The 435,166-nt window shown below is 48.4% G+C and overlaps 3 protein-coding genes across 20 annotated transcripts in view; 2 read left to right on the top strand and 1 right to left on the bottom strand.

Annotated features, from left to right (window-relative positions):
- The window catches only part of atpsckmt (fATP synthase c subunit lysine N-methyltransferase), a 28,307-nt gene extending 16,349 nt beyond the window's left edge, over nt 1–11,958 (bottom strand). The window contains exon 1 of the mRNA XM_072508978.1: nt 11,651–11,958. Within this exon, the coding sequence (XP_072365079.1) occupies nt 11,651–11,896 (246 nt within the window). The 5' untranslated portion in view covers nt 11,897–11,958. The remainder of the gene's footprint in view (nt 1–11,650) is intronic.
- A 56,178-nt stretch (nt 11,959–68,136) lies between these two features.
- cct5 (chaperonin containing TCP1, subunit 5 (epsilon)) lies at nt 68,137–89,255 on the top strand. The gene is made up of 11 exons (XM_072508977.1): nt 68,137–68,314; nt 72,328–72,388; nt 73,129–73,293; nt 73,499–73,697; nt 77,011–77,203; nt 79,142–79,291; nt 79,380–79,499; nt 79,623–79,808; nt 83,649–83,786; nt 84,064–84,244; nt 88,992–89,255. Exons 1-11 carry the CDS (start codon nt 68,210–68,212, stop codon nt 89,117–89,119), a joined length of 1,626 nt encoding a protein of 541 aa, XP_072365078.1. The 5' UTR covers nt 68,137–68,209; the 3' UTR covers nt 89,120–89,255.
- Nucleotides 89,256–134,213: 44,958 nt separating this feature from the next.
- LOC140425085 (uncharacterized) lies at nt 134,214–377,443 on the top strand. Of its 18 annotated transcripts, XM_072508957.1 has the most exons (30): nt 134,214–134,344; nt 134,632–135,852; nt 136,949–137,017; nt 147,807–147,831; nt 156,190–156,294; nt 163,599–163,735; nt 165,726–165,848; nt 177,969–178,035; nt 179,761–179,832; nt 203,235–203,306; nt 207,339–207,410; nt 225,627–225,698; nt 228,285–228,356; nt 237,138–237,209; nt 249,415–249,459; nt 251,355–251,492; nt 270,279–270,371; nt 280,137–280,273; nt 290,214–290,321; nt 302,284–302,353; nt 303,381–303,527; nt 305,808–305,969; nt 308,891–308,977; nt 310,214–310,391; nt 340,067–340,124; nt 344,117–344,170; nt 356,854–356,961; nt 358,796–358,895; nt 375,229–375,465; nt 376,153–377,443. In XM_072508957.1, the coding sequence occupies exons 2-30, from the start codon at nt 134,647–134,649 to the stop codon at nt 376,218–376,220; spliced, it is 3,954 nt and encodes a 1,317-aa protein (XP_072365058.1). In that variant the 5' UTR covers nt 134,214–134,344; nt 134,632–134,646; the 3' UTR covers nt 376,221–377,443. The 18 variants fall into 18 exon arrangements, with proteins under 18 accessions (XP_072365058.1, XP_072365062.1, XP_072365061.1 ...); XM_072508961.1 differs by lacking the exon at nt 207,339–207,410; XM_072508960.1 differs by lacking the exon at nt 225,627–225,698.
- Nucleotides 377,444–435,166: the final 57,723 nt, after the last annotated feature.

Here is a 435,166-nt window from a genome sequence, read left to right as displayed (position 1 = left end):
CCCACTCTCTCCCATCCACCCCCACTCCCCCCCCATTCCCCCCCCACCCTCCCCATTCCCATTCCCCGCACCCACTCTCCCCATCCCCCCCACTCTCCCACCCACTCCCCATTCCCCCCCTACTCTCCCCATTCCCCCCCACTCTCCCCATTCCCCCCCACTCTCCCCCCCATCCCCCCCATTATCCCCCCCCACTCTCCCCCCCATCCCCCCCACTCTCCCCCCCCCACTCTCCCCTCCCCCCCACTCTCCCACCCCAACCATCCCCCCCACTCTCCACCCATCCCCCCCACTCTCCCACCCATCCCCCCCCACTCTCCCACCCCCCCACTCTCCCAACCATCCCCCCCTACTCTCCCACCCATCCCCCCTACTCTCCCACCCATCCCCCCACTCTCCCACCCACCCCCCCCACTCTCCCACCCATCCCCCCCCCACTCTCCCACCCACCCCCCCCACTCTCCCACCCATCCCCCCCCCACTCTCCCACCCACCACCCCACTCTCCCACCCACCCCCACTCTCCCACCCACCCCCCCACTCTCCCCCCCCTCTCCCCCCATCCCCCCACTCTCCCACCCATCCCCCCACTCTCCCACCCCCCCCACTCTCCCAACCATCCCCCCCTACTCTCCCACCCATCCCCCCCCTACTCTCCCACCCATCCCCCCACTCTCCCACCCACCCCCCACCACTCTCCCCCCATCCCTCTCACTCTCCCACCCATCCCCCCCACTCTCCCAACACACCCCCCCCACTCACCCCCCCATCCCCCCCACTCTCCCCCCATCCCCCCACTCTCCCACCCATCCCCCCCACTCTCCCACCCATCCCCCCCACTCTCCCACCCATCCCCCACACTCCCACCCATCCCCCCCACCCACCACCCCACTCTCCCACCATCCCCCCCCACCCACCCCCCCACTCCCCCACCCATCCCCCCACACCCCCACCATCCCTCCCCACTCTCCCACCCATCCCCCCCACTCTCCCACCCATCCCCCCCCACTCTCCCACCCATCCCCCCCACTCTCCCACCCATTCCCCCCCACTCTCCCACCCATTCCCCACCCCACTCTCCCACCCATTCCCCACCCCACTCTCCCACCCATCCCATTCTTTCGCCCCCTCCCCCACTCTCCCACCCATCCCATTCTTTCGCCCCCTCCCCACTCTCCCACCCATCCCATTCGTTCGCCCCCTCCCACTCTCCCACCCATCCCATTCTTTCCCCCCTCTCTCCCACCCATCCCATTCTCCCCCCCTCTCTCCCCCACCCCCTCTCTCTCCCACCCATCCCATTTTCCCCCCTCCCCCACCCCCCTCGCCCCCACCCATCCCATTCTTCCCCACCCCCTCTCCCCCACCCCCCCTCTCTCCCACCCCACCCCCCCTCCCCCTCCCCTTCCACCCCCCTCCCCTCTCTCCCACCCCCACCTCCCCTCTCTCCCACCCCCCCTCCCCTCTCTCCCACCCCCCCCCCCTCTCTCCCACCCCCTCCCCTCTCTCCCACCCCCCTCCCTCCCACCCCCCCCTCCCCTCTCTCCCACCCCCCCTCCCCACTCTCCCACCCACCCCTCCCCTCTCTCCCACCCACCCCTCCCCTCTCTCCCACCCACCCCTCCCCTCTCTCCCACCCACCCCTCCCCTCTCTCCCACCCATCCCCCCCACTCTCCCACCCATCCCCCCCACTCTCCCACCCATCCCATTCTTTTCCCCCCTCTGTCCCCCCACTCTCCCACCATCCCCTCCCACTCTCCCACCCATCCCATGCTTTCCCCCCACCCCCACTCTCCCACCCATCCCCCCACTCTCCCACCCATCCCCCCCACTCTCCCACCCATCCCCCCCACTCTCCCACCCATCCCCCCCACTCTCCCACCCATCCCCCCACTCTCCCACCCATCCCCCCCACCCATCCCCCCCCACTCTCCCACCCATCCCCCCCCCAACTCCCACCCATCCCCCCCCCACTCTCCCACCCCCCCTCTCTCCCACCCCCCCCACTCTCCCACCCATCCCCCCCCCACCCATACCCCCCCCCACTCTCCCACCCACCCCCCCCCACTCTCCCCCATCCCCCCCACTCTCCCACCCATCCCCCCCCACCTCCCCTACCATCCCCCCCCACCCCCCCCCCCACTCTCCCACCCATTCCCCATCCCACTCTCCCACCCATCCCATTCTTTCGCCCCCTCCCCACTCTCCCACCCATCCCATTCTTTCGCCCCCCTCCCCCACTCTCCCACCCATCCCATTCGTTCGCCCCCTCCCACTCTCCCACCCATCCCATTCTTTCCCCCCTCTCTCCCACCCATCCCATTCTCCCCCCCTCTCCCCCACCCCCTCTCTCTCCCACCCATCCCATTTCCCCCCCCTCCCCCACACCCCTCTCCCCCACCCATCCCACTTCTTCCCCACCCCTCTCCCCCACCCCCCTCTCCCACCCCACCCCCCTCCCCCTCCCTCCACCCCCCTCCCCTCTCTCCCACCCCCACCTCCCCTCTCTCCCAACCCCTCCCCACTCTCCCACACACCCCCCCCACTCACCCCCCATCCCCCCACTCTCCCCCCCTCTCCCCCATCCCCCCACTCTCCCACCCATCCCCCCACACTCTCCCACCCATCCCCCCCACTCTCCCACCCATCCCCCCACTCTCCCACCCATCCCCCCACTCTCCCACCCATCCCCCCCCACCCACCACCCCCACTCTCCCACCCATCCCCCCCCACCCACCCCCCACTCTCCCACCCATCCCTCCCCACTCTCCCCCCATCCCCCCCCCACTCTCCCACCCATCCCCCCCACTCTCCCACCCATCCCCCCCACTCTCCCACCCATTCCCCCCCACTCTCCCACCCATTCCCCACCCCACTCTCCCACCCATTCCCCACCCCACTCTCCCACCCATCCCATTCTTTCGCCCCCTCCCCACTCTCCCACCCATCCCATTCTTTCGCCCCCCTCCCCACTCTCCCACCCATCCCATTCGTTCGCCCCCTCCCACTCTCCCACCCATCCCATTCTTTCCCCCCTCTCTCCCACCCATCCCATTCTCCCCCCCTCTCTCCCCCACCCCCTCTCTCTCCCACCCATCCCATTTTCCCCCCTCCCCCACCCCCCCTCGCCCCCACCCATCCCATTCTTCCCCACCCCCTCTCCCCCACCCCCCCTCTCTCCCACCCCACCCCCCCTCCCCTCCCTTCCACCCCCCTCCCCTCTCTCCCACCCCCACCTCCCCTCTCTCCCACCCCCTCCCCTCTCTCCCACCCCCCCCTCCCTCTCTCCCACCCCCCCTCCCCTCTCTCCCACCCCCCCTCCCCTCTCTCCCACCCCCCCTCCCCACTCTCCCACCCCCCCTCCCCACTCTCCCACCCACCCCTCCCCTCTCTCCCACCCACCCCTCCCCTCTCTCCCACCCACCCCTCCCCTCTCTCCCACCCACCCCTCCCCTCTCCACCCACCCCCCCTCTCTCCACCCACCCCCCCTCTCTCCCACCCATCCCCCCCACTCTCCCACCCATCCCCCCCACTCTCCCACCCATCCCATTCTTTTCCCCCCTCTGTCCCCCCACTCTCCCACCCATCCCCTCCCACTCTCCCACCCATCCCATTCTTTCCCCCCACCCCCACTCTCCCACCCATCCCCCCACTCTCCCACCCATCCCCCCCACTCTCCCACCCATCCCCCCCCCCACTCTCCCACCCATCCCCCCCCACTCTCCCACCCATCCCCCCCACTCTCCCACCCATCCCCCCCACTCTCCCACCCATCCCCCCCCACTCTCCCACCCATCCCCCCCCCCACTCTCCCACCCATCCCCCCCCCACTCTCCCACCCCCCCACTCTCCCACCCCCCCCACTCTCCCACCCATCCCCCCCCACCCATACCCCCCCCCACTCTCCCACCCACCCCCCCCCCACTCCCCCATCCCCCCCACTCTCCCACCCATCCCCCCCACTCTCCCTACCATCCCCCCCCCACCCCCCCCCCCCACTCTCCCACCCATTCCCCATCCCACTCTCCCACCCATCCCATTCTTTCGCCCCCTCCCCACTCTCCCACCCATCCCATTCTTTCGCCCCCTCCCCACTCTCCCCACCCATCCCATTCGTTCGCCCCCTCCCACTCTCCCACCCATCCCATTCTTTCCCCCCTCTCTCCCACCCATCCCATTCTCCCCCCTCTCCCCCACCCCCTCTCTCTCCCACCCATCCCATTTCCCCCCCCTCCCCCACCCCCCTCTCCCCCACCCATCCCATTCTTCCCCACCCCCTCTCCCCCACCCCCCTCTCTCCCACCCCACCCCCCCTCCCCTCCCTTCCACCCCCCTCCCCTCTCTCCCCACCCCCACCTCCCCTCTCTCCCAACCCCTCCCCTCTCTACCACACCCCCCTCCCCTCTCTCCCACCCCCCCTCCCCTCTCTCCCACCCCCTCCCCTCCGACCCCCCTCCCCTCTCTCCCACCCCCCTCCCCTCTCTCCCACCCACCCCTCCCCTCTCTCCACCCATCCCCCCCACTCTCCCACCCATCCCCCCCACTCTCCCACCCATCCCATTCTTTCCCCCCTCTGTCCCCCCACTCTCCCACCCATCCCCTCCCACTCTCCCACCCATCCCATTCTTTCCCCCACCCCACTCTCCCACCCACCCACCCCCACTCTCCCACCCATCCCCCCACTCTCCCACCCATACCCCCCCACTCTCCCACACATCCCCCCACTCTCCCACCCATCCCCCCCACTCTCCCCACCCATCCCCCCCACTCTCCCACCCATACCCCCCCCCACCCATACCCCCCCCACTCTCCCACCCATCCCCCCCCACTCTCCCACCCATACCCCCCCACCCATACCCCCCACCCATACCCCCCCACCTCCCACCCATACCCCCCACTCTCCCCACCTACCCCCCCCACTCTCCACCTACCCCCCCCACTCTCCCCCCCATCCCCTCCCCACTCTCCCCCCCATCCCCCCCCACTCTCCCACCCCATCCCCCCCCCACTCTCCCACCCATCCCCCCCCCCCACTCTCCCACCCACCCCCCCCCACTCTCCCCACCCGTCCCCCATCCCATTCTTTCGCCCCCTCCCACTCTCCCACCCATCCCATTCTTTCACCCCCTCCCACTCTACCACCCATCCCATTCTTTCCCCCCCTCTCTTCCACCCATCCCATTCTCCCCCCTCTCTCTCCCACCCCCTCTCTCCCACCCATCCCATTCTTCCCCCCTCCTCCTCTCCCCCACGCCCCCTCTCTCCCACCCATCCCATTCTTCCCCACCCCCCCTTTCCCACCCACCCCCCCCTCCCTCCCTCCCACCCCCCCCTCTCTCCCACCCCCCCTCCCCTCCCTCCCACCCCCTCTCCCCCACCCCCCCTCCCACCGCCCCTCCCCTCTCTCCCACCCCCCCCTCCCCTCTCTCCCACCCCCCCCCCTCTCTCCCACCCCCCCTCCCCTCTCTCCCACCCCCCCCTCCCCTCCCTCCCTCCCACCCCCCCTCCCCTCCCTCCCACCCCCCTCCCTCCCCTCTCTCCCACCCCCCCCTCCCTACCCATCCCATTCTCCCAACCCTACCATCCCATTCTCTCCCCCCCTACCCATCCCATTCTCCCCCCATCCCATTCCCCCCCCTACCCACCCCATTCTCCCCCCCCACCCATCCTCCCCCCCACCCATCCTCCCCCCCTACCCATCCTCCCCCCCTGCCATCCTCCCCCCCTGCCCATCCCATTCTCCCCCCCACCCATCCCATTCTCCCCCCCTACCCACCTCCCCCCTACCCATCCATCTCCCCCCCCATCCATTCTCCCCCCCCTACCCATCCCATTCTCCCCCCCTACCCATCCCATTCTCCCCCCCCACCCATCCCATTCTCCCCCCCTACCCATCCCATTCTCCCCCCCTACCCATCCCATTCTCCCCCCCTACCCATCCCATTCTCCCCCCCTACCCATCCCCATTCTCCCCCCCCTACCCATCCTCCCCCCACCACCCATCCTCCCCCCTACCCATCCCATCTCCCCCCCTACCCATCGCATTCTCCCCCCCTACCCATCCATTCTCCCCCCCCTACCCATCCCATTCTCCCCCCCTACCCATCCCATTCTCTCCCCCCCTATCCCATTCTCCCCCCCTACCCATCCCATTCTCCCCCCCAACCCATCCCATTCTCCCCCCCCACCCATCCTCCCCCCTACCCATCCCATTCTCCCCCCCCACCCCATTCTCCCCCCCCCCACCCATCCCATCTCCCCCCCCCACCCATCCCTTTCTCCCCCCTACCCATCCCATTCTCCCCCCCTACCCATCCCATTCTCCCCCCTACCCATCCCATTCTCCCCCCCTACCCATCCCATTCTCCCCCCCCTACCCATCCCATTCTTCCCCCCTCCTCCTCTCCCCCACGCCCCCTCTCTCCCACCCATCCCATTCTTCCCCACCCCCCCTTTCCCACCCCACTCCCCTCCCCTCCCTCCCACCCCCCCCCTCTCTCCCACCCCCCCTCCCCTCCCTCCCACCCCCTCTCCCCCACCCCCCCCTCCCACCCCCCTCCCCTCTCTCCCACCCCCCTCCCCTCTCTCCCACCCCCCTCCCCTCTCCCACCCCCCCCCCTCCCCACCCCCTCCCCTCCCACCCCCCCCCCTCCCCCTCCCTCCCACCCCCCCTCCCCTCCCTCCCACCCCCCCTCCCCTCCCTCCCACCCCCTCCCACCCCTCTCCCCACCCCCCTCCCCTACCCATCCCATTCTCCCCACCTACCCATCCCATTCTCCCCCCCCCTACCCTACCCTACCCATCCCCCCCCCTACCCTACCCATCCCCCCCCACCCATCCCATTATCCCCCCCCCTACCCAACCCATTCTCCCCCCCTACCCATCCCATTCTCCCCCCCCGCCCATCCCATTCTCCCCACCCTACCCATCCATTCTCCCCCCCCACCCATCCCATCTCCCCCCCCACCCATCCATTCTCCCCCCCTACCCATCCCATTCTCCCCCCGCCCTACCCATCCCATTCTCCCCCCCACCCATCCCATCTCCCCCCCCCCTACCCATTCCATTCTCCCCCCTACCTATCCCATCTCCCCCCCACCCCATCCATTCTCCCCCCCCACCCATCCCATTCTCCCCCCCTACCCATCCCATTCTCCACCCCCACCCATCCCATTCTCCCCCCCCACCCATCCCATTCTCCCCCCCCACCCATCCCATCTCCCCCCCACCCATCCCATTCTCCCCCCCTACCCATCCATTCTCCCCCCCTACCCATCCCATTCTCCCCCCCCTACCCATCCCATTCTCCCCCCCTACCCATCCCATTCTCCCCCCCTACCCATCCCATTCTCCCCCTCACCCATCCCATTCTCCCCCCCCCCACCCATCCCATTCTCCCCCCCCTACCCATCCCATTCTCCCCCCCCACCCATCCCATTCTCCCCCCCTACCCATCCTCCCCCCCCTACCCATCCTCCCCCCCCCCACCCATCCTCCCCCCCCACCCATCCCATTCTCCCCCCCACCCATCCCATTCTCCCCCCTACCCTTCCCATTCTCCCCCCTACCCATCCCATTCTCCCCCCCACCCATCCCATTCTCCCCCCCCCTACCCATCCCATTCTCCCCCCCCACCCATCCCATTCTCCCAACCCTACCCATCCCTTCTCTCCCCCCCTACCCATCCCATCTCCCCCCATCCCATCCCCCCCCCTACCCACCCCATTCTCCCCCCCCACCCATCCTCCCCCCCTACCCATCCTCCCCCCCTGCCCATCCTCCCCCCTGCCCATCCCATTCTCCCCCCCCACCCATCCCATTCTCCCCCCCTACCCATCCCATTCTCTCCCCCCCTACCCATCCCATTCTACCCCCCCCACCCATTCTCCCCCCCTACCCATCCCATTCTCCCCCCCCCCACCCATCCCATTCTCCCCCCTACCCATCCATTCTCCCCCCCCACCCATCCCATTCTCCCCCCCACCCATCCCATTCTCCCCCCCTACCCATCCCATCTCCCCCCCTACCCATCCCATTCTCCCCCCCTACCCATCCTCCCTCCCACCCATCCTCCCCCCCACCCATCCTCCCCCCTACCCATCCCATTCTCCCCCCCTACCCATCGCATTCGCCCCCCCTACCCATCCCATTCTCCCCCCCTACCCATCCCATTCTCTCCCCCCCTATCCCATTCTCCCCCCCTACCCATCCCATTCTCCCCCCCTACCCATCCCATTCTCCCCCCCCACCCATCCTCCCCCCCTACCCATCCCATTCTCCCCCCCACCCCATTCTCCCCCCCCCACCCATCCCATTCTCCCCCCCACCCATCCCATTCTCCCCCCCTACCCATCCCATTCTCCCCCCCTTCCCATCCCATTCTCCCCCCCCTACCCATCCCATTCTCCCCCCCTACCCATCCTCCCCCCCTACCCATCGCATTCTCCCCCCCTACCCATCCCATTCTCCTCCCCCCCACCCAACCCATTCTCCCCCCCCTACCCATCCCATTCTCTCCCCCCCTATCCCATTCTCCCCCCTACCCATCCCATTCTCCCCCCTACCCATCCCATTCTCCCCCCCTACCCATCGCATCTCCCCCCCTACCCATCGCATTCTCCCCCCCCACCCATCCCATTCTCCCCCCCCACCCATCCCATTCTCCCCCCCCCACCCATCCCATTCTCCCCCCCCACCCATCCCATTCTCCCCCCCCACCCATCCCATTCTCCCCCCCCCCACCCATCCCATTCTCCCCCCCCACCCCATTCTCCCCCCCCCACCCATCCCATCTCCCCCCCCACCCATCCCATTCTCCCCCCCTACCCATCCCATTCTCCCCCCCCTACCCATCCCATTCTCCCCCCCTACCCATCCCATTCTCCCCCCCTACCCATCCCATTCTCCCCCCCTACCCATCCCATTCTCCCCCCCTACCCATCCCATTCTCCCCCCCCTACCCATCCTCCCCCCCCTACCCATCCTCCCCCCCTACCCATCGCATTCTCCCCCCCTACCCATCCCATTCTCCTCCCCCCCACCCATCCCATTCTCCCCCCCTACCCATCCCATTCTCTCCCCCCCTATCCCATTCTCCCCCCTACCCATCCCATTCTCCCCCCCTACCCATCCCATTCTCCCCCCCTACCCATCGCATTCTCCCCCCCTACCCATCGCATTCTCCCCCCTACCCATCGCATTCTCCCCCCCTACCCCATCGCATTCTCCCCCCCCACCCATCCCATTCTCCTCCCCCACCCATCCCATTCTCCCCCCCCCACCCACCCATTCTCCCCCCCCCCCACCCATCCTCCCCCCCCCACCCATCCTCCCCCCTACCCATCCCATTCTCCCCCCTACCCATCCCATTCTCCCCCCTACCCATCCCATCCTCCCCCCCTACCCATCCTCCCCCCCTACCCATCCCATTCTCCCCCCCCTACCCATCCCATCTCTCCCCCCCCACCCATCCCATTCTCCCCCCCCTAACCCATCCCATTCTCTCCCCCCCCTACCCATCCCATTCTCTCCCCCCCTACCCATCCCATCTCCCCCCCCACCCATCCCATTCTCCCCCCCCCACCCATCCTCCCCCCCCCCCCACCCATCCTCCCCCCTACCCATCCATTCTCCCCCCCCTACCCCATCCCATTCTCCCCCCCTACCCATCCCATTCTCCCCCCCTACCCACCCATCCCCCATCCTCCCCCCCTACCCATCCTCCCCCCTACCCATCCCATTCTCCCCCCCCCTACCCATCCCATTCTCCCCCCCCACCCATCCCATTCTCCCCCCCCCTACCCATCCCATTCTCTCCCCCCCTACCCATCCCATTCTCTCCCCCCCTACCCATCCCATTCTCCCCCCTACCCATCCCATTCTGCCCCCCCTACCCCATCCCATTCTCCCCCCCCACCCATTCTCCCCATACCCCTTCCCATTCTCCCCCCCCACCCATCCTATTCTCCCCCCCCACCCATCCCATTCTCCCCCACCCATCCCATTCTCCCCCCCTACCCATCCCATCTCCCCCCTACCCATCCCATTCTCCCCCCTACCCATCCCATTCTCCCCCCCTACCCATCCCATTCTCCCCCCCTACCATCCCATTCTCCCCCCTACCCATCCCATTCTCCCCCCTACCCATCCCATTCTCCCCCCCTACCCATCTCATTCTCCCCCCTACCCATCTCATTCTCCCCCCCCTACCCATCCCATTCTCCCCCCCTACCCTTCCTCCCCCCTACCCTTCCTCCCCCTTACCCATCCTCCCCATCCCATTCTCCCCACCCTACCCTTCCTCCCCCCCCTACCCTTCCTCCCCCCCCTACCCATCCCATTCTCCCCCCCTACCCATCCCATTCTCCCCCCCTACCCATCCCATTCTCCCCCCCTACCCATCCCATTCTCCCCCCCTACCCATCCCATTCTCCCCCCCTACCCATCTCATTCTCCCCCCTACCCATCTCATTCTCCCCCCCTACCCATCCCATTCTCCCCCCCTACTCTTCCTCCCCCCTACCCTTCCTCCCCCTTACCCATCCTCCCCATCCCATTCTCCCCACCCTACCCTTCCTCCCCCCCCTACCCATCCCATTCTCCCCCCCTACCCATCCCATTCTCCCCCCTACCCTTCCTATTCTCCCCCCCTACCCATCCCATTCTCCCCCCCTACCCATCCCATTCTCCCCCCTACCCTTCCTCCCCCCTACCCTCCTCCCCCCCCCTACCCTTCCTCCCCCCTACCCATCCTCCCCCCTACCCATCCTCCCCCCCTACCCATCCTCCCCCCCTACCCATCCCATTCTCCCCCCCTACCCATCCCATTCCCCCCCCCTACCCATCCCATTCTCCCCCCCCTACCCATCCCATTCTCCCCACCCTACCCATCCCATTCTCTCCCCCCCCCTACCCATCCCATTCTCCCACCCCCTACCCTTCCTCCCCCCACCCATCCTCCCCTTCCTCCCCCCCTACCCATCCTCCCCCCCCACACCCATCCCCCCACCCATCCTCCCCCTACCCATCCCATTCTCCCCCCCATCCCATACCACCTCCTCTCCAGCCTCCCCCCCCCCCTCCTCCTCCTCTCCAGCCTCCCCCCCCCTCCTCCTCCTCTCCAGCCTCCCCCCCCCTCCTCCTCCTCTCCAGCCTCCCCCCCCCCCTCCTCCTCTCCAGCCTCCCCCCCCCCCTCCTCCTCTCCAGCCTCCCCCCCCCCCTCCTCCTCCTCTCCAGCCTCCCCTCCCCCCCCCCCCTCCTCTCCAGCCCCCCCCCCCTCCTCTCCAGCCTCCCCCCCCCCCCCCCCCCCCTCTCCAGCCTCCCCCCCCCCCCCCCCCCTCTCCAGCCTCCCCTCCCTCTCTACTCTTTCTCACATTGATGTGGAGATGCGCACGGTGGGTGAGCACAGTAAGCAGTCTTACACCAGATTAAAGTCCAACAAGTTTGTTTGTAATCACTAGCTCTTGGAGCACAGCTCTTTTATCAGCTGTACTCCCATCTCCGGCCACCCTCCTCCCCTTTCCCACTCTCTTCACTTTCTGATGCATTCTCCCACTCTCTTTTCCCACTCTCTCTCACTTAAATTCACTTTCTCCCTCTCCTCATTTCCTGACCATTTTCTCTCTCTCTCTCTCAGTCTGGGTCACTCACGATCCTGCCGTCCCCGCTGCCGATATCCACCAGGGCTCCCCGGCGTCCTGCCAGCAGCTGCAGCACCGTCTCCACCTGGGCCGCGCTGGCCGGAACGAAGGGGAGACAAACCCGCCTCAGGGCCGGAGCCACAAATGGTGCCGCTGCCACGTACAGAGCGAGCCCGGCTCCGCCGGCAGCGCCCAGCAGGACCAGGCCCCAGCGCGGCCTGGAGCCTGGCCTGGTGCCGGGGCCCAGATCCGACATTGAGAGCGGCGGCCGGGCGGGACCATTGGACCGAGAAGGTGTCACCGAGAATTCGGTCCGGGCGGTCACAACCGGCGGTAACCATGGAAACTGCCGGGGAACCGCCACCTTCGCCAAGTCAAGGTGAATATAGACACTCCCAGAAGGGGAAACATCTCTCAGAGCCTACCCTGTCAAACCACCTGAGAATCCTAGAAGTCTCAATGAGGTCACTTTTCATTCTTATAATCTCCAATGAGTACAGGGCCAATCTACTCTATTTCTCATAAGAAAATCCATATCTAGGATCAACCTGGTACTGTCCCCAATGCCAGTATGTCTTTCCTTAGATAAGGAGACCAACTATTCACAGTATTCTCGGTGTGGTCTGACTCAGGGTTTTTCAAAGTGCGAGTCAGGACCCAAGGGTAGGCCGTTTGCAGGTGTCAGAAGGGTCCAAAGTTCAAGGTCGCAAAAAAATGTAAATGGCAAGGACCGGAATGTAAAGAGGGCAGACAAAGAACAGAGAATGTACTTTGAAGTTTCGGCAAGAAATTAGAGATTAGACTTCCAGTGGCGACCATGAGCTGAGCGGTCACACGAAAGTTGGCTCTTATCTAAGAACATTGCCTAAGGCCTTTTAACCTCCACAAAAAGGTGCCAAAAGAATTCATAATCCCCCACACCAACCCCCCATTGACCTACTGCATTAATGGTAAGCTAACGTGGTGTGGGTTCTGAACGTCATCCGGCGTGCATCCCAAAGGTCGTCCAGATGGCAAAAGTGGATCCCGGGAAATGAAATTTGAAAATCATTGGTCTAACTAGTGCATTGTATCGTTTTAGCAAAACTTCCCTATATTTATGCTCCATTCCCTTTGAAATAAAGGCAATCATTCCATTTGCCTTCCCAATTACCTTCTGAACTTGCATGCTAGCTTTTTGTGAATTATGCATGAAGACCCTCCAAATCCCTCTGTGCTGTAACCTTCTGTAGTCTTTCTCCACTTAAATAATATTCAGCTCCTTTATTCTTCCTACCAATGTGCGTAACTTCACATTTTCCTACATTGTATTCCATCTGCCAAGTTTTTGCCCACTCTATATCCCTCTGTAGACTCTTTGTTTCGTCCTCATCATCTTGCCTTTCCACCTATTTATGAGCTACCTGCAAACTTGGCAATAGTGGGCTGGATTCTTCTGCCCCGCCCACTGCAAGAAAGCCACGGGCGAGACACCAAAGAGGCAACATTCCAAGCCTCTTTGGAATGTTGTACGTTTCCATGACATCACCTCTTGTGTCCTCATTCCCCATGATAATTACTCCTGTCTCGATTTCTAAGGGTCCAACATTAACATCAATTACTCTCTTCCTTTTTATATACTTATAAAAGCTCTTACAATCTATTTTTATACTTCTGAATAGTTTACTCTCATGTTCTAGTTTTCCCTTTTCATCGGTTTTTGGGCTTTTTACTGATTTCTAAAATCCTCCCAATCCTTAGACTTGCTACTATGTTTTGCAACATTGTAAGCCTCTTCTTTTAATCTAACTTCCTGAGTGAGCCACAGATGGGTCTTTCTCGCTAAGCTTTTTCTTCAATGGAATGTATTTTTGTTGAACATTTTCATTTTTTTGATGTTTCCCACTTTTCATTTACCTCTGTACCTTTTAGTCTATTTACCCAATTAACCTGTGCCAGTTCTGCCCTCATATGCAATTGGCTTTATTTAAGCTGAAGATTTTTGTTTGTGATTGGAATTGGTGACTTTCAAACTTTTACTATGACATCATTGATTAACTCTGCTATACAATACAAGATCTGAGATAGCTTTATCCCTAGTCAATTCCACTACATAGATGCTTCATGCTTCTTTATATATATTCCCTGCAATGGCCTAATTCGCCGAAATATAGTTTTTGTTAAATTATCTGTTCCTTCCTGCCCCACTCTGCTTTTCTTTACCCATTCACTGTTGTTCCAATACCTCAATCTTTCTCTTTGGATTTCTAAGTCTCCCTTCACCCAAACACCACCTCCCAATTAGTTTCAAGCCCTTTCCACAGCCCTAGTTATATGATTGACCAGGACATTAGTTCAAGTGCAGAGCATCCCAACAGAATAACTCACTTTTCCCAGATTACTGATGCCGGTGCTCCATGAATCAAAATCCCCATTCTTCCCACATCACTCTTTGAGCCACACGTTTAATTCTCTGATTTGTCTCTAACCCTATGCCAATTGGTATGTGACTCAGATAACAATTCAGAGAGGGTTACCTTACCTTTGATATTCTGTGTTTCAATTTGGACCGTCGCTCCACAAATTCTCTCAGCAGAACATAATTCCTGGTTCTACGTATGCCATTTGTCTCCACTTGTCAGACAACTGTATCCTCCCCCTCCCACTCCAAGTTTCTCTCCTTAACCTTGGCACTGGGCAGGCGACACAACCTTCAGAGCTCCCTGTCACAGCTGCATGAACAGTATCGATCCCCCTGACTATACTGTCTTCTATCACTACCATGTTCGTCTCTGCTGCACCCACTCGAATGGCATCCTTCACCATGGTGCCATAGTCACTCCACTTCACTATCTTGCAAACCTTCTCCTCACCTACACAGGGAGCGAGCACCTCAGGCTGAGGCTCCTCTATTACTATATGCTGGGTCCTCCTACCTGCCTGGCCTGCAGTCGCACTCTCCTATCCCTGATCATTGATCAACTCTAAAAATTTTCCCTAGTCTTAAGTTTTCTAACCACCTCCTGGAATAAAGTGCCCAGGTAGCTCTTCCCCTCAATGCATTGCAGTGTCCACAGCTTGCCCTCCAGCTCAATGACTCTGAACCAAAACTCCCCAGGCTCTAGCCATAGTGCAGACACGTTTGCCCTGGGTCACACTGGTTTCCAGGAGCTTCCACATTCTGCAGTCACAACATATTACCTGCCCTGAAAACTTTATTATCTTTTAATGTATTTCTTAATTCATTTTCCCTTAATTAATTTATAATTAATAAACCCCACTACTCCCAATAGCCTTTACTATTGCTAATAAACCTTCATCCAACCACTGAAACCATACAATTTCTGATAAATAGTTCTGAAATATGAAGGAGCAAAATACTCACTATCCACTTATTTCCGTTTCCCTGTGATGCAACTCTTTGATTATTCTTCAAGCGTAGTTGGTCCACAGACTCACCGCTCTCTTCCACTTTTAATGAAGCCTCATCTGTCCCTCCATATTGCTTAATAAAGTCTCACTTCTCTCCCTGCACTGTTGAATGAAGGCTCACCTCTCTCTCCGCGCTGTTTAATCTGAGAAATTTCTTAGGAATTATTCAGTTTCTGAAAACACATATTGTAATTAAGAAGGAGGAGTTCACAAGGGGCCAACAGATGCGGGTTTTGATCTATATCACAGAAAGAGCACATGTTAATGAAAATGCTTTCATCGCAGAAGAGCAGCTGCCACAGAATTATACCATGAAAAGTTGGATAGATTGGACCTGTGTCCATTGGAGTTTAGAAAAATGGGGGGCAATCTTATTGAAACATAAAATATCCTGAAGAGACTTGATATGGTAGATGCTGAAAGGATGTTTCCCTTATTGGAGGGACTTGGAATAGGGGCATAGTCTAAAAATAAGGGGTCTCCATTTAACATGTCGATTCACTTGAGGAAGGAGCTGTGCTCCGAAAGCTAGTGATTTGAAACAAACCTGTTGGACTTTAACCTGGTGTTGTAAGACTTCTTACTGTGCTCACCCCAGTCCAATGCTGGCATCTCCACATCATCTGAAACAAGGACCACAGAAAAAATTTCAACCTGTTTAACTCAGCAACCTATGATGCATTCTATTTGTATTAGGTGGCTTATCCACTTTAAGTACCGCTTTTTTTTTATTTTAGAGTACCCAATTCTTTTTTTCTCATTAAGGGGCAATTTAGTGTGGCCAGTTCACCTACCCTGCACATTTCTTTGAGTTGTGGGGGTGAGACCTACGTAGAGACGGAGAGAATAGGCAAACTCCACATGGACAGTGACGCGGGACAGGGATCAAACCCGGGTCCTCGGTTCCGTGAGGCAGCAGTGCTAACCACAGTGCCACCGTGCTGCCCCACTGCTAGTTTTTCTGTTACTTCTTCTGTATCTATTTTTATTTCATCCAGCATCCTAACAACCTCCTCATTTACCATAGCTATCAAATTCTCCCCAGTTGCCTTGCAATATTTTCCCAAAATCCCAACCCTAGCTCCCAACTGCATCCCACCCCTGGTAACAATCTGAGATTTAGCCAGTCTGTTTGCAACCTTGGTGTCATATTTGATCCTGAGATGAGCTTCCAACCTCATATGCATGCCAACACTAAGACTACCTATATGTACCTCTGTAACATTGCCCAATTTAACTCCTGTCTGAGCTCATCTGCTGCTGAAACGTTCACTCATACTTTCTATGCCTCTAGACTCGATTATTCCAATACACTTGTTTTTCTTTATTTTTTTCAATGGGATGTGGGTGTCACTGGCCAGCATCTGTGCTCATCCCTAATTGCCCTTGAACTGAGTGGCTTGCTAAGACATGTCAGAGGGCAGTTAATCATAATGCTGTGGGTCTGGAATCGCATTTATGTGTGCAAAACCAGTTAAGGACTGCAGATTCCCTTCCCAAAAGGGCATTAGTGAACCAGATGGGTTTTTACAACAATCAATGTAGTTTATTAATTGAGTTTAAATTCCACCAGCTGCCGTGGTGAGATTCAAACCCATGTGCCGAGAGCATTAGCCTGCGCCTCTAGATTATTAGTCCAGTGACATTACTATGACACCATCATCTCCCCAAACACTTTTAGCTGGTTCCCACATTCTATCCTGCAGAAACCTGACGTCATCCAAAATTCTGTTCCAGTGTCTTAACTCATATCATATCCCATATCCCTACATTGGTTCCAAGTCAGGCAATATCTGGATTTTAAAATTCTGATCAATATTTTCAAATCCCTCCAATGCCTTGCCAATCCCTACCTCTGTAATCTCTACAACTCGCCATGATATCTGCACTTCTGTAATTCTTGCCTCTTATGCATCCACAATTTTCATTGCTGCAACATAAATCGTGCCTTTAGCTGCATTGGCGCAAAGCTCTGGAATAACTTTGGTCATTGGTCAGATTTTAGAGTTCATTATTAAAGATGAAATCATGGAGTACTTGGAAGTGCATGATAAAATAGGACTGAGACAGCACGGCTTCGTTAAGGGGAGGATGTCTGACAAATCTGTTAGAGTTCTTTGAGGAGGTAACAAGGAAGTTGGACAAAGGAGAACCAGTGGACATGATTTATTTATATTTCTAGAAAGCCTTTGACAAGGTGCCGCATAGGAGACTGTTAAATAAGTTAAGAGCCCATGGTGTTAAGGGTCAGATCCTGGCATGGATAGAGGATTGGCTGACTGACAGAAGGCAGGGAGTGGGGATAAAGGGGTCTTTTTCAGGATGGCAGCCATTGACCACTGGTGTGCCTCAGGGGTCGGTGTTGGGACCACAACTTTTCACAATATACATTAATGATCTGGAAGAAGGAAATGGAGGCACTGTTGCTAAGTTTGCAGATGATACAAAGATATGTAGAGGAACAGGTAGTGTTGAGGAAGCAGGGGAGCTGCAGAAGGACTTGGACAGGCTAGGAGAGTGGACAAAGAAGTGGCAGATGGGATACAATGTGGAAAAGTGTGAGGTTATGCACTCTGGAAGAAGAAATGGAGGCATAGACTATTTTCTAAATGGGGAAATGCTTAGGAAATTAGAAGCACAAATGGACTTGGGAGTCCTTGTTCAAGATTTTCTTAAGATTAATGTGCAGGTTCAGTTGGCAGTTAGGAAGGCAAATGAAATGTTAGCATTCATGTCGAGAGGGCTAGAATACAAGAGCAGGGATGTACTTTTGAGGCAGAATAAGGCTCTGGTCAGAACCCATTTGGAGTATTATGAGCAGTTTGGGGCCCCGTATCTAAGGAAGGATGTGTTGGCCTTGGAAAGGGTCCAGAGGAGGTTCAGAAGAATTATCCCTAGAATGAAGAGCTTGTCGTATGAGGAACGATTGAGGACACTGGGTCTGTCCTCGTTGGGAGTTTAGAAGGATGAGGGGAGTCTTATTGAAATTTACAGGATACTGAAAGGCCTGGATAGAGTGGACGTGGAGAGGATGTTTCCACTTGTAAGAAAAACTAGAACCAGAGGTCACAACCTCAGATCCTTTAAAACAGAAATGAGGAGGAATTTCTTCAGCCAGAGGGTGACGAATCTGTGGAACTCTGCCGCAGAAGGCTGTGGAGGCTAAATCACTGAGTGTCTTTAATACACAGATAGATAGGTTCTTGATTAATAAGGGATCAGGGGTTATGGGGAGAAGGTAGGAGAATGGGGATGAAAAAAATATCAGCCATGATTGAATGACGGAGCAGACACGATGGGCCGAGTGGCCGAATTCTGCTCCTATGTCTTATTGTCTTATTGTGAGTTTGCCACAGCGCTCAGCAATATGCTGCGCGGCCATTTAGTATGCGGTATTAAGTTTGCAAAAGAATCTTCGCGCTGAAATGAAGATTACCCTAGACAAGGCAATCTAAATAGCTCAGACAATCAAGTGCGCTGAGAGTGGTGTGTCAGAGCTTCAGAGCATGCAAGAGGGTGAAGTGAACCAATGTGGGGTGGTATGGCGACGAGGCACGCAGCCAGGCCGACAGGCACAAAGCAAGTTCAGTCACGATCCCAGGAACAGGATCATAATCTGTGAGCAGGGAAGAAAATGGGCCCTCAGCCCAGAAATCAACACGATTGTTACCGATAAGGGGGGAATCATCACCAAGAAGCGTGCTGCTGCAGAGAGTTTATTTGTTTTCGGTACAATAGGAAGGGCCATATCCAGACACGTTGCTGTATCAGGCAGAGCTCGCCAAATCAAAAGAAAACAAGTCATGACTCCAGTGAACAAAGTGGAGAGGAATTCAGATGAAGAACCTGAAACATACAGATTAAACATGGTGAAAGTGAGAAAAACAGCCCCAATTGAGATATTCCTTACAGTAAATGGAAGACCACGAAGAAGGCATCGGCCACAGTTGTGGGCAAAGAAATGTTAAAATATCTTCAAGACGTAGTTCAGTCTTTGAACCGAACTAGCACAATGTCCAAATTGGTGACATATGGAGGTTACCATTGATCAGAAACAGAACTGGACCAGCCATATTAAAACTGTGGCTATCAGAGCAGGCCAAAGGCCAGTAACTCACTTCCTGAACCCCCAAAGCCTGTATATCATCTACAAGGCACAAGTCAGGAGGATAATGGAATACTCTCCCCTTGCCGAGATGAGTGCAGCTCCAACAACACTTGAGAAGCTGAACACTATCCAGGACAAAGCAGCCCACTTGATTGCTCCCCCTTCCACAAACATTCAATCCCTCCACCACTGACAAACAATGGCAGCCATTTGCACCATCTATAGGATGCACTGCAGGAACTCGCAACCCACGTCCGCTACCATCTACAAGGACAAGAGCAGTAGATACCTAGGAACACCACCACCTGGAGGTTCTCCTCCAAGTCACTCATCACCCTGACTTGGAAATATATCATCATTCCTTCACTGTCGCTGGGAGAAAATCCTGGAACTCCCTCCCAAACAGCATTGTGGTTATTTCCAAGGGCTGGTGCAGCTCGATGGGCCGAATGGCCTCCATCTGCACTGTAAATTCTATGATTCTAAGAAGGAAGCTCACCAGCACCTTCTGAAGGACAACAAGGGATGGGCAATAAATGCTGGCTGTAGGATCTCAGGGCCGGAAATCTCTGACCCTGCGCCGAGTCGGAGAATCCCCGGGGGGAGGCGCGAATCCCGCCCCGACGCCGGCTGCCCTGTGCTCCGCCGCCGTTTTTCGGGCAGGGGCGGGATTCCCGCCACGCCGGTCGGGGGCCGTTGACAACTGGCTCCCCCCTGGCGATTCTCCAGGCCCCGATGGGCCGAGCTGCCATCCATTTTTGGTCAGTCCCGCCAGCGTGTGTTACTCAGGTCCCACACGGCGGGACCTGGCAGATGAGTATGCGGGGGCAGTCCTCGGGCGGGGGGGTGGGGGGGGGATCCGCCCCTGGGGGGGGGGGGGGGCCCATGGTGGCCTGGCCCGCGATCAGGGCCCACTGATCTGCGGGCGGGCTTGTTCCGTGGGGGGCCCTCTTTCCTCCGCGCCCGGCCCCTATAGGGCTCCTCCATATTGCCCGGGGGCCGGTGCGGAGAAGAGAACCACCGCGCATACACGAGATCACGACGAAGAATCCCGTCCCTTATCCGGACCAGTGTGAGGTAATGCACTTTGGAAGGTCCAATGAATGTAGGATTTACACAATAAATGGTAGAACTCTTGCGAGTACTGACAGGCAGAGAAATCTGGTCGTCCATGTCCACCGATCACTGAAAATGGCAACGCATGTGGTAAGGTGGTCAAGTAGGCAAACGGCCTTCTGGCCTTCATCGGTCGGGGCATTGAATATAAAAATTGGCAAGTCATGTTGCAGCTGTACAGGACTTTAGTTCGGCCTCATTTGGAATATTGTGTGCAATTCTGGTCACCACACTACCAGAAGGATGTGGATGCCTTGGAGAGGGTACAGAAGTGATTTACTAGGACGTTGCCTGGTACGGAGGGCATTAGCTATGAGGGGATGTTAGATAAACTCAGTCGGTTCTCACTGGAACGATGGAGGTTGAGAGGTGACCTGATAGAGGCCTACAAGATTATGAGTGGCATGGACCGAGTGGATAGTCAGATGCTCTTTCCTGGGGTAGGAGAGTCAAGTACATGGGGACATAGGTTTAAAGTGCGTAAGGAAAAGTTTAGAACAGATGTGCGAGGCAAGGTTTTTACACACAGGGTGGTAAATATATGGAACGTGCTGCCTGGGGAGGTGGTGGGAGCAGGTACGATAGCAGCATTTAAGGGGAATCTAGACAAATATCTGGGGCTGAATTCTCCGATAATGGGGCTAAGTGTTGACGTCGTCGTGAAGACCGTAGAGTTTTACGACGGCGACAACAGACCACCAGGTCCATCGATTCAACAGCCCACAAGCAGCCAGCACAAGCGACGCGGGAAGCAGCCGCCAATCGGCCACGACGCGTTAAAAGAGTTCTCCCCCAACACACTTCCGTCGCAGGGAAGATAGCCGCCCGCCATGCAATGCCGAGATTTCGGGAGCGAGAACTCAACACCCTCCTGGACACCGTGGAGCAGAGGAGGGGCATCTTGTACCCTGCACATGTCCACAGGACAGCAGGTGCCATCGTCCGGCATTCGTGGGTGGAGATGGGCGGGGCCGTCAGCGCCGTTGGGCCTGTTGTCAGGACAGGCGACCAGTGCCGCAAGAAGCGCACTGTGCCCCTGGCACCAACCCCTCTACCTCACACATGTGATCCCGGCCCACCCCCCTCCCAATTGGGATGATCCCACCCCCGCCCTGACCCTCATGGCTGCACCCACCCATGCCAGCTGTGCCCTGTGCACCAATGCCATCATAGACCCAGCCGCTGGGCCGCATGCGCCGGACCGTCTAATAATGTTGATGTTTGTGTGGCCACCCCCCAAGAGAAGTCCGCCCATAACCACAGGGAGTGGAAGAAAACCGGGGGGGGGGCACCTGAACTGCATCCCCTCACCGTGCCCAAGCAGAGGGTACTTGAACTCGCTGGCGGACCTGAAGTGCGGGAGGTTGCTGATGCCCAGATCGGAGGCGTGCCACCAAGTGAGACACGCCCCTGCCTAGCCATGCCCCCTCACAACACATTTGTGCCAATCCCCACCCCCCTCAACCCACCCCCTCAACCCATCCCCTCACCCCATCCCCCCTCACCCCATCCCCCCTCACCCCAACCCCCTCACCCCACCCCACTTCACCACAATCCCGCCCCCCTCACCACCCGTCTGTCGGTCTAACCATACATGCTGTCTTGTGTCTTACAGGACCAGCCGGCGATGTTTCGTGCTCAGCCGCCGTCCACCCCCGCCTCAGCCAGTGCCAGGGCTGGTGCCCCCCAGGGACGCAAGCACCGACGGGGAGGCCAGCCGTCACAACAGCCCTGCGCCTGACATGAGCCAGGACACATCCACACAGGGGACAGAAACAGAGGGAACGGACACACAGCAAACAACCACACAGGGGACGGACACACAGGGGACGGACACACAGGGAAAGGACACACAGGGGACGGACAGGCAGGGACCCAACGGACAGCACACAAGGACACAGGAGACGCAGGACTTCGGGTCCGAAGATGACATGTCGTTAGACTTTCCGTCATTGCTATCATCCACATCCTCCACCATCGCAGAGACTAGCACCCTGGTTGGGATCTTTAGTGAGGACACATACTGGTGCGCACCACACAGCCGCTCCGGTTCAGCAGGTGGAGGTAGGAGCAGCCGAGGGGCAGCAAGGCCCCAGTAATCAGCTGCCGCCCAGACGGGTCCCGTGTTCCTGGATTTTCCACTCCCACCCATAGATCTGATGCAGTCGGGGACTTCCGGTGACGGCGGGCGGGAAGCAGCCGCACATTGGAGGGCTCCCGTTCGGGAACAGCATTTTTGGGGTTTAACGCCCGGTCGCAGGGGCAACGGAGGCGGCAAAAGCAGGGAGAAGGCACAGTGAAGGGAAATGTTGAAAATAAGTTTAAAAACGGCCATGAAAAAAGCGGCTGAAAATCCGTCGGGGAGTGGGAAGGTCACCGCGGGGTCGTCAAGAAATGTGGAGGCTAGGGCAGCACGGTGGTACAGTGGGTTAGCCCTGCTGCCTCACGGCGCCAAGGTCCCAGATTCGATCCCGGCTCTGGGTCACTGTCCGTGTGGAGTTTGCACATTCTCCCCATGTTTGCGTGGGTTTCACCCCCACAACCCAAAGATGTGCAGGCTAGATGGATTGGCCATGCTAAATTGCCCCTTAATTGGAAAAATTGAATTGGGTACTCTAAATTTATTTTTAAAAAAAAGAAAAGTGGAGGCTGGGGCACCAGGGGAGGCCGCATTGCCCACGGCTGAAGAAATGACTAAGGTGATGGCCGTGGAACTCGAAAGGCAGTTCACAAAACACATGGAGGTGATGAGGAAGGAGTTGGGGGCGGTATTGAAGGTGCTGGTGGAGGAGGCGATTGCCCCGGTGAGGGCGGCGGTATTGAGCACAGTGGCGCAGGTGCGGGAGCAAGGTGAGGCGCTGAAGGAAGTGGAAGAGACATTATCGCAGCACAGTGATGGGGAAGAAGATGTGGAAGGTGATAGAGATCAACAAGGGTCTGCGAGCCAAAATGGACGACTTGGAAAACAGATCCAGACGACAGAATCTGAGGGTTGTGGATCTGCCCGAAGGAGTGGAAGGCCCGAGGCCGACTGAGTATTTTGCCATGATGTTGGCAAAGCTATTGGGAGGGGGGGATGATCCCTCCCGATATGAACTGGAGAGGGCTCATCGGTCGTGGAGGCCTGTACCAAAGGAGAGTGAGCCGCCAAGAGTAGTGACTCTGTGTTTTCGTAGGTACAGTGTGAAGGAGAAGGTCCTGTGCTGGGCAAAGCAGAAGCGGGTGGTGCAGTGGGCTGGAGCTGGTATACGCATATATCAGGACTTTACAGTGGAGCTGGCGAGGAGGCGGGCTGCCTTCGGCCGGGTGAAGAAGGCACTGTAAGGAGCAGTGCGGCATAGTGTACCCAGCTAAGTTGAGAGTGACCTACAAATCCAAGGGCTTTTATTTTGGGACGGCGGAAGCTGCGGAGGAGTTTGCGAAGGCAGAAGGACTGTGGCTGAATTGGGAAGTGGGCATGTACTGATGTAGCCTCATGTAACTGTATTTTTTCACTGCGTGCTTGTGTATGTGCTAAATGAGCCAACGTTGTATATATTTGGACAAGGGAAGAGATGGGACTTTCATTTGCAATGATGGTTCTTTGGGGCTTGGGTGTGTATGCAGGGTTTGTGTGCTAAAGGAGATTTCTTGGTTTTTCTGGGACCGGGCAAGGGGGAAAGGGACCCGGGCGGGGGCCTCCATGCTGGACGGTTTAAGCCGGCCAGTGAACGGGAGTGAGGTGGGGGGGAGGGGCTGCGGCCATCGGAGCCTGGCAGAACAGGTTCCGATGAATCTAGCCGGGGTGGAAAGTTGGCGGGAAGGAACAGAGGGTGGGGGAGGAGTTTTATAAGAGGAAGCGGAGGGGAGGAGTCGGGGCTTACAATTCATGGGTGTCATTTACGGTACTCTTTCGGGGATTGGATGGCATTGAATGTTAGGGGGAGGGGGGTGGACTCTATAGGTCAATGGTGACCACAGGCGATTCCTGATTCCTTTTTCTTGCTTTGTTTTTCCCACCATGGGAGGGTTTGTTTTATTTGATGTTTATACTGTCAGGTGGGCCGTTGTTTGGGGTGGTGGGAGGATGAGATCATTGTTGTTGATAAGGGGATTGACTTTGTATTTGTTACCGTTTACTGCTTGTTGGTGGGATGTAAACTCCGAAGAAAATGTGAAAATGGAGAATAAAAATATTTTACAAAAAAAAAGATCTGATGCAGTCAGCGACCCAGGGACCAGACAAGGGGATGACGGCCGGCTTGCAGCACCTGCAGATGCAGGTGGAGGAGTCCAACCTCGTGCAGGAGCAGGGAGTGGTGCTGGTCATGCTTGCCACCCAGGCCAAAACTGCACAGGTGGCTTCCGGGGTGGAGGCAATGGGGCGATGGTGTCAGACATGGGTCAAGTTATGACAGGTGTGGGGCTATCTGTGCAGGCGGGGGCCGTGGCCCAGGACAAGGCTGCCCACTCACAGACAGCCATGTGCAGATTGCGGCGGCACTCCTCACTGTTGTATTGTTATGTACTCTGGGATAACACAGGCTGCAACTGAATGCAGCTTTAACCAAAAGATCCTCCAGACCTTGAAGTTAGTTCAATCTGATTTATTGAACCAGTAGCACAGTTAGCACAGTTCCCTATGAGTTCGACTCTCTGCTAACCTAAGTGTGGTTACTCTGTCTGACTGAACCAGACTAGCTCTTAGCCACGTGCTGGAGGTGTGATAATGTAAATACACCCTGACTCGTTCTGTCGATGTTCATCAGTGGAAAGAGGCAGAGTGTGAGTGCCTCGTGCCTTTTATAGTGAGATACCACCCCTGACTGTCCTGCCTGCTCATTGGTCATGTCCTGTTCTCTGTGTTCATTAGCTGCCTGTCTGTGCCTGTCTGTATATTATTATCTGCATGTCTGCATATCTTGACATCTCCCTTTTTTTAATGTTTTGTTGGCACATGGGAACGTACTTACATGCGGTGGCATATATTAACATATTTACAAGCGGTGGCCTGTGTGAACGTGTTTACATGTGAAGACAGCTGTCTAATGTGAGAAAACAGAACATAGCAAACAAAACAAATGTTCATAAGTCCAGTCTCTGGGGCTTGCGTTTGATCCTTTTCGACTGCCGGAGAGGTGGTGGTGGGGACGACGGCGCCTTGACAGGCGGGATGGAAGCCTGACTGGTAGCCTTCTAGTTCGAGGTATTAGGAGGTGGCAAAACAACGGACGGAAACGGAGAAGAAAGCGGTTGCGGGCAGGCAACTTTGCGCAGTGCCCGTCTGTTTCATCGCACAACAGAACCATCAGTCATACGTTAAACATACGAGCGGGGCGCAGCCTGTCGAACGACAGCTGGAGCAGACCAGCCACCATCCGGTATCTTGATCCTGACAGTGTCTGCCGGGGATAACACGGGCAAATCAGTGGCATCATAGCCCTGTTTTTGCTGGTTTTGGAGCTGCTGCACCTTCTGCAGCACCGGAAGGTGATCCAGGTTGGGCAAGTGCATGGCTGGAAGTGTCGTCCGCAGGTCCCTGTTCATCAGGAGTTGAGCCGGTGACATGCCAGTGGTCAGTGGGGTCGCCCTGTACGCAAGCAGCGCAAGGTAGATGTCAGAAGCAGAATCCGTGGCCTTGCAGATGAGCTGTTTCACAATGTGCACCCCTTTTTCAACCTTCCCATTGGACTGCGGATAGTGTGGGCTGGAAGTGACATGTTTGAAATGGTATGACTTGGCAAACAGAGACCACTCGTGGCTGTTGAAGCACGGGCATTGTCACTCATGACATTGAGTGGGATACCATGTCTGGAGAACGTCTCCTTACAGGCCTTGATGACAATCCGAGATGTGAGGTCTGAGAGTTTCACGACTTCAGGGTAATTGGAGAAATAGTCAATAATCAACACGTAGTCACAACCATTCGCACGAAAGAGGTCAATGCCATACTTAGACCACGGGGAGTTCTCGATTTCATGCTGCTGGAGCGTCTCCTTGCTCTGCGCTGGCTGGAAGCGTTGACAGGTCGCACAGTTGAGGACCATGTCCGAGATGTCCTGGCTAATACCGGGCCAGTAGACAGCCTGCCTGGCTCTGCCTCTGCACTTCTCGACGCCCAGGTGTCCCTCATAGATTTGGCGGAGCACCAAGTTCTGGAGACTGAGTGGAATGACAATCCGGTCCAGCTTGAGGAGGATACCATCGATCACCGTCAGGTCGTCCTTTACATTGTAAAATTGAGGGCACTGCCCTTTCTGCCAGCCATTGGCGAGGTGGTGCATGACACGTTGCAAGAGGGGGTCTTTGGCTGTCTCCTCGCGGATACAAACCACCTTCTCATCAGATGCCGGGAGGGTGCTAGCACACAGCTGCAGCTATGATTCAATCTGATGGATGATTTCCAGCGGTTCACTAGGCAATGTGATGGAGCGGGACAATGCATCAGCGATGATGAGCTCCTTGCCAGGCGTGTACACTACGTCAAAGTCGTACCTTCTGAGTTTGAGGAGGATGCACTGCAACCGAGGCGTCATGTCGCTCAGGTCCTTGTGGATACTGTGGACCAGAGGCCTATGATCTGTCTCAACAGTGAATGTCGGCAGGCCGTAGACATAGTCGGGAAACTTGAGAATGCCAGTGAGAAGACCCAGGCATTCCTTCTCTATTTGCGCATACCTTGTTTTGGTGGGCGTCATGGCCCTCGATGCGTAGGCTACCAGTGCCCAGGATGAAGTGTCATCGCGTTGAAGCAGCACCGCACCGATGCCATCCTGGCTCGCATCTGTCGAGATCTTCGTCTCTCTGTCTGGGTCGAAAAATGCCAAGACGGGTGCAGTGGTGAGCTTGGCTTTCAGCTCCAACCACTCTGCCTGATGTGCTGCCTTCCACGCAAAGGCAGTGGACTTTTTCACAAGGTTTCGTAGGGCCGTAGTGTGTGAGGCCAGGTTTGGGATGAACATGCCCAGAAAATCGACCATGCCCAGGAAGCGCAACACCGCCTTCTTGTCTTCAGGGACCTTCATGGCTTCGATGGCCTTGGCCGTGTCTGTGTCCGGGTGCACGCCCTGCTGAGAGATCTGGTCACCTAGGAACTTGAGTGTCGACATGCCAAAGCAACATTTGGACCTGTTCAGCTTCGGGCCATTGGCATGGACACGGCGGACTACCTGCTGGAAACGGGAAATATGCTCTTCAGGGGTCGTGGACCATATGATGATGTCATCCACGTACACACGAACCCCTTCAATGCCCTCCATTATCTGCTCCATGATGCGATGGAAGATCTCCGATGACGAGACAATGCCAAATAGCATGCGATTATAGCAGTATCTGCCAAACGGTGTGTTGAAGGTGCAGAGTCTTCTGCTGCACTCATCCAGCTGGATTTGCCAAAATCCATGTGACGCATCTAACTTGGTGAAAAAACGTGCATGTGCCACCTCACTGGTGAGTTCCTCCCGCTTCGGGATGGGGTAGTGTTCACGCATTATATTCTTATTGCGGTCCTGGAGATCAATGAAGATGCGCAGGTCTCCCAAAGGCTTTCTAACACATACCATCGAGCTGATCCAGTCAGTCAGTTCAGTTACCTTGGAAATGACGCCCTGTTGCTGAAGATCCTTGAGCTGTGCCTTCAGGCGCTCCCTCAGCGGAGCCGGGACCTGGCGTGGTGCGTGGACCACTGGCTTGGCATCAGGTCGTAGCAGAATTTTGTATCGATATGGCAGCGTGCCCATCCCATCGAACACATCTGGATACTGAGCGAGGATGTCGTCAAGCCGGCCTGAAGATCCACATTGGAGGATGTCGTTGTGTAAACCCGCTGCACGAGGCTCAGCTGCTTGCAGGCATGTGCGCCAAGTAGGGATGCCCTGTCTGGCTTGACAATTTCAAAATGTAACCGTACAGGGGTGCTTCGGTTGGAGACGAGTAGATGGCAGGATCCCAGTGCCATGATAGCATTTCCGTTGTAGTCCAGGAGCCTGCAGGTTGCTGGAAGGACCTTGGGGGGCTTTTTGATGCGTTTGAAATCAGCCTGTGAGAGGAGGTTGGCAGAAGCACCTGTGTCCAGCTTAAACTGGATGGAGCAGTGGTTGACCTGCATCACCGCACGCCATTCGTCCGCAGAATCCACAGCGAGGATGGATTGAATTTGTGATGAGTTGGATGTGGCAAATTCACATTTGGTAATGATGCCCACACAGTAGGCGGAGTCCAGGCATTCTTCCTCTGGATCCGTTGTGCTGCCAGGATCAGAATCCTGTAATCGTTGTTGCACACTCTGAACGCACTGTCGTCGGAATTGGGAGCGCTGGCCCCTGTCTGGTGGTGCAGACCTGCACAAGGCTGCATAGTGTCCAGGCTTCCCGCAGTTTAAACATCGCCTGCCTCTTGCAGGGCAGTGTTTCTTTAAGTGGGTGTTGCTGCAGTTTGAGCACGTCATGACGTCGGCGTCCTGACGCTCCACGCGTCAGCTCACACGCGCAGTGCGGGTTACGGCCGCTTTGTTATCCCGTTCGCATTGCGCATGCGTAGGGCCCTGGGAAAAGCGTGCAAAATGGCCGCTTTCATCAATGCTGAGGCACTGCATCCGGGAGATGGCCTGCACACTCACTGCCTCATGAGGGGCAAGTTTCTCAATTTCAGCCGATTTGTACTGGGCATAGCGATTTTTGGAGTGCTCATGCACTGCATGTTTCAATCGCGACCGACAGGGTCATATGCTTGATTTTCAGTAGCTGCTTTCTCAGAGGATCAGAGTGAACTCCAAAAATGATTTGGTCTCTGATCATGGAGTCAGCAATATCACCAAAGTTGCAGGACAGCGCTAGCAGGCGGAGGTTTGTTAAGAAGGAGTTGAAAGATTCATCTTTACCTTGTCGACGCTGTTTGAATATGTAGCGCTCGAAGATTTCATTGGTGTCCACTTCACAGTGACTGTCAAACTTGTCCAGGATGGTCTGAAACTTTGTCTTGTCCTGGCCTTCGGTGAAGTGAAAAGAGTTGAAGAGTTTGATGGCTTGATCACCCGCTGTTGAGAGGAGAAGCGCAATCTTCCTTGCATCAGACGCACCCACGAGGTCTGAAGCTTCGATGTACAGCAGAAACTTTTGCTTGAATGTCTGCCAGTTGGCACTGAGATTGCCGGAGGTCCTGAGCTGGTGAGGAGCATGAATCTTCTCCATGGTGCCGGGATACATTCGCTGGTCGTCAACAGATTGAGGTAAACCACCTAGATTAAGCAGTCTCCTGGTAGCATGTCGTGTTATGTACTCTAGCATAACACAGGCTACAGGCTGTAATTGGATGCAGCTTTAACCAAAAGATACTCCAGACCTTGAAGTTAGTTCAATCTGATTTATTGAACCAGTAGCACAGTTAGCACAGTTCTCTATGAGTTCGACTCTCTGCTAACCTAAGTGTGGTTACTCTGTCTGACTGAACCAGACTAGCTCTTAGCCACGTGCTGGAGGTGTGATACTGTACATACACCCTGACTCACTCTGTAGATGTTCATCAGTGGAAAGAGGCGGAGTGTGAGTGCCTCGTGCCTTTTATAGTGAGATACCACCCGAGTGTCCTGCCTGCTCATTGGTCATGTCCTGTTCTCTGTGTTCATTAGCTGCCTTTCTGTTTATCATTATCTGCATGTCTGCATATCATGACAGGCTTTCTTGACTGTTGCATCAACATGAGTGGACCAGGGCAGATGTTGGTGATAGTGACCCCCAGGAACTTAAAGCTATCGACCCTCTACACTTCGGAGCCATTGATGCAGACGGGAGTTTGTGTCGTGCTGCGCTTCCTGAAGTCGATGATCAGTTCCTTGGTCTTTCTGACATTTAGAGAGAGGTTGTTTTCGGTACACCATGCAACCAAGTGATTTATCTCCCTCCTGTAGTCTGATTCGGCGTTGTTTGAGATATGGCCCACCACAGCCATTTCATCCGCAAACGTATAGATGAATTGGAGTTAAATCTTGCCACACAGTCATGTGTGTATAGGGAGTACAGTGGAGGACTGAGCACAGATCCTTGCACGGCCTGGGTGTTGAGGACTATTGTGGAGGAGGTGCTGTTGTCTATCCTGACAGACTGCGGTCTGTTGGTGAGGAAGTCGAGGATCCAGCTGCACAGGGAGGGGTCAAGTCCAAGATTGCAAAATTTGGTTAGTAGTCTTGTCAGGATAATGGTGTTGAAGGCGGAGCTGTAGTCGATGAACAGCAGTCTTATATAGGTGTCCTTGTTGTCGAGGTGTTCGAGTGTTGATTGTAGAGCCAGTGAGATAGCGTCTGCTGTGGACTGGTTGCGTTGATAGGCAAACTGCAGTGGATCGAGACCGTCTGGGAGGCTGGAATTGATCCATCTCATGACTAGCCGCTCAAAGCATTTCATGATAACAGACGTCAGGGCCACCGGGCGGTAGTCGCTGAGGCAGGCTACCTTGTTCTTCTTTGGTACTGGTATTATGGTATCTTCTTGAAGGAGGTGGGGACCTCAGAGCGGAGGAATGAGGTGTTGAAGATATCTGCGAATACTCTCGCCAGCTGGTCTGCGCAGGCTCTGAGTGCTCGCCCAGGGACTCTGTCAGGACCTGTCGCTTTCCGCGGATTCACTTTCAAGAAGGCAGCTCCTACCTCTGAGGCTGTAATAGTGGGTATGAGTGTGTCCAGGGCTGTTGGGGCGGGTGGCACTGATGCATTGGCTGACTGCTCAAAGCGGACATAGAACTTGTTCAGATCATCGGATAGGGATGCTCCAGCCCCAGATATTCCACCTGGCCTTCTCGGGTGGGGCGAGTTTATTGTTGCGATTATGTGTTAAGAGGCAATAGGTTTGTAAGGGGGCAACTGCACCCCACCCCCCCCCCCCCCCCCACCCCTGCCGCCTGTGGTGGTGTTTATTTTTTGGAGGAGGTGACCTTAGGCTTTGGATGGGTCTTTGTTTGGGTGGGGGAGGGGTAGGTCCACAGGGAGCCGTTTACACAGACAAAGGTGGAAAGGGTGGGGGAGGGGTAGACAGGAGGAGCCTTCGGACAGGAGCTGTTACGCTGGCAGGTAATGCTAGTGAACAGAAGTGAGGTGGGGGAGATGGCCGCAGGGGCTGGCCAAGGGTGGAGGAGGGGAGGGAGGATACAACGTGGCATTGTTGGAAGAGGGGCATGGAATGGATGGAGAAGGGGGCCATCTTGGACGGGCCCGGTTTAGGGTGAAATTAAAGGGGATAGAATCGGTAGGGGAGGATGGCGGACAGTAGAGGGGAACGGAGGTTCAGACCTCCAGTAAGGTTCGTAACATGGAATGTACAGAGGCTGAATGGGCCAGTGAAGAAGTATTGGGTCTTTGCGCTCTTGAGGAGCTTGAAGGCGGGGCTGGTCTTCCTGCAGGAAACACATCTCCAGGTGAAGGATCAGGTTAGGTTGAGAAAGGGATGAATGGGTCAGGCATTTCACTCGGGATTTGATTCAAAGTTGCGCGGGGGGGGGGAGAATTCTGTTGAATAAGAAGATGGGGCTTGTAAGTGCGGGATCCAGGGAGAGATTTGTGATAGTGAGCAGGGTGATGGAGGGGACGCCAGTGGTGCTAGTGAATGTACATGCACCAAAGTGGGACGATGTGGGGTTTGTGAGGAGGTTGCTGGGAGCGATTCCAGACCTGTACATGCAGCAGTTGATTATAGGGGGTGATTTTAATTGCATGCTAGAGCCGAGGGTGGACAGGTCGAGCCCCAAGTCAATAAGAAGTTTGAGGATGGCGAAGGAGCTGGGAGGCTTAATGGAAAGGCTAGATATGGTGGACCTGTGGAAGTTTAAGAAACCGTGGGAGAGGGACTATTCCTTCTTCTTGCACGATTACAAAGTATACTCCAGAATTGATTTTTTTTTTTGTGGTGAGCGCAGAGGTTTCAGTGGAGGTGTTGGGGACAGAGTACGCGGGAATTGTGATTTCTGATCACATACCACACAATAATGTCTCTTTCTTGGCTAGGAGACCTGCCTGTACTGTTGCCGGATCCAGTCAAAATTTTTTTAAATCCAGAACAAAGAAAAAGACATACAGAAAGAATTTGTGATGCCTTAGGTCTAAGGGAATATCTTTTATTGTTCTTCGAAGATCAGTCATTAACGAGTATGATTGTCCACCTAAGAAACCCTGTGTTACTGGTCAAGGGTTCTGTGGGTTCTTGCATGGCTGTTGAGCCCGATCCTGGAGCTGCATCTTCGACCAGATCGCTGGTACTCCTTTCTCAAATTCCTTTTCCAGGCCTCCCTTTGCCATCGGGTGTCCTTGAAGAATTGTGTCCCTTCAATCGGAGGTTCCTTCAAGTAGATCTCTTCTGAGCAAGGGTGTCCCAGGCTTTGACATCTATGTTGCATTTCTTGAGGTAAGCCATCAGGATGTCTTGGAAGCACTTCCTTTGTCCTCTTATTCGGAAGCCTTCCGAATGGTGGCGATGAAGATGGAGAAAAGGGTGACACACATCTGCTTGAATCCATTCTGTCAGTGAGGACTGTTGCCACCATCTTTTCATGGAGGAGTCGGAGGTGTTGATGAATTTCTCTGGACAGCCGGCCTTTGACAGGATCTTCCATAACACTTCCCGATTGACTGAGTCAAAAGCCTTGGTCAGAGCAATGAAGGCTATGTAGAGTCGCACCTGGCATTTCTCTTGAAGTTGCCGAGCAGTGAAAATCATGTTCGCTGTTCCACGATTTGATCAGAAGCCACACTGGCTTTCCAGAAGGATTTCTTCAGAGACTGGGAAAAGGTGGCCAGCAAGGGTGATGATCTTCCCGGTGATGAGAGTAGGAGGCACCTTGGTAGTTCCCACAGTCTGCTTTGACTACTTTCTTGAAGGTGGTGGTGATGACGGCATCCCTGAGGTTGGCAGGAATTTCTTCTCTGTCCCAGGTTTTCAGTAACAGCTAATGAGATGACGGGTGACCTCTTCTCCTCCACTGATCCTGTCCACTCCTGGGGCTTTTCCATTCATCGTGTGTTTTGCCGGCGTCGACTTCATCCGTGCTTGGTGGGAGTCCAAGATCATCTTTGATGAAGAGTTGGGGGACTTCCTCAAACACCATCTATGATTGTATCATGGTTTAGGAGTTCTTTGCTGTATTTGCTCCAAAGAAGGCCAATGTTTTCTCTGTCTCTCAAGAGGTTTCCGTCTTTACTCCGCACCGGTTTGAGGTCAAGAGTATTGGATTCCTGTATTGCCTTTGTGGCGCAGAAGGAGTCTCAGGTGTCTTGCTTGTCGGTGAGGAGTTGAGGCTTAGCTTTCACAGTTCACTATTGGTTCTTGATTTCCCTAGTTCTTCTTTGTACCTCTGCATTGGTTAATTGATGAACTCTCCTCTTTGTCTTGCTGGTTATGCTTTTTGCCAAGTGTGGAGAGCTTTCCTCTTCTTATCAATGAAGTCTTGGATGGTGTGGTTGTTCTTGTTGAACCAGTCTTGTAGCCGACGGTTTCTTCACAGCTTGGGATGATGCTTGTCTTCAGCTCTTTACAGTTTTCCTCTGCTCCGTTAGAATGGACACTTTGGAAATTTTTGAGAAGACGTTGTTGGAAGTTCACTAACATGCTTGGCTATTGAAGCCACTCAACGTTGATCTTTTTCTGAGCTGTTTCTTCATCTCCCATCTCCCGATGCTTCTGGTGGAATTTGATGGATCTTGAGGAGCAGATGAGTTTGTTGTCAGTCCAGCAGTCATCTACATATGTCATCGCTGTGATGATGAGGTCATCCTTTTGGTCTCGGATCGGACGATGACTGAGTCGATCATGTGCCAGTGCTTTGATCGTGAATGTCTCCAGGAGGTCTTGAACTTGTCTTTATTGGCGGAATAGTGTGTTAGTGATGACAAGATGGTGTTCCGCGCATTTGCTAAACAGGAGAAACCTGTTGGAGTTGCAATTCCCAACTCCTTCCTTTCCGATGGTTCCACTCCAGATTAGGGAGTCCTTTCCAACCCTGGCATTGAAGTCCCCAAGAAGCATGATCTTATCTTCCTTAGGACTGTTGGAGAGTATGGTGTCCAGGGTGGAGTAGAAACCTTCTTTTAACTCATCGCTGGCATCTAGGGTTGGACATAGGCACTCACAACCGTTGCCTGTTGGTTCTTGGGCAGCAGTGCTAACCACTGCACCACCGTGCCGCCTATCCTATAAGCAGTTATAATAATAATAACCTTTATTAGTGTCACAAGTAGGCTTACATTAACAATGCAATGAAGTTACTGTGAAAATCCCCGAGTCACCACACTACGGCGCCTGTTCAGGTACACTGAGGGAGAATTCGGAATGTTCAATTCACCTAACAGCACATCTTTCAGGACTTGTGGGAGGAAACCGGAGCATCCGCAGGAATCCCACGCAGACACGGGGAGAACATGCAGACTCTGCTATAGCAAAATAGACAATGTTTGAATCAGCCCTTTGGAATTTTGACTTCCAAGATGCTTTTACTAGATACATTACTTGTGATTTTCAAAATGAAGGAAATTTAAAAACATAAGCTAAACCAATCCATGACAATAGGAACACTTGATTGCTACTTTCCGTTTGAATCATAGCCTATGCCGTAACAATGTCTTAGAAGTTCCATGTGCCATGTATGCCCTCTTCTGTCCAAATGTTTTTATATACAGCTAACCATCACTTCACCAAAAATGAAACCTTGCATTTCGCTCTGCATTACCACCCGTTTTTGAGGGAGCAAGCAGAGGAAATGCAGTTTAAAGGCTATACTCCTTAAACACCACACCAAAAAATTGGCCTGCAATCTCCTTCCAAAAAGCCTCCTGTTAAGCTTTCCCACACATTTAAATGGGGGCAAGACTGACTCGCCGATTGTTGTGACAGACCCATGCCCCACACTGGGTGGGTTTACGGGTGAGCAAGAAGGGGGGGGCAGCGCCCGCAATGGAGATTGGATGTAGGACTGTCAGCGGATGAGGAAGAGAGCGGGCGAGTGAGGAGGCGATCCAGAATTATTTGGAGAGAAATGACAGAAGGAGGCCATTCGGCCCATCGAGTCCGCACCAGCTCTTGGAAAGAGCACCCTACCCAAGGTCAACACCTCCATCCTATCCCCATAACCCAGCAACCCCACCCAACACCAAGGGCAATTTTGGACACTAAGGGCAATTTATCATGGCCAATCCACCTAACCTGCACATCTTTGGACTGTGGGAGGAAACCGGAGCACCCGGAGGAAACCCACGCACACACGGGGAGGATGTGCAGACTCCTCACAGACAGTGGCCCAAGCCGGAATCGAACCTGGGACCCTGGAGCTGTGAAGCAATTGTGCTATCCACAATGCTACCGTGCTGCCCTTACTCAGTGTCAAATTGTTTGGCCTTACGGGCCCTTTGACTACGCCTAGGTGTTTCCCCAGACGGTACAGCAGAACTGGAGGTGGACTCCTGTGATTCCTGCCCTCTGACTCGGAATCCCTTTGGTGGCCGTTTCCTGGGGCGTCCTGGCCTAGATGGGCCAGGCTGCGGCCCGGGCGACTGGGATGGCGAGCTGCCAGCCTGTCCTGCCCGTTGCCCACCCGATGCACCTGGGATGGAAGGGGGGGAGCCCGAGGTGTTGAGGTGTTCCGGGACCTCCCCTACAGGGGGGCCCGTCACCTCCTCCTCCCTCGGGGTGCCCGATGGCCCCCGGGCCTCTACATGGGTGGGTGATGCGAACGGACTGGCCATTCGACGCCCCTCCGACACCTGGCGCTGCCAGTCCTGGAGGCCCGTGCTGATATCGACAAGGGTCTGCAGGTTTGCAGCCATGGAGCTCAGGGAGTTGCCCATCCCTGTCTGTGACTGTGCAACGCCGGCTAGCGCATGGGCAATGGCGACGATGCCCTCAGCGATGGCCTGCAGGGTTTGGGCCATTGCTTGCTGAAACTGGACCACGGCGTTGGGCGCCTCTGCCATCTGCCACTGGTGCTGGCTCATGGCCTCCTGTGAGAGGGCAGCCATGTCCTGGGCCACAGACGCCGCCTGCACGAAAAGCCCCGGGCCTCGCAAACCGCTCCCCATGTCTGACACCGTCGCACCCATTGCCTCCACCGCGGACGCCACCCGTGCGGTGTCGGCCTGGGTGACACGCATGACCGACACCACTCCCAGCTCCTGGATGCGGGTGGACTCCTCCACCTGCGACTGCAGCTGCCGTAAGCTGGCCGTCCCCCTCTTCGCTCGTCCCAGGTTCGGTGGTTGCATCGGACCTATGGGTGGATGTGGTAACTCCAGGAACCCGGGATCCATCTGGGCGGCAGATGTTCGCTTGCGCCGGGCTGCCCTCCGACCGCCCGGCCTCTCTTCTGCTCCTCCCCCCACCTGCTGTATCGGGACGGCTGTGTTGTGCGCACCAGTGAGTGTACCCGACGCCTCATCACTAAAGTGCCCAACCGAGGTGAGTGTCTCTGCGATGGCGGAGGGTGTTGGTGATAGCAGTGGCGTTGTGTCGTGCACATCGTCCGACTCTGAGTCCATGGTACTTTGAGGTGGCGGTTCGCCTCCACCCATCCACTCTGTGTCACTGTCCTGTATTTCAGTTTCCTGGGTAGGGGTGTCCTGGGTTGGGGTGGCCTGGGTAGGGGTGTCCTGGGTTGTGGTTTCGTGGCTCGGCTGCGACGGGGGCCTGTGGCTGCCCACCTCGTCGCTGGGTGGCACACGCCTGCGTCGCTGCACCCGCATGAGATGGGCGCGTCATCTCCCTGTTGCTCCAGGTCTCTCCGTCTCCCATGGTCTCCATGGGGTATCCTGCGGGCCAGAGGGTCCGGGTCTCTCCGTCTCCCGTGGTCTCCGAGGGGCATCCTGCGGGCATCGCGTGCCAGAGGGTCCGAGTCTCTCCGTCTCCCGTGGTCTCCGAGGGGCATCCTCCAGGCGGTCTGCATCTGCGGGGATGGGTGCCTCGACGTTTGCTCCTGCGATACACAATGAAGCATGCATGGTTAGACACGCAGGCGGTGATCAGGTGATATGGGGGAGGGGCGATATGGGGGAGGGGGGATATGGGGACAGGCTGTCGGTGGTTCACTTGCTGGTGGGCCCCCGACCTCTGCACGGCAACCTCCCGGTCCTCAGGTCCGCCAGCCAGTTCCACGGCCCTTTCCTCATGTTCGGTGAGTGGCCTCTCATCAGCTGGGCCTCCTCCAGTCCTCACATGCTCCCTATTGTTGTGTGCGCACTTCTCCTGTGGGGGGGGGGGGGGGGGGGCAGGGGTAAACGGCAACAGTGTTAGGTATATGAATGCACACCATCGGTTGAGCGTGTATTGCAGAGGTTAGGGTTAGGGCTGGATTCACTTGGGGGATATGGGGGAGGGGGGGATATGGGAGAGGGGGGATATGGAGAGGGGGGATATGGGGGAGGGGGGATATGGGGGAGGGGGATATGGGGAGGGGGATATGGGGGAGGGGGGATATGGGGGAGGGGGGATATGGGGGAGGGGATATGGGGGATGGGGATATGGGGGAGGGGGGATATGGGGGAGAGGAGATATGGGGGAGGGGGATATGGGGGATATGGATATCGGGCAGGGAGTGGGGGGGGGGGGGGCTCACCCTGGCTGCCCTGACGAGGTTGTTCACCTTCTTGTGGCACTGGGTGCCTGTCCGTGGTGTCAGAGCCACAGCGCTGACGGCCTCTGCCACCTCCCTCCACAGACGCTGGCTGTGGCGTGGGGTGACCCTGCGGCCATGTCCGGGATACAGGGCCTCCCTCTTCTGCTCCACTGCGTCCAGGAGCGCCTTGATGTCGCGGTACTGGAACCTCGGGGCTGTGCGGCGGGCGGCCATCCGGTCGGGTCTTCTGGTTGGGTGGGGGGAGCAACGCGTCTTTTGAGCCGTCACGCCGTGAACCACGTGAGCAAGCACGAATAGCGTCACGCCGCTGCTAGCCCATTTTGGGCCGGAGAATTAGCGATGTTTGGGGCAGCGCGATGCCGGACTGATTCGCGCCGTTTTTGGCACCGGTCGGCGGACATTGCGCCGTTTACGGAGAATCCCGCCCAAGGTACTCGGAAGCCCCGGAGGCAGGGTTGTTGAAGGAGGTCCGAACCTGCAGATGGAGTTTGTTTTGATAGGAAGGTGGGTGGGGCAATATATGAGTGTGGGGAGAAGGCCAGGAGGATGTTAGCACACAGCTCAGGAAAAGGGTGGCAGCCAGGGAGATAGGAGTGAAGGATAGAGGGGGCAACACGATCCTGTACTCAACGGGGGTGAATAGGGTGTTCAAGGAATTTTATAGTCGGTTGTATGAGTCGGAGACCCCAGTTGGGGTGGAGGGGATGAGACAGTTCTTGGAGGGTTGGAGTTTCCGAAGGTGGAGGAAGGATTGGTGGAGGGGCTGGGAACCCTGATCAAATTGTAGAAGTAGTAGAGGGATCGGAGGCTATGCAGTTGGGTAAGGCCCCGGGACCGGACGGCTACTCAGTGGAATTTTATAAGAGGTTTTCTGGGATGCTGGGTCCGCTGCTGGTAAAGGCATTTAATGAGACAAGGTGTTCTTCCCCCAACAATCGATCTGATTGATCCTGAAGCAGGAGAAGGACCCAGAACAATGCGGGTCATACAGACTAATCTCACTACAAAATGTTGACGCCAAATTGCTGGCCAGGATTTTTGCCTCGAGAATAGAGGATTGTGTACCGGGGGAGATGGGGGAGGACCAGATGGGATTTGTCAAAGGCAGGCAGTTAATGGCCAACGTTAGAATGCTCTTGAATGTAATCATGATGCCCTCCGAGGGGAGGGAGGCAGAGGTGGTGGTCATTATGGACGCAGAGAAGGTCTTTGACCGGGTGGAGTTGAATTATTTGTGGGAGGTCCTGGGGCGGTTTGGGTTTGGGCAGGGCTTTGATGACTGGGTCCGGTTGCTGTACCAGGTACCGGTGGCGAGTGTGAGGACGAACCAGGTGAGTTTGGACTACTTTAGACTGCATAGGGGACAAGACAGGGATTTCCCCTCTCCCCACTGCTGTTTGCCTTGGCTCTAGAGCCATTGGCGATGGCGCTGAGAGCGTCAAAGGACTGGAAGGGGCTAGTCCGGGGGAGGTGGGGGGGGGGGGGGGAGGGGGGGTGGAACACAGTGTTTCGATGTATGCGGGCGACCTACTCCTGTATATTTCTGACCCGCTACGGGGGATGACGGAGATTTTGCGGATCTTAGGGGAATTTGGCCAGTTCTCGGGGTACAAATTGAATATGGGAAAAAGCGAGGTTTTTGTGATCCAGGTGAGGGGGCAGGAGAGGAGACTGGGGGAGTTTCCATTTAAAGTGGTGGGAGGGAGTTTTCGCTACTCAGGTATTCAGTAGCCACAGGGCTGGGAGTAGTTGCATAAATTAAATCTGGCCCGGTTAGTCGAGCAAATGAAGGAGAATTTTCAGAGATGGGACATGCTCCTGTTGTCACTGGCGGGGAGGGTACAGACCGTAAAGATTTTCCTGAGATTTTTGTTTGCATAGAACATACAGCGCAGGAGGCCATTTGGCCCATCGAGTCTGCACCGACCCACTTAAGCCCTCACTTCCACCCTATTCCCTTAACCCAATAACCCCTCCTAACCTTTGTGGTCACTAAGGGCAATTTATCATGGCCAATCCACCTAACCTGCAGGTCTTTGGACTGTGGGAGGAAACCGGAACACCCGGAGGAAACCCACGCAGACACAGGGAGAATGTGCAGACTCCGCACAGACAGTGACCCAGCGGGGAATCGAACGTGGGACCGTGGAGCTGTGACTCCACAGTGCTATCCACTTGTGCTACCGTGTTGCCACCGGCAGGTTTGTGTTCCCTATTTTTATGCCAAAGGCCTTTTTAAGCGGGTTAATGCAGTGATCTCTGGGGTCAAGTGGGCGGGTAAAACCGCGCGAGTAAGGAAAGTGCTGCTGGAGCGGAGCCAAGTTGGGGGGGGGGGGGGGGGGTTGGCCCTACTGTTGCCAACTTTAATAATGAGGCTCTATTTATGATATGATGTTATGTCCCAACAGCGTCACCAGTGCTGTGGGTATTTCTATTTACCTAGATGAACCACAAGTCTTTCCCTTATATCGGTCAAATCACCACACAACCAGTTAGTCAGTTCAAAAGATGGTTTATTTACATACACCAGGATTACTTCGACATGCAAACACAATATCTACTACGAGTTAAACTACACCTATCAGCTACAATAACCTATACTTAACTTCAGGTGACCGGCACTATGCAGATGGATAAGGCCTTTATCTTGATCTCATGTGGCTGGTTCGAAGAAGTGGCTCTGTCTCTGCTGGGCTCATCCGTCAGGTAGTGATCGTTGGTCTTGAACTTGGCTGGCTGGTCGTTATGCTGCAGTTGGTGTGGGCACAGGCCGATCCCAAAAGAGGCAGAACACATGGCTGTGTCCCTTTTTATCCCTCTGGGATTTTGCGCTCTTTGGGACGGTCCTGAACTTTGGACCCAATAGTTCGACAGGGCTCTGATCACTGCCTTCGATTTCGGCCAGTAAAGGGGCGGGTGCCTTGGTGGCTGGGCGGGTCCTTCGCGGTAATTGACCTTGGCAGTTGGGTTCTCTGAGTAAGGGGAGTGGCGCCGAACAGTCTGTGGCTGTATCGATTTCTTGAGTGCAGTCCTATTGTTCTGGGGAAATGGGCCATTAGAATGCAAACAAACGGGGGTTTTGATCAGGTCTAGCTACCTGTGTTTCAAATACACAGAAGCTCTGTATCTGTCTGAGTCCTGGGTTGGCTATAATTCCCATGGTCCTTTGCAGGTGGCCATCTCAGGTGGCTACATCCCGCCCTCTTGATCATGAACACGAAGCGTGGTGGATCACACTATTGATCCCTATCCATTCTTGGTGTACCGGTCACCCTTGGTCATGGCAGGTTCTACTCTATCCTATCCTATGTTTTGGGGCATTTACCTAATATTTATTAACACATCATACATTAATTAATCTCTAATGGGTCACTATAAAACATTTCATGATAAAACATCGAATTTATCCGTACAGTTGATCACTAACTAACACTATCTAAGCTACTCTCATGCTGCTGGCGAATATCAAAAAGAACTTATGTACAGTACAAAATTTTAAAAACAGCAGCATTACATTTCTACTTAATTCTGGTAACGTTACAGAGGTACATGGTTTTAATTCTTAGCAGCAGTTAATACATTTGTTCAGTTTTGTTGAATTCCAAAGAAGGGGGTTCGGACTGTGTATATCGGGGAGCGGGAGGCTCTTGCTCGCCATTTACAGAGATGAAGTGTCTGAATGACACTGCAGATTATTGCAATTACCAGAAGGGTCTCTACTGTGTATGAAAGGGGGTACCATTTGGCAATGTTTTTGCACCAAATGGGGGTTTCAGTGTCTATCTCTATGTGTGGTGTAGTGTCCGGGCAAGGGGTGACCTGTTGTATGGCAGTGTTCGGGCCTGGTGTGGTGTACGTTACAGAAGTTTGTTGCATGCGCAGTTGCAGAAGTCCAGCGATGATCCAAACGCATGTCAGCAGTCCTTGCTTCATCCTGTCTCTTCTGTTTTCCATGTAATCCTGGGTGTACAAGCATAGTATCTGTTATTATCTTCGGTTAATATCTCATTTTATTTGTCTTTCTCTCCTTACTCCAATTATCCATTATGATCGTCACCATGTGTGACACCCTCATTTTTTTTTTAAATACCATTTTGAGAGACAAGAAATGCAAATCTTTTAAGTGCAGAGATTCTCGCAGCTTGTGGTCGATGCGGGGAGGGGGCAGACAATTTCTCCAACCAGTATTTTCTTTACTTGCAACCAGTGGTGGTTGAGGCTCATCTTAACCAGCCAAATATTAGTGCGGCCAGTTTTATAGAGTTTCTTCATCCCAGGGTTCAGATGTAGTTCGCTTGTAGCAGCATGTGTGGCAACCAATTGTGCGCTATGTGTAAATAGCAGGTGGAGAGTGACCAGAGGGTCGCGGAAGGTAAAGGAAAGAGGGGTGAGCATACAGAGCGTGGCAAGGGCATTCTTGAAACCACAATAAAAGAGAGCAGAGAAGGGGAAACTAAGTCCTGCCAAAGACAATGCAGAGCGCAAAGAACCATTCCAGAGTGTTTGAAGTGACGGGAACATGGGGTGCGTGTGGGCCGCTGAAGGACAAGAATGGGTGGAATCCCCAGGTAGGGCGGTGATCAGTGCCGTTGCTCCACTACCCGAGCTTAACTGACCGGATGCATTTGGGGTCTTCAGGTAGGGCGGGGATCAGTGCCGTTACTCCCTACTTGGGTGACCGAAACGAGCGGAAAGAATTTGTAGTCATGTGAGATCCAACAAGTGTGCCTTTAATGGCCATTGGTCAGGAAATGGCATCTGTGATTCTGTGAGAAGAGTAACTATGACTGAATCAAGAAATTGGGTGTCAGGCCAACATCAGTTAAAACCATGTATTGAGAAGAAAAGAAGAAGGAAAAAGGCGGGCAGGCTCCATCAGAAATTAGGACACCTTAATACTTAGGCAGGTCTCTTTCTCATCATCTGGATACCTCAAGGTTCTGTACCAAACCGTGTTGTAAAAGCATTACCAAAACGAGAGTCAGTATCTGAATCATCACCATCTCCCGGTCGCCAGACTCGTGTCTGCCGTTTCTGTGCCATGGCCGCGTGAGACATTGGATAATCTGAATCGTCATGTCTTACCAGTGTACAAGAATTGTCGCAGTGCCAAAGAGTGGCTTGTTTGTCGTGAGGCGTAGGGGCGATGGGAGTGGAGAACAAGTTACTGTCGCGGGCGGTGGCTGTGGCGGTAGCTGCAGCGGTGGCTGGGGACGGGCATATAGGGGGCCAAAGATATCTAAGTCATGGTTCTGGGGCTGGGGTGACTGGGGACAGAGAGATCGCACCAGTGGTCAGGGATAGTAATCAATTCGGGGAGGCTTTCGCTATCATCGGAGTCAAGTTCAAGGCGAAAGTCTTTACCTGTGGGTGGAGACAAGTTCAGGTCTGTGGGTGTGGACATGCTGGCATGGCTGGGGGCGGGTTGGCGTAGGGGTCGGACTAGGTTGTCGATGGGCAGGGCGGAATCGTCTCCTATTGCCAGAGAGATGTGGTGGGAGTGGCTGCATTGGGATCCGTAGACTTTGAGTTGGTTGATGTGGAACCAACCAGTTTTGCCATTGGGGTTCGTTATCTTGTACACGGAGGGGCTCACTTTGTCCAAAATGGAGTAGGGTCCTGCAAATTTGCGGGAGAGGAAAGAACTGGGGTTGTCGAAGGAAACCATTACTTGCTGACCGACTGTGTACTCTACGGGGTGGACAGTTTTGTCAAAGCAGGCTTTACTCTGCTTCCTTCTAGCGCCTAGTCGGACAGCTGCAGTGAGTTGTGCTGCTTTAATATTATCTGTAACCTGTTGGACTGCTTTTTCGTGGGTGAGGGCGGTTACTGTGGGGCTTGCCAAATCGAGACCTAATAAATATTCAATTCCCTTCATGGGCCGTCCGGTCATGAGTGTGGGGGGTGAAACCTGTGGAACTGGAAATAGTGTTCCGAATAAACATGAGAGCAAATGGGAGGATTGTGTCCCATGTGGTATTATTCCATTGCACCATCTTCCTAATGGTCGCTTTTGAAGTGTGATTCATTCTCTCAACAATGCCGCTGGATTATGGGTGATACGCTATGTGGAATTTTTGCCTGATCCCAAAAATTGTTAGAACATTTTGCATGACTCTGCCGGTGAAGTGGGAACCTTGGTCTGACTCAATGCTGCGGGGGAGACCCGAGCGTGTGAATATCTGTTGGGTCAAAATCTTAGCGCTGGCCTTTGCTGTGTTTGTTCGTGAGGGAAATGCTTCTACCCATTTAGTAAAGGTGTCGATTACAACCAGCACGTACTTGAAACTGTTTCTGCAAGGGGGGAGGGGGCCAATGAAGTCGAGTTGCAAGTTTGTCCAGAGGCCATTAACAGGTCGGGTGTGACGTAATTGTCCTTTCTTTGTGTACCGTTCGGGATTGTTTTGAGCACAGATAAGACAATTCTCTACATAATGTGTTACATCGGTTTTTAAATCGGGCCACCAACACAAACGTCTTAAATGGGCAATGGTATTGTCTATCGCCTGATGTCCGTGTCCGTCATGAAACTGGTAAATGAGCTGATTTCTGTCTTGGGTGAGGACCACATAAATTCCATTTTTTAAAACTATGCCGTCCTGTACCGTCAGTGAGTCCTTCCATTTATCATAGGGGGCTGGGAAGTTGCCGTCTAAAACCTGTTTGAGGGTGTCGTCTGCCTTTTGGGCCTGAGAGAGATCCTCAATATTTCCCTAGGAAACCTGGACTGAGTGTATCGGTTCGCTTGCTGGGGGCTGCCAAAGGTGACCATGGCGTGATCCTGCTTTGGCTAAGGCGTCTGCCTTTACATTACCGGGTGGGGAGGAACGATGATGGCTTCTCACTTTAATAATACCATATCTGCGGTCTGAGGCTGTCTTAAGAATGTGCTTCACCAACGGGGCAGAGGGTAGGGGTTTTCCATCGGCTGATACAAAACCTTGAGATTCCCACAGGGGCAGGAATTCTTTTAAACTATTGCACACATACAGGCTGTCGGAGTGTATGTCTGCGGAGGTTGGAAAAGAATCGGGGTGCTGAACTACATATGCTATGGCTGCGAGTTCTACTGCTTGTGAACCTAGGTGGCCGGGCAATTTTAAAGAGATCTCTTCCAGTGGGCGTCCCTGTGCGTCTTCTACATAAATTCCAAAACCATCTTTCCATTTTCGATGGTGGAGGAACCGTCTACATACATTTTTAAAGCATTGCCTGTGGTTTGGGAATTCTGTTCTTTACTGCCTGCTCTTGGGTGTAGTGACTTTGAGATAAAGGGTCCTGTGCGGTGTTGGGCTGCTATGATCTGGCACTCATGTGGGGTCCCTGCATATTGGAGATTATCGGCCAGAACTGTGTGGGTCTTGGTGCCTTTCACTGTAATGTCCCTGCCTTGTAACAGTAATGTCCAACGAGCTACTCTGATTTGGCTGACTGAACCGTCCTTTAATCTACCGTCGAGCAATAATTGCGTGGGGGTGTGCTTGATCAAGATCGTGACTGGGTTAAGGCCTGTGATATACGCAGAGTACTGTACTGCCCAAAAGACTGCAAGCAAGTGCCATTCGCAGGCTGAGAATCCTTGCTCTACAGGGTCTAATACTCTTGAGGCATAGGCTACGGGTCCTAAGTGATCATGTCGTTCTTGCAGGAGTACTGCTGATAGGGTTCGGTCGGTGGTTGCCACTTCGATAGCATAGGGCGAGTCTGGGTCTGGAATTGTAAAGCGGGGGCAATGCCTAGGGCACGTTTTAAATCTTCAATGGTGCCTGTGTGCTGCGGAAGCCATTCCCATGGGACGTTCTTTTTAAGGAGTTCTGAGAGTGGGGCTGCTTTAGTGGCAAAATCATCCATATGACTGCGGCAATATCCTACTAAACCTAGGAATGACCGGAATGCAATGATGTTGTGGGGCAGGGGCAATTTAACGATGGACTCAATTTGCTTCTGTTCAATTTCTCTCTTCCCGTGGGTGATGATAGTGCCTAAATAAATAACCTTTTCCTTTAAAATCTGGGCCTTTTTAATTGAGCTTGCATCCGATGGATTGCAAAAGGCCTAGTAATTCCGATAGGAGCTGTACATGCTCCTCTTTTGTGTCCGTTTGCAGGAGCAAATTGTCCACATATTGTATAAGGCATTCGGGTTGGGAAAATTTAGAAAGTCCGTTGGCCAATTGTCAGTTAAAAACGGAGGGGGAGTTATGGAATCCTTGCGGGAGGCATGTCCACGTTTACTGCTGCCCTTGAAATGTAAATGCAAACTTATACTGACAGGCCTTGTCTAGCGGGATGGACCAAATGCCATTGCTGATGTCCAGCACTGTGAAGTACTTTGCCTGTACTCCCTGCTTGAGCATGGTCTCAGGACTCGTGGCAACAGTGGGGGTTGCTAAAGGGGTTACCTGTTAAGTTCTCGGTAGTCAATCGTTAGTCGCCATGAACCATCGGGTTTTTTTACGGGCCAAATTGGGACATTATTTGTGGACACTGTAGCCATCTGGGATGGCCACTTCCAGAATACAAAATGGATGCCCGCAATGAATGAAGGGAACTATGGACAATGTTAAGAAAGCAAGCAGGCACAGAGCCTGTATGCATATTGTAGAAACAGCTCCCAGACGGGACTGAAACTGTCGGGCAATTAACATATTGATGGCCCAACTCCGGGAACAAAGGAAAGACACTCAAGCAACCGATCTAGCTCCAGAAATCGCGGCGCCAGTTCCCCAAACCGAAAGCGTAAACAAAGCAAGGCCAGCGGCCACATAGGACCCGCCCAGCCATCACGGCACCCTCCCCTTTATTGGTCAAGATCATTATGAATGATCGAGATACGGCCCAATTAATTGGGGCCAAGTTCAAAGCCCGCCCAAAAGCGCGCAAAGCCCCTTCGGGTATAAGAAGAAGGCCCCGAGAGAGAATCGCTCTCTTGGAATCGGCTCTCAAAGCGGAGAGACCCTTCCACCAGTTACACCAGAAGCAAGTAAGTCCAAGGTCAACGCTCGCTACCAGACGGACGACCTTAGCTGTTCTCTTGTACCACTTCGAACCCAGCAACCTCAGTTCTGAACAACGGCCATTGTTCCTCTGACTAAGTGGGCACCCGAAGCTAAGTATAGGCGTTAGCATTAGAGATAGTTTAGTTTGTAGTATTTTGTGCATGAGTAGATATTACTGTGTGTGCAAATAAATAGTATTGACTTTGAACTAACTAACTGGTGTATCGGCTCTTTGATCAGTATTCAGGTTTGAACCTTCTGGCGGTATCGAAAGATACCTGGCAACTCTAAAGCAAACATAATTAGGATTAAGGAAGGCGACCATATTGACCGCCATATTCATAACTAGAGAAACAGGCCGAATAATTCCTTGGTCTAATAAACTGTGAATAACTTTTGATATCTCACCCTCAGCCTGCTGTGGGAAACCGTGTTGCTTCTGTGGCTTTGGATCGGGTCCTGAAATTGTGACCGTATCTAGGATCTTCCCACAATCATGTTTGTGTTGTGCGAACAAAGCTTTGTGTTTTAGGAGGACCTCTCCAATCGTCTGGTCTGCACTAATTGTTTGCAGATTAAATCAATAGTCTCCTACTGAGCAAATCCTGCGTTCATAATCCCCTACTATGAGCGTAGTGGGGCCCTAGAGTGTTTTGGCCATTCTCCATACACATTTGTTTACTGGGTCAAACAAAAGATTATGGGAGCGCATAAAATCGATGCCTAGAATGTGCTCAGCTGTTTGGGGCATTTCAACTAAAACGACAGGGTGTCTGGCGCTAATGTTCCCTATCTGAATGGCTACGGGGGCTGTGATGTATCCTTGCTGTACATGTCCAGTAAATCCACTAAGGGTGATGGTGTTTGTGGTGGGCCATTTGTCACATTGAAACATGGTGGAGGAGTTTAAAGTGGTGCAGGACCCTCCTGTATCCCAAAGAAATTCGACTGGATGTCCCCGGACTGTGCCTGTGACTACTGGTCTGCCTGATTTGTCCCAGAGTGTGTCGCAGACCCAAGTTGGGGAGTCCGAACACCGTCAATCTGTGGAATTGACCGCTAAATCGTCTGAACGGGCGCTAACATTATGCATGGGCCTAACATTGTTCCTGGGTGGGGGTTCGGTTGTTGGTATTGTTGCTGGTTCGGGGGTTTTTGTCGGCATTCGCGGGCATAATATCCCAAGTGTCCACAATTGTAGCAACCTCGTGGTGCCTGTGCTCTGGGGTGCTGTCCCTCATGTATACCCTCGTTTATCCATGCTCGGTCCTGGCTAGTTCTAACTGGGTGCTCTGCGGTGGGCTGGAATGGACTAATTTTCGTGCAGGCTTCGCTTAATTGGGTTATGGATAGTGGGGTGGTGTAAACGATATCAGGCTCATCCTGATCCGATGACCTGCGCTGTGTGGTGACCGGATTCATGGGGGTCGAATTGTGAGTGGGGGTGGGTGGTGCCTGTGCAGTCGGTGGTGCGGATGCTTTCCTTTTTGGGGCGTGGGGGGACTCGATTTTGATTTCCCGTGTCCTCTACATATCTTTGGGCGTTTTCATTTAATTCCTGCCAATCGGGGGCATCTTCCTCATCTAAATCCTGGCCAAACGCATACCTAAAGCCATTCTGCACTGAGAGCAGTGACTGTAACTTCTCTATCTGTTGTCGGCATTTTGCGTAGTCTACTGTACTCTGTCTCTGTTCTTTCGTGGAGCTGTGGAGCGCTCGTAAAGCTGCTTTTAAATCCGCGCATTGACTCGTTAACTGTGCTACCTGCTGTTCTGTCTCTTCTCTTACCAGGACTGCGCGCTGTGCATCTTGGTAGGCTTTATCATACTGGGTCTGAAAGCTGCTAAGGTGAACTAAACAAGATTGGTGTGCACGTTTCACATCAGCCATCTCCTTATCTTTAGCTGCTAACTGTTCCGGAGTTGCTCGATTATCTTTTCGCTTTCACTACCGTTTCCCTCGTTCTTCTCTTCTTTCTCAACTAACTGCCTACGGAGCGTCTTCACGACCTCCTCTGTGCCTCACAACTGTGCCAAACAGGACACTATTGCCATCGGCTTTCGGACCTTTGCTCCATTTTTCTTATGGACCTCACTTAGGTTGTCCCACCAACTTTGTCCTATGCTTCCTGGACCTGACTCATCATTTGCACAAAAATTGGACCAAAGAGGCCATCCTTTCCCCTTTAACTACTTCCTCAACTCTTCCTCCCATATGGGGCATTGCTCTGCTCGGTTGGTCGCTGCGACCTCAGGTTCCTGTGGGTTCATTAAACGTTCCATCGCTTTAATGGCCATTGCTTCTAATATCTCTTTTGCTCCACCTCTAATATCTCTTGCTCTACTTTTAACTTCTCTTCCCCTACCTTTAATTTGGGACAGGGGAATAAGGCAGCGATTCGAACAGCGGGTATGGCCTAAGCAATTTTCCGGTTCACAATCTCTCAATAGTTTTACACAATTCTAATGAGTTTACCTTACTCTTCCTGTTTGGTACGCATGCAGGTTAGTACACACTTCCGAAATTTGATTATTTGGTCGATATGGGACTTGCACTTGTGGTTCTTTTTCTTTCTCGCAATTGGATTCAAAGTTTGTGGGTCTCTCATAGTGACAAAGTCACTTCTAATCGAGTCCCGTCAGAGTTGCCAATAATGTTGCCAACTTTAATAATGAGGCTCTATTTATGATATGATGTTATATCCCAACAGCGTCACCAATACTGTGGGTATTTCTATTTATCTCGGTGAACCACAAGTCTTTCCCTTATACCGGTCAAATCACCACACAACCAGTTATTCAGTTCAAAAGATGGCTTATTTACATACACCAGGATTACTTCGACATGCAAACACAATATCTACTACGAGTTAAACTACACCTATCAGCTACAATAACCTATACTTAACTTCAGGTGACCGGCACTGTGCAGATGGATAAGGCCTTTATCTTGATCTCATGTGGCTGGTTCGAAGAAGTGGCTCTGTCTCTGCTGGGCTCATCCGTCAGGTAGTGATCGTTGGTCTTGAACTTGGCTGGCTGGTCGTTATGCTGCAGTTGGTGTGGGCACAGGCCGATCCCAAAAGAGGCAGAGCACATGGCTGTGTCCTTTTTTATCCCTCTGGGATTTTGCGCTCTTTGGCGCGGTCCTTAACTTTGGACCCAATAGTTCGACAGGGCTCTGATCACTGCCTTCGATTCTGGCCAGTAAAGGGGCGGGTGTCTTGGTGGCTGGGAGGGTCCTTAGCAGTCATTGACCTTGGCAGTTGGGCTCTCTGAGTAAGGGGAGTGGTGCCGATCAGTCTGTGGCTGTATCGATTTCTTGAGTGCAGTCCTATTGTTCTGGGGAAATGGGCCATTAGAATGCAAACAAGTGGGGGTTTCGATCAGGTCTAGCTACCTGTGTTTCAAATACACAGAAGCTCTGTATCTGTCTGAGTCCTGGATTGGCCATAATTCCCATGGTCCTTTGCAGGTGGCCATCTCAGATGGCTACACTACCGAACTTCAGGAACTATTACCGGGTGGGAAATATTGCCATGATCAGGAAGTGGGTAGTGGGGGAGGGGGAGCTGTGGGAGTGGGTAGAGGCAGCATCATGTAGGGGCACAAGTTTAGACGCACAAGTAACGGCACCTCTACCATTCACGCTGGCCCGATGCTCTACAAGCCCCTAGTAGTGGCGGCTCTGAGAGTTTGGGGACAGTGGCGGAAGCATATGGGAGTGGAAGGAGCGTCGGTGTGGGCTCAGTGTGTGGTAATCACCGGTTTGACCCGGGTAGGCTGGATGGGGGGTTTCGGAGGTGGCAGAGAGCAGGGAGTGAGAGGCTGAGGGATCTGTTTATTGATGGGAGCTTCCCCTGTTTGGAGGATCTGGAGGAGGAGTTTGAACTGCCGGGAGGGAATGGGTTTCGCTATCTGCCGGTGAGGGACTTTGTGCGAAGGCAGGTTTTGACCTTTCCACTTCTACCGCCACAGGGGATACAGGACAAGGTAGTTTCTAGAAGGAGAGTGGGGGAGGGGAAGGTATCGGAAATCTATTAAGAACTTATGGAGTGGGAGGGAACCCAGATAGGGGAGTTAAAGCGTAAATGGGAGGATGAGTTGGGAAAGGAGTTAGAGGCGGGTCTGTGAGAGGATGCTCTGACTAGAGTCAACACAACCTCATCATGTGCCAGGCTCAGCCTGTTCAAGGTGATTCACCGGACACACATTTTTAAAAATATACATTTAGAGTACCCAATTCATTTTTTTCCAATTAAGGGACAATTTAGCATAGCTAATCCACCTACCCTGCACATCTTTTGGGTTGTGGGGATGAAACCCACGCAAACACGGGGAGAATGGGCAGCACAAGTGGCTAGCACTGTGGCTTCACAGCGCTAGGGTCCCAGGTTCAATTCCCTGTTGGGTCACTGTCTGTGCGGAGTCTGCACGTTCTCCCCCTGTCTGCGTGCATTTCCTCCGGGTGCTCCAGTTTCTTCCCACAGTCCAAAGACATGGAGGTTGGGTGGATTGGCCATGCTAAATTGCCCTTAGTGTCCAAAAAGGTTAGGAGGGGTTATTGGATTATGGGGATAGGGTGCAAGTGAGGGCTTAAGTGGGTTGGTGCAGACTCGATGGGCCGAATGGCCTCCTTCTGCACTCGGGGCTTTGGGTTAGCGACATGGCTGGGTTTCTCAGGCTTGAGAAAATCAAGTTCGCCCTAAGGGAATCAGTGTTAGGGTTCGTTCGGAGGTGGCAGCCGTTTATCGACTTCTTCGGGGAAATTAAACTGTTAGCAGATACAATAAGGGGGGGGTGTTAGGGAATAAGGAGGGTAGGGGGAGTTACTTTAGTTTAGTTTAGGCGGGTACAGCGAGAAGCAATGGAGGGGCTTGGGGAGTATGTGTATAGGCCAAGTTGGCGGGGTATGGTGGTTGGTTGGGGTGGGGTGGTGTTATGCACTGAATTATGTTGACATTTGTATTTGTATCTTTTGTTATTATAAAACCATAAATGCCTTAATAAGATGTTTGTTTAAAAAAAAGAAATGGATGTATTGAGCCAACTGGGTAAATAGGGCTTCCGTGACGGCACGCATGCACCTGTGCACCGAGGTCTGTGAGATTCTGGGCAGGTCCCCGTCGCATAAAGATTCAGGGCGACCGTCAGCTTGACGACCACCGGGAGCGGGTGTTCTCCCCCATAACTCCACGGTGCCAGGTGTGCTATGATCCAGCAGATATGTTGCACTGTTTCCCTGCTCAGCCAGAGTCTTCGACGGCATGCCCGGTCCAGCAGGTCCTCAAATGACAGCTACTGCCGGTACACATGAGGCCTCATGCAGCGCCTCCTTAACACCTCCCCCACCTCGGCCTGTTGGCCGGCTGACTCTCCACCCTGGGCGGCTGCCACCTGTTCCTCTGGGGCACACTCCGCTGCTGCACGCTCCGCTGCTTCAGCTTCCTCCTGCCCGAGCAGCGCAGCTTGAACAGTCGCACAGCATCCCCCAGGGCTGCAGCGATTAGCAGGAAGGGCACCATTGCTGGTTGAATATCCATTGTCTGCAGGGGTGAAAGGTTAACATGTTAGCATGGTGCGTACCCCCATGCCCAACCAGGTCCGCGTTGTGGTCCCGGTTGGCACTGTGGGCTCTGCCCCCACATGTCTCTTCCCCCCCCCATTAGTGTACCCCTCCAGTCCTGGAACACCCCCCCAATAGCCAGTGTCCAGCCCATGGTCTTGCATCTCCGTGTTCTACCTCCTCCCTCTCTCTCTCTCTCTCTCTCTCTCTCTCATCAGCCACGACAGTAATTTTACGATTTTTAAAAGCACAAGTAAACCCCACCGTCGGAACTCGATCCACCGGAGGAGAATCATGGAAGCCGCATAGAATATCGGGTCAGGCCCGTTAATGATATGCAAACGGTGTTTACTGTACGTGCGTTTCGGAACGCATTGACGCCGCTGTCGAGGTTGCGGAGAACTGCAATTTGGTGTCAAATCGCCGCCCGCCGCAATTTCCGTGTCGGAACCGATTCTCCGCTCAATCATGTTCCCCAATTCTGCCGTCAGCGAATGGAGAATCCCGCCCGTTATTTCCACTGGTCGGGGAATCTAGAACACGGGGGTACGGTCGCACGGCCTCACAATAAGGAGCCACTCATTTAGGACTAAGATGAGGAGAAATTACTTCATTCAAAGGGTTGTGAATATTTGGAATTCTCAGCCTCTGAGGATTGTGGATGCCCCATCATTAAATACATTTAATGCTTGGATAGACAGATTTTTGGTCTCTCAAGCAATTATTGGTCATGGGTAGTGAATGTTGAAGCCCAAGTGAGCATGATCGTACTGAATGGGTGGAACAGCATCAACAGGTCTACTCCTCCTCCTATTTCTGAGTACTCCCCTTTGAGCATTCTGATGGAACAGTTCCCTATGACACCTTAGTCTATTCCTTAATCACATCCAAAATCGCAGCCCCTTTCCATGGCACCTTTCTTCTCACCAACCAAGGCCCCAACATTCCTTCCAGGTAAAACAGCAATTTACTTGCACTTTCAAAACGGCAGAAGACGTCAGCCAAATTTTCGAAATGCTCCAGGTCGGATGAACCAGTGATTAGGATGTCGTCAAGGTACATCGCCACTCTCGGGAGCCCGCGCAGGATGTTTTCCATTACCCACTGGAAGATGCGCATGTGGAGGAAACCCCAAAAGGAAGCTGGGCATACACGTATAGACCTCTGTGTGTATTCTTTTATAAATGTTTTTTATTGGGTTTTTGAACAAAATATATTTACCGTTATGTACACAGAATAAGAAATATTTATATATATATATATATATATATATATATATAGAGAGAGAGAGAGAGAGAGAAGGGCACACACAAACATACCAAAAAAATAATAATGAAATAAAAAATAAAATAAAATAACTGGTGGGGTATTATGCACCAGCTCAACAGCTGCAACTCTGTATAATTGGCAATATTATTTATAACAGGCATCTGTTTGGGGGGGGGGGGGGGGGGGGAGAAACTGGGGAGGTAGATATACATTTGGGTGCCGGAGGAACAATTACAGAAGGCAATACGCGAATGGGACTGGTGCTGTCACTTCCTTCTCCCGGATGGATTTCGCTGCCATTATTGTCTCGCGTTCACCTCCGCTTCAGCCTCTTTCACCTGGATTTTCCTTGATCTCTGTTAGATGCCAAGTTTGTTATCGTTTCCCGTGCCCTCCTTCCGGCTATCATTCCCCTGCCTCCCCCCCCGCCTCTCTGGTTCTCCTCTATTGTTCCCTGTCTCTTCACTCTTCCCCCCTCCCCCCACTTCTGCCCCCTCCCCCCCTCCTGTGGTTCGCCTTTCTTTCCTCTTGGGTTTAGCTGTCCCGTACACCCCCTCTCCCGGTCTATCCCTCCCTCTCATGCCTTGGCTACTTTCCCTTGATTCTTGGCTACGTGGCTATTCTTCTGCTTGTTCGTTGGCCACAAACAGGTCCCGAAACAATTGGGTGAATGGCTACCACGTTCTGTAGAAGCCGTCGTCTGACCCTCGGATGGCGAATTTGATTTTCTCCATTTGGAGAGATTCTGAGAGGTCGGACAGCCAGTCTGCAGCTTTGGGTGGTGCTGCTGACCACCAGCCGAACAGGATTCTGCGGTGGGCGATCAGGGAGGCAAAGGCAAGGGCTTCTGCCCTCCTCCCCAGGAATAGATCTGGCTGGTCTGATACCACGAAGACCGCCACTTTCGGGCATGGCTCCACCCTCTACACCACTACTTTGGATATTGCCTTGAAGAAGGCTGTCCAGTACCCCACAAGTCTGGGGCAAGACCAGAACATGTGGACGTGGTTGGCTGGGCCTCCTTGGCACCGTTCACATCTGTCATCCACCTCCGGGAAGAACCTACTCATACGGGTTCTTGTTAAGTGAGCTCTATGTATCACTTTTAGTTGCGTCAGGCTGAGCCTTGCGCACGTGGAGGTGGAGTTGACCATATGCAGTGCTTCCCTCCAGAGTCCCCACCCTATTTCAATCCCCAGGTCTTACTCCCATTTCTTTCTTCTTGTGTCCAGTACGGTGTCGGCCCTTTCTACCAGTCGATCATACATGTCGCGACAGTTCCTTTTATTTAGGATGCTTCCGTCCAGTAACTCTTCCAGTAATGTCTGTCGTGGCGGTTGTGGGTACATCCTTGTCTCCTTTCGTAGGAAGTTTTTGAGTTGCAGGTACCTTAGCTGCAGCCAACGACGCCCACATATTCTGGTCTTGCCCCAGACTTGCGGGGTACTGGACAGCCTTCTTCGAGGCAATGTCCAAAGTGGTGGGAATGAGGGTGGAGCCATGCCCGAAAGTGGTGGTCTTCGGGGTATCAGACCAGCCAGATCTCTTCATGGGGAGGAGGGCAGAAGCCCTTGCCTTTGCCTCCCTGATCGCCCGCCGTAGAATCCTGTTCGGCTGGCGGTCAGCGGCACCACCCAAAGCTGCAGACTGGCTGTCTGACCTCTCAGAATCTCTCCAAATGGAAAAAATCAAATTCGCCATCCGAGGGTTTTTGAGTTGCAGGTACCTTAGCTCGTTCCCCCTGGCTAGCTGGAATTTCTCTGCCAGTTGCGATCCTGCCATCCGTGTATAGATCCCTGACTGTCAGTGTCCCTCCGTCCTGTCCCCGCTTTTTGAAGGTGGCGTCAGTCAGCGCTGGTGTGAACCTATGGCTGTTGCAGATGGGAGCTTTGTCCGACATTTTGGTCAGGCCAAATTGCTGCCGTAGTTGGTTCCAGGACTGGAGGGTTGCTATCATCACCGGGCTGCTGGAGTGTTTTTTGGGTGGGGATGGGAGTGCTGCCGTGGCGAGGGCCCGGAGAGAGGTCCCCATGCAGGAGGCCTCTTCCGCGCGCACCACTCGGCTTCTGGCTCCTTGATCCATCCCCTTATTCGCTCGGCCGTCGCCGCCCAGTGGTAGAATTGTAGGTTTGGGAGGGCTAGCCCACCCCTGGATTTTGTTTTTTGGAGGACCTTCTTTGGGGTCCGAGCATTCTTCCCCCCCCCCCCCCTACGAACACCATGATTAGTTTGTCTAGTGCTTTGAAAAAGGCCTTGAGGATGTAGATCAGGATGGATCTAAGTAGGAAGAGGTACCTGGGCAGTACGTTCATTTTGATTGTCTGGACTCTCAACACGAGGGAGAGTGGGAGTGTGTTCCAACTTTGCAGGTCCTTTTTTATTTCCTCCGTCAGACTGGTGAGGTTCCATTTGTGGATCCCTTTCCAGTCATGGGCTATTTGGATCCCCAGGTAGCGGAATTTGTGTTGGGCTTGTTTAAACGGCAGTCCCGTTAGTGCTGCCCCCCTTACTTGTGGGTGTACCGGGAAGATCTCGCTTTTGCTCATGTTGAGTTTGTAGCCCGAGAAGGCGCCAAACTCTTTCAGGAGCGCGATGATTCCGTCCATGCTGCTTTGTGGGTCCGAAATGTAGAGGAGCAGGTCATCTGCATAGAGTGAGACTCTGTGCTCTCTGCCTCCCCTTCGGATCCTCCTCCAGCCTTTTGCTGCTCTGAGCGCTATTGCGAATGGCTCGATCGCTAGAGCGAACAGCAGCGGGGACAGGGGCATCCTTGTCTGGTGCCCCTGTGCAGCTGGAAGTATCGGGAGTTGGTGTTGTTGTTCCGTATGCTCACCATGAGAGCGTTGTATAGGGGTTTTACCCAGAAGGTGAACCCTGTTCCAAGCCCGAACCGCTACCTCTCTGTGTATTGATGATAACAAACATCCTTGAGTTCAGGGCCAGAGGCAGCTCTAGGTATGCATGGTTCATATCCAATTTGGAAAACATGCGTCCACCGCTGATTTTGGCATATAAGTCCTCTATGTTCACTGTCCATGTGGAGTTTGCACATTCTCCCTGTGTTTGCGTGGTTTCACCCCACAACCCAAAGATGGGCAGGGGAGCTGGATTGGCCATGCTAAATTGCCCCTTAATTCGAAAAATGAATTGGGTACTCTAAATTTATTTTTAAAAAGAAAATAAGTCCTCTATGCGAGGGACAAGGTAGCGATCCAGGGGGGAGACGCCATTGACTGTCATTTAGTAATCTCCACAGAGGCGGACGGAGCCATCGGGTTTCAGCACCGGCATGATTGGTACCGCCCAGTCAGAGAACTGACTGGGGCGTGTTATTTTCAACCTGTCGGTCTAGCTCCACTTCGGAACATAACGCATATGGGACAGGCTGGGCATGGAAATATCTCACTGGGCATTTAGGTCAAAGCTGATGCGGGCCATCGCCCCTCTGATGGTGCCGAACCCCTCTTGGAACATGGTGGGAATCTGGCCAGGACCCCCTCATTCCCATGCGGGTGCATTCGGCAAACTCTTTTCCTGTCCAATCAAAGGCTGCCAGTCATGGCCTAGCAAACCTGGGCCACTGCCATTTACGACCACTATCGGTAGGTTCGCTGTCTGTTGACCGCACTCCACTGGTATCATAGAGGTACCCACTAATGCTAGTGGTTCACTAATGTAGGAAGCAAGGCAGGTGACCCGAAGGGCCAACGTCTGGAGGCCCGCAATGTCCAACAGCTGGCATGGATACTGCCTTGCCCCTGTTGAATTCCATTTGGAATTTGTGTCCATTCACTTGTAACAAAAGCCAGATGGGAGTGACCCGAGACAAAGACACACAATGCCAATAGGCTTCTTATTCATTGTCCACGTAGTGGGCCTCGTCTCTTGGCCGTTAAACGCGCCTGGTGGGTTAGCGGGGTGGCGGGCTCTCTCTAGGTCAACTCTCGGCGGTCGCCGGTCGGAAACAATACTCCCGGTTATGCAGCCGGGGGAGGGTGTACTGGAGCATTCCGGGCATCAGCGGCGGCGGCCTGAGTCCCTGTGGGGGCATCCCACTGTCGGGTCTGCGCTTCTGGGAGGTGTGCGGTTTGGCGACCGAAGCTCAGCACCTGCATTCCTTGGAGCTCCTAGACCCCTTTCTCCGCACTTTCACGGGAGATGGCTATGTCCACAGAACATTATAATGTCAGGTCAGTTACTGCCTGAAGTTTCCTTCGTGTGTCGGCATTGTGGATTCCACACACCAATCTGTCTCACAGTCATCCGTTAAGCGTGGCGCCAAATTCGCAGGTTTCTGCTAATTTTCGGATGCGAGCCAGGAAGTCGCTGGTCAATTCTGACTGAGTCTGAGCGGCCGTATGAGATCGGAACCTTCGGACAACTAATGGCAGTTGTGGGTCTAGATGTAACTTTACTAAGGCCACCAACGTGGCAAACAACCAGGTGTCCGGCACCTGTAGGTGAGTGTGGCTCTTGATGGGGCTATATGTGGGCACCCAGCAAGCCGTAAAAAACACCACCATCTGCCGCTCATTCCTGACGATCCCGTGTGTACGACAAAACTACTGCATTCTTTTGACATACTGTCCCCAGTCATTGACCCCTGACTGAAAAGGCTCGAGTTTACCAATGTGTGGCATGTAAGCAGATAGATGAGAGGCCTCTCTGGACCTAGACGAACTGGCTCCAGCTCTACTTTCTTCTCGTCGCCAGTGTAGAATCCGCTAAAGCAACACACATTGACCAGGCAGGTAGGAAACAAAGATAATATTTATTTGCAATATTCCACTCCCGAAGGGTCTCCCTCGCAGGACTGCTCCCAAGTCGGGTTTTTAATACTCGAGGTATGATTTCCCAGTTAAGGGGGAACCACGCCCCTCGTTACCAGGGGAGCTCATATTCAAAGGAGGTCACCTGGAATCTAATTGTCCTGATCTTTTGACCTCCTTGAGGGGTAGAAAAGTAGGGGAAACAAATCCAGAGTTACCTGGATGACATTCACAGTGCCAGGGTCCTGGGTTCGATTCCCGGCTTGGGTTACTGTCTGTGCGGAGTCTGCATGTTCTCCCCGTGTCCACGTGGGTTTTCTCCGGGTGCTCCGGTTTCCTCCCACAAGTCCCAAAAGACGTGCTTGTTAGGTGAATTGGACATTCTGAATTCTCTCTCTGTACCCAAATAGGTGCCGGAATGTGACGAATAGGGGATTTTCACAGTATATTCATTGCAGTGTTAACGTTAACCGACTTGTCATAATAATAAAGATTATTATTAAGAAATTAAGAAAAATTGTGCTTATGACAGACATTATGTGGATAATACAATGGAAAACCAGGATGAATGTAGGATGATAGAATCAGTGCAGGAGGAGGCCATTCAGCCTGTCAAGTCTGCACCAACCATCTGAAAGTACTCTCTACCTAGGCCACCTTATCCCCATAGCCCACCTAACCTGCGTATTCCTGGACACTAAGGGGCAATGTTATCATGGCCAATCCACCTAACCTGCACATCTTGCACAAGGAAACCGCAGCACCCAGAGGAAGCCCACCCAAGAGACGGGGAGAATGTGCAAACTCCACACAGATAGTGACCCAAGGTGGGTATTGAACCTGAGTCCCTGGCACTTGAGGCAGCAGTGCTAACCATTGTGCCACCATAGATAGATCATAGCGGAAATGTAGAAGCAGAGAAGAGAAGCAAAGAGAGTATAAAAAGAGACTGCAGCTAATATAAAAGGGACTCACAATGGTAAACGTGGTAGCAATGTGGTGAAAGGAGTAGCACCGATTAGAGACCAAAGAGACTCTCTTTTCTACTCCACTCCCTACTCCTCTCTTCATCTCCTACAAGTATCCAAACAAACGTTTCCAAAAATTTCCACCACCATTACTCCAAATTATTTCACAAACACTGTGTTCCAATCAAAGTGGCCGATTTTATTTTCAGTGCAGTTTCCATGCAGTTCAGTAAAAGGCAGCTAATTTTCACCCGAAGAGCAATCTTTATTCCGCCACGCTCAGCATCGCATTCAAACTGACCTATTAACCAATCTCTTACCGAATGGCCAATCCGAGCACTGAAAGGTTAACCAATCAGGGTAGTGAAGAGCCGTCACCTGCCAGACCAATTTAGACCTGCTCAGACGAGAAGGAACGTAACAGACATCTACAGACGCTGAAAGACACCCTCGTAAGAACGGAATATGGCGCTCAACTCATAGATCGACAGTTCCAATGCACCACAGCAAAAAACCGCACCGATCTCCTCAGAAGACAAACACGGGACACAACAGACAGATTACCCTTCATCGTCCAGTATTTCCCCGGAGCGGAGAAACTATGACATCTTCTTCGGAGCCTTCAACACGTCATCAATGAAGACGAACATCTTGCCAAGTCCATCCCCACACCCCCATTACTTGCCTTCAAACAAACGTGCAACCTCAACCAGACCATTGTTTGCAGCAAACTACCCAGCCTTCAGAACAGCAACCACAACACCACACATCCCTGCCATGGCAACCTCTGCAAGACGTGCCAGATCATCAACATGGATACCGCCATTACAGTGAGAACACGACCCACCAGGTACGCGGTACATACTCATGCAACTCGGCCAACGTTGTCCACCTCATACTCAGCAGGAAAGGATGTCCCGGAGCATGGTACATTGGCGAGACCATTCAGACGCTGCAACAACAGATGAACGCACATTGCGTGACAATCACCAGGAAGGAATGTTTCCTTCGAGTCGGGGAACACTTCAGCAGTCAAGGGCATTTAGCCTCCGATCTTCGGGTAAACGTTCTCCGAAGCGGCCTTCAGGATGCGCGCCAATGCAGAATCGGCGAGCAGAAACTGATAGCCAAGTTCCACACGCATGAGTTAAGCCCCAACCAGGACCTTGGATTCATTTTAAAAAAAATTTAAAGTACCCAATTAATTTCTTTTCCAATGAAGGTACAGTTTAGCGTGGCCAATCCACCTACCCTGCACATCTTTGGGTTGTGGGGGCGAAACCCACACAAACACGGGGAGAATGTGCAAACTCCCCACAGACAGCAACCCAGAGCCGGGATTGAACCTGGGACCTCAGTGCCTTTAAGCAACGCTAACCACTCGTCACCATGCTGCCCTGGGACCTTGGATTAATGTCTCACTACATTAACCCCCAACCATCTGGCCTGGGCTTGCAAAATCCTACCAACTGTCCTGGCTTGAGACAATTCACATCTTTTAACCTGCGATTATCCCTCACGCCAATCGCACCATCTGGACCTGTAAAGACTTAATTACCTGCAAAGACTCGCATTCAAAGTATCATCTTGCATCTTTGGCTTTGTCTATATATGTGTTTGTGTAACGTACGTCTTCACTCACCTGATGAAGGAGCGATGCTCCAAAAGCTAGTGATTCCAAATAAACCTGTTGGACTTTAATATGGTTTTGTAAGACTTCTTAATGTGCCCACCCAAGTCCATATCTTTTTATTAAAACAGTAAAATATATATACAAGTCGAAACGGTACAAACACTAATTTTGTGTTGGATAAACAGGGTACCCTCCCCTCAGTACCAACGTACGAGGAGGTGGGGGGTAGGATACTCTGATTGCTGAAACAGATCACAACACAGTTGTACAAAAACAACGGTACAAGCACTAAACCTTGCGCTGGAGAGACCAGATAGCCTCACCCCTCGCCTCTGTACCAACAGAAGGAAAAGGAGGGGGGGGGGGGGTGGTGGGGAGGAACAGAGTAGGGGTATTGACGGAGGGGGCCCAATTGGACACTGCTTGAACTATCTACAGAGGCAGAAGAACAAAAGAACCTTCAATTATGATGTGCCAGATTCCCGGAGTCCCCCAGTAGGGCTGAGGGGCGACACAGTATCAGGCACTAGTGAGCCCTGCACCCCACTGCAGAGAGCCTCAGGTGCACCCTCCTCTCTAGACACGGGGTGGCTCACAGCCTTCGGACAGTCGCCCTCCGGGCCCGAATCCTCCATCACACTGAGTGCAGCGGGCGACTAGAGCCCACCAACCAACCCAAGGCCTGCCTTGATCCCGCCACCGGGATCATCGACAGCGGGATCTCTTCAGGCTCCTCCCGGGGTCCCGGGCCAATGGGAGGCGGTGATGCAGATGCCTGCTCCGTCCCTGCCGCCTGGTCACTGGAAGGCCCCATAAATAACTCTGGAAACAGGTCCGGGGTGGTGACAGAGGTGCCCGAAGACAACGGTTGGGACAGAGGGTCTTCCAAACTATAACCTGCTAAGAACCTAAGAAGCAGGGGGTTATCGCTGACCCCCTCCCGAGAAATTGAACAAGTCCGGGGTGCTAAATTGTACTGGGTGGAACGGGCCCTCTAGGGTCCCATCCGACTCCGAAGCATCCTGCTCAGGGGACAGCGACAGCTGCTGGGATTTCCTCACTATCCCCCCACCTCTTTTCTTTCGGGGACTGGGCGTGACATCTATGGAAAAGAACCTGGAGTGACACTGTTTGCGGGGGAGAGGGTCACACTCCGGGAAGATCTCTATCTCTGGAGGCCCCTCCAGGCTGACTCTTTGTCCCTCAATGCTTCTCTCGAGAATTTGTGGCCGGGACAGAGCACCCTCTGGTTCAAGGTCACGCACCGGCATCGCCACATCATGGCCAATTTAGCAAAGAAAGCCTCGCAGCGCCGTCTCTCTCCGCCAGTAGGTGTGAGAGGCGACAAAACCCAGCAAACCGAGTCAATTGGACACACACAGACTATGATTTTACAAATGTCCTATTTTGGAACTAGTTTGTTTCAATTATTTTATTAGTTCGACCTCAGAAAGCACGTGGATGAAGGTAAAGCAGTGGATGTAGTGTACATGGATTTTAGTAAGGCATTTGGTAAGGTTCCCCATGGTAGGCTTATGCAGAAAGTAAGGAGGCATGGAATAGTGGGAAATTTGGCCAGTTGGATAACGAACTGGCTAACCAATAGAAGTCAGAGAGTGGTGGTGGATGGCAAATATTCAGCCTGGAGCCCAGTTACCAGTGGCGTACCGCAGGGATCAGTTCTGGGTCCTCTGCTGTTTGTGATTTTCATTAATGACTTGGATGAGGGAGTTGAAGGGTGGGTCAGTAAATTTGCAGACGATACGAAGATTGGTGGAGTTGTGGACAGTGAGGAGGGCTGTTGTCGGCTGCAAAGAGACAGAGATAGGATGCAGAACTGGACTGAGAAGTGGCAGATGGAGTTTAACCCTGAAAAGTGTGAGGTTGTCCATTTTGGAAGGACAAATATGAATGCAGAATACAGGTTTAACGGTAGGGTTCTTGGCAATGTGGACGAGCAGAGAGATCTTGGGGTCTATGTTCATAGATCTTTGAAAGTTGCCACTTAAGTGGATAGAGCTGTGAAGAAGGCCTATGGTGTGTTAGCGTTCATTAGCAGAGGGATTGAATTTAAGAGCCGTGAGGTGATGATGCAGCTGTACAAAACCTTGGTAAGGCCACATTTGGAGTACTGTGTGCAGTTCTGGTCGCCTCATTTTAGGAAGGATGTGGAAGCTTTGGAAAAGGTGCAAAGTAGATTTACCAGGATGTTGCCTGGAATGGAGAGTAGGTCTTACGAGGAAAGGTTGAGGGTGCTAGACCTTTTCTCATTAAAATGGAGAAGGATGAGGGGAGACTTGATAGAGTCAACCTGAAGTGTTGCGCAGGTCAAAGAGACACAGCCTGAGTGAGTGAGACACAGACAGAGTGAGAATTTGAAACTTGGTAATTTGGTGCAGTGAGGTAATTTGGTGCAGAGTGGGAGAAGGCGCTTTTTCCCTACTGTTTTGTTCTCTCTCTTTCTTCGGGCCTAATTTTGGGAGCCGTTCGGAGGAGGAGGAGCAGTCTCTGTGAGTATAAAAACCTAACGGTAACTTCCTGTTTTCCACTTTTTTTTTTCAAAAGTGACGTCAGAGGGAAGCTGTGATCTGTTTGGTTGATAGCAAATCTGCCCCAAATTTTAAAAAAACACAGCTAAACTCGTAAACTTAAATTAAACTAATTAATTAATTAGAGATGGCTGGTCAGGTGATGTGCTTGAGCTGCTTGATGTGGGAGCTGGCAGATCCCATTGCGAGCTGCAGCGACCACATCTGCAGCAAGTGTTGGCTGCTCGAAGAGCTCTGGCTCAGAGTTGATGAGCTGGAGTCTGAGCTTCAAACACTGAGGCACATCCGGGAGGGGGAGACTTACCTGGACACTGTGTTTCAGGAGGCAGTCACACCTGTCAGAGTAAGTAGTTTAAATCCTGCCAGTGGCCAGGGACAGCAGGGTGTGACTGCAAGTCAGGCAGCTAAAGGGAACCAGCAGTCAGGAACTCAGGAGCCTCAGCCCTTGACCCTGTCCAACAGGTATGAGGCACTTGCTCCCTGTGTGGATGGCGAAACGGTGCTAGCGTGCGGGACATCTCTGACCGGCTTGAAAGGATACTGGAGAGGGAGGGGGAGGATCCAGTTGTTGTGGTCCATGTCGGTACCAACAACATAGGCAAGTCTAGGAAAGAGGACCTGTTTAGAGATTATAAAGAGCTAGAATTCAAATTAAAAAACACGTCCTCAAGGGTCATAATCTCCGGATCACTGCCCGAGCCACATGCAAATTGGCATAGGGAGGCAAGAATAAGGGAAGTTAATATGTAGCTGAAAGAGTGGTGTGGGACACTGGCATCAGTTTTGGGACAGGGGGGACCTATACCGTTGGGATGGTCTCCACCTGAACCGAGCTGGGACCAGTGTTCTGGCGAAAAGAGTCAATAGGTTGGTCAATAGGACTTTAAACTAGAGATTGGGGGGGAAGGGAAAGTCAGGGAACCAAGAGGTGAAGTAATCAGTGGGAAGCGTAGCTGCTTCGGAATACAAAAAAGCACGAAAAGACAGAACTCAGGAGAGGTTACGATAGTCCCCATTTCACAAAATATGACACAGTGCATGGAAAGGCTCAGTAAACCAAGGTCCACCACACTAAGAAAACAAAAAGGGACGGTCAATAGAGAATTAAAGGTGCTATATTTAAATGCGCGCAGTGTACGGAACAAGGTAGATGAGCTTGTGGCCCAGATTGTGACTGGCAGGTATGATGTGGTAGGCATCACAGAGACGTGGTTGCAGGAGGTTCAGGACTGGCATTTAAACATCCAGGGATTCACAACCTATCAAAAAGACAGAGAGGTGGGCAGAGGGGGCGGGGTTGCCTTGTTAATTAGGAATGAAATTAAATCAATAGCACTAAAAGACATAGGGTCAGATGATGTGGAGTATGTGTGGGTAGAGTTGAGGAACCACAAAGGCAAAAAAACCATAATGGGAGTTATGTACAGGCCTCCTAACAGTGGTCAGGACCAGGGGCACAGAATGCACCACGAAATAGAAAATGCATGTCAGAAAAGCAAGGTCACAGTGATCATGGGGGACTTCAATAAGCAGGTGGACTGGGTAAATAATGCTGCCAGTGGACCCAAGGAAAGGGAATTCATTGAATGTTTACAGGAGGGCTTTTTGGAACAGCTTGTGATGGAGCCCACGAGGGAACAGGCCATTCTGGACTTAGTGTTATGTAATGAGCCAGACTTGATTAAAGATCTTAAAGTAAGGGAGCACTTAGGAGGCAGTGATCATAATATGGTAGAATTCAATCTCCGATTTGAAAGAAAGAAGATAGAATCAGATGTAAAGGTGTTACAGTTAAATAAAGGTAACTACAGGGGTATGAGGGAGGAACTGATGAAAATCGACTGGGAGCAGAGCCTAGTGGGAAAGACAGCAGAACAGCAATGGCAGGAGTTTCTGGGAGTAATTGAGGACACAGTACAGAGGTTCATCCCAAAGAAAAGAAAGGTTATCAGAGGGGGGATTAGGCAGCCATGGATAACAAAGGAAGTTAGGGAATGCATCAAAGCAAAAGAGAAAGCCTATAATGTAGCAAAGAGTAGTGGGAAGTCAGAAGATTGGGAAGGCTACAAAAACAAACAGAGGATAACAAAGAGAGAAATAAGGAAAGAGAGGATCAAATATGAAGGTAGGCCAGCCAGTAACATTAGGAATGATAGTAAAAGTTTCTTTAAATACATTAAAAATAAACGGGAGGCAAAAGTAGACATTGGGCCGCTCCAAAATGGCGCTGGTAATCTAGTGATGGGAGACAAGGAAATAGCTGAGGAACTAAATAAGTACTTTGCATCAGTCTTCACAGTAGAAGACATGAGTAATATCCCAACAATTCAGGAGAGTCAGGGGGCAGAGTTGAATATGGTAGCCATCACAAAGGAGAAAGTGCTAGAGAAACTAAGAGGTCTAAAAATTGATAAATCTCCGGGCCCAGATGGGCTACATCCTAGAGTTCTAAAGGAGATAGCTGAAGAAATAGTGGAGGCGTTAGTTATGATCTTTCAAAAGTCACTGGAGTCAGGGAAAGTCCCAGAGGATTGGAAAATCGCTGTTGTAACCCCCCTGTTCAAGAAGGGAACAAGAAAAAAGATGGAAAATTATAGGCCAATTAGCCTAACCTCAGTTGTTGGCAAGATTCTAGAATCCATTGTTAAGGATGAGATTTCTAAATTCTTGGAAGTGCAGGGTCGGATTAGGACAAGTCAGCATGGATTTAGTAAGGGGAGGTCGTGCCTGACAAACCTGTTAGAGTTCTTTGAAGAGATAACAAATAGGTTAGACCAAGGAGAGCCAATGGACGTTATCTATCTTGACTTCCAAAAGGCCTTTGATAAGGTGCCTCACAGGAGACTGCTGAGTAAAATAAGGGCCCATGATATTCGAGGCAAGGTACTAACATGGATTGACGATTGGCTGTCAGGCAGAAGGCAGAGAGTTGGGATAAAAGGTTCTTTTTCGGAATGGCAACCGGTGACGAGTGGTGTCCCTCAGGGTTCAGTGTTGGGGCCACAGCTGTTCTCTTTATATATTAACGATCTAGATGACGGGACTGGGGGCATTCTGGCTATGTTTGCCGATGATACAAAGATAGGTGGAGGGGCAGGTAGTATTGAGGAGGTGGGGTGGCTGCAGAAAGATTGAGACAGTTTAGGAGAGTGGTCCAAGAAATGGCTGATGAAATTCAACGTGGGCAAGTGCGAGGTCTTGCACTTTGGAAAAAAGAATAGAGGCATGGACTATTTTCTAAACGGTGACAAAATTCATAATGCTGAAGTGCAAAGGAACTTGGGAGTCCTAGTCCAGGATTCTCTAAAGGTAAACTTGCAGGTTGAGTCTGTAATTAAGAAAGCAAATGCAATGTTGTCACTTATCTCAAGAGGCTTGGAATATAAAAGCAGGGATGTACTTCTGAAGCTTTATAAAGCATTAGTTAGGCCCCATTTAGAATACTGTGAGCAATTTTGGGCCTCACATCTCAGGAAGGACATACTGGCACTGGAGCGGGTCCAGCGGAGATTCACACGGATGATCCCAGGAATGGTAGGCCTAACATACGATGAACGTTTGAGGATCCATCCTGGGATTATATTCATTGGAGTTTAGGAGGTTGAGGGGAGATCTAATAGAAACTTACAAGATAATGAATGGCTTAGATAGGGTGGACGTAGGGAAGTTGTTTCCATTAGCAGGGGAGACTAGGACCCGGGGGCACAGCCTTAGAATAAAAGGGAGTCACTTTAGAACAGAGATGAGGAGAAATTTCTCAGCCAGAGTGGTGGGTCTGTGGAATTCATTGCCACAGAGGGCGGTGGAGGCCGGGACGTTGAGTGTCTTTATGACAGAAGTTGATAAATTCTTGATTTCTCGAGGAATTAAGGGCTATGGAGAGAGAGCGGGTAAATGGAGTTGAATTCAGCCATGATCGAATGGTGGAGTGGACTTGATGGGCCGAATGGCCTTACTTCCGCTCCTATGTCTTATGGTATTAGGTATAGGTTTATAAGATGATCAGGGGAATACAGTAGAAGCCAGAGACGTTTTCCCCGGGTAGAACAAACCATTACAAGGGGACATAAATTTAAGGTGAATGGTGGAAGATATAGGGGGGGATGTCAGAAGTAGGTTCTTTACCCAGATAGTGTGGGCATGGCACTGCGTGTGGAAGTAGGTGAGTCGGAAACATTCGGGACCTTCAAGCGGCTATTGGATAGGTACATGGATTATGGTAGATTAATTTGTTCTTAATCTAGAACAAACGTTCGGCACAACATCTTGGGCTGAAGGGCCTGTTCTGTGCTGTATTTTCTATGTTCTAAGGGCATTTCCCTCAGATCAAACCATTATCCCCCCCCCCCCCCGTTATATTTCACTGAAATCATTGCTTTGATCCTCAACCATTAAATACAATGTTACGTTCTTATGTTTATTCGTGAAAAAGATTAACAAATGGCGGTTGAGGCTGGTTGCGTTTAACCGTGTGTCAGTGCACTCCCCCTCCCTGGTGAGTGGTGCGGTCTGATAGACGGTTCCAGAAGCCGGCGCTCGAGCCCCCCCCTCCTCCCCCGGGCGGTGACGGAGGAAGTTGGAACTCAGTCAGGTCCGGCCGCCAACATGTCTGCAATGGGGACCCTCGCTTTTGATGAGTATGGCCGACCCTTCATCATAATCAAGGACCAGGACACCAAGACTCGACTAACCGGGCTGGAGGCGCTGAAGGTAACGGGAAAGGAAAATGAAAAAGCGCCCAGGCCTGGCCTCCGTCACGCTGCTCGCACTCACTCACATGTGGTGTCGGCTGGCGCGGCCTAGAGAGCACCAGCGGCCTTTCCTTGTGTTTGACCCGAGGATCTCGGGTGCCCAGACCAGCTGCACCGTGATACTCGGCGTCGCCGATTTTCCCGATCTGAGTCCCGGAGTGAACTGGCTGATTTCGGGAGCCTCGATTTCAGCACAGTTTGTATTGAATGAGGGGATGTGCCGGTAACATGGCGGCTTCTTCCCAGTCTTTTCTGGTCGCTCGGCGTTGGGCTAATGTGAGTGCCGACACCCTGGGAGCAGCAGCACCCACCGGGTGGCCGCTTCATCCCCGCCAAGCTTTGGGGAAATGTTAGATCGCAGTCTCGTCCTGACCGATTTATCCAATTGGGGAAAAAATCCGCAGGAGGGTGAAGACTCGTCCATTCACAAGTCTTTGTTTCGAATTTCAACGAGTAATTCAGCAACTCAAAATCAGGAATGAAAAACGGGAATAAAGATAAACCCAGAAACTACAGGTCAGTCAGTTTAACTTTGATAGTGGGAAAACCAATGGAAACATTCATTCGGGACAGAATTAATAGTTATATGATCAGATTCGAGTTAATTAAGGACAGCATGGGTTTCTTAAGGGAAATCGCATTTGACTAACTTCCTGGAGTTTTTTAATCATAGAATTTACAGTGCAGAAGGAGGCCATTCAGCCCATCAGTTCTGCACCGGCCCTTGGAAAGAGCACCCTACCCAAGCCCACATCTCCACCCTCTCCCCATAACCCAGTAACCCCACCCAACACTAAGGGCAATTTTGGACACGGAGGGTAATTTAGCATGGCCAATCCACCAAACCTGCACATCTTTGGATTGTGGGAGGAAAGCAGAGCACCCAGAGGGAACCCACGCACACACGGGGAGAACGTGCAGACTCCGCATAGACAGTAACCCAAGCTGGGAATCGAATCTAGGAACCTGGAACTGTGAAGCAATTGTGCTAACCACTATGATATCATGCTGCCCTGCTGTTTTTGAAGAAGTAACAAAGGTTTGACGAGGACAATGCTTTCGATGGGTACAAATGGATCAAGAATCCAAACAAGGCGGTGAAAGGTTATTGTAGCTGGGCAGGAATGTCGAGTTGAGGTTAAACTTGTATGATCTTCGGGGCTAAGTGGCCTACTGCTCTTCGTTTGTATGCTTGTGAACAGTAATGGTCAATGGATGCGTTTTGGGCTGGAGGAAGGTTTGTAGTGGAGTTCCCCAGGCAAACGTGTTGGGCCCCTTGCTTTTCCTGATTATCTTTATGTTAATGATCTAGATCTTGGAGTGCAGGGCACAATTTCCAAGTTTGCAAATGATGCAAAACTTGGAAGCATTGTGAACTGAGGAGGGCAAACATTGGACAAAGACAAGTTGGTGAAATGGATTGACAGATGACATTCAATGCAGAGAAATATGAAATCATTTGTTTTGATAGGAAGAACAAGGAGAGGCAATAAGGGTGCACCTCTAAAGGGGATACAAGAGCAGAGGAACTTGAGTGTATATATGCATATATCATTGAAGTTTTGAGAGAGTTGTTAACAAAGCATACAGTTGCCTAACATTTATTAATAAATATTTTAAAATAAAACACTAGTTTAAGTTGGAGTATTGTGTCCAGTTCTGGCAGCTGCGCTTTTGAGGAGTATACAAAGGCATTGGAGAGGAAGTAGAGATTCACCAGAATAGACAAAGAACTTTGGTTATGAAAATAGATTGGAGAAATTAGGACTACTTCCTTGGAGAAAAAGTGAGGGGATTTGATAGAGGTATTCAAAATCATGAGGGTTGTGGACCGAGTGGATAGGGAGAAACTGTTTATGAAAGCATTGAGAGCGAGATGGCACAAATATAAAGATTGCAAAAAGAAGCAAAAAAGTGATGTGGAAAACCTTTTACATGCAACAAGTGGTGAAGGCCTGAGCTTGTGGTTGAGGCAGGTTCAGTCGAGTCATTCGAAAGGAATTAGATAGTTTTCCAAAAAGGAAGAATGCAGGTTTATGGGGGGAAAGGCAGGACAGTAACACTAAGTGAATTGTTAGTTTGGAGAGTCGGTACAAACACAAAGGGTCCTCTGCGCTCTAACATTTCTGATTCTGTGAATGTTCTTTAAAAATTGGGAATGTGGGGCTTATCTAGAGTTATATCTGTTGTAGTTTTTATCCTAATTCAAGCACATTCGATCATTAAACTCTATCTGAATAAAGATATGAATGAAAAATTTACTTGGTCTTGTTGAAAGAAACAAAAGCCTCCAAGAGGGAACTTTCATTGCAATGTAACTCCATTCACTGTGAGTAAATTATTCAATTTAACATTTGTTGAATTGCAAGACACATTACATTTGGCTCACCACTCAACTTAGATTTACCTCGATTTTCTTCATGTTTTCCGGAGAGGCTCCAAAAAGCTGGCACTACAAACTGACCTGGCTGTGGCTACGCTGGGCGACGTTTGTATTCTGCTGGCTTTGTACACACATGCCTTGCCCTTTTCAGCTTTTTGGACACTTTGAGGTCATGGTTCAGCTTGATTTGGTTTGTTAATTTTATTAATTGACCCAGCATGCTCATTGGAAGTGATAAAGTGGGAGATCTGAAATAACTACTTTAAAATATTTAGCTAGGTTCCTTACTCCTTGTTTCCACTGCTCCACTCTTCAATTTGCTGACTCTTCCTGGCAGCCACGGGAGTACTTTGTCCAATATAATTCTTATAAACCTAACTGTGTTCACAGACAGTTTAAACATGATTGACCCTGTTTTGTCCTTGCCAGATATTCTCTGTTCTCTTTCTACTTGGAAGTGCTGAGTAATAATTGCAAATGGAAACCTTGGCCATTGTTAGCCCCAGAGTACTGAGGGAAATTATACTAGTGGAGCTGGAATCAGTTAATTTAGCATCAAATTTGTAATCCTCACTAGTAGCACATACATACTATTCATAGAATCCCAGGCAGCACAGTGGCGCTGTGATTAGCACTGCTGCCTCACGGCGCCGAGGACCCGGGTTCGATCCCGGCTTGGGTCACTGTCCGTGTGGAGTTTGCACATTGTCTGCATTTCTCCCCCCCCCGCACACACCTGCAACCCAAAGATGTGCAGGGTAGGTGGATTGGCCAGGCTAAATTGCCCCTTAATTGGAATTTTCTTTTAAAAAATCATAGAATCCCTACAATACAGAAGGAGGCCATTCGGCACCGACCCCCTGAAAGAGCACCCTTTCCCTGTAACCCCACCTAACCGTTGGAAACTAAGGCAATTTAGCATGGCCAATTCACCTAACCTGCACATCTTTGGACTGTGGGAGGAAACTGAAGCACCCAAAGGAAACCTACGCAGACTCAGGAAGAATGTGCAAACTCCACACACTAACCCGAGGTCGGAATCAAACCCAGCGCTAACCACTGTGCCGTCCATAGATGTGCATTTGCATCAGAAAACCTCATTTTTGATTGTGGAGTGCCTAATGCTTAAAATATTTCTGAAGTGAAAGGAAGCTTGAGAAGTATAAATAGTTGGAGTATAAGTATTGATAGACCATGTAGACCAAATGATTGGTTTCTGTGCTGTAAATTCTGTGCAAGTCACTGGATGTAATTTTGATAATAGCACTATTCTGCATCGATATTGAGAAAGTTTGGGGACACATTTTGTAAAATTGATATCACAATTTAATGCAAGCTGCGTCTTGCATAGAAACGCTTGCTCTTAATGTTATAGTGCAGATTTTCCAGTTGACACCTTTAAAATAAGCAAATGCCGATTTTAAAATCTAGACAATCTATGACGTTGAATTAATGAATAATTAAATGTCAGTAAGTTTCCTTTTTAAATTCAAGGTGGCTTTGAGTTCTTTCAAAAAGAGTAGACTTTTGGCAGGTGTTTATAAGTCAATTTTTGAAATAGAATTCTAATAATTTTGCTTTCATCCCAGTCACACATAATGGCAGCAAAAGCAGTATCAAATACACTAAGGACATCCCTAGGACCAAAAGGTAAGCTTCCAAATAGTTTTCGGAAATTCTCCATTTGAAATGCTTGAGAGTCTGAGACAAATAAACTTCTGTTATATTCACACTATACACTTGTTTGCAACTTTGTATATAAGCAAGAATAAACTATTCAATTTCTTGAGCTTGCCGTGCCAAACAATTAGATTATATCTAACTCCATCCATGCTCCTTGGCTGCACATTTTTCCCCAAAATCCATTGATGCCAGATTTAAAATTATTAATTGAGCTACCATCTATTGTTGTGGAAGAGAATTCCACATTCTGCCACCCTTTGCTTGAAGAGGGGTTTCCTAACTTCACTCTTGAAAGTACTGACTGCAGGCTCAATTCATTTTAAATCTGAGATCGGTAGATTTTTTTTTTTACTATGTCAGTGTAAAACGATATGGCGCTCACACAGGTGGGTGAAGTTAAGATACAATCAGCGATGATCTGATTGAATGACGGGTGGAACATGCTCAAAGGGATGAATGGCTTGCTCCTGTGAACATTGTTTCTAATATTGCTCGTAATTGCTGTCAGTTAACTAAACCTAAATCAACCTCTAATTATTTTAGTAATGAGAATGCCAAGTGATCATATCTAAATAACATACTTTGTTATAATTTTCAGTTAATTTAAGAGATGCTGAGTCACAATCTGCACTAGCAATATAATCTAAATATGTTGTTGCATTAAAAGCTGGTGGCCGTAGATATATATTTTCATTCTTCTGTTTTAGGACTTGACAAAATGATGGTGGACAAGGATGGAGAAGTAACAATCACCAATGATGGCGCTACTATTCTGAGTATGATGGATGTGGAGCATCAAGTTGCCAAACTGATGGTGGAGCTTTCTAAGTCTCAGGATGATGAAATTGGTGATGGTACCACAGGTGTAGTTGGTAGGTTGGAGACTAATGTTATTAGTATGTTTAGGAGGTTTTGAGACTTGCAAAAAACGTTTCAGGTGAATTTAGTAGATTTCAAGCAGAAAGAAAATAGATCCTGGTTATTTGAAGAAATCTGTTTTCTCACATTTCAGTATTGCATCTTAACATATATAAACTGCAGTTTTAGACATTTAAATTACGTAAATCTATTTTTCAGTCCTTGCTGGTGCCCTCTTGGAACAGGCTGAACAATTACTGGACCGTGGTATTCACCCAATACGCATAGCCGATGGTTATGAACTGGCTGCTCGCAATGCTATTGAACAACTGGACAAGATCAGTGACAGTTTTCCTGTAGATCCAAACAACAAAGAACCCCTTATTCAAACAGCTATGACGACACTTGGCTCTAAAGTGTGAGTGTAAATTGCATGAACTGTACTTATTGCAGGTGTTGAGACAAGGTAAAACATTTTGTAGTTTTATCCGGACTTCCCAAATGAAACCTGTAATTGTGGCCATTTTAAAAAGGTGGCCAACCATCTTACCATCGAGACGGTTAAATTAGTACAGGAATATTGACGGGCAATGTTGGGATCACTTATTAGCCAATCCAAGACTACTTAGCCTGGAGCTGTGGTGGAGGCTCTTAATATATTTCCATCGCATGGCTGACCAGGAACCTCTTCCGCTCTTACCACCTACCAGTGTTGGAAGGATTTCTAAATTGAGACAGAACTTTTTTGGCCACATTATGAATGCACATTCCTTGGCCATCAGGTATTGGCAAGTCTAAGATTAAGCCTGTCTGTTAGCAACATTGTTGTCACATTTTACTCTTGAGATGATTTTGTGACTCATTTGTGCTATTTAAACCACCTGGGTTACACCTAACATTGCTTGACTTCACCCCACCTCAGCTCGTCTCCTGTTGAAACCCTCAATCGTGTCTTAATACCACTAGACTTCACTATTTGAGTGCATCTGGCTATCATAGTATCATAGAATTTACAGTGCAGAAGGAGGCCATTCGGCCCATCGAGTCTGCACCGGCTCTTGGAAAGAGCACCCTATCCAATGTCAACACCTCCACCCTATCCCCATAACCCAGTAACCCCACCCAATGGGGCTAGTCTCCCATATTGTACTTCCCCGTAAAGCTGAGACTGTTCAAAACTCTGCTGGCCATTACTTAACTTGCAACAATCCTGTTCTCCTCACCCCTGTGCTTGCTGAAATACATTGGCTCCCAGTCAAGCAATGTCTTCATACCAAAATCTTCAACTTTGTTTTGTTTTCAAATCCTAACGTAGCCTTATCCATCCGTATCTCTCTAATCTCCTCCAACCCCACAGCCCACAGATATCTGTGCTCCCCTAATTCTGGCCTCTTATGCATTCCAGCATTGGTGGTCATGCCTTCAGTTGGCAAGGCCCTACGCTCTGGAACACCCCATCTACACAAATCCCCTCTATACGTAACCTCCTTTATGGTACTTCTTAAAACCCACATCTTTGACCATGCCTTTGGTCATCTGTACTTTGCTTTATCATGCCCCTATGAAGCACCTACATTAAAGATGTTATAAAATATAATTGAGGGAAAGGAAAGAAGCGCATATTAAGTGCATGGTCAGCAGGGTAGAATATCAGATAGAAGTGGAAGTAGAAAGCCAAAGAGGAGCCATCAAATTAAACAAAATAGTAAAATATCCTCAGGCATTTAATAGAAAAAAAGAGGCAAATCAGGATGAAAATGGGGTCACTAAAGGCTGGTTAGGGCAAAATCATAGGCTGTGAAAGCAATATGAAATAATAGTTATTTTGTTTCAGTATTTATTGGAGAGATGGATCAGGTGGACATGAAATTGTAAAATGAAATTGAAATAATATGAACCGCATTAAAAGTACAAAGAGAAATATTCAATAATGAAACTCTGAGGATAAAACCCCATGGCCCAGTCTGGGTCAACCCCTGCGCCCCCTCCCCGGAAAAACATCCTACCACTTACCTTGTCAAAGATCTTTAAACCTGGCTGTCCCATTAAACTTGGCTGTTTAAAAAGGAGATGGGGTTTACTTCCCTTTGTTGCTAGGCCCCATGGATGTGTTACACTCCCAGATATCGCCTGACCTGAGTGAGGTTGGGCTAGATAAGATCATCTTGATTTTCAAGTAAGAACTTTCAAGCAGAGTTGCAATCTGACTCCGTTGCCACTCCATTAAAGGTTATGACAATAATGAATAAGGAACATCAAATTCAAAAAGGGAAAGTTTTGATTAACAAACGTCATTGAATTCTTTGAAGAGGTAACCGAGTAGGTAACTCTAATGTACTAGATTTCCAGAAAATCATTAAAAGAATATGGAGACACTGGAGATGGGGTTTTAAAAAAAGATTTAAGAGGATAATACCAGAACAGCAAGGTTATAGCCATCGGGAAAGAATAAACAGCTGAATCTGTTCTCTTGAAAAGAGAATGTTGAGGGGTGACCTATTAAGAGATCTTTAAAGTTATGATTTTTTGGCAGTGTTCACAGTTGTGGGGAAGAGCATAACTAGAGGGCATTAAGTCACTATCCGTGTGGAGTTTGCACAATCTCCCCATGTTTGCATGGGTTTCACCCCCACAACCCAAAAATGTGCAAGCTAGGTGGATTGGCCACGCTAAATTGCACCTTAATTGGAAAAAATGAATTGGGTACTCTTTATAAAAAATTTAAAAAATTAATTCAAAAATTTTTAAAACTAGAGGGTATTAATATATCAATAAATCAAATTATAAAAATTGAGCGAATCAGCGGAAAACACAGGAGGAGCAGTCCCCTGCAGAAATCTTCAAACTCACTGACAGCATTTTCCAACAATCACTCAGCAGGCCACATTGATGCAGGTTAGAGAAGCCTGGAATAGAGGGTTGAACATTGTTAGATGAAGAATAAACTTCAACATTGACTGGTTGAGCCAAATGGCCTGTTTCTGTGTTAATTATTTTGTATAATTTAACTCTGGGCTCCACCAAAAGGCTGCTTAATCGATCTGAGGATTTGACATGCCTTGTCCCATCGCACTGACGTGAACACTCGCGCTGAATCACTGAAATCAGCTATAAAGAATTACGATCAATCTTCTCCCTCTTGTCAACATAAAAATTCAAAATAAATGTCTGACATCAGACAATACACTCATTTACAGTGCATCAGCCATCCACGTATTTCAGACATTTCATTTTGAAATTTATTCAACCACAAAATATTCCATGCACATGGGGAGAAATCATGAGTTGGATTGTGAGATGATGGCAATTCTCGTCAAATTCTGAAGTCATAACCTGCCTTCCTGGTGGAAATTTGAGACTCTGGCATTGTCCACTGACCAGACGAGCTGTAATACTGCTCCTACAGTCGCAATCTAAATGGGACCACTGAATATTTAAAAATACACCTCCCTCCCAATTGTTACCTTTTCCTTTCATATAGTGGACGTAACTTGTAGGAGGCAGTACTAAGCTTTTCCTCCGGATCAAAAGACCTCATATACTGGCTGAGAAGACGTCATTGTAATGCTGCCTTCTACAAAATGTGCTAAATAAACACAACAGAACCACATCTATATTCAACGCGACAATTTGTGGTTTACTTGAAACTAGGTTTCCGAGCTGGATAGCTAAACGTAACCTATTGCAGTTGTTGTCGTATTTTGAAAAAATATTTATTTGTGTTTATACAGTATTAATCGTTGCCATAGACAAATGGCAGAAATAGCAGTAAATGCTGTTTTAGCTGTTGCTGATATGGAGCGCAAGGATGTCGATTTTGAGCTGATGAAGGTGGAGGGTAAAGTGGGTGGAAAATTAGAGGACACACAATTAATTAAAGGAGTCGTGGTGGACAAAGAATTCAGCCATCCACAGATGCCAAAGGTAGGATTTTTTTGCATTGTGAAATTCAATTCCAAATAGTATATGACTCACTTGTGTACAGAACTTGAAATTGGCTATTTAGATACCATTTCTGGAACTGTTTTTTCACTGATAGTTTGTATTTAGAAATGACAATTTGGTGGGCAGTTTACAATAAAAACTTGAAGTTAAAGAGATTTTTAACATAGCAAAGTCTTTTGAGACACTTTGAGTTGATTTATTTATTGTCACGTGTACGGAGACACAGTGAAAAGTATTGTTCTGCGTACAGTCCAGGCAGATCGTTCCATACATGAAAAAACATAGGACATACATAGATACAAAATGTAAATACATAGACACAGGCATCAGGTGAAACATAGAGTGTAGTAGTACTACTCAGTAGAAAAGGTGTGTGAAGAGATCAGTTCATCCCATAAGCGGGTCATTCAGGTGTCAGAACAGCGTGGAAGCAGCTGTTTTTGAACCTGTTATTGCATGCTCTCAGAATTCTGTTCCTCCCGCCCGATGGAAGAGGTTGGAAGAGAGAATAACCCAGGTGGGAGGGGGCTTTGATTATGCTGCCCGCTTTCCCAAGGCAGTGAGAGGTGTAAACGTGGTCAATGGATGGGAGGTGGTTTGTGTGGTGGACTGGGTTGTGTTCACGACGCTCTGTAGTTTCTTACGGTCTTGGGCCAAGCAATTGCCATACCAGGCTGTGCTGCAGCCAGTTGGGATGCTTTCTATAATCCATCTGTAAAAATTGATAAGAGTCATTGTGGACATGCTGAATTTCCGTAGTTTCCTGAGGAAGTATAGGCGCTTTTGTGCTTTCTTGGTCGTAGCGTCAACGTGGGTGGACCAGGACAGATTGTTGGTGATGTGCACACCGAGGAATTTGAAGCTGTCAACCATCTCCACTTTGGCACCATTAATGCTGCCAGGGGTGTGTACGACATTTGGCTTCCTGAGGTCAATGACCAGCTCCTTAGTTTAATTTAATAATCTTTATTGTCACAAGTAGGCTTACATTAACACAATTAAGTTACTGTGGAAAGCCCCTATTCACCACATTCCGGCGCGCCTGTTTGGGTACTCAGAGGGAGAATTCAATGTCCAATTCACCTAACAGCATGTCTTTTGGGACTTGTGGAAGAAAACCGGAGCACCCGGAGGAACCCCACGCAAACACAGGGAGAACGTGCAGACTCGGCACAGAGTGACCCAAGCCGGTAATCTAATTTGGGACCCTGGCTCTGTGAAGCAACAGTGCAACCCACTGTGCTACCATGCAGCCCTGCTGACATTGAGGGAGAGATTGTTGTCATTACGCCATGCCACTGGGTTCTCTTATCTCCCTCCTGTAGTCTGACTCATCGTTGTTCGAAATCTGACCCACTATGGTCGTGTCATCAGCAAGCTTGTAGATCGAGTTGCAGCCAAATTTTGCCACACAAGTCTAGTGTATATACGGAATACAGCAGTGGACATTATAAAACAAGTTTGTCTCTGAGTTACGTAGGACAATATGAGGGCAGATGCCAAAACCTTGGTGAAAGAGGAGAGGTAGGTTTTAATGAGGGGTTTCGGGAGGGAATTCCAGAACACAACAAATAGGAGCAGGAATAAACCAAATGGCCCATCAAGCCTGCTCCACTATTGAATATAATTATTGTTGATTTTGGACTTCATTTTCCCACCATTGATTCCCTGAGAAAGCAAAACTCTTTTTCCCTGCTTCAAATATACTCAGCAATAGGGCATCCACGACCAATTCCAAATCTGAGCCCCAAATGAATGAGCTGATGAAAGTGGAAGTGATTAAAATGTGTTTGAGTTGTAACATTGAAATAGTAACGAACATTAGTAATTATATTAAGCCTTATATGTAGCTACCAAAATCTAAACATCAGTAAGACTTCCAAAGGCATTGATTTTTAAATTGCTTTTGTGATCTAGGTGGTAAAAGATGCAAAACTTGCAATTTTGACGTGCCCATTTGAACCACCAAAGCCCAAAACCAAGCATAAGCTTGATGTGACCTCAGTGCAAGATTACAAAGCCTTGCAAAAATATGAAAAGGATAAATTTGAAGAGATGGTCAATCAGGTCAGTAACTGCATCCTTACTGATACTAGAATTTTAATGATCGACTTTAGGAATCAAGTCTTATTGTTGCATTTATTTTATTTTAAAGATAAAAGACACTGGTGCCAATTTGGCTATTTGTCAGTGGGGATTTGATGATGAGGCAAACCATTTGCTTCTCCAGAATAAGCTTCCAGCTATTCGCTGGGTTGGTGGACCTGAAATTGAGGTAAGTGTAGTTCCATCAGATTCTAGTGTATGAATCGTGTGGTTTTGTCAGGATATCAATGTTTTTTCAGGGTTTCAATGTTGACAGCACAGAGCGCTATTAATACTTTTATTTGTGATGCAGTTGATTGCTATTGCCACTGGAGGGCGGATTGTCCCTCGGTTTTCAGAACTTACATCCGAGAAGCTGGGCAATGCTGGTATTGTCAAGGAAATTTCTTTTGGAACTACCAAGGATAAGATGCTTGTGATTGAAGAGTGCCAGAATTCTAGGGCTGTGACCATTTTCATCAGAGGTGGAAACAAAATGGTATGTGTGGTATTTGTAAGCACTAAGTTTGAATTAAAATCCAAATTTCATCTGAAAGTTTATTTTGTTAGTTGTTGGTTGGTGTTTTCTTTTAGTGACTATGAGATATATTTCATTGATGTCAACTTTCCTCAGAATTCTGATAAGAACCAAGGTTTTGACTGACCTTGCCTGGCCAGCATTTATTGCCCATCCCTAATTGCCCTTGAACTGAGAGTCAACCACATTGCTGTGGGTCTGGAGTCACATGTCAGCCAGACCAGGTACGGGCAGCAGATTCCCTTCTCCTAAAGGACGTTAGTGAAACAGATGGGTGTTTTTCAACAGTAGTTTAATGCATCGTTAGTCTTTTAATTCCACATTTTTAATGAATTCAAATGTCACCATCTGTGGTGGTGGGATTCAAACCCAGAGCATTAACCTGGGTCTCTGAATTACTAGTCCAGTGACAATACCACTACGCCACCACCTCCCTGCACGGTAATGTGAATGATATTTGGCTCACTTATTAATGTCTCACCCTTTCGCTCCCTCAAATCGGGCTTTGAAAATACTTTCACGTAATCTGGACAGAATTTGCTAGATGTAGAGGTTGCTACTATGCTTCATACTCAGTCAAAACCATCTCTTCAATCCTGGTTCACATTGGAGGACAAACAAAATACCAGGCTGTTCTCTTTCCCATGATTCCACCAATCAATATGCCTTCACATCAAAGTAAGGTAAAGTCACCATTGTCCCAGATAACCATAGGCTGCTTTCACCTTTTGAGGGGAAGACCTGACTGGTGGTGGTTTAACCTGAGGATCACCACACCTTGGGCGAGGGGCCAGGCGTAAGGTTGAGAAGGTGGGACCTTCATGAATAACCTCATCCGGTACGGGAAATGAACCCGCATTGCTGGCCTTGTTCTGCATCACAAACCAGCCATCTAGCCCACTGAGCTAAACCGGCCCCCACCTTACCTCAAGGAATAATATGAAAAACTCCATTGATTTGCATACCTCCATGTGGTTATCTCAAGTCAATTGAGTTCAATCATTTAGTCAGGGTGAGCCTAGTACCTTTCTAATCATTTTAACAATTGCTTACTTGTCTATTTTTCCTTTTTTGAGCACAATCTAAATAAATTGTCTTGACCCTAATATTATTTAACAATATCAGTGACTTCTCGTGCTTGTTGGGTGAATTGGACATTCTGAATTGTCCGTCGGTGTACCCAAACAGGTGCCGGACTGTGGCGACTAGGGGCTTTTCACAGTAACTTCATTGCAGTCTTAATGTAAGCCTACTTGTGACAATAAAGATTATTATTTGGCAAAGGTTACTTCAAAACTGATTTTTTTTTAAATATAAATTTAGAGTACCCAATTATTTTTTTCCCCAATTAAGGGGCAGTAGCGTGGCCAATCCACCTAACCTGCATATCTTTGGGTTGTGGGGTGAAACCCACGCAGACATGGGGAGAATATGCAAACTCCACACGGACAGTGACCCTGAGCCGGGATTCAAACCCAGGTCCTCAGCGCCACAGGCCCAGTGCTATCCACTATGCCACATGCCGGCCTGAAAACTGATACTTTAATCATCATGTTCTTCCCTCCTTTTTTCTTTAAACTCCTACCTATCCTCTTTAGCAGCAGCACTTAACTCCAACCACCCTATCCCTTCTTGTCCTCAAATGAGTTGCTTCATACCCATCTTTCCCGAAACATCCTGTTCAAAGTGGTCCAACCTGGCTCTAGTTCTAATCAAAATCATGAGTGACCTATGACTGACCAAGGGAGGATAATATTCCACTTTGTGTTCCTTAACCTTGTTCCTTGACCTTATGGTGGCTTTCGGTTCAATTTGCAGTGTCATCCTCTGTCAATATTTCTCCTGTCATCCAGCTGTATGGTTATTTCCTAATTTTGGATCTGCAAGAGTATATCTCCAATAATGGTTTCTGTTTTCACCCCCTCCCACCATTCCCTCTGCATTCCATCAAGTACTTTATTTTCTTGACTCCCATCATGTCACATGCAGCCTGTCAGTGACATTACCCAAGGAGGTGGATTATGACCGCTCAATAAGATGAAGCCAGGTGTAAATTGTTAAGCAAATTTATTTCAAAAGTGAACAAAAGGAGCAGATTATAATCGGACTTCATTCAAGTCAGTAATTATAAAATAATTCTTGCTTAATAATTCAAAATAAACAACTTCATGCTTCCCCACAAGTGGAATATTTTGTCTGACTGAAACAAAATCAATGTCAACTGTCCTACATTCTTCTGAGGTTCACTTTTTATCTTCCAACATTCAAACTGAGGTCAGGGCCAAAGGCCAGGGTACTTCCAAAACAATGGGTGAGAGATTTTCATGGAGTTCCTGAGACCGCCAAACAAATTATTTGCATACTATGAGGGAATGTCTTTAAGATAGCTAGCATTTTAAGGACCTAATGCTCGAGATTTTTTAAATTTGGTACGTACATTCTACTGGTTTTAAGGCAAAATATAATATTTTCTTCTAGATCCTTTTCTGGTCAAAATTGTGAAATGCAACGAGCTGACTGAATAAATATATGTTCATTCTTGCATAATACCTTTGAGTTTCCTGGTAGCTTTAACAAGGTAAAAATTATTGGGCGCAATTCAGCTGCCTCGCTGCGCTCAACTTTGTGTCGGGGCAAGACCACAGAATCACATGAGAGGCCTCTCGCAAAATTCACAACACTAAACGTCTCATGAGATTCAACGGAATTGTGTGAGACATCACGATCTGGATCTCCCCCTCACTGGGCATGATCCAGATTACGGCTCATTTAAATATGCCTTTGAGGATGGTGCAGTGGTTAGCACTGCTGCCTCACTGCGCCGAGGACCCAGGTTAGATCCCGGCTCTGGGTCACTGTCCATGTGGAGTTTGCACATTCTCCCCGTGTCTGCGTGGGTCTCACCCCCACAACCCAAAGATGTGCAGGGTAGGTGGATTGGCCACTCTAAATTGCCCCTTAATTGGAAAAAATGAATTGGGTACTCAAAATGTATTTATTTTTTAAAATGCCTTCGTCGGATGCACCCGGTATTCAATGGTCGTGCCTGCAAGACTTCGCCAGGGTGCCGTTTAGTACTAGCCCACACAAACCTGAACCAGGTGTAATGGTACCTGGGGAGGGCGGGGGGGGGGGGTTCCCAGGTAATTGGAGACCCCTGGGTGGTTGCGGGCAGGGTGGCGCTACCAGGGATCAGGCCCAGGGGGGCCTTATAAGGTTGGGGGGGGGGGGGGAAACACATCCCAGGGCCTCGTCAAGTTTAAGAGGGGAGGGTGTTGAGCGAACCAGAAAAAATGGCGCCCCAATCTGCAAGAAGTCTTTCCTAAATTTAGAGTACCCAATTAATTTTTCCAAGTAAGGGGCAATTTAGCATGGCCAATTCACCTACCCTGCACATCTTTTGGGTTGTGGTGGCGAAACCCACACAAACACGGGTAGAGTGTGCAAGCTCCACACACACAGTGACCCAGAGCCAGGATTGAACCTGGGACCTCGGCGCCATGAGGCAGCAGCACTAACCACTGCACCACCGTGCTGCGCTACGAGAAGCCTTTCCTGCTTGCCAGTGCAGCCTCGGTGGAGAGAATCATCTGAGGCCAAAAGAAAGTGGCAAAGTGACGTTGAATAGCGAGCAATGCCGAGTAACATCTCGCTAAACGTGCCATTTTTAAATTCCAGTCACTGAATCGCGCCTATTGTCTTTTCAAAATAAATGAGGTTTTGCTGTTGATATTGTGCATAATGTGTGTGCATAACGTTTAATATTTGCATAGATTTATTAGTGATTACTTTTCATTCTAGATCATTGAAGAAGCAAAACGAGCTCTTCATGATGCATTGTGTGTAATTCGGAACCTTGTGAAAGATAATCGCATTGTCTATGGTGGTGGTGCTGCAGAAATTGCTTGTGCTTTAGCTGTCAATGAAGCAGCAGATAAGGTAAAATGAAAATTTAATAAAATTCTGATTTGTTTGTGTGATTGTATGTTTTTGGATCATATGTGTTTACACAAAAAAATATCCTAAATGGGAAGCAAGAGCATCCTAGACTTGGATGCCAAAAAACACACATTTCAGCATCTTGGTAACTAGGGAAAATGTGCCACCAACTATTGTGGGCAGTCGCTCTTTTTTTTGTGCTTTGTACTCTGCTGAATATTAATAATTAGTTTTTAAATGTCAGTACATATATTGCTCTATCTTTCTGTCTCTACAGTGTCCTACTTTAGAACAGTATGCTATGAGAGCTTTTGCTGATGCCCTGGAAGTCATTCCAATGTCACTGGCAGAAAACAGTGGTTATAACCCGATCCAGACAATGACAGAGGTTCGAGCTAGACAAGTGAAGGAGAACAATTTTGCGCTGGGTATAGATTGTTTACACAAAGAGACAAACGGTAGGGAGCCATTCCTTAACCCTTTTTTATATTGTACTGGCATATATCAATTCCATTACTCTCTTGCAATTTAGCTGCTGTTTATTAAGGTTGTTGTATTCACTGATAATATTTTGTTGCTATGCTGCATAATTTTTATCGCAGTAATAACTTGACTGTTTATGGTACTTTTTAACATAGGAAAATGTCCTTGTGCTGTTCACAGGAGTGTAATCAGTCCAAAATATAAAGAGATAGTTGAAGGGGTGAAGCAAGGACAGAGAGAGTTTTATGGGTCCTAAAATAGGAGAGAGAAAAGCAAATAGGATAAGAAGGGAGTTCAAGAGCTTTAGGGCTTATAAGGCTGAAGCATGTCATCATTGTCAGAACAAAGGACAAGGATTTACCAGGGGCCAGAATTGGAAGAATGCAGGATACTCTGTTGTAGGGCTGGAAAAGGTTATGGAGACGAGGAGGGATGCGGACCATATTTGGATTTGGATTTTTGTTTATTGTCACGTCTACCGAGTGAAAAGTATTTTTCTGCGAGCAGCTCATCAGATCATTAAGTACATGAAAATAAAAGGAAATAAAGGAAGATACATACTAGGGCAACACGAGGTACACAGCAACGACATAACACCAGCATCGGGTGAAGTATACAGGGGTGTAGTGTTAATGAGGTCAGTCCATAAGAGAGTCGTTTCGGAGTCTGGTAACAGCGGGGAAGAAGCTGTTTTTGAGTCTGTTTGTGCGTGTTCTCAGACTTTTGTGTATCCTGCCTGATAAGAAGTTGGAAGAGTGAGTAAGCCGGGTGGGAGGGGTCTTTGATTATGCTGCCCGCTTTCCCCAGGCAGTGGGAGGTGTAGATGGAGTCAATGGATGGAAGGCAGGTTTGTGAGATGGACTGGGGCGTGTTCACGACTCTGAAGTTTCTTGCGGTCTTGGGCCGAGCAGTTGCCATACCAGGCTGTGATGCAGCCAAATAGGATGCTTTCTATGGTGCAACTGTAAAAGTTGGTAAGAGTTAATGTGGACATGCTGAATTTCCTTTGTTTCCTGAGGAAGTATAAGCGTTGTTGTGCTTTCAGATTTGTGCACTAGGATGAGAATTTAAAGAAAAATACTAGTACACCTGGAGACTACCTAGTTCAGCAAGCATAAGGGTGACAGGTGAGCTAGACTTGCTGCAGGTTATGATATGGTTAGATGACTTTGTTTGTGATGGGTAGAAGATGAGAGGCTGGCCAGTAAGCCAACAGAGATTGGAAAGCATGATGTGAGTTTCAGCAGCAGATATGCTTAGGCAGGGCAGTGATGGAATTGGGTGGTCTTTGTGATGGAAAGGACATGAGATCAGAAATTCAGGCTCAGAATTGAATAGGACACCAGAGTTACGCACATCATGGTCCAACTTGAGGCAAATAGTCAGCAAAGAAATGGAAACCACGAGTTCAGTGGTCTCTCTTCCCAATGTTTAATTGAAAGAAATTGCAGCTAATCCAAAACTGAGTGTGGGATCAGCAGTCTGACAACATTAGCAGTGGAAAGATCAAGATAGTTGGTGGTAAGAGTGAGGTGTTGTCAGAATACATTTGGAACCCACAGTGGTGGTTGATATTCAGGGCAAGTAAATGACAAATAGGAGGGGTCCTAGAGAGATCCTTGGGGAATTCCGGAGGTAACCACCAAGAGGAACCATTGCAGACTAATGAGTGAAACCGGGTGATTGGTAGGGTGTACAACACAAAGATATTGGAGCATATGTGGCCAACTGCATCAGAGGCTGCAGCAAAGCCAAGGAGGATGAAGATGGAAAATACAATTGCAGAATATTAAATTTCTGTCTTAATTAGGACAATTTTGGTGCTCTGGCTAGGGCAGAAATCTAATTGGAGAGGTGCAAATACAGTACAAAGTAAAACGGGTTTGTTTCTAATCACTAGCTTTCGGAGCACTGCTCCTTCCTCCAAAACAAACCTGTTGAACTTTAATTTGGTGTTGTAAGACTTCTTACTGTGCACACCCCAGTCCAAAGCTGGCATCTCCACATCAGTACAAAGTAAGGCATAGCTTTGGAAAGTGATATGATCAAGGTATTGGGAGAGGAAAGGGAGGTTGGAGATGTTTGAAAGACAGATGGATCAAGCTTTTTGAGGATGCAGTTAATGGTAAATTTGCAAGGGATGTGGGCAGTAGCTTCTTGCTACGCTTGCCTTTTTATGGGGTATGTGGAACATTCCTTGTTCCAGGCCTACCCGGGTCCCCTCTCAACTCTTTTTTTACCGGTACATCGATGACTATTTTGGTGCCGCTTCATGCTCTTGTCCGGACCTGGAAAAATTCATCAACTTCACTTCCAGTTTCCACCCCTACATCACTTTCACCTGGTCCATCTCAGACACTTCCCTTCCTTGACCTTTCTGTCTCCACATTTCCGGCAATAGGCTATCTACTAATATCCATTACAAGCCCACTGACTTGCACAGCTATCTGGACTACAGCTCTTGCACATTACACCCTGTAAGGACTCTATCCCTTTCTCTCGGCTCCTTCGCCTCCGTCGCATTTGTTCCAATGATGCCACTTTCCAGCATAATTTTTCGCCAACTCCAGCGTGATCCCACCACCAAATACATCTTCCCTTCACTCGCTCTGTCAGCATTCCGCAGAGACTGTTCCCTCTGGGATAATTGAGTCCACTCCTCCACTATACCCTACCCATCACCCATGGCAATCGCAGAAGGTGTAACACCTGCCGCTTTACCTCTTCCATGCTTAACATCGAAGACCCAAAACACTCATTCCAGGTTAAGCAGCGTTTCACTTGCACCTCTTTCAATTTGGCCTATTGCATTCGCTGCTCCCAATGTGGCCTCCTCTATATCGGAGAGACCAAACGTAGACTGGGTGATCGCTTTGCTGAGCACCTTCGGTCTGTGCATTCAGGACCCTGACCTTCCTGTTGCTTGCCATTTTAACACAAGACCCTGCTCCATGCCCACATGTCTGTCCTTGGCCTGCTGCAGTGTTCCAGTGAAGCTCAGCGCAAACTGGAGAAACAGCATCTCATCTTCGGGTTAGGCACGCTACAGCCTTCGAGTCCTTCCACAATAACTGGATCCGTCTCCGGCTACCAGGGAGGCAAAGGCCAGGATGTCGGCCTCTTTCACTCCCTGAACTCCCGGGTCTTCTGACACCCCAAACATTGCTTCCTCTGGACTCAACACCACCCGTGTTCCTAACATCTTAGACATTGCCCTGGCAAACCCCTGCCAGAACCCCTCAAGCTTTGGGCATGCCCAAAACATATGGACATGGTTTGCTGGGCTCCCCGCACACCTTGTACATCAGTCTTCCACCCCGAAAAACTTGCTCATCCTCGCCGCCATCATGTGTGCCCGGTGAACCACTTTCTTTTTTTATAATTTAGAGTGCCCAATTCATTTTTTCCAATTAAGGGGCAATTTACCATGGCCAATCCACCTAGCCTGAACATCTTTTGGGTTGTGGGGGCAAAACCCACGCAAACACAGGGAGAATGTGCAAACTCCACACGGACAGTGACCCAGAGCCGGGATTGAACCGGGGACCTCGGCGCCGTGGGGCAACAGGGCTAACCCACTGCGCCACCGTGCTGCCCTCGGTGAACCACTTTAACCTCTATTAGACTGAGCCTGGCACATGATGAGGAGGAATTGACCCTACTTGGGGCTTCCGGCCATAGTCCCTGGTCTATCTCTCCTCCTAACTCCTCCCACTTGCCTTTAAACTCCTCCACCAGGGTTTCCTCTGCCTCCAACAGCTCCTGGTAGATATCCAACACCTTCCCCTCCCCCACCCAGGTACTGGACACCATCTTGTATGCCCCATGGTGGCAGCAGCGGGAAGGCCACCACCTGCTTCCTCAGGAAGATTCGCACTTGTAAATACCTAAAGCCGTTCCCTGGCGGCGATTTAAACTTGTCCTCCAGCACCGGCAGGCTGGGGAAGCTCTCATCTATAAACAGGTAACCCATCCTTCTATTACCCGCCCTCTGCCAGCTCTGGAACCCGCCGTCCATCCTAACCTGTGGTTGTTATATAACGGGGTCCAGATCGACGCTCCCTCCACCCTCTTGTGTCTCCTCCACTGCCCCCAGATCTTCAGTGTCGCCACCACCACCGGACTTGTGGAACAGTTTTAAAGTTTTAATAAAAGCTTTATGATTTTTCCACTAAAACTAACATTATCATTTATGGGGAAACTGTTTCTTTGATGTATAGTAGGCCCTCACTGTAAAGATTTTGGAACCCAGGAAAGTTTATCCTACTTCCTTGAGAAGGGATAACTGATTTAAGCTTTAAATAAAAAACAAGGTGTGGATTGATACTGGGAAGTTTTTCTTCAGACCAAACAATCAATGCATGAAATGGGTTCCCCAAGGGAATGGTGGAAACAATAACCGTATGTTAATTTTAAGAACCAATATGGATGTTGCAATGATCGATCAACCACAATGGGTCGAATCGCCACCTTTCTCTAACTATTTTGCAAAAAATCTTAGAAGTGACTTGGTAAAAGGCATTTTGAGCAGCCCCTTCTTTCCTCTTTAAATAAAAATCAAAATATACTTCTAACTTCTTTATTGTGTTGCTTTTTCTAGGGTAGTGTGTAGCAACTTAAATACAGTAAGCATGACTAGTTATACTGAATGTTCGTTTTTAATATTTCATTACAATGATGCTGGTTGACTCAGTCCATTAATTCCTTGATTCTTTCTTCTAGATATGAAAAAACAGCATGTCATAGAGACTCTAATTGGAAAGAAACAGCAGATTTCTTTGGCTACCCAAGTCGTAAAAATGATATTGAAAATTGATGATATTCGGTGCCCTGGAGAAATGCAGGAATAAATATGTTGGTACTGCACTGGCAGGAGAGTAGTGGGATATGCCATAATTAGCATTTTCTGTTCTGTTATTTATTTTTGCATAATTCCATAAGCTACATGTATTTGTTTAAAAGGACTGAATAAAAGCTTATACCATCTCCTAGCCAACTTTTCATTGAATGCACTTCATTCTTGAATACAGCAATAGTTCTTCATTCACCTGATCTAAGATAGTTGCAAATATTTTAGCAGCTCTCAAAATATGATTTCGAGTTGTGCCATTTTTTTTGGTACAGTTAATAGACTCTGGATCTCTTCACCGGCCCATCGAGGCCCCTCGTGATCCATGTTATGATCTAGCCCTCCTGTGGGGTCAACCATAATCGCCCTGTGGGCCTGGCCTTATTCGTCAGGGTCTTTGCTCACAGGCCATTCAAGATGGCCACCAACTACTTCCTCATTTTTGCAATCTCCACATGTCTGCTGCAACCAACTCTGTACACTGTCCCTACCTCCCTCTGTTATCACCCTGTTTCTCCTTCCTGGGAGGTGCGCCGTGGCCTCCTTCACTGTACGTCCGTACACCAGCCTGCTCACTAGTGTAGCGGCTCCCCTAACAGGCGGAGATCCCTGTTTAACCTTCCCCCCCCCCCTCCCCCAACATCCCTTTCACACCACACTTTAAAAAAAAATTTAGAGTACCCAATTAATTTTTTCGAATTAAGCGGCAATTGAGCGTGGCCAACCTACCTAACCTGCACATCTTTGGGTTGTGGAAGTGAAACCCACTCAGACATGGGGAGAATGTGCAGACCACACCGCACTTGGGTACAGCGTGGATTTGGCACCGTTGAATCGCGCTTGGCCAGGTCAGCACCAATGGCCTGGTACAGGCGAATTAATGTCCTTCCTTCTTGCACCCTCTCGTGCTCTTTGCTCCCCTCAGAATCCGCTCTTTGCCCTGGTACCTGTAGAACCTCATGATTATTGCACCATGTGCTGATGTCGAAGTGACCTGTGGGCGCAATCTGCCTCCGGTGGGCTTGGCGAAGCTGACCAGCTTCCCGTGCATTGCTGCTACATATTCTGTGGGGTTCCTCCCCTCCGTTCCCTCCAGCAGCCCCACGATTCTCCGGTTTTGCCAACGTGTTCTGTTCTCCTGGTCGTCAACTTTATCCTTCAACCCCTTCTGGGTCTTTACCAGGCTTGCTACCTCAGCCTCGTGTGCTGCGATCGAGCCCCCATGGTCCATGGCTGCTTATTCGAGGCCCTGTGTTGTCTTAACTGGGGCTTCTAGCCTCCACTCCGTATTGTCCATTGCCTCCCTCATTGAGCCATCATGGCTTCCACTGCTGCCTCCTCATCTCCCTATGTCTCTGGAGCTCCGAGATGATGATGCATGTCAATTTGTCCATCAGTCCCTGGGTCTGCGCTGGGTGCTCTGCGGTTTGACCCTCACTGCTCTTTGGAGCAGTGACAACTGTGGCAAAGTGGCCCTCTTAAAGTTTGCTTTCCGCAGTGCTAACTTCATCTGCTTTCTTTTATTTAACCTGGGACATCCTTTTGTGTCTTTCTTCCTTATCTGGGACTTTTTGAGACCTCTTCCTGGCCCCTTCCCTTGACTTTTTTTTGGATTAAAACTAGCTCATTGACTGATCACTGATCCTTGAATTGATTTGGTGACCTATCAAAACAGGCAGGGCTAAATGTAACAAGCATTGGAACATCCTGTATTTTAAATGTTACAATCTCCACACACTACAAGCTTTAATTGCACACAAAGCCACAATGAATGGTTTTTTAACTGCATTTAGCAAGTCCCAAGCTCCTCCTGACATTTAACAGGATTTCTTCCTGCTTGTGCAGAGTAAATCTTTCAATGTCTTTTTAAATAAAGTCCTCTTCATTGAATGGACTTCCAGTAACAAGGTATCGCCTGATGATTCCTTTGTTTTTAACTCTCCAGGGTTAGTTATTAACTTGGACCTGACTACAAATTAAATGACTCTGCTGCTGTAACTAGTTTGTAATGCCACATTAAAAACATGCCAAAATCCCTGAGGCTGTCAGCATTCTGGTGTAGTATCTCCCAGGAGTACGTTTTATAGGGCTGAGTAAAATGCATTTTGTTGCTATTGCCCTTCACAACGACCTATGTGTGAAGTTGAATTTTCCGTTTTCATAAACATGAAGACGGCACAAAGGAACAGGCTGAAGTCTGCACCTGATTTGTGCATTGCCCCCTGCTCCTGTGTACCTGATTGGAGTGAGATCATGAGGACCAAACAGGCTCCCTTTCGTATTAAAGGTAAGAGAATGTGGCGTGTGTTGCGAAGGTCAGTCAACTTGCGTCATGGAGATTGGCCGCCGTGGGTCCCAAAGGTCAGCAGGTTTAAAAACACTGCCTCAAACAGTAACCTCTAGTTCCTGCATCAACCCTGTATAGTCTTGTCAGAGTTCATAGGTTTCTATGAGATCCCCCTCATTCTTTTAATCTCCAGCAAATATAATCCTAACCGACACACTCTCTCCTATGTCAGCCCTACCATCCCAGGAATCAGTCTGGTAAACCTTTGCCGCATTCCCTCTATCACAAGAATATCCTTCCTCAGATAAGGAGACCAAAACTGCGCACAATATTCCGTGTGTGGTCTCACCAAGATCCCTATTGCAGCAAGACAGCCCTCCTGTACTCTAATCCTCTTGCAGTGAAGGCCAACATACCATTTACCTCCTTTACTGCCTACTGCCCCTGCATGCTTACTTTCAGCAACTAGTGTACAAGGCAACCCAGGTCTCAATCTATAGCCATTCAGATAATCTGTCTTCCTGTTTTAGCTACCAATGTGGATGACTTCACATTTAGCCACATTATACTGCATCTGCCATGCATTTGCCCACTCAATTTGTCCAAATTACACTGAAGCATTTCTGTATCCTCCTCACTGCTCATACTCCCACCTACCTTTGTGTCATCTGCAAATTTAGAAATATTACATTTAGTTTCTCTAAATCATTGATATACATTGTGAATAGCTGGGGTCCTAGCACCAAACCCTGAGGTACCCCACTAGTCACTGCCTGCTACTGGGAAAAGGTCCCAGTTGGGGCTCGGAACTATATAATTCCTCGTAAAAGTCCCTGAAGACCCCATTGATGCCAACCCCACTCCACACCACACTCCCTCCCCGGTCCTTAACTCCCCCGATCTCCCGAGCTGCATCCCGCTTCCAGAGCTGATGCACCAACATCCGGCTAGCCTTTTCCCCATACACATAAATTGCCCCCTGGGCCTTCCTCCACTGCACCTCCGCCTTCCTGGTGGTCACTTCCTCAACAATCATTTCTCGGGCACCTCTGCATACCTCCTGTCTACCCTCACCATCTCCACCACTAGCCTCTCCCTCCCTCTGCTCCCTCCTCCTTGTGGGCCCTAATGGAGATCAACTCTCCCTTAACCACCGCCTTCAGTGCCTCCCATACCATCCCCACTCGGACCTCCCCGTTATCGGCCTCCAGGTATCTCTCTTATGCTTCCTCGGACCCGTTCACTCACCTCCTCGTCCGCAAGCAGCCCCACCTCCAAACGCCACAACGGGCACTGGTCCCTCTCTCTTTCTCTCCCCCCCCCCCCCCCCCAAGCTCTAAGTCCACCCAATGCGGGGTGTGATCCGAAATTGCTATCGCCGAGTACTCCGTATCCTCTACTCTCGCTATCAGCGCCCTGCTCAAAATAAAAAAGTAAATCCGGGAGTAAGCCTTATGGACGTGTGAGAAGAATGAGAATTCCTTAGCCCCCCGGCCTTGCAAATCTCCAAGGGTCCACCCTTCCCATCTGGTCCATAAACCCCCTCAGCACCTTAGCCGCCGCCAGCTTCCTACCCATCCTAGACCTGGAGCGATCTAGTGCCAGATCCAACACCATGTTAAAGTCTCCCCCCATTATCAGGCCCCCCCCCTTCCATATCTGGGATCCGACCCAACATGCGCCGCATAAAACCTACATCGTCCCAGTTCGGGGCATACACATTGACCAGTACCACCCTCTCTCCCTGCAGTTTACCACTTACCATTATGTACCTACCGCCATTGTCTGCCACAATGCTCGACGCCTCGAACGACACCACCTTTCCCACCAAGATCGCCACCCCTCGATTTTTGGCATCCAGCCCCGAATGAAACACCTGACTTACGCACCCTTTCCTCAATCTTACCTGGTCTGCCACCTTCAGGGGTGTCTCCTGGAGCATGACTACATCCGCCTTCAGCCCCTTCAGGTGCACGAACACGCGGGCCCGCTTGACCGGCCCGTTCAGTCCCCTTGCATTCCAGGTTATCAGCCGGATCAGGGGACTACCCGCCCCCCTCCCCCGCCGACTAGCCATAACCCCTCCTCGGCCAGCCACGCGCCCGCACCTCACGCCCAGCCCGTTCCCCACGGTGGCAGACCCCCGTCTCGACCCCCCCCCCCACTCGCTCCAGCTCCCCCTTGACCACAGCAGCAGCAACTCGAATTCCGCCCCCCCCCCCCCCCCCCCCCCGGGCTAGGACCCCTCCTAGCTGCTTTACTCCCCCCATTGCACTTCGCAAGTCAGCTGACCCCAGCCACCCCGGCCTCTCCTTCGACTCCTCCCATTGTGTGACACACCCTCCTGTACCATTCCCCATCCACAAGCTCGCCACCTCCCCCTTCCATCCCAGGCGGGAAACAACCCTCGCTTCCCCGCCCCGGCCCCGACCCCTCCAGTCTTCAGCGTGGGAAAAAACCCGTCCTTACCACCTACCCGGCCCTGCCACCTCTGATGCAGCTCCTTTTACCGGCCCAGTCCCCTCACCCCCGACTCAGGCCTCCCCCTCCCCCGTGGGGCCCCATCACACCACCGGCCATCCACCCTTGTTCCATTTGCTTACCCCCCTCCAAGAGCCCCCCCGACCAACCCAACCAAAACGGTGCCCAACCCGCCCTAACCACCCTCGCCCAACCAGAAAGAAAAATAACAAGAGCAAAGGACCCCCCCCAAAAAGTAACATGTCAACCGCAATCCCCAAACGCCCATCCCGACCCTCAATCTGTGTCCAGCTTCTCGGCCTGAACAAAGGCCCACGCCTCCCCCGGAGACTCAAAATAATGGTCCCGGTTCTTGTAGGTGAGCCACAGTCACGCCGGCTGCAACATGCCAAACTTCCCCCCCCCCCCCTTCCTGTGCAGCACCGCCTTCGCTCGGTTGTACCCGGCCCTCCTCTTCGCCACCTCCACACTCCAGTCCTGGTATATTCAAACCTCCGCGTTCTCCCACTTGCTGCTCCTCTCCTTCTTGGCCCACCTGAGCACACACTCCCGATCAGCGAACCGATGAAACCGCACAAGCACCGCCTGCAGTGGCTCGTTAGCCTTGGGCCTCCTCGCCAGCACTCTATGGGCCCCTTCCAGCTCCAGGGGCCTCTGGAAGGACCCCGCTCCCATCAGCGAGTTCAACATGGTGACCACATAGGCCCCCACGCCGGCCCCTCCGGGAGGCCCAGAATCCGCAAGTTCTTCCGCCTCGACCGATTCTCCATCTCCTCGAACCGCTCCTGCCATTTCTTGTGGAGTGCCTCGTGCGCCTCCACTTTTACCGCCAGGCCTAGGATCTCGTCCTCATTGTCGGAGATGTTTTGTCGGGTCTCGCGGATTGCCAGCCCCTGGGCTGTCTGGGTCTCCAGCAACTTATCGATAGAAGCCTTCTTTGGCTCCAGCAGGTCCGCTTTAATCTCCCTAAAGCAGCGCTGGATAACCTCCTGTTGCTCCTGCGCCCACTGCATCCACGCTGCCTGGTCCCCACCTGCTGCCATTTTGTTCTTCTTCCCTCGCACCTTGTTCGGGTCCACCGCCACTTTTTTAGTCGTCCCACTCCTGGTAAAAGCCATATACTGTCGGGGATCTATTGTACTTTCCTTCCCACAGCGGGAAATGTTGAAAAAATGCCGTTGGGGGCCCTGAAAAGAGCCCAAAAGTCAGTTTTTTGCGGGAGCTGCCGAACGTGCAACTTAGCTCCGCATAGCCGCAACCGGAAGTCTGGATCCTGATACCTAAGTGTCACAAACAGACATTCAACAACAAGTAAGTTTCGAGATTGTCAATGAATGCAATCCAATGCACTGATTCACAACAAACTGGAGAATTTTTCATCACCTTTGAAGTTTAGAAGATCGACAAGGAGAAGAAAAAAACCCAATCGTCTGAATTTGTGAACTTTTTCAATCTAGTGATTACTAGACACTGTTTACACTGCGTTTCTTATGTAAATTTTCTTTTCAAATATTTCAAAGAAAATGTTAAAAAGGGGGATGTAGTGATATTCAGATATCAATATACATGATCAATGTATGTAAATATAGTACAGTCATTTCAACACTAGATGATGTGGTGATATATCAATTTTCTTTAACACTGTACAGAAAATATGTAACATGAAAAAAGGGGGGATGTGGTAATATACATCACTGTAAGTACGCAAAGGGTTAATGTACATACACTACACCTAGCTAGACACTAGAGGGAACACCAGAGACATGACACACAGGCAGTCAACCAATAGGTCAGTAAGATAGGACACAACCAATGGGCAGTCACGATACACACAGAGATGACACTACCACAGGAGGGCATTACACCAACCCATATAAAAGGACACATCACACATGCTCAGTCTCTTTCCAGTGGAGACACTCAGTGAGTACAGACACAGGGTTGATTGAAACACATCACTCCCACCACGTGGATTGCAGCAGACTGGTTCGTCAGTCTGAGTAGCTATAGAAGGATTAACAGTAGAGACGGATCCAAGTAGGAGAATTGTTAACAGTAATAAATGTGTTAAAGCTATCTCCAAGTCTGAACCTTCCTTTGTCAGAGTGCACATCAAGGAAGCAGCTTATGCTACGTCAAGAGCATAACAAAACAGATGAGTCACAGTCAGATACTATAAGAACAGATTTCCCGCCTTTTCTAAGTCAGATGGTCATGATGATGTGATTTAGAACAGTGAACAAGCAATCGCCAGAGTGAGAGAAGTTAGAACTAGTTTGTTATAATTGTGTATGGTTATATAGTTATCTGTATTGTACTTTAATTCTTTATTGTTAGTTTATATTGAGTAAAAGGACTCATTAAATAGTTTATATTTCAACAAAAAGACTGGTTGTTTTATCATCCTGGTGGATTCAAGAGTAATATATATATTTTAAATCAGTCATTATTAAAAAATATAACAGTAATTGCCAATTTGGAACTTCAGGAGGGATTCACATCCCTTGTTTACAGTGTTTAAAATTGTAATTCTGATCTGATGTTTCTGCTCAAGATGCATTTGTATTGTCAAACAGGTGTACACAGTGGTTCCAATTTCAGTTCCTGTTACAGAGCCCAGACTATTTTTAACATCTTCTTGGTTATATTTTTCCATCATAAAACAATCTGATCATTTGATCAGCTTTGACGAAGGGTCATCTGGACTCGATACTCGATCAATAACTCGAGAAACTAGATTGGAAACAATTGAAGGCTTTATTACACTACATATTTCCCTCAGCAGCGCAGGTACAGAAGGCAGCTGCTGGGGCGACACGGGCTTTTATACCCCGCCTTGCTGGGCGGAGCCAGCAGACAGGCTTAACCAATGAGAAAAGAGTACCTTCTACACCAATGGTCTTCCGGCATTAAAGAGTACCGTAATACCTCTAATACTGACTACCACATTCACCCCCTGTTAAAGTCCGGCGGGGGTGGTGGCTCCAGCGGGCGTGGTGGCCTCGCATTACAGAGTGGTAGAAGTTAAGGTTATGAAGGTACCTGGTATACCTCCGTACAGTGTTTCTCCTCGTTACATCGCAACTATTTACAAAATTTATTTACATTTCAGAATTAAGCAATTAGTCGATCGAGGGCCCTGGTCGTCCTCTGCGATCGTCGTAGCTTTGGTAGTGATGCAGGCGATGGCTCGGGCATCTGTGGCTCCGGGAGCGTGGCTTCGGCTTCTTCGGCAGCTGCTTCATCACCCCTCGACGGGACCGGTGGGAGGACTGATCCACCTGGGAAGGGAGCGGCTGTGGGGTGCGCCGGTGGGAGGGAGGGTGGGACTGGTGGTGGGGATGTGTGTGGGGATCCAGCGGGTACCAGGTCCCGTAGGGAGACCTTATCCTGTCGGCCGTCGGGGTACGCCACGTAGGCGTACTGGGGGTTAGCGTGGAGGCGATGGACCCTCTCGACCAATGGGTCCGATTTGTGCGCCCGCACGTGTTTGCGGAGCAGGATGGGTCCAGGAGCTGCCAGCCAGGTCGGGAGCGAGGTCCCAGAGGAGGACTTCCTAGAGAAGGCAAGGATACGTTCGTTAGGTGTTTGGTTGGTCGTGGTACACAGCAGTGACCGGATGGAGTGGAGGGCATCCGGGAGGACCTCCTGCCAGCGGGAGACTGGGAGATTCCTGGACCGGAGGGCCAGTAGGAAGGTCTTCCAGACCGTTCCGTTCTCCCTCTCTACCTGTCTGTTTCCCCAGGGGTTGTAACTGGTCGTCCTGCTCGAGGCAATGCCCTTGCTGAGCAGGAATTGACACAGTTCGTCGCTCATAAAGGAGGACCCCCTATCGCTGTGTATGTAGGCGGGGAAACTGAACAGCATAAAGATACTGTGGAGGGCTTTTATGACGGTGGCTGCGGTCATGCACGGTAGCACGGTAGCACAAGTGGATAGCACTGTGGCTTCACAGCACCAGGGTCCCAGGTTCGGTTCCCCGCTGGGTCACTATCAGTGCGGAGTCTGCACGTTCTCCCCGTGTCTGCGTGGGTTTCCTCCGGGTGCTCCGGTTTCCTCCCACAGTCCAAAGACGTGCAGGTTAGGTGGATTGGCCACGCCAAATTGCCCTTAGTGACCAAAAAGGTTAGGAGGGGTTATTGGGATATGGGGATAGGGTGGAAGTGAGGGCTTAAATGGGCCGGTGCAGACTCGATGGGCCAAATGGCCTCCTTCTGCACTGTATGTTCTATGTACTATGTCGGGGCAGGGGATGGCGAATGGGAACCGGGAGTACTCGTCAATCACGTTCAGGAAGTACGTGTTGCGGTCGGTGGAGGGGAGGGGGGCTTTGAAGTCCATACTGAGGCGTTCAAAGGGACTGGAAGCCTTTATCAGGTGCATTTTCTCTGGCCTGTAAAAGTGCGGCTTGCACTCCGCGCAGATTTGGCAGTTCCTGGTGGCTGTCCTGACCTCCTCGATGGAGTAGGGCAGGTTGCGGGTCTTGATGAAATGGAAGAATCGAGTGACCCCCGGGTGGCAGAGGTCCTCGTGGAGGGCTCGGAGGCGGTCCACTTGTGCGTTGGCACATGTGCCGCGGGATAGAGCATCCAGAGGCTCGTTTAGCTTCCCGCGACGATACAAGATCTCATTGTTGTAGGTGGAGACTTCGATCCTCCACCAAGATCTTGTCGTTTTTTATCTTGCCCCGCTGTGCATTATCGAACATGAAAGCAACCGACCGTTGGTCAGTGAGGAGAGTGAATGCCTCCAGTGCCGCACAACTTCTACTATGGCCTGGGCCTCCTTTTCAACTGAGGAATGGTGGATTTCTGACGCATGGAGGGTGCGTGAGAAGAAGGCCACGGGCCTGCCCGCTTGGTTGAGGGTGGCCGCCAGAGCTACGTCGAACGCGTCGCTCTCGACCTGGAAGGGGAGGGACTCGTCGATGGCGTGCATCGTGGCCTTTGCGATATCCGCTTTGATGTGGCTGAAGGCCTGGCGGGCCTCTGTCGACAGGGGGAAAACCGTGGATTGGATCAGCGGGCGGGCCTTGTCCGCGTAGTTGGGGACCCACTGGGCATAATAAGAAAAATACCCTCGGCAGCGTTTCAGGGCCTTGGAGCAGTGAGGGAGGGGGAACTCCATAAGGGGGCACATGCGTTCAGGGTCTGGGCCTATAACTCCATCATGCACTACGTAGCCGAGGATGGCTAGACGGTCGGTGCTGAACACGCATTTATCCTTGTTATATGTGAGATTAAGGATCTTTGCGGTATGGAGGAATTTTCGGAGGTTGGTGTCGTGGTCCTGCTGGTCGTGGCCGCAGATGGTGACATTATCAAGGTACGGGAATGTGGCCCGCAAACCGTACCGGTCAACCATTCGGTCCATCTCTCGTTGGAAGACCAAGACTCCATTCGTGACACCGGAGGGAACCCTTAGGAAGTAGTAGAGCTGCCCGTCTGCTTCAAAAGCAGTGTATTTGCGGTCGCTAGGGCGGATGGGGAGCTGGTGGTAGGCGGACTTTAGATCCACCGTGGAAAAGACCTTGTATTGCGCGATCCTGTTGACCAGGTCGGATATGCGGGGGAGAGAGTACGCGTCAAACTGCGTATATCTGTTGATGGTCTGGCTATAGTCTATGACCATCCTCTGTTTCTCCCCGGTCTTTACAACCACTACTTGAGCTCTCCAGGGGCTGTTGCTAGCCTCAATGACACCTTCCCTCAGTAATCGCTGGACCTCCGACCTAATAAAGTCGGTGGAGAGGAGGGGGCCTTTGAAGTCCATACTTGCAGTCCTGGGCACTGTACCGTCTGCTCCCGGTGGCGACGGGTTTGCAATCCAGGGTGAAGTTCGCAAACAGGGATGGCGGATCGACCTTGAGGGTCGCGAGGCCGCAGACAGTGAGGGGGGGTATAGGGCCGCCAAATTTGAAAGTTAGGCTTTGGAGGTTGCACTGAAAATCTAACCCTAGGAGTGTGGCAGCACAGAGGTGGGGAAGGACGTAGAGCCGGTAGTTTTTAAACTCCCTTCCCTGGACGTGAGATTCGCTACGCAAAACCCCTTGATTTCTACTGAATAAGAACCTGAGGCCAGGGAGATTTTTTGGTTAACGGGGTGAATGGGGAGAGAACAGCGCTTTACTGTGTCGGGGTGTATGAAGCTCTCCGTGCTCCCAGAGTCGATCAGACAGGATGTCTCATGCCCATTGATGAGCACCGTTGTCTTTGCAGTCGAGAGTGTTCGGGGCCGCGACTGGTCCAGGGTCACCAAGGCTAGTTGTGGCAGCAGTTGGATGTTTTCTTCGGGCGGTGTGTGGTCATCCGAATTGGGGTCCTGAGAGTCCAGCCAAGATGGCGGCCACTGGTCGCACATGGCTGGGGGTGTACAAGATGGCGGCACCCATCCATCGCACATGGTGTCCTAGAGACAAGATGGTGGCGCCCGGAGGCCACACGTGGCCCTGGAGGAGGAAGATGGTGGCGCCCGCTGGCCGCCCAGGCCCCATGGAGAGGGTTGTGGTGGCGGTCCGTATTCGCCTCCTGGGACCGCAGCGACCGCCCGGACCTGGCATACCGCCACGAAGTGGCCCTTTTTGCCGCATCCTTTGCAGAAGGATGAGTGGGCCAGACAGCGCTGTCGGGGGTGCTTGGCTTGCCCGCAAAAATAGCAGCGGGGCCCCCCGGGGTTGCCAGGCCATCTCACAGCACAGGCTTGTAGGGAGGAATGAGCGATGCATCGGGGTCGGCCGCGGGGGGGCGTTACACGCTGCCCAGGGGGCTGTCGCGCGGTCGGGGACGTAGGCGTGGGCGTTTTGGGAGGCCACATCCAGGGAGCTGGCAAGGGCCCGGGCCTTCTTGAGGCCTAGTGTCTCTTTCTCCAGCAATCGCTGGCGGATTTGGGAGGACAGCATACCTGCAACGAAAGCGTCCTGGATCAAAAGTTCTGTGTGGTCGCTCGCCGAAACCTGCGGGCAGCTGCAATTCCTTCCCAACGCCAGGAGCGCACGGTAGAATTCCTCCAGCGATTCCCCGGGGATTTGGCGCCTCGTCGCTAGTAGATGTCGAGCGTAGACCTGGTTTACAGGGCGAATATAATGTCCTTTCAGCAGATCCATTGCGGCCTCAAAGTCGTCCGCATCCTCGGTGATGGTGTAGATCTCTGGGCTCACCCTCGAGTGTAGGATTTGTAGTTTCTGGTCTTCCGTGGGTGTGTTTCGGCCGTCCCGAGATATCCGTTGAAGCACGCCAGCCAGTGCTTGAAGGTTGCCGCTGAGTTTGCCGCGTGGGGGCTGAGTTGCAGACACTCCGGGTTGATTTGGGGCTCCATTCTTTAAAATCTAGTGTAATAAATTGATGCTCGATCAATAACTCCAGAAGCGAGATTGGAGACAATTGAAGGCTTTATTACACTAGATGTTTCCCCCAGCAGCGCAGGTACAGAAGGCAGCTGCTGGGGCGACACGTGCTCTTATACCCTGCCTTGCTGGGCGGAGCCAGGCTTAACCAATGAGAACAGAGTACCTTCTACACCATTGGTCTTCCGGCATTACAGAATACCTTATTACCTCTAATACTGACTACCGCAGATACGTTAGCTCTTTTCTCTCCCTACAGATGCTGCCAGGTTCTCTTTGGTTTCAGATTCCAGCATCTGCAGTAATTTGCTTTTATTTTAATCTGATCATTTATGCTGGGACACACGTTGTTTCAGCTATTGATACTGGCAGTAGTGAATGCTATTCTAATGGTAACTATTAACCCTAATATTCTTTTCTAGGACACCATGATATGTCGAAGGAAATGTGGCATGTCAGCTATGACCCTCACCAACTTCTACAGATGCACCATAGAAAGCATTCTTCCTGGTTGTATCACAGCTTGGTATGGAGCCTGCTCTGCCCAAACAGCAGGAAACTACAAAAGGTCATGAATGTAGCCCAGTCCATCACGCAAACCAGCCTCCCATCCATTGACTCTATCTATAATTCCCACTGCCTCAGAAAGGCAGCCAGCATAATTAAAGACCCCACACACCCCGGACATTCTCTCTTCCACCTTCTTCCGTCAGGAAAAAGTTTGAGATCACGTACCAACCGACTCAAGAACAGTTTCTTCCCTACTGCCATCAGACTTTTGAATGGACTGATCTCGTATTAAGTTGATCCAGCAGAGGGCAGTAGAGCGGAGCTGCTGATTGGTTGTTGCGGGGGAAATTTGCATACGTGCATTGTGGTCACCGTAACTTGAAGGTGTACATGTGCAAGAGACCCTAGCTGTTCAAGTGAAGGCAAGCATCCAGCAAAGGGCAGTAGAGCGGAGCTGCTGATTGGCTGAAGCTTTTGGCTAAGATCAAGTGTAGTCTCATTTGATCGAGGGAAGCTGAGGATTTCGATGACGATCGTGGATTGGAGAACTCGGAGGGATTGAAGTCGCCAAAGAAGAAACGTTTGGAGCTTGGCTGCTATTGGTGGATCTACATGCTGGCCTAAACCTCGGGTTTAGGCCTAACGCCGATACAGTTTCACACCCAACGTACGAGCTATGGATGCAGCTGCATCCCGACCACCAGGCTGGGGCGTGCGAAACACTGTCCGAGTCACAGTGAAGAAAACGGATGGAGAGTCACCTTTGGACCGGAAACACTTCGTGAAGAAGGTGCTGCTCGAGTGCTGTGGGTTTAAAGCAACAGAGATCTTCTGCTTGCAAAACTTCCCCAAGAATGGTTTCTTTGATGTCACCTTCAAGAGCGTCGCAGCGTGCATCAAATTCTTGAACGTCTTCAAGGAAAAAGGTAACCAGAGTCCCTTGTCGATCCTGACTGCGGAACCTCTGTTTACGCTACCGGCACAGCGAAATCGGGTTGTTACACTGCACACGTACAACCCCCACGTCCCTGTATCTGATGTGCTCACGTTCCTCGCCAGGTACGCTGAGCTGAAAAGTGACAGCGTGCAAGTGAAAGACACCTTCGGCATCTGGACAAGTGAGCACCAGGTCAAGGTGACCCTAAGAACGGACAGCAACGGAGCCATCCTGCATCCCCCCTCCAATTTCGCTATTGGAGTAAATCGTGGCTACCTCTACTACGTGGGACAGCCACGTGTATGCCACACCTGTGGCAAAACGGGGCATGTTGCCGCAAACTGCAGTGTGACCTTCTGCAAGAACTGCAGGCAGGAGGGACACATGACTAAGGACTGCAAAGAAGACAAGTGCTGCAACCTGTGTGGGGAGGCCGGCCATCTTTACAGGGCCTGCCCGAAACGCGGGGCAACATACGCTGAAATCATCAGCAGCGGAGTTAAAAAGGCGACCAGAGAGGAGGTGCATACACCCTCCACCGAAAAAGACACCACGGCTCAGAATGAGGAAAAGCAACAAAAGGGCCCCCAACAAAAAGAGGAGGCCCCAGCACCTCCTGACAACCCAACCCCAGCCCCATCTGATGAGGAACACTCAATGGAAGAGGAAGAGGATGGGACAAAGAATAAAGAGCCCTGGGAAACAGTGAACAGGGACAAACGAAAGCGGAAACAAAAAAACAAACTGAAGAACCCCCCGAGGGGTAGTGGCAAAAAGCGACATCTCTCAGCCGGCGCACTTAGCGCCGACACCTCATCCGATGAGGGAAAACAGGACAAGAATCGGCCTCAAATAAAGAGGCAAAGCACCAACGTGGAACGGAAGGCACAGACCCCCCAGACCACCGACCGGGAAGGAAACAAGGTCACAGACCAACCCCCGCTAGCAACGAGCAGCAACAACCCAGGTGAAGACCGGCCTGCAACCCCAACACCTACTGACTGCCATGACGAACGCCAGGGCTACATCACCCCCCCAATGCATCTGCATCAAAATCACGGGGCCAGCACGGACCAGAACAGCTTTCTCAGCCCTGCAACTGTGCTAAAGTTTGCGAGCACCACCGGCATGCTGGGGAACATCGAACAGCTGGAACAGCCAACTGTATAGACTCTGGACTCTTGAGACTGGTAAATCGATGTTTTTTATAATGGGTTTAAAAATTGCATCCATAAATGTGCGAAGCATCAAAGATACTTCGCGGTGTGTAGCCACACTCAACTATTTGGCAAATGTAAAAGCTGACCTACTGTTCCTGCAGGAGTGCGGAATTCCGCACCTCAGCAACTACAGGCGCTGGTCGAGCTGGTGGTCCCACGGGCCATCCATCTGGTCAGGAGGAAACGACTGCCGCTCCTCCGGCCTGGGTATTCTGCTGCGGGGAGGCAACTTCACCATCTCCGACGTTAAGGAGGTGGTGGGCGGGCGCCTCCTCGTAGCAGACGTGAAATACAAAAACACCCCTCTCAGACTTATTAATGTGTACGCCCCGGCCGTAAAAAGTGAGCGGCTGGCAGTTCTTCAGCAACTCCCACTGCTGTTGGCCACCTCCAAGCCGGTCATCCTGGGTGGTGACTTCAACTGCATCATCGATGCGGCTGGACGATCCAGCAAAGCCGACAGCAAACTAGACGCTACGTCCAGACTCCTGATGGAAACGGTAAAAGACGCCAAGCTGCTCGACGTCTGCAGCAACCCTGCAGACGGCGCGCAGCGTAGATACACATGGTCACGGCCAGACGGGTCCGTCCGCTCCAGGATAGACTTCTTTTTTGTGTCCCGAGCTTTCACGGTCAGGTCCACCGACGTAACGCCGGTGTTCTTCTCTGACCACTGCCTCCTACTGGCCGACTGCCACCTGCAGGAAGACCAGGGGGTAGGCAGGGGGACGTGGAAGCTAAATGTAAAACTGCTGACCCCTGAGAACATCGAGGAACTCAGGAGGGATTACAAAGGTTGGAGAACCGTGAAACCCCTCTTTGAGGCCCCACATCTCTGGTGGGAAGCAATCAAGGGGAATATCAAGAGGTTTTTCATCCTCAAGGGCGTTCAAAAGGTGAGAGAGAGACGAGGGGTCATGTCCAGGCTCCAGAAAAGTATGCAAAATTTGCTCCAGCTGCAGTCGATGGGGGTGGATGTCAAGGAGGATCTCCAAGAGGTGAAGAGCCAGCAAGCCTCGCTCTACACCTCGGAGGCCTCCAAGGTTATCTTCCGTTCCAGAGTCCGCTCCGTGGAGCAGGACGAAAAGTGCTCACGCTTCTTCTTCCAAAAGGTGCACAGAGACACCTCTGTGATCAGCAGCCTGAAGGAAGAAGATGGCTCTGAAAAGTCATCGCAGTCTGACATCCTGAGGATCAGCCAATCCTTTTATGCCGGACTGTATGACCTGAAGCCAACAGATAGCACTGTTTCCCAGACTTTCCTGTCGACTATCACGGAGGTCATAGGCGACAGCGAGCTGGAAAACCTGGACAAACCACTAACTCTGGACGAGCTGACAAAGGCCGCCAAGTCCTTCGAGACGAGTAAAACTCCCGGAAGCGACGGCTTACCGGTTGAGTTGTATTCGGCTCTGTGGGACTGGATGGGCCCAGACCTGCTGGAAGTGTACGAGAGTATGCTTCTGGAAGGCAGCATGTCAGAGTCCATGAGGAAAGGCATCATCACCCTCATCTACAAACAGAAGGGGGAAAGGGAAGAAATTCGAAATTGGCGACCCATTTCACTGTTGAATGTGGACTACAAAATTCTAGCAAAGGTCATCGCCAATCGGGTCAGGTCTGCTCTGGAGTCGGTGATCCACCCTGACCAGACCTGTGCTGTACCCGGCAGGAAGATCTCTGATAGCCTCGCGCTACTCAGGGATACGATCGCCTACGTGCAGGACAGGGGGGTGGACACTTGCCTCATCAGCCTTGACCAGGAGAAGGCTTTTGACAGAATATCGCACACCTACATGATGGATGTGCTCTCCAAAATGGGGTTTGGGGAGGGAATTCGCAATTGGATCAAACTGCTCTACACAAACATCTATAGCGCAGTCTCAATCAATGGGTGGGAATCAGAAAAGTTCCAGATCAGATCTGGAGTCAGGCAGGGCTGCCCTCTCTCCTCTGCCCTTTTTGTGTGCTGCATAGAACCTTTTGCCGAGTCCATCAGGAGGGATCCGGGTATAAGAGGAGTGACGATCCCAGGCAGTGGAGGCATGCAAGTCAAGGCCTCCCTGTACATGGACGACGTTGCCGTCTTCTGCTCGGATCCTGCGTCTGTACGCAGGCTCTTAACCACCTGCGACCAGTTTGAACTGGCCTCTGGAGCCAAGGTAAACCGGGGCAAGAGCGAGGCCATGTTCTTTGGGAACTGGGCCGACCGGTCCTTTGTCCCCTTCACTGTCAGGTCAGATTACCTGAAGGTGCTGGGGATATGGTTCGGAGCTGCTGGGGCGTGCACCAAAAACTGGGAGGAGCGCATAGGAAAGGTAAGACAGAAACTGGGCTGGTGGGAGCAACGCTCCCTCTCCATTGCGGGCAAAACCCTGGTCATCAGGTGTGAGGTACTCTCGGTGCTACTGTACGTGGCGCAGGTCTGGCCCATAACCCGACCCTACGCCACAGCAGTCACCCGGGCCATCTTCAAATTTATCTGGCGATCCAAGATGGACCGTGTCCGAAGGGACACCATGTACAAACCTCTGGAGAAGGGAGGGCGGAACGTACCCAACGCCTCCCTCATCCTGTTGGCCACCTTTGTGTCCAGCTGCATCAAGCTGTGCGTGGACCCCCAGTATGCAAACACCAAGTGTCACTACATACTGAGGTTCTACCTGTCCCCGGTGTTGCGAAGGATGGGCCTGGCCTCATTGCCGCGGAACGCTCCAAGTAGTTGGACCGTACCGTACCACCTGTCCTTTGTGGAAATGTTTTTGAAAGAAAACACCTTTGACCACAAGGCAATGAAGCAGTGGTCAGCACGTAATGTCCTCGAGGCCCTCAGGGAAAAAGAGACCGTGGAGGACGTTGGATGGTTCCCTGAGCAGACTGCCAGAGTCATCTGGCAGAACGCCTCATCACCAGAACTTTCAAACAAGCACCAAGACCTAGCTTGGCTGGTGGTGAGAAGGGCCCTCCCTGTCAGATTCTTCATGCACACCCGAAGGCTCTGCACCAATGCACGCTGCCCTCGGAGTGGCTGTGGGGGAAATGAGACGGTCACACACCTCCTTGTGGAATGTGCCTTTGCAAAGAAGGTCTGGAGAGAGATGCAGTGGTATTTGTCAAGGTTTATCCCAAACAGATCTGTGACACAGGACTCTGTGCTCTACGGACTGTTTCCAGGGACACACACCGAGACAAATATCAACTGCTGCTGGAAGGTCATCAACTCGGTAAAAGACGCTCTTTGGTCTGCCCGAAACTTGCTGATCTTCCAGTGCAAAGAATTGTCCTCGACCGAGTGTTGCAGACTGGCACATTCCAAGGTCCAGGACTACGTGCTGAGGGACGCACTCAAGCTTGGGGCAGCTGCCGCCAAGGCGCAATGGGGAAAGACCACTGTGTAAAGTCTTTCCAGCAAATGTACACCGAGGGGCGGGTAACAGTGTAAAGCCCCTCGGTCGGGGCAACCAACACTACAATGTATAAAACAAACATGCCACTGTAAATATTTCAGAAGGAATGGTAATGTAAAGAGTGATATGTGTACGACAATATCAAAATTGAATGGAAGAAAGTCAAGGCAACATGTAACCCTGCCGGAAATGTACAGTCAAGACAATTTGAAATGTTTCTGTAATGCTCATGATAAATTTTTATGAATAAAGTATATTTTTTTGAATAAAAAAAAAAAAAAAGAAGCGGGAGACATTTGCATACGTGCATTGTGGTCACCGTAACTTGAAGGTGTACCTGTGCAAGAGACCCTAGCTGTTCAAGTGAAGGCAAGCATCCAGCAGAGGGCAGTAGGGCGGAGCTACTGATTGGCTGTTGTGGGGTACTATTGCATACGTGCATTGTGGTCACCGTAATTTGAAGGTGGACCTGTGCAAGAGACCCTAGCTGTACAAGTGAAGGCAAGCATCCAGCAGAGGGTAGTAGAGCAGAGCTGCTGATTGGCAGTTGTGGGGGAAATTTGCATACGTGCATTGTGGTCACTGTAACTTGAAGGTGGTTTGTGGAGGAGCTGTTGTCATGTGACACTTTTGCTGTTTTCGTGTGGGACGCAGTGGTTGCTGGCTAAATTTTTTATTTTTACCTGTATTTAAGTTGGGCAGTTTCTAAACCCTAGACACTACACTTGTACTGTCCCCCACCCTTCCACCTCCTTTAACCTAAGGAGTAGAGTGAATAGCAGGGAAGCTCTTTCTTTCTTTTTCTTTTTTTATCGAGAGGGGATGGCAGGGAAGGCAGTGCAATGTTCCTCTTGCAGAATGTTTGAGGTGAGGGACGCCGTCAGTGTCCCTGCTGATTTCATCTGTGGGAAGTGCACCCATCTCCAGCTCCTCAGAAACCGCGTTAGGGAACTGGAGCTGGATGGACTTCTGATCATTCGGGAGGCAGAGGTGGTTATAGATAGAAGCTTTGGGGATGTAGTTACTCCAAAGAATAAAGATAGATGGGTGACAGTGAGAGAGGCTGGGAGGAAGCAGACAGTACAGGGATCCCCTGTGGTCGTTCCCCTTAGTAACAAGTATACCGCTTTGGATACTGTTGGGGGGGATGACTTACCAGGGGTAAGCCATGGGGTACAGGTCTCTGGCACAGAGTCTGTCCCTGTTGCTCAGAAGGGAAGGGGGAGAGGAGTAGAGCATTAGTCATTGTAGACTCCATAGTTAGGGGATAGATAGGAGAATCTGTGGGAACGAGAGAGACTCGCGGTTGGTGTGTTGCCTCCCAGGTGCCAGGGTGAGTGATGTCTCGGATCGTGTTTTCGTGATCCTTAAGTGGGAGGGGGAACAGCCCCAAATCGTGGTCCACATAGGTACCAACGACATAGGTAGGAAAAGGGATAGGGATGTAAGGCAGGAATTCAGGGAGCTAGGGTGGAAACTTAGATCTAGGACAAACAGAGTTATTATCTTTGGGTTGTTACCCGTGCCACGTGCTAGCGAGACGAGGAGTAGGGAGAGAGAGGAGTTGAACACGTGGCTACAGGGATGGTGCAGGAGGGAGGGTTTGAGATTTCTGGATAATTGGGTCTCATTCTGGGGTTGGTGGGACAACTATAAACGGGATGGTCCACATCTGGACCAGGGGGATACCAATATCCTGGGGGGGAAATTTGCTAATGCTCTTCGCGAGGGTTTAAACTAGTTCAGCAGGGGATTGGGAACCTGAATTGTAGTTCCAGTATACAGGAGGTTGAGAGTGGTGAGGTCATGAGTAAGGTTTCAAAGTTGCAGGAGTGTAATGGCAGGCAGGAAGGTGGTTTAAAGTGTATCGTCTTCAATGCCAGAAGCATCCGGAATAAGGTGGGTGAACTTGCGGCATGGGTTGGTAACTGGGACTTCGATGTTGTGGCCATTTTGGAGACATGGATAGAGCAGGGACAGGAATGGTTGTTGCAGGTGCTGGGGTTTAGATATTTCAGTAAGCTCAGGGAACGTGGTAAAAGAGGGGGAGGGGTGGCATTGTTAGACAAGGACAATATTACGGTGGCAGAAAGGACGTTTGATGAGGACTCGTCTACTGAGGTAGTATGGGCTGAGGTTAGAAACAGGAAAGGAGAGGTCACCCTGTTGGGGGTTTTCTATAGGCCTCCGAAAAGTTCCAGAGATGTAGAGGAAAGGATTGCAAAGATGATTCTGGATAGGAGCGAAAGCAACAGGGTAGTTGTTATGGGGGACTTTAACTTTCCAAATGGTGACTGGAAACGCTATAGTTCGAGTACTTTAGATGGGTCAGTTTTTGTCCATTGTGTGCAGGAGGGTTTCCTGACACAGTATGTAGATAGGTCAACGAGAGGCGAGGCCATATTGGATTTGGTACTGGGTAATGAACCAGGACAGGTGTTAGATTTGGAGGTAGGTGAGCACTTTGGTGATAGTGACTACATTTCGATTACATTTACTTTAGTGATGGAAAGGGATAGGTATATACCGCAGGGCAAGAGTTATATCTGGGGGAAAGGCAATTATGATGCAATGAGGCAAGACTTAGGATGCATCGGATGGAGAGGAAAACTGCAGGGGATGGGCACGATGGAAATGTGGAGCTTATTCAAGGAACAGCTACTGCGTGTCCTTGATAAGTATGTACCTGTCAGGCAGGGAGGAAGTGGTTGAGCGAGGGAACCGTGGTTTACTAAAGCAGTCGAAACACTTGTCAAGAGGAAGAAGGAGGCTTATGTAAAGATGAGACAAGAAGGTTCAGTTAGGGCGCTCGAGAGTTACAAGTTAGCTAGGAAGGACTTAAAGAGAGAGCTAAGAAGAGCCAGGAGGGGACATGAGAAGTCTTTGGCAGGTAGGATCAAGGATAACCCTAAAGCTTTCTATAGATATGTCAGGAATAAAAGAATGAATAGGGTAAGAGTAGGGCCAGTCAAGGACAGTAGTAGGAAGTTGTGCGTGGAGTCTGAGGAGATAGGAGAGGTGCTAAATGAATATTTTTTTCAGTATTCACCCAGGAAAAAGACAATGTTGTCGAGGAGAATACAGAGATTCAGGATACTAGACTAGAAGGGCTTGAGGTTCATAAGGAGGAAGTGTTAGTAATTCTAGAAAGTGTGAAAATAGTAAGTCCCCTGGGCCGGATGGGATTTATCCTAGGATTCTCTGGGAAGCTAGGGAGGAGATTGCTGAGCCTTTGGCTTTGATCTTTAAGTCATCTTTGTCTACAGGAATAGTGCCAGTGGACTGGAGGATAGCAAATGTTGTCTCCTTGTTCAAGAAGGGGAGTAGAGACAACCCCGGTAACTATAGACCAGTGAGCCTTACTTCTGTTGTGGGCAAAGTCTTGGAAAGGTTTATAAGAGATAGGATGTATAATTATCTGGAAAGGAATAATTTGATTAGAGATAGTCAACACGGTTTTGTGAAGGGTAGGTCGTGCCTCACAAACCTTATTGAGTTCTTTGAGAAGGTGACCAAACAGGTGGACGAGGGTAAAGCAGTTGATGTGGTGTATATGGATTTCAGTAAAACGTTTGATAAGGTTCCCCACAGTAGGCTACTGCAGAAAATACGGAGGCATGGGATTCAAGGTGATTTAGCAGTTTGGATCAGAAATTAATTTGGCTAGCTGGAAGAAGACAAAGGGTGGTGGTTGATGGGAAATGTTCAGACTGGAGTCCAGTTACTAGTGGTGTACCACAAGGATCTGTTTTGGGGCCACTGCTGTTTGTCATTTTTATAAATGACCTGGAGGAGGGCGTAGAAGGATGGGTGAGTAAATTTGCAGATGACACTTAAGTCGGTGGAGTTGTGGACAGTGCGGAAGGATGTTACAAGTTACAGAGGGACATAGATAAGCTGCAGTGCTGGGCTGAGAGGTGGCAAATAGAGTTTAATGCAGAAAAGTGTGAGGTGACTCATTTTGGAAGGAATAACAGGAAGACAGAGTACTGGGCTAATGGTAAGATTCTTGGCAGTGTGGATGAGCAGAGAGATCTCGGTGTCCATGTACATAGATCCCTGAAAGTTGCCACCCAGGTTGAGAGGGTTGTTAAGAACGCGTACGGTGTGTTAGCTTTTATTGGTAGAGGGATTGAGTTTCGGAGCCATGAGGTCATGTTGCAGCTGTATAAAACTGTGGTGCGGCCGCATTTGGAGGACTGCGTGCAATTCTGGTCGCCGCATTATAGGAAGGATGTGGAAGCATTGGAAAGGGTGCAGAGGAGATTTACCAGAATGTTGCCTGATATGGAGGGACGATCTTATGAGGAAAGGCTGAGGGACTTGAGGCTGTTTTCATTAGAGAGAAGAAGGTTAAGAGGTGACTTACTTGAGGCATACAAGATGATCAGAGGATTGGATAGGGTGGACAGTGAGAGCCTTTTTCCTCGGATGGTGATGTCTAGCATGAGGGGACATACCTTTGAATTGAGGGGAGAAAGATATAGGACAGATGTCAGAGGTAAGCTCTTTACTCAGAGAGTAGTAAGGGCATGGAATGCCCTGCCTGCAACAGTAGTGGACTCGCCAACAGTAAGGGCATTTAAATGGTCATTGGATAGACATATGGACGATAAGGGAATAGTGTAGATGGGCTTTAGAGTGGTTTCACAGTTCGGCGCAACTTCGAGGGCCGAAGGGCCTGTATTGCGCTGTAATGTTCTATGTTCTTTTCTCTACACCTTGCTATAACTGTAACATTATATTCTGCAGTCTCGCCTTCCTTCCCTATGTACGGTATGCATTGTTTGTACAGCATGCAAGAAACAATACTTTTCACTGTATACTAATACACGTGACAATAATAAATCAATTCAAATCAGTCACTATGGTAATGAACTTTGCAATGTAGAACCAGGTATATTCCAGTTTAGATCTCTTGTCTGCATTGATTCCGATGATCTCAGGATGACTGAAAAACCTTGATTGGTTTCAATGTCCTGGGAAGTTGCAGGTGGAATCAGCAAGGGTGGCCGTTCCTGACCTCCTGTTTCTGGACAAATTACTATCCCTCATACTTTTTAGGTGCACATGCTGAAAAATTACCCCCTGGGCAAAATACTAAAGGATTGTTTGTACCCAGGGGATGATGATATGCCAACAGAAGAAAATGATCTTCGGAGAGCAAAAATTCCGTTTCAAAGTAACATACTGAGGAGAAAGGAAGGAAACCAATTCCATATACACATATTAATCTGTAAATTTTACATATACATTCCTATTGCTCCTTTTTGATTCTTTTGGTTTACATTTGGAGGGACACCACATACTCTGTGCTTGATTTCAGGAATTTTTTTGATTGATACAGAAACTTTACTGTTACTTTCTTCTTCAAACAGCCTGTTCAAATTCCACTCTCCCACTAGCCTGTCCTCAGGGGAGGCGGTGGCAAAGTGGTTTTGTCACTGGGCTAGTAATCCAGAGACCCAGGATAATGATCTGGGGACCCGGGTTCAAATCCCACCACGGAAGGTGATGGAATTTAAACACAATAAAATATCTGAAATTAAAAATCTGATGATGACCATGAAACCATTGTCGATTATTGTAGAAATTTATTAATGTCCTAAATCTGCCATCCTCACCCGGTCTGGCCTACATGTGACTCCAGAGCCACAGCAATGTGGTTGACTCTTAAATGCCCTTTGAAATGGGCAAGCCACTCAGTAACCGGACAGACCACCCAGCATTGAACCAGGCACTGGAAATGACAACAGCAAATCCAGCCCTGTCGACCCTGTAAGGTCCTTCTTACTAACATCTGAGGGTTTGTGCCAAAGTTGGGAGAGCTATCTCACAGACTAGTTAAGCCTGTCATAGTCATACTCACAGGATTCTACCTTAAGGACAATGTCCCAGACACTCCTATCACCATTCCAGCAGAAGTGGGAGTCCTCAACATCATCTCTGGATCCCATAAGGTCTCATGGCTTCAGGTTAAACATGGACTCAATGCTTACGGCCATGGAGCACAGTGGGTGGACCATCTCCGTCTGCGCATGTGACACATCACTCAGTGACTGTGTCACCTGCCTCTGGGACACAGCAGGCTGCCACAATTTTGGAGACTCTCCTAGTGCTATGCTAGAGGGCCCCTCCAGAGCGGTCCAGGTACCTGAACTGCATCTTCAAAATACTGATGCACCGCTTGATCATGCCCCTGGTAGCTGCATAGGCGTCGTTGTAGTGGGTCTCTGCATCAGTCTGTGGCCTCCGGATAGGCGGCATCAGCCACAACTGCACTGGATAGCCCCAGTCGATCAAAGCCAACCCCTCATCTGGGGGTGCACCTCGAAGGTGTCAGGAACCATCAAGTGTGCCAGGATGAAGGTGTCGTGCGCACTGCCTGGGTATCCATGCATGATGTGCAACTCATGGCCACACACCAGCTGCACGTTCATGGAGTGGAGCCCTTTCGATTTGTGTAGACCGGCCAGTCATGGGCCGGAACTCATAAGGGGACATACGTTCCATCGATCACTTTCTGTGCCTGTGGGCATCCTGGCGATGGCGGTGAACCCTGCTGCCGGGCATCCTGGTGGGCTTGGTCCATATTGAAGCTGATATATTGTGCCGACCAGGCATACAGGGCCTCCATGACGGCGTAAATGCACCTCTGTACCGAGGTCCCTGAGATTTCGGACAGTTCCCCACTTGGCACCTGGAAGGACCCCTTGTAAAAGTTCAGGGGGGACATCACCTTAATGGCCATCGGGAGCGGGTGTCCTCCCCATACCCCCAGGGTTCCAGGTGCGCCATGATCCGGCAAATATGTCGCAGTATCCCCCTGCTCAGCTAGAGTGTTCGACGGCATGCCGGGTCCAGCAGGTCCTTAAATGACAGACACTGCTGGTACACATGAGGCCTCATGCTGTGCCTCCTTCCCACCTCCTCCTCGGCCTTTTGGGCAGCTGGCTCTGCATTCTCACCGGCTGGTTCCTGTTCCTCTGGGGCAAGCTCAACTGCTACAGGGTCCTCCTCAAGAAGCTCTTGATTGTACAACCTCAGTGCATCCCATAGGGCTGTGGCAGTCAGATTGAAGGCCATCATTCCTGATTGGATTCCGATAGCTGCAGGTGGTGAAAGTCAGACATGTTAGCGTGGTGTGAACCCCGGTGCCCAACCAGGTCTACTAGACAACACGGTGGCCCCGGTCTGCACTGCAACCCCTGCCCCCCCATGATCCCCTCCCCCTCTCCTCCCCCATCCCTAAACCTATCCCCAGCCGCTCCCCCTGGCAGCCTGCCCTCCGCTCCCTGGCCCCATCGGTGCCTGGCATCGTGGGCGTCTCTCGCCATGGCGCACATCCCTGCTAACAGGGCTACCTTTGGCTGGCGCTACCCATGCCAGCAGTACGCTCTGCGGCCTCCGCCCAGAGCCCTCCTATAGGGGCTACTATGGCCGTTGCCCTTGGTGGGCCGTGTGATGCCCCATCAGCTGGTAGCGGCCTGTTCGGGGGGGGGGGGGGGGCAGCTGGTGGGGTAAGGTGGGCTGGTGGAGTCGAGGGTGGGGTCTGGGGTTCGGGGGGGGGGTGGGGTGGAGTGTGGGGTTGGTAAGGTGGAGGGTGGGGCTGTGGTGCAGGGTTGGTGGGTGGGGGGCACCCAAACGGCCGGTGTCACTCTGAACAATCACGGGCCATGGAGTGCAGACAGTGGGGTGCGCAGCTAGATGGCTGCCTTGTAGGCCGTGCCAATGGTGGTCCGTGCCTGGCCTGGATGCCCCAGTCCCATGTGGTGCCACCCCGACCCCACAGCCCATCCCCTGGTCACCCCTGTTGCTCCTGCTGCTTCCCCACGGCCTGGCAAACCGCTCTCCAGCCAGCCCTGCCAGCGGCAGGACCGGCAGCCCATGGTCATGCCCCTGTATGTCCTACCTCCTTTCTCTCCCTCATCAGCCATGGAGCCCGTTCCCAATTTTTAAAACCACAAGTGAAACCCACAGTCGGTAATTTCTCCCGACGGAGGCGGAGCATCGCGGAGGCCCCGGAGAGTACCCGGTCAGGTCCACTAAGATATGCCAACGGCATTTACTTTATGTGTGGAGAAGAACGCTGCTGTCAAGGCACCAGAGCATGGCATTCTGTCGGGTGCCTGGCACCAGCCACAATTTTGGGCATGTGACTGATTCTCTGCCCAATCATCTTTCCCGATTCCGGCGTCGGCCGACGGAGAAGCCCGCCCTCTATCTCAGGTCAAGATTCACTTCTAAATACAGTTCGAAGACTCGGGTATATTTGCTGTGAACCGATGTCTTGGATAAACCACTTGGAGAATGTGTGATCCTCCAGGAACCAGCTACAGATTCTTGCCTGTCTCAAACTACTGTTTAAGTAGCCAGCCTGACACTACTCCTGTCCACAGGCAAATCTTTAACTCACTATCTTGAAGACAGCTGCTTGTCTGGTCAGGCCCCAATCAAATCTTTAACTGAACTGTTTTTCCCAGAAGCTGCTGCTCTGTCCACAGAGAGATCTAAACTCAGTTTATTGAAATGAGCTGCGTCTCTGGTCACATCCCAATCTAAAAACAGAATTTTGGTGGACTTCCGTAGTGTGATATGAGGGGAAGATGCGCACAAGGTGTCTCGCATTGGAAAACTGACCTTCTTACCCTTTTTTCCTGGTGCCATGGGTCTTTAACTTCTCGGAAACTCCTGAAATTTGGTTATGTCGAGTTCTCTCATCTCGAAGATGCCCAAGGAAGGTAGAGCCAGAAAAGAATTGTCCAAAACCCGTCCACTGATTCTGAAGCCTCTCAAAGATCTACTTGTCGGTGGATCTTAAACGATCAATTGGGGCAGCACGGTGGTGCAGTGGTTAGCACTGCTGCCTCACGATGCAGAGAACCTGGGGTCGATCCCGGCTCTGGGTCACTGTCCGTGTGGAGTTTGCACATTCTCCCTGTGTTTGCGTGGGTTTCGTCCCCACAACCCAAAGATGTGCAGGGTAGGTGGATTGGCCACACTAAATTGCCCCTTAATTGGAAAAAATTAATTGGGTACTTTAAATTTTTTTTAAAACACGTATCAGTTGTTGAATCAGTACTCCTCCATGTTGAACACCATTTGGAGGAAACACTGAGGGTAGCAAGGGCACAGAATGTATTCTGGGTAGGGGGCTTCAATGTCCATCGCCAAGAGTGGCTTGGTAGCACCACTACTGATCGAGCTGGCCGAGTCCTAAAGGATATAACTGCTAGACTGGGTCTGGGACCTCATAGCCCAGTGTATCTCCCACACTCCCACTCTACCATTATCACCAAGCTAGGAGACCCACACTCCCTGGTTCAATGAAGAGTGAATGAGGGTATGTCAGCAGCAGCAACACACATACCAAAAAATGGTGTGTCAACCTGGTGAAGCTACTTGTGTGCCAAACAACATAAGCAGCAAGTGATCGACAGAGCTAAGCGATCCCACAACCAATGGATCAGATCTAAGCTCTGTTGTCCTGTCACATCCAATCATGAATGGTGGTGGACAATGAGACAACTCACTGGAAGAGGAGGCTCCACAAATATACCCATCCTCAATGGTGGAGGAGCCCAGCACATCAGTGCAAAAGACAAGGTTGAAGCACTCACAACAATCTTCAGCCAGAAGTGCTGAGTGGGTGATCCATCTCGGTCTCCTCCAGAGGTCCCAAGGATCACAGATGCTAAGCCTTCAACCAATTTGATTCACTCCATGTAATATCAAGAGGAGGCTGAAGGTACTGGATTCTGCAAAGGCTATGGGCCCTGACAATATTCTGGCAATAGTACTTGTGCTCCAGAACTTGCCACATCCCTGGCCAAGCTGTTCCAGTACAACTACAACAGTGGCATCTTTCTGGGATTGTGGAAAATTGCCCAGCTATGTCCTGAACATATAAAGAGGGACAAATCCAACCCGGCCCTATCATCCTACTCTCCATCATCAGCAAAGTGATGGAAGGGGTCATCAATAGCGCTATCAAGCAGCACTTACTCAGCAATAACTTGCTCACTGACGCTCAGTTTGGGTTCTGCCATGGTCACTTAGCTCTTGACCTTGATTCAAACATGGACTAAAGAATTGAACTCCAGAGGTGAGTGTTACTGCCCTTGACATCAAGGCAGCATTTGACTGAGTATGGTATCAAGTAGCCCTAGCAAGGCTGGAGTCAATGGGAATCATGGGGAAAACTCTCCACTGGTTGGAGTCATACCTGGCACAAAGGAAGTTGGTTGCGGTGTTGGAAGTCAGTAATCAGCGGCACAGTAGCATGGTGGTTAGCATTGTTGCTTCACTTCAATTCAAGGTGCTACATAGAGCACACATAACGGGAGCAAGATTGAGCAGGTTCTTTGGAGTGGAGGACAAATGTGGGAGGTGTGGCGGGAGCCCGGCAAACCACGCACATATGTTTTGGGCGTGCCCGGCACTGGAAGGGTATTGGAAGGGAGTGACGGGAGTGATTTCGCAGGTGGTGAAGGCCCGGGTCAAACCAGGCTGGGGGTTAGCTCTATTTGGAGTTGCGGAAGAGCCGGGAGTGCAGGAGGCGAAAGAGGCCGATGTCGTGGCCTTTGCGTCCCTCGTAGCCCGGCGCAGGATCCTACTCATGTGGAAGGAGGCGAAACCCCCCGGACTGGAGGCCTGGGTAAACGATATGGCGGGGTTTATTAAACTGGAGCAGATAAAGTTTGCCCTGAGAGGATCGGCTCAAGGGTTCACCAGGCGGTGGCAGCCATTTCTCGACTACCTAGGGGAACGTTAGAGGGAAGACAGATGACCAGCAGCAGCAACCCAGGGGGGAGGTGGGGGGGAGGGGGGGAGGAGGCTTAGTTGAGTATAGGTCAATAGAGTACGAGGTTTTGTTACTTGTATATTATTATTATTATTATTGTTAAAAAGTTAAAAAATTTCTGTTTTGTTATTGTTATCGTTTCGTTTGTTTTGTAAGCGGGAAAAATGTTGCTCAGGGAAAAGAAATTTCAATAAAATATATATTTTTTCAAAAAGCATTGTTGCTTCACAGCACCAGGATCCCAGGTTCAATTCCCAGCTTGGGTCACTGTCTGTGCAGAGTCTGCACGTTCTCCCAGAGTCTGCGCAGGTTTCCTCTGGGTGCTCGGTTTCCTCCCACAAGTCCCGAAAGACATGCTGTTAGGTGAATTAGATATTCTGAATTCTCCCTCAGTGTATCTTAACAGGCGCCGGAATGTGGCAACAAGGCCTTTTCACAGTAACTTCATTGCAGTGTTAATGTAAGCCTACTTGTGACAATAAAGATTATTATTATTAATCTCAGTGACAGAACATGACTGCAGATGTAGTGTCCCAGGCCCAACCACATTCAGCTGCTTTTCAATGACCTTCCTTCCAACATAAGATCAGAAACGAGGATGTTCGCTGATGATTGAACAATGTTCAGCATCATTCGCAACTCTTCAGATATTGAAGCAGTCCATTTACAAATGCAGCAAGACCTGGACAATATTCAAGCTTGGGCTGACAAATGCCAAGTTACACTTACGCCACACAAGTGACAGGCAATGACCATCTCCAATTACAGAGAAACAATGTTGTCGAGGAGAATACTGAGATTCAGGCTACTAGACTAGAAGGGCTTGAGGTTCATAAGGAGGAGGTGTTAGCAATTCTGGAAAGTGTGAAAATAGATAAGTCCCCTGGGCCGGATGGGATTTATCCTAGGATTCTCTGGGAAGCTCGGGAGCAGATTGCTGAGCCTTTGGCTTTGATCTTTAAGTCACCTTTGTCTACAGGAATAGTGCCAGAGGACTGGAGGATAGCAAATGTTGTCCTCTTGTTCAAGAAGGGGCGTAGAGACAACGCCGGTAACTATAGATCAGTGAGCCTTACTTCTGTTGTGGGCAAAGTCTTGGAAAGGTTCATAAGAGATAGGATGTATAATCATCTGGAAAGGAATAATTTGATTATAGATAGTCAACACGGTTTTGTGAAGGGTAGGTCGTGCCTCACAAACCTTATTGAGTTCTTTGAGAAGGTGACCAAACAGGTAGACGAGGGTAAAGCAGTTGATGTGGTGTATATGGATTTCAGTAAAGCGTTTGATAAGGTTCCCCACGGTAGGCTACTGCAGAAAATATGGAGGCATGGGATTCAGGGTGATTTAGTAGTTTGGATCAGAAATTGGCTAGCTGGAAGAAGACAAAGGGTGGTGGTTGATGGGAAATGTTCAGACTGGAGTCCAGTTACTAGTGGTGTGCCACAAGGATCTGTTTTGGGGCCACTGCTGTTTGTCATTTTTATAAATGACCTGGAGGAGGGCATAGAAGGATGGGTGAGTAAATTTGCAGATGACACTTAAGTCGGTGGAGTTGTGGACAGTGCGGAAGGATGTTACAAGTTACAGAGGGACACAGATAAGCTACAGCGCTGGGCTGAGATGTGGCAAATGGAGTTTAATGCAGAAAAGTGTGAGGTGACTCATTTTGGAAGGAATAACAGGAAGACAGAGTACTGGGCTAATGGTAAGATTCTTGGCAGTGTGGATGAGCAGAGAGATCTCGGTATCCATGTACATAGATCCCTGAAAGTTTCCACCCAGGTTCAGAGGGCTGTTAAGAAGGCATAGGGTGTGTTAGCTTTTATTAGTAGAGGGATTGAGTTTCGGAGCCATGAGGTCATGTTGCAGCTGTACAAAACTCTAGTGCGGCCGCATTTGGAATATTGCGTGCAATTCTGGTCGCTGCATTATAGGAAGGATGTGGAAGCATTGGAAAGAGTGCAGAGGAGATTTACCAGAATGTTGCCTGGTATGGAAGGAAGATCTTATGAGGAAAGGCTGAGGGACTTGAGGCTGTTTTCGTTAGAAAGAAGAAGGTTAAGAAGTGACTTACTTGAGGCATACAAGAAGATCAGAGGATTGGATAGGGTGGACAGTGAGAGCCTTTTTCCTCGGATGGTGATGTCTAGCACGAGGGGACATAGCTATAAATTGAGGGTGATAGATACTGGACAGATGTCAGAGGTAGGTTCTTTACTCAGAGAGTAGTAAGGGCGTGGAATACCTTGCCTGCAACAGTAGTGGACTCGCCATCACTAAGGGCATTCAAATGGTCATTGGATAGACATATGGACGATAAGGGAATAGTGTAGATGGGCTTTAGAGTGGTTTCACAGGTCGGCACAACATCGAGGGCCGAAGGACTTGTACTGCGCTGTAATGTTCTATGTTCTATGTTCAAACCATTATCCCTTGTCATTCAATGGCATTATCATCACTGAATCCCCCACTATCAACATCCTGTGGGCTACCATTGATCAGAAACTGAACTGGATTAGCCATATATATACTGTGGCTACAACAGCAGGTCAGAGGCTAGGATTCCTGCAGTGAGTAATTCACCTCCTGACTCCCCAAAGTCTGTACACCATCGACAGGGCACAAGTCAGGAGTGTAATGGAATACTCCCCACTTGCCTGAATGAGTATAGCTCAAACAACACTCAAGAAGCTCACATCCAGGACAAAGCTTGATTTAGGTTGGATTTATATTTATATTTATTATCACATGCACTGAGGTACTTTGAGGTACATTGAAAAGCATTGTTCTGTGTATAGTACAGTCAGATCATATCATACATGAAAATGTAGGACAGAAGATAGATATATAATGTAATTACTGTTACGACCTCCAAAGGGATAGAGCTGTATAACATCCACTTCCCCTCCGACACATCTGAGAATGAGCCACTCAGGTGACTAGGGGGGGCTGGGGGGGAAGAGCTTATTCCTAATTGGAGGAGCTCCCCACAGAATATAAACTTCAACCTGGAAGCAGTTTGGGAAAGGAGACCCTGTGGAGTGTGGAGAGTGGAGTGATTATTCTGACCAGTGTGAAATAAAGTGAGTTGTATCTGTCAGCCTGGCCTCTCGTGGACTCTTTACCTCCGTCCACAACAAATACACAGGTATTGGCTGAAGCATACAGAGTGTAGTGCTACACAGTAGAGAAGATGCTTGTAGAGGTCAGGTGAGTCCATAAGGAGGCCATTCAGGAGTCTGTTAGCAGCGGGGAAGAAGCTGTTTTTGAATCTGGCACCCCTTCCACAAACATTCACTCCCTCCACCACTGACGCACAGTAGCAGCAGTGGATATGATTTACAAGATGCACTGCAGGAACTCACCAAGCTTCCTTAGCACCAGCCAAACCCACGACCACACCAGCTAGAAGGACAAGAGCAGCAGATACATGGGAACCCCACCATCTAGAAGTCCTCCTCTAAGTCACTCACCATCCTGACTTGGAAATATTGAATTGGATTGGATTGGTTTATTATTACGTGCACTGAGATACAGTGAAAAGTATTGTTCTGCGTGCAGCTCAAACAGATCATTCTGTACATGAAAAGAAAATGCATAATAGGGACATAAAATACACAATGTAAATACATAGACACAGGCATCGGGTGAAGCATACAGGAGTGTAGTACTACTCAGTAGAGAGATCAGATCAGTTCATAAGTCCATCAGTCCATTTAAGAGGGCCGTTTAAGAGTCTGGTAACTGTAGGGAAGAAGATGTTTTCAAAATCCTGGAACCCCCGCCCTAACAGCACAGTGGGTGTACCTACACCACCTCAAGGGGCTGCAGTGATCCAAGAAGGCAGCACACCACCACCTCCTCAAGGGAAATTAGGGATGGGCAACAAATGCTGGCCTAGCCAGCAAGGCTCACATCCAGTAAATAAATAAAGAAAAAAAAACATTGCGTTTAAAAGCTTTTTTCAAATGGAAATATCGACAGACAACATGGCCCCTTCGGGTATTTAATCAACCCACGTCAGGTTCATATCTCTGAGCTAGCTATGAAGAGTCATTCAAAATGCAAAGACCCCTACAAGGGTACCCAGTGAATTCTAAACCACCCTTTGATTTCTGAGGCAACAGGAGACAGGAAGAGACTTCAAAGGACCTTGACGTAATTAATTTATTTGCCTAATGGTACGATGCTTCATCAGAATTAATATCGCTGCCATTTTGTTTTGATTGTGATAAAGGAATGTTGAAAGAAGCCATCTTGGGATACAGTGTACAGAAGACAAGACTATCTAAGATTCTTGCCAGAAGAGAAAAAACATCTTAATGTAATTCTTGTATCAGCAAAAAGAGACTTTGACCAAAGCAGGAAAGAGGTATTGGCACTGATGCACTATCAATTACTACAAGACGAGAGTAGAGAATAATCGAGGCTTTATTAAGCAGAGATATGTGGCCTCCTGCAGCTGCTACCAGAATGGGCCCAGCTCGGGTGTGCACACACATTTATACTCCACCTACTGGGGGGGAGCCAGCAGGCAGGGATTTACCCCCGTACCTGTAGTACAGCAGCCTTACCATATTACCTCTAGTAATCATCATTACAACTGATTATACAATCAGTGGTGACTACCACAGGCACCCCGTGTTAAAAAAAGGAGTCCAGCAGGGGTGGTGGAAAAATCTTAGTTTGGTTTGAAAAATTACAGTTTGGTTGGAAAATTTACAGTTTGGTTGAAGAATTAACAGGTTCAGCTGTTCGGGTGCCTTGATGCTCTGCTGTGAGTGCCTCGGTTCCGGTGGTGATGCGGGCGCCGACTTGGTCGCCTGTGACTCCGGGAGCGTGTTGTCCTCGCCTTCATCCCCGGGTGGAATCAGCGGGAGGACGGATTGTCCTGGGTCGGGGGCTGAGGTGAGGTGTGCTGGGGGGGATGAGTGGCGCCGGGGCAATTGGAGGGGGGGTGTCGGGTGGTGGGCCGTGGGTGGGGATCCAGTTGGTGCCAGGTCCCAGAGGGAGACTGTATCCTGGCACCCGTCGGGGTTGTAGCCACCTGAGTTGGCAACTTCCCAACTTAAAATGGAGAACAGCAAAGGCTGAAGGGAAATTCAGCCAACACAGGCAAAAACTAGCAGGTGCAAATTTACTGTGTATTAGACTCTGCAGAAACCCAGACAGCATCGATACAAGCAGCCATCTACATAGTAATGAGCGATCCCCGGGAACAATCAAAACATTTGAGGTAAACAAAGCCAAGCCAGACTCCTCAGCGCCAGCAGGAGCCAACACAAAAGAGGTTAACGGACACTTAAAGACTGCCCAACGATCAGGGAACAGCTCCAGTATTGGAGAAATCGAACCAAGCGATTGGAACAAAGTCCAATCACTTGAAACCAGGTACGGGGTCCGCCCCGAAAGGCGGGAGGCCCATGGGGACTATAGAGCAAAGCCCCCAAGTTTGAATCATCCTTCTTGACAGGTTCACTCAGCAACGCGAAGCAACCCTTGACAGTGACCTGTCCAGCGGCCTCCAAGAATGTAAGTTTCAAGTCAACGCTCGCTACGAGATAGGCGCTCCTAGCTACCAGCCCATACCAGCTTTGAATCCCGCAGACTCAGAACCCGAACAAAAGGCCATTTGTTCCCCTGACCTGGTGGGTCAGTCCGAAGCTAAGTATTGGCCTGTTAGTGATAGAAATAGCTTAGAATGTAGAGTTTATGCATGTGTAGCGATTTACTGTGTATAATAAATGTGTATTGATTCGAATCTTACTAATCGGTGTATTGGGTTATTGATCATTACTTGAACTTGAACCTCGTGGCGGTATCATAAAGATACCTGGTGACTCTAGAGCAAAGGTTATAAAACAGAGCCAATTGAACGAACCAAAAGTTAGCAACATATTACTGGCGACATCCTGACGGGACCCGATCTAGAAATGGCTTAACCACTCCGGGAGAACCCAAAAATTTGAATTAGAAATCCAATTGGGAACAGAAAAAGCACAAGCGCACCAGAACCCCGCAGGTGAACGAAGGCAGGAACAGCCCCCCACAAAAGCCACAGGTGTGACTGAGTTGAGCCTTTTTGGCATATCTGTCCGGATTATTCTGGGCACAGATAAGACAATTCTCGACGTAGTGATTTACATTGTCCTTTAAACTTGGCCACCAACAAAGCTGCTTGAGGTGGGCTGTAGTGGGATCGATTCCCTGATGCCCATGACTGTCATGGAACAAACAAATAAGCTGATTCCTGTCCTGTTCAGGAACCACATAAAGGCTGTCGTTTAACACCACACCGTCATGTGTAGTCAATGCATTTTTAAACCTCTCGTAGGGTGCTGGAAATTTTCCTTTCAAAATCTCCCTGAGATTGCTGTCCTGCTTCTGGGCCTCCACTAGATCCTCGATCCTAGTCTGTGAGACCTGAACTGCATTCACTGGTGCGCTTTCGGGGGGTGTCCAAAAATATCCGTGCCTGGAACCTGCTTTAGCCAGTGTGTCGGCTTTTACATTTCCAGGGGGGGTGGAACGATGGTGACTTCGAACTTTGACTATCTCAAAAGTCCTGTTCTGTGCTCTCTGTAAGATGTGACGGAGCAATGGGGCTGAGGGGAGGGTTTTCCGTCTGCGGAAACAAAACCTCTTGCTTTCCAGAGGGGTAGGAATTTTGTAAGGCTGTTGCAGACATAGAGGCTGTCCAAGTATAAGTCTGCTGGGCTGGGGAAAGAATCTGGGTGATCCACAATGTACGCCACGGCTGCTAGTTCTGCCGCCTGCGAGCCTAAGTGTCCTGGCAGTTTTATTGCTATTTCTTCTAGGGCGTGTCCCTGCGTGTCCTCTACATAAATACCACAACCTGTTATGCGCTTCCCATCCAATATTGTGGAAAATCCATCCACATATATCCTTCTGGGCTGGCTCAATGTGCTCTTCCTTGGTGTCTGTCTGCAGTAGTAGGTCGTCTACGTACTGGACCAGACATTCGGGGCAAGAGAATTTGGCTAAACCATTTGCCAGCTGTCGGTGGAAAATGGAGGGGGAGTTGTGGAAGCCTTGTGGCAGGCATGTCCACGTGTATTGCTGATTTTTAAAAGTGAAGGCAAATTTGTACTGGCACGCCTTTGCCAATGGAATGGACCAGAATCCATTACTGACATCCAAAACCGTAAAGAATCGGGAATTGAGTCCCTGCTTGAGCATGGTCTCGGGACTTGTGGCTACCGTGGGGGCTGCTGCGAGGGTGATTTTGTTGAGTTCCCGGTAATCGATGGTCAGTCGCCATGATCCATCGGGCTTTCTCATTGGCCAAATCGGGGCATTATTAGTGGAGGCTACTGATCTAAGTACGCCCTGCTCTAATAAGCTGTCGATTACTTTTAAGATTTCTCCCTCCGCCTCTTGGGGAAATCCGTATTGTTTTTGGGGTCTAGGGTCAGGTCCTGTGGTGCCAGTCGTCCGGCCACAGTCGTGCTTGTGGGTCGCGAATGCTGTCCTGTTCTTTTGTAAAACTGCCCTAAACTGCTTGTCCGTACTAAGCGTGGTCGGGTTGAACCAAAATTCGCCTACTGCGCTAATTTTGTTCGCGTATTCACCTATGTTGAGCGTTGCTGGGATCAAATGAAAGATTGTGGGAATTCATGAAGTTGATTCCCAGAATGTGTTCTGCTGTGTGGGGCAGGTCAACTAAAACCACATGGTGCTTGGTGGTGATGTTGCCGATTTGAATGGGTACAGGGGCTGTGATGTGTCCCTGCTGTGAGTGGCCTGTAAAGCCGCTGAGGGTGATGGTGGCTGTAGTGGGCCACGTGTCCTTTTGAAACATGGTGGAGGAATTGATCGTGGTGCGGGAACCTCCTGTGTCCCACAGAAACTCAATGGGCTGTCCCCGTATTTTTGCTGCAACTAGTGGTCGGCCGGACCTATCCCAAAGGGTGTCGCAGACCCAACTGGGGGAGCCCGAACACCGTCAGTCCGTTCTGTTCAGGTTCGTCTGATCTGAACGGGTGCTAATGCTTGGTCCTGTTCTTATTTAGAGTGCCTGTCTGCTGGGCTCTCTGTTGCTTTCTAGGGGCATTGCACTCTTTTGCAAAGTGTCCTAAATGGCCACAGTTGTAACACTCCTGTGGTTTCTGTGGGGGGCTGTTCTTACCTTCATTTACCCATGCGGGGTTCTGGTGTGCCTTAACTGCGTGTATGTCTGCTTCTGCCTGCTGTTCTTCGGGATTTTTATTCGTGGGTTTGCCTTGTACAGATTGCTCCCAGGCGCGGGACAATCTTTTTGCAACCCATTTCTCGTTATGGGCCTCCTCTGAGGGGTCATAATTCGCGCAAGCTTTTTGTCCTGTTTCTGTGGCATGGGAGATAAGGGTGCGGGTCCATTTGGCCATGTTGTCTGGGGACAAATGGGCGTGGTCTAAGTCTCTGAAAACTGCTGCAAAGTGGATCCAGAGGCATCCAGCAAACGCTGTGGGGTGCTCGGTTTTCTTTTGCCTGCATTTGTTGAGGCCATCTACGGGGTCACCCCAGTTATACCCGATCGCATCCAGGATCGCGGTTTGCATTTCTGCAAGGGTGCCTCCTTCTACATTCTGTGGGTCGGGAAGGGCTGCTACGACCGAAGGGTCTAGACTCAAAACTGTGAGCTTTATGTGCTCTCGCTCATCCAGCTGTACATGGTCGCCTGCTGCTTTACTCTGGCAAAGAAGTGGTGGGGGTCTGAGGTGGGGAAGAATGTTTTGATTTTATCGTATGGTGCGTTTTCACCGCTTGGATGTCTGCTTCTGCCTGCTGTTCCTCGGGTTTCCTAACTGCGGGTTTGTTTTGTACAGACTGCTCCCAGGCGCGGGACAATCTTTTTAAAACCCATTTCTCATTGTGGCCTTCCTCTGAGGGGTCATAATTTGTACAGGCTTTTTGTCCTGCGTCTGTGGCATGGGATATAAGGGTGCGGGTCCATTTGGCCATACCATCTTGGGACAAATGGCCACGTTCTAAATGACCAAAAACTGCTGTGAAATGAATCCACAGGCGTCCAGCAAGCGCTGTGGGGTGTTCTGTTTTTTTCTGCCTGCACATATTCAGGCCTTCTACGGGGTCACCTCTGTTGTAGCCGATCGCGTCTAGGATCGCTGTGTGCATCTCTGCAAGGGTGCCTCCTCCTACATTCTGTAAGAGCTGCTACGACCGAAGGGTCTAAACTCAAAACTGTGAGCTTCATGTGCTCACACTCGTCCAGGCCGTACATGGTCGCCTGCTGCTTTACTCTGGCAAAGAAGTGGTGGGGGTCTGAGGTGGGGAGGAACGGTGTGATTTTCTCGCACGCGTCCCGTAATTGGGTCACGGTTAAGGGGGTGGTATAAAGAAATTCTGTATCTCAGTCCGACGTGACTGTGTGGTGGGTGTACTGGATTCATGGGTGCCTGATCTATCTGTTCTGTGGGGGGTTGGGGCGCTTTTCTCTTCTGTGGCTTTTCTTGCGCACATGTTCCCTGAACATATCTATGCGCGGTCTCATTTAATTCTTCCCAATCCGGGCCGTCTTCTGTATCTAACTGTGATCCAAAGGTGCTCTGGAATCCATTCTGAACTGAAAGCAAAGACTGCAGTTCTGCAATCTGCTTCCGGCACTTTGCGTGATCTAGTGAGCTCTATCTGTGCTCTGTGGTGGTAGCATGGAGTGCTCGTAATGTTGCTTTCAGGTCGCTACACTGGTTTTGCAATGCCTCTACCTGTTTCTCTGTTTCCTCTCTTACCAGGACTGCACGTTGCGTGTCCTGATAGGCCTTTTCGTACTGTGCCTGGAAGCTGCTTAGGTGCGCCAGGCAAGACTGGCGTGCCCACTTGGCATCATCCACCTCTCCGTCCTTTGCTGCTAACTTCCTTCTTAATTCTAGGTTCTCTTTCTCTATCTCGCCCACATCGACCTTACTCATTTGATGTGTCTCCTCTATCTCTTTACGGAGTATCCGAACGACCTTCTCTGTGTCTCGCAATTGTGCCAAACAGGACACGATTGCCATCGGCTTGCGAGATTTCCCCAAGCTTTTCTTATGGATTTTGCTCAGGTTCTCCCACCAAGTATGTCCTATACACCCGGGACCTGTTTCCTCGTTGTCACAGAATTCGCTCCAAAGGGGCCATCCTTTCCCTTTGAGGTACTTTCTGATTTCCTCTTCCCAAACGAGACACTGTCCTACACTACTGCTGGTCGCTGCGACCACAAATTCTTTGGGGTTCATGAGGCATTGCATTGCCTGCATTGCCATCTTTCCTCTCTAAATACTTCTCTTAAAATTTGGAACAAAGTTTATTAAGGCGGTGCTGTAATTACGGGTACGGCTTTCGCTATTTTCCGGAATACAAACTCCCGACAGTTTTGTCGCAACAAAAATCTATCAGTTTACCTTATAGCCCTGTTAGTTACGCATGCATTAACACACTTCCGAATTATGAGGATTCATCAGAACTGCTTGAACACTTGTGGTTTTTCTGATCCCAATTGGATTTCTAATTCAAATTTTTGGGTTCGCCCGGAGTGGTTAAGCCACTTCTAGGTCGGGTCCCGTCAGGATGTCGCCAGTAATATGTTGCTAACTTTTGGTTGGCTCTTAAATCGTAATTTGCTCTGTTTGTTTAACCTTTGCTCTAGAGTCGCCAGGTATCTGTATGATACCGCCACGAGGTTCAAGTTCAAGTAATGATCAATAACTCAACACACCAATTAGTAAGATTCAAATCAAAGCACATTTATTATACACAGTAAATCGCTACTCATGCATAAACTCTACTTTCTAGGCTATTCCTATCACTAAAAGGCCAATACTTAGCTTCGGACTGGCCCACCAGGTCAGGGGAACAAATGGCCTTTCGTTCAGGTCCTGAGTCTGCGGGATTCAAAAGCTGGTATGGACTGGTAGCTAGGAGTGCCTATCTCGTAGCGAGCGTTGACTTGAGACTTACTTGGTTGGAGGCAGCTTAGACAGGTCACTGTCAAGGGTTGGTTCAAGTTGCCGAGTGACCCTGCCAAAGAAGAACGATTTTAACTTGGGGGCTTTACTTTATAGTCCCCAGGGACTTCCCGCCCTTTGGGGCGGACCCCGTACCTGGTTCCAAGTGATTGGACTGCGTTCCGATCACTTGGATTGATTGGAGTTGTTCCCTGGAGTTGTTCCCTGATCGTTGGGCGGCCCCTAAATGTCCGTTGGCCTTCCTTTGTCTTGGCTCCTGCTGGCGCCGAGGAGTCTGGCTTGGCTTTATTCACCTTAACTGTTGCCATTGTGCCCTGGAATCGCTCATTACTATGCAGATGGCTGCTGTATTACTATGCAGATGACTGCTGGTTTCCGTGCTGTCTGGTTGTTTTGCAGATTTCAATACACATGATTTCTGTATTTGCTAGTCTTTGCCTGTGTTGGCTGAATTTCCCTTCAGCCTTTGCGGTTCTCCATTTTAAGTTGGGAAGTGGCCAACTCAGGTGGCTACACTCCTTGGAAAATAGGCGACAGGTTTAGATAAAGGATCTGGATCGGCGGAGGCTGGGAGGGCCGAAGGGCCTGTTCCTGTGCTGTAATTTTCTTTGTTCTTGTTCTTTTGCTGACAATGTCAGCATCCACAGAGAAAATAAAGACTAGCTTTTGGGGCTCTGCAAAGCTCCATGTTGAACTGCAGCGCCCATAGAAGTACTGATGAAACTATTTTACACCGTTTATACAACAGCCAGACCTACGTTTATGATTTGGGTATATTTTCTTTCAACCGCAGTCAGCGCCCAGGAGGCAAAGGTGATCGGATGTTCACGGCCTGATGGGACAGGACTGCCCCAATCCCATATGGCGAAACATTGCACGTAATGTGCAATAGTTTTGAAGGGTCGAAATGTGTCAACACCCCTGTAGAGGACAATCGTCGTTTCACCTTCTTAAACAGTTCACCCTGGGCCTTGCTCCATTTTCATGGCTGGTGCTTCTTGAGGAGCAAGTGAATGGGGGGCCAGGACGATTGCCAGATTTGGAATAAATCGGATGTAGTAATTTGTTAGTCAGAGAAAAGAGTGAAGCTTGGTGGCATCTTGTGGGGCAGGGGCCATTTTGATGGCTCTCATTTTTCAGCGACCAGTTGCAGGCCTTCCCGGCCACCGGGTAGCCCAAATATACCACTACCTTCGCGTGAAACATGCACTTCACTGTGTACAGGAGGACTCCATCCTCCAAAAACACTGCCTCGAGGTTTTGCAAATGTTCTTGATCGGTGGTCCCTGTGATTAGCACGTCATCTAAGTAAACCACACTGTGTGGTGATCCGCGCAGGATGTTCTCCATGACGTGATGGAAGACTGCACTTGTCGAGGGTATTCTGAATGGGAGCCGGGTGTACTCATGGAGTCCCTTGTGTGTATTGATCGTGACATACTTCCATGAGGTTTTATCGAACTCCAGCAACAGATAAGCATTGCTCATGTTAATTTTGTAAATGTACAGCCACCGGCCAATGTTGCATACCGATCTTCGATATGCAGTAAAGGGAAACGGTCCAACCTCAAAGTCATGCTCACTCCCAATTTATAGTCTCTGCAGAGACATAATGTCTTATCCGGCTTCATTATGTTGACCACTGGTGCCACCCAGTCAGCGAAGCGCACAGGCCTAATGATGCCCAAGCTCTCCAAGCAACAATGTTCGGCCACGACTTTCCCCACTAAAACGACGGGAACCAGACGGGCACAGGAATATCAGGGATGGGCCTTCGGGCTACGGCCTCTTTAATGGTACCCAAGCCGGGCTGGAAAATCTTGGGAACTTTCTCAGTACCGCACACATACTGCCATATCCCACTTGGAGGATATGTTGCCAATCCAACTGTAGCTGGTATAGTCAGTCACGGCCCAACTGGCTAGGGCCGCTTCCTTGCACACCAATGGGAGAGGGTGAACCAATTGGCACCGACAAACTACCAGAGCAAAGGTGGTCCCCACAATATTCAGTTGTTCCCCTGTATAAGTGGCCAAATGAGCTGCCGTGTCAGCCAAAGTCAAAGTATGCACACCTCATTTTCTAAGATCAAAGGTGTTCTGAGCCACTATAGAAACCGCAGCTCCCTAACCACACCCACATGTTCTGGGCCTGTCCCAGTCTTATTGGGTTCTGGATGACCTTCTTCGAGACAATGTCCAGGGTTGGGGGTGGGGGGTGGGGGGGGGGGGGGGGGGTGGGGGGTGGGGGGGGGGGTGGGGGGGGGGGGGGTGGGGGGGTAGCCTTTGCCTCCCTAATCGCCCGCCGGAGATTCCTGCTCGGCTGGCAATCGGCAGCACCACCCAAAGTTGCAGACTGCCTATCTGACCTGTCGGAATTCCTCCAACTGGAGAAGATAACATTTGCCATCTGAGGATCGGAAGAGGGCTTCCACAAGACATTCACCACCTTGTTCCAAGACCTGTTTGTAGCCAGCAACCGAAGAACCAGGGCTAAGGGAGGGGAGAAAGACACAGACAAACCACGGAACATAAAGGAAAAGGAAAGGTTGGGGAAGGGAAGGTGGGGGAAGGGAAGGTGTGGGGAGGGGGTGGGGGCGAAAGCTCACAACAGAAAAAAGAGACTGCGAGGTACAAGGGTCAGAGCCGCAGGGGACAGGCACAAGGGCAAATGGAAAACCACAGTGAACAACAAAAATAAACAATAAAATAAAATAAACACGCCAGTTAATACACACTCGAGCTACCCTGGGGAGTACAACTGAGGCAGACCGGCCAAATGGAGACCACGGCCACAGGAGAGACAAGTACGTGTAAATATGTATAGTGATCTTTGTTTGCTTCTGTTTTCATCTTTGGTTGTTGGTTTTTGTCTTTTATAATTTTAATTTCTCCTTGGTTGTTCTTTTTACTTGGTATTCTGTGCAGTTTTTCAACCTGTAACTTGTAACAACCTGTAAGTGTAGGGGCTGTTTAGCACAGGGCTAAATCGCTGGCTTTGAAAGCAGACCAAGACAGGACAGCAGCATGGTTCAATTCCTGTACCAGCCTCCCTGAACAGGTGCCAGAATGTGGCGACTAGGGGCTTTTCACAGTAACTTCATTGAAGCCTACTTGTGACAAAAAGCAATTTTCATTTCATTTTTTCATTTCATTTAATTTCAACCTATGAACTGAAATGTGTAACATAAAAATGTGAAAACCAATAAAAACATTAAAAAAAAAGAAATGGCAGCTCCCATGTCCAACTCCATTTGGAGCATATGGCCATTCACCTGCCTCGGAATGCAAATAGGGGCCACAGGGGCAATACTATACAGTTCTGCAGCACCTCAGCCTCATCCTCAGCCTCTTCTTGGTTAACCAGATGCAAGGCCTGGCCCCCGGGGCTGACGTCTACCTCAACCGGGACACCTGCCCCTTCTGCAGCCTGCGAGCATGGCTAGACCGGCATCCACACATCGCACACGGGCTGGAATCACCTTCAGCTGAGTCCGGTGGTGTTGCATGTTTCGGCGGCCAGCTCTTCACCCAGGGGCCAGAGTGATCATGGCGTTCGGTCTGGGCCATGGGATACCATGTGAGGGGTGACACCCCAAAACATTCACCCCCACCCTTTGTATCTCTTGGACACTGTGTTCCGCATTTTCCCGGTACAAGGAGATCTGCAATGCCTGCTGAAAAGTCAGGGGGATTGTCTCAAAATGCTTTTCTGTGTTTCCATTTTATTTACACCGCAGACCAAACGATCGCAAGGCACATAATAATAATAATCTTTTATTGTCATAAGTATGAAGTTACTGTGAAAAGCCCCTAGTCGCCACATTCCGGCGCCTGTTTGGGTAAGCTGGTACAGGAAATGAACCCGCGGTGCTGGCCTTTTTCTGCATTACAAACCAGGTGTCTAGCCCACTGAGCTAAACCAGCCCTAACATTGGATAAAGCAGCTTCATATTCACATAATTCGGCTATCTTCCATAGCCATGATATGAACTTGGTGACAGACTCATCAGGGGACCTAACCACCCTATTAAGCCAATATATTTGAACGATTACTGATGAGGTTGGGTTAAAGTGTTGTGCCAGAAATGCAATGAGAATGTTGAACTATTGCCTATCTGGCGCTGCCGGGTATGTGAGACTCAGGATCACCACGAATGCACTCGTTCTCCATCATGTTGTTCGCCCAGAAGTAACGCATCCTTTCTGCGTACTGGTTTCAGTCAATACCAGCATCAAATGCATCTAACCACCCAGAGTATGGAGGGAGATGAGAGAGGAACTAAGCGAAACATGTGAATTCAGGGTTAAGGCAAGAAGAAACCTTAGAGAAGGTTTGGCCACTGGGCTAGGGGAAGGGAGGAAAATGTCAGAAATCAGTTTCAAACTTAGTGACCAAGAAATTCATGAACTCCTTGTAATTCTTGCTGGGAGCGAAGTGGAGAGGAATATAAGAAATCAGTGAGGAGTAAGGAAAGGACTCTAGGGATTACTTTTGCATTCCAGATGATCCTGGAACAGTCAACAGTTTTGCTAGATGAGAACAATATTGCTTTATGTGGTCCAGCCGGATCTTGGGTGAATAACTAAACCCACTGTCTGTTATACTCACTCAAGTCTTTGTCCATTAGACTTAAAGGACAAGTGGTGAGGACAATGGCTAAGAACAAAATCAGATGAGGGTAATTTTACCCAGCTGGATGACAAGAGGGCAGTGTGGTCAATTGTGTCTAAGGTTACAGACAGGCCAAAAAGGTGGAGGAACAGGTTACCAGAATCAGAATGTAATTTGTGAGTTTGATAAGGGCCGCTTGCTATTGTAGCAAGGGTTGGAAATCTTATTGGCGATCCATTACTAGACTGTGTACCCTCTGTATCTTTAGTGTGCAGTAGGAGCCCATATTTGGGGCTTCTTTCATGCACAAATAACTATGTTGGTGTTTTTGCTAAATTTCCAGCCCTTCGACTTTATGATCAGTGTTTTTAAGTGATGCTGGAGGGAGGAATTCTCACACTGAAACACTGCTTTCATTTCCAGTTAGACCGCAGGACCGAGACCACCTGTCAGCCAGAGCAGACCACCGCGCATGCGCGAGGAGAGAACTGCCATGCCCCAGCTCCCCCGGCGAGCGGTGAGGAAGTGACGTTTGTGCCGGAAGTAATAGTCGGGGTCGCCGACGGACGGTTTGCGGGGTTCGGCTTTGAGGTGTCACCTGGGTGATCGCGGGCTTTTCTTCCATTTCCCGGCAGGAGGGATTGTAATTGAAAGGTGTTTGGCATCAATGTTATCGGGCGACGGAGGGAAGGCTGGAGGGCAGCGCGGGTTGTGGTTGCGGCGCATTACGGCCTTGTGAGGGGCTGCACGGCTCCCGCTTTCACTCGTGAGGAGGAGCTTCCACCACAGGGAATGCTGTGCCGCTGACCAGGCCCCCCTCCCCCAAAAAACGAAACAGATCATCTGATATTTCCACCTTTGGGTGTTACGTGTGCTTGAGTGCGATTTAGCTGAGTTTTAAATGACTGAAATAAAACAAGTCTAATTTCAATTTGTTGTAGATTTCGCTTTGAAACATGAGTGAGACAGATGAAGTTGCCCAAGCTATCCAAGATGGAAATGATACGGCCATAAGTGATGCCGACCAAACGCCCATTATTGATTATGGAAAAGAAAATGCAAAGCAAAATTCAAGTGATGCAGCTAAGAGTGAGACAGGACAAATTCATACTATTGATGATATACATGATGAAGCAGAGAATGAGGTCGGACAAGTTGACGAACAGACTACCAGTGGTGAACAAGAAGGATTTCAGTGTGATGTCAGCCAAGATGATGAACAGACCACCAGTGGTGGACAAGAAGGATTTCAGTGTGATGTCGGCCACGTTGATGAACAGACCACCAGTGGTGAACAAGAAGGATTGCCGTGTGATGTCGTTCAAGATGATCAACAGACCACCAGTGGTGAACAAGAAGGATTTCAGTGTGATGTCTGCCAAGATGATGACCAGACCATCAGTGGTGAACAAGAAGAATCTGAAAGTGAGGTTGGCCAAGTTGACAATCAGACTACTAGTGCAGGACATGATGATGCTCTGAGTGAAGTAACCAATGTTGAAAATATGCCTATCAGTGATGAACAAGAAGCAGCTCAGGATGAGTCAGTCCAAAATCGAACTGGTAATGATGAAAAAGTTCAAGTTATGAGTGCCACAACCCAAGTGAACCCTCGGACCATTGGTGGTAGAGCAGTAGCAGCTAAGACAGCTGTGGGCAATGTCAAACCAAAGCTAACTGGTGGAAGAGCTAGTAAGCTTACTGGAAAAACAGGTGCTCTTACTGGAAAGAGACTGCCAACTTGTATTGGGAAACAGAAAAAGCTTGCCTCGAAGATTTCCAGAAAAATTGTTAAAGCCAGCAGTGACCTGTTGCAAGCCAAGAGTGCCTCAGGACAAACTATCACTAAAGGTGTACTTGCCAAGCTAAAATCCCAAGCAGAGTGTGTTGGAGAAGAAAAGGTAAATGTTGTGGCTGCAGATGAAGTTCAACCAGAATTGACTGGTGAGAACGAACCAATGAATGTTGACAATGATGCAAATGACGGCCAAGAAACTGAAAATGAGATGGCAGGTGTGCTCAATAAAGATGAAGTCCAAGCTGATACAGATCTAATATTGCCACCTGAGAGTGCAGAGTCGCCTGCCAGTGGAGGGTGGCCTGAAAGTGATGGATCTCTTGCTGGCAAAGAGGGCAAATCTGTGACTATGTTTTGGTGTGATGTAAGTATTTAAGCTTTTGCAGAGAGACTCGCTGACATTTTACTTCATATATTACTTACTTTTTTGGATCTACAAAATCTGAGCTACCACCATATTAGATGCAGATATTGTAGGGGTGGCGCAGTGGTTACCACTGCTGCCTACGACGCTGAAGACCCAAGTTCGATCCCGGCCCTGGGTCACTGTTTGTGTGGAGTTTGTACATTCTCCCTGTGTCTGCGTGGGTCTCACCCCCACAATCCAAAGATGCGGAGGTTAGGTAGATTGGCCATGCTAAATTCCCCCTTAATTGGAAAAAAATAATTGGGCTCTCTAAACTTATATTTAAAAATATCATTTTTAAACAAAAGATACAATTATTGCACATCTGTGTTATCTCTAGACATATTTATCAACTATAAGGCAGGCAATTGTTACATGAATTATTTCACTTTTCATAAAGAAGTTAATCTCAGATTTAGGTTATGTTATGACATGCTGTATAAAATTGCATTGTTTCCATACAGTAGCTAATGTTCAGATTAATTTAGTTGTGTAATGATATTGGCTTTACAGCAGGATTTTTAAAGTATTTTATTTCCAACTGCCTTGGTGGATATAGTGGATAAACAATTTTGGATAGAAACCAGTGAACAAAGGGTGGCACAGTGGTTAGCACAGCTGCCTTACGGCGCTGTGGATCCAGGTTTGTTCCCGGCCCCAGTTCACTGTCCATGTGGAGTTCGCACATTATCCCCATCCCCATGTTTGTGTGGGTCTCAGCTCCACAACCCAAAAGATGTGCAGGCGAGGTGGATTGGCCATGCTAAACCCTTAATTGGAAAAATAAATAATTGGGTACTCTAAATTTATTTTAAAAATAGGGAAAAAAAGCAATGAACATATCTTTTTTCGACTGAATATAATGAGGGTGGAATGTTTTGTTGGATATGGTTTGTTAATGAAGCTGGAAGTGTTTAGAACCTTTGGTATGCTCAATATTGCCCTTGTTCAAACTGCTGATTGCATAAACCAGACCTCTTGAGTTAGTACAAACAAAAATGGAGGACATTATAATTCATAGTTTGATATTTTTTAAAGTGTATTTTTATTCTAGGTTTGCAAGGTAGTTTGCACATCTGCTCTGAATCTCCAGATGCACTTCCTTGGCTTTAAACACAAAAAGGTAAGGACAGTTTCAATAACTTTATAATTAAACACTTCCCCTGTAAGAACATTTTGATAACTTTATTTCTGAATTTCAACAGTTAATATGCTATTATTAAATACATTAGTGTCTCAATAATGTTACATACTTTCAAATACAGTGGAGCCTCGATTATCCACATAGTAATTTTCTACTTTCTTCATTATTTGTAAGAACGTTCATGGCAGTTGATGTTGGGGAAAGTAGCCAAAGTCATTATGGTGGTGTTAGGGCTGCCAGTAAATCTTCTAAAATAGAATATCTCATAGGGGGTATGGATTATAACCATCTTACTTTGAAATTGGAAGGACGTAAATCCGTTGGTAACAAATATCCTATCCTAGGTTATTAAATTGCAATCTTTTGGACATTTTTTGAGAACCTTTATTCTAAAGGTACAGCACTGGAGTATTTTTAATTGTTTGAATAGAACAATGGGGTTAATTAGGGTTGCCAGTGTTTGGATGAATTGCCATTATTAAAAATGGGTGTCCTTGGGATTCTGATCTGGCAATTTCTGTTACACAGCAATAAATTTCCCTCTGATTCTAGGCATAATTGAGGTTTCATTGCACTTGGTGTACCATACACTTCTATAAATTAAATTTGAGTTTTGCTACAGTTCACATTGCTAATTTTAAGTGAATTGACTGAATTTTTTCTGAGCGTATTCCTCTAATTTGTTTTAATAGATTTGTGTAAACAGTTTAAGAATTATTAGGACCGTAGTAATTTTCTGAGACTAAGATGCTTAGTACTGTAAGTATAAAATAATGTGCTTTTAGAGAACTAGTCCAGGTTCGAAAGGAAGAGCTAGAATATACAACAGTACAGCACAGTACAGGCCTGTCGGCCCACAACGTTGTGCCGACCATTTATCCTATTCTAAGGTCAACCTAACCTACACCCTTTCAATTTACTGCTGTCCATGTGCCTGTCCAAGAGTCGCTTAAATGTCCCTAATGACTCATTCCACCACCTCTGCTGGCAATGCATTCCACGCACCCACCACTCTCTATGTAAAGAACCTACCTCTGACATCTCCCCTATACCTTCCTCCAATCACCTTAAAACTATGCCCCTCGTGACCGCCATTTCCGCCCTGGGGAAAAGTCTCTGGCTATCCACTCCATCCATGCCTCTCATCACCTTTGTACATCTCTTATCAAGTCACCTCTCTTCCTTCTTCGCTCCAGTGAGAAAAGCCCTAGGTCCCTCAATCTTTCTTCATAAGACATGCCCTCCATTCCAGGCAGAATCCTGGTAAATCCCCTCTGTACCCTCTCCAAAGCATCCACATCCTTCTTATAATGAGGCAACCAGAACTGGACACAATATTCCAAGTGTGGTCTAACTAGGGTTTTATACAGCTGCAGCAAAACCTCGGGGCTCTTAAACTCAATCCCCCTGTTAATAAAGGCCAACACACCATACGCCTTCTTTTAAAAAAAAAATGTTTATTCAAAGTTTTTCCAACAAAAATTTTCAACCAATTAAACCCCCCCCCCTCCCCGTAACAGAAAAGAAAAAGAGAAAAGACCAGAACAGAACATAAACATATCAATCAAACATAATACAGAACTTATACAATGGGTTTCTCCTGCACATATTAACACTCCCATATACTTTTTTTTTTTTTTACAAGTATCCCTAGGAAAACCCCCTCCCCCGCCCGCCCAAATTACCCCCCCCCCCCGACCGACCTCATTCTAACGCTCCGCGAGATAGTCTAGGAACGGTTGCCATCGCCTGAAGAACCCCTGCGCAGACCCTCTCAAGGCAAACTTTATCCACTCCAGCTTAATGAACCCTGCCATGTCATTTATCCAGGCTTCCACACTGGGGGGGCTTCACGTCCTTCCACATGAGCAAGATCCTCCGCCGGGCTACCAGGGACACCAAGGCCAGAATACCGGCCTATTTCGCCTCCTGCACTCACGGCTTGTCCGCCACCCCAAATAATGCCAGCCCCCAACTTTGCTTGACCTGGACTTTCACCACCTTGGGCATAGTCTTCGAAACCCCTCCAGAACCCATCCAGTGCCGGGCACGACCAGAACATGTGGGCGTGATTCGCCGGGCTTCCCGAGCACTTCCTGCATCTGTCCTCCATCCCAAAGAACCTACTCAGCCTCGCCCCTGTCATATGCGCTCTGTGAATAACCTTAAACTCTATCAGGCTGAGCCTGGCACATGAGGAAGAGGAATTAATCCTACTCTCGGCATCAGCCCACAGACCCTCTTCGATCTCCTCCCCCAACTCCTCCCACTCTGCCCTTCAGCTCCTCTACCGAAGCCTCCTCCTCTTCTTTCATCTGATATATCGCCGAAACCTTGCCTTCTCCGACCCATACACCCGAAATCACCCTTTCCTGAATCCCCTGTGCCGGGAGCAACGGGAATCCCCTCACCTGCCGCTTCACAACCGCCCTCACTTGCATATACCTGAACGCATTTCCCGGGGGTAACCCAAACTTCTCCTCCAGCGCCCCTAGGCTCGCAAACGCCCCGTCTATAAACAGGTCCTCCATCCTTCTGATCCCTACCCGAAGCCAGCTCCGAAACCCCCCGTCCATCCTTCCTGGGACGAACTGATGGTTCTCCCGGATCGGGGACCACACCGAGGCTCCCATCTCACCCCCATGTCGTCTCCACTTCCCCCAGATCTTTAGCGTTGCCGCCACCACCGGACTCGTGGTGCACCTTGTCGGCGAGAGCGGCAGCGATGCCGTCACCAGCGCCCTCAGGCTCGTCCCTTTGCAGGATGCCATCTCCAGTCTCTTCCATGCCGCCCCCTCTCCCTCTATTACCCACTTACGGAGCATTGCCACGTTGGCTGCCCAATAATAGCCACCCAGATTCTGCAACGCCAGCCCTCCCCTGTCCCTACTGTGTTCCAGAAACCCCCTCCTTACCCTCGGGGTCTTGTTTGCCCACACAAAACCCATGATGCTCCTACCTACCCGCTTAAAAAAGGCCTTGGTAATCATAATAGGAAGGCACTGGAACACAAAAAGAAACCTCTGGAGGACCATCATTTTAATCGACCGTACCCTGCCCGCGAGCGAGAGTGGCAACACATCCCATCTTTTAAAGTCCTCCTCCATCTGCTCCACCAGCCGCGTCAAATTAAGTTTGTGTAGGGCCCCCCAGCTCCTAGCTATCTGGATCCCCAAGTACCGAAAGCTCCTTTCCGCCGCCCTCAACGGTAGGTCGTCTATCCCTCTTCCCTGGTCCCCTGGATGCACCACAAAGAGCTCACTTTTCCCTACATTGAGCTTATAGCCCGAGAAGTCCCCAAACTCCCTTAGGATCCGCATGACCTCCACCATCCCCTCCACTGGATCTGCCACATACAGCAACAGGTCGTCCGCATACAGCGACACCCGATGCTCCTCTCCCCCTTGGACCGCCCTACTCCATTTCCTGGACTCCCTTAATGCCATGGCCATTGGCTCAATTGCTAATGCAAACAAAAGGGGGCACCCCTGCCTCGTCCCTTGATACAGCCGAAAATACTCCGACCTCCGCCGATTCGTAGCCACACTCGCCACCGGGGCTCTATATAGGAGCTTAACCCAACTGATAAACCCCTCCCCAAACCCAAACCTCCGCAACACTTCCCAGAGATACGCCCACTCCACCCGGTCAAAGGCCTTCTCCGCGTCCATAGCTGCCACTATCTCTGCCTCTCCCTCCACCGATGGCATCATAATAACGTTTAGGAGCCTCCACACATTGGTGTTTAGCTGCCTGCCCTTTACAAATCCCGTCTGGTCCTCATGAATCACCCCCGGGACACAGTCCTCAATTCTCGTAGCCAGCACTTTTGCCACTTAGCATCCACATTGAGGAGCGAGATCGGTCTATACGACCCACATTGCAGTGGGCCCTTGTCCCGCTTCAGGATCAGAGAGATCAGCGCCCCGGACATTGTCGGGGGCAGGGTCCCCCCCCTCCCTTGCCTCATTGAAAGTCCTCACTAGCAACGGGGCTAACCGGTCCGCATACATCCTGTAAAACTCAACCGGGAACCCATCTGGCCCTGGGGCCTTCCCCGCCTGCATGCTCCCCTGTCCTTTAACCAGCTCCTCCCTCAGTTGATCTAGAAATCGTTGCATCCCCTCTTCCCCCGCTGGGGGCTGAGATTTGTACAGCTCCTCATAAAAGTCCTTAAATGCCTCATTTACTTTCACCGCACTCCGCACCGTAGTTCCCCTGCTATCCTTGACTCCACCTATCTCCCTCGCTGCCATCCTCTTACGGAGTTGATGTGCCAGCATCCGGCTCACCTTCTCCCCATACTCGTATGTCGCCCCCTGTGCTTTCCTCCACTGTGCCTCTGCCTTCCCTGTGGTTAACAGGTCGAATTCCGTCTGAAGACTTCGCCGCTCCCTAAGTAGTCCCTCCTCGGGGGCCTCTGCATATCTCCTGTCTACCCTTAGGATCTCCCCCACTAACCTCTCCCTTTCCCTGCCCTCTCTCTTCTCCCTGTGAGCCCTGATGGAGATGAACTCTCCCCTGACCACCGCCTTCAGCGCCTCCCCTACTACCCCCACCTGCACCTCCCCGTTGTCGTTGGCCTCCAAATACCTTTCAATGCAGCTCCCGCACACCACTTCATCCGCCAGTAATCCCACATCCAGAAGCCACAGCGGGTGTTGGTCCCTCTCCTCTCCCAACTCCAGCTCCGCCCAGTGCAGGGCGTGGTCTGAGATGGCTATGGCCGAGTACTCCGTTCCCTCCACTTTCGGGATCAGCGCCCTACTCAAAACAAAAACATCTATCCGGGAGTAGGCTCTGTGTACGTGAGGAAAGAAAAGAGAATTCCCTGGCCAGGGGCCTAGCAAATCTCCACGGATCTACTCCCCCCCCCCCCCCATCTGGTCCATAAACCCCCTAAGCACCTTGGCTGCAGCCGGCCTCCTCCCCGTCCTAGATTTGGAGCGTTCTATTGCTGGGTCCAACGCCGTGTTGAAATACCCCCCCATTATCAAGCTTCCTGCCTCCAGATCCGGAATCCGCCCCTACTTGCGCTTCATAAATCTAGCATCATCCCAGTTCGGGGCGTATACGTTTACCAATACCACCCACGTCCCCTGCAACCTACCGCTCACCATCACGTATCGACCTCCATTGTCCACTACAATATTCTTGGCCTCAAACGACACCCGCTTCCCCACCAGTATTGCCACCCCTCTGTTCTTCGCATCCAGCCCCGAATGGAATACTTGTCCTACCCATCCCTTTCTTAACCTGACCTGGTCTGTCACCTTCAAATGTGTCTCCTGAAGCATGACCACGTCTGCCTACAGTCCCTTTAAGTGCGCGAACACTCGGGCCCTCTTAACTGGCCCATTCAGGCCCCTCACATTCCAAGTTATCAGCTGGATTGGGCCCCCCCCCCGGCCGCCTAACCATCTCCTTTTCTAGGCCAGTCCTGTGCCCGCGCCTCCCGCACTCTCCAGTCCCCCAGACGGGGGACCCCCGCCCCGACCACCTCTTCTGTTTCCAGTTCCCCATCGGCCAATGCAGCAGCAACCCTATTTACCCCCCTTCCCCCGCTAGATCCGTATCTAGTTCTTTTGCTCCCCCCATAACGCTGATCTCTCTGATCCGTAAGTCAGCTGACTCCTGCTGACCCCGGCCTCCCCCGCCGTCCCATTGCACCCCCCCCATGTGGGAATCCCCTCTTCCCCCTCCTCCCCAGCAATCAGTGTGCGCTCCTCCAACCCCCACTCCGTCCTTCCCTGGTGCGGGAAAAAGCCCGCGCCTTCCTGAACCGGCCCCGCCCCCTCTGGCGCCTCTCCTGTTGCAGCCTTATCCCAATTCCCCCATCCCCGGGCCTCCCCTCCCTCCAGCCCCGGCACCCACACTCTCTCACAGTCTCTCCATCAGATCTCTTCCCCCATCCCCATCCATCACCCAACCCGTGGAACATTCCTTACGCATAGTTAAAACCCTGTATACAGCCGACAGCACCCCCCAACCACAAACCTTCAGTTTGAGTCCAACTTTTCAGTTTGTATAAAGGTCCAAGCCTCCTCAGGCGTTTCAAAGTAGTGGTGTCGATCCTGAAACGTGACCCACAATCGTGCTGGCTGCGGCATTCCGAACCGAACCCCCTTCCGATGGAGCACCGCCTTGGCCCGATTAAAACCAGCTCTCTTCTTTGTCACCTCCGCTCTCCAGTCCTGATAGATTCGGATCTCCGTATTCTCCCACCTGCTGCTCTGCTCTTTCTTGGCCCATCTCAAGACACACTCTCTATCCACGAAACGGTGAAACCTCACAACTACCACCCTTGGCGGCTCGTTGGCCTTGGGTCTCCTCGCCAGGACCCGATGAGCCCCATCTAGCTCCAGGGGACTTGGAGAGGCCTCCGCACCCATCAGCGAGTTGAGCATCGTGCTCACATATGCCCCGGCATCGGCCCCCTCCACTCCCTTCAGGGAGACCCAGAATCCGAAGATTCTTCCTCCTCGACCTGTTCTCTAGGTCCTCGAATCTTTCCGCCCACCTCTTGTGCAGCGCCTCGTGTGCCTCCATTTTCACCGCCAGGCCCAAGGTCTCATCCTCGTTCTCTGAGTCTTTTTCCCGCACCTCCCGGATCGCCGCCCCTTGGGCCTTCTGGCTCTCCACTAACCCCTCGATCGCCGTCAGCATTGGCGCTAGCACTCTCAAAGCAGCGCCTGAGAAACTCCTGCTGCTCCTGCACCCATGCCGCTTGATCTCCGCCCACCACCATCTTGTTTTTTCTCCCTCGCACTTTTCGCTGCTCCAAAAAGGTTTTTTTGACCGCTCCACTCCTGGTCCACTCCATATACTATGGGGGGGGGGGACCTTCCTAACCCCTTCCCACACTGGACGTCGTCGAAACAATTGCCACAAAAGTCAGTTTTAGTGGGAGCCGCCGAATGTGCGGCTTAGCTCCGCATATCCACAACCGGAAGTCACCATACGCCTTCTTAACAACCCTATCAACCTGGGTGGCAACTTTGAGGGATCTATGTACGTGGACCCCAAGATGCCTCTGTTCCTCCACACTTCCAAGAATCCTGCCTTTAACCCTGTATCCAGCATTCCAATTTGATCTTCCAAAATGAATCACTTCACGTTTATCGAGGTTGAACTCCATCTGCTACTTCTCAGCCCATCTCTGCACCCTGTCAATGTCCTGTTGTAACCTGCAACAACCCTCAACACTATCTGCAACTCCACCACCCTTCGTGTCATCGGCAAACTTACTAACCCACCCTTCCACTTCCTCATCCAAGTCATTTATTTTTTTAAAAAAAATATTTTAATTCAAATTTTTACATATTTTCAACAAAACCCTTACAGAGAAAAGAAAAACAAAGAACACATAAATACACATCTTACCACACATCACGAATTCCCCCAATATACAAACCCCCCATTAAGCAATAATAAACATCCAAGTCATTTATAAAAACCACAAAGAGCAGAGGCCCCAGAACAGATCCCTGCAGGACACCACTGGTCATTGACCTCCAGGCGGAATACTTTCCATCCACTACCACTCGCTGTCGTCTTTCGGCCAGCCAATTCTGTACCCAGACAACCAAATTTCCCTGGATACCATGCCCCCTAACTTTCTGAATGAGCCGACCACGGGGAACTTTGTCAACTGTCTTACTGAAATCTGTATACACCACATCCACTGCCTGACCTTCATCAATGTGTCTCGTCACATCCTCAAAAAATTCAATGAGGCTTGTGAGGCATGACCTGCCCCTCACAAAGCCATGATGACTATCTTTAATCAAACTATGTTTTTCTAAATAATCATAAATCCTATCTCTCAGAATCCTTTCCAATATTTTGTTCACCACAGACGTAAGACTGATGGGTCTGTAATTCCCAGGGATTTCCCTATTCCCTTTCTTGAGGAGGGAAACAACATTCGCCTCCCTCCAATCATCCGGTACTACTCTAGTGGAGAGTGAGGACGCAAAGATCATCGCCAAGGGCGCAGCAATTTCCTCCCTTGCTTCCCGTAGTAACCTTGGGTATATCCCGTCAGGCCCAGGGGACTTATCTATCCTGATGCTTTTCAAAATTTCCAGCACATCCTGCTGCTTAATATCAACCTGTTTGAGTCTATTAACCTGGTTCACACTGTTTTCATGAGCAACAAGGTCCTTTCTCTAGTGAATACTGAAGGAAAATATTCATTTAGGGCCTCCCCTATGTCCTCAGACTCTAGGCACAAGTTCCCTCCACTATCCCTGATCGGCCCTACTCTCACTCTGATCATCCTCTTATTTCTCACAAGTGTAGAATGCCTTGGGGTTTTCCCTAATCCTTCCCGCCAGGGCTTTTTCATGCCCCCTTCTAGCTCTCCTAAGTCCATTTTTGAGTTCCTTCCTGGCTACCTTGTACCCTCTAGGGCCGTCCCAGATCTTTGCTTCCTCAACCTTACTTAAGCTTCCTTCTTCCTCTTGACTAGAAGCTCAACTTCTCTTGTTTTTTAAATAAATTTTGTGATGTATAACTGTTCGACTAAAATTAAGAACCGGAAGGAAATAAATCATTAACATTATTTCTAAGTAGCTGCCACTGCTTGATATCTCAAACATAGACTTGCATGTGATCTTAGTCTTTGAGACATGTTCAGTTGCTTGGAAACACAAGATCAACAAAAGAACTTGATTATTTGGGTAGTACTGGGCTTCGGTGTGTGTTCAGGTTGGGAACAGTTATTTTGAGAAGATAACATTGAACATTTGGAACTCTTGTCTCAATTTTGAGAATTTAGTCTGCCCATTTTATAGAATTGTTTGATAACATGCACCGCTATATAACGAGTTTACAGACTATACTGCACAACTTCTAGGCATGTGTATGTGCACTTAGAGTTTGTGTGCACTTTTTTTTAATGACTTTTATATTATAACAAAACAGAATCTTATATAGAATTTGTGAAACCTACATTCATCCCAAAATCAGATGATTCATTTATTATAATTTCAGATAATTTGTAGCTAAATTACTGTGGACCTAACATTTAGCCACAGTTTTGGCTGTTCCATTTTTAAATTGGTGGCACTTTAATTGCCATGGCTATCGGATTTCACAAAAGATGCAAAAATAACTTTTTGAATAGGGGTGTATTACTATAGGGACCATTATTTTTATTTCCCATTAATCATCTAAGGCATTCACTGAATGACTGTCACTCAGCACGGCATTAATTGTTTTTTTTTGCTGATTTGCACAAAGTGGTTATATTTCATTGAATGAGTACTTTCCATGATGAATTTCTTGGGAGCATGTTTCCAGACTAGAATCTAACCTTCAAATTTCGATGATTGTAGGTCATTTCTTTTGTTGGCAATAAATTACAGCTTTGTAATATGTTTGATGTAACTATCAAATATATTTTGATGCCTTTGATTGACCATGAAGAACGGCTGTTTCATCGACGTGCGTAATGGTGGGCATACCATCTATTTCATTTTGAATTGAGAGGTTTGAAGAAATTGCACCCAGATTTCCAAAATGCAACAGGGTCAACCACAATTAAACCCCATCCTGACAGATACTCGCACTCAGACTCGCATGCACACATTTTCCAGTCTTCATTGAATTTTCAGTGGAAGGACTAAGCGCCTTTGGAAAGTTTTTACCTGCATCCTTGATGTGCCTTTTAGTTGGTTGATCAAGGAGCAGTGATGAAAACATCTGTGATGGCCTTCACGGTACGCACACCACCTTTTCCAGCAGAGGAGCACAACAATACGGACGGTTAGGGAGGGAGAGAAGAAGCGAAACCATCTGACATCTTCCCTGAATAGAAGGCTGGATTTTCGTTGATGCACACCAACTACCAATCTCAGCAACCCTGATTTTCAATGGCCATATGAGGAGGTGACCTGGAAGGGTTGCTGAGTTACATTGCACACTTTGCTGAGCTCTGAAATTTTTGCATCCACAATCTCATTCCGAAGGCTGAATCAAATTATGAAGATAATTGTCAAAATACCAAATGTTGCATACCTTATTAGAGCAATAACTGAAACTTTCCTGAGGGAAATGTATTTGTTAGGGTTTATGAAGTAAATGGCATAAGGGAATCCGAAGAGTTCATAAGAAAGACGTTTATTCAGCGTAACAGCAGCATTTACTCCGGACCAGATTACACATCTCTGGGTCCTCACTCCTTTCTGTCAACTGCTATAACAGCTGACCTGATATACTAGTGCTGGTTAACCCACAAGCCAATCAGCACTAGGGAACAATCAACCCCAGCTGGATGAGTCCTATGCAGGGTTATAAGAGTGTATAATTAGGGCATTTATATGTAAATTTGTTTGTGTTACTACAGAAAAATATTATGGTTTTTAAAGGTTTAGACTGGTTTTACACCATGAATTTCATTACACTTTAAAACAAATTTTAACGTTCCCACTCCACTTTTATTCTAAAACAACTGCAAACATGGGCTTATTTATCTCAACAACTCTATTGTATTCGGTAGAGCTGTAAACCCTTCGGCAGAATCTCTATAATCCATCGGCGCTAGGTCAGTGGACGTGTGTTAGTGTTGATCCCTATTTGCATTTTTGCAGAACAGCCACAAGGGTTCTTTATTTTAAGCAAGCAAAACGGTGGCCTTCAGAGCAAAATATGCAAAAAGCGCATTTTAATGAAATGTTTCAGTTTTATGTCCCAACAGAAACAATCTGGCTAACTTTTTCTGTTCCTTTTCCTGGTTGATTCTCTCCAAACATCATTATGGCAGATTGAGGCAGCCTTAAAATCGAATGGTAAGTATTGCAGGATTCCTTTTGGAACTGTTCCCATCTCTACAGATGTTGCACATGTGAATTCTTCATGATGCTTTGCGGTTTAAGATCAATTGTTGGTATTTATTAAAACTAATGAACATCTATAGCTTTTGTTTTAATAGTTCTGAGAATATATTTTGTAACATGGTTGATAACAATGAAAGAAAAATACAGTAATTAGGATTCCTGATTTTGCTGCAGTTGGCTGAAAGCGCACCAAATTTAATTTCCAAAAAATTCTGGTCAGTTTGCTTAATTGGATTTCTATTCTGCACTCATTAGCCCATTGCCTCCAACAGTACAACACTTTTTCAGGAGTCATGATTTTGAGGTGGACTTCAGCTTTGTTGAGTAAAAGCAAGGTGCTGCTCATTGGAGATATCCTCTTATCCATCCTTTTAGTCAGAGAACATTGTGGAATATGGGTTTTGGCCCAGGAAAAACATATTGGTGTTAGACTTTGTGTTTCACATCTTCCCAATGGTTTTTTTCTTCTTTCATTCTCTCGTTTAGACTTCAACTACCACAAAAGAATAGTTAATAATAATAATAGTTGATGCCACCAGACTCTCTTGCCTCATTAATGTGTGAGCCAAGTCACTGATTAGTTGGCCGATTATCCCACAGTTGGAGAAGCATTACAACCAAGTCCAATCCTGTCCTTATGCAGTGTCCACACACTGGATGTTTAGCCCAGGTATATGTACTCATCTCGGAATTGGGAGTTCTGGCTGATTTCATGGTTTATTTTCTCTTCTTCAGGAGACTAATTGAAGAACTGTAATTGAAATTTAATTTAAATGAAATGAATACATTAAGCATAGACAAGGAATCAAATTTGTGAATCTCCTTGCAAAGCATTTCATTAAGACATAAGGAGACCGTACCATGGATATTTTTATTGTGCAGATGAAGAGCTTGTGGCTTGCTTGTCTGTTGAATTTTTTTTTTTTAATCGTGAACTAAAGTTGCCTAATTAAGGTTGTACAGATTGAAGGAAGATGTGTTTGTGAGGAATGGAGACTATTTTTAAATTTTTACAACAATAAATTCCATGGGTAAAATGTGATCACTTTAACATATCAGAACAAGAAATCTTCAAGATTTCTTCATTATTCAGATAGGGGCCAGTCAAGTATTTTAGGAAAGTGCCCATTAAAATGACTATTGATCTGCATTTGTGTTTTTAAAAAAGGTGCACATTTTTAAACATTTATACTGCAATTTTTTGAAAGTAAATTAAGAATTTTGCTGGCCTCAGAATATGATTTATTTTTAAAGGAACCATAAAAATAAATAAAGGATGTGTGTTAAAGAAATGGATATTTTCATGGTGGAGCTATTCAGATGACTAACATCCTTGGAGGTGGGAGATGGTGTGGTGGCGGCAGCGCGGTGGTAAACAGGGTCTCTTTTGGGTCATGGCTTCGGATGGCACATCTGACAACATTTCGCATTTAAGTTCTGAAACGAAACCCAGCTACCTCGTCTACTCTTGCACAATATTCAACCTGATGCACCAATGCTATTTGAGCAAATGCCAAAATATCAATCACTAATGTCTTGGAGTTGTTTGGAGTTGGGCTTTTATGGCCCAGTCCATCTCGACTTACGCACAATTGCCTTAGATAAAGAAACGACACTGGCATCCGAGCTGAAGAAATTGATCTTCTGTAAATGGAAAGCATAAAGGTTGCACTTTGGGGTTTGGCTTCATGTGGATGGAAGATGAACTTATTTGGGTTTCTTTGGTGTGCTGACAATCAAGAAGCCTAATATCAGTTCTTGTTTTCACTGAAGCTGAATTCCTATTGTTTGTACCTTTATGATGCATTATCCTGAGGCGTTTTGGATGCATTATCATGTTTGGGATAGCTTAGAACTATCTAAACTGTTACCATTGGTACTGCATCCACAGCATTCCCTTAAAAGACCAGAGCACAAGGGAGTAAATCGATATCGTATATTGAAAGATGATCACATCTTCTATTCAACTTTTGCAGCAAAACATTGTGCAAGCATGAAAAGCATCACCTGACTGCATCAGTACCCTTACTGAGCACAGTTTCCAATGCCTCAATTGATTTAATGAGGTATTGTGCCTGAAGAGGTAGGCACAAACCCATACAACGTATGGTGAATTGTGCTCGCTGTGTTGCTCAGGTGGAGTTCCTGACACTTGCTGTGCATCTCTCAAGGGCTCAAACTCTTGCTTGTCAATAGTTAATAACCACCCAATGAGGGAAGGGCCAGACAGACAAAAATATGATCTCTTTGAGGTTGAGGTGGTTAAGGATAACGTGCCTGGCAAAGGGTGATTGGAACCTAGTCAACCCTTTAAGGTAGACTAAGTATCTGATCCTTGAGCCAGGCAAGTCCACAGCACAATTGGTGATTTACCAGCTAGCCTGGATCGTTCGAAGATATTTGGAGGAGTAAACCTGGGACTCTGACTCTTCCCATTTGGATCTGGATAACCCTGCAAGTCAGTGCCCTAACGTGTGTGGAGCAATATCTGAAGAGGAAACCAGTGGAAAGCTTACCTGTGCTTTGTGGTGGTAAACCATGCAGTCTCATCACTTGCTTATCAGCAATACTGTATGTCGACTTCGGGAGGCCCTAAGCTTGGTTCTACCAGCCCCTGCCTAATACCTGCACCTCAAGTAGGTGGTGTATATCCATTTGGAGAGAGAAACTGAATTTCTACTCAGAATTTTGGAAGCATCTAGGCATGATGACCGATTTCTACACAATCCAATGCTTGGCTGAGCAAAAATGAAGTGAACAAATTAATTTGTGAACTAATTTGACGTGCGTCATAATATATCTAAACTTCATGTTGAATTACGTGTCATAAAGTACTACCTTCAGTGTTCTATTAATGTTTGTAATGATTTTCCTTTTACTCTTTCCTGGCAAAACCTATTACTGTGATTTGTGTGTTGGAGGCATGGATTGTGGAGCATCCTTTTCTCAAACTATGTTACTTATTTCAAAGTATTATAAATACTTAATTTTGGCTGGTCAAAAACCATTGCAATCTGGAAAGTGTCATTCTGAGAAATAACACGGGTTTACCTAGTTTTCCCACTGCTTTAAATTAAAATTGCTATTCATAAATGTTGCACAATCTAGTTTTATCTAGTTTTCCTGTTATCTGATGCACCGGTCTACAGTTCACATTTCCAGGGAAACACCTTTCTTCGTTGAAATAAAATGAGACCTATTGTCTGTGAGAGATCGAGGGTATATACGTTTTCAGAATTTTGCAATGATTTTCGTAGATTGAGCAGCACAGTGGGTAGCACTGCAGCCTACGGCGCTGAGCACCCGGGTTCGATCCCGGGTCACTGTCTGTGTGGAGTTTGCACATTTTTCCCGTGTCTGTGTGGGTTTCACCCCCATAACCCAAAGATGTGCAGGTTAAGTGGATTGGCCACACTAAATTGCCCCTTAATTGAAAAAAAATAATTGCGTACTCTAAATTTAAAAAAAAAAATGATTTTCGTAGATGTCAGCTTTAAATTGTGTTATAACATTTGAAATAGGCTGCATGGATAATGAAATGAAAATCGCTTATTGTCACAAGCAGGCTTCAAATGAAGTTACTGTGAAAAGCCCCTAGTCGCCACATTCCGGCGCCTGTTCGGGCCAGTATAATGGCCCTAGTGTAATTGCATGCATGGGATGTTAGGTCTTTAGAAAGATAGATTTGGTTACCACATCATTGAATATAAGAGTAGGGAGATTATGCTGGAGCTGTATAAAACACTAATTAGGCCCCAGCAGTATAAAACACTGATTAGGCCCCAGCAAGTGTGCAGTTCTGGCCCCCATACTATAGAAAGAAAGTGATTGCACTGGAGAGGGTGCAGAGGAGATTCACCGGGATGTTGCCTTGGCTGGATTATTTCAGTTATCAAGGGAGACTGGATAGGATGGATTGTTTTCCCGGGAGCAGAGGAGGCTGAGGGGAGGCTTGATTGAGGTGTATAAAATTATGAGGGACATAGATAGGGCAGACTGGAAGGTACTGTTCCCCTTAGTGGAGAGGTCAATAACCAGGGGGCATAGATTTATGATAATGGGCAGGAGGCATAGAGGGGATGTGAGGAAAAATGTTTCCACCCAGAATGTGGTTGGAATCTGGAACTCGCTGCCTGAAAGGGTGGTAGAGGCCGGTACGCTCACAAATTTTAAGAAGTATTTAGCTGAGCACTTGAAATGCCTTAGCATACAAGGCTAGGGGCCAAGTTATGGCAAATGGGATTAAAATAGTTAGGTGCTTGATGGTCGGCGTGCACATGATGCGCTGAAAGGTCTCTTTTTGTGCTGTAAAACTCACTTGCTGAATTGTAGCAGGGTTTTGGGTGAGTTGGTCACAATGCATTTATAGATGCCGAACAGAAAATTATCTGGGAAAACATTTTTGGAATTTACAGACCTTATTAAGGGTTTCGGTAATAGAGGGGCAGAGGCAGGGCCATGGCACAGATGTTGAAATAGGTTCTGTCTTGAGTGGAGAAGGTATAAGATTGGATTCTTGACTGGATTGTTTGCGATACTGATGTTGCAGCAGTTCGCATCAACCTGAGATGGTGGCCTGGGATGGGTTGTACTCTTGGTGAGAAATGTCTCAAGGTGCTTCAAAGGAACATTGTCAAAATTTGACACCAGGGCACAGGGATTCAATACAGGCAGCAGAAATTTGGAATAGCTCAAATTTTTGGCAGGTGAGAGGCTATCCAGGAAAACATTGGAAGACAACAGCACATTTGGAGAAGCATGCAGAGGTAGAGCTAGGTGTAATCTACGTTCATATGAATGCTGGCCCCATCTCTTTGGATGATGTTGCCGTTGGCACCTACACGAGAAGGAGAAACCGTTGGTAAATATGTCCTGTATGCAACTAAGTGCAGTGGAAACCAGTGTACCTCAGCCACACTGAGCTAGACAATGGAGGAAGGGTGTTATTACAAGTTGATGCTCAAAGACTACAGTGAGTTCAAGGGGCATAATGCCTGATGGACAAAATCGTAGGGAATGTTAGTTTTGACTCGGCTATTTTGGTGCTGCAGGAGGAACACACACCTGATTTGAAGAATTCAACAAGTATGCAAAGCATGGGCCCAGATCTGAGAGACAACAACGTATTTATGGATTTTGAAGGGGCAAAGGAGGTTAGCTCTAGTGTGTGGGTATGGAAGACAGTGGGTGGGATTGCCTGGAGGTGGGTCCTATTGGGGTGGAAGTCAGCTTCTCCATCCTGTGACACGGCTTGGTGGGGGGGGGGGGGCACTTGAATTTCTTTGACTCTTGGGAAGGTGAAGTCTCAGCTGAAGGAAGGGTTTCGCAATTCAAGGGTGGGTTCAAGTGAGTGGCGCGTGTGTTTTGTGAAAAAATAATTTTGGGGGGCATTCGTTTTGTGTAAATGAGGTTGAAGGAGCCAAAATTGGTGTCACATACAACTCTGAACTCCTGGTACTGGAACTTGATGCTTTCCAACCAACCTTGGTGATTGATGGCTAAATGAGTGGTATTTTCCTTGCAACCAAGGTGAAGATGATGGAGGCTATACCATATGGAATGATTCGGTTGGGTTATGATCATGGTTTTGGAGTGAAGGACATCCAAAGAAATAGTGAAAAAATAGTAAATCAGCAGCTGCATAGGTATCTAGAAGTGGAGTGTTTTAAGGCTAGCTGGTTGAGTTTGACAATGTAGTTTTGTTAAATTAAATCTATTTATTCTCCTCGCTTTCATCAATAAACAACCAAAGAAAAAACAAATACGATAACAATTCCCCACACACAAACCTCACCCCGCTCAATATACAGACCAAACCATCCTCCCGTACATTCCAGGTAAAAAACACAAATTAGCAATCAATCCCCCCCCCCCCCCCCCCCCGGCCACGGCTGCCAAGCCGTTTCACAGGATGGAGAAGCTGACCTCCACCCAAATAGGACCTGCCTCCAGGCAAACAGCGAGGCAAAGGCTAACATCTGCCCCTGCACCCGCCTGAGCCGGTCCGACCCACCGAAAAGGCTAGTAGGGGCCCTGGTTCCACGTTCGCGAGCACTATCCCCGAGATGACACTGAAAACCTCCCTCCAACAAACCCCTCACATTCCACGTAACTATCCTTCGGACAGGCCCACGATCCTCCGATTTTGCCGTCTACATCTGTTTCCAGGTTTTCCGATTTTGCCGTCTAGATCTGTTTCCAGGTCTTCCACTTTGCCGTCTAGATCTGTTTCCAGGTCTTCCACTTTGGCTCGCAGACCCTTGTTGCCTCCACCACCCTCTGCAGCTCCTCGCCCATCAAGGTGAGTTGATCACTATGTTGCGACAAGGCCCCTTCCACTCCCTTCTGTTTCTCACCCTGTGCCCGCACCTCGGCCGATGTTCTCGATACCGCCGCCTTCATCGGGGCAATCGCCTCCTCCACCAGCACCTTCAATGCTGCCATCATCTCCTTCCTCATCACGTCCATGTGTTTTGCAAACTGTTTTTCAAATTGCACAGCCATCACCTCGGCATCTTTTCTGACGTGAACATTGCGGCCCCACCCAGCGACCCAACCTCTGCCATCTTCCAGTTGCCGAGCCGATCCTTCCAATCAATGGCGAACCTTCACTTGCCCCCTTCTTCACGACAGCTTTGCTTTGGGTTTTGGACATCCTCCTTCCTTGTGTCTTCCTATACTTATTTAACCAATAATTGCCTCTGGAACCGGGTATTCAATTCTTTAAAAAAAATCGAGCCTCGAACAGGAGCCAGCCAATGTGCAACCTCCTCCTCACAATGTGGTTTTAAGTAACTTGGAGATGTTTTCTGTTTTGAGAGGAAGATAGCAGGAAGCAAAATGACTTGAATTTTCATTGTGCCTTTCACAACCTCTGGACATTCCAAAATGCTGTATAACTGATGATGTATTATAGTTCTTATTGAAATACAGGAAGACACATCTGCCAATTTACACACAGTCCCGCAAATAACTCAAGATCGGTGACACGATGATTTCTTTTAGTAGTGTTGATCGAAGTATGAATATTGACTATTGACACTTGGAGAATTATCCTACTTTTTTTTGAATAGTGCCATTAAACCCTTTTACATTCACCTGAGAAGCCAGGTGGGACCTTGGTGTAATGTATTAATTAAGAGATCATTCAGAGCACTCTTGGTGTTGCACTTGGGTGTCAGCCTGGATTATGCGCAAAAGTTGAGAGTGGGGCTTGCATTTGAAACCTGAGTCAAGCAAGTGTGTTGCCGCAGAAATAAGGCTGATGGGTAAATAGGAGTGTGATGAATTCGGAGTTGCGACAGTTTCTCAGTTCAGTGGTTGAGGCAGGAGAGCACAAAGGCTTCAAGGGGGTCATATTGAAGAAGATGAATGAGTGGAGCAGGTGAGGTTCTCTTGGCAGGGGGGAGGGGGAAGGGGTCAGTGGAGTTGTGTGGGGCAAGAAATGTACATTGTGGTTTGGTGATGAAAGCCATGCCCCTGCTATAATGGTTTAGGCAGAACAAATTGTATGTCTAGATGAGACTTCAAAAAGGAGCAAAGTGTCACCATAGTTAAGTTTCACTTAGAGCCAGAATGTCCAGTGAATGAATCTACCTGATTAATGGCCACTTAGACAAGGTATAGAGGCAACTTCCATCCACTGAAACGTGCCCAGTAAGGAGCTAATGCATTCAAATTTTGTTTTATCATGCCCCTGTGAAATGCCTTGAGACTTCATAGAATCACTATAGTGCAGAAGGAGGCCATTCAGCCCATTGAGTCTGCACTGACCCTCTGAAAGAGCACCCTACCAGGCCCACGCCCCCATCCTAGCCCTGTAACCCAGTATCCGCACCTAACCTTTTTAACACAAAGGAGCAATTTAGCATGCCCAATCCACCTAAGCTGCATATCTTTGGATTGTGAGAGGAAACTGGAGCACCCGGAGGAAACCTGCACAGACATGGAGAATGTATAAGCTCCACACAGACAGTGGAGATGAATTGTGCACAGATGAATTTGTTAGGATGCATTAAATATTTGACTTGTTAAATTGCTCTCCGATAATAATAATGGTGATTTATAGTTATTTTTCGGTATCATTTCGCAGTTGGGAGCATGATAATATGATAAATCAACATGGAACTTGGTTAAGCTGAAAATAATGCATTTTATGTCTTTAACAAGATCTGGAAATTGAATTCAAGAAATTCCAAAATACTGCATTTTTAAAATGTATGTTCTCACATGGTCAGTCATCCCTTCTGTGATATAAGAAAAATATACACAAATGTGCAGCAGAATTAATGTCCACATTTTGGATTCTAGTTGATACGGAGGATGAAGGTACTAAAGATGAATTTCCAGGCTCGACTGAGACGACAACGTTGGAAGATCAACTCCGTAAAATGAAGTTAAACAAGGCGGTGCTTGGTATGTCTTTCAATGCTCAGAAAATATATATTGACATTATGAGGTATAAGGTTGCTGTCTCTTGATGTTTCATATGAAAGTCAGATATGAAATATTGTGCATCTTTTTTCAATTTCAATAAAATGCTGATCCGCCTGTCTCGTCAATAAAACCTTACATTTTTTATAACATTTTAATCAGAACGGAAAGTTCTGTTGATGCTTTCTATTCCCCAGCTAGTTCCAGAATAGAGAATTGTGCAAAACTAAATCTAAAGCATTTGTTTGTCGTATGATAATGTTCATCACCAATAGGTGCCTTTTTGTTAGGGAGAGCAGTCCCCAGCCAACCTTGGAGTCACCAATTTATTAACAAAAAAACATATTGACCATCATTGGAAATATTTAAGGAAATGCCTGCTCTATGAATGGATCACTAAATAGGATTGAAAGAAATATTCTTAATTTATATTAATGGATCAATCAGGTCTTTATCGTGGATTCATTTAAACTAAAAGCTGAAGTACAGCCAGGCCTGTTTTCGGTTTCTTCACTCTTTCTTGATTGTGATGTCACCCTGGTGTCACTTGGTTTTTGATTGGCTGCTGGTGTGATTTTTGAATCTCTGCTGCCTCCCTGCTCCTTTATATCTGGCGTCGGATTCCCACTCCTTTATATCAGCTTCCAGTCACGGTGTACAATTTTGCAAAGTGAACAAGGATTTAATAGAGACCCTTGATGAGCTAAAATTTGTCAAGAGGAAGTGTTAAATAAGCCATCAGTGCTTAAAAATAGATAAGTAACCAGGACCAGATGAGATTCTCAGGAGTTCCTCAGGATAGTATCCAAAGCCCAACCATCTTCAGCTACTTCACCAATGACCTTCCTTCCATCATCAGGTCAGAAGTGGGGATGTTCAGTCATCAGCAAACAATGTTCAACACCATTTACGACGACTCAGATACTGAAGTGGACCATGTCCAAATGCAGCAAGGCCTGGACAATATAAAGGCCTGACTCGTGGCCAGTAACATTTGTGTCACCCAAATGTCAGGGGGGGATCTAATCATTGCCCATTGTTGTTCGTTTTTTAAATTCAATTTGGAGTACCCAATTCTTTTTTTTAACCAATTAAGGGGCAATTTAGCACGGCCAACCCACCTACCCTGTACATCTTTGAGCTGTGGAGTGAGACCCACGCAGACACGGGGAGAATGTGCAAACTCCACACGGACAGTGACCCAAGACCTGGATTGGACCCGGGCCCTCGGCACCTTGAGGCAACAGTGCTAACCACTGTGCCACTGTGCTGCCCCTCCCGTTGACATTCAGTGGCATTACCATCGCTGATTCCCCCACTATCAACATCCTGGGGGGGGTTACCATTGACATGAAATTTAACTGGAGTAGCCATATAAATACTGTGGCTACTCTGGGTCACTGTCCGTGTGGAGTTTGTACATTCTCCCCGTGTTTGCATGGGTTTCGCCCCCACAACCCAAAGATGTGCAGGTTAGGTGGATTGGCCATGCTAAATTGCCCCATAATTAGAAAAAATGAATTGGGTACTCTAAATTTAAAAAAAAAAAGGAATACTCTCCACTTGCCTAGGCGAGTTCAGCTCCAAGAGCACTTAAGGCGCTCAACATGATCCCGGGCAATGCAGCCTTCTTGATTGCTACCCCTTCCGCAAACATTCAAACCCTCCACCACTGACAAACATTGGTAGCGTGTGTACCATCTACAAGATGTACTGCAGGAACTCACCAAGGTTCCTTAGGCAGCACCTTCCAAACCTACAACCTCTACCATCTAGAAAGACAAGAGCAGCAGATACCTGGGAACACCATGGGATTCTATTTGTTGAGTCAGAGGAAATGGGTGAGGTACTAAATGAGTACTTTGCATCAGTGTTCACCAAAGAAAGGGACTTTGTGGAAGATGTTTCTTGGTAGGGTGTGTGGACAGTCTGGATCATGTTAACATCTAAAAGGAGGAGGTATTGGGTATTTTAAATGATATTAAGGTAGATAAGACTCCTGGGCCGGATGGGATTTACCCCAGAATACTGAGGAAAGCAAGGGAGGAAATTCCAGGGGCCTTGACTGACATCTTTGTATCCTCATTGGCTACAAGTGAGATCCCAGAGGACTGGAGAATAGCTAATGTGGTATCGCTGTTTAAGAAAGGTAGCAGGGATAATCCTGGAAACAATAAGCCAGTGAGCATCACATCTGTAGTAGGTAAATTATTGGAGAGAATTCTCAGGGACAGGATTGATACCCATTTGGAAACAAATGGACTCATTAGCGAGTAGACAGCATGGTTTTGTGAAGGGGAGGTTGAGCCTCACTAACTTGATTTAAGTTTTTTCAGGATGTGACAAAGATGATTGATGAGGGGAGGGCGGTGTTTGTTGTTTACTTGGACTTCAGTAAAGCGTTTGACAAGGTGCCTCATGGCAGGCTGGTACAATAGATGAAGTCACACGGGATAAGAGGCGAGGTGGTAAGATGGATACAGAACTGGCTCGGTCACAGAAGGCAAAGGGTAGAAGTAGAAGGGTGTTTTTCTGAATGGAAGGTTGTGACTAGTGATGTTCCACAGGGATCTGTGCTGGGGTCTCTGTTGTTTGTAGTATACATAAACGATTTGGAGGAAAATGTAGCTAGTCGGATTAGTAAGTTTGCGGATAACACCAAGGTTGATGGAGTAGTAGATAGTGTTGAGGATTGTCAGAGGATGCAGCAGGACATAGATAGGTTGGAGACTTGGGCAGAGAAATGGCAAATGGAGTTTAATCCGGACAAATGTGAGGTAATGCATTTTGGTAGGTCTAACATAGCGGGGAAATATACTGTAAATGGCAAAACTCTTAGGAATATAGGAAGTCAGAGAGATCTGGGCGTGCATGTCCACAGATCTTTGAAGGTGGCAACACAAGTGGACAAGGCAGTCACAAAAGCATGTGGAATGCTTGCCTTCAAGTATAAAAACTGGCACGCCATGCTACAGTTATATAGAACCTTGGTAAGGCCGCACTTGGAATATTACACAAACTCTGGTCGCCACGCTACCCGAAGGATGTGGAGACTTTGGAGAGGGTGAAGAGGAGGTTTACAAGGATGTTACCTGATCTGGAGGGTGTTAGCTGTGTGGAGAGGCTTAATAGACTCTGGGCTGTTTTCATTCGAAAGACGGAGGTTGAGGTGTGACCTGATGGAGGTCTACAAGATTCTGAGGGGCACGGATAGAGTGGATGGGCAGACACTCTGTCCCAGGGTGGAGGGGTCAGTCACCAGGCGGTCATAGGTTTAAGATCCGTGGGGCAATGTTTAGAGGAGATGTGCGAGGCAGGTTTTTTTATGCAGAGGGTGGTGAGTGCCTGGAACGCGTTGCCAGGGGAGGTTGTAGAAGCAGATACATTAACGGCGTTCAAAAGGCATCTTGACAAACACATGGATAGGGTGGGTATAGAGGGATATGGCACAAGGAATTGCTGAGGGTTTTGGCCAAGGTTGGTGTCATGATCGGTACAGGCTTTGGAGTGCCGGAGAGCCTGTTCCTGTGCTGTATTGTTCTTTGTCCTTTGTACCACCATGTGGAGGTTCCAAGCCGGTCACCATCCTTACTTGGAAATATATCACTATTCTTTCACTGTCGCTGGGTCAAAATCCTGGAACTCCCTCCCTAACAGCACTGTGGGTGTACATACACTGCAGTGGTTCAAGAAGGCAGCTCACCACTACCACCTCAAGAGCAACTAGGGATAGCGATAAATGCTGGTCTAGCCAGTGACGCCCACATCCTGTAAATTAATTTTTTAAAAAGGTGTATCCAAGAATATTGAGGGAAGTAAAGACCGAAATTATGGAGGCTGGAGGCACTGGCTATAAGTTTCCAGTCTTCCTTGGATACATGGGTAGTGCCAGAGCCATGGAGAACTCCAAATTTTCCACCCTTGTTCACAATATGATGTAAAAGATAAGCTTACAGGCCAGCCAATGTAACCTTGGTGGTGGGGAAGGGTTTAGAAGCAATAATTTGGGACAAGAAGTCACTGGACAAATACAACAAGCTAACATGGATTTTCTAAGACAGATCATGTTTATCTAACTTGCTTGAGTCTTTTTATGAAGTAACACAAAGATGATAAGGATAGGATTGTTAAGGTGTACATAGACTTACAAAAGGCATTTGGTAAGGCACCACATTACAGTCTTGTGAGCAAAATTGGAGCTTGTGAAATAAAGGGGCCAATACCAGCATGGATATGCAATTGAGATACGAAATACAAGAGGGCAGTCGTGAACAGGTGTTTATCAGAAGGAACATTTATGTATGGGGTTCCCTAGGGTCGGTGTTAGAACCCCTGTTTTTTTTTTCTCGTATAAATGACCTAGAGTTGGAAATCCAAGGCAAAATCTCAAACTTTGTAGATGGCGCAGAACTTCAAAATATTCTGAACTGTGAGGATAGTATTAAACTTCAGTCGGACATGACTGGTAGAATGGGCAAACAAATGGCAAAAGAAATTTAATCCAGAGAAATGTGAAATTATTCATTTTCCTATCAAGAATAAGAGGCAATATAAGATAAAGGGTACAGTTCTTAAGGGGATGCAAGAGAAGTGGATTGGGAGTATATTTGCATAAATTATTGAAGTGGGCAGGCTGGTTTGAAAGAATTGTGAATAAAGCGTGCAGCATAGCAGATTACTTTGTAAAATTAAAACGCACGGGATTGTGGGGGAGATGGATAGAAAGCTGGTTAGCAGACAGGAAACAAAGTTGAAATAAATGGGCTAGCAGACAGTGACTAGTGTGGTACTGCAGGGATCTGTGCTGGAACCCCAATCGTTCACATTATATATTAATGATTTGGATGAGGGAACTAAAATCTCCAAATTTGCAGATGATACAAAGTTGTGTGGGAGGGCGAGCTGTGAGGAGGATGCAGAGATGCCTCAGCGCGTTTTGGACAAGCTGAGTGAGTGGGCAAATGCTTGGTATAAAGTGGATAAATGTATGGTTGTCCACTTCGGTAGCAAAACTAATAAGGCAAATTATTATTTGATTGGGTGTAAATTGAGAGAGGTGGAAACTCAGCGAGACTATTGTGTCCATCGTGCAACAGTTGCTGAAAGTAAGTGCGCAGGTACAGTGGGCAGTAAAGAAGGAAAATGGTATGTTCATAGCGAGAGGATTTGAGTATAGGAAAAAGGATGTTTTACTGCAATTGTATAGGCCATTGGTGAGGTCACATCTAGAGTTTTGTGTTCAGTTTTGGTGTCCTTGTCTGAGGAAGAATGTTCTTGCTATGAAGGGAGTACAGCGAAGCTTTAGCAGGCTGATTCCTGGGATGATGGGACTGTCATATGAAGACAGACTAAGTCGGTTAGGATTATATTCATTGGAGTTTAGAAGAATGAGGGGATCTCACCGAAACTATTAAAATTCTACCAGGTTTAGACAGGGTAGATTCAGAAAGAATGTTCCTGATGGTGGGGAGTCCAGAACTAGGGGCCATAGTTTGAGGATAAGGGGTAATTTAGGACCGAGGTGAGGAGAAATTTCACCCAGAGAGTGGTGAATCTGTGGAATTCACTGCCACAGAAATTAGTTGAGGCCAAAACATTGTGTAATTTCAAGAAGAAATTCGATGTAGCTCTTGGGGGTCAAAGGATATGGGGGGGTAGGCGGGATCATGGTATTGAATTTGATGATCAGCTATGATCATAATGAATTGTGGAACAGGCTCGAAGGGCCAAATGGTCTACTCCTATTTTCTGTATATGTTTCTATGTATATTCCTGGGCTTTATAAATAGGAACATCGAGTACAAAGGCAAGGAAGTTATGATAAACCTGTACAAAAAGTGTTTTGGCTTCAACTGGAGCATTGTGTCCAATTATGGGCAACACACTTTGGGATACGTAGACATTAGAAAGAGTGAAGCAAAGATTCAAGAAAATGGTTCCAGGGTGAGGAATTTAAGTGATATATTAGAGAAGCTGGGCTGTTGTCTTTGGAGAAGAAACGCTTGGATAGAGGTATTCAAAATCACGAGGAATTTTGATCAAGTAAATGGGGATAAACTGTTCCCATTGGTGGAAGGGTCGAGAACTAGAAGAGAGTTTAAGCTGATGAGCGAAATAATCAATGATGACATGAGAAAATTTCTTCACACAGCGAGTAGTTAGAATGTGGAATTTACTGACAGGTTTGGTGGAGGGACATTCAGTTGAGGTTTCAAAAGAAATTTGGATAATTATCTGAAGAGAACATTTTCAGGGCTATGGGGAAAAGGAATGGGACTGGGTGAGTGGCCCTTACAGGGAGCAGACATTGACATGAAAGTCCAAATGCCCTCCTGTGTTGTAACTATTCTGCGACTCTAATTTGTATAAGTCTGATATGTTGGATGTAAAAAGAAAGCATTTTACCGTTTCTATCAGCCTTCCTCTATTAGTGATACCTGGTGGAGAAAGCGTGTAGCAGAAACTGTGGCTGGGGCGGCGGCACGGTGGCGCAGTGGTTAGCACTGCTGCCTCACAGCGCTGAGTACCAGGGTTCGATCCCGGCCCCGGATCACTGTCCATGTGGAGTTTGCACAGTCTCCCCGTGTCTGCATGGGGTTCGCCCCAACAACCCAAAGATGTGCAGGGTAGGTGGATTAGCCACACTAAATTGCCCCTTAATTGGGGGGAAAGAAAAGAATTAGGTACTCTACATTTAAAAAGAAAAGAAAATTCTGATACTGTGGCTTTATCAGTAGGTAAACAGGACAACAACAAATGCTGAAATTTTGAAACAAAACTTAAAAATACATAGGCTAGTCACACCTGTAAAGAGAAAAATAGGGTACGGTATGTTGTATATGTATCCTTCATCCGAACCCCCAGACTATTACTGGCAATGATTGGAAGACCACTAGTTCTCTCAAGTTTTTAATCTTCACACTTTCCATGAACGTAAAATGTAAGTATATTTACCATTTTAAAAAATATACTTACAATGGATGCCATGCAACTTGTTAGCAGCTAGATCTCCCAAGTTTTAAATGCTGCTCAAGATTATAATATGCAATTATTAGTATATAGATATTTTGTGCATTTTTATGGAATTCATTTATCCACATTTAGTTGGCTTGTTAACTTTTTATTTTAAAACAATGGACAAAATATTTTTCATACAGCAGCATTAAACATCCTATTACTAATATTCACAATATAATTTTAAGGCATCAATTTATTAGCCAAACTGCTCATTTTAAGGAAATAATCTCTTGGGCGAAATTTTCTGATACTTATTCTTAAATCTGTAGGTCTTAACTATGTGGTTGAATATCGTAATGACCAAAAGACAAATCCACAATTTGTCTGTAGGCTGTGCTTCTGGAAATCAGAACTCACCTGGTTTCTCCCCCACCTCCTTGGAGCTAAACACATGGCAAATTATCTGGTAAGTATATATTTAGTAATAATGACTTAATGGCATGTCCTTGGGACATAATGGCCTGCATGCTAAGATCTTAAATAAAGCAGCTACTTAAATACCAGACATCCACAATTCCCTAGATTCTGGAAGAGCCTCAGTGGATTGGAAAACAAGTATAATGTCCATGTCCAAGAAAGGAGACAGAAAGCAGGGAACTATCAGGCCCGTTGGTTTAACATCTGTCACTGGGAAAATACTGCAATCCATTATTAAAGAAGTAGCGCAGATTTAAAAAAATCAGAATACTATCAAGCAGAGTCAACATAGTGAGTTCTTTTAAGGATGTAGTAATTTGGGTGGATAAAGGGAGCCCAATAGATTTAGAGTATTTGGATTTCCGAAGGCAATCAACATAAACGGTTACTGCACCAGATAAGACCTCCTGGTGTTGGGGTGATATATTAGTATGGATAGAGGATTGGCTAATCAACAGAGAGTTGGATAAATGGGTTATTTTCAGGTTATTAACTAGTGGAGTGTCACATGGAATAGTGCTCGGGCAGTAACTATTTACAATCTACATCAATTACTTCAGTGAAGTACTTGAGTATGGTAGCCAGATTTGCATATGATGCAAAGATAAGTGTGAAGGTGAAGAAGACATCCAAGTCTGCATAGGGGCATGGATGGATTAAGCAAATGGAATTTATTAGATGAGAGGTGTCTATTTTATTGAAATATGTAAGATTCCGAGGGAACTTGATCGGGTAGATGCTGAGACAATTCTTCCCTCATGGAGTAATCTGGAACCAGAATAAGGAGTCTTTTTTAAGATGGAGATGAGGTAGGATTTATTCTCTGAAGATCATGTATCTTTTGTTTCAGTTCCAGAGAGACCGAGTCATTGAATGTATTCAAGGCTGAGATAGATTTTTGAATTGAATTGAGTTGAGGCCACATCGGATCAGCAATGATACTGAATAGGGGCAGCACGGTAGCCTTGTGGATAGCACAATTGCTTCACAGCTCCAGGGTCCCAGGTTCGATTCTGGCTTGGGTCACTGTCTGTGCGGAGTCTGCACATCCTCCCCGTGTGTGTGTGGGTTTCCTCCGGGTGCTCCGGTTTCCTCCCACAGTCCAAAGATGTGCGGGTTAGGTGGATTGGCCATGATAAATTGCCCTTAGTGTCCAAAATTACCCTTAGTGTTGGGTGGGGTTACTGGGTTATGGGGTTAGGGTGGCGGTGTTGACCTTGGGTAGGGTGCTCTTTCCAAGAGCCGGTGCAGACTCGATGGGCCGAATGGCCTCCTTCTGCACTGTAAATTCTATGAAATAGCAGAGTAGGCTTGAGGTGCCGTATGGGCTCCTCTTGCTTGTATTCATTTAAAAAAAAAAAAAATAGAGTACCCAACTTTTTTTTTCCCAATTAAGGGGCAATTTAGCTTGGGGGTGAAACCCATGCAGACATGGGGAGAATCTCTTGCTTCTATTTCTTATGCCCTTCTTGCCTTCCTATCTCTATAACCTACTCCAGCTGTATCTCTGCGTTGCTCCAATTCTCACCTTGTGCGTAATCCCAATTTTTCATAATTTCTCTGTGTCCATGCCTTCAGCTACAGGCACTAAGCTCTGGAATTCACTCCCTCAACCTCTCTTGTCTGTCTTCTTCCTCCTCCTGAGCCAACATTAAATCTACCTCTTTTTTTTTTGTCACTCATCCAAATATCACCATATGTGACCTGGTGTCAAATTTCATCTGACAATGCTACTTTGAAACACCTTGGGCTGTTTTACTAAGTTAACGGTACTATATAAATGCAAGTAGTTTTTGATGTACTTTGACCAATCAGTGGGTGTCCAAGCCTCAAGTGTGATGCTAGCAGTTAAGAAAAGTACAAAGTACTCAAATCCTTGAGCATGAAGCACTTTTCTCGACCAGTACTGTACCAAGTAAGTTATCAAAATTGATGTAAGTTGGAAGGATGATAATTAGTAATATAGTGTTTCTTTTCAGAAAAAACACCATCCATATATTCTTAAGTATGAGGGCGAAAAATTAAAACCCTCTGAATGGAAAGAATTTGTCTTCAGAAAAGCACTGGAAATTGAAAAAACAGATGGCAGAGGAAAGGTGAAGGTAAGTACAAATCTGGCTTGTCGGTTGTTTATTTACAAATTATCCAGTTAACTGCAAGAAGATGCAACAAGGAGCAATATTTATTTAAGACTGTTTTTCAAGGTACCCAAGTGACTCTTGGTTGCAGCTTGTCCGTTATTTCACTCTACTATCTGCCATGGTGATGACGTTGCAGTGGCAGTAATATGAATGCCTTTACACATGAATTAGGCCTGCTTTATTCTATCTTATTCATTTCATATCTTTGAGAGGAACTGCTCAATTGTGGGGTTAATGGTCAAGTTTCCATCAAGCTTCTCTATCCAATAAATACAGTGAACGCCAAACAGCTCTGCCAGTGCCATTCATATGTTGCTCAGAGTCATGTTTTCTGCAACACAGGAGGCCTTACAACTCATTGTGCTTGAACACTCAAAGAATAGTTTACTCTGATGTGCACTACATGTTTTATGACAAAAAGCAAAATACTGCAGATGTTGTAAATTTGGGGGAAAAGATGCTGCACATCCTCAGCAGGTCAGATATCATCTGTGGGAAGAGAGACAATTAACTTTGAGGTCGAAAACCGTTAATCAGTTTGGGAAAATTTAAGAAATATAATTGATTTCATACAAAGGTAGGGTGGAAAGAACAAAAGGAAGCTCTATAGGGAAGCTTTGTGATAGGATTGAAGGCATGAGTAATTAGCTGACAAAAAGGGATGATGGTGCAAATCAAAAGCGGCTGTTAATGCTACAAGTTAGACAAAGGAGAACCAGTGGACGTGATCTATTTGGATTTCCAGAAGGCCTTTGACACGGTGCCATACAAGAGGCTGTAAATTTGATAGACCATGATGTTAGGGGCAAGGTACTGGCATGGCTGACTGGCAGAAGGCAGAGAGTGGGGATAGAGGGGTCCTTTTCAGGATGGTAGCAGGTGACTTGTGTTCCGCAGGGATCAGTGGGACCACAGCTATTCATGATATACATTAATGATCTGGAAGAAGGGCGACTTCAGGGGGCGACCATGGAGCTAACGGTCGCACATTTAGCAGCTCCCGCTCTTAGTGGTCTTTTAACGGCTTTTAAGCTGGATTTCCGTGGGAATTTTTCAACATAAGTGGATAAAAGTGAGGGGGGAGGAGGACCCCTAGTTTATGGAGCTGCGCCCAAGAAACAAACGTAAAAGTAGAAATCAAAAGTTGGTTGGGAATGAAGCTCAGAGTTTGGTGTATGCAATGGCAGAGAAGCAAAGTTCGACCACGCCAGCTCAATGGACGATGGATCAGTGGGTTAAATACTTGGATGAAAGTTCACCCGGCATCGTAAGGAGTGTGCGGAGGACCTGACCCGGGCAGTGTTCACAATTAAGGAGATGGTCGACTGGGTGGAGGAGAAAGTGATGACTCTGGGACAGGCGATCCAAAGGTTGCAGGAGCTGGCGGCGGAACAAGAGGAGCAGTCCACTGCGATGTCAATGGAAATTAATATCCTACAGGATCGTCAGAAACGGTTGTTGGAGAAGGTGGAGGACCTGGAGAATCACTCTCGCAGGCAGAATATCCGGATCATCGGTTTGCCAGAGGGTGCGTATATGGAAAGATGCTGGAGAAGATGCTTGAGCGATGCGTTCGATAGGCTGTGAGAGGTGGACCGGGCTCACAGGGTGCTCATGCGTAAGCCCCAGGGCCGTGAGCCCCCGAGGGTGATGGTGGTGAGGCTGCACCGGTTCCTGGACAAGGAAAGCATTATCAGGTGGGCCAGGCAGACAAAACGGTTATTGTGGGAAGATTCTGAGATACGGGTGTATCAAGACTTGGGAAGCAGAACTCGCAAATAGGAGGGTGAGTTTTAATAAGGTGGCCTTGTATGCGAAGGGAATAAAATTTGGACTGCTCTACCCAGCCCGTCTTTGGCTGACCTACGAAAACCGGGAACTATATTTTGGCTCGCCGGAAGAGGTGGCGGTTTTCATGAAGGACAATAATCTGGTAGAGGCATAATGGCTTTAAAATCTAGATGGTAGTGGGCTGAGTTAAAGGTTTTGTGTTGTTTTAGATTTTAAAAATCTCAGCCGTTCACTGTAACTTAAGTTGCGGGGTTCGGGAAAAGAAGGATATCTCGGATTGGTTTGATTTTGATCCGCTGCTGTATATACCGAGGTACAGTAAAAGAGTTTTTAAGTTGTGATGTTCTAGGGGGGAAAGAAAAAAGAAAAGATGTTTTTTTTGGGGGGGGGGGGGGGGGGGTGGGGGGGGGGGAGAGACCCAGCAGGTGGTAGGATGCTAGGGAGCGGGAGCTGCTAGGCTAGCTGGGAGAGCTGGTTCACGGGAGCAAGGTGGGGGGAGAGCTGAAGAGAGACGGGAGGGGGCGGTGGGAGGAGACTGTTGATCATTAGGGGACGTTCAGGAGGTTGGAGATGGAGACCAGATGGCGGTGGCTGCCGATGGGCGGGTCAGGGGAGGTGCGGGACATGGGCTAAGAGCAGGCCGAGGAAAGGTCATGGCTGATCGACAGGGGAGGGGTACGTGGAATGTTCGTGGACTGAATGGGCCGGTCAAAAGGGCCTGCGTGTTCGCACACTTGAGACATTAAAAAGTGGACGTGGCCATGCTACAGGAGACGCACTTGAAGCTGGGAGAACAAGTTAGATTGAAGAAGGGATGGGTCGGGCTAGTATTCCATTTGGGACTGGACTTTAAATCAAGGGGGATGGCCATCCTGATTAACAAAGGGTGATATTTGAGGTAGGGAAGATAGAGGCAGACCCGGGAGGCTGATTTGTTATGGTTAGTGGGAAACTGGAGGGATTGACAGTGACGTTGGTAAATGTATATGCCCCAAACTGGGATGATGTTGTGTTTGTCAGGAAGGTACTGGGAAAGATCCTGGACCTTGACTCGCACCGGTTGGTTATGGGGGGGTGACTTCAACAAGGTCTTAGATCCGAGGATGGACCGGTCGAGTTCTAGGCCAGGGAAGGTATCAGCAATTGCGAAAGAACTGCGGAGGTTCATGGAGCGCATGGGAGGGGTTGATCCATGGAGATTCGAGAGGCCACGGAGCAAGGAGTATTCATTCTACTCCCATGTACACAAGGCATACTCCAGGATAGATTTCTTTGTACTGGATAAAACACTGTTAGCGGGGGTGGAGGATACTGAGTACTCTGCAATTGTGGTGTCAGATCACGCGTCACATTACATAAACCTGCGGGAAGCACATGAAAATCCCAGCGCCCGCAGTGGAGCTTAGATGCAGGGCTGTTAGCGGACGACGGGATCTGTGAGGGAGGCCAGTCGGGGGTATATAAACAACAACTACACGGGAGAGACCGCGGCTGGGGTGGTGTGGGAGGCATTGAAGGCGGTTATTAGATGGGAATGCAGTTAGATTCGGGGCCCATAGGGAGAAGACTGAACAGGTGGAGCTGAACAGGTTGGGAGGAGAAATCTTACAGGTGGACAGGAGATATGCGGAGTCTCCGAATGAGGAGCTCCTAAAGGAGTGTCAAACTCCAAATGGAATTTGGGCTCCTTTCCACAGGCAAGGCGGAGGGACAGCTGAGGAGGGTAAAAGGGGCAATATATGAATATGGGGAGAAGGCTAGCAGGAGGCGGCGAGGGAAATAGGGAAAATAAAGGATATGAGGGGGATAGTGATGGACCCGGGGAAGGTTGACGACGTGTTCCGTGAATTCTGTAGTCGATTATGAGAGTCGGAACCCCCGGTCGGGGAGGAGGGTATGAATCAATTCCTGGAGAGGCTAGAGTTCCCTAAGGCAGATGAGGAGCTGGTGGAAGCCCTGGAGGGCCCAATTGCGATTAGGGAGGTGATAAACGGATTGGGGGCGATGCAAGGCCCTGGGACCTGTGGATTCCCAATAGAATTTTATAAACCGTTTTCTGGGCTACTGGGGCTGCTTCTGGTCAAGGCTTTTAACGAGTCCAAGGAGCTGGGAGTGCTTCCCCCAATGCTATCACAGGCATCAATTTCTCTCATCCTGATGCGAGACAAGGACCCGGAGAGCTGTGGATCGTACAGGGCAATTTCCCTTTGAATGTGGATGCTAAATTGCTGGCAAAGATCTTGGCCTCCCGAATAGAGGATTATGTCCCGGAGGTAATCTGGGAGGATCAGACTGGATTTGTGAAGGACAGGCACCTGACATCCAATATTAGACTGCAATTTCTGACTCAAAGGTGAAGTTTGAGCTGAGGGGGATGAAGGAAGGGTTCTACAATTCATGGGGACTATTTATTATGCACTTCTGAGAATTGGTTGCCATCGAACATTAAGGGTTATTGTTCTTTTTTTAAATAAATCTGTACATCTTTGGGTTGTGGGGGTGAGAGCCACGCAGACACTGGGAGAATGTGTAAACTTCATTGCGGACATTGAACCGGGGCCGGGATCGAACCTGGGTCCTCGGCGCCGTGAGGCAGCTGTGCTAACTATTGCTCCACCATGCCACCCCGAGGTTATTATGCTTGAGTACACTGTTTACTGATTGATAATTTTATTTTTTGCGTGGAATGTACGGGTGATGTTTTGGCCTGCGTACTGTCATGTGAGAGTACCTTTAAGAAATGGGTGTTTATAGATGGGTGTGTATATAAATATCTGTAGTGAGAGTACCTTTAAGAAATCGGTGTTGACTACTACAGTGATGTCAGAGTGTGGGTGGAGCTGAGCTGTCTGTCCACTTTTTACTTTCGTTTTAGACTGTTTGCTGCAGGGTGTGTTTTAGTTTCGTTTTCAGAGCTGGATAGCTGCAGGCACAGCCAGAAGGTGTATGAATCTCTCTCTCTAATCTAAAGACTAAATCGATCCTCGTGATTTAAAACTATAGTGACTTTAACCTGATGTGCTTGTGGTTAAAGGTGTTTTAAGTCTTATGGATGTTAAAAGGAAAGCGAAAAGGATTACTTAGTGTGTATTCTTTGGGGGTTGTTTTTGAATTAATGGTTGCTAAGATGTTCACTGAATGTTTTAAGCAGGTTAACTTGAGTTCATAGAATAAACATTGTTTTGCTTTCAAAAATACTTTCCCATTTCTGCTGTACCACACCTGTGAAATGAAATGAAAATCGCTTATTGTCACAAGTAGGCTTCAATGAAGTTACTGTAAAAAGCCCCTAGTCGCCACATTCTGGCGCCTGTTCGGGGAGGCTGGTACGGGAATCAAACCGTGCTGCTGGCCTGCCTTGGTCTGCTTTAAAAGCCAGCGATTTAGCCGAGTGTGCTAAACCAGCCCCCCGTAGAGTGGGCCATGTGCTCCCCATACCACAATCAATTAAAAGTTGTGGGTCAGGTGAACTCCATGATACACTTTGGGGTTCTCCTAATTTACATAGATGATTTGGAGTTGGGGACCAAGGGCAATGTGTCCAAGTTTGCAGACGACGCTAAGATAAGTGGTAAAGCAAAAAGTGCAGAGGATACTGGAAGTCTGCAGAGGGATTTGGATAGGCTAAGTGAATGGGCTAGGGTCTGGCAGATGGAATACAATGTTGACAAATGTGAGGTTATCCATTTTGGCAGGAATAACAGCAAAAGGGATTATTATTTAAATGATAAAATATTAAAACATGCTGCTGTGCAGAGAGACCTGGATGTGCTAGTGCATGAGTCGCAAAAAGTTGGTTTACAGGCGCAACAGGTGATTAAGAAGGCGAATGGAATTTTGTCCTTCATTGCTAGAGGGATGGAGTTTAAGACTAGGGAGGTTATGCTGCAATTGTATAAAGTGTTAGTGAGGCCACACCTGGAATATTGTGTTCAGTTTTGGTCTCCTTACGTGAGAAAGGACGTACTGGCACTGAAGGGTGTGCACAGGAGATTCACTAGATTAATCCCAGAGCTGAAGGGGTTGGATTACGAGGAGAGGTTTGAGTAGACTGGGTCTGTACTCGTTGGAATTTAGAAGGATGAGAGGGGATATTTAAGAAACATATAAAATTATGAAGGGAATAGATAGGATAGATGCGGGCAGGTTGTTTCCACTGGCGGGTGAAAGCAGAACTAGGGGGCTTAGCCTCAAAATAAGGGGAAGTAGATTTAGGACTGAGTTTAGGAGGAACTTCTTCACCCAAAGGGTTGTGAATCTATGGAATTCCTTGCCCAGTGAAGCAGTAGAGGCTCCTTCATTAAATGTTTTTAAGATAAAGATAGATAGTTTTTTGAAGAATAAAGGGATTAAGGGTGATGGTGTTCGGGCCGGAAAGTGGAGCAGAGTCCACAAAAGATCAGCCATGATCTCATTGAATGGCGGAGCAGGCTCGAGGGGCCAGATGGCCTACCACTCCTCCTAGTTCTTATGTTCTTAAACCCTGGCTCATAACAATACTGAATGGGATACTGTTTGGGGGATTGGTACTGTATTTGTTTTCTTGTTTATTTGATGATAAATGTTAAAAATGAGGAGAATAAAAATATTTTAAAAAAGGAATTCATAGAATCCCTACAAGTGCAGAAGGAGGCCATTCGGCCCATCGAGTCTGCACTGATCCTCTGAAAGAGCTCCCTACCTGGGCCCAATCCCCAACCTATCCCTATAACCCCACCTAACCTTTAGACACGAAGGGGTGATTTAGCATGGTCAATCCAACTAAGCACCCGGAGGAAACCCATGCAGATGGGAAGAATCTGCAAACTCCACACAGTCACTCATGGCCGGAATCAAACCCAGGTCTCTGGTGCTGTGAGGCAGCAGTGCTAACCACTGTGCCACCGTGCCACTGGCTTGTCCAGTTCAGTATTTGGTCAATTGTAACCCCCAAGATGTTGATAAGGAGGTGGGGGGAAATTCAGTGATGGTAATACATTAAATTACAGGAAGATTGTTATATTCTCTTGTTGGAGATGTTCATTGCCTGGCACTTGTGCAGCGTGAATGGTACTTGCCACTTATCAGCCAAAGCCTGAATATTGTTCAGGGCTTGCTGCCATGGGCAGGGACTGTTTCAGTATCTGAGGAGTGGCAAATGGTGTTGAACATTGTGCAATCATTCATGAACATCCTGCTTCTGACTTTATGTTCGAGGGAAGGTCATTCATGAAACAGCTGAAGATCGTTGTGCCTAGGACACTAGCTTGAGCAACCTCTGCAGTGAGATCCTAGGACTGAGATGATTGACCTTGAAAAACTGCAATCATCTTCCTTTGTGTCTGGTATGATTCCAACTAATGGAGACTCTCCCACCAGATTCTCATTGACTTTCGTTGTGCTGGGGCTCCTTGATGCCACAAATTTCAAATGCTGCCTGTGGTGTCGAGGGATCTTTTGTCCATTTTTGGACCAAAGCTGTAATGAGGTCAACAGCTGAGTGACCTGGTGGAACTCAAACAGCATCAGTGAGCAGGTTATTGCTGAGTAAGTGTCACTTGCTATCACTGTCGATGACACTTTCTGTCACTTTGCTGAAACTGGGATTAGACTGGGGTGGTCATTGGCATGGTTGGATAAGTCTTTTGTTTTGTGGACCAGTCATACATAGGCAAATTTCCATATTGTTGGTTAAATGCCAGGGTTGTAGCTGCATTGGAACAGCTTTTCTAGGGCACGGCTAGTTCTTGAGTACAAATCTGCAGTACCGAAAGATTTGATCTGATTTGATTTATTATTGTCACATGTATTAGTAAACTGTGAAAAGTATTGTTTCTTGCATGCTATACAAACAATGCATACCGTACATAGGGAGCAAGGAGATCCTGCAGAATATAATGTTACAGTTATAGCAAGGTGTCGAGAAAAGATCAACTTAATACCAGGTAGGTCCATTCAAAAGTCTGATGGCAGTAGGGAAGACTATGTTCTTGAGTCGGTTGGTACGTGACCTCAAACTTTGATATCTTTTTCCTGATGGAAGAAGGTGGACGAGAGTATGTCTGGGGTGCGTGGGGTCCTTAATTATGCTGGCTGCCTTTCTGAGGCAGCGTGAATTATAGATAGAGTCAATGGATGGGAGGCTGGTTTGCGTGATGGACTGGGCTACATTCATGACCTTTTGTAGTTTCCTGCGGTCTTGGGCAGAGCAGGCTCCATACCAAGCTGTGATACAACCAGAAAGAATGCTTTCTATGGTGTATCTCTAGATGTTGGTGAGGGTCGTAGCTGACATGTCAAATTTCCTTAGTCTTCTGAGAAAGTAGAGTTGTTGGTGGGCTTTCTTAACTATAGTGTCGGCATGGGGGGGGACCAGGACAGGCTGTTGGTGATCTGGACACCGAGCAACTTGATGCTCTCGACCCTTTCTACTTCATTCCCATTGATGTAGACAGTGGCATGTTCTCCACGACGCTTCCTGAAGTCGATGACAATCTCCTTCGTTTTGTTGACATTGAGGGAGAGATTATTGTCATTGCACCAGTTCACCAGATTCTCCATCTCATTCCTGTACTCTGTCTCGTCATTGTTTGAAATCCGACCCACTACGGTGGTGTCTTCAGCAAATTTGAAAATCGAGTTTATGGGGAATTTGGCCACACAGTCATAGGTGTATGATGAGTATAGGAGGAGGCTGAGGACACAATCCTTGTGGGGCACCAGTGTTGAGGATGATCGTGGAGGAGGTGTTGTTGCCTATCTTTACTGATTGTGGCCTGTGGGTTAGAAAGTTCAGGATCCAGTCGCTGAGGGAGGGGCTGAGGGAGGGACCGAGGCCAAGGCCACGGAGTTTGGAGATGAGTTTCGTCAGAATGATGGTGTTGAAGGCTGAGCTGTAGTCGATAAATAGGAGTCTGACATAGGTGTCTTTGTTATCTAGGTGTTCCAGGGTAGAGTGCAGGTCCATGGTGATGGCGTCTGCTGTGGACCTGTTGCAGCGGTAGGCGAACTGTAGTGGATCAAGACAATCCGGGAAGCTGGAGTTGATTCGTGCCATGACTAATCTTTCGAAGCACTTCATGATGATGGATGTCAGAGCCACTGGACGATAGTCATTAAGGCACACTGCTTGACTTTTTTTGGTACAGGGATGATGGTCGACTTCTTGAAGCAGATAGGGACCTCAGATTGTTGTGAAGAGAGGTTGAAGATGTCTGCCCCCGCCAGCTGATCTGCGCAAGACCTGAGTGCTCGTCTGGGTACCCCATCCGGGCCAATGGCTTTCCGTGGGTTGACCTTCGTGAAGGCTGCTCTGTTGTCTGCAGTGGTGATCTCAGATACAAGTTCATCTGCGGCTTCTGGGGTGGAGGGCTCGCTCGCGCTGACCTCTTGCTCAAAGCGGGCATAGAATCCGTTGAGCTCATCAGGGAGGGGTGCATTGGAGCCGACGATTTTACCTGCCTTCATCTTGTAGCCCATTATGTCTTGCAGACCTTGCCATAGACGGCAGGGATCCGTGTGGCTAGCCTGGGACTCGAGCTTGGTCCGGTACTGTCTTTTGGCATCTTTGATGGATTTCTTTAGATCATATCTGGCTTTCTTGTAGACGTCAGGGTCGCCTGACTTGAACGCCTCAGACCTAGATTTCAGCAAGCAGTGGATATCTCTGTTCATCCAGTGTTTCCGGTTGGGAAACACGTGGTTTGCTTCTTTGGCACACAGTCTTCTGCACACTTACTAATGAAGTCAGTTACTGTAGTGGCGTACTCGTTCAGGCTGGTCGCAGAGTTTTTAAATACTGACCAGTCCACTGACTAAGCAGTCCCGTAGGAGATGATCCGATTCCTCAGACCAACAACGCACAACTTTCTTTGACAGAGTCTCCCGCTTCAGTTTTTGCTTATAAGCTGGGAGCAGGAGCACAGTCTTGTGGTCAGATTTGCCAAAGTGTGGGTGGGCGATAGAGCGGTAGGCATGTTTGATATTTGTGTAGCAGTGGTCCAGGATGTTTGGGCCTCTGGTGGAGCAGGTGACGTGTTGGTGGTAACTTGGTAGTACGCTCTTGAGCTTGGCCTGATTGAAGTCCCCAGCTACAATGAACAAGGCCTCGGAATGATTTGTTTCAAGGCTATTTGTGGTGGTGAATATTTCGTCCAGTGCGATTTTTCACGTTTGCATGGGTTGGGATGTAAACTGCCGTCAGGATAACGGAGCTGAACTCCCATGGAAGGTAGTAGGGGCGGCATTTTAGCACAAGGTATTCTAGGTCCGGGGAGCAGAAACTCGTCAGTGTTGCTACATCTAGGCATCAGGAGGTGTTGATTAAGAGGCAGACCCCACCTCCCCTTGCCTTGCCTGAGGCCGCCTTACGGTCCACTCGGTAGATTGAGAAGCCCTCTGGTTGTAGGGCACAGTCCGGTGAAGCAGGAGTGAGCCATGTCTCCGTGAAACAGAGCACATAGCAATCCCTTAGTTCTCTTTGAAAAGTGAGTCTGGCTTACAGTTCGTCTAGCTTGTTTTCTAGAGATTGGACATTAGCTTGGAGTGAGCTAGGCAGAATGGCTATGGGGCCACGTTGTTTCACTCTCGCCTGCGCGTTTTCCACGCTTCCTGGAGTGACTGCTTCTTTTTGAGCCTGGGAGACGGTGAGAGTATGCATGTTAAGGGAATAGTTGTGTCCAATGAGGTTATTCACTCTGGTTGGTGTGTGGATGGAGGATTTGTTGCCTTGCTTGTGGTTGCTGCCTCGGTAGGTGTGTCTGCGCGGTTGAGCGTTCCAGGTCACTGTCGGGCTGCGGTTTGTCTTCACAGGTCGGTGGATGTCCAGACCACGCCGGATCCGGCGTGGCTGGGGTGAAGGCCGGTAAGTGGATGGCGTCTCTGGGATCGCGGTTGAGGATGAGGCGATGGCCGGGTCCGTGTGTTGGGGACCGCAGGGTCCTTTTCAGATTGCGGTCTTCCTTCAGATGACGGAGGATCTCTAGATCTGCAAATAAATGTAAAAGAGCAATGTTAGTGATTGTTAGGCTGTGGGAGTTGATTTTTGGATTGTGGGGCGACTGTCGAGGGGGGGGGGGGGGGGGGCGAGTGGAGTGAGTGCTTGGGGCCTGCAGGGGGTTGCAGCTCTGTGGGACTGGGAGCTTGGGGGGGGGGGGGGGGGGGGGGCCGCAGCTGCTGCGATGCTGGCCTGGTCGTTGGGAGAGCAGCAGAGTCAAGGTCCCGTCTTCTGTGGTGTTTTCCAGGTCTCTGGGAGATTGTAGAGTGAAGGCCCTGGCTTCTAGGGCGTTTTCCTGGTCTCTGGCAGCCGCTGTAGGGGGATTCCCAGGCCTGGGACTGCAGCTGCTGGCACGTGGTCGACTGGTCCGGGTCGATTTCAGGTCGTCAGTTTCAGGTGTCTCCAAGGTCCTAAAGATCGCTAAATCTGTATAATAATTGAATTAGAACATTGTTAGAGAGTTTAAAAGAGTTAGAATGAGGTTTTAGAAGCACAGAACGATAGTAAAAGATAGAATTAGAGGGTATGCTGGGCACAGCTTGCAAGAAGTCACCTCTCTCCGGCGAAGATGTGCTGTTAGGTAATTTGGACATTCTGAATGCTCCCTCCGTGTACCCGAACAGGCGTTGGAATGTGGCAAATAGGGGTTTTTCACAGTAACTTCATTGCAGTGTTAGTGTAAGCTTACTTGTGACACTAATAAAGATTATTATTATGTTGTCAGAGCCATCACCTTTGTTTTTTTAATATCAATTTAGAATACCCAACTTTTTTTTTCCAATTAAGGGGCAATTTAGTGTGGCCAATCCACCTACCAGGTACATCTTTGGGTGTGGGGGTGAAACCCATGCATACACTGGGAGAATGTGCAAACTTCACACAGACAGTAATTCGGGGCCAGGATCGAACCAGACCCGGGGATCACAACAGGAAACCAAGATGGATCATCCACTCGGCATTTCTGGCTGAAAATCACTGCAAATGCTTAAGCCTTGTCTTTTGCACTGATGTCCCCATCATTTAGGTTGGGATATTTGTGGAACAACCTCCTCCAGTTATTTTAATTGTCCACCACCATTTATGGCTGGTTGTGGCAGGACTGCAGGGCTTTGATCTAATCCGGTGGTTGTGGAATTGCTTAGCTGTCTGGTGCATACTTCTTCAGCTGTTTAACATGCAAGGAGTCCTATACTGTAGCTTCACCAGGTTGACGTGGTAAAAACGTGAAACATTTTTCAAGACTTTTGCAATGGATTTGTCTATGGGAGGGAAAAATGTTTTCTGAATTAAGCTATTGATTATATCTTTAATTTCAGGTTGTCCTAGAGAAAGATGATACCAAGACGAAAGAAAAAACTGCTGTAAAAAGAGTTGCAGAGCATTGTAAGTTAATGGCACAGTTATTTTCTATTAAAAACCATCAAAATTGGGCATTGTAAACAATCTGGATTCAGTTTTTGTAATCCCTGCACAATAACGTCCATCCAACTGCCAAATAGTTGGTTGCTATGGGCGGAATTCAATAGAAACATTTCTAAATTCATTTGTGGCGGGTTTGTCCGGGAGCTTCCCGTTGGCTCTGCAGGTAGTTTCCCACCTCGATCAAATGACACTTAGTCACTTTTTTAGGCCCTGCTGAGTTTCTCACAGGGTTAGCCCACACGTAGGATTTTTTTTAAGCACTGGGGAGTTGAACTCCGAGATCGGGCCTCCATTTTTAATTGGTGCCCCGATCTCTAAGTGAGCTTATGGGTCCCACATACCATGGAAATTGTCACCCCCTACACACATGGGCGCTACCCTCCACTCCTCCAAAGAGGGCACCCCGCTATGGGGTCCGTGTGGGGGAGCCCCTCTTCAGGCCCCCACAAACCCAGTTACTGCACAACCCACCCCTTTCCAGGACTCCCACCTGTCACCACCACCACCCCCCAACCTCCCAGACTTACCTGGCTGGCACCCCCCCACCTACAATTCCCCCGTCACCCTCCTTTCATGTGCATGGCCCCCCCTAGGGCCCTGAGCCTTGGCAGTGCCACCCTGGTATCTGGGTGGTGCTTCCAGCATGGAATTGTCATTCTGCCACCTTGGCAATGCCAGGATGGCAGTGCCAAGGTGCCCATGTTCCTGGGGGGGGCATCCTGCATTGACCCTGACCACCCAGGCATCTCCAATGGCCCGGGAGACCCCCGGGTGGCGTCCAGCCTGGTCCACGTTCTTGTGGACCAGCACTAATTGGCGTCAGGCTGCAGCCTCCCTGGGGAGGCTGGTAGACCCTTGGTAGGGAGGCCTTAAGTAGGTTTAAAGCTACATTAGCGAGTGCCGTTTGGCCCCGCCCATTTTATGCAGAGTTCCGATTCCAACGCATCTCGTGACTTGGGTGTATCCCGCGGGGCGTGGAGGTTGCCGGGAAGCCCATTGGAGGCTTCACCCGGGAGTCATCAGCCGCCTTTTGCTCTCGCTCGAGTGCAACGCGGCCACTGGATCGCGCTCTATGTATCTTTTTCCCAAATGAAAATTTGGCCTGGCTTTTATTGTGATCTTTGAAGACTTGCTTTGATTTGCTGTAATCTATGTCCTATTCCTTATAATGTTTTTCAAATGTTAAACATTTTGTTTTCTATACACTGTTGACTTAAACACTGTAACCTCTCCAGTCTGGAATAATTAAGACCAAGTCATTTCTGAATTTTGTGATATGTAATGATGTTAGAATGCCTAACCATAAAGTGTGCGAGCTGGAAAACACCATAGAATAAATATTTTCTTGAAATGAAAATGAATGAAAATCGCTTATTGTCACAAGTAGGCTTCAATGAAGTTACTGTGAAAAGCCCCTAGTCGCCACATTCCGGCGCCTGTTCGGGGAGGCTGGAACGGGAATTGAACCGTGCTGCTGGCCTGCTTGGTCTGCTTTAAAAGCCAGCGATTTAGCCCAGTGTGCTAAACCAGCCCCTTACAGTAAGATACAGTAAGAAAAAATTATAAAGCCATAATAAAAATAGTATTCAAATACTATGTTCCTTTTAAAACAGTGGAGTGTCAGGTTTGGTTCTGTACTTCCCATATCAATCGATTTTCACTGATGTTTCTGGTTCCATGTTTCAGCTGCTGCAGAGCCAGAATGTAAAGTGCAGAAATCTGAAACTGCTCCAAGTACAGATATTGAACCAGTCACAGGTAAACATCTGTTCGATTTATTCATCATTCTTTTCTTCCTATCCATTGATGGGATCATCTTTTGAAACCCATTTGACTCTTATGTTGGAGGTTTATTCATTTGTACCACAAGAAAATGGCTATTGTATTTCAGAATATAGCTTGTTCCTCAGTGCAGGATGCTGAGGGGTTGTTTTTTCTTATGCGAGAGCCTTGGACCAGAGGGAATGATCTCAGAGTAAGGGGCTGCCCATTTTAAACAGATGAGGAGGAATTTTTCCATGGGAGTAGTGAATCTGTAGAATTCTTTAAAGTAGAGGTTGGGTCGTTAAGTATGCTTAATGTTGAGATAGACCGATTTTTAATCAGGTAAGGGATTTGAGGGTTATGGGGAGAAGGCGAGAAAGTGGAGTTGAGGGGAGGCAGTTGTGCAGTGCTATTGTTGCTGGATTAGTAATCCAGAGACCCAGCGTAATGCTCTGGGGACCCAAGTTAAAATCCCACCATTGCAGCTGGTGAAATTTGAATTTGATAAAAAACCGATCTTGGATTAAAAGTCTAATGCTGACCATGAAACCATTGTTGGATTGTCATAAAAACTGTCCTTTAGAGAAGGAAATCTATTATCCTTACCTGGTTTGGCCTACATGTGACTCCAAACACACAGCAATGTGGTTGACTCTTAAATGCCTTCAAGGTTGGGCAATAAATGCTGGCCCAGCCAGCGACGCCCACCCCAGGAACGAATATTTAAAAAATCAAATCAGTCATGATCTCATTGACTGACGGAGCAGACTCAATTGGCTAAATGGCCTATTCCTGCTCGTATGTCTTAAGGTCTTTGCCTGCGTGAAGTAAGGTGCTATATATGATTACTCTTGCATTTGCCTATCCTTTGCAGGCCATTACATATTTCCAACATTCTCATCCTGTTGAGAGACCTTGAACTTGCTGGTAGATTTGTTTTCCTCTGCCAATTTGGTGTGCAGATTATGATTTTCCAAATGTGCTGCTATTACTTCCTTAATAAATGATTCCAACATCTTTCCAATAATAGATGTTGGGCTAATCGCCTATAGTTACCTGCTATTTGCCTCCCTCCCTTATTGAATAGGGGTGTCACATTGGCAGTTTTGCAGTCCTCTGGTACTTTTCCAGAATCCAAGGAGTTTTGGAAAATTACAACCAATGTATCCACCATCTCTGTAGCTACTCCTTTTAGGAACCTAGGATACAAGCCATGAGGGCCAGGGGACTTAACTGCCTTTAGCCCCATTAGTTTGTCTAATGCCACTTCTCTAGTGATGGTATTTAATTGCTCTGCCATATTCTTTATTATTAATAGGATGTTCGAAGTATCTACCACCATGAAGCCTGATGTAAAATATCTGTTCAATTCCTTTGCCATGACCATGTCCCCAGATTCATTTTCTTTTAAAAAAAAAAAAAAAAAAAAAAAAATAATTTTTATTAAAGTTTTCACAAAATATCAACAACAAAATGTAAAAGGAACCCAATAGAATTAAATACAAAACAAAACAACCCAGTGCCCCCCTCTCCCCTGTACATTAAATAATATATTAACACCTGCCGAAACACATAGCAAACATAGCAACTACATACACCCCTCCGATCCCCCAGTGTAGACAAACAAAAATACAATAGAACCCGGGGTTGCTGCTGCTGCTGACCATTCTCTACCGTTCTGCCAGGAAGTCCAAGAACGGTTGCCACCGGCTGAAGAACCCTTGCACCGATCCCCTTAAGGCAAATTTCACCCTCTCCAATTTAATGAACCCTGCCATATCGTTGATCCAGGATTCCACGCTTGGGGGCCTCACATGCTTCCACTGAAGAAGAATCCCTCGCCGGGCTACCAGGGACGCAAAGGCCAGAATACCGGCCTCTTTCACCTCCTGCACTCCCGGGTCCTCTGCAACCCCAAATATTGCGAGCCCCCAGCCCGGTTTGACCCTGGATCCTACCACCCTCGACACCGTCGTCGCTACGCACTTCCAAAATTCCTCCAGCGCTGGGCATGCCCAGAACATATGGGTGTGGTTTGCTGGGCTCCCTGAGCACCTAACACACCTGTCCTCACCCCCAAAGAACCGGCTCATCCTTGTCCCGGTCATGTGTGCCCTGTGCAGCACCTTAAACTGTATGAGGCTGAGCCTCGCGCATGAAGAGGAAGAGTTCACTCTCCCTAGGGCATCTGCCCACGTCCTCTCCTTGATCTCCTCCCCCAACTCCTCCTCCCACTTACCTTTCAGCACCTCCACCGAGGCGGCCGCCGCCTCCTGCAACACCTGGTATGTTGCTGAGATCGTCCCCTCTCCAACCCACGCCCCCGAGAGCACCCTGTCCTGTACCATGCGTGGCGGCAGCAGCGGGAATTCCACCACTTGCCGCCTGGCAAACGCCCTTACCTGTAGATACCTAAAGGCGTTTCCCGGGGGAGCCCGTACTTCTCCAGCTCACCCAGGCTTGCAAACTTCCCATCCACAAACAGGTCCCCCAACCTTCTTATCCCTGCCCTGTACCACCCCGAAAACCCTCCATCTCTTCTCCCTGGGACAAATCGGTGGTTCCCCCGTATTGGGGTCCACACTGGAACAGGAACAAAAACCTTGGGAGCACCATCATCTAAAAAAAAAAAAAAAAAATATTTTATTGAAAATTTTTGGTCAACCAACACAGTACATTGTGCATCCTTTACACAATATTATAACAACACAAATAACAATGACCTATTTTATAAACAGAAAATGAATAAATAACAAAAATGAAAACTAACCCTAATTGGCAACTGCCTTATCACAAGTAACACTCTCCAAAAATATAATTTAACAGTCCAATATATAATTATCTGTAGCAACAACCTATACATATTATACAGTATATATTAACAACCCTGAGAGTCCTTCTGGTTCCCCCCCCCCCCCCCCCCGATCCTGGGCTGCTGCTGCTGCCTTCTTTTTCCATTCCATCTATCTTTCTGCGAGGTATTCGACGAACGGTTGCCACCGCCTGGTGAACCCTTGAGCCGACCCCCTTAGAACGAACTTAATCCGCTCTAACTTTATAAACCCTGCCATGTCATTTATCCAGGTCTCCACCCCCGGGGGCTTGGCTTCTTTCCACATTAGCAATATCCTGCGCCGGGCTACTAGGGACGCAAAGGCCAAAACATCGGCCTCTCTCGCCTCCTGCACTCCTGGCTCTTGTGCAACCCCAAATATAGCCAACCCCCAGCTTGGTTCGACCCGGACCCCCACTACTTTTGAAAGCACCTTTGTCACTCCCCTCCAAAACCCCTGTAGTGCCGGGCATGACCAAAACATATGGGTATGATTCGCTGGGCTTCTCGAGCACCTCGCACACCTATCCTCCACCCCAAAAAATTTACTGAGCCGTGCTCCAGTCATATGCGCCCTGTGTAATACCTTAAACTGAATCAGGCTTAGCCTGGCACACGAGGATGACGAGTTTACCCTGCTTAGGGCATCTGCCCATAGCCCCTCCTCGATCTCCCCCCCCAGCTCTTCTTCCCATTTCCCTTTTAGTTCATCTACCATAGTCTCCCCTTCGTCCCTCATTTCCCTATACATATATCTGACCCCTTACCATCCCCCACCCATGTCTTTGAGATCACTCTGTCCTGCACCTCTTGTGTCGGGAACTGCGGGAATTCCCTCACCTGTTGCCTCACAAAAGCCCTCAGTTGCATATACCTGAATGCATTCCCTTGGGGCAACCCATATTTCTCGGTCAGCGCTCCCAGACTCGCGAACTTCCCATCCACAAACAGATCTTTCAGTTGCGTTATTCCTGCTCTTTGCCACATTCCATATCCCCCATCCATTCCCCCCGGGGCAAACCTATGGTTGTTTCTTATCGGGGACCCCCCCAAGGCTCCAGTCTTTCCCCTATGCCGTCTCCACTGTCCCCAAATCTTCAGTGTAGCCGCCACCACCACCGGGCTTGTGGTGTAGTTCCTCGGTGAGAACGGCAATGGGGCTGTCACCATAGCCTGTAGGCTAGTCCCCCTACAGGACGCCCTCTCTAATCTCTTCCACGCCGCTCCCATCTCCTCTCCCATCCACTTACTCACCATTGAAATATTAGCGGCCCAATAATACTCACTTAGGCTCGGTAGTGCCAGCCCCCCCCCCTATCCCTGCTACGCTGTAAGAATCCCTTCCTCACTCTCGGGGTCTTCCCGGCCCACACACAACCCATGATGCTCTTTTCAATCCTTTTTAAAAAAGCCTTCGTGATCACCACCGGGAGGCACTGAAACACAAAGAGGAATCTCGGGAGGACCACCATCTTAACCGCCTGCACCCTCCCTGCCAGTGACAGGGATACCATATCCCATCTCTTGAAATCCTCCTCCATTTGTTCCACCAACCGCGTTAAATTTAACCTGTGCAATGTGCCCCAATTCTTGGCTATCTGGATCCCCAGGTAACGAAAGTCCCTTGTTACCTTCCTCAACGGTAGGTCCTCTATTTCTCTACTCTGCTCCCCTGGATGCACCACAAACAACTCACTTTTCCCCATGTTCAATTTATACCCTGAAAAATCCCCAAACTCCCCAAGTATCCGCATTATTTCTGGCATCCCCTCCGCCGGGCCTGCCACATATAGTAACAAATCATCCGCATACAAAGATACCCGGTGTTCTTCTCCTCCTCTAAGTACTCCCCTCCACTTCTTGGAACCCCTCAACGCTATCGCCAGGGGCTCAATCGCCAGTGCAAACAATAATGGGGACAGAGGGCATCCCTGCCTTGTCCCTCTATGGAGCCGAAAATATGCAGATCCCCGTCCATTCGTGACCACGCTCGCCATCGGGGCCCTATACAACAGCTGCACCCATCTAACATACCCCTCTCCAAAACCAAATCTCCTCAACACCTCCTACAAATAATCCCACTCCACTCTATCAAATGCTTTCTCGGCATCCATCGCCACTACTATCTCCGTTTCCCCCTCTGGTGGGGGCATCATCATTACCCCTAACAGCCTCCGTATATTCGTGTTCAGCTGTCTCCCCTTCACAAACCCAGTTTGGTCCTCGTGGACCACCCCCGGGACACATTCCTCTATTCTCATTGCCATTACCGTGGCCAGGATCTTGGCATCTACATTTAGGAGGGAAATAAGTCTATAGGACCCGCATTGTAGCGGGTCCTTTTCCTTCTTTAAGAGAAGCAATATCGTTGCTTCAGACATAGTCGGGGGCAGTTGTCCCCTTTCCTTTGCCTCATTAAAGGTCCTCGTCAATACCGGGGCGAGCAAGTCCACATATTTTCTATAGAATTCGACTGGGAATCCATCCGGTCCCGGGGCCTTTCCCGCCTGCATGCTCCTAATTCCTTTCACCACTTCTTCTACCTCGATCTGTGCTCCCAGTCCCACCCTTTCCTGCTCTTCCACCTTGGGAAATTCCAGCCGATCCAAAAAGCCCATCATTCCCTCCCTCCCATCCGGGGGTTGAGCTTCATATAATTTTAAAAAAAATGTCTTGAACACTCCATTCACTCTCTCCGCTCCCCGCTCCATCTCTCCTTCCTCATCCCTCACTCCCCCTATTTCCCTCGCTGCTCCCCTTTTCCTCAATTGGTGTGCCAGCAACCTGCTTGCCTTCTCCCCATATTCGTACTGTACACCCTGTGCCTTCCTCCATTGTGCCTCTGCAGTGCCCGTAGTCAGCAAGTCAAATTCTACATGTAGCCTTTGCCTTTCCCTGTACAGTCCCTCCTCCGGTGCTTCTGCATATTGTCTGTCCACCCTCAAAAGTTCTTGCAGCAACCGCTCCCGTTCCTTACTCTCCTGCTTCCCTTTATGTGCCCTTATTGATATCAGCTCCCCTCTAACCACCGCCTTCAGCGCCTCCCAGACCACTCCCACCTGGACCTCCCCATTATCGTTGAGTTCCAAGTACTTTTCAATGCACCCCCTCACCTTAGACACACCCCCTCATCTGCCATTAGTCCCATGTCCATTCTCCAGGGTGGGCGCCCTCCTGTTTCCTCCCCTATCTCCAAGTCTACCCAGTGTGGAGCGTGATCCGAAATGGCTATAGCCGTATATTCCGTTCCCCTCACCTTCGGGATCAACGCCCTTCCCAGCACAAAAAAGTCTATTCGCGAGTAGACTTTATGGACATAGGAGAAAAACGAGAACTCCTTACTCCTTGGTCTGCTAAATCTCCACGGGTCTACACCTCCCATCTGCTCCATAAAATCTTTAAGTACCTTGGCTGCTGCCGGCCTCCTTCCAGTCCTGGACTTCGACCTATCCAGCCCTGGTTCCAACACCGTATTAAAATCTCCCCCCATTATCAGCTTTCCCATCTCTAGGTCCGGAATGCGTCCAAGCATCCGCCTCGTAAAATTGGCATCATCCCAGTTCGGGGCATATACGTTTACCAAAACCACCGTCTCCCCCTGTAGTTTGCCACTCACCATCACGTATCTGCTCCCGTTATCCGCCACTCTAGTCTTTGCCTCGAACATTACCCGCTTCCCCACTAATATAGCCACCCCCCTGTTTTTCGCATCGAGCCCCGAATGGAGCACCTGCCCCACCCATCCTTTGCGTAGCCTAACCTGGTCTATCAGTTTCAGGTGCGTTTCCTGTAACATAACCACATCTGCCTTAAGTTTCTTAAGGTGTGCGAGTACCCGTGCCCTCTTTATCGGCCCGTTCAGCCCTCTCACGTTCCACATGATCAGCCGGGTTGGGGGGCTTCCTACCCCCCCCCCCGTCGATTAGCCATCCCCTTTTTCCAGCTCCTCACCCGGTTCCCACGCAGCTGTATCTCCCCCAGGCGGTGCCCCCCCGCCCACCCCCTCCCATACCAGCTCCCCCCTCTCCCCAGCAGCAGCAACCCAGTAATTCCCCCCTCCCCCCCCCCCCCCCCCGCTAGATCCCCCGCTAGCGTAATTACTCCCCCCATGTTGCTCCCAGAAGTCAGCAAACTCTGGCCGACCTGGGCTTCCCCCCGTGACCTCGGCTCGCACCGTGCGATGCCCCCGCCTTCCTGCTTCTCTATTCCCGCCATGATTATCATAGCGCGGGAACCAAGCCCGCGCTTCTCCCTTGGCCCCGCCCCCAATGGCCAACGCCCCATCTCCTCCACCTCCCCTCCTCCCCCTTCACCACCTGTGGAAGAGAGAAAAGTTACCACATCGCAGGATTAGTACATAAAACTCCTCTTTCCCCCCTTTTTAACCCCCGTCTTCGCCCCCCACATTCGCCCCACCACTTTGTTCAAACGTTCTTTTTAATAACCCGCTCATTCCAGTTTTTCTTCCACAATAAAAGTCCACGCTTCATCCGCCGTCTCAAAGTAGTGGTGCCTCCCTCGATATGTGACCCACAGTCTTGCCGGTTGCAGCATTCCAAATTTTATCTTCTTTTTATGAAGCACCGCCTTGGCCCGATTAAAGCTCGCCCTCCTTCTTGCCACCTCCGCACTCCAGTCTTGATAAATGCGGATCACCGCGTTCTCCCATTTACTGCTCCGAGTTTTCTTTGTCCATCTAAGGACCATTTCTCTATCCTTAAAACGGAGGAATCTCACCACTATGGCTCTGGGAATTTCTCCTGCTCTCGGTCCTCGCGCCATCACTCGGTATGCTCCCTCCACCTCCAACGGACCCGCCGGGGCCTCCGCTCCCATTAACGAGTGCAGCATCGTGCTCACATATGCCCCGACGTCCGCTCCCTCCGCACCTTCAGGAAGACCAAGAATCCTCAGGTTGTTCCTCCTTGCGTTGTTCTCCAGTGCCTCCAACCTTTCCACACATCGTTTCTGATGTGCCTCATGCATCTCCGTCTTCACCACCAGGCCCTGTATGTCGTCCTCATTCTCGGCTGCCTTTGCCTTCACGACCCGAAGCTCCCGCTCCTGGGTCTTTTGTTCCTCCTTTAGCCCTTCGATCTCCTGTAGTATCGGGGCCAACAGCTCTTTCTTCATTTCCTTTTTGAGCTCTTCCACACAGCATTTCAAGAACTCTTGTTGTTCAGGGCCCCATGTTAAACTGCCACCTTCCGACGCCATCTTGGTTTTGCTTGCCTTCCTTGCCGCTGTTCTAAAGGATCCACTGCAATCCGGCCACATTCTCCTCCTTTTTTCATCCGTATCCAGGGGGGATTCCCTTCTGGTTTACCGCAGTGTTTTTCGCTGTCAAAATTGCCGTTGGGGCTCCTATCAAGAGCCCAAAAGTCCGTTTCACCGGGAGCTGCCGAAACGTGCGACTCAGCTGGTCATCGCCGCACCCGGAAGTCTGGGAGCACCATCATCTTGACTGACTGCACCCTACCCGCCAGGGACAGCGCCAAAGCGTCCCACCTCTTGAACTCCTCCTCCATTTGCTCCACCAGCCTCGTGAAATTAAGTTTATGCAGGGCCCCCCAGCCCCTGGCCACCTGGACCCCCAAATACCTGAAGCTCCTCTCCGCCCTTTTTAGTCGGAGCTCGCCAATCCCCCTCTCCTGGTCCCCTGGATGAACCACAAACAACTCGCTCTTCCCCATGTTGAGCTTGTACCCTGAGAAATCCCCGAACTCCCTGTGGATCCTCATTACCGCTGGCATTTCCCCCACCGGGTCCGCCACATTATAGCAGCAAGTCGTCCGCATAAAGCAGCACCCTATGCTCCTCCCTCCCCGCACCAGCTCCCTCCAGTTTCTCGACTCCCTCAGTGCCGTAGCCAGGGGTTCAATCGCCAGCGCGAAGAGGAGGGGGGACAAGGGACCAGCCTCGTCCCTCGATGCAACCAAAAGTACTCCGACCTCCTCTTGTTTGTGGCCACACTCGCCATCGGGACCTCGTACAACAGCCTAACCCACCTGACAAACCCCTCCCCAAACCCGAACCTCTTCAGCACCTCCCACAAGTACCCCCACTCTACCCTGTCGAAGGCCTTCTCAGCGTCCATCTCTGCCACTATCTCCGCCTCCCCCTCCCTCACCGGCATCATAATAATGTTCAGGAGCCTCCACACATTCACGTTCAACTGCCTCCCCTTCACGAACCCCGTCTGGTCTTCGTGGATGACCTGCGGCACACAATCCTCAATTCTCGTGGCTAAGACCTTCGCCAGCACCTTGGCATCTACATTTAACAATGAAATCTGCCTGTAACACCCACACTGCAGGGGATCCTTGTCCCGCTTCAGGATCAAGGAGATCAGTGCCAGGACATCGTCGGGGGCAACTCGGTCCTAACCAGCAACGGGCCCAACAGGTCCACATATTTTTTGTAAAATTCACCGGGAAACCTTCTGGTCCCGGTGCCTTCACCGCCTGCATGCTCCCTATCCCTTTGGCCAGCTCCTCCAACCCAATCGGGTCCCCTAATCCCGCCACCAGTCCCTCCTCCACCTTCGGGAACTTCAGTTGGTCCAGAAAGCGGCCCATCCCTCCCTCCAGTGGGGGCTTGGACCGATGCAGTTCCTCATAAAAGTCCCTGAAGACCCCATTGATGCCAACCCCACTCCGCACCACACTCCCCAATCTCCCTAGCTGCGTCCCGCTTCCGAAGCTGATGCGCCAGCATCCGACTTGCCTTTTCCCCAAATTCCTAAATCGCCCCCTGGGCCTTCCTCCACTGCACCTCCGCCTTCCTGGTGGTCAACAGGTCGAATTTGGCCTGGAGGCGACGCCTCTCCCTCAACAGTCCCTCCTCCGGCACCTCCGCATACCTCCTGTCTGCCCTCACCATCTCCCCCACCAGCCGGATCAGGGGGCTACCCTCCCCCGCCGACTAGCATTAACCCCTCCTCGGCCAGCCACGCGCACATGCCCCACATGCCCCTCTCCCTCTGCTCTCTCCTCTCCTTGTGGGCCCTAATGGAGATCAGCTCTCCCCTAACCACCGCCTTCAGCACCTCCCAGACCATCCCCACTCGGACCTCCCCGTTATCGTTGGCCTCCAGGTATCTCTCTATACTTCTTCGGACTCGCTCGCTCACCACCTCGTCCGCCAACAGCCCCACGTCCAAGCGCCACAACGGGCGCTGATCCCTCTCCTCCCTCCAGCTCTAGGGCTACCCAATGCGGGGCGTGATCCGAAATGGCTATCGCCGAGTACTCGGTACCCTCTACTTTCGCAATCAGCGCCCTGCTCATAACAAAAAAGTCGATCTGGGAATAGGCCTTATGAACGTGCGAGAACAATGAAAATTCCCTAGCCCCCGGCCTTGCAAATCTCCAAAGGTCCACCCCTCCCATCTGATCCATAAACCCCCTCAGCACTTTAGCCGCCGCCGGCCTCCTACCCGTCCTAGACCTGGAGTGATCCAGTGCCGGATCCAACACTGTGTTAAAGTCCCCCCTCATTATCAGGCTCCCCACTTCCAAGTCCGGGATCCGACCCAACATGCACCGCATAAAGTTCTCATCGTCCCAGTTCGGGGCGTACACGTTGACCAGCACCACCCTTTCCCCTTGCAGCTTACCACTTACCATTACTTACCTGCCACCATTGTCTGTCACAATGCTCGACGCCTCGAACGACACCCTCTTTCCCACCAAGATCGCCACCCCCCGATTTTTGGCATCCAGCCCCGAATGAAACACCTGGCCTACTCACCCCTTCCTCAATCTTACCTGGTCTGCCACCTTCAGGTGTGTCTCCTGGAGCATGACCACATCCGCCTTCAGCCCCTTCAGGTGTGCGAACACCCAGGCCCGCTTAACCGGCCCGTTCAGCCCCCTTACGTTCCAGGTTATCAGCCGGATCAGGGGGCTACCCTCCCCCGCCGACTAGCATTAACCCCTCCTCAGCCAGCCACGCGCACATGCCCCACGCCCAGCCTGTTCCCCACGGCGGCAGACCCCTGTCCCAACACCCTCTACTCGCTCCAGCTCTCCCTTGACCATACCAGCAGCAACCCGGTCTCTCTCTCTCTCTCTCTCTCTTCCCCCCTCACAAGCTAGGGCCCCTCCTAGCTGCATTGCTCCCCCCATTGCACTCCCGCAAATCAGCTGACTCCTGCTGACCCCGGCTGCTCCCGCCTCTCCTTCGACTCCTCCCTTTGTGGGACTTCCCCATCCCCTCCATCACCCACCAGCAGGCTCTCCGCCTCCCCCTTCCATCCCAAGCGCGGGAAAAAACCCGCGCTTCCCCGCCCTGGCCCCGCCCCCTCCAGCCTTCAGCGTGGGAAAAAGCCCGTGCTTTCCACCTGCCCCACCCCACCTCTGTCGCAGTTCCTTTTACAGGCCCAGTCCCCTCACCCCCGACTCGGGCGTCCCCCTCCCCCGCGGGGCTCCATTCCCCTACCGGCCATCCACCCCCTACTCCGTTTACTTGCCCCCCTCCAAGAGCCCACCCGACAGACCCAACCAAAACAGTGCCCAACCCACCCTAACCACCCACACCGAACCAAAACTGAACAAGAACAAAGACCCCCCCCCATAAAATGTAACACAGCAACAGCAATCCCCGACCATCCCCAGGCCCAACCCCCCATCCTGACCCTCCGTTTGTGTCTAGCTTCTCGGCCTGAACAAATGCCCACGCCTCCGGGGACTCAAAATAATGTTGCTGGTCCTTGTAGGTGACCCACAGACGTGCCGGCTGCAGCATGCCAAACTTCACCCCCTTCCTGTGCAGCACCGCCTTCGCCCGGTTGTACCGGCCCTCTTCTTCGCCATCTCCGCGCTCCAGTCCTGATATACTCGAACCTCCACATTCTCCCACCTGCTGCTACTCTCTTTCTTGGCCCACCTGAGCACACACTCCCGATCAGCGAACCGATGAAACCGCACCAACACCGCCCGTGGTGGCTCATTAGCCTTGGGCCTCCTCTCCAGCACTCTATGGGCCCCTTCCAGCTCCAGGGGCCCCTGGAAGGACCCCGCTCCCATCAGTGAGTTTAACATGGTGACCACATAGGCCCCCACGTCCGACCCCTCCAGCCCCTCCGGGAGGCCCAGGATCCGCAGATTCTTCCGCCTCGACCGATTCTCCATCTTCTCGAACCGTTCCTGCCATTTCTTGTGGAGCGCCTCGTGCCCCTCCACCTTTACCGCTAGGCCCAAGATCTCATCCTCGTTATCTGCGATCTTTTGTCGGACCTCGCGGATCGGCATCCCCTGGGCCGTCTGGGTCTCCAGCAGCTTATCAATAGAAGCCTTCATCGGCTCCAGCAGGTCCGCTTTGAGCTCCCTGAAGCAGCGCTGGATAACCTCCTGCTGCTCCTGCGCCCACTGCATCCACGCTGCCTGGTCCCCGCCCACCACCATCTTGCTCTTCTTCCCTCGCACTTTCTTTGGCTTCACCACCACTTTTTTAGTCGCCCCGCTCCTGGTCCAAGCCATACACTGTCGGGGGAATGTTGCAGTCTTCTCCCCACACCAGGAAATGTCAAAAAAATGCCGTTGGGGGCCCTGAAAAGAGCCCAAAAGTCCATTTCAAGCGGGAGCTGCCGAACGTGCGACTTAGCTCTGCATAGCCGCAACCGGAAGTCCAGATTCATTTTCTAAGGGACCTGACTTCACTTTGTCCTAACTTCCTTTTATATGTTTAAAGAAGCTCTTATTGTCAGTTTTTATATTCTTCACTAGTTTGTCCTTGTAGTTTATTTTCTCTCTTTATTATCTTTTTTGTGGTCCTTTGCTGGATTCTGAATTTATCCCAGTCTTCGGAGCTATCACTGACATTTGCCTCCCTCGATGCTTTTTCTTTCAATTTAAATACTCTCCATAACCTCCTTGGTTAGGCAATGGTTGGTTATCCCTCTCTTGGAACCTTTCCTCCTTACTGGGATATGTTTTTGCTGAGAGTCATGAATTACCTCCTTAAATGTCTGCCAGTGCTTATTCATTGACTTGCTAATCTATCCACCCAGTCCACTTTAGCCAAAATTGTCCTCATTCATTGTGATCCCTTTATATAAGTTGAGCACAGTTGTTTCCGACCCAAGTTTCTCACTCTCAAACTGAATATGAAATTCTATCCTGTTTTGAACACTACTTCCGTGGGCATCTTTTACTCTGAGGTCATTTATTTATTTAATTTTTGTTTATAAATTTAGAGTACCCAATTATTTTTTTCCCAATTTTAGGAGCAATTTAGTGTGGCCAATCCACCTAACCTGCACATCTTTGGGTCGTGGGGGTGAAACCTACGCTGACAACGGCAGAATGTGCAAACTCCACACGGACACTGACCCAGGGCCGGGATTCGAACCTGGGTCCTCAGCGCCTCAGACCCAGTGTTAACCAGTGCGCCACATGCCGCCCTGAAGTCATTTATTAAACATGCCTCATTACCCATTACCAGATCCAAGATAGCCTGTTCCCTTGGTTGCCTCCATGACATATTGCTCTCTGGAACTATCCTAAATGCGGTCTGTGAATTTGTTGTTATAGCTACCCATACCAGCTTGATTAACTCAATCAAATTTAAGATTAAAGTCACCAATAATTCTACTCTACTCTTTTTACATGCTCCAATTTGTTGATTTCATGCAGTGTGGCTGCTATTTTGGGGTCTATACACTATCCCTACCAAAGTCATCTTTCCCTTGCTATTTTTCACCTCCACACAAATGACTCTCTATAATCTGAGTTTAGATCGTCTTTCACAATTGTTCTCATTTCAGTGCTAGCTCACCGCCTTTTCCTTCCTTCCTGTCTTTCAAAAAGGTGAAATATCCCTGAATATTAGGCCCCCAGCTTTGAACTCCTTGTAACCATGTCTCTGTAATAGCTATGGGGCTGGTTTAGCACAATGGGCTAAATAGCTGGCTTGTAATGCAGAACAAGGCAGCAGCGCGGGTTCAATTCCCGTACCGGCCACCCCTAACAGGCACCGGAATGTGGCAACTAGGAGCTTTTCACAGTAACTTCATTGAAGCCTACTTGTGACAATAAGCGATTATTATTATATCCATTTACCTCAATTTGCACTGTCAGTTCATCTACCTTATTCCGAATGTGTTGTGCATTAAGATACAAATACAAAGGCTTGCCTTTTTGCCATTTTTAATCATCCTAGCTTTTCTTTGTACCGTGGCCCTGTTTGCCCCTCACCCTTTATTATCCTGTCTACCATTTTTTCTATTTGCGATTCTTCTAGTACTCTCCATGTTTCACTTCTCTTTCACCCTGCTTCGATTCCCATCCCCTGACCATTCTAGTTTAAACTCTCCGCAGCCACACATTCGCCCGAGGACATCAGTCTTGGTCTTGCCCAACTGTAAGTGATCCAGGCTGTACTGGTCTCACCTCCCCCAGAACTGGTCCGAATGTCCCAGGAATTTGAAACCCTCCCCTTTGCATCATCTCTTTTCATCCAGTGTAGCCTGCTCGTTCTACTCTGACTGGCACTTGGCACTGGTAGTAATCCTGAGATCACTACTTTTGAGGTCCTACCTTTCAACTTACTTCCTAACTCCTTATATTATGCTTTTAGGTCCTCCTTTTTTTTTTTAAACCTATGTTTGAACTAATGTGTACCACAATCACTAGCTGTTCACCCTCCAGAATGTCTGTAACCATTCCGAGACATCATTGAGCACCAGGGTGGTCGCACACCATCTTGGAATCTTGCTTGTGGCCACAGAAACTCCTATCTATTCCCCTTACAATTGAATTCCCCTATAACTATTATGTTCCCTCAGATATTACTCCACCCCTGTGCCGCAGAGCCAACTGTGGTGCAACTAATTTGGCTATTGCTGCTTTCCCCTGAGAAGCCGTTCCCCTCAACAGTATCCAAAGCGGTATATCTGTTTTGCAGGGGAATGGCCGGAGGAGATTCCTGCACTGCCTGCCTAGTCATCTATCTGCCTGGTGGTCACCCATTCTTTTCCTGCCTGTGGAGTCTGAGGCTGTGTTGTGACCAACTCTCTATACGCGCTATTCACCCTGTGGATGCCCCACGGTGTCCCCAGCTGCCTATTCAGACCCGAAACCCAGGAGCTGTAGCAGGAGACATCTCCTGCAAGGGGCGGCATGGTGGCAGTGGTTAGCACTGCTGTCTTACAGTGCCAGGGACCCAGGTTGAATTCCGGCCTTCGGTGACTGTCTTGTGTGGAGTTTGCACATCCTCCCCATGAATGCGTGGATTTCCTCCGGCTTCCTCCGCAGTCCAAAGATGTGCAGATTGACGTTGCTGTGGAGACCTCAGGCGGCGGCCATGGTGTGAGTGGTCGCACACAGGACAGCTCCTGCTCGAAAGCCTAGGAAAGGGCTCATTTTACCCGATATTGAGCTGAACTTCAATGAAAAGAGGGAGTTGAAGGTCGGAGAGGTAGTTTCCCCCAGGAGTGGCATGCCCGCTGGTTATCAAATCCGGCAAAAGACGGTGCGAGGCCTGTGCAGGGAGAAACCCACCTGTAAATGGGAGGGGAACAAGGTCCGAATATATCAGGATATTGGAGCGGACTTTACAAAACGGCGGGCAGGGTTCAACAAGGCCAAGGTGGTGCTGTACCGGTGGTGGATCAGGTTTGGGGTGCTGACCCGGCAAAATTATGGGTGCCGTTTGAAGGCCGGGAGTACTACTTCGAGACCCCAGAAGTGGCCGAGGACTTCACTAAGCGGTATAAACTGGGGGAGAACTGAGTCGACAATCTTTGGGAACCTGGGTGCGGGCAGCACAGTTGTTAGCACAGTTGCTTCACAGCTCCAGGGTCCCAGGTTCGATTCCGGCTTGGGTCACTGCCTGTGCAGAGTCTGCATGTTCTCCCTGTGTCTGCGTGGGTTTCCTCCGGGTGCTCTGGTGTCCTCCCACAGTCTAAAGATGTGCAGGTTAGGTGGATTGGCCATACTAAATTTCTCTGTGTCCAAAATGGTTGGGTGGAGTTGCTGGATCACTGGGATAGGATGGATATGTGGGCTTGGGTAGGATGCTCTTTCCAAGGGCCGGTGCAGACCCGATGGGCTGAATGCCTTCTGCACTGTAAATTCCATGATTTTATGATGGTTGGGAACACGTTTGAAGTGGGGGTAGGGATTGGAAGAGTTTTGGAGGGGGTCCTTTTTTGGGTTTGCTGTTTACTATTGGGATTGTAAGGGATGGTAGGGGGGAAGAGTTTATGTGGGGATGGATGTTATCCCCCTCCTGTTTTATGGGGCTGTTTGTGTTTAGCATTTGTTTGTTTGCTTTTGGGGAGGTAGCCTGGAGTTCAGGAGGAGTCTTTGTTTGGGTGGGGGAGGGTAAGATCAGCTGGGAACGTTCTTCCTTGAGCTGAGGGGAGGGGGGGGGGGAGAGGAGGTATTTGGGAGTAGCCTTTGGGCAGGGGCTGCCACGCTAGCAAGTAATGCTGGTGAATGGAAGTGAGATGGGGGAGAAGGCCGAGAGGAGTTGGGAGGGGGGAGGGGGGTTGTTGCAACGTGGCAGGGGGTGAGTCATAACATGGTCAGGGGAGAGAAGGGGGCCATCTGATATGGGCTAGGTACAGGGTAGAATTAATTGAGTGGGCTGGAGCCAAGTGGGGAAGATGACGGATGGTAGACTGGATTGGAAGCGTAAGCTTCTCGTAAGGTTGGTTACGTGGAATGTTCGGGGAATTAATGGACCAGCTAAAAGATCGGGTTTTCACGCACTTCAAGAGCTTGAAATCGGGGATGGTCTTTCTGCAGGAGACAAACCTCTGCATGAAGGACCAGGTTAGGTTAAGGAAGGGGTGGTTTTCCACTCGGGGGTTTGATTCGAAATCGAGAGGAGTGGCAATTTTAATGAGTAAGAAGATGGGATTTGAGTGCGAAGGAAGTGAGGGATCTGGGTGGGAGATAGTGAGGCCACACCTAAGAGTATAGTGTTCAGTTTTGGTCTCCTTACTTGAGAAAGGACGTACTGGCACTGGAGGGTGTGCAGAGGAGATTCACTAGGTTAATCCCAGAGCTGAAGGGGTTGGATTACGAGGAGAGGTTGAGTAGACTGGGACTGTACTCGTTGGAATTTAGAAGGATGAGCGAGGATCTTATAGAAACATATAAAATTATGAAGGGAATAGATAGGATATATGCGGGCAGGTTGTTTCCACTGGCGGGTGAAAGCAGAACTAGGGGGCATAGCCTCAAAATAAGGGCAAGTAGATTTAGGACTGAGTTTAGGAGGAACTTCTTCACCCAAAGGGTTGTGAATCTATGGAATTCCTTGCCCAGTGAAGCAGTAGAGGCTCCTTCATTAAATGTTTTTAAGATAAAGATAGATAGTTTTTTGAAGAATAAAGGGATTAAGGGTTATGGTGTTCGGGCCGGAAAGTGGAGCTGAGTCCACAAACGATCAGCCATGATCTCATTGAATGGCGGAGCAGACTCGAGGGGCCAGATGGCCTACTCCTGCTCCTAGTTCTTATGTTTTTATGATTGTAAATAGGATATTGGAAGGGACGCCGGTGGTGTTGGTAAACGTGTATGCACCAAATTGGGACAATATGGGTTTTATGAGGGGGTTGCTGACAGTGATCCCGGATTTGGCCACGCACCAGTTGGTCATGGGAGGAGATTTTAATTGTGTCCTCGAGCTGAGGGTGGGTAGGTCAAACCCCAGGTCCGTGGGTAGGGTACGAATGGCAAGGGAGTTGGGTGGGTTTATGGAGAGGATGGGTATGGTGGATCCATGGGGCTTTCAGAGCCCAGGGGGAAGGCTTTTTTTCCCTTTTTTTCACATGTCTATGTGGTGTATTCAAGGATTGATTATTTTTTGGTGAGCCGGGAGATTTTGGTTGGGGTGGAGGGCGCAGAGTATGCGGGGATATTTATCTCGGACTATGTGCCCCACTGGCTGGAGATTCCGGTTAGACTGGGACGAGAGCAGAGGCCGGGGTGGAGGTTTGATTCAGGGTTGCTGGCAGATGGAGATTTTGTGATAAGGTGCGGGCGGCGATTAAGAAGTATGTGGAGTTGAATCAGAATGTGGAGGTGTCGATGGCCATTTTTGCGAAGCACAGAAGGCAGTGGTCCTGGGGGAAATTATTTTGTTTAAGGCTCTCGCGGATAGGGAAGGAATATGACCGCATAGTGCCCACCACAAAGGGACTGGTGAGGAGGAAAATGTTGCAGGGGCAATTTGACAGGCAGACAACAGGGAGGGCGGTAGGGCACGAGGATGCAATATGAATATGGGGAGAAGGCGAGCCGCCAGCTGGGTACCCGGCGGAATTTTATAAGGCGTTAGTGATGGACCTGGCCCCACATCTGTTGGGGGCTTTTAGTGAAGCGCCGGAGAAGGGGGAGCTGCCGGAGACAATGATGCAGGCAGTAATTCTGCTAATCCGGTAAAATGTGGGTCGTATAGGCCCATGTCACTGTTGAACACGGATGTGAAAGTATTGGCTGAGTTGTTGGCTGGGAGGATGGTGGTTGCAGAAGATCAAACAGGCTTTGTGAAGGGCAGGCAGCCCGTGAGTAATATGAGAAGGTTGTTGATGTAGTTATGAATCAGCCAGGAGCTCTGGTACCATGGACGCGGATAAGGCATTTGATCGGGTGGAGTGGCGGCACTTATTCGAGGTTCTGGGAAGGTTTGGGTTTATAAGACCATAAGACATCAATAGCCGAATTAGGCCACTCGGCCCATCGCGTCTGCTCCGCCATTCAATCATGGCTGATATTTTTCTCATCCCCATTCTCCTGCCTTCTCCCCATAACCCCATATCCCCTTATTAATCAAGAACCTATCTACCCCTGTCTTAAAGACACTCGGTGATTTGGCCTCCACAGCCTTCTGTGGCAAAGAGTTCCACAGATTTGCCACCCTCTGGCTGAAGAAATTCCTCCTTATCTCTTTTAAAGCATCGTCCCTTTAGTCTAAGATTGTGTCCTCTGGTTCTAGTTTTTCCTACAAGTGGAAACTTCTCTCCACGTCCACTCTATGCAGGCCTGCAGCGTCCTGTAAGTTTCAATAAGATCCCCTCTCATCCTTCTAAACTCCCAACGAGTACAGACCCAGAATCTGCAACCGTTCCTTATATATCAAGCTCTTCATTCCAGGGATCATTCTTGTGAGCCTCCGCTGGACTCTTTCCAAGGCTAGCACATCCATCCTTACGGGGCCCAAAACTGCTCACAGTACTCCAACGGCGTCTGACCAGGTTCAGTTGCTATATGTGGCACCAAGGGCGAGTGTGAGGACGAATAACGTGAGCTTGCGAAGCTAGGATTTACACGGGTACGAGACAGGGTGCCCGCTGTCGCCGTTGTTATTTACGCTGGCCATAGAGCTGTTGCCGATGGTTCTTCAGGGGTCGGCGGGATGACGGGGGATTATGAGGGGACAGAGGGAGCATTAGATGTTGCTCTATGCCAATGATCTATTGCTGTATGTTTCGTACCCGCCTGACAGTATGGGAAGGGTCATGGGCTTGTTGGGGAGACTTGGAGGGTTTTCGGGGTATAACTGAATGTAGGGAAATGCAAGGTTTCCCGGTGAAAGAGCTGAATGATTGGAAATTGGACAGTCTTATTTTGGACTTTGTATGGGTGTGCAAGGTGCCGAGGGATGGGAGGACCCTGTTACAGAGGAAGCGGGGTGTTGGCGTTGCCGAACCTGCTTCATTATTACTGGGCGACTAATATGGAAAAGGTGTGCGATGGTGGAAAGCAGATGGGAAAGACTGGGTTAGGGTGGAGGAGGAATCTTGTAGGGGATCTAGCTTAAGGGCCATGGTGACGGCAGTGTTGCCAATGGCAGCGAGTAGGTATTCGGGGAGCCCGGTGGTGCAATCCATGGTGAAGATTTGGAATCAGTTGAGGAGGCATTTTAGGGTGGAGGGGATGTCAGAGTTTGAGCCGGGGAGGATAGATAGTGTGTACAGGAGGTGGAGGGAAGTGGATTGGTCAAGGTGAGTGATCTGTATTTGGAGGAATGGTTCGCCAGTTTGGAGGAGCTAAGGGAGAGGGTAGAGCTGCCAAGGGGGAGTGAGTTCAGGTACTTGCAGGTTAGGGACTTTGCGTGAAGAGTCTGGAGGCAGTTCCCTAGGTTTCCGGGATATACCCTCCTGGACCGATTGCTGCTCCAGATATAGAGGGGGAGGGAAGAATTGGGGATATATACAAGTGGCTGGGGGAGTAGGGAGGTGAACGGGTGGTGAAGGTCAAGGAGAAACAGGATGGGGAGTTGGGAGGGGAGATCAATTGGGGACTATGGAATGAGGCACTGCGTAGGGTAAACGGGACCTCCTCTTGCGCAAGGATGAGCCTGATACAGTTTAAGGTGGTGCACAAGGTACATATGCATTCTCTGGCGAGAATGAGCAGGTTCTTCCAGGGGGTGGGAGATGAGTGTGAGAGGTGTGGGCGGGGGCCATCGAATCCCACGCACATGTTCTGGGGTTGTGAAAAATTGGAGAGATTCTGTGCAGGAGTGTCCTAGCCAGGATAGTGGGGGAGGAGATGGACCAGATCCCTTGGTGGCAACCCCGGCGATCATGGAGAAGATGAAGGTCGATGTCATGGTCATCACCTCTATGATTGCCCGGCGGCGAATTATACTGAAGTGGCGGTCGACATCGCCACCTGGGGTAGCAGCTTGGTTGGATGACCTGTACTACTTCCTGCGGTTGGAGAAGATAAAGTATGAGCTAAGGGGCTCAACACAGGTGTTTGAGAAAAGGTTGGGGATCTTCGTGACCGTGTTTGAGCAGTTGTTCATTGGGGGTCGGGAGGGGGAGGGGGGTTGAAAAAGGTGAAAAAAGTTACACAAACTGTATAGTTGATGGTTGGGCAGCATGTTTCCCGGGGTGTTTATTTGCTGTAACCTATTTTGATACATGTTTTTAATAAAATACATTTTTCAAAGATGTGCAGATTAGGTGGGTTGGCCATGCTAAAATTGCCCCTTAGTTTCCAGGGATGTGCAGGTTAAGTGGAGTTGCGGTGATAGGGTGGGTGTGTGGGCCGAGGTAGAGTGCTCTTTTAGAGGGTCGGTGCAGACTTGATGGGCCGAATGGCCTCTTGTGCACTGTAAGGACTCTTATGGTTCCATTCAATTCTGTGGTTCTGCACACATGCTGGCCTTGGGCACTGGAAATATTCCCAGCTTCCTGCCTGGAGCACAGGAAGTATACCATAGCTTGAAGCTCTTCTGCTTCACTTACCCCTTGCTGTCAGCACGATAAAAGCCTGTGATTCAAGATAGACGGTTAACGTTTTTTCTGGTGCTCCCGTAATATCTCATCTATAATATTAGTATTTACGGTTCCATATGGATGACTGTTATGTTTATGTTCTGATTACATTTTTGAACGATTTCCATGCCATTATCGACATTTTTAACATTTGTTTTCAGAATTTTATGCTGTTTCCTGAAAAGTTTCCTCTGTTGTGTAATTTGAATGGCATTAGTAGTTCATTCAAGTAGTCATTTTTTGTCAGTTTAGACAGTGAATGCTGGCATACTAATTAATTGTGGGTTTGGCAGAACCAAATCCCCAAGATATGCAGTCATTTTCTAGCAGGGTCACTGGTAGTTTGTATTTGTTAACTATAATAACTTTGTTAACTATAACTTCTTTCCTCCGTATGAGCCACATACCAGTTTTCATATCCTCTGCAAGCCCCTTAATCATGGCCATTACATTTAAGTCTAAATCATCACAATATACTGCAAACATCAAAGGACTGAACACCGCAGAAACATATGGGATAAACAACCTTCCAATCCCAAATCACAATCCGTTTACCATAACCTTTCACTTCCTGCCAATTAACCTATTTTCGATCCAAATTTCCCCTAGGATTCCCGAGCTTTTAATTTTCTGATGGTGTCATGTGGGACCTAAAGCTTTGCTAAAATCTACGTAGACCACATCAAATGCACCATGCTAGTCGATCCTCCTGTTCCCTCAATATTTTTAAAAAATAAAGTGTGTGTTTCTGCATTGACCACTTTTTCAGACAATGTGCTTCAGACCTCCCAACACTTTCCAGCTGGAAAAAAAATCTCTGCTCCTCTGATCTTTCTCCAGTAGATGTTTATCTGAAGCTAAACTTGGAGTAGAGCACCAGCAATGATGCTGTGCAATTTTAAGCTTGTTTTTGAAAAATCACCACTATTCTTAGAAGTCCCCCTATACCAAAAAGGGCCGACATTCTAAATGGTGATCAGGGATTCTCACTCCCCGACTCCGATGCAAGCTTCAGTGGGTGCTATTCAGGTCAAACTATATTCTCAAGTTATCCCCTGGTATAACCCATACTTTCACCGAAGATTTCATCTACTTGCCACTTAGTAGCATCGATCCTGGGTCCCGCATTGCTAAGTAAGTAAAGTAGACTTTGGAATAACCACTGTTTCAGGTTAAAACTTTTAAGTTATTTTATTATTATATATATTTTTAAAAAAAGATGCAATCACTGTCTTTACAGAAAAGTAAAAAGATGTTGCGTCTGGATCCTTCTGGTTGGTTGAAGGGACCTTCAGGCCCAACTTGACAATCAATCTTCTTTAAAGTCTGGTCTTCTTAAGATGTATCAGCTATTTTAGCTCAGCTGCTCTGCCCTGTCCATTTCCCATGGCCGAGCTGATTGTGATCTGAGTCTAGCTGCTTGTTCCTTCTCTGCTTCTCTCTCCCTCCCTCTGAGCTCTGGTCCCGGATCTGGATCTGAATCTGATAGTTCCTGCCCTGGTCTCGAGGTTTATATTTGCTTTCTAACAATTACGTTTTTTGATGTTATTGTAAAGTAACTCTTATTTTCTTTGATTGTAAAAAGTACCTTTTGATCTAAACCTTTTAATCCAACTAAGTATACATTTTGACATTACTTCATCTCATAGATCTGATTACATTGTTTCCTTTGTGGTGTTCAAAATGCTTTAGTTTCAATAGGTGTTACTTTTAATTCCTGTCATTTCTATAGTTTTATTTTCCAATTGTGTCCTCAGCTCAATTTTGACTTTGATTTTGGCTTTGATATTATGTTTCTCATAGACTAAGAGCCTTGAGTTTTCTTTAATTTACCTGGTATTAGCAAATTTTCACCCTTCGAATTATCACAAAATTCAACTGAACTCATCCATTCTTTTCCAGATCCTTACTAAGTTTAATTACTTTCAATGAAGGTGTGAGCCATTGTTTTTGGCTTCATTCAAAATCCTGTTTGTCTTGTTTGCTGAGCCTGCTTGACCAAGGATATCTGCATTTTACAATCCTGCTCTGGCAGCTGCTGTTAACCCTTTGTGGGATCTTTCCCTGCATCCTATCATGTTTCTCTCAGACCAGATATTGCCAGACTTCCATGTTTCAAATGACACATTTTTCCATATTATCAATTACAAGCTGCAGAAGATTGCACTGTTCATGGATATTTCAGACTAAGGATGAATAAATAGAACGGAAGTCCACTCTGAAAAATCCTATCCATTTTAAAACAGGGGAGTGTCAAGTTTGGTTCTGTACTCCCCTCACCAAATGATTTTCACCGATGTTTCTGGTTCTATTTTTCAGCTGCTGCAGAGCCAGAATGTGAAGTGGAGAAATCTGAAGCTGCTCCAAGTACCAATATTGAACCTGTCACAGGTAAACATTGTTAATTTATTCATAATTTTTCTTCCCATCCATTGACAGGGATCATGGTTTCAAACCCATTTGACTCTTATGTTGGCAGTTTATTAATTTGTGCCAAAAAAAATGGCTATTGTATTTCAGAATACAATTTGTTCCTCAGTGCAGGAGCCTTAGATTATTTTAATACAATAAATTTAGAGTACCCAATTCTTCTTTTTCCAATTAATGGGAAATTTAGCATGGCCTACTCACCTACCAGGCACATTTGTGGAGTGTGGCGGTGAGACCCACACAGGCACAGGGAGAATGTGGAAACTCCACACGGACAGCGACCCGGGGCGGGATCAAACTAAGGTCCTCGGTGTCATGAAGCAGAAATGCTAACCACCGTGCCGCCCGCAGGAGCCTTAGATGCTGAGAGGTTCGGGCAGCATGGTGACGCAGTGGTTAGCATTGCTGCTTCACGGCACCGTCCCAGGTTCGATCCCGGTTCTGGGTCACTGCTTGTGTGGAGTTTGCACATTCTGCCTGTGTTTGTATGGGTGTCGCCCCTGCAACCCAAAGATGTGCAGGGTATGGCCATGCTAAACTTGCTCCTTAATTGGAAACAATGAATTGGATACCCTAAATCCACTTGTAGGAAAAGCTAGAACCAGAGGACACAATCTCAGACCAAAGGGCGATCCTTTAAAACCGAGATGAGGAGAAATGTCTTCAGCCAGAGGGTGGCGAATCTGTGGAACTCTTTGCCGCAGAAAGCTGTGGAGGCCAAATCACTGAGTGTCTTTAAGACAGCGATAGATAGGTTCTTGATTAATAAGGGGATCAGGTTCTTGATTAATAAGGGGATCAGGGATTATCGGGAGAAGGCAGGAGAATGGGAATGAGAAATATATCAGCCATGATTGTATTGCAGATCAGACTCGATGGGCCAAGTGGCCTAATTCTGCTCCTATGTCTTATGGTCCACCGTAAAGACTGATACAAAATATCTATCTGTTTAATTCCTCTGCCATTTCCTTGTTCCCCATAACCATCTCCCGAGATTCATTTTCTCAGGGACCTATGTTCTCTTTGGCTTCTTTCTTCCTTTTTATATATTTAAAGAAGCTCTTGTTGTCAGTTTTCATATTCTGCGCTAGTTTGTCCTTGCAGTTTATTTTCTATATTTATTATCTTTTTAGCCCTTGCTGGATTCTGAATTTATCCCAGCCTTCAGAGCTATCACTGACTTTTGTCTCCTTAGATTCTTTAAATTTCAAGTTAATAATCTCCTTAAGTCCCTTCGTTAGCCATGGTTAGTTTATCCCTCTCTTAGAACCTTTCCTCCTTACTGGGATATGTTTTTGCTGAGAGTCATGAATTACCTCTTTCAATGTCTGCCTATGTTTGTTCACTGTCGTTTTTGCTAATTTATCCACCCAGTCCACTTTAGCTAACTCTGTCCTCATTCATTGTGATCCCTTTATATAAGTTGAGCACAGTTGTTTCCGACCCAAGTTTCTCACTCTCAAACCGAATATGAAATTCTATTATGTTTTGATCACCTCTTCCTTTGGGATCTTTTACTCTGAGGTTGTTTATTAAACCTGCCTCATTACCCATTACCAGATCCAGGATAGCCTGTCCCCTGGTTGCCTCCATGACATATTGCTCCAGGAAACTATCCCAAATGCAGTCTGGTGTTATAGCTACCCATACCAGCTTGATTAACCCAGTCAGCATGAAGATTAAAATCACCGATAATTATTGCTCTATTCTGTTTACATGCTCCAGTTATTTGTTAATTTATACTCTTTCCTACAGTGTGGTCTATACTCTATCCCTACCAGTGTCGTCTTTCCCTTGCTATTTTTCACCTCCACACAAATGAACTCTACATAACCTGATTCTAGATCGTCTCTCATAACTGTCTTTATTTTAGTACTACCCCACCACCTTTTCCTTCCCTCCTGTATTTCCCAAAGGTCAAATATCCCTGAATATTAGATCCCCAGGTTTGATCTCTTTGTTATTTTTTAATTTAAAGAGCACCCAATTATTTTGTTTCTAATTAAGGGTCAATTTAGTGTGGCCAATCCACCTAACCTGTACATCTTTGGCTTGTGGGGGTGAAACCCACGCAGGCAAGGGGATAATGTGCAAACTCCACACAGACAGTAACCCAGGGCCGGGATCGAACTGTGGGATTCTATGGTTCTTTTCTATTCTATGGTTCTGCACACTTGCTGACCGTGGGCACTGGAAATGTTCCCAGCTTCCCACAGGGTGCACGGGGCGCACACTATGGCTTGGAGCTCACCTGTCATGACTTACCCTTGAAACCGGCAGCAGTCACCATGATAAAAGTCTGTGATCAAGATAGACAGTTAATGTTTTTTCCGATGCTCTCGTAATATGTTATCTATAATACTGGTATTTATGATTCCAAATGGACCACTGGCTGTTATGTTTTATATTCCGAAAACATGTTTGAATGATTTCCATCGATCCCAGCCCCCGGTCACTGCCTGTGTGGAGTTTGCACATTCTCCCCGTGTCTGCGTGCGTCTCACCCCCACAAATCCAAAGATGTGCAGGGTAGGTGGAATGGACATGCTAAATTGTACTTAATTGGAAAATTAAAATTTGAATGTTTCCATGCCATTATCGACATTTTAAAATTTGTTTTCAGACTTTTATGCTGCCTCCTGAAAACTTTCCTCTGTTGTGGTGGAATTTGAATGGCAATAGTGGTTCATTCAAGTAGCCACTTTTTATGTCAGTTCAGACAGTGAATGCTGGCATGCTAATTAATTGTGGGTTTGGCAGAACTAAATTCACTAGATATGCAGTCATTTCAAAGTACCCAATTAACTATTTTTCCAATTAAGGGGCAGTTTAGAGTGGCCAATCCACCTAGCCTGCACATCTTTGGGTTGTGGGAGTGAAACCCATGCAAACACGGGGAGAATGTGCAAATTCAACATGGACAGTGACCCAGAGCCGGGATCGAACCTGGGACCTCAGCGCCGTGAGGCAGCAGTGCTAACCACTGCGCCACCGTGATGCCCGTAGTCATTTTCTAGCAGGGTCATGAGTAGTTTATCTTTGTTAACTATAAAAAATAAATTTGTCAACTACAACTTCCTCACTATCAACCCCACCTGAGTTTTCATATCCTTTGCAAGCCCCTTAATCATGGCCGTTACGTTTAAGTCTAAATCATCAAAATATACGACTAACAGCAAATGTTTGAACACCGTAGAAACATACAGGAAAACCAGCCTTCCAAACACTTTTTTTCATATATTTTTTTAAAATTTAGTGTACCCAATTCACTTTTTCCAATTAAGGTGCAATTTAGTGTGTCCAATCCACCTAGCCTGCACATCTTTGGGTTGTGGAGCGAAACCCACGCAAACACGGGGAGAATGTGCAAACTCCACATGGTCATTGACCCAGAGCCGGGATCGAACATGGGACTTTTGTGCCGTGAGACAGCAGCGCTAACCACTGCGCCACCGTGCTGCCCCGATCTTCCAATCACAATACGTTTACCATAACCTTTCACTTCCTGCCAATGTTTCAGTTTTCGATCCCCTAGGATCCCCGAGCTTTTAATTTTCTGATGGTGTGTCATGTGGGACCTTGTCAAAACCTTTGAAAAAAACTCTGTAGACTGTTTCAAAGGCACCATGCTAGTCGATCCTCTCGAATGTTTTTAAATACATGCGAGTGTTTCTGCATTGACCACTTTTTCAGACAGTGAGCTTCAGACTTCCCATCACTCCAGGTGGCAAAATTCTCGGTTCCTCACTAATCTTTCTTCAATAGATATTTTTCTGAAGCTAGGCTTGGAGTAGAGCACCTTTAATGATTGTGTGCAATTTGAAGCTGCAGACGTTTACGCTGTTCATGGATATTTCAGACTAAGGATGAAAAAGTGTAAGATAAGTCCACTCTGGAAAATCCGATCAATTTTAAAACAGTGGAGTGTCTAGTTTGGATCTGTACTCTGCTCACCAAATGATTTTCACCGATGTTTCTGGTTCTATTTTTCAGCTGCTGCAGAGCCAGAATGTGAAGTAGAGAAATCTGAAGCTGCTCCAAGTACCAATATTGAACCTGTCACAGGTAAACATGTTACATTTATTTGCCATTTTGTTCCTCCCACCCATTGATGGGGATCATGATTTCAAACCCATTTTATTTTTATTTTTTAAATATAGAGTACCCAATTATTTTTTTCCAATTAAGGGGCAATTTAGCGTGGTCAATTTATCTACTCTAAGGGCAGCACGGTGGCGCAATGGGTTAGCCCTGATGCCTCACGGCACCGAGGTACCAGGTTCGATTCCGGCTCTAGTTCACTGTCCGTGTGGAATTTGCACATTCTCCCCGTGTTTGCGTGGGTTTCGCCCCACACCCAAAGATGTGCAGGCTAGGTGGATTGGCCATGCTAAATTGCCCCTTACTCTGCACATCTTTGGGTTGTGGGGGCGAGACCCACGCAGACACGGGAGAATGTGCAAACTCCACACGGACAGTGACCCAGGGCTGGGATCGAAGCCGGGTCCTCGGCATTGTTAACCACTGCGCCGTCTTGATTTCAACCCCATTTGACTCTTATGTTGGAAGTTTATTCAATTGTGCCACAACAAAATGGCTATTGTATTTCAGAATACAGCTTGTTCCTCAGTGCCAGGAGCTTAGATGCTGAGTGGTTGTTGTTCCCCATTTTGAGTGAGTCTAGGACCAGAAGGAATAATCTCAGAGTAAGGGGCTGCTCATTTAAGACAGATGAGGAGGAATTTCTTCTGAGGGTAGTGAATCTGTAGAATTCTTTACCGCAGAGGGTCATAGAGGTTGGTTCTATGGTTCTTTTCTATTCTATGGTTCTGCACACTTGCTGACCGTGGGCGCTGGAAATGTTCCCAGCTTCCCGCGGGGCGCACAACATGGCTTGGAGCTCTCCTGTCATGGCTTACCCTTGAAACTGTCTGCTGTCACCATGATGTAAGTCTAATCAAGATAGTCAGTTAATGTTTTTTCCGATGGTCTCGGAATATGTTATCTATTTTTTTATTTTTTTTATTCTCCTCCATTTTCACATTTTCTCCCACATTTACATCCATCAACAATAAACAATAATCAGCAAGATATGTCAGTCCCCATAATAACAACAATGATCCCATCTACCCACCAACCCCCAAACCTCAACCCGCATGTTTACATAAACAAATGACAAAAATAAATCAGGGATTACCCGTAGTCACCCTTAATCTTACACAGCTCTCCCCCCCCCCCCCCCCCCCCCCCCCCCCCCCCCAAAGGTCTCCAGCTCCTCCTGTCCACTGCCTCTTGTAAAACTCCTCCCCCTACCCTCGGTTCCTTCCCCCCCCAACTTTCCACCCCGGCTAGACCACTTGGACCCTGTTCTGCCAGGCTCCGATGGCCGCAGCCCCCCCCCACCTCAGTCCCGTTCACTGGCCGGCACAAACCAGCCAGTGTGGAGGCCCCCGCCCGGGTCCCTTTCCTACTTGCCCGGCCCCAGGAAAGCCCAAAGATCCCCTTTTAGCACACAAACCCCGCATATCCACCTACACCCCAAAGAACTCTCATTTCGAGTGAAAGTCCCGTCCCTTCCCTTGTCCAAATATATACCACCTTGGCTCCTTTAATCTCTACACCCGCGCGCAGTGATACAAAAAAGAAGAAAATACAGTCATGAGGTTACATCGGCACATGGCCATTCCTCAATTTGTCAGTTCTGACACAGTCCTTCTGCTTTCGCAAACTCCTCCGCTGCTTCTGCCGTTCCAAAATAAAAGTCCCTGAGCTTGTAAGTCACCCTCAGCTTCGCTGGATATACAATGCTGCACCGCACCTTGCTAATGTACAGTGCCCTCTTCACCCGGTTGAAGGCAGCCCGCCTCCTTGCCAGCTCCACCGTAAAGTCCTGGTATACACGTATACCAGCTCCAGCCCACTGCACCATCCGCTTCTGCTTGGCCCAGCTCAGGACCTTCTCCTTCACCCTGTACCTACGGAAGCACAGAGTCACTGCCCTTGGCGGCTCACTCGCCTTTGGTACAGGCCTCCACGACCGATGAGCCCGATCCAGTTCATATCGGGAGGGGTCCTCCCCCTCCCCCAGTAGTTTTGCCAGCATCGCGGCAAAATACTCAGTCGGCTTCAGTCCTTCAACTGCTTCGGGCAGCCCCACAATCCTCAAGTTCTGTCGCCTGGATGTATTTTCCAGGTCTTCCATTTTTCCTCGCAGATCCTTGTTAGTATCCATCACCTTCCGCATCTCTTTCCCCATCGAGGCAAGTTGATCACCGTGCTGCAATAACGTCTCCTTCACTTCCTTCAGCGCCTCCCCTTGCTCTCGCACCTCCGCCACTGCGCTCGCTACCTCCGTCCTCACCGGGGAAACCGCCTCGTCCACCAGCACACTCAAGACCTCCCTCATCTCCTTCCTCACCGTCTCCATGCATTTCGCAATCTGCGCCAACTGCTTTTCAAATTCCGCAGCCATCACCTTGGTTATTTCTTCAGCCGTAAGCAGTGTGGCATTCCCTGGTGCTCCAGCCTCCATTTTTCCTGGTGACCCCGCGGTGACCTTTCCACTCCCCGACGGACCTCCAGCTGGTTTTTTATCGGCCGTTTTTTTGCTCACCCTCGACATTTTTCTTTGGGTTTTTTTTCCCTCCTGTGTCTTCTCAGTGCCTCCTCCGTGCCTTCTCCCTTCTTCTGCCGCCTCCGCGGACCCTGGGACCGGGCTTAAAGCCCTGAAATTGCCGTTCCCGAGCGGGGTCTCCATTGTGCGGCTGCCTCCCGCCCGCCGTCACCGGAAGCTCTAATATGTTATCTATAATAGTATTTATGGTTCCAAATGGACCACTGGCTGTTATGCTTTTAAAAATATATATTTTGTTGAAGTTTTTCAAACAAAAATTTTCCATTTTTACAACTTAATAATAAAATGTGCATTTTTAAAAATTATTTTAAATATTTTATTGAGAAATTTTTGGCCAACCATCACAGTACATTATGTATCCTTTACACAGTAATATAACAATATAAATAACAATGGCCAGTTTTATAAACAAGAAATAAATAATATATAAAACAAAAACAAAACTAAATGGGAACTGCCTTGTCCCAGATAAATATTCTCCGAAAATATGTTTTAACAGTCCAATATACAATTATCTATAACAACAACCTATACATATTATACTTATATATTAACATCCCTGAGAATCCCTCTGGTTCCCCCCCCCCCCCCCCCCCTGGGTTGCTGCTGCTGTCTTCTTCTTTTCCATTCCCTCTATCTTTCTGTGAGGTATTCGGCGAACGGTTGCCACCGCCTGGTGAACCCTTGAGCCAATCCCCTTAGGACGAACTTAATCCGTTCCAGCTTTATAAACCCTGCCATGTCATTTATCCAGGTCTCCACACCCGGGGGCTTGGCTTCCTTCCACATCAACAGTATCCTGCGCCGGGCTACTAGGGACGCAAAGGCCAAAATTCGGCCTCTCTTGCCTCCTGCTCTCCCGGCTCTTCTGCAACCCCAAATATAGCCAACCCCCAGCTTGGTTCGACCTGGACCCCCACTACCTTCGAAAGCACCTTTGTCACCCCCACCCAAAACCCCTGTAGTGCCGGACATGACCAGAACATGTGGGTGTGATTCGCTGGGCTTTTCGAGCATCTCGCACACCTATCCTCTACTCCAAAAAATTTGCTAAGCCGTGTTCCAGTCATATGAGCCCTGTGTAACACCTTAAATTGTATCAGGCTTAGCCTGGCACACGAGGACGATGAGTTTACCCTACTTAGGGCATCAGCCCACAGCCCCTCCTCAATTTCCTCCCCCAGCTCTTCTTCCCATTTCCCTTTCAGCTCGTCTACCATAATCTCCCCCTCGTCCCTCATTTCCCTATATATGTCTGACACCTTACCGTCCCCCACCCATGTCTTTGAGATCACTCTGTCCTGCACCTCCTGCGTCGGGAGCTGCGGGAATTCCCTCACCTGTTGCCTCGTAAAAGCCCTCAGTTGCATATACCGGAATGCATTCCCATGGGGCAACCCGTATTTTTCGGTCAGCGCTCCCAGACTTGCAAACGTCCCATCTACAAACAGATCTCTCAATTGTGTTACTCCTGCTCTTTGCCATGTTCCAAATCCCCCATCCATTCTCCCCGGAGCAAACCTATGATTATTTCTTATCGGGGACCTCACCGAGGCTCCCGTCTTTCCCCTATGCCGTCTCCATTGCCCCCAAATTTTCAGAGTAGCCACCACCACCGGGCTTGTGGTGTATTTCTTCGGTGAGAACGGCAACGGCGCCGTCACCATGGCTTGTAGGCAAGTCCCCCTACAGGAAGCCTTCTCCAATCTCTTCCACGCCGCACCTTCCTCTTGTCCCATCCACTTACATACCATTGAGGTGTTGGCGGCCCAGTAGTACTCACTCAGGTTCGGTAGCGCCAGCCCCCCCCTATCCCTACTACGCTGCAAAAATCCCTTCCTCACTCTCGGGGTCTTCCCGGCCCACACAAAACTCATGATACTCTTCTCAATCCTTTTGAAAAAAGCCTTCGTGATCACCACCGGGAGGCACTGAAACACAAAGAGGAATCTCGGGAGGACCACCATTTTAACCGCTTGTACCCTCCCTGTCAGTGACAGGGATACCATGTCCCATCTCTTGAAGTCCTCCTCCATCTGTTCCACCAACCGCGTTAAGTTTAACCTATGCAATGTACCCCAATTCTTGGCTATCTGGATCCCCAAGTAGCGAAAGTCCCTTGTTACCTTCCTCAGCGGTAAGTCCTCTATTTCTCTGCTCTGCTCCCCTGGATGCACCACAAACAGCTCACTTTTCCCCATGTTCAGCTTATATCCTGAAAATTCTCCAAACTCCCCAAATATCCGCATTATCTCTGGCATCCCCTCCGCCGGGTCCGCCACATACACCAATAAATCGTCCGCGTAAAGAGATACCCGGTGCTCCTCTCCTCCCCTGAGTACTCCCCTCCACTTCCTGGAACCCCTCAATGCTATTGCCAGGGGCTCAATCGCCAGTGCAAACAATAATGGGGACAGAGGACATCCCTGCCTCGTCCCTCTATGGAGCCGAAAATATGCAGACCCCCGTCCATTCGTGACCACGCTCGCCATCGGGGCCCTATACAGCAGCTGTACCCATCTAATAGACTCATCTCCAAAGCCAAATCTCCTCAACACCTCCCACAAATAATCCCACTCCACTCTATCAAATGCTTTCTCGGCATCCATCGCCACCACTATCTCCGCTTCCCCCTCTAGTGGGGGCATCATCATTACCCCTAGCAGCCTCCGTATATTCGTATTCAGCTGTCTCCCCTTCACAAACCCAGTTTGGTCCTCATGGACTACCCCGGGACACAATCCTCTATCCTCATTGCCATTACCTTGGCCAGAATCTTAGCGTCTACATTTAGGAGGGAAATAGGTCTATAGGACCCGCATTGCAGCGGGTCTTTTTCCTTCTTTAGGAGAAGCGATATCGTTGCCTCTGACATAGTCGGGGGCAGCTGTCCCCTTTCCTTCGCCTCATTAAAGGTTCTCTTCAGTATCGGGGCAAGCAAGTCCACATATTTCCTATAAGATTCGACTGGAAATCCATCCGGTCCCGGAGCCTTCCCCGCCTGCATACTCCTAATTCCTTTCACTACTTCCTCTATCTCGATCTGTGCTCCCAGTCCCACCGTCTCCTGCTCCTCCACCTTAGGAAATTCCAGCCGGTCCAGGAAACACATCATTCCTTCCCATCCGGGAGCTGAGCTTCGTATAATCTTTTATAGAATGCCTTGAACACTCCATTCACTCTCTCCGCTCCCCGCTCTATCTCTCCTTCCTCATCCCTCACTCCCCCTATTTCCCTCGCTGCTCCCCTTTTCCTCAATTGATGGGCCAGCAACCTGCTCGCCTTCTCCCCATACTCATACTGTACACCCTGTGCCTTCCTCCACTGTGCTTCTGCAGTACCCGTTGTCAGCAAGTCAAATTCTACGTGTAACCTTTGCCTTTCCCTGTACAGTCCCTCCTCCAGTGCCTCCGTATATTGCCTGTCCACCCTCAGAAGTTCTTGCAGCAACCGCTCCCGTTCCCTACTCTCCTGCTTTCCTTTATGTGCCCTTATTGATATCAGCTCCCCTCTAACCACTGCCTTCAGCGCCTCCCAGACCACTCCCACCTGGACCTCCCCGTTATCATTGAGTTCCAAGTAGTTTTCAATGCACCCCCTCACCCTTCGACACACCCCTTCATCTGCCATTAGTCCCATGTCCATTCTCCAGGGTTGACGCCCTTCTGTTTCCTCCCCTATCTCCAAGACTACCCAATGTGGAGCGTGATCCGAAATGCCTATAGCCGTATACTCCGTCCCCCTCACCTTCGGGATCAACGCCCTTCCCAAAATAAAAAAGTCTATTCGCGAATAAACTTTGTGGACATAGGAGAAAAACGAAAACTCCTTACTCCTAGGTCTACTAAATCTCCATGGGTCTACTCCTCCCATCTGCTCCATAAAATCTTTAAGCACCTTGGCTGCAGCCAGCCTCCTTCCAGTCCTGGATCTCGACCTGTCCAGCCCTGGCTCCAGCACCGTATTAAAATCTCCCCCCATTACCAACTTTCCCACCTCTAGGTCCGGGATGCGTCCTAGCATGCACCTCATAAAATTGGCATCATCCCAGTTCGGGGCATATACGTTTACCAAGACCACCGCCTCCCCCTGTAATTTGCTACTCACCATCATGTATCTGCCCCCGCTATCCGCCACTATGGTCTTTGCCTCAAACATAACAGATAGGAGATTTTGTGGGAGCGTGAGAGACTCACGTTTGGTATGTTGCCTCCCAGGTGCAAGGGTACGTGATGTCTCGGATCGTGTTTTCCGGGTCCTTCGGGGGGAGGGGGAGCAGCCCCAAGTCGTGGTCCACATTGGCACCAACGACATAGGTAGGAAAGGGGACAAGGATGTCAGGCAGGCTTTCAGGGAGCTAGGATGGAAGCTCAGAACTAGAACAAACAGAGTTGTTATCTCTGGGTTGTTGCCCGTGCCACGTGATAGTGAGATGAGGAATAAGGAGAGAGAGCATTTAAACACGTGGCTACAGGGATGGTGCAGGCGGGAGGGTTTTAGATTTTTGGATAACTGGGGCTCTTTCTGGGGAAGGTGGGACCTCTACAGACAGGATGGTCTACATCTGAACCTGAGGGGCACAAATATCCTGGGGGGGAGATTTGTTAGTGCTCTTTGGGGGGGTTTAAACTAATGCAGCAGGGGCATGGGAACCTGGATTGTAGTTTTAGGGTAAGGGAGAATGAGAGTATAGAGGTCAGGAGCACAGATTTGACGTCGCAGGAGGGGGCCAGCGTTCAGGTAGGTGGTTTGAAGTGTGTCTACTTCAATGCCAGGAGTATACGAAACAAGGTAGGGGAACTGGCAGCGTGGGTTGGTACCTGGGACTTCGATGTTGTGGCCATTTCGGAGACATGGATAGAGCAGGGACAGGAATGGATGTTGCAGGTTCCGGGGTTTAGGTGTTTTAGTAAGCTCAGAGAAGGAGGCAAAAGAGGGGGAGGTGTGGCGCTGCTAGTCAAGAGCAGTATTACGGTGGCGGAGAGGATGCTAGATGGGGACTCTTCTTCCGAGGTAGTATTGGCTGAAGTTAGAAACAGGAAAGGAGAGGTCACCCTGTTGGGAGTTTTTTATAGGCCTCCTAATAGTTCTAGGGATGTAGAGGAAAGGATGGCGAAGATGATTCTGGATATGAGCGAAAGTAACAGGGTAGTTATTATGGGAGATTTTAACTTTCCAAATATTGACTGGAAAATATATAGTTCGAGTACAATAGATGGGTCGTTTTTTGTACAGTGTGTGCAGGAGGGTTTCCTGAAACAATATGTTGACAGGCCAACAAGAGGCGAGGCCACGTTGGATTTGGTTTTGGGTAATGAACCAGGCCAGGTGTTGGATTTGGAGGTAGGAGAGCACTTTGGGGACAGTGACCACAATTCGGTGACGTTTACGTTAATGATGGAAAGGGATAAGTATACACCGCAGGGCAAGAGTTATAGCTGGGGGAAGGGCAATTATGATGCCATTAGACGTGACTTGGGGGGGATAAGGTGGAGAAGTAGGCTGCAAGTGTTGGGCACACTGGATAAGTGGGGCTTGTTCAAGGATCAGCTACTGCGTGTTCTCGATAAGTATGTACCGGTCAGACAGGGAGGAAGGCGTCGAGCGAGGGAACCGTGGTTTACCAAGGAAGTGGAATCTCTTGTTAAGAGGAAGAAGAAGGCCTATGTGAAGATGAAGTGTGAAGTTTCGGTTGGGGCGATGGATAGTTACAAGGTAGCGAGGAAGGATCTAAAGAGAGAGCTAAGACGAACAAGGAGGGGACATGAGAAGTATTTGGCAGGAAGGATCAAGGAAAACCCAAAAGCTTTCTATAGGTATGTCAGGAATAAGCGAATGACTAGGGAAAGAGTAGGACCAGTCAAGGACAGGGATGGGAAATTGTGTGTGGAGTCTGAAGAGATAGGCGAGATACTAAATGAATATTTTTCGTCAGTATTCACTCAGGAAAAAGATAATGTTGTGGAGGAGAATGCTGAGCCCCAGGCTAATAGAATAGATGGCATTGAGGTACGTAGGGAAGAGGTGTTGGCAATTCTGGACAGGCTGAAAATAGATAAGTCCCCGGGACCTGATGGGATTTATCCTAGGATTCTATGGGAGGCCAGGGAAGAGATTGCTGGACCTTTGGCTTTGATTTTTATGTCATCATTGGCTACAGGAATAGTGCCAGAGGACTGGAGGACAGCAAATGTGGTCCCTTTGTTCAAAAAGGGGAGCAGAGACAACCCCGGCAACTATAGACCGGTGAGCCTCACGTCTGTAGTGGGTAAAGTCTTGGAGGGGGTTATAAGGGACAAGATTTATAATCATCTAGATAGGAATAATATGATCAGGGATAGTCAGCATGGCTTTGTGAAGGGTAGGTCATGCCTCACAAACCTTATTGAGTTCTTTGAGAAGGTGACTGAACAGGTAGACGAGGGTAGAGCAGTTGATGTGGTGTATATGGATTTCAGCAAAGCGTTTGATAAGGTTCCCCACGGTAGGCTATTGCAAAAAATACGGAGGCTGGGGATTGAGGGTGATTTAGAGATGTGGATCAGAAATTGGCTAGCTGAAAGAAGACAGAGGGTGGTGGTTGATGGGAAATGTTCAGAATGGAGTACAGTCACAAGTGGAGTACCACAAGGATCTGTTCTGGGGCCGTTGCTGTTTGTCATTTTCATCAATGACCTAGAGGAAGGCGCAGAAGGGTGGGTGAGTAAATTTGCAGACGATACTAAAGTCGGTGGTGTTGTCGATAGTGTGGAAGGATGTAGCAGGTTACAGAGGGATATAGATAAGCTGCAGAGCTGGGCTGAGAGGTGGCAAATGGAGTTTAATGTAGAGAAGTGTGAGGTGATTCACTTTGGAAGGAATAACAGGAATGCGGAATATTTGGCTAATGGTAAAGTTCTTGAAAGTGTGGATGAGCAGAGGGATCTAGGTGTCCATGTACATAGATCCCTGAAAGTTGCCACCCAGGTTGATAGGGTTGTGAAGAAGGCCTATGGAGTGTTGGCCTTTATTGGTAGAGGGATTGAGTTCCGGAGTCGGGAGGTCATGTTGCAGCTGTACAGAACTCTGGTCCGGCCGCATTTGGAGTATTGCGTACAGTTCTGGTCACCGCATTATAGGAAGGACGTGGAGGCTTTGGAGCGGGTGCAGAGGAGATTTACCAGGATGTTGCCTGGTATGGAGGGAAAATCTTATGAGGAAAGGCTGACGGACTTGAGGTTGTTTTCGTTGGAGAGAAGAAGGTTAAGAGGAGACTTAATAGAGGCATACAAAATGATCAGGGGGTTGGATAGGGTGGACAGTGAGAGCCTTCTCCCGCGGATGGATATGGCTGGCACGAGGGGACATAACTTTAAACTGAGGGGTAATAGATATAGGACAGAGGTCAGAGGTAGGTTCTTTACGCAAAGAGTAGTGAGGCCGTGGAATGCCCTACCTGCTACAGTAGTGAACTCGCCAACATTGAGGGCATTTAAAAGTTTATTGGATAAACATATGGATGATAATGGCATAGTGTAGGTTAGATGGCTTTTGTTTCGGTGCAACATCGTGGGCCGAAGGGCCTGTACTGCGCTGTATTGTTCTATGTTCTATAACCCGCTTCCCCACTAGTATAGCCACCCCCCTGTTTTTCGCATCTAGCCCCGAATGAAACACCTGCCCCACCCATCCTTTGCGTAGTCTAACCTGGTCTATAAGTTTCAAGTGCGTCTCTTGTAACATAACCACGTCTGCCTTGAGTTTCTTAAGGTGTGCGAGTACTCGTGCCCTCTTTATCGGCCCGTTCAGCCCTCTCACATTCCACGTGATCAACCGGGTTGGGGGGCTTTTTTTTACCCCCCCCCCCCCCCCTGTCGATTAGCCATCCCCTTTTTCCAGCTCCTCACCCGGTTCCCACGCAGCTGTGCCCCCCCCGCCCACCCCACCCCATTCCGGCTCCCCCCTCTCCCCAGCAGCAGCAACCCAGTAACTCCCCCCCTCCAACCCCCCCCGCTAGATCCCCCATTAGCGTAGTTATACCCCCCATGTTGCTCCCAGAAGTCAGCAAACTCTGGCCGACCTCGGCTTCCCCCCGTGACCTCGGCTCGCACCGTGCGACGCCCCCTCCTTCCTGCTTCCCTATTCCCGCCATGATTATCATAGCGCGGGAACAAAGCCCGCGCTTCCCTTTTGGCCCCGCCCCCCATGGCCAACGCCCCATCTCCTCCACCTCCCTTCCTCCCTCCACCACCACCTGTGGAAGAGAGAAAAGTTACCGCATCGCAGGATTAATAACATAAAACTCATCTTTCCCCCCCTTTTCCCCCCTCTTTGCCCCCCATACTCGCCCCACCACTTTGTTTCAAACGTTCTTTTTTAATAACCCGCTTATTCCAGTTTTTCTTCCACAATAAAAGTCCATGCCTCATCCGCCGTCTCAAAGTAGTGGTGCCTCCCTTGATATGTGACCCACAGTCTTGCCGGTTGCAGCATTCCAAATTTTATCATCTTTTTGTGAAGCACCGCCTTGGCCCGATTAAAGCTCGCCCTCCTTCTCGCCACCTCCGCACTCCAGTCTTGATATACGCGGATCACTGCGTTCTCCCACCTACTGCTCCGAGTTTTCTTTGCCCATCTAAGGACCATCTCTCTGTCCTTAAAACGGAGGAATCTCACCACTATGGCTCTAGGAATTTCTCCTGCTCTCGGTCCTCGCGCCATCACTCGGTATGCTCCCTCCACCTCCAGCGGATCCGCCGGGGCCTCCGCTCCCATTAACGAGTGCAGCATCGTGCTCACATATGCCCCAACGTCTGCTCCTTCTGCACCTTCAGGAATACCAAGAATCCTTAAATTATTCCTCCTCGCGTTATTCTCCAGCACCTCCAGTCTTTCCACACATCGTTTATGGTGTGCCTCGTGCATCTCCGTCTTCACCACCAGGCCCTGTATATCGTCCTCGTTCTCGGCAGCCTTTGCCTTCACGACCCGAAGCTCCCGCTCCTGGGTCTTTTGCTCATCCTTTAGCCCTTCGATCGCCTGTAATATCGGGGCCAACAGCTCCTCCTTCATTTCCTTTTTAAGTTCTTCCACGCAACATTTCAAATCTCTTGTTGTTCAGGGCCCCATGTTAAACTGCCACCTTCCGTCGCCATCTTGGTTCTTGCTTGCCTTCCTTGCCGCTGCTCCAAAGGATCCACTGCAATCTGGCCACTTCCCTCTCCTTTTTCCATCCGTTTCCAGGGGGGATTCCCTTCTGGTTTACCGCACAGTGCTTCTAGCCGTTAAAATTGCCGTTGGGGCTCTTATTAAGAGCCCAAAAGTCCGTTCCACCAGGAGCTGCCGAAACGTGCGACTTAGCTGGTCATCACCGCACCCGGAAGTCCCATAAAATGTACATTAACCGTTATTTAAATAATATATTAAACTAACAACAAATGAGAAAAAAGTATTACACAAGAAGCAATTATCCACAACTAGCATAAAGAAAGAAAGAAAAACAAAACACGAAATAAACTTTAAACTTGTTCCCTTACAGGATGCCATCTCCAGCCTTTTCCACGCCGCCCCTTCTTCCCTCATCCACTTACATATCATAGACACGTTGGCGGCCCAATAATGGTCACTCAGACTCGGCAGTGCCAGTCCCCCTCTGTCCCTACTGCGGGAACCCCTTCTTTACCTTTGGGGTCTTTCCAGCCCACACAAAGCTCATAATACTCCTGTCCACTTTCTTGAAAAAGGCCTTTGTAATCAGTATGGGGAGGCACTGAAACACGAAAAGAAACCTCAGGCGGACCTCCATTTTAACCGCCTGTACTCTGCCCGCCAATGACAGGGGCACCATGTCCCACCTCTTAAAGTCCTCCTCCATCTGCTCTACCAGTCGCGTCAGGTTAAGTTTATGCAAGGTTCCCCAGTTCCTGGCCACCTGGATCCCTAGATATCGAAAACCCCTTGCTACTCTCCTCAGCAGCAGATCGTCTATCCCCCTGCCCTGTTCCCTGGGGTGCATCACAAAAAGTTCACTCTTTCCCATATTCAATTTATATCCCGAGAACTCTCCAAACTCCCTGAGTGTCTGCATTATCTCTGGCATCCCCTCCACTGGGTCCGCCACATATAGCAGCAAATCATCCGCATATAATGACACCCGATGTTCCTCTCCTCCTCTGAGCACCCCCCTCCACTTCTTAGAGCCCCTCAGCGCTATGGCCAATGGCTCGATTGCCAACGCGAACAGTAACGGGGACAGGGGGCACCCCTGTCTTGTGCCCCTATGTAATCGGAAACAGTCGGTTTGTTGCCTGTTTGTAACCACGCTTGCCACCGGGGCCCCGTACAGGAGCTGAACCCATCTGATGAACCCCTCTCCAAATCCAAATCTCTTCAGTACCTCCCACAGGTAGCCCCACTCCACTCTATCAAATGCCTTCTCTGCATCCATCGCCACCACTATCTCCGCCTCTCCCTCCGGTGGGGGCATCATCATCACCCCCAGCAACCTTCGTATATTGGCATTCAATTGCCTCCCTTTAACAAACCCTGTCTGGTCGTCATGTACCACCCCTGGGATACAGTCCACTATCCTTGTCGCCATCACTTTGGCCAGTAACTTGGCATCTACATTTAGGAGGGAGATGGGCCTGTATGACCCGCACTGCAGCGGGTCTTTGTCTCGATTCAGGATCAACGATATCGTCGCCTCCGACATTGTCGGGGGTAGTGTCCCCCTTTCCTTAGCCTCATTGAATGTTCTCGTCAGGAGTGGGGCCAGAAGGTCCACATATTTCCTGTAACATTCCACCGGGAACCCATCTGGTCCCGGGACCTTTCCTGCCTGCATGTTCCCAATTCCTTTAATCACCTCTTCCACCTCAATCTGTGCTCCCAAACCTGCCACCTCCTGCTCCTCAACCCTCGGGAACTCCAGCTGGTCCAGGAAGTGTATCACTCCCTCTTTCCCCTCTGGGGGTTGGGACTTAGCCTCTCATAAAATGACTTAAACACCCCATTCACCCTCCCCGCTCTCTGCTCCATCCTTCCCTCCCCGTCCCTAACTCCTCCGATCTCTCTCGCCGCCCCCCTCTTCCTAAGTTGTTGGGCCAGCAATCGGCTCGCCTTTTCCCCATATTCGTATTGTATTCCCTGTGCCTTCCTCCACTGCGTCTCCGCCTTACCCGTGGTCAGCAGGTCAAACTCCGTCTGTAGTCTCCGTCTTTCCCTGTATAGCCCTTCATCCGGGGCCTCCGCATATTGCCTATCCACCCTCCGAATCTCCCCAATCAGTCTCTCCCTTTCTTTACCCTCTTGTTTCCCCCTGTGGGCTCTTATGGAAATCAGCTCCCCCCCCTAACCACCGCCTTCAGCGCCTCCCATACTACTCCCACCTGTACCGCTCCATCATCATTGACCTCTAGGTATCTTTCAATACACCCCTCACCCTTCCACATACCCCCTCGTCCGCCAACAGTCCCATGTCTAATCTCCAAAGTGGGCGCTGCTCCTTCTCCTCTCCTAGATCCAGATCCACCCAATGTGGGGCGTGATCTGAAACGGCTATGGCCGAATATTCCGTTCCTACCACTTTCGGGATCAGCGCCCTTCCTAGGACAAAAAAGTCTATCCGGGAGTATACTTTATGGACGTGGGAGAAGAAGGAAAACTCTTTACTCCTCGGTCTAGCAAATCTCCAGGGATCTACTCCTCCCATCTGCTCCATAAAACCCTTAAGCACCTTGGCCGCTGCCGGCCTCCTCCCGGTTTAGATCTGGACCGGTCCAGCACCGTGTTGAAGCCCCCCCCCCCCCCCCCCCCAATTACCAAATTTCCCATCTCTAGGTCCGAGATGCGCCCCAACATACGCTTCATAAAACCCGCGTCATCCCAGTTCGGGGCATATACGTCCACCAGCACCACCGCCTCACCTTGCAATCTGCCACTTACCATCACCTACCTGCCCCCACTGTCCACCACTATGGTCTTAGCCTCAAACGATACCCGTTTCCCCACCAGTATTGCCACCCCTCTATTTTTCGTATCTAAGCCTGAGTGGAATACCTGTCCCACCCATCCTTTCCTTAATCTGACCTGATCCGCCAATTTCAGGTGCGTCTCCTGAAGCATAACCACATCCGCCTTCAGTCGCTTTAGGTGCGCAAATACCCTTGCCCTCTTAATCGGCCCATTCAGCCCTCTCACGTTCCACGTGATCAACCGGGTTGGGGGGCCCTTTACCCCCCCCCCCCCCCTATCGTCGACTAGCCATCCCCTTTTTTAAACCAGCTCCTCACCCAGGTCCCACGCACCCGCTTGTCCCCCAGACGGCGCCCTCCCGTCCCGATCATTCCATCCCGTATCAGCTCCCCCTTACCCTCAGCAGCAGCAACCCAGTTAATTCCCCCCACCCCCCGCTAGATTCCCTTCTAGCTTGATTGCTCCCCCATATTGCTTCCGGGAGTCAACAAACTCTGGCTGACCTCGGCTTCCCCCGTTTACCCTTGGCCCCCCTGCGTGTGAGGCCCCCTTCCTTCCTGCGCCCACTTTTCCCGCCGCAATTTCCATAGCGCGGGAAAAAACCCCGTGCTTCCCTCTCGGCCCCGCCCCTAGTGGCGCAGCTCCCTCTCCCCTTCCCTGTCCCCTTCCCCACCGGCGCCCACATTTCTTCGTGTGTCTCTCTCTCTTTCCCCCCCCCCCCCCCGTCTAAAATTCTCCCGTCTAACATTTTTGCAGATAAACCCTCCCCCTCTCCCCCCTTTGCATTTCTTTGCCACCACCTCGCTACTTCTTTCCAAACATCACTTTCTCAAATCTAGTCCAACTTCTCTTCTTGAACAAATGTCCACGCCTCCTCTGCCGTCTCGAAGTAGTGGTGTTTGCCCTGGTGAGTAACCCACAGTCTTGCCGGCTGCAGCATTCCAAATTTTACTTTCTTCCTGTGGAGCACCGCCTTGGCCCGATTGAAACTCGCCCTCCTTCTCACCACCTCCGCACTCCAATCTTGATACACGCGGATCACTGCGTTCTCCCACCTGCTACTCCGTGTCTTCTTAGCCCATCTCGGGACCATCTCCCTGTCCTTGTAGCGGTGGAACCTCACCACTATTGCTCGCGGTATTTCCCCTGCCTTTGGTCTTCTCACGAGGACCCGGTATGCTCCCTCCACTTCCAGGGGGCCCGTCGGGGCCTCAGCTCCCATTAAAGTATGGAGCATCGTACTCACATACGCCCCAACATCAGCTCCCTCTGTCCCTTCGGGAAGACCCAAAATCCTTAGATTCTTCCTCCTCGAGCTATTTTCCAGGGCTTCCAGCCTTTCTATGCACCTCTTATGTAGTGCCTCGTGCGTCTCCGTCTTCACCACCAAGCCCTGTATCTCGTCTTCATTCTCGGCTGCCTTTGCCTTCACTCCACGGAGCTCCATCGCCTGGGTCTTTTGCGTCTCCTTCAATTCCTCAATCGCCAGCAACATCGGCGCCAGCACCTCCTTCTTGAGCTACTCCACACATCGTCGGAGGAACTCCTGCTGTTCCGGGCCCCATACCATCTGGGCTCCCTCAGCCGCCATCTTGCTTCTCCCTTCTCTTCTCTGCCGCTGCTCCAGAGGATCCTCCGCAATCTGGCCACTACTATCGCTTCTTTCCATCCACACCCGGGGGGACTCCTTCCTTTGTCACCTCACACTGGGTTTGGCCGTAAAAACATTCCGTTGGAGCTCCCGATAAGAGCCCAAAAGTCAGTTGAAACGGGAGGTGCCGAAACGTGCGGCTTAGCTGGTCATCGCCGCAACTGGAAGTTCCCAGCACCTCTTTCTTGAGCTCCTCCACACATCGTTGGAGGAACTCGTGCTGTTCCGGGCCCCGTACCAACTGGGCTCCCTCGGCCGCCATCTTGCTTCTCCCTTCTCCTCCCTGCTGCTGCTCCAGAGGATCCTCCGCAATCTGGCCACTGCTGTCGCTCCTTTCCACCCACACCCGAGGGGACTTCTTCCTTTGTCACCTCACACTGGGTTTGGCCGTAAAAAATTTCCGTTGGGGCTCCCGATAAGAGCCCAAAAGTCCGTTGAAACGGGAGGTGCCGAAATGTGCGGCTTAGCTGGTCATCGCCACAAACGGAAGTCCACTGTTATGCTTTATGTTCTGACAACGTGTTTGAATAAATTCCATCGATCCCAGCCCCCGGTCACTGACTGTGTGGAGTTTAGCACATTCTTCCCATGTCTGCGTGCGTCTCACCCCCACAAATCCAAAGATGTGCAGGGTAGGTGGAATGGACATGCTAAATTGTACTTAATTGGAAAATTTGAATGTTTCCATGCCTTAATCGACATTTTTAAATTTGTTTTCAGACTTTTATGCTGTTTCCTGAAAACTTCCTCTGTTGTGGTGGAATTTGAATGGCATTAGTGGTTCATTCAAGTAGCCACTTTTTATGTCAGTTCAGACGGTGAATGCTGGCATGCTAATTAATTGTGGGTTTGGCAGAACTAAATCCACTAGATATGCAGTCATTTCAAAGTACCCAATTAACTTTTTTTCCAATTAAGGGGCAGTTTAGAGTGGCCAATCCACCTAGCCTGCACATCTTTGGGTTGTGGGAGTGAAACGCATGCAAACACGGGGAGAATGTGCAAACTCCACATGGACAGTGACCCAGAGCCGGGATCGAACCTGGGACCTCGGCGCCATGAGGCAGCAGTGCTAACCACTGCGCCACCGTGATGCACGTAGTCATCTTCTAGCAGGGTCATGAGTAGTTTATCTTTGTTAACTATAAAAAATAAATTTGTCAACTACAACTTACTATCAACCCCACACGAATTTTCATATCCTTTGTAAGGCCGTTACATTTAAGTCTAAATCATCAAAATATACCACTAACAGCAAAGGTTTGAACACCGCAGAAACATATTCTTTTCATATTTTTATTTTTTTAAATTTAGTGTACCCAATTCACTTTTTCCAATTACGGGGCAATTTAGTGTGGCCAATCCACCTACCCTGCTCATCTTTGGGTTGAGGGGCGAAATCCACGCAAATGCGGGGAGAATGTGCAAACTCCACATGGTCATTGACCCAGGCCGGGATCGAACTTGGGACCTTTGTGCCGTGAGGCAGCAGTGCTAACCACCGTGCTGCCCCGATCTTCCAATCACAATACGTTTACCATAACCTTTCACTTCCTGCCAATGAATCAGTTTTCGATCCCCTAGGATCCCGGCGCTTTTACTTTTCTGATGCTGTCATGTGGGACCTTGTCAAAAGCTTTGAAAAAAACTGTAGACTGTTTCAAAGGCACCATGCTAGTCGATCCTCTCGGATGTTTTTTAAATACATGTGAGTGTTTCTGCATTGACCACTTTTTCAGACAGTGAGCTTGAGACTTCTCATCACTCTCCAGGTGGCAAAATTCTCGGTTCCTCCCTAATCTTTCTTCAACAGATATTTTTCTGAAGCTAGGCTTGGAGTAGAGCACCTTTAATGATTGTGTGCAATTTGAAGCTGCAGACGTTTACGCTGTTCATGGATATTTCAGACTAAGGATGAAAAAGTACAAGATAAGTCCACTCTGGAAAATCCGAACAATTTTAAAACAGTGGAGTGTCTAGTTTGGTTCTGTACTCCCCTCACCAAATGATTTTCACCCATGTTTCTGGTTCAATTTTTCAGCTGCTGCAGAGCCAGAATGTGAAGTAGAGAAATCTGAAGCTGCTCCAAGTACCAATATTGAATCTGTCACAGGTAAACATGTTACATTTATTTGCCATTTTGTTCCTCCCACCCATTGATGGGGATCATGATTTCAAACCCATTTTATTTTTATTTTTTAAATATAGAGTACCTAATTATTTTTTCCCAATTAAGGGGCAATTTAGCGTGGTCAATTTACCTACTCTAAGGGCAGCACGGTGATGGGTTAGCCTGATGCCTCACGGCACCGAGGTCCCAGGTTCGATTCCGGCTCTGGTTCACTGTCCGTGTGGAATTTGCACATTCTCCCCGTGTTTGCGTGGGTTTCGCCCCACAACCCAAAGATGTGCAGGCTAGGTGGATTGGCCATGCTAAATTGCCCCTTACTCTGCACATCTTTGGGTTGTGGGGGCGAGACCCATGCAGACACTGGGGAATGTGCAAACTCCACACGGACAGTGACCCAGGGCTGGGATCGAACCCGGGTCCTCGGCATTGTTACCCACTGCGCCGTCTTGATTTCAACCCCATTTGACTCTTATGTTGGAAGTTTATTCAATTGTGCCACAACAAAATGGCTATTGTATTTCAGAATACAGCTTGTTCCTCAGTGCCAGGAGCTTAGATGCTGAGTGGTTGTTGTTCCCCATTTTGAGTGAGTCTAGGACCAGAAGTAATAATCTCAGAGTAAGGGGCTGCCCATTTAAGACAGATGAGGAGGAATTTCTTCTGAGGGTAGTGAATCTGTAGAATTCTTTAGAGCAGAGGGTCATAGAGGTTGGTTCTATGGTTCTTTTCTATTCTATGGTTCTGCTGCACACTTGCTGACCGTGGGCACTGGATATGTTCCCAGCTTCCCACGGGGCGCACAAGATGGCTTGGCGCTCTCCTGTCATGACTTACCCTTGAAACTGTCTGCTGTCACCATGAGAAAATTCTGTGATCAGGATAGTCAGTTAATGTTTTTTCCAATGGTCTCGTAATATGTTATCTATAATATTAGTATTTATGGTTCCAAATGGACCACAGGCTGTTATGTTTTATTTTCTGACAACATGTTTGAATGATTTCCATCGATCCCAGCCCCCAGTCACTGACTGTGTGGAGTTTGCACATTCTCCCCGTGTCTGCGTGGGTCTCACCCCCACAAATCCAAAGATGTGCAGGGTAGGTGGAATGGACATGCTAAATTGTATTTAATTGGAATAGTAAAATTTGAATGTTTCCATGCCATTATCGACATTTTAAAATTTGTTTTTCGACTTTTATGCTGTTTCCTGAAAACCTTCCTCTGTTTTGGTGGAATTTGAATGGCATTAGTGGTTCATTCAAGTAGCCACTTTTTATGTCAGTTGAGACGGCGAATGCTGGCATGCTAATTAATTGTGGGTTTGGCAGAACTAAATCCACCAGATATGCAGTCATTTCAAAGTACCCAATTAACTTTTTTTCCAATTAAGGGTCAGTTTAGAGTGGCCAATCCACCTAGCCTGCACATCTTTGGGTTGTGGGAGTGAAACGCATGCAAACACGGGGAGAATGTGCAAACTCCACATGGACAGTGACCCAGAGCCGGGATCGTACCTGGGACCTCGGCGCCATGAGGCAGCAGTGCTAACCACTGCGCCACCGTGATGCCCGTAGTCATTTTCTAGCAGGGTCATTAGTAGTTTATCTTTGTTAACTATAAAAAATAAATTTGTCAACTACAACTTACTATCAACCCCACCTGAATTTTCATATCCTTTGTAAGGCCCTTACTCATGGCCGCCACATTTAAGTCTAAATCATCAAAATATACTACTAACAGGAAAGATTTGAACACCGCAGAAACATATAGGAAAACCAGCCTTCCAAACACTTTTTTTCATATTTTTATTATTTTAAATTTAGTGTACCCAATTCACTTTTTCCAATTAAGGGGCAGTTTAGAGTGGCCAATCCACCTACCCTGCTCATCTTTGGGTTGAGGGGCGAAACCCACGCAGACACGGGGAGAATGTGCAAACTCCACATGGTCAGTGACCCAGAGCCGGGATCGAACTTGGGACCTTTGTGCCGTGAGGCAGCAGTGCTAACCACTGCCCCGCCATGCTGCCCCGATCTTCCAATCACAAATCACAATACGTTTACCATAACCTTTCACTTGCTGCCAATGAATCAGTTTTCGATCCCCTAGGATCCCCGAACTTTTAATTTTCTGATGCTGTGTCATGTGGGACCTTGCCAAAAGCTTTGAAAAAAACTCTGTAGACTGTTTCAAAGGCACCATGCTTGTCGATCCTCTCGAATGTTTTTAAATATATGCGAGTGTTTCTGCATTGACCACTTTTTCAGACAGTGAGCTTCAGACTTCCCATCACTGCAGGTGGCAAAATTCTCGGTTCCTCCCTAATCTTTCTTCAATAGATATTTTTCTGAAGCTAGGCTTGGAGTAGAGCACCTTTAATGATTGTGTGTAATTTGAAGCTGAGGACGTTTACGCTGTTCATGGATATTTCAGACTAAGGATGAAAAAGTGTAAGATAAGTCCGCTCTGGAAAATCCGAACAATTTTAAAACAGTGTAGTGTCAAGTTTGGTTCTGTACTCCCCATACCAAATAATTTTCACCGATGTTTCTGGTTCAATTTTTCAGCTGCTGCAGAGCCAGAATGTGAAGAAGAGAAATCTGAAGCTGCTCCAAGTACCAATATTGAACCTGTCACAGGTAAACATGTTACATTTATTTGCCATTTTGTTCCTCTCACCCATTGATGGGATCAAGATTTCAAACCCATTTTATTTTTATTTTTTAAATATAGAGTACCCAATTATTTTTTTCCAATTAAGGGGCAATTTAACGTGGTCAATTTATCTACTCTAAGGGCAGCACGGTGGCGCAATGGGTTAGCCCTGATGCCTCACGGCACCGAGGTCCCAGGTTCGATTCCAGGTCTGGTTCACTGTCCGCGTGGAATTTGCACATTCACCCCGTGTTTGCGTGGGTTTCACCCCCACAACCCAAAGATGTGCAGGCTAGGTGGATTGGCCATGCTAAATTGCCCCTTACTCTGCACATCTTTGGGTTGTGGGGGCGAGACCCACGCAGACATGGGAGAATGTGCAAACTCCACACGGACAGTGACCCAGGGCTGGGATCGAACCCGGGTCCTCGGCATTGTTAACCACTGCGCCGTCATGATTTCAAACCCATTTGACTCTTATGTTGGAAGTTTATTCAATTGTGCCACAACAAAATGGCTATTGTATTTCAGAATACAGCTTGTTCCTCAGTGCCAGGATCTTAGATGCTGAGTGGTTGTTCCCCATTTTGAGTGAGTCTAGGGCCAGAAGGAATAATCTCAGAGTAAGGGGCTGCCCATTTATGACAGATGAGGAGGAATTTCTTCTGAGGGTAGTGAATCTGTAGAATTCTTTAGAGCAGAGGGTCATAGAGGCTGGGTCGTTAAGTATGTTTAACGCTGAGATAGACAGATTTTTAATCGGTAAGGGAATCAAGGGTTATGGGCATAAGGTGGGAAAGTCAAGTTGAAGATAATCAGATCAGATCAGTCATGATCTTATTGAGCAGACTCAATGGGCCGAATAGCTCCTATGTCTTAAGGTCTTTGCCCACATAAAGTAAAGTGCATTTGTCTATCCTTTGCAGGTTGTGACATATTTCTAACATTCCCATCCTGTTGAGAGACTTTGAACTTGCTGACAGATTTGGATTCCTCTGCCTGTTCAGTGTGCAGCTTATGATTTCCCAAATGTGCTGCTATTACTTCCTTAATAAATGATTCCAACATCTTTCCAACAATTTATGTTAGGCTAATTGCCTAGAGTTACCCGCTATTTGCCTCCCTCCCTTTTTGAATAGGGGTGTCACATTGGCAGATTTGCAATCAAAGAACAGTACAGCACAAGAACAGGCTTTCGGACCTCCAAGCCTGCGCCGATCACGTGTCCTATCTAGACAAACTGCCTGTATCCTTCTATACGGTAAAGAAAAAGCCCTGGGGAAAATTGATGTACAGAGAAATCTGGTTGTTCAGGTCCATTGTACCCTGAAGGTGGCTACGCAGGTCGATAGAGTGGTCAAGAAGGCATACGGCTTGCTTTCCTTCATCGGAAAGGGTATTGAGTACAAGAGTTGGCAGGTCATGTTACAGTTGTATAAGACTTTGGTTCAGCCACATTTGGAATACTGCGTACAGTTCTGGTCGCCACATTACCAAAAGGATGTGGATGCTTTGGAGAAGGTGCAGAGGAGGCTCACCAGGATGTTGCCTGGTATGGAGGGTGCTAGCTATGACGAGAGGTTGAGTGGATTAGGATTATTTTCATTCGAAAGACAGAGGTTGAGGGGGGACCTCATTGAGGTCTACAAAATCATTATAAGTATAGACAGGGTGGATAGCAAGAAGCTTTTTCACCAGAGTGGGGGACTCAATTACTAGAGGTCACGAGTCCAAGGCGAGAGGGGAAAAGTTTAAGGGAGATATGCGTGGAAAGTTCTTTATGCAGAGGGTGGTGGGTGCCTGGAACGCGTTGCCGGCGGAGGTGGTAGAGGCGGGCACGATAGCCTCATTTAAGATGTATCTAGACAGATACATGAATGGGCAGGGAGCAGAGGGATACAGATCCTTAGAAAATACGCGACAGTTTTAGATAGAGGATCTGGATCAGCGCAGGCTTGGAGGGCCGAAGGGCCTGTTCCTGTGCTGAAATTTTTCTTTGTATACCCAATCTGTTCATGTGTCTATCCAGAAAGTCTTAAACATCGACAATGTATCTGACTCAACCACCGCACTTGGCTGTGCATTCCAGGCCACCACCACCCTCTGTGTTAAAAAAAAAAAAAAAAAATTCACCCGCACATTTCCACTGAACCTATCCCTCCACTCACCTTTAACTTGTGTCCCATTGTAATTGTCATTTGAGCCTGGGAAAAAGCCTTCAACTGTTCACCCTATCTATACCCCTCATAATTTTATAAACTCCTATCAGGTCGCCCATCAGCCATCGTCTTTCTAGGGAGAACAATCCCAGTTTATTCAGTCTCTCCTCATAGCTAATACCCTCCATACCATGTACTCTCTCCATGTCCTTCTGGTAGTGCAGTGACCAGAATTGGACACAGTATTCCAAATGTGGCCTAACCAACGTTCTATATAACTAACATAATTTGCAAACTTTTATACTCGATGCCCTGTCCAATGAAGCGATATGCTTTCTTTACCACCATTTTCACCTGTGCTGCTACATTTAAGGATCTGTGGGCCTGCATGCTGAGATCTGTATGTCTATGCTCCTGATGGTTCTGCCATTTGTTTTATAGCTCCCACCCGAATTAGATCTACCAAAATGCATCACTTCGCATTTGTCCGAGTTCAATTCCATCTGCCATTTCTCTGCCCAATTTTGCAGCCTATCTGTATTCTCTGACAATCTTCATCACTATTCGTAACTCCAGCAATCTTGGTATTATCCGCAAACTTGCTAATCAGATCCGCTACATTTTCTTCCAAGTCATATATATAACAAACAGGTGAGGTCCCAGTACTGATCCCTGCAGAACACCACTAGTTACAGACTTCCATTTGGAAAAACAATTGTCCACTGCTACCCTCTGTCTTCTATGGCCAAGCCAGTTCTGAATCCATCTAGCTAGTTCAGCCCTGACCCCATGTGATTTAATCTTTTGCACCAACCTACCATGAGGGACCTTGTCAAATGCTTTACTAAAGTCCATGTAGACAACATCCACAGCCATTCCCTCGTCAATAATTTTAGTCACCTCCTCAAAAAGCTCAATTAAATTAGTGAGACATGACCACCCTTGTACATAGCCATGCTGTGTGTCGCTAATAAGGCCATTCACTTCCAAATGTGCATAGATCCTATCTCTCAGAATCTTTTCCAAGAATTTCATTATCACTGACGTCAAGCTCACTGGTCTAATAATTACCCGGGTTATCCTTGCTTCCTTTCTTAAATAACGTGATAACATTGGCTATCCTCCAATCCACTGGGACCTCACCGGTGTGCAACAAGGAAACAAAGATTTCTGTTAGAAGCCCAGCGATTTCATCTCTCGTCTCCCTCAGCAATCATGGATAGATGCCACCTGGCCCTGGGGATTTGTCTACCATTATGCTTTTTAACACACCTAACACTTCTTCCCTCGTAATAATGACTTGTTCTAAAGTGTTTACATATCCCTCTGGGACACCACCAATCAATGTGTCCCTCCCCTTTGTGAATAACGATGCAAAGTACTCATTAAGGATCTCACCTACTTCCTTTGTTTCTATGCATAATTTCCCTCCTTTGTCCTTGAGTGAACCTGCTCTCTGGCTACCCTCTCGTTCCTAATATACATATAAAATGCCTTGGGATTCTCCTTAATCTTGTCTGCCAAGGACATTTCGTAACGCCTTTTGCCCTCCTAACTCCCTGTTTGAGCTCTTTTCTACTTTCCCTGTATTCTGTACCCCTGACAAATGAATACCCTACCACTAGGGCAGCACGGGAGCACAAGTGGATAGCACTGTGGCTTCACAGCGCCAGGCTCCCAGGTTCTATTCCCTGCTGGGTCATTGTCTGTGAGGAGTCTGCACGTTCTCCCTGTGTCTGCGTGGGTTTCCTCCAGGTGCTCCGGTTTCCTCCCACAGTCCAAAGACGTGCAGGTTAGGTGGATTGGCCATGCTAAATTGCCCTTAGTGTCCAAAAAGGTTAGGAGGGGTATTGGGTTACGGGGATAGGGTGGAAGTGAGGGCTTAAGTGGGTCGGTGCAGACTCGATGGGCTGAATGGCCTCCTCCTGCACTGTATGTTCTATGTTCACTATTGCTTTGCTACACTGTGTAAACCCCCCCCCCCCCCCCCCCCCCCGCCCCCCCCCCCCCCCCCCCCCCCCCACAAAAAATCTGTGGTACCGTCGCTCTGGCCAATGCTGCTGCAGTACCCTGATGGACCTTCCCCCTCATCAGTATCCAAAATGGCATTCTTGTTAGATAGGGGAACAGCCATAGGGGACCTTTGCACTGTCTGCCTACCCAGTCTGCCGGTCACCCATCTATCTTCCTGTACCATGGGTGTGACCACATCTCTGTAGCTATTATCTATAACAATTTCCGCTAATTGTGTACTCCTCAGTCCTTCCAGCTGCTGCTCTAACCGATCCTTGCCTTCGGTGGGCTTCTGCAACTGCATGCATTTCCCACAGATATAGTCCTCGGGGACACTTGAAGTGTCCCTGATGTCCCACATTGTGCAGGAGTAGCGCACAACCCCGCCAATTGACATCTCTCTCACTCTGTTGTTTGTTGTGTTTAAAAACTAAATACTAGTTAGGCCCTTAATAAAATTTTACTGCTGCTGCTTTCACGAATAGGCCCCCAAAAAGTAATGTGTCTCCTGGTTAGTACAGGTTGGTGTAAAATATTAAATCTAGCTTGCTACCCTCTTGTAAGTATGAGAAAAAAAAACTCTTCCCATAAAAATGGAGCTCAGAATCTATTCTGGTGAGCCTAGGAATGAAAGGGCTAAGAACACGCGTCACTTGATGTATAGAGAACCAATCAGGAGGCGCTCTTTTGAGTTCCTGTAAAGCTAAGTTCCCGAGCGAGACTTCCCCAGAATCCAAGGATTTTGGGAAAATTACAACCATTGCATCCACTATCTCTAGGTGCTACTTTTAGGATCCTGGGATGCCAGCCATTAGGGCCAGGAGACTTAACTGCCTTTTGCTCCATTAGTTTGTCGAATACCACTTCTCTACTGATGGTATTTAATTGCTCCACTCTATTTTTTATTATTAATGGGATGTTCAAAGTATTTTCCACCATAAAGACTGGTGCAAAATATTTGTTAAATTCCTCTGCCATTTCCTTGTCTCCCATAACTATCTCCCTGGATTCATTTTCTAAGGGGTTTATGTTCACTTTGACCTTTCACTTCCATTTTATATAATTAAAGGAGCTCTTTGTCAGTTTTGTATATTCTTCGCTATTTTGTCCTTTTAGCTTATTTTCTCTCTTTATTATCTTTTTAGTCCTTTGCTGGATTCTGAATTTATCCCAGCCTTCGGAGCTATCATTGACTTTTGCCTCCTTATGTGCTTTTTCTTTCAAGTTAATACTCTCCATAACTCCCTTTGTTAGCCATGGTTAGTTTATCCCTCTCTTGGAACCTTTCCTCCTTACTGGGATATGTTTTTGCTGAGAGTCATGAATTACCTCCTTCAATGTCTGCCTGTGCTTGTTCACTGTCTTTCTTGCTAATTTATTCACCCAGTTCACTTTAGCTAATTCTGTCCTCATTCATTGTGATTCCCTGTATATAAGTTGAGCACAGTTGTTTCCGACCCAGGTTTCTCACTCTGAAACTGAATATTTAATTGTATTATGTTTTGAACACTACTTCCGTGGGCATCTTTTGCTCTGAGGAAATTTACTAAACCTGCCTCATTACCCATTACCAGATTCAGGATAGCCTGTCCCCTGGTTGCCTCCATGACATTGCTCTAGGAAACTATCCCAAATGCAATTTATGAATTTGTTGTTACAGATATCCATACCAACTTGATTAACCCAATCAACATAAATATTAAAGTCACCAATAATTATTGCTCTATTCTGTTTACATGCTCCAGTTATTTGTTAATTTATACTCTTTCCTACAGTGTGGTCTAAACTCTATCCCTACCAGTGTCGTCTTTCCCTTGCTATTTTTCACCTCCACACAAATGAACTCTACATAACCTGATTCTTGATCGCCTCTCATAACTGTCTTTATTTTAGTACTACCACCTGTTCCTTCCCTCCTGTATTTCCCAAAGATCAAATATCCCTGAATATTAGATCCCCAGGTTTGATCTCTTTGGGTGTTTTTTAATTTAAAGAGTATCCAATTATTTTGTTTCTAATTAAGGGTCAATTTAGTGTGGCCAATCCACCTAACCTGGACATCTTTGAGTTGTGGGGGTGAAACCCAGACAGGCAAGGGGATAATGTGCAAACTCCACGCAGACAGTAACCCGGGGGCGGGATCGAACCCGGGTCCTCAGCGCCGTAGGCAGCAGTGCTAACCACTGTGCCACTGTGCTGCTCCTAGATCTCTTTGTAACCATGTCTCAGTAATAGATACCAGATCATATTTGCTGCCATGGGAAAGCAGGCAGCATAATCGAAGACTCCTCCCATCCGGGTTATTCTCTCTTCCAACTTCTTCCAATGGGCAGGAGATACAAAAGTCTTGAGAACACGCACTAGCAGATTCAAAAACAGCTTCTTCCCCGCTGTTACGCTCCGGGCGTCCAGGAGCTGCAGCTGGAGACACCTCCTGCACGGGGCAGCACAATGGCGCAGTGGTTAGCACTGCTGTCTCACAGTGCCAGGAACCCAGTTTGAGTTCCGGACTTCGGTGACTCTGTGTGGAGTTTGCACACTTGCCTGCGTGAGTTTCTTCTGGGTGCTCCGGTTTCCTCCCACAGCCCAAAGATGTGCAGGTTAGGAGGATTGACCATGCTAAAATTAACCCTTCACCTGCAGGTTAAGTGGAATTTCGGGGATAGGGCAGGAGAGTGGGCCTAGGTAGGGTGTTATTTCAGAGGGTCGGTGCAGACTCAATGGGCCAAATGCCGCCTCCTGAAGTGTGGGATTCTATGGTTCTTTTCTATTCTATGGTTCTGCACACTTGCTGACCGTGGGCACTGGAAATGTTCCCAGCTTCCCTCGGGGCGCACACCATGGCTTGGAGCTCTCCTGTCATGACTTACCCTTGAAACCGTCTGCTGTCACCATGATAAAAGTCTGTGATCAAGATAGACAGTTAATGTTTTTTTCGATGGTCTCGTAATATGTTATCTATAATACTGGTATTTATGGTTCCAAATGGACCACAGGCTGTTATGTTTTATGTTCTGACAACATGTTTGAATGATTTCCATCGATCCCAGCCCCCAGTCACTGTTTGTGTAGAGTTTGCACATTCTCCCCGTGTCTGCGTGGGTCTCACCCCCACAAATCCAAAGATGTGCAGGGTAGGTGGAATGGACATGCTAAATTGTCCCTTAATTGGAAAATTAAAAAAATTGAATAATTTCCATGCCATTATCGACATTTTTAAATTTGTTTTCAGACATTTATGCTGTTTCCTGAAAACTTTCCTCTGTTGTGGAATTTGAATGGCATTAGTGGTTCATTCAAGTAGCCACTTTTTATGTCAGTTCAGACAGTGAATGCTGGCATGCTAATTAATTGTGGGTTTGGCAGAACTAAATCCACCAGATATGCAGTCATTTCAAAGTACCCAATTAACTTTTTTTCCAATTAAGGGTCAGTTTAGAGTGGCCAATCCACCTAGCCTGCACATCTTTGGGTTGTGGGAGTGAAACCCACGCAAACACGGGGAGAATGTGCAAACTCCACATGGACAGTGACCCAGAGCCGGGATCGAACCTGGGACCTCAGCGCCATGAGGCAGCAGTGCTAACCACTGCACCGCCGTGATGCCCGTAGTCATTTTCTAGCAGGGTCATTAATAGTTTATCTTTGTTAACTATAAAAGATAAATTTGTCAACTACAACTTCCTCACTATCAACCCCACACAAATTTTCATATCCTTTGCAAGCCCCTGACCCATGGCCGTTGCGTTTAAGTCTAAATCATCAAAATATACTACTAACAGCAAAGGTTTGAACACCGCAGAAACATACAGGAAAGCCAACCTTCCAATCACTTTTTTTCATATTTTTATTTTTTTAAGTTTAGTGTACCCAATTCACTTTTTCCAATTAAGGGGCAGTTTAGAGTGGCCAATCCACCAACCCTACTCATCTTTGGGTTGTGGAGCGAAACCCATGCAAACACGGGGAGAATGTGCAAACTCCACATGGTCAGTGACCCAGAGCCGGGATCGAACTTGGGACCTTTGTGCTGTGAGGCAGCAGTGCTAACCACTGCGCCGCCGTGCTGCCCCGATCTTCCAATCACAAATCACAATACGTTTACCATAACCTTTCACTTCCTGCCAATGAATCAGTTTTCGATCCCCTAGGAACCCTGGGCTTTTAATTTTCTGATGGTGTGTCATGTGGGACCTTGTCAAAAGCTTTGAAAAAAACTCTGTAGACTGTTTCAAATGCACCATGCTAGTCGATCCTCTCGAATGTTTTTAAATACATGCGAGTGTTTCTGCATTGACCACTTTTTCAGACAGTGAGCTTCAGACTTCCCATCACTTCGGTTCTTCCCTAATCTTTCTTCAATAGCTTTTTATCTGAAGCTAGGCTTGGAGTAGAGCACCTTTAATGATTGTGTGCAATTTGAAGCTGCAGACGTTTACACTGTTCATGAATATTTCAGACTAAGGATGAAAAAGTACAAGATAAGTCCACTCTGGAAAATCCGAACAATTTTAAAACAGTGGAGTGCCTAGTTTGGATCTGTACTCTGCTCACCAAATGATTTTCACCGATGTTTCCGGTTAAATATTTCAGCTGCTGCAGAGCCAGAATGTGAAGTAGAGAAATCTGAAGCTGCTCCAAGTACCAATATTGAACCTGTCACAGGTAAACATGTTACATTTATTTGCCATTTTGTTCCTCCCACCCATTGATGGGGAACATGATTTCAAACCCATTTTATTATTATTTTTTAAATATGGAGTACCCAATTATTTTTTCCCAATTAAGGGGCAATTTAGCGTGGTCAATTTACCTACTCTAAGGGCAGCACGGTGATGGGTTAGCCTGATGCCTCACGGCACCGAGGTCCCAGGTTCGATCCCGGCCATGGGTCACTGTCCGTGTGGAATTTGCACATTCTCCCCGTGTTTGCGTGGGTTTCGCCCCCACAACCCAAAGATGTGCAGGCTAGGTGGATTGGCCATGCTAAATTGCCCCTTACTCTGCACATCTTAGGGTTGTGGGGGCGAGACCCACGCAGCCACGGGAGAATGTGCAGACTCCACACGGACAGTGACCCATGGCTGGGATCGAAGCCGGGTCCTCGGCATTGTTAACCACTGCACCGCCCCGATTTCAAACCCATTTGACTCTTGCGTTGGAAGTTTATTCAATTGTGCCACAACAAAATGGCTATTGTATTTCAGAATACAGCTTGTTCCTCAGTGCCAGGAGCTTAGATGCTGAGTGGTTGTTCCCCCTTTTGAGTGAGTCTAGGACCAGAAGGAATAATCTCAGGGTAAGGGGCTGCCCATTTAAGACCGAAGAGGAGGAATTTCTTCTGAGGGTAGTGAATCTGTAGAATTCTTTAGAGCAGAGGGTCATAGAGGCTGGGTCGTTAAGTATGTTTAATGCTGAGATAGACAGATTTTTAATCGATAAGGGAATCAAGGGTTGTGGGCATAAGGTGGGAAAGTCAAGTTGAAGATGATCAGATCAGTCATGATCTTATTGAGCAGACTCAATGGGCCGAATAGCTCCTATGTCTTAAGGTCTTTGCCCACATAAAGTAAAGTGCTTTATATGATTACTCTTGCATTTGTCTATCCTTGTAACATATTTCTAACATTCCCATCCTGTTGAGAGACTTTGAACTTGCTGACAGATTTGGATTCCTCTGCCTGTTCAGTGTGCAGATGATGGTTTTCCAAATGTGCTGCTATTATTTCCTTAATAAATGATTCCAACATCTTTCCAACAATAGATGTTAGGCTGATTGCCTAGAGTTACCCGCTATTTGCCTCCCTCCCTTTTTGAATAGGGGTGTCACATTTGCAGATTTGCAATCAAAGAACAGTACAGCACAAGAACAGGCTTTCGGACCTCCAAGCCTGCGCTGATCACGTGTCCTATCTAGACAAACTGCCTGTATCCTTCTATACGGTAAATGAAAAAGCCCTGGGGAAAATTCATGTTCAGAGAGATCTGGGTGTTCAGGTCCATTGTACCCTGAAGGTGGCTGCGCAAGTCGATAGAGTGGTCAAGAAGGCAGACGGCTTGCTTTCCTTCATCGGAAGGGGTATTGAGTACAAGAGTTGGCAGGTCATGTTACAGTTGTATAAGACTTTGGTTCAGCCACATTTGGAGTACTGCATACAGTTCTGGTCGCCACATTACCAAAAGGATGTAGATGCTTTGGAGAAGGTGCAGAGGAGGTTCACCAGGATGTTGCCTGGTATAGAGGGCGCTAGCTATGAAGAGAAGTTGAGTCAATTAGGATTATTTTCATTAGAAAGACGGAGGTTCAGGGGGGACCTCATTGAGGTCTACAAAATCATTATAGGTATAGACAGGGTGGATTGCAAGAAGCTTTTTCCCAGAGTGGGGGACTCAATTACTAGGGGTCACGAGTTCAAGGTGAGAGGGGAAAAGTTTAAGGGAGATATGCGTGGAAAGCTCTTTATGCAGAGGGTGGTGGGTGCCTGGAACGCATTGCCGGCAGAGGTGGTATAGGCGGGCATGATAGCATCATTTAAGATGTATCTAGACAGATACATGAATGGGCAGAGAGCAGAGGGATACAGATGCTTAGAAAATAGGCGACAGTTTTAGATAGAGGATCTAGAGCGGTGCAGGCTTGGGGGGGCCGAAGGGCCTGTTCCTGTGCTGAAATTTTTCTTTGTTCTTTGTATACCTAATCTGTTCATGTGTCTATCCAGAAAGTCTTAAACATCGACAATGTATCTGACTCAACCACCTCACTTGGCTGTGCATTCCAGGCCACCACCACCCTCTGTGGAAAATAAACTTCACCCGCACATCTCCACTGAACCTATCCACCCCACTCATCTTTAACTTGTGTCCCCTTGTAATTGTCATTTCCACCCTGGGAAAAAGCCTCCAACTGTTCACCCTCATAATTTTATAAACTTCTATCAGGTCGCCCTTCAGCCATCGTCTTTCTAGGGAGAACAATCCCAGTTTATTCAGTCTCTCCTCATAGCTAATACCCTCCATACCAGGCAACATCCTGGTAAACCTTTTCTGTACTCCATGTCTTTCTGGTAGTGCGGTGACCAGAATTAGACACAGTATTCCAAATGTGGCCGAACCAACGTTCTATATAACTAACATATTTTGCGAACTTTTATACTCGTGCCCTGTCCGATGAAGGCATATCCTTTCTTTACCACCATTTCCACCTGTGCTGCTACTTTTAAGGATCTGTGGGCCTGCACGCTCAGATCTGTGTGTCTATGCTCCTGATGGTTCTGCCATTTGTTTTATAGCTCCCACCTGAATTAAATCTACCAAAATGCATCCGAGTTCAATTCCATCTGCCATTTCTCTGCCCAATTTTGCAGCCTATCTGTATTCTCTGACAATCTTCATCACTGTTCGCAACTCCAGCAATCTTAGTATCATCCGCAAACATGCTAATCAGAACTGCTATTATTTCTTCCAAATCATATATATGACAAACAGGTGAGGTCCCAGTACTGATCCCTGCAGAACACCACTAGTTACAGACCTCCATTTGGAAAAACAATTGTCCACTGCTACCCTCTGTCTTCTATGGCCAAGCCAGTTCTGAATCCATCTAGCTAGTTCAGCCCTGACCCCATGTGATTTAATCTTTTGCACCAGCCTACATGAGGGACCTTGTCAAATGCTTTACTAAAGTCCATGTAGACAACATCCACAGCCATTCCCTCGTCAATAATTTTAGTCACCTGCTCAAAAAACTCAATTAAATTAGTGAGACATGACCACCCTTGTACAAAGCCATGCTGTGTCGCTAATAAGGCCATTCACTTCCAAATGTGCATAGATCCTATCTCTCAGAATCTTTTCCAAGAATTTCATTATCACTGACGTCAAGCTCACTGGTCTAATAATTACCCGGGTTATCCTTGCTTCCTTTCTTAAATAACGGGATAACATTGGCTATCCTCCAATCCACTGGGACCTCACCGGTGTGCAACAAGGAAACAAAGATTTCTGTTAGAAGCCCAGCGATTTCATCTCTCGTCTCCCTCAGCAATCATGGATAGATGCCACCTGGCCCTGGGGATTTGTCTACCTTTATGCTTTTTAACACACCTAACACTTCTTCCCTCGTAATAATGACTTGTTCTAAAGTGTTTACATATCCCTCTGGGACACTACCAATCAATGTGTCCCTCCCCTTTGTGAATACCGATGCAAAGTACTCATTAAGGATCTCACCTACTTCCTTTAGTTCTATGCATAATTTCCCTCCTTTGTCCTTGAGTGGCCCTGCTCTCTCTGGCTACCCTCTAGTTCCTAATATATGTATAGAATGCCTTGGGATTCTCCTTAATCCTGTCGGCCAAAGACATTTCGTAACACCTTTTGCCCTCCTAACTCCCTGTTTGAGCTCTTTTCTACTTTCCCTGTATTCTGTACCCCTGACAATTGAATACCCTACCACTATTGCTTTGCTACACTTTGTTAAACCCCCCCCCAATCTGTGGTTCCTTCGCTCTGGCCAATGCTGCTGCAGTACCCTGATGGACCTCCCCCCTCATCACTATCCAAAATGGCATACTTGTTAGATAGGGGGACAGCCATAGGGGACCTTTGCACTGTCTGCCTACCCAGTCTGCCGGTCACCCATCTATCTTCCTGTACCTTGGGTGTGACCACATCTCTGTAGCTATTATCTATAACAATTTCTGCAAATTGTGTACTCCTCAGTCCTTCCAGCTGCTGCTCTAACCGATCCTTGCCTTCGGTGGGCTTCTGCAACTGCATGCATTTCCCACAGATATAGTCCTCGGGGACACTTGAAGTGTCCCTGATGCCCCACATTGTGCAGGAGTAGCGCACAACCCCACCAATTAACGTCGGGCAGCACGGTAGCATAGCGGTTCGCACAATTGCTTCACAGCTCCAGGGTCCCAGGTTCGATTCCCGGCTTGGGTCACTGTCTGTGTGGAGTCTGCACGTTCTCCCCATGTGTGCGTGGGTTTCCTCCGGGTGCTCTGGTTTCCTCCCACAGTCCAAAGATGTGCAGGTTAGGTGGATTGGCCATGCTAAATTGCCCTTAGTGTCCAAAATTGCCCTTCGTGTTGGGTGGGGTTACTGGGTTATGGGGATAGGGTGGAGGTGTTGACCTTGGAAGGGTGCTCTTTCCAAGAGCCGGTGCAGACTCGATGGGCCAAATGGCCTCTTTCTGCACTGTAAATTCTATGTTCTATGATGATCTCTCTCACTCTGTTGTTTGTTGGATTAAAAACTAAATACTAGTTAGGCCCTTAATAAAAATTTACTGCTGCTGCTTTCACGAATAGGCCCCCCAAAATTAATGTGTCTCCTGGTTAGTACAGGTTGGTGTAAAATATTAAATCTAGCTTGCTACCCTCTTGTAAGTATGAGGGAAAAAAAACTCTTCCCATAAAAATGGAGCTCAGAATCTATTCTGGTGAGCCGAGGAATGAAAGGGCGAAGAACACGCGTCACCTGATTTATAGAGAACCAATCGGGAGGCGCTCTCTCTTTTGAGTTCCTGTAAAGCTAAGTTCCCGAGCGAGACTTCCCCAGAATCCAAGGATTTGGGGGAAATTATAACCATTGCATCCACTATCTCTAGGTGCTACTTTTATGATCCTGGGATGCAAGCCATTAGGGCCAGGAGACTTAACTGCCTTTAGCTCCATTAGTTTGTCGAATACCTCTTCTCTACTGATGGTATTTAATTGCTCCCCTCTATTTTTTATTATTAATGGGATGTTCAAAGTATCTTCCACCATAAACACTGGTGCAAAATATTTGTTAAATTCCTCTGCCATTTCCTTGTCTCCCATAACTATCTCCCTGGATTCATTTTCTAAGGGGTTTATGTTCACTTTGACCTTTCACTTCCATTTTATATATTTAAAGGAGCTCTTTGTCAGTTTTGTATATTCTTCGTTAGTTTGTCCTTTTAGCTTATTTTCTCTCTTTATTATCTTTTTAGTCTGTTGCTGGATTCTGAATTTATCCCAGATTTCGGAGCTATCATTGACCTTTGCCTCCTTATGTGCTTTTTCTTTCAAGTTAATACTCTCCATAACTCCCTTTGTTAGCCATGGTTAGTTTATCCCTCTCTTGGAACCTTTCCTCCTTACTGGGATATGTTTTTGCTGAGAGTCATGAATTACCTCTTTCAATGTCTGCCTGTGCTTGTTCACTGTCTTTCTTGCTAATTTATTCACCCAGTTCACTTTTTAGCTAACTCTGTCCTCATTCATTGTGATTCCCTGTATATAGTTTGAGCACAGTTGTTTCCGACCCAAGTTTCTCACTCTCAAACAAATATTCAATTGTTTCATATTTTGAACACTACTTCCGTGGGCATCTTTTGCTCTGAGGTTATTTATTAAACCTGCCTCATTACCCATTACCAGATTCAGGATAGCCTGTCCCCTGGTTGTCTCCATGACATTGCTCTAGGAAACTATCCCAAATGCAGTTTATGAATTTGTTGTTACAGCTATCCATACCAACTTGATTAACCCAATCAACATGAACATTAAAGTTACCAATAAATGTTGCTCTATTCTTTTCATATGCTCCAATTATTTGTTGATTTATACCCCCTTTCCAACATTGTGGCTACTGTTTGGGGATCTGTATACTATCCCGACCAATGTCTTCTTTCCCTTACTATTTTTCACCTCCACATAAATGGATTCTACTTAATCTGAGTCGAGAGCATCTCTCACAACTGTCCTCATTTTAGTTCTACCTCACCACCTTATCCTTCCCTCCTGTCTTTCCGAAAGGTCAAATATCCCTGGATTTTAGGTCCCCAGCTTTGAACTCCTTGCAACCACGTCTCTGCAATAGCTATGAGATCATATCCATTTACCTCGATTCGCACTGTCAGTTCATCTACCTTATTCCAAATGTGTTGTGCATTAAGTTACAAATTCTTTAGGCTTGCCTTTTTTAATCATCCGAACTTTCTTTCTACTGTGGCCCAATTTCCTCTCGCCCTTTATTATCCTGACTACCGTTTTTGCATTTTGCTGTTCTTTTATTGCTGTCCTCCTTTCACTACTTTTTCACCCTGCTTAGGATCCCATCCCCTTACCATTCTACTTTAAACCCTCCACAACCACACTATAGCAGATTTTCAGCCGAAGACATCTGTCCCGGTCCTCCACGAGTCTTACCCATCCAGGTTGTTCTGATCCCATCTCTTCCAGAACTGGACCCGATGTCCCAGGAATCTGAAACCTTCCCCCTGACACCATCTCTTCAGCCACATATTCATCTGACATATCCTGCTCATTCTACTCTGACTAGAACATGGCACTGGTAGTAATCCTGAGATCACTAGTTTTGAGGTCCTACTTTTCAACTTATTACCTAATGCCTTATATTATGCTTTTAGGACCTCATCCCTTTTTAAACTGTCATTTAAACCCAATATGTACCACAACAATGTGCACTAGGGTGGCAACATACCATTCTGGAGTCGCCTTTGAAGCCACAGAAACGCCATTCTATTCCCCTTACAATTGAATTTCCCTATAACTATTGCATTCCCACCCTTTTTACTCCACTCCTGTGCAGCAGAGCTAACCGTGATGTAACAAATATGGCTGAGAAGCCATTCCGCTCAACAGTATCCAAAGAGGTATTGCAGGGGAATTGCCCAAGGAAATTTCTGCACTGCCTGCCTAGTCATCCTGCTCTGCCTGGTGGTCACACAATGCTTTCCTGCCTATGGGGTCTGTGCCTGTGGTATGACCTCTTTTCTATATACGTGCTATCCACAAAACTCTCCACCTTGCGGATGCTCCAGGGTAACCCAGCTGCCTATCCAGCTCAGAAACCCGGGCTTCCAGGAGCTGCAGCAGGGGACATTTCCTGCAAGGGGTGGCATGGTGGCAGTGGGTAGCACGGTTGTCTCATACTGTCAGGGACCCAGATTGAATTCCAGCCTTCGGTGACTGTGTGGAGTTTGCACATTCTCCCAGTGTCTGCGTGGGTTTCTTCTGGCTGCCTTGGTTTCCTCCCACAGTCCAAACATTTTTGAATGATTTCCATGCCATTATCGACATTTAATACTGGTTTTCAGAATTTTATGCTCTTTCCTGAAAGCTTTCCACTGTTGTGGTGTAATTTGAATGTCATTAGTAGTTCATTCAAGTCGCAATTTTGGGTCAACTTAGATAGTGAATGCTGGCATACTAATTCATTGTGAGTTTGGCAGAACCAAATTCACGAGATATGCAGACATTTTCTAGCAGGGACACTGGTGATTTGTGTTTGTTAACTATAATAGAAGCGACTTTCGGGTGCGGCTATGCAGAGCTAGGTCGCATATTCGGTAGCTCCCGCTTGGAACGGACTTTTGGGCTCTTTTACAGGGCCCCCACGGCATTTGTTTGACATTTCCCGGTGTGGCAAGAAGACTGCAACATTCCCCTGACAGTGTCCCCCAGGAATGTTATGTCTTTTGGCTACCAGACCCGGCAGAAACAGTAAAAGGTTTGGCTGCAACAGGATAAACAGGGCCTCTTCCAGCATGCAGGCGGGGGAAGGGCAAGCTTAAAGCTGCAAACTGACCTGAGGGCCTTTATCAAAAGTGAATTCTAACAGCAGAGGGAACAGCTGTGAAAAGATCTCACCAAGGCCATTGAAGAAGCGGGGACGAGGCTTCCGGTGGCGGCCATGGAGGAATAGGTCGTGCATTCGGCAGCTCCCGTCTGGAATGGACTCTTAGACCTTTTTCAGGAGTTTCCACAGACATTTTGGGGCAGATTGGTGAAGCGAACACTGCCTAAAGGATTCCCTCTCGTGACTTTTGGGCTCTTTTCAGGGCCCCCAAGGGCACTTGTTCGACGTTTCCCGGTGTGGGAAGGAGTTAATAATAGCTCCCCGTCAGTATATGGCTTTAACTAGGAGCGGGGTGACAAAAAAGGTGGTGGTGGACCAGAAGAAGGGAGGGAAGAAGGACAAAATGGTGGCGGGCGGAGACCAGGCAGCGTGGAGGCAGTGGGCGGAGGAGCAACAGGAGGGTATCCAGCGCTGCCTCAGAGAGATTAAAACGGACCTGCTAGAGCCGATGAAGGCTTCTATTGATAAGCTGCCGGAGACACAGACGGCCCAGAGGGTGGCAATCCGAGAGGCTCAACAAAAGATCTCTGACAATGAGGACGAGATCTTAGTCCTGGCGGTAAAGGTGGAGGCGCATGAGGCGCTCCACAAGAAATGGCAGGAGTGGTTCGAGGAGATGGAGAATCGGTCGAGGCGGAAGAATCTGCCGATTCTGGGCCTCCCGGAGGGGCTGGAGGGGCCGGACGTGGGGGCCTATGTGGTCACCATGTTAAACTCGCTGATGGGAGCGGGGTCCTTCCAGGGGCCCCTGGAGCTGGAAGGGGCCCATAGAGTGCTGGAGAGGAGGCCCAAGGCTAACGAGCCTCCGCGGGCGGTGCTGGTGCGGTTCCATCGGTTCGTCGATCGGGAGTGTGTGCTCAGGTGGGCCAAGAAGGAGAGGAGCAGCAGGTGGGAGAACGTGGAGGTTCGGATATATCAGGACTGGAGTGTGGAGGTGGCGAAGAGGAGGGCCGGGTACAATTGAGCGAAGGCGGTGCTGCACAGGAAGGGGGTGAAGTTTGGCATGACTGGGTTACCTACAAGGACCGGCACCATTATTTTGAGCCTCCGGAGGAGGCGTGGGCCTTTGTTCAGGCCGAGAAGCTGGACACAGACTGAGGGTCGGGATGGGCGATTGGGGACTGCGGTGGATATGTTATACCTATTTTTGGTTCGCGGGGGGGGGGGGCCTTTGCATTGTTTTGGGTTTCTTTTTCTCTGTGTTTTTCTCTTTCGGGTTGGGGAGGGTGAATGGGGCGGGTTTGGCACTGTTTTGGTTGGTGGCGGGGCCTGGTAGGTGGAGAGCGCGGGATTTTTTTCCCGCGCCGACGACTCGGGGGTGTGGGGGGGGGGTGGGGGGGGGTGGGGGGGTGTGGTGGGGGTGGGGGGGGGGGTGGGGGGGGGTGGGGGGGGTGTGGTGGGGGGGGGGTGGGGGGGGGGGGGGGGTGGGGGGGGTGGGGGGGGGGGTGGGGGGGGTGGGGGGGGGTGTGGGGGGGGGGGGTGGGGGGGTGTGGGGGGGGGGGTGTGGGGTGGGGGGGGGTGGGGGGGGGGGTGGGGGGGGGCACTCGGGGCGGGGAAGCGAGGATTGTTTCCCGTGCGGGCGCATCAGCTTTGGAAGTGGGATGCAGCTAGGGAGATCAGGGGAGGGAGCGTGGTGCGGAGTGGGGTTGGCATCAATGGGGTCTTCAGGGACTTCTACGAGGAATTGTACCGATCCGAGCCCCCATGGGAGGAGGGAGGGATGGGCCGTTTCCTGGACCAATTGAGGTTTCCAAAGGTTGAAGAGGGACTGGGGGCCCCGATTGGGCTGGAGGAGCTGATCAAAGGGATAGGAAGCATGCAGGCGGGGAAGGCACCGGGGCCGGACGGTTTCCTGGTCGAGTTCTATAAAAAATATATGGACCTGTTGGGCCCGCTGTTAGTTAGGACCTTCAATGAGGCGGGGGGGGGGGGGGCTTTACCGCCGACGATGTCCCGGGCACTGATCTCCTTGATCCTGAAGCGGGACAAGGATCCCCTGCAATGTGGGTCTTACAGACCGATTTCCTTGCTAAATGTAGATGCCAAGGTGCTGGCGAAGGTCTTAGCCTTGAGGATTGTGTGCCGCAGATCATCCATGAAGACCAGACGGGGTTTGTGAAGGGGAGACAGTTGAACGCGAATGTGCGGAGGCTTTTGAACGTTATCATGATGCCGACGAGGGAGAGGGAGGCAGACATAGTGGTGGCGATGGACGCTGAGAAAGCCTTCGATAGGGTAGAGTGGGGGTACCTGTGGGAGGTGCTGAAGTGGTTCGGGTTTGGGGAGGGGTGTGTCAGGTGGATTAGGCTGTTGTATGAGGTCCCGATGGCGAGTGTGGCCACAAATAGGAGGAGGTCCGAGTACTTTCAGTTGCACCGAGGGATGAGACAGGGGTGTCCCCTGTCCCCCCTGCTCTTCGCACTGGCGATTGAACCCCTGGCTATGGCACTGAGAGAGTCGAGGAACTGGAGGGGGTTGGTGCGGGGTGGGGAGGAGCATAGGGTGTCGCTTTATGCGGACGACCTGCTGCTGTATGTGGCGGACCCGGTGGGAGGAATGCCAGAGGTAATGAGGATGCTTAGGGAATTCGGGGACTTTTCGGGGTACAAGCTCAATATGGGGAAGAGCGAGTTGTTCGTAGTTCAGCTAGGGGACCAGGAGAGGGGGATTGGCGAGCTCCCATTAAAAAGGGCGAAGAGGAGTTTCAGATATTTGGGGGTCCAGGTGGCCAGGAGCTGGGGGGCCCTGCAAAGGCTTAACTTTACAAGGCTGGTGGAGCAAATGGAGGAGGAGTTCAAGAGGTGGGACGCGTTGCCGCTGTCCCTGGCGGGTAGGGTGCAGTCAATCAAAATGACGGTGCTCCCAAGGTTTTTGTTCCTGTTCCAGTGCCCCCCCGTGTTTATCCCGAAGGCTTTTTCCAGGCGGGTTAACAGGAGTATAATGGGGTTTGTGTGGGCGCGAGGGACTCCGAGGGTGAGAAGGGTGTTCCTGGAGCGGAGTAGAGATAGGGGTGGGCTGGCGCTGCCCAACCTCTGTGGGTACTACTGGGCCGCCAATGCGACAATGGTGCGCAAGTGGGTGATGGAGGGGGAGGGGGCTGCATGGAAGAGGCTGGAGACAGCGTCCTGTGTGGGTACGAGTCTGGGGGCGCTGGCAATGGCGCCGCTGCCGCTCCCTCCAAGGAGGTATACCACGAGCCCGGTGGTGGTGGCGGCCCTCAAAATGTGGGGGCAGTGGAGGCGGCATAGGGGGGAAGTTAGGGCCTCGGCGTGGACCCCATTACGGGGGAACCACCGGTTCGCCCCAGGAAGAACAGGTGGAGGGCTTTCGGGGTGGCACAGGGCAGGCATACGAAAGTTGGGGGACCCGTTTGTGGACGGGAAGTTCGCGAGCTTGGGTGAGCTGAAGGAGAAGTACGGACTCCCCCCGGGGAACACCTTCAGGTACTTACAGGTAAGGGAGTTTGCCAGACGGCAGGTGGTGGAATTCCCACGGCTACTGCCACACACAGTACAGGACAGGGTGCTCTTGGGGGGGGGGGGGGGGGCGGGGGGGGGAGATCTCGGAAACTTACCGGGTGATGCAGGAGGAGGAGGAGGCCTCGGTGGTGGAGTTGAAAGGTAAGTGGGAGGAGGAGTTGGGAGAGGAGATCGAAGAGGGGACGTGGGCAGATGCCCTAGGGAGGGTGAACTCTTCCTCTTCATGCGCGAGGCTCAGCCTCATACAGTTTAAGGTGCTGCACAGGGCACACATGACCGGGACAAGGATGAGCAGGTTCTTTGGGGGTGAGGACAGGTGTGTTAGGTGCTCAGGGAGCCCAGCTAATCACACCCATATGTTCTGGGCATGCCCATAGCTGGAGGAATTTTGGAAGGGCGTAGCGAGGACGGTGTCGAGGGTGGTAGGATCCAGGGTCTTTTTGTTTGTGTTATTTACACTGGAGGGTCTGAGGGGGTGTATACACCTGTTGTCTTAAGTCGGGGTGTTAATGTTAATTTATTATTTAGGCACAGGGGGAGAGGGGTTTGGGGGGTTGCTTTTTTAGATTGTGTTTTGTACTTAACCCTGTTGGGTTCCTTTTTCTTTCTCATTTTGTTGTTGATATTTTATGAAAACTTTTAAGAAAAATTATTTTTTAAAAAAACTATAATGGAAGCAAATTATTTTATTAGTGCCAGTGTTCAAAATTGGCATTGAATCATTTTCACAATTGCCCTGCTGTTTTATATTTCAGCTGATGAGAACACGAATCCCAAAGAGCAGTCCGAGCATAGCACAGGTATTGATCTGATGAAGGATCATGCATTATTTCAATAGTTTGCTGCTGACTTTATTCATATTCATCATTTGAGTTCAATTTAAGTAGCATTTCGTATGATAGCCTTTGAATCTGTTGAAAGAAACCTGAATATTCAGCCTTGGAAAGGGTCCAGAGGAGGTTCATAAGAATGATCCCTGGAATGAAGAGCTTGTCATATGAGGAACGGTTGAGGTCTCTGGGTCTGCATTTGTTGGACTTTAGAAGGATAAGGGGGGATCTAATCAAAACTTACAGGATACTGCAAGGCCTGGATCGAGTGGACATGGAGAGGATGTTTCTAGGAAAAACAGAGGGCACAATCTCAGACAAAATGGATGATCTTTTAAAACAGATATGGGGGCATTTCTTCAGCCAGAGTGTGGTGAATCTGTGGAACTCTTTGCTGCAGAAGGCTGTGGAGCCCAAATCACCGAGTGTCTTTAAGACTGAGATAAATAGGTTCTTCATTAATAAGGGGTTATGGGGAGAAGGCAGGAAAATGGGGATGAGAAAAATATCAGCCATGATTGAATAGCAGAGGCCACTCGATGAGCCGAGTGGCCTAATTCTGCTCCTGTGTCTTATGGTCTAATGGAAACCTGAAATCGCCGTGTCCTGCAATAATGGGCTGAATTGTCTACTGTATTGACAGAACCCATCAAACTGGAAATTCCTGCATGTGGTACACACATGCTAGCAATTAGCTCAGAATACTCTGGAGGAGGCAGTCAGGGCCGTTCCACTGTGTAAGCCATCATCTAAAATGAGGTCATGAGGAAGAAAATAGGGAAGAGGGCGTAATGGTTTTTGTTGAGGGCAGGGGTGAGGATTACATAGCAAAGGGATGGGGAAATGGTTCGCAAAGGGCGGTATGACAATACATGATGTGTGGTGAAAGACATAGAACATACAGTGCAGAAGGAGACCATTCGGCCCATCGAGTCTGCACCAACCCACTTAAGCCCTCACTTCCACCCTATCCCTGTAACCGACCCACTTAAGCCCTCACTTCCACCCTATCCCCTTAACCCAAAAAACCCTCTTCACCTTTTTGGTCACTAAGGACAATTTATCATGGCCAATCCACCTAACCTGCACGTCTTTGGACTGTGGGAGGAAATCGCAGCACCCAGAGGAAACCCACGTAGACACGGGGAGAACGTGCAGACTCCTCACAGACAGTGACCCAGCAGGGAAGGGACCCTGGTGCTGTGAAGCCACAGTGCTAGCCACTTGTGCTACCATAATGCGGGATTTAAGAAAAGGGAAACAATTTTTTAGCAATGCAAAGGAAGTAGCATGCATCAGAATAGGAAACTGTTGACAAGAAGAGAGTGATAATGATTGGCAAGAAGAGCGTGAAGGTAGTCAGGAGAAATGTATTAGATGGCAGTGGGAGGATTGTAGGTGGTAGTGAAAAGGATAAATAGATAGCAGTGGAGGAGTGAGATGAGAAACTGGAAAGGATGGAAAAGTTAACGGATCAATAAGCGGAATGATAATCGAGTATCGCAGGATGGGACTGATTGCAAATTTAGAGTGTCCCTTCAGATAGCATTTGCAAACTGAATTAAGGGCTATGTATCTCAATAGTTGATGTACCTTGATATTCTGACATAAAAATTAAGACTTTTTTTCTCTCATAGCTGCATTTGCTCGCCATCTACATCCTGCTGTCTTCCATTGTTCTTCTATTTATCTTCCACTATCCTTTTTTACTTTCCTCGTGTACTGCACTTCTTGCATACATTCTTATGTGTCAGAACTTCACATTTTTGGTCTTCCAAAAGTTTGCCACGTGCCATTCTCTTCATCAGTGCCTCTTACATGTACTCCTAGAATATTATACTCAATTTGTATATTTTATCTTAAAGCCCAGGTCACAAAGATAAATGCTAAATGGACTGGGATGTACCTCTATCCAGATGGTCTTCCTATCAGTATCCCAGTGAAACCAAAGCCACAGCCTCGGCCAGTATTGGCACGTCAAGAAGTCACTGCAACACAGGGAGGTGAGGAAAGAGAATGTCATATGAGAGATTGGAGTAAAGGCCTGATGGCCTTCAGGGTGTAGTAGAAACTGGAGAAGTGAGGTGGGCAATACTCTGTATTTACTACTACTAAGCTGGGCAATACAGGATCTGAAGACTCTGCTATCTGCTTGTACATTTATATCTGCGATTTTGATTTATCCTGGCATAAGTTAGTTAGCACATAGTGGAAAAAGACAGATCAGGAAGAATGTACAATACTTTTAAACTCATTGTTTATTTTTAATATTTGTATGGAATTATGACGGTTTTACAATACTAGATTACGATACATCAAGGGGCAAAAAACATTTGTAGGGGTGGTATGCAGACCACCAAACTGCAGTGGTAATGTTGGGAATAGCATTAGACAGGAAATAAGATATGCATGTGATCTGTGATTATGGATGACTTTAATCTGCATATAGATTGGGAGATTCAAATTAGTCACAGTACAATAGAGGACAAATTTCTGAAGTGTATAAAGGATGGTTTTCTGGACCAGTATGTTGAGGAACCAACAAGGGAACAGTCCATCTTGGACTGGGTGTTGTGCAATGAGAAAGGATTAGTCGGCAATCTAGTTTTGAGAGAACCCTTGGGGAATGAGTGACCATAATATGTTAGAATTCTTTATCGAGGTGGGTAGTGAGTTAGTTGATTCTGAAACCAGGGTCCTGAATCTCAATAAAAGTAATATGATGGTATGAGACAAGAGCTGGCTATGATGGACTGGAAACATTACTGAAAGGAAGGACAATGGACAGGCAATTGCAGGCATTCAAGGAATGGGTACATTCCAAAAGTTGTTTATTCCTATTTGGCGCAAGAGTAGAAAGGGAACTGTGGCAAAACCATGGCTTACAAGGGAAAATAGAGGTAGTATTAGATTCAAAGAAGAGGCATACATATTAGCCAGAAAAAGCAATAGACCTGAGGATTGGGAACAGTTTAAAATTCAGCAAAGGCAGACCAAGGGATTAATTAAGATGGGGAAAATACAATTTGAATGTAAACTAGCGGGGAACATAAAAATTGAATCTGAAAGTTTCTACAGGTATGTAAAGAGAAAAAGATTGAATAAAAATGAATGTAGGCCCCTTACAGTCAGAAACAGGTTAATTCATAAAGGGAATAAAGAAGGCTGATGAACAAAATTCGTAGTTTGCTTCTGTCTTCACAAAAGAAGACATGAATAATGTACCGGAAGTTCTGAGTAACACCAGTTTTAGTGAGGAGCTGAAGGAAATTAGAGTTAGTAAAGAAATAGTTTTGGGGAAATTAATGGACAAATCTCCAGGGCCTGATAATCTTCTTCCCAGAGTACTTAAGGAAGTAGACCTAGAAATAGTAGACCTATTCGTGGTAATTTTCCAAAATTCTTTGGACTCTGAAATGGTTCCTAGATAGCCAAAGGGTAGTTAATATAATCCCACTATTCAAAAAGAGAGGTAGAGCGAAAACCGGGAACTACAGACTAATGAGCCTAACATTGGCAGCAGGGAAGTTGCTAGAATCCATTACCAAGTATTTCATAGCACAGCATTTGGAAAGCAGTGGTGTAATCGGACAAAGTCAGCATGGATTTACAAAATGAAAATCATGTTTCACAAACCTACTACAATTTTTTTGAAGATATAACTGGTAGAGTTGACCAGAGAGAACTGGTGGATGTGGTTTGTTTTGACTTTCTGAAGGCTTTCGACAAGGTCTCACATAGCAGATTACTATGTAATGTTAAAGGGCATGGGATTACGGGTAGTGTCTTGAGATGAATAGAAAGCTGGATAGCAGACAGGAAGCAAAACGTTGGAATAAATGGGTCTTTTATTGATTGGCAGGCAGTGACGAATGGGGTACCGCAGGGATCTGTGCTAGGACCCCAACTGTTCACATTATTTATTAATAATTTGGACGATGGGACTTCCGGGTGCGGCGATGACCAGCTAAGTCGCACGTTTCGGCAGTTCCCGGTGGAACGGACTTTTGGGCTCTTAATGAGAGCCCCAACGGCAATTTTAACGGCTAAAAGCACTGTGCGGTAAACCAGAAGGGAATCCCCCCGGACACGGATGGAAAAAGGAGAGGAAAGTGGCCGGATTGCGGTGGATCCTTTAGAGCAGCGGCAAGGAAGGCAAGCAAAAACCAAGATGGCGTCGGAAGGTGGCAGTTTAATATGGGGCCCTGAACAACACGAGTTCTTGAAGCGCTGCGTGGAAGAACTTAAAAAGGAGATGAAGAAGGAGCTGTTGGCCCCGATATTACAGGCGATTGAAGGGCTAAAGGATGAGCAAAAGACCCAGGAGCAGGAGCTTCGGGTCGTGAAGGCAAAGGCTGCCGAGAACGAGGACGATATACAGGGCCTGGTGGTGAAGACGGAGATGCACGAGGCATACCATAAACGGTGTGTGGAAAGGCTGGAGGTGCTGGAGAATAATGCGAGGAGGAAGAATTTAGGGATTCTTGGTCTTCCCGAGGGTGCAGAGGGGGCGGACGTCGGGGCATATGTGAGCACGATGCTGCACTCGTTAATTGGATCGGAGGCCCCGGCTGATCCGCTGGAGGTGGAGGGAGCATACCGAGTGATGGCGCGAGGACCGAGAGCAGGAGAAATTCCTAGAGCCATAGTGGTGAGATTCCTCCGTTTTAAGGACAGAGAGATGGTCCTCAGATGGGCAAAGAAAACTCGGAGCAGTAAATGGGAGAACGCGGTGATCCGCGTATATCAGGATTGGAGTGCGGAGGTGGCGAGAAGGAGGGCGAGCTTTAATTGGGCCAAGGCGGTGCTTCATAAAAGGAAGGTCAAATTTGGAATGCTGCAGCCGGCAAGACTGTGGGTCACACATCAAGGGAAACACCACTACTTTGAAACGGCGGATGAGGCATGGACATTTATTGTCGAAGAGAAATTGGAATAAGTGGGTTATATAAAAAAAAAAGAGCGTTTGAGACAAAGTGGTGGGGCGAAGAGGGGGGAAAAAGGGGGGAGAGGAGAGATGATTTTTAAGTTGTTAATCCTGCGACCCGGTAACTTTTCTCTCTTCCCCTTGTTGTGGGGGAGGGAGGGAGGTGGAGGAGCTGGGGGCGTCGGCCATTGGGGGCGGGGCCAAAAGGGAAGCGCGGGCTTTGTTCCCGCGCTATGATAATGATGGCGGGAACAGGGAAGCAGGAAGGAGGGGGCGTCGCACACTGCGAGCCGAGGTCACGGGGGGAAGCCGAGGTCGGCCAGAGTTTGCTGACTTCTGGGAGCAACATGGGGGGTGCAATTACGCTAGTGAGGGATCTAGTGGGGGGGGGGGGTTTAACTGGGTTGCTGCTGCTGGGGAGAAGGGGGAGCTGGTATGGGGTGGGGTGGGCGCCACCTGGGGGGGACACAGCTACGTGGGAACCGGGTGAGGAGCTGGTTAAAAAAAAGGGGATGGCTAGTCGACAAGGGGGGGGGGGGGTAAAAGAGCCCCCCAACCCGGCTGATCACGTGGAATGTGAGAGGGCTGAACGGGCCGATAAAGAGGGCACGGGTACTCGCACACCTAAAGAAACTTAAGGCAGATGTGGTTATGCTACAGGAGACGCATTTGAAACTGATAGACCAGGTCAGACTACGCAAAGGATGGGTGGGGCAGGTGTTTCATTCGGGGCTAGATGCGAAAAACAGGGGGGTGGCTATACTAGTGGGGAAGCGGGTAATGTTTGAGGCAAAGACCATAGTGGCGGATAGTGGGGGCAGATACGTGATGGTGAGTGGCAAATTACAGGGGGAGGCGGTGGTCTTAGTGAACGTATATGCCCCGAACTGGGATGATGCCAACTTTATGAGGCGCATGATAGGACGTATCCCGGACCTAGAGGCGGGGAAGCTGGTAATGGGTGGAGATTTTAACACCGTGCTGGAACCAGGGCTGGACAGTTCGAGGTCCAGGACCGGAAGGAGGCCGGCAGCAGCTAGGGTGCTTAGGGACTCTATGGAGCAGATGGGAGGAGTAGACGCCTGGAGATTTAGTAGACCTAGGAGTAAGGAGTTTTCGTTTTTCTCCTTTGTCCACAAAGTTTATTCACGGATAGACTTTTTTGATTTGGGAAGGGCGCTGATCCCGAAGGTGACGGGGACGGCGTATACGGCTATAGCTATGTCGGATCACGCTCCACATTGGGTGGACTTGGAGATAGGGGAGGAAAAAGAACAACGTCCACCCTGGAGAATGGACATGGGACTATTGGCGGACGAGGGGGTGTGCTTAAGGGTGAGGGGGTGTATTGAAAGGTACTTGGAACTCAATGATAATGGGGAGGTCCAGATAAGAGTGGTCTGGGAGGCGCTGAAGGCAGTGGTTAGAGGGGAGCTGATATCAATCAGGGCACATAAAGGAAAGCAGGAGGGTAGGGAACGGGAGCGGTTGCTGAAAGAACGTCTGAGGGTGGACAGGCAATATGCGGAGGCACCGGAGGAGGGACTATACAGGGAAAGGCAAAGGCTACATGTAGAATTTGATTTGCTGACTACGGGTAATGCAGAGGCACAGTGGAGGAAGGCACAGCGTGTACAGTACGAATATGGGGTGAAGGCGAGCAGGTTGCTGGCCCATCAACTGAGGAAAAGGGGAGCAGCGAGGGAGATAGGGGGAGTGAGAGATGAGGAGGGAGAGATGGAGCGGGGAGCGGAGAGAGTGAATGGAGTGTTCAAGGCAGTCTATGAAAGATTATATGAAGCTCAGCCCCCGGATGGGAAGGAGAGAATGATGTGTTTTCTGGACCAGCTGGAATTTCCTAAGGTGGAGGAGCAGGAGAGGGTGGGACTGGGAGCACAGATTGAAACGGAGGAAGTAGTGAAAGGAATTAGGAGCATGCAGGCGGGGAAGGCCCCGGGACCAGACGGATTCCCAGTTGAATTTTATAGGAAATATGTGGACTTGCTGGCCCCGCTACTGATGAGAACCGTTAATGAGGCGAGGGAAAGGGGGCAGCTGCCCCCGACTATGTCAGAGGCAGCCATATCGCTCCTCCTAAAGAAGGAAAAAGACCCGCTGCAATGTGGGTCCTATAGGCCTATTTCCCTCCTGAACGTGGACGCTAAGATTCTGGCCAAAGTAATGGCAATGAGGATAGAGGATTGTGTCCCGGGGGTGGTCCATGAGGACCAAACTGGGTTTGTGAAGGGGAGACAGCTGAATACGAATGTACGGAGGCTGCTAGGGGTAATGATGATGCCCCCACCAGAGGGAGAAGCGGAGACAGTGGTGGCGATGGATGCTGAGAAAGCATTTGATAGAGTGGAGTGGGATTATTTGTGGGAGGTGCTGAGGAGATTCGGCTTTGGAGATGGGTATATTAGATGGGTACAGCTGCTGTATAGGGCCCCGATGGCGAGCGTAGTCACGAATGGACGGGGGTCTGAATATTTTCGGCTCCATAGAGGGACGAGGCAGGGATGTCCTCTGTCCCCATTATTGTTTGCACTGCCGATTGAGCCCCTGGCAATAGCATTGAGGGGTTCCAGGAAGTGGAGGGGAGTACTCGGGAGGAGAAGAACACCGGGTATCTCTGTATGCGGATGATTTGTTATATGTGGCGGACCCGGCGGAGGGGATGCCAGAGATAATGCGGATACTTGGGGAGTTTGGAGTTTTTTCAGGGTATAAATTGAACATGGGGAAAAGTGAGTTGTTTGTGGTGCATCCAGGGGAGCAGAGCAGAGAAATAGAGGACACAGCATTTTGGAAGGTAACAAGGGACTTTCGGTACTTGGGGATCCAGATAGCCAAGAATTGGGGTACATTGCATAGGCTAAATTTAACGCGGTTGGTGGAGCAGATGGAGGAGGACTTTAAGAGATGGGACATGGTGTCCCTGTCACTGGCAGGGAGGGTGCAGGCGGTTAAAATGGTGGTCCTCCCGAGATTCCTTTTTGTGTTTCAGTGCCTCCCAGTGGTGGTCACGAAGACTTTTTAAAAAAGAATTGAGAAGAGTATTATGAGTTGTGTGGGCCGGGAAGACCCGAGAGTGAGGAGGGGATTTTTGCAGCGTAGTAGGGATAGGGGGGGGCTGGCACTACCGAGCCTAAGTGAGTACTACTGGGCCGGCAATATCTCAATGGTGTGTAAGTGGATGGGAGAAGAGGAGGGAGCGGCGTGGAAGAGATTGGAGAGGGCGTCCTGCAGGGGGACTAGCCTACAAGCTATGGTGACGGCGCCGTTGCCGTTCTCACCGAAGAAATACACCACAAGCCCGGTGGTGGTGGCTAGACTGAAAATTTGGGGGCAGTGGAGACGGCATAGGGGAAAGACGGGAGCCTCGGTGCGGTCCCCGATAAGAAATAACCATAGGTTTCTTCCGGGGAGAATAGATGGGGGATTTGGAGCATGGCAAAGAGTAGGGGTAACACAATTGAGAGATCTGTTCGTAGATGGGACGTTTGCGAGTCTGGGAGCGCTGACGGAAAAATATGGGTTGCCCCAAGGGAATGCATTTCGGTATATGCAACTGAGGGCTTTTGCGAGGCAACAGGTGAGGGAATTCCCGCAGCTCCCGACGCAGGAGGTGCAGGACAGAGTGATCTCAGAGACATGGGTGGGGGACGGTAAGGTGTCAGACATATATAGGGAAATGAGGGACGAGGGGGAGATCATGGTAGACGAGCTGAAAGGGAAATGGGAAGAAGAGCTGGGGGAGGAGATTGAGGAGGGGCTGTGGGCTGATGCCCTAAGTAGGGTAAACTCATCGTCCTCGTGTGCCAGGCTAAGCCTGATACAATTTAAGGTGTTACACAGGGCGCATATGACTGGAGCACGGCTCAGTAAATTTTTTGGAGTAGAGGATAGGTGTGCGAGATGCTCGAGAAGCCCAGCGAATCATACCCACATGTTCTGGTCATGCCCGGCACTACAGGGGTTTTGGGTGGGGGTGGCAAAAGTGCTTTCGAAGGTGGTGGGGGTCCAGGTCGAACCAAGCTGGGGGCTGGCTATATTTGGGTTTGAAAAGAGCCGGGAGTGCAGGAGGCGAAAGAGGCTGATGTTTTGGCCTTTGCGTCCCTAGTAGCCCGGCGCAGGATATTGTTAATGTGGAAGGAAGCCAAGCCCCTGGGTGTGGAGACCTGGATAAATGACATGGCAGGGTTTATAAAGTTGGAACGGATTAAGTTTGTTCTAAGGGGGTCGGCTCAAGGGTTCACCAGGCGGTGGCAACCGTTCGTCGAATACCTCACAGAAAGATAGAGGGAATGGAAAAGAAGAAGACAGCAGCAGCAACTTGGGTTGGGGGGGGGGGGGGGGGGGGAGGAATTAGAAGGACTCTCAGGGATGTTATTGTATATGTATAGGTATTTGGTATATGTAATTGTATATTGGATTGTTGGATTGTATTTTTGGAGAGTATTTATCGTGGACAAGGCAGTTGCCATTTAGTTTTGTTTTTGATTTTGTTCATATATTATTTATTTATTTTTTTTAAACTGGCCATTGTTATTTATATTGTTTTATTGATGTATAAAGGAAACACTATGTACTGTTATGTTTGGCCAAAAAATCTTGAATAAAATATATCTTAAAAAAAAGTAATAATAATAATTTGGACGATGGAACTAAATTTCTTATCTCCAAATTTGCAGGTGATACAAAATTGGGTGGGAGGGTAAACTGTGCCTCCATTACGCCCTTTTTATATAGCTCTTGGGGCGAAAGGGATCAAGGAATATGGGGAAAAGGCAGGATGAAAATGAATGGCAGAGCAGACACAAAGGGCCGAATGGCCTCCTTACTGTTGAAAATAGAAGCATGAGAAGTCTCACAACACCAGGTTAAAGTCTAACAGGTTTATTTGAAATCACTAGCTTTCAGAACGCTGCTCCTTCAGGCGAAGTGGAGGCAGGTTCACAGTCGCAGCATATATAGGAGAGACACAATTGCAAGATAATTATAGATTGGAATGTGAAGAATGGTTGAAATGTGTCTTTACAGGAACAAACCGTGTGAGTGGAGTGAGTGATAATCACAGGTAATCGAGATGTGAATTGTCTCAAGCCAGGACAGTTAGTAGGATTTTGCCAACCCGGGCAGTATGGTGGAGGTTACATGTAATGTGACATGAATCTGAGATCCCGGTTGAGGCCTTCCTCATGCGTGCGGATCTTGCCTACCAGTTTCTGCTTGCAATTCTATGTTGTGTATCTTGGAAGCCGCCTTGGTGAATGTTTACCCAAAGCTCTGAGGCTGAATGCCCTTGACTGCTGAAGTGTTCCCTGACTGGATGGGAATACTTCTGCCTGACGATAGTTGCACGGTGTCCGTTCATCTGTCTTATTTTCTATGCATGTTTCTATGTACCGTTTGAAACAGACGACCAAACCACTCTCCACCACCTTTCCAATGTTGTCCAGTTAGGTGGGATTGCACTCTCAGGATTCCATTCCTTCTAATCATAGCCACAGTAATGGCTTGCCTCTCTCTCCAACACCATTACCTCTGGTGTCCCCAAGATCTATCCTTGGTCCCCTTCTATTTCTCACCTACATGCCCGTTGGTAATATCGTCGTAACGTAGCATCTTTTTCCATATGCACACTGATGATAACCAGTCCTACCTCGGACACCATTCGCTACCAGGCCCTGCCTCTGAATTGGCAGGCTGCTTGATCGACATCCAGTTCTAGATGAACAGAGATTTTACCCATTCGAATATTGGGAAGACTGAAGCTATTGTCTCTGTCCCTGCCATAAACTCCATTCCCTCGCTACTGACTTCATCCCTTTCCTTGGCAACTTTGTTAGCCTATTCACAACCTTGATGTCATAGTTGATGTCAAGATGAGCTTCCAAACACACCAAGACTCAAAATGTTAGCTCTGTCCCCTCTCCACAGATGCTGTCAGACTTGCTGACATTTTCCAGCATTTTCTGTTCTTGTTCCAAACACAACCGTGCTAAAATTAGGCCTTCCTGTTTCTACCTCTGTAACATTGCCTTCCTATCTGAATCCCTCATCCATACCTTTGGCAAGTTCGAATTTGACAATTCCAACAGATTCCTGGCTGACTTTCCATATTCTACCCGTGACATGTTTGAATCAAAGACTCATGATGTCCAAATTATCATCATGTCTTCACCTATCACCTATGTTTGTTTATCTATATTGAGAACGCTATTAAAATTCTCATTCTGTTCACGTGTTGATTAATAGTAGTGTGGCTTTTTCGATGATCAACATTGTGGCAGACGCAGGTGGGAGGTATGCAATAGTAAGTTTGCGGGCACATCGGTGGTTTTGATTAAAGTATATGCTCCGAATTGGGATGACCTGGATTTTCTTTGGAGGTGGGGGGTGATGGTTGGACCACAGGCTGGGTAGGTCGAGTCCCAAGTCCTTCACTATATCGGGGGGTAGCAAAGAAACTGTCGGTGTTCTTGTAACAGATGGGGAGGGGGCAAACCAGTGGAGATTTAGACATCCAAGTTATAAGGAGTTTTCTTTGATTTCCCATGTAAATCGGGTTTACTTCGGATTTATTTTTTTGTGTGTTGGTTAAGTCTTTGATCCCTGAGATCCAGGGGCGGTACTCGCAATAGTAATATCGGATCATGCCCCACATTATGTGGATATGTTGTTGGAGCTGGGCCGCCCTCAGCAACTCCCGTGGAGGTTGGACACGGCGTTGCTTGTGGCAAAGGGTTTTTGTGAGTGGATGTCCTGTCATTAGGGAGCATGTGGAATTGAGTAAGAAGTTATTGCCCTCCAAAATCCAGGTTAGGGAGGAGGCTGGCTGTGGCAAAGGAATTGAAGGGGTTTATGGAACAGATGGGGGGGGGGGGGGGGGGGGAGTAGACCCATGGAGGTTTGCACGGCCAAGAGCGAAGGAGTTTTCCTTTTTCTCACATGTCCACAAGGTATACTCTCGCATCGACGTTTTTGTTCTGAGCAGGGTGCTAATACCGGTGGTGGTGGATACTGAGTACTCGGCAATCGCAGTGTCGGGTCATGCCCCGCATTGGGTGGATCTACAGGTTAGCGAGGAGGGAGGGCAACGCCCGCTGTGGAGACTGGATGTGGGGTTGCTAGCGGACGAAGCGATCTGTGGGCAGGTTAACAAGTCCACCCAGAATGACCTGGAAACAAATGATACGGGGGAGGTCTCCACAGCGACGGTTTGGGAAGCTCTGAAGGCAGTGGTCAGAGGGGAATTAATCTCGATACGGGCCCACAGAGAAAAGGCGGAACGGGCTGAGAGGGATAGGTTAGTGGAGGAGATACTCCAGGTGGACAGGAGATACTCTGAGACCCTGGACGCGGGGCTACTGAGGGAGCGGCGGGGGTTACAGGTGGAGTTTGGGCTGTTGACCACAGGGAAAGCGGTGGAACAGTTGAGGAAGGCAAGGGGGGGCGATTTGTGAGTACAGGAAAAAGGCAAACCGTATGTTTTTTTAAAAAATATATATTTTATTAAAGTTTTCAAACCCAATTTTTTCCCCTTACAAATCAACAAAAAAATGGTAGCATGATACCTGCTATATAACATTGTTTAAATAATACAGTAAACTAACCACATAACACGAAGTAATGCTCCCCCATCCCCTCTCCCCATCTAGAACACAAACAATTTACCCCCCCCCCCCCCCCGGGTTCCTGCTGCTGGCTATATCTTCCCCCTAACGTTCCGCTAGATAGTCGAGGAACGGTTGCCACCTCCTGGTGAACCCTTGAGCCGATCCTCTCAGCGCAAACTTCATCCGCTCCAGTTTTATGAACCCCGCCATATCGTTTATCCAGGTCTCCAGGCCGGGGGGTTTCGCTTCCTTTCGCCTAAGTAAAATCCTACAGGCAAACCGTATGTTGGCACACCAGCTCAGGAAAAGGGAGGGGCCAGGGAGATAGGTAATGTAAAGAGTAGAGGCGGGAATACTGTCCTGGACCCAGCGGGGGTGAACGAGGTGTTTAAGGACTTCTATAGTAAATTATATGAGTCGGAACTCTCGGCTGGGGTAGAGGGGATGAGGCAGTTTTTGGATCAGTTGAGGTTTCCGAGGGTAGATGAGGATCTGCTGGAAGGGTTGGGAGCCCCAATTGAGATTGAGGAAATAATCAAAGGTTTGGAGGGCATGTAGTCAGGCAAGGCCCCGGGGCCTGACGGCTACCCGGTGGAATTCTATAAGAAGTTTTCAGAGATATTGTGCCCACTGCTGGTGAGGACATTTAATGAAGCAAGAGAGAAGGGAGTCCTGCCCCCAACAATGTTGCAGTCCTCGATTTCATTGATCCTGAAACCGGAGAAGGATCCGGAGCAATGTGAGTCATACAGGCCAATTTCTCTACTGAATGTGGACGCCAAACTGCTGGCTAAGGTACTGGCCAAAAGGATAGAGGACTGTGTCCCGGGGGTGATAGGGGAAGACCAGACAGGATTTGTTAAGGGCAGGCAACTCAAGGCCAATGTTCGAAGGCTTTTAAATGTTATTATGATGCTCTCAGAAGGAGAGGAGGTGGGGGGGTGGTGGTAGCGATGGATGCGGAGAAGGATTTTGATCGGGTGAAGTGGAATTACCTGTGGGAGGCGCTGGGAAGGTTTGGGCTTGGTGAGAGCTTTATTGACTCGGTGCGGTTGCTCTATCAGGCACCAGAAACGAGTGTGCGTACGAACCGGCTTGAGGTCGGGGTACTTTAAACTACGCCGAGGGAGTACCAGGTCTCGCTTTATGTGGATGACCTGCTCTTGTATATTTCAGACCCATTGGAGGGGATGGGGGAAGTAATGCGAGTCCTGGGGAAATTTGGCAATTTTCAGGGTATAAATTGAACATGGGGAAAAGCGAGATGTTTGCAATCCAGGCAAGAGGACAGGAGAAGAGACTGGGAGAGCTGCCGTTTTAAATGGTAGGGAAGAGCTTTCGATATCTGGGAATCCAGGTGGCCCGGGAATGGGAGGCACTGCACAAGTTAAACCTATCCCGGTTGGTAGAACAAACTTTCAGAGATGGGACATGCTCCCGCTATCACTGGCGGGGAGGGTACAGATCGTGAAAATGACGGTCCTCCCCAGATTTCTGTTTGTCTTACAGTGCCTCCCCATCTTCATCCCAAAGGTCTTTTTCAGGCGGGTGAATAAGGTTATTTCGGGCTTTTTCCCAAAGGGCTTTTTCATACGGGTGAATGAAATGAAAATGAAATGAAAATGAAAATCGCTTATTGTCACAAGTAGGCTTCAACGAAGTTAATGTGAAAAGCCCCTAGTCGCCACATTCCAGCACCTGTTCGGGGAGGCTGGTACGGGAATTGAACTGTGCTGCTGGCCTGCTTGGTCTGCTTTAAAAGCCAGCGATTTAGCCCAGTGTGCTAAACCAGCCCCAGTGTGCTCAACCAGCCCCAGAATAAGTTTATTTCTGGCTTTGTGTGGGCGGGTAAAACCCCGTGAGTGAAGAAAGTGTTGCTGGAGCGCAGTCGGGGGGGGGGGGGGGGGGGGGGGGGGGTTGGCGCTGCCGCACTTCTACAATTACTACTGGGCGGCTAATATAGCCATGAAGTGGGTAGTGGGGGAGGGCTTGGCATGGGAGCGGATGGAGGCGGCGTCATGCAAAGACACCAGTTTGGGAGCACTGATAACTGCACCTCTTCCGTTCTCGCCGGCCCGATACTCCACAGGTCCGGTGGTGGTGGCGGCTCTGAGAATCTGGGGGCAATGGAGGAGATATAAGAGAGTGGAGGGGGCATCAGTTTGGGCACCGATTTATAATAATCATCGGTTTGTACCGGGTAGGCTAGATGGTGGGTTCCGGACATGGCAAGGGGCAGAAATTAGAAGGATGGGGATCTATTTATAGATGCGAACTTCCCCAGCTTGAAAGCCTTGGAGGATAAATTTGAATTGCCAGCAGGGAACGGATTTAGGTATTTGCAGGTGCGAGACTTCCTGAGAAAACATGTGCTGGCCTTTCCACTGCTGCAGCCACGGGGGATACAGGATAGAGTAGTCTCCAGTACCCGGGTGGGAGAGGGGAAGGTAACAGATATTTACCAGGAGCTTTTGGAAACGGAGGAAACTCCGGTGGAGGAGCTTCAGGGCTAGTGGGAGGAGGAGCTAGGAGGAGAGATAGAGGCGGGTCTGTGGGCGGATGCCCAAAGCAGGGTTAACACCACCTCATCGTGTGCCAGGCTCAGCCTGATACAATTTAAGGTAGTCCACCGGGCACACATGACAGCGGCTAAGATGAGCAGGTTTTCCGGGGTAGAAGATAGGTATGCGAGGTGCGCGGGAAGCCCAGCAAATCATGTCCACATATTTTGGGCATGCCCGAAGCATAGAGGGTTTTGGTAGAGTTTTGCGAAGGCAATGTCCACGGTGCTAAAAACACAGGTGGTGCCGAGTCCGGAGGTAGCGATCTTTGGAGTGTCAGAAGAGCTGGGAGGTCACGGGGGCGAAAGTGGCTGATGTCTTGGCCCTTGCCTCCCTGGTAGTCGGAGACAGATCTTGTTAATGTGGAGGGACTCGAAGCCCCCAAGTGTAGAGACCTGGGTTAGTGACATGGCTGCGTTTCTCAGTCCCAAAAAAATAAAGTTCGCCTTAAGAGGGTCGATGATTGGGTTCACCCGGAGGTGGCAGCCGTTCGTCGACTTTCTTTGGGAAAATTAAAATGTCAGCAGATGCAGTATTCCGGGGGCGGGGGGGGGGGGCGGGGGGGGGGCGGGGATTGTTTTATGGTTGGGGTGTGTGAAGATTGGGATGGGGGGAATTTTATTATACCATGTTGATGCCATTGTCTATGTTACTTTTATAAAAAGCATTGATCTCTTTGATCTTTGAAAAGGACAAGGATCCAACAGAGTGTGGGTTGTACCAACCTATTTTTCTGTTAAATGTTCATGCAAAATTGTCGACTAAGGTGCTGGCAACTCATTTGGAGCCTGTCTGCCAGGGGTGGCTTTGACGGAACAGACCGGGTTTGTTAAGGGACGGAGAGTAGGAGACTGTTGAATATGGCACTGTTGCCTTCCTCGGTGGCTGAGCCAGAGGTGAGTATCTTGATGGACGCGGAGAAGGCGTTTGATCGCGTTGAGTGGAGGTACCTTTTTGAAGTTACGGGGCGATTTGATTTTGGGCGGAATTCTATATCCTGGGTTAAGCTTTTGGAAGGGCTCCCACTGCGAATGTCCGTACCAAATGCCCTGAGCTCGGTATTTTCGATTGAATTGGGGTATGAGGCAGGGGTATCCATTATCCTGCTGCTGTTTGCTTTAGCAATCCAGCCACTGACCATTGCACCTAGATCTTCTCCATAGTGGGGAGGGAGGGAGCATCGGGTGTCCCTGAATGTGGATGATTTGTTGTCGTACGTTACAGATCCTCTCTCCAACGTGGGGGAGATAATGGAGATGCTCAGCTCAAGGGAGGGGAGCTGATCTCGGAAGATTGCCTTTTCATCCAGCTAGGCTAGTTTTCAATATCTGCGAAATTGGGTGGCACATGATTGTGCCTTGCTCCAAAAACTTAACTGTGCCAGTCTAGTTGATGGTATGAAGGCTGATTTGAAGAGGTGGGATGCCCTTCTTTTGACTTTGGCAGGCAGAGTCCAGACTGAAAATAAATATTCTTCCAAGGTTTTTGTTTGTGTTTCCCAGTCTTTCTTTCTAAGGCTTTCTTTGGTAAGATCAATAAGTTCAATTCTACTTTAGGATGTTCCTGTGGTGGCCATGGATTGAGTGGTCACACATTTCTTGGCTCCTGCTCAAGGCGGATATTTTTGGTCTTTTCCTGTCCTAAGGGTGTAGTAGTTGAGGGCAAAAGGTGCAGGAGAGCCCGGGGAAGGTAATACATCTCTGGTGTGACTGGTGCATGGGTCAGAAGATGAGGGACGCCACAAGAAAAAAATAGCAGTTGGAGAAAAGAGAGTCTTGTGGTGCACCACAGCTAAAGATAGTGGAGGGCAAGGGGAACACGCTGCCCCCCAGTGGTCAACAGAGCAGCTGGTGGAATTCTTCAACAATAAGTTCCAGCAGCAGAGGAAAAAGGCCCTGGAAGACTTGGCCAAGGTGGGGGAGCCGCTGAGATCTGGGATTGAGCAAGTTGAGCAGAGGCTGGCGTCCCAGGGCCAGGTGATTCAGAAAGAGAAGGGGGGGGGGGGGGGGAGGAGCACGAGGAGCAGCTGGCCTCGTGGTGGCGGAGGTGGGAGTGATGCGAGAAAGCCAGTAGACGCTGGGGGAGAAGGTAGAGGATTTGGAGAATCGCTCCAGAAGGCAAAATGTAATGATCGTCGGGATGTCGGTGGCCGCTGTGTATGTGGCGAGAATGCTGGAGATATTAGGGCCCCTCCTTTGATCAGCCTCTGGAGGTGGACCGAGCGCACAGGGTGCAAGCGGGTTTCGCCCCCACAACCCAAAGATGTGCAGGGTAGGTGGATTGGCACACTAAATTGCCCCTTAATTGGAAAAAATGAATTGGGTACTCTAAATTTATTAAAAAAAAAGAGATTTCAGAGAAATTCCAGCTTCTGAAAGGGAATGTATTTAGATATCTGCAGGTGTGAGACTTTGTACAGAAAGAGCTTCCTTCATTTCCCTGGTGCCAGTGCCTTCGCTTTTGGATGGGGGTCTGTCTTTGGATGAGCTAGGAAAGGGAAGGATCTCATACGTTCATGGGCAGATGTTAGCAACCGAGCGGGCAACACAAGAAATGGGAGGATGAGTTGGGGGTAATCTTGGAGGGTGGAGAATAGTCACCTGGTACATCAGGGGACTTAACAGCCCAGTGAAAAGATCCAGAGTCTGCCCACCTGAAAAGTATGAAAGCCGACATAGTCTTCCTCAAGAGACATACCTGAGAGAGCAGGGTCGACTGCAGGTAAGGAAGGGCTGGGTGAGACAGACCGGTGGTCAGCGGTATCCTGGACGGGGCACCGGTAGTTCTGGTGAATGTGTACCAACTGAGACGACACAGAATGGTGGAAATTATGGAAATCCCTGCAGGCAGCCATGAGGGAAATAGCTCAGATTAGAGACAACTGGGCAAACCAATTGCCGAGCTGGAAAAGGTCAATGGGACGTTCAAGACCTTCTACCAGGGGCTGTACACCCTGAGCTCCAACAGTTCATCGATGGTCTGGACAGGCCAGTTGTGGGAGAAGTTAGGAAACGGGCTGGAAGCACCATTAGAACTGAGAGAAGTCATGGAGAGCATTAGCTCCATGTATGCGGGGAAGGTGCTGGGACCAGACGGATTACCGGCAAACTTCTACAAAATATTTGCAACAGCACTGGCCCCTCACTTGCGGGAGATGTTGACAGACTTGCTGGCGAGGGGTACCTGCTGTCTAAGCTAGCACAAGCCTCAATCTAGCTGATACCCAAGAAAGACAAAGTTCCAACAGAATGTGTATCCGACAGACCCATTTTGCTGTTAAACGTGGATGTGAAAATACTGGCCAAGGTGCTAGCCAGGAGACTGGAGGACTGTGTACCAGAGATGGTAGCAGAAGACGAAACGGGCTTTGTCAAAGGCAGTCAGCTAACATCATACATCAGGTGTCTGCTGAACTTAATAATGACTCCATCCAGGAAGAGCACACCAGAGATGATCATCTCCCTGGATGCAGAAAAGGCCTGCGACAGTTGAATGGAAGTGCCTCAGAGGTACTGGAGCGGTTCGGGCTTGGAACAGGGTTCACAGCCTGGGTGAAACTCCTGTACAGTGCTCCACCAGCTCAGCGTTCCCATCCCCACCAAACAAACACTCAACGAGCCCAGTGGTGATAGCCACACTCCGGTTGTGGAACCAACTACGCTAGCACATCGGATTGACCGAAATGTGCATTAAGGCCCCCATCTGCAACAAAAGGACGGCACCGTCAAATGGTGGAGATAGGACCGGAGGACATTGACAGTTAGGAGCTTCCACATAGACAATAGACTGACAACACTAAAGGAGCTAGAAACCTCTTACGTAGGGAAACAAAGACATACCCATGACCACCGCAACAATCGCTGTTAGAGGACCTACTGGAAACGCGCATCATAGGGAGGGGGATCTGCGGTGACCAGTATGGGCGATTCCTGGGAAGGGCGCACACACCACTGGATGAGACCAGGGAAATGTGGGAGGAAGACCTAAGGTGGGGACTCTGGAGCGAAGCACTGCACAGGATCCAGAGTTAGAAATGTGCTGCTACAGAGGGGAAGGCAGGCAGGGGTTTTGGGTCTTCTGAACCTAATGTATTATTACTGGCCGGTGAATGTGGAGAAGGTGCGGAGCTGGGTCAGAGGGGTTGATTCCCAATGGGTCAGAATGGAGGAGAATTTGTGTCTGGGGTCGGAATTGAAGGTGCTAGCAACAGCGCCGCTCCCGATGGCCCTGGGGAAATACTCAGGGAGTCCGGTAATAATAGCTTCATGGAGAATTTGGAGGCAGTTTCACCAACACTTCGGGTTGGGGGCAGGATCAGTGGAAATGCTGATTCGGGGGAACCACAGATTTGAGCCAGGGAAGTGGGGTGGAAATTTTTGGAAATGGGAGGAGAAGGGGATTAAGACACTAAAAGATTTGTTTCTTGGGAGTCGGTTTGCAGGATTGAGGGAGCTGGAAGCGAAGTATGGGCTGGAGCAGGGGGAAATGTTTGGATACATGCAGGTTCGAGATTTTGCCAGGAAGGAGATATAGGGGGCGGCACGTGGCACAGTGGTTAGCATTGCTGCCTACGGCGCTGAGGACCCAGGTTCGAATCTCTGCCCTGGGTCACTGTCCGTGTGGAGTTTGCACATTCTCCCCGTGTCTGCGTGGGTTTCACCCCCACAACCCAAAGATGTGCAGGTTAGGTGGATTGGCCACACTAAATTGCCCCTTAATTGGGAAAAAAATAAATAATTGGGTACTCTAAATTTGTTTTAAAAGAGGGAAGGAGATATAGAGCCTGCAAATCACGTTCATATGTTTTGGTCCTGTCCAAAGCTGGAGGATTACTGGAAGGAGTTTTTCAGGGTAATCTCTAAAGTAGTGCACGTGAAACGTAACCCGTGCCCTCGGGAGGCCATATTTGGGTGTCGGACCGGCCGGGGTTGGAAACGGTTGCGGAGGCAGATATTGTAGCCTTCGCCTCGTTGATCGCCCGAAGGCGGATCCTGTTGAAATGGAGAGCAATCTCTCCACCCTGTGCCCTGACGTGGTGGGGGGACCTGTTGAAATTCTTGACTCTTGAGAAGGTTAAGTTTGAACTGAGGGAAAGGATGGAGGGGTTCTACAATTCATGGGCATTATTCATTATGCACTTTCAAGAATTGGATAACATCGAACATTAGTTGGGGGGGGGGGTGGTTTGGGAGGGTTGGGGGGTGGAGGGGGGCTGTATGTGTTAATGGTGACTATGGGTGATTCCTGATTCCCTTTTGTTATTTGTTTATGTTAACATGCGGGCAGTTTGGGGGTTGGTGGGAGGATGGGATTGTTGTTGTTGATTGGGGATTGACATTATATTTGTTACTGCTTATTGTTGATAGGTGAAAATTTGTGAGAAAATGTGAAAATGGAGAATAAAAACATTTTTAAAAAACAATGGCTAGGCTGAATGGTGAAGTTTGGTGAATTTTGAACTTGCTCACAGTTTGGGCTGTGTGGGAAGAATGGATCATTGGGTCTGGTCCTAATGTACTCCCAGAACTTAACATGACCTATAGCTGGCATGAATCAGCACATCAAAGTGCGGAATGGAGAGAATTGGTGTGGGCTGAGCAGGGGTGAGCTTGAGAAAGAGGTTAACGATTTCAATTTCTAGCACTCATTGTATTGTATATACTTTTGGTTTTCTTTTAGCGGCCGCCACTATTGATGACCTGTTCAGTCCTATAGGATCAAAACTTCTGGAAGATTACATCACACAGTTGGATTTTGAGGAGACTATAGTGGGTATGTATTTTGCAATATTTTCAGGATGAAATATTTTGCTATACATTTTCTTATGATTTCTAATTTTCTTTAAAGTAAATTTGCTTCAAAGAACTACAAAAAATAGTGTTACCTGTTGTACTGAGACATTGCAGGATGTATTTTCCTCTTGTGCAAGTCAATTGGCGCTGATGTTGATGGAGTGGTAATTGGTGAATATATGTAGCATTCTTTGCTGTGCTGAGTGTTGCTAACTTTTGGTTGGTTCAATTGGCTCTGTTTTATAACCTTTGCTCTAGATTCGCCAGGTATCTTTATGATACTGCCACGAGGTTCAAGTTCAAGTAATGATCAATAACGCAACACACCAATTAGTAAGATTCAAATCAATACACATTTATTATACACAGTAAATCGCTACTCATGCATAAACTCTACTTTCTAGGCTATTTCTATCACTAACAGGCCTATACTTAGCTTCGGACTGGCCCACCAGGTCAGGGGAACAAATGGCCTTTCGTTCGGGTTCTGAGTCTGCAGGGTTCAAAAGCTGGTATGGGCTGGTAGCCAGAAGCGCCTATCTCTTAGCGAGCGTTGACTTGAAACTTACTTGCTTGGAGGCGGCCGGACAGTTCACTCTCAGGGGTTGCTTTGCGTTGCTGAGTGACCCTGTCAAGAAGGACGATTTGAACTTGGGGGCTTTACTTTATAGTCCCCAGGGGCTTCCCGCCTTTCGGGGCGGACCCCGTACCTGGTTTCAAGTGATTGGACTTCGTTCCAATCGCTTGGTTCGATTTCTCCAATACTGGAGCTGTTCCCTGATCGTTGGGCGGTCTTTAAGTGTCCGTTAACCTCTTTTGTGTTGGCTCCTGCTGGCGCCGCGGAGTCTGGCTTGGCCTTGTTTACCTCAATGTTTCAGTTGTCCCGGGGATCGCTCATTACTATGTAGATGGCTGCTACATTACTATGCAGATGGCTGCTTGTATCGATGCTGTCTGGGTTTCTGCAGAGTCTAATACACAGTAAACTTGCACCTGCTAGTTTTTGCCTGTGTTGGCTGAATTTCCCTTCAGCCTTTGCTGTTCTCCATTTTAAGTCGGGAAGTGGCCAACTCAGGTGGCTACACGCCGCCCTCCTTGTGATGCTAACGCGAAGCGTGAAGGATCACATAACTGCGTTGTCTTCATTCCCTGACCCTGCGAGCAATCTTCTATGGCCTCGACACTGACCATAACTATGCAAGAAAATTTTAACTAACATTTTAAGTGGCGCTATGTCAAAACAGGGACATGCATTACAAAATAAGAAAAACGGCACCTCTAACTATCCTCAATAAACTACACTCACTCAAACATTCAATCATGCTAACTTCTTTAATGACACAAACAAAATCATAGCAGCATTATTCACATTTTTCCTGGCTTGGCACTCAAGCTCAGCATTGTACAATCGCTCATTGAAACACATTTCTTTATTCACAAAAAGAACGCAAACGAATGTTCTTTATTATAGAACGCGGGGATCGAGGGTCTGGTCATAACCAAAAACAGGGGATCTTATCCTATATACCGGGGTGCGAGCGCGGTAGGCTCTCCTTCGCCATTTCCTCGGACAAATAGTCTGCACGATGCAGCAGAGTATCGCCAATACTAGTAGGGATTCTATCAAGTAGGACCGGGAGTACCAGGTTATAAACCTGTCACACCAAGATGGTGTGGTGTCGCTTGTGACTGGGCTCTGGGTGCTATGGGGAAGTGAATCATTAATGGCTGGGGTCAAGGGGTTCGCGTTTGCGCGCAACCAAATGTTCATTAGGGTGATGAGCAACACGGAGGATGTCCTCATGGTTCTTTTTCTTTCTCTTCTCTTCTCTTCGTCTCTGTTCCTGGAGCTTCTGGAGTTCTGTGGGATCAAGCATAGTGTCTGTTACTTTCTTGGTTTAATATCTCGTCTATTAGTATGTCTGTCCTTCAGTGCCAATTCTCCCCTTACAATTTGTCACCATGTGTGACTCCCTCTTTTTTTTTTTAAAACCGAATATTCCGGACAAGACACTCTTAAAAATACTGAAACAGTGCGAGCCGTCTCGCAGGCTGTGCGATTTACCATCCAAATGTTTGAGGATGTAGATAGCATAGGGTTGGCAACCTAAGGGTCGCCTGAAAATGAAACACAACTTTTTGAACGGAAATTGCCGAAATGAGGTGCGTATGGGCCGCGACGGGTAGGATTTGGATGGAATCCCCTGGTAGGACGGCGACCAATGCCGAGTGTTCTCTACCCGAGCATAGCTGACCAGAGGGGGGGGTCCCCAGGCAGAGCGGGTCCCAATGCCGTTTCTCCACTACCTGAGTAACCGACAAGAACGGGCAAAAATGTAGTCATCGTGGGGGGTTGCCAGATTGGTTCTTCCTTCGAACCAGAAGGGCAGTTACGAACGGGGGTCTGGCAAGCTCTCCGAGGTTTCGGCCGATGAGTGTGCTGGCACATTCTCAAAGGTTTCTGCCGACAAATAAGGCGTGGGGCCGTGGAAAAAAAAAAATTCCGATCTTACAAACAACATTAAACAATACCACTACAAACAACATAAAACATGCTGCAAGTTCCATCAGAAAGGACACCGTTTTCTCCCAAGCGGTTCCTTTTTAAAACATCATCTGGGCACCTCAGTTATCGGTTGCGAACAGGGTCGCAAGGGGGTTCTCGTTTTGGGAGTCAGACTCAAAGTCGTCATCTTCTCCCGGATGCCTATCTCTCGAGTGTATCAGGGCGGATAGGGCTGCATGGTGTGATTTGGGATCTCTCTCGTCATTCCGGACGAGTCTGTATGAGTTATCTCGGTGCCAAAAGGTGGTGTCTAGTTCTGTGGGGACGGGGTCGTAATCGTAGGGCGGTGGTCTTTGGTGGGTTTTATTGAGGAAAGTGATGAGGAAGGGATCACTCGAATCGTGGTCAGATTCGCTGGGTGTGGGTCCTGTTGCATGGGGATAGTAGGGAGGCATGCTGTGGCTATTGTCCGAGTCACAGTCGCTGTCGCTGCTGCTGCAGTCTGTGGGCGTTCCGGGGCGGAGTGTATAGTTCGGGGATGGAGTTGAGGTTGAGTCCGTGGCTGGGCTGGACGTGTTGGGGGAGGTTAGGGTTACGTTGGCTGTGGACGGGGTGTGGTCTGCTGCGTCGAGCATGACGTGGTGTGTGTGGTTCGACTGTGATCCATATGCCTTAAGCTGGTTAATATGGAACCACGCAGTCTTTCCGTTGGGGAACTTTATTTTGTACACGGAGGGGCTTACTTTGTCCGCAATGGAGTACGGACCCGAATATTTAGGTGACAGGAATGTGCTGGGGTTGTATATGGAGAGCATGACTTGCTGTCCTACACTGAACTCAGTCGCATGTACTGTCTTATCGAAACAGGCCTTGCTCTGTTTCTTTTGTGTGCCTAATCGTACCGCGGCTGCTAGCTGAGCCGTTTTAACATTCTGTACCAGTTGTTCTACTGCTTTCTCGTGTGTGAGGGTCTTCACTTTGGGGCTGGTCAAATCTAATCCCAATAAAAATTCTGTGCCTTTCATGGGGCATCCGGTCATGAGGGTGTGTGGGGTGTAACCTGTAGATGTTGAAACTGTATTTCACAAAAACATCAGCGCAAAAGGGAGGACTGAATCCCAAGTGGTGGTGTTTTGCTGGACCATTTTTCGGAGGGTAGCTTTTAGGGTCCGATTCATGCGCTCCACGATACCACTTGACTGGGGGTGGTATGCGATGTGGAATTTTTGGGTAATGCCAAATATCGTGAGGATGTTCTTCATGACGCGTCCTGTAAAATGGGAACCTTGGTCGGGTTCAATGCTGTGGGGTCGTCCCCATCTCGTAAAGATGTGGTGGGTTAGGATCTTGGCTGTGGTCTTTGCCGTGTTCGTTCTGGATGGGAATGCCTCTACTCATTTTGTAAACGTGCCTATCACAACGAGTACATACTTATAACCATTACTGAAAGGGGGCAATGGTCCTATAAAATCAACCTGGAGGTTAGTCCAGGGGCCATTAAAGGGGCGGGTGTCACTAAGTTGAGCTTTCTTGGCGTATTTGTCCGGATTGTTCTGGGCACAGATGAGGCAATTCTCAACGTAGTGTGTTACGTCTTCTTTTAAACTGGGCCAGCAACAGAGCTGCCTGAGGTGGGCTGTAGTGGGATCAATTCCCTGTTGTCCATGACTGTCATGGAACAAACAAATGAGCTGATTCCTGTCCTGTTCAGGAACCACATAAAGGGTGCCTTTTAACACCACACCGTCATGAGTGGTCAGAGCATTTTTAAACCTATCATAGGGGGCTGTAAATTTTCCTTTCAAAATCTCCCTGAGATTGCTATCCTGCATCTGGGCCTGCACTAAATCCTCGCTATTAGTCTGCGAGACCTGAACTGCATTCACTGGTGCACTCTCAGGGGGTGTCCAAAAATATCTGTGCCTGGAACCTGCTTTTACCAGTGCGTCGGCTTTTACATTTCATGGGGGGGAGGAACGATGGTGACTGCGAACTTTAACTATTCCAGAAGTCCTGCCCTGTGCTTTTTCTAAAATGTGACGGAGCAATGGGGCTGAGGGGAGGGGTTTTCCGTCTGCGGAAACAAATCCTCTTGCTTTGCACAGGGGTAGGAATTCTGTAAGGCTGTTGCAGACATAGAGCCTGTCCGAGTATATGTCTGTTGGGCTGGGGAAGGAATCTGGGTGTTCTACAATGTACGCCACGGCTGCAAGTTCTGCCACCTGTGCGCCTAAGTGCCCTGGAAGTTTTATTGCTATTCTAGGGCGCGTCCCTGCGCGTCCTCGACATAAATGCCGCCTCCTGTTATGCGCTTCCCTTCTAATATTGTGGAAGATCCATCCACATATATTCTTATGGGTTCGCACGTGTCTGTGTGCTTGGGGCTCTGGGTTGGACTACCTATCTTTCTAGGGGGTGTTTTTGCAATAAAGCGGCCTGTGTTGTGCGGTGAGATGATTTCACATTCGTGGGGGGTTCCGGGGTACTGTAGGTTATCGGCTAAAAAAAGTGTGGGTCTTGGTCCTTTTAACAGTGCTGTCCCGTCCCTGCAAAAGAAGGGCCCATCTGGCTGCTCTAATCTGACTAACTGTACTGTCCTTGAGTCATCCGTCCAGTACAAATTGGGTGGGGGTGTGTTCAGTGAGGATTGTGATGGGGTTTATTCCGGTTATGTAAGAAACGTACTGTACTGCCCAAAAAACTGCGAGCAGGTGCCTTTCACAGGCTGAAAATCCCTGCTCCACAGCATCTAAGACTCTGGAGGTGTAAGCCACGGGCCTTAACTGTTGGTGCCATTCCTGGAGGAGCACGGCCGAAAGGGTGCAGTCTGTGCATGCTACCTCTTATCACATAGGGGGAGAGCGGGTCTGGAACTTGTAGTGCGAAGGGCTGCAATGAGTGCTTTTTTCAACGAGTCCACAGCATCCGTATGCTGCGGAAGCCATTCCCAGGGGGCTCCTTTCTTTAGGAGGTCTGAGAGGGGTGCTGCCTTGCTGGCGAAACCGTCAATGTGGTTTCGGCAGTAGCCAACCAGTCCTAAAAACGACCGGAGGGCTGAAACATTCTGGGGAAGGGGCAATTTGGCAATCGAGTCAATCCTGTTATGCTCGATCTCGCGTTTACCATGTGTGATAATTGTACCCAAATATATCACCTTGTTTTCCAAAATCTGTGCCTTTTGGTGGTTTACTTTACAACCAATTTTCTGTAGGTGTTGCAGGAGTTCGCCCAGAAGCTCGATGTGCCCTGCCTTGGTGTCTGTCTGCAGTAATAGGTCGTCCACATACTGGACCAGACATTCAGGGCGAGAAAAATTTGACAAACCATTTGCCAGCTGTCGGTGGAAAATGGAGGGCGAGTTGTGGAATCCTTGTGGAAGGCATGTCCACGTGTACTGCTGATTTTTAAAAGTGAAGGCAAATTTGTATTTGTACGCTTTTGCCAATGGAATATACCAGAATCCATTACTGACGTCCAAAACCGTAAAGTATTGTGAGTTGAGTCCCTGTTTGAGCATGGTCTCGGGACTTGTGGCTACTGTGGGGGCTGCTGCGGGGGTGACTTTGTTAAGTTCCCGGTAATCGATGGTCAGTCGCCATGATCCATCGGGCTTTCTCACTGGCCAAATCAGGGCATTATTAGTAGAGGCTACTTATCTGAGTACGCCCTGGTCTAATAAGGTGTCGATAACTTTTGCGATTTCTCCCTCTGCCTCTTGGGGAAATCCGTATTGCTTTTGGGTCTAGGGTCAGGTCCTGTGATTTGAACGGAACCAGTCATCCGGCCACAGTCGTGTTTGTGGGTCGTGAATGCTGTCCTGTTCCTTTGTAAAACTGCCCTAACCTGCTTGTCCGTGCTAATCGTAGTCGGGTCAAACCAAAATTTGCCTACTGTGCTAATCTTGTTTGCCTATTCTCCCATGGTGAGTGTTGCGGGAGCTCTTGCGGATTTTGCCATTCTCCAGACACATTGGTTGACTGGATCAAAGGGCAGATTGTGGGAATTCATAAAATCTATGCCTAAAATGTGTGGGGTAGATCGACTAAAACTATGGGGTGCTTGGTGGTGATGTTGCCGATTTGAATGGGTACAGGGATGTGATGTGTCCCTGCTGTGAGTGGCCTGTAAAGTCGCTGAGGGTGATGGTGGCTGTAGTGGGCCACGTGTCCTTTTGAAATATGGTGGGGGAATTTATTGTGGTGCGGGACTCTCCTGTGTCCCAGAGAAACTCGATGGGCTGTCACGTATTTCTGCTGCAACTACTGGTCAGCCGGACCTATCCCAAAGGGTGTCGCAGACCCAACTGGGGGAGCCCGAACACTGTCAGTCCGTGCCGTTCGTGTCCGTCTGCTCTGAACGGGTGCTAACGCTATGTATTGGCTTTGTCCTTTTCTTATTTAGAGTGCCTGTCTGCTGGGCTCTCTGTAGCTTTTGTGGGGCATTGCATTCTCTTGCAAAGTGTCCTAAATGTCCACAGTTGTAACACTCCTGTGGCTTTTGTGGGGGGCTGTTCTTGCCTTCATTTACCCATGCGGGGTTCTGGTGTGCCTTAACTGTGTGTATGTCTGCTTCTGCCTGCTGGTCTTCGGGATTTTTATTCGTGGGTTTGTTTTGAACAGATTGCTCCCAGGTGCGGGACAGTCTTTTTACAACCCATTTCTTATTATGAGCCTCCTCTGAGGGATCATAATTGGCACAAGCTTTTAGTCCTGTTTCTGTGCCATGGGAGATCAGGTGCGGGTCCATTTGGCCATGTTGTCTGGGGACAAATGGGCGCGGTCTTACGTCTCCGAAAACTGCTGCGAAATGGATCCACAAGCGTCCAGCAAACGCTGCGGGGTGCTCGGTTTTCTTTTGCCTGCACTTATTGAGGCCATCTACGGGGTCACCCCTGTTATACCCGATCGCGTCTAGGATCGCGGTATGGTTTTCTGCAAGGGTGCATCCTCCTACATTCTGTGGGTCGGGAAGGGCTGCTACGACGAAGGGTCTAAACTCAAAACTGTGAGCTTTATTTGCTCTCGCTCATCCAGGCCGTACATGGTAGCCTGCTGTTTTACTCTGGCAAAGAAGTGGTGGGGGTCTGAGGTGGGGAGGAACGGTTTGATTTTATCGCACGCGTCCCGTAATTGGGTCACTGTTAAGGGGGTGGTGTACAGAAATTCCGTGTCGTCCGATGTGGCTATGCGGTGGGTGGTGACTGGGTTCATTGGAGCCTGAACTATCTGCTCTGTGGGGGGTTGGGGCGCCTTTCTCTTCTGGGGCTTTCCCTGTGCACATGTTCCCTGAACATATCTCTGTGCTGTCTCACTCAATTCTTCCCAATCAGGGCCGTCTTCCTCATCTAACTGTGATCCAAAGGTTTCCTGCAATCCTTTTTGAACTGAAAGCAGAGATTGCAGTTCTGCAATCTGCTTCCTGCACTTTGCGTGGTCTAATGAGCTTTGTCTTTGCTCCGTGGTGGCAGCATGGAGTGCTCTTAACGCTGCCTTCAGGTCACTACACTGCCTCTGCAATGCCTCTACCTGCTTCTCTGTTTCCTCTCGTACCAGGACTGCACGTTGCGTGTCCTGATAGACCTTTTCGTACTGGGATTGGAAGCTGCTTAGGTGCGCCAGACAAGACAGGTGTGTCAACTTGGCATCATCCACCTCTCCGTCCTTTGCTGCTAACTTCCTCCTTAATTCTACGTTCTCTTTCTCTACCTCACTGACATCGACCTTGCTGATTCGATGTATGCCTTCTATCTCTTATCGGAGCGTCCTAACGACCTCCTCTGTGCCTCGCAATTGTGCCAAACAGGACACGATTGCCATCGGCTTGCGAGCTTTTCGGTAATAGAAAATTGACTAGGGGCTTTTCACAGTAATTTCATTGAAGCCTACTTGTGACAATAAGCGATTATTATTAATTTTGACAGTATACCATGAAGGGAATGCAAAGGGATATAGTTAAAATAGGATGACCAATTGTCCCATATATTTGCGGATGCGTGTATCAGTTTATTTGTGCATGAGTCGTTGGCCCAACCCCTCCCACCACCTCACAACCTCAGCTCATAAGCCAATGTTGTAGCATTTTGTTTATTTCATGGGGTGTAGGTGTCACTGGGAGGACCAGCATTTGTTGCTCATGTTTAATTGCCCTTGAACTGAGGGTCTTGCTAGGACATTTTGGAGGGTAGTTAAAGAGTCAATCACATTGCGGTGGTCTGGAGTCACATGTAGGCCAGACCAGGTAAGGATGCAGAATTCCTTCCTTAAAGGACATTAATAAACAATTGACCAACTTCCAGGTTTATTAATTGAATTTAAATTCCAGCAGCTGCCATGGTGGGATTTGAACCCATGTCCCCAGAACACATTAGCCTGGGCCTCTGGATTACTGATTTAGTGACAGTGACACTGCCGCCACCTCCCCACCAGCTCTGAGTCTGAAGTTCTGTTGACTTGGGTCCTGTGAAAACCGATCACAGGGATGCTAGCTGGTATGACAATGTTGCAGATGTGGTTTGTGACATCCCATTGGGTACAGCCAGTCAAGCTTTGCAGGCAAATGGTTATCCTGGTACTATATAAAATATGTTACATAGTACCACATAAAACTTAATCTGCTGTAATATGAGTGCTTCTGAAAATTCTTCCACCAAAGCAGTTACACTCCTGCCGTTGAACCTGCTATCAAAAATCCATCTCGAGACGTGGAGTTTCTTCATCCATACATGTTGCTGAAGGTCTTGCGGTTTTCAGGAAAAACGCCAAAATGCTTGATTTCAAATGATCACCATTTATACTACAGGAAAAAATGGCGTTGATTGGCTGAGGTGTTAGCCATAGGTTCAGAAGTTTCCCAAGCTCCTGGGTAACTCAGAAAAATGCGCAAGACTTGAACATATTCCTTATTGGACAAAGAAATCAATCCCAGAAGCTAAGGTCACAGATCCTACAATGGAAGTGATCTTATTAATCTTGTGATTTAATTACATCAGGTAATTTGGCTGTTACTTTTGTATTTTGAACTACCGAGTGATGCACCTGAAAGAAATTCAGCTTCTATGAAATGCAGGCAATAGGAACTTTAATTGATTCATGTTTTTATTTCAAGTTTCTCATTTTTTTATTTAATGACCATGAGCAAAATCCCCAAATTGTGGACACTTGTGCTGTATGGCCAAATTTCTTAGGAATTGTGACCTATCAGCTGAAAGTAATAATGTATATGTATTTCTTCTATTCACAGGGTTGGATTTTATGGTTCAGTACCATTATGTTGGAAGAACTGAACCATTGTATTGCTGTGAGCTCTGCGTTTGTGAATTGCCACTACAGTGTGTTCTGTCACATATCTTTGGAATTAAACACAAGATGCGTTATATAGTAAGTATACATGTTTAAAAATGTACTACACAATATAAATACATATTATAAATGTATTTACTTTGCATATTGTCATTTGTGCTGCAGAGCCTGCTTAGGAAAATAATCAGACAAATTGCAAATACCATACATCAATTTGAGAGGGGGAGACAGTGGCATTGTAGTATTGGGCAGTACAGTGGTTAGCACTGTTGCTTCACAGCGCCAGGGATCTGCGTTCGGTTCCCAGCTTGAGTCACTCTGTGCAGATACTGCACGTTCTCCCCGTGTCTGCGTGGGTTTCCTCCGAGCGTTCCGGTTTCCTCCCAAAGACGTGTTTGGTAAATTGGACATTCATGAATTCTCCCTCTGTGTGCCCGAACAGGCGACTAGAGGCTTTTCACAGTAACTTCATTGCAGTGTTACTGTAAACCTACTTATGACAATAAAGATTATTATAATAAAGATTCTTATTATCACTAGACTAGTAATCCAGAGATCCACGATAATGTGCTGGGGAGCCAGATTCAAATTCCACATTGCAGATAGTGGAATTTGAATTCAATCAATAAAAATCTAAGTAAAATCTAATGATGAGCATGAAAGCATTGGGCACTTTAAAGGAATCAATCACTGTTGATTGTGGTAAATGCCCTCTGAAATTAGAAGTGGCCCTATCCGGGCGAAGGATGTGGGTTGGGATTAAAAAAAACCTTTTCTTGGATTAAAAAAGAGGTCAAGATGTTGGAGAAATTTTGCAATCTGAAGTTGTTGCACTCAAGTGTTGAGTCCAGAAAGCTATCACGGCCTCATCGGAAGATGAGGCGCTGTTCCTCCATTTTGTTGTGTACATTGCAGGAACATTGTAGCAGGCATGAGAGCAAGGTGGTGAATTGAAATGGTAAGCAAGGTCAGCAGCAGCAGCAACCCTGGGGAGGGGGGGGGGACACGAGAGATTGTTTGAGGGGATGGACGAGCGGGAGATGGCATGGAGGGTGGGGGGAAACGGTACATGCGGCCAAGAGCCAGTGTATTAAGCTATGTAAATATACCATCTTGCCATGTATATATCTTGCTCAGGGAGATTTTGCGTTATTTTGTTATGGGGGGGGGGGGGGGGGGGGGGGGTTACTGTTTGTAAGGGGAAAAATTGTGTTGTTAAAAAACCTTAATAAAAAATATTAAAAAAAAAAAAGAAATGGTAAGCAATAGGAAGGTCGGGGTCATGCTTGCGGATTCAGTGAAGGTATTCAGCAAAGCATCACTCGTCTGCATGGTCTCCCCAATATAGAGGAGTGGTGAATACAGTAGACCAAATTGAAAGAGGTCCAAGTGAAATGCTGTTGCTTCTGTAAAGGTTGCTTGGGTCATGGGCGGTGAGGAGATTGGAGGTAAAGGGGCAGGTGTTGCACCTTCTGCGATTGCATGGGAAGGGTATGAGTTACTGGGGTTGATGCAGGAGTTTGTGGGCTGATAATGAATATTGGTGTCTATCTCCAGAAATAGAGTCAAGGAGAGGTCATGAAATGGAAGTGCCAGAGATGGACCATGCAAAGGCGATAGCGGAGCCTGGGCGGCACAGTGGTGCAGTGGTTAGCACTGCTGCCTCACGCGATTGAGGACCTGGGTTCGATCCCGGCTCTGGGTCACTGTCCGTGTGGAGCACATTCTCCCCGTGTTTGCATGGGTCTCACCCCCACAGCCCAAAGATGTGTAGGCCCGGTGGATTGGCTATTAATTGGAAAGAAAAAATTGGGTACTCTTTTAAAAAAAAAAAAAAAAAAAAAAAAAAATTTTTTTAAGTTGATGGCGGGGTCGAAATTGGAAGCAACATCAACTTTTCTAGGTATAGACCAGAATATGAAGCGGCACTGTTACAATCATTGATATAACAGAAAAAGAGTTGTAAGATTGGGCCTGAGTAGGACTGAAACACGGAATGTTCCATACATCTCACAGAAAGATGGGTAACTGGGGTCCATGTGCATATCCATTGCCACATCTTTATTTGAAGGCAGTGAGACAAGTTAAAGGAGAAATTGTTGAGTGTGAGAACAAGTTCACCCAGGTAGAGGAGATTGGTGGTAGATGGGGGTTGTTCGGGCTTCTGCTTAAGGAAGAAGCAGAGAGCCCTCAGGCCATCCTGGTGGGGGGTGGAGGTGTTGAGGCGTTGGACATCCATAGCGAAGAGGAGGCGGCTATGGCCAGGAAACTGGAATTTGTTGATATGCCGTAGGGTATCAGAGGAATCGCGAATGTAGATAAGACTGAGCAAGGAGAGAGAATGGAGTCAAGATCAGAAGAAATTGGTTCTGTGGTTTTGCAGCAGATGAAACAATGGGTCTGCAAGCACAGTCCTTGTTTGTGTATTTTGGGAAGGAAGTAGCAGCGGGCTGTGTGAGATTGGAAGCTGTGAAAGAAAAATCTGCAGAAGAGATGAGGTCAGTCACAGTGTCAGTCACAGTCCTGGAAATAATGTCTTGGTGGTGTGGTCATGGCCTGAGGGAGGTAGGAAGAGTTGGCACTCGGCCTCTGCAAGGTAGAGAGGTCAGTCAGTACGTCGGACAACAGCACCACCACTCCTGTTGGCAGGTTTGATAAAGTTTGGGTTCAATCTGAGAGAGCAGAATGCAGCAAGTTCAGAAGGAAAAGGCCTTAGCATCTGAGGAGTCGCTAATGGTGCAGAACATGGTGTAATTGTCAGTGAACTTCTGTTCATAGAATCCCTGCAACGCAGAAGGAGGCCCATCGGGCCTGCACCGACCCTCCGAAGGAGCACTTAACCGAGACCCACCACCTGCCCTGTCCCCATAACCCCACCCAACCTTCTGGACTCTTAAGCGGCGATTTAGTATGTCCAATTTACCTAACCACATCTCTGGACTGTGGGAGGAAACCGGAGGGCCTGGGGGAAACCCACACAGATACGGGGGGGGGAAAGTGCAAACTGTACACAGTCACCTAAGGTCAGAATCAAACCGGGTTTCTGGTGTTATGAGGCAGCAATGCTAACCATTGTCTCATTGTGCTGCCCTGATGGAGGGAAGATCATTGATGAAGCAGCTGAAGGTGGTTAAGACTCGGACATGACCCTCCAGAATTCCTGCAGCCATGTGCTGGGGCTGAGATAATTGGTTTCCAAGAGCCACAGCATCTTTCTTTGCAGTAGGTATGACTCAACCAATGGGGAGTTTCCCCCAATTTCCATTTTGAATTCAGTTTTGCTGGTGCTCCTTGGTCAGATGCTACCTTGAGGTCATGGGAAGTCACTCTCACTTCACCGAATTTGTGATACAATACTTCCCTATCTGTAAGTGATCATATTTTTTTTCAACTTTAAGGATGCTACCCATACATATGTGCAACCATAAATACAGTGTTGCAACTTTCAAAATAAAGATAATTTTAAAATACCCTTCCTCGAAGATACACTGTTAAAACATAAACAAAAGTTCCTTAGCAGGATTAGTATAGCTTACTATGCCATATTGTACAAATATTTCTGTTCAGTATTGCATTAAAATGCTCCATATGCAGGCAATCTGAATTAAAACAGAAAATGCTAGAACTACTCAACCGGTCAGGCAGATCTGTGGGAAAACATTAACTTTCAGGTCAGTGACCCCCTTCTATCAGATCTGACAAATTATGCATAAAAAGCATATTACTTTTTATACCAGCGAAATTGTGGAGGCTGAAGAACAAAAGGGAAGGTCTGTCATAGGATGGAAGATGGGAGGTATTAAATAATGTATTAAATAACTCCAAAGGGAGTGATAATGAAACAGTAACAAAACAACAGATGTGTCCAGAGGAGGTGTCAGTCATAGTCGATAATCTCAAGGCCAGTCATATCCTTCACTGTATAGTCACGTCAAACAAGGGGGCCAACCCTGGATCAGTGGCAAACGTGGAAGAGAATACCAAGAGCGGCATGCATAGAAATTAGGTGCTACGACGCTAGATGAATATGCATGTGATCCCACAAAAATTAATCAGATCCAAGTTCTTTTTTTTAAATATAAATTTCGAGTATCCAATTAATTTTTTCCAATTAAGGGGCAATTTAGCGTGGCCAATCCACCTACCCTGCACATATTTTGGGTTGTGGGGGCAAAACCCACACAGACACGGGGAGAATGAGCAAACTCCACACGGACAGGGACCCAGAGCCGGGATCGAACCTGGGACTTCGGCACCATGAGGCAACTTTGCTAACCACTTGCGCCACCGTGCTGCCCTATCAGATCAAAGTTCTGTAGTCTTGCCCACATCAAGTTGTAGAAGATGGTGGACAATGAAACAACTAATCTGAGGACAAGACACCGAAAATGTCCTCATCCTTGAATGATGGGGGAGCCCAGTATGTCAGCTCTAGAAACCATCTGTAGCCAGAAGCGCCCAGTGGATTGATGATCCAGCCTCCTGAGGTTCTCCACATCAAAGATGTTAATCTTCAGACAGTTCAAATAACTCATGTGACATAATGAAATGGTGAAAGATACTTATTATAACCAGGGTTATGGGTTCTGATGCCATCTCAGCTGCCTTAATGAAAATTGGTGCTCCAGCGCTACTTGTGGCCCTAGCCAAGTTGTTCCAGTACAAATACAGCTCAGACATCTCCCCAACACTGGAAAATTGCCTAAGTATGTCCTGTTTACAAAGAGCAGGACGAGTCCAATCAGTCTATTCTTTATCATCAATGAAGTGATGGAATAGGTCGCCAACAGTACTATAAAGTGGCATACAGACAACCTCCTTACCAATCCTCAGTTTGACCATTCAGCTGGACCTCATTTCAGCCTTGTTCCAAAAATGGACAAAAGAGTTGAATCTAACCAGGTCCCCATCGCATACAGTGACATTACCATTTCTGAATCCCTCACCAGCAACATTAAGGGTGGCACAGTGGTTAGCAATGCTGCCTAACAGCACCAGGACCCGGGTTCATTCTGGCCTTGGGTGACTGTGGAGTTTATATGTTCTCCCTGTGCCTGTGTAAGTTTCCTCCAGGTGCTCCAATTTCCTCGCCACAGATGTCTAGGTTAGATGGATTGGCCAAGATAAATTGCCCTTTGGTGTCCAAAGATCTGCAAGATTTACCGCAGTAACTCGCAAAACCTCCACAACAGCACCTTCCAAAGCCTCGGATCAACTAGATGTATGGAAACACCACCACTAGTTTCACTCCAAGCCACAAGGCTAACATGGAAATTCGGCAATATTCCTTCACAACTGCTGTGTTAAAATCAAGGAGCTCCCTTCCTGATAACACTGGGTGTACTTCAACATAATGGACTGCAGCATTAGAAGAAGGTAGCTCACCACTGCCTTACGGGTAAATTGGGATGGGAAATGAATACAGGGTTCATCAGCGATCCTCCTACTCAATGGAAAAAATAAAATAAAAATGGCAAGGGGGTGGGGTGCGTGAAAGAAGCAAAATTTTGAGTATTGGATTCTGAGAGGAATCCTGTAAAGTGGATGTTTCAGTGAGGGTGCTTCAAGTTTTAAATATTGTTTGAATGTATATTTGAACTCTGAAAAGCAGCCAACAGTGTAATTATAGATTCTAGATCACATCTAGAGAGGCAGTTTTGATCTGTATAAACATTAGAACATAGAACATTACAGCGCAGTGCAGGCCCTTCAGCCCTCGATGTTGCACCGACCTGTGAAACCACTCTAAAGCGCATCTACACTATTCCCTTATCGTCCATATGTCTATCCAATGACCATTTGAATGCCCTTAGTGTTGGCGAGTCCACTACTGTTGCAGGCAGGGCATTCCACGCTCTTACTACTCTGAGTAAAGAACCTACCTCTGACATCTGTCTTATATCTATCTCCCCTCAATTTAAAGCTATGTCCCCTCGTGCTAGACATCACCATCCGAGGAAAAAGGCTCTCACTGTCTACCCTATCTAATCCTCTGATCATCTTGTATGCCTCAATTAAGTCACCTCTTAACCTTCTCTCTAATGAAAACAGCCTCAAGTCCCTCAGCCTTTCCTCATAAGATCTTCCCTCCATACCAGGAAACATTCTGGTAAATCTCTGCACCCTTTCCAATGCTTCCACATCCTTCCTATAATGCGGCGACCAGAATTGCACGCAATACTCCAAACGTGGCCGCACCAGAGTTTTGTGCAGCTGCAACATGACCTCATGGCTCCGAAACTCAATCCCTCTACCAATAAAAGCTAACACACCGTACGCCTTCTTATATTTCTTTGGGTTGTGGGTGCGAAACCCACGCAAACACGGGGAGGATGTGCAAACTCCACACAGACAGTGACCCAGAGCTGGGATCAAACCTGGGACCCTCGGCGCCATGAGGCTGCAGTGCTAGCCCACTGCGCCACCGTGCTGCTCCACCGTACGCCTTCTTAACAACCCTCTCAACCTGGGTGGCAACTTTCAGGGATCCATGTGCATGGACACCGAGATCTCTCTGCTCATCCACACTGCCAAGAATCTTACCATTAGCCCAGTACTCTGTCTTCCTGTTATTCCTTCCAAAATGAATCACCTCACACTTTTCTGCATTAAACTCTATTTGCCACCTCTCAGCCCAGCACTGCAGCTTATCTATGTCCCTCTGTAACTTGTAACATCCTTCCGCACTGTCCACAACTCCACCAACTTTAGTGTCATCTGCAAATTTACTCACCCATCCTTCTACGCCCTCCTCCAGGTCATTTATAAAAATGACAAACAGCAGTGGCCCCAAAACAGATCCTTGTGGTACACCATTAGTAACTGGACTCCAGTCTGAACATTTCCCATCAACCACTACCCTTTGCCTTCTTCCAGCTAGCCAATTTCTGATCCAAACTGCTAAATCACCCTGAATCCCATGCCTCCGTATTTTCCGTAGTAGCCTACCATGGGGAACCTTATCAAACGCTTTACTGAAATCCATATACACCGCATCAACTGCTTTACCCTCATCCACCTGTTTGGTCACCTTCTCAAAGAACTCAATAAAGTTTGTGAGGCACGACCTACCCTTCACAAAACCGTGTTGACTATCTCTAATCAAATTATTCCTTTCCAGATGATTATACATCCTATCTCTTATAAGCCTTTCCAAGATTTTGCCCACAACAGAAGTACGGTTCAATGGTCTACAGTTACCTGGGTTGTCTCTACTCCCCTTCTTGAACAAAGGGACAACATTTGCTATCCTCCAGTCTTCTGGCACTATTCCTGTAGACAAGGATGACTTAAAGATCAAAGCCAAAGGCTCAGCAATCTCCTCCCTAGCTTCCCAGAGAATCCTAGGCTAAATCCCATCCGGCCCAGGGGACTTATCTATTTTCACACTTTCCAGAATTGCTAACACCTCCTCCTTATGATCCTCAAGCCCTTCTAGTCTAGTAGTCTGAATCTCAGTATTCTCCTCGACAACATTGTCTTTTTCCTGTGTGAATACTGACGAAAAATATTCATTTAGCACCTCTCCTATCTCCTCGGACTCCAAGCACAACTTCCCACTACTGTCCTTGACTGGCCCTACTCTTACCCTAGTTATTCGTTTATTCCTGACATATCTATAGAAAGCTTTAGGGTTATCCTTGATCCTACCTGCCAAGACTTCTCATGTCCCCTCCTGGCTCTTCTTAGCTCTCTCTTTAAGTCCTTCCTAGCTAACTTGTAACTCTCGAGCGCCCTAACTGAACCTTCATGTCTCATCTTTACATAAGCCTCCTTCCTCTTGACAAGTGTTTCGACTGCTTTAGTAAACCACGGTTCCCTTGCTTGACCACTTCCTCCCTACCTGACAGGTACATACTTATCAAGGACACGCAGTAGCTGTTCCTTGAACAAGCTCCACATTTCCATTGTGCCCATCCCCTGCAGTTTTCCTCTCCATCCGATGCATCCTACGTCTTGCCTCATCGCATCATAATTGCCTTTCCCCCAGATATAACTCTTGCCCTGCGGTATATACCTATCCCTTTCCATCACTAAAGTAAACGTAATCGAATTGTGGTCACTATCACCAAAGTGGTCACTCTTGTTGGCCTATCTACATACTGTGTCAGGAAACCCTCCTGCACACATTGGACAAAAACTGACCCATCTAAAGTACTCGAACTATAGCGTTTCCAGTCAATATTTGGAAAGTTAAAGTCCCCCATAACTACCCTGTTGCTTTCGTTCCTATCCAGAATCATCTTTGCAATCCTGTCCTCTGGAACTTTTCGGAGGCCTATAGAAAACCCCTAACAGGGTGACCTCTCCTTTCCTGTTTCTAACCTCAGCTCATACTACCTCAGTAGACGAGTCCTCATCAAACGTCCTTTCTGCCACCCGAATACTGTCCTTGACTAACAATGCCACCCCTCCCCCTCTTTTACCACCTTCCCTGAGCTTACTGAAATATCTAAACCCCGGCACCTGCAATAACCATTCCTGTCCCTGCTCTATCCATGTCTCCGAAATGGCCACAACATCGAAGTCCCAGGTACCAACCCACGCCGCACCTTATTCCGGATGCTCCTGGCATTGAAGAAGAGACACTTTAAACCACCTTCCTGCCTGCCGGTACACCCCTGCAACTTTGAAACCTTACTCATGACCTCACTACTCTCAACCTCCTGTATACTGGAGCTACAATTCAGGTTCCCAAGCCCCTGCTGAACTAGTTTAAACCCTCCGGAAGAGCATTAGCAAATTTCTCTCCCCCCCCCCCACCCCCCCCCCCCCCCCCCCCCCCCCCCCCCAGGATATTGGTACCCCTCTGGTGCAGGTGTAGACCATCCCATTTGTAGAGGTCCCACCGACCCCAGAATGAGCTCCAATTATCCAGAAATCTGAAACCCTCCCTCCTGCACCATCCCTGTAGCCACATGTTCAACTCCTCTCTTTCCCTATTCCTCGTCTCGCTATCACGTAGCACAGGTAACAACCCAGAGATAATAACTCTGTTTGTCCTCGATCTGAGTTTCCACCCTAGCTCCCTGAATTCCTGCCTTGCATCCCTATCCCTTTTCCTACCTATGTCGTTGGTACCTATGTGGACCACGACTTGGGGCTGCTCCCCCTCCCCCTTAAGGATCCCGAAAACACGATCCGAGACATCACGCACCCTGGCACCTGGGAGGCAACACACCAACCGCAAGTCTCTCTTGTTCCCACAGAATCTCCTATCTATCCCCCTAACTATAGAGTCTCCAATGACTGATGCTCCAATCCTCTCCCCCTTCCCTTCTGAGCAACAGGGACAGACTCTGTGCCAGAGACCTGTACCCCATGGCTTACCCCTGGTAAGTTTCTCTCCCCCCCCCCCCCACCCCCCCCCAAACAACAGTATCCAAAGTGGTACACTTGTTATTAAGGGGAACGACCACAGGGGATCCCTGTACTGACTGCTTCCTCCCAGCCCCTCTCACCGTCACCCATCTATCTTTATTCTTCGGAGTAACTACATCTATTCTTCGGAGTAACTACATCAGGGTAACATTGGTGGCTACAGTTTTGTCAAAGGTGATGGGAGTAATTTGAGGTAATGAATTCACTTTTGGGCATTAATACGTATCAGAACATGTGTAATTTTTTTTACCGTCTACCTCCTGTCCCCCAGCATTCCTCCCATTGTGTGGGTACTTGGCAACACTAGTATTGGTGTGACTGCTACCAGTCCTAAAAATGAACAATTTGGAAATACACAATTACCTCTCCAATGGACTATGTAAATAAGCTGATTATTTGTCTTGGGGGAGGTCAAAAGTGAATGACCATCATCCCTATAGTTTAAATAAAGGTCCTAAAGGTCTTGCTCAAATGCTAGTGTGGGTAACAAATTAAAAATGCTGATTTTTGTTTTCCACCACGGGTTAATCTATGTGTTGGTATCAAACATTTGGTTAAATGTGGACCATGCTAAAATGTTGTATTTGAATGACTTGGTGATTTCACATGCGTCAGATGTGTTCTGTTTATTTTTCAGAAAAACAAACACCCAGAGTTATTGTCATTAAATGCAGGAAAATATAAAACAGTTGTCAAAAAGAAAGCAGCAGAAATTGAAAAGAGAGATGGAAGAGGAAGGGTTAGGGTAAGTATACATCTTGAAGTGTTAATTATTAGGAGTGAACAAAATCCATGACAAATAGCGTCAAAACTAAGTCCGTCCCCCTGTCTGATCACTTGTTGCAACTATACAAGGCATTGGTGAGACCACAACTGGTTGTTGTGCAGTTTTGATCCCCTTATTTGGGGAAAGATGTGGCATTGGAGGCAGTTCGGAGGAGGTTGATAAATAGTTGAAGGGATATGGAGAACGGCAGGACAGTGGAATTAAGGCCAGGATGAGATCAGCCATGATCGAACGGAGGAAGCAGACTCAATGGGCCAAATGGCCTCATTCTCCTATATCTTATGAACCATACTGTTCACAAGTGTGCCATCCTCTTTGATCCCGTGTGCTTGTTCCGGTGCAAGTTTTCCATTGTATTCCAATTTTTCCTTACTACATTCTATTTCGGGTCACTGTGTGGAGTTTAGACACTCCCCATATCTGCGTGGGTTTCACCCCCACAACACAAAGATGTACAGGTTAGGTGGGTTGGCCACGCAAAAATTGCCCCTTAATTGGAAAAAATAATTGGGTATTCTAAATATGTTTTTTTTTTTTTTAAATGTTTTACTGTCTGCACCCATCCTGCAGGCGACAGCAGCAAAACATCCCATCTCCTAAACTCTGCCTCTACCAACCAAACCAAGTTCAACCTATGCAGCTGGGCCCAACTCTGCGTCACCTGGATACCAAGGTATCTAAATCTTGTCCCTGGGGAGATGGCGGCGTAGTGGTATTGTCACTTGACTAATAATCCAGTGACCCAGAGTAATTGTCTGGGGACCCCGGTTCAAATCTCACCACTGCAGATGGTGAAATTTGAATTCAATAAAAATCTGGATTGAAAAGCCTAATGTCGATCAGAAAACCATTGTCGATTGTCGTAATAATCCATCTGGTTCACTAATGTCCTTTAGGGAAGGAAATCTGCCATCCTTACCTGGTCTGGCCTACATGTGATTCCAGACCCACAGCAATGTGATTGACACTTTCTTTTTAAATTTAATGTATCCAATTCATTTTTTCAATTAAGGGGCAATTTTAGTGTGGTCAATCCACACATCTCTGGGTTGCGGGGGTGAAACCCACGCAAACACGGGGAGAACGTGCAAACTCCACACGGACAGTGACCCAGAGCCGGGATCGAACCCGGGACCTCGGTGCCGTGAGGCAGCAGTGCTAACCACTGCGCCACCTTGCTGCCTAATGTGGTTGACTCTTAACCCTTAAGGGCAATTTGGGATGGGCAATAAATGCTGGCCCAGCCTACGATGCCCACGTCCAATGAACAAATAGGAAAAAACACCAGCCCTAACCTCCTTCCCTGCCTCCTAGCATTTATCAGAAACACCTCACTCTTTCCCATAAGCAATTTATATCCCAAAACCCTGCCTAATCTCACCAATGCAGCCCAACGGGTCCGAAATATATAACAGATCATCTACATACAGCAAAACCCTATGCTCAACGTCCTAAGCACCATTGCCAGTGGCTCTATCACCCAAGGCGAAACGCACTGCGGAGAGCGGGCATCTGTTTTGTCCCACAGTGGAGCCCAAATTACCCCGAGCACATTCTGTTCATCCGCACACTTGCCACCTGCGCCGTATTCAGCAACCAGACCCAATCCACAAACCCCTGTCCGAACCTGAATCTCCCCAACACCTCAAACAAATACACCCACTCCACCTGATCAAAATCCTTCTCCGCGCCCATTGCTGCCACTACCTTAACCTCCTGCCCAGAGGGCATCATAATCACATTGAGTAACCTCTGCACATTTGGCAACAGCTGCTTTCCTTTCACAAAACTCGTCTCATCCTCCCCAATCAACTTCGGCACGCAGCCCTCAATCCGCGATGCAAGCACCTTCGCTAATAACTCGGCATTGATATTCAACCCACACTGCTCCGGGTCCTCCTTAAGAATCAGGGAGATGGACGCCTGGGACAAAGAAGGTGGGAGATCCCCCCCCCACTTTCCCTCGCCTCATTATACACCCTCGCCAGCAGTGCCCCCAGCTCTGCCCCAAACCTCTTATAAAACTCCACTGGGAACCCATCCAGACCCAGGGCCTTCCCCGTCTGTATCGCCCCCATGCCATCCATCACCTCCCGCAGCCCAATCGGCACCTGCAGAACCTGCACCTGCCCCTCTTCCAACTTGAGGAAACTCCAACCCATCCAGGTAACACCTCATCCCTTCTTAACCCCTCGGGCGCTCCGACTCAAAAAGCCTCCGCCGCCCCCCTCAAAAGCCTCAAATACCCCATTCACCCCTCCGTGCCTGTCACCACCAAACCCCCTTCATCCCTCACTTTCCCAACCTCCCGTGCCGCTGCCTTCTTCCTCAGCTGATAGGCCAGCAACCTACTTGCCTTCTACCTGTACTCGTACACTGCCACTCTGGCCCTTTGCAACTGCCCACTGCCTTTCCATCGGCACTAACCCAAACTCCATCTGGAGCCTCTGTCTCTGCTTCAGCAACCCCTCCTCCGGCACCACCGAATACCTCCTACCCACCCTCAAGATCTCATCGACCAGCCTTGCTACCTCCTCCCGCTCCACCCTCTCCCTGTGCACCTGAATCAAAATAAACTCCCCTCTAACTACCGCCTTGAGTGCCTCCCACAGTGTGGTGGCTGTGACCTCTCCCGTGTCATTCACCTCCACATAGCCCGAATGACAGCCCTCACCTGCTCTCACACACCCATATCCGCCAACAGCTCCGCATCTAACACCCACCTCAAAAAATCCACATCATCTCAATTTGGGGCATAAACAAAGAACCAACCCCTCGCTTCACTTCTGTTAACTAGCCCGCCCAGCTAGCATGATGGCCCCCGCCCAAGGCCTCTAAACTCCTCATTCCCCTCCAATCCACCGTTCCTGCATTCTTGGACACACTCATCTCCATCAAGGATGGTCACCTCAGCACTTCGCTTTACCACAAGCCCACGGATAACTTCATGATGCTCCACTTCTCCAGCTTCCACCCTAAACACATTAAAGAAGCCATCCACTCTGGACAAGCCCTCCGTATACACAGGATCTGCTCAGACGAGGAGGAGCGTAGCAGACATCTATAGATGCTGAAAGATGCCCTTGTACGAACGGAATATGGCACTCGACTCATAGATCGACAGTTCCAACGCGCCACAGAAAATAACCGCACCTCCTCAGAAGACAAACACGGGACACAACCGACAGAGTGCCCTTCGTCGTCCAGTACTTCCCCGGAGTGGAAAAACTACAACACCTTCCTCGCAGCCTTCAACACTTCATCGATGAAGATGAACATCTTGCCAAGGTCATCCCCACACCCCCACCACTTGCCTTCAAACAACCGCGCAACCTCAAACAAACCATTGTTTGCAGCAAACTACCCAGCCTTCAGCTGAACAGCGACCACGACATCACACAACCCTGCCATGGCAATCTCTGCAAGACGTGCCAGATCATCGACATGGGTACCACCATTACACGTGAGAACACCACCCACCAGGTACGTGGTACATACTCGTGCGACTCGGCCAATGTTGTCTACCTCATACGCTGCAAGAAAGGATGTCCCGAAGCGTGGTACATTGGCGAGACCATGCAGACACTGCAACAACGGATGAACGGACATCGCGTGACAATCGCCAGGCAGGAGTGTTCCCTTCCAGTCGGGCAATACTTCAGCAGTCAAGGACATTCGGCCTCTGAACTTCGGGTAAGCGACCTCCAAGGCGGCCTTCTGGACGCGCGACAACACAGAATCGCCGAGCAGTAACCTATAGCCAAGTTCTGCGCACAAGAGTACGGCCTCAACCGGGACCTTGGATTCATGTCGCATTACATTCACCCCCACCATCTGGCCTGGGCTTGCGAAATCCTACCACCTGTCGGGACTTGAGACAATTCACACCTCTTTAACCTGTGATTATCCCTCACTCCAGTTGCTTCATCTGGACCTGTAGACTTAATTACCTGAAAGACTTGCATTCAAAGTATCGTATTGCATCTTTGACTTTGTCTATATATATGTTTCTGGAACTCACCTCTTCATTCACCTGAGGAAGGAGCAGTGCTCCGAAAGCTAGTGATTCAAAACAAACCTGTTGGACTTTAACCTGGTGTTGTAAGACTTCTTACTGTGCTCACCCCAGTCTAACGCCAGCATCTCCACATCACACTCCTCCCAGCCCATGGTCTCTCAAAGTCCATCCCCTCTTCCGGAGAGTCAAAATAAAACTCTGAAACGTCACCCAAGCAGGCAGGATACAAAACTCCAAACTTCCACTCCCTTCTTGAAGAGGGCAGCCTTTCTACAGTTGAACCCGCTCTCCTCTTCGCCAGCTCTGCACCCAGGTCCTGGTAGATCCGCAGCTCACTCCCTTCCCAGATGCACCTCCTGGTCTGCATCGCCCACTGCAAAATCTTTTCCTTGTTCAAGAAATGGTGGAACCGCACCACCACCGGATTCAGAGGCTCCCCACCTGCGGCCTCCTTCTCATCGTCCTGTGTGCCTGATCCACTTCGAGGGGCGGATCAAAAGCTCCCTTCCCCATCACCTGCTCCAATATCCTCGCCACACACTTGGCAGCATCTGCTCCCTCGATGTCCTCCGGCATCCTGACTATCCTCAAATTCTGTCGCTGGAGCGATTCTCCAGGTCTCACAACTCCTCTCTCAACCTCGTCTGGCTGTCCACCACCAACTCTGCTGCCAGTGAGGCCATCCGCTCCTCATTTTCCCCCACCCCATCCTCCATCTTCTGAATCGTCAGCACTGAGCCTTCATCCTCTGCCCCACTTTCTCAATCGCCACCCTACGTGGCCCCACCATCTTAGCCAGGTCATCCGAGGCCTCCTTCCACTGCTGCTGAAACTTATTTAGAAACTCCACCGGTTACTCCATTGACCACTGTGCAGGCAGTGCTGTCCCCTTGCCCTCCACCATCTTGACATGTGGCGCACTAAGAAAACTGCCCTGCTCCAGCTGCTCTCTCTTATACCACTGTTCGTCCTCTGATCCATGCACCAGACTCACCAGAGGAGTATTACCTTCCCTGGGCATTTACACACCGTTCACCCTCAAAAGGACCCCCATATTGGTGGGGAAGGACCAACAAAATCAACCAACAAAAGCCACCACTCACTCCATGGCCACTTCCGGAAGTCCATATATAAATTCAAGTTGATTCATCCTCGACATTACAATTCTATCCTACTGTTCCTTCAGGTCCTCTACATGACTTACAGGTCTTAGCAGCTGGTTTTAATTTAGTTCTGTGAAGACCATCTATAACAATGCCACCAGCCCTGGTGTTGCCAAATAGGGGTACTAATAATGTTGCTCTTAGAGTCACCAATATGATACCGAGGTATCATATAATACAGTATGATATGATGTTATGTCCCAACAGCATCACCAATACTGTGGGTGTTTCTATTTCTGTTACTGAACCACAAGGCTTTCCCATATATCGGTCAAATGACCACACAACCAGTTAGTCAGTTCAAGTTCAAAGATGGTTTATTTACACACCAGGATTACTTCGACATGCAATACAATACACTACAAGTTAAACTACACCTAACAACTAGGTGTATACTTAACTTCAGGCAACCGGCTCTATGCAGATGGACAAGGCCTTTATCCTGATCTCGTGTGGCTGGTTCGAAGAAGTGGCTCTGGACTTCCGGTAGCGGCCATGCTCGGATAGGTCGCGCATACGGCAGCTCCCGCTGTGAACGGACTATTGGGCCCTTTATCGGAGCTGTAGTGGCTCTTTGGTGAATCCCGGCGAAGTAAGAGACGCTGGAGAGGTTCCCCTCATCGCTGTATGAAGGGGACCAGGAGTGGGGCCGTGAAAAGAGCAATTGGGGTGGAGCAGGCGCGCGAAGACAAAATGGCGGCTGGCTCGGACCAGGCAGCGTGGGCCCAGTGGTCGAGGGAGCAGCAGGAGTTCCTCAGAGGCTGCTTTGCAGAGCTGAAGATGGAGATGCAGGCCCCTATGAAGGCTTCCATGGAAAGAATGGTGGAGACTCAGAAGATGCAGGAGCAGACGATTAAAGAGGTGGAGAAAAAGGCCTCTGACAATGAGGATGAGATACTGGGTCTGGCTGTCAGGGTGGATAGGCATGAGGCCCTGCACAAGAGTTGGCAGGAGAAACTGGAACATCGAGAAAACAGGTCTAGGAGACAAAACCTGTGAATTTTGGGCCTCCCTGAAGGTGTGGAGGGGTCGGACGTGAACGCATTTGTGACCACGATGCTGAGGACGCTGATGGGGGCGGGGGCTTTCCTGCGGCCCGTGGAACTAGACTGGGCGCACAGAGTCCTCGCAAGGAAGCCTAAGGCGAGCGAACTGCCGAGGGCTATGGTGATAAGATTCCACGCTTCTCAGATAAGGAATGTGTCCTGCGATGGGCAAAGAAGGAGCGGAGCAGCAAGTGGGAGAACTGTGAGATTCGTATACACCAGGACCTGGGAGCAGAACTGGCCAAGAGGCGTGCTGGATTCAACCGGGCAAAGGCGGTCCTCCACAACAAAGGGGTGAAGTTAGGGCTGCTACATCCGGTGTGGTTTTGGGTCACGTATCAAGACCGGCACCACTACTTCGATACGCCGGACGAGGCGTGGACATTTACTAAGAATGGAAAGCCGGACTCGAGATAAAGGGACAGCTATACGTTGATGAAACGCCCTGGTGGGGATATGTAATCTGGTGTTGTCCTAACGTAATAATTGGTGTGTCCTCTTTCTCTCACCCCTTGGGGGAGGGGAGGTTGGGGGCCCGAAGAAGGAGACAACAGTAAGATTGGAGATCGAGGCAGGAGCGGCCGGGGTCAGCATAGGTCAGATGACTTACGGAAGCGTAATGGGGGGAGAATTGGTGTTAAGCGGGTGCTTGACATGGGGGTTCGGGATTGGGGGGCTGTGTGGGGGGGGGGTGGGGGGGAGATGGGGTGCTGCTTTGCTGGCTGAAGGGGAGCTAACTTTCGGGAACAGATGGAGAGTCGAGGGGGGGAGCCTCCAGCGGGAGTGCTTGAGTAAGCGGGGGGGCGTGGGCACGTGGCTGGCTGAAAAAAGGAGATGGCTAGTCGGCGGGGGGGGGGGGGGGGGGGGGGGGGGTTTAACACCCCGTCCAGGCTGATCACATGGAATGTGAGGGGCCTGAATAGGCCTGTCAAGAGGACCCGTGTGTTCTCGCACTTAAAGAGATTAAAGGCAGGCGTAGCCATGCTGCAGGCGACTCATTTAAAACTCGCTGATCAAACTAGATTGAGGATGGGATGGGTGGGCCATGTGTTCCATTCGGGGCTGGATTCAAAGACCAGGGGGTGGCAATTCTGGTTAGTAATCGGGTGGCATTCGAGGCAGGGAGCATTGTGGCGGACAAAGGGGGCAGGTACATTATGGTGAGTGGTAAGTTGCAGGGGGCCCAGGTGGTAGTGAATGTCTACGCCCCAAACTGGGATGACGTGGAATTCATGAGGCGCATGCTGGGTAAAATCCCGGACGTGGAGTCAAATAATTTGATAAAGGGGGGGGACTTTAACACAGTCCTGGACCCGGTATTGGACCGGTCTAAATCCAGGTCGGGAAAGAGACCGGCAGCAGCGAAGGTCCTGAGGGGTTTCACGGATCAGGTGGGGGGCATGGACCCATGAAGATTCGCTCAGCCAAGGGCGAAGGAGTTCTCTTTTTTTCTCCCACGTTCACAAAGTGTGCTCTAGGATTAGCTTTTTTGTGTTGAACAGGGCGTTAATCCCAAGGGTGGAGGGGGCAGAGTATTCGGCCATTGCGGTCTCAGATCATGCTCCGCATTGGGTGGACTTGCGACTGTGCAGAGGGAGGGCAGCGCCTTCTCTGGAGACTAGAGGTGGGGCTGCTAGCGGATGAAGAGGGTGGATAAGGAGGAGCATCCAAAACTATGTGACAACAAATGATACATGGGAGGTAACAGCGACCGGTCTGGGAGGCTATGCAGGCAGTTATTAGAGGGGAGTTAATTTCTATCAGATCTCATAGAGAGAAGTGGGAGAGAGTGGAGAGGGAGAGGCTAGTGGGAGAGATACTCAGAGTAGACTGGAATTATGCGGAGACCCCTGAGGAGGGGCTGCTAAAGGAGCGCCGGAGACTGCAAGCAGAGTTTGATCTGCTGACCACAGGGAAAGCGGAGGCACAGCTGAGGAAGGTAAAAGGGGCAGTCTACGAGTATGGGGAGAAAGCGAGTAGGATGCTGGCGCACCAACTTCGCAGGAGAGAGGCGGCCATGGAAATTGGGGAGTTAGGGATAAGGCAGGTAACACGGTCTTGGGCCCAGAGAAGATTAACAAAGTCTTCAAGGAGTTTTATTGTAAACTACGAGTCAGAACCACCGGGGGGAGGGGAAGGGATGAAGCAATTCGTGGACCAATTGAGGTTCCCACGGGTGGACGAGGATCTGGTAGAGGGATTGGGAGCACCGATTAAGTTGGAGGAGATAGTTAAGGGCCTGGAGAGTATGCAGTCGGGCATTTCCCCGGGATCGGACAGATATCCTGTAGAATTCTACAAGAAATTCTCGGAGCTGCTGAGCCCACTCCTGCTAAGGACCTTTAACGAGGCTAAGGAGAGAGGAACCCTCCCCCAGGCGATGTTGCAGGCCTCAATCTCACTCATTCTCAAACGGGACAAGGATCTGCTACAATGTGGGTCCTACAGGCCGATATCGCTCCTAAACGTTGATGTGTCATGTGAGAGTGCCTTTACGAATTGGATGTTTAAGAAATGTACCTTTAGGAAATGAAGCTGATCATATTATTGCAATGATGTCACGGGGGAGCTGAGCTCACTTCTGCTTTTTGGGAGTTTTAGGTTCAGTTTGAGACAGCAGCTTGGGTGTGACTTTTTTTTGGCTGTGAGCTGCATGAAGAAAAAGCAAGATGCTGGAGTTGAAGTCAACCAAGCTAATATATCTCTGCCATCCAACAGAAAATATATATTAACTGTAACCTGGGGTGTTACTGTTTTTGTGAAGGTGAAGTCTTTTGGATGTGTAAAGGAACAGTTTGCAGGATTGGGTAGTGTATTATTTTCGGGGTTATCTTTGAAGTAAGGGCTGTTAAGAGATCCAATGTTTATTTAAAAGGTTAATTTGAGTTCATGGAATAAACATTGTTTTCTTTTAAAAACCACGTGTCCATAATTGTAATACTACATCTGGGGAACAAGCCGTGTGCTTCAAAAGCAACAATCCATTAAAGGTGGGGGTTGGTTGAACTCCATGATACATTTTAGGGTTCTGAAAACACCTCTCCCATAACAGATGCCAAACTGTTGGCTAAGATTTTGGCTACTAGAATAGAGGACTGTGTCCCGGGGGTGATTGATGAAGATCAGACAGGCTTCGTTAAGGGCAGGCAACTGAACAAAATGTGCGGAGGCTCATAAACATTATCATGATGCCCTCAGAAGGAGGGGACGCAGAAGTAGTGGCTGCAATGGATGCAAAGAAAGCCTTTGGCCGGGTGGAATGGGAGTACCTGTGAGAAATGCTAAGTAGGTTTGGATTTGGTGAGGGATTCATAGGGTGGGTCAAACTACTGTATCAGGTCCCCGTAGCAAGTGTGTGCACGAACCGGTCGTGAGGTCGGAGTATTTCAGGCTGCACCGAGGGACGAGGCAGGGGTGCCCCCTATCCCTGTTACTATTTGCCCTGGCAATTGAGCCGTTGGCCATAGCGCTGAGGACTTGGAGGAACTGGTGGGGGCTGGTTCGGGGGGTGAGAAGCATCGGGTTTCGCTCTACACGGAAGACCTGCTCTTGTATACTTCGGACCCGCTAGAGGGGATGGGGGAGGTCATGCAGATCCTAAGGGACTTTGTGAGCTTTTCGGGGTGCAAGTTGAACGTGGGGAAAAGTGAGTTGTTTGTGATCCATGCTAGAGGACAGGAGAAGAGACTGGGAGAACTTCCACTCAAGATGGTAGAGAAGAGCTTTCGGTAGCTAGGCATACAGGTGGCTGGGAGTTGGGATGCCCTGCACAAGCTTAATCTATCTCGGCTTGTAGAGCAGATGGAGGGAGACTTTAAAAGGTGGGACATGCTCCCGCTGTCTCTAGCGGGAAGGGTGCAGACCGTGAAAATGATGGTCTTCCCCAGGTTTCTGTTCGTTTTTCAGTGCCTCCCCATCTTCATCCCTAAATCCTTCTTCAAGCGGGTGAACGGGATTATAACGGGATTTGTGTGGGCAAACAAGACCCCGCGAGTTAAAAGACTGTTTTTAGAGCGCAGTCCGGGTGGAGGTGGGTTGGCTCTGCCGAACTGTTGCAGCTACTACTGGGCGGCTAATATAGCCATGATTAGGAAGTGGGTAATGGAGAGGGGGGTCGGCATGAGAGCGGCTAGAGGCGGTGTCATGCAAAGCCACCAGCCTAGGGGCACTGGTAATGGCACCGCTGCTCCACAAGTCCGGTGGTGATGGCGGCACTGAAGATCTGGGGCCAGTGGAGAAGGCACAGGAAGGAGGAAGGGGCCTCAGTTTGGACCCCAGTACGGAATAATCATAGATTTGTTCCGGGCAGCATAGACTGAGGGTTTCAAAGTTGGCATAGGGCAGGCATTAAAAGGATGGGGGACCTGTTCATAGATGGGACTTTCCCTAGCTTGAAGGTGCTGGCGGAAACATTTAGTCTGCCCCCTGGAAATGACTTCAGATCGCGCCTTTCTTAAGAACAGGTGGTGGCATTTCCGGTGCTACCCCCTCGCAGGATACAGGATAGGGTGGTCTCTGGCATCTGGGATGGGGAAGGTTTCGGAAACCTACCAAGAACTGCAGGAGGCGGAGGAAGCCCCAGTGGAGGAACTGAAGGGCAAGTGGGAGGAGGAGCTGGGCGAAGAGCTGGATGAGGGCCTGTGGGCTAATGCCCTAGGCAGGGTTAATTCCTCCTCATCGTGTGCCAGGCGCAGCTTAATTCAGTTTAAGGTGGTCCATCGGGCACATATGACGACAGCGAGAATGAGCAAGTTCTTTGGGGTTGAGGATAGATGTGCGAGATGTTCAGGGAGCCCAGCGAACCATGTCCATATGTTCTGGGCATGCCCGGCGCTTAAATATTCTGGCAGGGTTTCGCTAAGGCTATGTCCAAGATGTTAAACACGCGGGTGGTGCCGAATCCAGAGATGGCGATCTTTGGGGTGTCAGAGGATCCGGGAGTGCAGGAAGCGAAAGAGGCCGACGTTTTGGCCTTTGCCTCCCTGGTAGCCCGGAGACGGATCATGCTAATGTGGAGAGACTCAAAACCCCCAAGTGTGGAGACCTGGGTTAGTGACATGGCTGGGTTTCTCAGCCTGGAGAGAATAAAGTTTGCCTTGAGAGGGTCCTTGCTGGGGTTCTCTCGGTGGTGGCAACCGTTCCTTGACTTTCTAGGAGAGCAATAAAATGTCAGCAGCAGGAGCGATCCGGGTGGGGTGGGGGCGGTTAGGTGGGGAGCTGTTCATTCACTGCATATTCTCTTTTTGTAATAATGATAACAACCACCTTGTTTTGTTTAATATTCATCTTTTTTATTGGCTATCTAAAAATTTTGTTTGAGAAAAACCTTAATAAAAATAATAAAAAAAAAAAAAAAAGAAGTGGCTCTGTCTCTGCTGGGCTCATCCGTCTGGTAGTGATCGTTGGTCTTGAACTTGGCTGTCTGGTTGTTACGCTGCAATTGGGTTGCCATAGGCCGGATAGGTAAGTGCTGCCCCACTTTTGTTGTAATTCTTGAAAGAATTACAAATTGGGGAGCATCTCATTAGCTGTTAATGCAAGTGTCATTTTCTATAGAAATAATAAACTTTATAGAACAACTGAAGAAAAACTACTTAAACATCACTTTTAAATGCACTAAAATTAATATTTTAATAGAGCAGAATTGGCTAACAATGTTTTCTCTTCAAATTATTATTTTTTTTAAATTCCAGGTTATCCGAGATTATGATGGACCTGCACTTCGTGAGAGGATAGCTGCTGCAAAGATTGTATCTGAAAATGGTAAAGCACCAGCATTTGCTATTTTTATTCCAGACAGGAGACCTAGAAAACAATATGAAAGTGTCTGTTTGTTCCTTTATCAAAGTTACTTTAATTCCTATGACTCACCTCCGTTGTACATGTATAGTTGTACATGTATGAGTACAGGAACAGGAGTAGGGCCATTGTGCCTTTGAACCTATTTTGTAATTCATTGGCATCATGGCTGATTTGTGACCAAACTCCATTAACCGATCTTTGCCAATATATTTCTTTTTTTAAAACTGTTACATAACATAAGAAATAGACAAAATGGTCCATTGAGCTTCCTCTGCCATTCAATATGACCATGTCTGATCTACGGCATTAACTCCACTTTCCCAACTGCCCTTGATCTATTAATATCAGATTTAAAATGAACAATTTATTCACTGTCAGTTGTCATTTGCAGAAGAGTTCCTTTTCATTTCATTACATTTCAACTTGTAGCACCGTTTGTGTATAGATGTGTTCCTCGTTTCACTGATGCTTTACCTTCTATGTGTATAATCCTCATCTAGAAGGGAATGGCAGTGGTACATGCAAAAAATATAATAGTTGCCGGATTTGCACATTAATTATTTTACATCTGCATTGTGAAATTAGCCAGCACTGGTTCCATCAGAAATGAAAGCAGAAAATCATGAAAATATTCAGCAGGTCAGACAGCATCTGTGGAGATAAAAAATATGAATGTTTCATCCGTGTGATTCAGATTTCCAGCAGCTGCAGTATTTTGCTTTTGTATTAGTTCCAACATGGTGCGTAGAAACCAAAGGAATTTCCCAGTTACATCGAGAACCCTTTAACAAGCAGTTTGTCATGTACTTGTAAACCAGTATGATTCTTAAGTGAAACTCACCAATTAAAATGTTTTGGAGAATTTAGAAGACCAAAGCTGTTTGCTGCATTTGATCTGCTAAGTGATACTATTTGAAGTCGTCAAATTTTGTTTGGCATGTTTCTGGGTGCACTATTTTATTGAACAAATGATCTCTTTTAATTTTAGACGATCAGCAGCAAGACATGGAATACAGCAGTTATGACCAAAACCAGAGCACTTACACGAAAACCTCTCCTCCTGTAGAAACAAGAACAAAAAGGTCTTCCGTTCGCTCAAGTTCAAAACCATCCAGCAGAACAAGTTCCTCGAGGCGTATGTTTGTCTACAGCATTTTAATATTTGAATATATATATAATATATGAGGGCATTTATAAGTTTATTGGATAAACATATGGATGATAATGGCATAGTGTAGGTTAGATGGCTTTTGTTTCGGTGCAACATTGTGGGCCGAAGGGCCTGTACTGCGCTGTATTGTTCTATGTTCTATTTCTTGTCTTGAAATTAAAATTTGGTTTACTTACAACGTGGATCATGCCTATATAGCTAGTTATACTGCAAGATCCCTATTTTAGCTGGAGTGGTAATCTGAGGAATTCATGCTATGATGAGGGCTGGTAGCAACAAAGTGCAGCTGAACGTGAGTGACATGCTAGAAAGCTGAAGTGCCATCCAAGAAGTTGACAATCACCTGTCAAAGCAGTGTTAGTACTCTCTGAAGGAAAGAAGTGCATGAAACAGCAGTCTCTAACCTGGCCATAGATGGAGCTCTTAGGATTAGAAGTGATGTTGAATCCATGATGAGCATTAGAAACACTATAGCCGACAAACCTATGGACCAAGTGCTGGAAAGTGGCATTAGAACGGATAGGTGTTTGATGGCTGCCACAAACATGATGAGCTGAAGGGCTTCTATATGCTGTAAAACTAACTATTTGTTAAAAACTGGTGCGAATACAGGCTCAGGCTAGGTCGCAGGTCATTTACTTGCAGGCTCTCCTGCCTCATAGAGATGAATATACTAATACACTTAGGAATGTAAATTGTGTTGATTCATATTCTATTCATGAGGCATGATCTTCTGTTTAATAACATGGCTGATCACATGGAATAATAGTGAGGTGCTTACCAGTATGTGTTTTTTAAAGTGACTTTGATACGAGTCCTCAAAGGAGGTAATATCTCCCAAGATCAGTACTGATGTTAGCTACGTTTTTTTTTTTTTTTTTTTGTGGGCTTGTTTTGCTTTTTTAAAAAGCAGCTATTTAGAGGAGTAACCTGAGGTGTGAGCACACCACCACAATGCTTTCTATTGCATTGAATGACCTATTCATTAGTGTATTTTGAGCCTATTTATATTTACAAAATAAAAATTGCTCATCACTCCAGAGTTTCTATATTTCTAGTTTGACAAGTAGTGGAAGATTGTTGATGCACAATATATATTGCAGTCTTTATGGGTTTTTAATAGCAATCAATGGTATTTTCAATTTCATAATCCAGATTTGTTAATTGAATTATTTATTAAATTCCACCAGCCACCATAGTGGGCTTTGAACCCATGTCCCCAGAGTCTGGGTCTCTGGATTACTAGCCCTGTGACATGACCACTACACCATCATTTTGTCCCTGCAGTGTTGGACATTTTCTTTCAGTCACACGGCCTGATCCTTTGACCGGCACAGGTCCTAACACTCTTATTATAGCAAATATAGCAAATAGCATAATAGCAAAGTAGCTACAAGACAGCATAAACATCACAAAACCAGTACAAATAGAATTAACTTGAACAATTACAGAGAGGAAAAAGCATGGAATCTTCAAAGGGCAGAGGAAGAGGGAATTTAAAGTAGGGTGTTTCTGTGGACAATTTTGAATCCGGGAGAAATTTGTCCAATCTAATGGTATCACCAGAAAGCATGACTAATAATAATCTTTGTTAGTGTCACAAGTAGGCCTAGATTAACATTGCAATGAAGTTGCTGTTAAAATCCCCAAGTCACTTCAGTCCGGCACCTGTTTGGGTACACTGAGGGAGAATTTAGAATGTCGAATTCACCTAACTAGCAGGTCTTTCGGGACTTGTGGGAGGAAACCGGAGCACCCGGTGGAAACCCACGCAGACACTGGGAGAATGTGTAAACTACACATGGACAGTGATCAGGGCCGGGATGAAATCCAGGTCCTCAGTGAAGTGAGGCAGCAGTGCAAACCATCTGTGAACAAGCATCTGTGAACAAGTGAGACCGCATCTGTGGAGATAAAAAATATGAATGTTTCATCCGTGTAATTCAGATTTCCAGCAGCTGCAGTATTTTGCTTTTGTATTAATTCCAACATGGTGCGTAGAAACCAAGGGAATTTCCCAATTTCATCGAGAACTCTTTAACAAGCAGTTTGTCATGTACTTCTAAACTAGTATGATTCTTAAGTCAAGCTCACCCATAAAAAATGTTTTGGAGAATTTAGAAGACCAGAGCTGTTTGCTGCATTTGGTCTGCTAAATGATGCTATTTGAAGTTGTCAAATTTTGTTTGGCATGTTTCTGGATGCACTTTTATTTATTGAACAAATGATCTCTTTTAATTTTAGACAATCGGCTGCGAGACATGGAATACAGCAGTTGTGACCAAGACCAGAGCACATCCACGGAATCCTCTCCTCCTGTAGAATCAAGAACAAAAAGGGCTACCATTCGTTCAGCTTGCATTCGTTTAAATCCAAAACCATCCAGCAGAACAAGTTCCTCGAGGAGTATGTTTGTCTACAGCATTTTAATATCTCTTGTCTTGAAATTAAAATTTGGTTTACTTACAAAGTGGATCATGCTTATACAGCTAGTTATACTGCAAGTTCCCTATTTTAGCTGGAGTGGTAATCTGAGGAATCCAGCAAGGAAGATGTGCTTTCACACCTTGCAGCTTCATTCATTCAACACAGTGCAGGCACCTCACATTCCCATCTGAGCAGCTAACACCCTCAACCAATTGCCCTCTCTCATGCCTCAGTCACCATCCATACATGTTGTTCCCTCCTCTCCTCACAAGCCATTACAATAACTCCAACCCCTGTTTCTTCTAGCAGGTGAAGAGAACATACAACTTGGGATGGGGTGGACACCTTGGGGAGGGGGGCAAGGTTTGGCCCAAAAGTGACAGGCACCTTATCAGGTCACAGGAGAAGGAGACCTGTCCCAGGATGCTAGCCTGCTGATCTTACTCCTGCTGGTATTTAATAGTGATATTGTTTCTCCTCCTGGCCGTCTGCAAGTTGGAAGATAGAGCTACATGAGCTGCTCCCATGCTATGGTCAGGTCTGGTAGCAACAAAGTGCAGCTGAAGGTGAGTGAAATGCTAGAAAGCTGAAGTGCCATCCAAGAAGTTGACAATCACCTGTCAAAGCAGTGTTAGTACTCTCTGAAGGAAAAAAGTGCATGAAACAGCAGTCTCTAACCTGGCCACAGCTGGAGCTCTTAGGATTAGAAGTAATGTTGAATCCATGATGAGCATTAGAAACACTATAGCCGACAAACCTATGGACCAAGTGCTGGAAAGTGGCATTAGAACGGATAGGTGTTTGATGGCTGCCACAAACGATGGGCCGAAAGGCCTCTATATGCTGTAAAACTGACTTTGTTAGAAATTGGTACAAATACAGGCTCAGGCTAGGTAGTAGGTCATTTACTTGCAGGCTCTCCTGCCTCATAGAGATGAATATACTAATACACTTAGGAATGTAAATTGTGTTGATTCATATTCTATTCATGAGGCATGATCTTCTGTTTAATAACATGGCTGATCACATGGAATAATAATGAGGTGCTTACCAGTATGTGTTTTTTAAAGTGACTATTTGATACTAGTCCTTAAAGGAGGTAATATCTCCCAAGATCAGTACTGATGTTAGCTACATTTTTCTCTGTGGGCTTGTTCTTTTTAAAAAAGCAGCTAGTTAGAGGAGTAACCTGAGGTGTGAGCACACCACCACAATGCTTTCTATTGCATTGAATGACCTATTCATTAGTGTATTTGGAGCCTATTTATATATACAAAATAAAAATTGCTCATCACTCCAGAGTTTCTATATTTCTAGTTTGACAAGTAGTGGAAGATTGTTGGTGCACAATATATATTGCTGTCTTTATGGGTTTTTAATAGCAATCAATGGTATTTTCAATTTCATAATCCAGATTTGTTAATTGAATTATTTATTAAATTCCACCAGCCACCATAGTGGGCTTTGAACCCATGTCCTCAGAGTCTGGGTCTCTGGATTACTAGCCCTGTGACATGACCACTACACCATCATTTTGTTCCTGCAGTCATGCAGTCTTGACATCTTCTTTCAGTCACACAGCTTGATCCTTTGACTGGCACAGGTCCTTGCTCCATCATTCAATAGGAAATAGCCAAGTATCTACAAGACAGCATAAACATCACAAAACCAGTACAAATAGAATTAACTTGAACAATTACAGAGAGGAAAGAAGCATGGAATCTTCAAAGGGCAGAGGAAGAGGGAATTTAAAGTAGGGTGTTTCTGTGGACAATTTTGAATACGGGAGAAAATTGTCCAATCTAATGGTATCGCCAGAAAGCATGACTAATAAGAATCTTTATTCGTGTCACAGGTAGGCCTACATTAACGTTGCAATGAAGTTGCTGTTAAAATCCCCGAGTTACTTCAGTCCGGCACCTGTTTGGGTACATTGAGGGAGAATTTAGAATGTCGAATTCACCTAACTAGCAGGTCTTTCGGGACTTGTGGGAGGCAACCGGAGCACCCGGTGGAAACCCACGCAGACACTGGGAGAATGGGTAACATGGACAGTGACCAGGGCCGGGATGAAATCCAGGTTCCCAGCGGAGTGAGGCAGCAGTGCTAACCACTGCGCTACTGTGACACCCTCGCTCCAAGCCTCCTTAATTATACATTACACAAAGCCCACTGAATTATATGGCTATATTCCAATCTGGACAAAGTTTGCAGATGCATCATTTACTCTTTCACTGGCCAGTGCGGGCCCCTATCCACTCATGCTTGAATGTTGAAATACTTGAGTTTGTGAATTGTGAAATTTGGTTTCCACTCAAAACATTTCAGCTTCTGGCTCCTTACTGCAGGTTATAATGTTCCTCTGAACGTTATCATGCCTAACATCCCATCTTTATATCCTTTATCTGTCACAATAATCACCAAGTTTGCAACAATAAAAGCACATTTATATAGTGCCATTAACATGGAATATCCCTTGAGTTGAGAAACAAAAGGGCCAAGCCAAGAAAGGAGGGTGACCAAACGTTTAGTTGAAAACTTGGGTTATAAAGGAAGTGTAATGCAGGAATGAAGTTGTAGCAGATGTAAAAGTAAGGATGAGAATTTTTGAATTGTGGTCTTGAAAGATCTGGAGCCAGGAAAGGTTTGTCACAATATTGATGATGGGGAGGTGCATTTGGCATGGGATAGGATATGAGCATCAGAATATATGATGAATTGAAATTTATGGCAAGCAGAGGATAGGTTTGTGATGGGGACCAAAGATGACAGCTTTGTTCTTCCTCGTGTTTAAATGGAGAAATAGGTCCCTGAATCAAAGCTGTGTTACCAGCACATGAGCAATCTACTTTAACATTTAAAAAGCTAAGAATGTTTTGTAACAATTAACTATGTTTCAGGTGGTTATCGATCAGAATACAAGTATTCCCGACGTGACTCCTCAACAAGTAAACGTGATCAGTCTAGAACAAGAGAAAGCTCCAAAGGTAGAACATCTTTTTATGAACTTTAAGTATTATTATCAGATAGCTTCAGTTAAAAGACTGCGGCTTTAGATTTAATCAAAATCCCAAAAAAGTCAAGCTGACCTTGTGGTATCAGTGGCACACACATCTTTGTTCTACCGTATGTACGACATGGAGGGAAAACAGGAGAGATGTTTTTGTGTAACTCCAAGTAGTTGGAGATTTAAATTTTTGTCCCAGTCTTGGCTTATATTATGTTTTGTGTGGATTTTGCACTATTTTCAATAAAAGTGAATTATGTAAAATGACATAGGATTTTTGACACAGAAAAAGACCCCCTATTCCTGTGTTTCTAATCCACTCAAACTCCTCCTATCTTTCCTCCTTTAAATCTATTATTGTAACCCTCTATTGCCATCTCTCTCAAATGCTTTAAAAAAAAAAAGAAAAAAAATTTAGAGTACCCAATTATTTTTTTCTCCCAATTAAGGGGCAATTTAGCGTGGCCAATCCACCTAACCTGCACATCTTTGGGTTGTGGGGGTGAAACCCATGCAGACATGGGGAGAATGTTCAAACTCCACACGGACAGTGACCCAGGGCCGGGATTCGAACCCGGGTCCTCCACATAGTGTGCCCAGTGCTAACCACTGTGCCACATGTCCCCTTCAAATGTTTGTCTAGCCTATCGCTTGAACCATTTCTTCTTGGAGCAAGCTCCACCCACTCATTGCTCAAGTCTCTTCTGGATTCCCTTCAAATTCCTTGATGACGCTTTTATATTGATGCCTCTGAGTAGGCTCTTGTCACAAGCAAAGGCGTTCTATCTATCTACTCTACCAAAACCTTTTATAATTTTAAAGACCTCTATGAGGTTACCCTCCAGATTATTATTTTTATTTCAAGATTTATTTTTTTCCAGGGGGACAAAAATGTTTATCTTTTCTTGATACCTTTTCTGGTACCATCCTTGGAAATCTTCTCTGCACCCTTCCCAGTGCCTCTGTCCTTTTTAAAATTTGGTGACCAGAATGGAATGCAGTACTGCACATTCGGTCTAACCAAGATTTGATGCAGGGTTATCACAACTTCCCTATTTTCAATTCTATGCTTCAGAAATAAAACTTGGTTCAATTTTTTTATGGCCTTCCCCTAATTTTTTTAATGATAAAATTGATATCGCAAGCATACGATCATGGTAATGTTCTTTGTCATATGTTAATTGAGCTGGATATTCACTTTTCAATGTTTTTGAAGACACTAAACGTTCTGGAGAAGATTGGCGAGATGAATGGGAACGATCTATTAAGCGATCAAAAGAGAAAAGAGAAAAAGAAAGGGTGAGAGAAAGAAGTACACGTTCTGACAGAGATAAGGACAGACGGAAAAGCAGATCGGACTCTAAAGATGACTACAAGAAAAGAGAAAAGCCTAGGTAATGCATTATATGCAGTACATTTTTTTCTCTTTTCCCTGTTGTGATGCTACCTTGTAATTGTTCATTCGGAGAGTCAGTACATACATGATCGGTGTCACACCATGCTGATAGTATCTGCGAGGGTACCCCAACTTCAAACTCCAGTTCGTGGAGTGTGTAGTTTTGTTTTTGGAATGGTGTGAGGAATCACATGAAACTCCAGTGACAGTAACCAGCCCAGTCGTCATATTACAATTATTGAAGATTGTTTACTAAATTAAAGAGAAGATCAATAGACACAAATAAGATTATAATACTCTAAGGCAGTTAAGTATATGAATGGCTAAACACGCACACAGTTTGTGTAGAGCCCCTTGCTCCAGACTACATATATGATCCCTGAACTCCTTAAGATTCTCCTTTTCCCAAACAACATCCGAAATTAAATCTCTAGGTCAAATCGAGCTTGTAGTTATCACATAATACAGGGCTGGGAAACTTCTTTTCCTGGTCCAGTGAAGATTTTGAAACTGCTTTTATGAAGGTTTCTGCACGGCGTTGGGGGGCCTAGCCTCCTGGTGCTGAGTTGTGGACTGGCCTCTCAGGCTATCAGATGTAAAATGGTCTCCCTGCCTCTGAGGGTGCATTCTACATTTTTTTCCTCCTTTGATTTTTCATTCTGTGTATTTGGCTGCCTGCCTCACTCAAATTCTTTTTTAAAAATATTTTTATTAAAGGCATTTTGCATATGTACATAAAAATATCAGAAGAATACAAATCCACAGGAACAAAGATAACAGGCCCACAACACCCCCCACTGACAACTTAATTCCCCTTTAAGAAATCGATTAACAGCTTCCACCTCGGGGCAAACGTCGTCTCCACCCACCATAAGGCCAACTTGACCTTCTCCAGATGCAGGAATTCTGCCAGGCCACTTACCCACATCCCCGCCTTCGGCAGCTCCAAGTCCTGTCAGGACAACAAGATCCGTCTCCGGGCTATCAGGGAGGCAAACGGCAATACATTGGCCTCTCTCCCCACCTGGACTCCTGGATCTTCCGACATGCCAAATATTGCCACCTCCGTACTCGGGGCAACCCCTGCCCCCGGAATCTCGGATATGCCAGAATGTTCTCACCTTTGGACAAACCCAGAACATGTGGACGTATGTGTTCTGTTGGATGTTATTATTGAAAAGTGTTAAAATTCTAAATGCCTCAATGAAATATTTTCTTTTTAAAAAAAAAAAAAAGAACATGTTGATGTCATTCGTGGCCCCCCCATATACTGCCCACACCTATCCTCGACCCCTACAAAGAACCAGCTCACCCTCGCAACCGTCATGTGGACCATAAGCACCACCTTAAACTGGATGAGGCCTAACCTCGCACACGACGAGGATGCATTCACCATCCACCAGGCTTCCTTCCATGCCCCGGCTTTGGGAAAAATCGGGAACACCTAGCTTTTCCCCATGTTCAATTTACACCCTGAGAACTGGCCAATGTCCCTCAGGATCTCCATGATCATAAGACCATAAGACATGAGAGCAGAATTAGACCACTTGACCCATCGAATCTGCACCGCCATTCAAGCATGGCTGATATTTTTCTCGGCCTCATTCTCCTGCCTTTTCCCCATAACCCCTGATCTCTTTAGTAATCAAGAACCTATTTATTTCTGTGATTTGACCTCCACCGCCTTCTGCGGCAAAGAGTTCCACAGATTCACCATCCTCTGGCTGAAGAAATCCCTCCTCATCACCCGCCCTCCTCCTCTAACCTAATAATAAGACCCATTGGTGTAAGGTAAGTGCCATGTTATTTTATTATATTATTAGCATTGTGCAGGTCAAGGATCGGAGGTGGAGGAGCAGTCTCTGTCAGCGAGAGAACCTGAGAACATCTCAGACACTCAGAAGGTAAGAAGGTAAGTAAGTGATTTTTACTTTTATACCTTTTTTCAAATTGTGTGTGTCGGGGGGAAACTGAAGTGACATCACAGAAAAGCTGTGACCTGAGTGGCTGGTTGGGATTCTAACCTAAATTTAAAAAAAAAATTTGAGTATTTGGGAACTCATTAAACATAATAACTTAATTATAATTTAGAGGATATCTAAGCCAGAGATCGGAGAATATTATAGTTAGCTATCGCATTTCTATTAGAAATCTAGTGCTAGGAAACAGATAGTTGACAGTAACTTTGCAATTTAAAAAAAAAGTATTTAAAAAAAAGACAAATTTTAATTAATTGACGTAATGTCAGTTAGAGGGGTGCTGTGCTCTGACTGTGAGATGTGGCAGGTCCGGGAGGCTTCCAGCGTCCCGGATGGCTTCATCTGCAGAAAGTGCACCCAACTGCAGCTCCTCACAGACCGCATGGTTCGGTTGGAGCAGCAATTGGATGCACTTAGGAGCATGCAGGTGGCGGAAAGCGTCATAGATCGCAGTTATGTAAATGTGGTCACACCCAAGGTGCAGGCAGAGAAATGGGTGACCACCAGAAAGACCAGGCAGTCAGTGCAGGAATCCCCTGTGGTTGTCCCCCTCTCGAACAGATATACCCCTTTGGATACTGTCGGGGGGGATAGCCTATCAGGGGAAAACAGCAGCAGCCAGAGCAGTGGCACCACGGCTGGCTCTGATGTTCAGAAGGGAGGGTCAAAGCGCAGAAGAGTAATAGTAATAGGGGACTCTATAGTCAGGGGCACAGATAGGCGCTTCTGTGGACGTGAAAGAGACTCCAGGATGGTATGTTGCCTCCCTGGTGCCAGAGTCCAGGATGTCTCCGAACGGGTAGAGGGAATCCTGAAGGGGGAGGGCAAACAGGCAGAGGTCGTTGTACATATTGGTACTAACGACATAGGCAGGAAGGGGCATGAGATCCTGCAGCAGGAGTTCAGGGAGCTAGGCAGAAAGTTAAAAGACAGGACCTCGAGGGTTGTAATCTCGGGATTACTCCCTGTGCCACGTGCCAGTGAGGCTAGAAATAGGAAGATAGAGCAGACAAACACGTGGCTAAACAGCTGGTGTAGGAGGGAGGGTTTCCGTTATCTGGACCACTGGGAGCTCTTCCGGGGCAGGTGTGACCTGTATAAGATGGACGGGTTGCATCTAAACCGGAGAGGCATAAATATCCTGGCCGCGAGATTTGCTAGTGTCACACGGGAGGGTTTAAACTAGTATGGCAGGGGGGTGGGCACGGGAGCAATAGGTCAGAAGGTGAGAGCATTGAGGGAGAACTAGGGAATAGGGACAGTGTGGCTCTGAGGCAGAGCAGACGGGGAGAAGTTGCTGAACACAGCGGGTCTGGTGGCCTGAAGTGCATATGTTTTAATGCAAGGAGCATTACGGGTAAGGCAGATGAACTTTGAGTTTGGATTACTACTTGGAACTATGATGTTGTTGCCATTACAGAGACCTGGTTGAGGGAAGGGCAGGATTGGCAGCTAAACGTTCCAGGATTTAGATGTTTCAGGCGGGATAGAGGGGGATGTAAAAGGGGAGGCGGAGTTGCGCTACTTGTTCGGGAGAATATCACAGCTATACTGCGAGAGGACACCTCAGAGGGCAGTGAGGCTATATGGGTAGAGATCAGGAATAAGAAGGGTGCAGTCACAATGTTGGGGGTATACTACAGGCCTCCCAACAGCCAGCGGGAGATAGAGGAGCAGATAGGTAGACAGATTTTGGAAAAGAGTAAAAACAACAGGGTTGTGGTGATGGGAGACTTCAACTTCCCCAATATTGACTGGGACTCACTTAGTGCCAGGGGCTTAGACGGGGCGGAGTTTGTAAGGAGCATCCAGGAGGGCTTCTTAAAACAATATGTAAACAGTCCAACTAGGGAAGGGGCAGTACTGGACCTGGTATTGGGGAATGAGCCCGGCCAGGTGGTAGATGTTTCAGTAGGGGAGCATTTCGGTAACAGTGACCACAATTCAGTAAGTTTTAAAGTACTGGTGGACAAGGATAAGAGTGGTCCGAGGATGAATGTGCTAAATTGGGGGAAGGCTAATTATAACAATATTAGGCGGGAACTGAAGAACATAGATTGGGGGCGGATGTTTGAGGGCAAATCAACATCTGACATGTGGGAGGCTTTCAAGTGTCAGTTGAAAGGAATACAGGACAGGCATGTTCCTGTGAGGAAGAAAGATAAATACGGCAATTTTCGGGAACCTTGGATGACGAGTGATATTGTAGGCCTCATCAAAAAGAAAAAGGAGGCATTTGTCAGGGCTAAAAGGCTGGGAACAGACAAAGCCTGTGTGGCATATAAGGAAAGTAGGAAGGAACTTAAGCAAGGAGTCAGGAGGGCTAGAAGGGGTCATGAAAAGTCATTGGCAAATAGGGTTAAGGAAAATCCCAAGGCTTTTTACACGTACATAAAAAGCAAGAGGGTAGCCAGGGAAAGGGTTGGCCCACTGAAGGATAGGCAAGGGAATCTATGTGTGGAGCCAGAGGAAATGGGCGAGGTACTAAATGAATACTTTGCATCAGTATTCACCAAAGAGAAGGAATTGGTAGATGTTGAGTCTGGAGAAGGGGGTGTAGATAGCCTGGGTCACATTGAGATCCAAAAAGACGAGGTGTTGGGTGTCTTAAAAAATATTAAGGTAGATAAGTCCCCAGGGCCGGATGGGATCTACCCCAGAATACTGAAGGAGGCTGGAGAGGAAATTGCTGAGGCCTTGACAGAAATCTTTGGATCCTCGCTGTCTTCAGGGGATGTCCCGGAGGACTGGAGAATAGCCAATGTTGTTCCTCTGTTTAAGAAGGGTAGCAAGGATAATCCCGGGAACTACAGGCCGGTGAGCCTTACTTCAGTGGTAGGGAAATTACTGGAGAGAATTCTTCGAGACAGGATCTACTCCCATTTGGAAGCAAATGGACGTATTAGTGAGAGGCAGCACGGTTTTGTGAAGGGGAGGTCGTGTCTCACTAACTTGATAGAGTTTTTCGAGGAGGTCACTAAGATGATTGATGCAGGTAGGGCAGTAGATGTTGTCTATATGGACTTCAGTAAGGCCTTTGACAAGGTCCCTCATGGTAGACTAGTACAAAAGGTGAAGTCACACGGGATCAGGGGTGAGCTGGCAAGGTGGATACAGAACTGGCTAGGCCATAGAAGGCAGAGAGTAGCAATGGAGGGATGCTTTTCTAATTGGAGGGCTGTGACCAGTGGTGTTCCACAGGGATCAGTGCTGGGACCTTTGCTGTTTGTAGTATATATAAATGATTTGGAGGAAAATGTAACTGGTCTGATTAGTAAGTTTGCAGACGACACAAAGGTTGGTGGAATTGCGGATAGCGATGAGGACTGTCTGAGGATACAGCAGGATTTAGATTGTCTGGAGACTTGGGCGGAGAGATGGCAGATGGAGTTTAATCCGGACAAATGTGAGGTAATGCATTTTGGAAGGGCTAATGCAGGTAGGGAATATACAGTGAATGGTAGAACCCTCAAGAGTATTGAAAGTCAAAGAGATCTAGGAGTACAGGTCCACAGGTCATTGAAAGGGGCAACACAGGTGGAGAAGGTAGTCAAGAAGGCATATGGCATGCTTGCCTTCATTGGCCGGGGCATTGAGTATAAGAATTGGCAAGTCATGTTGCAGCTGTATAGAACCTTAGTTAGGCCACACTTGGAGTATAGTGTTCAATTCTGGTCGCCACACTACCAGAAGGATGTGGAGGCTTTCGAGAGGGTGCAGAAGAGATTTACCAGAATGTTGCCTGGTATGGAGGGCATAAGCTATGAGGAGCGATTGAATAAACTCGGTTTATTCTCACTGGAACGAAGGAGGTTGAGGGGCGACCTGATAGAGGTATACAAAATTATGAGGGGCATAGACAGAGTGGATAGTCAGAGGCTTTTCCCCAGGGTAGAGGGGTCAATTACTAGGGGGCATAGGTTTAAGGTGAGAGGGGCAAAGTTTAGAGTAGATGTACGAGGCAAGTTTTTTACGCAGAGGGTAGTGGGTGCCTGGAACTCACTACCGGAGGAGGTAGTGGAAGCAGGGACGATAGGGACATTTAAGGGGCATCTTGACAAATATATGAATAGGATGGGAATAGAAGGATACGGACGCAGGAAGTGTAGAAGATTGTAGTTTAGTCGGGCAGTATGGTCGGCACGGGCTTGGAGGGCCAAAGGGCCTGTTCCTGTGCTGTACATTTCTTTGTTCTTTGTTTGTTTTAAAGGATCATCCCTTTATTCTGAGATTGTGCACTCTGGTTCTAGTTTTTCCTACTAGTAGAAACATCCTCTCCACGTCCACTCTATCCAGGTCTCTGTGTCCTATACATTTCAATAAGATGCCCCCTCATCCTTCTAAACTCCCAACGAGTACAGACCCAGAATCCTAACCGTTCTTCATTCCAGAGATCATTCTTGTGAACCTCCTCTATACCCTTTCCAAGGCCAGCACATCTTTCCTTAGATATGGGACCCAAAACGGCTCACAATACTCCAAATGGAGTCTGACCCAGAGCCTTATACAGCCTCAGAAGTACATCCCTGCTCTTGTACTCTAGCCCTCTCGACATGAATGCTAACATTGCATTTGACTTCCTTACTGCTGACTGAACCTGCACATTAACCCTAAGAGAATCTTGAACGAGGACTAAAAGCAAATTACTGTGGGTGCTGGAATCTGAAACCAAAGAGAAAATGCTGGAAAATCTCAGCAGGTCTGGCAGCATCTGTAGGGAGAGAAAAGAGCTAATGTTTTGAGTCCAGATGACTCTTTGTCAAAGCTATAAGACAGAGAATGAAAGAACAAACAAAGAACAAAGAAATGTACAGCACAGGAACAGGCCCTTCGGCCCTCCAAGCCCGTGCCGACCATACTGCCCGACTAAACTACAATCTTCTACACTTCCTGGGTCCGTATCCTTCTATTCCCATCCTATTCATATATTTGTCAAGATGCCCCTTAAATGTCCCTATCGTCCCTGCTTCCACTACCTCCTCCGGTAGTGAGTTCCAGGCACCCACTACCCTCTGCGTAAAAAACTTGCCTCGTACATCTACTCTAAACTTTGCCCCTCTCACCTTAAACCTATGCCCCCTAGTAATTGACCCCTCTACCCTGGGGAAAAGCCTCTGACTATCCACTCTGTCTATGCCCCTCATAATTTTGTATACCTCTATCAGGTCGCCCCTCAACCTCCTTCGTTCCAGTGAGAACAAACCGAGTTTATTCAATCGCTCCTCATAGCTTATGCCCTCCATACCAGGCAACATTCTGGTAAATCTCTTCTGCACCCTCTCTAAAGCCTCCACATCCTTCTGGTAGTGTGGCGACCAGAATTGAACACTATACTCCCAAGTGTGGCCCAACTAAGGTTCTATACAGCTGCAACATGACTTGCCAATTCTTATACTCAAAAGATGAGTCATAGCCACAGAAACCCATGGAAACGGGGTGCTAATAGCTACAGAAACGACAGGGAAAGAATGCTAATGGCAGTCCCCAGAGAGAACAAAAGGTGTGAAAGGCCAAACAGCAGAGCAACTAACATCAGTGGGTAAACAGTGACAAGGACTTCCAAGTCCCTTTGTGCTTCTGATTTCCAAAGCCTTTTCGCATTTAGAAAATAGTCAATGCTTCCATTCCCCCTTTCAAAGTGCATAACCTCACACTTTTCCACATTGTACTCCATCTGCCACTTCTTTGCCATTCTCCTAGCCTGTCCTAGTCCTTCTGCAGCCCCCCTGCTTCCTCAATACTATCTGTCCCTCTACAGGTCTTTGTATCATCTGCAAACTTAGCCACAGTGATTTCAGTTCCTTCTTCCAAATCATTTCTTTCGACGCTGCCCACCGGGTCAAAAATGTACAGCAAAAGATCGTCCGCATACAATGAGTTTCTGTGCTTGGCTCTGCTTGATGCCACTCCAAATCCTTGACGGCCGAAGTGCCATCGCCAAAGCAAAAAGCAACGGGAAGAGCGGGCACCCCCGATGCAGCCCGAAGTACCCCAAGCTCATCCAATTTGTCTGGATACTAATCGCCGCCCTGTACACCCAATTTGGCCCCTGGCCAAATCCTAACGACCCAGCACCTCCAATAAATACGCCCAAATGGTCTCCTGCATTGTAACAACTTTGTGATAGCATTCTTAATATGTCTCTAAACTCATTTTAAAAAGAGGTACAGGCCAGGAAACAATAATCTTGTCACCTAGACAAAATTATTCGTGCTGTGCAGCTATCTCAGTTATAGTTCTTTTGCTGCAGCCTGAAATTTGTTTCCATGGGATAAATATACCAGTCATATAAATTTCTCAAAGACAGATTGAAATCGGGGATGCACCTAGCAGAGGCAAATAACCTAGAATAGAACACAGGGATATCCGGCACACATTGTGGCTTGAAAAAACACTTCATGCTAATCTTGATACTCTGTGAAATACTAAAAGGCAGTATTTTTCTTTTTTTAAAAAAAAACTTTATTGAGGCATTTATAATTTTAACATATCAACATTCTAAATAACAGAGCGGTCCGACACACGCAAAAACCCCACAGTAACATACCCAACAACCCCCTTGCGGGCCTCTCCGCCTTCCCCATGGATAGAAGATCAAATTTTTCCTGTAACTCCTCACCAAAAGCCCCAGGTCTTCTGCAAATCTTCCATCAATCTCCAAAATCAGCTATATCAGCTGCTACTGCTCCTCCCATGCCTCCCTATCCACCTTTGCCTTGAATGAGATGACTGTAACCCTCACTACCGCCTTCAATGCTCTCAAAATCACCGGCGGCAATACCTCCACAGATCCACCCCTCCCATCTCCTTCATGACTCCAGACCTGTGCACTATTACATCCAGCTGAGGGGGCACGCATGCGTGGGACAACCTGCATTCTTGAAAGGCAGTCGCAGCCGGCATTTTAAAAAGCCAGTCACGGTTGTTGTCACTTCCTCCCGCGATCTGGAACTCCACAACCCACCCTAGTTTGAACATGACTGCTGTAGCGGCTCTATAAGGATACTGCTGTCATTAATCTTAAAGCTAGGATGGTAATAGATATAGGACAGAGGTCAGAGGTAGGTTCTTTACGCAAAGAGTAGTGAGGCCGTGGAATGCCCTACCTGCTACAGTAGTGAACTCGCCAACATTGAGGGCATTTAAAAGTTTATTGGATAAGCATATGGATGATAATGGCATAGTGTAGGTTAGATGGCTTTTGTTTCGGTGCAACACCGTGGGCCGAAGGGCCTGTACTGCGCTGTATTGTTCTATGTTCTATGTTGCAGTTTCCCCATTGCACCGGAGCTGCTAATTTAAAGGTAAACTTTAAAACTGTACCCTTGAACTGTGAAGCTGCACTTGCATCTTGCAGAAATCTGAAATAAGAACTAGGAACAGGAGTAGGCCATCTGGCCCCTCGAGCCTGCTCCGCCATTTAATGAGATCATGGCTGATCTTTGTGGACTCAGCTCCACTCTCCGGCCCGTACACCATATCCCCGAATCCCTTTATTCTTTAGAAAGGCATCTATCTTTTTCTTAAAAACGTTTAAAGAAGGAGCCTCAACTGCTTCACTGGGCAAGGAATTCCAGAGATTCACAACCCTTTGGGTGAAGAAGTTCCTCCTACACTCCGTCCTAAATCTACCTCCCCTTATTTTGAGGCTATGCCCCCTACTTCTGCTTTCCCCGACCAGTGGAAACAACCTGCCGCATCTATCCTATCTATTCCCTCATAATTTTATATGTCTCACTAAGATCCACCCCCCCCGCATCCTTCCCAACTCCAATGAGTACTGTCCCAGTTTCCTCAACCTCTCGTCATAATCTAATCCCCTCAACTCTGGGATCAACCTAGTGAATCTCCTCTGCACTCCCTCCAGTGCCAATATGTCCTTTCTCAGGTAAGGAGACCAAAACTGAACACAATACTCCAGATGCGGCCTCACCAACACCCTATACAATTGCAGCATAACCTCACTAGTCTTGAACTCCATCCCTCTAGCAATGAAAGACAAAACTCGCTTCGCCTTCTTAATCACCTGTTGCACCTGCACACCAACTTTTTGCGACTCGTGCACCAGCACACCCAGGTCCCTCTGCACAGCAGCATGTTTTAACATCTTACCGTTTAAATAATAATCCATTCTGCTGTTATTCCTCCCAAAATGGATAGCCTCACACTTGGCAACATTGAATTCCATCTGCCAGACCCTAGCCCATTCACCTAACCTATCCAAATCCTTCTGCAGACTTCCGGTATCCTCTGCCCTTTTTGCTTTACCACTCATCTTAGTGTCGTCTGCAAACTTTGACACATTGCACTTGGTCCCCAACTCCAAATCGTCTATGTAAATTGTGAACAACTGCGGGCCCAACACTGATCCTTGAGGGACCCCACTCGTTACAGGCTGCCAACCAGAGAAACACCCATTTATCCCCACTCTCTGCTTTCTGTTAGTTAACCAATCCTCTACCCATGCTACCACTTTACCCTCAATGCCATGCATCTTTAGTTTATGCAGCAACCTTTTGTGTGGCACCTTGTCAAAAGCTTTCTGGAAATCCAGATATACCACATCCATTGGCTCCCCGTTATCTACTGCACTGGTAACGTCCTCAAAAAATTCTACCAAATTAGTCAGACACGACCTACCCTTTGTGAACCCATGCTGCGTCTGCCCAATGGGACAATTTCCCTCCAGGTGCCCCGCTATTTCCTCCTGAATGATAGATTCCAGCATTTTCCCTACAACCGAAGTTAAGCTTACCGGCCTATAATTACCCGCTTTCTGCCGACCTCCTTTTTTAAACAGTGGTGTCACGTTTGCTACTTTCCAATCCTCTGGGACCACCCCAGAGTCTAGTGAATTTTGATAAATTATCACTAGTGCGTTTACAATTTCCCTAGCCATCTCTTTTAACACTCTGGGATGCATCCCATCAGGGCCAGCAGACTTGTCTACCTTTAGCCCCATTAGCTTGCCCAATACTGCCTCCTTAGTGATTACAATCATCTCAAGGTCCTAACCTATCATATCCTTATTTCCATCAGTCACTGGCATGTTATTTGTGTCCTCCACTGTGAAGGCTGACCCAATAAACCTGTTCAGCTCCTCAGCCATTTCCCCGTCTCCTATTATTAAATCTCCCTTCTCATCTTCCAAAGGACCAATATTTACCTTAGCCACTCTTTTTTGTCTTATATATTTGTAGAAGCTTTTACTATCTGCTTTTATGTTCTGAGCCAGTTTACTTTCATAGTCTACCTTACTCTTCTTTATGGCTTTTTTAGTAGCTTTCTGTTGTCCCCTAAAGACTTCCCAGTCCTCTAGTCTCCCACTAATTTTTGCCACTTTGTATGTTTTTTCCTTCAATTTGATACTCTCCCTCACCTCCTTAGATATCCACGGTCGATTTTTTCCCCTTTCTACCGTCTTTCTTTTTTGTCGGTGTGAACCTTTTCTGAACACTGTGAAAGATCGCTCGGAAGGTTCTCCACTGTTCCTCAACTGCTTCACCATGAAGCCTTTGCTCCCAGTCTACCTTAGCTAGTTCATCCCATTGTAATCGCCTTTGTTTAAGCACAAAACACTAGTGTTTGATTTTACCTTGTCATCCTCCAACTGTATTTTAAATTCCACCATATTGTGGTCGCTCCTTCCAAGAGGATCCCGAACTATGAGATCATTAATCAATCCTGCCTCATTACACAGGACCAGATCTAGGACCGCTTGTTCCCTTGTAGGTTCCATTACATACTGTTCCAGGAAATTATCCCGGGCACATTCTATAAACTCCTCCTCAAGGCTGCCTTTACCAACCTGGTTAAACCAATCGATATGCAGATTAAAATCTCCCATGATAACCGCTGTACCATTTCTACATGCATCCGTTATTTCTTTGCTTATTGCCTGCCCTACCATCCTGTTACTATTTGGTGGCCTATAGACTACACCTATCAGTGACCTTTTCGCCTTACTATTCCTGATTTCCACCCAAATTGATTCAACCTTGTCCTCCATAGCACCAATATCATCCCTTACTATTGCCCGGATGCCATCCTTAAACAACAAAGCTACACCACCGCCCTTACCGTCCATTCTATCCTTTCGTATAGTCTGATACCCTTGGATATTTAATTCCCAGTCGTGACCATCTTTTAACCATGTTTCAGTAATGGCCACTAAATCATAGTCATTCACGATGATTTGCGCCATCAACTCATTTACCTTATTTCATATACTGCGAGCATTCAGGTAAAGTACACTTATGCTGTTTTTTATGTCTTTGTTATGAATCCTAACACCTTGATCAGTAACTTTTTGCAATTTATTTTTCCTCTTACCCTTTCTCCTAATTTTCCTTGTCTTTGAACCCATATCTCTACATAATAACCTGTCACGTAACCTGCTGCCTTGATCTCCATTAACCATTATACTGTCCATAGCTTTACATTTCCCTTCCCCCCCAACTTGCTAGTTTAAAGTCCTTGTCACCAACCTATTTATCCTATTCGCTAGAACACTGGTCCCAGAATGGTTCAGGTGAAGACCGTCCCAACGGTACAGGTCCCTCCTGCCCCAGTACTGATGCCAATGCCCCATGAAATGGAATCCCTCTTTCCCGCACCACTCTTTAGCCATGTGTTAACTTCTCTAATTTTCTCAACCCTATGCCAATTGGCATGTGGCTCGGGTAGTAATCCAGAGATTATAACCCTGGAGGACCTGCTCTTTAATTTAGTCCCTAGTGTTTGATAATCCCCAAACAGGTCCTCTTTCCTAGTCTTACCTATGTTGTTAGTCCCAACGTGGACCACAACAACTGGATCCTCCCCCTCCCTCTCCAAAATCCTTTCAAGCCGATCAGAGATGTCCCTCACCCTGGCACCGGGCAGGCAACATACCATGCGGGACTCTTGATCTGGCTTACAAAGGATGCCATCAATCCCCCTAATTATAGAATCCCCTACAACTACCACTTGTCTTTTTGCTCCCCCCTCTTGAATGGCTTCCTGTACCACAGTGCAGTGGTCAGTCAACGCATCCTCCCTACAGCCCTCTTCCTCATCCACACAGGGAGCAAGTACCTCATACCTGTTGGACAAGGTCAAGAGCTGAGGCTCCTCAACTCCTAAACACAGGAGCCCCCTACCTGCCTCCCTTGCAGTCGCACCACTCTGTCCCTGACCACTGTCCGAATTAACAGAACTTATTCTACCGGGTGTGACTGCCTCCTGAAACAAAGCGTCCAGGTAATGTTCCCCCTCCCTGATGTGCCGCAGTGTGTGCAGCTCGGTCTCCAGCTCATCAATTCTGAGCCGAAATTCCTCGAGCAGCCAACACTTGCTGCAGATGTGGTCACTGACGGTCTCAATGGGATCCACCAGTTCCATCATCATACAGCAACAGCACATCACCTGTCCAGCCATATTCAACTCGTTAATTAATTTAAATATTTTTTAAAATAACATTTTTATATAACCTCAAGGATAAACCCGAACACCAACAAAAAACACAGCCCTCTCTCGCCACTCACCCAAATTCAGTCACTCACCTAAACTCAGATGCACTCTGTTCTAATCAGCACTCAGTCACTCACCTAAACTCAGATGCACTCTGTTCCAATCAGCACTCCGTGACTAAAGGCACTCCTGCCACACCTTTTGTGCACTCACCTCTCCCAGCACTGTGCCGGCTCTCTCCGGCGCTGTTTTCGCTGTCCCGGCTCTCTGCTCCTCGCTGTCCCGGCTCTCTCTGCTCCCGCGCTGTTTTCGCTGTCCCGGCTCTCTCCTCCCGCGCTGTTTTCGCTGTCCCCGGCTCTCTCCTCCCGCGCTTTTTAAATCTCCCGGCTCTCTCCTCCAGCGCTGTTTTCGCTGTCCCGGCTCTCTCCTCCCGCGCTTTTAAAATCTCCCGGCTCGCTCCTCCGGCGCTGTTTTCCCTGTCCCGGCTCTCTCTGCTCCCGCGCTGTTTTCGCTGTCCTGGCTCTCTCCTCCCGCGCTTTTTAAATCTCCCGGCTCTCTCCTCCGGCGCTGTTTTCGCTGAGCAGTCTCCTGAGAGTCCTTCAAAGCTAACCGCTTGAATTCAGATAGATGTTTCTCCTAATTGAGCAGTTGCTGATGTTAGATGGCAGAGATTCAAATAAGACAAATTGTTTGCTGAGTGTAATGAAGATGGGAACATATTGTATTTTATGTATTTTGTGCAGTAAGGGTTAAAAGCACGTGTTAGTGCGTGTATGAATGCTGCAGCAGTGTTTTTTTTAAAAGTCCTGATTTACAAGACAGCTAGACTTTTTTGGAGTCAGAGGTGCAATTAAAGAATCGTAAAAGCTTGAGCTAATGGATTTTTGTGTAGATTAAGAGGGTTCCCTGAGGAATAGATAGTTGAAGACATTGTGTTTCAGCTTGGTACAGTGATGTAACTCATGGAAGGAGCTAGAAAAGGAGGGAGTGCAGTTGGGAGATGGAAGTCAAACATGAATACAGTTTCTGAAGACTTCAGCTAGAGACCCTGTATTGTTCTGACAGGCTCGGGTCTCTTTCTTTAAAGCAGTATCAAAATATCTCTCTTGTTCACAGTGGAATTTTAAGACATCTCTGTATAGCAAGTATTCCTGCATCTGCTAACTATTTAAAAGTGGATTGGGACCTGAGATGGTTCTGTTTGAGTAGAAGTAAAGATGGCAGTTAAGGGTTATTGTGTCACTATTGATTATCATTGTTTAAGGGGTATTTGTAAGCTATTTTCTGTGTAATGGTAAAGATATTTTAATATTGTGTGAGTAATAAAGTTTGTTTTAATATACATAGCCCTATTTTGCACGAAATCACTCCTGGAGTGAGTTATCCTTTCCTCGGTCTTACAAAATTAAAATAAAATATTGGGGTTTCTGTCCAGTATCCTAGGATCATAATATGGGTGTGAAGTACTTTTCATTCTTTTGATGGAAGCCTTTACTCTCTCCTTTGCGGAAGAATCAGCATGTATTTTGTTGTGCAAGAAAAAGCAAAATTCTAACGAAAATAACTATCTGGTTGATTCCTTAGAAGTAGTGTTCATGTTCTTAATGCCCTGGCTCAACCCAACACTTCAGTGTGTTACAGAGTGTCATTCTGCGTACAGAGTGTTCTTCTCATGTTTCTCCTATGTAGTTGTTTTACTGCTGTCTGTTAAGGACTCTGAGCATGTGCAGGCTTTGGGGGGGCTTTTCAATCTACGAGAAGGTGACCTGTAAGCAAGATCTGTTTTAATAGTGCTCCTGTTTTCATAGGTATGACTGTTATTACTGTTCTGCCGTGTTCCTGTTTTGTTAAACTTCATTATTTATTTATATAAAGAAAGTCCATCTTTTAAACAACGCATTCAGCTACCTGCTTTGTGGTCTCAAGCTACCACATTTTTTAGGCGACAAGGAGAAAAGAGCAAGAAAACCGAGTTTTATGATGTTCAGTGTGGCAACACAAGGTTGCTGTCAGTGAGTAGCTAATTTTCATTGGATTGGATTGGATTGGATTGGATTTGTTTATTGTCACGTGTACCGAGGTACAGTGAAAAGTATTTTTCTGCGAGCAGCTCAACAGACCATTAAGTACATGAGAAGAAAAGGGAATAAAAGATTAGAACGAGTATAAGTTAAGTAAAAAGTGGATCTGTTTGGGAGAGCTTGCAGACAGTCGCCTCACTCTGGCGCTATCTTGAGAGAACATTGTGGGTTTACTCAACGGAATTTCAAGGTAGCAGCGTCATGGTGGTGTTCGGGGGGTTGGTGAGTTTAATGAGAGAAGTGAGAACTGGTCTGAATACACAAGAGGTTGCAGCATTTCTTTTTAGCAATTGGAATTGAGGATGAGGCAAAACAACGCTAATTCTCCTGAGTGTGTGTGGGGAGAAGACTAATAAGTTGTTGACGAATCTGACCATGCCAGGCGAGATTTCATTTGCAGATTTAGTTGCTCTGATCCAGATTCACCATAACCCAAAGCGCTCTGTAATTGTTCAAAGATTCAAATTTCGAAGCCATTTTTGAAAATCAGGTCAATTGGTGGCTAACTTTGTGGCAGAATTACGTCTGCTTTCAAAACACTATGATCTTGGAGCAGTTTTCAAAGATGGGCTAGTCTGCAGCATTAAGGAGGACAGCATTCAGCGTCAGTTATTGGGTGAAGCCACAGTGACTTTTAAGAAGGCTCTGGAAATTTTGCAGGGCATGGAAAGTGGGGGGGGCTGCATCAAATGAAGAGAGGTCACAAGCAAAAAGGTGAAAGCAGTGGACTGCTTTCGGTGTGGTGGGCCACACTTGTGAATCATTGCAAATTTATGGTGTAACAAGAAGGGGCATTTAGCAAAGAAATGCAGCGGTGCAAAGAGCAAGGTGAAGGCTAAGAAAGAAAATTCAAATTTGAAGAAGCCTCAATCAGCTCTGCATCATTTAGACAGCTCAGAGCAGCCGGAGGAGCAAGCTTATGGCATGTTTAATGTGAGTGAGGCTTGAGCAGAGCCTATTTTTACTAGTGGCGGTTGATGGTTAGCAAATCATGATGGAGGCGGCCACAGGAGCCTCTGCATCCATGATTAAGAGACTTGCAATTCAATGTCGAACTCTAACCAAGTGCCAACCCTTAGTTCGGAAGAGATTCATCTTCAGCCGTACAGCAGAGATCCCAAACCTTTGCTCGTGGCATTGGAAGTCCTTAATGTGTATAATAGTCAAGAAGCAAGAGAACGCTTCCTTGTGGTCAAAGGGAGGCGGCAAAGTTTGCTAAGGTGTGACTGGCTCAGCAAAATTCTATTGAAGTGGGGTGAGATCAAACACAGCAGGGTGACCTTGGATGTTGTCAAGAAAATCCGGACGTGTTCAAGGATTAGCTGGGTATATTGCGTGGTACTACTTTGGAGTTGTATGTCGAACCTCGGGCTACTCTTCACTTTTTCAAGCCCAGGACAATGCCCAATGCCATATGAAGGAAAGTGGAGAAGGAGTTGGAACGGCTGCAAAGGCTTGGATGTGAAAGCGCTGCTGTAATCCGCGAGTCCATTTTGATCCAGACAGGGAATTTATCCTTTCGTGCGATGCCCCGCCCTACGGTGTGCGGGTGGTACTTTCTCATTCATGGAGGACAGTCCAAAAAGTCCATCGATTTTGCCTCTAGGAAGCTGGCAAAGGCTGAAGAGAGATATTTATAGTTGGACAAAGAGTATTTTCGTTTTAGCAGTGAAAAGTTTCCATCAGTACTTCTAGTCATTCATTCACCATATGAACCGACCACACGCTGTTGATGAATCTTTTCAATGAGTCAAATTGTATTCCTCCCATGGCCTCAGCAATAATACAGCGCGGGATACTTACATCAGTGCAATATTGTGTACACGGGAAGACGCCACGCATGCGGACGGGTTGTGTAGTCTTCCTTTACCGGATTTGCCATCCAACGTATTGTGTCCTCCCGAGACAATTTTCTTACTCAAATGACATACACATTCTCCAGTAAATGCAAAGTAGATTAATCAGTGGATGGACAGAGATCTTATTCTGTCGCAAGTTAAACGATTTCTGATGCAAGGGTGGCAAGCTATCATAGAAGATGATGAGTTCGCTCCCGGTAGTGGCCATGACCTGCTAGGTCACGTGAACGGCAGCTCCCGCCGGCATCGGTGTTTCGGGCCGCTAAAAGGAGCGGCGGCAGCAGTTAACAGGAGGGACAGCCCCCCCCCCCCCCCCCCCCCCCAAGCTGGTGCATGGAGAGGACCAGGAGCGGAGCCGGCAGACGCGCAAACCCGGGGAAGAAGGTCCGGGAGGACAAAATGGCGGCCGGAGAGGATCGGGAGGTGTGGGCCGGAGAACAGCAGGAGCTCCTTAAAATCTGCTTCATGGAGCTGCAAACGGAGATGCTGGCCTCTATGGAGAGAATTGTGGTGACCCAGAAGGCGCAGCAGAAGGAGATCAAGGAGGTGAGGAGGAAGGTGGCGGAGAACGAGGACGCGATCCTGGGCCTGGCGGTGAAAGTCGAGGCGCTCCATAAGAGCTGGCAGGAGAGGCTGGATGACCTTGAATGCAGGTCTCGGAGCCACAATCTGCGGATCCTGGGCCTTCCTGAAGGAGCGGAGGGGGTGGACGTGAGCCCGTACGTGGCCACAATGTTGGGGACGCTGATGGGCGCAGCGGCCTTCCCGCGGCCCTTGGAGCTGGATGGGGCGCACAGGGTGCTCACCAGAAAGCCGAGGGTAAACGAGCCACCGAGGGCGATGGTGATACTGTTTCAGGGCTTGGCAGACTAGGAGCGAGTCCTGTGGTGAGCGGAGCAGTAAGTGGGAGAATGGCGAGATCCGAATTTACCAGGACCTGGGAGCTGAGCTGGCGAGGAGGCGTGCAGGTTTTAAAAGGGAGAAGGCGGTCCTCCACGGTAAAGGGGTGAAGTTTGGGCTCCTGCACCCGGCGAGACTGTGGGTAACATACCAGGACAGGCACCACTATTTTGATACCCCAGGCGAGGCGTGGTCGTTCATCAGGCAGGAGAAACTGGACCTGAACTAAGGGACTGTTGTATGGGGGTGAAATGTGCGGGTGGGGAGGGACCGAGGGGAGGACGGCGGGATAGTGGAGAGGAGCCTTTGGTACTTGGGGATACAAATGGCCAGGAACTGGGATGCCCTGCACAGGCTCAATTTAACCCGGCTAGTGGAGCAAATGGAGGGAGAGTTTAAAAGGTGGGATATGCTCCCGCTTTCCCTGGCGGAACGGGTGCAGACTGTGAAGATGACGGTTCTCCCCAGGTTCCTCTTCGTATTTCAGTGCCTCCCCATTTTCATCCCCAACTCCTTCTTTAAGCGGTTGAATAGGATTGTGACGGGATTTGTGTGGGCGAATAAAACCCCGCGAGTCAAAAGGGTATTCTTGGAGCGTGGGGGGGGGGGGCTGGCTCTGCTGAACTTCTGCAGTTATTACTGGGCGGCCAATGTGGCCATGATCAGCAAATTGATGATGGAGGTGGGGGTGGTTGGAGGCGGCGTCATGTAGAGGCACCGGTCTAGGGGCACTTGTTACGGCTCCGCTGCCGTTCTCGCCGGCACGATACACCACTAGCCCAGTGGTGACGGCACTGAGGATCTGGGGGCAGTGGAGGAGACACAGGGGAGAGGAGGGGACCTCGGTGTGGACCCCGATATGGAATAACCACAGATTTGCTCCGGGTAGGTTGGATGGCGATACCAAGGCAGGTATTAGGAGGATGGGGGACCTGTTTATAGACGGGACTTTCCCTAGCATGCAGGCACTGGGGGAGAAGTTCGGCCTACCCCCGGGGAATGCGTTCAGGTACCTCCAGGTTCGAGACTTTCTTAGAAAGCAGGTGGGGACATTTCCACTGCTGCCCCCGCGTAGGATCCAGGACAGGGTGGTGTCTGGCATCTGGGTAGGGGAGAGGAAGGTGTTGGACATATATCAGGAGGTGGAGGAAGCCTCAGTGGAGGAGTTGAAGGGCAAGTGGGAGGAGGAGCTGGTTGAGGGCCTGTGGGCCGACGCCCTGGGCAGGGTGAGCTCCTCCTCATCATGTGCCAGGCTCGGGTTAATCCAGTTTAAGGTGGTGCATCGGGCGCATATAGTGGCAGCAAGAATGAGTAAGTTTTTTGGGCTGGAGGACAGGTGCCTGAGATGTGCAGGGAGTCCGGCGAACCATGCCCATATGTTTTGGGCATGCCCGGTGCTTAAAGAATTCTGGCAGGGGACTTCCGGGTGCGGCTATGCAGAGCTAGGTCGCATATTCGGCAGCTCCTGCTTGGAACGGACTTTTGGGCTCTTTTACAGGGCCCCCACGGCATTTGTTTGACATTTCCCGGTGTGGGAAGAAGGCTGCAATATTCCCCCGACAGTGTCCCCCAGGAAGGGTATGTCTCTTGGTTGCCAGACACACGCAGAAACAGTAAAAGATTTGGCTGCAACTGCAGGATAAACAGGGCCTCTTCCAGCATGCAGGCGGGGGAAGGGCAAGCTTAAAGCTGCAAGCTGACCTGAGGGCCTGTATCAAAAGTGAATTCTAGCAGCAGAGGGAACAACTGTGAAAAGACCTCATCAAGGCCACTGAAGGGACTTCCGGTTGCGGTGATGCCTAGCTAGCCGCACGCTTCGGCAGCTCCAGCTCCGACGGACCTTCGGGCTCTTTTAAGAGCCCCAACGGGGAATTTTTCGACGACGCAACCCGGTGTGGGGCGTGTGAGAAGGGAGTCCCCCCCAAACGAAGAAGGAAAAAACCGGCGGCTGCAGCGCGAGGAATCGTCGACCAAAGGGTCAGAAAGAGAGAAGTACAAGATGGCGGCGGAGAAAGCGCAGGCGACATGGGGGCCTGAGCATGAAATTGTGAGACGGTGCGTGGAGCTGCTGAAGAGGGAGGTGCTGACCCCGTTGCTACAGGCAATTGAGGGGCTCAAGGAGACATTAAAGACCCAGGAGACAGAGCTCCGTGTGGTGGAGCAGAAGGTGACAGATATTGAGGACGAGATCCTGGGCCTGGCGGTTAAGACACAGACGCACGAGGCACTTCATAAAAAGTGTACTGAAAGGATCGAAGCCCTAGAAAATGGAGCGCGAAGGAAGAACCTTCGGATACTGGGTCTCCCTGAGGGTGTGGAAGGAGTGGACTGTGGAGCGTACGCAAGTACGATGCTGAGCTCACTGATGGGTGCTGAGGCCCCTACGGGCCCCTTGGAGGTGGAGTGGGCAAATCGGATTCCGGCGAGAAGACCAAAAGCGGGAGAACCACCCAGGGCGATAATCGTGCGATTTTACCGCCTTAAGGATAGAGAAGAGGTCCTGAGATGGGCTAAAAAGGTGCGGAGTAGCAGATGGGAGAATGCAGTGGTACGGGTATACCAGGATTGGAGTGCGGAGGTGGCGAGAAGGAGGGCGAGCTTCAACCGAGCCAAAGAGGTGTTGCATAAAAGGAAGGTGAAGTTCGGGATGCTGCAGCCGGCAAGACTATGGGTCACGTATCAGGAGAGACACCATTATTTCGAGACGGCGGAGGAAGCATGGACCTTCATCAAAGAAGAGAAATTGGATCGGAACTGAGGGACTGATGCTGCAGGAAATGTTATTGTTAATGTTACGGTGGAAGTTAATTGAGAAGTAAACAGGGAAGGGGGGAGACATTGGGGAAATGTGGGCGCCGGTGAGGGGGGAAAGACGGGACATAGTTGGAGAATGGGGAAGGGGAGGGGGAGGGGAAAGGGAGCTGCGCCATAAGAGGCGGGTCAGGTAAAGGGATGTTCCTGCACCAGAAAGAATAAGGCGGGAAGACAGGCGCAAGGCGGATGGGAGTTCCCCACATGGGGGGGGTCGAGGAGTGAGCAGGAGTAGCTGGGGTGAGTTGAAGTCAGCTGTCTTACGGAAGTAACATGGGGGGAGCAATCATGCTAGAAAGAGATCTAGCGGGGAGGGGGGGAGGGAGGGGAGGGGGGGGGGGACGGGGGACAACTGGGTTGCTGCTGCGGAAATCCAAAAGGAAATGGCTAAAGAGTGGGTGGGCGGGGATGGTGTGCGACGCTGGGGGAGCGAGCGGGAGCGCGGAGGCGGGATATGGGACTGGCCTAGAGAAGGTAATGGCTAGTCGACACGGGAGGGGGGCAGGTAGCCCCCTAGTGAGGCTGATCACGTGGAACGTGAGAGGCCTGAACGGACCGATAAAAAGGGCCAGAGTGCTCGCGCATTTGAAAGGACTAAGGGCAGACGTGGTTATGCTCCAAGAGACGCACCTAAAGGTGGCGGACCAAGTTAGGCTAAGGAAAGGATGGGTGGGACAGGTGTTCCACTCAGGACTGGACGCAAAGAATAGAGGGGTGGCCATTTTGGTGGGGAAACGGGTCGCATTTGAAGCAAAGAACATCGTAGCAGATAGCGGAGGTAGATATGTAATGGTGAGTGGCAGGCTGGAGGGAATGGAGGTCGTGTTGGTTAACGTGTATGCCCAAAACTGGGACGATGCGGGATTTATGAGACAGATGCTGGGGCGTATACCGGACCTGGAGGTAGGAAACTTGATTTTAGGAGGGGACTTTAATACGGTGCTGGACCCGGGGCTAGATAGATCCAGCTCAAGGACCGGAAGAAGGCCGGCAGCGGCCAAGGTACTTAAGGGGTTTATGGACCAAATGGGGGGAGTGGATCCATGGCGATTTCTTAGACCTAGGGCTAGGGAGTTTTCCTTCTTCTCCCATGTCCATAAAGTGTACTCCCGGATAGATTTTTTTGTTTTGGGAAGGTCGTTGATCTCTAGGGTGGAAGAAGCTGAGTACTCAGCCATAGCGGTTTCGGATCATGCCCCACATTGGGTGGACCTGGAATTAGGAGAGGAAAGGGAGCAGAGAACACTCTGGCGATTAGATGTGGGACTGATGGCGGATGAGGGAGTGTGTGCAAGAGTGCGGGGGTGTATTGAGAGATATCTGGAGGTCAATGACGACGGCGAGGTCCCTGTGGGAGTGGTATGGGAAGCACTAAAAGCGGTGGTCAGAGGAGAGCTGATCTCCATTGGGGCCCACAAAAGGAAAACAGAGGCCAAGGAAAGGGAAAGATTACTGGGGGAGATTTTAAGGGTGGATAGGGAATTTGCAGAGACCCCGGAGGAGGAATTGTACAGGGAGAGGAGACGACTCCAGACGGAATTTGACCTTCTGACCACCAGAAAGGCGGAGGTACTGTGGAGGAAGGCACAGGGGAGGAGGTATGAATATGGGGAAAAGGCGAGTCGCCTGTTGGCTCATCAATTGCGAAAGAGGGCAGCAGCGAGGGAGATAGGAGGAATTAGAGACGAAAGGGGAGACACGGTGCGAAGGGCAGGAAAGATAAATGAGGTGTTCAAGACCTTCTATGAGGAACTGTATAGGTCTCAACCCCCAGAGGGAGAGGAGGGGATGCGGCAGTTCCTGGACCAATTGAGGTTCCCGAAAGTGGAGGAGCGGGGGGTGGTAGGCCTGGGGGCACCGATTGGGGTGGACGAGGTTATTAAGGGACTGGGAAGCATGCAAGCAGGGAAGGCCCCAGGACCAGACGGGTTCCCGGTGGAGTATTACAGAAAATATGTGGACTTGTTGGCCCCGTTGATGGTGAGGACGTTCAATGAGGCCAGGAAAGGGGGGACTCTACCCCCGACGATGTCGGAGGCGACGATATCGTTAATTTTGAAGAGGGATAAAGATCCGTTGCAGTGCGGGTCCTATAGACCCATTTCATTGTTGAACGTGGACGCCAAATTGTTGGCAAAGGTGCTGGCATCGAGGATAGAGGACTGTGTCCCGGGGGTGGTGCACGAAGACCAGACAGGGTTCGTATAAGGGAGACAACTGAATGTTAATGTGCGACGACTACTAGGGGTGATAATGATGCCCCCAGTGGAGGGGGAGGCAGAGATAGTGGCGGCAATGGACGCAGAGAAGGCATTTGATAGGGTGGAGTGGGAGTATTTATGGGAAGTGTTAAGGAGGTTTGGGTTTGGGAACGGGTTTATTAGCTGGGTTAGACTTCTTTATGGGGCTCCAACGGCAAGCGTAGTTACAGGTCGACATAGATCGGAGTATTTCCGACTATATAGGAGAACAAGACAGGGCTGCCGGCTGTCTCCATTGTTGTTCGCGTTGGCAATTGAACCTCTGGCCATGGCGTTGAGAGACTCCAGGAAATGGAGAGGGGTGATTAGAGGGGGAGAAGAACACCGAGTCTCGTTATTTGCGGATGACCTATTGTTATACGTGTCGGACCCAGCGGGGGGAATGATAGAGGTTATGCGAATTTTGAGGGGGTTCGGGGATTTCTCGGGGTATAGGCTAAACATGGGGAAGAGTGAATTATTTGTGATACATCCAGGGGACCAGAGTAGAGAGATAGAAGGCTTGCCTCTAAGGAAAGTGGAAAGAAACTTCCGATACCTGGGGATTCAGATCGCTAGGAGCTGGGGAACCTTGCACAGACTTAATCTGACACGGTTGGTAGAACAAATGGAGGAGGACTTCAAGAGGTGGGACATGCAGCCTCTATCGCTGGCGGGCAGGGTGCAAGCAATTAAGATGATGGTCCTCCCGAGGTTCTTATTTGTATTTCAATGTCTCCCTATACTAATCACTAAGACCTTTTTTAATAAAATAGACAGGAGCATCACGAGCTTCGTGTGGGCAGGGAAAGTTCCGAGAGTAAGGAGGGGGTTCCTTCAGCGTAGTAGGGACAGAGGAGGATTGGCACTACCGAACTTGGGCGATTACTATTGGGCCGCCAATGTGGCAATGATACGTAAATGGATGATGGAGGGTGAGGGAGCGGCGTGGGAAAGACTGGAGAGAAAGTCCTGTAAAGGGACGAGTTTAGAGGCGCTGGTGACGGCGCCGCTACCGATCTCACCTAAAAAGTTTACCACGAACCCGGTGGTGGCGGCAACATTGAATATCTGGGGACAGTGGAGGCGACAGAGAGGGGTGCGGGGAGCCCTGGTGGGGTCCCCAATCAGGAACAACCATAGGTTCGCCCCAGGTAGAATGGATGGAGGATTTCAGAGCTGGTTCCAGTTGGGAATTAGGAGGGTGGGAGATTTATTTATAGATGGGACTTTTGCGAGCTTGGGAGCATTGGAGGAAAAGTATAAGTTGCCCCGGGGAAATTTCTTGAGATATATGCAGGTGAGGGCATTTACTAGACAACAGGTGAGGGAATTTCCGTTGCTCCCGACACAGGGGATACCGGACAGGGTGCTTTCAGGGGTGTGGGTCGGAGAGGGCAAGGTGTCAGAGATTTACCGAGAGATGAGGGAAGAGGGAGAGGAGTTGGTGGGCGAACTAAAAGGAAAGTGGGAAGAAGAACTAGGGGAGGAGATAGAGGAGGGTATGTGGGCTGATGCCCTAAGCAGGGTAAATTCCTCTTCCTCATGCGCCAGGCTTAGCCTGATTCAATTTAAGGTGCTACATAGAGCACACATAACGGGAGCAAGATTGAGCAGGTTCTTTGGAGTGGAGGACAAATGTGGGAGGTGTGGCGGGAGCCCGGCAAACCACGCACATATGTTTTGGGCATGCCCGGCACTGGAAGGGTATTGGAAGGGAGTGACGGGAGTGATTTCGCGGGTGGTGAAGGCCCGGGTCAAACCAGGCTGGGGGTTAGCTCTATTTGGAGTTGCGGAAGAGCCGGGAGTGCAGGAGGCGAAAGAGGCCGACGTTGTGGCCTTTGCGTCCCTAGTAGCCCGGCGCAGGATCCTACTCATGTGGAAGGAGGCGAAACCCCCCGGACTGGAGGCCTGGGTAAATGATATGGCGGGGTTCATTAAACTGGAGCAGATAAAGTTTGCCCTGAGAGGATCGGCTCAAGGGTTCACCAGGCGGTGGCAGCCATTTCTCGACTACCTAGGGGAACGTTAGAGGGAAGACAGATGACCAGCAGCAGCAACCCAGGGGGGGGGGGGGGGGGGGGTTTAGTTTAGGTCAAAGATAAAGGGGTTTTGTTACTTGTGTATTGTTTAAAATTTCTGTATTGTTATTGTTGCGTTTGCTTTGTGAGAGGGGAAAAATTGTTGTTTGGGAAAAAATTTTCAATAAAACATTTATATAAAAAAAAAAGAATTCAGTCAGGGGCTTGCGAGGGTGATGTCTAGGATTTTGGACACTCGGGTGAAGTCGAGTCCATCAATAGCGATATTTGGGGCGTCGGAGGATCCAGAAGTGTAGGATGCGAAAGAGGTCGAGGTGTTGGCCTTTGCCTCCCTGGTAGCCCGGAGACGGATCTTGTTAGTGTGGAGGGACTCTAGAACCCCGGGTGTGGAGACCTGGGTTAGCGATATGGTGGGATTCCTCAGCCTGGAGCGAATAAAGTTTGCCTTGAGAGGGTCCTTGATGGCGTTCTCCCGGCGGTGGCAACCTTTCCTTGACTTTCTGGGGGAGCAGTAAGTGTCAGCAGCAGCAGCATCCTGGGGGGGAGGGGGGGGCGGGGGGTACTGTTGATATAATGTGAGTTGGGCATGGAGACAAAACCACCTTGTTCTGTTTTTTAAAAATAAATTCTGTTGTGTAAGTAGTTTCACTGTAAGCTTTGGGATATGTTTATTGTTATTTTTTATTACTATCTGTATTTCTATTTTTGTTATGTAAAAGCGCTCATTGGAAAAACTTTAATAAAATTTTTTTTTTAAAAAGATGATGAGTTCAAACCTTAGGTGAAATGCAGTGGTGAGTTACCTGTGCAGGATGGATGCATACTGGCATACTGTGTGGGGGTCAAGAATGGTCATTCTGCCCCCTGACTGTTCGCAAGTCATGGATGAAATTCATGAAGCTCATCCAGATGCCTCTCGAATGAAAAGTCTAGCCAGGTTGTATGTTTGGTGGCCTAACTTGAATGAAATGAAATGAAAATCGCTTATTGCCACAAGTAGGCTTCAAATGAAGTTGCTGTGAAAAGCCCCTAGTCGCCACATTCTGGCACCTGCTCGGGGAGGCTAGTACGGGAATTGAACCATGCTGCTGGCCTGCCTTGGTCTGCTTTCAAAGCCAGCGATTTAGCCCTGTGCTAAACCAGCCCCTTGGATCTGGATTTGGAGAACAAGGTGATAAACCAGAAGATTGTGCCACCAGCACCACTTCCTCCTTGGGCAATAGCCTGATAGGCCATAGTCCAGACTGCATGTGGATTTTGCAGGACCTTTCATGAGCCACATATTTTTGGCTGTTGTAGATGCGCATTCAAAAGGTTTGGAAGCACGTATCATGAGTATTATTACAGCTTCTGTGACAATTTTAAAAGTGCATCAAATTTTTGCAACTCATGGTCTATCAGATTTGCTTGTTTCGGATAACGGCACTTTGTTTACAAGTGAATTATTTCAAGATTTCATACAAAAGAATGGTATGCACCTTGTGCGTACTGTGCCATTTCATCCAGCTTTGAATGGTTTGGTAGAGCAAGCTGTTCAAACTCTGAGGGAGGAATTGAAGAGAATGGTAGGTGATATTTTGAGTGCAAAACACTCCGAATTTTAATTCCAGTATCATATCACGCCACTATCTACAACTGGACTCTCTCCAGTTGAATTGCTGTTAGATAGAAGGCTGAAGTCTCACCTGGATCTGCTTCATCCTGATCTCAGAGCAAAAGTGAGCAGCAGACAAGAGAAGCAATGGAGGGACATGACTACCACGCCAAAGAGAGTCAGTTCTAACCTGATGATCTGGTTTACATTAGGTATTGTGAATAATTTTAAACCAAAGTCATCCAGTATCTTGGGTTATGAAACTGCAACATGGAAGAGTTGTTCGCAGACACCAAGATGGTATTCGTTTATGTTATAACTTTTCAGAGTCAGCAACCGTAAAAGATAACATGGCAGAAGGTAATACTGCTGTGAGCGTTCACCTAGAAGTGGTTCCTGTGTTTCCAGGTTTGCCAGTTGATTCTGCTCAGGGAGTGGAAGAGGAACATTCATATTCATATTCTTCAGCTACCTCTTCACCTACAATTCCAGATCAACCATTAAAAGATTCAACAATGGTATTGCGTAGGTCACAATGCAATCACAAAGTTCCTGTCAGACTTTCTTATAGATAAGACATTACGTTAGGGGCAGCATGGTGACACAGTGGTTAGCACAGCTGCCTCACGGCACCAAGGTCCCAGGTTTGATCCTGACTCTGGGTCACTGGCGTGTGGAGTTTGCACATTTTCCCTGTGTTTGTGTGGGTTTCGCCCCCACAACCCAAAGATGTGCAGAGTAGGTGGATTGGCCACGCTAAATTGCCCCTTAATTGGAAAAAATGAATTGGGTACTCTAAATTTATTTTTTAAAAAGAAGGGAAAAAAAGGACATCACTTTAGTTGTATTTCTGTCTTGATGGGGGTTTGAAATTTAAGAGGCAAGAAGTATTAGTGTCATTAAAAAAAAAAAAATATTTTTATTGGCATTTTCAAAATTGCTGTTTGTTTTCATTTATTGTACAGTCACAAAGGTTCCTTCGGTTTCTCTATTTACAGTCTGTTGCTGTCTGGCTGGCTCAGCCTACAATGCTCCCTATCTCCCCCCCCCCCTCCAGCTCCTCTCGTCTTGACCCGCCCCCTTCCTCTCTTTTTCACTGCTGTTCCCCATTTTATCTTGCTGGGTTTTGCTACCTCGCCTTGCCCCCCTGCGTCACTCCCCAGTCCTCCCTCACTTTCCTCTTTCTATCTTGTCCTGGCTATTTTCCCCTGCCTACTCACTATTTATTTATTAATGTGTTGGCCACAAACGGGTCTCGGAACAGTCTGGCAGGAAACTGGGCAGCACGGTAGCATTGTGGATAGCACAATTGCTTCACAGCTCCAGGGTCCCAGGTTCAATTCCAGCTTGGGTCACTGTCTGTGCGGAGTCTGCACATCCTCCCCGTGTGTGCGTGGGTTTCCTCCGGGTGCTCCGGTTTCCTCCCACAGTCCAAAGATGTTCAGGTTAGGTGGATTGGCCATGATAAATTGCCCTTAGTGTCCAAAATTGCCCTTAGTTTTCGGTGGGGTTACTGGGTTAAGGGGATAGGGTGGAGGTGTTGACCTTGGGTAGGGTGCTCTTTCCAAGAGCCGGTGCAGACTCGATGGGCCGAATGGCCTCCTTCTGCACTGTAAATTCTATGGTGAATGGCTCCCATGTTTTGTGGAAGCCCTCTTTCGACCCACAGATGGTGAATTTGATTTTCTCCATTTGGAGAAATTCTGATAGGTCGGGCAGCATGTCTGCAGCTTTAGGTGGTGCTGCTGATCGCCAACCAAACAGGATTCTACGGCGGGCGATCAGGGAGGCAAAGGCAAGGGCGCCCGCCCTCCTCCCCATGAAGAGATCTGGCTGGTCTGATACCCCGAAGATCGCCAGTTTCGGGCATGGCTCCACCCTCATCACCACCACTTTGGACATTGCCTCGAAGAAGGCTGTCCAGTATCCAGCAAGTCTGGGGCAAGACCAAAACATGTGGGACTGGCTGGCCGGGCCTCCTTGGCACCGTTCGCATTTATCCTCCACCTCTGGGAAGAACTTGCTCATTCAGGTCAAGTGGGCTCTATGTGCCACTTTTAGCTGCGTTAGGTTGAGCCACGCGCATGTGGAGATAGAGTTTGCCCTGTGCAGTGCTTTGCTCCAGAATCCCCACCCTATTTCGAATCCCAAGTCTTCCTCCCATTTCCTCCTTGTGTCCAGTTCGGTGTCGTCCCTCTCTAGCAGTTGTTCGTACATGTCACTGCAGTTCCCTCTGCCTAGGATGTCTGCGTCCAGTAGGTCTTCTAATAGTGTCTGTCATGGTGGTCACGGATATGTCCTTGTCTCCTTCCGTAGGAAGTTTTAAAGCTGCAGGTATCTGAGTTTGTTGCCTTTAGTTAGTTGGAATCTCTGCGTCAGTTCTTCCAGTGTGTATTAGTGTCATTTTGAGTAGAGTGTTCTTCTGAGCCTTTCTCTTATTGTATTATTGGCATCTGTTGAGAGTTCTGAGCATGTGCAGACTTTTCAATCTGCAAGAGGGTGACCTGTAAGCAAGACCTGTTCTACTAGCTCTCCTGTTTTCATAATTATTACTATTACTACTGTTCTGCTGAGTTACTGTTTTTGCTAAACGTTGTTATTTATTAACACAAAGAAAGTTCCTTCTTGTAAACAACGCATTCGACTATCTGCTTTGTGGTCTCAAGTTACCACACAATGCCATATTGAAGATGTGAAAATGATCTTTCTTCCATAGGAGCAGTAAAGAAGATCACCACAAAGGATCTAATACCAGTGTTCGGCCATTGGCAAAGGTAAATCAAAGTTTTTTAAATTCCTGCAAATGAATAGTTTCCATAAAAGCAACTCGTGTTTTAATTTTAAAAAGCTTATAAAGCATTAGTTTTTTAAGAATCTGAAAATAACTTGTATTCTTCTCAGTGGTCATCTTGTAACATTTTAGAGGTGTATTTAATGTAACCTGTGAGTTTTCCTTCATGTTTTAATTCTGCTATCAGCCAGGTGTGATATGTGTTGATTAGAAAATGTCTTCAGTAATATGTTGAGGTTTTGCTGCACTTCAGTGGACAGGAAACTTGTCCTCATGAGATATCAAGTATGTCCAAGTAGTATCCTGCTTACCTCTCCTAATCTAACCATGTCATCTTCATTCCATTTGCAGTAATATCTTCCCTGTGATCCCTACTACAATTCATTGCTATCCCTCAGTTCACATTCTCTTCTACAACCATCCCACTCTTGAATTCCCTCTTGAACAAACCAACAGCTGTCGTCTCTACTTCACTTAGAATTCCCTGTAACTGCCTCTTTTAAGAGAATTAACCTCAACTTTCCCACCTTTCACTCATGACTTTTGTGCCCAGTATGCTAAATGGGAAATAACTTAATCCCATTCATCCCACCCTGACATCTGCACACCCTGATACGATAGTCCTTCATCTTCTAACTCCACTTCACAGGAAGGCTATATTTAGCTCTGACTTCTCTGGCGCAACATCAGCATTTTGTAATCTTTGTAAACACTTATGCTCACCCTGTGTTTCTGTCAGCTCACTGTCCATTTTTAAGTACTTTTTTATAACTTAGTTGTGCTAATTCTTTTATTTTTTGAATAACTTGCATAACCATTTTTCTTTCTTCTGTCTCTGGATTTTGTTGGCTGCAAAACTAGCTCTAAAACTGATATTTCAGCTAGCAAATAATTCAGAATCTGGAATCGACATGATCATGTGACTGACAGTCTTTGACACATGAAATAGGAATAACTGCTATATGGCAACCCATAGGATCCAATTGTACTCAATAACCCTTAAATGGCACATTGGGAATTGAGAAAAGAAGACTTCCTGTGGCGGCCATGAGGTGAACAGTCGGACATAAGGTGGCTCCCGCTTGGGGTTCAGTTTTTGACCCTTTTTGCTTGATGGTGTTTGGAGAGCAAATTAGTATAAATTGAAAGCTTTGGTTCCTCCTCCTGCGTGTGATTTCTGGAGGTTATAATACGAGGAACAAATCGAATAAGGGGTCCTCTTCTAACTTGGGAAAGCCTCGTGTTGCAGGAGGGGGGAAAATGGAGGAGGCCCCTGTGTCATTGTTGCCCTTTCAGTGGACAACTGAGACACTGGTAGAATTCCTTGTACAGGAGTTTAAGAAGCACCGACAAATAGTTTCTGCTGACTTGGGGGGGGGGGGGGGGGGTGCAACTTTGGACCAGGTGGAACAACGGCTGGAGGTACAAGGCTCGACGATTCAGAAAGTGGAGGAGACGGTCACAGAGAACAGTGATCGGATTGCCTCTTTGGAGGCAGAGGCGGCGATGTTGCGTGGAGGCAGTAGATTGTGAAGCCCCATGGCTTGGAGAATCGCTCCAGGCCCCAAAATGTGAGGATCATCAGGTTGCTGGAGGGCATAGAAGGTACGAATGCCACGGAATATGTGGCGAAGATGTTTGGGAAGCTGGTTGGGAGGTGGGGGAGGGGGGGTGGTGGTCTTCAAGAACCTTCCCAAAGTGGACCGGGCCCACTGGTCGTTCAGACAAAAGCCAAAGTCTTGGGAGCCACCACAGGCGAGTATGGTTCAACTTCACAGATATTTGGAAAAGGAGAGGATCCTGAGACAGGCGAAGGACACTCGAGAATGTAGATGGAAGAGACATCCCGTCAGAATTTATCAGGACATTGGGTCAGTACTGGCAAAAGGGCTTACACGGTTTAACAAGGCCAAGGCAGCTCTTTACAAGAGAAAGGTGTGTTTTGGAGTGGTGTTTATCGGTGATTATAATATCTGATTACACCCTGCACTATGTGGATTTGTGGTTGGAGACAGGCTGCACTCAGCAGCCCCTGTGGAGGTTGGATATGGCGTTGCTCACAGACGAGGAGTTTTGTGAGAGAATAGCTTCTGCTATTGGAATTTATGTAGATTTTAATACGAATGAAGAGGTCTCGCCTTCACTGTTCTGGGAAGCACTAAAGGCAATCATGAGGGGAGATAATTTCATTTAAAGCTCATAAGAGATAGGTCTGGTAGGGCGGAGGGGCAGTGATTGATGGATTCCATCAATACTCTGCTGTCCCAATGACAGAGCTGTTAGCAGAGAGGGAGATGGAGTTTAAGATGGTGTTGATGGGGAAGACAGTGAGCCAGCTTTCTCATGTGAGAGGGGCGTTTTAAGAGTATAGAGAGAAGGCCAGCCATTTATTGGCTCACCAGCTGAGGTGGCAGGCAGCCACTCGGGAGATAACTCAGGTTAAGGACTTGGTTTCTGCTCCAGAGAAGGTCACTGGGGTATTTGAGACCTTTTATTGGAGGCTATACAAGTCTGAGTCTCCGGAGGAAGACTGTTTCTGGATAGGTTGGTCTTCCCGGCGGTAGAAAGGGGAAGAGAGCAGGAGCTGGAGGTGCTGCTTGGGTTGGAGGAAATTATGAATTGTATTCGTTCAGTGCAATCGGGGAAGGCCTGGATGGATTCCCAGACAGAATTTTATAAACAGTTTGTGACTGTGTTGGAGCCACACCTGTTGGACATATTTAATGCTTCTTTGTCCTGGGGGGGGGATGTGGACGGCGGATGTGGACGGCCATACTGGCACAGGCCACTCTCTTTGATCTTGGAAAAGGACAAGGATTCTAAGTTAATCTTTGTTATTGTCACAAGTAGGCTTACATTAACACTGCAAAGAAGTTGCTGTGAAAGTCGTTACACTCAGGTGCCTGTTCGGGTACACGGAGGGACAATTCAGAATGTCCAATTCACCTAACCGCACGTCTTTCGGGACTTGTGGGAGGACATCGGAGCATCCGGAGGAAACCCAGGCAGACACGGAGAACGTGTAGAGTGACCAAAGTGGGAATTGAACTCGGGACCCTGGTGCTGTGAAGCAACTGTGCTACCGTGCCGTCTTACGGAGTGTGGGTTGTATAGGCCCATCTCCCTGTTGAATGCCGATGCTAAGGTGCTGACAACCCATTGGAGGGGTGACTGTCGGGGATCATTTCTGAGGATTAGACCTGTTTGGCTAAGGGCCAGCAGCTGTCGGCCCACATTGAGAGGCTTCTGAATGTAGTGTTGTCGAAACAATGTCAGAGATTTTGGGAGTTAAGAGTGGAGCTGTGCCCAATAGTGAGGATCTTTGGAGTGTCGGACTTGTCAGTGCTGCAGGAACGGAAGAGGCTGATGTTTTGACCTTTGCCTTTCTAATAGCCCAGCGGCGAGTCTTGCTGGGATGGAGGGCATCAGTGCTAACTAAGGCTTCAGCATGGCTGGGAATTTGTCAGAATTCCTGCATTTGGAAAAGATAAAGTGCGGAGGAAAGGTTTTACTCCAGGTGGCTGCCATTCATTACCTTCTTTAAAGAGCTATTTGTCGTCAGCAACTGGTATGTTGGGGAGAGGTGGGATGAAAGGTTTTGGGTGAATATGGAATAGGTGGGGCTGGATTGTGGGAATATTTTTATAAAAATTGTAGAAATTTGTTTGATCATTTTGTATGTTGTTACGTTTTCTAAATAAAAATATTTTTTAAAAAGAGAAAATTGAGAAAAGAGCAAATAACGGTACAAAACTGCGATAAGCTTCATTTAAATTTCAGTATGCTTGCACAGTAAGGAAAACCTCCTGATTGTGGATGAATTGAAGCTGTTCATTTAAGGTCACAAAACACAATCATCTGTGTTCCATAACTGTAGATTGGCATTACCGTGTGATTTCTAATTTAGAAAAAGTTTCAAAAGTAATGAAAAGTAACAGCAATATTTAAGAGAAAATCTTTCTTTCTATATTGTAGCCCGATCCTGCCAAACGTGACGCTATCATAAAGAAGGAGATTATAAAATATTTGGTGAGTGCAAAATAAATAATTTTGAAGAACATGAAAGGAATCAAGAATTATAATTGTAATCCAAGCATTTTGACCACATTGTAAAGACAACTTGCAGTTTTATTTTACAAGTTAAATCAGCGGATTAAAGAGCAATTATTCCAAAATGCTGCACAGGGCGGATTATAGTTGATCAGCTAAAAGTTTTAAAATGTTTCATGGTGATCTTAAATATGTTAGTTTTTATTTTGAGAATCTATTTTGACAAAAATGGTGGATGACAAATGTGAAAGTAAATAAGAGCTGAATAAACGCTGTTTAAAAGTTTGCAGATATATCTCTAGAGATAACAAATCTCCAAGGCTGCAGATGTACTGTAGTGCTGGTTTAAGCCAATAGTTGTAGAGTGGGGAATGCAACTCTCCAGACCAGAATTGTAATTTGCAATCTACCTGGCTGAAGCAAGTTCGGCATGTATGTTCCACATTTTAATATTTGTCATAGATGTCTATTTTCTTTGTTTGTTAAATCTTCTACTTGGGTGATTTCTGGTTTCTTCACTACTTTCTTGTGCAAACCATGAAAACCTTTCTTCAAATTGCATGCTTGAAATTATGGAAGAAAATATGAACAACGGAGGAGTAATCCATTCTTGCGCACTAATTGATTTGAATTTGACACTTTGGTTGCAGTTACTTTTTAGAACCAGTTATAGGATAAAGTACTGATATTGTAGACTGACAATACCTCAGTGGTGCAATTAAATGATGCGTTTGCAGAACACATGTGAACGGTGCCAGGGGGGCCCGGCCAGCCACACCCACATGTTCTGGTCTTGCCCCAGACTCGTCGGATACTGAACAGCCTTTTTCGAGGTCATGTCCAAGGTTGTGGGGGTGAGACTGGAATCATACCCACTAGTGGCAGTCTTTGGAGTATCGGATCAGCCAGAGTTTTTACAAGGTGAGGGGCAGGCGCTCTAATCTTTGCCTCCCTATCATCCGTCGAAGACTCCTGCTCAGCTGGTGATCAGCAGACACCCCCCGCCCCCCAGGCCACAGACTGGCTGTCCGATTTGGCAGACTTTTGCAAATTGGAAAAAATAAAATACAACATTCAGGGATCAGAGGAAGGTTTGCCGCAACAAGTAGAAGCTATTCACCAGCCTGTTCCGAAATCTTTCTGTGACCAGCAACCATGGGAGGGAGGGAAGACCGAATCAGACAATGGAGGGAAAAAAGTAGAGATGGGGGGCGTGTGTCAGGGAGAGAACAGGAGGGAGGGAGAAGACGCCAAGGGAAACAGGGCAAGCAGGACAGGAAAGCCCGAAAGTCAATGGGCGAAGGCACACGGGGGCAACCACAGTGACCACAGCAGCAACGCCGAAGCACGCCTAACCAACGGCAAACACGTCCCCCTGATATGTTGTAGTACAAGCAGGCAGCAGGGACACAAGTAAAACAGTACAGCTGTGGCAATCAACCTACGGGGGGCTCAAAGATGGGGGCCTCCTATCTGTACATAGCTTTTTTCCCTTGAATGTATTAATGTTTGCCTGTCCCAAGGTTGTAGATAGTGCTTTAAACTAAATAGTGGGGGGTGGGGAAGGTTCAGTTTTAAAGTTAAAGGAGAGGGTAGAAGTGCAGGTTAATGATGACTTCAAACTGTTTAAAGGAGCCAAGGGCTCAGGAGAGGTTAGTTAAGTTTCCAGAAGATGTAACAACAGGGAGTATAGAAGGTGGCAGGAATCTAACTTCAGGCAAACCAAAAAAGGGAGACATATGATAAGGGGGGTGCGGTCAATGCCGTGTATGAAACAAAGTAAATGAGCTTGTTGCATACTTTGAAATTGGCCATTACGATGTTGTGGGCATCACAGACGTGGCTGCAAGGGGATCAGGGCTGGGATCTTCATATCCAAGGATATGTGTCTTATCGAAAGGACAGGCAGATGGGCAGAACGGGCAGGGTTGCAGTGTTGGTAAGGAATGAAATTAAATTGATAGCAAGAAGCATTATAGGATCCAAAAGCATAGAATCTGTGTGAGTAGAGTTGAGGAAATGCAAAGGAAAAAAGACCCTGATGATAGTTATGTACAGGCCCCCTAGTAGTAAGGATGTGGGGCAGAAAATAAATCAGCCGATAGAAAATACATACAAGAAAAAAAAATTACAATAATCATGGGAACTTCAATATGCAGATGGCCTGGGAAAATCAAGAAAATCCCAAGAAAGGGAATTTGTGGAATGTCTACGAGATGGTTTTTTGGCGAAGCTTATGGTGAAGCCCACTAAGGAACAGGCAATTCTGGATTTGGAGATGTATCATTCGGCAGACCTGATTAGGGAACTTAAGATGAAGGAACCTTTAGGGGACAGTGACCACAATATGATAGAATTTACCCTGCAGTTTGAGAGGGAGAGCTATCAGCTAACGGTATTCCAAATTAATAAAAATAACTACTGTTGTGCCTAAACCACAGTGTGTCTTAACCTGTATACGGTGGACAATTGACTACAAGTCTGTTTCATACAATAATTCAATATTTACTCGCTATCACACTGTTACTGTTAATCAATCACATACAACATAAGTTAACTACAAAGCTAGTTCGCACAAGACCATAACTTAACTGGCAAGTACCGGGCAGATATGCCAGTTATAGTGCTGGCATGTCCTTGATGGTTGGTTCTTGGTCTTCCTCGCCCTCGGCTCTGGTCTTCCTTCTGCGGGTGACGTGGATGGTCTTTTTTGGCCGGTGAAGAGTCACCGTTATTGGTTGCTGCTGCACAGAGAGATTCTAAGGTGGTGCAGCACCTTTTAACCTGCTTGGATTTTGTGCTCTTTGGTGGGTGGTCTCTGCGTCATTGTCCATCAATTGATCAGGGCTCGATCACTGCGATCAGTCAAGTCCAATCAATGGCTGCCACATCGATTGTGGGGTGGGAACTCAGTGGCCAAGTGTTGGGGGCAGGTAGACCCTTCCAAATAAGGAGTTTAGGTGTCGCTGTGTCTGGTAAACAAGTGTGATTGACAGGACAGATCTATTGTTCCTGGGATGGCCTCGGAGATGGTCTTTTTCCTGTGTTACTTTGCAAAGTCTGGGCTGCAGCTTTTGTTCATTCAGAGCTGCGGCCTGCTTGTCCTCGAACTTGGCCAATTCTTCCAGCATCCTTTGCAGGACACCATTTAAGATGGCCGCACTACAAAGAGATGAGGGAGGAGCTGGCCAGAGTTGAATGGAAGGGGGCCCTAGCAGGGAAGACAGTGGCACAGCAATGGCAGGAGGTTTTGGGGGTTATTCAAGAGGCACAACATGATTTCATCCCAAGGAGGAGGAAACCTGCTAAGGGGAGGACATTGCAACCGTGGCTGACAAGGGTGGTGCAGTGGTTGGCACTGCTGCCTAGGGCGCTGAAGACCCGGGTTCGATCCCGACCCCGGGTCACTGTGGAGTTTGCACATTGTCCCCGTGTCTGCGTGGGTTTCACCCCCACAGCCCAAAGGTGTGGAGGTTAAGTGGATTGGCCACGCTAAATTGCCCCTTAATTGGAAAAAAAAAATAATTGGGTCTTCTAAATTAAAAAAAAAAAAACCATGGCTGACAAGGGATGTCATGGACAGCATAAAAGCAGAAGAAAAAGCATAGAAGGTGGCGCGGATTAGTGGGAACCCAGAGGATTGGGAAGCCTTTAAAAGCGAGCAACGGACAACTAAAAAAGCAATAGGGGGGGGGGAGGAGATGATGAAATATGAGGGTAAGATAGCTAGTAATGTAAAAGAAGATATAAAGAAGAGTTTTTTTCAATATATAAAAGATAAGAGAAAGGCAAGAATAGACATTAGACCACTGGAAAGTGAGGCCGAAGAAGCAATAATAAGAAATGAAGAAATGGCAGAGAGCTGAATAGTTACTTTGCATCAGTCTTCATGGTGAAAGACACCAGTGGGATGCCAGAGCTCCAGGAGAATCAGGGGCAGAGGTGAGTGTAGTGGCCATCACTAAGGAGAAGGTTTTGGGGAAACTCAAAGGTCTGAAGGTAGATAAATCACCTGGAGTGATGGACTACATCCCAGGGTTCTAAAGGAGATAGTAGAGGAGATTGGGGAGGCATTGGTGGTGATCTTTCAGGAATCACTGGAGGCAGGGAGGGTCCCTGAGGACTGGAAAATGGCTAATGTAACATCCCTGTTTGAGAAGGAAGGGAGGCGACTTCCGGTTGCGGCAATGCGGAGCTAAGCCGCACATTTCGGCGGCTCCCGCTAGAACGGCCTTTTGGGCTCTCCAGAGGAGCCCCAAGGGAAATTTTTCGACGACTTCCCATGTGAGGAGATGAGAGCAAGGTCCCCCTCCATGGTATATGGCGTGGAGCGGTAAAAACAAAAGCGGCTTTGGAGCAGCGAAAGAAACGAGGGAGGAAAAACAAGATGGCGGAGGCTGGAGCAGCAGGAGTTTCTCAGGCGCTGCGTGGAGGAGCTTAAGAAAGAGGTGCTGGCGCCACTGCTGACGGCGATCGAGGGGCTGAAGGAGACCCAGAAGGCCCAAGGGGTAGAGATCCGAGAGGTGCGGGAAAAAGCCACCGAAAACGAGGACGAGATCTTGGGCCTGGCGGTGAAGATGGAGGCGCACGAGGCGCTGCACAAGAGGTGGGCCGAAAGATTCGAGGACCTGGAGAACAGGTCGAGGAGGAAGAATCTTCGGATTCTGGGTCTCCCTGAAGGGGTGGAGGGGGCCGATGCCGGGGCATATGTGAGCACGATGCTCCATTCGCTGATGGGTGCGGAGGCCACTCCGAGTCCCCTGGAGCTAGATGGGGCTCATCGGGTCCTGGCGAGGAGACCCAAGGCCAACGAGCCGCCAAGGGCGGTAGTGGTGAGGTTTCATCGTTTCGTGGACAGAGTGTGTCCTGAGATGGGCCAAGAAGGAATGGAGCAGCAGGTGGGAGAATGCGGTGATCCGAATCTATCAGGACTGGAGTGCAGAGGTGGCCAAGAAGAGAGCTGGTTTTAATCGGGCCAAGGCAGTGCTGCATAGGAAGGGAGTGAGATTCGGAATGCTGCAAACAGAAGAGGTGGTCGGGGCGGGGGTTCCCCGTCTGGGGGACTGTAGGGTGCGGGAGGCCCGGGCACGGGACTGGCCTAAAACATGAGATGGCTAGTCCGGGGGGGGGGGGGGAAGAGCCCTCAATCCGGCTGATAACGTGGAATGTAGGCAGACGTGGTCATGCTTCAGGAGACACATTTGAAGGTGACAGACCAGGTCAGGTTAAGAAAGGGATGGGTAGGACAGGTATTCCATTCGGGGCTGGATGCGAAGAAAAGAGAGGTGGCAATACTGATGGGGAAGCGGGTGTCGTTTGAGGCCAAGAATATAGTAGTGGACAATGGAGGTCGATACGTGATGGTGAGCGGTAGGCTGCAGGGGACGTGGGTGGTATTGGTAAACGTATACGCCCCGAACTGGGACGATGCTGGATTTATGAAGCGTATGTTGGGGCGCATTCCGGACCTGGAGTTAGGAAACTTGATAATGGGGGGGGGGGGGGTTTTAACACTGTGTTGGACCCAGCATTAGATCGTTCCAGATCTAGGACGGGGAAGAGGCCGGCTGCGGCCAAGGTGCTTAGGGGGTTTATGGACCAGATGGGGGGAGTGGATCTGTGGAGATTTGCCAGGCCCCTGGCCAGGGAATTTTCTTTTTTCTCCCACGTACACAAAGCCTACTCGCGGATAGATTTTTTTGCTCTGAGCAGGGCGCTGATCCCGATGGTGGAGGGAACGGAGTATTCGGCCATAGCCATCTCAGACCACGCCCCGCACTGGGTGGAACTGGAGTTGGGAGAGGAGAGGGACCAACGCCCGCTGTGGCGTTTGGATGTGGGATTACTGGCAGATGAGGAGGTGTGCGGGAGGGTACGGGGGTGCATTGAAAGGTATTTGGAGGCCAACGACAACGGGGAGGTGCAGGTGGGGGTAGTTTGGGAGGCGCTGAAGGCGGTGGTCAGCATTGAGTTAATCTCCATCAGGCCTCACAGGGAGAAGAGAGAGGGCAGGGAGAGGTTAGTGGGGGAGATTTTACGGGTGGACAAGAGATATGCAGAGGCCCCTGAAGAGGGACTACTCAGGGAGAGGCGAAGTCTCCAGACGGAATTCGACCTGTTGACCACAGGGAATGCAGAGGCACAGTGGAGGAAAGCACAGGGGGTGACGTATGAGTATGGGGAGAAGGCGAGCCGGATGCTGGCACATCAGCTCCGTAAGAGGATGGCAGCGAGGGAGATGGGTGGAATCAAGGATGGCAGGGGAACTATGGTGCGGAGTGCGATGAAAGTAAATGAGGCATTTAAGGCCTTCTATGAGGAGCTGTACAGATCTCAGCCCCCAGCGGGGGAAGAGGGGATGCGACGATTTCTGGACCAACTGAGGTTCCTGAGGGTGGAGGAGCAGGAGGTGGCTGGTTTGGGGGCGCCAATTGGGTTGGAGGAGCTGATTAAAGGACTGGGGAGCATGCAGGCGGGGAAGGCCCCGGGATCAGATGGGTTCCCGGTTGAGTTTTGCAGGAAGTACGCGGACCTGTTAGCCCCGTGGCTGGTGAGGACTTTCAATGAGGCAAGGGAGGGCGGGGGGGGGCGGGACCCTGCCCCCGACAATGTCCGGGGCGATGATCTCTTTGATTCTGAAGTGGGATAAGGACCCACTGCAATGTGGACCGTATAGGCCAATTTTGCTCCTTAATGTGGATGCTAATTTGCTGGCAAAAGTGCTGGCTACGAGGATTGAGGACTGTGTCCCGGGGGTGATTCACAAGGACCAGACGGGATTTGTAAAGGACAGGCAGCTAAACACCAATTTGCGGAGGCTCCTAAACGTTATTATGATGCCATCGGTGGAGGGAGAGGCGGAGATAGTGGCAGCTATGGAAGCGGAGAAGGCCTTTGACCGAGTAGAGTGGGAGTATCTCTGGGAAGTGTTGCGGAGGTTTGGGTTTGGGGGAGGGTTTATTAGCTGGGTCAAACTATATAGAGCCCCGGTGGCGAGTGTGGTTACGAATCGGCAGAGGTCGGAGTATTTTCGGCTGTATCGAGGGACGAGGCAGGGGTGCCCCCTGTCCCCCCTGTTGTTTGCATTAGCAATTGAACCCTTGGCCATGTCATTAAGGGAGTCTAGGAAATAGAGGGGGGTGGTCCGAGGGGGAGAGGAGCATCGAGTGTCGCTGTATGCAGATGACCTGTTGCTGTACGTGGCGGATCCAGTGGAGGGGATGGTGGAGGCCATGCAAATCCTCAGGGAGTTTGGGGACTTCTCGGGCTATAAGCTCAATGTAGGGAAAAGTGAGCTCTTCATGGTGCAGCCAGGGGAACAGGGAAGAGGGATAGACGACCTACCGTTGAGGAGGGCGGAAAGGAGCTTTCGGTACTTGGGGATCCAAATAGCTAGGGGTTGGGGGGCCCTGCTTAAACGTAATTTGACGCGGCTGGTGGAGCAGATGGAGGAGGACTTCAAACGATGGGATATGTTGCCACTCTCGCTAGCGGGCAGGGTACAGTCGATTAAAATGATGGTCCTCCCGAGGTTTCTTTTTGTGTTCCAGTGCCTTCCTATTATGATCACCAAGGCCTTTTTTAAGAGGGTAGGCAGGAGCATCATGGGTTTTGTCTGGAGCGTAGTAGGGACAGAGCGTTGCCATATCTGGGCGGCTACTATTGGGCAGCCAACGTGGCGATGATCCATAAGTGAGTGATGGAGGGAGAGGGGGCGGCATGGAAGAGGTTGGAGATGGCGTCCTGCAAATGACCGAGCCTGGGGGTGCTGGTGACGGCACCGCTGCCGCTCTCGCCGACAAGGTACACCACGAGTCCGGTGGTGGCGGCAACGCTATAGATCTGGGGGCAGTGGAGATGACACAGGGGTGCGATGGGAGCCTCGGTGTGGTCCCCGATCAGAGGTAACCATCGGTTTGTCCCAGGAAGGATGGACGGGGGGTTTCAGAGCTGGTATCGGGCAGGGATTAGAAGAATGGGGGACTTGTTAATCGATGGGACGTTTGCGAGCCATGGGGCGCTGGAGGAGAAGTTTGGGCTACCCCCGGAAAACACTTTCAGGTACCTGCAAGTGAGGGCGTTTGTGAGGCGACAGGTGAGGGAATTCCCGTTGCTCCCGGCACAGGGGATTCAAGACAGGGTGATTTCGGGAGTATGGGTCGGAGAGGGCAAGGTGTCGGCGATATATCAGGAGATGAAAGAAGAGGAGGAGGCTTTGGTAGAGGAGCTGAAGGGCAAATGGGAGGAGGAGTTGGGGGAGGAGATTGAAGAGGGTCTGTGGGCTGATGCCCTAAGTAGGGTTAACTCCTCTTCCTCGTGTGCCAGGCTTAGCCTGATACAGTTTAAGGTGATTCACAGAGCGTATATGACAGGGGTGAGGCTGAGTAGGTTCTTTGGGGTGGAGGACAGATGTGGGAGGTGCTCAGGAAGCCTGGCAAATCACGCCCATATGTTCTGGTCGTGCCCGGCACTGGATGGGTTCTAGAGGGGTGTTGCGAGGACTATGTCTAAGGTGGTGAAAGTCCAGGTCAAGCCAAGTTGGGGGCTAGCACTATTTGGGGTGACAGACGGGAGTGCAGGAGGCGAAAGAGGCCGGTATCCTGGCCTTTGCATCCCTGGTAGCCCGGCGGAGGATCTTGCTATTGTAGAAAGACGGGTCTCCTTCAGGGGGGGGGGGGGGGTTCCCAGGGGCACTTGTAAAAGTATTATGTTGGATTGATATGTTTATGTCTTGTTCTGTTACTTTTCTTTTCTTTTTTTGTTACGGGGGGGGGGGGGTTTGAATGGTTGAAAATTTTTGTTGAAAAATTCTGAAGAAACATATATTTTTTTTAAAAAGAGAAGGAAGGGAGGCAGAAGACTGGGAATTATAGGCTGGTTAGCCTGACTTTGGTCATTGGTAAGACTTTAGAGTCCATTATTAAAGATGAGATTGTGGAATACTTGGAAGTGCATGGTAAAATAGGACTTAGTCAGCAAGGCTTCATGAAGGGGATGTTGGCATTCTTTGAGGAGTTAACAAGAAAGTTAGACAGTAGAGAACCAGTGGACATGATCTATTTAGATTTCCAGAAGGCCTTTGATGAGGTGCTGTATAGGAGGCTGTTAAATAAGTTAAGAGCTCATGGTGCTACGGGTAAGTTACTGGCATGGATAGAGGATTGACTGACTGGCAGAAGGCAGAGACTTGGGATAAAGGGGTCTGTTTCAGGATGGCAGCCGGTGACTAGTGGCGTGCCTCGGGTTGGTGTTGGGAGCACTACCGTTCACAATATACATTAACAATCTGGAAGAAGGAACTGAGGGAAAAGAAATGAAATGAAAATCGCATATTGTCACGAGTAGGCTTCAATGAAGTTACTGTGAAAAGCCCCTAGTCACCACATTCCGGCGCCTGTTCGGGGAGGCTGGTACTGGAATTGAACCGTGCTGCTGGCCTGCCTTGGTCTGCTTTAAAAGCCAGCGATTTAGCCCAGTGAGCTCAACCAGCCCCTGTTGCTAAGTTAGCAGATGATACAAAGATATGCAGAGGGACAGGTAGTATTGAGGAAACGGGGGCTACAGAAGATCTTGGACAGGTTATTTTCTAAATGGGGGAAAGGGCTAGGAAATCAGAAGCACAATGGGAGTCCTCGTTGAAGATTCTCTTATGGTTAACGTGCAGGTTCAGTCGTCAGTTAGGAAGGCAAATTCAATGTTAGCATTCATGTCGAGAGGACTAGAATACAAGAGCAGGGATGTACTTCTGAGGCTGTACATGGTTCTGGTCAGACCCTATTTGGTGTGCTGTGAGCAGTTTTGGACCCCATATGTAAGGAAGGATGTTCTGGCCTTGGAAAGGGTCTAGAGGAGGTTCACAAGAATGATCTCTAGAATGAAGAGCTTGTCATATGAGGAGCGATTGAGGATTTTGGGTCTGTACTAGTTAAGAGTTTTTAGAAGGATGAGGGGGCGTCTTATTGAAACTTGCAGGATACTGAGAGGCCTGGATAGAGTGGGTGTGGAGAGGATGTTTCCACGAGTAGGAAAAACTAGAACCCGAGGGTACAGCCTCTGACTGAAGGGACGATCCTAAGACAGAGATAGATATGTTCTTGATTAATAAGAGGATCGGGTGTGATGGGGAGAAGGCAGGAGAATTGGGATGAGAAACATTTCAGCCATGATTGAATGACGGAGCGGACTCAATGGGCTGAATGGCCCAATTCTGCTCCTATGTCTTATGCTCCTTCATTATTTCCTCTATGTATTCCCATTTTATAGATTCCGGTTTTCCTTTTTCCTAATATATTCTTATTTTCCTTTGTCTTTTTCCTCCTTTTGATTATTGTGTTATCCATGACAAAAGCTAATGTAAATAATTGTCAAACATAAAAAAATTTAACAAAATGAATGAGTTTGCGGTAACAAAACTCAGTGCTCAGCCTGTTAAGTCTGACTGCTGTAGACCTGGCATGTATGCAGGTGAAACCATAGTGGAATCTCAGTCCAGCACTTGTTAGGAAGACATAATATTCAGTGCATATAAAACACAAAAACTGCAAATGATGTAAATACACAGGAGATGAATGATCATAATGTTTTGGTTTTATTTAACTGTAAAAATGAATAAGTGGGAACAACCAAAGTCAGTATAATTTTAATGGACAAGTGATTAGAGGTGGGGGTGTTGACTTCGAAGATCGGTAGGGTAGATACAGAAAATCTATGATGAATGGAAGGCCTTTTAGGAAGTTGAAAGCGCAGTTGTAAGTAAATTGGTCAGAGGTTTTTTTTGAGGTGGGATGCGATTCAAGGAAGTGAACAGCGATGGCCTCATCTGTGACTGACGATGGGACCAGAGAGTCCACATTTGATGGCAAGGCTGTGCCAGTGGCCATGAATAGGAGCAGGTGATGTTATACAGGAGAAGAGATTAAGGGAGGATAGAAATTTAATGAGCTCGAGGGGGGAGCATGATGAGTTTAGATGGAGGTTGAAATCATAGGTTGGGAATCCACTCGACGGCAAAGACTAAGACAGTGAAGATGTTCTTGAGAAACTTGGCATGGGCAGTAAAGAACAAGGATTTTAAGTGAGAGGTGAGATAATTGGAACAAGGTGAGAAGCACAAAGGAGAAAAAAATGTCCGAGTAGGCGGCAGACCTACTTGTGATAAGAGCCGCAGCACGTTATTCCAGCATGGACTGGACAAGCGATGGGAGTTATAGCCAGATGGGAAGCTTAATTTAGTGAGAGTGTCATGACCCATGGTCAGCTTTCTATCAAGGCCATGATGTCATTGGTTAGTAACCCTTAAATTGCTCTGGGTCAGTGTTATCAGGTAAAATGAATTATCACTCTGCACAATAGTTACTGTGTGGGCCAACTTATGGAAGCCTCCTGGATAAGCTATCTATCTGAAGCCTAATTGCCTTTACTTGGTCAGAATTGGTGAGTATTTAGGGGGCAGCATGCGGTGCAGTGGTTAGCACTGGGACTGCGGCGCTGAGGACCCAGGTTTGAATCCCGGCCCTGAATAACTGTCCATGTGGAGTTTGCACATTCTCCCCGTGTCTGCGTGGGTTTCACCCCCACAACCCACAGATGTGCAGGTTAGGTGGACTGGCCATTCTAAATTGCCCCTTAATTGGGGGGGGGGGGGAGGGGGGAATAATTGGGTTCTCTTTAAAAAAAAAAAAAAAAAAAAAAAATTTAATTGGCGAGTATTTTAAGCACTGCTGTTCATTTTAACTTGAAGGTGTAAACGCTCAGAGGTTTATCGCAATGTTCTCGTTCTGTGTTGCTACGATATACTTCCTGATTGAATACAGTGACTGAAGAAAATAAGTTTAGATGCAGCATTGATTTTAAGTCCAGCCTTTGTAGAATCTCTCTCCCAGACTGACCATTTATTTTTGGAACTATCTTACAAACTATGATACACAATTTTTAGTTGGATTTTCACACAATTTTATTATAACTTGATATTGGTTGCTTCCTGCCTTGAAACAAGGTGATGATGTAGCAGAAAGGAGGAAGAGAAAGAGAATCATTCTAAAGCTAGAATTGAGATTTTTCCCAGGGGAATTATGGTGAGATGACTTATTTTATCCTATCCTGGGTAATCTGATTTCCTGATTGCACAAATGTGAGCAACTTTGAGAACAATGAAGTCAATGCAAAAAGTTATTACGCTACATTGCATTTCCCGTATCAGCCTCCCCGAACAGGTGCCGGAATGTGGCGACTAGGGGCTTTTCACAATAACTTCATTTGAAGCCTACTTGTGACAATAAGCGATTTTCATTCATTCATTTCATTCCATTTTAATCTTCGTTAGTTTCTAGAGCCACTTTCTTTAAATGAAGCATGCTCAATATACCAAGACAGCTCCTCTGCCTCTCTGAGAATTAAGTACACTTGGGTGTCTCATTTTGTTTTCTCCTGAAAAAAGATCTAACGTACGAGTCTTTAACTTCCCTTGATGCAGTGTGTGGAAGAACTATTCTGCTGAGTAGATTGTTATAGAATATTAGCAAGTTCGGTGCATTGTTAAGAGGCAGCTCTGAAGTAAAGAGTAGATTTTTAAAGCTGCAAGTTGTCCTTTGAAGCATTAAAACACCTGTTAGAAAAGTTAAATAAGATTCTTGGTAATTAATTTATCCTATATTTACTTTCAGACCAGTTTCAAAGTTATTAATGATACTGATGCTGGATATGTCAAGGAGGTTATGTACGAGCTTAGCAATAGACTGCTGCAGTTTGGTCAAAAGGCCTTGAAGATCACGGTAAATATTTTGAAAACTTAATTCCATGTAATTGTTAATCTTTCCCAGTTTCACCACATATTTCCCTTTCCTGAAGACATTGATATCCGCATCTGGTTAAGTGGCAATTCTTCATGTGTGATCCTGGCCAGTATGATGTAGGTGGGCTGATTGGTTGATTGTGATGTGCAAGCCGAACCACAGTGTTCAGAGTTTTAGAGCGGTCATTGCGTAGAGAACTGGGATAGAGGAACCACTGCTCTATTTCAAATTTTTCTTTACAAATTTTTTATTTCTCCCTTCTATAGCCAGAGGCACAAAATGCAATGCCCCTACTCCGCCTTGACTTAGATTGGCTAAATTAACACTAATCATGGATGGAACCTATGCTTTTTGTTGAACCACTTTTGCTTGGAGTCATACCTAGGAAGATGGTTGTGGTTGTTGGAGGTCAATCATCTCAGTTCCAGGAATCACTGCAGGAATTCCTTAAAGTGGTGTCATAGGTCCAACCATCTTCAGCTTCTACATCAAAGGCCTTCTTTGCATCATAAGGTGATGAGAGATTGCACAATGTTCAGCACCATTCACGACTCCTCAGATACTGAAGAGGTTCATGTCCAAATGCAGCGAGACTTGGACAATATCCAGACTTCGGCTAACAGGTGGCAAGTAACATTCGTGCCATTCAAGTGCCAGGCAATGAGCATCTCCAACAAGGGTGAATCTAACCATCGCCCATGATATTCAATGGCATTACCATCACTGAATCCCCAAATTATCAACATCCTGCTGATTACAATTGACCAGATATTGAATTGGACTAACGATATAAATACTGTGGCTACAAGAGCAGGCCAGAGCTTGAGAATTCTGTGGTGAGCCATTCTCCTCCTAACTCCCAAAAGCCTGTCCACCATCTACAAAGCATAAGTCAGGCGTGTGATGGAATATTTTCCACTTGCCTGGATGAGTGCAGCTTCAACAACACTCAGGTCAAAGCAGCCTGCTTGATTGGCACCCCACCCACAAAGATTCACTCCCTCCACCACCGACATATAGTAGTAGCAGTGTGTACCATCTACAAGATGCACTGCAGGAACTCAACAAGGCTGTGGTTCCTTAGACAGCACCTTCCAAACCATGACTGCTACCATCAAGAAGGACAAGGGCAGCAGGCTGTGGGAATACTAACAGTCCCCCTCCAAGCCCCACACCATCTTTCCATTTCTTACTGTCACTGAGTCAGAATCCTGGAACACATTTCCTAACAACACTGGGTGTGCCTGTACCGCTTGGACTGTAGCAGTTCAATAAGGCAGCTCACCACCACCTTCTGAAAGGCAATTAAGGATGCGCAATGAATGGCCTAGACAACGATGCTCATATCCCATAAATGATTTTTTAAAATTATTAAGCCATGGAATGTGTTTGGTCACTGAGCTAATGTTTTGTGCATTTTCATTATGGTTTTAACATTTTTTCCTTCCAGCACACGCACATACATAAAACCTTCAATTTTTCAAATCTTTGTTTTTCTATCTCAGCCATGCTACTGTTAAACCAGTTGCTGGCACAGATGCTGCAGTGACCAGGATTGATATGCATTTTTTTTTAAATGCATGTTATAATAATTCCCACACCTTTTTTAAAAAAGACATCATGTTCTCACCAGGCCAGCATTTCCACAGCCATAAAAATGTTCATGTAATCATGTTACAGTTACACTGACTGCTAGAAAAGTTTTACGGGCCACTAGATTAACATTTACATCTCTTTCTCTTACAAATTGTAGGTATGTGTAGAGTTCCTCACATCTACAAGTACATCTTACATTGGATTTTTTTAAATTTAGGGTTCTGCTGAGAAATTAATTGAAGAAACAAAATCCTGTATACCAGCTGACAATCCGAGACGTGAGTTGCATATGGCAACGAACTTGGGGAGTTACCCAGGTAATTTGTGTTTTAAACAGATGGTAAATCTTGTCTGTGTGGTACATATTGATTACCAGGTGTTTTTAGTCACTCCTAGCAGCAGTTTATCATTGCCTGTACCATCCTGAGGGCATCAAAGTCATGTCAGTGTTAGAGCATGTGGGGAGCTGGTTTAGAAGCGTTTTAGTAGCCTGGTGCCCTTTGTCACAAACTCTGTTGCATAATTTGTTTTGCTGAAACAGAAGTGGTTGTTTATTTTCATGTTGAACATCCTGAGCCTAACCTTTTAGCTCAACCCCTTGAAATCACTGCACTTTCATCCAGTCTCATTAAATTGCTTTGTCTCAGATAGCAAATATTTTTGAATAACAAAGCTGACTTAAATATGTACATTTTAAGACTTCTCGTTTCTCTACTAGTTTGATATATTTATAAAGATTGACTAAATAAGACAGCGTGCTAAATTAGCTGCTGTTGATATACTTGCATTGAACAGATATTTTGTGTCTGCCTTCACTGCAGAAGATGCAAATAACTTTCTACAAATAATTGCAAATCAGGAGGCGAAAGAAGGGAGGAATTTAAAATAATATCAACCACCAGGGGAAAAAGTACGAACAAAATTATTAGAACTAGCTGACGTTCCCAGTTAATGATAGATTTCATCTTATGATCTGAAAAGAAGTGGCTTCTGTGATAGCAAATGCATTGGTTTTAATTTTCCAAAATTCCCTGGATTCTAGAATAGTCCCATCAGATTGGAAAATAACAAATGTAACTCCTCTATCGTTACGACACCTTGAGCCAGTATGCGATCAATTCCAACCCCAATTGACCCGGAGTCACAACACGGTTGAAATTAACTTTTTTATTTTAAAATACCCAATGTTGATCCCGGCCCCGTGTCACTATCTGTGTGGAGTTTGCACATTCTCCCCGTGTCTGCGTGGGTTTCACCCCCACAACCCAGAGATGTGCAGGTTAGGTGGATTGGCCACGCTAAATTGCCCTTTAATTGGAAAAAATGAATTGGATACTCTAAATTAATTTAAAGTGGCCGAATTCTGCTCCTATGTCTTATGGTCTAACCTTTAACCCTCACCTCCCTTTTACTCGCTCCACCCAATATACAAACACGGAGAACACAGAGGGGAAAGAGGGATGTAAAATGATGATGAAAGTAAAAAGATAAGAGACTTTGTTTCATAGAATCCCTACAGTGCAGAAGGAGGCCAATTGTTTGCCTAAATTTCTTTGAGGAAATAACAAGCATTATGAATAAAGGAGAACCTGCAGCTGTGGTGCATTTGGATTTCCAGAATGTATTCGTCAAGGTGTCAATTCAAAGGTTATTCTACACAATATGAGCGTTCATGTTGTAATGGGTAACATATTAGCATGGATAGAGGGTTGATAAGGGAGTCAAAGGGTGCAGTGAGTAGATCTCAATCTCATCATCGTTGATTCAGATGTAGGTCCAAGAGCCGAACGACAGAGGAGGAATGAGATTATCTGCCGTAGATTTTTCTTGCTGATTATGCTAGTAAGGATTGCAAGCAAAACTGAGGTTATGAATGCCGAGGAGGAACCTCTCCATTGTTTTGTCAGACGTAGCATAAATGAAGATAGTCATGGTTGTTAGATGTCGGTCATCACAGCCCCTGAACTACTTACGAAGTGCTCTTGGGCCAATAATCTTCAGCAAGATCATCAATGACCTTTCTTCTGTCATAAACATTTTGCTAATAATTCCAGCTACATTTTAAATTCCTCCAAAGAAAATGCTCATGACAGCTTACAGAGGAACTGGAAAGCAATCGGCTTATTCTGACAAGTACAGGCAACAGATATGCCACATTAGTTCCCAATAATGACCACCTTTATCAAGAAAGTGACCAATAACCTTCAACTGACTTTCAATATCTCCTTTGAAGTTGAGTATCATCTAACACTCTCCAATTAGAATGGAATCCTAGACAATCTATGGCACAGAAAGAGGCCACTTTACCCATTGTGTCTGCATTGGCTGAAAAACAAGCCACCCAGCCTAATCCTACTTTCCAGCATTTGGTCCTTAGCCCTACAGGTTATGGCAGTTGCGACTCATATCCAGACACCTTTAAAATGAGTTGAAGGTTTCTGCCTCTTCTACACTATCAGGCAGTGAGTTCCAATGCCCACAACCTTCTGGGTGAAAATGTTTTCCGCCAACACCCCTCTAATCTTTCTATCAATTACTTTAAATTTATACCCCCTCAGTCACTGATCTCTCTATTAAAGTAAATACACCATTCCCATCCCCTCACAATTTTGCATATCTCAATCAAACCACTCAGCCGCCTCTGTTCCAAGAAGAACAACCTCACCCTTTCCAATCTTTCCCTATGGCTGCAGTTTTCTAGTCCTGGCAACATTGTTGTAAATCTACTAATGCAATTGCCTGTAATTATTCTGCATATGCCTCACTCTCCCTTTAAACAAAGGTACAGCATTAGCAAACCTCCAGGCTTCCAGCACTACACCTGTATCCAGAGCATTGGATAATGATGGCCAGAGCCAAAGCTATTTCTCCCGTTTCTTACAAGTCTATTTCTTCTGGCCCCGATTTAACCACTTTTAATTATGTTAATCCCCTTAATACTTCACCTCTCCCAATGCTTAACTTAAATATTTCACTCTCCTCCTCGATTCACGCGCGGAACTTGGATGTGGTTGCTGTAACAGAGACTTGGCTAAAAACGGGACAGGACTGGTAGCTAAATATTCCAGGATATAGGTGTTTTTTGGTGAGACAGGGAGGAAGGTAAAAGAGGTGGGGGAGTTGCAATACTGGTTAGAGAATATATTACAGCTGTACAGAGGGAGGACATCATGGAAGAATCAAGTAACGAGGCACTGTGGGTAGAGCTCAGAAACAGGAAGGGGTCAGTCACTATAATGGGTGTGTACTACAGGCCTCCCAACAACCCACAGGAAGTTGAGGAACAGATATGTAAGCAGACTCGCGATAGATGTAGAAATGGTAGTGTTGTTGTAGAGGGGGCTATATTGGACCTAGTACTAAGGAACGAGCCCGGCCAGATCATCAAAGTTGCAGTGGGAGAACATGTGGCGAACAGTGACCACAATTTGGATACTCATGGAAAAGGACGAGTGTTGTCCTCTGGTTAAAGTGCTAAATTGGGAGAAGGCTAACTATAACCAGATTAGGCAGGACTTGGAGGCTGTTGTTTGGGAGAGGCTGTTTAAGGAGCAGTTGATGGGAGTGCAGGCATGTGCCGGTAAAAAGGAAGGACCGGAAAGGCAGGATTCAAGAATCATGGTTGAGCAGGGAGTTAGGAGGGCAAAAAGGGGTCACGAAATGTCCTTGCCAGATAGGATTAAGGAGAATCCCACGGCATTTTATATGTATATTAAGAGGGTAGCTAGAGAAAGAGTTGGTCCACTCGAGGACAAAGGATGGAAATTATGTGTAGAACCAGAGGAAGTAGGTGAGGTCCTTAATGCGTATTTTTTATCGGCATTCACAAAGGAGAGGGCCACGTTGATTGGTGGTGTCTCAGAGGGATGTGTAAACAATTTAAAATAGGTTGTTATTACGAGGGCCAGATGGCATCTATCCCAGATTACTGAGGGAGACGAGAGATGAATCGCTAAGCCTCTAACAGAAGTGTCCTTGTTGCCCACAGGTGAGGTCCCAGAGAATTAGAGGATAGCCAATGTTGTACGGTCATTTAAGAAGGGTTGCAAAGATAATCCGGGTAATTATAGGCAGTGAGCTTGACGTCAGTGATAGTGAAATTGTTGGAAAAGATTCTCAGAGATAGGATCTATGCACATTTGGAAATGAATGGTCTTATTAGCGACAGGCAGCATGGTTTTGTACGAGGAAGGTTATGTGTCACTAATTTCATTGAATTTTTTGAGGAGGTGACAAAAATGATTGACGAGGGAAAGGCTGTGGATGTTGTCTACATGGACTTTAGTAAAGCATTTGATAAGGTCCCTCATGGCAGGCTGGTGCAAAAGATTAAATCACATGGGGTCAGGGGTGAACTTACTGGATGGATTCAGAACTGGCTTGGCCATAGTAGACAAGAGGGTAGCAGTAGAAGGGTGTTTTTCCGAATGGAGGTCTGTAACTAGTGGTGTTCTGCAGGGATCAGTACTGGGATCTGTGCTCTTTATAATATATATAAATGACTTTGAAGAAAACGTAGCGGGTCTGATTAGCAAGTTTGCGGATGATACTAAGATTGCAGGTGTTGCGGATAGTGATGAAGATTGTCAGAGAATACAACAGGATATAGATAGGCTGCAAAATTGGGCAGAGAAATGGCAGATTGATTTTTTAAAAATAAATTTAGAGTACCCAATTATTTTTTTTTCCAATTAAGGGGCAATTTAGCCTGGCCAATCCACCTACCCACACATCTTTGAGTTGTCTGGGTGAAACCCATGCAGACATGGGGAGAATGTGCAAACTCCACACGGACAGTGACCCAGGGTCGAGGCAGATGGAAATTTAACCCGGACAAATGCGCGGTGTTACATTGTGGTAGATCCAATTTAGGTGGGAGCTGTAACATAAATTGCAGAACCATCAGGAGCATAGAGACACAGAGAGATCTGGGCGTGCAGGTCCACAGATCCTTAAAAGTGGTAGCACAGATGGAAATGGTGGTAAAGAAAGCTGATGACATGCTTGCCTTCATAGGACGGGGTATCGAGTATAAAAGCTCGAAAATTATGTTAGTTATATAGAACATTGGTCAGGCCACATTTGGAATACTGTGTCCAGTTCTGGTCACCGCACTACCAGAAAGACATGGAGGCTTTGGAGAGAGTGCAGAAAAGGTTTACCAGGATGTTGCCTGGCATGGAGGGTATTAGCTATGAGGAGACATTGAATAAACTGGGATTGTTCTCCCAAGAGAGACGGAGGCTGAGGGGCGACCTGATAGACGTCTATAAAATTATGAGGGGTATAGATAGGGTGAACTGTTGGAGGCTTTTTCCCAGGGCAGAAATAACAATTACAAGGGGGCACAAGTTCAAGGTGAGGGGGGAAAGGTTCAATGGAGATGTGCGGGGCTTGTTTTTTTACACCGAGAATGGTGGTGGCCTGGAATGCTCTGCCAAGTGTGGTGGTTGAGGCAGATATGTTAGTGACCTTTATGACTTATCTGGATAGGCACATGAACAGACTGGGTATAGAAGGTTAGAGGCGGTTGGTCTAGATAGGCCAAGTGATCGGCGCAGGCTTGGATTGCCGAAGGGCCTGTTCCTAGCCACATTATGGGCAGGCCAGCAGCACGGTTCGATTCCCGTAACAGCACAGGCGCTGGAATGTGGCGACTAGGGGCTTTTCACAGTAACTTCATTTGAAGCCTACTTGTGACAATAAGCGATTTTCATTTCATTCATAGCCACATCGTCCACCTCCATCCACAAGTTACCTTTTTGCTCTTTTATATGCCCTACCCTTTCCTTGGTTATCTTCTTACTTTTGTTTTTATAAATTGGATTATCCAATTATATTTTTCCAAAAGGGGCAATTTAGCGTGGCCAATCCACCTAACCTGCACATCTTTGGGTTGTGGGAGTGAAACCCACGCAGACACGGGGAGAATGTGCAAACTCCACACAGACCGTGACCCAGGGCCAGGATTCAAACCAGGTCCTCAGCACCACAGTCCCAGTGGTAACCACTGCACCTATTATTAAAAGTTTTTATGAAGGATTTTTCATATTGTACAGAACAAAGATGAGCGTGAATATGCATCGAAATTGGAAATATGTATACATTGGTCGTCTTCCAATATTTACATTGGTTGTCATTTGTAATGGTTACCGCTTCTTGTTTTTTGTTCTCCAATCGATGTTTATTTCCATCTGGGTCCCCTGCTTCCACCTCGTTGTTTTACCATGGCTTCCCCCTCCTTGCCTCTGGCTTATTGGCTGTTGGCTGCAAACAGGTCTTGGAACAACTGGGTGAATGGCTCCCATGTTTTGTGGAAGCCTTCCTCCCACCCCCAAATGGCAAATTTAATTTTCTCCATCTGGAGAAATTCTGATAGGTTGGCCAGCCAGTCTGCAGCTTTGGTGCTGCTGATCGTTAGCCAAGCAGAATTCTGCGGCGGGCGATCAGGGAGGCAAAGGCAAGTGCGTCGGCTCCCCTCCCTATGGAGAGATCTGCTGTTCTGATACCGCGAATGCTGCCGCTCTCGGGCATGGTTCCATCCTCACCCCCACACTCTTGGCCATCGCCTCAAATAATCTATGAAGGCTGTCCAGTACCCGACTAGTCTGGGGCAGGACCAGAACATGTGGGTATGGCTGGCCAGGTCTCCTTGGCACCGTTCGCATTTGTCCTCCACTTCCGGCTAGAACCTGTTCATTTGTGTTGTGGTTAAGTGGGCTCTGTAGACTTCCGGGTGCGGCTATGCAGAGCTAGGTCGCATATTCGGCAGCTCCTGCTTGGAACGGACTTTTGGGCTCTTTTACAGGGCCCCCACGGCATTTGTTTGACATTTCCCGGTGTGGGAAGAAGGCGGCAATATTTCCCCGACAGTGTCCCCCAGGAAGGGTATGTCTCTTGGTTGCCAGACACACGCAGAAACAGTGAAAGATTTGGCTGCAACTACAGGATAAACAGGGCCTCTTCCAGCATGCAGGCGGGGGAAGGGCAAGCTTAAAGCTGCAAGCTGACCTGAGGGCCTGTATCAAAGGTGAATTCTAGCAGCAGAGGGAACAACTGTGAAAAGACCTCATCAAGGCCACTGAAGGGACTTCCGGTTGCGGTGATGCCTAGCTAGCCGCACGCTTCGGCGGCTTCAGCTCCGACGGACCTTCGGGCTCTTTTAAGAGCCTCAACGGGGAATTTTTCGACGACGCAACCCGGTGTGGGGCGTGTGAGAAGGGAGTCCCCCCCAAACGAAGGAGGAAAAAACCGGCGGCGGCGGCTGCAGCGCGAGGAATCGTCGACCAAAGGGTCAGAAAGAGAGAAGTACAAGATGGCGGCGGAGAAAGCGCAGGCGACATGGGGGCCTGAGCATGAAATTGTGAGACGGTGCATGGAGCTGCTGAAGAGGGAGGTGCTGACCCCGTTGCTACAGGCAATTGAGGGGCTCAAGGAGACATTAAAGACCCAGGAGACAGAGCTCCGTGTGGTGGAGCAGAAGGTGACAGATATTGAGGACGAGATCCTGGGCCTGGCGGTTAAGACACAGACGCACGAGGCACTTCATAAAAAGTGTACTGAAAGGATCGAAGCCCTAGAAAATGGAGCGCGAAGGAAGAACCTTCGGATACTGGGTCTCCCTGAGGGTGTGGAAGGAGTGGACTGTGGAGCGTACGCAAGTACGATGCTGAGCTCACTGATGGGTGCTGAGGCCCCTACGGGCCCCTTGGAGGTGGAGTGGGCAAATCGGATTCCGGCGAGAAGACCAAAAGCGGGAGAACCACCCAGGGCGATAATCGTGCGATTTTACCGCCTTAAGGATAGAGAAGAGGTCCTGAGATGGGCTAAAAAGGTGCGGAGTAGCAGATGGGAGAATGCAGTGGTACGGGTATACCAGGATTGGAGTGCGGAGGTGGCGAGAAGGAGGGCGAGCTTCAACCGAGCCAAAGAGGTGTTGCATAAAAGGAAGGTGAAGTTCGGGATGCTGCAGCCGGCAAGACTATGGGTCACGTATCAGGAGAGACACCATTATTTCGAGACGGCGGAGGAAGCATGGACCTTCATCAAAGAAGAGAAATTGGATCGGAACTGAGGGACTGATGCTGCAGGAAATGTTATTGTTAATGTTACGGTGGAAGTTAATTGAGAAGTAAACAGGGAAGGGGGGAGACATTGGGGAAATGTGGGCGCCGGTGAGGGGGGAAAGACGGGACATAGTTGGAGAATGGGGAAGGGGAGGGGGAGGGGAAAGGGAGCTGCGCCATAAGAGGCGGGTCAGGTAAAGGGATGTTCCCGCACCAGAAAGAATAAGGCGAAAAGACAGGCGCAAGGCGGATGGGAGTTCCCCACATGGGGAGGTCGAGGAGTGAGCAGGAGTAGCCGGGGTCAGTTGAAGTCAGCTGACTTACGGAAGTAATATGGGGGGAGCAATCAAGCTAGAAAGAGATCTAGCGGGGAGGGGAGGAGGGAGGGAGAAGGGGGGGGGGGACAACTGGGTTGCTGCTGCGGAAATCCAAAAGGAAATGGCTAAAGAGTGGGTGGGCGGGGATGGTGTGCGACGCTGGGGGAGCGAGCGGGAGCGCGGAGGCGGGATATGGGACTGGCCTAGAGAAGGTAATGGCTAGTCGACACGGGAGGGGGGCAGGTAGCCCCCTAGTGAGGCTGATCACGTGGAACGTGAGAGGCCTGAACGGACCGATAAAAAGGGCCCGAGTGCTCGCGCATTTGAAAGGACTAAGGGCAGACGTGGTTATGCTCCAAGAGACGCACCTAAAGGTGGCGGACCAAGTTAGGCTAAGGAAAGGATGGGTGGGACAGGTGTTCCACTCAGGACTGGACGCAAAGAATAGAGGGGTGGCCATTTTGGTGGGGAAACAGGTCGCATTTGAAGCAAAGAACATCGTAGCAGATAGCGGAGGTAGATATGTAATGGTGAGTGGCAGGCTGGAGGGAATGGAGGTCGTGTTGGTTAACGTGTATGCCCCAAACTGGGACGATGCGGGATTTATGAGACGGATGCTGGGGCGTATACCGGACCTGGAGGTAGGAAACTTGATTTTAGGAGGGGACTTTAATACGGTGCTGGACCCGGGGCTAGATAGATCCAGCTCAAGGACCGGAAGAAGGCCGGCAGCGGCCAAGGTACTTAAGGGGTTTATGGACCAAATGGGGGGAGTGGATCCATGGCGATTTCTTAGACCTAGGGCGAGGGAGTATTCCTTCTTCTCCCATGTCCATAAAGTGTACTCCCGGATAGATTTTTTTGTTTTGGGAAGGTCGTTGATCTCTAGGGTGGAAGAAGCTGAGTACTCAGCCATAGCGGTTTCGGATCATGCCCCACATTGGGTCGACCTGGAATTAGGAGAGGAAAGGGAGCAGAGAACACTCTGGCGATTAGATGTGGGACTGATGGCGGATGAGGGAGTGTGTGCAAGAGTGCGGGGGTGTATTGAGAGATACCTGGAGGTCAATGACGACGGTGAGGTCCCTGTGGGAGTGGTATGGGAAGCACTAAAAGCGGTGGTCAGAGGAGAGCTGATCTCCATTGGGGCCCACAAAAGGAAAACAGAGGCCAAGGAAAGGGAAAGATTACTGGGGGAGATTTTAAGGGTGGATAGGGAATTTGCAGAGACCCCGGAGGAGGAATTGTACAGGGAGAGGAGACGACTCCAGACGGAATTTGACCTTCTGACCACCAGAAAGGCGGAGGTACTGTGGAGGAAGGCACAGGGGAGGAGGTATGAATATGGGGAAAAGGCGAGTCGCCTGTTGGCTCATCAATTGCGAAAGAGGGCAGCAGCGAGGGAAATAGGAGGAATTAGAGACGAAAGGGGAGACACGGTGCGAAGGGCAGGAAAGATAAATGAGGTGTTCAAGACCTTCTATGAGGAACTGTATAGGTCTCAACCCCCAGAGGGAGAGGAGGGGATGCGGCAGTTCCTGGACCAATTGAGGTTCCCGAAAGTGGAGGAGCGGGGGGTGGTAGGCCTGGGGGCACCGATTGGGGTGGACGAGGTTATTAAGGGACTGGGAAGCATGCAAGCAGGGAAGGCCCCAGGACCAGACGGGTTCCCGGTGGAGTATTACAGAAAATATGTGGACTTGTTGGCCCCGTTGATGGTGAGGACGTTCAATGAGGCCAGGAAAGGGGGGACTCTACCCCCGACGATGTCGGAGGCGACGATATCGTTAATTTTGAAGAGGGATAAAGATCCGTTGCAGTGCGGGTCCTATAGACCCATTTCATTGTTGAACGTGGACGCCAAATTGTTGGCAAAGGTGCTGGCATCGAGGATAGAGGACTGTGTCCCGGGGGTGGTGCACGAAGATCAGACAGGGTTCGTAAAAGGGAGACAACTGAATGTTAACGTGCGACGACTATTAGGGGTGATAATGATGCCCCCAGTGGAGGGGGAGGCAGAGATAGTGGCGGCAATGGACGCAGAGAAGGCATTTGATAGGGTGGAGTGGGAGTATTTATGGGAAGTGTTAAGGAGGTTTGGGTTTGGGAACGGGTTTATTAGCTGGGTTAGACTTCTTTATGGGGCTCCAACGGCAAGCGTAGTTACAGGTCGACATAGATCGGAGTATTTCCGACTATATAGGGGAACAAGACAGGGATGCCCGCTGTCTCCATTGTTGTTCGCGTTGGCAATTGAACCTCTGGCCATGGCGTTGAGAGACTCCAGGAAATGGAGAGGGGTGATTAGAGGGGGAGAAGAACACCGAGTCTCGTTATATGCGGATGACCTATTGTTATACGTGTCGGACCCAGCGGGGGGAATGATAGAGGTTATGCGAATTTTGAGGGGGTTCGGGGATTTCTCGGGGTATAGGCTAAACATGGGAAAGAGTGAATTATTTGTGATACATCCAGGGGACCAGAGTAGAGAGATAGAAGGCTTGCCTCTAAGGAAAGTGGAAAGAAACTTCCGATACCTGGGGATTCAGATCGCTAGGAGCTGGGGAACCTTGCACAGACTTAATCTGACACGGTTGGTAGAACAAATGGAGGAGGACTTCAAGAGGTGGGACATGCAGCCTCTATCGCTGGCGGGCAGGGTGCAAGCAATTAAGATGATGGTCCTCCCGAGGTTCTTATTTGTATTTCAATGTCTCCCTATACTAATCACTAAGACCTTTTTTAATAAAATAGACAGGAGCATCACGAGCTTCGTGTGGGCAGGGAAAGTTCCGAGAGTAAGGAGGGGGTTCCTTCAGCGTAGTAGGGACAGAGGAGGATTGGCACTACCGAACTTGGGCGATTACTATTGGGCCGCCAATGTGGCAATGATACGTAAATGGATGATGGAGGGTGAGGGAGCGGCGTGGGAAAGACTGGAGAGAAAGTCCTGTAAAGGGACGAGTTTAGAGGCACTGGTGACGGCGCCGCTACCGATCTCACCTAAAAAGTTTACCACGAACCCGGTGGTGGCGGCAACATTGAATATCTGGGGACAGTGGAGGCGACAGAGAGGGGTGCGGGGAGCCCTGGTGGGGTCCCCAATCAGGAACAACCATAGGTTCGCCCCAGGAAGAATGGATGGAGGATTTCAGAGCTGGTTCCAGTTGGGAATTAGGAGGGTGGGAGATTTATTTATAGATGGGACTTTTGCGAGCTTGGGAGCATTGGAGGAAAAGTATAAGTTGCCCCGGGGAAATTTCTTGAGATATATGCAGGTGAGGGCATTTACTAGACAACAGGTGAGGGAATTTCCATTGCTCCCGACACAGGGGATACAGGACAGGGTGCTTTCAGGGGTGTGGGTCGGAGAGGGCAAGGTGTCAGAGATTTACCGAGAGATGAGGGAAGAGGGGGAGGAGTCGGTGGGCGAACTAAAAGGAAAGTGGGAAGAAGAACTAGGGGAGGAGATAGAGGAGGGTATGTGGGCTGATGCCCTAAGCAGGGTAAATTCCTCTTCCTCATGCGCCAGGCTTAGCCTGATTCAATTTAAGGTGCTACATAGAGCACACATAACGGGAGCAAGATTGAGCAGGTTCTTTGGAGTGGAGGACAAATGTGGGAGGTGTGGCGGGAGCCCGGCAAACCACGCACATATGTTTTGGGCATGCCCGGCACTGGAAGGGTATTGGAAGGGAGTGACGGGAGTGATTTCGCGGGTGGTGAAGGCCCGGGTCAAACCAGGCTGGGGGTTAGCTCTATTTGGAGTTGCGGAAGAGCCGGGAGTGCAGGAGGCGAAAGAGGCCGACGTTGTGGCCTTTGCGTCCCTAGTAGCCCGGCGCAGGATCCTACTCATGTGGAAGGAGGCGAAACCCCCCGGACTGGAGGCCTGGGTAAATGATATGGCGGGGTTCATTAAACTGGAGCAGATAAAGTTTGCCCTGAGAGGATCGGCTCAAGGGTTCACCAGGCAGTGGCAGCCATTTCTCGACTACCTAGGGGAACGTTAGAGGGAAGACAGATGACCAGCAGCAGCAACCCAGGGGGAGCGGGGGGGGGGGGGGGGGAGGGGGGGTTTAGTTTAGGTCAAAGATAAAGGGGTTTTGTTACTTGTGTATTGTTTAAAATCTCTGTATTGTTATTGTTGCGTTTGCTTTGTAAGAGGGGAAAAATTGTTGTTTGGGAAAAAATTTTCAATAAAACATTTATAAAAAAAAAAAAAAAAAAAAAAAATGTGGGCTCTGTACCACTTTCAGCTGCATTAGTCTTAGCTTTCCACACGTGGAGGTGGAGTTGCCCTTGTACAATGCTTCGCTCCAGAGTTCCCACCCTATTTCAAACCCTAGGTCCTCCTCCCACTTTTCCGTTGTCACATCCAGTGGTGTGTGCGCCCGTGGCAGTAGTCGCTCATACATGTCGCCACAATTCCCCCTCCCTAAGATGACTGTATCTAGTAGGTCCTCTAACAGCGATTGTTGCGGCGGTCGTGGGTACGTTATTGTTTCCCTTCATAAGACATTTTTGACCTGCATGTATCTTCGCTCTTTTCCCCCGTCAGCTGGAACCTCTCTGTTTGAGTTCCTCCAGTGTTGTTTGCGTAGAAGTTTCTAACTGTCATTGCCCACCCTGTCCTGTCTCCACCCTTTGAAGGTGGCGTCCTTTAGGGCTGGAGCAAACACGTGGTTGTTGCAGATGGGACCTTAACGGACATTTTGGTTAATCTGAAGTGCTGTCGCAGTTGGTTCCAAGACCGGAGTGTGGCTATCCCCACTGGGCTTGTTGAGTGTTTGTTCGGTGGGGCTGGGAGTGCAGCCGTGGCCAGGGCACGGGGGGAGGTCCCCGTGCAGGAGACCTCCTCCATTCGCACCTGCTCAGCTTCTGGTTTGGGAGGGGTGGGGGCCCCCATGGTTCTCGTTCTCTGCAGTACCTTTTGGGAGATCCTAGAGATCCTTGGGGGAGGGGTTGGTTTTGGAGCAGGTGGAGGTGGCCTCATCTAGGGGCACGTGTTTAGGGACACTGTTAACGGCACCTCTGCCATTCTCGCTGGCCAGGTACTCCACAAGCCCGGTAGTAGTGGCTGTCCTGAGGGTGTGGGGACAGTGACGGCAGCATATGGGGTTGGAGGGTACATTGGTGTGGGCACCGATATGTGGGAACCACCAGATTGCTCCAGGGGGGCTGGATGGGAGGTTTCCGGAGGTGGCAGCGGGCGGGGATTGAGAGATTTGGAGATCTCTTTGTCGATGAGGGCTTCCCGAGCTTGGAGGAGTTTGAGCTGCCAGGTGGGAATGGGTTGCGGTATCTGCAGGTGAGGGACTTTGTGCGGAGGCAGGTTTCGGCCTTCCCGCACCTGCTGCCCCAGGGGCTACAAGATAAGGTGGTGTCGAGAGTGGGGGAGGGGAAGGTTTCTGAAATCTACAAGGAACTGATGGAGTGGAAGGGAGCCCCCATAGGGGAGGTGAAGCGAAAGTGGGAAGAAGAGCTGGGTAGGGGGTTGGTGGCTGGATCATGGGAAGAGGCCATGAGGCGAGTTAATGCATCCTCGTTGTGTGCCAGACTAAGCCTTTACAATTCATGCTGGTCCACAGGGCGCATATGTTTTGGCCTGAACGAGCAGGTTCTTTGAGGGGTTGGAGGATAGGTGTGGGCACTGTGTGGGTAGTCCAGCAAACCATGTCCATATGTTTTGGGCATGTCCGAGGCTGAGGGGCTTCTGGCAGTGTTTACTGATGTCATGTCAGAGGTCTTAAAGGTGAGGGTGGTACCGAGTCCAGAGGTGGCGATCTTTGGTGTGTCGGAAGATCCGCGAGCCTAGGGGGTGAGAGAGGCCGATGTTCTGGCCTGTGTCTCCCTGGTGGCCTGGAGACTGAACCTACTAAGATGGAGGGACCCGGAGACCCCGAAGTCGGGGGTATGGGTTAGCGACATGGCGGGGTTTCTCAGATTCGAGAAAATCAAGTTCGCCCTGAGGGGATCGCTGCAGGGGTTTGCCTCCGCGGAGGGAGGTAACAGCCATTCATCGGCTTCTTCAAGGGAGTGGGGGATAGAGGGAGTTTATGGGGTGGGTGCTGGGGAAGATCCCTGATCTGGAGTTGCACCGGTTGATTATTTTGATGGGGGGGGGGCAGTTCTTTATCAGTCATTGACCCAGGTTTGTACTGGTTGAGCCCGAGATTGGGGAGGGTGTCGGCGAAAGAGCTGAAGGGATTCATGGTGTGGGGGACTAGAAAATTAATTGGACCAGCTATTTCATCGCCATGACTGCAAGAATAGAGGGCAGCACGGTGGCGCAGTGGGTTAGCCCTGCTGCCGCACGGCGACAAAGTCCCAGGTTCGATCCCGACTCTGGGTCACTATCCGTGTGGAGTTTGCACATTCTCCCCATGTTTGCATGGGTTTCGCCCCCACAACCCAAAAGATGTGCAGGCTAGGTGGATTGGCTATGCTAAATTGCCTCTTAATTGGAAAAAATGAATTGGGTACTCTAAATTTTAATGAAAAAAAAAAATGACTGCAAGAATAGGGCATATGCTGGTTTCTCTGGTGAATAATTCACTTGATCTGGGCGGCATGGATCCCACCTCAGGTGACTGTGTGGAGTCTGCACATTCTTCCCGTGTCTGTGGGTTTCCTCCGGGTGCTCCAGTTTTCTCCCACAGTCCAAAGATGTGTAGGTTAGGTGGATTGGCCATGTTAAATTGCCCCTAATGGGGTTATGGGGATAGGGTGGGGGATTGGGTCTAGGTAGGGTGCTCTTTCAGAGTATCGGCACAGACCCGATGTGCCGAATGGCCACCTTCTGCGCTGTAGGGATTCTTGATCCCTTCCAAGGCTATCCTCCATCCCGGCTCAAATCAGGAATTTGATTAAAAGCTCACCATTCACCTGGATGGGCCTAACCTATCACAACACTCAAGCCCAACATCATCCAAGGAACAGGGTTCGCTTGATTGGTGTTTCTGCCACTGGACTCCATATTCACTTGCTTCATTACTATTATGTATCCTGTGGGTGCACTGTGTACGATCTGTAGGATGCACTGCATAATTCATCAACTTCAATTAATTCCTCTTTGCCCTATAACTTCTTATCAGTGAGGAGCCAGGGCAGGAATGTTGTGAGAACATAAAGTACGTACTTTGGAGTTTCTCGGTCAATGTCTTGCAATATCTCCCATCTTCTACCATCATGAGGGCATCATCATCACCAGAACTCCAACTGTTCAGAGAGTCCATTACCACCAATTTGGGGCAACTAGGAATGGGCATAAATACAACTTTGCCAGCCTTGTCCACATCCAGAAAGCAGGGTGCTCCATCAATTTTCTCTTTTCGAAAGATCCCGCCAACTGAATTTTCAGTGAGGGGACTCAGTTGCTCAAATCTTGGAAGTTTATACAGCAGCATTATGTACTGATGGAACCCTCCTGTTATTGATTACTGTCATAGTGGAGGCTCAGGGCGGTACGGTGGCGCAGTGTTTAGCACTACTGCATCATGGCGTCGAGGACCCGGGTTCGATCCCTGCTCCGGGGCACTGTCCGTTTGGATTTTGCACATTCTCCCCTTGGCTGCGTGGGTCTAACCCCCACATGCCAAAGATGAGCAGAGTAGGTGGATTGACCTTGTGAAATTGTCCCTTATATAGAACATACAGTGCAGAAGGAGGCCATTCGGCCCATCGAGTCTGCACCAACCCACTTAAACCCTGACTTATACCCTATCCCCCCCATACCCAATAACCCCCCCTAACCTTTTTGGACACTAAGGGCAATTTAGCGTGGCCAATCAGCCTAACCTGCACGTCTTTAGACTGTGGGAGGAAACCGGAGCACCCGGAGGAAACCCACGCAGACATGGGAGAACTTTTTCTTAATTGGAAAAAAATTAATTGGGTACTTAAATTTTAAAAAAAGTCATAGTGGAGGTTTCATTAAACACTTGGGGGTAGACTACAATTTTGTTTCTGGGTTTTTTTCCCCAAATGGTGGCCGAAAGTGTTGTTTTATACTATAGATTACACACTCATTTTGTACAAACAAGTTGGTTTTGTACAGACAAAAATATAGTAAAAGGCAAATAAAGTTATATCCAGCCCAAAAATGTATAGTTGCAACCTCTCTTATTTGCTTGGAATTGTTTCTCATTTGTTAAGATTAGACTTGAATAAACACAGCTTTAATACGTTACATTTACAGAGAAATTGAATGCAGTAGTTCGACCATTACTGGATTATTTACATGTTCTTGTGCATTTTAAATACATTAGGTCACCCTAGCAGGGATAAGAATATGCAACAACTTGTTGAATATCCATCCTCTAGTATCGGAAGCTCCATAAGTAATCCGACATCTCGCCCCGTGATTCGTAATACTGGTGTGACAATGTCATCGATACACAGCAACCTCCTGACCCCATCACTACTGAATTCTATTCGTGGAATGGATGAGAGGACAATTACCAATACTCTGACTCGGCTAGCAGCCAACAACCCTGCATTTGAAGGTAAATGACTTATAAATTGCATGAAGGAAGAAGAATGAATTAAATTGTATTATTGTTTGAGCCCAAAGTGTTCACAGCCAAATTATGGGGTTACTATTTGTGTGTAGGAAAATGCAACACAAAACAAAATTCCACTAACATCACTGAGATGAATGACCAGTAATCTATTGTTTGATGGTGTTAGCTGAGACTGCTCAGAAATTCAGGAGAACGGTTTGGATTGGTTACAAATTCTACTACCATACGGATCTACAGTAGGAAGTCTTACAACACCAGTTAAAGTCCCAACAGGTTTGTTTCGAATCACGAGCTTTTGGAGCACTGCTCCATCCTCAGGTGAATGAAGAGGTTCACCCGAGGAAGGAGCTGTGCTCTGAAAACTAGTGATTCGAAACAAACCTATTGGACTTTAACCTGGTGTTGTAAGGCTTCTTACTGTGCTCACCCCAGTCCAACGCCAGCATTTCCCCATTACGGATCTACAGCATTATTGGATATAGAATCTTAATGTTAAATTGTTCAGTCTTTCAATGCCATTGTCTATTTATGTTTTTCATCACAAAAGGATCACAAGGTGCATCTTTCAAAAGGATGATTAAAATCCATCAGTTTAAAATATTTTATAATTCTGTAGATACTCATTTTTAAAGAGCCATGTTAGTCAATACCTTGTTGCTTTCTTTCCAGGTATAAGGATTTCAACCTTGGTTACTGTGCTGAGGGAGGCTGGAGTGCTTCGTAAAGAAACAAATTAAGACATACTACAATTCAGCACCCATCTACAAGAAAATTCCTGGGCAACCTACGGATCAATAAAAAATTCCTTTTTAAACCTTGTTTATAAGCTTACATTAGAGAAAAGGCTTGTTTGTGCATTCCAAGATGTTGAAATGTCAGTTAAGTATGTCTGTAGAAAAAAAATAACTTTGAGTACTGTTGATTTACAGCTTTGATGTAGATCTTTTAATTCTGATTGCAACAAAGCTTCAACCTTCTTGATTTCAAAGTTAGCTGAAGTGTTCTGTATTTTGTTTGCTGAATTCGTTAGAAATACAAAGATCGAACATTTTGATAGTTGAAATAGTACTGGCATTGATCTGAAAGTGGTAGTCCCAATTGAAATAGTACTGGCATTGATCTGAAAGTGGTAGTCCCAACAGCAATGTGTAAATCTAATGAGAGATCCCATCAGTTATTTAAAACAAGCTCAAACCATTTTGATTCGAAGCAGGGGATTGGAGACCCGGGTAAGGAAATTAAATCTTTTGAATACTGACTGACCTCTGGTTTCCAGAAGGTATACCTGTAATAATTTTTGCATTTGTATCAACGTGTCACTTAGCACAGGTGCAAGACATCTGTTGTGAGCAGATGCTTTTAATTCATTCATTTGAGGATTTCCTGTGAATGTTACAAAGCAAACTAAGGTTTTTCTTATATATATTTACCAGTATCCCCAAATGTATGACCGTTAGAAATCCTGCTTGCTTAATTTGTCTTGGTCTTTAATGAACTTCAGTGAAGAGAGATAATAAAAGAACTATTCATTTATTGCCTAAAATCTGTGTAATTGAAAAAAGTGTCATTGAATATTGTAGCCAGGGTTTGTTGATGTTTTAAAGGCTCCAGAATCTTATTGGTGCAGAGTTGTTTGCACTGATGGGTAACATTTCTGTATATAAGTATTTTCATCAGCTTATATTAGCATAATTTTACAGAGCACTAATGAACACTGTCATTTCCCAACATCCTGATTGTAAAACACAATTACATTTTTGTGTTTTGAAAACTTTAATTTTTAATAATACCTGCTTCAGGAAATGGTTTTGTGGCTTCTTTCAAACTCATCATTTGCCAAGAATTACTTTCATTTGAATGCCCATTTACCCACATGTAATCATTACAGACAGTGACTTTCAACACAAGTATATCTTTTATTCTTCTGTGTTTGGGGTAAAATAAATATTGTATGACTGTTTCCTTGAGGTCTGGTTTCCTACTTACATTTGCAGTATGTGTCTAATTTCATTACTGAATGGTGCAAGTTACATTTGGAGCGATTAGTGTGTAGGGAGTTGTTTCCTTGGCATTCCATGCCAACATTTAAGAATGGAATTGCAGTCAAAGGGAAGTTGGTAAAGTTGGGAATAGTGGAAGGAAATTCTGGACAGTATTGGCAGTTTCCATCCACTTTTTGTTTATTTTCTGCTGCTTTCTGTGGCAGTGAGAAATGTAGTCTTTTGAATATTTGACAGGGGAAGGTAAATATCAGATGTGTGACAGTCATTTTTTCTGACACCTGCTGTTGGATTTGTTTGAATTTAATTTGTTTCACCATTCCTAATTTCACCCTTTCCTATTTTCAAAAAAATACCACTTAGGTTTACCATATGAGTCCTGGTATAGTGCTCAATAATGTTGGAGTGGGCCAGTCTGGCTTGTCTGCATAAACTGTAATTTGGGATGCCGAATATATTCATCACCTCTTATCCCTTTTCCCAGATCAGTTCTTCAGCTAGCATCGAACCTGAGAGTGTGCGGTCTAGGAGATGAGAGTTGATGATGTTGCTGCTCTGCAGGGGGGCTTTGGGCAGGAACAAGTGTGGATTGGATCAGCAAAAGCAGGCGGTCTCCTTCGCCTGGAGCCTTTTAATAGCCGAGAGATAACAGGATATTAAGGATGGCTGAGTGTCTGCTGATGAACTATGACCACCTGGGATTGGACAGCTTCCTAAAACTCTTTTACCTCATCTCATTACCCCCATTGATTCCTGGTACAGAACGGTCTGGGAGGACACAGTCATATCCAATTTAGACATAGTAATCGGATGTGCCTGTGCTAGGGAGAGAGCTCCAAGACCCAAGATATTTTTTAAATCTTTTATTCCCTTTGGCTGTGAATTTAAGGCTGCACTGTAGCGATCTGGGTTGTTATCTTTCTTTCTTGTTGGTTATGCAAAAACAATTGTACCCACAGCAAATTTCCAGAAGGACAATAAAATGCATTGAATTGTATATATCTAAATTTAAAACATGAACTGATTTCAAGATCAAATGTTGGTGTTGTGGTGATATACATCATTGTAAGTACACAAAGGGTTAATGTACATACACTACACCTGGCTAGACACTAGAGGGAGCACCAGAGACATGACACACAGACAGTCAACCAATAGGTCAGTAAGATAGGACACGACCAATGGGCATTCAAGATACACACAGAGCTGACACTACCACAGGAGGGCATTACACCAACCCATAAATAAGGACACAGCACACATGCTCAGTCTCTTTCCAGTGGAGACACTCAGTGAGTACAGACACAGGGTTGATTGAACATCACACCCACCACATGGATTGTAGCAGACTGGTTAGTCAGTCTGAGTAGCTATAGCAGGATTAACAGGAGAGTCAAATCCAAGTAGGAGAATTGTTGATAGTTTAATAAATGTGTTAAAGCTACCTCCAAGTCTGAACCTTCCTTTGTCAGAGTGCACATCAAGGAAGCAGCTTAAGCTATGTCAAGAGCATAACAAAACATGGTACTCAGGAGTGGCTGTTAAATCCATATAGTTTCAACTCAGCGAACAGTGACAACCAGCAACAACACCGAGGCAAGATGATGTTCGGGATTCTGGTTCCACAGCAGCTCAGGTACCAAGGCAATCTCAGTGAAAACTGGCGTTGGTTCTGGCAGAGATTCGAGGTCTACCTGGTAGCGTCCGACCTAGATGGCATGCAGAGAAAATAAAACTTCTACTTACCATTGCGGGTCCAGAAGCAGCTGAAATCTTCCAGACCTTCAAATACTCAAAGGAGCAAAACAAGAGCGACTTCCAGGCAGTCCTGGAAAAATTCCAAGAATTCTGCATGGAAGGAATGGTAAAAGAGGTGCCAAAACTCACCGCGAGGTAGGCTTGCAGCAACAAACAGCAGTTTTGAATTGCAGCCATCTTGGAAAAGGTGCTGCACGTGTGCAGTTGCGCACAGAACGGGAAGGTCCATTTGCGCATGCGCGAGAAGCCGCGCATGCGCAATTGCGAAAAAGGCCCCAAGTAAAGGAACCGCGATCTGCGCATGCGCAATCACTTCCTACGCACTACGTCACACGCTTCATGACGTCAGCGGCCCTGTACCAGGCCTACTTAAAGGGGAAATGTCCCAAAACACGGGGGAAAACATTTAAAGCCGTAAAACCCGATTCTTTCGCCTGGAACGACAGCACAATGCCTGAAATTCGACCAGTAGCTGAAAGTAACCTCCGCAGAACCCTGCAACAAGCAGTTAGCACCGCCCAAAGAGATGATACAGTCCTTGAAGACTATGACTCAGATCTTGAATTCTTCTTTGGACATCGCGAGCCCAATGCCAGCTCCGACACAAAACATGATATGGTCTTGGAAGACAACGACTCAGACGAAGATTTCACCTTGGAAGGTGGCTACCCCAGTACCAAATCCGAACCACAACTAGACGTGTTGTATATTGACGACCCCGACGATGAGTTCTTCGGATTGGGGAATCTTCAGCTCAGCAGTTATGACATCCCAACTCGTGAGTGCAGGATTATGCTGCGGCCTGACACCAAGAGACAGAGAGCGGTACAAGCCCACAGATAGCGGCCTGCTGCCACACAGAGAGTGGTCCACGCACCGCGAAGGGTCCCCGACTCCAAATAGAGAGTGGTCAATGCACCACAAAGGGTCCCAGCCTCTACACAGAAAACGATGAAAGACTCCACAGAGGGAGCGACGCAAGCCTCCACGGACAGCTCGTTGACAGAACTCAGCTTGTCTGTACAGAAGCACTCAACAATGAGAGTAGGGCTACCCAAGAGTCCAGAGAGACCACGTCAATTGCAATCTTGAAGATTTTGACTCCAGAAGAGGAGCACCAAGACCAACAGGAAAATTAAATCATGAAGATTTTGACTCCAGAAGAGGGGCACCAAAGAAGAGGAATCAAATCCACCACAAATGACTGATGTGACCAACATCAATGCAATATCAGACCATTCTGGGGACGAAACGCTCAGTGCAACAGATACCACAGAGGACACCCGCACCAATAACTCTGACAATAATGCAAATTATCCACACGGAACATTCATTGAGCGCAACAAGAAAAACAAAAACCGCAAGAAGCACTGCAGAAACAAGAACAGCAATAGCAACAATTAAAACAACATGCAGCGCAACAAAAACAACAAAAAAGGAAACAGGCATGACAAAAACAACAAGAATGACAAGACCGAAAACGACCACGACAGAAACAACAACAATGAAACAACGACCTGTACAACATGGTACAACTCTGCAAATGAGGGACACTGTTACTACTCAGCTCAGTACAATGACATACCATGGCAGGACGATGCATCTTACCAATTCACATTTGCTGCACCTGACTTTCAGGACGGATGCCATCAAGAATTGCTACCATAAGCATCGGGGAAAAAAAGACACAGACTCCAAATCAGTCAATGCAGTGATTTGAACACTTGAACACCTCCTGATGACCAAACACCAGGACACTGACGGCGTTCACTAGGGAATGACAACGTCACCATTGACACTTCTATACCAGACCATATAAATTCATGAACTTTGGACTCAACTTTTATTTTGTATTGTCTTACCCTCAAAGTCATTGCAACTATGATTTGGTCTTGTATCATATTGGATAGTCATCACAGTTATCATAACTTGTACATAGCATCACTTATCTACCTAGTTTGTTCAATTTTCTTTAACGCTGTACAGAAAATATGTAACACGAAAAAAGGGGGGATGTGATATACATCACTAAGGACACAAAGGGTTCATTTTTAAAAAAAATATATATTTATTAAAGTTTTTTAACACAATTTTTCTCCCTTACAAACAATAACCCCCCCCGTACAAAAAAAGAGAAATCGCGCAAAGCAAGATATGTACATGCCAAAATGATATATTTACACAGCTTTGTACACTGGCCCTCACCCGTACGTGCCAGTTTCCCCAACCCTTCATGTTATCTCTTGCTCATCCACCCTCCCAGGCAGTCCCCCCTTTCTCCCCCCCCCCCCCCCCTTCCCAGGACATCCCCTCCACACACCCCCACCCACCCCAAGGTTGCTGCTGCTGCTGACCGACCTTCCTCTAACGCTCCTCGAGATAGTCTAGGAACGGTTGCCACCGCCTGTAGAACCCCTGTGCAGACCCTCTCAAGGCGAACTTAATCCTCTCCAACTTTATGATCCCAGCATATCATTTATCCAGGCTGGGGGGGGGCTTCGCCTCCTTCCACATTAGCAAGATCCTTCGCCGGGCTACTAGGGACACAAAGGCCAGAATGCTGGCCTCTTTCGCCTCCTGCACTCCCGGTTCGTCCTCTACTCCAAATATTGCTAGCCCACAGCTTGGCTTGACCCGGACTTTCACCACCTGAGATATTGCTCCCGCCACTCCTCTCCAGAACCCCTCCAGTGCCGGGCATGACCAAAACATATGGACATGGTTCGCCGGGCTCCCTGAGCACCTTCCACATCTGTCCTCTACCCCAAAGAACCTACTCAACCTCGCCCCCGTCAAGTGCGCTCTGTGGACCACCTTAAATTGTATCAGGCTGAGCCTGGCACACGAGGAGGAGGAATTAACCCTACCTAGGGCATCAGCCCACAGACCTTCCTCGATCTCCTCCCCCAGCTCCTCCCATTTACCCTTCAACTCTTTACCAGCGCTTCCCTCTTCTTTCTACTCCTGGTGTATTTCTGACACCTTGCCCTCCCCGACCCATACACTACACAAAGGGTTCATGTACATACACTACACCTGGCTAGACACTAGAGGAAGCACCAGAGTCATGACACGCAGACAGTCAACCAATAGGTCAGTAAGATAGGACACGACCAATGGGCATTCAAGATACACACAGGTGACACTACCACAGGAGGGCATTACACCAACCCATATATAAGGACACAGCACACATGCTCAGTCTCTTTCCAGTGGAGACACTCGGTGAGTACAGGCACTCGGTGTGATTGAACATCACACCCACCACGTGGATTGTAGCAAACTGGTTAGTCAGTCTGAGTAGCTATTAGCAGGATTAACAGTAGCATTGAATCCAAGTAGGAGAGTTGTTAATAGTTTAATAAATGTGTTAAAGCTATCTCCAAGTCTGAACCTCCCTTTGTCAGAGTGCACATCAAGGAAGCAGCTTGTGCTATTTCAAGAGAAACAGGTGTTTACAAGTTATTTATGAGGGATAACTATTGCGTGGCGTTAGTCTGTACATGGTTTTATCAGCGGGTTCTGGAGCTGAAACTAGCCTAGTGTTTTGGGAGGTGGGTAACTGGGAGTTTGTTCGAATTCAGGCTGTACAAGTCATCAGTGGATAGAGGCCTGCAGAATAGTAAGAATTGTTAGTGTAGGAAGTGGAAATATCACCCTAGTACTGTGGATTATATTTGTTTGTAGTTGTGATTTAGGCACATTGTTAGGAAAGATTAGTGACTTACTGTATATCTTACTGTAATGTACCAAACATTGGATTGATTATACTCAGTGGCAGAAGTAGGGATATTGTAATCTTCAGAATTGAAGCTTCTCAACTTTTTGAACATCAAAACTGTAAATTTAAGCTTTCATATAAAAATAATAGATACATTATTACCCAATCCTGTGACCTCTATCACCTAAAAGGACCAAGGCAACAGATGAATGGGAACACCGTCACATGCAAGTTCCCCTCTAAACCACACGCCATCCTGACTTGGAAATATATTGCTGTTCCTTCATTGTCGGTCAAAACTCTGGAACTGCCTAATAGCACTGTCGGCATACCCAAAGTACACGGACATCAGCACATCAAGAAGATATCTCACCAGCTTCTCGAGGGTAATTAGGGATGGGCAATAAATGCTGACTTAGCTGGTGATGCCCTAATCCCATGAACAATTTAAAAAGAAAATCTAACATGGGTGCATTTCTGTGTGACCCTGGCGGCAAAATAACACAATACTGAGGTGGAGAGATCCGAATGAATCAGTTGACTTCTTAGTTAGTTAAACTAATTTATCTGCTGTAGGGTAGCAGTGAAGATATATCCCTGAGGTTGACCAGCAATAATAGCCAAGCATTTTTGATGACCGATAAAGGAGATTGTTGGAAGTGCACCTGTCCAGTCAAGATTGGCTTACCTGCAATGCCCTCCGTAGTCTTAATAGTGTCTTAGCATTTGCTGCCCACCTTGTGCTGCAGCCTAGTTCAGTCACTTCAAGAGAAGACGTGCCTAGGTACTCACAATTATCACGGTGAGGTGACAAATGATCTGCTCTGTGTATAAGCCATGTGCAACATTGCACCATGGTGGTCCTTCTTGCATCAAACCTTGCCACCAGCTTTTGTGATAAAATCCCCATTTCACCAGAAGTAGATAAGATGCATCCTACAGTATCTCATGGTTTCTGTTCTTTACACCTGCCAGTCAAGGGCTTCATCTACTTTTGCAAAAAAATTGAAGTGCTGTTATTGGCAGCAGGTGATAGACTCCAGAAAAATGCCACCATTTGCATGCATGGTCATGTGAAATAGCAAAAACCTTTTTTAAAAGTATACCATCCAACTTGTATGGTAACCTTGCACTTCCCAAATGGGAAAATAATTCATGCAAAAACGAAAATCTGTATATTAGGAGCTGAATGTTGGAACCTCACAGAGCACAAAAAATGTCTCAGCTGGACTGGTCACGTGGTATTGATTTATGCAATATATCGGAACACCTCAAAATATATGTAACATCAGGCACCGGCTAAATCGTAATCACAGGTGCTTACAATTGTTGCATAGAATCTACAAAACATAATTCAGTGACGTGATATGTTTACCATGGGTTCAGAAAATACACCGGTGTGAAACAGTTTGGTTGTTTCCTTCGTAATAGATGGAAAAGAAAACCAAGCACCATAAATTTAATTCCAACCATGTCCTATTTGTTGATGCTGAATATGCAAGCACCCTATTGTGCTTGGGATTTAATCTCACCCAAAGCCAATATAAGCCAACTAACATCAAAGACCTAGTTATACCATTGTGGTGAGAATTCATCTTGGAAGGCATCATCAGCATCAAATTTTATGTAGACCAGGAACACACTGCCTTTATTATAGAGGTAACAGGGCAGCACGGTGGGGCAGTGGGTTAGCCCTGCAGCCTCATGGCGCCGAGGTCCCAGGTTCGATCCCAGCTCTGGGTCACTGTCCGTGTGGAGTTTGCACATTTTCCCCGTGTTTGCGTGGGTTTCGCCCCCACAACCCAAAGATGTGCAGGCTAGGTGGATTGCCCCTTAATTGGAAAAAATGAATTGGGTACTCTAAAATGTAAAAAGAAATTATAGAGGTAACTATTGGTTTGATTGGATTGGATTGGATTGTTTATTGTCACATGTACCGAGGTACAGTGAAAAGTATTTTTCTGCGAGCAGCTCAACAGGTCATTAAGTACTTGGGAAGAAAATACATAACTGGGCAACACAAGATATACAATGTAACTACATAAGCACTGGCATCGGATGAAGCATACAGGGTGTAGTGTTAATGAGGTTTGATAGCATGAATGCAGTTTCATTGGGAATCATTAAGCACAAAGAGCTTAGATTCACCCAGAAGTATCATTGAATTAACCATAGTAGCAGTACCAAGTAGGACTTTAGCCCCTTAGAAATTGATGAAGAAAGTATCAGGAAAAAAGGCTTTTGGAACCATACCCCAATCTTTAATTCACCTCACTTAATGCTGAAAGTTTCCTGCTCATTTGGAGACTGGTAATGCATCTCTGCCAAAATCATACTGTATGAACTTGCATGGGACACATCCAGCTGAGCATGATTATTTCCCAGTGCTCATTGGGGCTGCAAACTACCCACCATGGGCAGGATAAATTATTAGCACTGCTATAAAAGTTCAGCCAGCGTGGGGCTGACCACAAAGGAGAGTGGACCTGGTGAGGTGTACCAGGCCACGTATAGGTAATGTTTACTGAATAATTAAATTTAAGAAACTAGTCGGACTCCCCTCACTTTGCAGCCATTTCAATGGTACCAGGAACTGTTTACCAAGAGAAACTTTTTTTCCTTATAAATTTAGTGTACCCAATTCATTTTTTCCAATTAAGGGCAATTTAGTGTGGCCAATCCACCTAACCTGCACATCTTTTGGGCTGTGGGGGCTAAACACATGCATACACAGGGAGAATGCGCAAACTCCACACAGACAGTGAACCAGAGCTGGGATTGAACCTGGGACCTCAGCGCTGTGAGGCAACAATGCTAACCACTGCGCCACCGTGCTGCCCGCTACCAAGAGGAACTATGACATTGCCTTAAAACCCTCAAAGATCACACTTAAACATACAAATGAGAAGTGCCATTGAGGGGCTGTATCAATGTAAATATGCAGCTAAGGCAGACAGACCGCAGACTTGGACTTGCACGTTGTTAAAGGTAACTATCCAGTCCTAATGGAGAGAACCTGGCTGGAGAGAAGGTACACTAGGCCACGGTAAATTTCATATCAGCTGCTGAAGCAGACCCAACTAAAAGGAGCAGAAAGTAACAGCTGCGATAAAATGTCTAAAAGCAGCTGTGGCCAAGGCTCAGACCTGTAGCGCTGGGGCGACGACGACAAAGGCTCAGCGTATTGTAACAAATGTGGTTCAGAGGGCAGCACGGTGGCGCAGTGGTTAGCGCTGCTGCCTCACGACGCCGAGGACCCGGCACCAGGTCACTGTCCGTGTGGAATTTGCACATTCTCCCCTTGTCTGCGTGGGGCTCACACCCACAACCCAAAGATGTGCAGGGTGGATTGGCCACGCTAAATTGCTCCTTAATTGGAAAAAAATAATTGGGTATTCAAAATTTTTTTTTAGAAAGTGGTTCAGGATTGAGAAACGAGAGGTGAGGAGCTTGCAAAATATGCAGATGAATGCTTTGACAAAAGTGTACTGAAAAATTCAACGAGGATGTCATGCAAAAATTCAACGATGAATGCATTCATGTGTTCCCTTCGTAAATTCTGAACCTCAGAGGAACAACAAATTGAAGGACGTTTCAAAACACCTGATCATGAGGAAACTCTCGAGTTCATTGGAAAGAACATGGAAGTTTGAAAAAAGCTGCAGACTCCTTTCATGCATCAATAGACAAGAATAAAAAGATTGCTGATTGTAAACAACGGCAACAACAGGAACAAAAGGAGTCAGCACAGAAACACATGAAGGATGTTTGGATGAGAGTTGCTCCAAATAACCAAATGAAAAGAGTTGGAGCTGCTCAGAGTGCAGACTGCAACACCAATATTCCTTTCCTGTTTGAATCTGTACAGCAGCATCTGAAGTCCAATGAACACATCAACAGCAAGAAGAATTACCATAACCTGACTCTGGTTAACAGTCCAACCCTGAAGGCTAAATTTAATTTGTTCTTAAAGGGTGAGAACCCTTTTGGAAATCCTCAGGAGCAATAGCTTCAACTAGATAGTTTAGAAGTTGCATTCCAGAAACTAGACCTAAAACGCAAGGGTGAATACAGTGAGAATGAAACCCTGAGGGGAGAGACTCGGGGTCTGATGGAGGCACGCTATAATCTGGAGAAGACATTGCAGAGGCTGTGCCATGAGATTCAGGTAAATGTGGCCCTGCTATGCAGCCTGGAGGTATAACGGTTGGCAACTAAAAAACAGACTGACAGCCTGGGGCAAGAAGTAAAGAACTAGCCTCTGAAGTGAAAGCTCTGAAAAAGCAGATGAATCATATTTTGTGACACGAGAACATGGCTAAACGTCGTGTTTTTCATCAAGGTCAAGAAGTATTGGCCAGGAACTATATGACCAGTGAAAAGTGGATACCCATCTTATTAGTATAGACCGGACTGGGCTACACCGTTCAAACTCTGGGAAGAGGGGACCTGTTCGAAGGGACTATCTTCATCTGAAGCATGCTGGGACCAAAGTGCTAGTGAATTGTGTAACCAGGGCTGTAGCTAGGGCATTACACAAAAAGGGAGGAGGGGGGAGGGGGGCAGGAGAGAGGGTTCAGTTGTCGGGGAAACTAGAAAACCAATTTAAAGGAGGCGGTATGAATGCAGGTTAGCAATGTGGCTGACGGTTACCAGAAAATAAAAGTGAGGGACAGAACAGGTGAATGTCGTTATGCACCAAGGAATTGTAGAAGAGTAGGGAAATTTAACATTAAAACAAATTTATAAGCTTTGTATCTAAATGCAAGAAGCATTCGTAACAAACGTAATGAGCTAATGGCACAAATGGAAGCAAACGAATATGATTTGGTGGGGATTACTGAAACATGGTTACAGGGAGACCAGGTCTGTGCACGTAGTATCTCGGAAAGATAGGCTGAAAGGAAAAGGAGGTGGCGCTGCCTGGTGGTGAAGAAAGGGATCAGTGCTGTAATGAGAAATGACATAAGCACTGGAGATCAAGATGTGGAAACAGTCCGGGTATAAATAAGAAATATCAACGGGAAAGTCCATGGTAGAAGTAATCTCAAGGTCCCCAAGCAGTAGTTCTATAGTTAGGTACACTATAAACAGGAAATACTAGGGACTTGCAAGAAAGGTACAACAATAATAGTGGGTGATTTTAGTTTTGCTGACATTGAGGGAGGGATTGTTGTCATTCCACCGCTCCACTAGTTTCTCTATCTCCCTCCTGTACTCTGACTCATCGTTGTTTCAGATCTGACCCACTATGGTAGTGTCATCAGCAAACTTCATTGACATGGTAGCACAGTGTGATCATGGCTGACCCCATCCTGGCCTCAACTCCATGTCCTGCCGATTCTCCATAACCCTTCAACCCATTACCAATTAAAATCTAACTCCTCCTTGAATTTACTCACTGGCCCTGCATCTACCGCACTCTGGGGTAGCGAATTCCACAGATTCAAAACCCTTTGATAGAAGTAGTTTCCTCTCAAATCTGCTTTAAATTTGCTACCTCTTATTCTAAGACTATGACCTCTCGTTTTAGAATGCCCACAAGGGGAGGCACCTTCTCCACGTCTACTTTATCCATACTATTTAGCATCTTAGATACTTTGATTTAGTCTTCCCTCATTCTTCTAAACTCTGGAGAGGATAGGCCTAAATTGTTCAATCTCTCCTCATACGACAAACCCATCATCTCTGGAATCAATCTCCTCTGAACTGCCTCCAATGCCTCTACATCTTTCTTCAAATAAGGGCACCAAAACGGCACAAGACTCCAGGTACGATCTCACAAATACCCTGTATAGTTGCAACAGCACTTCCTTACCTTTACACTCAATTCCTTTTACAATAGATGCCAACATTTCCAATTGCTTTCTTTATTACCTGCTGCACCTGCAGGCTAGTTTTCTATGACTCATGCACAAGGACACCCAGATTCCTCGGCGTTGGAGCATCCCTAAGTCTCTCCCCCTCTCCATTTCGATAATAAGTCGCCATCCCATTTGTTCAACCAAAATGCATGACGTCACACTTATCCATGTTAAACTCCATCTGCCACATTTTGGCCCACTCTTCTAATCTGCCTATATCCATTTGTAAGGTTATTATTTCCTCATTGCAACTTACTGTCCCACCTATTTTTGTGTCATCTGCGAATTTGGCTATAGAACCTTCTATCCCTGTATCCAAGTCGTTAATAAAGAATGTAAATAGTTGGGGCCCACGGACCAAACCTGTGGCACCCCACTAGTTACATCTTGCCATCCAGAAAAAGACCCATTTATCCTGACCCTCTGGCTCCCATTTGTCAGTCAGTCTCCTATCCAAGCTAATAAATTACCTCTAATCCCATGTGATCTCACCTTGTGAATTGTGGGCAGCATGGTAGCACATTGGTTAGCACTGTTGCTTCACAGCTGCAGGGTGCCAGGTTTGAATCCCGGCTTGGGTCACTGTCTGTGTGGAGTCTGCACGTTCTCCCCGTGTCTGCGTGGGTTTCCTCCGGGTGCCCCAGTTTCCTCCCACAAGTCTCGAAAGACGTGCTGTTAAGTCATTTGGACATTCTGAATTCTCCCTCTGTGTACCCGAACAGGCGCCGGAATGTGCCAACTAGGAACTTAACACAGTAACTTCATTGCAGTGTTAAATTAAGCCTACTTGTGACAATAAAGATTATTACCTTCTGTGCGGCACCTTATCAAATGCCTCCCAGATGTCCAGATATACTACATCTACAGGATCCCCATTATCCACTTTGCTTGTTACACCTTTGAAGAACGCTAGCAAATTAGTCGACCATTATTTGCCCTTCATAAAACCATGCTGACTCTGATGGATAGCGCTTTCGCAATCCAAATGTCCTGATATTACATCCTTGATGACTGATTCTAACAATTTTCCAACAACAGATGTTAAACTAACTGGTCTGTAATTTCCCACATTATGTCACCCTCCTTTTTGAATACGGGTGTTACGTTAGCATTTTTCCAATCCACTGGAACCTTTCCCATGTCCAGGGAATTTTGGAATATTATAACCAATAGATCCAATATTTCTGCTGCCACTTCCTTTAACACCCTAGGCTGTAGGCCATCAGGCCCTGGGGACTTGTCTGCCCTCAATCCCAATAGTTTGTTGAGTACTGTTTCCCTCTTGATGTGGATTGTTCCAAGTTCCTCTCTTTCCATTACCTCGGAATTGCCCATTCCTATAGGAATGGTGCTATTGTCCTAAATCGTGAAAACAAAGGCAAATAATTGATTTATCACCTTGCCATTTCTGCGTTCCACACTATTAACTCACTGGTTTCATCTTCCAAGGGACCAATATTCACTTTAGCGACTCCTCCCTTTTATGTACACGTAGAAGCTTTTGCTATCCTTTTTAATATTCTGTGCTAGTTTTTTTTGTAATTTACTTTCGCTCCTTAAAAAAAAAAAAAATTAGAGCACCCTTTCCAATTCAGGGGCAATTCAGCATGGCCAATCCACCTACCATACACATCTTCGTGTTGTGGGGGCGAAACCCACGCAAACACGGGGAGAATGTTCAAATGCCACACGGACTTCGACCCAGAGTCGGGATCGAACCCAGGACCTTGGTGTCATGATACAGCAGTGCTAACCACTGCATCACCGTGCTGCCCCTCCTTTGCTCTTTTTTTTGGTAAACATTTTATCAAGGTATTTTTGGTACAGTGACAACAAAATAAATATACATGAAACCATAAACATGGTGCAAAAGCCATTTACCTCTCACACAGGTCCCACCCTTATTGACCCCCTACTATAATCTAAACTACTCCCCCCACCCCCCAACCCCCCTCCTTGCTGACGATTAATTTCCCACAAAGAAGTCAACGAACGGTTGCCACCTCCGGGTGAACCCTAACAGTGACCCTCTCAAGGCGAACTTGATTTTCTCCAAACAGAGAAAGCTAGCCATGCCCGATAGCCAGGTCTACGACTTTGGGGGCTTTGAGTCCTTCCATGCTAATACTATCCATCTCCGGGCTACCAGGGAAGCAAAGGCCAGAACGTTTGCCTCTTTCTCCTCCTGGATTCCCGGGTCTTCTGACACCCCGAAAATCGCCACCTCTGGACTCAGCGCCACCCTTGTTTTTAACACTGTGATGTCCGCAAACCCCTGCCAAAATCCCCTAAGCTTTGGACATGTCCAAAACATGTGGACATGGTTCGCTGGTCCTCCCGCACATTTTGCGCACCTGTCCTCCACCCCAAAGAATCTGCTCGTCTGGGCCACTGTCCTGTGAGCCCGGTGAACAAAATTAAATTGTATCAGGCTGAGCCTGGCACATGTTGCAGACGTGTTGACTCTACTCAACGCGTCCACCCATAGACCATCCTCTATCTCACCTCCCAGCTCCTCCTCCCACTTGCGCTTCAGCTCCTCGGTCTGCGTCTCCTCCGACCCCATAAGCTCCTTATAAATGTCCGAGACGCTCCCTTCTCCTACCCACCCTCTGGAAACTACCCTATCCTGAATCCCCCTGAGCAGTAGGAATGGGAAGTTTGACACCTGTTTACGTAGGCAGTCCCGCACCTGCAGATACCTGAATTTGTTTCCCCTCGCCAACCGAAACTTTTCCTCCAACGCCCTCATACTCGGAAAGCTGCCCTCTATGAACATAACCCCCATTCTCTCCAACCCCACTCTCTGCCATAACCGGAACCCCCCGTCCATACTCCCCGGGGCAAACCGGTGATTATCACAGATTGGGGCACATACCAATGCTCCCACTGCTCCCACATGCCGCCTCCACTGGCCCCAAACTCTCAGAGCCGCCACCACTGGTGGAGTACCATGCCGGCGGGAATGGCAGAGGCGCAGTTACCAATGCCCCCAAGCTGGTGCCCTTACATGAACCCGCCTCCATACGCAGCAATGCCGACTCCTCCCCCACCACCCACTTCCTGATCATGGCTATATTAGCCGCCCAGTAATTGTTGCTAAATTTGGCAGCGCCAGCCCGCCCGCTCCCTGACTCCGCTCAAGCATTACCTTCCTTACTCGTGGGGTCTTGCGCGCCCAGACGAAGCCCGTGATCGCTCTGTTGACCTATGTTGCTGATTTTCTCCTTGGTTCAATTGCTCTGATTTATTACCTTTGCTCTCGAATCGCCAGGTATCTTTATGATACCGCCACGAGGTTCAAGTCCGAGTAATGATCAATAACCCAATACACCGATTTGTAAGATTCAAATCAAAGCACATTTATTATACGCAGTAATCGCTACTCATGCACAAATTCTACGTCTGAGCTACTTCTACAACTAACAGGCCGATACTTAACTTCGGACTGGCCCACAGGTCAGGGGAACAAATGGCCTTTCGTTCAGGTTCTGAGTCTGCGGGATTCGAAGTTGGTACGGATTGGTAGCTAGGAGCGCCTATATTGTAGCGAGCGTTGAATTAAGACTTACTTCTGTCGGGAGTCACAGCACCGGTCACGGTCAATGTTGGTTCGTGTTGCTGGGTGACCCGGGCAGGACGCAGAGGTGAAGAGAGAGCGATTTGAACTTGGGGCCTAACTCTTATAGTCCCCAGGGGCTTCCCGCCTTTCGGGGCGGACACTGTACCTGGTCCCAAGTGATTGGACTTTGTCCCAATTGCTTGGTTCGATTTTCTCCAATACTGGAGCGGTTCCCTGATCGATGGGCGGTCTTGAGGTGCTCGTTCACCTCCTTTGTGTTGGCTCCTGCTGGCGCCATGGAGTCTGGCTTTGCTTTGTGTGTCCAAAATGTTACTTATTGTTCCCGGGGATTGCTCATCAGTATGCAGAAGGCTGCTATTTTGTTATGCTGATGGTCGCTGGTATCGATGTTGTCTGGCCTTTGCAGAGGTAAATACACAGCAAACCTGCAGCTGCTGGTTTCTGTCCATGTTGGCTGACTTTCCCATCAGCCTTTGCCGTTCGCCATTTTAAATCGGGAGTTGGCCAATTTAGGTGGCTACACTCCCTCCTTGTGATCCTAACGCGAAGTGTGAAGGATCACATAACTACGTTGCTTTCCATTCCCTGACCTGGGGAGCACTTCTTTCATGGCCTCTACCCTGATCATAGCTATGCAAAAAACTTTTAACTGACAATTCTAAGGGGCGCTATGCCATACAGGGCATTACAAACCAATAAAAAATGGGAACCTCTAACTATTCTTAATACACTACACTCACTTAAACATTTCATCACTCTAACTTCCTCAACCATACAAACAAAATCATAGCAGTTTATACACATTTTTCCTGGCTTGGCAGTCAAGCTCAGGATCGTACAATTGCTCATGAACATTTCTTTACACTTCTTTATTTACAATAAAACCGCAAATGAATGCTCTTTATTATAGATCGCGGGGGTCGGGGGTCTGGTCGTATTTGAAAATAGGGGATCTGATCCTATATACCGGGGTGCGAGTGCGCTAGGCTCTCCTTCTCCAACACATAGTATGCACGATGCAGCAGAGTAACTTCAATACCAGCAAGGATTCTATTAAATAGGACAGGGAGTACCAGGTCATAAACCTGGCACACCAAGATGGTGCAGTGTTGCTGGTGACTGGGCTCTGGGTACTGTGGGGAAGTGAATCATTAACGGCTGCGGCGCTTGAAGTCATGGGGTTCGCGTTCACGCGCAACCAAATGTCCATTATTATGGTGATGATCCATGTGGAGGAAGTCCTCATGACTCTTCTCTTTTCTTTTCTTCTCCGGTCCTGGAGCTTCTGGCGTTCTGTGGAAACGAGCATAGTGTCTGTAACTATCTTGGTTTAACATCTCGTACGATAGTCTGTCTGTTCTTTAGTGCCGATTACTCCCTTTATAATTGGTCACTATATGTGACTCCCTCATTTTTTTTTCAAAAACCGAATTTTAGGACAAGACACACTTCCCAATAATGAACCAGTGCGAGCCGTCTCGCAGACTGCGCGATCTACCATCCAAATGTTTCAGGATGTAAATAGCATGTGGTTGGCAACCTAAGGATTACCTGAAACAAAACAAAACTTTTTGAACTAAAATTTCCCAAAATGAGCTGCGTATGGGCCGCGACGGGTAAGAGTTGGATGGAGTCCCCGGGTAGGACGGCTACCAATGCCGTGTCTCCCCTACCCGAGCGTAGTTGACCAGAGGGGGGGGTTCCCAGGCAGGGCGGGTCCCAAGCCATTTCTCCACTGCCTGAGCAACCGACAAGAAGGGGCAAGAAATGTAGTCATCGTGGTGGGGCTGCCGTATTGGTTCCTTCCTTGAACCAGAAGAGCAGTAATGAACGGGGGTCTGTGGTCTCTGTCGACAGACGAGTTCCACTGAACTGGCGGCTGGGACCTTAACAAGTCTCTGCAGACAAACTAGTTCCGCTGAACTAGCGTCTGGCCAATAGCAAGTCTCTGTGGGCAAGTCCTCAGAGGTTTCGGCCGAAGAGGCGTGGGGCTGTGAAAAAAAATTTGCAGTCTGACAAACAACATGTAACAAACTTACAAACAACGTAAAACATGCGGCAGGTTCCATCAGAAAGGACACCGTTTCTCCCAAGCAGTTCCTTTAAAACATCATCTGGACACCTCAGTTATCGGTTGCGAACAGGGTCGCAAAGGGGTTCTCGTTCTGGGAGTCAGACCAAGGTCGTCATCTTCTCCCGGATACCAAACTCTTGAATGTATTAAGGTTGATAGGGCTGCATGGTGTGATTTGGGGTCGCTCTCGTCGTTTCGGACGAGTCTGTATGAGTTGTCTGTGCGCCAATAGGTGGTGTCTAGTTGTGTGGGGACTGAATCGGGGTCGTCATGGTAGTTCGGTGGTCGGTGGTGGGGTTTGTTTAGGAAAGTGATCATGAAGGGATCACTCGGATCGTAGTCGGAATCGCTGGGTATGGGTCCTGTTGCATGGGGATAGTAGGGAGGCGTGCTGTGGCTATCGTCCGAGTCACAGTCGCTGTCTGTGCTGCTGCAGTCTGTGGGTGTTCTGGGGCGGAGTGTATATTTCGGGGGTGGAGTCGAGGTCGAGTCCGTGGCTGGGCGTGTTGGGGGATGGTAGGGTTACGTTGGCTGTGGGCGGGGTGTGGTGTGCTGCGTCGAGCATGATGTGGTGTGAGTGGTTAGACTGTGTTCCATATGCCTTCAGCTGGTTGATATGGAACCACGCAGTCTTACCGTTGGGGTACTTTATTTTATATATGGAAGGGCTTACCTTGTCCGCAATGGAGTACGGACCCGAGTACTTTGGTGACAGGAATGTGCTGGGGTTGTATACGGAGAGCATGACTTGCTGTCCTACACTGTACTCAGTCGCATGCACTGTCTTGTCGAAACAAGCCTTGCTCTGTTTCTTCCTTGTGCCCAATTTTACTGCGGCTGCTAGATAAGCCGTTTTAACATTTTCCACTAATTGCTCTACTGCTTTCTCGTGTGTGAGGGCCGTCACTTCGGGGCTGGTCGAGTCTAAACCTAATAAATATTCTGTGCCTTTCATGGGGCGTCCGGTCATGAGGGTGTGTGGGGTGTAACCTGTGGAAGTTGAAATAGTGTTACGCAAAAACATCAGCGCCAAAGGAAGGACTGAGTCCCAAGTGGTGTTGTTCAGCTGGACCATTTTTCTGAGGGTGGATTTTAGGGTCCGATTCATGCGCTCCACGATACCACTCGACTGTGGGTGGTATGCTATGTGGAATTTTTGGGTGATGCCAAATATCGTGAGGACGTTCTGCATGACACGTCCCGTAAAATGGGAACCTTGGTCGGATTCAATGCTGCGGGGGAGTCCCCATCTTCTAAAGATGTGGAGGGTCAAAATCTTGGCTGTGGTTTTTGCAGTGTTTGTTTGGGCTGGGAATGCATTTCGTAAACGTGTCTATCACCACGAGTACATATTTATAGCCAATCCTGCAAGGGGGCAATGGTCCTATAAAGTCAATCTGAGGTTAGTCCAGGGGCCATTAACGGGTCGGGTGTGGCTGAGTTGAGCCTTTTTGGCATATCTGTCCGGATTATTCTGGGCTCAGATAAGACAATTCTCGATGTAATGGTTTACATCCTCCTTTAAATTCGGCCACCAACAAAGCTGCTTTAGATGGGCTGTAGTGGGATCGATTCCCTGATGTCCATGACCATCATGGAACAAACAAATCAGTTGATTCCTGTCCTGTTCAGGAACCACATAAAGGGTGTCTTTTAACACCACACCGTCACGTGTGGTCAGTGCATTTCTAAACCTCTCATAGGGTGCTGGATAGTTTCCTTTTACAATCTCCCTGAGATTGCTGTCCTGCTTCTGGGCTTCCACTAGATCCTCGATCTTTGTCTGTGAGACCTGAACTGCATTCACTGGTGCGCTTTCGGGGCGTGTCCAAAAGTATCCGTGCCTGGAACCTGCTTTAGCCAGTGCGTCGGCTTTTACATTTCCAGGGGGGAGGAACGATGGTGACTTCGAACTTTGACTATCCCAAAAGTCCTGTTCTGTTCTCTCTCTAAAATGTGATGGAGCAATGGGGCTGAGGGGAGGGGTTTTCCGTCTGCGGAAACAAATCCTCTTGCTTTCCACAGGGGCAGGAATTCCGTAAGGCTGTTGCAGACATAGAGGCTGTCCGAGTATATGTCTGCTGGGTTAGGGAAGGAATCTGGGTGTTCCACTATATATGCGATGGCCGCGAGCTCTGCTGCCTGCACGCCTAAGTGGCCTGGCAGTTTTATTGCTATTTCTTCCATGGCGCGTGCCTGTGCGTCCTAGACATATATACCGCAACCTGTTATCCGCTTCCCATCCAATACTGTGGAAGATCCATCCACATATATCCGGATGGGCTCACACGCGTCTGTGTGCTGGGGGCTCTGGGTTGAACTACCTATCTTTCTGGGGGGTGTTTTAGCAATAAAGGGGCCTGTGTTGTGGTGTGGAGAGATAATTTCACATTCATGGGGGGTTCCGGGGTACTGTAAGTTGTCGGCTAAAAAGGTGTGCGTCTTTGTCCGTTTCACAGTGATGTCCCGTCCCTGCTCGAATCTGACTAACTGTACCGTCCTTGAGTCGTCCGTCCAGTAAAAGTTGGGTGGGGGTGTGTTCGGTGAGAATTGTGATGGGGTTCAGTCCGGTTATATATGAAAAATATTGCACTGCCCCAAATACTGCGAGCAGGTGCCTCTCACAGGCTGAAAATCCCTGCTCCACAGCACCTACAATTCTGGAGGCGTAAGCTACGGGCCTTAACTGTTCGTGCCGTTCCTGGAGGTGCATGGCTGAAAGGATGCGGTCTGTGGTCGCTACCTCTATAGCATAAGGGGAAAGCGGGTCTGGAACTTGTCGTGTGGGGGCTGCTATGAGTGCCTGTTTTAACACATCCACAGCATCCGTATGCTGCGGAAGCCATTCCCAGGGGGCTCCTTTCTTTAGGAGGTCTGAGAGGGGCGCTGCCTTGCTGGCGAAACCGTCAATGTGGTTTCGGCAGTAGCCAACCAGTCCTAGAAACGACCGGAGGGCTGAAACGTTCTGGGGAAGGGGCAATTTAGCAATCGAGTCAATCCTTTTGTGCTCGATCTCGCGTTTACCATGTGTGATAATTGTTCCCAAATATATCACCTTATCCTCCAAAATCTGGGCCTTTTTGGGGTTGACTTTACAACCGATTGAGTGTAAGAGTTCCAGGAGTTCGGACAGAAGCTCAATGTGCTCTTCCTTGGTGTCTGTCTGCAGTAGTAGGTCGTCTACGTACTGAACCAGACATTCGGGGCGAGAGAATTTGGCTAAACCATTTGCCAGCTGTCGGTGGAAAATGGAGGGGGAGTTGTGGAATCCTTGTGGCAGGCATGTCCACGTGTACTGCTAATTTCTGAAAGTGAAGGCAAATTTGTACTGGCATGCTTTTGCCAATGGAATGGACCAGAATCCATTACTGACATCCAAAACCGTAAAGAATCGGGAATTGAGTCCCTGCTTGAGCATGGTCTCGGGACTTGTTGCTACTGTGGGGGCTGCTGCGGGAGTGATTTTGTTGAGTTCCTGGTAATTGATGGTCAGTCGCCATGATCCATTGGGCTTTCTCACTGGCCAAATTGGGGCATTATTAGTGGAGGCTACTAATCTAAGTACGCCCTGCTCTAATAAGCTTTATATTACCTTTGAGATTTCTCCCTCTGCCTCTTGGGGAAATCGATACTGTTTTTGGGGTCTAGGGTCAGGTCCTGTTATTTGTACGGAGCCAGTCATCCATCCACAGTCGTGCTTGTGGGTCACGACTACTGCCCTGTTCTTTTGCAGAACTGCCCTAACCTGCTTGTCCGTGTTAAGTGTGGTCGGGTTGAACCAAAATTCGCCTACTGCGCAAATTGTGTTTGCGTATTCACCTATGTTGAGCGTTGCAGGGGCTCTTGCGGATTTTGGCATCTTCCAGACACACTTGTTGACTGGATCAAATGAAAGATTGTGGGAATTCATGTAATCGATTCCCAGAATGTGTTCTGCTGTGTGGGACAGGTCAACTAAAACTACGGGGTGCTTGGCGGTGATGGTACCGATTTGAATGGGTACAGGGGCTGTGATGTCTCCCTGCTGTGAGTGGCCTGTAAAGCCGCTGAGGGTGATAGTGGCTGCAGTGGGCCACGTGTCTTTTTGGAACATGGTGGAGGAATTTATCATGGTGCGGGACCCTCCTATGTCCCAGAGGAATTTGATGGGCTATCCCCGAATTATCGCTGCAACTACCGGTCGTTCGGACCTATCCCAAAGGGTGTCGCAGACCCAACTGGGGGAGCCGGAACACCATCAGTCCGTTCCAGTCAGGTCCGTCTGATCTGAACGGGCGCGAACGCTATGAATGGGCTCTGTCTTCTTCTTACTCAGAGTGCCCGTCTGCTGGGCTCTCTCTGGCTTTCTAGGGGCATTGCACTCTCTTCCGAAGTGTCCCAACTGTCCGCAGTTGTAACACTCCTGTGACTTGGGTGGGGGGCTGTTCTTTCCTTCATTCACCCATGCGGGGTTCTGGTGTGTTTTTACTGCCTGTATATCTGCGTCGGCCTGCTTTTCCTTGGGATTCGTGACTGCGGGTTTACTTTGTATAGATTGCTCCCAAGCGCGGGACAATCTTTTCACTACCCACTTCTCGTTATGAGCCTCCTCTGAGGGATCATAATTGACGCAAGCTTTCTGTCCTGTTTCTGTGGCATGGGAGATAACGGTGCGGGTCCATTTGGCCATGTTGTCTGGGGACAAATGGGCACGGTCTAAGTCTCCAAAGACTGCTGCAAAGTGGATCCACAGGCGTCCAGCAAATGCTGTGGGGTGCTCGGATTTCTTTTGCCTGCATTTGTTGAGGCCATCTACGGGGTCACCCCGGTTATACCCGATCGCATCCAGGATCGCGGTTTGCATTTCTGCAAGTGTGCCTCCTCCTACATTCTGTGGGTCGGGAAGGGCTGCTGCTACTGAAGGGTCTAAACTTAAAACTGTGAGCTTTACATGCTCTCGCTCATTAAGGCCGTACATGGTCGCCTGATGCTTTATGGTGGCAAAGAAGTGGTGGGGGTCTGAGGTGGGGAGGAACGGTGTGATTTTCTCGCGCGCGTCCCGTAATTGGGTCACTGTTAAGGGGGTGGAGTATAGAAATTCCGCATCGTCCGATGTGGCTGTTCGGTGGGTGGTGACTGGGTTCATTGGAGCCTGAACTATCTGCTCTGTGGGGAGTTGGGGCGCTTTCCTCTTCTGGGGCTGTCCCTGCGCACATGTTCCCTGAACATATCTCTGTGCTGTTTCATTCAATTCTTCCCAATCAGGGCCGTCTTCCTGATCTAATTTCGCTCCAAAGGTTTCCTGGAAGCCTTTCTGAACTGAAAGCAGCGATTGCAGCTCTGCAACCTGCTTCCGGCACTTTGCGTGATCTAGCGTGCTTTGTCTTTGTTCTGTGGTGGCAGCATGGAGTTCTCTTAATGCTGCCTTTAGGTCACTGCACTATCTCTGCAATGCTTCTACCTGCTTTTCTGTTTCTTCAGTAACCAGGACTGCACGTTGCGTGTCCTGATAGGCCTTTTCGTATTGAGACTGGAAGCTGCTTAAGTGCGCCAGACAAGACTGGTGTGCCCTTTTGGCATCCTCCACCTCGCCATCTTTTGCTGCCAACTTCCTTCTCAATTCTAAATTCTCCTTTTCTACCTCGCTTACATCGACCTTACTCATTCGATGTATGCCCTCTACTTCTTTCCGGAACGTCCTAACGACCTCCTCTGTGCCTCGCAATTGTGCCAAGCAGGACACGATTGCCATCGGCTTGCGAGCTTTCCCTAAGCTCTTTTTGTGGATCTCGCTCAGGTTCTCCCACCAAGTATGTCGTATACTCCCGGGACCTGATTCCTCGTTGTCACAGAATTCATTCCAAAGGGGCCATCCTTTCCCTTTGAGGTATTTCCTGATATCTTCCTCCCAAATGGGACATTGTCCCACTCTACTGCTGCTGGTCGCTGCGACCGCAAATTCCTCTGGGTTCATGAGGCGTTGCATTGCCTGCATTGCCATCTTTCCTATCCGAATGCTGCTCTTCAAATTTGGGACAGGGGTATTAAGGCGGTGGTGTAAATACGGGTATGGCTTTCGCTACTTTCCGATATACAAACTTCCGACAGTTTTGTCGCAACAAAAAATCGATCAGTTTTACCTTATCGCCCTGTTAGTTACGCATGCATACACACACTTCCAAATTATGAGTATTGATCAGAACTGCTTGAACACTTGTGGTTTTCTGTTTCCAATTGGATCTCTAATTCAAATTCTGGATTCTCCCGGAGTGGGTTTGCAACTTCTAGATCGGGTCCCATCAGATGTCGCCAAATAAATGTTGCTGATTTTCTCCTTGGTTCAATTGCTCTGTTTTATTACCTTTGCTCTCGAGTCGGCAGGTATCTTTATGATACCGCCACGAGGTTCAAGTCCGAGCAATGATCAATAACCCAGTACACCGATTAGTAAGATTTAAATCAAAGCACATTTATTATACACAGTAATCACTACTCATGCACAAATTCTACGTCTGAGCTACTTCTACAACTAACAGGCCAATACTAAGCTTCGGACTGGCCCACCAGGTCAGGGGAACAAATGGCCTTTCGTTCGGGTTCTGAGTCTGCAGGATTCGAAGTTGGTACGGATTGGTAGCTATGAGCGCCTATCTTGTAGCGAGCATTGAATTAAAACTTACTTCTGTCGGGAGTCACTGCACCGGTCAGGGTCAATGTTGGTTCGTGTTGCTGGGTGACCCGGGCAAGACGCAGAGGTGAAGAGAGAGTGGGTCCGAAACGTGCAGAAGCAGGTCATCCGCATAGAGCAAAACCCGGTGCTCCACCCCCCTGTACCAGTCCTCTCCAGCCCCTCGAGACTCTCAGAGCAATTGCCAGCGGCTCTATAGCCAGCACAAACAACAGTGGGGAGAGGGGGCATTCCTGTCTCGTCCCCCGGTGCAGTTTAAAATAGTCCGATGTTGTCCTATTCGTCAGTACACTTGCCACAAGAGCCTGATACAGCAACCTGACCCAGTCAATAAAGCCCTGCCCGAATCCGAACTGTCCCAGTCCCTGCCACAGATAGTCCCATTCTACCCAATCAAAAGCCTTTTCTGCATCCATTGCGATCACTACCTCCACCTCCCTACCTTCCGGGGGCAGCATGATCACATTTAACAGCCTTCTTACATTGAACACCAGCTGCCTGCCCTTAACAAACCCCGTCTGGTCCTCCCCAATAACGTCCGGAACACAATCCGCAATCCTGGAGGACAAGATTTTGGCCAACAGCTTGGCATCCACATTTAACAGGGAGATCGGCCTGTAGGACCCACACAGCTCCGGGTTCTTGTCCCTCTTAAGAATCGGCGAAATTGTTACCTGTGACATCATCGGGGGTGACACCCCTCTTTCCCTTGCCTCATTGAACATCCTCAACAACACCGGCCCCAATATCCCCGAGAACATTTTATAAAACTCCACTGGGTACTCGTCCGGACCCGGGGCCTTACCTGCCTGCATGGCCTTCAGACCCTCCACTATCTCCTCCAGCCCGATTGGGGCCCCCAGCCTTTCTACCCGCTCCCCGTCCACCTTTGGGAAATTCAGCCCCTCCAAGAAGTGCATCATCCCCTCCAGCCCCGTAGGGGGTTCCGACCTGTACAGCCTACTGTAGAAATCCCTAAACGCCTTATTCACCCCTACCGAATCACCAACCAGGTTCCCATCTCCGTCATTTACTTTCCGTATCTCCCTAGCAGCCTCCCTCTTCCTAAGCTGCTGTGCAAGCATTCTGCTGGCCTTCTCTCCATGTTCATAGATTGCCCCCCTCGCCTTTCTCGGCTGCTCCACCGCCCTCCCTGTGGTCAGCAAGCTAAACTCCGCCTGTAACCTCCGCCGTTCCCTTAAAAGCCCTGCCTCTGGGGTCTCCGCATACCTCCTATCAATCTGTAGTAACTTCTTTACCAGTCGGTCCGTTTCTGCCCTGTCCACTTTCTCCCTATGGGCCCGTATCGAGATCAGCTCCCCCTGACCACCGCCTTCAGTGCTTCCCACACCACCGCTGCTGAAATTTCCCCCGTGTCATTGACCTGCAGGGAGCTCTGAATACATTTCCTCAGCCTCTCGAACACCCCTGCATCCGCCAAAAGTTCCACATCCAACCTCCAGTGCGGGCGCTGGTTACTGTCTTTACCGTGGGCAGCACGGTAGCATTGTGGATAGCACAATTGCTTCACAGCTCCAGGGTCCCAGGTTCTATTCCGTCTTGGGTCACTGTCTGTGCAGAGTCTGCACATCCTCCCCGTGTGGGCGTGGGTTTCCTCCGGGTGCTCCGGTTTCTTCCCACAGTCCTAAGATGTGCAAGTTAGGTGGATTGGCCATGATAAATTGCCCTTAGTGTCCAATATTGCCCTTAGTGTTGGGTGGGTTACTGGGTTATGGGAGAGGGTGGAGGTGTCGACCTTGGGTAGGATGCTCTTTCCAAGAGCCGGTGCAGACTCGATGGGCCGAATGGCCTCCTTCTGCACTGTAAATTCTATGATAATCTATGATAACCTGCAGGTCAACCCAGTGTGGAGCATGATCTGAGATTGTGATCGCCGAGTACCCCGTGTTCACCACCCCTGCCAGCAAGGCCCTGCTCAAAATAAAGAAATCAATCCGGGAGTACACTTTATGCACGTGTGAGTAGAAGGCGAACTCCTTCACCCTCGGCTGCCCAAATCTCCATGGACCCCCCCCCCCCCCCCATAAGCCCCATGAACCCTCTTAGTTCCTTTGCCATTGCTGGCACCCTGCCCGTTTTCGAGCTTGACCGGTCCAAGCCAGGGTCCATAACTGTGTTGAAGTCCCCTCCCATGACCAACCTGTGCGTGTCCAGGTCGGGTATCTTCCCCAGCATCCTCTTTATAAACTCCATATCATCCCAATTTGGCGCATACACATTCACTAATACCACCTGCACCCCCTCTAGCTTCCCACTGACCATAATGTACCGACCTCCCACGTCCCAGACTATTCTACCCGCCTCAAACACCATCCGCTTATTGATCAGGATCGCGACCCCTCTAGTCTTTGAAACTAGTCCCGAGTGAAAGACCTGTCTGACCCAGCCTTTCCTCAGTCTAACCTGGTCCATAACTCTAAGGTGCATCACCTGCAACATTACCAAGTCCGCCTTCAATCCCCTAAGATGTGCGAACACACGTGCCCTTTTGACTGGCCCATTTAACCTTTGAACATTCCAGGTGATCAGCCTAGTTGGGGGGCTCATTGCCCCCCCCCCCCCGCCCCCCCTGCCGATCAGCCATCCCCTTTTTCAGGCCCGCCTCCAATCCATGCTCCGCACCTCCACAGGTCCACCCCAGGCAGCCTCCGCCCCCAACCTCCTCTCTGTCCCTCAGCCTAAGTCCCTCCCTCGTCAGCAGAACATTCACCACCCCCCCCCTAGTAACAACACCCTGTGACCCAACCCCTTTACTAAACCAAACATATGCACCCCGCCACCCCCCACTGCGCTTCCGTGAGCTAGCTCGCCCAGCTAGCTTGGTGGCCCCCATCCCTGGCGCCAGATAGTCTCCCACGCATTGTTCCCCCCTCTTCCCCCCCCCCCCCCCCCTCATACAAACAAACTGCAGCATCAAACAATCCCCACACAATTGCCCAACAGAAAAACACCAAGATCAAAACAAGCACATCTCCATCCCCCAACAGTGCAATTGAAAACCTTAACTCACTCAGCTCTACTGCTGGTTCCAAATCAATGTAAGCGGCAACACAAACATCTTTGTGCAAAATGAGAAACCTTTTACAAAAACAGAGAAACAAAAACAAAAAACAAAAACATGAACTTTGCAGCCAAATTCAAAAGTTCTCAATCCATCACCAGCCCTTCCTTTTTCTCAAAGACCAACGCGTCATCAGGCGACTCGAAGTAGAAGTGCTGGTCCTCATGCGTGACCCAGAGACGGGCTGGCTATAACAGTCCAAACTTCACCTTTTTCTTAAAAGGGATCGACCTGATCTGGTTGAAGCCTGCTCCTCTCCTTGACACCTCTACACTCAAGTCCTGGTAAACCCGCAGGATGCTATTGTCCTATTTAAAGCTCCATGTCTGCTTGGCCCACTGTAGAATGTCCTCCTTATCCGAGAACCTGTGGAATCTCACCACCATTGCCCTCAGGGAGTCTCCCATTCGCGGCTACCTCGCGAGTGCTCTGTGAGCCCTATCCACCTCCAAGGGCCGGGAGAATGCCCCATCCCCCAGCAGCTTCACAAACATGTTTCTAATGTATGAAAAATGAAATGAAAATCGCGTATTGTCACAAGTAGGCTTCAAATGAAGTTACTGTGGAAAGCCCCTAGTCGCCACATTCCGGCGCCTGTTCGGGGAGGCTGTTACGGGAATCGAACCGTGCTGCTGGCCTGCCTTGGTCTGCTTTCAAAGCCAGCGATTTAGCCCTGTGCTAAACAGCCCCTGGCCCCAGCGTCCGTTCCTTCGGACCCCTCCGGGAGCCCGACGATTCTTAGGTTCTGCCGGCGGGACTTATTTTCTAGGTCCTCCACCTTCTCCAGGAGCTTCTTCTGCTGGTCTCTCAGCATCCCCACCTCCAACTCCACCACAGTCTGATGTTTCTCCTGCTCAGCCAGCGCCTTCTCCACCTTCTGGATCACCCGATCCTGGGCATCCAATCTATGCTCCAACCGCTCAATCGACTCTTTTATCTGTGTAGCAAAGCCTTCCTGAATGACTTGCATCAGCTGCCCCATAGACTGCTGGGTCGACAAGCCAGAGGTCCGAACCTCCGCCCTGCTGTCTTCTGTTGCAGCTTCAGCCCAAGCCTTCTCTGTCTTTTTATTTCTGCCCTTACGAACACTTCTAGTCCTTCTCTCCATGCACCGAAGTGGGAATTCAGTAAACAATTGCCACTAACATCCGTTTACAATTCGTCCGGTAGAAAAACCGGAGAAAGGTCCAAAAGTCCGACCAGAGCGGGAGCCACCAAATGTGCAACTTACTCCTTCATAGCCGCCACCGGAAGTCTCTCTTTTGCTCTTTTTATTACTTTTCTAGCAACCCTTTATTTATGTTTGAAAGTTTCCCAATCTTCCAGTCTGCCACTGGCCTTTGCAATATGATAAACCTTAGTTTTTGTCTTTATAATGTCCTTGACCTCCTTATTTAGCCATTGATGTTTTTCCTCCACTTATCATCTTTCTTCCTCACTGGGATATATTTTATTTGTGAGGAATTGAGTGTCTCCTTAAACAACTGTCACTGTTCATCAGCTGCCCTACCTTTTAGCCTTCCTGCCCAGTCTACTCGGGCCAAATCGGTCCTCATGCCTATGTAATTTCATTTGTTTAATTCCAGAAGGCAAGTGTGGGACTCCACTTTCTCATCCCAAACTGAATCTTTAATTCTACCATATTATGGTCACTATTTCCTAGTGGATCCTTAACTATGAGGTCATTAATTACTGCCTCCTCATTACAGAATACCAAATCCAGAGTTGCCTCCTCCCTGATTGGTTCCCCAACATACTGTTCCAGGAAACAATTTCAAATACATTCAATGTACTCTGCCTCCAGGCTACCCTTGCCAATTTGATTCCTCCAGTCTATCTGCATATTTAAATCACCCATTATTACACATTCTATACCCAATCCTCTCTTTCTCCCCATCCCACCTCCACACTCACTGCCCCCATCCCCCCACCACAATGGTGTAGTGGGAAGTTTTGTGGTGCAGGAGCTTTTAAGAAAATGTGTTGACCATACAATTTCTCAATCTTCTCCTTTGCCTTCCAATTATTTGCGTCCCCAAACATCAGTAAAACTGTGGTTTTTAGTGTGGCACGGTGGTGTAGTGGTTAGCACTGCTGCTTCATGGCATCGAGGACTCAATTTCGATCCCGGCCCTGGGTCACTGTCCGTGTGGAGTTTGCACATTCTCCCGTGCTTGCGTGGGTCTCACCCCCACAACCCAAAAGATGTGCAGGTTAGGTGGATTGGCCACACTAAATTGCTCCTTGGTTGGGAAAAAAAAAAATTGGGTACTCTGAATTTTTTATTAAATTATGCTTTTTAAGTGAAAAGCATTGTGCCAGTTGGCATTTCATTTTGAACCATGAATCATAAGTTTCAGCATAGCTGAAAATTCATTATGTAACAGTTTAATTATGTAATTCAGGCGTGTAAGCATGAATTATGGAGCTTTACTTACAAGCTATGGAACAAAACTGGGTAGAGGTAAGATACAGGTCAGCCAACATGGCAGAACAAGCTCATGTGCCTGAGTGGTCTACTTTTTTCCCATTGTTCCTGTTTAAATGTTAATGAATGTGGCTTGGCACATGTGCTGTGAAATTCTATGGTCCCCATGTAGAATTCGGATATCCGGCGTGAGGTGATGGACTTTGGTAGGAAGAACAGGGAGAGACACAAGTCATAATGGTCATTTGGAGAGCCATTCTGGGCGCAATGTGCCAAAGGGCCTCTTTCTGCACTAGAACAGTTCTGCGATCATCTGAGGAAACTGCCCCTGAGTAAATCCATTACTTCCCAACACGTTGCTTCAGGGAGAAATTCTTGCCTGCCCCCTCAGCTACCTTTCTCCTGCTATACCATCTGTTGAATCAGGTAACACACCCTGATTCCTGACCAATTATAGCGTTCCATAATAGACATTGATAATTGCGGTTACGCTTCAAATAGGATAAATGAAGCGAGTGACAAAACTTCCAGGATCTATATTGTTTGAGTGTTTGGCTTTACATGACCAGTTTTGATACTGATAAAATATTTATTAGATTAGGAAGCCGAAAGGAGTCGCAGCCCTGGTGCTGCGATTCTATAATAGAGGCCATTATGTTGATTCACTCCTGCTTCAGATAACACAAAGCACAAAGGAAGAAACTTAAGCAAGAGAATCCAGTTCAGAAGGTCGTGCAATGCTGGCAATAGAAGGTCTCCTACACTTGGAGTCAGTTGACTGGTCCATTTTCAAGAACTAAGCTGCCAACCTAAAGGAGTACAGTCAACCGTCACAGACTTCATCATCAAGTGTGGAGAAGACTGCGTGCCGAAGAAGGTAGCACGTCAGTTCCCCAACCGGAAACCATGGTGTAACCGAGAGATTCATGCCCTACTGAAGGCAAGGTCTGAGGGGTTCAAGACAGGCGACCCTAACCTATACAAGAAATCTAGGTACGTCCTCCACAAAGCCATCAGGGATGCCAAGGGACAATATCAGACTAAGCTAGAGTCACAGACCACACCATCCCCGTAACCCCACCTCAGCTTTTGTATGGACACTAAGGGCAATTTATCATGGCCAATCCACCTAACCTGCACATCTTTGGACAGTGGGAGGAAACCGGAGCACCCGGAGGAAACCCACGCAGACACGGGGAGAACGAGTAGACTCCGCACAGACAGTGACCCAAGCCGGAATCGAACCTGGGACATGGAGCTGTGAGCCGCAGTGCTAACCACTGTGCTACCGTGCCTGCCCTGGTGAAGCATATGGAGTGTAGTACTACTCAGTACAGAAGATGCATGAAGAGATCAGTTCAGTCCATAAGAGGGTTATTCAGGATTCTGCAACAGCGGAGAAGAAGCTGTTTTTGAATCTGTTAGTGCGTGTTCTCAGACATTTGTATCTGCTGCTTGATAGAAGAGGTTGAAAGGGAGAATAACCAGGTGGGAGGGGATTTTGATTATGCTGCCCGCTTTCCCAAGGCAGTGGGAGGTGTAGCCAGAGTCAATGGATGGGAGGTGGGTTCGCGTGATGGACTGGGCTGTGTTCACGAGTCTGTTGTTTTGCAAGGTCTTGGGCTGAGCAGTTGCCATACCAGGTTGTAAGGCAGCCAGATAGGATGCTTTCTATTGTGCATCTGTAAAAGTTGGTAAGAGTCAATGTGGACATGCTGAATTTCCTTAGTTTCCTGAGGAAGTATGGCGCTGATGTGCTTTCTTGGTCATAGCGCCGCGTGGGTGGACCAGGACAGATTGTTAGTGATGTGCACACCTAGGAATTTGAAGCTTTCAACCATCTCCACCTCGGCACCACTGATGCAGACCAGGGTGTGTCCAATACTTTGGTTCCTGAATTAAATGACCAGCTCCTCTACCTGCCTCCTGTCATCTGACTTATCGTTTTTGAGATCTGACCCACTACAGTTGTGTCATCATCAAACGTTTCGATGGAGATGGAGCCAAATCTTGCCACATACGTGTGCGTGTATTGGGCGTATAGCAGGAGGCTAAGTATGCAGCCTTGCGGGAGCTATTGTGGAGGAGGTGTTGTTCTTTATCCTTACTGATTGTGGTCTATGGGTCAGAAATCCGAGGATCCAGTCTCAAAAGAAGGTGCCAAGTCCTAGGTTTTGGAGTTTTGATATGAGCTTGGTTGGGATTATTGTGTTGAAGGCAGAGCTGGAATTAATGAATAGGAGTCTGACATGGGAGTCCTTATTGTCGAGATGCTCCAGGGGTGTGTAGGGCTAGGCAGATGGCGTCTGCTGAGGACCAGTTGTGGTGGTATGAGAATTACAGTGGATCAAGGCATTCCGCCCATCCCCTGCTGACCAACCATAACCCCTTCCTGGGCCAGCCTGCAGCCCGCGTCCCGCACCTCCTCAGGCCCGCCCTTGGGCGCTCACCGTCATCGACCCTCCCCACAATCACCTTTTAGAAGTCCCTCCCCTGTCAGCAGTTCACCCTCCCTCCCCCTCAACACAAAATAACAACCCCAACCCCCATCCACCCACTAACCACCTGCTCACCCCCCCACTGCGCTTCCATGATCTCACCCACCCCACCCATGGCGCCTAGCATCCTACCCCCACTGATACCTTTCCCCCTGCTCAACTATCCTTCCAGTGCAAACTTGACAACTCCCACCAAACACACAGAAAAGATCAACCCACCATCCCCCACCAAGAAAAAACAAACCCAAAACAATGGCATCAAACACAGTGCAAAAGTGACCCAAACAAACCCGAAAGGAACAGAACGGGAATATCTCCTCCAAAGTTCAATGCCCCCTTCCCCTGCCAGTTCATTGATAAAATCCATCACCTCCTCCGGCATCCCAAAGTAGAGTTCCTGACCTTTATATGTTACCCACAGGCTCGCTGGGTACAGTGTGCCAAACTTCACCCCCTTCTTAAAGAGGCCCGCTTTCACCTTGTTGAAACTTGCTCTCCTTTTAGCCAGCTCCGCACCCAGGTCCTGATAGACGCACAGCTCACTACCTTCTCAGTTGCAGCGCCTCGTCTGCCTGGCACACCTCAAAATCCATTCCTTAACCATCGCCCTCGGTGGCTCGCTCCCCTGCGGCTTCCTCATTAGCGCCGTGCGCCCGGTCCACTTCCAAGGGCCGAACAAATGTCCCTTCTCCCAGCAGCTTCTCGAACATTCGGGCCACACACACGCCGCCGTCCGTTCCCTCGCTGCCCTCCGGCAGGCCCACGATCCTTAAATTCTGCCTGCAAGACTGATTCGCCAAATCCTCTACTTTCTCCTGCAGCCTCCTTTGTTGATCCCACATCAACCCCACCTCCGCCGCTATCGAGGCCAGCTGCTCCTCGTGTCCCCCCACTATCTCCTCCACCTTCTGGATTGCCTGGTCCTGGGCCTCCAACCTCGTCTCCATGCGGTCGATCCCCACCTTTATTGGGTCCACCACCCTGGCCAGATCCTCCAAGTTCTCTTTCCACTGCTGTGCAAATTTCTCATGGATAAAGCCCGCTAGTTGATCCATCCACCACTGAGCAGGCAGGATAGATCCCTGACCACCTGCCACCTTCCCCTGCGTCGCAGGCACCATACCAGCTTTCGACAATTGTTCCCTCCTTTTTTGACCACTTCTCGTCCACTCTGTCCTTCTACCCCTCCTGCACCTTTTACAATCTCACAGCCCAGCCGTTAATCGGGGAAAAGGTCCAAAAGGTCCACTATGAGCAGGAGCCAACAAATGTGCGACCACTCACATCATGGCTGCCACCGGAAGTCCCAGGTAAACTCTTTTAATATGTGGAATCCTCCCCGCCCACACAAAGCCCAGAATAAACCTATTGACCTTTCTGGAAAAAGATTGGGCAGGAAGATTGGGAGATTCCGGAATACAAAATGGAAGCTCGGCAGGATCACCATCTTTATTGCCGGGACTCTCCCGGACAGAGATGGTGGCAACCTGTCCCATCTTTTAAACTCCTCTTTCATCCCATCCACTAAACTTGCCAGATTTAGAACATAGAACATAGAACATTACAGCGCAGTACAGGCCCTTCGGCCCTCGATGTTGCGCCGACCTGTGAAACCACTCTAAAGCCCATCTACACTATTCCCTTATCGTCCATATGTCTATCCAATGACAATTTGAATGTCCTTAGTGTTGGCGAGTCCACTACTGTTGCAGGCAGGGCATTCCACGCCCTGGAGTAAATAACTTACCTCTGACATCTGTCCTATATCTATCTCCCCTCAATTTAAAGCTATGTCCCCTCCTGCTAGACATCACCATCCGAGGAAAAAGGCTCTCACAGTCCACCCTATCCAATCCTCTGATCGTCTTGTATGCCTCAATTAAGTCACCTCTTAACCTTCTTCTCTCTAACAAAAACAGCCTCAAGTCCCTCAGCCTTTCCTCATAAGATCTTCCCTCCATACCAGGCAACAGTCTGGTAAATCTCCTCTGCACCCTTTCCAATGCTCCACTTCCTTCCTATAATGCGGCGACCAGAATTGCACGCAATACTCCAAATGCAGCCGCACCAGAGTTTGGTACAGCTGCAACATGACCTCATGGCTCCGAAACTCAATCCCTCTACCAATAAAAGCTAACACACCGTACGCCTTCTTTTTTCTGAAAAAAATATATTTATTAAAGTTTTTTAACACAATTTTTCACCCTTACAAATAAACCCCCCCCCCCCCGTAACAAAATTGAAAGAAAACGCACATAGCAAGATATAAACATGGTAAAACGATATGTTACAGAGCTTTGTACACTGGATTCCTCCCATACATGCCAGTTTTCCAGATCTTTCATGTGTTCTCGTGCTCAAATACCCCCTAGGCAGACCCCCCTTCCCCCCTCCCTCCCTCCCTTCACAAGACACACCCCCCCCCCCCCCCCCCCCCGGGTTGCTGCTGCTGCTGACCGTCCTTCATCTAACACTCCGCGAGATAGTCTAGGAACGGTTGCCACCGCCTGTAGAACCCCTGCGCAGACCCTCTCAAGGCAAACTTTATCCTCTCCAGCTTGATGAACCCTGCCATGTCATTTATCCAGGCTTCCACACTGGGGGGATTCGAGTCTTTTCACAATAGCAAGATCCTCCGCCGGGCTACCAGGGACGCAAAGGCCCGGATACCGGCTTCTTTCGCCTCCTGCACTCCCGACTCGTCCGTCACTCCAAATATTGCTAGCCCCCAGCTTGGCTTGACCCGCACTTTCACCACCTGAGATATTGTTCCCGCCACTCCCCTCCAGTGCCGGGCATGACCAAAACATATGGACATAGTTCGCTGGACTTCCTGAGCACCTCCCACATCTGTCCTCTACCCCAAAAAACCTACTCAACCTCGCCCCCGTCAAGTGCGCTCTGTGAACCACTTTAAATTGTATCAGGCTGAGCCTGGCACACGAGGAGGAATTTACCCTGCCTAGGGCCTCAGCCCATAGCCCCTCCTCAATCTCCTCCCCCAGCTCCTCCTCCCATTTACCCTTCAGCTCCTCTACCAACGACGCCCCCTCTTCTTTCATCTCCTGATATATTGCCGACACCTTGCCCTCTCCGACCCATACACCCGAGATCACCCTGTCTTGAATTTCCTGTGCCGGGAGCAACGGGAATTCCCTCACCTGCCGCCTCACAAACGCCCTCACCTGCATGTATCTGAACGCATTTCCCGGGGGTATCTCAAACTTCTCCTCTAGTGCCCCTAGGCTCGCAAACGTCCCATCAATGAACAGGTCCCCCATTCTTCTAATCCCCACCCGATGCCAGCTCTGAAACCCCCCGTCCATCCTCCCCGGGACAAACCGATGGTTAGCCCTGATCGGGGACCACACCGAAGCTCCCATTGCACCCCTGTGCCGTCTCCACTGGCCCCAGATCTTTAGCGTTGCTGCCACCACCGGACTCGTGGTATACTTTGTCGGCGAGAGCGGCAGCGGTGCCGTCACCAGCGCCCCCAGGCTCGTTCCTTTGCAGGACGCCATCTCCAACCTCTTCCATGCAGCCCCCTCTCCCTCCATCACCCACTTACGGATCATCGCCACATTTGCTGCCCAGTAGTAGCTCCCTAGGTTTGGCAGCGCCAACCCTCCTCGGTCCCTACTGCGCTCCTTACCCTCGGGGTCTTATTCACCCACACAAACCCCATAATACTCCTGCCTACTCTCTTAAAAAAGGCCTTGGTGATCACGATGGGAAGGCACTGAAGCAGAAAGAGAAACCTCGGAAGGACCACCATTTTGACCGACTGCACTCTACCCGCTAGCGAGAGCGGTAATATGTCCCATCTTTTGAAGTCCTCCTCCATCTGCTCCACCAGTCTCGTCAGATTCAGTTTATGTAGGGCCCCCCAACTCCTGGCTATCTGGATCCCCAGATACCGAAAGCTCCCCTCCGCCCTCCTCAGCGGTAGATCGCCTATCCCCCTTTCTTGGTCCCCTGCCTGTATTACAAAAATCTCACTCTTCCCTACATTAAGCTTATAGCCCGAAAAATCCCCAAACTTCCTTAGAGTCTGCATGACCTCCACCATCCCCTCCACTGGATCCGCCACATGCAGCAACAGGTCGTCCGCATAAAGCGACACTCGGACCACCCCCCTCCATTTCCTTGACTCCCACAATGATATGGCCAAGGGTTCAATCGCCAATGCAAACAACAGGGGGGACAGGGGCACCCCTGCCTCGTCCCACGATACAGTCGAAAATACTCCGACCTCCGCTGATTCGTAACTACACTCGCCACCGGGGCTCTGTAAAGGAGCTTAACCCAGCTAATAAACCCTCCCCCGAACCTAAACCTATGCAGCACTTCCCAGAGGTACTCCCACTCTACTCGGTCAAAGGCCTTCTCCGCGTCCATAGCTGCCACTATCTCCGCCTCTCCCTGCACCGATGGCATCATTATCACGTTTAGGAGCCGCCGCACATTGGTGTTTAGTTGCCTGCCCTTTACAAACCCCGTCTGGTCCTCGTGAATCACCCCCGGGACACAGTCCTCGATCCTCGTAGCCAGCACTTTTGCCAGCAACTTAGCATCCACGTTGAGGAGCGAGATCGGCCTGTATAATCCACATTGCAGTGGGTCCTTGTCCCGCTTTAGGATCAAAGAAATCGTCGCCTCCGACATTGTCGGGGGCAGGGTCCCTCCCTCCCGTGCCTCATTAAAGGTCCTCACTAGCAGCGGGGCCAACAGGTCTACGTACTTCCTGTCGAACTCCACCGGGAACCCGTCCGGTCCCGGGGCCTTCCCGCCTGCATACTCCCCAAACCCTTGCTCAGCTCCTCCAACCCAAACCAGCCACCTCTTGCTCCTCCACCCTCGGGAATCTCAATTAGTCTAGGAATCGTCTCATCCCCTCTTCCCCCGCTGGGGGCTGGGATCTGTACAGCTCCTCATAGAAGGCCTTGAATGCCTCATTTATTTTCGTCGCACTCCGCACCGTAGCTCCCCTTCCATCCTTGACTCCACCTATTTCCCTCGCTGCCAACAGGAGCCTACACAAAGGGAGGTGAACGATCATCCCAAGATGCTGGTGTGCCAGCATCCGACTCGCCTTCTCCCCATACCCGTAGGTCGCCCCCTGCGCCTTCCTCCACTCTGCCTCTGCCTTCCCTGTGGTCAACAGATCAAACTCCGCCTGGAGACGTCGCCTTTCCCCAAGTAATCCCTCCTCAGGGGCCTCTGCGTATCTCCTGTCCACTCTTAAAATCTCCCCCACTAACCTCTCCCTTTCCATGCCCTCTATCTTCTGCCTATGAGCCCTAATGGAGATTAGCTCTCCCCTGATCATCGCCTTCAGTGCCTCCCATACCACCCCCACCCGCACCTCCCCGTTGTCGTTGACCTCCAAGTACCCTTCGATGCACCCCCTCACCCTCCCACACACCACCTCATCTGCCAACAGTCCCACATCCAACCGCCACAGCGGGCGTTGGTCCCTCTCCTCTCCCAACTCCAGTTCCACCCAGTGCGGGGCGTGATCTGAAATGGCTATGGCCGAGTACTCCGTTCCCTCCACTTTCGGGATCAGCGCCCTGCCCAGAACAAAACAATCTAGCCGGGAGTAGGCCTTGTGCACGTGGGAGAAAAAAGAAAATTCCCTGGCCTACGGCCTGGCAAACCTCCACGGGTCCACTCCCCCCATCTGATCCATAAACCCCCTAAGCACCTTGGCCGCCACCGGCCTCTTTCCGGTCCTAGATCTGGAGCGATTCAGTGCTGGGTCCAACACTGTATTAAAATCCCCACCCATTATCAGGCTTCCTACCGCCAGGTCCGGAATACGCCCCAACATGCGCTTCATGAATCCGGCATCATCCCAGTTCGGGGCGTATACATTTACCAATACCACCCACGTCCCCTGCAACTTACCGCTCACCATCACATATCGTCCTCCATTGTCCACTACGATATTCTTGGCCTCAAACGACACCCGCTTCCCCATCAATATTGCCACCCCTCTGTACTTCGCGTCCAGCCCCGAGTAGAATACCTGTCCTACCCACCCCTTTCTTAACCTGACCTGATCCACCACCTTCAAATGTGTCTCTTGGAGCATGACCACGTCTGCCTTCAGTCCCTTTAAGTGCGCGAACACTCGGGCCCTCTTTACCGGCCCATTCAGGCCCCTCACATTCCACGTTATCAGCCGGATTGGGGGGGCTCCCCACCCCCACCGACTAGCCATCTCCTTTTCTGGGCCAGTCCCGTGTCCGCGCCGCCCTCACCTTCCAGTCCCCCAGACGGGAGACCCCCGCCCCGACCACCTCTTCTGTGTCCCATTCCCCTTCGGCCAGTGCAGCAACAACTCTTTTTTTCCCCCCTTCTCTCCCCCCCCCGGCTAGACCCGTGTCTAGCTTTTTTTCTCCCCCCATAACACTCCCGTAAGTCAGCTGATACCTGCTGACCCCGGCTTCCCCCGCCGTCCCGTTGACCTCCCCCTGTGGGAATCTCCCAATCAGTGTGCGTTCCTCCATTCCCCCTCCCGCCTTTCTTCCCTAGCGCGGGAAAAAAAACCCGCGCTTTCCTAAGCCTACCCCGCCTCCTCTGGCGCAGCTCCTGTCGCGGCCTTGTCTCTTTTCCCCCATCGCCATCCCCCTCTCTCCCCCAGCCCATGTAACATTTCCCGTGCGTGATTAACACCCTATATACAACCATCAAACATCCCCCCCACCCTCACAAACCCTCAGTTTGAGTCCAACGTTTTGGTTTGAATAAAGGTCCCTGAAATATCCGAGATATTTCCTCGAGCGCGCGTCCCTGCGCGTCCTCGCCATAGATACCGCAACCTGTTATGCGCTGCCCATCCAACACTGTGGAAGATCCATCCACATAAATCTTTATGGGCTCACACGTGTCCGTGTGCGGGGGGCTCTGGGTTGAATTACCCAGCTTTCTGGGGGGTGTTTTAGCGATAAAGGGGCCTATGTTGTGGTGTGGAGAGATAATCTCACATTCATGGGGGGTTCCGGGGTACTGTAAATTGTTGTCTAAATAGGTATGCGTCTTTGTCCGTTTCACAGTGATGTCCCGTCCCTACAAGAGAAGGGTCCATCGAGCTGCTCTAATCTGACTAACTGTACCGTCCTTGAGTCGTCCGTCCAGTAAAAGTTGGGTGGGGGTGTGTTCGGTGAGAATTGTGATGGGGTTCAGTCCGGTAATATATGAAAAATACTGAACTGCCCAAAATACTGCGAGCAGGTGCCTCTCGCAGGCTGAAAATCCCTGCTCCACAGCATCTAAGTGTCTGGAGGCATAAGCTACGGGCCTTAACTGGTCGTGCCGTTCCTGGAGGAGCACGGCTGAAAGGGTCTGTGGTCGCGACCTCTATGGCGTAAGGCGAAAGCGGGTCTGGAACTTGTAGTGCGGGGGCTGCTAGGAGTGCCTGTTTTAAAGAGTCCACAGCATCCGTATGCTGCGGAAGCCATTCCCAGGGGGCTCCTTTCTTTAGGAGGTCTGAGAGGGGTGCTGCCTTGCTGGCGAAACCGTCAATGTGGTTTCGGCAGTAGCCAACCAGTCCTAAAAACGACCGGAAACGTTCTGTGGAAGGGGCAATTTAGCAATCGAGTCAATTCTTTTTAAAAAAATACATTTTATTCAAATTGTTCGGCCAAACTAAACAATACAAAGGTTTACCTTTTTACAACAGTAAAACAATATATATAACAGTGACCGTTTTAACAAATAAATAAATAATATATAAACTAAATGCAACTGCCATAACAAAAATAATAACTCTCCAGAGATAAAATCAAACAATCCAATATACATAACCAAGTACAAATATCTATACCCCTGAGGACCTGCCCGAGCCCCCCCCCCCCCCCCCCGGGTTGCTGCTGTTACCTTCCCATTTCCTTTATCGTTCTGCGAGGTAGTCAATGAACGGTTGCCACCGCCTGGTGAACCCTTGAGCCGAACCCCTTAGTGCGAACTTTATCCGTTCTAGTTTTATAAACCCTGCCATGTCATTTATCCAGGTCTCCACGCCCGGGGGTTTGGCTTCGAGTCAATCCTTTTATGCTCGATCTCGCGTTTACCGTGCGTGATAATTGTTCCCAAATATATCACTTTTTCTTCCAAAATCTGGGCGTTTTTGGGGTTGACTTTACAACCGATTGAGTGTAATAGTTCCAGGAGTTCGGACAGAAGCTCAATGTGCTCTTCCTTGGTGTCTGTCTGCAGTAGTAGATCGTCTACGTACTGTATCAGACATTCGGGGCGAGAGAATTTGGCTAAACCATTTGCCAGCTGTCGGTGGAAAATGGAGGGGGAGTTGTGGAATCCTTGTGGCAGGCATGTCCACGTGTACTGCTGTGCTTTAAAGGTGAAGGCAAATTTGTACTGGCACGCCTTTGCCAATGGAATGGACCAGAATCCATTACTGACGTCCAAAACCGTGAAGTGTCGGGAATTGAGTCCCTGCTTGAGCATGGTCTCGGGACCTGTTGCTACGGTGGGGGCTGCTGCGGCGGTGACTTTGTTGAGTTCCCGATAATCGATGGTCAGTTGCCATGATCCATCGGGCTTTCTCACGGACCAAATCGGGGCATTATTAGTGGAGGCTACTGATTGAAGCACACCCTGCTCTAATAAGCTCTTTATTACTTTTGAGATTTCTCCCTCTGCCTCTTGGGGAAATCCGTACTGTTTTGGGGGTCTAGGGTCAGGTCCTCTTACTTGTACGGAGCCAGTCATCCGTCCACAGTCGTGCTTGTGGGTCGCGAATGTTGCCCTGTTCTTTTGCAGGACTGCCCTAACCTGCTTGTCCGTACTAAGCGTGGTCGGGTTGAACCAAAATTCGCCTACGGCGCTAATTTTGTTCATATACTCTCCTATGTTGGGCGTTGCGGGGGCTCTTGCGGATTTCGCCATCTTCCAGACACACTGGTTGACTGGATCGAATGATAAGTTGTGGGAATTCATGAAATCAATTCCTAGAATGTGTTCTGCTGTGTGGGGCAGGTCAACTAAAACCACAGGGTGCTTGGTGGTAATGTTACCAATTTGAATGGGCACAGGGGCTGCGATGTGTCCCTGCTGTGAGTGGCCGGTAAAGCCGCTGAGGGTGATGGTGGCTGTAGTTGGCCACGTATCTTTTTGGAACATGGTGGAGGAATTTATTGTGGTGCGGGACCCTCCTGTGTCCCAGAGAAATTCGATAGGCTGTCCCCGAATTTTTGCTGCAACTACCGGTCGTCCTGACCTATCCCAAAGGGTGTTGCAGACCCAACTGGGGGAGGCTGTACACAGTCAGTCCGTTCCAGTCAAGTCCGTCTGATCTGAACGGGCGCTAACGCTATGAATGGGCTCTGTCTTTTTCTTAATCAGAGTGCCCGTCTGCTGGGCTCACTGTGGCTTTTTAGGGGCATTGCATTCTTTTGCGAAGTGTCCCAACTGTCCGCAGTTGTAACACTCTTGTGACTTGGGTGGGGGGGGCTGTTCTTTCCCTCATTCACCCATGCAGGGTTGTGGTGTGTTGTTTTTACTGCCTGCATATCTGCGTCGGCCTGCTTTTCCTCGCTATTCTTAACGGTGGGTTTACTTTGAACAGATTGTTCCCAAACGCGGGACAATCTTTTCACTACCCACTTCTCATTATGGGCCTCCTCTGAGGGATCATAACTCGTACAAGCTTTCTGTCCTGTTTCTGTGGCATGGGAGATAAGGGTGCGGGTCCATTTGGCCATGTTGTCTGGGGACAAATGGGCACGGTCTATGTCTCCAAAGACTGCTGCAAAGTGGATCCACAGGCGTCCAGCAAACGCTGTGGGGTGCTCAGATTTCTTCTGCCTATATTTATTGAGGCCATCTACGGGGTCACCCCGGTTATACCCGATCGCATCCAGGATCGCGGTATGCATTTCTGCAAGGGTGCCTCCTCCTACATTCTGTGGGTCGGGAAGGGCTGCTGCTATCGACGGATCTAAACTTAAAACTGTGAGCTTTACATGCTCTCGCTCATTCGGGCCGTAGATGTGCGCCTGATGTCTAACTGTGGCAAAGAAATGGTGGGGGTCTGAGGTGGGGAGGAACGGTGTGATCTTCTCGCACGCGTCCCGTAATTGGGTCACTGTTAAGGGGATGGAATATAGAAATTCCGCATCGTCCGGTATGGCTGTGCGGTGGGTGGTTACAGGGTTCATTGGAGCGTGAACTATCTGCTGTGTGGGGGGTTGGGGTGCTTTTCTCTTTTGTGGCTTCCCCTGCGCACATGTTCCCTGAACATATCTCTGCGCTGTTTCGTTTAACTCTTCGCAATCAGGGCCATCTTCCTGATCTAATTTTTCCCCAAAGGCTTCCTGAAAACCTTTTTGAACAGAAAGCAGCGATTTCAGCTCTGCAATCTGCTTCCGGCACTTTGCGTGATCTAGCGTGCTTTGTCTTTGTTCTGTGGTGGCAGCATGGAGTGCTCTTAATGCTGCCTTGAGATCACTACACTGTTTCTGTAATATCTCTACCTGTTTTTCTGTCTCCTCTCGTACCAGGACTGCACGTTGCGTGTCCTGATAGGCCTTTTCGTATTGAGACTGGAAGCTGCTTAAATGCGCCAGACAAGACTGGTGTGCCCGTTTGGCGTCATCCACCTCTCCATCTTTTGCTGCCAATTTCCTCCTCAATTCCATATTCTCTCTTTCTACTTCGCATACATCGACCTTACTCATCCGATGTATGCCCTCAACTTCTTTCCGGAGCGTCCTAACAACCTCCTCTGTGCCTCGCAATTGTGCCAAACAGGACACGATTGCCATCGGCTTGCGAGCTTTTCCCAAGCTCTTTTTGTGGATCTCGCTCAGGTTCTCCCACCAAGTATGTCCTAAACTCCCGGGACCTGATTCCTCGTTATCACAGAAATCATTCCAAAGGGGCCATCCTTTCCCTTTGAGTTATTTCCTGATTTCTTCCTCACAAATGGGACATTGTCCCACTCTACTGCTGCTGGTCGCTGCGACCGCAAATTTCCCAGGGCTCATGAGGTGCTGCATTGCCTGCATTGCCACCTTGCCTATCCGAATGCCTCTTCTAAATTTGGAACAGGGGAGCTAAGGCGGTGCTGTAAATACGGGTACGGCTTTCGCTACTTTCCGATATACAAACTTCCGACAGTTTTGACGCAACAAAAATCTATCAGTTTTACCTTATAGCCCTGTTAGTTACGCATGCATACACACACTTCCAAATTATGGGTATTGATCAGAACTGCTTGAACACTTGTGGTTTTCTGTTTCCAATTGGATTTCTAATTCAAATTCTTGGGTTCTCCCCGAGTGGTTTCCACTTCTAGATCGGGTCCCGTCAGGATGTTGCCAAATGTTGCTGCTAACTTTAGCCTTAGTTTAATTGCTCTGTTCTATCACCTTTGCTCTTGAGTCGCCAGGTATCTTTCTGATACCAACACGTGGTTCAAGTCTGAGTAATGATCAATAATCCAACACACCGCTTAGTAAGAGTTAAATCAACGCACATTTATTATATATTAGTAATCAATACTCATGCATAAATTCTACGTCTAAGCTACTTCCTACAACTAACAGGCCAATACTTAACTTGGAAATGGCCCACCAGGTCAGGGAAACGAATGGCCTATTGCTTGGGTTCTGAGCCTGCGGGTACAGATCGATAGCTAGGAGCGCCCATCTCGTAGCGAGCGTTGAAGTAAGACTTACGATTTGAGCGGCTGTTGCAGAAGGCTAGCAGAAGGGTCGCTGGAGGGTGCAGAAGGGGTAGCAGAAGGATCGATTTGAACTTGGACTCTATTCTTATAGTCCCCAGGGGCTTCCCGCCTCTCGGGGCGGACCTTGTACCTGGTTCCAAGCGATTGGACTTTGTCCCAATCACTTGGTTCGATATTCTCCAATGCTGGAGCGATTCCTTGATCGAAGGGCGGTCTTGGGGTGATCGTTCACCTCCCTTTGTGTAGGCTCCTGTTGGCGCCGAAGAGTCTGGGTTGGCTTTGTGTGTCTAAATTGTTGCACACTGTTCAGATGGCTGGTGTTTTGTTGTGCTGATGGCTGCAGGTATCGATCCTGTCTGGCCTTCACAGAGGTGAATACACAGTTTACCTGCAGCTGCTTGTTTTAGTCCTGTTGGCTGATTTTCCCATCAGCCTTTTCCGTTCGCCATTCTAAATCGGGAGTTAGCCATTTTAACTGGCTACAATAGACACCGAGATCTCTCTGCGCATCCACACTGCCAAGAATCTTACCATTAGCCCAGTACTCTGTCTTCCTGTTATTCCTTCCAAAATGAATCACCTCACACTGTTCTGCATTAAACTCCATTTGCCACCACTCAGCCCAGCGCTGTAGCTTATCTATGACCCTCTGTAACTTGTAACATCCTTCCGCACCGTCCATTTAACTTGTGAAGCTGAGCCCAATCCCATGCCACCTGAATCCCCAGATAATGAAAGCTCTTTCTTGCCAAACGGAATGAGAGCCCACTCAAACGCCCCTCCGAAGCCAATCAGAAACATCTCGCTCTTTGCCGTATTAAGCTTGTATCCGGAGAAGGAGCCAAACTCACCCAGAAACTTGTCAAATGCCTCCATGGGATTAGAAATGTACAAAAGGAGGTCATCCGCATACAGAGAGCCGGTGCTCCACCCCCCCAGCTCAATACCCCTCCAGTCCCCAGATGCCTGAAGAGCCATTGCAAGGGCGAAGAGCAGAGGCGAGAGTGGGCGCCCCTGTCTCGCCCAGCGCTGCAAAGCGAAATACTCAAGAGTTAACCCCGTTAGTGGAGATGCTTGCGTTCATCTAACCCAGTCCACGAATCCCAGTCCGAACCCAAACCGCTCCAAAATGTCAAATAAGTATTATAGAGGTGAAAATATTCACACGAAGGCCTGAGTATAAGTAAAAAAAAAAGCAGTTTATTATGTCAGAGTTCTGGGAGACAAGACCTGTGAGACTCCGTAGCCTATGACAGCAGCTTCTCTCACTTGAGCTTTTCCCCAGGGTAGAGGGGTCAATTACTAGGGGGCATAGGTTTAAGGTGCGAGGGGCAAGGTTTAAAGTAGATGTATGAGGCACGTTTTTTTACACAGAGGGTAGTGGGTGCCTGGAACTCGCTACCGGAGGAGGTGGTGGAAGCAGGGACGATAGTGACATTTAAGGGGCATCTAGACAAATACATGAATAGGATGGGAATAGAGGGATACGGACCCAGGAAGTGTAGAAGATTGTAGTTTAGTCGGGCAGCATGGTCAGCATGGGCTTGGAGGGCCGAAGGGCCTGTTCCTGTGCTGTACTTTTCTTTGTTCTTGGAGGTAAAGCTCACACGGGTTAATATACAGATTCAAGAGGCGTAATTAGTTGGATTCTCATTTACATACAATCAATCAACTACATTCGCGTCACACTTATTACATGCAGTTTATAGCGATTAAAGTGGGTGTGTTGTCTTATCCGCCCCTAACTTCATACAGAAGTCATTCAAAACTAACATAATAATGTGTCCTGTCTACAGCTGTAGGCCTTGAGCTTTATCAAAGATGTTGTTCTGTGAAGCTGTTATCAGCGTCTGTGGGACACTCCCTATACATACCCGCGCTTGGGTCTCATGAGACAGCTTACAGGGAATGTGGCTTGTTCAGCCATTTTGTGTCATTAATATCACAAAATAGCTAACAGCCATTTTGTGTCTTTTCTGATATTAACAGCATTGTGCATACACTACCTATTTCTACAAATTGCCCAGTGAGCCAGAGAAGACACAGCCAGAGTGAGACAGCAAAGAGTGAGCTTGGGAATTTGAATCTAGGTGGGAATTGAATCAAATCAAATCACTAAGTCTGCTCCTTTTAAATTTCAGGAGTTTAAATTAATCTAGAATTGTGCAGTGTAGGTTAACAAGGGCTGCCCCACCCACTCACATAACTGGTTGGCAGTTAAGTGTCAGTCACTTTAAATCTACCTTGATCTAAAAGCAGGCGGGGGAGGGGAGTCAACTCAGGCCAATTTAAAAAGAACAACTTGTAACTCACTCCCCAGTGAGTTCCCCCAGTTAGCGAGAGAAGACACAGCCAGAGTGAGACAGCAATGAGTGAGTTTGGGAATTTGAATTTGGTGGGAATTCGAAGCTGGGTGGGGAGGAAGTGCTTTTTATCCCTGGTAAGTGACGGGTAAGTAGTTTTTCTGTTTTCTTTTCTTTTCATTGGTATATTTATATTTTTTCTTCATTGATTTTTTTTTTGTGGAAATTGTAGTTGTTGAAGTTAACCGAAGGTTTAAGACATGGCAAGAGATCTCAGACCCGTGTCATGCTCCTAGTGTGCGATGTGGGAGCTCAGGGAAACGTCCACTGTCCCTGGCTCCTTCACGTGCAAGAAGTGTGTCCAGTTGCAGCTCCTGTTAGACCGCTTGACAGCTCTGGAGCTGCGGATGGACTCACTTTGGAGTGTCCGCAATGCTGAGGACGTCGTGGATAGCACGTTTAGCGAGTTGGTCACACCACAGGTGAAAGGTACTGAGGGAGATAGAAAATGGGTGACCAAAAGACAGAGCAAGAGTAGGAAGGCGTGTCCTCTGCGGTCATCTCCCTGCAAAACAGATATACCGCTTTGGATACTGTTGAGGGAGATGGCTCGCCAGGGGAAGGCAGCAGCAGCCAGGTTAATGGCACCGTGGCTGGCTCTGTTGCTCAGCTGGGCAGGAAGAAGAATGGCGGTGCTATAGTGATAGGGGACTCAATCGTAAAGGGAATAGACAGGCGGTTCTGTGGACGCAATCGAGACTCCAGGATGGTATGTTGCCTCCCTGGTGCAAGGGTCAAGGATGTCTTGGAGCGGCTGCAGGGCATTCTGGGGGGGGGGGGGGGGGGAGGGTGAACAGCCAGCTGTCGTGGTGCACATAGGCACCAACGATATAGGTAAAAAACGGGACGAGGTCCTACAATCTGAATTCAGGGAGTTAGGAGTTAAACTAAAAAGTAGGACCTCAAAGGTAGTAATCTCAGGATTGCTACCAGTGCCACGAGCTAGTCAGAGTAGGAATGTCAGGATAGATAGGGTGAATGCGTGGCTCGAGAGATGGTGCAAGAGGGAGGGATTCAAATTCCAAATTCCTGGGGCATTGGAACCGGTTCTGAGGGAGGTGGGACCAGTACAAACCGGACAGTCTGCACCTGGGCAGGACTGGAACCGATGTCCTAGGGGGGTGTTTGCTAGAGCTGTTGGGGAGAGTTTAAATTAATGTGGCAGGGGGATGGGAACCGCTGCAGGGAGTTGGAAGGTAGTAAAACAGGGACAGAAACAAAAGGCAGTAAGGGGGAAAGTTTAAGGCAGAGAAGCCATAGTCAAAAATCAAAAAGGGCGACAGTACAAGGTACAGTGACTGAGGGGAGCTCAGTTAATAGGACCAGGAATAATAAAAGGAATAAAACGGGAAGTAAAAACATTAATGGTAAGCAACGCGGCAGGTTGTTACATGAAGATATGGGTTCAACGACAAGGAAAATTAGGAGAAAAGTTAAGAGGAAATATAACTTAGGAGAGGTTACTGATCGAGGTGTTAAGATTCAGAACAGAGGTAAAAAAGCCAACACAAGTGTACTTTAACTGAATGCTCGTAGTATTCGGAATAAGGTAAATGAGTTGATGGCGCAAATCATCGTGAATGACTATGATTTAGTGGCCATTACTGAAACATGGTTAAAGGATGGTCACGACTGGGAGTTAAATATCCAAGGGTATCAAACTATTCGGAAGGACAGAGTGGATGGTAAGGGAGTGGTGCAGCTGTTATTTAAGGATGACATCCGGGCAATAGTAAGGGATGACATCGGTGCTATGGAGGATAAGGTTGAATTTGGGTGGAAATCAGGAATAGTAAGGCGAAAAAGTCACTGATAGGAGTAATCTATAGGCCACCAAACAGTAACATTATGGTGGGGCAGGCAAAAAACAAAGAAATAACAGATGCATGTAGAAATAGTACAGCAGTTATCATGGGGGATTTTAATCTACATGTCGATTGGTTGAACCAGGTCGGTCAAGGCAGCCTTGAGGAGGAGTTTATAGAATGTATCCGCGATAGTTTCCTAGAACAGTATGTAATGGAACCTACGAGGGAACAAGCGATCTTGGACCAGATCCTGTGTAATGAGACAGGATTGATTCAGGATCTCATAGTTAGGGATCCTCTCAGAAGGAGCGATCACAATATGGTGGAATGTAAAATACAGGTGGAGGGTGAGAAGGTAATATCAAACACTAGTGTTTTGTGCTTAAATAAAGGGAGATTTCAATGGTCTGAGAGAAGAACTAGCTAAGGTAGACTGGGAGCAAAGACTTTATGGTGAAACAGTTGAGGAACAGTGGAGAACCTTCCAAGCGATTTTTCACAGTGCTCAGCAAAGGAAGGACGGTAGAAAAGGGAAAATCGACCGTGGATATCTAAGGAAATAAGGGAGAGTATCAAATTGAAGGAAAAAGCATACAAAGTAGCAAAGATTAGCGGGAGACTAGAGGACTGGGAAATCTTTAGGGGGCAACAGAAAGCTACTAAAAAAGCTATAAAGAGTAAGATAGATTATGAGAGTAAACTTGCTCAGAATATAAAAACAGATAGTAAAAGTTTCTACAAATATATAAAACAAAAAAGAGTGGCTAAGGTAAATATTGGTCCTTTAGAGGATGAGAAGGGAGATTTAATAATGGGAGATGAGGAAATGGCTGAGGAACTGAACAGGTTTTTTGGGTCAGTCTTCACAGTGGAAGACACAAATAACATGCCAGTGACTGATGGAAATGAGGCTATGACAGGTGAGAACCTTGAGAGGATTGTTATCACTAAGGAGGTAGTGATGGGGAAGCTAATGGGGCTAAAGGTAGACAAGTCTCCTGGCCCTGATGGAATGCATCCCAGAGTGCTAAAAGAGATGGCTAGGGAAATTGCAAATGCACTAGTGATAATTTACCACAATTCACTAGACTCTGGGGTGGTCCCGGCAGATTGGAAATTAACAAACGTGGCACCACTGTTTAAAAAAGGAGGTAGGCAGAAAGCGGGTATTATAGGCCAGTGAGCTTAACTTGGTAGTAGGGAAGATGCTGGAATCTATCATCAAGGAAGAAATAGCGAGGCATCTGGATGGAAATTGTCCCATTGGGCAGACGCAGCATGGGTTCATAAAGGGCAGGTCGTGCCTAACTAATTTAGTGGAATTTTTTGAGGACATTACCAGTGCGGTCGATAACGGGGAGCCAATAGATATGGTATATCTGGATTTCCAGAATGCCTTTGACAAGGTGCCACACAAAAGGTTGCTGCATAAGATAAAGATGCATGGCATTAAGGGGAAAGAAGTAGCATGGATAGAGGATTGGTTAATTAATAGAAAGCAAAGAGTGGGGATTAATGGTGTTTCTTTGGTTGCCAATCAGTAGCTAGTGGTGTCCCTCAGGCCCCACAATTGTTCACAATTTACATAGATGATTTGGAGTTGGGGACCAAGGGCAATGTGTCCAAGATTGCAGACGACACTAAGATGAGTGATAAAGCAAAAAGTGCAGAGGATACTGGAAGTCTGCAGAAGGATTTGGATAGGCTAAGTGAATGGGCTAGGGTCTGGCAGATGGAATACAATGTTGACAAATGTGAGGTTATCCATTTTGGTAGGAATAACAGCAAAAAGGGATTATTATTTAAATGATAAAAGGTTAAAACATGCTGCTGTGCAGAGACCTGGGTGTGCTCGTGCATGAATCACAAAAAGTTGGTTTACAGGTGCAACAGGTGATTAAGAAGGCAAATGGAATTTTGTCCTTCATTGCTAGAGGGATGGAGTTTCAGACTAGGGAGGTTATGCTGCAATTGTATAAGGTGTTAGTGAGGCCACACCTGGAGTATTGTGTTCAGTTTTGGTCTCCTTACTTGAGAAAGGATGTACTGGCACTGGAGGGTGTGCAGAGGAGATTCACTAGGTTAATCCCAGAGTTGAAGGGGCTGGATTACGAGGAGAGGTGGAGTAGACTGGGACTGTACTCGTTGGAATTTAGAAGGGTGAGGGAGGATCTTATAGAAACATATAAAATTATGAAGGGAATAGATATGATGCAGGCAGGTTGTTCCATCTGGCGGGTGAAAGCAGAACTAGGGGGCATAGCCTCAAAATAAGGGGAAGTAGATTTAGGACAGAGTTTAGGAAGAACTTCTTCACCCAAAGGGTTGTGAATCTATGGAATTCCTTGCCCAGTGAAGCAGTAGAGGCTCCTTCATTAAATGTTTTTAAGATAGATAGTTTTTTTAAGAATAAAGGGATTAAGGGTTATGGTGTTCGGGCCGGAAAGTGGAGCTGAGTCCACAAAAGATCAGCCATGATCTCATTGAATGGTGGAGCAGGCTCGAGGGGCCAGATGGCCTACTCCTGCTCCCAGTTCTTATGTTCTTATCCCCATATCGCTCACTGTTAAGATCCCAAACCAGACCCCAACAGTGGCTAGGATACTGGAAAGAAACCCCAATGTTTTATTATAATTTTGTTAGAATATGAGAAAAGGATACCTCGCTCCAGGAGTTATTTCACACAAAATAGGGATCAGGTATATTAAAACAAACTTTATTACTAACACATTATTAAAATATCTTTAACATCACACAAGAAAACAGCTTACAATTACCCCTTAACAATGCTAATTAATACAGTGGCAGAGTGACCCTTGTTGTACCTGGAAAATCTCAAACACTTTCGACTAGTGTATTAATCAAAAGTTTATCCAGATGTCTTTATTGCCGAGACAAACAAAGGACAGCACAAGTGTATAAATCAAATAACTTTATTGAACAAACTTTAAAAATCAGTTATTCTAAAATTATCCCAAAATATTACTGAAAGGTCGAATATTCTTAATACTACCCATGCCAATGAACTCAATCTGAGTTCAATTCTCTGAGAATCACAACACACTCACCCCCTCACACTCATACCTCTCTCACATGCACACCCCTCACACCCACCTCTCCCACACTTACCCTCCTCTCACACCTTGTCACACACTTACTCCCCTCTTTCGCACATGCTCACCTCTCTCACACACATGCACATACCCCTCACACACACACTGACCCCTCATTCTTTTTTAAAATTAAATTTAGAGTACCCAATTCATTTTTTCCAATTAAGGGGCAATTTAACGTGGCCAATCCACCTAGCCTGCACATTTTTGGGTTGTGGAGGCGAAACCCACGCAAACACGGGGAGAATGTGCAAGCTCCACACGTACAATGATCCAGAGCTGGGATCGAACCTAGGACCTTGGCGCCGTGAGGTTGTAGGGTTAACCCACTGCACCACCGTGCTGCCCTATGACCCCTCATTCTTATGCTCCAAGGCCTGTTCTAGTCCCCGCTCAAGCCCCTCTCCTCCAAGGCCCACTTTGGTCCCGTTCTCTGGTGCCCTTTCCAAGGCTCGTTCTGGCACCCGTTCCAAGGCCTTCCTCCTGAGGACCATGCCGGCTACTGCCCTGCACCCCCCCCTCCCCAATGCGCTCCAAGGCCTGTCCAAGGTCTACACTTCCCATCACTCCGTTGTCCACACACATCCAATTGGACTCTGATTTCTCCAGAGATCAGCCTCTGATTGGTTCAATAATCTTTTCAAATGTGCCAGCCCTGCTGCGGACCCTGGAAGGCATCTGAAGACCCCACCCCTCCCTTACGCAGATCCCAGCTTGGAAACCCCTGGAATAAGGCAATACACTGGATCTATGGATCTACAAGCAACCAAGCATTTGGCTATATATCGGAATACATACAAATTAGCATGTGCAGGTCACTTGGCAAATTGAGGTATTTGATAAGATTATGCTTAATTTGATTGTGATCTCACCTCTACTGTCCTATTACCTCATGTAATGCTTGACGCCCTTGTGAATCAAGAAAATAAACCATAAAAGTATCCAACGACCCTGCCTCCACTGCTCAATATATTATTAAAATGGAAAGAGATTGCAAACATTTGTGGTTCAGAGGTTCTTGGTGTCCTTGAGTTTTGGGCAGCACGGTAGCTTCACAGCGCCAGGATCCCAGGTCCGATTCCCGCTTGGGTCAGTGTCTGTGAGGAGTCTGCACGTGCTGGGTTTCCTCCAGGTGCTCTGATTTCCTCCCATAAGTCCCGAAAGACATGTTGTTAGGTGAATTGGACATTCTGAATTCTCCCTCTGTGTACCGGAACAGGTGCCGGATTATGGCGAATGGGGCTTTTCACAGTAACTTCATTGCAGTGTTAATAAAAGCCTACTTGTGACAACTGGTATGCAGGTACAGAAAGTGACAAGGAGGGTAAATGGCATCCACTGCAAAGGGAATCATCAAACATAAAAATAGGGAAGTTTTGTAGTAGGTGCACAGGGCATTGGTGAGATCAAGGGGTGGTTCTCTGATGCTGGTATCAGGTTTCCCAATCCAGTAGAGAATGGAGCGTTGTCCGAAAGACAGGATTGGTGTCTATTACATGCCCCACAGCAGTGGCACCGTGCAAATGCATCATTTGCACCTGATTAACAGGCTGAAGCCCAATGCCCCAGACTTCCTGGCCAAGATTCACGTGGGCGTGAATTGGTTCAAACATTTTTTTTTCTTCCTTTTTTTTTAAACTTAGAGGACCCAATTCATTTTTGCCAATTAAGGGGCAACTTAGCGTGGCCAATCCACCTACCCTGCACATCTTTGGGTTATGGGGAGAAACCCACGCAAACACGGGGCGAATATGCAAACGCCACATGGACAGTGACCCAGAGCCAGGATCAAACCTGGGATCTCAGCACCCTGAGGCATCAGGGCTAACCCATTGCGCTACCGTGCTGCCCGGTTCAAGTATGTTTAAGCGTGACCCTCACATGATGAACCCTGTAGTGGGCTAAGGTGATCAAGGCGTAACAGAGGTGTCGCCCAAACTTGACACCTCATTTTTCAGTATGCCTGGTGTAGTTCCTGGCATGCTCTCCTGCACTCTTCATTGAACCAGGGTTGATTCTCTGGCTTGGTGGTAATGGTAGAGTGGGGAATATGCCGGGCCATGCGAGATTGTGGTTGAGTACAATTCTGCTGCTTCTGATGGCACACAGCGCCTCATGGATGCCCAGTCTGGAGTTGCTAGATCTGTTCGAAGTCTATCCCATTCAGCACAGTGGTAGTGCCACCCAACACGATGGAAGGTATCCTCAATGTGAAGGCAGGACTTTGTCTCCACAAGGTCTGTGCGGTGATCACTGCTACCGATACATTCATGGACAGATGCATCAGCAGCAGGCAGTTTGGTGAGGATGAAGTGAAGTATGTTTTTCCCTATTGTTGGTTCTCCCATCACCTGCTGCAATTCCAGTCTAGCAGCTATGTCCTTTAGGACTTGGCCAGCTCAGTCTGTGTTGGTACTACCAAGCCACTCTTGGTGATGGACATTGAAGACCCCCCCCCTCCCCCAGCATATTCTGCACCTTGCCACCTTCAGTGCTTCTGCCAAATGGTGTTCAACATGGAGTACTGATTCATCAAGCTGGTGGTGGCCGTTACATGGTAATGAGGTTTCCTTGCCCATGTTTAAAAAAAAATGTAAAGTACCCAATTCATTTTTGCCAATTAAGGGCCAATATAGCATGGCCACTCCACCTATCCTGCACATCTTTGGGTTGTGGGGGCGAAACCCACGCAAACACGGGGAGAATGTGCAAACTCCACACGGACAGTGACCCAGAGCCGGGATCGAACCTGGGACCTCACCGCCGTGACCCAACAGGGCTAACCCACTGCGCCACCGTGCTGCCCCAGCCGATTGTTTAACATGACGTCATTGCCCATGTTTAACCTGTCGGGCAGCACAGTAGCTAGCACTGTGGCTTCACAGCGCCAGGGTCCCAGGTTCGATTCCCCGCTGGGACACTGTCTGTGCGGAGTCTGCATGTTCTCCCTGTGTCTGCGTGAATTTCCTCCGGGTGCGCCAGTTTCCTCCACAGTCCAAAGACGTGCAGGTTAGGTGGATTGGCTATGCTAAATTGTCCTTAGTATCCAAAAACGTTAGGAGGGGGTTTTGGGTTACGGGGATAGGGTGGAAGTGAGGGCTTAAGTGGGTCAGTGCAGACTCGATGGGCCGAATGGCCTCCTTCTGCACTGTATGTTCTATGTCATGAGACTTCATGGGGTCCAGAGTCGATGTTGAGGACTCCCAAAGTAACTCCCTCCTGACTGTATACCAATGTTTCCCCACCTCTTTTGGGTCTGTCCTGCCGATGAGATAGGATATACCCAGGAATGCTGTAGTGGTGTCTGGGACATTGTCTGTAAGGTATGATTATGTAAGGTCATTGCTTGACTAGTCTGTGAGACAGCTCTCCCAACTCTGGTAAAAGCCCCCACAGTGCTAAAAGAGATGGCTAGGGAAATTGCAAATGCACTCGTGATAATTTACCAAAATTCACTAGACTCTGGGGTGATCCCGGCAGATTGGAAATTAGCAAACGTGACACCACGGTTTAAAAAAGGAGGTAGGCAGAAAGCAGGTAATTATAGGCCAGTGACCTTAACTTCGGTAGTAGGGAAGATGCTGGAATCTATCATCAAGGAAGAAATAGCGAGGCATCTGGATGGAAATTGTCCCATTGGGCAGACGCAGCATGGGTTCATAAAGGGCAGGTCGTGCCCAGCTAATTTAGTGGAATATTTTGAGGACATGAACAGTGCGGTAGATAACGGGGAGCCAATGGATGTGGTATATCTGGATTTCCAGAAAGCCTTTGACAAGGTGCCACACAAAAGGTTGTTGCATAAGATAAAGATGCATGGCATTAAGGGGAAAGTAGTAGCATGGATAGAGGATTGGTTAATTAATAGAAAGCAAAGAGTGGGGATTAATGGGTGTTTCTCTGGTTGGCAATCAGTAGCTAGTGGTGTCCCTCAGGGATCAGTGTTGGGCCCACAACTGTTCACAATTTACATAGATGATTTGGAGTTGGGGACCAAGGGCAATGTGTCCAAGTTTGCAGACGACACTAAGATAAGTGGTAATGCAAAAAGTGCAGAGGATACTGGAAGTCTGCAGAGGGATTTGGATAGGCTAAGTGAATGGGCTAGGGTCTGGCAGATGGAATACAATGTTGACAAATGTGAGGTTATCCATTTTGGTAGGAATAACAGCAAAAGGGATTATTTAAATGATAAAATATTAAAACATGCTGCTGTGCAGAGACCTGGGTGTGCTAGTGCATGAATTGCAAAAAGTTGGTTTACAGGTGTAACAGGTGATTAAGAAGGCAAATGGAATTTTGTCCTTCATTGCTAGAGGGATGGAGTTTAAGACTAGGGAGGTTCTGCTGCAATTGTATAAGGTGTTAGTGAGGCCACACCTGGAGTATTGTATTCAGTTTTGGTCTCCTTACTTGAGAAAGGACGTACTGGCACTGGAAGGTGTGCAGAGGAGATTCACAAGGATAATCCCAGAGCTGAAGGGGTTGGATTACAAGGAGAGGTTGGGTAACTGGGACTGTACTCGTTGGAATTTAGAAGGATGAGGGGGGATCTTATAGAAACATAAGATTATGAAGGGCATAGATAGGATGGATGCGGGCAGGTTGTTTCCACTGGCAGAACTAGGGGGCATAGCCTCAAAATAAGGGGAAGTAGATTTAGGACTGAGTTTAGGAGGAACTTCTTCACCCAAAGGGTTGTGAATCTATGGAATTCCTTGCCCAGTGAAGCAGTAGAGGCTCATTCATTAAATGCTTTTAAGATAAAGATAGATAGTTTTTTGAAGAATATAGGGATTAAGGGTTATGGTGTTCGGGCCGGAAAGTGGAGCTGAGTCCACAAAAGATCAGCCATGATCTCATTGAATGGTGGAGCAGGCTCGAGGGGCCCGATGGCCGACTCCTGCTCCTAGTTCTTATGTTAGTAATAATAATAATAATAATAATCGTTTATTGTCACAAGTAGGCTTCAATGAAGTTACCACATTCCGGCGCCTGTTCGGGGAGGCTGGTACAGGAATTGAACATGCGCTATTGCCTTGTTCTGCATTACAAGCCAGCTGTTTAGTCCAGTGTGCTGTAGTAAGGGAGGACCTTACAGGGTCGACAGACTGGGCTTGCTATTGTCAATTCCTGTGCCTGGGCCAATGCCGGGTGGTCTGCCTGGTTTCATTCCTTTTTTTTGTTATCGTAGTGGTTGAATACAACGGAGTGGCTTGCTTGGGCATTTAAGAGTCAACCGCATTGCTGTGGGTCTGGAGTCACATATAGGCAGACCAGGTAAGAATGGCAGATTTTGTCCCCTAAAGGACATTAGTGAACCAGATGGGATTTTACAGTGATCATCAGACTTTTAATTCCAGATATTTTATTGAGTTTAAATTCCACCACCTGCTGTGATGGGATTCAAACCTGGATCCCCAGATCATGAACCTGGATTACCTGTCCAGCGACAATACCACTACGTCTCTGCCTCCACAAATTAGTTTACACAAATTAGGCTCGATTTCACTCGAATTTAGTAGGTCAAGGTATGATCTGATCAAAGTATTATGAACAGGGAAAGACAGGGTAGATAAAGATAAACTATTTCCATTGGTTGGAGATTCTAAATCTAGGTGGCATAGTCTAAAAACTGGGCTAGACCCTTCAGGAGAAATCTTCGGAAGAACTTCTTTACTCAAAGGATGGTAGAGGTTTGGAACTCTCTCCCACAATCAGCACTTGAAGCTAGATCTGTTGTTAATTTGAAATTGGAGATAGGTTTTTGCTAAGCAAAGATATTAAAGGGATATGGAGTTAGGTCACAGATCAACCATAATTTCATTAAATGGCAGGATAGGCTCAAGGGGCTGAATGGCCTACTCCTGTTCCAATGTTCCTAAAAATGCTATGGGATCTTTACATTCGTCTGAGGGCATAGAAGGGGCATCAGTTTAATGTTTCATCTGGACAATGGCGCCTGCAGTACTGCACTGGAGTGGCAGACTCGTGGTTTCTGTGCTCAAGTCTTGGAGTGGGTGACACATTGGTTAGCACTGCTGCCTCACAGCACCAGGGATCTAGGTTCAATCCAGACCTTGGGTGACCATCTGTGTGGAATTTGCATATTCGCCAGTGTTGCGTGTTTTTTCTCCAGGTGCTCCTGTTCTCTCTCCCCCCCACCCCCACCCACCCCCCCCTCAGTCTAAAGATGTGCAGATTAAGTGGTTTAGCTATGCTAAATTGCCACTTTGTGTGTAAAGATGTGTAGGTTACGGGGATGGTGCAGGGGAGTGGGCCTAGGTAGGGTGCTCTTTTGGAGGGTCTGTGAGACTTGATGGGTCAAATGGCCTCCTTCTGTACTGGAGGAATTCTATGACTAGCCACAAACTTCTGACTCAGCATTCTGTCACCTCAATCAGCTGAATCATGCCTGGTCGCACAATAGCCTGAGAAGGAAAGCATGGTCTGTCACAAAATCTGTAGTTTCTTGCTTTGCCTAGAATTATTTCGATGTTGTGGAAGGGGTGGTGAAAGATAGATTGAAGTGATGCAAATGGAGTTTCAATAGAGATGGAAACAATGCGAGGAGGCAACAGAAAACAAAACTGAAGGAGTTGGAGATGAGTAGTTTGCATGAGAAGATGGTTGGATCTAGGGAGGCTGTGATGTATTATAGGAAATGCAGTGTGGTGAAGGAAGGGAACAATTCTAAATTACAGCCATTATCTGTATCAGGAGTGGGAAGTGCAGTGGAGATGGATTGAGAGCATGATATAAATCTTATGGGGGAAAAAAAGATTTGGAAAAAAATCAAGACAACATGATGGACAAGCCTTGGGGAGAACTGGCTACCTTAGGGAGATAGGAGAAACAGCCGCACAGACAATCTTGACTCTGGAAATGAAATAATCCATGGCATCTTTCAATTTGGTGCTCTGGCAAATAGTAGGGGTGAGGGATGAGTGGCTTGAAGAACAAGTTGTCCGTGGAAGAAAAATTGTACTTGTTCTCCAGGATGATCGAGGA

Source organism: Scyliorhinus torazame, chromosome 6 (assembly GCF_047496885.1).
Source record: "Scyliorhinus torazame isolate Kashiwa2021f chromosome 6, sScyTor2.1, whole genome shotgun sequence".
Classification (NCBI taxonomy): domain Eukaryota; kingdom Metazoa; phylum Chordata; class Chondrichthyes; order Carcharhiniformes; family Scyliorhinidae; genus Scyliorhinus; species Scyliorhinus torazame.
This window is presented reverse-complemented; position numbering and strand designations above follow the sequence as displayed.

Excerpts from the sequence above, each read along its gene's own strand:
- cct5 (XM_072508977.1), top strand. The coding sequence starts at position 68,210 with ATGTCTGCAATGGGGACCCTCGCTTTTGATGAGTATGGCCGACCCTTC. Across the intron at positions 79,809-83,648 it reads TCAGAGGTGGAAACAAAATG|ATCATTGAAGAAGCAAAACG; the intron begins GTATGTGTGGTA and ends TTTTCATTCTAG. Across the intron at positions 84,245-88,991 it reads TTTACACAAAGAGACAAACG|ATATGAAAAAACAGCATGTC; the intron begins GTAGGGAGCCAT and ends TCTTTCTTCTAG.
- LOC140425085 (XM_072508957.1), top strand. The coding sequence starts at position 134,647 with ATGAGTGAGACAGATGAAGTTGCCCAAGCTATCCAAGATGGAAATGAT. Across the intron at positions 147,832-156,189 it reads GGCAGCCTTAAAATCGAATG|TTGATACGGAGGATGAAGGT; the intron begins GTAAGTATTGCA and ends TTTGGATTCTAG. Across the intron at positions 302,354-303,380 it reads AAAGATTGTATCTGAAAATG|ACGATCAGCAGCAAGACATG; the intron begins GTAAAGCACCAG and ends TTTTAATTTTAG.